The sequence below is a fragment of the Heptranchias perlo genome, chromosome 5 (genome assembly GCF_035084215.1).
Source record: "Heptranchias perlo isolate sHepPer1 chromosome 5, sHepPer1.hap1, whole genome shotgun sequence".
NCBI classification, from domain to species: Eukaryota; Metazoa; Chordata; class Chondrichthyes; order Hexanchiformes; family Hexanchidae; genus Heptranchias; species Heptranchias perlo.
The window spans coordinates 14,878,154-15,454,869 of record NC_090329.1 but is presented as its reverse complement, the minus strand read 5'-3'; the positions used below and the strand labels follow the sequence as shown (position 1 = coordinate 15,454,869).

The 576,716-nt window shown below is 44.5% G+C and overlaps 2 protein-coding genes and 1 long non-coding RNA gene across 6 annotated transcripts; 2 read left to right on the top strand and 1 right to left on the bottom strand.

Moving 5' to 3' along the window:
- Positions 1–115,925: 115,925 nt before the first annotated feature.
- Positions 115,926–221,360, top strand: LOC137321561 (adhesion G protein-coupled receptor B3-like). The gene is made up of 13 exons (XM_067983958.1): positions 115,926–115,957; positions 121,518–121,682; positions 134,407–134,571; positions 140,547–140,711; positions 145,873–145,974; positions 146,298–146,404; positions 151,997–152,191; positions 154,210–154,278; positions 158,149–158,257; positions 193,126–193,272; positions 193,745–193,820; positions 218,225–218,570; positions 221,313–221,360. The coding sequence occupies exons 5-13, from the start codon at positions 145,905–145,907 to the stop codon at positions 221,358–221,360; spliced, it is 1,167 nt and encodes a 388-aa protein (XP_067840059.1). The 5' UTR covers positions 115,926–115,957; positions 121,518–121,682; positions 134,407–134,571; positions 140,547–140,711; positions 145,873–145,904.
- Positions 193,748–455,254, top strand: LOC137321595 (adhesion G protein-coupled receptor B3-like). 4 transcript variants are annotated; one of them, XM_067984039.1, is made up of 19 exons: positions 193,748–193,820; positions 218,225–218,327; positions 221,313–221,356; positions 302,027–302,153; positions 315,420–315,523; positions 316,843–316,945; positions 354,375–354,525; positions 354,764–354,833; positions 365,814–365,880; positions 369,096–369,181; positions 369,964–370,135; positions 375,074–375,169; positions 387,679–387,718; positions 405,600–405,689; positions 427,084–427,733; positions 451,569–451,604; positions 452,253–452,357; positions 452,477–452,530; positions 454,480–455,254. In XM_067984039.1, the coding sequence occupies exons 5-19, from the start codon at positions 315,423–315,425 to the stop codon at positions 454,666–454,668; spliced, it is 2,010 nt and encodes a 669-aa protein (XP_067840140.1). In that variant the 5' UTR covers positions 193,748–193,820; positions 218,225–218,327; positions 221,313–221,356; positions 302,027–302,153; positions 315,420–315,422; the 3' UTR covers positions 454,669–455,254. The 4 variants fall into 4 exon arrangements, with proteins under 4 accessions (XP_067840140.1, XP_067840139.1, XP_067840141.1 ...); XM_067984038.1 differs by lacking the exon at positions 405,600–405,689 and adding an exon at positions 369,496–369,594; XM_067984040.1 differs by lacking the exon at positions 405,600–405,689.
- On the bottom strand, positions 427,141–486,752 carry LOC137321596 (uncharacterized). The gene is made up of 5 exons (XR_010962865.1): positions 486,520–486,752; positions 486,316–486,429; positions 452,544–452,739; positions 442,966–443,096; positions 427,141–427,449 (listed from the first exon to the last, which is right to left on the bottom strand). It is a non-coding gene; the product is annotated as an uncharacterized lncRNA (long non-coding RNA).
- Positions 486,753–576,716: the final 89,964 nt, after the last annotated feature.

The window sequence follows — 576,716 nt, the reverse complement described above, 5'->3', positions numbered from 1 at the left end:
TCAATTAGATCATAGCTGATCTGCATATTAACTCCATTTATCCACCTTGGTTCTGTAACCCTTAATACCCTCGCCTAACAAAAATCTATCAATCTCAGTTTTGACATTTTCAATTGACCCCCAGCCTCAACAGCTTTTTGAGGGAGAGAATTCCAGACTTCCACTCCCCTTTGTGTGAAGAAGTGCTTCCTGACATTACCCCTGAACGGCCTAGCTCTAATTTTAAGGTTATGCCCCCTTGTTCTGAACTCACCCACCAGAGGAAATCGTTTCTCTCTATCTACCCTCTCAACTCCTTTAATCATCTAAAGCACCTCAATTAGATCACCCCTTAATATTCTATATTCAAGGGAATACAAGCCTAGACTATGTAACCTGTCCTCATAATTTAACCCTTTTAGCTCCGGTATCATTCTGGTGAATCTGCGCTGCACACCCTCCAAGGTCAATGTATCCTTCCTGAGGTGGGGTGCCCAGAACTGAATGCAATACTCCAGATTGCATTCAGTTCTGGGCACTGTATTGGGGTCTAACCAGACCTCTGTACAGTTGTAACATAACTTCCACCCCTTTGTATTTCAGCCCTCTCGAGATAAAGACCAACATTCAATAGCCTTTTAAATTATTTTTTGTACCTGTTCACTAGCTTTAAGTGATTTCTGTACTTGGACCCCTACATCTTCCTGCTCATCTACAGTTCCTTGCTTCTCACCATTTAGAAAATACTCTGATCTATCTTTGTTAGGTCCACAGTGGATGACCTCACACTTTCCCTCCACATTGAACTCCATCTGCCACAGTTTTGCAGAATTTAAATAAGACCTTACCTTCTGATCTTCAGCCAGACCCCACAGGCTTGAAACATGTTGAAAAACCATGTTTCAACAAGCATTGTTCCAGGAAAATGAGACGGGGGGACTGGGAACACCCCTTCCTGCCTCATCAGCATGTCTTTGCAGCACCAGTTCCAATCCCACCCCCCACCCCAAAAAACTGGGCAACGTAAAAGGGGTGGAGACCTGGCGAAACTAGTCTTTTTGCTGACCTTTACATCTGGGAAAGGGCACTCCCTGGGGGCAAAGGTCAGGAAAATTGGCCCTGCAAGGCTTTAAATTTGATGGGTGGCCAAACACTACTAAGATCAATGTAAACTTTGGCCCGTGATACAGACCAGCCTGTGTTGCTGATGTTCCTGTACAACTATGAGTCTTTATTTCTCCTTCCTCAGAGAATCTTGTTTTGTGTCGCTGGGTTTGCTTACACTTTCTTCAAGGTCTTGAGAGAAGCAGTCGATGATTTTTCAGTAGTAAGTTTTGATGGAGCATCCATTGTAATTTCAGTTCTGCTGCTGCTTCAGAGACAGCTCGAAATGTTGTCATTGAGAGGTTATTAGATGATGTATTGTTACATGGGGTCCCATTTGTATGGCCATCAAGCAGCAATATAACACGTCCAGTGGTGCCAAATGTAATCACTCTGTACCGTGCGGCAGATTCGGCAGCACCCCACTTTTGTCCACACGTAGTGACTACAAAGTCGCAATTGTGAATTCCACAGTCTGGCATTGCATCTTCCCCATGCAGGGCAGTGACGCCAAAGGAGCAGTTTGGGCCGGAGTCAAAATGGCAGATCTGGTGCAAGTGCTACTGGTGGTTCATCCTCTTGCCAATGGCATTTTGCACTTGGACCTGACAAATAAGGCCCATCACCACCCCCACCCCCGCCCCCCAACCGATGGCAAATACATTCATGTCATTGGATTGCCTCCAGTGAAGCTGAATTCCAGAGGTGAGGTGAGAGTGACTGCTCTTGACATCAAGGCAGCATTTGACCGAGTGTGGCACCAAGGAGCCCTAGTAAAATTGAAGTCAATGGGAATCAGGGGGAAAACTCTCCAGTGGCTGGAGTCATACCTAGCACAAAGGAAGATGGTAGTGGTTGTTGGAGGCCAATCATCTCAGCCCCAGGATATTGCTTGAGGAATTCCTCAGGGCAGTGTCCTAGGCCCAACCATCTTCAGCTGCTTCAGCAACAAGGTCAGAAATGGGGATGTTCGCTGTTGATTGCACAGTGTTCAGTTCCATTCACAACCCCTCAGATAATGAAGCAGTCCGTGCCTGCATGCAGCAAGACCTGGACAACATCCAGGCTTGGGCTGATAAGTGGCAAGTAACATTCGTGGCAGACAAATGCCAGGCAATGACCATCTCCAACAAGAGACAGTCTAACCACCTCCCCTTGACATTCAATGGCATTACCATCGCTGAATCCCCCACCATCAACATCCTGGAGGTCACCATTGACCAGAAACTTAACTGGACCAGCCATATAAATAGTGTGGCTACAAGAGCAGGTCAGAGGCTGGGTATTCTGTGGTGAGTGACTCACCTCCTGACTCCCCAAAGCCTTTCCACCATCTACAAGGCACAAGTTAGGAGTGTGATGGAATACTCTCCACTTGCCTGGATGAGTGCAGCTCCAACAACACTCCGGAAGCTCGACACCATCAGGACAAAGCAGCCCGCTTGATTGGCACCCCATCCACCACCCTAAACATTCACTCCCTTCACCACTGGCGCACCGTGGCTGCAGCGTGTACCATCCACAGGATGCATTGCAGCAAATAGCCAAGGCTTCTTCGACAGCTCCTCCCAAACCCGCGACCTCTACCACCTAGAAGGACAAGAGCAGCAGGCACATGGGAACAACACCAACAGCACCTTCCCCTCCAAGGCATACACCATCCCGACTTGGAAATATATCGCCATTCCTTCATCGTCGCTGGGTCAAAATCCTGGAACTCCCTCCCTCACAGCACTGTGGGAGAACCTTCACCACATGGACTGCAGCGGTTCAAGAAGGCAGCTCACCACCACCTTCTCAAGGGCAATTAGGGATGGGCAATAAATGCCGGCCTTGCCAGCGACGCCCATATCCCATGAACGAATAAAAAAAAAACCTTTTAAGATAGACAGCGTATTCTAAGTAAGTCCTAGACCTACTGTTGCATCTTTGTTACTATAAAAGAACTGAGGTAACCCATCGCTAATTATTCCCAATTTACGACTTCTTTCTTTGAAATTTGGAGAAAAGCTTTGTTTGTTTGTCGAATTAAATCGCCTCCCTTTGTTGGTTAATAAAATCTTTGGTGGTTGGTCATCAAGCAAAATTAAGTATTCAGTTGCAAGCTCTATGAAAAGAACAACACATTCCTAATGGCATTTTTTCAAGGATTATTTTATGATTAGACACTGGTCTTTGATTCCCTTCAGCACTACACAGAAAGAATTACATATTTTGAAACCCATAGTTGTCATTTAGATAAGAACCCTTTGAAGTTAGGATATTTTCTTGAATGGCTCTAGTCTTAACTCTTGTGCTACTGGCATGTGTTCAAAGACTGTAATCCAGTTGTTACACTTCAGCCTCTCTCAACTCTTTTTATTCATGTTCACGACAGAAGACTATTTACATGAGAAGACCCTCGCCTCCTGTGATCTGAACCGTGTACCTTTATGCAGCTGTAAATGGGAGTAGAGTGTTGCAGGATTAACAATTGCCCTTTTAATGTGCCTTTTCACACTAGAGCTTGTAAAGCTGCCCACAATGCACTCATTTCCACCTCCAAAAGTTGAGATGCACCATTTCTTTCAGGCTAAAACCAGCAATCAAATTTATTTACAAGAATTATAATTAAATAGAGGGAAAATAAAACAGTATGAAAACTATTAGTACAGTTAGCCATATAAAAACATCACAGAGATCAAATCAGCCCACAGGAGTTTAAGCCCTGGATTTTCCTCCATTTATGTGGCAGTTTATGACTGGCAGCCAATGGAAGAAAATCAGGCAATAAGATCCAATGCCAGATTTCCACCACAGAAATATCCTGGCAACATCTTCCTCTAGCCCCATTGGAGACAGACAGCTTCAGCCATCGTATCATTGGCCTGGGGCACATGTAACCTAAGATGAGTAGACAGGGTTCTGTGCAGGGCCACATTTCTCTCACTTACTGCCCAGTAGCTGCCAGTAGTGAAGAACACCTGAGGGACTGAATGATGTTGTGGGCTTGTTTACGGTAGGCTCTATCATTGGAGGGCAGAAGGGACCCAGTAGCCTGTGGAGAAATTCCTATATTTTTTATAAAACCATTTTTAAGAGTTTTTTTTTCAATTTTTCTTAATTTTTAAAAACTTTCTTTAAGTTAGTTTCAAACATTCTCTATGTGTGATAACCGCATATTTAAGAATTTTTACAGTTTGACATTGTTTTAAAGTTTAGTCTTCTGGACTGGGCCTCAGGAACCAAAGGGGTCTCCATTAAACACCCTACCCCTATTGCTCTGCTTTGAGGAGAAAGAGGAAGAGGAAGAGGAGGAGCAGGAGAAGGAGAAGGAAGACTAAGGTGGTCCACCACACAGATGTCAGGCCGAAAAGGCACAGTAGCCTGCCTGGATCTGCAGACAAGGAGGCGTAGCTGTGGGCAGAGATTGAACAGGCCGGGGCTCTTTTCTCTCGAATAGAGAAGACTGAAGGGTGACCTGATAGAGATCTTTAAGATTACAAAAGGGTTTGATAGGGTAGAAATAGAGATGTTTACACTTGTGGAGGAGACCAAAACTAGGGGCGATAAATATAAGATAGTTGCTAATAAATCCAATAGGGATTTCAGGAGAAACTTCTTTACCCGCAGAGTGATAAGAATGTGGGACTCAGTACCACAAGGAGTAGTTGAGGCGAATAACATGGACGCATTTAAGGGGAAGCTAGATAAACACATGAGGGAGAAAGGAATAGCAGGTTATGCTGATAGGGTGAGATGAAGTCGGGTGGGTGGAGGCTCGTGTGAAGCATAAACACTGGCATGGACCTGTTGGGCCGAATGGCCTGTTTCTGTACTGTGCATTCTATATAAGTAGGTGGACTCCTACTCCTCTGTCTCATAGCTTCCACCTTCTCCCTTTTTGAAAAGGACACCAACGCCAACATGAACTGCCCTTATGAAATTGGTTCGATTATGTACAGTTTAACTATTATTCTGGGCCTAAAATTTACACCTTATTCCTGATTTTCTCTTAGATTTACTCAGCGTCCATTGATACAATGTTGAGAAATGCCGCACTTGTACTCTAAAATCAACAATGCATTATCCAGTGAGCCACGAGTAAGCAAATGAAGCTACATTTCTAAGTAACACTAATAAAATATAGTCATATAGAGAAAGTGACAGCATAAATTACAGGGACATTTCAAACTAATAGCAAACCCTTTCTGATGGATATGCCCTTCAAGGTTAGATCGCGCACTGTACATTAATAGTTAATCATATCAGGGGTGCAGAGTGGATAGGTGATGTATTTTTCTCATTAGAGATATTAATTCGTTCACAGATTAATTTTTTCCCCCTGCTGCTGGAAGAGAATGAACTGGGACACCAGGGGATAAACACAAGTGTTGAAAAGAAAATTGATGGCAGAGGCCAATCGGAATGCAAAAAAAAACCGCGAATGTGGCAGGATTTCAGAGAATGTGGGTGCTGATGACTAACTGTTGTAACGTGCGACTTATGCCTACCAAATACTGTATAAGCATTAAGATTTGCCATTCAGACGCAAGATTTAAACATGTCTTGCAGGGTTTTGGGTTCTAAAAGTTACCTTGTATTGAAGAGTCCAGACAGACGATCACTTTTGGCAGAGGAAACACGATTTAGAAAATTGAGGAGAGAAAAGTTCTGAAATCTTTAAAGAATGCAATAATTGATTCTAATTTGGACGTCTGGCACAGGGAAATGTGCTATGCACAGCACTCCACGCACCTGAATGGAGCGAGAGAATAGTTTCGATTCTGGCAAAACACAATAGTCAGGATGATTCCTTTTAAACAGGTCACCATGCCGGCCGCTCTCATTTTCTGATTTGTTAGAAGGTCCAATTTGCTGCAATTCAAATAAAATTAAGTTCGGTTATAAGCATGTTGTTGAACTACTTCTGCGGTTCGAGATTGTAAACGTGGTTCTGAAGCCTTACATTGTGATGGATTTGGTAGCATGTATTATTTAGCACTTTCAATCAAAGTATGAAGGAAGTCAATTATAACACTAATCAGTTACTGGTCCTATTTCAGGAATATATAGTATAGGTCATCCAAAGAGTAATAGAGGCTTTTAATATTAATAGGAAGATTTTCTCAGACATTTAAACCACTGATTAAAATTATAACACAAGTCAGGGATTCAATCTGGGCTGCATGATGATGCACTGTTGTACTGTATTTTATTATGCAAATTCGACAGTTTCTACAGTCACTGGCTGTTCACTGATTATTTAATATTGTTCGAGGTTTTGCTTCGCATTTGCATCCCTTTGTGTTTGTAATATTAGGGGCCTTGTCTGGGTGTTAGCCTTAGCTCAGTGGTGGCACTTTTGCCTCAGAGCCAGGTCATGGGTTCGAGCCCCACTCCAGAGACTTGAGCCCATAATCCAGGCTGACATTCCAGTGCAGTACTGATGGAGTGCTGCACTGTCGGAGGTGCCATCTTTCGGATGAGACATTAAACCGAGGCCCCTTCTTGCCAGTCAGGTGGTTGTAAAAGATCCCATTTGAAGAAGAGATGGGGTGTTCTCCTGGTGTCCTGGCCGATATTGATCCCTTAAACAACATCACTAAGAAGTAGGTCATAGGAGTGAAATTGGTCTATGCCAGTAGTGCGAGTGGGTTCATAGTGAATCGGGCGCCCGTTTTGCACGGCGCCCGTTTTGCACAGCGCCCAATTGATCTTAACAGAAAAGAAAACCAGAAATGTTGTAAATCAGGTTGCCAATTCCCTATGAGCATATTTTCACACTACCAGGGTAGACCAATTTAACCCCCTATCGGTCATTATCTTATTGCTGTTTCTGGAACCTTGCTATGCACAAATTGACTTCTGCGTTTCACTATACTACGACAGTGACTAGGAATATAAGAGCAGGAGTAGGCCATTCAGCCCAACGAGCCTGTTCCATCATTCAATTAGATCATGGCTGATCTGTATCTTAACTCCATCTATCTATCTGCCTCGATTCCGTAACCCTTAATACCCTTGCCTAACAAAAGTCTATCAATCTCCGTTTAGAGATTTTCAATTGACCCCCACCCTCAACAGCTTTTTGGGGGAGAGAGTTCCAGATTTCCACTACCCTTTGCGTGAAGAAATGCTTCCTGACATCACCCCTGAATGACCGAGCTCTAATTTTAAGGTTATGCCCCATTGTTCTGGACTCCCCACCAGAGGAAATAGTTTCTCTCTATCTACCCTATCAAACCCTTTAATTAGATCACCCCTTAATCTTTCATATTCAAGGGAATACAAGCCTAGTCTATGCAACCTGACTACCCTTCAAAATTACGTCATTGGCTGTAAAGCGCTTTGAGATGTCTAAAGTTGTGAACGGTACTCTTTAAATGCAATTTATTTCTTCCCTTTATGATTTTATAAGCACAATTTATGTCTCAAACAGAAGAATGACATAAAACAGTGCATTAAAAAATGAAGCTGGTTATAAAGAGAATTAATATCCAAATAAAAAGTATCAAAGAAGTAGGGATGTTTGCTTGTCAGACTAAGTAATATTTGGCCTCCGTCTCAGGCTGGAAAAGGGGCAAGCAGTCTTGGCTGCCTGTCTGCAGTCTTAATATGACAAAACCATTCATCCTCTCCTCCCATAACCAGCACAGCGCGCCTTATAGAAAGAGGATATGCTGACAGGAACGGGAAGGCATCCTCTGCGTGCACTATAAGAGAGAATCTGTATCGCCACGCAAGGTGATGTGTAAACCCCCGTGTGACCTGGCCAACCAACTCCTTGCCCATCACTTGAAAAACACTCTTTTCATGAAATTTGTGCCATATTACTGTGTGGCACTCTATACAACAGACTCATTGGGATAGAAATTGGAATGCGTTGCGCCTGTTTCTTTCGGGCACAAAACGGGCGCACGCTTTCTAATTTAGCAGTGGGATGGCCTACGCCTAATCTGCGTAAGCTTTGGTCCCACTGCTAAATTCATGGGAGCCTTTTTTTAACGCCTTAAACAGGTGTTAGGCCCTGCAAAATTATAAATTAGGAGCCAAACGCCTGTTGAAGGACACCATCAAGAAATTAGTCTGTGATGAGCGGGGCAGACATTGAACAATCAGGCTTCACTGGCCCCCACGGCTATCAATGACAGGTAAGTTGAAAATTGTTTTCACATCCTGTAGAGTCAGAAAGAACCAGAGAACTTCCCCTTGTAGGCACAGGGATAGGCCCTGCAGCTTCTCGAGCCTGTTGGGCCATTCAATTAGAATCATGACAGATCTGTGTCTTAACTCCATTTAACACACTTTGTTTCTGTAACCTGTAATACCCTAGTCTAACAAGAATTTGTCAATCTCAGTTTTGAAAGTTTCAATTGAACCCCAGCCTCAACAGCTTTTTGAGGGAGAGAGTTCCAGATTTCCACTACCCTTTGTGTGAAGAAGTGCTTCCTGACATCACCCTGAATGGCCGAGGTTATGCCCCCTTGTTCTGGACTCCCCACCAGAGGAAATAGTTTATCTCTATCTACCCTATCAACCCCTTCAATCACCTTAAACACTTCAATGAAATCACCCCTTAATGATCTATACTCAAGGGAATACAAGACTAGTCTATCCAAACTTGACCTCATAATTTAATCCTGGTCTGGTATCATTCTGGTGAATCTGCGCTGCACCCCTTCCAAGGCCAATATATCTTTCCTGAGGTGCGGTGCCCAGTAGACCACTCCAATTACCTCCCCCCATCCCCCCCCAGTTACCTGAGGGCAGCTGCCTGACATTGATATATCATCGCACGAGTGAGCTGCCAATGGAGGCCAAGTATGTTGAGTAGGCCCGAGGACCTATTTCCATCTATCCTCAGGTGTCTCGGTCCGGGCATACGCTCATCACACAAATGGGCCCAAACTGTTTTCGAGGCCATTGTATCAGTCTATTCTGCACGTACTGTGTAGCCAAATTGTACAACCACTGTCCCAGTACAAAAGCCAATATAGAAATCTGAAAAAAACATGAAGAAAATAAGATTTGTTGTCAAACAGGCAAGTGAAGATCATCAGATTGCCTTAAATCAGTCTAATTGTATGTAAAATCTTTCATGGGATTAATAAACTTAACACAAAACTATTCACACCTAAGATGAATTTGGTGAAATCTGTGCTTTTCCATATTCATCAACTACATAATCTGACATTAAAAACATAAAAACATAGAAAATAGGAGCAGGAGTAGGCCATTCGGCCCTTCGGGCCTGCTCCGCCATTCAATATGATCATGACTGATCCTCTATCTCAATACGATATTCCCGCTCTCTCCCCATACCCCTTGATGCCTTTTGTGTCTAGAAATCTATCTAGCTAAAAAAATAACTGTACTCCTCTGAATAGACACATAATCCTAAATGTTATAAATGTGATACCTGTTCCATTCTGTGCAAATCAATTGAAATGTTTCGCAGCAAGATCCAGCGATTTGCTCCCATTTGTGACTATAAACCTGTCAAATTCTGTCCTTTTAAATAAACCAAACCCAACTTTCTTTAATGGATTTCGCTCAATGTGAAAGAACAAAATGTAGAGCTCTACTTGGATTTTGGATCCAAGTAAATTGTAACTAAAGAAAGACTTACATTTATATAGCACCTTTCACAACATCCCAACACACTTTATAGCCAATGAAGTATTTTTGAAGTGTAGTCACTGTTGTAATGTGGGAAACATGGCAGTCAATTTGCACACAGTAATGTCCCACAAACAGCAATGTGATAATGACCAGTTAATCTATTTTTGTGGTGTTGGTTGAGGGATAAATATTGGGTAGAACATCAGTGAGAAATCCCCAGCTTTTATTTGAAATACTGCTATGGGATCTCTTACATCTACCTGAGAAGGTTGATGAGGCCTCAGTTTAACATCTCATCTGAAAGACACCATCTCTGACAGTGTAGCACTCCACTGGAGTATCAGCCTAGATTTTAGGCTCAAGTCTCTGGAGTGGGACTTGATCCCACAACCTTCTAACTTAGAGGCAACAGTGCTACCAACTGAGCCATGGATGACACATAGAAACATAGAAAATAGGAGCAGAAGTAGGCCATTCGGCCCTTCGTGCCTGCTCCGCCATTCAATATGATCATGGCTGATCCTCTATCTCAATACTATATTCCCGCTCACTCCCCATACCACCTATGAGCTGCTGCTAATTTGCTCATTCTGGTTTTGAGGTCCTCTCGATTCTTAGCCTTCTTTTGTAGTCCCGTTAAAAGAATAATCCAAAGGAGCTCACACAATTCAATTTGTGTGTCTTTCCCTGATACTTGCCGGCTTCTTAAGTAAGAAATGAAGCATAAGTATGACGAGAGTTGATATTTTACTTCCTAACCCACAAACACCTGTCCTATTTTATTTCTTGATCCACAAATGCCTGTCCGGCCAGTCTGGATCATTGTGCCATTACTTGTTTTCAGACTGTTGGTGTGTCAAAGGATGGAGGATTGTTGGGGATCCAATTCCCCACCTCTATCAACTCCAGTATTGAGTGGAGTGCACGAGTGGGCAGCCCTTTTTGTTCATGAGAGCATCATATTGTTATAATAACATTTTATAAATAGCAGTCAGTGCCAATATCAGAGAAATATGCACCCAACATCCCCCCTGAGTCATTCCATGTTGCTTTCGCTTGCTCTAAAAATGAGTGTGGGTCCTGGCTAATGGGCACAGTAATCCCACAAAAAGGATGCTGTTTGTCAATTGATGTTATGAGTACCATCGTCAAGTTTACTCAGTTGGCCGTTATCGGATTGCCCCTGCTGGCTTTCGATTGGCTGAAGAAACAGCACTGATTTTTCAGCCAATGAAAATTCTTTTTTATTCCTTAGTTAAAAAAAAATGATCCAAAGGGTTGGAGGCAGGAGAAAAAAACGAAAGCAGGAGGTGAAAGATTTATAATATCTTCCTTCACAGAAAAAAGGTTGTAAGAGGTGGGTGAGGGGTGACCTGATAGAGGTCTTTAAGATTATGAAAGGGTTTGATAGGGTAGACGTAGAGAAGATGTTTCCACTTGTGGGAGAGACCAGAACTAAAGGTCATAAATATTAGATAGTCACTAATAAATCAGGAGAAACGTTTTTACCCAGAGAGTGATTAGAATGTGGAACTCGCTACCACAAGGAGTTGTTGAGGTGAATAGTATAGATGCACTTAAGGGGAAGCGAGATAAATACACGAGGGAGAAAGGTATAGGAGGTTATGCTGATAGGGTTAGATGAAGTAGGGAGGAAGGAGGCTCATGTGGAGCATAAACACCAACATAGATCAGTTGGGCCGAATGGCCTGTTTCTGTGCTGTAAATTTAATGTAATTCTATGTAAAGGATACAATGAGTCAAATTAGAAAAAAAATGAAATTAAAGTTATAGTGAAATTGTAGGTTTTTTGTATTTATTTTAATATTTTAGGGTTAATATTACAGTTACAATGTTCCCGATATTGGAGTAGTTTCATGACTTAATTACTATAATATTACCATTTATTTTCATTGTCAGATAAGCTGGTAACTACAGAATTGGTTGGTCCAAAGAGACCAAAGTTATCCTGGATGTACCAGCAAATCTAGGGGTTAAAAAGAAGACCACTTGCATTCATGCTTACTTAGCTTATTAGTTGCCCCGTTTCCTACATTACAACAGTGACTACACTTCAAAAGTACTTCATTGGCTGTAAATTGCTTTGGGACGACCTGAGGTCATGAAAAGCACTGAATAAATGCAAGTTCTTTCTTTTCCTTCTGATCATATCTCTCCGAAATATCTGGAAGCACTTCATATACAGTGAATTACTTTTGAAGTGCAGTGACTGTTGGCATATAGGCAAATACTATGCATACACAGCAAGATCCCAAAAAAACAGCAATGAGATGAATGACCAATTAACCTAACAATACAGCATCAACAAAGTGTCAGCCTCGTTTCCGTGCTCATGTTCTGGATTGTAACTTGAACCCATAACCCTTTGACTCAGTGATGAGAGTGCTATCAATTAAGTCAAAAAATAAAATACTAACTACAGTTAAAATTCACTTAATTTCTTATTGATGGAGTGAGCAGATTAAAACATAAAGCTATTAATTTTTTTTTTGTTCGTTCATGGGATGTGGGCGTCGCTGGCGAGGCCGGCATTTATTGGCCATCCCTAATTGCCCTCGAGAAGGCGGTGGTGAGCCGCCTTCTTGAACCGCTGCAGTCCGTGTGGTGAAGGTTCTCCCACTGTGCTGTTTAGGAAGGGAGTTCCAGGATTTTGACCCAGCGACGATGAAGGAACGGCGATATATTTCCAAGTCGTGACTTGGAGGGGAACGTGCAGGTGATGTTGTTCCTCTGTGCCTGCTCATCTTGTCCTTCTAGGTGGTAAAGGTCGTGGGTTTGGGAGGTGCTGTTGAAGAAGCCTTGGCGAGTTGCTGCAGTGCATCCTGTGGATGGTACACACTGCAGCCACTGTGCACCGGTGGTGGAGGGAGTGAATGTTTAGGGTGGTGGATGGGGTGGCAAACAAGCGGGCTGCTTTGTCCTGGATGGTGTTGAGCTTCTTGAGTGTTGTTGGAGCTGCACTCATCCAGGCAAGTGGAGAGTATTCCATCACACTCCTGACTTGTGCCTTGTAGATGGTGGAAAGGCTTTGGGGAGTCAGGAGGTGAGTCACTCGCCGCAGAATACCCAGCCTCTGACCTGCTCTTGTAGCCACAGTATTATGTGGCTGGTCCAGTTAAGTTTCTGGTCAATGGATGTTGATGGTGGGGGATTCGGAGATGGCAGTGCCTTTGAATGTCAAAGGGAGGTGGTTAGACTCTTGTTGGAAATGGTCATTGCCTGGCACTTGTCTGGCGCGAATGTTACTTACCACTTATCGACCCAAGCCTGGATGTTGTCCAGGTCTTGCTGCATGCGGGCACGGACTGCTTCATTATCTGAGGGGTTGCGAATAGAACTGAACACTGTGCAATCATCAGCGAACATCCCCATTTCTGACCTTATGATGAAGGGAAGGTCATTGATGAAGCAGCTGAAGATGGTTGGGCCTCGGACACGGCCTTGAGGAACTCCTGCAGCAATGTCATGGGGCTGAGATGATTGGCCTCCAACAACCACTACCATCTTCCTTTGTGCTAGGTATGACTCCAGCCACTGGAGAGTTTACCCCCTGATTCCCATTGACTTCAATTTTACTAGGGCTCCTTGGTGCCACACTCGGTCAAATGCTGCCTTGATGTCAAGAGCAGTCACTCTCACCTCACCCTTGGAATTCAGCTCTTTTGTCCATGTTTGGACCAAGGCTGTAATGAGGTCTGGAGCCGAGTGGTCGTGGCAGAACCCAAACTGAGCATCGGTGAGCAGGTTATTAGTGAGTAAGTGCTGCTTGATAGCACTGTCGATGACACCTTCCATCACTTTGCTGATGATTGAGAGTAGACTGATGGGGCGGTAATTGGCCGGATTGGATTTGTCCTGCTTTTTGCGGACAGGACATACCTGGGCAATTTTCCACATTGTTGGGTAGATGCCAGTGTTGTAGCTATACTGGAACAGTTTGGCTAGAGGCACGGCTAGTTCTAGAGCACAAGTCTTCAGCACTACAGCCGGGATGTTGTCGGGACCCGTAGCCTTTGCTATATCCAGTGCATTGAGCCGTTTCTTGATGTCACGTGGAGTGAATTGAATTGGCTGAAGACTGGCTTCTGTGATGGTGGGGATATCGGGAGGAGGCCGAGATGGATTATCCACTTAGCACTTCTGGCTGAAGATGGATGCAAACGCTTCAGCATTGTCTTTTGCACTCACGTGCTGGACTCTGCCATCAATGAGATTGGAGATGTTTACAGAGCCTCCTCCTCCTGTTAGTTGTTTAATTGTCCACCACCATTCACGACTGGATGTGGCAGGACTGCAGAGCTTTGATCTGATCTGTTGGTTGTGGAATCGCTTAGCTCTGTCTATAACTTGTTACTTCCGCTGTTTAGCATGCATGTAGTCCTGTGTTGTAGCTTCACCAGGTTGTCACCTCATTTTTAGGTACGCTTGGTGCTGCTCCTGGCATGCTCTTCTACACTCCTCATTGAATATGACTTGTTGAACGTTATTGTCCTGTAATTTCACTGGTCCCCCGGTGTAACTTTGGCTGGACACTGTCGGAAACCCCAGAGAAAGTTGTAAAGTGCCATTTACTCCATTTCTCTGGCGTTTCCGCCGGTCTGCTGCCACAGTCACGGCAGGAGACCAATCGTCGCCCCATGTAATTTCAGGGCCTACCTCTTTGTTTGTAAAAATAAATTGAGAAGTCGAGGTGAAGAGCTAAGGCCCATTGTGAAGGGTAACTTTTTGTGCTGTGGATTCATAGCCACATACTTCAAATGGGACATGTAAGAGCTGACAGAGGAGGCTTTTACCTAATCAGTCTCGGGTAGATTTAACGTAAAAGGCAGTGAACAACTATCATAATATGCTACCACCCATAAAAATATGCTACAACATGGAGCAGGGTTTAAAGAGTCAGAGAAATGATGAGCTTGATGAAATAATAGAGGTTATGCAATTACAACCTTAGGCTTTAAATGCCTGTAGGTTTTTGGAGGACAGTAGACCTGAGGAACAGGAGGAGTTTCATGGTTTTGAGGTCCGAAAGAAAGAGTTGAGTTAGAGTAGGATTCACAGCCTTGACGAAAGGTCATCGACCTGAAACGCTAATTGTTTCTCTCTCCACAGATGCTGCCTGACCTGCTGAGTGTTTTCCAGCATTTTCTGTTTTTATTACAGAGCATTAAGTCTTGATTTCAACACAGTGAGAACGTTGGGAGAAGAAGTGTGTAGGAAGGCAAATTTGGAGCGTAGGAGGGAGGAGAGAGGAACGTTTAGAAGAGTAATCACCATAGCAATATTTATAAAAGAGAAAACCGCAGTGGAGATTGTGGTGGATGGTGACACATGTCAAAGTGTATTCACTAAATTACATAATGAAGCAGTAGTTTTGGCTTTCATGCTCCGTGTTGTAGCATATTTTTCTGGGTGGTAGCATATTATGATAGTTGTTCACTGCCTTCTACGTTAAATCTACCCTAGACTGATTAGGTAAAAGCCTCCTCTGTCAGCTCTTACATGTCCCATTTGAAGTATGTGGCTATGAATCCACAGCACAAAAAGTTACCCACAATCAGGTTCTAATTGGGATCAATTTGCAGTTTAATTCAGGCAGACCATAAGGACAACTAATGTGAGAAGTACAGTGGGGAGGGGAGTGGGGTGCTTTTCTAAATTTGAAAAGAAACAAAGAACTTACATTTATGTAACGCCTCTCATGACGTCGGGACGTTCCAAAGCGCTTTACAGCCAATGAAGTACTTTTTGAAGTGTAGTCGCTGTTGTAATGTAGGAAATGCAGCAGCCAATTTGCGCACAGCAAGATCCCACAAACAGCAACGGGATACTGACCAGATAATCTGTTTAAACTGAGGTTAAGATGCATTGGTGACAGATTAAGTGTTATTTTACTTTGCATCTGTCCAGTGCTAAAACTGACAGTGGACTGATCAATGTCAAGTGTTCTCTAGCACTGATGTCCTTTAACTTGATGAGCCCAAATTGTCAACTAAAATTGAAAGTATATTTCTCAATATCCAGCATCACAAGTAACAGAGAGACTGCACCCTGAATAACCCCCAAAGTCAGACCCCTGCCATATGCTACCGTTGTAACTGAACTTCTTAAGTTCCTGAATAGGCTACCATGTGGAAGGTGGGGGGGGACACACCATACTGGCCAAATGGAAAAATGAGCATAATTTATAGCGATACTAGGGCAACTCCTTATGTCAGCCAGAGATGGAGTGGTTTGGGGTTCAGACCTTCTCACCTGCCTAAATCTAAGCCATTCAAAATCATGGATTTTATAGAGTAAATAATCACATAGAATTACATAGTATGTACAGCACAGAAACAGGCCATACGGCCGCCTCCCACCCATCTCCATCTAACCCTATCAGCATAACCTTCTATTCCTTTCTCCCTCGTGTGTTTATCTAGCTTCCCCTTAAATGCATCTATGCTATTCGCCTCAACTATTCCTTGTGGTAGCGAGTTTCCCAATTCTAATCACTCTCTGGGTAAAGAAGTTTCTCCTGAGTTCCCTATTGGATTTATTAGTGACTATCTTATATTTATACCCCCTAGTTTTGGTCTCCCCCACAAGCGGAAACGTCTTCTCTACATTTCCCCGGTCAAACCTCGTCTTAATTTTAAAGACCTCTATCAGGTCACCTCAGCCTTCTCTTTTCTAGAGAAAAGAACCCCAGCCTGTTCAGCCTTTCTTGATAGGTATATTCTCTCAGTTCTGCTATCATCCTTTTGAATCTTTTTTGCACCTTCTTCAGTGCCACTATATCATTTTTGTAATACGGAGATCAGAACTGTGCACATTTGGCCCAACTGGTCTGTGCCATTGATCATGCTCCACATGAGCCTCATCCTACCCCTCTTCATCTAATCCTAGGAGAATAAGGAGAAACTGTTTCCACTGGCAGAAGGGTCAGTAACCAGAGGTCACAGATTTAAGATAATTGGCAAAAGAGCCAGAGGTGAGAGGAGGAGAATTTTTTTTATGCAGCGAGTTGTTATGATCTGGAATGCACCGTCTAAAAGGGTGGTAGAAACAGGTTCAGTAGTAACCTGGGACTTGGATAAATATTTGAAGGGTAGAAAATTTGCAGGACTATGAAAAAGGGTGATGGCATGGGGCTAATTGAATAGCTCATTCAAAGAGTCGGCACGGGCATGAAGGGCCGAATGGCCTTATTCTGCAAGATTCTATGATTCTATGAAATGATTACAAGAGGAAGGAGTAAGGAATTGAGAAGGGATGGGAAATAGTGTCCAAATGAAACATTATTCAATGTCCACACAAGGAAATTAATTCTTCAGTACTAACAAAGTTGATCTACACATGGATATGGATGGTGTAGCAGTGTTGTTTCATCTATTACAAAATGCTGCTTATTCAGTTTGTTTGTGGCCTCTGAAACTTCTCTTCCAGAGAGTGCACACTGGACTAATACATCAACGTCCAGTTGCATCCAGCAAAAGTCTGATGGACGCATACCTCTGTCCAAATTGTGAGGGGACACTTGTGTTTTCAGCATCCCACAATAGTCAACATTCCTCTGCTGTGATGGCTTCCTTCGAGAATGAGAGCAATAATTGAAAGGTGGATCAAGCAGATGGAATTCATATTGAGATTTATAGCTTAGATGCATTTAAGGGGGAGCTAGATCAACACATGAGGGAGAAAGGAATAGAAGGATATGTTGATAGGGTTTGATGAAGAGGGGTGGGAGGAGGCTCATGTGGAGCATAAACACCGGCATGGACCAGTCGGGCCGAATGGCCTGTTTCTGTGCTGTACATTCTAGGTAATTCTATGCAAGGTTAAAATATACAATAAAAGAAACAACAGATGATGCTGCATTGAATACTCCTCATGAGGAAAACCTACCATGAAATGCTGTCAAAAGACAGCAGAAAAGATTTAAAATATGTAAAAGCACTTTGTAAAAAAGAAAACAAACACCCATTAGAATGAGACAAAAATATATACTGACTTGAGCTGGCAATTCAATACAGTGTACATGATAATATGGATTAAGGGGCAGCCTGGCTAGAATCTACATCAGTAACAGTTATACTGCACTGGAGGAGGGCATTTGGTGGTATTAAACCATCACTCGGACGGTAATCCCGCTGCCAATACTATTTTCGGAATTAGGATTGCACTGGTACAATCTTCCTCTGCACCTTAGGTACCAGTGAAGCACCAAAGTTTTGTGTAGATGTGTAGAAATATCTGCCTTTAGTTTTATGCAGTTATGAAGTAGCTCGGCTTTAAAAAAGAGGCTTTTGTCTTCACGAGGGACAAAATAGAAGACATAAATCAGGCAGCCTGCGAGAAGGGGAAAATCCCTTTTCATCAGCAATCCATTAAGGTAAAGCTGCTTAGATGGTTGAGGCAGAATGCTCAAAAATGTTAATGGCTGCAGCTTTGATGAACGGATGTGTTATTCCTGGTTGTGGCCTAGTGTGAAAGCAGTGGAGGGGGGCAGGGGGAGGAAAATGCAAAGGAGTTGGCATTACTTGCCATCATCCTATTGTCCATCAAAGTTTGGAGGCTGTTAGTATTTTGTTTGCTTGACATTTAGAAACAAAAATGGATTTATATCATAAGGCTCCTCTGGATAAATATCCCAGTTCTTGCCTACTAGTTTTTAGTCCTGGTGAGGAAGCGTCAGGCTCTATGAATACTGTGAGTTCATGTCATCTGAATTTAATATCTAATCCTGAAAGATAGATTTTGAGACTGTGTGCCAAAGAAAGAAAATACTCAGCTCATTTGTCAAGAGGAATCGTTACATATCAGAAACTATAAAAAGGCAGCTTTCTGAAAGGGTATCTTAACCCTTGGTGGAATGATTCCAGTTCTCATATAAATATTGTGATGTTTTATTTTTTTACGTGTGTCATTTGTTGCTTCTGTGTACAATCTTATTTATAAATAAATAGGTATGGTAATTTAGCCTGTACAAAGAGGTCCATTGGTATAATATCTTCCATCATCCACATTGGCAGAAAATGTCACATTCTGCAGTAAGCAATTTATTACAATAGAGGTTAGTTAGCGAGACCTGGGTTACACCAAGCTAAATAAATTATACTAACCTGGCCAGCCTCCCACCTTGCACCCTCCATAAAATTAAGCTCATCCAAAACTCTGCTATCCGTTCCTGACTCGCATCAAGTCCTGTTCATCCATCACCCCTGTGCTCACTGACCTACATCGGCTCCTGGTCCGGCAATGCCTCGATTTTAAAATTCTCATCCCTGTTTTCAAATTCCTCCATGGCCTCGTCCCTCCCTATCTCTGCAACCTTCTCCAGCCCCACAACCCTCCAAGATCTCTGCGCTGCTCCAATTCTGGCCTCTTGCGCATCCCCAATTTTAATCGCTCCACCTTTGGCGGCCGTGCCTTCAGCTGCCTAGGCCCTAAGCTCTGAAATTCCCTCCCTAAACCTCTCCACCTCTCTCTCCTCCTTTAAGACGCTCCTTAAAATCTACCTCTTTGACCAAGCTTTTGTTCATCTGTCCTAATATCTCCTTATGTGGCTTGGTGTCAAATTTTGTTTGATAATGGCTCCTGTGAAGCACCTTGGGACGTTTTACTATGTTAAAGACGCCATGTAAATGCCAGTTGCTGTTATTGTAGGGCACAGAATAAAGATGGCGCTTTCAGTTCATAGAAACTGTTGTCAAACTATTTACGTAAGAAAGAGGGGTTGGGAAAAAGAATTCACAGTAATAACAGTGCCATACATGCAGAGGAAATCAATAAAATATTTCACAACAGGAGTATGCTGAATTAGCTGTCAGAGGCCATGTCTTGCTTAAGTGCTTATATTCGCAGAAATTTGCACAAACAGACGCAAGAGTCAGGTCTTAGGGTAATTACGGAGTTGAAGAATCCCATCATTACTAGAGTCACAATGGTTTAATGCTTGGTACTTGCAAATTTACAGAGCAACAAGTAAGTTAATCGAAGGTCAATTATCTCTAATGGAAGAGTAGACTTGCCCTGTACTTTTAAATGATCTGAATTGCAATTAAATATTTTATTTCAGAATTGGAAAAAGAGGAAGCATCTAGTTAGTGTGCATCTCGAGAACATATTAGAACAGACATAAAAATGAGAACAATCTTCTATTCAAATGAACAAGTGTTGCAGATGTGATCCAGTCTTCAGTTGCATAAACTCCTCACAAATGCACAAACTGAGTAAGGAATGGTTATATTTGTCACAGATTTATATAGTTGAAGGTTTTCTATTATAGATGTCACTTTGATTCATTAGTGCACTTAGAGTTACCATGCTGGGCAACGGTTTCCCTCATGTGTTGCAACTGAAGGTAAATGGCACCCACATTACACAATAAGTGAGTGGCAATAATTCACTCACATCTAGTACATACATCTCTTGCGTGTTGCATAGTTAACACTTATCCAATTAAGCTGCAAAGTATGTGAGTTATATGCCCATCGTGACATAGGAGCCAATATTTAACAGCAAGACAGGTTTGGGTCAGACGCCTGTTTTACACCCCACCCATTGAAGTAAATGTAGCGTAAAATTGGGGTGGGTGGGTGTACAACAGGGGTCCAACCCAAACCCACCCTGTACCATCTGGGTGAGTTAGATTAAATTACCCCCCATATATTAACATTGAAGAGTTTGGTGTTTACTTGTCTAGCAGCATCTATATTAATGTATAGTTTGTTACAGAAGTCATAGAATCATAGAATCGTACAGCACAGAAGGAGGCCATTTGGCCCATCGTGCCTGTGCCGGCTCTTTGAAAGAGCTGTCCGATTAGTCCCACTCCCCCGCTCTTTCTCCATAGCCCTGCAATTTTTTTCTTTTTCAAGTATTTATCCAATTCCCTTTTGAAAGTCTCTATTGAATCTGCTTCCATCACCCTTTCAAATGTAAGGAGTTGCACAACACCAGGTTATAGTCCAACAGCTTTATTTGAAATCACAAGCTTTCGGAGCTTTGCTCCTTCGTCAGGTGAGTGAAGGGTTCCATAAAGGCACAGCATTATATAGTCAGAGAACAATGCCTGGTGATTACAAATAATCTTTCCAACTGCCCCCTATCACACCTCGGCAGAGAGATAATCACAGCAATCAAAGGAGTCGATGGTGTTCAGACAGGGAAACATTACATCCCAGAATACTGAATACACAAGGGGTCAGATCACAAAGACAGAGAGAGAGAGAGAGAGAGAGAGAGAGATCCAAAAGGCAGAGAGAGAGAGAGAGAGAGAGAGAGAATGGCCAGTTGTATTAAAAACAGATAACTTTTTTTCGCTGGTGGGGTTACATGTAGCGTGACATGAACCCAAGATCCCGGTTGAGGCCGTCCTCATGGGTGCGGAACTTGGCTATCAATTTCTGCTCGACGATTTTGCTCGACGACATCGCGAAATCATCAAGCAGAAATTGATAGCCAAGTTCCGCACCCATGAGGACGGCCTCAACCGGGATCTTGGTTTCATGTCACGCTACATGTAACCCCACCAGAGAAAAAAAGTTATCTGTTTTTAATACAACTGGCCATTCTCTCTCTCTCTCTCTCTCTGCCTTTTGGATCTCTCTCTCTCTCTGTCTTTGTGATCTGACCCCTTGTGTATTCAGTATTCTTGGATGTAATGTTTCCCTGGCTAACCTGTCTGAACACCATCCACTCCTTTGATTGCTGTGATTGTCTCTCTGCCGAGGTGTGATAGGGGGCAGTTGGAAAGATTATTTGTAATCACCAGGCATTGTTCTCTGACTATATATGCAGTGCCTTTATGGAACCCTTCACTCACCTGATGAAGGAGCAAAGCTCCAAAAGCTTGTGATTTCAAATAAAGCTGTTGGACTATAACCTGGTGTTGTGCGACTCCTTACATTTGTCCACCCCAGTCCATCACCGGCATCTCCACATCATGACCACCTTTTCAGGCAGTGCATTCCAGACCATAACAACTCGCTGCGTAAAAAACATTTCTCCTGGTCTCTCCTCTGGTGGTTCTTTTGCCAATTACTTTAAATCTGTGTCCTCTGGTTACCGAACCTCCTGCCAGTGGAAACAATTTCTCCTTATTTACTCTATCATTACTCCACAAACGTTGCATTGTGAACAGCATGGGTGATGCATGCAGGATCTATGAGCGTGCTTAAGCAACCCAGTATTTTCGAGGAGTAGGTGGCATAGTAGGTTTTGCACACTGTCCTTTCACCTCTGGAGTCTGGGACCAAATTCAACCCCCAATGATGGGATGAAAGGTGTTCCTTGCTGCCAGCTCTATGTGGAATGAGATTGGGGTAGTCTGAACTCAGATCATGTCATACACAGTCCATACTCAAACTTCCCTACAATTAAAATCCAAAGTCCACAAGGATGGTTTGTGTGAGAAATGGTGATGTCGTACTAATGGAGTAAAGAGTACTTTTAACTCTTTTATTGTTCAGCACTGACATCCCTCATCTTAATGAGCACAAAAAATTTCACAGACATATGAGATGTTTCATTGAAGATATTGATTGATATGAAAATAGGGAATTAAATCTGAAGAACAAATGAATAAGTTAAACAGGAGATTTCATGGGCTCAATTTAGAAATGGTGGCGGGTTGGCAGGGGGGAGGGAGGGAGGGAGGGATCGATTGATCGATCATCCGGTGATGGAACGGAAGATTGGGGGGGGAGGGAGAGGGAAAGATCGGGGGCAAGAGGGGAAGATCGAATGGACATGGGGGGAGGGGAAGAGAGGGAGATCGGAGGGGGAGACATTGGACATCGGAGCAGGGTGGAAAGATAGGTTGATTTTGTGTTTTAACTTCCTGCAATGGTTTTTATTTCATTTTTTTTTGCCTGATTTGGCCCTTCACACCTGATTTTACCAGGCGAGAATCAGAAGCCGTGGGAAAGCCACCCAGGTAGGTTAAAAATAATTTGGTTCTTTAACTCTCATCCCGCCGGCTTTAATTGCCGGTGGGACTTCCGGATTCCGGACGCCCGCGCGCATACAGGTGCGTCTGTGGGAAACTCAGAAGTCGACGGGTTGGAGCCGGCTTCCGAACCTGCTCTGCATTTCTGCAATTTTTGCAGCCCCCCCTCCCCAACGCACCCGCAATTTCAGTTTAAAATTGAGCCCCATATGTGAAAAGGACAGAACTAGCTTGCTTCAAGGATTCTTGGGAGGAAAAATACAGCATCTGTATTTCAATGGGCCAGAATTTGCTGTCAAAATAACGGTGAGACTAATGGCGTTCGCTGTTATTTATGCATAAATGGTACAGTAACTTCAGGCAAGGAGCAGATACATGGTTAAATGCTAATATCCAAAAGTGTGAAGTCTCATTCCTTCAGGTTTTAATTGTTGTTGGATATTTTAAAAATGTCAAATTTAAAATTTTTTTTTTTTTACTTTTCCGTCCTGTCCCTTTTTTCTCTCTTTCTTTTAATCCAATCTTTCTTTCCCTCTCTTTATTTCTCTTTCTATACCTGATTTGACATTGAATTCACCCACACATCCTTCTCAGTCCTTCCTGTATTTATTTCCCAATCCTTAAATTGCATTGGTTAAGGAGATACCCAGTTGATTGCCCTGTTCACTCGCGTCCCAGTTGCCCTGTTTCTCTCGCTGCGACGTTATTAGCTTGTACTTTAAGCAACTTAGTGGGCAAAAATGTTTTGAGCTGAAGGGTTCAGAGGCACGTCTAACTAATGGCACATGCCGTTAGATGCCCTGCTACAGCAAATTCTGGCCCAATACCTCTAGACCTTACTCGTTGCATAGCTAGCAGAATAATTGTAGAATGCACTGCATATGACTGTCTCACAAACTGAACATCCACATATACTCTTTATGATGCGTGCCTTAGTACATATATAACATTGCAACACAGAAACAAGCTATTCTCCACCAGGTGACTCCCCAAACCAATTAATATTCCTCCTCTTCGAGCAAGAACCCTTTTGAAAGAATTGATGCCGTCTGCTTCAACAGCAGCAATCCAGGATTAGAGTTCAGCGTTGTTTTTCTCTTCACGGATTGACTGTTTGGCAACCAACATAACAAAAGAGGCATCTCGGCAAGTAATATAGAATCATAGAATCGTAGAAGGTTACGGCACAGAAGGAAGCCATTCGGCCCATCGTGCCCGTGCTGGCCGAAGAAGAGCTATCCAGCTTAATCCCACTTTCCAGCACTTGGTCCGTAGCCCTGTAGGTTACAGCACTTCAACCACTTTTTAAATGAGTTGATGGTTTCTGTCTCTACCACCCTTTCAGGCAATGAGTTCCAGACCCCCACCAAGATGAAAACATTTCTCCTTAGCTCCCGTCTAATCCTTCTGCCAATTAATTAAATCTATGCCCCCTGGTCACTGACCCCTCTGCTAAGGGAAATAGGTCCTCCCTCTCCACTCTATCTAGTCCCGTCATAATTTTATATACCTCAATTAAATCTCCCCTCAGCCTCCTTTGTTCCAAAGAAAACAACCCCACCCTATCCAATCATTTCTCATAGCTAAAATTCTCCAGCCCTGGCAACATCCTCGTAAATCTCCTCTATATCCTCTCTAGTGCAGTCACATCTTTCCTGTAATGTGGTGACCAGAACTGTACGCAGTACTCAAGCTGTGGCCTAACCAATACCTTATACAGTTCTAACATAACCTCTCTGCTCTTATGTTCTATGCCTCGGCTAATAAAGGAAAGTATCCCGTATGCCTTTTTAACCACCTTATCTACCTGTCCTGCTACCTTCAGGGATCTATGGACATGCACTCCAAGGTCCTTTTGTTCCTCTACACCTCTCAGTATCCTCCCATTTATTGTGTACTCCCTTGCCTTGTTTGCCCTCCCCAAATGCATTACCTCCCACTTCGCTGGATTGAATTCCATTTGCCACTTTTCTGCCCACCTGACCAGTCCATTGATACCTTCCTGCAGACTACAGCTTTCCTCCTCACTATCAACCACACGGCCAATTTTTTTATCATCTGGAAACTTCTTGATCAAGCCCCCCATATTCATTCAAATCATTAATATATATCACAAAAAGCAAGGGACCTAGTACTGAGCCTTGTGGGACCCCACTGGAAACAGCCTTCCAGTCGCAAAAACATCCGTCAACCATTACCCTTTACTTCCTGCCACTGAGCCAATTTTGGATCCAATTTGCCACTTTCCCTTGGATCCCATGGGCTTTTACTTTACCAGTCTGCCATGTGGGACTTTGTCAAAAGCCTTGCTAAAATCCATGTGCACTATATCAAACGCGTTACCCTCATGGACCTTCCTTGTTACCTGCTCAAAAAATTCAATCAAGTTAGTCAGACATGACCTTCCCTTAACAAATCCATGCTGACTGTCCTTGATTAACCCGTCCTTTCTAAATGACGATTTATGCTGTCCCTCAAAATTGATTCCAATAATTTGCCCACCACCGAGGTTAGACTGACTGGCCTGCAATTACTCAGTATATCTCTTTCTTCCATTTTAAACAGCAGTACAACGTTAGCAGTCCTCCAATCCTCCGGCACCACGCCTGTTGCCAGGGCGGATTGGAAAATGATGGTCAGAGCCTCCGTTATTTCCTCCCCTGCTTCTCTTAGCAGCCTGGGATGCATTTCATCCGAGCTGGCGATTTATCTACTTTCATAGGTGCTAAACCCCTTAACACTTCCTCTCTCACTATGTTTATCCCATCCAATATTTCACACTCCTCCTCCTTAACTATAATGTCTGCATTGTCCCCCTCTTTTGTGAAGATATCTGTAAGCCTGTGTCACATGGTCACCTAACAGCCAATTTAGTCCCACAATTCATAACAGCTTTACTTCCAACACTATTAGCAATCTCCATATTTAACAGGCAACGGTTCCTGTCAGAGAAATTGATATCAATCTTGCAGTACTATTTCCTATATTAATCAATTAATCATGACAGATTCAGTTATTTCTTTGTTATTTCCAAAACAAGAAGCCACAAGCTTTATTTTCAACCAACATCACTAAAACAGGTGATCTGGTCATTGCTGTTTGTGGGAGCTTGCTGTGTGTCGATTGGCTGCTGCGTTTCCTCCATCACAACAGTGACTGCACTTCAAATGTACTTCATTGGCTGTAAAGCGCTTTGGGATGTCCTGAGGTCGTGAAAGGCGCTATATAAATGCAAGTTCTTTCTTTTATAATGTAATTTCAATATCCCTCATTCCTCAATGATATTGGGGTAGATTTTCACTTTGTGCGAAAGTGTAAAATGGATGACTCCAATGGAGATAAAAATCGGGCGAGATGTAAAACGGGCTGTCAATTCACTATCACCCGTTTCACACTATCGCACAAAGTCGACATCTACCCCTCTGAAATAGATATACTTGAGAATGGCCAATTAAACCTATGAGTGGGCTGAGGGAAGTATGGTTGCACAATGCTGGCTACGTACTGTCTGACCCCATTTCCTGAGCAGAGTATGATACAGGGATAGACTAAAAAGGTTCATTATTGTATCTGTCACTCTCCCTGACCTAGAAAGAGAATTAAAGCAAGCTAAGTTAGATGTGCACAAGCACAGCCATTTTTTGTAAAGATGTTTCTTCTATAAGAAAGAATTACCTAGAATGTACAGCACAGAAACAGGCCACTCGGCCCAAATGGTCGGTGCTGGTGTTTAAGCTCCACACGAGCCTCCTCCCACCTGATTTCATCTACCACTATCTGCATAACCTTCTATTCCTTTCTCCCTCATGTGTTTATCTCGCTTCCCTTTAAAGGCATCTATCTTATTCAACTCAATTATTCCTTGTGGTAGCGAATTCCACATTCTAACCACTCTCTGGGTAAAGAAGCAGTTTGCACTTTCATGATTAATTAAGTAATGAAGGAACGAATATTGCAAGATTGTTTATCAACTTTATTGAAGTAACTAAAGCCCTGTCTGTAAAATTAATCTTATAAAACTGAGAGAAATTAAAAGTGGAATTTTTGACATTTTAGAAACATATTCAAGAAAATGGAAGATGATAATAAACATTGAGCGCCATTTTGATGCTAATCTAACTGAGCTCAAACGTCCAGAGATGTTTTCTTTCACTCATCAGTACGACAGAAGTCAACTATTCAATGTTGTTGTACATGGAAGATTTTATATCAATTAGCTATGCCTTTTTAACCAATATGAATTTGCAACTGTAGTGTGAACAGGTTTAAGGTTTATGCCAATGACAACTGAACCATCTAACCTCTTGCTCATGAGTTACTGACGATGAATGATTGATAACATGAGTGCCTCAAAACGCATTGCCTGTTTTATTTTCAAGATACTTTTTATACACTAACGTTTGGGAAGAATAATTGTGAATGAATTAACATAACCGCGCAGACTGAGCTATCAGACCATGAACATATATGGAGATAATTACAAGGATGGCAGGATTCCAAAGAGAAAAGGAACAATAATTTCACTCCCACGTAGAAAAAGTTCTCTAGACTGTAAAAATGTGATTACTTTCAGTGCAATTGTACCATCTACCCTGCATACTATATTTGGTATATAGATCTGCACTGAACTTTTAATAACACTGATAAGAAATTCTGAAAACAATATCCATTCATCTGTGTTTCGTAGATGCTCCAGACTTAATATCGTGCTTCCCTTTAGCAGAATAAAATGAACTAGTGATCCAGCCTAAAAATTTAACTTCAAAGATAAGAATTGTTCAGTCAGTTTGTGATTAATGCATTCACTTAACAAATGCAATAGTGCATTGAAAGATATGATAGTTTCAATTTTTATATATATCCATCCCAAGCAAGATTTTTAATAATATATATTATTAGGACGCTCACTTCCTGTCCAAAAAACTCACTTCCTGTCGTTATGATTTTTGGTTCTGCTTTTCTGTCAACACTTACCATTGTAAATTGCTATGTCAACATTTCCCATTGAATTTTGTGATGTCAAATGTCACTGTAATTACAGGCTCTGGCCATTATGTGACGTTATGGAGCAAGCTTCTGATGTGTCTCTCCCAACTCCGAATCAACCTTTATATATTAAAAAAAAATTGAATATTTATCGTTAAGTTTTTGCAGCAAGAACACAGGCATCACACCTAAAATCTCCTACTTGCACATGCAGTGTATATGTCACTTTTGCACTTTCACACTCCAGGTTCACACTTCAGGTTCACACGTGTATCTATGCCAACTTTTTTGCCACACTATCACCTGATTGGCACAAGTTACATATTCCTAAAACAGCAACAAGCCAGAGCTCTGAAACTATGAGCCGTAAGCAAAATCTATCAATTAAAATATAGCAGAAACGAAGTCAATCAAAGCACTCAAACATTCAAAATCTTTTCAGGCACAGGAGAGGAAAATCTACCAAGTTCAAAAGGAAGAAACGGAAATAATAAAATGGCTCAAAAATAAATTTCTAAATTCTTTCAGCTGCCATTTTATTTTCCATAACTGGAATATCACAATGTTGAAAATAAAATTTGTTACATAATAAAGATATAAAAATGCAATATTTCACAATAACATGACTAAACTTACCTATAAAATTGGGAAATAAGGTTTGTAACATAATTGAGACATTAAAGTTACATACTTCATAATATGATTAAATATTTCCATAAAATTTTAACTTTCAGTAACTTCATTAATACTTTTACTTAGGCCTCATTGTCTCAGAAAAGCCTCATGTTTGGTGTTGATAGTCTTCCCAGATCTGTCACTCTTGTCAGCTGAAGAGAATTAAGAATTACACCTGTGCGTACAATTCTGAGCATGTACATGATCAAGAAATTCTATCATGCCCCTGGATGATTCTTCCAATGCAACAGTCTTTTTTTTATTCGTTCATGGGATGTGGGTGTCGCTGGCAAGGCCAGCATTCATTACCCATTCCTAATTGCCCTTGAGAAGGTGGTGGTGAGCTGCCTTCTTGAACCGCTGCAGTCCGTGTGGTGAAGGTTCTCCCACAGTGCTGTTAGGAAGGGAGTTCCAAGATTTTGACCCAGCGACGATGAAGGAACGGCGATATATTTCCAAGTCGGGATGGTGTGTGACTTGGAGGGGAACGTGCAGGTGGTGGTGTTCCCATGTGCCTGCTGCTCTTGTCCTTCTAGGTGGTAGAGGTCGTGGGTTTGGGAGGTGCTGTCGAAGAAACCTTGGCAAGTTGCTGCAGTGCATCCTGTAAATGGTACACACTGCAGCCACGGTGCGCCAATGGTGAAGGGAGTGAATGTTTCGGGTGGTGGATGGGGTGCCAATCAAGCGGGCTGCTTTGTCCTTGATGGTGTCCAGCTTCTTGAGTTGGAGCTGCACACATCCAGATAAGTGGAGAGTATTCCATCACACTCCTGACTTGTGCCTTGTAGATGGTGGAAAGGCTTTGGGGAGTCAGGAGGTGAGTCACTCGCCTCAGAATATCCAGCCTCTGACCTGCTCTTGTAGCCACAGTATTTATGTGGCTGGTCTAGTTAGGTTTCTGGTCAATGATGACCCCCAGGATGTTGATTGTGGGGGATTCAGCGATGGTAATGCCATTGAATGTCAAGGGGAGGTGGTTAGATTCTCTCTTGTTGGAGATGGACATTGCCTGGCACTTGTCTGGTGCGAATGTTACTTACCACTTATCAGCCCAAGCCTGGATGTTGTCCAGGTGTTGCTGCATGCGGGCTCGGACTGCTTCATTATCTGAGGGGCTGCAAATGGAACTGAACACTGTGCAAGCAATTTTAAAACAAGCTGGATCCCGAACTGTGGAACCTTTCCTGCAGTAAACCGCAACAGGAAAACTATTTTCAGATGCTTAAATTCTATTTGAGAGAGAGAGGGAGAGGCTAGCTCAAAGTGTGCAACACACAGAGGTCTCTTGCATTCTTTGTTTATACTGACAATGCAGAAACAACCATTGTTCGCATTATAATTTATTTATCCAGCTGCAATGAGTAAGGAAACATTTATTATTGAAATTTTTAAAAGAAGCTGAAGCATAACCTTTAAAACCTGTTTTGAGGTAAAGTTTGATAGGAAAATTATTTTCAAACGCTTTTTTTTTACTTCAGTCTGAATTTGGTTCAAACTGACAAAGAAGGAGAGACAGAGAAAGAGGGGGAGAGAGAGAAAAAAAGAGAAGGGAATCATCACAGCGTTTTTTCGTTTATACCGAGAAGTTGAAAGAAAGACTTGTGTTTATATCGGGCCTTTCACGACTTCAGGATGTCCCAAAGCGCTTTATAGCCAATGAAGTACTTTTAAAGTGTAGTCACTATTGCAACGTGGTAGCCAAATTGAGCACAGCAAGCTCCCACAAATAGCAATGAGATAAAGACCAGATTATCTTTTTTTAGTGATGTTGGCTGAGGGATAAATATTGGCCAAGACACCTATCCTTCTTCGAAATAGTGTTGTGCTATCTTTTACGTCCACCTAAGAGGCCAGATAGGGCCTGGGTTTAACGTCTCATCCGAAAGACTGAGCAGATTTATTTGTGTAGCATGGCTACCTACCTGTGGTGGGTAAGGAAAGCACAAATTATTTGTTTTCCATGAACAAATCAAATAACATTCATTTCACTGTCTCTGGGGACATCTCTTGAACTTTTTTTCTGAATTATTTTACATCCACACCCCAACAATCCCCTTGCAACAGTATATCCTGAGACTTAGCATGAAAACCACCACTGGAGATCTGCTAATGTAAATGTAAAAGTGCTGGGGTAGATTTTGACTTTGAGCGATAGTGTAAAACAGGTGATAGCGAGTCGGCAGCGTGTTTTACATCACTCTCTGACTTTTATTTCCATTGAGTGCGATCGGGAGAGGAGTAAAACGGGCTGCTGATTCCTTATCGCCCGTTTTGCACTATCGCGCAAAAGTCAAGATCTACCCCACTGCGTCTCGCTTGTGTTTTTCACAAATGCAAAGACTTTTGTCACGCAATATATCCTGATTGACTAATATTTCTCAGGAACCAATCAAAAAAAAAATGCTTTGGTGTTTCTGAGCTCATTTCTCACAAATATAATTCAAATCCACTCAGCAATCAATGTATCCTCCACTCCCTCCCATTCCCTTAGCATCGACTTAACCGCCAACAAACCATGAGCATTGCCAGAGGAGAGCGGCTAGTTTTACATCCATGTAGATACTAGACTAATGGGCTCCTTTAAAGAGAGAGTTTATACTTTTTTTTTATATAAACAAAATCGGCTGCATAGATCTTTAACACCCTCTGTTCCTATTTTTCTTGAGATTTAAACTATTTTTTCTTTAAATATGCTGATGACTTTATCTGGGAAGTAAGTCAGATGAATTACTGGATCCTGACGGTGTGAGGGAGTTGGATTAACAAACAGTTGAACTTGCACTGTTCCTGAGCCCTCCAATTAATCACTTTGACTCGGCTCATGTTAATTTAACTGTATCGCACTGCTGAGCTTAGGCACTCCTCCAAATTAGCTTTTCAAACATTTCATCAGTGCTCGCTCACACTTTAAAGCAAATTATATATTTTATTTTAAATAAACAGAGGGAGCTATTATCCAAACAGCTTTTAATCTCAGTCGTAATTCTTAATAACTGTTCACTTTTGAAAAAAGGGATAGCGTTGTTAAAATTCTGCCCCCCCCGCAACCCCCAAACACAAAATTGGAATTCACAGGTTTATACAGAGAATGAAAAGATTTGCTGGGAATTCCTTTGGGAGCTCTCCATAACTTAAGCAGAGATTGGCGGAAACCCCATTTACACGCGTGTCTCGGGTTTCCGCCAATCTTCCACTTAAGTATAGCCCAGAAGCAGGCCATTTGGCCCATTGGGCCTGCACCAGTACTACCTTTTCAACTGAAGTTGTCTTTTCCAATCCCATTTCTCTGCCCTTTTGTCATATCCTTTCAAAGTCTTATCCAATTCCTTTTTAAATGATGTTATAGTGTCTGTCTCAATAACCACTTACAGTAAAACATTACATGTTCTCATGACTCAACATAAAACTTTGATTTTCCCCTGCAGTATATGCCCTCCCTTGCTACCAATTTGACAACTTGGTAATAATCTTTCATTCTTTATTCCCTCAACCCTTTCATAGTCTTGTACTCCTCTAACAAATTTGCCCCTTAACCATCTCTGTTCCATTGAACAAAGCCCGAATTTTTTAGTCTTTCGTCACAGTTAAAGCATCTCATTCCTGGTATTATTCTAATGTATTTTCATGGTACCTGATCAATGGCTCTAATGTCCTTTCTATGCTGGGAATCCCGTAACTGCAAATAGTTCCCAAATATGGCCTCATCAACATCTTGCGCAAATTCAACCTTATTTCCCTCCTTTTACATTCAGTGCTCCTATATGAATCCTAGAATTCTACTTGTCTTTATAACTAACTAAAACTCCCACATTTAAAGATCTATGTACCTGTAGCCATAGATCTCTTCATTTTTCCCACTCTGTTAAAAATCTTTTCAGCTAGTCTACATTTTTCAGTGTGCTTTTTTTCCCAGATTGTACGACCTTACATTTCATAAGAACATAAGAATGATGGGCCATTATTCAATAAGATCATGGCTGATTTTCTACCTCAACGTCACTTTCCCACCCTAGCCCCATATCCCTTGATTCCCTTAATTTCCAAATATCCATTGATCTTTGTCTTGAATATACTCGATGTCTGAGCATCCACAGCCCTCAGGGGTAGAGAATTCCAAAGATTCACAACCCTCTGAGTGAAGAAAGTTTTCCTCATCTCGGTCCTAAATGGCCGACCCCTTATCTTGAGACTATGACCCCTAGTTCTAGACTCTCCAGCCAGGGGAAACAACCTCTCAGCATCTACCCTGTCAAGCCCTCTAAGAATTTTATACGTTTCGATGAGATCACCTCTCATTCTTCTAAACTCCAGAGTATATAGGCCCATTCTACTCAATCTCTCCTCATAGGACAACCCTCTTATCCCAGAAATCAATCTAGTAAACCTTTGTTGCACCCTCTTCAAGGCAAGTATATCCTTCCTTTAGGTAAGGAGACCAAAAATGTACACAGTACTCCAAGTGTGGCCTCACCAGAGCCCTATATAATTGCAGCTCCTTGCTCTTATACTCCAACCCCCTTGCAATAAAGGTTAACATAACATTTGCCTTTCAAATTACTTGCTGTACCTGCATGTTAACTTTCTGTGATTCATGTACAAGGACACCCAAATCCCTCTGACTACCAACATTTCTTAGTCTCTCACCTTTTAAAAAATATTCTGCTTCTCTATTCTTCCCACCAAAGTGGATAATTTCACATTAATGTCACATTATACTCCATCTGCCACCTTCTCACCCACTCACTTAACCTGTCGATAGCCCTTTGCAGCTTCTTTGTGTCCTCCTCACAGCTTACTTTCCCACCTAGCTTTGTATCATCAGCAAGCTTGGATACGTTACACTCGGTCCCCTCATCTAAGTCATTGATATAGATTGTAAACAGCTGAGGCCCAAGCACTAATCCTTGCGGCACCCCACTAGTTACAACCTGCCAACCCGAAAATGACCCGTTTATTCCTATTCTCTGTTTTCTGTCCATTAACCAATCCTCAATCCACGCTAACATATTACCCCCAATCCCATGAGCCCTAATCTTGTGTAACAACCTCTTGTGTGGCACCTTATTGAATGCCTTTTGAAAATCCAAAAATACTACATTCACTGGTTCCCCCTTAACTACCCTGCTATTTACACCCTCAAAAAATTCCATTAAATTTGTCAAACAAGATTTCCCTTTCATAAAACCGTGTTGACTCTGCCTAATCATATTATGATTTTCTAAGTGCCCAGTTACTACATTCTTAATAACAGATTCTAGCGAGGGATGGGCAATAAATGCTGGCCTTGCCAGCGAGGCCCACATCCCATGAACGAATTTTTAAAAAAATGGAAAATAGGAGAGGTCTCAGTACAGGTACTTGAGGAATATCACTACCCACATCAACCAAAAAAAAATCCACATACCCCTACTCTTTGCTTTCTGTCCCGTGGCTATCTCTCTATCCGTACAACTGTATTCCTTTCAATCCTGTGTGGCTTCAGTTTCGCAATAAGTCTCTTATGTGGCACCTCTGAGATCTCTACGACGTTGATTTGTCTGGAATCCCTCATCCGAGGTATGAATTTAGTCACTCTTGGTGTGGAGGCAACCCAAACCTGGTCAAAGCTTGATGGGCCTTCATTCAATTGGCTGGAATGCTGGCACATTGGTTGGATGACCTTGTGCAAACTGGCCAATGTCAGGATAATGGCAAGGCACTGAGGTGGATTGAGTTCTGTTGTTCACATTGCAAGCACTGAAAATCTTAAACTTAGTAACTAATGCTTTCACATCAGAAGGCACAAAAGTAAGAAGGAAAAATGGATTTATGTTCTAAGAATCATAACTTCAGTTGACATTTTCCAGTTTAGAAATTTCCAGACATTCTTTCAAAGAATGGCTCGTCTAAAACGGGATGTTTGGTAACCCAGTCTGTGCATAGTATCGACCCTAGATACAAATGGCATCTACAAGATTGTTTTTTTCTAGGATTCTTTCTCAGTGTAAACGTGTTGGTTATAACACAAATCAAAGCACAGATCCAGGAAATGCAAAATAAAAATAGAAAATTCTAGAAATACTCCGCAGGTCTGTCAGCCTTTGAGAAAAGAAAAGGCAGGTTAGCATTTCAAGTTGAGACCCTTTGGAGCTGAACTGAAATTTTAAATTGTCTTCCCTCTTTTCAAATGCCGACAGACCTGCTGTGCCTTTCCAATATTTTCTGTTTTCATTTTGGACGGCAGTATTAGAGAGTGCAGCAAATGTATCCCTGGAGAATCCATCCGACATTCGACTCACAGCATCCAAGACTCTTTCTGATAGAAACACCATTAATATCTGGGCTCCTTTAACATTAAGATAGCTACCCCATCTCCACCCCATGGAACCTGGCTTAAACTCTGGTTAGATTCTGATTTCTGTCCTTGTTTCAGGAGGGATTGCAGGACTGACTCTCCAGTCAGCAGTGCAAGTGCAGGGACGGTTTTAATGATTTGCCTAACAAGGTCCCTCAGGGTTGGCTGATGGCAGTGAAAGCTTGCAATAAGCATGAATATGGGGCAGTGTGATCATTGTAGCAAAATCGCTGATGGTTTTGATGCTGCAGTAAATGAAATATGTGGCTATTGCCCTTTCTTGGGGAAGTGTTGAACCTTAAGACTGTATGACTAATTCTTGATGTCAAGCACATCCATCACTCCTACACTTACCCTGCACATACTTAACACCTGGATCTCTCTCCAAATTCTTTGGCCTTTGAAATGAACAGGGAGCCACCTGTCAAGGGACATGAATTAATTGTACTTTGATAAATCAAATCTTTACCTCCATTTGTTCTGTTTCCTAATATGCGACCGGCCTTTTTTTGTTGCATTCCATTCAATGTGTAGATATGTGGACAGTGTGTGGAACTAATTTAACCTGGAAAGTTATAAAAGGCTAATCCCCAAATATTGGTGAAGTTTACCAGGTGCACATTGTAGTTGAAGCAACCATCCCTGAAAGTCGTTTAATAGATTCTCCTGCAAATGCTTCTTCTGAGGTTCCCCTTTTAATGTTATAACTTCAACCAGCCATTGAGGCGTTCAAGATTAGATCTCAGCCAGCTCATACAACCTATATAATGGTGGAGATTAGCCGCACACGGCAAAGTGCAAAGGAAGTAGGTCATTTTCTTCCTCTCTCACATGTCAGTTAGCAATCGGACACATTTCTCTTTACATGTGCTTCACGTTCACTGTTAAATTAAAAATGAAATGGCCCCTTAACTTCATCTTGATTGCTGTTCGGTCTGACTTTCAACCAACAGGGCAAATTCAAATGATATAATTAATTGAAGTATGTCAAAAGTTTTTTTTCAAAATTCCTGAACAATACCTCCATTCTTAATACAGGTCTTGTGCAGAACTAGTGATTCCATATACACTGATATTCCAATCTCCAAACAGAGACTGACGGACAAGCTGCTATTACTCCAGGCTGTGACCCAGGACTTGTTCCTTTTTGCTTCTCAACTAAATCTCCTCACATAGCGGACTGCATGTCTATTCCCTTGAAGCAATATTGATGGTTCTTTCTGAAGAGCAATCATTAATATTCATGAGAATGCTATAGGTTGAAAAATAGTTTTCTTCAATTGGAATTTAATTTTTCCAAGAGCCGATGAAAGACTGGAATAATGCCCTCATACTTGAAGTAATATGTTAATATCCACAATCTAAATTGTGTCAGTGTCAGCTGAAGCTCAGTGGGGAGCACCTCTTGCCTCTAACTCAGAAGGTTAGGGGTTCACAGTCGCCCTCCAGAAACTTAAACACAAAATCTAGGTTGACACTCTGGTACAGTACTGAGAGAGTGCTGCACTGTCAGAGGTGCCATCTTTTGGTGGGAGACATTAAACCAAGGCTCCGTCTGCCTCTCAGGTGGATGTAAACGATCCCATGGCGCTATTTTGAAGAAGAGCAGGGGAGTTCTCCATCGTGTCCTGGCCAATATTTACCCCTCAACCAACATCACTAAAACAGATTATCTGGTCATTATCATATTGCTGTTTGTGGGACTTTGCTGTGTCCATATTAGCTGCTGTATTTCCAACACTTCTAAAAGTACTTCATTGGCTGTAAAGTACTGAGGTCATGAAAGGCGCTATATAAATGCAAGTGTTTTCTGTCGCACAAAGTGTTAGAAATATTTTTAGAACATTTGAGACTTTTAACAATGGCCACAAGCCAGAGACACAGGCTTCCACACCTGCATGAAGTAATTCGTGCTTGACTACAGTCTTCTGATCTGCAACATCTGTTAATAGCAGTTTACAATCGCTGCTTGTCCTTCATCTTTTGGTGTAGAAACTGGAACGCGCCTGATTTTCGGATATAAAGCAGGCGGGAAGCATACCAATTTAGCAGTGCGCCCAATCTGCACAGGCTGTCGGTCCTACTGCCAAATTCACGGGGCCCACTTTATAGGCATCCTGAGCGGACGGCGAAAAAAGGCGATCGGCACTTTGAGTATGTAAATTAGGGGCCTCACGCCTGTTAAAAGACCCCTTTCAGAAATTTCAGGTGTCGGGCCAGCCCCACTCAGGATCCTTCAGCGGCCCCCCAATTAACAGTAAGTTAAAATATTTTTTTCTCTTTTTTTAAAAAAGAACACCCCATCCTGTATAACCAGGCAGAGCGGGAGTGTTCCTCTGACGGAACAGGAGTCGCAATCGCCCCCTTTCCCCCCCCCCTCCTCCACCCCGTAGTCCAGCCCACCATTGATGTCTTCGCTCAAGTGAGCCCGCGCCTGGTATTGCTGATGAGGCCCGAGGAACAATTTCCGTCGACCTTCGGGCCTCTCGGTTCAGGCAGCACCGAGTCTGGGCCCAAAAACAGGCCCAGACCAAAATCTACCCCAATATCTCTTGAACCGGGGGAACTTGTGTTTTCATTTTTTAATCAGGAGGTACTTTAATCTATTTAGTCAGCTGTCGTATCCTGATGAACGAAGGAGTGAGAAGAGGAACGCTTGTGGGTTGATTGAAATGATTCTTGTTGAAAAAGCGGAAGCAAGCTGGTGTTTCTGCTATCATTTAGCCAATAATTTTTGCAAATCTTTAGAGCTTACGAGGTAGAAATCCATCTTGGACAGTGGGGTAAAACGAGCAGTATCGCATGGGGCGCCCGTTATATGAAGTTAAACGAGCGGCCTCTCTGATACTTCCCGCTGGGCGATACCTCCCACTGCGCGCGACCGCCCAAGGTGAGTTTTTAACCCTATATTTCTTTAACCTAACCTGAAAATTCTGACATAGTTTATGTGATGCAATGCATCAGAAGCAGCAGTCGATAACACCTATCTTGGCAAATGCCATCTGCTGTTGATACAAATGGTCTTGGTGGCACAAAGACAATTCTTTTTAGTTCTGGTACCTAAGCTTGAATCCAGTTCAGATAGTTGCAATAAAAAAGAAAGACTTGTATTTATACAGCAACTTTTCACGATCTCCGGACATCCCAAAACGCTTCATAGCCAATTAAGTACTTTTTGAAATGTAGTCACGTGTCGGAACATGGCAGCCAATTTGTGCCCAGCATGGTCCCACAAACAGCAATGAGATAATGACCAGATAATCTGTTTTTAGTGATGATGGTTGAGGGATAAATATTGGCCAGGACACTGGGGGAGAACTCCCCTGCTCTTCTTCGTAATACTGCCATGGGATCTTTTACATCCACCTGAGAAGGCAGATGGGGCCTCCGTTTAATGTCGCATCCGAAAGACAGCATCTCCAACAATGCAGCACTCCTAAAGTGTCAGCCTAGATTTTGTGCTCAAGTCTCTGGATGTGATAGGCCTCTTCCCAGTGTCACTAAGAGTTCCCGATGATATGTCCAAATCAAATCTTCAGTGGGCATACGTCCACAGCACTAAAATGCAGTCGTATCTAGACAGATCATAAGACTAATTTGGAAAACAGAAATGCCAAATTGATCTAATAGAGAATAATCTTCTGTGGTTGGGCTTCAGATATATTGTTGGAATAGAAGGAGCTTTATACTGCATCTTACCCAGTCAATACCTGTACATTCCCTGGTACTGATATCAACCATCTTGATGAGCACAACATTCATCAGGGGGAAAAAACAATATCAAAGGTAAAATGAATTTTTAAAACTCAAGTCGATGACCTAAAAATAAGAACACCACTATTAAGATTTCCTCACATCTGTGAGAGTCGGGAGACACTGCCTCAATGTGGTAGAAAAGAAGCCGATGTTGGAGCCAAACATAGGGAATGGATAATCAATAAAGAAGAACAGCTGTTAAAAGCCAAACAGCAGCTGGGAAGAATTACCTCAGTAAATTATCACAACATTATCTCAGCATGCACAGCAAAAAACAATGAAGCAAAGAGCGAAACAACAAATGTTTGAAGATACAGTTTTTCTGGCCTGTAGCTAGAAATCTGCAACCAAAAAAAACAACCTCTTCCCCTCAGGCACCAGAGGTGAGTGAGCCAATTAGGACCACAGAGGTTTACAGTATTGAAGGAGGCCATTCAGCACATTAACAATCTGGACTTAAGTGTAGGGGGCGTGATTAAGAAATTTGCGGATGACACAAAAATAGGCCGTGTTGTTGATAGTGAGGGGAAAAGCTGTAGACTGCAGGAAGATATCAATGGACTGGTCAGATGGGCAGAAAAGTGACAAATGGAATTCAATCCAAAGAAGTGTGAGGTAATGCATTTGGGAGGGCAAACAAGGCAAGGGAATACACAATAAATGGGAGGATACTGAGAGGTGTAGAGGAAGTGAAGGACCTTGGAGAGCATGTCCACAGATCCCTGAAGGTAGCAGGACAGGTAGATAAGGTGGTTAAAAAGGCAAATGGAATACTTTCCTTTATTAGCCAAGGCATAGAATATAAAAGCAGGGATGTTATGCTGGAACTGTATAAAACACTAGTTAGGTCACAGCTTGAGTACTGCGCACAGTTCTGGTCACCACATTACAGGAAGGATGTAATTGCACTAGAGGGGGTACAAAGGAGATTTACGAGGATGTTGCCAGGACTGGAGAATTTTAGCTATGATGATAGATTGGATAGGCTGGGGTTGTTTTCCTTGGAACAGAGGCCGGGGGGTGATTTGATTGAGGTGTACAAAATTATGAGGGGCCTAGATAGAGTGGATAGGAAGGACCTATTTCCCTTAGCGGAGGGGTCAGTAACTGGGGCCATAGATTTAAACTGATTGGTAGAAGAATTAGAGCGGAAATGTGGAAAAGTTTTTTCACCCAGAAGGTGGTGGGGGTCTGGAACTCACTGCCTGAGAGGGTGGTAGGGGCAGAAACCCTCAACTCATTAAAAAAATACCTGGATGTGCACCTGAAGAGCTGTGACCTACAAGGCTACAGACCAAATGTGGGAAAGTGGGATTAGGCTGGGTGGCTTGCTTCATACTCGGCGGGGACACGATGGGCCGAATGGCCTCCTTCTGTGCCGTAAATTTTCTATGATTCTATTCTATTGTTTCTATGCTAGCCCTTTGCTACTACAATCTGCAAAACCAGTCCCATGTCCCGCGTCTCTCTTCATTTCCCTGTATCTTCCTCCACTTCCAATATTTGTAGAACCATTGGGCTGCCATTGAGTCAGTTTAGTCATGAAGATCTCAGATTTGATCCCTGAGCTGTGCCACGTTATCCAATCGCAACCAAGGTGGCAAAGGGTTGTGTCCAACTGGCCTCAGTGTCCCAGGATAAAGAGCATGGAAAAAAATGGTCATGAGACTGTATTGGGCCAGGGAGAGGAACAGAGTGCAGGAGAGGACATCCTGGAAGCATGCACCTCAAGATTATTAGAAGTTCATGGTAATGCTTGCCCATAGCTGATTAGGCAACCATTTCTCACTGTCCAGACTGACACATGAAGAACATCGACCAAGGTAAGGAGAGTCTGCTCCCTGTAGAATCACACCCCAGATTTCATCGTTACCTTCAAGGGAGAGGAGATAAGGGGAGAAATGTTGAGTGTAAAAATAAAGTCCCTGAAACTAGAAAGGAAGTTATTATAAAAAAGGGCAAATGATTGTGGGAAATAGTGAGGTATCTTTTCGATGGAAAGACTGTTTCAAACGTTTATTTTAGAACACAAAATGATAGACTCATCAAAATGATACCTTTTTTTTAAGCTGAATTAAAATGGGTAAAATCTGATGCACATAGTATCTCCAGTTCACACTTAAACTATGGATGTTAAGTTTTGAGGAGTGACGTGACCAGAAGTGGTAAGATTTTTGTCAGCAGACCACATTGATCAATTTACCTTGATTGCACCAATTGCAGCTCAGGTGGATCAGCATTTTTTACCCTGATCCATGGATTATAGATCTGATCGCTTCACAATTCACACCATCGGGAGGGTACAGATTTCAAGAACCACACCAATCTAAAGATGCTGGCAGGTTGTGTGTAGCATGATTCAATTTTCAGGTATCTCCCAGGCACAATGTTGCTTTCGTCCTGTCTGCTCTCTCTCTTCTTCAACAGGCTCCAGCTAAAGAGTGGTGAAGACTGTGGCTTTGCTTCGAGGGATATAACCTCCCAGGGAGCAGAAGATGTGATTCTGGGTCAGCAGGGGAGCAGGAAACTGGGGTGCATCAGGGAGCCAAGTCTGAATGGGCTTCGGTTATCATTGTAGTAAATCCCAGAGCTTCAGCTGCATCTGGTGCTGGTTCACTTGGAAATGAGAAAGAGTGGAGCCAGGGGCCTGAGCTGAAAGAGAGTGGGAGTGGAGGGTCTTGGAGGCTGGGATAGATTGGCTGACGCAAGCTAGGAAAGAGAAAAGTATGGGAGGAACATGGACAACGCTGTTTAAGGAAACGGGGCTGGAAGAAGGTAAAGGACTAAGACTGGGGCTGAGAGGAAGTGAAATTCAAAGTCTAACATGCCAGGAAAAGACTGATACACCAATTAGTAAATAGAATTTTCCTTATTCATTGGCTTTAAATCAGTGGCACTAATGATATCCCCTACATTTTTTTTATTCGTTCATGGGATGTGGGCGTCGCTGGCGAGGCTGGCATTTATTGCCCATCCCTAATTGCCCTTGAGAAGGTGGTGGTGAGCCGCCGCCTTGATCCGTTGCAGTCCGTGTGGTGAAGATTCTCCCACAGTGCTGTTGGGAAGGGAGTTCCAGCATTTTGACCCAGTGACGATGAAGGAACGGCGATATATTTCCAAGTCGGGATGGTGTGTGACTTGGAGGGGAACATGCAGGTGGTGTTGTTCCCATGTGCCTGCTGCTCTTGTCCTTTTAGGTGTTAGAGGTCGCAGGTTTGGGAGGTGCTGTCGAAGAAGCCTTGGCGAGTTGCTGCTGTGCATCCAGTGGATGGTACTCACTGCAGCCACAGTGCGCTGGTGGTGAAGGGGGTGGATGGGGTGCCTATCAAGCGGTCTGCTTTGTCCTGGATGGTGTCGAGCTTCTTGAGTGTTGTTGGAGCTGCACTCATCCAGGCAAGTGGAGAGTATTCCATTACACTCCGGACTTGTGCCTTGTAGATGGTGGAAAGGCTTTGGGGAGTCAGGAGGTGAGTCACTCGCCGCAGAATACCCAGCCTCTGACCTGCTCTTGTAGCCACAGTATTTATATGGCTGGTCCAGTTAAGTTTCTGGTCAATGGTGACCCCCAGGATGTTGATGGTGGGAGATTCGGTGATTGTAATGCCGTTGAATGTCAAGGGGAGGTGGTTAGACTCTGTCTTGTTGGAGATGGTCATTGCCTGGCACTTGTCTGGAGCGAATGTTACTTGCCATTTATGAGCCCAAGCCTGGATGTTGTCCAGGTCTTGCTGCATGCAGGCACAAATATCCCTGTGGTTATCTATTAGTTTTATTTAGAATTTTAGATGAAAATATCTTTGCAGTTTGCTTGTTTCTGCACCAGAAACAAACAAAAACTTGAATTTGTACAGCGCCGACAATGAAAGGTACTTCACGCATAGATGTAATGAACTGGACGTTGAGTCAGGCGGAGAGATCGAGATTAGGAGGGGTGATTAAAAGCTGGGCTGAAGAGATGGATTTTTCAGTAGATTTGTAAAGATGGAAAGAAGAAAGAAAGACTTGCATTTATATAGTGCCTTTCATGACCTCAGGGTGTCCCAAAGTGCTTTACAACCCGATGAAGTATTTTATGAAGTGTAATCATTGTTGTAATGTAGGAAACGTGGCAGCCAATTTGTGCACAGCAAACTCCCACAAACAGCAATGTGATAATGGCCAGATAATCTGTTTTTGGTGATGTTGGTTGAGGAAGAAATATTGGCCGGAACACCAGGGAGAACTTCCCTGCTCTTCTTCGAAATAGTGCCATGGGATCTTTTACATCCACCTGAGAGGGGCAGACGGGGCCTCAGTTTAATGTCTCATCTGAAAGACAGCACCTCTGACAGTGCAGCACTCCCTCGGTACTGCACTGGGAGTGCCAGCCTAGATTTTGTGCTCAAGTGGCCGGAGTGGGACTTGAACCCGAATTCTTCTGAGGTGGAGGGAGAGGCGGAGGGGCAGAAGGATTTAGGGAGAGGGTTGGACTGAGGCGGGTGCAGGCTCTGCCACCGGTGGTTAGGTACATCCCTGGATATCCTCATTCACTTGTAAGCAGAAATAATTTAAGAGGGGCCATTAGGGGAAGCATTAAAAAAAAAACATGAAAAATTGCTGCATAGCATCAGTGAGCAACTCATGCAAAACACCTGTTGAATTATTAATAATGTTACAGACAGTCAGATGAATATAAATATGCTGACCAAAGACTGAGGAAGTTAAATACTGACGACAGCAATAGCACAGTCAGCAGACAGTAAAGGACGGGAAGAATGCTGCCACATTGAGGATAAAGATGAATTAGTTTGTAAGTTTGTTCTGCAAGGCAATTTCATGTCATAACCATATCAGTCTTTATCAATCAAATAAACACTAACCGGGGCCAGTAATGATACTGGAGCTTGTTAGCAGCAATTCAATTTGGAGCTTGCATTGCTCCTGTTGTTAGCGAAGCAATGAATTTATTAGACATTGCTACTTTTGGATATAAATGGCTTTAAACAAATATACAGTTCAACCAGCACAGCAAGACTTTAGCAAAATATACATTAAAAACTTCCCACATTACTGCACAGGAGCTCTGATCTGTGATCTCGGATTTTGCCCAGCACTGTCATCTTTTGTTGTCAGGTACATTGAAGTGTGACAGACCTTATCATTGTATAATGGTTCTAACATTAACAGATGGCTCCATCTGCCTTTCATTTAATCAGAACCATCTATTATTAGGGAGAGCTGTATGAACTCACCAGTACAATGTGTCCGTTGATCAGCAGATATCAGCATGCACTCCTACAACTAGCAATGTCAGTTTTTAGACTGCTGCCCAAAAAAAAAATTACTGCATTGATATTTGCACCAGTGTGTACCAAACCAAAATGCTAAGGAAGAAATTGTATCATTGAATTGCATTGTAATTAGTACTGAAAATAAGAAAGAACTTGCAATTATGTAGCACCTGTCACATCCTCAGGATTACCCAAAGTGCTTTTGAAGTGTGGACACTGTGGTTTTGTAGGCAAACGTGGCAGCCTGTGCACAAATTTGTGCACAGCAAGGTCCCACAAACAGCAAGGAGATAGATGGCCAGATCATCTGTTTTATTGGTATTGTTTGAGGATGAAATGTTGACCAGCATATCGGGAGAACTCCCACGTTCTTCTTTGAATCACGTCATCGGATTTTTTTTTATCTCCACCTGGGCAGGCACAGGAACACAGGAACAGGAGTAGGCTATTCAGCCCCTCAGTGAGATCATGGCTGATCTGTATCCTAACTCCATTTACCCGCCTTGGCTCCATATCCCTTAATATCCCTGGCTAGCAAAAATCTATCGATCTCAGACTTAAAATTATTAATTGCGCTAGCATCTACTGCTTTTTGTGGGAGAGAGTTCCACCCTTCTACCACCCTTTGCGTAAAGAAGTATTTCCCAATTTCCCTCCTGAATGGCCTGACTCTGATTTTAAGGTGATGTCCCCTTGTCCTAGCCTCCCCCACCAGCAGAAAAAGTTTCTGTCCAGCTACCCTATCAATTCCTTTCGAAATCCTAAAAACCTCAATCAAATCACCCCTTAATCTTCTAAATTCCGGGCAGGCAGAGCCTCAGTTTAACGTCTGATCCAAAAGACATTAAAGTAAAAGGATAGATCTTGTGAGGCTCTAGCCTTGTTTGATGGAGGATAGATCGGACAATTAGATGCAGAAGTCAACGTGCCCAACTCACGGCATTCTTGATTTTCTGGTGATTTGTTTTAACGGTGGGAAAATTGGGAGCATGCGCAGACCCTGCCACCCATTTCCTTGGTCTGTGCTGCCAACAAGTGAAAACAATTTTACAACACCAAGTTATCGTCCAGCAATTTTATTTTAAATTCACAAGCTTTCGGAGACTTCCTCCTTCCTCAGGTACATTTACCTGAGGAAGGAGGAAGTCTCCGAAAGCTTGTGAATTTAAAATAAAATTGCTGGACTATAACTTGGTGTTGTAAAATTGTTTACAATTGTCAACCCCAGTCCATCACCGGCATCTCCACATCATGGCCAACAAGTGAGGTTGCGTGCTGAGAGCCTCAAAATGTGCCCTCAATTTTTAATTTGATCATTGAATTCTCCTGGACTGGTTTTGATCACCTGAGGTAGGGGGGAGTCAGAGAGGAATTCCCCAGAGTTTTTTTTCCCTTATTGGCCCTGGGATTTTTCTCTTATTTTGCCTCTCCCAGGTGAAGGCTGGGGTGGGGTGGGGTGGGGGGGGCGGGTGGGGCAGTGGTAAGGAGGAGGATAGGGGTGGTGGGGCTGGAGTGATGGGCCAGCTGCCTGTCCATTTCGTATGTTTGTAATTGTGTTGCACTTAGGAATGAAAATAACATTTTGTAAGTTCTAAGTTTTAATTTTATTAATTAAGCAATTATCAGAGCTCCACTGTACACACAGTTCGTGTGGTTATATTTCATTTGTAGACTGGAGAGCAAAATGTGATCAGTTCATTTAGGCTTATGAAAGTTGAGACGTTGTCACAGGACCCTGCCTGGGAGCAGCGTGGAGGATGGCTGTGGCAGGACTCCGAGACATATCTATGCAATTGAGCACTATTCATTTTGTTTGAACATGTTCACAATCACAGCGCAGTGCGGCATCGAGGCTTGCCATGTACTGATCCATTAACAAGCTAACTGGAGCACGCGCCCTGCTACAAACACCTCAACAGCCATCAGCAGCAGAGGCAGCAACAACTTTTTCCAAGTTGCTGGCTTCCCCAGGATTTGTCATTGTCTGCATGCCAGCAGTCATTTGTGGCCTCAACTCCAAAGTTATGGCACTCCTAAATGGAATGGGTCATTATTCCAGCAACATGCCAATGGCAAGTGACCACCATCAGAAAATAACGCATCTCAATACACAATTCCAAGAGGGTACCTATTAAGCTTTTATTCTGAGACAGTCAAACATGACACAGAAGGAAGGATCGATGATTAGCTCTTCTGATATATGGGCTAGTAATACATCTGTGGCTGATGAAACATCATACCCCAGAACCTCATACCCCAGAACCTCATACCCCAGAACCTAGAACATTTTTTATCTAGAATGTCATACTGCAGAACCTCATACTCCAGAACCTTAGACTCTAGAACCTCACATTCCAGACGAGGACAGGCACAGCCATGCACATGGAAAGCCCTAGTTCACCCTTGAGCAGACACTTGGGTTGCTAAAGCAACACTTTACATGCTTAGACCCAGTCAAGGGGGCCTTAACATACATCCTAGAGAAGGTCAGCAAAATGACAGGGGCATGCTGCAATATTGCCACAGCTTCACCATGGTCCTGAATGCGAAGTCAACTGTAATGTACAGAAGACCAGGGAGGTAATGATTTGCAGTAACTGGAGGAAACAGTCTAGCAGGCAGTTAGATACTGCCAAGTTCTAACCAGGCAGCACTGCAATTGGGCACCATTAATTTTGTTTGGACATATTTACAATCACAGAACTGTTGTTTGTCATCCTTCTTCAATTTTCTTATACACTGCATGTGTTTTATTTGGTTTCTGAACAACTGATGCTTCATTTTAGGCACAATGCAAGAATGACAGACTGCAAGATCTAGTAACAGTGAGATGAGCTTTAAAAGCTTTGATGAGATAAGTTGCACAGTGCTAATGGTCTACGTGTTTAAGGTGGTTGCCTTTACCCCTGACCGGGGAGGGGGGTGAATTTTAACCCCCAAGAACGGGTGGGTTGGGGGGGCGATGGGAGGTTGTAATAATTGATTTTTGGAACGTGACCGCAGCCCAGCTCCAACGCGCCCACTTCCGGGTTTAACGGAGGTGCGTTTGGATGCGTGCGAGTAACCTACTCACCGCAGTCAGGACCTTAATTAGTTCAGGTGGGCGGGTATTTATAGCATCAATTAATGTCCTTGTGAGATGTTAAATAGGTCTTTTAAAATTGACTTTGAATTAACTTTTAGTTTAACGTCTCCTGCACATGACTCTCGCCAGTTAAAAGGAAGTGAGAAGGGCTGGGTTCATGAGGTAAGTGCTTTGATTGCACTGCTGATCGACCATGAGAAGCAGGAGTGTTTCCTCCAGGCCCACCGAGCCTAACTGCCGCGATCGGACCCCCACGAGCGACCGCCCCCACCCCCCGATGTCCGAGACGACACCCCTCTCCGATGTCCGAGACGACACCCCTCTCCGATGTCCGAGACGACACCCCTCTCCGATGTCCGAGACGACACCCCTCTCCGATGTCCAAGACCCCCCACCCCCTGTTGGCAACTTCTCACCTCCCTAACGATGGAAGACTGCTCACCACCAACCCCCCCCTCCCCCCCGCAGCCACTCACCGTGATCGGCCCCATCAAACCCCCAAAGATCCCCATCTCTCCCCGGCCCCTCCGTCATCCAACCCCCAAAGATCCCCATCTCTTCCCGACCTCCCCCCATACAAACCCCAAGGACTCTGATCTCTCCCTGGCTGCTTTCATACCCAACACCCATCCAGCCTTTCGATCTGGCTAGCTGCTGTGCACGAAACCCGGAAGTAAAATTTTCATCCTTCAATTGAGTTGCGATCGCAGATTCTGACCTGCCAACTTCACTTCTGGGTTTCATGTCCGATAAACATTCCCCCTCCCCCCCTACCCCGGCTCTCTTCCCTGTTCCAAGTCAAAATCCAGGCCCGTATGCCTGAACTGGTTGTGGTCGCACCCCACTATTAAGTGCTCCCCTTGCTGCGGGAATTACACTGGTGGACGCCTCATGGCCGTTGCAGAGCTGAGGGGGGGGGGCTGCAGAATGCCCAAGAAAACACGCACTGATGGACCTGCACCACTACTAACGGCTTCTAGTGCTGCAGCTGCTGTGGGCTCGCTGTCGGAGATGCTGCCCAATGTAATTTGCGCAGCATTGCACAATGGTATGGAACTGCGGCTGGCAGTGCCAAGCAGCTGCTACCTCACACATTTCACTGGCAGAGAGCATCGACTCACAATACCCAGTGATTTGTGTGAGCATGAATGACGCTTTGGCATCCCTTCATTATGATTACACGCAAACATTCTCCAAGTGAGTTGAAGCTGGATCTGCTGCATCTTGAATGTTTGACTGCATTGTTATATCATTATAGAATGTCTGACTGATACGGTATATACCACCTGTCCTTTGACGATTCCCATCTCCACATACCTAATGCCATCCAAACTCTCCATCCCGAATCATTCTATCTTTTTCTTTCATTGTCTGGAGATCTGCCATTTGTTACACGCTGTGTTTGTTTATCAAAATTTCTTACTTTTAAAAAAAAACATAAGCATTGTGAGGATTGCAACAGGATGATTTGCCCAGTGGAGACTCCTTCATGTGGCACATTCACAGAAATTACAGCACAGAAACAGGCCATTCGGCACAACTGGCCTACACACTGGTGTTTATGTTCCACACGAGCCTCTTCCCACCCTGCACTCTCCCATTCTGACACGCACAATGTATTTTGCATTGCCCTGCTATTTTCACATATAATACCTTCTTTACTGTATCCTGTCTACCATTTCATTAATTAAGCAATTATCAGAGCTCCACTGTACACACAGTTCGTGTGGTTATATTTCATTTGTAGACCGGAGAGCAAAATACAATTGGTTTGTTTTGGCTTATGAACGTTGAGGCATTTTCACAGGACCTGTCGGCCGAGATTTTCTGCTTTTGTGGAATCCCGATGTGTCTTGGTTGTGGCGGGAGTTCTGCCACTACGGTGAGATGCTCCGACCCAGCCGATTTACCAGGAACAGGTCATTTGCACATTTGAGGCCAACTCCCTGGTCTCCATCCAGGACCCTGCCTGGGAGCAGCGTGGAGGATGGCTGTGGCAGGACTCCGAGACCTATCTATGCAGTTGGGCGCTCTTCATTTTGTTTGCACATGTCCACAATCACAGCGCAGTGCGGCATCGAGGTTTTGCCACGTACTGATCCATTAACAAGCTAACTGGTGCACGCGCCCTGCTACAAACACCTCAACAGCCATCAGCAGCAGAGGCAGCAGCAACTTTTTCCAAGTTGCTGGCTTCCCCAGGATTCGTCATTGTCTGCATGCCAGCAGTCATTTGTGGCCTCAACTCCAAAGTTATGGCACTCCTAAATGGAATGGGTCATTATTCCAGTAACATGCCAATGGCAAGTGACCACCATCAGAAAATAATGCACCTCAAATACTCAATTCCAAGAGGGTACCTATTATGCTTTTATTCTGAGACAGTCAAACATGACAGAGAAGGAAGGATGGATGATTAGCTCTTCTGAGATATGGGCGAGTAATACATCTATCACTGATGAAACATCATAACCCAGAACCTCATATTTCAGAACCTCATAATCTAGAACCTCACACTCCAGAACCTCACACTCTAGACCGTCGTGATGCAGAACCTCACACTCCAGAGCCTCATAATCTAGAATCTAGAGCGATGTGATCTAGAGCCTTGTACACTAGAACCTCATACTCAAGCACCTCACATTCCAGAAGAGGACAAGTACAGCCATGCACATGGGTGAACTAGGGCTTTCCTTGAGCAGACACTTAGGTTGCTAAAACAACACTTCAAATACTGCTCTCCCATTATGACATGCGTAATGTATTTGGCATAACCCAGCTATTTTCACATATAATACCTTCTTTGCTGCATCCTGTCTACCATTCCTCTTTATCAGTACAGCAAATGGTCCATGGGTAGATTTGTATCTTCACCACCTGGGCACAGCGATCACCCGCCCATTACAGAAGCCGCCTGATTGTCATTCCAGCAATGGAATAACAATCTAAAGATTCTATGAAGGGTGTGCAATACACTGCACCAAATTACCGCCTAGGCCTAGGGTTGCCAACCTTCTAGGTCTGCCCTGGAATCTCCAGGAATTGAACATGAATCTCCTGGACACTGCTACAAGCAAACCAGGTAGCAAATTCGTAGGGGCATGACATTTCTTCGAACACTTTCATTTATTAGTTATAAAAATATTGGAGATGGAAAAAGAGGCTGTTTTACTGGGCGGGGGAGTAGGAAGCGGGTGGTCATGTGATGAAACCACCAAGATTACGTCCAGAGTTGGTAACCCGACCCAGGCAGTGTAAACGAAAATCTAACCCCACATCTTTTACAGCCACACTTGAAAGCCCCAGCAAAAAAAACAATGTTTTTACAGTTCTCCATAGCACCTCTGAAGCCTGGCTTGTGAAACAGGCTTCACGTAGCTATCGTTCAGCCATTCGCAACCACGATTGCGCACTCCATAGCTGGGACCCTGGAGTTTTTTCTCACTTTATAGGGGTGAAGTGCCTCATTTACTGCTTTTGAAGCATGTACGCCGTGATTAGCTATGACTTTTCCAGTGCCATTAGTGCAATTGCATTTCCCCCCAGGAATGTTGCATGCTCCTGGGTTTCTGCTCGCATTTCTTAAAAATGGCCGGAAAGCAAGCTATTCTCCAACTGTTGGCTCCCAGGTGATTAAAGCAGCTGTCGGCTATATACAGTGTATAAAATTGACAGACTGTAGCACCAGATGGTTAAATGTGTTTGATGTCTAAACTTACTGCAACACTGAAGTACAAAGAAAAACATGGCAGATCTTTAGTTATCGGCTGAGTACTGAGACAGCTCGAGGGAAGGTATGTATGAAAAGAGCAGCAGTTTCTTAATGGCATCATTGACAAAATGTATGAATATATTATATATAATTTAACAATCACTGGCTGGAACACATTTATTTGGCTCCCGACAGTACAATATTATGTTTCAAAGATTACTGTAGTTCTCAACACAATTGGGCAAACTATGTTAACTTCATCAAACAGGTAATGGCATACATGTACGTGTCTTCACTTAACATGTAAATCAACATCCCATTTGGGCCTTTATCAGTGTTTGATCAATATATGTCTCATAATACTGGGAATTGTATCTTGGTTAAAAGAAAAACGTTTTGCATGGGATCCAATTTGTGTTGCTCTTTTGAACTGTTGGCAATAGACCGTGCAGTGAAATTTGTGGCTCATCATCATCATTTATCATCCCTTCAGCGTAGTGTGAAACAATCCATTCGTTTTGAGTTTGCAATCAAGTCCACAATGGAACACGATTAGTTAATGTAGGATGTGTGGGTGTAGTATAATGGTATATAATGTTCCACCTCTCACCAAAATTTGTGAACTCTCCTCACCAAAGTTTCTCAGTTGTCATTGTGAAGCAAATCACGAAGGCTAATGAACGGCAATTTGTTGGATTCTGACAGGAGAGTTATGCAAGCTTGACAGAAATCAACTGAAGATAACTAAAGTGAGTGTTTGAAGAGGATAAAGGCAAAATAAATCCAACCCTGTTTTTCTTGCCTATCAGTACCTCTCACATTATGATCAATCCAGTTTCAGTTTACTGTTGCATCACCCGAAACTTATTCTAGCTTAATGTTATATCATCTGAAACTTGCTACCCCCCTATTTGCTCCAAGCTGCTTTCTAAGATATAATTCCACCTTGCTTCCTTACAGTCTCCACTTTGAGAGTGAGAAACCCCTAAAGGTTTCACTCTTTCATCTATCCTTCAATAAGGCTGTCAGGTCTAAGTGGCCCTATCTGTCTGCCCATCCCTGGTAGCACGTTTCAGTACACATAATGCTTTTGCAGCCAAAATTTACAACTGCGCGTAAGGCTTCTGTCTGGAGGGTAATGTTTACTTGAATTTTTGTAACGTTGTGGGCTCCAACAGACACCAATATCTTATCCCAAACTTCGTCATTCTGCCTATGTAAAAAATAGCAAGAAAGTTAACTACCTTGAAGGAATAAGTTGCAAGGAAATATTTTGGTGGATCAGGAAATGTGTTAAGTGAATTCTCCACTGAAGACAGCCTCCAACAACAAACTTTGCAATTCCAAGTGAAATGTTCTATGGTCGGACAATGAATTACTTTTTGAAGTGTAGTCATTGTTTTAAAGGCTAACATAGCAGCCGATTTTGTGCACAGTAAGGTCGAGGCAAACAACAAAAGAAATGAATAGTTAATCTGTATTTTTGGTGGCCTTGGTTGGAGGATGATTGTTGGCCAGGTCACCATGAAAGTTCACCTGTTCTTCTTCGAGAAGTGCCATGAACAGGTGAACCTCTGTTTTAACATCTCATCTAAAGGGCAATTTAGAACTCCTCAACATTACACTAAAATGTCCAGCTGGATTATCTGCTTAAGTCCTAGAGTGGGGCTTCAGTATTTATCCAGGCTGACTTATCAGTGCAGTCCTGAGAGAGTGCAACATAGACAGAGGCAGGAACGCTACCAACTGAGCCAGGCTGAAACTAAAATGTAACCTTTTTGTCATCATGAGGTATTTAGTTTTAGCTCCAAAGGTATATTTACAGCAATTCTATGACCAGAAAATCAACTCTCTTTTATACAAAAGTGCTTTACAGCCAATGAAGTATTTTTGAAGTGTAATCACTCTTGTAAATGCACTAGCCAATCTGAGCATAGCAAGGTCCCACAAACAACAATAATGACCAGATAAGCTTTGTTAGTGATGTTGGTTGAGGGATAAATATTGGCCAGGACACCGGGAGAACCCCCCTTGCTCTTCTTCGAAATAGTGCCATGGGATATTTTACGTCCATCTGAGAGGGCAGACGGGACCTCTGTTTAACATCTCATCCGAAAGACGGCACCTCCGACAGTGCAGCACTCCTTCATGACTGCACTGGAGTGTCACCCTGGATTACGTGCTCAAGTCTCTGGAGTGGGACTTGAAACCACAACCTTCTGTCAATACTGTTCATGAACACAATGGAAAATTAACAATTTTAAGCATTCCTCCAAAATATCTTTGATCAGAGAGGATGTTGCATTCAGATCAATAACTGCACATAGTAAAAACGGAAATTGGGCCCTTCGTCTCTTTCTGACCTTGGCTGTGTGTTTTTCTAATTCATATATTTAAGTTTTTGAGGCAGAATCTTCCTTCCATTTATTAGAGATTACAAAAATCAATTTTAAAATGGCATTGTTTTGAGGCCATTTCAGTTCTACATAAATTACAGTTATTTTGTCTAATGTATTTCTGTTTAGTGTGATAAAGTTATAGTGAAGAAATAAACAATGTTCACAGTTGAGTCACAGTATGTTCTGTGCAAAATAGAAATAAATGTTAAACGTGCTCAATAAAATCTTATTAGAACACTATACTGCAAGTCATGTAGTGCTATATATTTCTTAAATAGATAAATCTTTGCAAAATATAATCCATGCATAAAGCAGGACTTCATTTAGCTTTGAAGGAGATCACATTTATTTTTGTGATGCCCTTTTTGATGAGTTTATTACACTGCTGCAGCTGGCTTTACAATTTTATTTTGACATCCTAATTGTCTTGCTGCTGGTGCAATTATGCCGGAATTAATCGTGTGCGTGCAATTAAAACCACACGGAGTCCGATTAAAGACAGCGTTCTGCACTTCAAACTAAGCCAGTCCATGAAAGAATGAAACTTTGAAATGAGCAGGCTCGAGGGGTCGTGTGACCTACTCCTGTTCCTATTTCTTATGTTCTTATGAAATGAGTGATACACAGTGAAGCTTTAGGTTGCATCCTTGTTTTCAAATCCCTCCATGGCCTCGCACTTCCCTATCTCTGTAAACTCCTACAACCCTCCGAGATCGCTTCACTCCCCCAATTCTGGCCCCTTGCACATCCCCGATTTTCATCGTTCCACCATTGGCGGCCGTGCCTTCAGCTGCCTAGGCCCTGAACTCTGGAATTCCCTCCTTAAACCTCTCTGCCTCTCTATCCCTCTCTCCTCCTTTAAAATGCTCCTTAAAACCTACCTCCTTGACCAAGCATTTGGTCACCTATCCCAATAGCTCCTCATGTGGCTCAGTGTTTGATAATCTTTCCCGTGAAGCGGAAGGCGGAATCTATCACCTATCCTTAGTTGCCGGAGGACATTTAGAGTCAACCACATAGAATGGAACTGGAGTCGTGTGTAGGCCAGACTAGGTAAGGATAGCGGGTTCCTTTCCCTGTAGTGAACCAGTTGGGGAAATTCTCGTCTCCAAGGCTGCCTGGTTTTGTTTCTTTTCAGCGCCACGTTGTGATACTGGATGTTTTTCACATGCTGACTACTACTCCAACTGGGGTTGCCAACCCTCCAGGATTGTCCTGGAGTCTCCAGGAATGAAAGATTAATCTCCAGGAAACATGCTGCAAGTAACCCAGGAGAAAAATCATAGGGGTATTGTGTGTGTTTTTAATTTATTGCGTGTGTCTTTCATTTATTAGTTATAAAAATATTGGAGATGGGAAAAAGGCTGTTTGACAGACAGTCAAGAGTCATCCAATCTGGTAATGAAGAATCTATTTGCTTTCCAGTTGACGTGGGAAAGTGGTGCACCGCGAGGATAGACTGTCGGGCGACTAATGGTGGGACTTTTAAAAAATTCGTTCATGGGATGTGGGCGTCGCTGGCGAGGCCGGCATTTATTGCCCATCCCTAATTGCCCTTGTAGGGGCGGGGCTGTTGGAGGCAGCAGGTCATGTGATGAAACTTCCAGAAATAAGTCCAACCAGAGTTGGCAACCCTAACTCGAACCTCAGGAATAGTGTTTTTGTAATGTAGCATTAGCCGTGCTGTGTTGAGAGATATTTTGAAGTTTGGGCTATTTTTCCCCTTCCTGTGAGGATCCACTTCTGTGCGTCTGATATCCCACAGGTCCTCAGTCAATATATCGGCCCTGAATTTCCACAGGAGTTCTCCGGATCTCCTGCTATAACTTCGGTGGGAGAGCAGCGGACACCCCGGAAAAGCGGCACCAACAGCCGCTTGAGCTGCTTTTCCAGATATTTAGGGCAATTGTGTTTATGTTGTGGGGAAATTATGGAAAGAATTTAATTCTCGTCATTTGATTACATGTGTTTGGTGCAGAAGATTCAATTGTGGAGATTGGTCTGTGACAAGTACAAATGGAAATGATTGCATTCCTTTAGTTGGCCTTTTACATTTTAAATCCTTTCTCACCTGCTGGACATTTTGTTTAATCTTGTAAAGGTGAATTTTCAACATTTTAAAAAAAAAGTTCCAGTAATAAGAATCTGATGATATAATCTCCAGGAAATGGCTTTTGGATCCAACAAGCCCCTCCTTTAGTGATCAGCCCCATTTAAATGGCTCGTCACTATATCAGATCCCTTTTCTCCCCCCAAAGGCATTTTATTTGTCTTTTGAATCCAGTTATATTGGGGATAATTTTGACTTTGGGTGGTGCTACTACTGAGATGGATCATCCACTCAGCACTTCTGGCTGAAGATGGTTGCAAATGCTTCAGCCTTGTCTTTTGCACTCACGTGCTGGGCTCCCCCACCCAGAGTGCATTCTGTGCCCTTGCTACCCTCACTGCTTCCTCCACACTGTGCCACCACCTCTGGTGGGTCTGTCCTGCCGGTGGGACAGGGCATACCCAGGGATGGTGATGGAAGAGTCTGGGACATTGACTAATAGTATGATTCTGTGAGTATGGCTCTGTCAGGCTGTTGCTTGACGAGTCTGTGAGACAGCTCTCCCAATTTTTGCTCAAGTCCCCAGATGTGGGGAGGACTTTGCAGGGTCGACTGGGCTTGGTTTGCCTTGTCTGGTGCCCTGTCCTTTTTTATTATGACTTTTTGTAGCGGGATTGTACAACTAAGTGGCTTCTTTGGATGGCAGGTTTCCTTCCCTAAAGGGGATTAGTGAACCAGATGGGTTTTTACAACAATCCGGTAGTTTCATGGCCACCATTACTTTTTATTCCAGATTTTATTTAATTAACTGAATTTAAATTCCCCAGCTGCCATGGTGAGATTTGAACTTATACCTCCAGATTATTAGTCCAGGCCTATTAAGTTACTAGTCCAGTAACATAACCACTATGCTACCGTATCCATAGTTAAGAACCTGTCCTAATCTCTCTCTACGTGGCTCTGTGTCAAATTTTGTTTGCTTATCGCTGCTGTGAAGCACCTTGGAACGTTTTACTCCATTAAAGGCGCTATATAAATGCGAGTTGTTGTTGTGTAAAACGAATGATATCGATCCATTGACGTCAGTGGAAATGAAAATTGGAAGAGAGGTATCACGAGCGGCTGATCACCTGTTTTACACTGATGCTCAAAGGCAACATTAACCTCCCTTGTGTGTTTCAATGGGCTTGAATGGCAGCTTATTCCACAACTCTATCATTCTTCAGGTAAAAAAGCTCCACCTGACTTCCCTCCTTATTCTGCCAATATTATTTCCCAGGATATCCCTTCTCATTGTCCACTGTCCTGAAGCTGAGCACATTGATTTGATTATTCTTTGCTTGTTGCACTGAGAAAGTGATACTAGGCAAGATTAATACCCACTTTGTGGGTTTTTACGTTCATCCAACTTCCCCACCGTTGACCCCAGCACATTTTCTAGGGTCAGCCACAACTGCAGAGTTTTGGAGGATTCCCCAGCGAGATTCCTATCCGTGCCTGGATGACCACCTTGAAGTGGGGGAGGAAAATGTCTGGTATAGGCCTCGGGCACCTGTTTTTATGGAGGGGGGCCAGCTGCCTCCAGGGGAGCAGAAGAAGAGGGCCTAGCCTTAAAAAAAAACATTGTAAATTGCAGGGTCCCTAAAATTCATTGTACTCCTTTAGCTGGCCTTGTAACTTCTAAGTCCTTTGTTCGTCTACTAGACACCAGGAGCAGGCCCGAATGCCTTGAGTCCAGCATTACTCTGACCGTAATGATGTCACATATGGCAAAAAACCCAGCAAGTGATGGAAATCAGTGGTGACACAGCAGAACTGCCTAATTTCTCGCCCCTAAATGCTCCGTTGAGAAACCAGGCAGTAAGGAAGCAAAAGGTCCTTCCTACTGGGACTTAATCTGTGTGTGAGAGAGAGAGAATCGGTGGGACTTGCAGAGATAGGCCACGCAGTAGGCTTTTACCAATTGCAATTCCAAGGCCTAGAATGATAGTTGAAGAGGCTGAAGCAATTCGCAAATAGGCATTCTGCTACTTTGCAATGTTGTTACTTTGCAATATTTCCTTGAGACTGCGGTGTGCTACACTATTATATTCAGACTTTATAGTGGGGTCACAGTCTCAGGATACGGGGTAGGACAATTAGGACTGAGAGGAGGAGAAATTTCTTCACTCAGAGGGTGGTGAACCTGTGGAATTCTCTACCACAGAAGGCTGTAGAGGCCAAGTCACTGAATATATTTAAGAAGGAGCTAGATAGATTTCTAGACACAAAAGGCATCAAGGGGCATGGGGAGAGAGCTGGAATATGGTATTGAGATAGAGGATCAGCTATGATCATATTGAATGGCAGAGCAGGCTCGAAGGGCCGAATGGCCTACTCCTGCTCCTATTTTCTATGTTTCTGTGATACTATTGGTAGTGAGAATGTAGAACTCGCTACCACAAGGAATAGTTGAGGCGATAAGCATAGATACCTTTAAGAGGAACCTGGATAAACACATGAGGGAGAAAGGAATAGAAGGTTATGCTGATAGGGTGAGATGAAGGGGGATGGGAGGAGGCTCATGTGGAACATAAACCGGCATGGACCGGTTGGGCCAAATGGCCTGTTTCTGTGCTGTAAATTCTATGTAATTTAAACTTCTCATCCTTGTTTACAAATCTCTCATGGCCTTGCTCCTCCCTATCCCTGTAACCTCCTCCAGCCCTACAACCCTCGGAGATCTCTGCGCTCCTCCAATTCTGGCCTCTTGCACATTCCAGATTTTCATCTCTCCACCATTGGTGCCTTCAACTGCCTAGGCCCTAAGCTCCTTCTTATTGATGGGTAATATTAATGGACATCATTACAGAGGACATTTTAGATCCTTCATGCTCTGCATGCTGCCTCCAGTGTCTTTCTAGACCTGATTAGCTGCCATTTTATTTCTCCCTTAAGCAGGGATTGAGTTTTAAATTCAGTAAGCTACCTCAGTTCCCAGTGCTGTTCTTTCAAAATTGACTCATGGAGCTATTAAAAATATATAGCTCTGCGACTCCACATTGTCTTTTTGTTTGACTTGGATTAAAAATTAAGGGGAAATGTTTTCATAGAATCATAAAATGATTACAGTGCAGAAGCAGGCCATCCGGCCCATTCTCCAGCTCTTTCCCCATAGCCCTGCAAATTTTTTCTCTTCAAGTATTTATCCCATTCCTTTTTTAAAGCCTCGATTGAATCTGCTTCCACCACCCTTCAGGCAGCACATTCCAGGTCATAACCACTCGCTGCGTTAAAAAAAAGTTTCTTCCTTCACTTTTGGTTCTTTTGCCAATCACCTTAAATCTGTGCCCTCTGGTTCTCGACCCTTCCGCCAAAGGGAACAGTTTCTCTTCAGTTACTTTATCTAAACCATTCATGATTTTGAATACTTCAATCAAATCTCCTCTTAACCATCTCTGCCCTAAGGAGAATAACCCCAGCTTCTCCAGTCTATCCATATAACTGAAGTCCCTCATTCCTGGGACCATTCTAGAAAATCTTTTCTGCACCTTCTCTAAGGCCTTCACATCCTTCCTAAAGTTCGGTGCCCAGAATTGGATACAATACTCCAGTTGTGGCCGAACCAGTGTTTTATAAAGGTTCAACATAACTTGCTTGCTTTTGTACTCTCTGCCTCTATTTATAAAGCCCAGGATCCCGTATTTTTTTTAACTGCTTTCTCAACCTGCCCTGCCACCTTCAAAGATTTGTGCACATATACTCCCAGGTCTCTCTGTTCCTGCACCTCCTTTAGAATTGTACTATTTAGTTTATATTGCCTCTGCTCATTCTTCCTACCAAAACGTATCACTTCGCACTTCTCTGCCTTAAATTTCATCTGCCACGTGTCCGCCCATGCCACCAGCCTGTCTATATCTTCTTGAAGTCTATCACTATCCTCCTCACTGTTTACTACCCTTCCAAGTTTTGTATCATCTGCAAATTTTGAAATTGTGCCCTGTACACCCAAGTCCAAGTCGTTAATACATATCAAAAAATGCATGGTCCTAGTACCAACCCCTGGGGAACACCACTGTATACCGTCCTCCAGTCCGAAAAACAACCGGTCACCACTACTCTCCGTTTCCAGTCACTTAGCCAATTTCATATCCGTGCTGCCACTGCCCCTTTTATTCCATGGGCTTCAATCTTGCAAAAGTTTGTGCAGCAGCAGTTGCAACATTTGCTGAAACGTGACCTTATTCTGGCAGCCTACTTGGAAGTCGCAGCTGAGCTTTCAGGAACAAGCTGTGTTCGACTGTTCCAGGAACTTATTTTACATGAACATTTCCCAATATGGGGACAGATGCCCGTTAGAACATTAAGTAATAGATGGATATTCGGCACAAATATGTTTCTTCCAGAGGAGTCAACTTTCATTTAGTTGCATACGGAACATGCGGAGTGTGAGGGTTGGCTCAGTGTGTAGCACTCTTACCTCTCTATCAGGAAGATTGTGGGTTCAAACCCTGCTCCAGAGAGTTCAATACATAAGCTAGGCTGGCATTTAAGTGCAATGCTGAGGGAGTGTTGGAGTTGCTATCTTTTAGATGAGATGTTCGACTGAAGTGGGCGCAAAAGATCCCATGGCACTCATTAAAGAACAGCAGGGGAGTTCTCCCCGGTGTCCTGAACCAACACCACCAAACACGGATTATCTGACCATTTATCTCATTGCTGTTTATGGGAGCTTGCTGCGTGCAAATTGGTTTCCACATTCTCCCACTTTACAATAGTGATTACAGTTCAAAAGTAATTAATTGATTGTGTAGCATTATTTTAATGCGTTCTTTCTTGCTACAAGTGTCGATTTTACTGAAAATTAGCATTCACTGCAAGATTGCAAGCTGCATGTATTTGTGGATCAATCACATATTTAACGTTGGGTTATTGAAGATTCGTGCTTTGAGCGAGGGATTGGGTTTCTGCCAGCCGACTTTAGACTACTCAAGTTCTGTGCCAGCAGATGAACTAAAGCGAGGGATTTGGAGAAACCCCACCACGCTGAGCAGAGAGAGGTAGCGATTGTGATAATAAAGGGCCGACTGAACTTCTCATGGGGTGAGATTCAACTTTAGCTGGGGTGCAAAACGGGCGATAGCGGACCTGGGGCCCGATAAACACCCTGCCCGTTGAATGGAGAATCGGGCGGGGTGTATAATGGGTGGCTGGTCCGCTAGCGCCCGCTTTGCATCACTGTCAAAGTTGAATTTCACACACCCCCCTCCCCCCCACACCCAACAAGTTTCACTGATCTCCTTTGTACAAGCTGAAAGTAGTGGGCAAACAACCCACTTCAAACCCTCTTCAAGTCCCATATTGTAAGCAGCCTTTAGAAGGTGTGCAGGAATGGCCCCTCTCTTTGACTTTCACTTCAATCATGCCCCGGACAGCACAGCAAAGAAACTGTCTTTGTGGGGAAATGAAGCATACGCATTCATGTTGCAGCACCATACTGCACTGCCCAGAGGTACGGTGATGTGTATTGTTACTAAGAATGGCTTAACTTAAAAAATTTGCTGCGGGCAGGGCCTATTTGACAAATGGGCCAAAACTCATGGGCAAGCTCCACGATTTCCCTGTCTGTGTAGCTGGTGGGCAAGGCTCCTTGCCGATAGCACTCATTTATAAAATCGTTGAGTTCCACAAATAGCCTGTGCTTAGCAACTGCAGCACGGGAATTATTGCCTTCAGAGTATCTGATTATCCCTGCCAATTATTATGACTTAGTCACCTGTGAAGTTTTGATAAGCAATAAAAATGGGCATTCCGTTGTTCCTATGTGTTATCACACAATAAATGGGAGGATACTGAGAGGTGTAGAGGAAGTGAGGGACCTTGGAGAGCATGTCCACAGATCCCTGAAGGTAGCAGGACAGGTAGATAAGGTGGTTAAGAAGGCATATGGGATACTTTCCTTTATTAGCCGTGGCATAGAATATAAGAGCAGGGATGTTATGCTAGAACTGTATAAAACACTAGTTAGGCCACAGCTTGAGTGCTGCGTACAGTTCTGGTCACCACATTACAGGAAAGAGGTAATTGTACTAAAGAGGGTGCAGAGGAGATTTACGAGGATGTTGCCAGAACTGGAGAATTTTAGCTATGAGGAAAGATTGGATAGGCTGGAGTTGTTTTCTTTGGAACAGAGGAGGAGTGGATAGGAAGGACCTATTTCCCTTAGCAGAGAGGTCAATAACCAGGGGGCATAGATTTAAAGTGATTGGTAGAAGGATTAGAGGGGAGTTGAGGAGAAATGTTTTCACCCAGAGGGTGTGGGGGTCTGGAACTCACTGCCTGAAAGGGTGGTAGAGGCAGAAACCCTCAACTCATTTAAAAAGTACTTGGATGTGCACTTGAAGTGCCGTAACCCACAGGGCAACGGACCAAGTGCTGGAAAGTGGGATCAAGCTGAATAGCTCTTTTTCAGCCAGCATGGACAGCATGGGCTGAATGGCTTCTTTCTGTCCCATAAATGTTCTATGATTCTATGATCACTGCGACAAATGTGGTTCATACAAACCTTTGAATAATAATTTATTATTCCACAATGATTGAATGGTATCCATTAAATAATAGTTTCATTAAGATGTCAGCAACATCCACAATATGTTATAGCAGAGAAATCTTGTCTGTGTGCAGCCTGGCCCTGTTTTGCTCGTGTGATAAAGGAACACCTGTAAACTCACTGCTAGATCTGTTACTATTGGCAACCAACCTGGAATTAACAGAGTGGAGTGTGCACAATCTATATAAAAAAAAAACAAGTTTCCAGACTAAATAAAATTGAAATGGTTTACAGATTGCAGGGCATGAGGAAAAAATTTAAGTTTTAGGTTTAAACAAGTATAGGGTGACTGGCATAATACAGTGGGTCAATGTACTGCCCTGTTACCTCTGAGACTTGGGCTTCCATTCGGCGAATGAGCTGTAAATATTTTCTCTCTATCAGCTGAGTGTCTTGAATGGAATATGTTGGGTCAGCCTCTGGTAGGTAGGAGCCCACAGCACAAAGCTTGCCCACAAATTGGTGCTAAACTCAGCGGTCTCATTCAGATGTACCACAGTGGGGCAGATTCACACTGGCGTGATTAGGAGGTGTCTCCGGGATTGGAGTTAAGTCAAATCAAATTGTTCAAGCAGAATAGAGAAAGCTTTACCCCCACCCCAACCCCCAATCTGGCATTAAGTATTCAGCCGCCCGCCCACCTGGCCATGCATTATTAGGCCTGGCAGTGCATGGAGCTGATACCAGATGCCTGAAGTACAAACTTATTCCAATCTCCAGTGTGAACACTCCTCACCTTAACAATACCCATTGGCAAAAGAACCAGAGGCAAAATGAGAATTTTATTTTTACTCAGCGAGTTGTTACGATCTGGAATGCACTGCCTGAAAGGGTGGTGGAAGCAGATTCAATCGTAATTTTAGAAGGGAATTGGATACATACATGAAAGGAAAAATTTTGCAGGGCTATGGGGAAAGAGCAGGGGAGTGGGACTTATTGGATAGCACTTTCAAAGAGCCAGCACAGGCAGGAGGAGCTGAATGGCCTCCTTCTGTGCTGTATGATTCTATGCTATAAAAACGGCATATTTTGTTTATAGCTGCCTTAAATGTAAATGTTTAAACAATTTTTTCCTCCAATGAATTCACTGTGAGTTTGTGTGTTTACATTTTTATGTGCTATAAACTACAGGGAGTAGCAGTGAGGTTAATCTTACTCATGAGACCTTCTTGACTTATGGAATAGATAACATTCCATTGTTCTCTCATTACGTATTCTCTGTATAAGCAGACATCACTTAACTTTTTACACAGTTGAGCTCTGACGCTTGATCCATATCTGGAAATGCAGTGAATGTAATCATTGCTGGCCGTTTGCTATTGGAAGTGGTAATGCATAGAATATATGTCATTATATTCCAGCATCTTTATCCACTGACATTTCTCTTTGTGTGTGCTACAATCCAACTCGATTCATTATGGATGGGAATAGCATTCTGACACATTACTGTTTCACCAGATAAAGCTTTTATAAGAAAACTATTGAGAACTCTACAGTTCCTGCCACTTAACTGCATATTGGCCCAGAATTTGCTGTCAAAGTAATAGTGAGGCTAATGCGCTCACCGTTACTTATGCGCAAATCACACAGTGCCTTCAGGCGAGGGGGCAGATGCACGGTTAAACGCGAAAATCCGGAAGTTGCTGTCTGAGATGCGCCACTCCGCCGTTAGCTTTGAGAAAATGGCATCTCGCTGTCTGATTCACCATTAAAATACATTGAACGGCGTGAAGTTGCTGTATTTGTGCGGTAGATACGAACTAAACTCGCCACAGAAAGTTAGGGCATGTCCATTTCAGTCTAAGTACCATTTTAACAATGTGCTAAGTGTTAATTACTGCCAATCAACCTCACTGGCACTGAAAATTAACTATTACAAGTGTGGAGTCTCATTCCTTCAGGTTTTAATTGTTGTTGGAGATTTTTTTTTAAATTAAATTCAATTTTGTTTTTATTTTTTCCTTTGTCTTTTTTTTTCTCTCTTAATCCAATCTTTCTTTTCCTCTCTTTATTTCTATTTCTGTACCTGATTTGATATTGAATTCACTATTCTAACTTACATTTTACATTTCCTGGTTCAGACTTTGCGGGGTTCATTTCACAATCCTTCAATCTGATTGGTTAAGGAGATACCTAGTTGCTTGCCCTGTTCACTCAGATCCCAGATGCCCTGTAGGGGGCGCTGCCCTATTTCCATCTCCCACTTCCAGCAACTTGCAGTGCAAGTTCGCATGGAGATTAAATGGGCAAGGGCAAGTCTAACTAATGCCGAGTGCCATTCATTGAACAGTTACAGCAAATTCTGGGCCATTAACACTTACTCAAATAATGTGCCTAACAAGATAACTGTCCAAGGTGCTGAATCATCTTCCAACATTTCCATAGGGACATAGGAACAGGAGTTGGCCATTCTGCCCCTCAAGTCTGTTCCGCCATTCAATTAGATCATAGCTGATCTGTATATTAACTCCATCTACCCACCTTAGTTCCATAATCCTTAATACCCTTGCCTAACAAAAATCCATCAATCTCAGTTTTGACATTTTCATTTGATCCCCCAGCCTCAATAGTTTTTCTGGGGAGAAAGTTCCAAATTTCTACTGCTCTTTGTGTGAAGAAGTGCTTCCTGACATCACCCCTGAACGGCCTAGCTCTAATTTTGAGGTTAGGCCCCCTTGTTTTGGATGCCCCTACCAGAGGAAATAGCTTCTCTCTATCTACCTATCAAATCCTTTAATCACCTTAAACACCTCAATTAGATCATCCCTTAACCCTTAATCTTCTACACTCAAGGGAATACAAGCCGAGCCTGTGCAACCTGTCCTCATATTTTTAACCCTATTAGCCACGACATCATTTATATAAACAAAACCTGTTCAATTGAGCAACTATGGAGGCATAAACTGCCCATCTGCATACCTTGACTTTTATTAAATTAATTTGTATCCATTTGTATGCAAGTTTCAATCTCCCCAATAGCTGGCACCCACCAAAATCTGTGGTCTGCTGCACATGACAAGATGCCCCATTTCAGATGAAAGACAAATGGCCAAGGTATCTTCTTGTTTCACTAAGTTGCACTGTTTTGATGTAATATAAAAATGTACAAGTTTGTATCAAAAATTTGGGACTCACCCCAGTCCCACCCCACATATTCGATAAATATTCAATTCCTTAAAAACTCAGGAACCCATATAGGGAAAGGCACTTATAGATTAGCTTGTTGATAAAAAATATAGAAATGTCTGTCTGCAATGTTATATTTTATCAAATAGTTAATCATTTTGTTACCAATAAATCAAAATGATTATCATTGAAAATCTGTATCTATTTTTATCAACTCTCCTTCCCCAGATATGAGAAAACAAAATGGAGATTGATGCAACGTTGCTGATAAACTTATCTTGCAGCAAACCACACTAAACAAAATGTTCAGATAACTGAAAAAAAAACCTCGGCACTGTTGGAAAACATCATTGCCCAGATTTAGCGGGAAGGAAATGCCAAGGGGGCAAAATGCCAAGCTATCGCATTTTGCTGTCGTTTGTGCTCAGTCAGGCCCTCGACTTGAAGTGCCCCACAGTCACCTTCTCTGCTCTGTGACATCTCCGTGCAAACCAGCATTGAAGATTCTCTGCCTGCCCTTTCCCCTCTTCTTTCTCCTCAGCAAATAGGCAAAAAAAACAGCACAGCAAGGCCATTCTAAAAATAAAAAGTAGGAAAAGGACAAATAAATAATAAATTGCTTTCTCCTTACAGTACAAATGAATGGGAGATTTAAATGTAGCACACAGTGTACAAAAGTCTGTGTCATTATATTTTCATAAAGCTAGACCTCCAATTCAATAATTTTCTGTATCGTGACAAGAATTCTTTTTCTAGGGAGAAAACCTAGGGGAACAGCTCAGGACACCAACCAAGGTTGAAAAAGAATAAGAGAGAATGTGAGGTAAATTAGGAAGTGGTTAGATGGCACCAAGATTGGATATTGAAAGCACTGTAAATTGGGGGAGGAAGGGAAGACTGCGGCATTTCACAGGTTTGAGGTACTGAGAAAGAATGAGATGAAGTAGAAGATGATCTGATTTCAACATTGTGAGGGTAGATGAACAATGTGCATGTGTATTTGGAGTTTATGAGGAAGAGGAGTAGAAAGTTCAGAGGAATGAAGTCCTTCCCTGACACCTTGGTGCACGTTGGCATGACAATTGACCAGTTGGTACATCTTCTGAAAACATTTTGGGGGAGCCGATTCAGAGAGTGCTGTCGGTCGAGAAATGTTTCCTAGGCCAATGCATTTCTCCATTTCACTTTCACATTTTGCTCAACATTCATTGCTGTCCCATAAACAGCTATATGTTCAGACTTGGGCTCATTATTATTCATTATCTAAAGGCATCTCCTGCAGATAGCCCTGTACTAAGCAAAACACCATCTTCAGACTATGCTTTCAGTGTTATATTTTATATAAACTCAGTTTATTTAAGAATATAGTTTACCGATGAGGCAGATGCTTACAAGTAATAAGAAAGGACTTAAGAACATAAGAAATAGGAGCAGGAGTAGGCCCCTCGAGCCAGTCATTCAATAAGATCATGGCTGATCTTTGACCTCAACTCCACTTTCCCGCCTGATCCCCATATCCCTTGATTCCCTTAGAGTCCAAAAAGGACTTGCATTTATATTGCGCCTTTCATAACCTCAGGGTGTTCTGAAGCGCTTTACAGCCAATAAAGTACTTTAGAAGTGTAGTCACTGTTGTAATGTAAGAAATGTGGCAGCCAATTTGAGCACAGCAAGGTCCCACAAATAGCACTGTGATAATGACCAGATAATGTTTTTAATGGTGTTGGTTGCGGGATTAATATTGGCCAGGATATTGGGAGAACACCCCTACTCTTCCTCGAATAGTGTCATGGGATCTTTTATGTCCACCTGGGAGGTCAGATGAGTCCTCGATTTAACATCTCATCCAAAAGACAGCACCTCCGACAGTGTGGCACTCCCTCAGTACTGCGCTGGAATGTCAGCCTGGATTTTGTGGTCAAGTGTCTAGAGTGGGACTTGTACCCACAACTGACTCAGAGCCCGGAGTGCCACCGACTGAGCCAAGGCTTGCAATGATTACACTGAGAGATTATTTTAAAGTAGTTTCTGGCCTGGTAGAGGGGTACCCGCAGTATATATTTCTGAAGCGTTACCCAGCTGGTAATTTCTAGGGTGAATGACTCCCACGCCAGTTATAAAGAGCTGGCCCATATTAAAGGGAATGGAGTTGCTCCAGAATGGATGTGATTTATCCTCAGACCATACAACACAACTGGTGAGGTTGGAGGAAGGGGATATGAAGACCCAAAACCTTGTGGAGAGGGGGAAGGAGCAATCGTGTGTAAAAAAAAAATTCCCTTTCTGAACCCGATCCCTGGATATAAATGCAAGTTCTTCTTTTCTTTACCATTGAAGTAAACTTTCAAGCCATCTCATAAACTGCTGTTAAAAGACAGTTAGAATTTATCCCCATTCACCCAGCAATTTAAATATTTCAGCCTGACAGTTCCTGCCAACAGCGTAAAATGCAGGTATATGCATTTACTACAACAACAACTTGGATTTATATAGCGCCTTTAATATAGTGAAACGTCCCAAGGCGCTTTGTAGGAGTATGATCAGACAGAATTTGACACCGAGCCACATAATGAGATATGTGGTGACCAAAAGCTTGGTCAAAGAAGTGGTTTTAAGGAGCGACTTAAAGGGGGAGAGGGAGGTAGAGAGGCGGAGAGGTTTAGGGAGGGAATTCCATAGCTCAGGGCCTAGGCGGCTGAAGGCACGGCCGCCAGTGGTGGCAAGAGGCCTGAATTGGAGGAGCGCAGAGATCTCGATGGGCTGTAGGGCTGGAGGAGGTTACAGAGATAGGGAGGGTTGAGGTCATGGAGGGATTTGAAAACAAGGATGAGAACTTTAAAATTGAGATGTTGCCGGACCGGGAGCCAATGTAGGTCAGCGAGCACAGGGGTGATGGGTGAACGGGACTTGTTGTGAGTTAGGATACGGGCAGCAGAGTTTTGGATGAGCTCAAGTTTACGGAGGGTGGAAGATGGGAGGCCGGCCAGGAGAGCATTGGAATAACCTATTCCTTCAACTTTACAGCTATGTCTACAGTGCACGCAAATAATTCAATGCACTAAAGATGCTCACAATGGCACCTTCATTGTTGCTAGTGATTGCTTTAATAAACTACATATCAGCTCAAAGCAAGATCCTCAGCTCAAAACATGGCCTTTATAAGCAGTTGTGTTTTATTTTCTTAAAATGATGTTTTTAAAGATGTATTTTAAGCTGACCAGGAGAGTCCATGGCTTCAATCCCTGGTGCACACTGAGCTGATCTTAGCTTAGTTGGTGATGGGGGGTGATTACAGATGGCTTCAGTACCTCCGGGATAAAATACTTGTATTATGGTTTGGTATCCTAACTCAATCCGAACTCAAAGCAGCCAATGGTCCCGCTGCTAAAGACTAGACAGTGGAATAATGAGGATGTTTGGTGAGGACAGTATCATACTTGACTCCTCACGGATCAAATGGCCTGTTGGCATACGTGAGGAGCATGTCAGCAAGGATATTAAGGGATACCAAACCAAGGTGGATAGATGGAATTAAGATACAGATCAGCCAAGATCTAATTGAATAGCAGAGTAGGCTTGATGGGCTGAATAGCCTACTCCTGTTCCAATATTCCTAACAGGCACCTGAATGAGGTGCTGGATGACTGCTGCTGCTTGTAGGTCCATTCCCTGGTATAAGACCCCCCCCCACCACCTTCAGGGAAGGAGGGGAGGAAAAGAAATCCTTCCCATTTTATTCTCTCCTGATCTCCCTGTGCACATTATCCCAGCTGAAAGAGTGAGCAGGGAGGCTGGCAACTTACTCCCAGGCCTCGGCCCATACTCACTGATACGGAAGGGGAACTTCACTGAGATGAAAGTTGAAGTGCTTGCATTAAATTCTGTAAAGGGGCATTTAGTACTCAGAGTTCATCCATTTGCATGATCTTATCTCCAGGCAGCTCTATGTCTGGAAGCAGCAACAGCCAATAATGTTGTCAACTTAACATAGCAGTTTGGACAGTGTAAATGAGATGCATAACAAGCTTCTGTTTGAAGAATTGTATACAGTGAACCTGCATTAACCCTGAAAGTACAAACCACCACACTTTGTGGGAACCATATGGAGCACCTGTTTCATTCAGCAGAGTCAGGATTAAATGATTACCTCTGGGAATGACTCAATCTGCTTGCTTATGGTAAAGTGATAGCCAAGTGACAAATATTAGCATTTGGTGCACTAATACATAACCACAATTTACAGTTGCGATCGTGGCTGTGTTTATGAGCAGTTTATCCGAATGCAGCTGTCATTCACTCACATCCCTGACTCTGGTTCTTTATAACATGTGACTGCGTCCGTGGGCAGCAGACACCTGCTGAATCCACATGCAAATTCTTTTTAATTAACTTTTGAAATGTGCTGATTCTGAGAAAAATAGGCATCATAACACAGGCAGCTGTTTAATCAAAGAGCCCAGAAAGGCTCATTCCACTGTATGTAATCGGAAACAAAGTGAAGACGGATGTTATGCAAGTATTGAAATAGGAAACAGAACCATTATACAAGTATAGAGTTAGGATACAGAACCATTATACAAGTATAGAGTTAGAATACAGAACCATCATACAAGTATTGAGATAGGATAAAGAACCATTATACAAATATAGGGTTAGAATACAGAACCATTATACAAATATTGAGTTAGGATAATTTTGGCCTGAAACATTAACTCAAATTCTCTCTCCACAGATGCTGTCTGACCTGCTGAGTGTTTCCAGCATTTTCAGTTTTTATTTCAGATTTCCAGCATCCGCAGTATTTTGCTTTTGATAAACACAGTGATGGTTGTCAAATGCAAGACATGATTACAGGTTCTTGCTATTGCATGCACCATTGTGCCTGTTGCTAGATCATTGTTATTATTGCTGAATGAGGAAGCTGGGGTTGTGTCTCAGCTTGAAGGAGTTGTACTTATGTCAGGCAAAAAGCAAAATCCTGCAGATGCCGAAAATCTAAAACTAAAACAGATAAAGCTGGAAACGCTCAGCAGGTCAGACAATATCTGTAGTGACTGGAAAAAAAATTACATTTTAGGAATAACACTTAGTCAGAAGTGGCATAATACGTAGGGCATTTTCTATAAGTGAAATCTGGAATTCTCTGCTCCAAAAGGTTGTGGATGCTGGGACAATTAGAGCTATTAAGACTGAGATCAATAAGGTTTTGTTAGGTAGAAGTATCAAGGGGTATGGAGCTAAGGTGAGTAAAATGGAGTTGAGGTACATATCAGCCGTGATCTAATTGAATGGCAGAGCAGGTTCGAGGGGCTGAGTGGCCTCCTCCTGTTCCTACTTTCCTTTGTTCCTGGTGGAAGACTCGCTCACTTATGATTGAGGCAGTACTTTTCTTAATTTTTTTGTTATTGGCTTTTGAGGTACTGTATTACTTCTGTACTTCAGTAAAAGTCTCTTCCCAGACATGACGTTCATTACCACCGGCAACTGTGACCTTTTCTGCTGTTGGGCCTGCTTGCAGGCCGAGTTGTATTGAAACTGGAAGCTACCGTGTCCAGCACATGGCTCTGCAACCTACACTGTGATCATGGAACACCTCAAGACTTCCGTTTGTCACTGATTTTGTTCTAGGAGGTACACTAAAGGCTTTGCATATTTTTTAAGTTTTGCATATTTTGTACTTAACAATTTCAATTTAGGATGTACTACCTTGTAAGTTTAGGAACAGTTACAAATACTGCTTAAATTTTATGAACAACTCTGTCCAGAAATGAAACATGTACACTCCAGTTGATTTTGGCTCCCTTATGTTCCTCTTTACTGTTGTTACAAATTCGGGTCTGCTGTAGATCCTTCTTGGGTTCAATAATGCCTGCCACTCATTTCCATCAACACAACTTGTCTTCACAAAATAATATAAAAATAATAAACACGCAATGCTACCCTACTTCAGCAAGTCATCTTGCTCGACTTAATGCTAATTTCCTAACGTTCCTCTCGTATACCATTCTCTTTGCTGCCTGACTCCTCCTCCTCAGCTTTCACAGCCCTCTCAGTAAACTGACAACACCTCCCTCCCAGAGCAGAACCCATTTGCCTAACCAGGCAGTCTCCTTGCTGAATTCAATTGAATAGTTGTCACTGCACCAATGAGTGTGAATAATCACTGGAATGCCAAGCTAGCTTTCTTTGTCTGAAGGACACTGGTCCAGATGCCCATCTGAAATCTAATTTATACCTGTAACCCTGCTGTCATGTGAATTACATCAAGGTCCCCTGTGGAGACATAATCTCAAAATGTGAAAAACATTAATTGTGGAAATAAAGCATATTTTTTAGACTTCTGTGATGCCCACCAATAGAAATATCATACAAGAAGGACAAGAAAAGACCATCAAATATCAGACATCGAACCCATACCATCCAGTCATGAGGCAGTCCATATGTATCATTAATACCCCCCCCTGCCCACCAAAATCAAGCAAATGGAGAAAATATTCTGAGGCTTATTAAGAAATAAAAACTCTGGGAAATTCCTCTCCTCTCCCTGTGAAGCCCCAGGAGACCACAGGAATTCACATCAATGATTCCAGCAACCTTCCATCTACATTTTATAACTCGACATATCCTCTGCTCTCGAGAGTTTTCTTCCGTTGGTTTCATGCTCCAGTTTCTTGAACCATGTCCCACAGAACAGGAGAGTGTTTATAATGATGCTCGTTATGACACGTAAAGCAGCTAATGAGCTGACTGACTATGGAAAGGCACAAACAGGTTTCAGATACAGCTGCCTTCTGAGGGAATTTCATACGGAATGCAAAGGCTGAGAGGGGCATGCACAAAGTTCCGATTCCCTGACAATGGCCTAGATGCGCTTTCTTTTAGCTGGACTTGCAGAAAAGCAGGGTGAGCTGGTCAGTGTCAGCAGCCAGCCCTCTCATAAAATCAGGAGACAGGCTGCCTGAAGCAAAATTTGAGAGACGATCAACTCAAAGGACCAAGACTTGAGATGGGTCACCAAAAGTAATGAATAGTCTTTCTGGAAGGGCTGAGGCCATGAATATAGCCCTTAAGTATGCAAGTGTGCACAAGGAACTCATGTTCTCCTCTTTGGGGTGGCTTTCCAGTGAAGCTCACACCTCCAGATCTGCCCCAAGGTCAAGGTTCATCCTGTATGCATGTTTGACTCCTGGCAGAATTCCTGCCCCCAAGAGGGAGCCACCAATGTGAGGACAGAAAATCCTGGAATAGCTGCAAGGTACACACAGATAGTGCAGCACCAGAAGAAGGGGCAATGGACCTTAACAAGGCAGAAGCACCCTGAAAATTGGATCAAGGCTCCCACCGAAAGCTTGGCCAAGACCAAACCTTTCATCTGGTAAGTGTTTGGGGCTAATTGGAGGGAGAGGAGAACACTACAAGGCCCTCTCCCTACACGGCAGAGGGGAAGGTGGTGGTGGGGAGGAGGGGTCAAGGTCTTTATTGCTGATTTCCAGGGCCTGGCAGCACCTTCCGCATGGCGGTCCTGGAAACAGTGATAAGTGGGATGGACAGGAGGAAAATCCTCCAAGGACCCAGACGCCGCCCACCCACCCATACATCCTCCCGCTGTCATCGGCATGTGGTGGGCGGGGAAGAATGGGTCAGTGGCAGTCCCGGTGGGGGTCGGGCAAGGGGAAGGAAATCCCAGTCGGAGCAGTAGACCTCACCAACCAAATTTTCCCTCATTCGGCGCCGCAGTCCCACCCGATTCCAGGCGGGATCAGGGAGGGGAATTCCCTCCCTAAAAGTCAGTCACGTGTCCTGAAGAGAGAGTGCGGTAAATTGTACAATCCAGTGCGCCAGGCACAGAGCCGGGAACGTACATGCGGAATTTGGATGCCTAATGCGCGGCCTGACGCCCTTGTGGATTGCCAACCTGGCACACTGACCTCTGCACTGGACTTTCACATAGCTTTGGGCCAGGAGCACTAAATCATAAGCTTTGTTTGAATAGACTGTATGTACACATACAACTAATGTAAGAATTTTACAAGGAAGGCAAGAAATAGAGCCGATTGAATTGCACATGGTATAGCGAAGCTAATGTATCAGGGAATTAACAAAAGATCGACTGACCGTGTGATAATGTGATCTGATGCTCTCTTTATAGACAAATAATGGAAGTGTGAGGAGTGCTGCCGGTAGCGGTGGAGGCACACTGAAGACACTTACTCCATTTGTGTCCTTTATAGGAATGGAATCTGTGGAAAGTGCACCAGATGAGGAGTTGGGAGTGAGTCACAGACCCATCACGTGTGTACCACATTCATGCTGTCATTTATGATGTGATGAAAATGTCCCATGAACATTTTTCCGATTTTACTGTTATTGTCCAGCAATGTAAAGGTTCGTGCCAATGGAATGAGTTATAGAAATGGCTCACTGTGTGTTTCTGTTCTCTCTTCACAGATTGCAGTGGCACGCAGCCTCCAACTGAAACACCTCATTAACCAGAGCACCCTGCGTTCCTCTTTCACAATGACACCAAGAGCAACAGCTCAGGTACAGGCGCCTCAGAACATAGAGATAGTACAGAAGGATGGAAGAGCAATGGGTGTAGTAGTGGACACCAGTGAGGACCAGGCCAGGGGACCTGGTGATACATGATGGCCAAGCCTCTGCTCACTTCTGAGATGTCTTCGCTCATTGTCTGGGAAGTTAGCAGTTCTACAGACAAATTGAGAATGGCGGTCGCCTTGACTTCCATTGATAGGGGCAGTATGAATTGTCCACTGTCGCTGGCAGAGCCTGGTGACACATCTCAATCAAGGAGTCTTCCCTCAGCCTCAGGAGGCACTGCTCCGGTGAGGTCCAAGAGAGCTACATTTGGCCCATTAGCACCTCCCCTGGAGTATTTCACTTGGACTGCTCTGTGCCTCATGTCATGTCTGCACTCTTTGTCTGCCCTCTCCTCCATTGGCTGGAGGAGCTGCACCCATGATACTTGCCTTCAACAAGCCCTGTAATAATGCAATTATTCCACTGCAACTTACAAATGCAGTCCTTCAGTCAGCAACTAATACCTGCCCTCAATGGACATTCATAACAGCTTTATCTTACAATACCACCCTATGGAAATCCACACATTTCTCTTGCGATTTCAATTCACTGAGGCCATTAACAAGCTAGAACAAGCCGTTAAAGGCTTAAAAGTGTATTATATTTTAATTCAGGGCTCGAATTTTTCTTGAACATTGTCCTTAAAATCTTTTGCGAAGTTAACGGAATTGCGTTAAAACTGACATGTCTGCCAATTTACTGTAAGGATTTTTTTCCCCCCTCAATTACTTCACACATGACAAAAATGCCTTTACCATTTAAATCAAGAAAAAAGTACGGACCGACATGCAGACTGCAATTACAATTGCCTGTGGGATAATGGATGGCACAGGCCATATCCCCAAGCGTACAGTGACATTGGGGGCGATTTTAACCTAATTCGCCAGTCAGGAAACTGGCGGGATCAGGTACAATGCTGGTTTTACACCCTGGCCGATTTTACTCTCCGTTGAAGTTAATACTGGGCGGGGTGTAAAACTGGCGTTCCACCCGATCACATGGGTTTCTTGCCCGACGAGTTAGGTTACAATTACCTCCATTGTGTGAGTGTTTGCAGGTAAGATGTTTACCCTTGGCTCCTCTGGGGCATGTGGCAAATCAGAGTTGCTCAGGCTGCTTTGCTTGTGGTTCACCCGCCTTCTAGTTTGTCCATGCATCAACAAGGTGATTAAGCAGCGTATCACGATTATGATCCAAAACACAATACGGGAGGTAATGGGGTTCCAAGATTATGCGACCACTTATATAAAATGCTCAGATACCAATTAATTTCTTGTGCACACTGTAGCATTTGCTTAATGGGAGCAACAGGAAGCATTTTGTTCATTATAACCCATCATAAGTAATGTGCTTTCTCAGACAGTAATCCATTTTCAATGGCCAACCTCAAATGTTAACAGGCTTCATCGGAAATAATTCTGCAAGTCGTTTAAAGATTTTTTTATCATTACATGAGATTGCTTACTATTCATGCTCCACATGATACATAAAATGGTTCTGGCTGCACACAAAGGCATCTGCCCCCATGCAGATAATGACTTCACCCAGCGTCCTCCTACACACCAGAACTAATTGCGCTTTTGGCGTACAAGAAGAAATTTTGCAAAGGCACCCTCATTACAACATTGCAGCTCCCAATGAGAGGCCTCCCTACATAAGCTTAAAACAGGCTGATTTCTGCACTTACTTTTCAAATTTAATTTTGAAGGCTCAGTATCTGCATTTGAAAAGCATGCATGCCATCTGTTAAGAAGGGAAGCACTGTCAGATCTCAATGCGGGTAAAATACAGCTGCAGTAGGTAAGGGAACGTAAACAGAAATTGTCTAATTGAAAACAAAAATTTCCATCGAGAGAAAGGAGGTTGAGACGAGATCTGATAGAGGAACTCAAAGTTAAGAGAGATTTTCATGAAGCAGATATTTCTACTGCTCGGTGAGTGAGTATATTGAGGGCTTAAGTTTAGAATCATCACCAAATGAACAAAGGGAGAGGTTAGGAGTAATTTTTCTATTCAGACGGTTGTTAGGACATGTAGTGCCTGATCAGAAGCAGTTGTGGATGCAAAATCCATAATAGCTTTTAGAAAGGAAGTGAATGTTTGAAAAAAATAAAAGGAGAATGGAACTAAGTGGGTAGCTCTTTCAGAGAGATGGCATGGGTGTGGTGGGCTGAATGGCCTCCTTCTGTACTGTGAAATCCTGATTCTATGCTGGAAATGAGCAAGAATGGTCAGATTTTGCTCTAAAAATAACAGTGAGGTTAACAGCACTCACCGTTATTTATGTGGAAATCGGACCGTAATTTCCGGCGACTGCACGTGTGCAGTTAAACGCAGAAATCCGGAAGTTGCTGTCAGAGATACCCGTCTCCTCCAAAAGCTGTTCAAAAAAGGCATCTCACCATCTGACTCATCATTCACATGTATTAAACGGCGTGAAGTTCCTGTACTTACCTCATAGATATGGACTAAACTCACCAAAAAAAGTTAGGACTTGTCCATTCCGGTGTAAATACCCTTTTAATGGTGTGGTAAGTCTTAATTACTGCCAAACAACCACTCTAGCACTGAAAATTAACTTTTACAGGTGTGGCGTCTCATTCCTTCAGCTTTTAATTATTGTTGGACATTTAAAAAAATGTAAATCATTTTATTTTTACTTTTGCTTTCTGTCTCTTATCTCGGTCTCTTAATCCAATCTTTCCTTCCCTCTCTTTATTTCGCTTTCTGTACCTGATTTGACATTGAATTCATTATTCTAACAAACGGCTGGTACCGTTCGTTCGCCGCTCACAGCAAAATCTGGCTCATTAAGTTTGACGTAAAGAGGGAGTTTGAATGGGAATTCATTGCTTAGTCTGCAATTTATGTGTTCATATGTTTTTGAGAATCAGCGAGGGACCAGCAGATTTAAACCTGTAAGTACTGAAACTGGTACTCAGTGTTAATTGTTAAATGCATAGTTTCAGCTCACTAAGCTGGGAGAAGAGCACAGCATTTTGCAAAGTCTTTTGCAATATATAAAAAAGCAAACTCAGGCTGTGAACGCACCTCGGTGAGGAGCAAGAGACCAACTTAAAGAGGGAATTTGGTTTTGAACAGGAGATAAGTGGTGAGTTGAGAGTTCTACTGACCTATCAAACTACGGGCAAGTGAAAGGTAACTAACTAGTGAAGAATTAACGTGGCAGGACAAGTCATACAAGTACTGTGCAGAATGTTCATGATTTGAAAGCTCTGGAAACTAAAAGTGTTCAGGAATGCCACAACTAAAAGAGATGTCTCCAGGTGGTCTTGATCGAGTTGGAGTCACTCTGCATAAGACAGGAGGATGGATTTGTGCAACATGCATTGCCAGAGATGGTCACCTCACAGCTAGAAAGGATTACTGAGGCAACGGAAGGGAAGCGAGGTGGAAGTGAAGGAGGACTTGGGTGGAGGATAAAGCTGTCTGATAGTGCTTGATATGTATGATGTAAACAAGGTCGGAAACACAGTGAGAGTAAATGCAAGCAGCACCACGGTTTTGCGTACAAAATGGTTACTTAGGAAGAAGTGCTGCTGTTGAGAAAAGGCAAATGGTAGTTCTGGGGGACGATATCGTTAGAGAGATAGATCATTTTGTTTTTTGCTGAGCTGTGATCAGGTGTCCTGAATGGTCAGTTGCCCCTCAGGTGTCAGGCTGAGGGACAAAAATGGAGCAAGTGGAAAAGATTTGGGAAAGACAGGATGAGCAGCCTGAAGTCATGGTTCACATTGGAACCAATGACAAAGAAAACCAGAATGGAGATCTCGCCTGGACAATTTGAGAAATTGGCTGTTCAACAACACCATATATTTATATAGTGCCTTTAACGCAGTAAAACATCTCAAGTGCTTCACAGGAGCGATTATCAAACAAAATTTGACACCGAGCCACATAAAGAGATATTAGGACAAGATGTAGGTTTTAAGGAGCGTCTTAAAGGAGGAGAGAGAAAGTCGAGAGGCGGAAGGGTTTAGGGAGGGAATTCCAGAGCTTAGGGCCTAGGCAGCTGAAGGCACAGCCGCCAATGGTGGGGCGAAGAAAATCATGGATACGCAAATGGCCAGAATTGGTGGAGCGCAGAGATCTCGGAGGATTGTAGGGCTGGAGGAGGTTACAGAGATAGGGAGGGGTGAGGCCATGGAGGGATTTGAAAACATGGATGAGAATTTTAAAATCGAGGCGTTGCCGGACCGGGAGCCAATGTAGGTCAGCGAGCACAGAGTGATGGGTGAACGGGACTTGGTGCGAGTTAAGATAGAGGCAGCAGAGTTTTGAATGAGGTCAAGTTTACGGAGGATGGAAGGTAGGAGGCCGGCCAGGAGAACATTGGAATAGTAGGACCAATTAAAAAGTAGGACATTGAAACTTCACAGATCATATATTTCTGGGGCATTTGTTTGCGTTCTCGTGGCAAAACAAAACTCCACTGACAGGGCGAGCTTCACTTAAACCGAACTGGTATTAATGTCCTCGCAGAAAGAGAAAATAGAGCAGTGGGGACGAAATGAACTATCAAGGCAGCGGAGAGGGGCAAATCCTAGAATATATGGAGGGAGGGTTAAGCATAAGAACAGTGAAGGGGCAAAGCATTGTAAAATAATAAAATCAACATGGGGGAGGTAATGGAGAGATTTAAAATTAAAGCAAATGGGAGCGAGGATAAGGAGAAAGATATTGAAGGAAAAAAATCTGGACAACTAGTTGGAAAAATGAATACAAAAAGATCTGAGTTGCAGAGTTGGCATGAAAATGTCTAATGCATTAAAAATAAAGCTGGGGGAACTAGAGGTGCTAATTAGAATGGAGGAACGTGATAGAGCCTTAAAGATAATGTGGCTGCAGCCAGGGCAAGACTGGGAACTAAGTATTCCTGGCTATAAATTTTCAGGAGAGATATAGAAGGGAAAAAGGAGACAATATGAGCTTATTAATAAGCTCACAATTATAGCAATAACAAAGGATTTTTTTTTATTGATAGTGCTGCTCAGACAGAACCTGTCTGGGTTGAGTTAAAAAAATGATAAGGGATCTATTAGCATGTCGGGACACCAAATTCTAGACCACCAAATACTGGGAAGGAAACTAAGGATGATATTTGTGGGCAATTCAGAGAGGTTTGCCGTAATAATGTCATTGTAATGATGGGGTTTTTATCTCAGATTTTCATCCTTCATGGGTTTTCTATTCCCCCTCTATAACTGGAAAAGAGCTCATTTATCAGATTTCACCCACAATTTGTCCAGTAATTTTGAAGTTGTAAGCTTATTGTCTGTATTCCTCTAGAACAAACTGTACACGGCAGACTACTGTATGAGCTGCTGTATTTAAGGAGAAGCATGTGCAAATTTATGCAGACAGCTGCCCGCACTGAAGTACAGAATGTACTCTTCAGATATGCAGATACCAACGTCAAGAATGTAGAACTATTGGATGAGCCAAGAATGAAATGTACAACATTAATATTGATTACCGCAGAAAGCATCTGCTGTGATTCCTTCTTGCTTTGGGAGCAATTTTTGATCAGACTCCCATCGAAATTAATTTATTCCATTTAGTTTCTGCTTCATTTCGACTGTGAGGATCTTGAATTGAAACACATTGAAGTTGAGGTGATCTTTGAATCCCCCACGCACGCCCTGGGAAGTGTGCAAATATTTTTTGTGATCCATGCGGCCCAGTTGCCATCATTATTTATATTATTTTTCTCTTAGTCCCTCTGTTCCTACAACAACAGGTCTTCTACTAACCTGTCAAAATGTTAATACAAGGAATTGCATTCCAACCGAACCCTACCTGAATTCAGTAATTGAATCGGAGGCGGCTTTCTGAACTTTTGCTCCACAGCTAAACATAAAATCAAGAATTTATGTTACACATTGAAATGCACTGTCCGGTGCTACACTAAAATAAAACCCATGGCTGCTCCTTCAATTTGCTACAATTGGCAGTAAGTCCAGACCGGCTTCTATAAAGCACCAAATATGGCAGATTCATGGCAGCAGCTCCATTTTTACAGCCTGATCTATGATATTGAGGCAGCAGTGAGGAGTTTTATTTCCATACTGCAGCTAACGTTAAACTGCAACATATATTTTAATTGCCTTTATCCATATTGAGCCACAAAGCTAAAAACTAATTACCAGCTCTGACTCACTGTTGAATCAAGTTGAGGGAGCCCTTTGAAGTGAAGATTTAATCTCCATTTAGGGGATTTCTCAAGATGGCGACCAGCTCAATTTTGGAGAACGGACCATGCATATGATAAAATGGGGATTGGGTGAAGCTAAGGACAAGTTGATAAGGCTGTTTTAAAAAAAAGCATACGGGATCCTTGGCTTTATAAATAGAGGCATAGAGTACAAAAGCAAGGAAGTTATGGTAAACCTTTATAAATCACTGGTTAGGCCTCAGCTGGAGTATTGTGTCCAATACTGGGCTCCGCATTTTAGGAAGGATGTCAAGGCATCGGGGAAGTTGCAAAGGAGATTTACCAGAATGGTACCAGGGATGAGGGACTTCAGTTATGTGAAGCTGGGATTGTTCTCCTTAGAGCAGAGAAGGTTAAGGGGTGATTTAATGGAGGTGTTTGAAATTATGAGGGGTTTTGATAGAGTAGTTAGGGAGAAAACTGTTTTCACTGGCAGAAAGGACAGTAACTAAAGGACACAGATTTAAGATCATTGACAAAAGAACCAGATGAAGTGAAATATTTTACGCAGTGAGTTGTGATCTGGAATGCACTACATGAAAGGGTGGTGGAAACAGATTCAGTAGTAACTTTCAAAAGTGAATTGGATAAATACCTGAAGGGGAAAAATTTGAAGGGCTATGGGGAAAGAGCAGGAGAGTGGGACTATGTGGATAGCTCTTTCTGGCACAATGGGCTCAATGACCTCCTTCTGTGCTGTACGATTCTGTGATTTTATAAGAGGCAGAACGCAAGTTAACATGATGCGTAATGCAGACAAGAGTTGATTAGTAGCCTAATTATGGTTTGACATTTGAGATTTGTGGTCAGTTTGAGGTTATATTTGATACAGTTGACTTCTTGTTGTTGTATGTTTAGATTTAAAACTGCATTAAAAGGCAAAAGTAGCAACCCAATTGTGAACAATTTTGGGCTGCGAGAAAGAGTTCAATGCAGGGTCGATCTGGGAGTCGAACTTGTAAATAGAACAACAGAAAGTGGATTTTATTCAAGACTAAGGATGTAGAAAGTAAGTATGTTGCTTTGAGGGAAAGAAGCAAAATATCAAAACCAAGAGGCTAAATAATGAATTACATAAACAAAGATTTTACAGCACAGAAACAGGCCATTTGGCCCAACTGGTTTATGCCGGTGTTTATGTTCCACACGAGCCTCCTCTCATCCTACTTCACCCTATCTATTCCTTTCTCCCTCATGTACATAACTACCTTCCCCTTAAATGCATCTATGCGATTTGCCTCAAAAACTCCATGTGGTAGCAAGTTCCATGTTCTAACCACTCTCTGGGTAAAGAAGTTTCTCCTGAATTCCTTATTGGATTTATTGGTGACTATCTTATATGCATGACCTCTAGATTTGGAGAAATTTGGTGAAAAACAGCCTAAAAGGTCAGGAATTATGATAAATAATACAAGGAAATAAAAAGCAATGAGGACTGGGAACCTAGCAAAATTCAACTTTGTAATGTGAGCCCCTTAAAAACTGATAATGGTGATATTGTAAATGAAAATAAGGAAATGGCAGACATGTTGAATAACTACTTTGCGTCAGTATTTACAGTAGAGGAAGAGGATAGCATGCCGGATACCCCAAGGAAACTAATCTTGAAACAGGGACAGGGACTCATCATAATTGACATAAGCAAATTAACAGTAATGAAGAAAATAATGGCACTAAAGAATGACAAATCCCCAGAACCTAATGATTTCCATCCCAGGGTTTTGAAGGAAGTAGGTGAGCACATTGCAGATGCCCTAACTATAATCTTACAAAATTCTCTCGATTCAGGAACCATTCCTTTGGATTGGAAAATTGTACCTGTCACTCTGCTATTTAAGAAAGGTGAGAGAGGGAAACCAGGGAATTATAAACCAGTTAGCCTAACATGTGTTGTCGGGAAATTACTAGAGTCTATAATTAAGGATAGAGTGACTGAGCACCTTGAAAATTTTCAGCTGATCAGAGAGAGCCAGCATGGATTTGTAAAGGGTAGTAAATGACTAATGAACCTGGTTGAATTTTTTGAAGAGGTGACAAAAGTAGTGGACAGGGGAATGTCTATGGATGTTGTTTATATGGACTTCCAGAAGGCATTCGATGAAGTCCCTCATAAGAGACTGTTAGCTAAAGTTGAAGTTCATGGGCAATTGAGGGCAAATCATTGACCTGGTCAGGAAGGATATATTGGCCTCGGAGGGAGTGCAGCATATATTTACTAGAATGATACCTGGACTCCAAGGGTTAAATTACGAGGAGAGGATTACACAAACTAGAGTTGTATTCCTTGGAATTTAGAAGATTAAGGGGTGATTTGATCTAAGTTTTCAAGATATTAAGGGAAACTGATAGGGTAGAAAGAGAGAAACTATTTCCGCTGGTTGGGGAGTCTAGGACAAGGGGACATAGCCTAAAAATTAGAGCCAGGTCTTTCGGGAGTGAAGTTAGGAAACACTTCTACACGCAAAGGGTGGTAGAAGTTTGGAACTCTCTTCCACAAACAGCAGCTGATACTAGCTCAATTGTTAATTTTAAATCTGAGATTGATAGATTTTTGTTAACCAAAGGTATTAAGGGATATGGGACTAATCTGGGTATATGGAGTTAGGTCACAGATCAGCCGTGATCTCATTGAATGGCGGAGCAGGCTCGAGGGGCTAAATGGCCTATTCCTGTTCCTATCTTCCTGTGTTCCTAACTGAGGGTGCGTTAGTACCAAACGGTAGATCTTCATCTGCACCCACCTGGCTGGTGACCTGATGATGCGGATCGCCCGCCCATTATAGAACCCGTTGATTTTCATTCCATTGATTTCAACATTTTTCCCTCAAACCAACAACACTAAAAAACATATAGTTTGTTGTTTTAACCTAACCCACCAGGCAGGAAACGGAGCCAGAGGTGAGAGTGCTACCAACTGAGCCAAGTCAATTTATGATAGCAATACTAGAAGATTCTTTCTTATGTGTTCGAGTGTTTACTGCAAGAAAGATTGACAGCATGGGCAAATTAAGCAAATGGTCTGAGGAATGACAGATAAATATTATTTGGATAAATGGTTTATAATCCATAACAGAACAGTACAAATGAATTCGTGTACACAATGACCTGAAGTCTATTGGTGAAGGAGGAAAAGGATTTGAGTGTCATTGCAGAAGTATGCAGTCAATGTCAAATTGTTATTAACAGCGCAATTACTTGAAGGGAAAAAAATTTCAGGGTAATGGGGAAAGAGCAGGAGAGTGGGACTAATTGGATAGCTCTTTCAAAGAGCCGGCACAGGAACGATGAACCGAATGGCCTCCTCCTGTGCTGTATCATTCTATGATTCTAATTGTCTCAATCTTAGTAACAAAAAAGTCCATGAGCTCCGCGCACCTGTTGGTGGTGAGGGTGAAGGGAGCAGGGGAGAGGGGTTTAAGGAGACATTTGCGAATGCAGAAAAGAAGCCCAGAGTTATCTTTGGCCTCCAGGATGGTGCTGGAGTAATGAACGGTCTTGGCAGAGGAGAGCAGGACTCGATAACGCTTGATGTAGTCAGGTCTGCTGATGGATAACCAAACCAGTTGTGCAACAGATACGTTCAGGGTCAATTTTAACTCCTGGGCTGGGGCACAGCCTAACGAGTGGCCAGCCCTTCCAGGAATGGCAGCGGGGAGGCCCAACTGATTTTAACGGCCAGACCTCATTTATATACCGTGGATGGAGGGCAGTGAAATCGGAATAGAGAGAGCAAGGAGCATTGAAACTACCTAGGAATCAAAATGTGATCTGATGCACAAAGTAAGATGTGAGGTTGTGTGCCCTGGGTGAACAATGAATCCTTTTAATGTTGGCGTGTATACTGGGAGAAAGTAAATCTGGAGCTCTTCAACTGATGAACAAATGATACACCATATATCGCAGACTACAAACTATAAATTAAGTTTATTAAGAAATAAAACTAGCAGAAACAGTTAGATAAATCATTGTGTTCCTCATTTAATTTTCCGAATCTATTACAAAATATATCAAAGTTCCCATAGACTTCAAACTAACGTGCTTAGTTTGGACCAACAATTTTGATGTGACGTTTGGAATTCCCTCCCTAAATGTCTCGGCATCTCTACCTCTCTTCCCTCCTTTAAGACACTCCTTAAAACCTACCTCTTTGACCAGGCTTTTTGGTCACCTGTCCTAATATCACCTGATGTGGTTCGGTGTCAAATTTTGTTCAATAATGCTCCTGTGAAGCGCCTTGGGACGTTTTGTTACGTTAAAGGCGCTATATAAATGCAAGTTGTTGTTGATATTCACAGGGCGTTACACTAATCCCCACACACATTTTATCTGTTCCAGTTTCAGTGTTGCACTTTGTGCTTTATGTCTATGTATATATGCAAATTTCTGCATCTCATTTCCACTGGATTGGCTTAAATTGCATACTCATAAAATATCAATAAATCACAGTTGAAGATTTAGGAAAGCTATGAGTCAAACACAAAGAAAGCGAAGAGGAAAACTACCATAGGAACAGGAGTGGGCCATTCAGCCCCTCGAGCCTGTTCTGCCATTCATTTAGATCATGGCTGATCTGTATCTTAACTCCATCTACCCTCCTTGGTTCCATATCCCTTAATACCCTTGCCTAACAAAAATCGAGCAATCTCAGTTTTGAAATTTTCAATTGACCCCCAGCCTCAACAGATTTTTGGAGGAGAGAGTTCCAGATTTCCACTGCCCTTTGTGCGAAGTGGTGATTCCTGACATCACCCCTGAATGGCCTAGCTCTAATTTTAAGCTTATCAATGAGGAACTACTAAGGACATATGAAAAGAACAAATCAAAAATGAGCAGTCAGCAAAATTTTTCCAATAAAAAAAAGGGAGAAGGGAACATCAGGACCTTGATAGATCGGGGAGCTCGACTGATGAGTGGCAAGTGTCATTTAATGTGGATCGATGCAGTCATAAGATTGGGAAAGGATAATAAACAATGGCAATATAAGTTAAAAGATATTATTCTGCAGGACAGAATACAGGAGTCGGATTACGGGGGTAGGTGAGTAGATTGATGAAGCCATCAGATTGCAGAAGTAGCAAGAAGAACAAATAATATCTTTGACTGTGGAATAGAGCACAAATCTCAAAAAATGATTCTGAGTTAGTACCGACCGCTGGCCAGTGTATTATGAGAAAGACATCCAGGCATGGGAGAGAGTGCAGCAATGTGCAATCAAACTTCTATCTGAGATTAAGCACCTGAGCTATGCAGAGAAGCTGCAGAAGCTGGGAATGTTTACACTGTAGATGAGAAGGCTCAGGGCCGATCTTATTAAAGTATTGAACATTCCAAGGGATATAAAGAAGATAAATGTTAATATGTTTAACATAGTAACAGACTCTACAAGACAGCATAGCCTCAAAGTTAGAAGAGGAGGGTTGACCTGACAGTTTAGATTTAGACACAGGTTTGGAATGAACTGCCAAGGGAGGTAATGGGGGCTGATTATATCAGTAAATTCAGAGATAAGTACTGGCAGAAACATTTGACAGAGGTGTATAAAAGATATCGTGGGATATAATATTTCCTACACACTGGAACGGCCAACTTTTCTGGTCCTGAACATTCTTGTACAACCAATCGAACCACTCCAAATATTCTTATGAAAATCCATCTTGGTTTCTTGCAAAAGTGAGGAATCTCTACTTGAAATAAGATTTCTAACTTAATAAGGGCATTAAAAAAATTACAACATTTTTAAGAAAAGAAGAACTTGCATTTATATAGCACCTTTCATAACTTCAGGACATCCCTAAGTGTTTTACAGCCAATGACATAGGAAATGTAGCAGCCAATATGAGCACAGCAAGGTCCCACAAGCTGCAAAGAAATAATTGACCAGTTCATCTGTTTTTAGGTGTTGGTTGAGGGATTACATAGAATTACAAACAATGTACAGCACAGAAACAGGCCATTCGGCCCAACAGGTCCTTGCCGGTGTTTATGCTCCACACGAGCCTCCCCACTCCCTGCTTCATCTAATCCTATCAGCATATCCTTCTATTCCTTTCTCCCTCATGTGCTTATCTAGCTTCCCCTTAAATGTATCTATAATATTCACCTCAACTACTCTTTATGGTAGCGAGTTTCATATTCTAACTGCTCTCTGGGTAAAGAAGTTTCTCTTGAATTCCCTATTGGATTTATTAGTTGTAAACAATTTTACAACACCAAGTTATAGTCCAGCAATTTTATTTTAAATTCACAAGCTTTCGGAGGCTTCCTCCTTCCTCAGGTAAATGTTCAGGAGCTCCTCGAAGCCTACGCATTTATACATATAGAACAATACATGGTGTTTACAGAATGCCCCTGCAACTGCCCGTTGCCAAGGCAATCACCGTGTTCAGACAGAGAGGTGTCACCTGCAGAACCCCCGAATACACATTCAACAAAAAAACAAACAGGAAAAAAAACAGAGAGAGGCAGAAACATCCGGAAGGCAGAGAAAGCCAGCAAATGACCCATTATATTAAAAACAGATAACATTTGTTCGCTGGTGGGGTAACGTGTAGCGTGACATGAACCCAAGATCCCGGTTGAGGCCGTCCTCATGGGTGCGGAACTTGGCTATCAATTTCTGCTCGACGATTTTGCGTTGTCGTGTGTCTCGAAGGCCGCCTTGGAGTACGCTTACCCGAAGGTCGGTGGATGAATGTCCATGACTGCTGAAGTGTTCCCCGACTGGGAGGGAACCCTCCTGTTTGGCGATTGTTGCGCGGTGTCCGTTCATCCGTTGTCGCAGCGTCTGCATTTATTAGTGACTATCGTATATTTATGGCCCTTAGTTCAGGTCCCCCCTACAAGTGGAAACATCTTCTCTACGTCTACCCTATCAAACCCTTTCAAAATTTTAAAGATCTCTATCAGGTCACCCCTCAGTCTTCTCTTTTCTAGTGAAAAGAGCCCCAGCCTGCTCAATCTTTCCTGATAGGTATAACCTCTCAGTTCTGGTATCATCCTACAAATCTTTTTTGTACCTTCTCCAGTGCGTCTATATCCTTTTTATAATATGGAGATCAGAACTGTTCACAGTACTCCAAGTGTGGTCTAACCAAGGTTCTATACAAGTTTAAAATAGCTTCTCTGCTTTTCGGGGATAAATAGAACTCCCCCACTCTTCTTTGAAAAATGCCATGGGATGTTTTACATCCACCTGATCTCGACGTCTCATCCAAAAGGCGACACCTCCAACAGTGCAGCACTCCCTCAGTACTGGAATGAAGTGCCAGCCTAGATTATGTGCTCGAGTCTCTGGAGTGTGGCTTGAAACCACAACCGTCTGACCCAGAGAGGAGAGTGCTGCCCACTGAGCCAAGGCTGACTGTTCCAATAAGAAATTATTACACTTACCTGTACAATAGCAGTGTCAGTTTGTAACGCCTCTAACAGCATTTCAGCCCTGATTTTAACCTCAAGCGCCCAATACGAAGGGGGACTTCGGGTCAGAGGCTGATTTACACCCACCCCCGATTTTACACTCCATATATTCAATGGAGCCGAAAATTGACCGTTCGACTTAATATGAGCCTGACCAGCAATCGTAAAACATCCTGCTCTATACATGCGTTAAATATATGTATCCTAAAACTAAGTACTGATTACACAGAAAAAAACTGATCACCAGCAAAGCTAAACTTTCATCTTCAGATTACAACACTAAACTAATAACTTTCTGTCACAGCGTTAAGGCAAGAAAGCCACACAAGATAAAACCAGTGCCAGGTTGGATAATGGAGCAGGAGGAGCTGGGCTGGGGTTCCACCTGTTCCAGAGCAGGATCTCGGGACTGTACAGCGGGAGTAAACGCACACAAACAGTTTTATCCCACCCCCCCCCTCTCCCCCCAGAGCAAGGCAAAAGCTTCTGGGGACTTTTGGCTCGGTTTAGTCGTGAGGGTCCTACATATTGGACCATTCCCCACATTAGAAGAAGTGGTGCTCGGTGAGCGGGCTAGGGTCATCCGTAGCCATAGCTACTGCTATACGGCTACAGCAGCAACTCCATGTCAGTGCTATGCAGGGTACTGGGGACTAACTCCTCAGCACGCACCTCTAGCAGCTGGTCTGGCAGTGGGAGCTTTGGGTAGGTGAGGAGCTAACCCACGGGAAGGCTCCCTGCATCTCCTGATTTTTCTCTGATTCCATGTGCAGCTCCAGAGAACACATAGGAATTCTGCACAAGTGCCTTAATCAAGCCACAAAAGTAGTGCTGAGAGTCATTTCTACCCCTCAGTAAGGTGAAACCATCAATCCACTGCTCTGCACGTCCCTGTTGTAATGATAGATCCATTATTGAGGAAAAGGTAAACAGTGAAGGATCTGAATTTAAATAGGACGAACGAGGAAGGTAATTGCCCGAGTAATTAATGTAGAAATTAGCTAATTATCAGAGTTATGTTTTTAAAGTTAAAATGTTTTTAAAGGTGACCAGAGGACACAGATTTAATTATAATTGGCAAAAAAAACCAGAGGGAAGATCAGGAGAATTTTTTTTACACAGCGAATTGGAAGTAGATTTAATAATAACTTTCAAAAGGGAATTGGATAAATACTTGAAGAAAATTGCAGAACTATGGGGAAAGGGCAAGGGAGTGGGACTAATTGGATAGCTCTTTCAAAGAGCCAGCACAGGCTCGATGGGACGAATGGCCTCCTTCTGTGCTGTATGATTCTATAAGACACTTATGATCTAATTTAATTTTGAAGTACAATCTATCATATATTAAAATCTTTAAGTGTGTTGCATTATTCCATTTCAAAATGCATTGAAAATTCTAATGTCATACTTTCACAGTGAGAAAACCCATGTAAAGGTATCAGCATTTAACTGCGGTACCTTTTATGCCTGTCGGTGGTGCGGTGATAGGGTTTTTCAATGTTAAATGTCATGTAACCTTAGCTGCGAAGTAACAGCAGCCGCAGTTCAGAGTTGATACTTAAAAAACAGGCGGGAGAGCAAACAGCTGAGTGCATGCAGTTGCAGGCTCTGACCACTGAGTGTTGCTATGGAGCAGCCTAAATTTGTCTTAGTCAACAACCATATTGGTACAGGTGAGAACAGAGGTAAGTTATAACATTTATGAGTGAAATTAAAACTTTTGATATTTTTGTGGCCCTTGATAACACCCCATGCCTCTCTTCCACCTCAATGTGGGAGAACCTTCACCACACGGACTGCAGCGGTTCAAGAAAGCAGCTCACCACCACCTTCTCGAGGGCAATTAGGGATGGGCAATAAATGCCGGCCTCGCCAGCGACGCCCACATCCCATGGACAAATTAAGAAAAAACCTCCCATGTGATGTCCCCCTCCGGCCCCTCCTGATGGTTTCTTCACTCTACAAGCCTCTGCAAGCCTTCAGCAGATGAAACATCTGATGCAACCCCCAGCAAACTACTGTACCACCCCTCCCTTAACCTGCTTGCCATACTCCGCATCAGGTACATTCTGCCTACGTGACCTTCCTGACTGGCATCAACACAATAGCCTTTCTGTCTGTGTGCCCACATGCCCTCTTCAACACCTGCCCACTCACCCACCTGGAGGCCAGCCCATCCCACCACCGCCCACCCCCCTCCAACTCAGCTGCTCGCCCTCCTGCTCCTGCACTGCCCCTCCTCATCCCTCCTCCTTCCATCCTCTCTTTTCCTCCCAGTCCTTTTCTCTCCTCCCCACACTGCCATCTCACTCTATTACTCCCCTCTTCCCCTTCCCTTTTCCCCTCCTCTCTCCGATCTCCCTCCCTCTACTCTCTCCCCACCTTCTCCTTCTCCCCGTCATCCTTCTAATCCCCTCCCCATCTTCCCTCTCCATATCCTCCCTCCCGATCACCCATCCATCCTCCATCTCCCCTCTCCCCCATTACCCTCCCTTTTTTTTATTCGTTCACGGGATGTGGGCGTCGCTGGAGAGGCCGGCATTTATTGCCCATCCCTAATTGCCCTTGAGAAGGTGGTGGTGAGCCGCTTTCTTGAACCGCTGCAGTCCATGTGGTGACGGTTCTCCCACAGTGCTGTTCGGAAGGAAGTTCCAGGATTTTGACCCAGCGACGATGAAGGAACGGCGATATATTTCCAAGTCGGGATGGTGTGTGACTTGGAGGGGAACGTGCAGGTGGTGTTGTTCCCATGTGCCTGCTGCTTTTGTCCTTCTAGGTGGTAGAGGTCGCGGGTTTGGGAGGTGCTGTCGAAGAAGCCTTGGCGAGTTACTGCAGTGCATCCTGTGGATGGTACACACTGCAGCCACTGTGCGCCGGTGGTGAAGGGAGTGAATGTTTAGGGTGGTGGATGGGGTGCCAATCAAGCGGGCTGCTTTGTCCTGGATGTTCTCGAGCTTCTTGAGTGTTGTTGGAGCTGCATTCATCCAGGCAAGTGGGGAGTATTCCATCACACTCCTGACTTGTGCCTTGTAGATGGTGGAAAGGCTTTGGGGAGTCAGGAGGTGAGTCACTTGCCGCAGAATACCCAGCCTCTGACCTGCTCTTATAGCCACAGTATTTATATGGCTGGTCCAGTTAAGTTTCTGGTCAATGGTGACCCCCAGGATGTTGACGGTGGGGAATTTGGTGATGGTAATGATGTTGAATGTCAAGGGGAGGTGGTTGGACTCTCTTCTTTCCCCTACACTTCTCCCTCCCTTCCCCTTCTTTCCCCCCTTTCCTTTCTCCCCCTCTTTCCCTTACCTCCTCTCTCCATTTCCCTCTCTCCCCTCCTCTCACCCCCTCTCCATCCCCCTTCCTCTCCACTTGCCCGTCCCCATCTCTGTCCCAGCCCTTTCCCTCCCCTTCTCCCTACCATTTGTCTCTTCTCTTTCTCCTCTTACATCTTCTTCCTTTCCCCTTCGCTCCTGCTTCCCCCTGGGTTGGGACCAGTTGACCCCCCAACCCTTTGATTGACCTGAAAACTGCATTTGGTCCTGGGTCTCCATGTGCAACCTCACGGGAGGTCAACTAAGAAATATATTAAAATGAGTGCAATTTCATTTTGTAACAAAAATTATCCCGATCTTCTAACTACTAATTATTTTGAAATAAATCATGCATTGCAGCCCTCCAGAACATTTTTAGATGACAAAATAAAATAGCAATCGATTTGTTTGCCCACATTTCGCAAGCCTTTTATTTTGGTTTCAATGCTCATGATCCAAAGTTTACAGAAATGCTGGCCGTGGCATTTTCTTTGATTGGGAAACCTTGATAAAAAGGCGAAGGCTCAGTGTGGGAGGGCCACCCACTTGGAAAGGTAGAAAAGAGTGGAAGGCAAGATGAACCAGCAAGTAATGAGCAAAACATTATATCTGCAGCTTAATAGGAGAAAGAGAGGAAAGTTCATCGAAGTAATTGGCACAAAATCCAGAGGGGAAATGAAGAAATTTTTTTTATGCAGCGAGTTGTTATGATCTGGAATGCACGGCCTGTAAGAGTGGTGGAAGCAGATTCAATAATAACTTTTAAAAGGGAATTGGATAAATACTTGAAAAAGAGGAATTTGCAGAGCTTTGGGCAAAGAGCAAGGGAGTGAGGCTAATTGTATAGCTCTTTCAAAGAGCTGACACGGGCACAAAGTGCTGAATGGCCTCTTCTGTGCTGTATCGTTCTATGGGGGTTACATTGGATAACCCCCCCCCGAAACTGGGCGCGGGGGTCACGGTGCATGATTAACCCATTCCCGATTGTTGAGATGCAGGCAGCACGTAACATTCATGCTGCCTGGTGATTTACCTGATATCGGTGAGCTACCTGTGCTGTTGAGCAGCTGCTCGCCAGCAGGAGGCCCCGATATCACGAGTGGCTCGCACCACTTAAAGGCAGCCTGCACCTTTTATTTGCAAAACATAAGATACTCCGCACGGAGTCTGAATGGAGATCAGACATCGCACACGTAAAGCACAGATGCAGGTCCCATCCCTATGTTTACAAACTGTTGAGTTATGTTAAAACATTGAATAAAGGTTGCGCACTATTAAATCCCTCATCCTCCAATCTGCCGATTTGAGTTTGTACCAGGCCTGCGAGAGAGTGTGCACCAAGGTTCTCTGCTGATGCACTAGAGGCCTTGGTGCAAGAGGTGGACAGAGGGAGGGGAATCCTATATCCGCAGAGGGGGCAAGAGGCCCTCCAGACAAATGCTCAAGAGACAATGGAAGGCAGTAGGGGACAAAGTCAATGCCAGGCGCATAGCACCACGAACATGGATGCAGTGCAGGAAGAAGCTCAATACTTTGACACGAGTGATCAAGGTGAGTGAGGTCAACTGTCAAGTGGCGTCTCCTACCAATTGTACCACTAGCCACATCCACTGCTCCACTCACTACACCCCCATCACCCACCTATCAACAAACTCTTTCCATCAGTACTCAACTCTTCCAATCAGATGCTTCCTCTCACCCTCACACATTACCACTGTTGCAAGCCGCACACCCACAACTCACAGGTCACACACTGGCAACTATTCAACCATGACAGGCTCATCACCCAAACATCCTGCAGGTCACTCACCGACACACTTTCTTGCTGGAGAAGGTGGCACATAACAGGAGGCAGCAAGTGGCAGTGGCTCCATGGAACATGAACCTGCTGTCCTCTCTCAGGATGACACCATTCCTATCCTACCTCTGCCACTCTGCTAGTGTCCTTGCTGTTGCCTGTCAGCTAGCTAGCCCACTCCCTGCAGAGTATTGAAACTTTATTGTAGGAACATAGGAAGATAGGAACAGGATTGGCCATTTAGCCCCTCGAGCCTGTTCCACCATTCAATGAGATGGTGGCTGATCTGTGACCTAACTCCATATACCTGCCATAGCCCCATATCCCTTAATACCTTGGGTTAACAAAAATCTATCAATCACAGATTTAAAATTAATAATTGAGCTAGCATCAACTGACGTTTGCAGAAGGGCGTTCCAAACTTCTACCACCCTTTGCGTGTAGAAGTGTTTCCTAACTTCACTCCTGCAAGTCCTGGCTCTAATTTTTAGGCTATATCCCTTAGTCCTAGTATTCAAGTATAGGAAACCTCCAAAAACAGGTACAAATGCATCAGCAGCCAGAAGCAATAATCCAGCAACTAACCTATAAATCCTGCATGGTCCCTTTAAATAGCACTGGTGGGGGGTCCTCCATGCTGTTTATGACCTGTTCAGCTGTGTGAGGTTAAGACAGTGCGTTAGCTGGAGTGTGAAGTTCCAAAATCGTATCTGTCCCTTTAAATCAGCATTGCACACTGATCTAACGCATAATCTCCCTACTCTAATGCTGCTGGCATTCGTAATCTGCACATGCGCAAAAGCTTTTGCCAAGATGGCGTCTGGCGCACGTCACGTTAGAAGTGTGCGCACGCATTCCGGACTCCATTTTGGGTCCTTAAGAGGCCTTTAGGCACTATGTGACCCAATTTATTCTTTGATTCTATAAGTACTGGCTGTTCTTAGTGGTAATAATAAGATAGCGATAAGAAAGATTAGTGGGGTCGCCTATCGCCTTTCCAATGACTCCCTCACTCTCCTGGACTTATTTTTTCATATATCCTGTCCAGGAGAGTGAGAGAGTCATTGGAAAGAAAGAACTTGCATTTATTTGGCTACTTTCACAACCTAAGTATGTCTCAAAGAATTTCACAGCCAATGAAGTGCTGTTGAGCTGTCATCATTGTTGTAATGTGGAGAAACAGGTCAGCCAATTTGGGCACTGCAAGATCCCACAAACAGCAATGGGATAATTGATCAGTTCATTTGTTATTGGTGGAGTTGGTGGAGAGATGAGTGTTAGACAGGCCAACTACCCTGTTCTCCTTCAGATAGTGCCGTGGGATCTTTTATGTCCACTTGGGAGGGTTTGATTTTTTTTTTTCTGATTATGACTCTGGATGTTTTTCTACGTTAAAGGCACTATTAAAGTTGTTGTTGTTGATGTCTCATCCTAAAGACAGCATCTCCGACAGAGCAGCATTACCTCTGTACATTTTTGCCTGATTCGGCCGAGTGTGTTTTTTTTTGCCTCTCCAAGGTGTGTGGGAGGGTAATGTAGGCCATGATGTTCAGTTGCACCATAATAATACAAGACAGGTTCAATGAACCAGCTGGCCTTTTCCTGTACATAATGTTCTCATTTTAATACCGCACTGACATTTCAGCCTAGATTATGTATGCAAGTCTCTGGAGGGGGAATTAAACCCACAACTGTCTGATTCAGAGGTGTGAATGCTACCACTGAGCCACGGCTGACACTTAGTAGAGTCTCAGGAGCAATGTTCTCGTTGAGAGTTGTTAAAGGGAAAAGAAGTGTTTGGCATAGATAAAAAAAAAAGAAACCGAGCTTCTTGGAGGAGTGGAGGAATTGAGGAAAGTCAGAGGAGATGGTGCTGCCAATAATGTCAACAACAACAACTTGCATTAATATAGCGCTTTTAAAATAGTAAAACAGCCCAAGGCCTTTCACAGGTGTGATTATCAAACAAAACTTGACACCGAGCCACATAGAGATATTGGGACAGGTGACGAAAAGCTTGGTCAAAGATGTAGGTTTCAAGGAGCATCTTGAAAGTGGAGAGAGAGGTGGAGAGGTCTAGGGAGGGGATTCCGGAGCTTAGGGCCTAGGCAGCTGAAGGCACGGCCGCCAATGGAGGAGTGAAGAAAATCGGAGATGCACCAGAAGAAGGACTAAGGGTGGAGACACCAATAACAGGAGCTGGTAACTGTTTGTTCCACTTGCAAAGACTTTGAAAAATTGAAATAAGATTATTTTCATTGCCACATTGAAGGGCATGGAGGAGTTCCAGATGTAGTAATTCAGCCATTCACTCGTGATTGAAATGGAAGTTGCCTGCACTGAGGCATGAGCAGTCTGAAGGAAGTTGATGAATGTAAGCCTGGAAATGGCTGTAGCTGCACTATTTGGGAGCATTAACTTGAAGGTTTGAGGGAGAATTCTCTCTTGGCTGTTAACCCCGAATTTTGTTTATTTTTCCTCCCGTGCATGTCTCAGCCCTGCGCAGCAGACTGATTGCTGGAGTGCTGGCATCCATTTAAAAGCAGCAGAACTTCACTTTAACAGCTTAAGTAACCATTGAAACCTCATAAGTTGTGCAGGGGAGAGCAGACCAGGGATGAGCGCTTGGAAATTGCTCGAGCAAGAATCTTTCTTTGATAATGGGGAAGGAGGGACATCCTGTATAGGACAAAAAGGACACATTCCTCAAAAGCAGCTTGTGCTGAAAACATGGCAGTAGACCGTAGGCAGAGTTCATGTTGTCCCCACAACCAAGACGACATGGATCCTGGTGAGGAAACAGGTGGCTGGCCCGAAGGAAGCTGCTACGGTAAGACAATGGAGTAGCCAAGTCCCTGCCTCCAATATTCATCAAGCAAAGTCGTAAACTTTAACTCATTTAGTGCTGCCTCACCCTGAGCATTCGTACAAACTTTTTTTGTACAAGCAGGAGAAAAACATTCCGTTTAATTCTGACCAGGTTGTTGGATGGAAATCTTAGAAATAACAGAGCTGCTTGATGCATGTTCATTTTACTATCAGGTAGAATGGGCTGTCAATAGGCATGTCACCATATGCACTTCCTAAACTCCCAACTCACAAAACTGCTCTTCTCACATTCCGAACATGCAAAGTTGACGGGCAGGAAAAGACCAGCTGGTCCATCAAGCCTGCCCCACACCATGGTGGCCAGAGCATCATGTATAGATACGACCCCCACTCCCCCTACCCACCCCCCCACTCCCCCTACCCACCCCCTCCCCTACCCCTCCCTACCCCAACCCGCCCTCCCCCTCCACCCCCACCCCCCACAGCCATGTGATCTCCTGGGACAGGCAATAAAAAGAAAAACCCCAGGGCCAATAAGGAAAAAATAATCTGGAAAATTCCTCTCTGACCCCCACCCCCCGCCTCAGGTGATCGAAACCAGTCCAGGTGAGCTCATGGACCAAGTGTTATCTATAAATACACTTACCTTCTATAAGATGCAATCTCTGCCCCAGCCAGGAACTGGTCCAGCTCCCCTTCAAAGGCATAGAATCAGCACCCACCACACCAATATATTCTAGAGGCTCACTACTCTGGGATAAGACGATTTACCTAACATCCAGTCTATTCCTACTCTTGCATAGTTTAAACTGATGTGCCCTGGTCCTCCCCAATCCCCCATTCATAGTTAATGTGTTATAAAATTGGATAGTCTGGTGGTGAAAGATAGAACACTGGAGCCTGGTCTTCAGTTGCTTCCAAGCCTTTCTTCACAGAGACCCCTTTACACACGCCACGCCCTAGATAAGCTCTCTTCTATATGGATACAAGAGTCCCCAATCAATACGCATCACCTGAATACAATTAACACTAATTGATATAAATTACATGGATGCAGTTAACAAATGGGTGGAACATCTAGCTCATAATAAAGCAGGGAGCAGACCAAGAATGGAAGGAGTTTCCAGGCACAACAAGCCCTGGAATCCATTTGACGAGGCCACCCTGGACCTGACTGGGCTAAATGAGGGAGTAGAGGAAGGGGGCTAGTACCATCCTGCTCCGATCCTCCTACTCACTCACTGACACTCAAGTGTACACTGAACCACAGAAATATTGCACACTGTCTATTGCAATGCAAGCGCTGTTTGAAAGTGCTTCTTGGAGGCAGCATTTTTTACATGCTCTTCTTCTGTAGGCCTGGGAGAACTGAACGCCAGAACAATTGCTGCCTCTGAGAAAGCCAGCACTTCACAGCACCAGCTATACCGAACACCGAGACACGTACCTGCACCCCAGGAGGTTGTGCGTAGTGAGGAGGTAGCACTGGGTGAGTCACAAGAGTTATGGATGCAGAAGAGAAAGTGGTGGTGGCAGAGGAGGACTGGAGACCCAGTACAGTCCCTTCCTCAACTGCTGTGCCTACCATTCGGATCTCTCGGGGCATGCTTTATAAAATAAGATAGCTGTCTGAACAGGATCATCTGCAGGAGTCACTTGAGTCCTTGCAAAAAATACTCCTGGCTAGTCGTGTGGAGGCTTCCACCAGCTTGTGGATAAATGGACTGCAATCTATCGTGGAGCGTGTGGCAACTGCAAGGGTATCATTAATTCAACCCTCAGTGGCACAGGTACCAAACCCAGTCTCTCAATGCTCAAGCCACTGCTCCAGAGGCCTGAGGCGCCTATCCAAATCTCCTAGTTCATCCAGCTTGACATGCTGGGGGATCACATTGCGAGGCCTTGAAGCAAAGGATTCATTGCTGCCCACGGGTCTGCTCCCATCCATGCAGGTCATTGGACATGCTGAGGGAATGTCCAGCAGTAGGACTGGGCCTGGCATAAATGAAGATGTTTTCTCTCAGGGCAATGCCACGTCCAGCTTGTCCAGCACCCTTACATAGAATTACATGGAAATTACAGCACAGAAAACAGGCCATTCGGCTCAACTGGTCTATGCCAGTGTTTATGTTCCACACGAGCCTCCTCCCACCCTACTTCATCTCACCCTATCAGCATATCCTTCTATTCCTTTCTCCCTCATGTGTTTATCTAGCTTCCCCTTAAATGTATCTATACTATTCGCCTCAACCACTCCCTGTGGTCGCGCATTCCCCATTCTAACTACTCTCTGGGTAAAGAAGTTTCTCCTGAATTCCCTATTGGATTTATTAGTGACTATCTTATATTTATGGCCCCGAGTTTTGGTCTCCCCCACAAGTGGAAACATCTTCTCTATGTCTACCCTATCAAACCCTTTCATTATTTTAAAGACCTCTACCAGATTCTAGAGAAAAGAGCCTGGCACAAGTGACAACAGATATGTCAGAAGGTGGACAGGACCTGACAGCCAGCCATAGGTGCGGCAAATATGGCAGAATCAGCTGGAGAACCATCCATGGATCCAGTGCAAGGAGGTGAATCCCAACTGGGCTCCCACTGAAAGCCTGCAGTCAGCCAGCCAGCACACTCAACTCCTTCCACACAGTACACCAGCACTAAGGGGTAGCACGGTGGTCAAATCCACTGGCATCACTCGCACTTGGCCCAAGTTGAGATAAGGAATTGGTTGCATTATATTTGAACTTTGTCCCGAGAGTTTGTTTCTGATTGTATAGAAACCTGTAGCAGTGCAGCAAATGATGTCCACTGATGGTAGTTTAAGAAGAGAAGAGGATTGGGCTACAGGAAGTACTTTCAGCCAGTTGCTTGGTTACATGTGGAAAGAAAGGATTTTTAAAGGGGCAGCTTAGATAAAAGTAGCTTGCACTCATTTCCCTGTCTGCAACCGGCTCTGGCCTTGATTCTGGATTGGCTCCTCCTGCATGGTTAGGCCTTTCTGTATTACATAAAATAGAACACACAAAAAGGAGTCTGAGTTAATTAAACATTGGTTACAAACTTCTCTGAGCAGAATTTCTATTTGTTTATTTACATCAAGCACCATTATCTTGCAATGGTAGCTATTTATTTAATTGCAAAATTGCTGGTCGTTGGGATTTAGAGCCGGTGAGGTTCAGGGTTCCTGTTGTCATTTCAGAGGAGGTGACAACAATTTTAGATCTTGTTTCTGGATCTGCTGTTTTTGCACCTTTTTTTTTCCATGATACATTTGCCTCATCTCCAACCTCCCTTTCCTCTCCAAGTCCTTGAACGTGTCATCACCTCCCAAATCCACGCCTTTCTTTTCCACAACTCCGTGTTTGGGCCTCTTCAATCGGGTTTCCGTCCCTGCCTCAGCATTAAAACGGTCCTAATCAAAGTCGCAAAGGACATCCTCTGTGACTGTGACCATGATGTACAATCCCTCCTCATCCTTCTCGATCTCTTGGCAGTTTTTGACACGGCCGACCACACCATTATCCTCCAACATCTCTCCTTCGATGTCCAGCACAGTGGGACTGCCCTCGCCTAGTTCCGCTCTGGGACGTTTTAAAGGCGCTATATAAATGCAAGTTGTTGTTATTGTTGTTGTTGGTATCTTTGTTTTATTTACTGCACGCAAGATTAATTTGGGGTTTGTCTATACAGTTAATAATAAAGAACAACACCACCTGCACATTCCCCTCCAAGTCACACACCATCCCGACTTGGAAATATATCGCCGTTCCTTCATCGTCGCTGGGTCAAAATCCTGGAACTCCCTTCCTAACAGTATTGTGGGAGAACCGTCACCACATGGACTGCAGCGGTTCAAGAAGGCGGCTCACCACCACCACCTTCTCAAGGGCAATTAGGGATGGGCGATAAATGCCGGCCTTGCCAGCGACGCCCACATCCCATGAACAAATAAAAAAAATATATTTTCTGGTGAAACTAATTCTGCCTGGAAGTCCCCCCTTTATAAAAACACTAATAACAGAAAAGTTCACAGCCAGTACACTGCAACTCTGCTAACTCTTAGCTAACCTTGGACCATTGAGAATATAGCACACCACTAAGCAAGGCCAATTTATTCAACATATTATCGCAGTCCAGTTACATATAGACGGCACCATATACTAAGTAAAAACAGAAAATGCTGGAAACACTCAGCAGATCAGGCAGCATCTTTGGAAAGAGAAACATAGCTAATGTTTCAAGTCGATGTCCTTACATCAGAACTGGAAGAAGTTAGAGATTTAACAGTTTGTAAACAAATACAGAGCCAGGGAAAAGGGCAGGGGAGGAGGAAAGAACAAAGGGGGGAGGTCTTTGATAGGGTGGAGGGCAGGAGTGAGTAAATGACAAAAGGGACGATGGTGCAAGGCAAATAGGATGGTAATGGGACAAATAAAGAATCAAAAGATGGGTCTAGAGGAGACGTAAATGGCAACAGCAGAACCATAACCAGCACCTGCTGTCTGAAAAAAATGGGAATAATGGTTATAATCTGAAGTTGTTGAACTCAATGTTGAGTCCGGCAGGTTGTAAAGTGCGTTACCGATAGATGAGGTGCTGTTCCTCGAGCTTCCGTTGAGCTTCATTGGAACAGTGTAAGAGGCCGAGGACAGAGAGGTCAGAGTGGGAGTGGGATGGGGAATTGGATCCATACACTAAGTATTGTCACAGTACAGTTACAGAGGGACCGTGCAGTTATACACTTGACATCATCTATCATATATTCTGGTCATTTGCTTGATAATGCCGGCCGGTGCCCACACCACTTTGGCACATCTCCAGTGCCCTGCCACCCCATGCAGCCAGAAAATACAGCATCTGCCAGCTATTGGGGGCATTGCCCAGAGCCCCAGGCCCCATTGAGTGTCCCCTGTGTGAGGTTTTTTTTTTAATTTGCTGCTTCCCTGACTCGGACCTTCCCCTTTTTTTTTTATTCGTTCACGGGATGTGGGCGTCGCTGGCGAGGCCAGCATTTATTGCCCATCCCTAATTGGCCTCGAGAAGGTGGTGGTGAGCCGCCTTCTTGAACCGCTGCAGTCCGTGTGGTGACGGTTCTCCCACAGTGCTGTTAGGAAGGGAGTTCCAGGATTTTGACCCAGCGACAATGAAGGAACGGCGATATATTTCCAAGTCGGGATGGTGTGTGACTTGGAGGGGAACGTGCAGGTGGTGTTGTTTCCATGTGCCTGCTGCTCTTGTCCTTCTAGGTGGTAGAGGTCGCGGGTTTGGGAGGTGCTGTCGAAGAAGCCTTGGCGAGTTGCTGCAGTGCATCCTGTGGAGGATACACACTGCAGCCACAGTGCGGCGGTGGTGAAGGGAGTGAATGTTTAGGGTGATGGATGGGGTGCCAATCAAGCGGGCTGCTTTATCTTGGATGGTGTCGAGCTTCTTGAGTGTTGTTGGAGCTGCACTCATCCAGGCAAGTGGAGAGTATTCCATCACACTCCTGACTTGTGCCTTGTAGATGGTGGAAAGACTTTGGGGAGTCAGGAGGTGAGTCACTCGCCGCAGAATACCCAGCCTCTGACCTGCTCTCATAGCCACAGTATTTATATGGCTGGTCCAGTTCAGTTTCTGGTCAATGGTGACCCCCAGGATGTTGATGGTGGGGGATTCGGCGATGGTAATGCCGTTGAATGTCAAGGGGAGGTGGTTAGACTTTCTCTTGTTGGAGATGGTCATTGCCTGGCACTTATCTGGCGCGAATGTTACTTGCCACTTATGAGCCCAAGCCTGGATGTTGTCCAGGTCTTGCTGCATGCGGGCTCGGACTGCTTCATTATCTGAGGGGTTGCGAATGGAACTGAACACTGTGCAGTCATCAGCGAACATCCCCATTTCTGACCTTATGATGGAGGGAAGGTCATTGATGAAGCAGCTGAAGATGGTTGGGCCTAGGACACTGCCCTGAGGAACTCCTGCAGCAATGCCCTGGGGCTGACATGCTTGGCCTCCAACAACCACTACCATCTTCCTTTGTGCTAGGTATGACTCCAGCCACTGGAGAGTTTTCCCCCTGATTCCCATTGACTTCAATTTTACTAGGGCTCCTTGGTGCCACACTCGGTCAAATGCTGCCTTGATGTCAAGGGCAGTCACTCTCACCTCACCTCTGGAATTCAGCTCTTTTGTCCATGTTTGGACCAAGGCTGTAATGAGGTCTGGAGCCGAGTGGTCCTGGCGGAACCCAAACTGAGCATCGGTGAGCAGGTTATTGGTGAGTAAGTGCCGCTTGATAGCACTGTCGACGACACCTTCCATCACTTTGCTGATGATTGAGAGTAGACTGATGGGGCAGTAATTGGCCGGATTGGATTTGTCCTGCTTTTTGTGGACAGGACATACCTGGGCAATTTTCCACATTGTCGGGTAGATGCCAGTGTTGAATGCTGTACTGGAACAGCTTGGCTAGAGGCGCAGCTAGTTCTGGAGCACAAGTCTTCAGCACTACAGCTGGGATGTTGTCGGGGCCCATAGCCTTTGCTGTATCCAGTGCACTCAGCCGTTTCTTGATATCACGTGGAGTGAATCGAATTGGCCGAAGACTGGCTTCCGTGATGGTGGGGATATCGGGAGGAGGCTGAGATGGATCATCCACTCGGCACTTCTGGCTGAAGATGGTTGCAAACGCTTCAGCCTTGTCTTTTGCACTCACGTGCTGGACTCCGCCATCATTGAGAATGGGGATGTTTGCAGAGCCTCCTCCTCCCGTTAGTTGTTTAATTGTCCACCACCATTCACGACTGGATGTGGCAGGACTGCAGAGCTTTGATCTGATCCGTTGGTTGTGGAATCGCTTAGCTCTGTCTATAGCATGTTGCTTCCGCTGTTTCGCATGCATGTAGTCCTGAGTTGTCGCTTCACCAGGTTGGCACCTCATTTTTAGGTACACCTGGTGCTGCTCCTGGCATGCTTTTCTACACTCCTCATTGAACCAGGGTTGATCCCCTGGCTTGTTGGTAATGGTAGAGTGAGGAATATGCCGGGCCGTGATGCCCAATGGATGCCCAATTTTGAGCTGCTCGATCCGTTCTGAATCTATCCCATTTAGCACGGTGGTAGTGCCACACAACACGTTGGATGGTGTCCTCAGTGCGAAGACGGGACTTCATCTCCACGAGGACTGTGCGGTGGTCACTCCTACCAATACTGTCATGGACAGATGCATTTGCGACAGGGAGATTGGTGAGGACAAGGTCAAGTAAGTTTTTCCCTCGTGTTGGTTCGCTCACCACCTGCCGCAGGCCCAGTCTGGCAGCTATGTCCTTCAGGACTCGGCCAGCTCGGTCAGTCGTGGTGCTACTGAGCCACTCTTGGTGATGGACATTGAAGTCCCCCACCCAGAGTACATTCTGTGCCCTTGCTACCCTCAGTGCTTCCTCCAAGTGGTGCTCAACATGGAGGAGGACTGATTCATCAGCTGAGGGAGGACGGTAGGTGGTAATCAGCAGGAGGTTTCCTTGCCCATGTTTGACCTGATGCCATGAGATTTCATGGGGTCCAGAGTCAATGTTGAGGACTCCCAGGGCCACTCCCTCCTGACTGTATATCACTGTACCGCCACCTCTGGTGGGTCTGTCCTGCCGGTGGGACAGGACATCCCCAGGGATGGTGATGGAAGAGTCTGGGACGTTGGCTGAAAGATATGATTCTGTAAGTATGGCTCTGTCAGGCTGTTGCTTGACTAGTCTGTGGGACAGCTCTCCCAATTTTGGCACAAGTCCCCAGATGTTAGTAAGGAGGACCTTGCAGGGTCGACTGGGCTTGGTGTTTTGCCGTTGTCGTGTCCGGTGCCTCGTGGTCCGATGCCGGGTGGTCCGTCCGGTTTTATTCTTATTATGACTTTTCGTAGCGAGATTTTACAACTGAGTGGCTTGCTGGGCCATTTCAGAGGGCAATTAAGAATCAACCACATTGCTGTGGGTCTGGAGTCACATATCGGCCAGACCAGGTCAGGACGGCAGGTTTCCTTCCCTAAAGGACATTAGTGAACCAGATGGGTTTTTACGACAATCCGGTAGTTTCATGGCCATCATCACTGATACTAGTATTTTAATTCCAGATTTTTATTTAATTAATTGAATTTAATTAATTAATTGAATTTAAATTCGCCAGCTGCCATGGCGGGATTTGAACTCATGACTCTGGATTTTAGTCCAGGCCTCTGGATTACTAGCCCAGTAACATAACCACTATGCTACCGTACCCTAATCTGATGGGGTCCCCCCCTTGCACCCATTTGGAGACCAGTGCACCTCTATCTCTCTTGGTGCACTGGAAAGGGTTCAAAAGAGCAGGGCCACAGCAGCTGAACAATTGGCCTCTGATTGTGAAGCAGAAGAAATGGGGGACAAGAGGCAATTTGGAATTGGAAGAGGAGAGGGCGTGAGCTGAGGAAAATGGTTGAAGGTCACTCGGGTAAAATGGAGTGAGACCACACAGAGATTCAAAAATGAGGGCAAGCATCTTGAAATTGACATTGAGCCAGTGGAGCTAGGCAAGGTCAAGACCACAGAGTTCAGGATTAATTGGAGTCTGTCTCGAACGAAGGGTGGAGGAGGGGAAGTCGATGAGGAGAGTAGTGGAGAAGTCAATCCTTGAGATGATGAAGGCGACAATTAGGTTTTGGCGAAAGGGAGAGGGAGCGAGGTAGGGCCACATGTCAGCAGTGCTACAGAGTGGAAAAATGCAGTCTCTGTGAGTGAACAGATGTGGTACAAGAGGGAGGCCCAAGGTCCAGCAGGGTGGCAAGACTGCACAATCCCTGCTTCAGCCTCAGCAGAGAGCCAGTGAGATTAACGGTGGTGGAGCCAGGTGGCCACGTGAGCTAAAGAGGATGGCATTCGTTTTGTCAATGTTGAGCTGGAGGACATTTTAGCTTGTCCAGGACTTGATGTCAGACAGGCAGTCAGATAGTTCAGCCGTATGATTTCGATTGGGGGTGAAATTGGTCTTCGATGGGAGCGTAAAATGGGCGATAGCGAGTCGGCATCCATTTTACACCCTGCCCGATTAAAGTCAATGGAAAAGAAAATCGGACGGAGTGTAAAATGGCTGCCGATTCACTATCGGCCATTTTGTGCGACCATTGACGGCCAATTTCACCTCCCCATCCCCCCCCCCCCCCCCCCATAACTCAGTAGGTTACTGGACATCTCTGAGGAGGTAACTAAGTTAGTAGCCAGTGTAAACTTAGTGGATATTTTCCATTTAAATATTTTAAAAAGAATACATTTGAAAAGAGGGATGGGCACCAGGATGTAGCATTGGAAAGGAGCAGCAAGGTGCACAAAGGATTGGGAGAGAAAGATAACACTAGAGCAAGAAATATTATGGTAGTAGATGGGACCAGACTAAGAGAGAGTACAAGACAGTCTAAGATAGATTTACAGTGCATGAGTGTAAATGCGTGTTAAACAAGGTTGGAGAGCTGCAGGCACAATTAGCCGCGTGGGAATATGATGTTGTGACGATAACGGACACCAGGCTCAAAAAAGGGCAGGATTGGATGCTAAGTAGGTGCCATTACATTACTGGGTGTATTCTATAAGCCACCAACTTGTGGAAAGGAGAAAGAGGAACAAATTTGCAGGGAAATTACAGAGAGGTGCAAAAGCTATAGAGTTGTGATAATAGGGGACTTCAACTACCCTAATATAGACTGGGATAATAATAATACAAGGGGCAAAGAGGGGGAGGAATATTCAAAGTGTGTTCAGGAGAACTTTCTTGACCAGTACGTTTCCGGCCCAACGAGGAAGGAGGCATTGCTGGACTTGGTTCTGGGGAATGAGGTGAGTCAAGTAGAGCAAGCGTCAGTGGGGGAGCATTTTGGGAGCAGTGATCATAGTATTATCAGGTTTAGAATAGCTATGAAAAAGGACACGGACCACTCCAAAGTAAAAATACTCAATTGGAGGAGGGCCAATTTCAGTGGGATGAGAACAGATCTGGCCCGGGTAAATTGGAATCAAAGATTGGCAGGCGAAACTGTAATTGATGGACGGCCTTTAAGGAGGAGATGGTTCAGGTATAGTTTAGGTACATTCCCACGTGGGAGAAAGGTAAGGCAACTAATGCCAGAGCTCCCTGGATGACAAAAGAGATAGAGAGTAAGATGAAGCAGCAAAAAGGGGCGTCTGACAGATGACGGATTGATAACACAAGTGAGAACCAGGCTGAATATAGAAAGCTCAGAGGGGAAGTGAAAAAGGAAATAAAAGGCGCAAAGAGAGAGTATGAGAATAGACTGGCAACTAACATAAAAGGGATTCCAAAAGTCTTCTATAGGCATAGAAATAGTAAATGGGTAGTAAGAGGAGGGGTGGGACCGATCAGGAACCAAAACCAAAACCTCATGGTGGCAGAGGGCATGGCCGAGTTACCATGGAAGAAGATGCTGCCAGAGTCTCAGTAAAAGAGATAGTTGAGATACTGGATGGGCGAAAAATTGACAAAGACAATGAACTAGAAAGGCTGGCTGTACTTAAAGTAAATAAATCACCCGGTCCGGATGGGATTCATCCTAGGATACTGAGGGAAGTAAGGGTGGAAATTGCGGAGGTACTGGCCATAATCTTCCAGACATCCTTAGATACGGGGGTGGTGCCAGAGGACTGGAGAATTGCAAATCTTAAACCCTTGTTCAAAAAAAGGTGCAAGGATAAACCCAGCAACTACAGGCCAGTCAGTTTAACCTCAGTGGTGGGGAAACTTTTAGAAACAATAATCCAGGACAGAATTCCCAGTCACTTGGATGAGTGAAGATTGATTAGGGAAAGCCAGCACAGATTTGTTAAAGGCAAATCGTGTTTAATTAACTTGATAGAGTTTTTTGATGAGGTAACAGTGAGGGTCGATGAGGGCAATGCAGTTCATGTGGTGTATATGGACTTTCAAAAGGCGTTTGATAAAGTGCCGCATAATAGGCTTGTCATCAAGATTGAAGCCCATGGAATAAAGGGGGCAGTAGCAGCATGGATACAGAATTGGCTAAGTAACAGGAAGCAGAAAGTAGTGGTGAACGGTTGTTTTTCGGACTGGAGGGAGGTGTACAGTGGTGTTCCCCAGGGGTCGGTGCTGGGACCACTGCTTTTCTTGATATATATTAATGACTTGGATTTGGGTGTACAGGGCACAATTTCAAAATTTGAAGATAACACAAAACTTGGAAGGGTAGTAAACAGTGAGGAGGATAGTGATAGACTTCAAGAGGACATAGACAGGCTGGTGGCATGGGCGGACACGTGGCAGATGACATTTAACGCAGAAAAACGCGAAGTGATACATTTTGGTAGGAAGAATGAGGAGAGGCAATATAAACTAGAGGGCACAACTCTAAAAGGGGTACAGGAACCACAGAAATCTGGGGGTATATGTGCACAAATCGTTGAAGGCGGCAGGGCAGGTTGAGAAAGCGGTTAAAAAAGTATACAGGATACTGGGCTTTACAAATAAAGGCATAGAGTACAAAAGCAAGGAAGTCACGATGAACCTTTATAAAACACTGGTTCGACCACAACTGGAGTATTGTGTCCAGTTCTGGGCACCGCACTTCAGGAAAGATGTGAAGACCTTAGAGAGGGTGCAGAAAAGATTTACTAGAATGGTTCCAGGGATGAGGGACTTTAGTTACGTGGATAGACTGGAGAAGCTGGGGTTGTTCTCCTTGGAACAGAGAAGGTTGAGAGGAGATTTGATAGAGGTTTTCAAAATCATGAAGGGTCTAGACAGAGTAGATAGAGAGAAACTGTTCCCATTGGTGGATATGTGAAGAACCAGAGGACACAGATTTCAGGTGATTGGCAAAAGAAGCAAAGGTGACATGAGGAAAAACTTTCTTACACAGCGAGTGGTTAGGATCTGGAATGCACTGCCCGAGGGGGTGGTGGAGGCAGATTCAATCATGGCCTTCAAAAGGGAACTGGATAAGAACTTGAAAGTAAAATATTTGCAGGGCTATGGGGATAGGACGGGGGAGTGGGGCCAGCTGGATTGCTCTTGCATAGAGCTGGCACAGACTTGATGGGCCGAGTGGCTTCCTTCCGTGCTGTAACCATTCTATGATTCTATGATTCTGAGGGGGAAAAATTCGATAGAGGCCGTTTTTGGACACAGGTAGCGTGATGTGCTATTACCCCGCGCCCAATGGCCCCTGTGCAGGCAGGAGGCAAGTTTCCCCGACCCACCCGAGGGATCACCTGCAATCAGCCTTCCGTTCCAGGCCTTGCACATGGAATCAATCCAATTCACACTTTCCACCACCAGAGGGAGCTCAATCTCTTAAAGGGAGGATGTTTCTGAGAAATCTCTTGAAGGTCGCTGGTACCTGTTACTTGCTGAAAATAACAGTCTACTGTCTGCACGGGGTCTGAACGGAGATCAGGCATCACACACATAAAACAAGATGCAGGTCCCATCCCTATGTTTACACACTGTTGAGTTTTGTTAAAACATTGAATAAAGGTTGCGCACTACTAAATCCCACATCCTCCAATCTGCACACCAGACCTCACCATCTGCCGATCTGAGTTGGTACCAGGCCTGTGAGAGTGCACCAAGGTTCTCTGCTGATGCAGTAGAGACTTTGGGTGCAAGAGGTGGACAGAAGGAGGGACATCCTTTTTCCGCGGGGGGAGGGAGAGTGGGGGGGGGGCAAGAGGTCCTCCAGACATATACTCAAAAGGCAGTGGGAGGCAGCGGGGGACGAAGTCAATGCCAGGAGCACAGCATCATGAACATGGATGCAGTGCAGGAAGAAGTTCAATGCTTTGACACAAGTGGTCAAGGTGAGTGAGGTCAACTATCAAGTGGCGTCTCCTACCAACTGCTCCATGCACTACACCCCCCATCCCCCACATACCAACAAACTCTTTCCATCAGTACTCAACTCTTTCAATCAGTTGCTTCCTCTCTCCCTTACACATCACCACTATTTCAAGCCACCCATCCATAACTCACAGGCCACACACACTGGCAGCTATTCAATCATGACAGGCACTACACCCAGACACACGTCCCGCTTTCTTGCCGGAGAAGTTGGCGCATATCAAGAGGCAGCAAGTGGCAGTGGCATTTAGCCCGTCGAGCCTGTTCTGCCACTCAATGAGATCATGGTGGGCCTGTGACCTAACTCCATATACCCGTCTCAGCCCCATACCCCTTAATACCCTTGGTTCACAGAAATCTATCAATCTCAGATTTATAGGCCATAAGACCAGAAGAGATAGGAACAGGAGTAGGCCATTCGGCCCCTCAAGCCTATTTAACATTCACAAGTGAGCTAGCATCAACTGCCATCTGTAGAAGAGCGTTCCGCGTGTCGAAGCATTTCCTAACTTCACTCCTGCACGTCCTGGCTCTAAATGTTAGGCTATGTCCCCGCACCCTTGTATTCAAGTCTAGGAGACCTCCAAATACAGTTACAAATGTCTCGGCAGCCAGAAGCAATAATCCAGCCACTAACCTGTAAATCCTGCATGGTCCCTTTAAATAGTGCCGATGGGGGGTCCTCCAGGCACTCTAAGACACGTTCAGATGGTCGGGGTTAAGACTGTGCGTTGAGTTGAGCGTTAAGTCCCAAAATGCTGTCTATCACTTTAAGTCAGCGTTGCACACTGATTGAAGCCATTTTCTCCCGACTTTACATGATTCCAGCGTTCGTTATCTGCGTCTGCGCTAACTCCTATACCAAGATGGCGTCCGGCGCACATCACACTGGAAACGTGCGTGCGCATCCAAGACGCCATCTTGGATGTCAGACAGGCCGTGCAGCGCCGAAACAACGGGTGCTACACGGCCCAATTTAGCGCCCTGTGAGTCTAAGGTGCAACACTAAGTGATTGTCCATAGACTAAAAGGGAAAGTGGATTGGAAATTAAATGAACAGAAGAAAGAAGAGGATAGTGGCTCTGAGTAAGGATGCGTGTTTGTCTTCCACCATTCAGCATCCTTAATAACCCACAGGAAGAGATTTAAGTATTTACCAAAGACCCTATACTATATGGGAAAGGAATGTGCATAGCAACAGGTGGCAACATTCAACACGATTTGGCGAAGCTTAGTAGCTGAGATAACAAGAAGGCCCATCAACATGTTCCCACGGGCAACTAGAGATGGGCAATAAAATGCCAGCCTAGCCAACAGCGCCCACATCCTGAAGAATGATAAAAAGAGATTGTGGGGAAATGTAAAGGAATCTATTTAATGTGTGAAAACCATGAATCATGATTGACCATGAATATGCAAGACAGTGATCAAGAAGGGTTAAGGGAATATTTGGCTGCATCAAACAGAGGTGCTCAGTGACAAGTTGAAGCATCTCATGTTAATTCCACCTCTAATTAAGTCCGCATTTAAAAGTGTGCACCTGGTCTGGTCACTTTACATCTAAAAGGATGTTGATGCACTTGAGAGGATGCGAAAGAGAAAATCATGAATAATTCCCGAACTCAAGACAGTTTGCTACTAAGATAGGCTGAAGCAGGTTGAATTATTCAGTTTGATTAAAATAAGGTTTAGATTTTAGCAGATTATTTTAGTTGAATCTTAGAAAAGGTATGAGTTTGAAATGTAATAAAGAAAGACTACAAGATAAACTGGAGATAAGGAGGTCGATATTAACTGGTATCGCCTGGTAACGGCCTCAAAATGGGATCGGTAGCCTTACTGCCTCGTTAACCCCTACGCCATTTTGAAAGACGCCTACTGCTGGGCACCCGAAGCACTGCATGTTTCAGGCGGTAGGCCCGTTTCAGTATGCAAGTCAGGGTCCGAAGACCATGATGGCCATTTCAGGTTGGAAATGGTCGAAGCGTGCGCTGGGCAGACACTAGTTCCATGGGTGATGGAGGAAAAGAGGCCCAGTAAAGGTAAGTTTGATATTATTTTTGAGGGGCAAGGAGGAACGCTTCTTTGGGCCTCATGAAAATAATGTCAAACGAACATAAGCATCTAATATTTGGACAGAATTAGAATCAAGTCGAGCTGCACCATTAAGACAGTGCACGATAAATCATGATGTGGAGATGCCGGTGATGGACTGGGGTGGACAAATATAAGGAGTCGCACAACACCAGGTTATAGTCCAACAGCTTTATTTGAAATCACAAGCTTTCGGAGCTTTGCTCCTTCGTCAGGCGAGTGAAGGAGCAAAGCTCCGAAAGCTTGTGATTTCAAATAAAGCTTTTTGGACTATAACCTGGTGTTGTGCAACTCCTTACACAATAAATCAGGGCAGTTGTGAAGTAAAATTAGTTTTAAATTAACTACCTTTAATTGATGCATTTGAGGGGAAGCTAGATAAACACATGAGGGAGAAAGGAGTAAGTTATGCTGATAGGGTTAGATGAAGAGGGGTGGGAGGAGGCTCGTGTGGAGCATAAACACCGGCATGGACCAGTTGGGCCGAATGGCCTGTTTCTCTACTGTACATTCTATGTAATTCTATGTAGGTGTAGTTTTTTTGTGTATATCGGTGTGATGCACTGTTGAGTTTGCATCCTTTAAACAAATCACAGAGTCAAATTTGACAGCTTCACATTCTACCTGAACAATTTCTTCCCCTCCTCTCCCCCCGACAACCTCAGAAGTATTAGAATAACTTTCTTGGTTATTTTTTACTACTTTGAGTCTACGAGGGACGAGGCTCGAGGGGCCGAATGGCCTAGTCCCGTTCCTCTGTTCCTCAGGCGGGCTACGTGTAGAGAAATTTGCAAACCCCTTCACAAAGGAATGGCTTACAATCTCGTTCCGCACAGCGCACAAAGGAAATCTCCACCCCCTGCCACCAGCAGCCCCTCTCCGCCCCACCCAAACCAGCGATAAAAACGGAAAGTACATTTGTAATTTAGTTTAATACACTGATTTTAAAAAAATACAAAATTCTGTACCTGTTTTGTTCATACTTTGTCATTAAGATCAGTAAGAATGCATAAGATACAAATGTAAATGTGTGAATTATGCAATGGTCGACCTTACATAAACCTCTATTCTGTCCTTAGAATTTGGATTGATGGGAGAGCATACAATAAAAAGTCAGCGACCTCGATCAGTTCATGAGAGAAAGGTCCCTCAGGAACAAGCTGATGCTGGTAAAATTATGCCACGTACTGGTAATTAATTCAATAGTTATATTCCTGTCTTCATTTTATCAACTTAACAAACCCACTGCATGTTTTCATAAATCTTTTATTTTTTTCTTTCTCTCGTGCAGCTGACCTGTCTTGTACATTAACTGTTTTCTTTAAGATCAGTCACCCAAAGTGTCCAGAAATACCTTCACGTCAGTAGCCGTTTGGAAGCAAAGAATTAGCATTAAAGAAAAACCCTTACACCATTTCTATATCAGCATTAAATTATTACTTATTTACAGGGGTTTCCACTAGTTTAGCAAAACAATAAACAAGACAGATACTTGGAAAGAGTATGTCGAGACTAGATGCTAATGTTTGTGTTGGAGATTACGGAGATTCAGGGGCCCTTGTTATTAGAGGATCTTCTCGGCCCTAGACATCTAAGAAAACCCTTGTCTTTAACACATTTGCCATAGATCCTCAAAGGATTCACAGTGCGGGCCAATTTTAAGCTAACCTGCCCGTCGGGGAAACTGAGGTGATTGGGGTGAAAGGGGGGGGGCAACGCTAGTTTTACACCCCGCGTTGAAGTCAATATTGGGCGGGGTGTAAAACTGGTGTTCCACCCGATCCCATGGCATTCCCGCCTGGCGAGTTAGGTTAAAATTACCCTGCAGCCATTCATGTCGTCACTCTGTGCTCACTGATGGAGTGCTAGAAAGTGCATGCTACCTGAGCTTCCATGGGACTCATCGGTCTGTGATGTAGGAGAACGTCAGCATTAACATTTCAAGGCAAGATTAAAGTCTGCTTCAATTTAGGTGATTGTGATTAACATAGATATTCTTTCATCAATTAAAAACCTTTACAAGCTGTCATATTTCCCGCCTCCGATGAATACTTAAGTTTGTCTAACCATTCAGAAGCTGACTATTTGTTCAAAGTGCTAATGTTTTCTATGCATGCCCTCATTAAGTGTGGTTTGAGGGCGAATCTGCCAATGTGACAGAATGAGCAGCTTCCCAAACTCATGTGTCCGGGAGAAAAAAAAGCTTTTAGTTTTGAGAATCTTAGATCACATGCAAAGTCTTTCTTCAACTTACTTCTTCATGGTTTTATTAATGCAGAATTTTATTTTCATTATTATTTTCAAAAAGAATATTCAAAATTTCATGTGCATTGAAATGATCAAGTCTGAATCATTAAGATGTTAAGTGTTTTCAAGATTAATATTTAATGGTATTAATGGTAGGCACTGCAAGCAGATCACCTACATCCCTGTCTACTGGCTTCCGGTCAGCCTGGCGCTCAGGTTCCCTTTATAGTTCAAAAGGAGTGTTTCTAATTAGATAGCTGGGTTGCTGGAGAAAGCACCAAGCTAAGAGGAACAAGGGGGCTGGGAGAGCAAGGGAGGAGAGGGAGCTGATAAAGTCAGCTCACCTCAGCTGGAGCACCCTTTCGGACAGTCAGTCAAGGAGTGACACACACAGCTGTGCTGAAGAAGTCTTCAGTTCAGACTGCCTTTGTCGCCTGAACTGACAGTGGTTGGATTGAGGTAGGTAGCTTCCATGAGGCGATAATGGGGGAAATATCAGGATTTTCAAATGTAAATGCGTATTTTTATTTATCTTTAATTTTGCATGCTTTCCTCCATTTAATGTTTCATTTCATCATGCCCGTGCTTCTATATTTGTTGACAAGTAGGTGCATGAGCAGTGGACTGTTTCTAATTCACTGCAAGGTGCCATTGCAATGGTTCAGTATTGATGTATAATGCAGTTGGTGGTCATTGTACGTTTTTGTCCACTTAATTAGTTAACGCTCAAGATCTATAAAACATAGATGTGTATATATATAAAAAAACACTTTGCTGCACTCTCTCTAACCTGTCTCAGCATCACCCCCCCCCCCTCAATTAAATAACCCCTTTGTTGGCTTTGACTAAATTGATGCAAAGTAATTTTTGCAGACTTATCACAAGAAGTCTTCAGAGTTGCAGTTAAGACATGAGAAAAAGTGTCACATAGAATGGGAAGTTATACTGTGACATTTCTGTAGGTCAACGCTGTCTGAAATCAGATGTGTGTTATCTTTTTGTTCTCTATTATTATAATGAAAGTGAAAATCATTTAGAAACCGTTATTGAATATTTATGTCTAAATAGAAACTGTACTGAAGAGAAACGCAGACTGCGGTTCATGTAAAAACTTCTTTGGGAGTGTTGGTATTTTAATAAAATCCAAGCCCTCAGCCAAACCAGTGACAGAGGTGCAGTCATCGGAATTGCCAATCTTCAGTAGACCATATAACAAGAGCAAGTTACTGCATCGTTACTTCTGACGACATCATTGCTTCACTATGTTTCCTTCCCTAAATAACTTAAGCACAAGCACCAAGTTAATGGACTTTGGTGTCTTAAATACCACACGAACTTTGGAAATATTAAGAGCTTCAAATCCTCATTCCTGATAATTCCCCCGGCTATTTCAGGGCGCATTTGTCATTTTGTTTCAACCTCTGTGAGCACAGGAGCAAGGGCTTTAACCCAACTGCGTTAATCCAATAACAGTCAAAGGGTTTTATGAAGCAAAATTAAAGAGCCAAGGAGTCGTTCGAGACACTTATTTATAAACAGAAGAAAGCACAGTGACAATGTTGCTTTGGCCACTCTTACTGGTTTCGAGCCTAGAAATGACTGTTGATGATATTGGAGGGTGAACACTTAAATGGCTAAGGTCTCCGCTAAACCAGACAAAGAGATGTCACACAAATGTATTAATATCGCCAACAGTACTCTCTGGGTATTAGTCTTAGTTTTATTTTTAAAAAGTCTCCAATTTGTTAAATACTGCGGCAGTTTTGTAACACAACAGCAGAGTTTTCAGGCTAGGCTGCTCCCCCATCCCTCCCCCCCCCACCATTACAGAGTTACAGAAATATGTATTAGAAACAATGTTCAAAGTTTGCTTCAGCTTGTTATAACGGCTTTGATAAAGAAAGGAATAGCTTTGTTTATTATTTTAAAAGAATTTTTTTTAAAGACACATTTGCTGTTTATGGTTAATTGCTGTTTTTTTTTTAAAAATCCTTTTCTGTTCTGCTTATTAAATATCCTTAACTAGGAGTTTCCTGTGGCATGCTAATAAAGAGAAAAAAAAAACCCCTGCAAATCTGGAATAAAAATGCAAAATGCTGGATGCACACAGATGGTCTGCAGGTATCTGTAAAAGGAAAATGCAGGTTAATGTTTTTGGGCACGGACCTTTGATCAGAACAGATTTTTAGTTTCGCTAAAAGGTCCGCACCCGAAATGTAATAACCTGTCTTCTCTCTTTACAGATACTGACTGACCTGCCGTGCATTCCCAGCATTTTCTGTTCTTCTTTCTAGATGTAAGGAGCCATGTTCAAGCCCCAGCCTTATCCAATGTTTGGAGCTGGGCAGTGACGCCATATGGAGCGCACTGCTTACTGGCGACTGGCAGGTGATCTATGCTACACTGCCCAATGATGCAGTATTGCACTTAACAGCGTGGAGGATGGAAAGCATTCGAAATAAGAAGCAGAGATATTGAAACTATATACTGTTATCTTCTTCAACACCCCTCAGTTTCTTTATATAGAGATTCTAGACATAAAATTATATAATTGATTACGGGAGGGAAAAGTCTTTACTTATTATTTTGTCTTTGGGACGTTCAAAGATAACAAATCAACAGAACACAGGACAGTTGATACCTTGTAATTAATGTGTCAGTGCACTTGAAAACAATTTTGTTTTTTATAATTCATAATGCATAATTAGTAGGTGTACAATGACTAGCCTAACAATGCAGGAACAACTTTCATTAAAGTGTTAGTGGGACCCAGCTATTGCCACCAAGAACCCCTTGGAGATGTCATTATATCCCGTTAATGCTTGTCATGACATTACTTCTCGAATGTAAATGGAGTTTCCATTCTAAATGGCATGGGATTCCTGAGCAGATATACATAGTGGTTATAGTGTGCAATTATACTCTTGCATTGGTGCAAAGCAAAAATGAGAGTTTAACTCTGGAGCCAGGTCCCCTGACACTGAAACGCAGCGATGGGAGACCCCTCAACTGCTCCCACCCTCCACCGCTCCCGTTCTCCCGCCAGGGAGGCCAGCTCCCCACCATTTAGGCTTGACATCGCATGCAGTGTAACTTCAGTGCACTGGGAAACTGGGTTTAATAAAGTGATTAGACAGTCCAGTGAAGCTCTGGGGACACTAGAAAAGGTTTTTTTTTAACATTTTGAGAACGCAAACGGTTCCCACCAGTGGTCTCAAGACGTTTCAAATTTACCCACAGGAGCCAAGAAAATGTGTTTCAAGCCAGACACCATCAATCAGTTGCCACTGACTGCAAGTCTCAGACCTGCAGCACAGTATAACCAGAACCTTCGATTCCATTATCATTCCAAACCCGTTTTCACGATCGATCGAAAATCTTAACAGCTGGACCTTCCAATTTCCTCACGATTATAGTTCCTATTTCATAGAATCATAGAATCATACAACCCAAAAGGAGGCTATTCGGCCCATCGTGCCTGTGCTGGCTCTTTGAAAGAGCTATCCAATTAGTCCCACTTCCCTGTTCTTTCCCTTCAGCCCTGCAGATTTTTCCCTTTCAAGTATTTATCCAATTCCCTTTTGAAAGTTACTATTGAACCTGCTTCCACCAGCCTTTCAGGCAGTGCGTTCCAGATCGTAACAACTGGCTGCGTTAAAAAAAAATTCTCCTCACTCACCTCTGTATACAGTGTCTGTCCTGTTTATTCTTGGTACTATTGTATTATTGTAATGGTGCTGATGCTGTTTAATAATTGCTGTGTCACTCTTTATACACAGGAGACCCTGTTACAGAAGAATGGGCCCAGTGGAGTGCGTGTTCAGTAACATGTGGTCAAGGGTCGCAGGTGCGAACCAGAGCTTGTGTGTCATCTTACGGGATACTGTGCAGCGTGCCTTTAAGAGAATCAAGGGTTTGCAATAACACTGTCCTCTGTCCAGGTAGCGTTAGCAATGGATGAGTAAAAGTATGAATGTTTAATTATATGACAAGATATAGACAAGAAGGCCGAAAAAATCGTTCTCAAATTCTTGCATTTTGCTTCTGTTTCTGCCTTTTGTTTTTTTCTCAGTATGATTGAATATTTAGACATTTTACCTTTTATAAGCTTAAAGCAGTGTGGAAGTCAAAAATCTTTTAAATTGGTGTCAGAATGATTATGTTTGTGACTGACAAGATGCAGTACAACCCACATTCTTGTGTGTAGCTAGATAATCTCAACACTACAATTTGACCTGTCAACAAATCGCATTGTTTAGGCTAAAACATCAGGTAAATTGGAAACTTTTCTTGTCATTATGCCGCCATATGTTGTACGGAAGCCTGTTCGGCTTTATTTATTTATTTCAACACCTTTCTGTAGATCCTGAACTGTTTACATTCCGATTTCTCTGTTAACTTGCTGCCTTATGGCTGGTGCAATGTTGTTCAATAGTGATTGCTTGAATATGCTAAAATGACTTGTTGTTTCGTTCAAGATCGAGACCATAATTGCTCGAGCCAACTTCATCACAGAGGGACTAGCAGTGTCGGGGGAAAAAAAAAGCAACAAAAGGAAATGTACATTTAATGGCAAAGAACCCAGTGAACTGTCAGAGCATGTTGGCATTCGATTCGGAGCCTTAGCACCAGAATAGAACAGAACGGTTATGGAATCAAACCTAATTTGCATTCTTTCCAAATGCAGAAAAGGTCTGTTATATAACTGCAGACAAATTTAATTTAAAGCCTATTTTTTTTTTGCCTCTCACTACACCACTGTAATTACTGGTGATATAAGCTGACAAGCCAGTGTTCACTTCAGGGTTGGATTATAAAACATTCGATACTGGACAGGCACAGGCCAAGAGCTTGCACAGGATAACGTGAAATGAGCTCCTGCTGTTTTTTTGGTGGATTTGAGTAGGTGGGTGTAAATGCAGGAGCACAGGATAATAAATTTGGTCCGGAGTCCTGACACGCACGCTGGCATCGTGGGAATCTTGCCCGACTGAGCGCTCTTTCTCTTTGAATTCATTCTCGGGCTGCGGGCGTCGCTGACGAGGCTGGCGTTCTTATTGCCCATCCCTGGTCGCCCCCAAGGAAGGAGGCAGTGGGCCTTCTTTGCTGCGGTTTGTTGCAACTGAGAGGATCACTAGGCCCCTTTGGAGGACAGCTAAGAGTCGACCACGTCGAGAATCATGCTGCTTCCAGTGTGTGCAATCCCATGGGATAAATGGATTTGCCAATTGGCAGCGGCATTGCTGAGTTTCTCTAGCCATTGATAGAGACTGCACAGGAGGCCTTTGGCTAAAGACTTGGTATAGTCACTGGAAGACACATTGAAAGGCAATTAATGCTCAATCATTTTGTTTGACTAGTTCTCCAGCCTTTACCTCTGTTCTATCTTGAGATTAATGTTTATTTAAACAATAAAGGGATCAATGGTACCAGGGAATCGAGCGTGGTTAGTTGGACTGAAGGATGAGTCTGTCAGGTTAAGTCCTTCAAATTGAACTGCCTCGACTCGGTTTCCTGCTACAGTATGCAGGGAAGTTCTTTATTGCTGTTCAATTACTATTTCAGCCACTCTTACTTGATAAAAAAGAGTTGAAAATTGACACTAAGCACAAAGAATGACCAAATAAAAGTCCCAGTTACAGATGCACTGTGCTGCTAACTGCAGTTGGGTTTAATTATTTTTGCCAAGAGTCACAGAGTAGCAGTAAAGTGTAACGCTAGCAGTAATCCCCCAGTGGCTCTGTTGATGAAGGCAGTGTTCAACTGGGTCGTAGGGACAAGAAAGATCCAGGCTTGATTCCCGGCCTATGCTGGAGTAGCTTTCTCAGCTAGGATGGCAATAGGGGCACTGTAATTGAATCTCTCTGGGTTGAGAGGATAACGGGTGGCGGTTGCGGGGGAACAGGTCAGGGTTCGAGCTCCTAAATACTCTTCAGTGACCCCTGCTGGAAAACATACACATGTGTATTTGTGGAGAGCAGGATCAGGCTCAGGAGTGAGGCTGTCATCGTTGAACAGTGTGTCCAGGCTCACATCATGTTTTCCACCCAACCTGAGTGAGGTGCCAGTGAGTAATGGGCAGCTGTGGACTTGTATTTTAATAAGAGGCAAAGCTTCAAGAGAGCTGGGGAGAAAAGGCCAACAGCAACGGGGCTGTACACTGGAACCCTTATTTAGACACCCCTTATATCTTATTATTCTTGCTATGTGCTGATTAAATACATATTTTCCCTTAATTCCCCAGTGATTTTACTCTACTGCACTTTTTCCTATAGGCAATAATGATGTCTGTTCATGTGCGGCTGGCTGAGAGCAGTGATTGGTTAACACTGAGTCACATGTTAGACATCTTGCGCGGGTCTGCGCTGTTGACATTTTAGCCAATCACCATGCTGCACTTTCAAACAAACCTGATTAAATTCTTTTCATTCGAGAGAGAGAGAGAGAAAGAGAGAGAGACACTAAATGCACTATGCTTGTGCCATTCGCCTATCACATATTAAGCAATTAATATAATTTCTAGTGGATCTGTGATAAAAAGCATAGAAGAGGGGGCGGAGCAGCTACAGTGCAGCACAACACTTTTGTCTTTCACTTCTGGCCTGTCAGTTTAATGGAAGCACACCGAGAGATAAGATGGAGTCACCTCCCTTTAGGCCGTGAAGTTATTGAGCAGACTTAACACGTGAATTACTTCAATCCATCTTTCACAGAGTTCCAGGGCACAAAAGTCTCCTTGAATAGATCACTCATAGGTACAAATTTGAAAGCCCACTCAAAGATTCTTAGTTCTTGATGGTAGAGAGAGGTGTGTGGGTTTTGAGTCACATCCAAGCCCTGATCTGTCCCACCTGACAGTCCTCGATGCTGTCACTGGGATTGCCACTCACTCCCCTTTATGCAAACGCACAGCCCAGAATATGAATAAAATGTGAATATTATAATTTATTAATAGTCTCGAGGGAGAAGTGGAAAATGCAAAATCCGTCTGCATTCATAATTTATAATTGTTTAACATCAAGGGAAAAATTCCTTACTTTAACCACTGTTTGAATGGAGTTGCTGTCCTGCATAGTAAATTGAAATGATGGGTTCATTTTAATTTAATTTTAATGGATGGAAAGTCCCCCCAGGGCCCGCTGACCTCTCCGCCAGATCCCCCCAAACACTCTTTCAGTGTCCTAAGCTCCGTGCTGGGATTATGAGCGTGTAAATTCTACACTAATAGTTCAGAAATTACTGTTTGCGGTATCAGCATTTCAGCGTAAGGGTGTATATAAACATTTCTCAGTCCCGTATTTTAAATGGGCCAATTATCAATTTATTTTAAGTGGGTTAAAATGGCTTCCCTTCTCTGCACTATCGCATCCAGGATCCCAGAATCCCTCAGTTTCCTTATCTACATGCTGTGCTCCCTTGGCGACACCACCTTTAGCCTCAGGGCGTCTGCTTTCACATGAGTCCAGCTGAACCTCTCCACCTCTTAACCTCTTGATCGCCTCCATTTTGTGAGGCTGCCTATCCAAAATCAAGTCTTAGATGAACCTCAACTTCCCGCCCAGCAAAACATCGGGATGACTGAAGCCATTGTCCTCGGTCCCTGCCGGTAATCTCCACTCCCTTACCACTGATTCCAACACTCCCTCCCCGGCCACTCACTCAGGATCAACCACACCATCTGTAATCTTGGCATCGTGTTTGACCCTGATCTGACCTATGAAACCCACACATCCCATCCATCACAAAGATCGCTTGCTTCCACCTACACCTCACTCCACCTCTGTCCCTACCCCAGCCTCTTGCCACTGCGATCATTACATAAGCATTTATCACCTCCGGACCAGACCAATCTAACACTCTCCTTAATGGCGTTCCATTCTTCCCCTCCAAAAACTCCAACTTTTTCAAACTCTGCCACATGTATTTTGTCCCACATTAAAGCCCACTCATCCAACCCCCTCCCCCCACCCTCCCTGACCTACAATAGCTCCCTGTCCCTGAAAGCATTCATTCACAATCCTCGTGCTTGTCTATAAATCCCTCCATGGCCATGCCCTAACCCATGCCCAGTGTCCTCCAGTCCTAAAGCCCTCCTGAATGCCGCGTTCCTCTAATTCTCGGCATTGCCCCCACTTTGCCTTACCGGCCACCTTGCACCTGGTGTATGGAATTACCTCTGCTTCTCCACCTCTCTCTTCGCCATTGAAAACCTCTTCAAACCCATCTCTTTTGACCAAGCAGGTCAATCGCCTCTCCTTTTCTCCCCGGTGTCTGTTTTCCTTACCCCTGTTTTTGTGAAACCCCCTTTGGGACATTTTTCATATGAAAGACACTATGCAACTGCAGTGTTAATTGGCGTAAAACAGCAGAGGGATGTATCACAGAACATTAATGACTAGGTCAATGAGTCTGCTTTTTTAATGTCATGCATTTAACTCCCTTTTTTTTCACCCTTCTATGTCTCCCCAGCCCATGCACCTCTCCTGGCTGGAAAAACAGGCTGAAAGCTTGCCCCTAGGGCCCTACAAACCCTGCTCTCCAACCAGGCCCTGGGAGGTGGATGAGTGGGGTTCCTGTATGGCTCTCCGTCTGATCTTCCCCCTTTCCCCTGTTGGGAATTGCTTGGTCTCTTTTCCCTGGCTCCTCGCGGCTGCACAATAAGATTGAAAAGCTCCCCCTACAGGGGAAATCATTGGTAAAGCCCATGTGTTGGGGTGGTTTGACTCAGTATTATTAACCTCCAAATGACGTTAACAGGTGAGCACCGTGAGGGTCACCACTAAAGACATTTGCTTATAATGCCACTTCTTTAAAGAAAAATAACATTCCTGTCACTTATATGGCATAATCGTTCAATAAAATTCTGTCTAATGCTAACTATTGTGTAAATAAATGACTGTATATTATTTTATATTTTTCTCTATTTAATGTTTTTCGCATTGACAGTAAACGTCGGACACCTTTGTACTAAAACTGCCATTGCTAAGAGCCTCAGGCGACATTAAAAACATTTGTTATTTCTGAGGGTGTCTTTTTTGGGTTTTCCTCTTGGGAAACCATCATTCCCTAACTGAGAGCAGGTAGGAGACCTGTTCCCACATCTCTGGGAATCACACTCTGGAACTGGACACACCGAGTGTGAGAGAGAAGCCTGTGGTGAGTGCACCCTGATTTTCTTCCCCATCCTTACGGGTGCGACTACCTAAATTCGCCCCCCCACCCCCCCCCGCCCCCACTCCGCACTTCCCCCCCCCCCCCCCACCCGACCCCGACAACCGTGGCACCTTCTGAGAATCTGCCCAATGGGAAATGGCGAGCACAGAGCTGTACTCAGCAGTGTGTGGCATAGCTCGGCAGCACCCTCCCACCCCACCCGCCCGTACGTTGTGCCCCACACCCCTCCCCCCCTCCACGTCTGGGCAGCCTGAGAAGTTCACCTAAGCTTTTTATTATTAATATGTCTAACCTCTGCTTTTACAGACTACTTTTATTCTGTTGTAGTGCACGGCGTCTGGGAAGACTGGTCACCCTGGAGTTTATGTTCATTTACCTGCGGTAGAGGCCAAAGGACAAGGTCTAGGTCGTGCAATTCTCCTCAGTATGGCGGCCGATCATGCGATGGACCGGAATCACAAACAAAAATCTGCAATATTGCCCTGTGCCCAGGTGAGTGCAACACTCAGTCATAAAGTGGCTTCTCAGTGTGCTGCTATGTCATTGGAACAGGAGGAGGCCATTCAGCCCTCGAGCCTGCTCCGCCATTCAGTTAGATCGTGACTTATCTGTATCTTAACTCCATCTTACCCGCCTCGTTTCCGTAACCCTTAATACCCTTGCCTAGCAAAAATCTTAGCAATCTCAGTTTTGACATTTTCAATTGACCCCCCCAGCCTCCACAGCTTTTTGGGGGAGAGAGTTCCAGATTTCCACTACCCTTTGTGTGAAGAAGTGCTTCCTGACATCACCCCTGAAAGGCCTAGCTCTAATTTTAAGGTCATGCCCTCATACCCCCTTGCCTGTTGTGATATTTTTTTGCCTACGTTTCTTGTGGGAACATAAAGAATTGAAGACCTTGCTAAAACTCCGCTTAATAAAGCCACAGTTAAAGAACCATAATTCCTTGCCCTATAAAGTTAGTTAAGAAAAGCTTTCATCTCAATCCTCTGGACCAAAGTGGAAGTTCGTGGCAGATAATGGAAACTCATGGTTGATTGATAATCGCTGCTAAATTAAGCTGCAATGGAACAAAGTGGTATAACGATATCTGACAAGACAGTGCAGCCTGTACTGAAGGTCACCTGCACAGAATAGGGCAACTTGCCCCATTGCGTTCATTCACAGTCCGTTTTTTTATTAATTCATCCTCGGGATGCGGGCATTGCTGGCAAGACCTGCATTTCTTACCTATCCCTAGTCGCCCTGAGAAGGTGGTCTAGGGCCTTCTTGAACCGCTGGTAGAGGCTTGATACAACTGAATAGCTCGCTCGGCCGCTTCGGAGGGCAGTTAAGCGTCAGCCACGTTGGTGCGGGACTGGAGTCACATATGAGGCCAGACCAGGTAAGGACGGCAGGTTTACTTTCCTAAAGGGCATTAGTGAACCATTTGGGGTTTTTACAACAATCCGACAGCTGTTCAGTTCTAGATTTTTAAAACTGAATTCAAACTGCCCGAATGGCCGTAATATGCAGCTGTGCAGAATCCAGATAAAACTAAGATCTGATCATTCTTTACACGGAATGACCCGGAGCCATTTTGTTACACCTTTTGGATCTCTGAAGTGCTATCCAGATCTAAACAAAAGATCATTTGAGTTCCGCAGGACAGTGCGATTGATTTAAATATCGCTCACCAGCAGGGAGTCACCAACACAACATCGTTTAAGTTGTGATGCAACACAAAATATCAACATACCTCCACGAGGCATGGCTCTTACAGGCACTTTCTCCCCCCAAAAAGGCGAAAATACCCTTCAAAACTTCTGACTGGCAGGGATGTTAAGTCTTGGAATGTGCTACCAGAAGCGGTGATGGAAACAGAATCCATAATAGCATTTTAATAAAGAAGTATATGAATATTTGAGGAATAAAATAGCTTGAAAGGGTATGGGGAAAGGGCAAGGGAATGGGACTGTGAATAGCTCTTCTTGAGAGCTGACATAGGGCGATGGGCCAAATGACCTTCTGTGCTGGAATTTTGTTTGTTTTATTTGTTCCTGGGATGAGGGCAAGCACATTAAAAAGAAATAACTTGCATTTATATAGTGCCTTTCATGACTTAAAGACCAATGAAGTACTTTTTGAAGTGTAGTCATTGTTGTAATCTTGGAAATGAGGCAGCCAATTTGCACACAGCAAGGTCCCACAGATAGCAATGTGATAATGACCAGGTAATCTGTTTTTTTAGTGATGTTGGTTGAGGGATTAATGTTGGCCAAGACACCAGGGAGAACTTCCCATCTCTATTTCAAAATAGTGCCATGGGATCTTTTACATCCACCTAAGAGGACAGACGGGTTAACACCTTATTTGAAAGACGGCATCTCCGACAGTGCAGCATTCCCTCAGTTCTACAGTGGAGTGTCAGCCTAGATTTTTACCATTAATGAGCCAGTTGAGTTTTTACAACAACCCAGCAACTTTTTTTTAATGGACATTTTATTTTTCCTTTGGTGCTACCCACATGTTACTCGAAATATTGAATTCAATTTCACATTTGCTGTGGTGGGATTTAAAGTCAGTGGGGTCGAGTTTCCACAGTGGGGGGTGGTGGGGGGGGGCTGTTGGCTGGTGGTCCCACCGACCGTCCAGTGTAACTTCAGCGGAGACCTTGGAGAAACTGTGCCGTTACTCCAGAGTTTCCATGCAACTTCCACCAAAGTTACGATGGAGGATTGGGAAAATCCCTGGATAAATTTAACCCTTCAACCTCTGTGTTGCTATTCCAACACCATAACCACTATGCTGCCATACCCTATTCTATGATTCTTTGGGGGTAAAATAGACGTCAACGGTAAAGAAAAATCGGGTGGAATCTATCCGCTACCACCAGGTTTAGGCCCTCACCGAAGCTGAATTTTGCTCTCCCAATGATTGCATTAATCACAAAGGTTTGAATTTTTGTTTCCTTCTGCTGCTCTTCTTTAATTAGCCACAATTGTACTGGAACATTTCAGGATACTTCCGATTCTGCTTCCAAAGTAGATCATGCTAACACTCGATATGGAACACACCGGAAATGCCCAGAAGGTCAATCAGCATCTGAAGCAGGTTAACACCTTCAGTGGGCACCTTGGTCTGATTTCTGCTGGTGTGTCCCATGCCGACTGGCCTGGTGTACATTTCCTGCCATTATCCCAATATTCCCAGGTTTTCTTCTTGTCTCAGACTGGCGCTAATTAATCAAGCTGATTGGCAACAGTGCATAAACAACATGCATTTATACAGCGCCTTTAATGTAGTAAAACATCCCAAGGCGCTTCACAGGAGCGTAATCAGACAAAAATTTGACACCGAGACACATAAGGAGATATTAGGACAGGTGACCAAAAACTTGGGTCAAAGAGGTAGGTTTTAAGGCGCGTCTTAAAGGAGGAGAGGGAGGTAGAGAGACGGAGAGGTTTAAGCAGGGAATTTCAGAGCTTGGGGCCTAAGCAACTGAAGGCACGGCCGCCAATGGTGGAGCGATTAAAATCGGGCATGCTCAAGAGGCCCGAATTGGAGGAAACCAGAGATCTCAAAGGGTTGTAGGGCTGGAGGAGGTTACAGAGATAGGGAGGGGCGAGGCCATGGAGGGATTTGAAAACAGGGATGAGAATTTTAAAATCGAGGCGTTGCCGGACCAGGAGCCAATGTAGGTTAGTGAGCACAGGGGTGATGGGTGAACGGGACTTGGTGCAGGTTAGGATACGGGGCAGCAGAGTTTTGGATGAGCTCAAGTTTACGGAGGGACAAATTATACATTGCAAACATCCCTATAAATTGTGCAATTTGGCAATGCTTCCATCTAATCTTGCACTTTCACACCGCTTTCAAAAATCAAGACTTAAATGCCTTTAATAGTCTTTTTGCAATATTTATTTTTAAGTCAGTGCGGTAACCATTAACTATTTAAAAGTGCACTTAGCACACTCTGTTGTCTTTCTGCTATTTACTAAGTGAACTGGCAGCATCAAGTGGTAGAAGTGGGTTCTGCACCAAGTTTGTTGTCATCAGTACAATAGAATCATAGAATCTTACAGCACAGAAGGAGGCCATTCGACCCATCGTGCCTGTGACGACTCTCTGAAAGAGCTATCCAATTAGCCCCACTCCCCTGCTCTTTCCCCATAGCCCTGCAAATTTTTCCTTTTCAAGTATTTATCCAATTCTCTTTTGAAAGTTACTACTGAATTTGCTTCCACCACCCTTTCAGGCAGTGCGTTCCAGATCGTAACAACTCGCTGCGTAAAAAAAATTCCCCTCATCTCTCCGCTGTTATTTTTGCCAATTATCTTAAATTTGTGTCCTCTGGTTACCAACCCTCCTGCCAGTGGAAACAGTTTCTCCCCATCTACTCTATCAAAACCCCTTGTAATTTTGAGCGCCCCTATTAAATTTGCCCTTAACCTTCTCTGCTCTAAGGAGAACAATCCCAGCTTCTCTCGTCCCTCCAGATAACCAAAGTCCCTCATCCCTCGTACAATTGTAGACAGAAATAAAGGTTTCCAATAGAAATAAAGATTTGTTAAGATCAAATCTGGCTTGATGTTCTCAGCAACAGCCCCCCTCCCTCCCGTCCCAACCTATTTAACACGAAGAATTAAAGTTTCTTTGTTCTTTAAATATGTAAAATGTGATATATAAAAAAATGTTGTTTAAACAGTGAGTGGATGAGTGAACTCGCTGACAGATTTTAATGAGCCTGTTTGCAAAGGAGCAGATTTAATGTTAGCAGCGATGATTATTAAACCAGGAAGCATCAGCTATTGGGTCATAGAATCATAGAATCATAGAAGTTTACAACATGGAAACAGGCCCTTCGGCCCAACATGTCCATGTCGCCCAGTTTATACCACTAAGCTAGTCCCAATTGCCTGCACTTGGCCCATATCCCTCTATACCCATCTTACCCATGTAACTGTCCAAATGCTTTTTAAAAGACAAAATTGTACCCGCCTCTACTACTGCCTCTGGCAGCTCGTTCCAGACACTCACCACCCTTTGAGTGAAAAAATTGCCCCTCAGGACCCTTTTGTATCTCTCCCCTCTCACCTTAAATCTATGCCCCCTCGTTATAGACTCCCCTACCTTTGGGAAAAGATTTTGACTATCTACCTTATCTATGCCCCTCATTATTTTATAGACTTCTATAAGATCACCCCTTAACCTCCTACTCTCCAGGGAAAAAAGTCCCAGTCTGTCCAACCTCTCCCTATAAGTCAAACCATCAAGTCCCGGTAGCATCCTAGTAAATCTTTTCTGCACTCTTTCTAGTTTAATAATATCCTTTCTATAATAGGGTGACCAGAACTGTACACATTTGAACTGCGTGCATTAATCCAGCCCTCTCACACTTTCAGGGTCACCAATTCAGCTAAGGCAACATCTTAATGACGTTATTGAAACCCAATACTTAAAACAAATTTACTTTGAGAGACATCAGTAGAGCTGGGCAAGGAACAACAACTTGCATTTATATAGCGCCTTTAACGTAGAAAAAGGTCCAATGGCACTTCACACCTTTGACACGAACCACATAAGGAGATAGTAGGACAGGTGACCAAAAGCTTGGTCAAAGAGGTCGGTTTTATGGAGCATCTTAAAGGAGGAGAGAGAGGTAGAGAGGTGGAGAGGTTTAGGGATGAATTCCAGATCTTAGGACCTGGGCAGCTGAAGGCACGGCCGCCAGTGGTGGAGTGATTAAAATCAAGGATGCGCAAGAGGCCAGAATTGGAGGAATGCAGAGTTCTCGAAGAGGAGTTTTAGGGCTAGAGAGATAGGGAGGGGGCGAGGCCATGGAGGGATTTGAAAACAAGGATGAGAATTTTAAAATTGAGGCATTGCCGGACCGGGGAGCCAATTAAGGTTAGTGAGCACAGGGGTGATGGGTGAATGGGACTTGGTGCGGGTTAGGATATGGGCAGCAGAGTTTTGGATGAGCTCAAGTTTACAGAGAGTGGAAGGTGGGAGGCCAACCAGGAGATTGTTGGAATAGTCAAGTCTGGAGTTAACAAAAGCATAGATGAGGTTTTCTGCAGCAGGTGGGCTGAGGTAGGGGCAGAGACCGGGGACGTTATGGAGGTGGAAGTAGGTGGTCTTGCTGATGGAGCAGAAGCCCAGCTCAAGGCCTTAAAACAATACTTAAAACAAATTTACTTTGAATAAATAAAATCACTAGAGCTGAGCAAAGCAAAAGGAAATCAATCGTAGCACTTTGTAACCTGATGATGAAAAAGGAAATGAGACTTTAAAAGGATCCCTTAGTTGGCAATTCTTCCAAAAATAGACCGATTTATCTTAAAACTTTCTTGCATTTCCTTGGTGCAAGTGGCACTTTCATCTGAGTGGGAGAGTCAGGGGAGGGCTGGGGGTGGGTGCAGAGGTCACCGCTCCCAATTTCTGATGCTCCCAATTTTCCAGTCATTGAAGTTAATTGCCCTTTGATGTGAGGTAACCCCAGATGATTGGGGAGAGCATGAGGCAGTCTCCTCGGAGACTGGGAATCATAGATTAATCCTTTCAGGACCATAGCACCAAGAACAATACTAAAATAGGACAGGCCTCTTTTTTGGTAGATGCAGAAGTTCTCTGTACATTTTTCCATTTAACCCTTAGACTGAAGGAGACGCAAGGTAATTCCAAGGTCCCTGGGCCAAACAGTTTTCAAACTTCTCAGTCCACATAGTAGTAGTTTCATAGTACGGTACAGCACAGGAGGAGGCCATTCAGCCCATCGTGCCTGTGGCCGGCTCTTTGAAAGAGCGATCCAATTAGTCCCACTTCCCTGTTCTTGCTTGTGGGTCGCATAACGTGGCCCTAATTTTATTGTACTAATGCTAGGTAGTAAAAATAGCTTTCTAATTCTAATAGTACTCTAGAATGTTATGTTCAACCTTGCAATGCAAATATAAACAGTTTCATAAAACTTTACTTCTTTCAAAAAATGTTTTATGTATGTTTCCAACTTAGCTTTCTCTGCCCGCAGCACATTCCTGTTCTAGATCATAATATAATTCAGTTTAAAGTAGTTATGGAAATGGACAAAGAAAAATCAAAGTTGAAAGTACCCAACTGGAAGAGAGCAGTGATTTGAGAAGGGATCTAGCACCAGTGGACTGGAAACAAAGATTGGCCAAGAAAACAGTAAATGAGCAATGGCAGGCCTTCCAGGCGCAGATAGTTTGGGTACAAACCAAACATATTCTCATAAGGGAGAAAGATGGGGCATCCAAAACTAGAGCTCCCTGGATGACAAAGGAAATAGAGGTTAAAATAAAACAGAAAAAGGAGGTTTATGACAAATGTTAGGTACAGAATACAGTAGAAAACCAGGCAGATTACAGAGAGTGCAGGGGGATATTGGAAAAGGATATAAGAAGGGCAAAGTGAGAGTATGAGGAAAGATTAACGGGTAATATAAAAGGGAACCCAATTTTTTTTTATAAGTATGTGAAAAATAAAAGGACAGTTAGAGGAATGGTGGCTCTGATTAGGAACAAAAAAGGAAATCCATTTGTGGAGGCAGAGGGTGTGACCGAGGTACTGAACGAATACTTTGCATTTCTCTTCACAAAAGAAGAGGATGAAGTTAATGTCGCAGTAGAGGAGGAGGAGGAGGGAGTGGAGATATTGGATAGGATAAAATCGATAGAAAGGAGATGCTAAATAGATTGGCATCACTCAAAGTTAACAAGTCACCTGGTCCAGACGGGATGCATCCTAGGATGCTGAGGGAAGCTAGGATGGAATCTTTGTACACAATCTTTCAATCCTCTTTGTTGGATTTGGGAGTGTTGCAAGAGGACTAGAGGATTGCAAATGTTACACCCCAAAAAAGGGGAGAAGGATAAACCTGGTAACTACAGGCCAGTCAGTCTAACATCAGTGGTGGGAAAACTACTAGAGAACATTGTCAAGGACAAAATTAATTCTCACTTGGAGAAGCATGGGTTAATAATGGACAACCAGCACAGATTTATTAAAGGCAAATCGTGTCTGACTAACCTGATTGAGTTCTTTGATGAAGTATCAGAGAGGGTTGATGAGAGCAGTGTAGGAGATATTATGTATATGAACTTTCAAAAGGCATTTGGTAAAGTACCACATGACAGACTTACTCAGAAAATAGAAGCGTGTGGGACTAACGGGACGGTGGTAATTTGGGTACATAATTGTCTAAGGGATAGGAGACAGAGAGTAGTGGTGAACGGATGTTTTTCTGACAGGAGAGAAGTATGCAGTGGGGTCCCCCAGGGGTCAGTATCAGGACCATTGCTTTTCTTGTTACACATAAATGATCTGGGTTCAGGGAGCACAGTTTCAAAGTTTGCGGATGATACAAAACTTGGCAACATAGTAAATAGTGAGCAGGATAGTAGGAGACTTCAGGAGGACATAGACAGACTGGGGAAATGGGCAGACACATGACAGATGTAATTTAATTCGGATAAGTGTGAAGTGATGCACTTTGGGAGGAACAACATGGAGAAGCGGTATAATCTAAATGGTACTAGTTTGAGGGGGGTGCAAGAGCAGAGGGACCTTGGGGTGCATAGTCACAAATCTTTGAAGGTGGCAGGACAAGTTGATAAGGCGGTTAAGAAGGTGTACGGGATACTTGGCTTTGTAAATAGGAGCATTGAATACAAAAACAAAGAAGTTATGCTAAACCTTTACAAATCATTGGTTAGGCCTCAGCTGGAATATTGTGTACAATTCTAGGCACCGCACTTTAGGCAGGATGTCAAGGCCTTGGAGATGGTATAGAGGAGGTTTACCAGGTTGATACCAGGGATGATGGACTTCAGTTGTGTGGAGAGATTGGAGATTGTTCTCCTTAGAGCAGAGAAGGTTAAGGGGAGCCCTAAAAGAGGTATTCAAAATTGTCAGGGGTTTTGATAGAGCAAGTAGGGATAAACTGTTTCCTCTAGCAAGTGTGTCGGTAACGAGAGATCATGGATTTAAAATAATTGGCATAAGAACTAGAGGGAAAATAAGGAGAAATTGGATATGTACTTGAAGAGGACTAATTTGCAGGGTTATGGGGAGAAAGCTGGGATGTGGGACTAAATTGGACAGCTCTCTCAAAGAGCCAGCACGGGCTCGACGGACCGAATGGCCCCCTTCTGTGCTGAAGATTCTATGATTCAATGATTCTATTCCAGATCTGGCTCTGATGTACGTAGCCCCAAATCAGTCCCCAATTGGCGTAACAAGGAGCCCAAATGATGGTCTTTTAGATCAATCATGAGACTGAGCACTGCAAATTGACCTTCTTATGCCTAGCAACTAGGTCAATCCGCTACACTAAGATCAGGCCGACATTTGGATTGGAAAGTGGCCCGTGTTCCCAAGAAGATAACTCATCAATAGAGCAGGCAGCCACTCATAAGAGCATGATTGCAACAACCCATTCAGACATACTGGGGGTGGGGGGTCAAGGGGGTAGATTTATGCCTTCACCCTCCCCCCCCCTCCGGGCAATAATTTGACGGAGCGGATCGCATACCCTTTATAGAACCCGTTCGATTTTGATTCCATTGAAGTTAACGGAATGAGAATCATAGACTCATACAGCACAGAAGGAGGCCATTCGGCCCATCGTGCCTGTGCCAGCTCTTTGAAAGAGCTATCCAATTAGTCCCACTCCCCTGCTCTTTCCCCATAGCCCTGCAAATGATTCCTTTTTAAGTATTTATCCAATTCCCTTTTGAAGGTTACTATTGAATCAGGCCGTGGATTCCAGATTAGAAGAACTCACTGCATTAAAAAAAAATCTCCTCATCTCTCCCCGGGCTTTTTTTGCCAATTATTTTAAATCTGTGCCCTTTGGTTACCGGCCCTCCTGCCAGTGGAAACAGTTTCTCCCCATCTACTCCATCAAAACCCTTCATAATTTTGAACACCTCTTTTAAATCTCCCCATAAGCTTCTCTGCTCCAAGGGGAACAATCCCAGCTTCTCCAGTCTCTCCACATAACTGAAGTCCCTCATCCCTGGAACAATTCTAGTAAATCTCTTCTGCCCACTCTCCAAGGCCTTGATATCCTTCCTAAATTGTGCTGCCCAGAATTGGACACAATACTCCAGCTGGGGCCTAACCAGTGAATCAGGAGGGTGTATATAAAGGATGTGCGATCCACCCCACTGGATAACCCACCCAGGCAGTGAAAACAAAAATCTACCTCAAGGTTTTGGCTTCGAAACCATGAGTCTCATCCACCTGGTTACAGTCCAACAAGTGACGCTGTGGCATCTTAGGTTGACAGAGGCCTGGCACCTGGCCTCTTCCCCTGCTTCTTGAGATCAGGTGGTGTAAGCTTTATTAATGGGCACCTGAGGGACGACACAGTGCGAAAGAAATGGGAAATGCTCAAAACAAACAATCTGATTCAAATCTGCTTTAAAAGGTACAATGCTTGGATTTGACTAGAATACTGGGCAGCATTAACTTTTACACGTTCATGCCGTCAGCACAGAGCCTGTAGGGAGTGGGGTGGGGAGGGAGGGGGTGAACGTACACCAGAACCCGATAAGCACTCTCGGAGGATGGAGCAAATTCGTAGCATTTACCCTGATATATACTGAAGAGTCATTTCAAATATTGACGGTCATTTTAAACTCACGGGGAGGAATTTCAGCCCCTCTGCCCGACGGCAACCGGGCAGGCAGTTAAAATGCCCGATGCGATCGGTAGGGATTGGTGGCGACCGGGGGGAGGGATCTGGTTCAGTTCGAAGTGGGGTGGGTGGGGGGGGGGGCGGTGGTCATCGGGGAGGGGGGAGGGAACTGGTGTCTGGCAGCGGCCAGCGGCCTTTGAATATGGGGGCTGGGGGAGGAAGCTCCTCCTTGCTCCATATTAAGGTAAGAATATTTAACGAACCTACCTGGTTGGTTGCAGCCTGTAGTGGTCCCTTTAAGGACCGCCTGTTAGGCCACGTGTCGGCCTGGTTTTCTGGCTGGCTGCCTCAGGGCAATCCAATCTTGCAGTGGGGGCCTCACACAGGTGTTGGGCCTCTTATTTGCTTATGCAACGGGCCGAACGCCTGTTTCAGGGGTGGCCATTGCACGCCCATTTTCTTTTGGCCTTTACCAATATGGTGGGCAGCGCATTTCCGGCTCATAATGAGTGAAGACTTCCTGCCCGCCATTTTGGAAGATTAAGAGGCCTTTTCGCTCCCAAAAAGTGGGAGCTGCGCAGCCGAATGTTGAGGCCAAAATCTCCCAGAGTGCCTTCACCCACCCATGCACCAGTCCCGCTCTCAGATAAAATCAACCTCCAGGTGTCAGTCATGACTCAGGGGTAGCATTCTTGACTCTGATTCAGAAGGTTATAGGTTCAAGCCCTACTTCACTGCAGTATTGAGGGAGTGCTGCACTGTTGGAGGTGCTGTCTTTCGGATGAAATATTAAATTGCAGCCTCATCTACCCTCTCAGAGGGAAGTTAAAGACCCCATTGCACTAGTTGAAGAAGAGCAGGGGAGTTCTGCTTGATGTCCTGGCCAATATTTATCCCTCAGCCACTATCGCTAAATTGGGTTACCTAGTCGTTTATCTCATTGCTGTTTGTGGGACCTTGCTGTGCACAAAGTGGCAGTCATATTTCCCAACATTATAGTGGTGATGACACTTCCAAAAAGACTTCACTGGCTGTGAATCACTTTGGTTGCAAAAGGTGCAATATAAATGTGAATGTTTTCTTTAAATGCTGCCTGGTTGCGGTATTTGCTTTGGTACAGTAATTTTGTAAATGATAACAGTAATTGCTTTTGGTTTATTCTTGTCAACATGGTTGTCATAATTAGCTTGTACATTTTATTATGCATTGTTACTGATATTATGAAGTTTTAATCCGGACGGAGTTAGTTACCATGGCAACTATAATTCGGCCTAGCCACTGTTACCCTCCCTTTTAGAAAACATTTCCAATTTCAGTCAAAATGGGTCCCATGTGAGCTGCACGCTCAAATCCTCTGGAATTCTTCGATGTCTAAACTTCTGGTTAGTCAGTGTCTGCCAAAATATTGCTGGGCGGTAGAGGAAGAGAGCTGTGTTTTGCTGGAATGGATAAAGGAGGTATAATTAAAACTGTTAATGAGCTTGTTTGGGTCATATTATGGTACGAACTAACAGAGCACGGCAATAACCTTTTATTTGCAGGTGAATTCCCAATTCACACAGAAATGTGACAATGTTTTGCTGCGTGTATTTTCCCATGACCCATATTTTCTGGGAGGGCGGGATATATATCGGAAGCATGACTTTGAACATCCATTCCAGTGCCCCTAAGGACTCCACTGGAAGGAACAGCGATGGTGTACCAAACATTGGCTGAGACCTTTGGCGTGGTGCATGCCTGAAGTTCTAATGCATGCCTCCAGTGGGCGAAGTTCTCCATTTGCAGTTGGACAATCACCGTTCGTTACCGTGGTTACTTGCTCCTGATTGCTGTTCAGGAAACAACAACAACTTGCATTTATATAGCGCCTTGAACATTGTAAAACGTCCCAAGGCGCTTCACAAGAGCGTAATCAAACAAAATTTGACACCGAGCCACATGAGGAGATATTAGGTCAGGAGCTTGGTCAAGGAGGTTGGTTTTAAGGAGCGTCTTAAAGGAGGAGAGAGAGGTAGAGAGGCAGAGGAGGTTTAGGGAGGTGATTTCCAGGGCTTAGGGCCTAGGCAGCTGAAGGCACGGCCGCCAATGGTGGAGCGATTAAAATCAGGGATGCGCAAGAGGCCAGAATTGGAGGAGCGCAGAGAGCTCAGAGGGTAGTAGGGCTGGAGGAGGATAGAGATAGGGAGGGCCAAGGACAGGGAGGGATCTGAAAACAAGGATGAGAATTTGAAAACCCTGCTTTAAAGTCCACATGCGGATATCACAGGTGACAAGACTGAACGTGACGAATAGATTGCTGACTCTCACTACTGAGGTTCAGGTGGAAGGACTGGGCACGATGGCAAGGTACTGGAGTCACGATGGTCCTTGTGGAATACTAGCCCAGCATGACTCGTCACTCCCGAGAGAGAAGGCACAAGATGGGGAGGGGGGGAGGGGGGGGGCAATTAGAGGGAGAATGACAAAGCATGGCAACAAAAGGAATAACTAATAAAGCTAAAATCAACATGCTGTTGGGACTAATTGGCAGCAAATTGGTTAACATTGGCTCTTTTTATCCCTGTATCTTTGCAGTTGACGGACAATGGAAGGAATGGAGTCCTTGGACAGAATGCTCGGTGACGTGCTCCAATGGGACACAGCAGCGAACCAGACTGTGCACTGCAGCAGCTCATGGGGGCTCAGAGTGCAGAGGGCACTGGGCTGAAAGCAGAGAATGCTTCAATTCCGACTGTACAGGTACGTGCGTTAGTCTATTCAGTCCTCTGTAGAAACAAGTCACATCAGCCCCAAGCGTTTTTGGGGGCGTGTTTCGAAAGAGCAAGAGAAACGGAGCAAAGTAAAACTTTGTTGTGATATTGCGGTACATAATCAGTATGTTAGATATGCTACCTGCACTAAGCTGAGACAGACTGTGGTGCTGAACTATATTGTGTAATTACATATGCGTCCAGCAGAGGGAGACCAGTTCTGGAGGAATGTGGTGATCTGCTAAGAATGAAGATCATTGACATATATAGACTTCCAGGAGATGGAAAGACTTGCTCTGTGCTCGAGGTGAAGCGAAATCATAAAACCCAGAACTTATTACCATTTTTATAATTTCCTTACACCCAGCACAAAGGAAGTCTTCCCAAATTGATCTTGTAAAAGGAATGGTTTGTCTGCAATTTCATTTCAACTCATTTCCATACACACGCCATCAATTCAAAAAAAATGTTAATTCAGCAGAATCCAAATAGTTTATTAAACTCAACATTTTAGCAGGGAGGTGAGATCATCAGATTTCACTTTTTAAAGCCCCAGTAGTAATCCGGTAGGGAAGCTTATGAGGATATCACACAGAGTCGTGGTGTGATAATGTTTGTATCAAGATTACCATACCGGGTAATGATGTGATACACTCCTGGGAGACAGGGCCATATCTCTCTACTCTACTGGAAGACATGGTGATGCCTCCCTTCACTGCTGGGAGACATGGACACATCTCTACATTGCTGGGAGACATGGACACATCTCTACATTGCTGGGAGACATGGACACATCTCTACATTGCTGGGAGACATGGACACATCTCTACACTGCTGGGAGACATGGACACATCTCTACACTGCTGGGAGACATGGACACATCTCTACACTGCTGGGAGACATGGATACATCTCTACACTGCTGGGAGACATGGACACATCTCTACACTGCTGGGAGACATGGACACATCTCTCTACACTTCTGGGAGACATGGTCATGCCTCCCTTCATTGCTGGGAGACATGGATACATCTCTACACTGCTGGGAGACATGGACACATCTCTACATTGCTGGGAGACATGGACACATCTCTACACTGCTGGGAGACATGGACACATCTCTACACTGCTGGGAGACATAGGCACATCTCTACACTGCTGGGAGACATGGACACATCTCCCTACACTGCTGGGAGACATGGACACATCTCTACACTGCTTGGAGACATGGACACATCTCTACATTGCTGGGAGACATGGACACATCTTTACCCTGCTGGGAGACATGGAATCTCTACACTGCTGGGAGACATGGACACATCTCTACATTGCTGGGAGACATAGACACATCTCGACACTGCTGGGAGACGTAGACACATCTCCACGCTGCTGGGAGACATAGACACATCTCGACACTGCTGGGAGACATAGACACATCTCTACACGGCTTGCAGACATGGACACATCTCTACACTGCTGGGAGACGTAGACACATCTCTACACGGCTTGCAGACATGGACACATCTCTACACTGCTGGGAGACATGGACACATCTCTACACTGCTGGGAGACATGGACACATCTCTACACTGCTGGGAGACATGGACACATATCTACACTGCTGGGAGACATGGACACATCTCTACACTGCTTGGAGACATGGACACATCTCTACACTGCTGGGAGACATGGACACATCTCTACATTGCTGGGAGACATGGACACATCTCCACACTGCTTGGAGACATGGACACTTCTCTACATTGCTGGGAGACATGGACACTTCTCTACATTGCTGGGAGACATGGAATCATCTCTACACTGCTGGGAGACATGGACACTTCTCTACATTGCTGGGAGACATAGACACATCTCTACACTGCTGGGAGACATGGACACATCTCTACATTGCTGGGAGACATGGACACATCTCTTCACTGCTTGGAGACATAGACACATCTCTACACTGCTGGGAGACATTGATACATCTCTACACTGCTGGGAGACATGGACACATCTCTACACTGCTGGGAGATATGGACACTTCTCTCTACACTGCTGGGAGACATAGACACATCTCTACACTGCTGGGAGACATAGACACATCTCTACACTGCTGGGAGACATGGACACATCTCTACACTGCTGGGAGACATGGACACATCTCTACACTGCTGGGAGACATAGACACATCTCTACACTGCTGGGAGATATGGACACATCTCTACACTGCTGGGAGACATGGACACATCTCTACACTGCTGGGAGACATAGACACATCTCTACACTGCTGGGAGACATGGACACTTCTCTACATTGCTGGGAGACATGGACACTTCTCTACATTGCTGGGAGACATGGACAAATCTCTACACTGCTGGGAGACATGGACACATCTCTACATTGCTGGGAGACATGGACACATCTCTACACTGCTTGGAGACATAGACACATCTCTACACTGCTGGGAGACATTGATACATCTCTTCACTGCTTGGAGACATAGACACATCTCTACACTGCTGGGAGACATTGATACATCTCTACACTGCTGGGAGACATTGATACATCTCTACACTGCTGGGAGACATGGACACATCTCTACACTGCTAGGAGACATGGACACATCTCCACATTGCTGGGAGACATGGACACATCTCCACATTGCTTGGAGATATGGACCCTTCTCTCTGCACTGCTGGGAGACATTGATACATCTCTACACTGCTGGGAGACATGGACACATCTCTACACGGCTTGGAGACATGGACACATCTCTACACTGCTGGGAGACATGGACACATCTCCCTACACTGCTTGGAGACATGGACACATCTCTACATTGCTGGGAGACATGGACACATCTTTACCCTGCTGGGAGACATGGAATCTCTACACTGCTGGGAGACATGGACACATCTCTACATTGCTGGGAGACATAGACACATCTCGACACTGCTGGGAGACGTAGACACATCTCCACGCTGCTGGGAGACATAGACACATCTCGACACTGCTGGGAGACATAGACACATCTCTACACGGCTTGCAGACATGGACACATCTCTACACTGCTGGGAGACGTAGACACATCTCTACACGGCTTGCAGACATGGACACATCTCTACACTGCTGGGAGACATGGACACATCTCTACACGGCTTGGAGACATGGACACATCTCTACACTGCTGGGAGACATGGACACATCTCTACACTGCTGGGAGACATGGACACATATCTACACTGCTGGGAGACATGGACACATCTCTACACTGCTTGGAGACATGGACACATCTCTACACTGCTGGGAGACATGGACACATCTCTACATTGCTGGGAGACATGGACACATCTCCACACTGCTTGGAGACATGGACACTTCTCTACATTGCTGGGAGACATGGACACTTCTCTACATTGCTGGGAGACATGGAATCATCTCTACACTGCTGGGAGACATGGACACTTCTCTACATTGCTGGGAGACATAGACACATCTCTACACTGCTGGGAGACATGGACACATCTCTACATTGCTGGGAGACATGGACACATCTCTTCACTGCTTGGAGACATAGACACATCTCTACACTGCTGGGAGACATTGATACATCTCTACACTGCTGGGAGACATGGACACATCTCTACACTGCTGGGAGATATGGACACTTCTCTCTACACTGCTGGGAGACATAGACACATCTCTACACTGCTGGGAGACATAGACACATCTCTACACTGCTGGGAGACATGGACACATCTCTACACTGCTGGGAGACATGGACACATCTCTACACTGCTGGGAGACATGGACACTTCTCTACATTGCTGGGAGACATGGACACTTCTCTACATTGCTGGGAGACATGGACACATCTCCACATTGCTTGGAGATATGGACACTTCTCTCTGCACTGCTGGGAGACATGGATACATCTCTACATTGCTGGGAGATATGGACACATCTCTACGCTGCTGGGAGACATAGACACATCTCTACACTGCTGGGAGATATGGACACATCTCTACACTGCTGGGAGACATGGACACATCTCTACACTGCTGGGAGACATAGACACATCTCTACACTGCTGGGAGACATGGACACTTCTCTACATTGCTGGGAGACATGGACACTTCTCTACATTGCTGGGAGACATGGACAAATCTCTACACTGCTGGGAGACATGGACACATCTCTACATTGCTGGGAGACATGGACACATCTCTACACTGCTTGGAGACATAGACACATCTCTACACTGCTGGGAGACATTGATACATCTCTTCACTGCTTGGAGACATAGACACATCTCTACACTGCTGGGAGACATTGATACATCTCTACACTGCTGGGAGACATTGATACATCTCTACACTGCTGGGAGACATGGACACATCTCTACACTGCTAGGAGACATGGACACATCTCCACATTGCTGGGAGACATGGACACATCTCCACATTGCTTGGAGATATGGACCCTTCTCTCTGCACTGCTGGGAGACATTGATACATCTCTACACTGCTGGGAGACATGGACACATCTCTACACTGCTGGGAGACATGGATACATCTCTACACTGCTGGGAGACATGGACACATCTCTACACTGCTGGGAGAGATGGACACATCTCTACACTGCTGGGAGACATAGTCACATCTCTACAGTGCTGGGAGACATGGACACATCTCTACACTGCTGGGAGACATGGACACATCTCTACATTGCTGGGAGACATGGACACATCTCTACACTGCTGGGAGACATGGACACATCTCTACACTGCTGGGAGACATGGATACATCTCTACACTGCTGGGAGACATAGACACATCTCTACACTGCTGGGAGATATGGACACATCTCTACGCTGCTGGGAGACATAGACACTAAACACCTGACATTCGGGAGCCAGAGACTCATCTCCTTAGATTGTCTGGAAGCATTACAAAGAGAAGGATAGTTTAACAGACACATTAACAATCTTCTGCTCTCTGATGGTCACCTCCCTGCTGTGCATTTACAGATTTTCTGGGGACAACTTCCTGTCCAACTCTTTGTGCTAAAGTTGAAATGTATCCTTTGTAAATAATTTACAATAGTTTACAGACCAAATCTGTTTTATTTGACATTTCCATTGTTCATTGGCTTTCTCATTAACTCCTGCATTATTTCTGCTTCACCCTTACGTTATCTAAACTTTCCCCACTTCTCCTTCTGAGTACCACACCTCCCTTCAGAAGGAGAGAATGGTTTGATCACCAAGCCTCTGATTACCTACTATCAATATCAATCTGTGTGGACTTTACTCGAAGTGACTTCTCTGCAGCATATGACTGATCCTGATAATTTCACCCCACTGCAAAGCAGTAGCTTCTCACTGTGTACAAACCCGCGACTGAGCTGAAGGATAGCAAAACTTGTCAACTGTAGTGTTTTCATTTCTAAGGGCAACGAAGACAGGAGTTCCAACCCTAGGATCTCTGATTAGGAACCGAGTTACTGTACTGCTTAAACCAACCAGATGAGAAGTGGCCTTTGAATGGTGTCCATATCTGTGCTGGCAAAAGTTTGTTTCAACAGCCGAATTGTTTTTTTCATTTACAAAGGATAAGGAAAATATGAACAGTGAGTCAGATTGTGAATGAACCCTAAACATCCTACTCAGGTTTCAGGCTCAAAATTATATAGTACAAAAATGATAGAACATTCATTGTTCAATAGTTTAACTGCACACAGACCATTAGCCCCACTGCTTTGCAGCTATCCTCCCCTCACCTACAACAGTTTTGCAGTCACCCATTGGTGCTCGCTAAGCGCAAACATAGATTGGCACTATTGGAGCATGCACTGTGTAAATTCCACCGTTGCGGGAACTTGACGGAAATCATCTACCTTTAGGGTTTTACCTTGCTCATTTTAATACAAATCTGTTTCTTTCCTCTTCCCTCATGTTAAAGAAAATGGGAAATGGAATCCCTGGGGCCACTGGAGTGGATGTTCGAAGTCATGTGATGGCGGTTGGCAGAGAAGAGTCCGAGTGTGTCAGGGACTAGCTTTCACTGGGAAACGATGTGAAGGCCTGGGGGAAGAGATCCAAAAGTGCAGTGAGCAGAGGTGTCCGGGTAAGACTCCTGGTCATTTGATTATTCTTTGTGAAGTAACCTAACACAACGACGTTTGATTTCAACGCTACTGTAGCTCAGTTGGTAACACTCTCACCTCTGAGGCAGAAGATTATGGGTTCAAGTCCCACTCCAGAGACTGGCAGGAGTTCTGTGCTGTCAGTGGTGCAGTTTTTCAGATGAAATATTAAACTGAGGCCTCACCTGCTTCTCAGGTGGACATAAAAGATCCCATGGCACTAGTTTGAAGAAGAGCAGGGGTATCAAGCCAATATTTATCCCTCAACCAACATCATTAAAACAGATTATCTGGTTATTGTCACATTGCTGTTTGCGGGCCCTTGCTGTGCACAATCTGGCTGCCACATTACAACAATGACTACACTTCAAAAAGTACTTCATTGGCTGTAAAGCACTTTGGGACGCCCTGAGGTCGCGAAAGGTGCTATATAAATGCAAGTCTTTCTTATTTCATCTTAATTCTGTCCCTCGTAAAATTCTTAAAATAATAGCTGTAAGAAAGTGTGGACGATGCTTGCATATTGGTGAGAGTTTTATTGTGGTCGAAATTGTGGAACTGAGCATAGAATGGGTTTGGGCAGATCACACCTCAATCATATTAGTTAAGGACAGACCAGTTCTTATGGATGTGCTATACTGAGGATGTGTTGTTCAAACTTGTTTGTAGGTTCAGCCAGTGAAAGGCTTGATGGATTGGATGTAGGATTTCAGATTTATCACAGAGCACTCCGAACATGGTGGTCCTGTTAGTGGGCTAGTAATCCAGAGGCCTCGACTAATAATCCAGAGAGCGTGAGTTCAAATCCCACCATGGCTGTTTGAGAATTTGAATACAGTTTCAAAAAAGACCTGGAAATACAAAGCTGGTAGCAGTAGAAGGGGCCATGAAACTGTCGGATTGCCGTTAATGTCCTTTAGGGAAGGAAACCTGCCGTCCTTACCCAATCTGGCCTACATGTGACTCCAGCCCCACGACAATGCGATTGACTCTTAGCTGCCCTATGAAATGTCCTGGCGAGCCTCTCAGTTAATAGGGACGAGCAATAAATACCGGCCTTGCCAGCGATGCCCACATCCCAAGAATGAATTAAATAAAAAAAACAGCTGTAAGACACAGTCAATCTCTATTAGGATTTAAAAAGAAAGAACTTGCACCTTTCATGACCTCAGGACGTCCCAACGCACTTTATAACCACTGAAGTACTCTTGAAGTGTAGTCACTTTGTAATGTAGGAAATGTGAATTTGCGCACAGCAAGATCCCACAAATGGCAATGTGGCAATGACCAGACAATCTGTTTTTAGTGATGTTGGTTGAGGGATAAATTTACAGCCCATACTGCCAGGTGTTATAAGTTGTGTTCAAAATCCGTTAAGTTGATATATGGGATGTATTATGGGCCTATTTTCTCTTTCCCGTGCAAGACAGGTTTAGAAACAGGCACCATTTTGCTTACAATCTGCAAGCACTGCGATGCACACCACTGAAGAAATGTTCTGGGCAGTCAGTTCGGTTAAATTTAGCTGTTTTAAAGCTGCACTATGTGTGTGCCCCATTTTGAGAGGTCACGTGTCAAATGGCAAGAGACTATCTGTGCACGATCACTGCCTCGTCCCCCACTTCTTTCCTTTATTGATTAGCTGCGTTCTTGCGCTCGGCAAGATCTTTTCAGCTGGTTATTATGGGATGTCTGTTCACTGCTTTAACCTATCGGCTGCCAGCAATGAGGCTTTTTGTCACAGGGCTCCGATTGAGAGATTCTGTTTCCTGTTTTTGCGCTGCACTAAATAGGAGCTTGGGACCAAATAGCACCTCAGTAATCAACCTGTGGCAAAACTTAGCGAAGAGATTACCTGACTCAGGTTACATTTTACGCTATTTTTAACGCAACGAGTTGTTACGATTTGGAATCCACTGCCTGAAAGAGTGGTGGAAGCAGATTCAATAATAACTTTCAGAAGGGAATTAGATAACTACCTGAAAAGGGCAAATATGCAGGGCTATGGGGAAAGGCAGGTGAGTGGGAATAACTGGATAGCTCTTTCAAAGAGGCAGCACAGGCATGATGGGCCGAATGGCCTCCTTCTGTGCTGTATGATTCTATGTGTTGTATTTTGTAAGATCTTATGTAAATGGCTTATTTAAAAATGATTGCAATGACTGAAATTGGTGTATTAAAAGCACTTTATTAAAATGAAATTCTTTAATGTATAGACTTAATGATGGAAATTAAATGTAATTATTGCGGCTGTAAAAAAAAAACGATTACATTTGAACCGTCTTTTTCCTTTTTTCTTTGACGACCTGTTTATTTAAATTATTGGCCTGGAATTTCTGCCTCTCCCACCCTCGCCAACCCATTTTTCGGCAGGTCTGGGCCTGAAAGCTCTCCTGTGTCTCCGTTTCCTTGACATTTTCCTGATCCCATGGGGAAACTTTACCCGCCGATGTGGGCAATTGCAGAGTTAATACGCCCCAATGAGGTAAACATGGCCTCCACTGCGTTTCTCAGCAGTTACGCTCTTGGGGCCCTGGATGCAGTCCCTGCTAGGCCCCAGTCTCCACAGATAAGCAGAGGAGCTCTTTGGAAAGAATAATTTAAAGGCAGTTTGCTGGCCACCTTATTCTCCCACCCCGAGGACCATGCTGGCATGGCTTCGATATCCTGGGCGGCAGTTTTAGGTCTGGGGTCGATGGAGGGGTTATCTCAGGGGTGAACTGTTGTACCCTCATGCACTCCAGTCAAGGGGGAGCCTGGGCCATTTTCCCTCCTGTTTTCTTGGCTCTCGCTGCTCCATTCACCACCTACGGCCAAGATTTCAAATGGACAAGCGGGGAGCCATCTCCGAGGCTGCTCTGAAATTGTCCACCAGGGGGAGCGTTAGAGCAGCCCTGATTTGAGTCCCCTCTTCCACTCTGGCTCTCTCTGCACTACAGTTGGCGAAGGCCTGGCTTTCGTTCCGCGTCACCACACAGCGGCAGAGCTGAGATCGGCAGCTCAGTGAGTAAATGCAAATGTGGCTCTGAGCCATGGAGACACGGACGGGGCCAGGTTTGACAGGCCTGGCATGTGCTGTGTCGGCTGGGGCAGCAATCGGGTCTCTGCGGTTGGTTTCAGCTTCCCTGGGCTAGTGAGAGAGATAAGAAATCCATTCAGGCTTGCAGCTCTTCAGTGTTATCCAGGAAGCTCATACCAGAGCGCACGGAAGTAGGCTAGTACCGCAAGGATACGGGCGAGGACAAATTGGTGTTGGTTTTGATGCCGACCACAGTTGAATAGCTGCACGCTGTCAGTGTTTCATTTCAAGGTGATACTGGAGGGCAGACAGGGCCCGTCCTGTAAGAGGCATGTTCAGAAATTTAGATTTTGGAACATTCTAATAGGAGAACCATTGCTTTCTGATGTACACAACTTAATAGATGTGTCTAGGACTCCTGTGTATAGGACTGCTGTGTATAGGTGTCCTGTGTATAGGTCTCCTGTGTATAGGTTCCCTGTATATAGCTTCCCTGTGAATAGGTCTCCTGTGTATAGGCCCCCTGTGTATTGTCTCAGTGTGTATAGGCCCCTGTGTATAGGTTCTCTGTGTATAGGATCCCTGTGTATAGGTTCCCCGTGTATAAGTCTCCGGTGTATAGTTTTCCTGAGTTTAAGTTCCCTGTGTATCGGTCTCCTTAGAGCAGAGAATGTATAGGTTCCCTGTGTATAGGCCTCCTGTATATAGGTTCCCTGTGTATAGGTCTTCTGTTTATAGGTCTCCTGTTTATAGGTTCCCCGTGTATAGGCCTCCCGTGTATGTCTCCAGTGGATAGGTCCCTGTGTTTGGGTTCCCTGTATATAGGTTCCCCGTGTATAGGCCCCCTGTGTATAGGTGTCCTGTATATAGGTCTCCTGTATATAGGTCTCCTGTGTTTAGGCCCCCTGTGTATAGGTCTCCTGTGTATAGGCCCCCTGTGTATAGGTCTCCTGTGTTTAGGCCCCCTGTGTATAGGCCTCCTGTGTATAGGACCCCTGTGTATAGGTCTCCTGTGTATAGGCCCCCTGTGTATAGGTCTCCTGTGTATAGGCCCCCTGTGTATAGGTCTCCTGTGTATAGGCCCCCTGTGTATAGGTCTCCTGTGTATAGGCCTCCTGTGTTTAGGCCCCCTGTGTATAGGTCTCCTGTGTTTAGGCCCCCTGTGTATAGGCCTCCTGTGTTTAGGCCCCCTGTGTATAGGCCTCCTGTGTTTAGGCCCCCTGTGTATAGGCCTCCTGTGTTTAGGCCCCCTGTGTATAGGTCTCCTGTGTTTAGGCCCCCTGTGTATAGGCCTCCTGTGTTTAGGCCCCCTGTGTATAGGCCTCCTGTGTTTAGGCCCCCTGTGTATAGGCCTCCTGTGTTTAGGCCCCCTGTGTATAGGTCTCCTGTGTATAGGCCCCCTGTGTATAAGTTCCTTGTGTATAAGTTCCTTGTGTGTAGGCCCCCTGTGTATAAGTTCCTTGTGTATAGGCCCCCTGTGTATAAGTTCCTTGTGTATAGGCCCCCTGTGTATAAGTTCCTTGTGTATAGGCCCCCTGTGTATAAGTTCCTTGTGTATAGGCCCCCTGTGTATAAGTTCCTTGTGTATAGGCCCCCTGTGTATAAGTTCCTTGTGTATAGGCCCCCTGTGTATAAGTTCCTTGTGTATAGGTCTCCTGTGGATAGGTTCCCTGTGCAAAGAAGTTTAAGGGGAGATTTGATAGAGGTTTTCAAAATTATGAGGGGTTTTGATCGAGTAAATAAGGAGAAACTGTTTCCACTGGCAGGAGGGTCAGTAACCAGAGGATACAGAATTAAGGTAATTATTAAAATAACCAGAGTCAACATGAGGAATAAAAGAATTACGCAGCGAGTTGTTATGATCTATAATGCGCTGCCTGGGCGGTGGAAGCAGATTCAATAATAACTTTCAAAAGGGAATTGGATAAATACATGAAGGGGAAAAATTTGCAAGGCTATGGGGAAAGAGCAGGGGGAGTGGGACTAATTGGATAGCTCTTTCAAAGAGCCGGCACAGGCACGATGGGCTGAATGGCCTCCTTCTGCTCTGTACGTTCCTCTGATTGTATGAATTGTGCCGGGTTGTTGATGACTTGCGGGTGACGATTTGACCTTTGTTCCAGCGCCCTACGAGATATGTCCCGAGGACTATCTGATGACCATGGTGTGGAGGAGAACAGCTGCCGGGGACTTTGCGTTCAACAGATGTCCACCGAATGCGACAGGTAGCGTGAAAGCACACAGCATCCCGTGTAGTTAGAAAGGCCTGTGGGAATCTCCTCTCCAAAATCCAAAACTGATCCATCGAAAATAGAAAATCATTTCGTTCAAGCGCTTTTAACAAATAAGATGAAGAATTCATGCATTTGTGCAATGCCAGTCAAATGTTTTGACAACATGTTATAGATCAAATGACTTCTATTAAATGAACGAGGATCAATTGATTTAACTTGGCTCCTGCATTTCACAGGCTATTGACTTTCTTTTCCCCCTCTGCAGCACTCTGTCAATGCTGCTATTTAATTCCTGTCTTCTCTGTGACTTGCAGGCACCACTAGCAGACGCTGCTCCCTCGATCGGAATGGGATTGCCTACTGGGAGCCACCCAGCTTTGCAAGATGCATATCAAACGAGTACAGATACTTACAGCATTCAGTAGGTGCAAAGTCAGCTGCAGTACTTCTCATTCACTGAGAGTAGGCAGAAATCGGAGCAAATCCTTCTCTCTGTTTAACTGATGACAAAATGTGTGTGAAAAATATTCAGGAAGTGCGCTGGCTTATTTATCAATGAACGACGGCCGAACAGGTTATACTCGCCAAATAGCTCGGCAGGTTTCATGGGGGAAAGTACAATGAAAGATTTAATGCTGGCAGTTTTCAGCTCTGCGTCTTCCCGCTGTGCTTTGTCAAATCGCTCAGTAAATTGGTTGAAACGATGGAAATCATCCGAATGAATGAGATATCAAATAAGTACATTTGATATCACCAGAATGATACCGGGGCTAAAAGGGTTAAATTATGAGGACCGATTCCATAGACTAGGCTTGTATTCCCTGGAGTATAGAAGATTAAGAGGTGATCTAATTGAGGTGTTTAAGATGATTAAAGGATTTGATAGGGTAGATAGAGAGAAACTATTTCCTCTGGTGGGGGAGTCCAGAACAAGGGGGCATAACCTTAAAATTAGAGCTAGGCCGTTCAGGGGTGACGTCAGGAAGCACTTCTTCACACAAAGGGGAGTGGAAATCTGGAACTCTCTTTCCGAAAAAGCTGTTGAGGCTGGGGGTCAATTGAAAATTTCAGAACTGAGATTTTTGTTAGGCAAAGGTATTAAGGGATATGGAACCAAGGTGGGTAGATGGAGTTAAGATTAGAACAGCCATGATCTAATTGAATGTCGGAACAAGCTCGAGGGGCTGAATGGCCTACTCCTGTCCCTATGTTCCTAAGAGGTGAACTTACCACTCAGTTCCCACCCCGCGGCGATTGTTTTCTTAGGCAGTTGAGATGTCTGCCTGACTCAGGCGGGAGTCTCATGAATAAATGTAAATCAGGGTCCAAACATGTCTTGAGGACCCCGATGCGATTTTAACTGCCGATTGAACGGCGTGACAGCCACAGACACTCCGCTCAGCCTGGTGGTCACCCAGCAAAGGCCCTGTCCTAGTAAGCTTACAACTTCTCTTAGAGGAGCCAGGAGGGACAGGAGTGCTCCTCCGGGCCCCACAAAGAAAGTTTGGGCTGCTGCCTTCCCAGAGCTCCCCCCCCCATCTACCGACCAGTGAACCACTCTCCCCCCCCACCCCCACCCCGCCCCAATGACTGACCTGACTGCCGACCTTGCAGCCTCTGGGCCGCCCCGATCTCCGCAGGCCCAAAAGCCCGTCTGAGGTCAACAGTTGGCCGTCTGAATGTTAATGAGACCGCCCGTTAAATTGGACGGGGCCTCCCACTGTAGCTCATGGGTTGTGACCAGGCGAGGGCAATGGCCTGGGCTCCTAAAATGGGAAAATGGGTCACCTGGGGTCACTGGGGGATGGAGTGGGTGTCCTGGGCAACGCCACACCCTCAATGGTGGTTAGGCAGCAGATGTTTTGGCTGCACTGGACAGGCAGGCATCAGAGATGCTCTGGTTCCTGTCAGCGGTGCCAAGTTTTATTCTACTTTGATGTGCGTCCTTGTTGCAGTACTTCTATTCGTTCTCATTGCTGGAAGTTTCTTTTTGCACTGGCGTCTCAAATATGTTTTAAAAAGTGAAACCTGCCCACTGATACTGAAGTCGAGGGGGATCGGGAACAGTCAGGGGTGGGAATGGAGGCTCACACGACAGTGTCAGGCTGAGGCTAGAGGGTATCGCACACATGCACACAGCACTGAGAGGCTCGAGCATGCTCAGATCATACACTCCTAGTAAGTACTGCAAATACACAAAGGGCCAATTCTATCAAAAAAAATCATGCATCTTGCTTTAACAACAACAACTTGCATTACTATAGCGCCTTTAACGTAGTAAAACGTCCCAAGGCACTTCACAGGAACGATTATCAAACAAACTTTGACACCGAGCCCTAACAGCACTGTGGGAGAACCGTCACCACACGGACTGCAGCGGTTCAAGAAGGCGGCTCACCACCACCTTCTCGAGGGCAATTAGGGATGGGCAATAAATGCCGGCCTTGCCAGCGACGCCCACATCCCGTGAACGAATAAAAAAAAAACATAAGGAGATATTAGGACAGGTGACCAAAAGCTTGGGCAGTGGAGCAGCGGAGAGGTTTAGGGAGTGAATTCCAGAGCTTCGGGCCTAAGCAGCCGAAGGCACGACCGCCAATGGTGGAGCGTTAAAAATCGGGGATGTGCAAGAGGCCAGATTTGGAGGAGCTCAGAGATTTCAGATGGTTGTAGGGATGGAGGAGGTTACAGAGATAAGGAGGGGCGAGGCCATGGAGGGATTTGAACGAAGGATGAGAATTTTATAATCGAGGGATTGCCAGACCGGGGGTCAATGTAGGTCAACAAGCACAGGGGTGAGGGGTGAACAGGACTTGGTGTGTGTTAGGATACAGGCAGCAGAGTTTTGGATGAGCTCAAGTTAATGGAGGGTGGAAGGTGGGAGGCCGGCCAAGAGGGCATTGGAATAGTCCAGTCTAGAGGTGACAAAGGCCATGGATGAGGGTTTCAGCAGTAAATGAGCTGAGGCAGGGGCGGAGACGGGCAATGTTATGTAGGTGGAAGTAGGCGGTCTTGGGATGCGGTGGATATGGAAGAGGAATTCAGTGAAGTATGGGAACATAGGAACTGGAGTAGGCCATTAAGCCCCTTCAGCCTGTTCCGTTATTCAATTAGATTATGACTGATCTGTATCTTAACTCCGTCTTAAGTCTGATTGATTGAGGCCCAGATTGCTGTATTGGAAAGTTCCAGCCGACCAGGTATAATACTTTGTTTGAACTGAGAACTGCCACTCTGAGCTGCAGTATGATCACAAAATGAGGATTTTAGGCGCACTTACATGCAATCACTGCAAGGCAATTTCCTTTGATATATTTGCATTAATTTTACTTGTCCTTCTAGGTGGTAGAGGTCGCGGGTTTGGGAGGTGCTGTCGAAGAAGCCTTGGCGAGTTGCTGCAGTGCATCCTGTGGATGGTGCACACTGCAGCCACAGTGCGCCGGTGGTGAAGGGAGTGAATGTTTAGGGTGGTGGATGGGGTGCCAATCAAACGGGCTGCTTTGTCCTGGATGGTGTCGAGCTTCTTGAGTGTTGTTGGAGCTGCACTCATCCAGGCAAGTGGAGAGTATTCCATACACTCCTGACTTGTGCCTTGTAGATGGTGGAAAGGCTTTGGGGAGTCAGGAGGAGAGTCACTCGCCGCAGAATACCCAGCCTCTGACCTGCTCTTGTAGCCACAGTGTTTATATGGCTGGTCCAGTTAAGTTTCTGATCAATGGTGACCCCCAGAATGTTGATGGTGGGGGATTCGGCGATGGTAATGCCGTTGAATGTCAAGGGGAGATGGTTAGACTCTCTCTTGTTGGAGATGGTCATTGCCCGGCACTTGTCTGACGCGAATGTTACTTGTCACTTATCAGCCCAAGCCTGGATGTTGTCCAGGTCTTGCTGCATGCGGGCACGGACTGCTTCATTATCTGAAGGGTTGTGAATGGAACTGAACACTGTGCAATCATCAGCAAACATCCCCACTTCTGACCATATGATGGAGGGAAGGTAATTGATGAAGCAGCTGAAGATAGTTGGGCCTAGGACACTGCCCTGAGGAACTCCTGCAGCAATGTGCTGGGGCTGAGATGATTGGCCTCCAACAACCACTACCATCTTCCTTTGTGCTAGGTATGACTCCAGCCACTGGAGAGTTCTCCCCCTGATTCCCATTGACTTCAATTTTACTAGGGCTCCTTGGTGCTACACTCGGTCAAATGCTGCCTTGATGTTAAGGGCAGTCACTCTGACCTCACCTCTGGAATTCAGCTCTTTTGTCCATGTTTGGAACAAGGTCTGGAGCTGAGTGGTCCTGGCGGAACCCAAACTGAGCATCGGTGAGCAGGTTATTGGTGAGTAAGTGCCACTTGATAGCACTGTGGATGACACCTTCCCTCACTTTGCTGATGATTGAGAGTAGATTAATTGGCTGGATTGGATTTGTCCTGCTTTTTGTGGACAGGACATAGCTGGGCAATTTTCCACATTGTCGGGTAGATGCCAGTGTTGTAGCTGTACTGGAACAGTTTGGCTAGAAGCGCGGCTAATTCTGGAGCACAAGTCTTCAGCACTACAGCCGGGATGTTGTCGGGGCCCATAGCCTTTGCTGTATCCAGTGCACTCAGCCGTTTCTTGATATCACGTGGAGTGAATCAAATTGGCTGAAGACTGGCTTCTGTGTTGGTGGGGATATCGGGAGGAGGCTGAGATGGATTATCCACTCGGCACTTCTGGCTGAAGATGGTTGCAAACACTTCAGCCTTGTCTATTGCACTCACGTGCTGGACTCCGCCATCATTGAGGATGGGGATGTTTACAGAGCCTCCTCCTCCCGTTAGTTGTTTAATTGTCCACCACCATTCACAACTGGATGTGGCAGGACTGCAGAGCTTTGATCTGATCCGTTGGTTGTGGAATCGCTTAGTTCTGTCTATAGCATATTGCTTCCGCTGTTTAGCATTCATATAGTCCTGAGTTGTAGCTTCACCAGGTTGGCACCTCATTTTTAGGTACACCTGGTGCTGCTCCTGGCATGCTTTTCTACACTCCTCATTGAACCAGGGTTGATCCCCTGGCTTGTTGGTAATGGTAGAGTGAGGAATATGCCGGGCCATGAGGTTACAGATTGTGCTGGAATACAATTCTGCTGCTGCTGATGGCCCATGGTTGCCCAGTTTTGAGCTGCTCGATCTGTTCTGAATCTATCCCATTGAGCACGGTGATAGTGCCACACAACACGTTGGATGGTGTCCTCAATGTGAAGATGGGACTTCATCTCCACAAGGACTGTGCGGTGGTCACTCCTACCAATACTGTCATGGACAGATGCATTTGATAGAGTAGATAAAGAGAAGCTATTTTCTCTGGTGGGGGAATCAAGAACAAGGAGACATAATCTTAAAATTAGAGCCAGGCCTTTCAGGAGCAAAATCAGGAAGCATTTTTTCACACAAAAGGTAGTGGAAATCTGAAATTTTCTCCCCGTAAAGGCTGTGGATGCTGCGGGTTGTTTGGAGCTTTCAAGACTGAAATAGATTTTAGTTTAGGTAAGGATATCAAGGCATATGAGCAAAAGCAGGTAAGTGGAGTTGAGGTGCAGATCAACCGTGATCTAATTGAATGGCGGAGCAGGCTCAAGGGGCTGAATGGCCTACTCCTGCTCCTAATTTTCCTATGTTCCAACGTGGCAGCAGGGATTCTACAATTGACCTCAGTCAGACCTGAGTTGGGGAGGACAAAATTGGCCAGGATTCATGCTCCTGACAATTATCTGGCCGCACCATGCTAGTGTGTACGGGCATCAGGCGAGGATGGGATCGAGTTAGGCAGTGATGTCCACCATGGTTGAATAGCCTGATGGCTCACAGGTGAATAATGGTCACTCGGGAAACGAGGGGGGAGAGTGACCGCGCTTCTGAAACTGTACCCCAGCAAGGAGTCATTTACTTCAGGGGAGGAGGGAAGGGGAAAGAATTGCCACGGATTATTTTTGCTAATGCGTTTTATATATGTGTTTTTTTTTTAGGTTAAGGAGCATCTTGCAAAGGGACAAAGGACACTGGCAGGTGAAGGGATGTCTCAAGTAACCAAAACCCTCTTGGATTTAACCCAGAGAAGGAACTTCTATGGGGGCGATCTATTGGCCTGTGTTGAAATTCTTCGAAATGTCACTGATACATTTAAAAGAGCAAGTTATATCCCTTCATCCGATGATGTACAGGTATTATCTCTGTCCACATTACATCGAAAGATTTTTGGAAATTTTACTGTTGCAAATGCAGGAGGTGATTTTTGTCTTCACCGACTGAGAGGTGAGCTGATTGGAGCGAATCGCCCGAACGTAGGGTTGCCAACCCTCCAGGATTGGCCTGGAGTCTCCAGGAATTAAAGATTCATGTCCAGAACACTGCTGTGAGCAACCCAGGGGGAAAAATAATAGGGGCATTAAAAACATTTTTTTTTTCATTTTCTTTGAACGCTTTCGCTTATTAGTTGGAAAAATATTGGAGGGAGGGGTGAAAAGGCAGTTTGACTGAGAGTCAACAATCATCCAATCGGGTAACAAAGAGTCTGTTCGTTTACCGGTTGGCGTGGGAAGGCGGGGCACCGTTAGGATTGACGTGTTGGGCGACCAATGGCGGGAGTGTGGGGGCGGGGCGATTGGAGGCAGGAGGTCATGTGATGAAGCCTCCAGGAATATGTCCAACCAGAGTTGGCAACACCAGCCATCCGTTGTAGAGCCGATCCCATTGATGAAGGCGGTGAAGATGAAAATGACCCCCATAATGTCGCTAATGTGTAAAACTCGCCAGACAATGTAAACAAATGCGCAGCAACAAGAAAAGCACTGATGCTGGAAATGGGAAAAGAAGCTGAAAGAGTATGGCAGATCAAACAGCTTCTGAAAGGGAAAGGTTAACATATCAGGTGTTTGTACTGAAATCTTTATGGGCCGGCCTTTCTCCCAACGCTTGTAACCCGTGCTCGTGCCAAAAGTAAACAGTCCGCATCAGCCAGCCGAGTCTGTGATGAACCAAAACCTGCCTCCGAATACACCCGGTGGGGAGAATTCTCAGGGCTCCACATGTAGCGGTAATGGAACGGTAGCTCCCTGGAATAAATGGGAAGTGACCTGCTGCCCCCTTGTCGCTGTTGCCGCGGCAATGTTCCCCCGGGCTCCATTGATAAACAAACCTGTCTTCATCTTGAAGACAGTCCCCATGTTAAATCTAGTAAGGAAAGAGAGCCTCCATCTTCACTAGAGCTATTTCTAAAACACATTGACCCTGTCTATCTATCTACAGCCATCTAAAAATAAAATAGAAAAGTCTCCCAAAACGTCACAGAAACACTAGCCCTTCTAACCCTTTCAGCTGTTGATTGACCTGCTGTTAATTTCCAGCAGTTTCTGTTTTAAAAGCAACTCACTTGAGTAACCCTGAATTCATAGATTCTTAGGGTCCGAACGTCCGATGGCCAGGGAGGGGGGAACTGGAATATGGGGCAGAGCCTGGAACCACCAGTTTCCCACCCACATAATTGCGCACTCAGTGGGGAAGCATTTCTGAAGCCCCCGGTCCCCTTATATCCTTCACAAATGTTGGAGGCATGTTGAGGGGGGGGGATATGCTTCTAGACTGCGGAGAGAAGGTACGGGTTCCGTTTTGGGCCTTCTGAAGGCAGTAGGGTACTTCTGTAATTTTTAGGCACCTCATAGGGGTGAGCACCTCTGTTGTGCCTCTACAGGGATGGGCCGTCATCCCAAGAACATCCGTGGCCCCATTCCCACGATTTGGGATGAGGAGGCCAATGGCTGCATAAAGTGATGGCCCACCTCACTGGACTTCCACTCCCTTATAACAGTCCACCAAATTTTCAGGCCCTTACACTTTTGGTGCACTTGGCTAGTCCCTTGTCAGAGTTGAAAATAACTTATTTCCACACACTTCAATAATAATGCCTCTCACTGCAGGACAATTGTGTAATGCACTTTGTAAATGTGGAATTACTGAGAGATTTGCCTTTAAACTCATAACTCTGAAATAGATCATTTATAAACTGGAAGACAGGTCTGGTGAAGTGTTAGAAAGATGAACAATGATCTTTTTTAATCAGTTACAATTTGCCTTTTGATGAAGATCGTGTTTAATACCTGAAGTAACCACAATTTTTTGGCTTTGAACTTATGTGCTAATTTATTTTGAAAGTTACTATATGAGTCATACCATTTCTCCACAGAATTTCTTTCAAATCATCAGTAATCTACTTGAAGAGGAAAACAGGGAGAAGTGGGAAGATGCACAACAGGTATAACTTACAATTTGTCTTTTAATGTAGAATATATCCCAGGGCGCTCAACTGAGGCGCTACAAATAAAGACGCTAGATATGGAGCAGGATCTGGAAGATTGCCGGCAAGGGTCTAGGGAGAAAGCTCCAGTGTGTAGGCCGAGACAGCTGAGAACTCTGCCACTGAAGGTGCAGTGGAGGGAGGGGGATCGCACAATTATATCTGCGCAAAGGTTTGACTTCCTGCAAGGTGCGTTTTAATTGGTAACCATCCGAAGACACTGTTAGACCACATCACAGAGCACTAAGAACAAAGGGGCATCTGGATAGTGTTCAAAACTGCAGTCTAAGAAGCTGTGCACAAATTACGCACATTGGGGGGTGGTCTCACCGATCAGATGCTCGAAGGAGGTATGGTGAATCAGAGCTATGGTGTTATAGCCCTGTATCTGACCCATGCTCCTTTGGGCGTGGTTCCCTGTTGAAAGTGTGGAATTGGTGAATTTACTCTTGTATGCATAAAAGACTTACCGAGATGCAAATTGCACATTGATTTGTTAGGAATTGACTTGGATATAGCGAACTGAAGTAAGAGGGATCATTGACACCCAGTGTTAGGTTTGCACTAACCTGTGGAACTATCTTGCAAAGGAAGTAGTCACTTGGATGCAGGAGTTCAAATGCTGAGTCAGCTTCAAAGCCACGGGTGTTGGAGCATGCTGTCATTTGTGGGAAATTCTCTGGCTTGTCTGTTGGCACACCACTCCCCAGCTGCTTTTTGGCACCCTCATCAATTGCCGATCACGGCACATCATTGGTAGCGGAGTGAGCTGGGAACAGAGTGAGGACTTTAAAAACGGGAATTTGGTGAGAGTGGGAGTTGGGTGCAGAGGAGGGGAAAGGTGCTAAGTAATTTAACTGAGGATCAAAAGCTAAAGGGGCAATTTTAATCTAACCCGTCGGGAAGCTGCTGAGACCGGGTACAATGCTGGTTTTACATCCCGACAGATTTTACTCCGCATGAAGTCAGTGGAGAGTAATATTGGGGTGGGGTATAAAATCGGCGTTCCACCCGATCCCATGAGTTTCCTGCCCTGTGAGTTAGGTTAAAATTACCCCCTTCAATGATTTACTCTTCCTTTAACACTTAACTATATGGTAGATTACGCAGCTACTAAACTTAAAAAATCGAAATGAATCAACAAGAGGCAGGAACAATACCTAACTAGCAGCTCTAAGTAAGTGACAAAAATTAAATATAAAAACTGATGTCAATAAGAGAAAGAAATAAGCTAATTAAACTAAACTGAGCAATAAAAATACCTAAAAGTAATAAATCTAAATTTGTCTGAAAAGCAAAATTTTGTACCAAAGGTGAATCAGTTAGTTCTGGAAATAGATAAATAAATAACTGCAGTACAATAAATAAAAGAGAAAGCAAGAAGGAAAGAACAGATAATGGCAGCACAGGCAGTATGTCGGGACTGCAGAATGTGGGAACTTGTGGACAGTGAGACTGACCCATGGGAAATGTTTATCCCTTGAGTCACTTTGGCTCAGAATCATTGATCTGGAGCGCAGGTTAGAGACACTCCGCGGGGAAGGAATGTCTGAATAGTTTACTCCATAATACAGTCACACCACATAGAGCAATACAGGAACAAGAAGAGGAGTGTGTGACTGACAGTCAGCGGGATAAGGGGAATCTAGTGGAGGCAGAGAAGGAGGAACCACAGAATTTGGTCCTGATGTACTTGCAACAGGTGGGGAATGATGTACTTGCTAAGATAAAGAAGGGGGCTGTGGGGAGGATGGCTAGAATGCTAACCAAGGCACCATGGAGCAGGAGGCAGTCCGGAGCGGTGAGGGCGGGGGGGAAACGACAGAAGAATAGAAAGGTATACTAATCACAAAAAGCTAGTGTACAATACCAAAAAGTAATCAAAAAGGCAAATGGAGTGTTGGCCTTTATCTCATTGGGTTTGGAATAGAAAGGGTTGGAAGTGGTGCTTCAGTTGTACAGAGGCCGTCTGGAGTATTTCGTTCAGATCTGGGTACCGCCCCTCAGGAAGGATATATTAGCCTTGGACGGGGTACAGAGCAGATTCACCAGAATTATACCAGGGCTTAAAGGGTTAAGTTATGAGGACTGGTTGAATAAACTTGGCTTGTATTTCCTTGAGTTCAGAAGGTTGAGGACTGACTTAATTGAGATGTTTAAAATGATAAAAAGATTCGATTGGACAGCTACAGAGAAGCTATTTCCTCTGGTGGGGGAATCCAGAACAAGGGGACATAAGTTTACAATTAGAGCTAGGCCGTTCAGGAGTGAAATGAGCAAGCAATCTGTGTAAACCTGGAATTCTCTCCCCAAGAGGCTGTGGATGCTTGGTCAATTGAAAGTTTCAAGACTGAGATTGACAGATTTTTATTAGGTAAGGATATCAAGGAACATGGAGCAAAGGTAGTACAGATCAGCCGTTATCTAATTGAATGGCGGAACCGGCTTGAGGGGCTGAAAGGCCCACTCCTGTTTCTATGTTTCCATCTGTCTCTGTCTCCGCATTACTGTTATGCCACCAGGCATATAAAGTATAAAACAAAAAAGCCCCTCAAGAGTCCTAAAACTACACTACATCTGTAAACAATTTTACAACACCAAGTCAACCCCAGTCCATCACCGGCATCTCCACATCTACACTACATCTAGCAACACGTTGGGAATATATGGAATTGATTTCAGAAGGAGAAATCTTTTGTTTCAATTCTTTGAAATGTTACTGACACATTTATTTTAAAAGTAAGCTAAATTCCTACGTCCAACAAGGTGACATTTCTGTCCACTTTAATTAGCACACAGGTTAGAATTCCAGCTCATTATACCCCTTAACAAACTGGTGTAGCCCTAGGTTAGTTTAAACAAGTTGATGATGCTGAATTGCTCAAGCTAAACTAGCTATAGGTTATGTGGTGCTGTGCCTCAACTAATGGTTGTGAGTGTCTGTGGAGTGGTGAGGACAAGCTCCAGGTTGGGTGGGGTACCAATTCAACTGAAAAACTCCACCCAGCAAATTGGGAAAGAGTTTGTTTGCCTTGAGTGTTCTATGAAGTGGAGTCAACAGAGATGAAGACTTCAGTTACGTGGAGAGACTACAGAAACTGTAGAGCAAAGAAGGTTAAGGGGAGATTTGATAGAGGTGTTCAAAATCATGAAGGGTTTTGATAGAGCAAATAAGGAGAAACTGTTTCCTCTGGCAGAAGGGTCGGTCACCAGAGGACACAGATTTAAGGTCATTGGCAAAAGAACCAGAGGCGACATGAGGAAACATTTTTAAATGCAGCGAGTTGTTATGATCTATAATGCACTGCCTGACAGGGTGGTGGAAGCAGATTCAATAATAAGTTTCAAAAGGGAATTGGATAAATATTTGAAGGGGAAAAATTTGCATGGCTATGGGGAAAGAACAGGGGAGTGAAACTAATTGGATAGCTCTCCCAAAGAGCCGGCACAGGCACGATGGGCCGAATGGACTCCTGTGCTGCATCATCCTACGATCCTATGAAAATAAATCATTAAATCAATCTTTACCAAGTGAGCTGGCGGAGGCTAGCACTCAACAAGTTGATGTGTAATGATCAAACGGGATTTACTCAGGCCATACAGTTGGCATTGACTGCATTAAGCAAAATAAAGGTTTCGTCCCAGGTGAGTTCACATCCCTCCTCGCTGTGACTTGCTCTGCTCGAAAAACCAAAAGTCTACAATTTTTGCAAAATGAGGTCTGCTCCTGTTGAATGCAGTCAAGGCATGAATTGTGAACTGAATACATCAATCTGCATATTAGTTTGGAATGAATGAAAGTGGTGTTTTGTTTTTCTTTTTGCACAGGTTTATCCTGGTTCGGTGGAGTTAATGCAAGTTATTGAAGATTTCGTACATGTTGTAGGCATGGGGATGATGGACTTTCACAACTCCTACTTAATGACGGGAAACCTAGGTGGGTGAGATATAGAAACCCTTTGGTCTGGTGTTTGCTGATGGTTAGCCCCTCTGCTATGGCGAGTGTTTACAGGGATAGAGTTCAGTGTTTCCAGCAACAATGTATTATTTACCAAAAAGTCACCTCATTGAAATGTTTATTGAGTCTTGGGCAAATTCTGTTCACTCTTGAGGCTCCCTTTGAAGATTTCAAACTTGAGTAAAGCCAGTGTGCAGTGAGGTCTATCTTTGCTGGTTTGGTCTCTCTCTCTTTCTCGAATGTTTCTCTTTGATGTGTCACTTTTCAGCCTTGCTTTGTTCCAGCTATTCCTTTATATTTATGAAGTACAGCTATATAAGTGTTGGGAAATGAAACACTTTCCTATTTTTGGATCAAGAAGAGCCTCTGTCATGTGGAAATACTAGAGAAGCGAAGGCTAAGGAAAGATTTAATAAATAGTTAAGAAAAAGTAAATAAGCAGAAACTGTTACCACCGGCAGGAGGGCTGGTAACCAAATGACACAGATTTAAGATAGTTGGCAAAAGAACCAGAGGGGAGATGAGGATTTTTTTTTACACAACACGTAGTTATGATCTGGAATGCACTACCTGAAAGGGTGGTGGAAGCAGATTCAGTAGTAACTTTCAGAAGGGAATTGGCTAAATACTTGAAAAGGAAAATTTTGTAGGGCTATGGGGAAAGAGCAGAGGAGTGGGACTAATTGGGCAGCTCTTTCAAAGAGCCGGCACAGGCACAATGGGCCTAATGGCCTCCTTCTGTGCTGTATGATTCTATGATTTTAAGAACTACTAAGTCAGGTATATGGTAGAGTGCAGGGTAGAACTCTCTTTGCACAACTATGTGCTTTAATACCGACCTCATGAGCGCTCCCCACTGTAGTTAAGGTACTGGAGGGATAAGCTTTGATGGGCCAAATGGACCCTTCTCATCGCTGCGATTTTTTTCCAATGGGAATTTTTCTATTTCCCGCACTGACTAACATTATGGCCTCACTAAGTGAGATGGCCGGTTTGAGCTGGGCTGCGGGCATTTCCGCTCATTTCCCATGGGAGGAGCGTTTTCTTTCTCCCATCGGTTTGAGTTGATTCTAAGCTGATTCCCAGAGGTGACAAGACACGACATACAACTTTCCCGAATTTATGCTCCTGGTGCAGAACATAGTGCCAGGGATGGATATCGGGCACGGGAATCAGCAGCTCCCCCTGGATTTCCCATCCATTAAAACGGACGGACGGAAAATTCTTCTGGGCCCACTGACCTTAACGTTCAAATTCCTGATCTGTGCACTGAGGGCGTGGGTTCATAGACTTGTAAGATTCCACAGTGGGGTTCTCCTGGCCTCCTGCTGTAATTCCGGTAGGAGATTGGCAGAACGACCGAAAATAAATGACTGGAGACTGAGTGAATCCCCCAAATATTGAGGGGCATAACATTGATCCAAATGTGTTAATCAGTTCCTTCACCAGGGGCTCTCTGCTGCCCGTGTTACTAAATCTATCGTTACAATCCTGGCTTTGATCTTGTCATTCCAGCCTCTTCATTGGTATCTCCCAGTGTTGTTCTTTTCCACCTCCCCAGCTCTCTCCTGGACATTTTCCCACACTGTCATGGTGACATGATCGTATATCCTGACTCGCACCAAGTCTCGTTCACCCATCACCCCATGCCCGCTGACCTACATTGGTTCCCGATCCGGCAATGCCTGTTTTCAAATCCCTCCATGGCCTCGCCCCTCTCTATCTCTGTAACCTTCTCCAGCCCTAAAACCCTTCGACATCTCTGCGTTCCTCCAATTCTGGCCTGTTGCGCATCCTCAATTTTCATCGCTCCACTGTTGACAGCCGAGCCTTCATTTGCCTAGGCCCTAAGCTCTGGAATTCCCTCCCTAAACCTCTATGACTCTCTACCTCTCTCTCCTCCTTAAAACCTACCTCTTTGACCAAGCTTTTGGTCACCTGTCCTAATATCTCCTTACGTGGCTCGGTGTCAAATTTTGTTTGATAATCGCTCCTGTGAAGCGCCTTGGGATGTTTTACTACATTAAAGTTGCTATATAAATGCAAGTTGTTGTTGTGGGAGGCAGCAGACCAGGTATCAAGAGTAGAGATGTAAAGATAGGTAAGTATTCTGGAGTTTTGCCTATTAATCTTTGGGGTTCAAGGAGTGTTTATACAGAGCTTTTCCTCAGCTGATTAAACAGGTGGGGTGGATTCCTTGATAATGTGGATCGCAAGTGACCTGTGAAAGAAGCAAGCTCAATGGAACAAGTGGCATTTTCCCATTCCATGCCTCTTTATGTTAGATATCTTTTCTGTTTCATGAGCATCTTCTGCCCTTTATCATTACCAGTATAATACTATGCATAGATCAGCTCTTCATTGAAGCTATAAATTCAAATAATGTAACTAATTGCTTCCAAGATGACTTAACTTACTGATGGCAGCATGACTCAGTGCCTTCAAAAGTGAAGTGTAGGTGGCTTGGCTGTAAATGTACACTGTTAACATCACAAACCTCTCTAAAATTCCTTTATGCTCTACAGTCCAAAAGTAAGGCCGATGTTCTTGATCAGAGCCCGTTTACATTCATTCAGAGTGGAGTACTGCTGCCATACAGCTAATCCCTAAACAAACAAACACTATTTGATAAGATTCAGACTAGATTATCTGCCTAAGATGTTCCTATGAGTTTTCATAGAGAAAAGTGCATCACATTTCATAACAACAGCAACAGCTTGCATTTATATAGCGCCTTTAATGTAGTAAAACGTCCCAAGCTGCTTCACAGGAGCGTTATCAGACAAAATTTGACACTGAGCCACATAAGGAGATATTAGGACAGGTGACCGAAAGCTTGGTCAAAGAGGTAGGTTTTAAGGAGCGTCTTAAAGGAGGAGAGAGAGGTGGAGAGGCGGAGAGGTTTAGGGAGGGAATTCCAGAGCTTAGGGCCTAGGCAGCTGAAGGCACGGAGCCAATGGTGGAGCGATGAAGATTGGGGATGCGCAAGAGGCCAGAATTGGAGGAGCGCAGAGATCTCGGAGGGTTGTAGCACTGGAGGAGGTTACAGAGTTAGGGAGAGGTGAGGCCGTGGATAGATAACACCTTTTAGCTCAATGTACAGCTTCAGTCTGTCCCAAGTCAATCTCTTTTGCCTCACCTAACCTAAATCAACATTGAAATCTGTCGAATGAGGGACAAATTAACACAGTTGAGGCATTTACAGATATACCTGTCACAACAAAGCTGCTGGGTGCCCCTTGTAAATAGCCAATGACCATAGGCACCACTTAGGTGCGTGAAGCCCACCATTAAGGGGTCTCGAGCTGATTCCCTAACCTCTCCAAAGCCAGGACTGAGGATCTCCTGGATCCATTGTCACAGCATTCACGAGGAAAACTGTATCTTCACTTTGGACCTCTGCCCACGGGGTTCTGGGATAGTGGTAGAGTTGCCACTCACTCCATGGTGGGCTCTAGGCTTCCCATACATTCTCACTCAACAGCACACATGTTAGAGTTTCACTTCTGATAGTTGCTGACATATCCGTACCTCAGCGTTCATGCCACGCTCCCACCCTCCGCAGATAAGGACCCGCCGCCATTTTAACAGAGTGCCAGAACCGCCAATGAAACGCTGGCAGAAAGCAAGAGCGGGACAAAAGAAGTCCAGAAAAATTAGTAAAATTAATTTCCTTGTGGGCCGAGAGGAGCAGGAATGCTCTTCCGGGCTCCACAAGGAAACCTTGGGCCTCCCCAGCTCCGGGCGTTCCCCCTCCCTCCCCTCCTCTGACGGTGATCGCCTCTAATTCACCACTTACCTTACACCAAAGACCATTTCCCTCAGGTCTCCGGCCGGGTAAAATCCCGCTCCCATCTGCCAGCCAGGCAGCGATTCCTGCCCAGTCCGGGCTGAGGTCCTGCTTGGAATATTGAAATGGGACCCGGGAATTAAAATGGTCTCGGAAGCTTCCCACCTGGCCCAGCCCCCCGCACACTGCTCTCACGCCCCAAGTTAAAATCGTGGCTACTGTGAGCTAAAAAAAAATCTTGATTAAAGAAAGAAAGACTTGCAATTATATAGCGCCTTTCATGACCTGAGGACATCCTTTACAGCCAATGAAGTACTTTCTTGAAGTGTAGTCACTGTTGTAATGTAGGTAACGCGGCAGCCAATTTGAGCACAGCAAGATCCCACAAACAGCAATGTGATAATGACCAAATAATCAGTTTGGTGATGTTGGTTGAGGGATAAATATTGGCCAGGACACCGGGGAGAACTCCCCTGCACTTCTTCATAATAGTGCCGTGGGATATTTTGGCCCAATATTTGCAGGGGCCGTGTCAGCGGCCGGGACACCCAGAAATACCAGGAAGGCAGAGGTCGTGCCGAATTTAACAGCAGGATCTCATTAGCATTGTTTTACTCTGTTTCCTGCCCGGCAGCCGGACAGATCGAGAAGTTGGCGGTAGAAGGATGCAGCCGGAGAGCGCTGGGGACGGTCCCCAGCAATCGGAGAAGATTGGGGGTTGGTGAAGGGGCTCAGAGCACGGCAGCGAGGATGGAGGGATCGGCCGATCGCCGGGGGAGAGAGATCGCGGGTAGGGGGAGGGGGGGGAACGGAGGCGGTCGGACGATCGTGGCAGAAGATTTGCTTGAGGGGGCGGGGGGGAAGCACTCCTGCTCCTCCTGGCCCACAAGCAATGCTGGAAAAGCACTTACCTGCTGGATCCGGCAGTTCTTGCCTCCCTTTGGCCGTTAAATCCAAATGGCTCTCAAAATCTGAGGAACGCAGCCTCATTTAAATAATATAATGATGGATCCACCTCTCCAGAACGGGTTACTCACCTGACCCCAAACCCGCCGCAGTTAAACTGGAAGTAGGCGTGCTCGTAGCGGGTTAGGGTCAAGTTTCACATATTTACCAATTTAACCCCACCTCCCTGACCCTCACCCGCCCGTCGTGGTGGGGATTAAAACTCCCCCCTTTACATCCACCTGAGAGGGCAGACGGGGGGGGGGATGCCTCGATTTAACATCTCATTTGAAAGACTTTCTGGTTCTTTCCATTAGGAGTTCAGAAAGAAAATACAATTAATTTCACTCTGTCCATGCTGGAAGCAGGAGCCCCTGGCAATGTTGATGATTAATATTTATCTTTCGGAAGAGCGGAGCCAAGCTCGAATCAATCGCTCAATGCCAAGATGTTTCAGCCCACAGGAGTCAGCCTAAATTGGAAGAACACCATATGCTGATGAGCTGGAGCAGCTCAAAGTAGGCAGTGCCTCAGACTTGTCCAGCCACCAAATCTTGACTAGAGCCAGGGTATTATTTAAAACTGGGAGCACCGACGACAGGAACCATAGACACAGTCTCTGTATTAGCTGCATGATAGTTTATACTATTGATGTCAGTGTTCAAACTGTTCACGGCATTGGCTCATTGTCACGGGCCTAATGACCCTACTCCGACCTACTCACTCTTGTCTTCCCAAACTTACTTTATTTTGTCCGCTGTGCTGAATTGTCTGTTTTAGCCTGGTGAACACTGTGATTTTTGGAGCTCCTTTGATTAGAAGCCATTTAGAAAGAAAACAGCTTGTACTGCTGGAGGGTTTCACATTAAATACAGATACACACCAGGAGCCAATAGGATACTGAACAAGGAGCAAGAAAAGGGCCGTCTGTGGCACCACTTTGGAAACAATAACATTATGAGCTAGAAAGGGAAGTGTAACATTCAAAGTCTTCATACATTTTAAAATATTGTACAAGTACATTTCAGAAAGACAGGCTTGGCCCCGATTTTAACTCCAGGCAGGTTTTGGGCGGATGATTAGCGAGGTGAGATGGAAACTTACCCGCTGCTCCAGAAATGAGGCCAAGGCTATTTTAACTCCCGAGTCTCATTATTAAATCCCGCTGACGAACTTCCCACCTGCTCTGGCAGGAAGCGGCAGAAAATTCCACTGCCCGCTGGCAACAGATAGGTGGCAGGATTGGCTTTCGGCTCTTCCGGGCCCCACAAGGGAATTTATTTTTAAACGTACCTGTTTTGGGCCCGGCTCCTCTTCCTCTCTGCCTCCACCAGGTGGGAAAGCCACAGCGGCTTCTCCACTCAGGCCGTCCGGTTAAAATTGCAGTCGGGTCCCGATGACATCATCAGGACTCGCCATGCCGATGTAAAGGAGGACACCCGCCGGCTTTGGGCGGCTGTCCTTGCGACCTGTTTAGTAGAGTAGGTTCATTCCGGAGCAGTCCACTCCCGGGCAGTTAAGTAACCTGAGCAATTTTAACTGCCCACCGGCCTGGTTTGGGTGGGGTTAAAATCGTCCCCTGGCAGGTAAGCTTTTGTCTTTCACGTTCCCGACGCAGAGCTTTGCACGTCGGAAGTCCATATCGGGAATTTGGGCAGACATCCCGATTCCAGATACACATTCCCGGCACGTAAAACTCTGCGCCACGGGAGCTAACGGTGAAAAAAATCACCTCACTGGGGTGTTCAAATATCACCAGAATCTATTCATGCTTGCCTAGATTCTCTTGAAAATGAAATACTGACGGCTGAATCTCTCTTGGTATTGCTCACAGATAGAAATCTCAGCATTTCTCCCAGTATTGTATGGCAGTTCCTTATTATTAGTTTCACATAAATGGACTCTGACAGCCTATCCTCTGCAGAAATGTCTGTCTGACCCTTCCTCCGTCGCTGACCCTTCCTCCGTCGCTGACCCTTCCTCCGTCGCTGACCCTTCCTCCGTCGCTGACCCTACTGTTTCATTTTGCTTCTTCCATTCGAGTTTCTAAGTCCATTTTTCTGAAACTCGAGTTAACTTTCAGCTTCTCACTTGCCCTCTGATGTCCCCTTTTTCTTTCTATATATAACTTTCATGCTACAGTATTTTATTGTTCAGATTGGTTTAGTTATACTCCAATTGCTTTTCCTAGCAGTTTCACTCTCCATTTTTCCCCTTGTATTAATTTGTTATGATTCCCCTCTTTTTTTGACCAACTCTGATTAATTTTTAAGACATTAATATTGTTGATTTACATCACATCCTAAGTTATGGTTACTCTGCACTATTCCCAACATCACAAAACAGGTGCAGATGATAAAGGCCATTCAGCCCATCTTAGTTCATCCATCTAGAAAGACCCTAAAGTCCTCTCATCGTGATATCAAACTGCTTCCTAAATGATTCCAAGGATTTCACCTCACTACCAATCTTTGTATGAAGAATTTTGTGATATTAGTCCTAATTTGCCTTTTTCTAGTTTGAATCAGTGTCCCCTTATCCTATTAGTTTTTCTCTCCCAATTTACCTCTATAAGGCCACCTTTCAGTTGCTTCCTTCCAAGGCTAAAAAGTCCAAACTTCTCCAGGCTTTCCTCATAACTCAGTTCTCTGACACTACCTGTAATGCAATGATTAAGAGAAGAAAGAACTTGCATTTATACAGCACTTTTCACAACCTCAGGACGCCTCAAAGTACTTTTGAAGTTAGAGTCACTGTAGTAGTGTAGGGAAACGCAGCAGCTAACCTGTGCACAGCAAGGTCCCGCAAACAACAATGAGATAAATGACCAGTGGTTTTAGTGGCATTAGTCGAGGGGCACATGTTGGCAAGGACATTGGCTCCTCTTCAAATACCGGATGGGATCGTTTGTGTCCACCTGAGAGGGCAGACAGCGTCTCAGTTTAACCTCCCATTCAAAAGACCTCTGACAGTGCAGAACTCCCTCAGTACTGCACTGAAGTGTCAGTGTAGATTATGTGCTCAAGTCTGTGGAGTGGGACTTGAACATAACCTTCTAACTCAGAAGCAAGAGGACTATCACTGAGCCAACACTGACTAGTTGGACAGAAGCAAGGCTCCTGTTATACTGTGAGGCACACTTGGCTGTAAATCACACTCTCATTGCCATGAGAGCGCTCTGTGTATCGAAGCTCAGATTTCTACTACTGCTAAGTAACTTTTGAGAATGTTTTCAGGTGTGTGCGTGCTTTCTCAAAACATTAAAACAGAACTCTGCTTAAATCTATAATGGGGTGAAGGTGGGCCAGCAGCCTCTGAACACTTTTGAAACCCAGCTTTGCACACCCTAGAGTACTCCATTGGGTGTCCAGTCCGAGAAGTGTGTAACAGCCTTTCTGAGGGGATCTGACATTCTACAGTCAGACTGTGAAACTACTTCACAGCGATGCAAAACAACCGCACCCCAATATAACTGCACCCCAACTTATTTACATCCTTCACTTCTACAAACTGCAGCTTCCTGCGTTTTTTATTTTTTATTTTGGAAATCTCAATACGTCCTCGTCTGCTGAAGACAGTGACTGAAATAGCAGTACAGATCCAGATGTACCAGCAGCCTTTAAGTACCCCTCTTAAACATTACAATTCCCTAAGTGACCCACGACAGCTGCTTTCCCCTCCCTGGGCCAGAAACACTGAGGCCAGCTCGAGATCCCCTGGCTGAGGTCATCACGGACCAGGAAGTGAACCTGGGGCCTCCCAAGAGACATAGAAAACCTCAAGGTCGTAAAAGACCATGGGGCCGATTTTGGGGTGGCCGAGCGGGTGCGTTGGGGGTGGGAGGCGCTCCAAAAGTGGCGGAATCCCGGAGTGGGTTCGGAGTCCAGCTCCAACCTGCTAAGTTCCAGGTTCCCCAGTGACGTGTTCGGGTGCGCACAGCTCCTGCATGCGGGACTCCCACCGGCAATTAAAGCCGGCGGGATGATAATTTAGATACTTATTTAGGTAGTTGAGGTACTTGACAGACCTCATTGACAGGAGATTTTGGCAGGGGTGCAATTTTAAAGGATCCTCAGCATGTTTCCGGTGCTGTGGGAAACACTCCCTGTTGGAGCAGATGTGTTTCAGCCAGCAGCCAGTGGGAGATGCCAAGGGCTATTTGACAGTTGGGGGAAAACCTCATTTATTGCAGCAGGGCACTCTGTCACTTTAGATAAAGTTTTGGCTGCAATACCTTTATCTTTCCACTCAAAATTATTAATTTATACCCTAAACTCTGCTGTGCAAACACATTTACCTACTTTGCGGACCCCCTCAAACTCACACCGTCAGGATGGGGGGCACCATGGCTGCATTCATCACTTCATCAGAGGACGAGCAACATCACCATCCTCACCAGGCACGCCGTCCACCTCCGCCATGTGGAGATTCACAACACAGTGCTGTGCCACAGGCACCTGCACAAGAGCACAGAGGGCAACAACAGAGAGAGCAGCGTCGCAGGAGGCACTACCCTCGCCACAGGGTCTACAGACCGAGGCTCAGCTTCCTGGACCTCTCTGAGGAGCAGTGCGTATGGAGGCTCAGAGTCAGTCGTCAGGTAGTCGCAGACATCTGCAGCCTCCTTCATGCCGAGCTGCTCCCGGCTGGCCTGAGCAGCACCTTCTTACCTGTCACTGTCAAAGTCACCACTGCCCTCAACTTCTTCGCCTCCGCAGACATTTCCGCACTTACCCATGACATTATCTCAGAGATGCCCTCACGTCCGTGTGACAGTATCTCAGAAATCCCCTCCTGTACCTGTGCCACCATTCCACTTATGCAGGAGTTGGACTCCTCCATCCTCTGTGCGATTGTGGAGAGTGCACGTGGCACCTGTTCCAGCACCTCGCAAATGTGCTGCTACCCCTCGATCATTCTCCTTTTAAAGGATGGCCCCCAGGGTTCAGCATCTCTGTCCAGCTGAGCAGAGCCTGGAGAGGAGTTCTCCCACGGAGGCGGACTCTCCACAGTTGCCCCTGCCACCAGTGTCTGCTCGTGCTCACGTGTGTGGTGACTCACCATGTGCGACCCCAACTAAGTGAGGATGGGGACCCACCGAGGTGTGTGTATCTGCGCTGGTGGATGGCTCGCTCAGATGTGACAGTGTCCCCTCAGAGGCCGGCAGGTCCTCTGAGGAATCACCCTCTGCCGTCACAGCAGTCGCTGAAGGCCCTGTAAGAGAACAGAAGGCAATATTAAGCATGATGACAGATGTTGAGGTGCTGAAGATGGCAAGTGCTGAATGTTAAAGTTCTGTCACCAGCTGTTTGTCGGGTGGCAGTCATGGCATCCCCGACGGACAGGCACTCGAGGGTACGGCTCACTTCAAGAGCCTCCTGCTCCATGTCCGTGAGGACGACCTGATGTTGCGGCCCCCCCTCCAATCTTCGCCCTCTCCCGTGCATTCTGGGCTCTCTTCTCCTATAAGGGGAGAAAGTAGAGAGGGGTGACTGAGGATGGTGACGTGGCCAACCACTGAATGCATTGGTTTAGGTGAGGCTGACTGTGAAAGAGATGTATCAGAGCGTGAGTATGAGACAGAGCCATGACACTGTATGAGGATTGGATTGAGTGGTAGTGGTAGGATGAATACTGGAGAGGTGAGGAAGTGCAGGTAAGTTGAGGATGAGCTTTGAGTGGGTGTGAGGAGTGATGTGATAGTGTAGTGATGGCAGTGCAGAATGAGTTGTGGGGTGGGGGCGGTGATGTGGCAGACGGAGTGTAGGAGAATGAGTAAGTGTACTCACTTTGGCTGACCTAGTTAGGTCATTGAAGAGCCTCCTGCACTGTATCCAGGTACGGGAGCCATTGCTGCTGCTGCTGACCTCCTCTGCCACCTCGAGCCAGGCCTTCTTGGTGGCAGAGGCAGGCCACTTCCTCCCGTCCGCCGGGTAGAAGATCTCCCTCCTCCTCCTCACCCCATCCAGTAACACCTGGAGTGAGGCATCATTAAACCTGGGGGCAGCCTTTCCCCTGGGCTGCTTCATGGTGCTGTGTGGTTCTTTGCTGCAGGATCAGTCATTGGAGAACTGCCCCTTTAAATAGGGCTCCTCCAGCTGACAGCCTGTGATGCGGGTGCGCAGTCCGCCCGCTGCGCAGCTTTCCCGGAAGCCACGTTAAGTGGCTTCAATTTACCCGCGATCGCGTGGGGAACGGACGGATTTTACTGGGCGGGTTACCCACGCGCCCAGTCGACCCCCCCGCTGCCAACCCACCTCCCTGGTCATATCGGGGCCCATAGGTCTATCTAATCCACTTTGCAGTTGTCCCGGCAACTGTAACTGATGATGTGTTTCTCTTCAACACTCAACACCTTGCCCAATTTGACTTACACAGATCTAAGCTACTTGCCCCTACAATCTGCCATGGTAAGCTCATTCTTAACAAGCTATTCCAAATTCCTAGTCAGTGCGGTTCAGTATCACACCACACATTGAGCCATTGAGGCAGCCCTTCCATACCTCCCTTGTCATGACTGTGTTCCCTTTTGTCCTCTCAATACACTATGGGGTAATTTTCCTAATACGTACCAGTAGCACATACTTACCCCTAGTTACAACTCTTCAGTCCCCCTTCTGAATCCAGTCTGTATATTTTTAATAACAGTTAAGTTGTTCTTCCTTCCCACATTATTTTAGATGGAGTCTGTTCCTTCTGAATAACTCTAGTCTTCCCCAGGCTCATACTGACTATTTCTTTAATCCATCCAGTGCCCCCAAAACCAATTAGCCTGCTCACCATTTCTTTATCTCTTGTCATCACTCAAGAGGCTCACATTGACTTTCTCTCCTCCACCTCCTAACTATCTCTTCCCATTTAATCTTCAATATCTCCGATTGCTGGTTATTTTCTGTCTTCTATAACAGCTGATGAGATGATTCTACTTTATAATTTGCCTCCTTTTAACATTTCTAATGCCCTCCTCCATTTTTAACATTTTCTGCCCTCTTCTGATCTCTCCCACATGCACCATTCCTTGGCCATGTGGGCAGGCAGGTTGCCCTCTCCCAGGCCCCTTATTAATGCCAATCTTGAACCAACCATGATGAGGTGACTAAGAGCTGAGACTGTAGCTCAGCTGGTAGCACTCTTGCCTCTGAGTCGAAAGGTTGTGAGTTCAAGTCCCAATCGGATACTCCATTGTAGTACCGATGGACTTCTGCACTGTCAGAGATGCTGTCTTTCGGATGAGATGTCAAACCAAGGCCCCCTCTGTCCTCTCAGGTGGACGTAAAAGATCCCATGGCATTATTTGAAGAAGAGCAGGGAAGTTCTGGCCAATATTTATCCCTCAACAAACATCACTAAAACAGATAATCTGGTCAGTATCTCATTGCTGCTTGTGGGACCTTGCTGTGCACAAATTGGCTGCCATGTTTCTGACATTACAACAGTGACTACACTTCAAAAGTAAAGTGATTTGGGATGTCGTGAAAGGTCCTGTATAAATGCAAGTTCTTTCTTGCTTTCTTAAGGTTGGCCCAAAGTGAGTTGTGGTATGACCTTCATTCACCCTGGAGAGAAAAAACCCTAGTCACCTCCCCATCAGCACAGCTGAGATTGAGACCTCTCCCTCTGGAGAAGTGCTGCCAGAAATCCATACTGTAGTACTGCCCTGCCGAAACTCCACCCCCGAGGCAGGGAATCCAGGCCCAAATGTCTTTTTTATTAAATTAGTTTGTAGCTTAAGTCACTTAATTTGAGAGACAGCTCACCATGTTATCTGCAAGTAACTACCAGCACACTTTAGAAACCTACAATCCAGCAGAGTAAATTAAGCAACGACTGATTGAACGCAGGAATAATTGTGTAATGTATCTTTGTAAATATGACTGCAATCCCTGTACAAAGTCCCAAGCTTCATATGTTACTCCCCATCACTTTCTTACCCCTTCACACCCTTGGGCAAGTTAATTGATATATTGACATACTTTTTCCGAATAAGAACACAATAACTAGGGAGATACAGATAAATTAAGCATCTTGTGACTTAATGCAACAGGATTTTGTCGGGCAGGCTTGATGGACCAGGTGATCTTTTCCTGCCCGTCAATTTCATATCTTCATATGATAGATTATACAACAGTGTGATAAAATGGCCAACTGTAGCACAATGTACTGACCAACACCGACAAAAGCAGAAACGTCAGATCGAAACAGTTGGCTGCAATTTGAATCCATGATCATTTAATAATTAAAGAACCCGCATCTGTATTTGTTGTGTTAGCTACATGGATTTCCTGTTGGCATGACAGTATACAGATAACGTCATATTCCCTCCATGTACTCCATACAGTAATAATTTGTTCAGCTTACTGTATGACTTATGTTTTATGTCTGTTTTATAATTTTTTTTTATTGGCTCACTATACCTACCTTCCCATTACAAGAGTTGAATAATATTGCCTCAGTCACGTTGGCAGTTTACAATTGAGCACTGTGGCTTTCTTTAAAGTGCAGTAGGTCACTGCGCACGATCACCAGCCTTTTCTCAGTAGTAGCACTCTCATCGCCGAGTTAGAACGTTGAGTTCTAAGCCCCTCTCCAGAGACTTGGGAAACATGGAAGGGATATGATCTTACCTGTAGTCTGTCCCGCAAACAAATGCAGAGCCGCGTTCTTTCAGTAATGGGCAGTAGCGCAGAACGAACGATAGCGAATCAGCAGACCGTTTTACGTCCTGCCTTTTCCATTGACGTCAATGAATAGAAAATCGGACGGGTGTAAAACGGGATACTGATTCGCTATTGCCCTTTTTGCGCTACCATCGAAGACCAATTCCACCCCCTAGAGCTCATAATCCAGGCTGGTACATCAGTGCTATACTGAGGGAGTGCTGCACTGTTGGCGCTGCCAGCTTTCGGATGAAACGTTATACCAAGGCTTCATATGCCCCATCAGGTGGATGTAAAAGATCCCATGGCACTATTTGAAAAGGATCAGGGGAGTTGTCCTGGCCTACATTTATCCCTCAACCACCATCACTAATACAGATTATCTGGCCCTTTATCTCGTTGCTGTTTGTGGGACCTTGCTGTGTGCAAATTGGCTGCTGCATTTCCTACAATTCAACAGTGACTACACTTCAAAAAGTACTTCATCGGCTGTGGGGTGCTTTGGGAATTGAAAGACACTATATAGCATCGTGTCTAAACACTTCCCCCTCACCCTCCCTTACCCCCACTCCAGCGCCCCCGCCCCCACCCCTGCTCCCCCCTGCAGCCATGTAATCACCTGGGAGAGGGGAAAAAAAACAGACAAAAATCCCAGGGCTAATAAGGGAAAAAATACTCTGGAAAATTCCTCTCCAACCCCCTCAAAACCAGATCCTGGAGATCACATGGACCAAGCGTTATCTATAAAGTTACTTGCCTTCTTATTGATGCAATTTCTGCCCTAGTCAAGAACCCGTCCATCCCCCTTTCCAAATCAATGAAGAGGGAAATGGGGCAGGATGTATAACGAGCAGTCCATCCACTACTGCCCTTTTTGTGCCCCTGATTAAGTCGAATTTCACCCCAATAGAAACAAAGGGGGTTCTCCCACTCATCCATCGTGAATTCTGGGGTTTCAGCAGATCTTCCACCAAGATTATGGTGGGTGAAGGTTGATCCCCCACAGAAATGCACCCCCATTATTAAATGCATAAGCACATTATTCTTTGCCCAGTAAAGGGGAGAGAAAATCGCCCAAGTTATCAGATTTCCAAGAACATCAGAGGAGAAGCAAGACTGTATTAAAAATTACAATGGCTACAGTAATAAAAAGTTTAGAATCTCTTAAAATAGACAAAGAACCTGGTCTGGACACCTTGAACCCATGAGTTTTAAAGAGTATGGGGACTGAAGGGACTGACTTTATTGGAATTTTGATAAATTTGGGAGATATTCTGGAGGTTTGAAAATTGGCTGACAGAACCCCACACTTAAAAATGCTCTAGGGACATTTTTGCAAACTTATTGGTCAATAATTTTAAAGTCTTTGAAATTATCTAAAGGGTTATAGGGGGGATAGTATAAAATGGGCAATATTGATTCAGCCACTTGATATACGATTCCACTGATGTCAATAGAAATGAAAATCGGGAGCGATGTATAACGGCCGGCTGAATCAATATTGGCCACTTTACACTATCACCCAAAGTCAAAATTACCCCCAAGTGAGTGAACACTAGGAAAAACATAACTTGTTACAGGACAGTCAACAAAGATATGGGAAAGCAAGCTCTGATCTGAAAATCTGCGGCCCCAATATCCCGGCGTCGTTATCCAGACTTCTGATGTTAGCCCCGCCCAAGTTAGTGAGGTTACATGGAGGCCACCCTATTTACAGTTTCCCCTTCCCTAAAGAACACCCAAGAGCCCCATCAGCGCCTTCTGTAAGGGGGGCTGAAACGTCTCCAAAAAGTGTTACCAATCTTGGGGTGTCCAGGCCTGGACCCCAGGTGGGCCCCACTTGCACCATTGGACAGGTCAGTGCGCCTGCTCCCATCCAGCATACCAGCCCATCAATGCTCTACCAGGCCGAGGACTTGGGCATTCACAGTCTGTAAGTCCCAAGCCAAACCCCTCCCTTATACCGGTGACATTGTTTGAGGTGAACAAGGCCTACCAGAAATTGCTGGGGAAGACCAGGTTCTGGCCAAATTTACGGTCCTTCTGTAGGACTCCAAGTGGAATTATGAGGAGAGTATGTCAGAAGGGCTGTGGATTTTGGATCTCCTCATGTATAACTAGCCTGGTCCAAAGACATTAATGACATAACGGACAACAAAAACAACATTAATATTATATACTTGGATTTTCTAAATATTTTTGATAAAGTTCCACATTGTCTTTAAATAACAAGGAGCCATGGAATAGGAGATAAAGGAGGCATGGGATTAAAAAAAATTGACCTAAGATAGGAAACAGAGTAGTCTTCAATGGAAACCTTTCAAACTGGAAAGGGGTTATGAGTGAGATTTAATATACTATCAAATTTCTCATAAAATTTCTCTTTGTGGGTCAGAGGTCACACTATTCGGAAGGAGGTAAAAGTGGGGAGAGGGATCTCTCTCCAATAGAAGATACCAAAAGGAGTAGTTGAGGCGAATAGTGTAGATACATTTAAAGGGAAGCTGGATAAACACATGAGGGAGAAAGGAATAGAAGGAGATAGGGTTAGATGAAGAGGGGTAGAAGGAGACTCGTGTGGAGCATAAATGCCGGCATAATTGGGCTGAATGACCTGTTTCTGTGCTGTACATTCTATGTAATTTTATGTAATAAAAGAAATTAGAAGGAAGTTTTAAGGCATCTGCCCAGAGACAGTGAACCACATGTTTTTGATTGGTTCCTGGTAAACTAATAGTGTTTCTACTGAAGGTAGATAGGTAGTATCATATCATAGTATGTTACATGACAGGAGGCCATTCGGTCCATCGTGCCTGTGCCGGCTCTTTGAAAGAGCTATCCAATTAGCTCCCCTGCTCTTTCCCCATTGCCCTGTTAATTTTTTCCCTTCAAGTACACATCCAATTCCCTTTTGAAAGTTAATATTGAATCTGTTTCCACCGCCCTTTCAGGCATTGCATTCCAGATCATAACAACTCGCTGCGTAAAAAAATGTTTCCTCATGCAGCCCCTGGTTCTTTTGCCAATCTCCTTAAATCTGTGTCCTCTGGTTACCGACCCTTCTGCCACTGGAAACAGTTTTACTTTATTTACTCTATCAAAACCGTTCATGATTTTGAACACCTCTATCAAATCTCCCCTTAACCTTCTCTGTTCTAAGGAGAACAATCCCAGCTTCTCTAGTTTCTCCACATAACTGAAGTTCCTCATCCCTGGTACCATTCTAGTAAATCTCTTCTGCAACCTACCTGAGGCCTTGACGTCCATTCTTGAGTGTGGTGCCCAGAATTGAACACAATACTCCAGCTGAGGCCTAACCAATGTTTTATAAAGGTTTTACTTTTGTACTCTAGGCCTCTATTATGAAAGCCAAGGATCCCATAATGCTTTTTAATGGCCTTCTCAATTTGTCCTGCCACCTTCAAAGATTTGTGTACATATGCCCCAAGGTCTCTTTGTTCTTGCCTCCCTTTAAAATTGTACCATTTAGTTTATATTGCCTCTCCTCATTCTTCCTACCAAAATGTATCAATTCACACTTCTCTGTGTTAAATTTCATCTGCCATGTGTCTGCCCATTTCACCAGTCTGTCCATGTCCTCCTGAAGTCTGTTACTATCCTCCACATTGTTAACTACATTTCCGAGTTGAGTGTCATCTGCAAACTTTGAAATTTTACCCTGTATATCCAAGTCCAGGTCATTAATATATATCAAAAAGAGCAGTGGTCCTAATACCAACCCCTGGGGAACAACTGTTCACCACTACTCTCTGCTTTCTGTCCCTTAGCTAATTTTGTATCCATTGCTGCCATTGTCCCTTTAATCCCATGGGCTTTAATTTTGCTAACAAGTTTATTATGCGGTACCTTATCAAATAACTTTTGAACAACAACAGCAACTTGCATTTATATAGTGCCTTTAACATAGTAAAATGTCCCAAGGGGCTTCACAGGAGCGTAATCAAACAAAATTTGACACCGAGCCACGTAAGGGAGTTATTAGGACAGATGACCAAAAACTTGGTCAAAGAGGTAGGTTTTAAGGAGGAGAGAGAATTAGAGCAGCGTAGAGGTTTAGGGAGGGAATTCCAGAGCTTAGGGCCTAGGCAAATGAAGGCACGGCTGTCAATGGTGGAGCGATGAAAATCTGAGATGCGCAAAAGGCAAGAATTGGAGGAGTGCAGAGATCTCAGAGGGTTGTAGGGCTGGAGGACGTTACAGAGATAGGGAGGGGCAAGACCATGGAGGGATTTGAAAACAAGGATGAGAATTTTAAATTCGAGGTGTTCCTGGACCAGGAGCCAGCGAGCACAGAGGTGATGGGAGAACGAGACTTGGTGCGATTTAGGATACAAGCAGCAAAGTTTTGGATGAGCTCAAGTTTATAGAGAATGGAAGATGGGAGGCCGGCCAGGAGTGCATTGGAATAGTCCAGTCTAGAGGTAACAAAGGCATGGATGAGAGTTTCAGCAGCAGATGAGCTGAGGCAGGGTTGGAGACGGGCGATGTTACAGGGGTGGAAGTAGGCGGTCTTGGTGATGGAGCGGATATGTGGTCGGAAGCTCATCTCAGGACGCCGAGGTTGCAAACGGTCTGGCTCAGTCTCAGATAGTGGCCAGGGAGAGGGTTGGAATCGATGGCTAGGGAACGGAGTTTGCAGTGGGGACCAAAGGCAATGACTTCAGTCTTCCCAGTATTTAGATGGAGGAAATTTTTGCTCATCCAATGTCGGACAAGCAGTGTGACAAATGAGAGACAGTGGAGGGGTTGAGAGAGGTGGTGGTGAGGTAGGGCTGGGTGTCATCGGCATACATGTGGAATCTGGCGTTGTGTTTTCGGATGATGTCGCTGAGGGGCAGCGTGCAGGTGAGAAATAGGAGGGGGCCAAGGATAGATCCTTGGGGGACTCCAGAGGTAATGGTGCGGGAGTGGGAAGAGAAGCCATTGCTGGTGATTCTCTGGCTACGACTGGATAGATAAGAATGGAAACAAGCGAGGGGAGTCCCACTCAGCTGGATGACGGAGGAGAGGAGTTGGAGGAGGATGGTATGATCAACTGTGTAAAAGGCTGCAGACAGATCGAGAAGGATAAAGAGGGATAGTTTACCATCGTCACAGTCACATGGGATGTCATTTGTGACTTTGATAAGGACCGTTTCAATACTGTGGCGGGGCAGAAACCTGATTGGAAGGATTCAAACATGGAGTTGCGGGAAAGATGGGCACGGATTTGAGAGGTGACAACACATTCAAGGGCTTTGGAGAGAAAAGAGAGGTTGAAGATGGGGCAGTAGTTTGCAAGGTCAGAGGGGTCAAGGATGGGTTTTTTGAGGCGGGAGGGGTGATGATAGCAGATTTGAAGGGGAGGGGGACAGTACCCGAGGAGAAGGATCCGTTAACAATATCGGCTAAGATAGGGGCCAGGAAGGGAAGTTGGGTGGTCAGCAGTTTGGTGGGAATAGGGTTGAGGGAGCAGGAGGTGGGTCTCATGGACGTGATGAGCTCGGAGAGGGCATGAGGGGAGATAGGAGAGAAACTAGAGAAAGATGCGAGTTCAAGGCTAGGGCAGGTGGAACCATAGGGGAAGTTTGGCTTGGTGGGCTAGGGGAAGGGAGGGAATCTTATTGACAAAGAAGTCCATGAGCTCCTCATGCTTTTCGTTGGAGGGGTCGTGGAGAGGGATTTAAGAAGACAGTTTGTAGCAGAGAAGGGAAGCCAGGGATTATCTCTGCATTCCAGGATGAAAGTCCATATACAGAACATCAATCATACTACCCTCATCAATCCTCGCCATTACTAGAATCATGGAATCATAGAATCATAGAAAGGTACAGCAGGGAAGGAGGCCATTCGGCCCATCGAGCCCGCGCCAGCTCTATGCAAGAGCAATCCAACCAGTCCTACTTCCCCGCCCTTTCCCCATAGCCCTGCAAATTTTTTACTATCAAGCACTTATCCAGTTCCCTTTTGAAGGCCATGATTTAATCTGCCTCCAGCACCCCCTCGGGCAGTGCATTCCAGATCCTAACCACTCGCTGCGTAAAAAAGTTTTTCCTCATGTCACCTTTGGTTCTTTTGCCAATCACCTTAAATCTATGTCCTCTGGTTCTTGACCCTTCTGCCAATGGGAACACTTTCTCTCTATCTACGCTATCTGGACCCTTCATGATTTTCAATACCTCTATCCAATCTCCTCGCAACTGTTTCTGTTCCAAGGAGAACAACCCCAGCTTCTCCAGTCTATCCATGTATCTAAAATCCCTCATCCCTGGAATCATTCTAGTAAATCTCTCGGGCACTCTCTCTAAGGCCTTCACATCTTTCCTAAAGTGCGGTGCCCAGAACCGGACACAATGCTCCAGTTGTGGCCGAACCAGTGTTTTATAAAGGTTCATCATGACTTCCATACTTATGTCCTCCATGTCTCTATTTATAAAGCCCAGGATCCCTTATGCTTTTTTAACCACTTTCTCAACCTGCCCTGCCACCTTCAATGATTTGTGCACATATACCCCCAGACCTCTCTGTTCCTGTACCCTTTTTAGAATTGTGCCCTCTAGTTTATATTACTTCTCCTTGTTCTTCCTACCGAAATGTATCACTTTGCATTTTTCTGCGTTAAATTTGATCTGCCACGTGTCCACCCATGCCACCAGCCTGTCTATTTCCTCTTGAAGTCTATCACTATTCTCCTCACTGTTTACTACCCTTCCAAGTTTTGTGTCATCTACAAATTTTGAAATTTTGCCCTGTACCCCCAAGTCCAAATCATTAATATATATCAAGAAAAGCAGTGGTCCCAACACCAAACCCTGGGGAACACCACTGTACACCTCCCTCCAGTCCAAAAAACAACCGTTCACCACTACTCTGTAAGAACTCAAACAAGTTCGTCAAACACGATTTTGCTTTAATAAATCCGTGCCAACTTTCATTTATTAGCCCATACTTTTCCAAGTGCCAATTAATTTTGACCCGGATTATTGTCCCTAAAAATTACAGGCTAACTGGCCTGTAATTGCTGGGTTTGTCCCTCGTCTTTTTTGTACAGGGGTGTAACATTTGCAATCCTCCGGCATTGTCCCCATATCTAAGGAGGATTGGAAAATTGTGGCCGAAGCCTTCGCTGTTTCCACCCTTAATTCCCTCAGTAACCAGGATGCATCCCATCTGGACCGGGTGACTTTTCTACTTTGAGTACTGCCAATCTTTTAAATACCTCCTCTTTATCTATTTTTAACCTAGCCAATATCACTACTACCTCCTCATTTACTGCTACATTGGCAGTATCCTCTTCTCTAGTGAAGGCTAATGCAAAGTATTCATTTAATACCTCAGCCATGGCCTCTGCTTCCACAAAAAGATCTCCTTTTTTGTACCTAATTGGCCCCACCCTTCCTTTGCCTACCCTTTTACTATTATATATTTATAAAAGACTTTTGAGTTCCCTTTTATGCTAGCTGCTAATCTAGTCTCATACTTTCTCTTTGCCCATCTTATTTCCTTTTTAGATCTCCTCTGTACTTTCTGTATTCAGCTTGGTTCTCTACTGTATTATAAACTTTACTTTTGTCATAAGCCTCTTTTTTCCTCCCCCTCTTTGCCCTTTATACTGTTACTATCCCAGTTTCATTTTAATCTCTATATCTTTAGTCATCCAGGGAGCATTAGTTTTTGATGCCCTTCCTTTCCCCCTCGAGGGAATGTGTCCACTCCGTAACCGAACCATTTCCTCCTTGAAAGCCTCCAATTTTTCAATTACTGTTTTGCTTACCAATTTATGATTCCAATCCACCAGGGCAAGATCCCTTTTTAACTCACTGAAATTAGCCCTCCTCCAGTTAAGTATTTCTATGCTTGATTGGCTCTTGTCCTTTTCCATAAACTATTCTAAAACTAATGATATTATGATCACTGTTCCCCAAATACTCCCCCCACTGAAACATGCTCCACTTGCCCCGTTTCATTCCCCAGTACTAAATCCAGCACTGTTTAGTTCCTCATTGGTCTGAAAACACACTGATCAAGAAAGTTCTCTTGTACGCCATTTCAGGAATTCCTCCCTCTCTTTGCCCTTTATACCGTTACTGTCCCAGTCTATATTGGGATAATTGAAGTCCCCCATTATCACTACTCTATAGTTCTTGCATCTTTCTGTAAGTTGCCTGAACATTTGTTCCTCTATCGCCTTCCCATTATAGTATTCACCCAGTAGCGTATTAGCTCCTCTATCCCTTAATTCTAATCAAATAGATTCTGTCTTTGACCCCTCAACTGCAACATCCTTTTCCACTGTTATAACAGTCTCTTTGATCAATACTGCCAACCCCCTCCTTTCTTTCCTTCCGTCTTTCCTGAATACCTTGTAGCCAGGAATATTAAGTATCCAATCTTCCCCTTCTTTGAGCCAGATAAATATATAAGTATCAATAAAGTTACATAAATAAATCTATTTATGTGAACATTTGTCATTTTCAAGTTCCAAGCAGAAACAAAATAAAGGCAGCTGCTTTATTTCAGATATATTACAAAATATGAAAATTCCATTTTGAAAGTTGGCATTATTTAAAGTGTAATTTGTCACACATATAACATGCTGTCAGCAACACCTTGAATAAAGTATTCTATAATGTTTTTTTGAGGAAAATTATCTCAGAAAAAGGATGAACTTCAAAATTACATTACAAGTTACGAGTTTAAAATTTGAGCTAATAGTATTACATTACATAGAACTTACAGCACAGAAACAGGCCATTCGGCCCAACTGGTCTGTGCTGGTGTTTATGCTCCACATGAGCCTCCTCCCACCTTACTTGATTTAACCCTATCAGCATAACCTTCTATTCCTTTCTCCTATCCGTTACAAGAAATTTGTATATAAGAAGGTGTAATGGCAAAAGTACATCAAGGAGGTGCGTCATCAGGGGTGCGTTACAGGAGGTTGAATGATATGGTCCACGGAGCCCAAAGTGCTGTAGCACAGGGCAACACAGCAAAAAGGATCCAGGGTACTAGAAGCCTGTGCACCAATTATGCACAAGGCACATCAAAGCCCCAAGTCCCATGCTTCACATAACGTGCTGGGACGCCTGAGCCCCTCTCCAGTTTCTGAGTGCCCGTTTCTAATAGGCATTGAAGGGTGGGACCACTTCAAAAGTTTAAAGGTGGGTTTAAAACTGTGTGGATCTTATAGGAACTACCCTTCCATCTCCTGTGGCAGCACCTTAAGGGCAGCCAGGAGCCCGTCAATGGCTCCTGTACATGTGGTGCAACCAGTACATCATGTGTGTCATATTGTGCAAGGCCAGCTCATTTAGAACAGATCACAGATATTGCCTAAGGTAGCTTTGTGCCGGTACGACATTATCGGTTCTGGTAGATATCATGGAAAATATATGCTCTGTGTATATAAGGATCTTCCAAACCATTTCCTATGGTATGTTGGCGGATACACTATTATATAATGATAGAACGATTACACTATTTAATTCCTAATGTCTTATTCTGCTGCTAAGGTACAATTGGATGAAACCTGATTTATTGCTTTAAGGCCAGAAGGTTCAATTTCTATGCCTTCCTGAGGTTAATTTGTTCTTAGACAAATCTTGAGGTCAATTAGAGGTGAGAATAAATGACTGGTTTTCTTTTTCTATTTTCATACTTTTATTAATAAGTGTGACACAAAAATTTTCATGTCTGATACATGAGGTGCCAGAACATATACAGGTCAATAACTAGAAAGAAGGTATAATAAAATCTCCAAGTTTGCACCAAAATGGGATTAGTGATAAGAACATAAGAAATAGGAGCAGGAGTAGGCCATGTGGCCCCTCGAGCCTGCTCCACCATTCAATAAGATCATGGCTGATCTTCGACCTCAACTCCACTTTTCCTCCCCCCCCCCCCCCGATCCCCATATCACTTGATTCCCTTGGAGTCCAAAAATCTATCGATCTCAGCCTTGAATATACTCAATGACTGAGCATCCACAGCTCTCTGAGATAGAGAATTCCAAAGATTCACAACCCTCTGAGTGAAGAAATTCCTCCTTATCTCAGTCTTAAATGTCCAACTCCTTAGCCTGAGACTATGTCCCCTGGTTCTAGACTCTCCAGCCAGGGGAAACAGCCTTTTGGCATCTACCCTGTCAAGCCCTCTTAGAATCTTATATGTTTCAACGAGATCACCTCTCATTCTTCTAAACTCCAGACAGTGTAGGCCCATTCTTCTCAATCTTTCCTCATAGGACAACCCTCTCATCCCAGGAATCAATCTAGTGAACATTCATTGCACCGCCTCGAAGACAAGTACATCCTTCCTTAAGTAAAGAGACCAAAACTGTACACAGCACTCCAAGTGTGGTCTCACCAAAGGTCTCACAAGACTTCCTTACTCTTGTACTCCAACCCCCTTGCAATAAAGGCCAACATACCGTTTGCCTTCCTAATTGCTGACGAGAAAGAATGTAACCAGACTGAAAAGTATTTAGATCTTTTGGGCATCTTGGCCAAGAGTTGACAGCTATAGTTTAATGCGAGTAAGTGTAAAATAGCTGGTGTGGGAGCAAGGTATCAGAAGAGGGAGTATGTGTTAAATGGAACCGTAGTACAATGTGCTGATCAGGAAAGTGATCGGGATGGGGGCGTTATAATGGGTAAATCTGTGAAACCATTGGCATAGCGCTTAGGAAAAAAGCTAAATATGATACTGGGTTTCATTTTCAGCGGGAATAGAGCAGAACTTAGGAACATAGGAACAGGAGTAGGCCATTCAGCCCCTCGTGCCTGCGCCGCCATTTGATAAGATCATGGCTGATCTGTGATCTAACTCCATATACCTGCCTTTGGCCCATATCCCTTAATACCTTTGGTTGCCAAAAAGCTATCTATCTCACATTTAAATTTAGCAATTGAGCTAGTATCAATTGCCGTTTGCGGAAGAGAGTTCCAAACTTCTACAACCCTTCATGTGTAGAAATGTTTTCTAACCTCGCTCCTGAAAGGTCTGGCTCTAATTTTTAGACTGTGCCCCCTACTCCTAGAATCCCCAACCAGCGGAAATAGTTTCTCTCTATCCACCCTATTTGTTTCCCTTAATATCTTATAAACTTCGCTCAGATCACCCCTTAACCTTTGAAACTCCAGAGAATACAACCCCAATTTGTGTAATCTCTCCTCGTAACTTAACCCTTGAAGTCCGGGTATCATTCTAGTAAACCTACGCTGCACTCCCTCCAAGGCCAATATGTCCTTCCGAAGGTGCGGTGCCCAGAACTGCTCACAGTACTCCAGGTGCGGTCTAACCAGGGTTTTGTATAGCTGCAGCATAACTTCTGCCCCCTTGTACTCTAGTCCTCTAGATATAAAGGCCTTCTTGATTATTTTCTGCACCTGTTCATGACACTTCAATGATCTATGTACCTAAACCCCTAAGTCCCTTTGGACATCCACTGTTTTTAACTTTTTACCATTTAGAAAGTACCCTGTTCTATCCTTTTTTGATCCAAAGTGGATGACCTCACATTTGTCTGCATTGAATTCCATTTGCCACAGTTTTGCCCATTCACCTAATCTATCAATATCGCTTTGTCATAGAGTCATAGAGTCATAGAGTTATACAGCACGGATAGAGGCCCTTCGGCCCATCGTGTCCGCGCCGGCCATCAGCCCTGTCTACTCTAATCCCATATTCCAGCATTTGGTCCGTAGCCTTGTATGCTATGGCATTTCAAGTGCTCATCCAAATGCTTCTTGAATGTTGTGAGGGTTCCTGCCTCCACAACCCTTTCAGGCAGTGAGTTCCAGACTCCAACCACCCTCTGGGTGAAAAAGTTCTTTCTCAAATCCCCTCTAAACCTCCCGCCTTTTATGTCCCCTTGTTATAGAACCCTCAACGAAGGGAAAAAGCTCCTTAGTATCCATCCTATCTGTGCCCCTCATAATTTTGTACACCTCAATCATGTCCCCCCTCAGCCTCCTCTGCTCCAAGGAAAACAAACCCAATCTTCCCAGTCTCTCTTCATAGCTGAAGCGCTCCAGCCCTGGTAACATCCTGGTGAATCTCCTCTGCACCCTCTCCAAAGCGATCACATCCTTCCTGCAGTGTGACGACCAGAACTGCACACAGTACTCCAGCTGTGGCCTAACCAGTGTTTTATACAGCTCCATCATAACCTCCTTGCTCTTATATTCTATGCCTCGGCTAATAAAGGCAAGTATCCCATATGCCTTCTTTACCACCTTACCTACCTGTTCCGCCGCCTTCAGGGATCTGTGAACTTGCACACCAAGATCCCTCTGACCCTCTGTCTTGCCTAGGGTCCTCCCATTCATTGTGTATTCCCTTGCCTTGTTAGTCCCTCCAAAGTCCATCACCTTGCACTTTTCCGGGTTAAATTCCATTTGCCACTGTTCCGCCCATCTGACCAACCCATCTATATCGTCCTGCAGACTGAGGCTATCCTCCTCGCTATTTACCACCCTACCAATTTTTGTATCATCAGCGAACTTACTGATCATACCTTTTACATTCATATCCAAGTCATTAATGTAGACCACAAACAGCAAGGGACCCAGCACCGATCCCTGTGGTACCCCACTGGCCACAGGCTTCCAGTCACAAAAACAACCTTCGACCATCACCCTCTGCCTTCTGCCACTAAGCCAGTTTTGTAACCAAAGTGCCAAGGCACCCTGGATTCCATGGGCTCGTACCTTCTTGACCAGTCTCCTGTGGGGGACTTTATCGAAGGCCTTACTGAAATCCATGTATACCACATCCACTGCGTTACCCTCATCCACACGCCTAGTCACCCCCTCAAAAAATTCAATCAAATTAGTCAGACATGATCTTCCCTTGACAAAGCTATGTTGACTAACCCTAATTAATCCTTGCTTCTCCAAGTGGAGACTAATTTTGTCCTTCAGAATTTTTTCCAATAATTTTCCTACCACTGATGTTAGGCTCACTGGCCTGTAGTTCCCTGGTTTTTCCCTACTCCCCTTCTTGAATAATGGTATTACATTAGCGGTTCTCCAGTCCTCTGGCACATCCCCTGTGGCCAGAGAGGTTCTGAATATATGTGTCAGAGCCCCCGAAATCTCCTCCTTTGCCTCACACAGTAGCCTGGGATACATTTCGTCCGGGCCTGGGGATTTATCCATTTTTAGGCCTGCTAAAACCGCCAATACCTCCTCCCGCTCGATGTTAATATGTTCGAGTATATCACGGTCCCCCTGCCGTATTTCTATGTCTACATCGTCCTTCTCCATAGTGAAAACAGATGCAAAAAATTCATTTAGAACCCCTCCTACATCTGCCGGCTCCACACACAGATTGCCATTTTTGTCCCTAATGGGCCCTATTTTTTCCCTAGTCATCCTCTTACCCTTAATATACTTATAAAACATCTTAGGATTTTCCTTTATTTTGCTCGCCAGTGTTATTTCATGGCCCCTCCTTGATCTCCTAATTTCTTTTTTAAGTATCCCCCTGCACTTTTTGTACTCCTCTAGGGCTTCCTCCGTCTTTAGCCTTTTGTATCTGCCAAAAGCCCTCCTTTTTTTCCTAATCCATTCTCGTATATCCCCTGACATCCAAGGTTCCCTGGAGTTCTTGGAACCACCCTTGACCTTTACGGGAACATGTTGCCATTGTATGGTCTCAATCTCCCTTCTGAAAGACTCCCATTGCTCCGATGCGGATTTTCCTACAAGCAGCTGATCCCAGTCCATTTTGGCCAGATCCTGCCTTATCCTATTAAAATCGGCCTTCCCCCAATTTAGAACCTTTATTTCCGGCCCCTCCCTGTCCTTTTCCATGACCACCTTAAATCTCACCGAATTATGGTCACTGTCACCAAAGTGCTCACCTACTAGCACTTCTTCCACTTGGCCGGCCACATTCCCTAGAATTAGGTCCAGTACCGCCCCCTCTCTTGTAGGACTTTCTACATGCTGGCTCAAAAAGCTCTCCTGGATGCACGTTAAGAATTTTGTACCCTCTAAGCCTTTTACACTCTGAGTATCCCAGTTAATATTGGGGAAGTTGAAATCCCCCACTATTATTACCCTATTATTTGCACAATTTTCTGAGATTTGCCTACATATCTGTTCCTCTATCTCCCCCTGACTGTTTGGGGGCCTATAGTACACTCCCATCAAAGTGCTTGCCCCCTTTTTGTTTTTAAGCTCCACCCATATGGCCTCATTAGAGGAACCTGCTAATATATCATCCCTCCTTATGGCAGTAATTGATTCTTTAATTAATATTGCGACCCCCCCTCCTCTTATACCTCCCCCTCTGTCTCGCCTGAAGATTCTGTACCCCGGAATATTGAGCTGCCAGTCTTGCCCCTCCCTCAACCATGTCTCTGTGACAGCAACAATATCATACTCCCATGTGTTTATCAACACCTTCAGTTCATCCACCTTATTCGCAAGACTCCTTGCATTAAAATAGATGCCATCCAGCCTTGCCCTCACATATTTGCCCTGTCTTCCAAGCTGACTTGTTTTTTTCTCTATATTTGGCTGCACATCACCCCCTATTGTAGCTCCACTCTGTATCCCATCCCCCTGCCAAGTTAGTTTAAACCTCCCCCTACAGTGCTAGCAAACCTCCCCGCAAGGATATTTGTCCCGCTCTGGTTCAGGTGCAACCCGTCCGACTTGTACAAGTCCCACCTTCCCCAGAAGCAGGCCCAGTGATCCAGGAAACTGAAACCCTCCCTCCTGCACCAACTCTTTAGCCACGCATTCATCTGTTCTATCCTCCTATTTCTATTTCGTCTACACTGCTTACAATGCCACCAATCTTTGTGTCATCGGCAAACTTAGATATGAGACTTTCTATGCCTTCATCTAAGTCGTTAATAAATATTGTGAATAATTGAGGCCCCAAGACAGATCCCTGCGGGACTCTACTAGTCACATCCTGCCAATGTGAGTACCTTCCCATTATCCCTACTCTCTGTCGCCTTTCGCTCAGCCAACTTCCTAACCAAGTCCGTACTTTTCCCTCAATTCTATGGGCTTCTATCTTAGCTAACAGTCTCTTATGTGGGACCTTATCAAATGCCTTCTGGAAGTCCATACAAATAACATCCATTGACATTCCCCTGTCCACTACTTTAGTCACCTCTTCAAAAAATTCAATCAGGTTTGGCAGGCACGACCTACCTTTCACAAATCCATGCTGGCTCTCTCTGATTAACTGAAAATTCTCGAGGTATCCTTAATTATAGACTCCAGCATTTTCCCCACAACAGATGTTAGGCTAACTGGTCTATAATTCCCCGGTTTCCCTCTCTCCTTTCTTAAAAAGTGGAGTGACATGTGCAATTTTCCAATCTCGAGGGACAGTTCCTGAATCTAGAGAACTTTGACAGATTATGGTTAGGGCATCCGCAATGTGCTCACCTACTTCCTTTAAAACCCTGGGATGGAAACCATCTGGTCCTGGGGATTTGTCACTCTTTAGTGCTATTATTTTCTTCATTACTGTTGCTTTACTTATGTTAACTTGAAAGAGGTTGTAAGGTTGCTGTATCAGGTGTTGGTCAGACCCCCACCTGAGTACTGTGTGTGGTTCTGGTCACCCAGTCATACAAAGGATGTATTGCCCTTGAGACCTTACAGAATGGAGCAACCAAGATAATTCCAAGTATCAGGAATTTAAGTTACAGGGAAAGGTTAAGAAAATTGGGCTTATTTTCCTTGGAGAAGAGGAAACTTGAAGGTGATCTAATTGAAGTTTTCAAGATTATGAAGAAAATTAATTGCTGCAAGAAAATTGTTTGCTCTGGTGAAGGGTTTAAATACCAGAAGACATAAGAGGAGCTTTCTCAGTAAGATAATTGAGTAAGTCATTCACTTTTCATTCTGACACAACAGGCTCATCAATCGTGTACAGTGGCAACATTGCAACTCAGCACTAAACTGGGAGGTTTTCCATGCATAGATACAAGATTTGGGCACATTAAGAGGCCTGACTTAACAACAATCATAGACTTCCATGTGCCCTCCAGCAAGTAATTGAGAATGGATTGATCAAGCAAAAGGCCTGACCTTCCAGCCTTACCCTTCAATCGGACTGCCAAATCTCTCCTTCCTGTAAAAGTGCACAGAGGCATCTACTTTCTCAGCAGAAATTGGTCAAATAATCAAGTGACATTATCCGATAAATAAGCTGGAGCAGGGCCCGTCCAACTGAAGGCCAAGTTCCTGGAAGAGTTATTTACATTCTCTCTTTCCTTCCCCATCTTCTTCTCTCTTTTTCCATCTCCTCAAGATTCATCAACAAATTCAGATAGATTCACATTACTGCCACTACTGAAGCTAAAGTCCCAAATCATGGGACTTCTAGGCCCTAAATCTTTTTCAATCTGATTGCATTCTTTCTCGTTCCCTTGCCCTGTCCAGTATTTTGGTACAAACTTGGAGATTTTCTTCTAAGACGATGGATTAGATTGAAGTGCGGTCATTTCAGAGTTCACTAAAAATAATTGGGGTTCTGCTCAAAGGAGCTCACACTTAGCGATAAGAAAATAATGGCCACGATACAAGCCACAAATAAATTAAATCCACCCAATCAGTACAACGTAACAACCTCTCCCCACCTCCGTCTCCGAACTGATCTACGTTGCCTCCCATCTTAGAATGTACCCTTGGCCTTATAAAATCTGAGCTAGATATTAAGTACATCAATAAAGGAACATGTGTGAGAGTTAGACAGAGATGTTGAAATCATACAAAAGAAAGAAGGGACAGAGGAGAGGAGGCACTTAGAATCATGGAGTCATAGAAAGGTTACAGCACGGAAGGAGGCCATTCGGCCCAGCGATTCTATGCCGGCTCTATGCAAGAGCAATCCAGCTAGTCCCACTCCCTCGTCCTATCCTGGTAGCCCTGCAAATTTTTTCCTTTCAAGTACTTATCCAGTTCCCTTTTGAAAGCCATGATTGAATCTGCCTCCACCACCCCCACCCCCCCCCGCCGGCAATGCATTCCAGATCATAACCACTCGCTGCATAAAAAAGTTTTTCCTCATGTCACCTTTGGTTCTTTTGCCAATCACCTTAAATCTATGTCCTCTGGTTCTTGACCCTTCCGTCAATGGGAACAGTTTCTCTCTATCTACTATGTCTAGACCCTTCATGATTTTGGATACATCTATCAAATCTTCTCTCAACCTTCTCTGTTCCAAGGAGAACAACCCCAGCTTCTCCAGTCTATCCATGTAACTAAAGTCCCTCATCCCTGGAATCATTCTAGTAAATCTTTTCTGCACCCTCTCTAAGGCTTTCACATCTTTCCTAAAGTGTAGTGCCCAGAACTGGACACAATACTCCAGTTGTGGTCGAACCAGTGTTTTATAAAGGTTCATCATGACCTCCTTGCTTTTGTACCCTATGCCTCTATTTGTAGAAAGAGTGAGAAGGAAATAACGAGAAAGGGAATCAGATGCAGGCACAACACTGAAAAAAATATGTGGCAGTCATAGAGAGAGAGAGAGAAAGAGAGAGGGCGACAAAGAGAATGATACAGATTGAAATGGAGAGTGGGAAGGAGGGAGAGACACAGGTACAGATATAGAAGTGGAGCTATACAAGTGAGTATGGTCATTTAGTGGTTATGGTACTGGACTAGTAATCCAGAGATTGTGATCATCATGGCAAGTTGTGTAATTGAATTCAATAAATCTGGTAAATTGGGGACTGAAAAAATAACCATGAAAACTTCAGGGTAGTCATTAAAAACCCAACTGGTTCACTAATGTCATTCAGGGAAGGGAACCTGCCACCTCTAGCTGGTCTGGCCTACATGTGACTCTTCATGCCCAACTAGGGATGGGCAATAAATGCTGCCTTGCCATGTTACCAGCAACCCAACAACAAATTAAAAGAAAGAAATATCTTGCATTTATATAGCGCCTTTCACAACCTCAGGATGTCCCAAAGTGCTTCATAGTCAATGAAGTACTTTTGAAGTGCAGTCATTGTTGTAATGTAGGAACAAATTAAAAACAATCACTACGAGCAATGCCATGTGAGTATTTACAAATAAATGTAAAAAGTATATTCTTCTCAGTATTGGTGATTTTACCTTCATCTCGGTTTCTCAATAAAAGATAACCAAAAACCGTATCTGAAAATGTAACTAACTGATGTCATTTGGATTCATGCACTTAAAGGAATATGTTCTTTAAAATTGTGCAGTATGTGTAGGCAAAACTCAAGTCATTGTCACTTGTCTTCTCATCTCTCAATTATCGACATTCGATATTGTTAAGCTGGACACAACTCTGGGCCCAGTCAGAATAAGAACCACAAACTCATAACAGCTACAAAATTAATGCAAGCTTTATTTGAAAGATCTGTTCCGACAGACTTTATTGGACCAGCCTTCTTTACCCTGAACTACAGTCAGCTCTGCACCAGGCACCATTGTCTATTTTCTTTACTGTTGGAGCTTTAGGCTTGGATTCACAGGGTCACAAGATGCTTACGGATTAGGAAGGCCATTCAGCCCATCTTAATTCAAACATCCAGAACAATCTTACACTCCCCCCTTTGCTCCATCTGGTTATTTCTTAAATGCATCCAGTCTTTTCACCTTCGCCAGTGTGCCCAGGAGTCCATTCCAAGTGTTGATCACTCTCTGCGTGATAAAGAACTTTCTGATATCAGTTCTAAAATTTCCTTTACTAGTTTGAACATGTGTCCCTTTGTCGTACTCCTAGTTTAGTTTAAAGTAGTGTTCCTGAGTTTCCATATTCAGGATGAAAAGTCCAAGTCTCTCCATTACTCATAACTCAGACCCCTGCCCCTTGGGATCAGCCTGTTTACCCTTCTCAGTACTGCCTCCAGCGTTGAATTAATCTGCTGCTCCAGGGTCAAAGGGTGAGAAACTGGTTAAATCAGGCGTAAAACTGGCGCCAAAGCATCCAATATGGTGTGCGGCGTGCGCACGAACTATCCATGCAGGAAGTGCAGCCCCTGCCATATTGGTAAGGGCAGGAAAAGAGGTGCCCAGAGCCCATGCCTGAAACATGGGAAACATGGTCAACTTGCGGCCTAACCAGCGGTCCTTAAACGGACCACTGAAGGCCGCCACCAAAAAGGTAAGTCTGTCAAAAAAATACTTATCTGAATGTAGAGCCGGGAGGAGCAGGATGCTCCTGGCTCCACTGCAGTGCCGAAGGACGTTGTCAGCTCCTGCTCGACCCTCCTCCCATTACCTCCTCTGCTCTCGATTGCCTCTCTCCATCCCGATCGATTTTCCCCAACCCCCCCAGCCTTCTCCCTCTCCCAGGACCTACCCGAGGGCGCCTGAAATCCAATGCCAATGCGAGCTGCCTGGGCACGCCTCGCACGCATCTACAGCTCGCCGGTTTAATTTAAATAAGGTCCGTGGCCCAATATCGGGTGGGCCTCGGGCCTACCCGTTCAGTAGGGAACGATCCCTGCGACCAGTTCAGGCCGGCAAGCTGGCGCGAGCCAATTTCTAGGCCACTATCTCTTCACATGTTTTTAAGATGGGCCTGCTATAGGTTTCACTCATTTGTTAGTGCGGCAATTCTCACCTGACCAGGTTGTGGACTTTTCAGATACTGTGCAGAAATATATTCTCCAGGGTCGTTCTCTTGCTCCTGACCCAGTTACAAAGATCGTTCCGAATTAATAATTCTTTGCCAAAAAACAAAGCTGCTTTCTTTGTTTTCTCAGTTTAGCCGATGCTAGAAGTTCAATTCTCCGACAGAGGCTTTGCATTGCATGTGGCAATTCCGTGCGTTGTGCAAATTCATCAATCACCGTTCATAATGGACTTAATGCCAATAAATCAACATTGACAATGTGTAGACTCTCAGGACCCCAAGATGTCCTGTCTAATGAAAACTTCGAGAATGCCTATTTTTACTCTGTAATGAAAGACCTGTTAATGAAATTGTGAGAATGCGTGGATTCGAACCGTGCCCACTTCTGAGAATAGGATTTTCTTAGTGGGTCATGAATTACAGGAAATTTCCGTGATTTCATTTCAAAGGGGTTCTCACCCTCTTAACATAGAGTTTCAGCGGATTAAATTATCTTGGAGACCAGATAGAATACAGAAAGAAAACAAATTAAATCGAAGACTCGGGCTGGGGTCGGGGGCGGGGGGAGGAAGGAGGTGCAGGCTACAAATTAGTATGTGTTCTGCCCGTTTCTCAGGCGTAAAACGGGTGCAACGTTTACCAATTTCTGGACACAAAGGCCTGCCCCAGTAGGGTTGCCAACCCTCCAGGATTGTCTTGGAGTCGCCAGGAATTGAAGATTAATCTCCAGGGCACTGCCGCGAGCAACACCCAGGAGAAAAATCATCGGCACGTTAAAAAAATTGTGGGTTTTATTCGCTTAGTAGTTATAAAAATATTGGAGATGTGATAAAAGGCTGTTTGAGAGTCAGGAATCATCCGATCGGGTGGCGAAGAGACAGTTCGCTTCCCAATTAGCGTGGGAAGGCGGGACACCACGAGGATGGACGTGTTGGTGGACCAATGTTAGGGGCAGGGTGGTTGGAGGGGGGAGATCATGTGATAGAACCTCCAGGAATACGCCCAACCAGAGTTGGTGACCCCTATGCATCAGATCTGCGCCAGCAGCATGGCCACCGCCATATTGGCCCTCCCTGTTTTTAGGCGTCCCTGGCAACCGCCTGAAATCAGCTCTGGATCAGTTTGAAAATTCAAAGAAGGGTCCTGCGCCTGTTATATGATCCTTCTACAAAATTCGTGAGAAAGGGATGACTGCAGGCCACCGAAGAAATGGTAGGGAAAGTTTTTTATTCTTTACTTCCCTTCCTATGGAACCCGAAGGGAGAACTAGCGCCCCTCCTGGATCCACAGCACTACTGCGGGCTGCTGCTGGCCCGCGTTTGGCCCCCTCCCCCCACCCCCTGCCCCTTCCCCTCGCGTTTCCCTCCACCCCCTCCAGGACTTATCTGAGAGCTGTCGGCCACGAGCTTCAGGCCTAGATTTGATCCACGACAGGCAACTAGCATCTAGAATTAAAATATGGCCCAATGTCCAATTTTGGGTGAGTCTTGGGCTTCCATTATATATGGACCTAAATATGGGCTGAAACGGATTTTCTTCCCAGTATGTTTTGCCGGGATAATGTGCTTTTAGGTGGCTTATCATACACCCCTTCTCCCTTTGCACTCTCTCCACCACCCTGACATAAGTGTACAAACACACACACACACACACACACACACACATTTACATCACCTTGCCTAGTTGAGTAATGGCAGTGTAAAGTAATTATTTGATAATGAGCAATTCAATGTTCAAAGAACATGAAAAAATATGTGGAGATTGAACAACCAAATGTCGATTTTTTTGGCTTAATATTGTGTGCGAAAGCTTGGTGTATAATTTGCTGCAAATCAAATATATTTGTGGTTTCTTATCAGTGGCCAGCATTCACAAACTGCCTGCAGCCTCCGTTCTGACCGACATCAACTTCCCGATGAAAGGAAGAAAGGGAATGGTCGACTGGGCAAGAAACTCGGAAGACAAAATTATTATTCCAAAAAACATATTCAAACCCGCTTCACCAGGTGAAGTAATCATTTCTGGAATTCTTTGTGTGTGTTTTTTTTTTAAATTTGCATGTTGTTAGCAGAGCACCTAATAAGGAAAGGTGATCTTTGCGAAGTGAAATACTTTGGGTGGAATGGCGGGGGTGAATTTCCATCGGCGTTCTCTCAATCCACCGCAATGTGCCCGCCATTTTTCCAGGAGTATCTATGGTCCTTTTGGCAAAGTTACCACCGAAAGGGCAGCACAGCCCCCTCAACAGAGATTCACCCCCTCTCTGACGTGAAATAATAATTAATGATCCTGGTGAATTTTGAAAATATATTCAAAAGGGAATTGGAGAAATACTTGAAAGGGAAAACATTTACAGGGCTCTAGCAGGGGGAATGGGACTAATTGGATAGCTCTTTCAAAGAGCCAGCAACGGCACAATGGATTGAATGGCCTCGTGCTGTGCTGTATGACTCTAAGATTCCATGATTTTTTTTTCAGAATTGGACGAATCTGCTGTTTTTGTACTCGGCACGATATTCTACAAAAACCTGGGACTCATTTTGCCCTCCCCAAGGTAAGACCGAAACTTTACTTGTTTAACCGGTGTCTGAGCTGTACTCATTTTTCCAACCTTCCATTTTGTTGGCTTTCTCTTCCTGACGACTTGGTGAAAACGTCACCTGCTATTTCTCTAATTGCAACCAAAAAAAAAGCACGCACCTTAAAACAAATTTTTTTATGAATTCTGCCGCGTTTCCTACATTACAACAGTGACTCCACTTCAAAAGTACTCCTTTGGCTGTAAAGTGCTTTGGGACGTCCTGAGGTCGTGAAAGGCGCAAGTCTTTCTTTCCTTCTTTCACCGCGATGCTTCGGATGAAACCTTAAGCCCCAGGCCTGCTTCTGGCTGTGCGGCTGGAGGTTAAACCATGGCATTACTCGAAGGAGAACTGAGAGTTTTCCCAGCGTCAATTCTCAACCGGCACCACCAAGGAAGTAAAAAAAATGGATTTGCTGCTTATTCATTTTGGTGCTGTTTGTGGGATCTAGCTGTGCGCCGATTGGCCAAGTGTTTGCCTAAATCACAAACGTGACGATAATTCAAAAAGTCGATTTGTACAAAGTGCTTTCAAACATTTTTCAAAGATACTGTGAAGCTCTGTATAAATGCAAGTCGTTTCTTTTTTGCTGTGGCCTATTTAATTTAAAGCGTGTTTCTTTTGCTGTACTTTCCTTTCATTGTTTATCTCTGCTTGACTAGTCATCCATTCATAACAGAACCCTCACTGTAAAACACACTTTGTGCTGGTCAATAACATGCAGAAAATACTACAGTGACGAGCTGCGAAACGCAGCCTGAAGCCAACGTAAGAGGATTATTTTGCCTTCAAATTACAAATACAGAATTGCTGCAGCATATATCCATGTTTGGCTCAATGCAAGTTACTCCTTCGAATTCTGGGACGCTAATCCCTAAATGATATTCACAGAACCACTCTAATCAGTAAATTTTAAATAGATTTGCTAATTATTCCAGCTGGTATAAGTAGCTATACTAATTGTTCCATATTGTTGAGGTAGGTACTCTAATTACTCCATAATAGGCAGAGTTTAAGGAGTTAGGGAAGAGATTAACAAGCAGGAACTCAAGGGTAGTAATCTCCGGATTACTCCCAGTGCCATACGCTAGTGAGTATAGAAATAGGAGGAAAGAGCAGATGAATGTGTGGCTGGAGAGATGGTGCAGGAGGGAGGGCTTTAGATTCCTGGGGCATTGGGACCAGTTCTGGGGGAGGTGGGACCTGTACAAGCCGAATGGGTTGCACCTCAACAGGGCTGGGACCAATATCTTTGTGGGGAGTTTTGCTAATGCTGTTGGGGAGGGTTTAAACTAACTTGGCAGGGAGATGGGAACCTGAGAGGAAATTCTGAAGGGAGAGTAACAAAGCTGGAAGTGGAAGGCAGAAAGATAATAAGTGAAATTGGAAGGCAGCGGAAACAAAGGCCAGCGGCAAATAAGGTCAAAATAGGAAAAAAATGTTAAAAAGGCAAAATTAAAGACACTTTATCTGAATGCACGCAGCATTCGCACAAAATGGAAGTAAATGAGTATGATCTAATTGCCATTACAGAGACGTGGCTGCAGGGTGACCAAGGCCGGGAACTGAATATTCATGGATATTCGACATTTAGGAAGGACAGGCAAAAAGGAAAAGGAGATGGGGTAGTGCTGTTAATAAAGGATGAGATCAGTACAATAGTGAGACAGGATCTTGGCTCAGAAGATCAAGATGTAGAATCAGTTTGGGTGGAGCTAATAAACATTGGTGGGAGTTGTTTATAGGCCACCAAACAGAAGTGATAATGTAGGGCACGGTATAAAGCAGGAAATTAGTGCATGTAACAAGAGTAATACAGTAATCATGGGAGACTTCAATCTACTTATAGATTGGGCAAACCAAATTAGCACTAATACTGTGGAGGACGAATTCCTGGAATGTATACGAGATTGTTTTCTAGATCAGTATGTTGAGGAACCAACTAGGGAACAGGTTATTTTAGATCTAGTATTGTGCAATGAGAAAGGGTTAATTAATAATCTTGTTGTAAAGGAGCCCTTAGGGAAGAGTGACCATAATATGATAGAATTCTTCATTCAGTTTGAAAGTGATGTAATTCAATCCGAAACTAGGGTCTTAAATCTAAACAAAGGAAACTACGAAGGTATGAGGCGCAAGTTGGCTGTGGTTGATTGAGGAACTACATTAAAAGGTATGATGGTAGACAGGCAATGGCTAGCATTTAAAGAATTAATACATAATTTGCAACAAATATATATTCCTTTAAGGCACAAAAACCCAACAGGAAAAGTGGTCCAACTGTGGCTAACAAGAGAAATTAAAGATAGTTTTAAATCAAAGGAAGAGGCATATAAAGTTGCCAGAAAAAGCAGTAAGCCTGAGGATTGGAAGCATTTTAGAATTCAGCAAAGGAGGACCAAGAAATTGATAAAGAAAGGGAAAATAGAATATGAGAGTAAACTAGTGAGAAATATAAAAACGGACTGTAAAAGCGTCTATGGGTATGTAAAAAGGAAAAGACTGGTGAAGGCAAATGTGGGCCCCTTACAGACAGAGATGGGAGAATTTATAATGGAGAATAAGGAAATGGCAGAGAAATTAAACAAATACTTTGGTGTTGATTTTCGGATGGCCGAGCGGGTGCATTGGGGGCGGGGAGCTCGTAAAATGGGGGAATCCCGGCACGGGTCCGGAGCCTTGCTCCAACCCGCCCACTTCCGGGTTCCCCAATGACGTGTTCAGATATGCGCGCAGCTCCCGCATGTGGGACTCCCACCAGCAATTAAAGTCGGGGGGATGACAATTTAAATACTTACTTACCTAGTTGAGGTACTTGACAGACCTTATTGACAGGAGATTTTGGCAGGGGTGCAATTTTGAAGGATCCCTTAGCATGTTTCCCGTGTTGTGGGAAACACTCTCTGTTGGAGCAGACGTGTTTCAGCCAGCAGCCAGTGGGAGATGCAAAGGATTATTTGACAGGTGGGGGGAAAACCTCATTTATTGCTGCAGGGCACGCTGTCACTTCAGACAAAGTTTTGGCTGCAACACATTTGTCTTTCCAGTCAAAATTATTAATTTATACCCTAAACTCTGCTGTGCAAACACATTTACCTACTTTGCAGACCCCCTCAAATTCATACCGTCAGGTTGGGGGGACGCCATAGCTGCATTCATCACTACATCCGAGGACGAGCAACATCACAGAATTGGCAGGCACACCGTCCACCTCCACCACGTGGAGCTACACAACACAGTGCTGCGCCACAGGCACCTGCACAAAATAGTCGGGCAACTACAGATACACCCACTGTAGGGTGTCCCAATGGGTGGCATCAAGTGTGTTCATGGAGAACCTCATGAAAGGGATTTATTGCACAAGCCAGTCAAGAATGGCCAAGACGTGGCAGTAGTGGTGACAATAATAATATTTAATGTGAGTTGAACAAAAATCAAATATAAATAAAAAACATGACAAACCGTCAAACACCCTTGTGCATCCCCTTTGTGCTCAGAAAATCTTTGCCTTACGCTTCCTACTATTCATACGTGATGCATCCCCTGTGGCTGCAGCACAGGTAGTGGCAGGTTGAGTGAGGGTGACCGTGAAAGAGATGCATTAGAGGGTGAGTATGAGACAGAGCCATGAGATTGTATGAGGATTGGGTTGAGTGGTAGTGATAGGATGAGTACTGGGGAGGTGAGGAAGTGCAGGTAAATTGAGGATGAGGTTTGAGTGGGTGTGAGGAGTGATGTGATAGAGTAGTGCTGGCAGTGCAGAATGAGTTGTGGGGTGGGGGCGGTGATGTGGAAGACGGAGTGTAGGAGAATGAGTAAGTGTACTCACTTTGGCTGACCTAGTTAGGTCATTGAAGTGCTTCCTGCACTGGATCCAGGTGCGGGATATGTTGCTGGTGCTGGCCACCTCGAGCCAGGCCTTCTTGGTGGCAGAGGCAGGCCACTTCCTCCTGTCCACCGGGCAGAAGATCTCCCTCCTCCTCCTCACCCCATCCAGTAAGACCTGGAGTGAGGCATCATTAATCCTGGGAGTAGCCTTTCCCCTGGGCTGCTCCATGCTGTAATTTTGGCTGTTTGCTGCAGGAGCGGCATTGGAGGACTGCCCCTTTAAATATAGCTCCTCCAGCTGACAGCCTGTGATGCGGGTGCGCAGTCCGCGCATTGTGCAGGTTGCCAACGGGAAACCCGGAAGCCGAGGTAATTGGCTTCAATTTACTCGCAATCGTGTGGGGAACCCACCAATTTTACTGGGCGGGTTACCCACGCACCCAGTCTACCCCCGACTGCCAACCCGCCTCCCTGGTAATATCGGGGCCTTTGTTTCTGTCTTCACGGAAGAAGACACAAAAAACCTTCCAGAAATACTAGAGAACCAAGGGTCTGGTGAGAATGAGGAACTGAAAGAAATTAGTATTAGTAATAAAATTGTACTGGAGAAATTAATGGGACTGAAAGTCAATAAATCCCAAGGACCTGATGATCTACATCCCAGGGTTTTGAAAGAGGTGGCTATAGAGATAGTAGATGCATTGGTTGTCATCTTCCAAAATTCTATAGATTCAGGAACAGTTCCTGCAGATTGGAGGGTAGCAAATGTAACCCCACTATTTAAAAAAGGAGGGAGAGAGAAAACAGGGAACTACAGACCTGTTACCCTGACATCTGTAGTAGGGAAAATGCTAGAACCTATTATAGAGGATGTGATAACAGGACACTTAGAAAATTAAAATAGGATTTGGCAGAGTCAACATGGATTTATGAAAGGGAAATCATGTTTGACAAACCTATTGGCGTTCTTTGAGGATGTAACTAGTAGAATAGATAAGGGGGAACCAATGGATGTGGTGTATTTGGATTTCCAGAAGGCTTTCAATAAGGTCTCACACAGGAGGTTGTTGAACAAAGTTAGAGCATGTGGAATTGGGGGTAATATACTGGCATGGATTGAGAATTGGTTAACAGACAGAAAACAGAGTAGGAATAAATGGGTCTTTTTCAGGTTGGCAGACTGTGACTAGTGGGGTACCGCAGGGATCGGTGCTTGGGCCCCAGCTATTCACAATCTATATCAATGATGTGGATGAGGGGACCAAATGTAGTATTTCCAAGTTTGCTGATGACACAAAACTAGGTGGGAATGTGAGTTGTGAGGAGGATGCAAAGAGGCTTCAAGGGGATATAGACAGGCTAATTGAATGGGCAAGAACATGGCAGATGGAATATAATGTGGAAAAATGTGAAGTTATCCACTTTGGTAGGAAAAACAGAAATGCAGAGTATTTTTCAAATGGTGAGAGATTGGGAAATGTTGATGTTCAAAGGGACCTGGTGTCCTTGTACATGAGTCACTGAAAGCTAACTTGCAGCTGCAGCAAGCAATCAGGAAGGCAAATGGTATGTTGGTCTTTATTACAAGAGGATTTGAGTACAGGAGTAAAGATGCCTTACTGCAATTATATAGGGCCTTGGTGAGACTGCACCTGGAGTATTGTGTACAATTTTGATCTCCTTACCTAAGAAAGGGTATACTTGCCATAGAGGGAGTGCAACGAAGGTTCACCAGACTGATCCCTGGGATGGCGGGATTGTCGTATGAGGAGAGATTGAGGAGACTAGGCCTATATTCTCTGGAGTTCAGAAGAACGAGAAGTGACCTCATTGAAACATACAAAATTCTTACAGGGCTCGACAGGGTAGATGCAGGGAGGATGTTTCCCCTGGCTGGGGAGTCTAGAACCAGTCTCAGGATAAATGGTAGGCCATTTAGTACTGAGATGAAGAGAAATTTCTTCACTCAGAGGGTGGTGAATCTTTGGAATTCTCTACCACAGAGGGCTGTGGAGGCTCAGTCATTGAGTACATTCAAAACAGAGATCGATAGATTTCTAGTTATTAAAGGCATCAAGGGATATGGGGATAGGGCAGGAAAATGGGGTTGAGGTAGAAGATCAGCCATGATCTTGTTGAATGGTGGAGCAGGCTCGAGGGGCCGGATGGCCTACTCCTGCTCCTATTTCTTATGTTCTTATGTTCATATTGTTTAGATACATGCTCTGATTATTCCATATTGTTTAGGTAGTTACTGTAATTATTACATATTGTTTGGGTAAGTACATGAATTACTTGATATTGTTTGGGCAGGTACTCTGATTATTCCATATTGTTTAGGTAGATACTCTACTCCATATTGTTTAGGTAGATACTCTACTCCATATTGTTTAGGTAGATACTCTACTCCATATTGTTTAGGTGGATACTCTACTCCATATTGTTTAGGTAGATACTCTACTCCATATTGTTTAGGTAGGCACTCTACTCCATATTGTTTCGGTAGATACTCTACTCCATATTGTTTAGGTAGATACTCTACTCCATATTGTTTCGGTAGATACTCTACTCCATATTGTTTCGGTAGATACTCTACTCCATATTGTTTCGGTAGATACTCTACTCCATATTGTTTAGGTAGATACTCTACTCCATATTGTTTAGGTAGATACTCTACTCCATATTGTTTAGGTAGATACTCTACTCCATATTGTTTAGGTAGGCACTCTACTCCATATTGTTTAAGTAGATACTCTACTCCATATTGTTTAGGTAGGCACTCTACTCCATATTGTTTAGGTAGATACTCTACTCCATATTGTTTAGGTAGATACATGCATTACTCGATATTGTTTAGGTAAGTACTCGAATTTCTCCAAGTTTTTTAGGTTGATACTCTAATTACTCCATATTGTTTAAGTAGGTACTCTATTTACTCCATATTGTTAAACTTGGTACTCTAATTACTCCATTTTTAAAAAAATAGGTGCTTTAATTATTCCATATTGTATAGGTAGATGTCCCAGTCATGAAGGTGTTGTAATGCCAAGATATTTAATAAAGCATCATAATCGCTTCAGGTACCACTTTCACTAATCATTATTTTTAAACATATACATTAATTGCTTAGTATTCTTTAGAGAAGGCCTTAATTTACTAAATATTGGTTCTGATAGGCACTCTGATCATTAAATATTCTTTCAGGAGGCTTTGTGTAAGCTTATTGGCAGTCCACGTACATGTGTGGCTTTTTTAAATGTGCCTTGCTGGATAATCGGAGGAACCTGCAGCAGTTTGGTGCTGCTTTGATTAGCATACGGCGATAAACAATCAGCGTTTACATGATAAATTTAACTTCTTTAATTGAATTTTAAGTGGAGCTAGCCCATTAAGCACACTTTCCTACCGACCTAATTAACCAAAGTTTAACCATTTTTAATGATACAATGCCACTTGCTCCAGTTATTGATTACTCTCCAGTGGACTAATACTGTGCTCAGAGACATCAGCAACAGATATATTAACATAGTCACATGAACCTCCTTTTATATTACATAGATTAATGCCTTTGTTAAATCTGTGGGCAGAGGACTCTCACATTATTAAACACATGCTTTCTTTATTTCCAGTACAGTGTAATTCCAACTCAATGCTCTCCCATATCACGATCAAACATTTCAGAAGGCATATATTTTTCCTTCCCTTTAATGGTTTCTCTGTATTGTTGCCTATATTTTATTAATTAATTTAAACTGCTGCATTAACCCTGAAGGGGTTAACATGACCGCAGTTAGCCCCATCCTTTGAAAATTGAAAGTGCTGGAAATTAACAGCAGGTTCTGTTTTGATTCTGGGTTGATAAATTGACTTTGGGCAGGATCCTAATTCTACCAGGACAACTGCAAGTCCCTCCCCTGAGCCCCTCCCCCATCCCCTCCCCCAAGGAGAGTACCACTATTATATAAGAGGCAACCAAGCCAAACATAAAATGTGTGTGTAGTGTTAAATGATGATATGATTCTTATCTTCAATAAGTCAGGTAATGTCCAGCAGTGCCCACCGGTCACAGAAGGCTTCGAGCAAACTAGTGGGCACCGTGTGATAGGGTTCCAAGTCACGCAGATGCGCATTAGGGCTTCGAACAGTGGCAAACAGTCAGACAAACCCTCCCTGGCGATCCTGTGTATCCTAGGCCCAGAAGCTGACCCAGTGGGATAAGGTTCCCAACCCTCCAGGATTGACCTGGAGTCTACAGGAATTGAAAATTGATCTCCAGATCACTGCTGTGAGCAACCCTGGAGAAAAAGCATAGGGGCATTAAAAGAAAATTGTTTAAGATGCACACATGTTACCCATTCTTACACCAACAGGGTCCCAGTTTTGAACATAAGAACATAGCAACATAAGAAATAGGAGCAGGAATAGGCCACATGGCCCCTCGAGCCTGCTCCACCATTCAGTCAGATCATGGCTGATCTTCGACCTCAACTCCATTTTCCTACCCGATCCCCATATGCCTTGATTCCCCCAGAGTCCAGAAATCTGTCTATCTCAGCCTTGAATATATTCAATGACTCAGCATCCACAGCCCTCTGTGGTAGAGAATTCCAAAGACTCTCAACCCTCTGAGTGAAGAAATTCCTCCTCTTCTCAGTCTTAAATGGCTGACCCCTTATCTTGCGACTATGCCCCCTTAGTTCTAGACTCTCCTGCCCTCGGAAAAAACCTGTCAGCATCTACCCTGTCAAGCCCCTTTTGAAAGCGTCAGAACTTATTACAAGGACACCATTTCTCGTTGTTGCTCCCTCTCTCCCCATAACAGCAGGGTTCAGCCAAAGGTAACTGTAGACAGAGTTACGATGCATTTGATTCCTAATGGTTCCTCTGGACACAATGGGCATTGCTTGATCAACCAACCTAGCTCAGCAATTCACCTCTGCATTTCAGCTTCTGCACATTAGGCACCGCTCCAGGCAACAATCCTGCCCAGAAGATAATTCAGAGGTCATTTGTGAAGCTTTGCCTCTGACTTTTTGGATTGATGCAGTGCTGAGGTGTGGCTGCAGTACTCTTGTATTCCTGCAATAAGCTGTCATAAAAATAAGAATGACTTGCATTTATTCACAACCTCAGGCACCTCAAAGAGCTTTACAGCCAATGAAGTACCTTTGGAGTGTAGTCACTGTTGTAATGTAGGAAACGTGGCAGCCAATTAGCACCCAGCAAGGTTCCACAAACAGCAATGTGAAAATGACCAGAAGATCTGTTTTAGTGATGTTGCTTGACGGATAAATATTGGCATGCTCTTCTTCGAAATAGTGTCATGGGATCTTTTATATCCACCTGAGAGGGCAGACAAGTCCTTAGTTTAACATCTCATCCAAAAGACGGCACCTCCGATAATGCAGCACTCCCTCAGTACTGCACTGGAGTATCAGCCTAGATTTAGTGCTCAAGACTAGAGTGGGACTTGAAGCCACAGCCTTCTGACTCAGAGGTGAGAGTGCTACCACTGAGCCATGCTTCAATCGTTACCTTGTTCAGGATTGACAACACACTCATATTTCTCCACGGTTATAGAGGGCGAACTTTGGTGTGGGTTGGGACAGCCTCACCAAGTACTGATCTGAGCAGCTTTGGACTTTACTGAGTCTCGGAGTGAGAGATGGGTTTGCTCTGCATCTTGCCAAACAGGGCCACAGTACTTTTGTCACTAGATGGATTGGAATTTGTAGAAGATTGACAGTTGGAAGAATGATGAGGTCCCAAGGCCCATAACGCAGAGCAATATCCAGTTAAAAAAGAGATGGGTACATCAAGAAGTAGCGATTAAAACATTTAGATGTAGGAGGAAGGGAGACCGGGCTTCATGGAGGCAGCTATGGTGATTGAGGTGTGGAGGTTCCATTTAAGATGTGAGGGGATAATGAGGCCAAGAATACTGATAGATGAAGAAAGGCTAAGGGTGAAGCCTTCAAAGATAAGAGATCTTAGTCATTGGAGAAACTGTGCTTTTGAAAAATTGAAAGGAATAGCCTTTTCATTGCCTGATCAAAGGGCATGGTGGAGATTGAGCTGTAGTGATTCAATCATTGCACTGAGAAAAATGTAAGTTATATTACATTACACAGTGATACATTACATCGAATTTGCAGGACAGAAACAGGCCGTTCAGCCCAACTGGTCTATGCCGGTGTTTATGCTCCACAGGAGCCTCCTCCAATCTCTCTTCATCTAACCTTATCAGCATATCCTTCTATTCATTTCTCCTTCATGTACTTATCTAGCTTCCTTTTAAATGCATCTACTCTATTCGCCTCAAGTATTCCTTGTGGTAGCGAGTTTCACATTCTTACCACACTCTGGGTAAAGAAATTGCTCCTGAGCTCCCGATTGGATTTATTAATGGCTATCCTATATTGATGGCCCCTAGTTTTGGTCTCCCCCATAAGTGGAAACATCTTCTCTATGCCTGCCCTAGAGAGTGTGACCACTGAGAATGTGTGAAGTGAAGGGAGTAGAACATAAGGTAGAATCATCAGCAAAAGATTGAATAGTGTTGGAGGCCTAGTTTAGGAGGTCATTGATATGGAGAAGGAACAAAGTGGGAATGAATGGAGCGCTGGGAACCCCTTGAGATAAAGAAAATGGAGTTGGGGGATGGGATATCAACCACAGCACAGAGCTTAGTACAAAGGTTATCATGAGAATTTTTTTTTGGTTAACTTTATTCTGCAATTTTTCTCTGGCAAGTTTCCTGCCCTCCCTTCCTCTCCGTAAAGCTTGGCTCTGTGCTGCTCTATAGTTCAGTTGGTGCCAGCTAATGTCCTCAGACTAGCTGACCCACAAGGGCATCAGAGCCAAGCATAATCACGTCTTGGTGTCAACACATGCATTTCCTGCATGGGTTGTTGGATGCTGGTCAGGAGGAGCAATCCTGCCAAATTTCCCGTCCCTCCACGTCCCTGGCCTTGACGGGTTCTTCGCCCGATACCAGGCTCCCCTGCACCCTCCTACCTCCCCGTTAATATGGGGGCCCGCGTGCTTGGTTCCTTTAAAGGGGGCCAATAAGTGGTCCAGCAATCCAAGGAATCTAAAATGACCATGCTCCTTTACTTGGATACTCTTTAGTCTTTAGTAACTTTTGAACTGCCTCCAAGAGGGTCTTTGTCAAGGTTATGCCTCGTAGTAATCTTAAAAAGCTTTATATGGAACTTTCTTCACTGCCTAGTTCTGCTCCTTTTAATGATCTGAGGCTTTTCCACTCAAATGAAGTCCGCACACCATCTGTGGCAATCCGCTCAAGAACAGGTTATGGGCAGGCTTACATTGCTCGGCCAGACGTATTCCTTGGCCAGCTCCTTTACAAGACATTCTAGGTTGGGCCCAGTGATGGGTATATCAGATGGTTTACAGGCAGCAACAAATGGACATAGAATGTACAGCACAGAAACAGGCCAATCGGCCCAACTGGTCCATGCCGGTGTATATGCTCCACAAGAGCCTCCCCCCTCCCTACTTCATCTAACCTGATCAGCATAAACTTCTATTCCTTTCTCCCTCGCGTGTTTATCGAGCTTCCCCTTAAATGCATCTATGCTGTGGACGCCCTTGTCTATGTCTTTCCTCCAACTGCCTGTCAGCTTACTGGGTAATGTTTTCTGTCTCAGTACGGTGAGGAATGTCTGTAGCTCAGGAAAGAGAAAGGGGGGTTATTCAACACGTGAAGTAGATTCTGGTTGCTCTTCTTGGTATTTTTCAGACCAGTTTCTGCCTTTTGTTGAATATTCCCCACGTTCTGATAACCAGTAAGGACCTATGTGATTCCCTTCATTCAGCAGTGATATCCTTGTTCTTATTCACTAGTTAATGTTGCTCTGTTTGCATCATTCGCCCCTTCTGCTAGTTTGCCATTGTCATTGTGGAATTTAAAATGCTGTGGGCTCCAACACAGCAGTGGCATTGTTTCTTTAAACCACAGAATGATTTTCATAATCTTATATAATTGAATGATTGAACAGAAAATAATACAGCTGCAAATGGCTGGTTGCTATAAATATTTCCATTACCGTAGGACCTAAGTGCAGAGATAATGTGCAATGCAGTTTGTCAGAAGAAAGCAGACTATTTTGAATGCTTGCACTTAAAAGCAAAGCCTCTAGGTAACTGTGCACCTTTTAACGTCTGACAGCTGATGGTTCTTTTACTAAACCCTGCTGTGGAAACACGGAAGAATCTGTCCCACCTGTTATTCAAGGCCATTTACCATTTATACCACTTCTCCACCATCCCCCCCACCCCCCTTCATATCATCTACTCTCCGTGTTATATACAGCCTGGGACCCCATAGATATAAGACATTACTGGGAGTGTTACACACAATGAGGGACCCCTTAGATATAAGACATTACTGGGAGAGTTACACACAATGAGGGACCCCTTAGATATAAGACATTACTGGGAGTGTTACTCACGATCTGGGACCCCATATATAGAAGAGATTACTCCTCTTTAAGCTTCCTCCTATGATCAGCAAAACTTTTCCTTCATGAGTTAGGCGAATGTTATTCGGAGGCAGCCATGAGCCAGTTCCTGGTATCTACACGACTAAATACGGATTCTCGTTCGTGTAAAACTGCTTTGAAACTGCTGCTTGTTTCAGTCAGATTCCGAGAGATATGCACCCACGAAACAGCTCCCCCTTCTCAGTTTACACAACTAAATCCAGCTCTCTTATCCCAGCCTACACCCGTTTCCCATTGGCGTGCCGCAGGGGTAAGGGAGCCAGGTTTAGTTGTGCAAATACCAGTCTTCCATTTTTGTGACTAAGTGGCAGTAAAAAAAAGTGGCTTGTGTTAAACCAGTTCATCACCTGTCTGGCAACAGTCACCTCACTTGTACAAAGGAGCTATTAACCAAATATATGTAAGCTGTCTCATAAAGTTAGATGACATTAGAAAGAAGAAAGAGTGAACTTGCATTTATATATCGCCTTTCAAGCCCTCAGGACATCCCAAAGCACTTTACAAACAATGAAGTATTTTTAAAGTGTGTGCATTGTTATAATGTAGGAAACACTGCAGCCAATTTGCACACAGCAAGCTCACACAAACAGCAATGAGGTAAATGACCAGAACATTTGTTTTAGGTGTTGGTTGAGAAATAAATATTGGCCAGGACACTGGCCAATATTTTACATCCTGGGATCTTTTACATCCACCCTGAGAGGGCCTCAGTTTAACATCTCATCTGGAAGATGGTACCTCCAACAGTGCAGCACTCCCTCAGTACTGCACTGGGAGTGTCAGCTGAGATTATGTGCTCAAGTCTCTGGAGTGGGGCATGAACCTATAACCTTCTGACTCAAGGGCAAGCGTGCTACCCACTGAGCCACAGCTGACACCTTGCAGGTGATTTTCTGTGTGTGCAGTGAGGAAGCAGAGCTGCTTTGGGCGTGCGAGCTGTGATTTTCCAATATTCACCCCCATAAAATTACCCCTCTTAAATTAACCCTCCATAAATCCCAAGCAGGGAATTTTTTTACCATTGTAGAGAAAATATAGTTGCGGGTATAAAGGAGGAAAAACAATTTTGTAGTCAGGTCTACTTTTCAGCATCTGGTGGAAAATATTCCCCGATATCAGCCCGACCCTGAGGTATGTTACAATTTAAACGCCACTTTAGAATTCACCGTTATTTATAATATATAGAAACACAACCTTAGTCGATGTTTAATTTACTACTTCCATTTTTTTCTCACGGCACGATACCATGGCTATGGATGTCTGCTGTTTGTTAGCTGCGTGATGTGACCAAAGAGGACACTGGGATTTATTTTAATAAATGGCAGAAAGGAAACGTGACAGCTTCTGAATATCACACAGAATTAAAGAGCGCACGCAAAGGGCTCGATTTTACATGTAAATTGTGGGTGCGTTGTGGGCGGGGGGCTTCGAAAATTGCAGAAACGCAGAGCGGGTTCGGAAGCCGTCTCCAACTCGCTGACCTCCGGGTTCCCCACGGACGCAACTGTATGCACGCGGGCGTCCTAAATCCAGAAGTCCCGCTGGCTTTAATTGCCGATGGGATGATAGTTAAAGAGCCAAATATACCTCATTGAGATACTTAAGGCACTTTACTGGTGACGTTAGGTAGATAGAACAATTTTTAATTTACCTCCTCTTCACCCCCCCGATGACCTCCCGATCTCCCCCTCTTCACCTCCCAATGTCCTCCTCTTCACCCCTCCAATGTCCTCCCGATCTCCCCCTCTTCAACCCCTCGATGTCTCCCTTATCTCCCCCTCTCCACCCCCACGATGTCCCCCGAATCTCCCCCTCTTCACCCCCCCCGATGTCCCCCTGATCTCCCCCTCTTCACCCCCCCAATGTCCCCCTGATCTCCCCCTCTTCACCCCCACGATGTCCCCTGAATCTCCCCCTTTTCACCCCCCCCCCCGATGTCCCCCTGATCTCCCCCTCTTCACCCCCCCCAATGTCCCCCTGATCTCCCCCTCTTCACCCCCACGATGTCCCACTGATCTCCCCCTCTTCACCCCCCCCAATGTCCCCCTGATCTCCCCCTCTTCACCCCCACGATGTCCCACTGATCTCCCCCTCTTCACCCCCCGATATCCCCCTGATCTCCCCCTCTTCACCCCCCCCGATGTCCTCCCGATCTCCCCCTCTTCACCCCCCCATGTCCTCCTCTTCACCCCTCCAATGTCCTCCCGATCTCCCCCTCTTCACCCCCACGATGTCCCCCGAAACACCCCCTCTTCACCCCCCCCGATGTCCCCCTGATCTCCCCCTCTTCACCCCCCCAATGTCCCCCTGATCTCCCCCTCTTCACCCCCACGATGTCCCCCGAATCTCCCCCTTTTCACTCCCACCGATGTCCCCCTGATCTCCCCCTCTTCACCCCCCCCAAATGTCCCCCTGATCTCCCCCTCTTCACCCCCACGATGTCCCCCGAATCTCCCCCTTTTCACCCCCCCCCGATGTCCCCCTGATCTCCCCCTCTTCACCCCCCCCGATGTCCTCCCGATCTCCCCCTCTTCACCCCCCCAATGCCCTCCTCTTCACCCCCCGATGTCCCCCTGATCTCCCACTCTTCACCCCTCTGATGTTCCCCTGATCTCCCCCTCTTCACCCCTCTGATGTTCCCCTGATCTCCCCCTCTTCACCCCCATGATGTCCCCTGATCTCCCCCTCTTCACCCCCATGATGTCCCCCTAATCTCCCCCTCTTCATCCCCCCGATCTCCCCCTGATCTCCCTCTCTTCACCCCCCCCCCGATGTCCCCCTGATCTCCCCCTCTTCACCCCCCGATGTCCCCCTGATCTCCCCCACTTCACCCCCCCCCGATGTCCCCCTAATCTCCCCCTCTTCATCTCCCCCTGATCTCCCTCTCTTCACCCCCCCCCGAAGTCCCCCTGATCTCCCCCTCTTCACCCCCCGATGTCCCCCTGATCTCCCCCACTTCACCCCCCCCCGATGTCCCCCTAATCTCCCCCTCTTCATCCCCCTGATCTCCCCCTGATCTCCCTCTCTTCACCCCCCCCCCGATGTCCCCCTGATCTCCCCCTCTTCACCCCCCCGATGTCCCCCTGATCTCCCCCTCTTTCACACCCCCCCGATGTCCCCTTGATCTCCCCCTCTTCACCCCCCCGATCTCCCCCTCTTCACCCCCCCCCTGATATCCCCCCGATTTTCCCCTCTCCTGTGCTGGTTGACGTCTCGCTCTCTTTCTTTCTCTCCCCCCTCCCCCGGCCCCGGTGTTGCAGATCCTGTCGGTAGCCAGCCTGTCAATCAGGCTAGCTGCTGGGCACGAAACCCGGAGAGAACTTTAATAACCATCCAATTACGATGCAATCACGTCGGTAATGGTAAGTTTTGTTTACTCGGGTTTGCGATGCACCCCTTCACCACCGCCCCTTCACCACCGCCCCTTCACCACCGCCCCTTCACCACCGCCCCTTCACCACCGCCCCTTCACCAGCCCCCACCCCCGCCCCCCCCTGCCCCACTGCCAACCCGCCACCATTTCAAAACTGAGCCCAAAACGTCTGCGACATAGCAACTAATTACATCGGTTAAAGATGGTAAAGATTTAATTTCTAGGGAAGCAAGGATATTTATAACTATCCCAAATATGTTAATTTGTGCAAGGGTCAGCCATTATCACAAACATTTTTTGCATTCTCATGTGGTTTTTACACAGTTTGATGAAGCTCCAAATTGCTCCACAAATGTAAGCACAGTAGAGTAATTAGCTATTATGTATAGCAGGCGCCTAATGGATTTTTGATTAAACCCTATTTCTGTTTGGAGCATCAAGATGCCAATGTTTTGTTAATGTTTTTCATTATCAGTAATATTAAAACTTGTTATTAAACACAGAGGGCTCCTGCTCAACACATTCATGTGACATTTCTCTGACCACGATTTCGTTAGCCCGCTTATTTTAATTGGTTAACGCCCCTGCTAGAATAGTGGAGAAAGAGGGCAAAGATATTGCCAGCAGTAATTTATTGCCTCTGCTATTTCCAGCTCTTACTTAAAATGCATTGTGTCCTCATTTTTCTACAAACAACACAGTCCAAAAATTGTAACTGTTCATGAAAATGTATTACTCATCTACTCTCTGTGATCGAAGACATTACTGGGAGTGTTACACAGGGTCTGGGACCCCATAGATACAAGACATTACTGGGAATGTTACACAGGGTCTGGGACCCCATAGATACAAGACATTACAGGGAGTGTTACACAGGGTCTGGGACCCCATAGATACAAGACATTACAGGGAGTGTTACACAGGGTCTGGGACCCCATAGATACAAGATATTACAGGAAGTGTTACACAGGGTCTGGGACCCCATAGATACAAGATATTACAGAAAGTGTTACACAGGGTCTGGGACCCCATAGATACAAGACATTACAGGGAGTGTTACACAGGGTCTGGGACCCCATAGATACAAGATATTACAGGGAGTGTTACACAGGGTCTGGGACCCCATAGATACAAGACATTACTGGGAGTGTTACACAGGGTCTGGGACCCCATAGATACAAGATATTACAGGGAGTGTTACACAGGGTCTGGGACCCCATAGATACAAGACATTACAGGGAGTGTTACACAGGGTCTGGGACCCCATAGATACAAGATATTACAGGAAGTGTTACACATGGTCAGTAGTCCCATAAATCTAATGCATTACTGGGAGTATTACACACATTCAGGGACCCCATAGGTATAAGATATTACTGAGAATGTTACACAGGGTCTTGGGGCTCCATAGATATGACATTACTGGGAGTGTTACACATGGTCTGGAGCCCCATAGATATAAGACATTACTGGGAGTGTTACATATGTTCTGGAGTCCCATTGATAAATGAGATTACTGGGCAGTTTTACACATGGTCATGGACCCTATAGACGTAAGGCATTAGTGACCCCTCATTGGAAAATGTACCCTAATCTGTTAGATGAGAATTGGATTATCCTTGTCTGTGATGCCCCATGGCAAAATAGTCTGCTGACACTGATTGTCCAGGCTCATATAAGACGAATGACCATTTGACTGAGAGACTGATTCCCCAGGCAGTGGGCCAAGGAACATTTACCCTCATATGTTTTAAGTTTCAGCTTGTCTCAGTTAATAACATTCTCACTCTGTCAGAAGGTTGTGAGTTCGAGTCACACAATCTAGACTGACACTCAGTTCAGCGCTGAAGGAATGTTTCATTATCAGAGATGTCGCCTTTCAGATGAGATGTTAAGCCAAGCCCTGTCTGCTTGCTCGAGTGGATGTAAAAGATCCCACAGAACTATTTGAGGAAGAGCGTGGAGCTCTCCTGGTGCCCTGTGTGATATTTCCCTCTTATTCAAAACCACCAAAAACAGATTATCAGCTCATTCAATCAACTGCTCTTTTTGGGATCTTGCTTTGTGCAATTGTCTGTATAACAACAATGACTGCACTTCAAAAGTAATTAATTGGTTGTAAAGAACTTGGAATGTCCTGAAGACGTGATAAGGTGGTATTTATAAGTGCAAGTTCATTCGCCTTTCAGTGTTTTATGTACCTGTTTTCCTCTGTCTCCTGGGTCCTACTGCTTTTTGGAGGAGGGAACCAAATCCCAAATCCCATCATTGGCTCAGTTGGTAACACTCTCACCTCTGAGTCAGAAAGTTGTAGAGTCAAACCTCACTTCTGGACTTAAGCACATAATCCAGGCTGACGCTTCAGTGCACTACTGAGGGAGTGTTGCATTGTCAGAGTTGCTGGGGGAAAGAATTGGAGAGGGCCTGTTTTTGGGTGGGGGTAGCATGATCCGCTATTATCCCGCCTGCGGCAGGCAGGACGAGATTTTCATCAGGCCCGAGGACTGACCTGCAATCTGTGTTGGAAATCAGCATTGAGTGAGGATTCCATGCAATTTGCACTTTCCACCAGCAGGGGGAGCTCCAATCTCTTAAAGGCAGGCTGTCAGTTGGAAATCTCTAAAAGGTCGCAGGTACCTGTTATTTGCTAAAAATAACAGTCTGCTGTCTACACAGAGTCTGAATGGAGATCAGACATCGCATAGGTAAAGCACAGATGCAGGTCCCGTCTCTATGTTTACACACTGTTGAGGTATGTTAAAACATTGAATAAAGGCTGCACACCACTAAATCCCACATCCTCCAATCTGCATGCCAGACCTCACCAATCTGCCGGTCTGAGTTTGTACCAGGTCTGCGAGAGTGCGTGCACCAAGGTTCTCTGCTGATGCACCAGAGGCCTTGGAGCAAGAGGTGGACAGAAAGAGGGACATCCTATATCCACAGGGAAAGGGGGGGTGGGGGGCGGGCGGGCGAGAGGTCCTCCAAATGTATACCCGAAAGGCAGTGGGAGGCGTTTGGGGACAAAGTCAATGCCAGGCGCACAGCATCATGAACATGGATGCAGCCCCTCGAGCCTGTTCTGCCATTCAGTGAGATCATGGTGGACCTGTGACCTAACTCCATATCCCCGTCATGGCCCCATATCCCTTAATACCGTTGGTTCACAGAAATCTATCAAACTCAGATTTAACATTCACAAGTGAGCTAGCATTAACTGCTGTCTGCAGAAGAGCGTTCCAAACATCTCCTACCCTTTGCGTGTAGAAACATGGTCCCTTTAAATAGTGCCGGTGGGGGGGTCCTCCAGGCACTCTAAGACACGTTCAGATGGTCGGGGTTAAGACTGTGCGTTGAGTTGAGCGTTAAGTCACAAAATGGTGTCTATCACTTTAAATCAGCGTTACGCACTGATTGAAGCCATTTTCTCCCTACTTTACATGATTCCAGCATTTGTTATCTGCGCCTGCATCTTGGATGACTGAGAGGCCATGGAGCGCCGAAACCACGGGTGCTACACGGCCCAATTTAGATGAGCTGTCCTTTAGATGAGATGTTAAACCAAGATTTCTAACCGTGCAGGTGGATCCCATGGCATTATTTGGAAGTGAGCAGGGGTTCTCCCTGTGTCCTGGCCAACAGTTATCTCTCAACCAGCACCACTAAAACAGATTAGCTGGTTATTTATCTCATTACTGTTTGTGAGACCTTGCTGTGTGAAATTGGCTGCCGCGTTTTCTACATTACAACAGTGACCATACTTTGAAAGTACTTCATTGGTTATGAAGCACTTTAGGACATCCTGAGGACATGAAAAACACTATCAAACTGCAAATTCTTTCTTTCTTTCTTTTCAAAAAAATTTGTACCTTGATTGGCCGAAAACCAAATTCAAGGGCCAGTTTCTCAGCTAATCAAGGCTCGAACCTGAAGATTGACCAGGTTAGATCATAGATGTGAGGTCAACCTTTGAGACGAGAGGGCCGATGTTCCACGTACGTGCTGGCAACAGGGATTCTGATTTGGTAGCTGCACTGCCCGTAGTCTTCCATCCATTGATTTCAGTGGGTTTTCCCTCATCAAATAAAGCAGCTCTAATGCTTAAAGAACTATCTCATCGGTGAGCAAGGTAGAACACATAGGCATCGCAGCAAGGGTTAAGTTGCCCCTTCTCCATTGTAACAACTCCCAAGATAGACATCACTTCATTACTAAGATCTGCAGTTCTATCTGCGCTGCAGGGAAGCACGGGGTTTATTTTTGAAAGTCCTGCCCATCCCCATGAATCAAATCATTGAGGGAAAAAATCTGAAGAAGTTAATTTGGCGTAGAGCTCACTAAGCATTTCACACCCTCTCTGACAACTGATAATTTATTTCAGACCAGATTGACTTACATTGCGGTTGCTGCCAATCCATAGCCAATTGTTTCCTCTGAACCACATAATGATTTTCATCAGCATGAATAATGGGAATGATTGAACAGAAAATAACAGAGCAACACGTGGCCGACGGCTATAAATACTTTCTTTACCACAGTTATCATTGTAGGAGTAACATGCACAACAACATTTGACTGAAGAAAAGCAGCCACTTTTAAAAAGCCTTTTGCTTAATAGCAAAGCCTTTGGCTAGCAACGCAGTTTTGAAATTCGGTTGCTAATGCATCCTTTATTAAAACTCACTGCCGCAAATCCACACTTCAGATTTTCCCTCTGCTTGTACGAAATTGTCCACTGAAGGCTGTGAGTCACATGGCCATAGTTCAACCCATAATATCAGTTGTGGGAGAAGTATCTCTGAATTGGAGGGTGGAGGTGAAAATGTGAAGATATCTAAGGACTGATTCTTTGACCGGACGTTCCTGGTGAGGGGTGACACTCGCAGAGAGCGCTGGTCGGGATATCAATGGCTGCAGGCCCACCATCTCCTCACCAGGCGTGCCCAATTGGACAATCAGCACTTTAATCACCTTCGCAAGCCTCCTGAATTCCTAATTTTTTTTAATAATATAAAGAATTCCTTACATTTTCCAACATTTCAACAAGAAAAATTTGTGTTGGTATTTTAGGTTGCAGATTTATTTTCACCACATCCTAAAAGATCCTTCATCTGTAGTTACATTGTAACTTACTGAAGAGGATAATAGTGTACCATGATAACTTTTTTTCAATTCATTCTCAGGATGTGGGCTTCTCTAGCAAGGCCAGCATTTATTGCCCATCCTTAGTTGCCATAAGAACATAAGAAATAGGAGCAGGAGTAGGCGTACGGTCCCTCAAGTCTGTTCCATCATTCAATAAGATCATGGCTGATCTTCGACCTCAACTCTACTTTCCCGCCCAATCTCCATGTCCCTTGGGCTCCATAGACTCCAAAAATCTATTGATCTCAGCCTTGAATATACTCAATGACTCAGCATCCACAGCCGTCTGGGCTAGAGAATTCCAAAGATTCACAACTCTCTGAGTGAAGAAATTTCTCCTCATCTCAGTCCTAAATGGCCGATCCCTTATCCTGAGACTATTCCCCCTAGTTCTAGACACTTCAGACAGGGGAAACAGCCTCTCAACAGTCAAGCCCTCTCAGAATCTTACATGTTTCAATGAGATCACCTCTCATTCTTCTAAACTCCAGAAAGTATAGGCCCATTCTACACAATCTCTTCTTATAGAACAACCCTCTTATCCCGGGAATCAATCTAGTGAACCTTAATTTCTCCGCCTCTAAGGCAAGTATATCCTTCCTTTGGTAAGGAGATCAAAACTGGACACAGACTCCAGATGTGGTCTCACCAAAGCCCTGTACAATTGCAGTAAGACCTCCCTACTCTTATACTCCAACCCCCTTGCAATAAAGGCCAACATACCATTTGCCTTCCTAATTGCTTGCTGTACCTGCATGTTAACTTTCTGTGTTTCGTGTACAAGGACACCCAAATCCCTCTGAACAACAACATTTAATAGTTTCTCACCATTTAAAAATATTCTGTTTTTCTATTCTTCCTACCAAAGTGAATAACCTAATAATGCCCTTGAGAAGGTGGAGGTGAGCCGTCTTCTTGAACTGCTGACAGCGGTTTGATATAACTGTTGCACACTTCAGAGGACATTAAGAGTCAACCATCTTGGTGTGGGGACTGGAGTCACATATGGCTCAGTCCGGGTAAGAATGACAGATTTCCTTCCCTAAAGGACATTAATGAATCAGTTGGGTTTTTACGACAATCTAACAGCTCTGTGGCCACCTTGAGCATTGGCACCTGTTAATGGATAGTTCAGTTGGATCCTTGGGGTCATTGACATTCAACATACCCCTATAGGAAGTGTTGATTTCCTTTGCGTGATCCACGACATCATTGAGGCCCCACGGTGCAAACTGAGCTCAATTCATAGAAATAGAATCATAGAAAGGTTACAGCATGGAAGGAGGCCATTCGGCCCATCGAGTCCGCGCTGGCTCTATGCAAGAGCAATCCAGCTAGTCCCACTCCCCCGCCCTATCCCCGTAGCCCTGCAAATTTTTCCTTCCAAGTACTTATCCAGTTCCATTTTGAAAGCCAGGATTGAATCTGCCTCCACCACCCCCTCGGGCAGTGCCGTCCAGATCATAACCATTCGCTGTGTAAAAAAGGTCTTCCTCGTGTCACCTTTGGTTCTTTTGCCAATCATCTTAAATCTGTGTCCTGTAGTTCTTGACCCTTCCGCCAATGGGAATAATTTCTCTCTATCTACTCTGCCTGGATCCTTCATGATTTTAAATACCTCTATCAAATCTCCTCGCAACCTTTTCTGCTCTAAGGAGAACAACCCCAGCTTCTCCAGTCTATCCACGTAACTAAAGTCCCTCATCCCTGGAATCATTCTAGTAAATCTCTTATGCACTTTCTCTAAGGCCCTCACATCTTCAGATGGGTTCTGTTAATTTCAGATACTCTACAACCAAGCTGGCCAGAAATGGAACCTCTATTGACTTGGACTTAACTTGGCCTTTGTTTCTCTTCTCACAAAGTGCTGTACCTGTTGGGATTCTGATAAAGCACAGAATTTATAGGAGTCACAAAACATGGAGAAACTCTCCCTTCCATGGTGCAACTGTTTTGCACAGTTTGACATTTTGTACAACAAAGGACATTTTCCTCCTTTTTCTTTAATACTATACTGTTAGCAAATTTACAAATATGGTTGAAATGTAATTGTTTCATTCACCGTTTAAAACCCAGCAATATTTTAAAAAATAGGCAGAAATATTTAATTAAAAATATACTTTCGCTATAAAAAGATGCTCTTTCGATTTGATAAGGTCTGGGTGTATAGACTCTTTTTCACATTGTGAAAGCTCCTGGTGATAGATGGAGTGTTCGCCTTACATAAGTGACGTGGCAGTAATAAAACGCTTTTCAATAATTGGAGGTAGACTTTAACATTTCAACAATCTTTAATCAGTTTCTCATGCTCTCCCAAGGATGGTTTCATCCAACTTAACAATCCTGAGATTAGCAGTTAAATTAAAGACTAATCTCGTAGTTTTCAGAAAAAAAAAGCTCAGCCATCTCAAAAGTCATTAAGGGATATGGGGATCAGGCGGGAAAGTGGAGTTGAGGTCAAAGATCAACCATGATCTTTTTATTGAATGGCGAAGCAGGCTCGCGGGGCCATTTGGCCATCTCCTGCTCCTATTTCTGTGTTCCTGTGTTCTTAAAGAAGGGTAGAATTTGGGGCACTTCCGGCCAATACAATCCACTTATAGATTGGAGACCCTTTAGTGACTAATTGATTGTAGTGACCAAGGTGTCAGATTTGCTGATAAGCCTCTTATGAGTTGTAACTGGTCTACGTTTCACGGTTCGCATAATTCATTGGGAGCTCCGCCCATTGATACACAAAAATGGGATCGGGGGTCCTACAACCCCAATTTAAACTTTTTAATAAGGTTCCCGCCTCTTTGGACAGGAATCCAAGCCGCCCGTTTCGAGGCTCTCCTGAAAATGGCCTCAGGCGAGCTTCGGGGCGATTTGTTTTCTCCAATTTTTAACTGTCAGCTGCCCGGTTTTCCAGCAGAAGCAACGTCAATTGACAGTCACAACAAGAGCAATAACTTACATTTATATAGCGCCTTTAACATAGTAAAACATCCCAAGGTACTTCACAGGAGCGATTATCAAACAAAATTTGACACCGAGCCACATAAAGAGATATTAGGACAGGTAACTGAGAGCTTGGTCAAAGAGGTAGGTTTTAAGGAGCATCTTAAAGAAGGAGAGAGAGCTGGAGAGGCAGAGAGGTTTAGGGAGGGAATTCCAGAATTTAGGGCCTAGGCAGCTGAAAGCACGGCCACCAATAGTGGAGCGATTAAAATCGGGGATGCGCAAGAGACCAGAACAGAAGGAGCGCAGAGATCTGAGGGTTGTAGGGCTGGAGAAGGTTACAGAGATCGGAGGGCTGAGGCAATGGAAGGATTTGAAAACAAGAATGACACCCAAATGACACACAATATTACCCCAATTCTTTAAATTTTTTTGCTTCTGTCTGATGGCCATGAATTAAAGGAGTCTGTTCTTTGTATTGTGTTTATATACCTTTGCAGTTTCTTTTGCAGAATTATTCCTTGAATCTTCAAATGCATTTTCTCTATTTTTTTTCCCCATCCCCCAGAAATTACACCATTGTGAATTCAAAAATAATTGCCGTGACAGTAAGACCAGAACCGAAAATCGCCGAATCTGTACTGGAAATCGAGCTGGCTCACTTGGTAAACGTGAGTATTTCTTTGTTTGCTGAAGAATATTCCAGGAATATTAACCTTGAACTAGCAGGCAGGTCCAAGGAAACCTGCATCTCCCCGGACCAAACAGTCACTTTTGCTAGGGAAGGGCTCGAGACGCATGGCCTCATGCAGCGAGAGTACAGATCGGAGGATCTGCTGTGCTGGGCGGTGCTCCTGGATCTTGGCATTCAATTTTCCCAGCGACAGCCTCCCCGCCTCTCAAAACTTATCCTTGTATGTATTCAGGTCATGCACTGTAATGCTGAAAAAAGCACTATTACAATAACAAAGGCCTTCAAACATTAAGAACTGTGTAATTACTGTAACATTAACACTAAACTACAAAACTCTTTTTTTTCCCCTCTTTATTCTGTGCCCTGCATCTGCCATCCAATTCAGAACTTTTTTTCCACTGGTTGTAGGGACTGGTTTAGCAACTCCTCCGCCAGGTCCACCTCCGCATCACTGCCCTTTCCTGGTTATGTTCCTACCTATCCTAGCACAGTCAGCTCATATTCTTCAAGGGGCATCTCCGCCCATCTCCAACACGCCCTGAAGTTCCATCCTTGACCCCGCCCCCTATTTTGCAAACATGGGTTTAACTTCCATAGCAATAGGAACATAGGAAATGGAGTAGGCCATTCAGCCCCTCAAGCCTGTTCCGCCATTCAATTAGACCTTGGCTGATCTGTATCTTAACTCCATCTACCTGCCTTGCTTTCGTAACCCTTAATACCCTTGCCTAACAATAATCTATTTCAGTTTTTACATTTTCAATTGACCCCCAGCCTCAACAATATTTTGGGGGAGAGAGTTCCAGATTTCCACTACCCTTTGTGTGAAGAAGTGCTTCCTGATATCACCCCTGAACGGCCTAGCTCCAATCTTAAGGTTAAGCTTGTTCTGAATTCCACACAGAGGAAATAGTTTCTCTCTATTTACCCTATTAAATCCTTTGATCATCTTAAATACCTCAATCAGAGATGACATCCAGCTCTGCCTCTCCACCACTCTTCATTCCATGATTGTTGCCATGGTGTCCAGCCGCCTATATCACGGCAAGTCCCAGATGTGCCAGAGCTTTCTCCAGATCAGCATCAGCAAGACTAAAGTTGTCCTGTTCATCACCCCACTCCCCCCAACCACATCAGGGCACAGGCACAGACTTTATCCTCATCCTGATTGAACCTGATGGTGCTTAAACTTGGTGCCTCACTCAATGTACATCCAGTTCCAAGATCATTTACTTCCATCTTCGGAATGTTGCCTGCCTGCCTGACTACCTCACCCCCTAAACTCCCTCATCGATGTTCAAAAAAGCTCAATTTCTCCCTCGCTTCCCTCTCTAATCTCACCAGCTCCACCCCATACAAAATCCAGAGCCATCTTAAATTTCTTGGCCCACAGCCTATCCTGCATAAGGTCACGATGGGCCAAATGGCCTCCTTCTGTGCTGTAACATACTATGATAATATGATGATACAAGCTCCCATCGCCCCCGTCCTCACTCGCCTCCACTGGCTCCACTCTAGCTCTGCAATCTTCTCCGTGCACCATCTGTTCTTCCCACTCTGCTCTAAAGCCATCCTGCCTCACTCCCATTTCCCAATGGTAGAATAACCTTCAGCCATTGCTTTCCTGCGCTGTGAAGCTCTCTCCCGAAACCTCTCTCCCCTCCTGCGAAAGCCTCCTCTGAACTTACTGCTTCAACCATGCTTTCGGCCAACTCCCCTAACTTCTCTCCAACTCCCCAGTAGATGTCCGCCGCCCCTCCTGCAAAACCTCTTGGGGAGCTTGTCCTATGTGACGGGTGCCATATAAATGAGGGATGTTGTTGTATGCCAGGATCAAAAATAGAATGCCATTACAATTTGTAAACGCGTTCGAATTCTGAGATGTTCTATAGCTCGGTACAGCTCTCTAATTATAGGTTGTAACATTAATCACAAGAAAATTACAGGAAATCAGTTCCGTTATTACAATAATAAAGGGCTGAATATTTAAAAGGGTAAAAAAGGTTGCTAGGTTCTCAAAGGGTTAACTCATCAAGAGCCGTCCATACAAGTTGAAATCTATTTTTCTATTTTTCTTTAGTTTTAGCGAGGCAACCTGCTTTTAGCTCACCACGGCATGTAGTGAAACTGAACTCAATCAAAATCTGTTTACTTGTCGGTTGCCGCTGGAAAAATTGAAAGGCAGTAAAACCCACCTGGTTCACCGATAGACTTCAAAGAAGAGTAACTTCTACCCCTAGCAGGTCTGGCTTATGCTTGACTCCAGTCCCACACTATATGGTTGACTCTTAAGAGGAGGTGCTCCTGAGCCTATGCCCATTTAAATTAGTGGAAGAAAAATCAGCCGCATTCCTTTACAGGTCTGCGTTCTGAGTCGCCCGATAATCCAGTGTCTGCTGTGCCCGGGCAATACTGTGCGCCTGGGTGCAGACCCAGGAAAATCTCCCCTTCAGCATCCTCTGAAATGGCCTATTAAGCCACCCAGTTGTAAGTGCGGTAGCGCAAAGCAGGCGTTAGCCTATCAGCCGCCCATTATATGGCCCGCCGGTTATGAGGTTTCATTGCCTTCAATGGAACCAAACGCCAAGCAGGGCATATAACGGGTGGCCGATGTTTAGCGCCATCAAGACGGATTTCTACTCCAATCACTTGAAGCAAGAAGGCCAACCACTACCTTCTCAGGGCAAATGGGGTTGGACAACACATGCAGCCTTGCCAACGGTCATGTTGCCCACATCCCGAGAACAAACAATTAAAACAAGGGGAAGATCTCCCTAGCAATGGTAGCAATATGACTTCATGATGGTTTGTGGGAGATATCAGGACGGGGTGCGTCTGCTCATTTTACCGCAGCAGACAATTTACAATTAAAACAGACCCTTTTTTAATGCAGATCTTATGAACCAAGAAGTGAACATAGGGAGAATGTTTATTTACGAGTGTTTTCTTTATTTTTTTTTAGGGCACTCACAACCCGTACTGTGCTCTCTGGGATTACGGCAGAACGTAAGTCCCAATATCTCCCTTTATTCCTCAGTACATAGGACATTCATGATCTGCTGGACTAGTTTCAATTGCCTAAAGGGGTTGGAGAGGAATTTTCCAGATTTTTTAACCTAATTGGCCTGGATTTTTTAATCTGGTTTTTCACCTCTCCCAGGAGATCACTTGGTTCTGGGTGGGACGGGGACTGTATTATATTGTGATGCACAAGGCTATGTGGAACAGACGGACTTTTCCTGTTCGTCATTGCTCATATGCTCTTACCTGTAAACAAAGCTTTTACCTGATCTTTGCTTCCACAATTGCCACTGAAATATGCAGTGAAGCCATGTTATAATGAATATTCCTGTAATGTATACTGCGGGGTCGATTTTATAAACTTGCGCTCTTGGACTGGAGCTTCACACGGCGGGAGCAAATATCAAGAATTTGGCTGTGGATGAAAAATCCGACAGGGCTCTCCTGATTTCCGGGTCCAAATTCCCAGAGTGTGCCTGGAAGTTTGTAAAATCTGCCCTTAATTGTGAACTGTTTATGTACTCTGCTGCAAATGAATATAACTTCAATGGCAGCTTTAATCTGTTAAATAGCAAAGATATTTCGGACAAAGGCATCATTAAGGGTTGTGTTGTTCCAGAATGGTGACCTCGTTCTGGCACTTACTCTACGTTCATGCTTAGAGCTTGAACGTTGTTGAGGGGGTGATTTTAACTGTGGGCGACGGTGTAAAACAGATGCTATCGAATTGGCCGCCTGTTATACACCTCGCCCGATTTTGTCTTCCGTTGAATTTAATGGAAAGGGAAATCAGGCGGAACGTATAATGGGCGGTCAATTCGATATCGCCCGTTTTACACTATTGCCCACAGTTAAAATTACCCACTATATCTGCAGAACTGGACATGAAAATTAGGCAATTTACCCAGTAAGTGTTTCTTTAACAGATGAATCTCAGGGTCATTTTGAGGAATTTGGTAGCCACGCACGTTTGGCACAATAATTATTACATAAGTCGTCAAAAGCAGCAAAAGCAGAATTACCATTTATTAGAATAGACAGAATTAATGTTACTATTATGAGATTATTCAAATCAAAGTTAAAAAGGATGGAAAGAAAATTCTGCAAGAAAGTTGAATATTTTGAGTCAGCCAAATTCACAAGTTATGAAGGGTTTTGTGATGTTTATCACGATTTTCACATTTTAAACAAATGGTTTCTGCTGTATTTCTCCATCTGTCATGTCAATAGAACACACTTTTGAGCATGAGGAAGCTGAGGAGGAGACGATGGGCAATGTAATACATTGATTGACTACCAGATTATGGGTAAACGGATTTTAAGGGGGGAAGCTGAGGAATGCAAGGGAAGAATGTTGGGAGAATGAAGATAGAGGCAAAACAATCCTTAAGTATGTGATGTGATATTTCCATTTTCAAAGCTCTCGGTAATGGCAGAGTTGAACATCATTCTGTTCGCTCAAATTAGAAAGGTACTTGATTTTACTCCGTATGGATGGCATCTTTCATCATAGTCTCTGAATTGGAGAATAAATGCGAGGGCTTCACAGATTGTGGGGGTCAAACCTAGTTACCATATTCAAATATGCTGCTGTCTTCTCTGGCATGGACACACTACCTACCACAACAACAGCATGAGAGCCATCAGTTTATATGAGGATGGAATCAATCTGAATTTGAAAAGTCAGCTCCGCAGATTTCCCTTCAGGTTTTCTCAATGTTGTGGTTTGTGGAGATAGGTGAAGCAGAACATCTAACCAGCTCCCAGCAGATGACAGCAGGGCACAAACAACCCTGCCTCTTTTAGAGACATAGAAACATAGAAAATCTTTTGATATTATTATTCCTTCCTTCCCATGTTCCTTCCTAGTTGGGATCTTAATTGCACAGGGTTAAGTTTATTATCTGGAGTGGAAAATATGCTTTGATGTGTGAATTCCGTAAACTTCTATTCCATGGTGCAATGGCAATTTGCGGTGATTCACCCAGTGTGGTTGGTGCGTGTTCTAGTCTGATGGTTTTTGACACTTGCATAAAGTGCCATTAATAAGCTGTCAAACTTATCAATATTCAACTTGCATATTTTCCTTCATTCAAAAAAAATGATGAACAATGTAACATGCCACAGGGTGATAATTTTTGTGTTGCTCATTTTGCATTTTGTTCCTGTCCTTGCCAATGTTGTTCAATCTGCATTGTTTCACACGATAAAAGCTTCCATCTGAACTTATTCAAATAGTTCTTCGCCAATGTGCTGGGGAAGGAGTGAGAGGTCGGTTCATGAATACTAATATATCCTATCTGCAACACAGCAACACTTCTTATTCGCTATTAACCAAACTTCAAAAGTGACTTTATCAACTTCAGAACATTTCTAACTGGAAAAATAATTGAGGCTTTATTGGAGATACTTGACTGAAAAAGAGGACACAGGCAGAAAGATGAGGCATTCCTTGTGTTCACAGGCAAGGAAAGGCTCTTGATGCGAAATTGTTTTCTGCCGAGCTTTTCTCACAGTGAAATGCCTGGTGTTGTCTTATTTCCTGGTGTCCTTTCACCTTCGACCTTTCCAAAATGGCTTCCTTATTAATGATGTTTCTAATGATTCAAAAAAATTCTTAACAATATAGAATTGCATAGAATTTCCAGCACAGAAACAGGCCATTCGGCCCAACTGGTCTGTGCCAGCATTTATCCTCCACATGAGCCTCCTCCTACCCTATTTCATCTAACCCTATCAATATTCCCTTCTATTCCTTTCTCCCTCATGTACTTATCTAGCTTCCCCTTAAATGCATTGATGCTATTCGCCTCAACTACTCCACGTGGTAGCAAGTTCCACATTCTAACCACTCTCTGGGTGAAAAAGTTTCTCCTGAATTCCTTTTTGGATTTATTAGTGACTATCTTATATTTATGACCCCTAGTTCTGGTCTCCCCCACAAGTGGAGACATCTTCTTTACACCTGTCCTACCAAATCCTTTCATAATCTTAAAGAGCTCTATCAGGTCACCCCTCAGCCTTCTCTTTTCGAGTGAAAACAGCCCCAGCCTGTTCAGGCTTTCCTGATAGGTATAACCTCTCAATTCTGATATCATCCTAGTAAATCTTTTTTTACACCTTCTCCAGTGCCTCTATATTCTTCTTGTACTATGGAGACCAGAACTGTGCACATTACTCCAAATGTGGTCTAACCAAGGTTCTGTATAAGCTTAACATAACTACTCTGCTTTTTAACTCTATTCCTATAAGTAGTAGCAGATGAAGGACAGAACTAATTCAGGCATCATAGCAATCACAGTCTGATAAATACCGTGCGTCTTCTTGTTCTCAGTGGGTAACCGTACAGATCGGGAAGGTCCCAGGTTCAATCCTTGGACTGCACTGACTAAGTTATTTGGCAGTGAGTGTTAAAATTGGCTAGCCATGTGGTAAAGGACAGAATACTAGAGCCTGGTCTTTAGTTGTTTCCAATCCTTTATTCATAGAGATTCCCCTTACACACACCACACCCTAGATAAGCTCTCCTATAAAAAGGATACAAGAGTCCCTAATGGATACCCACCACCTGAATACAATTAACACTCATTGCTATAAATCATACAATTAACAGTGAGAGGGGTAAGGATGTGTTACATTGTGCTTGACGAGGCAAAAGGAAAATTAGCCAGGATTCCTCCGCCTGATTGCTATCTGTTGACATAGAACAAGAAAATGCTCCTGGGTCTATCAAACCCCTTCCTTCCACACTCTGGAGGTCATTTTGATCTTCATCATCTGGGTGGTCTCCTGGCGGAGCAGATCGCACGCCGAATGTAGAATCCGGTTGGTTTTCAATCAATGGGATAAAAATCGGTCGGGTCCTACAATGGGTGGGTGATCCGCTCCACCAGGGGACCACCCAGGCCGTAGAAGTTGAAAATGACCTCCATTATGTACAGTCTGCTCTGTCTTGCATTCTCCCCAACTGAGAAAAGGTTTTCAAAAGCAAAATACTGCGGATGCCGGAAATCTGAAATAAAAACAGGACATGCTGGAAATATTCAGCAAATCAGGCAGCATCTGTGGAGAAAGAAACAGAGTTAATGTTTCAGGTCGTTCTGATGAAAGGTTTTCGACCTGTAGCGTTAACTCTGTTTACTTCTCCACAGATGCTGCCTGGCTTGCTGAGTTTCTCCAGCATTTTCTGTTTTCATTATTGAGGAAAGGCTTTGCTGCTTTCACCCTCTCCCCAAAGGTGAGCTGACAAGACTTTGGAATATTACAATCCTATATTAGGCACCCAAAACTACTTGGCTCAGTGTCAAATTCTGCCCGAGAATACTCCTGTGTTGCAGCTCAGGGCCCATTATGTTCAATCAACAGCCTCTCTCAAGATGCTACTTCCCTCTCCCTGCCCGCCCCCCCCACCCCACCCCGCTCCAAATAGCCACTGGCCTCCTGGATGACATTCAGACAGTGACAGCCAAGCACGACCCACACCATTCAAGGATGAGCACACAGACAAACAGAAGCATCACAGATGGCCAGCCAGCCGAGTCTCATCAGGTGTCCTCCCAATCTGTCACTTTGCTGATTGGGAGATTTGTTAGCAACAGTGAGAGGTTATACAATAAACCTTGCAGCTGAGTTTGTTTTTTAACTTGGGGGTTATATTTCTTATGTATGAGATGTGCGATTGCTTCAGATTTCAAATAGATTGTATTCTATTGTCCAAGCTGATGTTTTTATTATTTGCACTGGAGGCAATTTTCTTTTTCTGTTGGAATTTTGCCTCCTGTTCCTCGATGATTCATTTCACTTGGTCTTTCTGAGCTCACCATGAGAACTCACAAGTAATTATTGAATTGTTGTGAAGTTAATGAATTGGATGAATAATTGGGCAATATTTAGAGCCAGCAGCTAATTTGTTTATGGCTTATTTACAGTTAGAAGAATGTGCATAGCATGATGCTATAGTTTCAATTCCACTCTACAGCCAGATATGTAAGTGTGCTGTTAATACAGTAACAACTGTCTATAGCAGCACACCAGCTAAGCTTTACAGACATAGAGAGCTCATTCATCATTTTATGGTTGGGAGTAATGTCAACCAATTCTTGGAGGCAAGCGGCTTTTTTTTTCAATTGCTTCTGGGGATATGGTCATCACTGGCAAGGCCAGCTTTTATTGCCCATCCCTAGTTGCCCTTGAGAAGGTGGTGGTGAGCCGCCGCCTTGAACCGCTGCAGTCCGTGTGGTGAAGGTGCTCCAACATCGCTGTTCCAGGATTTTGACTCAGCGACGATGAAGTAACGGCTGATATACGTCCAAGGCAGGATGGTGATGGGGAACTTGGGAGGTGGTGGTGTTCCCATTGCACCTGCTGCCCTTGTCCTTCTAGGTGGTGGGTTTGGGAGGTGCTGCCGAAGAAGCCTTGGCAAGTTCCTGCAGCGCATCCTGTAGATGGTACACACTGCAGCCACGGTGCGGCGGTGGTGGAGGGAGTGAATGTTTAAGGTGGTGGATGGGCTGCCGATCACACTTTGCCCTGGATGGTGTCGAGCTTCGTGTGTGTTGTTGCAGCTGTACCCATCTAATCCAGCCCCTCTATACCCGTAAAAAGGAAAACCCACGAAAGATGAAAATCTCAAATAAAAACACAGAAAAAAGTGGAAATGTGAGGCAGCTCAGTCAGCAGGTGAAACGAGAAAGACCGTTAACGTGCTGTGGGGATCTTTCTGTTAGATAAAGGATCCGACCTCAAATGTTAAGCCATCTTTCTATTTCTGATGCTGACTGAAACCTCCTGTACATTTCCAACATGTTCCATCTCTTTGAGTTTGGATTTACTGTGCCCAGTTACTTGCTTAGTAATGGAAAGGCTTGTGAGTCCTTTAAACATTACTGGATTAAAATCACACTGTGCAATATTCGTAACAAATACCTATTTGAATGTGTTAATGAATGTGTTAACAAATCTGTTAAAAGATGTTAATAAATGTCAGTGACCTTGTTGACAATGAACTCGTTAACTAATCTATTAATGAATGTGTTAACGAAGGTGTAAACTAATATTTAACGTATTCATGTGAAATTCCTCTCCACTATGTTAATGAAGGTGGTAACCAATGATTGATTGCTTCTTAAAATAGCGGATAAAGGAATTGCCCCTACAAATATTTGTTACATATATCACACAAGATAATTCCTACTCATTAATGTGCCATACAGCTCATAAAATATGCGCATCAATATTTTAAACCAAATGACCTTGAAATCTGGCCGAGCAGCGCCCGTTTCTTGGGTGTTAAACAGGCTCCTAAGTCACCAATATGGCGGGAACGAACTGCTGAGTCATTCTAAGCTGGAAATGTGCCCCCCGCCATATTGGTGTACGCAAAAAAAATAGCTGTCCAGAGCCCACACCTGAAACAAGCCTTATCCCCTTTGCATATTCAAGTAAGTGGCCCAACACCTGTATGAGGCCCCCACTGCAAGATTGGGTTGCCCTCAACCCAGCCAGTGCCACCACCCCTCGAATGTCACCGCAACCCTCCTGACCCACCCTTCCCTGTCCCTTTTAAGGACTTACCTGAGGGCCACTGCTGGCATTACAGCCGCCCGATCTTCGAGTCCTCTCCTCTGGGGAAGCCCATGAGGTGTCTGCAGCTCGCCAGCTCCATGTTAATGAGGCCCAAGTCCCAATAATGTGTGCACCTCGGGCCCATCCATTCGGGGCAGGATTGTATCCTTTTTGGACACGCTCGAATTTCTAGTCCATTATATAAAAGATTTCTAGTAACTTGTTATATTTGAACTCTCTTAAGGTGATTCTTTAATTTCCCTAATGGACGAGTGCATCGTCCAGTGTGATACTGATCTCAAGTGGGATTCCCCAGCTGTTGCTGAGTTAGCCGATTTCAGGTGGTCCAAGAGCAGAGGCCTTAGTGCTCCTTCGCTAGGGAGGGGAAAAATTAGCCAGCATTCCCACTACTGATTGCTATTCCATATATGAATGACAGATGAGGACAGGATCAGACAGGGAAGAAGTGCCTAGTCATGATGCTCCGGCTATCAAGTGTGTGGGGCAGGCTTGATGGACCAGCTGGTCTTTTCCTGCCCGTCAATTTGGTATGTTCTGTATGTAAACGTTGCTGAAAGGTTTGCCTTTTGGTAAACAAGTCTTTCTGGTGTCTGTCTGCATCTCAATGAAGTGACTGCACTGCAGCATCCCTAAGAGATATGCAACATGCTTTTCAGAGCTGGTAAAAAAATAGCCAAGGAGGGGTCAGTAGCTCAGAGAATGGTAGCCCTGATCTTCTGATTATAGAGTTAACCCAGACATAGCATTAATTGGTTTACAGCAGTGACGTACGATTATCCCAAAGACTGGAGGTGGAAAAACACTGCTGATAAGATTTAAAGGATTATTCAGTCATTATGACTTCTCTGAGTGACCTTGCATGATGCAGCAAAGACAGTTCCCAGCTTGGTCAGGGAGGTATGAAGGGAATAAAAAGCAGATTCCCCATCCCTTCCCCCATTACAAGGAAAATGATGCTGAGGAGAGCAGATCTAATTGCTATCACACTCGAGCTGTAGCTGGGGTGGAAAGAACATGTTCACTTCATTCCTCTGGGTGGGAAACAGATAGGCCTCTGTTAGAAATGACACTGGAAATCCCCGGAGCCTGATCCCAACGGTTGATCCAGAAGGTTCCCCCATCCACTACCCTCTCTCCCCCCCCCCCCCCCCCACCTCCAGTGCCCTCCAGCGCTGGCCCTGCCAGATCTTCCAGGGTTCGTGGGAAGGCACCTCATTGGCATGAGGCAGGCAGGCGCATTCTCCACTACAGGGGCAACCCCGACGCCCGCCTGCCCCATGCAGCAGGAAGAATTCGGCACCTGCCCACCAGTTGGGGTGGGGGTTGCCCAGGACTCCCAACACCAGACTGAAGCCAATGTCCCCGTTGACCCCTTGCTGCAGCGGGGCCCACCTACGCACATCTGGACGCTGGCTTGCCTCATCTTTCTGGCTTCCACCGGATCCCCAATAAGCCAGGCAAGCGGAGACTTTCTGCTGAGGGAGTCCCCATCTCTGGCTCCACATCCCCCCCACCCCACCCCACCCCCATGATATTTGGCAAGGATGGGGCAGGTGCAGCTTCCGCCTCTTATTAAGCATGGTAAAAAAATCAGAGGGATAGCAGAGACCTGGCACAGCCCATGCCAAGATCCCATGCCACTGTGGGGGAGAGCGGGTGGGGGCTCTCGCACAAAGCAGGCAACCTGGTGTGCAATCACAAGACCAGGAGACGCTGCAGGGACATTTGCCCTGTATCTCCTACATTAAAGAGCACACAACAAAGCAAGCAGCTCGCATCCTCCACCCCAAGCTACTCTGAAGTTAGCAAGGAGGTGTCGGCCATGGCTTAGCTGGTAGCACTCTCGCCTCTGAGTCAGAAGGTCGTGGTTCATTGTCCCACCTCAGGGACTTGAGCACAAAACCTAGGCTGACACTCCCAGTACAGTACTGTAAGGCACTTTGGGACATCCTGAGGATCTGAAACGCGCTATATAAATACAAGTCTTTCTTTTTTTATCTCAAAAGTTACACAGCTAAGTACCCAAGCTGGCTGCTCAGGCGTTTTGCTCAAGGTAACGATCACATTTTAATTGTGCAGATTTTTATTATTTTCGATATATATTCCAAGCGAAAAACAAGATGCCTAATTTAATCTTGGCCTTTTTTTGGTCATTCCTCTATATTTAAAGAATCATACAGCGACATTATGAGGGGTTTTGATAAAGTAGATAGGGAGAAACTGTTTCCACTGGCAGGAGGGTCAGTAACTAGAGGACACAGATTTAAGATAACTGGCAAAAGAACCAGGGGGGAAATGAGGAGAATATTTTTTATGCAGCGAGTTATTATGATCTTGAACGCACTGCCTGAAAGGGTGATGGAAGCAGATTCAATGAGGGGAATTGGATAAATACTTGAAAAGGAAACAATTGCAGGGCTATGATTCTGTCTGAATGATTCTTTGGTTAATGAACAATATAACCAGATCCCAGAAATGTACTACTTTCTTTTCTCTTGTAATGAATGTTAAACTGAAAATGAGCACAAAAGTCTCCTACATTATGACAGTGACTACACTTCAAAAGTATTTCATTGGCTGTAAAGCACTTTGCGATGTCCTGAGGTCATGAAAGACACTATATAAATGCAAGTCTTTCTTTCTTTTCACAATCTGCTTCTAGTGTGATCCAACAGTCCAAGTTTAAGTTTAAAAAGGATTCCTTAAGTTGCCTCTGTGGGCTTCAATTCTCCGAAGGATGATATTATTAACCAATGAGAGATTTGGGGCACGATTTTAAATGAAATCTGTGGGCACGTTGGGGGGACAGGGGGGAGCAAGGAAATCGTGTTTTTGAGGAGCGAGCAGATATCCCTGCTCCAAGACGCCACAAATGCACACGACCCAGAGCCATCTGGATGCGCGCGCCATTCCCGAACCTGGAGGTCCCGTCGGCGATTAAAGCCAGCGGGACGATATTTAAAACATCAATTCAACTAGTTAACCTTGTTTAAAAATCCAAAAATACAATTAGGTATGGAGGCAAGTGATTTCAGCTTGTTTCCCGTGGCCTCTGAAACACGCCATGGTGAAGGACTCGTGTTTCAGACGGCAGCCATTTGGACATTTAAATCCCTGTTTGACAGATGGGGATAAAAGGTGAGTTATTGCAGCAGGGCACTCAGTTCTCAGACAAACTTTTGGCTGGGAGATCTTTGTGTTTAGACCGAAAATTCTTGGTTTCCACTCAGAATTGTTCTGTTTACACGTATTTACCAACTTTTTGGACCCCCTCAAATTGACACCATCAGGATGGGGGGTGCAATGTCTGAATTCACCAGTACATCCGAGGATGAGGAACATCACCATCCTCACCAGCCACTTGGAGCTTCACAACACGGTGCTGCACCACAGGCACCTGCACAAGAGCACAGAGGGGAACAACAGAGGGGGCGACATCGCAGGAGGCACTACCCTCGTCAGACGGTCTACAGACAGAGGCTCAGCTTCCTGGACCTCTCTGAGGAGCAGTGCATACGGAGGCTGAGAGTGAGTCACCAGGTGGTCGCAGACATCTGCAGCCTCCTTTGTGCCGAGCTGCTTCTGGCTGGGGCTGGCGGCATCTCCTTACCCATCACTGTTAAAGTGACCACTGCCCTCAACTTCTTTGCCTCCGGATCATTCCAGGATGCCCGGGGTCTCTCAGTCTTCTGCACACAAGCGCATAAGACAGGTCACCGACGGCTTGTTTCGCAGGCCCTCACAATACATCAACTTCCCTACGGACGACCTCAGCCAGACGGAGAAGGCAGTGGGATTCCACTCTGTGGCTGGCTTCCCACATGTACAGGGTGTAATTGATTGCACGCATGTAGCAATCTGAGCACCTCCACACGAGCCAGGACTGTTCATCAGCAGACAAGGTTATCACTCCATCAACACTCAGCTCGCTTGTGACCACCGCAAAAGATTTCATCATGCGTGCGCCAGATTCTCTGGCAACTGCGACAATTCATTCATTCTGAGGGAATCCAACATTCCGCCCCTCTTCCACGCACCGAACACCCTTAAAGGATGGCTCCTTGGGGACAAGGGACACCCCCTGCACACGTGGCTCATGATACCTCTGAGGAAGCCCATCAGCGAGCAACAGCGTCGATATAACGACATCCACATCGCCACCAGGTCTATAATTGAACATGCGATAGGGCTGCTCAAGATGCGATTTCGGTGCCTTGATCATTCTGGGGGAGCGCTTCAATACGCACCAGTGAGAGTGGGTCGCATTATAGTAGTGTGTTGTGTCCGGCACAGCATGGCGCAACAGAGTGGGGTACCGGTGGAGGAGGCCCCATCCCCTCATCCACCATCCACATCTGCCATCCACGTTGAGGAGCAGGAGGAGGAGGAGAAGGAGGAGGACGACGAATCCATGGGCAGATCGTGAGGCCAGAGAAACACTCTTATGTGAACGACCCTCATAAGATCAGAAAGTGCGAAGAATCCAGTCCTCAGACCACTTGGAAAGAGCAGCGCCAACACCAGCACCACCCCCACTCCCCTGCACAAAACAGTCCTGCACCTACACATATACCCACTGTAAAGTGATCCACTGGGTGGCATCAAGTGTCACCGTTCATGGTGAAGCTCATGAAAGGGCCCTATCACAAAAGCCAGTCAAGAATGGGCAAGACATGGCAGTAGTGGTGAAAATGATAATAATTAGTGTGACTTTAACAGAAACCAAATATAAATGAAAAACATGACCGTCTGTCAGACACCCTTGTGCATACCCTTCGTGATCACAAATCCTTCGCCTTTCTCTTCATACCGTTTCTACGTGGTGCTTCCCCTGTGGCTGCAGCAGAGGAGGTGGCAGGTTGCTCATGTCCATGGCCGGACTGCTTAGATGCTTTGAGCCTACGCCCTCTGGGTTTTGGAGCCTGTGAGGGCCCCGCCAAAGACTGTTCCACCTGTGCAGGGGCAGTCTCGGCCACCTGGAGAGGAGGCATCATTGTTGATACTGGTTGAGAGGGTGGCAACAGGTGAGATGTGGGGGCGCTTTGAGTGGCGTCCCCACTTCCATGTTCCCTTTCGCCATCATCCCTCTCCTAGGCCAGGCCCACATCACTCCTTCCACCCTGGCGGAGAACAGTTTGGGGGACATGTATGATGCCTTGGAAGCCTAGTTGTAAAGTTTCTGTCTGCCTGTTTAAGGCGGAAGAATGTTGCTCACCATGAGTGCAAACGGCCATTGTCAGGGCCTGAATGGACTCATTTGTGAGCCGTGCTTGAAGCTCAACGGAGGCTAGCCTTCTCTCCATCGCAGACATTCCCGCATTTACCTGCAACACTATCTCAGACAGTTGCTCACGTCCCTGTGACACTATTTCAGAGATTCCCTCCTGTACCTGCGACAATATCTCAGAGATTCCCTCCAGTACCTGTGCCACCGTTCCACTAATGCAGGAGTTGGACTCCTCCATCCTCTGGGCTATTGTGGTGAGTGTGCCTGGCACCTGTTCCAAACGTGCTGCTGCCCCTCGATCATTCTCCTTTTAAAGGATGGCCCCCGGGATTCAGCATCTGTGTCCAGCTGAGCAGAGCCTGGAGAGGAGTGCTCCCACTGACGCAGACTCTCCACAGCTGCCTCTGCTCGTGTTCACTTGTGTGTGGTGACTCACCAGGTGCCAACTCAACTAACTGATTATTAGGACCCACCGAGGTGTGAGTATCTGCGCTGGTGGATGGCTCGCTAAGATATGACGGTATGCCATCAGAGGCCGGGAGCTCCTCTGAGGAATCGCCCTCTGCCGTCACTGTGGTCGATGAAGGGCCTGGAAGAGAACAGAAGGCAATATTAAGCATCATCACAGATGTGTCATATTACGATGAGCATACTGAGGTGTTCAACATGCCAGGCATTGTTAACATCAGTTCATGTTGTGTGTGATGAATGTTAAAGTTGTGTCACCAGACGTTTGTGGGGTGCCAGTCTCGGCGTCCCTGATGGACAGGCACTCGAGGGTGTGGCTGGTCTCCAGGGTCTCCTCCTCCGCCTCTGTGAGGGCCACTATTTGTTGTGGCCCCCCTCCAGTACTCGCCCTCTCGTGTGCATTTTGCGCTCTCTTCTACTAGAAGGGGAGAAAGTACTGACGTGTGAGTGAGTGAAGGTGAAGTTGCCAGCTGGTGATGTATTGGTTTGGGTGAGGCTGACCGTGAAAGAGATGCATCAGAGGGTGAGTATGAGACAGAGACATCATATTGGATCAGAATTAGGGTGAGTGATAGTGGTGGGGTCACAAATGGGAAGGTGAGGAAGTGCAGGTAAGTTGAGGATGAGCCTTAAATGGGTGTGAGGAGTGGTGTGATGGAGTAGTGTTGTCAGTGCAGAATGATGTGGGGGAGCGGGGGTGATTTGCACCATGGAATGCAGGAGAATCAGTAAGTGTACTCACTTTTGCTGACCTAGTTAGGTCATTGAAACGCTTCCTGCACTGGACCCAAGTGCAGGATACGTTGCTGCTACTGGTGATCTCCTCTGCCACCTCGAGCCAGGACTTCTTGGTGGCAGAGGCAGGGCGCTTCCTCCTGTTGGCTGGGTAAGATAGTTCCCTCCTCCTCCTCACCATGGCCAGCAGCACCTCAAGTGAGGCATCGCTGAATCTTGGAGCAGCCTTTCCCTTGTGCTGCTCCATTGGGTCTTCTTGCTCTTTGCTCCAGCAAAATCCACTGAAACAATGGCCCTTTAAATCCAGACGCTCCAGCTGACAGCCTGTCATGCAGGTGCGCAGTCCGCCCACTGCACTGTGGGAGAACCGTCACCACACGGACTGCAGCAGTTCAAGAAGGCGGCTCACCACCTCCTTCTCAAGGGCAATTAGGGATGGGCAATAAATGCCGGCCTTGTCAGCGACGCCCACATCCCATGAATGAATTTTAAAAAAGCTTTTGGACGGCAAACTCAGAAACAAGATTAATGGCCACCAATTAAGTTGCGATCGCGTGGGGAACGGTAAGTTTTTATTCGTCGGGTTTGCCGCGCGCCCATTGAGCCCCTCCCCCCCCCCTCACCCAGCTGCCATCCCACCGCCCTTTTAAAATCGAGCCCTTGGGCTCTCTGAGTAAATGAAAATAAGTGAGTTAGTGCTTCTGTTAAAATGATGGACATGGGGATTTAATATGAGCACATGAAACATTCAGACAATAAATGTTGCACACCATAATTTCTCGGCATTAATATTTAAATAAAACATAAATAATAAATAAATAAACAAAAGCAAGGTATTGATAATTATATTACTCTTTTCAGGAATTAGCAGGAAAGTCAAGCTCCGTTTTGAGCTTCTCTCCACTGAAGCACTAAACATATTCGTAAAGCTTAGAAAGTCACAGCAACACAATGTGTCTCTGGTTGACGAACGTCAGGTCCACGGAATCATTCAAAGCACTTTGTGAATGCACTACAACCCCAGAGAACATCTGCAAATTACTGTAGCCAATGATATTTGGGGTCAACGTACATTTGACAGTCCACCGACAGTTTGTGACGAGAGATTGAAGTCTTGAGCCAACTGAACCGATAGTCTATCCACAGACTACTTTTTTCTTTGCTATGTTGTAATTTGCTCAAGGATTTTTTTTAAAAACTGTGAAAGGCTCGATAATCCATGTTATCGTGGTATTGGACTGAGGGCAGGAAACATGGGGAGTCATTTTCACTTTCACCACTTGACCGCCAAACTGTTCAGAGCGACTCGCTCGCCCCTTATAGAAACCGCACGATTTTCTTCCCATTCAGATCATAACGAACGCTTTCAAATCTTTTTTAACCTCTCAATGTTACAGGATGGCAGCTTTATGGAACAAAAGGAAATTGGATATGTACTTGAAAAGGAGAAATTTGCAGGACTGTGGGCAAAGAGCAGGGGAGCGGGACTAATTGGATAGCATGTATATGTTGTGTTCTAGGGATAGATGACAGCTTGGATTAAGTGTCAGCTATGGGCACAGGAAGAATATTGAACAAAGACTTGCACAGTTTCTCGCTTGACGTGTCAGTGTGTGTCCCTGCAGCTTTTTTCCTTTGGTTTTTGTTCCGCTCAAAGTGGAGGGTGTCTATGTTGGAGTGAGCGAAATAGGTTTTCGAATTTGGGTGCCATTGTCAGCATCAATCATGCCCAGATCAGGTAACAGTAATACCCAGTCCCAGAGTAAAGCGCTCTCTTCCAGCCTCCAACAATCAGCTGAAATTCTGCCTTTCGGAAATGCGGACCTGTAATGGGTAGGTGACCAACCAGCGGCCCTAGGACCGCTCGATAAACCCCCTAGCCCTGGCAATCCATCCCTCCAAGCCCAGGCAACTCCGATTAACCCTTATACTTCTTCTTGGTTGGTTTATCCCGTTTGAATTAGTGAGGTTTGGAAAGGGCTGTTCTTGGCTCTGTTGCCTCATTGGATCAATCCTGAATCAGAACACAAAATCTGTTAGTTTTCTATAACTTGAGATTTTTGCATATTGATGGCAACAGCTTCCCAGGTGGCCTCCAAGGTCCCATGGTAAACTGGTTGCCAACCCTCCAGGATTGCCCTGGAGTCTCCAGGAATTGAAGATTAATCTCCAGGACAAGCCAGGGGAGAAATCACAGGGGCATTAAAAAAAACATAATTTTCTTTCCATACTTTTGTTTATTAGTCATAAAAATGCTGGGGTTGGGAAAGAAAAGGCTATTTGACCGACAATCAAGAATCAATACCGACTTGCATTTATATAGCGCCTTTAACATAGTAAAGTGTCCCAAGGCGCTTCATGGGAGCGTTATCATCCAATCATCCAATTGGGTAATGAAGTGTCTGTTCGCTTTCCAATTGGCGCAGGAAGGGGGTGCGTTGTGAGGATGGACATGTCGGGCGACCAATGGGGGGAGCATGGGGGCGGGGCAATTGGAGGGAGGAGGTCATGTGATGAAACCTCCAGCTATACATCTAGTCAGAGTTGGCAATTCTATAGTAAACCCCGATACAGCCCACAAGGACGAGAGCTGACATTGCCCTCTTTAAATAATGGAGTATTCCGTTGCATCAATATACATATTTCTGAATCTGTTGGAAGCTTGGATTTGCTTAACTCAAGGGGCAATATGAATTATATTAATCTGTAATGAGTAAGATGTGAAAACATCTTTACTGCTCTTGGGGTCAATTATTCTTTTTTGGAAAATAGCAGCATTTTCAGAGCGTCAATAATTTTGACCCCATTTATCTGTCTGTGTTCACCTCCCTTTGCATCATGTGTGTTAGAAATAAGAAACTCTGTCTCACGGGTGTAAGTGATTAGCCTTGGCGGTTTCTAACTTAACGTAAGTGAGATAGCCGTTCAGCCAGTGTTTTCTTTGAAACTGAACTAACATTAAATGAAGAAGAGCAATCTCTCTCTCCCCTCTCTTTCCCATGGTCTCCCTTCTCTCTTTCTCTCGGTCTTTTATATTCTCTCTCTCTCTCTCACACCTTCATTTCAATACACGTTCTGAAGTTTATACAACATAACAGGCGTGTAATCAGAACACTCCCGTTATTTTCACTCACACACATACACAAACGTGGGCAGACACACACAGACACGCTGGGGTCGATATTAAACCCCCCCCCCCATGACGCGGGGGAGGGTCGGGGAGGTGGGGTCAAACATAAAAAATTGCAAAGCGCAATCGCAACCCGCATTTTAACTTTTAAATCAAACTCCCACAGTGCAGTTGGGAGCCTGATTTAAATATAACGCTGGCCGGTCAGGGCTCGGCAAACCCGGCAGCAAAATGGAGACGGGAGCTGCCAAATCCAGCAGGTATGTGCTTTTTAGAGCACTACTTGTGAGCCAGGAAGGGCAGGAGTTCTACCCCCCCCCCCAATCCCCTCAAGCAAACCTTCTGCCCATTGCATCCTCTCAACACTGCCATGATCGGCCAACTCCCCCACTTCGACCCCCGATCTTTCCCTCCCTCCCTCCCTCTCGATTTCCAGCCTCCAACCCCTCTCACCACCAACCCCCGATCTTTCCCTCCCTCCCTCTCGATTTCCAGCCTCCTACAACCTCTCACCACCAACCCCCGATCTTTCCCTCCCTCCCTCTCGATTTCCAGCCTCCTACCCCTCTCACCACCAACCCCCGATCTTTCCCTCCCTCCCTCTCGATTTCCAGCCTCCTACCCCTCTCACCACCAACCCCCGATCTTTCCCTCCCTCCCTCTCGATTTCTAGCCTCCTACCCCTCTCACCACCAACCCCCGATCTTTCCCTCCCTCCCTCTCGATTTCCAGCCTCCTACCCCTCTCACCACCAACCCCCGATCTTTCCCTCCCTCCCTCTCGATTTCTAGCCTCCTACCCCTCTCACCACCAACCACCGAACTTTCCCTCCCTTCTTCCCTCCTGATTTCCAGCCTCCAACCACCGCCCCCCCACCACCAACCCCCGATCTTTGCTGATTGCCGGGGATTGCCCCCAATGATCCCTGGCTGCGGCCTCCTGCAGCAGGCTTTCTTGCCCAGCAGCCGGCCAGCTTCTCAATCCGGCCGGCCACCGGGCCGGAAACAGAGTTTAAAAAATCATAATAATGTCCTCTGCTGTTAAATTCGGTGGGACCTCCGCGTCCCCGAGATTTCCATTTTCCCACCACCACCACCATCCCCATCCCACCCGCAAACACGCTCCCTCCCCACTTCCCCATAAATATCGGGGCCTCTTTTTTTAAACAGAAACTAAATACACACTTTACCTCAGTAAAGTTTTTCAAATGTTCTCCTCTTGTTCTTCAAAATTATTTGAAGAAAAGATACTGAGCAGAAAATGACTGAATGGTACTGACGCATCCTGTGAAATGAAATGCTCTGCTAAGACAATCCAAATTCAGCTCACAGAGTCAAAACTCTGGGCAAAAATATTGCAGGTAAAATTGGTCTTCGTTATTAGCATGAAATGGGCTCATGGCGAATCGACGGCCCATTTTTACACTCCACCCAACTCTCGTTTCCATTAATCCCCGCAAAAATACAAATAAAAAGGGGAAGAAAAAGAAACTGTAAATGCTGGGAATCCGAAACATCAGGAGCAAAAACTGGGAAAGACCACAGCAGGTCATTCATTATTTGTAAAGAAAAACAGTGCGGTTAATGTTGGTCTAATCCTTATTTTAACAGAAAAGTGAGAGGTTAGCAAGCTTTTCATTGGTGTCGGAGTAAAGGAGAGAGGCAGAAGCCACAGACACCCCCGTCACTGAGAGGGAGGTAATGCGTTGAATGACCTGCAAACTGCTCAATGGAAAACTGTTAGATGATACACAGAAGAGAGAGTACTGCGTTCAGTTCTGGGCACCGCGCCTCAGGAAGGATATACTGGCCTTGGGGTGGGGGGCTGGGTGCAGCACACATTCACCAGAATGATACCGGGGCCAAAAGGGTTAAATTATGAGGACAGGTTGCATAGACCAGGCTTGTATTCTCTCGAGCATGGAAGATTAAGAGCTGTTCTAATTGAGGTGTTTAAGATGATTAAAGGATTTGATGGGTTTGATAGAGAAAAACTATTTCTTCCGGTGGGGAAGTCCAGAACAAGGGGGCATAACCTTAAAATTAGAGCTAGGCCATTCAGGGGTGATGTCAGGACTTCTTCACACAAAGAGCAGTGGAAATCTGGAACTCTCTCCCCCAAAAAGCTATTGAGGCTGGGGGTCAATTGAAAATTTCAAAACTGAGATTGACAGATATTTGTTAGGCGAGGGTATTAAGGGTTACAGAACCAAGGCGGGTAGATGGAGTTAAAATACAGATCAGCCATGATCTAATTGAATGGTGGAACAGGCTCGAGGGGCTGAATGGCCTACTCCTGTTCCTATGTTCCCATCTCAATGAGGCAATGGAAAGGCATTAAAGGAACACTTTGCCTCATGTTCGTGCTTTTTACTTCGTCTGGACTTTACTGTAGGGGCCATTTTAACCCTGCCCACTTGATGGAAACCGGGCGGGCGGGCAGTTAAAATTGCTGTGGGACTTACCCGCCAAGGTCCCACTCTCTTCCGACTGGTTCCGATTTTAACCTGCTCTTCTGAACAGGCGGGAAAGACACCGGCTGAAAAACGGTGGGATCCTTCTTTAAATTTGCAAATCGGGTTCCGATTATGTCATTGGGGCTTGACTACTATTTTAACCAGAGGCCTGCACGGGGAAGCCAGTGTGGCTCTCCCACCAGACCAACCTAGCAGGAAGAGGAGCTTTAGACTCAAGATGTTAACCTGTCTTTTGTTTTTACAGATGCTAACTGACCTACTGTGTGTTTGCAGCGTTTTGTGTTTTTTGTTTGTTACCCATGAATGGTTATGATACAATAACATCAGTCAGATGTGTGGAATTTACTGTCATAATCAGCTGTAGATTGGCACATTTTAAGTCATGTGTTTTATATATATGTGTGAGTGCTCATGTGTGTGTGTGTATGTGTGTTTTCATGTGTATGTATGTTCATGTGTGTGTGTATGCCCGTGTTTTCATGTGTGTGTATGTACATGTGTGCTTATGTGTATGCATGTGAATGTGTATATGTGTGTGTCCATGTATATGTGTGTGCATGTTAGTGCATGTGTTCATATGTGCATGTGCGTGTGTCTTCATGTGTGTGTAATTGCATGTGTGTTTCCGTGTTTGTGTTCGTGTGTGTGTGTGCGTGTGTGTGTAGGTTTTCTATGATTCCATAACTATTACAGAGTATATGGGGGAATAACAGGGAAATGGGATTTAAGTAGATAGCTCCATTGTGGAGCTAACAGGCACAGTGGGCTGAAGACGTCCATCTGTGCGATCTTTGTTATGATTGTATACATTCTATACATGGCAGGATGAACGGGAATAATCGATTTTCTGATGAAAATCTCCAGATATATAAAGGACAGCAAATTGGTCAGGCTGCAAAAGGGGTTCACTAACCTCCACGCACTATATTCTGAACAGCGCTCCCGGCATGCAAAGCTCTGTGCTGAAGTTGGTGCTAAATTACAAAATCTGCTCCAAAATCACCTGTAAACGAGATACTGACAATGAGACCCGGTCTGAAAATGAGGACACAAACTGATTCTTTTTTTTAAAATGTGAAGTTATAATTTATTTCAACAACAACATAATCCTCGATCCAACCATTATCACTACACCCTACTTGAATATACTTTGACCATCTGTTCATGCCTGCTAACTAGGTAGTGGACTGGCTCCAAATACAACTAGTCCCAGACGCGATGCACTATACAGAATGCTGGAGTGCAGAATAGTGTGTGTTCTCCTAATTAATAGAGCAGCGTATTGCCACCAGTTACAAATACAGTAGTGTACCACATCAACCTTTTTTTGCATGAAGAAATCTGCCCAACATTGAGTTGAAGAAGAAATGCAGGGGGCCCAAATCTCTGCAGGGAATCCCATCGTAAGTGTGCTGGGAGTGTGATGGAAAGGCCGCAAATTAGGCCAGGGCCCAGTTAGGCCAGGACTCGGCCTTCCCCGGCAGTATTTGGGTGTGCCTCGTTGGGGACCGAGTCACCACCCGCCCAAAGAAAGGACTCTAGCGTAAGAGGGGGCAAGGACTCTCGGGCCGGTAGTTTCCACATCCCCAGCCCAGGGGATAGGGTTGCCAATGCTCCAGGACTGTCCTGGAGTCTCCAGGAATAAAAGATTAATCTCCTGAACACTGCTGCAAGCAACACCCAGGAGAAAAATGCTAGAGGGCATTAAAAAAAAGTGTGTGTTTCTTCATTTTCTTTAGTTTATTAGTTATAAAAATATTGGAGATGGGGACAAAAAAAATGCTGTTTGATCGACAGCCAAGATTCTTCAATCGGGCAACAAAGAGTGTGTCCACTTTCCGATTGGTGTAGGAGGTGAGGATGGACGTGTTGGGTAACCAATGGCAGGAGTGAGGGGGCGGTTGGAGGTGGGAGGTTGTGTGATGAAACCTCCAGGAATATCTCCAGCCAGAGTTGGCAACTCTACCAGTTGGGGCCATCAGGCGAGAGCAGGCTCGCCGGCCCCAACGATAGGTGGATGCGGTCCCAACTAGAGGTCCAGGCCAGGGCCCCCAAAGATTGATCCCAACTTTTCTCAGCGTTTCACGGCCTGCTTATAAAAGGGGCTTGTAGGCACAAGTTAGTCATCTATCAGTGGGGGGGAAGGGAAAGGGGGGCTGGGCATTCCTCCCGGATCCTATTTCCTAGGTTGCAGTTTCCGGTCTCTTCTGGCAGGTGGGTGCCTGCGATGCGCCATTACGTAAATTCGGTGACCTCCCTTCCCCCCCGCATCCCGCCATTTTTGATGGGGTCAGTGCAAGAGGTCACCAGCACTCATGCCAAGGATCAACGACTGATGGATTTTCAGGGCCAGAGTCTTTACTGAAGAACAAGGGATGCAGTTAAATTATTAAAATCAATAATAAATGAATTAGCATATATAAAATGGGAAACGAATCATTAATATGGTTACTTAAGTGTGCATTGATTGTAAAGTTAAATACCCCACCTTTATTATAAGCCTCATAACAATATCTGACGTAGTGCTGGAATCTGCGTTCACAATCCCCTCCAGTTGAGGCATTCCCGACAGCCTGCGCCTTATTATAAGAAAATAACTGATTGACAAGAATTGTACTACAGTAAGGGTTGAACGTATTTAATTGAACAGGCTTCATAGAAATGAATTGTTGGACATTTAAAAATCAATGCACTTAAACTGAGTATACACTTAGCAGGCGCAGGCACAAGGAAATAGTCTTTTGAGACTTAAGCATAACTGGACTTAGACAAAGGAATCATTTAATGAATTGCTAGCGCATTTTAGACATGGAGAAGAAACCAGAAGAAGTCCGTCCTCACGGAGGCTGTGAAAGCGGTTTGTGCCCTGAATTTATCACCTGGAAGTGTCAGCTTTGGCTCAGTGAGTAGCACTCTCACCTCTGAGTCACAATGTTGTGGGTTCAAGCCCCACTCCAGGGTCTTGAGCACATAATCAGTGCTGACACTCCCAGTGCAGTACTGAGGGTGCGCTGCACAGTCGGAGATTCCGTCTTTCAGAGAAAAGGTTAAACCCGAGGCCCTGTCTGCCCTTTCAGGTGGATGTAAAAGATCCCACAACACTATTTAAAAAATGGACATTGCTGTGTACAAATTGGCTGCCACATTTCCCTGCATTACAACATTGATTACACTTCAAAAGTATTTCATTGACTGTGAGGCACGTTGGGGCGTCCTGATGACATGAAAGCTACTATATAAATGCAAGTTCTTTTTTAATGAATTAGCACTCCCACCGCAGAGCTTCAAGCACTGGGAGTGTATATTGGGATTTCAGGTACAATCTCAACACACACGTTCACAGCCCACATCAACTAAATTAATTAGGGCCACAAATCAACACACCAACCACCGTGACTGAATTCCCAACATATCCGAACCGGGAGTGCAAAAAAACGTACCCTATCAAGTGTCCCAGTGTAACGTGCTCAGTATCTCTCAGACCATCTGCGTCTCCTGTGGGGTTTGTGATGGAGATTTGTCTTTACTATGGATCAGTTTTCAAGGGTCCGTAGGTCATGAACTGAGCTCAAGGTGGAAGGCACATTTTGGTATAAGATCCCAAGATAAATATGAATCAGCAACGCCATTTGACCATCCAACCCAAACCATCTGGAAAAAGCAGTTCAATCCCCGTCAAAGCACCCAACTTTCTCTTCAGTATAAAGCAGAATTCATTGTGAGTTAAAGAAAGCAGGAGGGTCGGTAACCAGAGGGCACAGATTTAATGTAATTGGCAAAAGAACCAGAGGCGAGATGAGGATAATTTTTTTACGCAGTGAGTTGTTACGATCTGGGACACACTGCCTGAAAGGGCAGTGGAAGCAGGTTCAATAGTAACTTTCAAGAGGGAATTGGATAAATACTTGAAGGGGAAAAAAATTGCAGGGCTATGGGGAAAGAGCAGGGGAATGGGACTAATTGGATAGCTTTTTCAAAGAGCCGGCACAGGCATGATGGGCTGAATGGCCTCCTTCTGTGCTGCATCAATCCAAGATTCTATGCAGCAGTCTGATTAGACTATGATGAGCTGTCTTTTGCCAGATTTGTTGGAAAATGTTGCAGAGTGCAAAAATACATCTCGTTAAGGATAATTAAGATGCCATTTTGAAGCCAAAGCTGTGACAATGGTTGAATGCTGAATGCAGTGAGTTGCATTGTTAACAAAACCCACCATGAATCTCCCAACCTGTGTAAAGAATGCCTTTTGTTTTAATGATGGATTTGAACCTGCTCCCTTTCATGGGTCAGCAAGTTAAATCGAATGAGCAAGCTGTGCCATATAGATTAGGGAGGTACCAGGCTTGACTCCATTCTGTGTTGAGTTAGTAGGAAAAGGTGATATCAAGACAGCGCACAAGTCTTATCATTATTTCCTGCTGGTATGCAACTCATTGGGTCTACCATCATAGGCATGGCTGCAAGGGTTGGCTGGGGAGCTTTGTGTTTTAGGACACTGAGGCCCAATCAAGGAGGCGGTGACAGAGCTGTTCCATCTCCTTAATAATCATAGAATCATAGAAGTTTACAACATGGAAACAGGCCCTTCGGCCCAACATGTCCATGTCGCCCAGTTTATACCACTAAGCTAGTCCCAATTGCCTGCACTTGGCCCATATCCCTCTATACCCATCTTACCCATGTAACTGTCCAAATGCTTTTTAAAAGACAAAATTGTACCCGCCTCTACTACTGCCTCTGGCAGCTCGTTCCAGACACTCACCACCCTTTGAGTGAAAAAATTGCCCCTCTGGACCCTTTTGTATCTCTCCCCTCTCACCTTAAATCTATGCCCCCTTGTTATAGACTCCTCTACCTTTGGGAAAAGATTTTGACTATCTACATTATCTATGCCCCTCATTATTTTATAGACTTCTATAAGATCACCCCTAAACCTCCTACTCTCCAGGGAAAAAAGTCTCAGTCTATCCAACCTCTCCCTATAAGTCAAACCATCAAGTCCCGGTAGCATCCTAGTAAATCTTTTCTGCACTCTTTCTAGTTTAATAATATCCTTTCTATAATAGGGTGACCAGAACTGTACACAGTATTCCAAGTGTGGCCTTACTAATGCCTTGTACAACTTCAACAAGATATCCCAACTCCTGTATTCAATGTTCTGACCAATGAAACCAAGCATGCCGAATGCCTTCTTCACCACCCTATCCACCTGTGACTCCACTTTCAAGGAGCTATGAACCTGTACTCCTAGATCTCTTTGTTCAATAACTCTCCCCAACGCCCTACCATTGACGGAGTAGGTCCTGGCCCGATTCGATCTCCCAAAATGCATCACCTCACATTTATCTAAATTAAACTCCATCTGCCATTCATCGGCCCACTGGCCCAATTTATCAAGATCCCGTTGCAATCCTAGATAACCTTCTTCACTGTCCACAATGCCACCGATCTTGGTGTCATCTGCAAACTTACTAACCATGCCTCCTAAATTCTCATCCAAATCATTAATATAAATAACAAATAACAGCGGACCCAGCACCGAGCCCTGAGGCACACCGCTGGACACAGGCCTCCAGTTTGAAAAACAACCCTCTACAACCACCCTCTGTCTTCTGTCGTCAAGCCAATTTTGTATCCAATTGGCTACCTCACCTTGGATCCCGTGAGATTTAACCTTATGTAACAACCTACCATGCGGTACCTTGTCAAAGGCTTTGCTAAAGTCCATGTAGACCACATCTACTGCACAGCCCTCATCTATCTTCTTGGTTACCCCTTCAAAAAACTCAATCAAATTCGTGAGACATGATTTTCCACTCACAAAACCATGCTGACTGTTCCTAATCAGTCCCTGCCTCTCCAAATGCCTGTAGATCCTGTCTCTCAGAATACCCTCTAACAACTTACCCACTACAGATGTCAGGCTCACCGGTCTGTAGTTCCCAGGCTTTTCCCTGCCGCCCTTCTTAAACAAAGGCACAACATTTGCTACCCTCCAATCTTCAGGCACCTCACCTGTAGCTGTCGATGATTCAAATATCTCTGCTAGGGGACCCGCAATTTCCTCCCTAACCTCCCATAACGTCCTGGGATACATTTCATCAGGTCCCGGAGATTTATCTACCTTGATGCGCGTTAAGACTTCCAGCACCTCCCTCTCTGTAATATGTACACTCCTCAAGACATCACTATTTATTTCCCCAAGTTCCCTAACATCCATGCCTTTCTCAACCGTAAATACCGATGTGAAATATTCATTTAGGATCTCACCCATCTCTTGTGGTTCCGCACATAGACGACCTTGTTGATCCTTAAGAGGCCCTACTCTCTCCCTAGTTACTCTTTTGCCCTTTATGTATTTGTAGAAGCTCTTTGGATTTTCCTTTGCCTTATCTTCCAAAGCAATCTCATGTCCCCTTTTTGCCCTCCTGATTTCTCTCTTAACTCTACTCCGGCAATCTCTATACTCTTCAAGGGATCCACTTGATCCCAGCTGCCTATGCATGTCATATGCCTCCTTCTTCTTTTTGACTAGGGCCTCAATCTCCCAAGTCATCCAAGGTTCCCTACTTCTACCAGCCTTGCCCTTCACTTTATAAGGAATGTGCTTACCCTGAACCCTGGTTAACACACTTTTGAAAGCCTCCCACTTACCAGACGTCCCTTTGCCTGCCAACAGACTCTAATGGTGATCGAACATCTGTACGGCACTGCCAGTGGCTATCAATAGTTATCTTGGTCCTCAATTTTAATGCATCATGCACTAGTGTCATCTGTCAGCTGTATCAACAACAACAACAACTTGCATTTATATAGCACCTTTAACGTGGCAAAACGTCCTATGCGCTTCACAGGAGCAATTATGAAACAAAATTTGACACCGAGCCACATAAGGAGATATTAGGACAGGTGACCAAAAGCATTGCAATAGTCGAGTCTGGAGGTAACAAAAACATGGATGTGGCTCTCAGCAGCAGATGAGCTGAGGCAGGGACTGAGACGGGCTATCAAAAAGGTCACAGATGCATTATTCAGCAGGGCCAACAACTTCCATCACTTTTGTCACAGAGCAGCAACAGCAGCATGATAGAGCAGTGCAATTCTACTGCATTCATATAGCACCTTTTACATCCTGAGGACATCCCAAAGTGCCTCAAAGCCAATTAAGTACTTTTTTTGAAGTGCTGTAGTGGGATATATTTCAGCTAATTCATGCACAACAAAGTCCCACAAACAATGAGATAAATGAATTGATAATCTGTTTTAGTGATGTTGGTTAAGGGATAAATGTTGACCAGCAAACCAGGAGAACTTCCCTGCTCTTCTTCGAATAGTGCAATGGAATCTTTTATATCCACCTGAATGGGCAGATGGGGCCTCAGTTTAATATCTCATCCAAAAGGTAGCATCCTCTCACGTTCTTACCACTCTTTTGGTAAAGAAGTTTCTCCTGAATTCCCGATTGGATTTATTAGTGATTATCTTTTATTTATGACCTCTAATTTTTGACTCCCCCACAAGTGGAAACATTTTCTCAACATCTACCCCATCAAACCCTTTCATTATCTTAAAGGCCTCTATCAGGTCACCCCTTAGCCTTCTCCTTTCTAGAGAAGAGAGTCACAGCCTGTTCAATCTTTCCTGATAAGTATAACCTCTCAATTCTGGTATCAACCTTGTGAATCTTTTTTGCACCTTCTCCAGTGCCTCTATATCCTTTTTGTAGTATGGAGACCAGGACTGTTCACATTACTCCAGGTGTGGTCTAACCAAGGTTCAACACAAGTTTAACATAATTTCTCTGCTTTTCAATTCTATCCCTCTAGAAATAAACCACAGTGTTTTGTTTGCTTTTTTTATGGCTTTATTAACCTGCATCACTACTTTTAGTGATTTGTGTATCTGTACCCCCAGATCCCTTTGCTGCTGTACCCCATTTATTTTCCAAGCAGTATGTGGCCTCCTTATTCTTCCTACCAAAATACACCACCTCACACTTATCTATATTGAAATTCATTTGCCAATTAAATGCCCATTCTGCAAGTTTATTAAAGGCCTGTAAATTGCTCCGAGCGGTGAATGAACAGCGCTTGCCGCTCCATAGATTTATACTCGCCCATTAACTTACCATGGTCTTTACTGCGGAACTTCCTCTAATTGGAAGCTGAGACGAGCCCAGTGTTAACTTCAGTGAAGATAGAACCCGTGGGAGAAGCAAGGGGATCGATCTGTCCCCTCGACCAACCAGATTGCAGCATCCTTGAAAAGACGCGAAGAGTCAAAACTATTAACGTAAGCTGCAACCAGGGAGTGAAAGCTACAATAAAATTATTCATAAAAACAATTATAGACGAGGAAGAAAAGAGAGGATAAGAAATTATTGAATTAAATAAAGGACTCAGAAGGAAAAAGTAAAAAAACATTTTTTTTAATGACCAAAAACTATTAAAATAAGGAGTAGTATGAGACTCCACATTTTTAAAAGTTAATTTTTAGTTGTTTGGCAGTCATTCAGACTTACGGGGCTGTTAAAACTTAGTTTAGACCTGGTATTTTTAAGGGATATTGTATATATGGTATAGTAGCGTACCTGTTTTGTGGCAATATTAGTTTGTTTCCAGCTGGGCAGAAGAGCAAGTTGGCACTGGTCCGTTGATTCTGTTGACTGCAGCTGGCGATGTCCCTTTAACACAAACCTGTCAGATCACCAGCGAACGAGGAAGAGCAAGTCCCGGATTTCCACGTTTGTCTGTGCATGTGCGAACGCTGGAACTTGCTCTTTCATTCGGCCACTAACAACAGCGAGCGCTGTTGAGCTCACCGTTCTTAAAACGATTTCTGGCACAATGTCTTCCTATATTTTGTCGAATTCTGTGCACATTGCTGTACAGGCAATTTAATTTGTTTTTATTAATTGTTCCACTCATTTTATTTTTACCAGTCATTTTATACTTCTGTTCTATAACTGTATCTGTTCCCTGACCGTTTATGTTACCCTTATTCTTTACCTTGGTATGACCTTTACTCTCATCTCCTATTGCTTTTATCTTCAGGCTTATGTTATTTTCATCAGATCACTCCCCCCGTCTTAGTAGTTTAAAGTCCTAGCCACAGCCCTATTTATCCTTTCCGCCAGGACACTGGTCCCATTGTGATTCAGGTGGAGCCTGTCCCAGCGGTACAGCTCCTTCCTGTCCCAGTACTGGTGCTGGTTGACTGATGTCAACCTGGATTATGTGCCCAAGTCTTTGGAGTGGGGCTTGAACCCACAACGTTCTGACTCAAGGGCAAGTGCTCCCATTGAGTCAAGGTTCCTGTGATGAAACCCAAGATATTCTGAGAATTGTTGGTATTCTGTGCTGTTAAATGATGGACCAGTCTCAATCTTGCGAATTTCCAGATTCCGTGAACAGGAAAGTTATTGTCCAGCTTTGAAATTGTTGTTCAACCAAGTGTTAGTTTGAGAATTCCTACTGCTGGAAACCTTGACTAATTGTCAATTATCACAAGAAGGTAGTGGCCAGATGGAGAAGGGAGACAGAAATCAGAATTTCATTTCTCCCATGGGTGCTCGAGAAGTTAAGACATCAGGTGGTTCTTTCTTGTTTTCATTTGTGTTACCTGGCAAGCCAAACAGAACTTCACATCTTCACAAAATGACTTTACCTTCATGATACCTTCGTAACCACTATATGTGGTCTAGCATCATTTCAAGTATGATAGTTCTGCCCCTATTGTCCCTGATATTACTTCTCTTGTGTTCCACTGTGTTTTGTGTGTCTGCTTTCATTTACCTCTTTGGCGACAATGCAATGCAACTGATAGCAGGTTATCTTTCTTTGTTTCTTGTTTGCCTTCATCACATATAAGTACCTTTATAGTTGTGCACTGAAGCTGCTGAACTCCTCAACCAATTTTAAAGAGTGGCTACCAACAGGGTTTTAGTTTGGGTATCATCATAAGGATGATATCAGAACTGAGAGGTTACCTCTATCAGGAAAGACTGGACAGGCTGGGGCTCTTTTATCTAGAAAAGAGAAGGCTGAGCGTGACCTGATAGAGATCTTTAAAGTTATGATGTGGTTCGATAGGGTAGATGTATAGAAGATGTTTCCACTTGTGGGGGAGACCAAAACTAGGAGCCATAATTATAAGATAGCCACTAATAAATCCAATAGGGAATTCAGGAGAAACTTCTTCACCCAGAGTGTGGTTAGAATGTGGAACTCGCTACCACAAGGAGTAGTTGAGTTGAGCATAGATGCATTTAAGGGAAATCTGGATAAACACATGAGGGAGAAAGGAATAGAAGGTTATGCTGATGGGGTTAGATGAAGAGGGGTGGGAGGAGGCTCATGTGGAGCATAAACACCAGCTTCGACCAGTTGAGCCAAATGGCCTGTTTCTGTGCTGTAGATTCAATGTAATTTTATGTAAATAAGTAATCTACTGGATTTTCTTTTGTTTCGTCACAACCTACAGGCATGTTATATTACTGTAGGTTGTGGGAATCCAAAAGTTTTCTACAAGCAAATAAACATTAAAAGGGGAGGGGTGGGGCCGATTAGGGACCATGAAGGAAATCTATTCATGGAGGCAGAGGGGATGGCAGAGGTACTAAATAAGTACTTTGCATCTGTCTTTACCAAGGAAGAAGATGCTGCCAGAGTCTCAGTAAAGGAAGATATAGTTGAGATACTGGATGGGCTAAAAATTGATAAAGAAGAGGTACTTGAAAGGCTAGCTGTACTTAGATAAGTCACCCGGTCTGGATGGGATGCATCCTAGGTTGCTGAGGGAAGTAAGGGTGAAAATTGCAGAGGTAATGGCCATAACCTTCAAATGTTACACCCTTGTTCAAAAAGGGGTGTAAGGATAAACCCAGCAACTATAGGCCAGTCAGTTTAACCTCAGTGGTGGGGAAACTTTTAGAAATGATAATCCGGGACAGAATTAACAGTCACTTGGACAAGGGTGGATTGATTAGGGAAAGCCGGCACGGAAGTGTTAAAGGCAAATCGTGTTTAACTAACCTGATAGAGTTTTTTGATGAGGTAACAGAGAGTGTGGACGAGGACAATGCAGCTGATGTGATGTATATGGACTTTCAAAAAGCGTTTGATAAAGTGCCACACGGTAAGCTTATCATCAAGATTGTGGCCCATGGAATAAAGGGGGCAGTAGCAACATGGATACAGAATTGGCTAAGTTACAGGAAACAGAGAGTAGTGGTGAACGGTTGTTTTTCAGACTGGAGGGAAGTGTATAGTGGTATTCCCCAGGGGTCAGTACTAGGACCACTGCTTTTCTTGATATATATTAATGACTTGGACTTGGGGAACAGGGCACAATTGCAAAATTTGCAGATGACACAAAACTTGGAAAGGTAATAAACAGTGAGGGGGATAGTGATAGAGTTCAAGAGGATATAGACAGGCTGGTGACTTGGGCTGACACGTGGCAGATGAAATTTAACGCAGAAAAATGCGAAGTGATACATTTTGTTAGGAAGAACGAGGAGAGGTAATATAAACTAGAGGGCACAACTCTAAAAGGAGTACAGGAACAGTGAGATCTGGGGGTATATGTGCACAAATCATTGAAGGTGGCAGGGCAGGTTGAGAAAGTGGTTAAAAAAGCATACAGGATCCTTGGATTTATAAATAGAGGCATAGAGTACAAAAGTATGGAAGTCATGATGAACCTTTATAAAACACTGGTTCGGCTACAACTGGAGTATTGTGTCCAGTTCGGAGCATCGCACTTCAGGAAAGATGTGAAGGCCTTAGAGTGCAGAAGAGATTTACTAGAATGATTAGTTACATGGATCGAGTGGAGAAGCTGGGGTTGTTCTCTTTGGAAGAGAGACGGTTGCAAGGAGATTTGACAGAAGTATTCAAAGGGTCTAGACAGAGTAGATAGAGAGAAACTGTTCACATTGGCAGATTGGTCAAGAACTAGAGGACGTAGATTTAAGGTGATTGGTAAAAGAACCAAAGGTGACATGAGGAAAACCTTTTTTACACAGTGTGTGGTTATGATCTGGAATGCACTGCCTGAGGGGGTGGTGGAGGCAGATTCAATCATGGCCTTCAAAAGGGAACTGGATAAGTACTTGAAAGGAAAAAAATTGCAGAGCTATGGGAAAAGGGCATTGGAGAGGGAGTAGCTGGATTGCTCTTACGTAGAGCCAACATGAACTCAATGGGCCAAATGGCCTCCTTCCATGCTGTAACCTTTCTATGATTCTATGACTGTAATTTTAAAAGATTCCCCTGGATCCAAAGGCAAAGATTCAATGTTGGTTGAATGAATGGCCATACTCATAAAAGTAGACTGTTGTACTACTAGTGCTGTTTCATGTGCCTTTCCTTCAATTTTGCTATATCGCTGATGTGGCAAAAATGAAGCATTTTTGTCTAAGATTTAGCATTGTATTGCTTCTTTAATTCTGTTACGGCATACAAAGGGTTAAAAACTGGCTTCTCCCACAGAAATCATATCCCAGCATAACACGATGCAATTATAACATATTTTAGTTGGTTTCTCTGCCCCGATGCCTGAGGGAGAGGCCAGCCATTCAATTCAAATACAAACATCTTGTAGGATTTGATCAGATTAATTGGAAGATTTTTCTGATTTAACAGACAGTTATTTAAATCTGCCTTGTTTTTAAATCCCTTCATGTAAGCTCCTCTAACACTACAACCTCACTCCCACTAAACTCTTTGATCCTCTGTTTCTGTCCTCCTGTGCTTCCTACCCCCCTCCCCCTTTACCCACCATTGGCGGCTATGCCTTTAACACTCCCTCCATAAACTCCTCTGCCTTTCCATCTCTTTCTCTTCCTTCAACGCACTCCTTAAAACCCATCTCTTTGATCGAGCTTGTGATTACCCCTCCTAATTTCCCGATCCTTTGGCTCAGCATCCATTTTTGTTTTATTTATCAACTCTGTGAGGTGCCTTGGGCCGTTTTTCTACATTAAAGGCAGGATATAAATGCTAGTTGTTATTATTGCAGTATTTATCAACCTGTCTTGTTTAAATCAGTGAGGCTGCCTGTAGTCTTTGAAGAGAGAAATGCAGGCAGATAGCTTTTGTAGCTAGTGAGAAAAGAAGATGGATCACTATGTAAGAATAATATGTATATCATAGTTTAGCACAGCAGTTGTGAACTAATTATTATTTTCTACTACATGGCTAAACTTAACAATTAATGTAAGAATATATATAGTATCATAGCTACTGTTTTCTTGTTCTTTTACTGTTTAATAATATATTTCTGGAGTGTGCCTTTACCTGCCCAATATCAACAACAATAACAAGGTGCATTTATATAGCGCCTTTAACGTAGTAAAACATCCCAAGGCGTTTCACAGGAGTGAAATCAAACAAAATTTGATACTGAGTCACATAAGGAGATATTAGGACAGGTGACCAAGAGCTTGGTCAAAGAGGTAGGTTTTAAGGAGCGTCTTAAAAGAGGAGAGAGAGGTAGAGAGGACAGAGAGGTTTAGGGAGGGAATTCCAGAGCTTAGGCCCTAGGCAGCTGAAGGCACGGCCGTCAATGGTGGAGCGATTAAAATCGGGGATGCGCAAGAGGCCAGAACTGGAGGAGAGCAGAGGAAGTGAAGGAGCTTGGAGTGCATGGGTAGCAGGACAGGTAGATAAGGTGGTTAAGAAGGCATATGGAATGCTTTCCTTTATTAGCCGAGGCATGGAATATAAAAGCAGGGATGTTATGCTGGAACTGTATAAAACACTAGTTAGGCCACAGCTTGAGTACTGCGCACAGTTCTGGTCACCACATTACAGGAAGGATGTAATTGCACTAGAGAGGGTGCAGAGAGATTTACGAGGATGTTGCCAGGACTGGAGAATTTTAGCTATGATGACAGATGGGATAGACTGGGGTTGTTTTCCTTGGAACAGAGGAGGCTGAGGGGTGATTTAATTGAGGTGTACAAAATTATGAGGGGCCTAGATAGGGTGGATATGAAGGACCTATTTCCCTTAGCAGAGGGGTTAATAACCAGGGGGCATGGATTTAAAGTGATTGGTAGAAGGATTAGAGCAGAAATGAGGAAAAGTATTTTCACCCAGAGGGTGGTGGGGGTCCGGAACTCACTACCTGAGAGGGTGGTAGGGGCAGAAACCCTCAACTCATTTAAAAAATACCTGGATGTGCACCTGAAGAGCCGTGACATGCAGGGCTATGGACCAAATGCGGGAAAGTAGGATTAGGCTGGGTGGCTCGTTTCTCAGCCGACGCGGACATGATGGGCCGAATGGCCACCTTCTGTGCCGTAACTTTTCTGTGATTCTATGATTCTATGATCTCGGAGGGTTGTAGGGCTGGAGGAGGCGACAGAGATAGAGGGATTTGAAAAGAAGGATGATAATTTTAAAATAGAGGCATTGCTAGACCTGGAGCCAATGTAGGTCAGCAAGCACAGGCGTGATGGGTAAACTGGACTTGGTGCAAGTTAGGATATCCAGCTAAATGAGAGCATGACCCGGAGATCAAACTTAGCACCACATGGCTGCTTGTGGGAATGTAGCATTGCCATCATGATTCTCCTTGTCTTCAGTAAGCAGTCAATATACACTCTATCAGAGTGAGGTGTGAGCTATTTGCCAACAGACAATGTAATTAAATAAAGCAGGTATATGAACAGTATTCAGTGCAAAATGATATATTTACTAATTCTTCACAATACATACATCAAAAATAATAAAGGCACTTCCCCTCAGTTATCTTTCAACATAAGTATATCCCTGAAAAGAGTTGTTCAGTTCTTAAGTGGCACAACACAGCCACGGATTCAATGGGCCAGATCTTGTGCTGGTTCTATCACTGTAACCTCCTGCAACCCTACAACCCTCCGAGATCTCTGCTGTCCTCCAATTCTGGCCTCTTGCGCATCCCCGATCTTCATCGCTCCACCATTGGCAGCCGTGCCTTCAGCTGCCTAGGCCCAAAGCTCTGGAATTCCTTCCCTAAACCTCTCCGCCTGTCTACCTCTCTCTCCTCCTTTAAGACGCTCCATAAAACAAAAGTTTTTGGTCACCTATCCTATTATCTCCTTATGTGGCTTGTTGTCAAATTTTGTTTGAAAACACTTTGGGATGTTTTACTATGTTAAAGGCGCTATATAAATGCAGGTTGTTCTTGTGGTTGAAGACTCACTGTAGATTCAGCTGTAGATTGTCATCACAGGCATCTCAGGCAAGCATCCCCCATAGAAATATCTTTCAATTCCTTTGAAGATTGTCAGAGACAAAGTCAATTCACAAAGAATTCTATTTTCCCATAGTAATCTTTGACAATAACTGAAGACGTTTGTTAATGAACGTGATAGCTCAGGCGACGTAAACAATTAACGTATTAAATTTCCTGTTCGTCATAGAATCATAGAAAGGTTACAGCACAGAAGGAGGCCATTCGGCCCATCGAGTCCATGCCAGCTCTATGCAAGAGCAATCCACTTAGTCCCACTCCCCCGCCCTATCCCCGTAGCCCTCCAAATTTTTTCCTTTCAAGTACTTATCGAGTTCCCTTTTGAAGGCCATGATTGAATCTGTCTCCACCACCTCCTCCGGCAGTGCATTCCAGATCCTAACCACTCGCTGTGTAAAAAAGGTTTTCCTCATGTCACTTTTGGTTCTTTTGCCAATCACCTTAAACCTGTGACCCTTCTGCCAATCTATGACCCTTCTGTCTAGACCCTTCATGATTTTGAATACCTCTGTCAAATCTCTTTGCAACAGTCTCTGTTCCAAGGAGAACAACCCCAGCTTCTCCAGTTTTTCCATGTAACTAAAATCCCTCTTCACTGGAATCATTCTAGTAAATCTCTTCTGCACCCTCTCTAAGGCCTTCACATCTTTCCTAAAGTGCCGTACCCAGAATTGGACACAATACTCCAGTTGTGGCCAATCCAATGTTTTATAAAGGTTCATCATGACTTCCATACTATTGTACTCTATGCCTCTATTTATAAAGCCCAGGATCCTGTATGCTTTTTTAACCACTTTCTCAACCTGCCCTGCCACCTTCAACGATTTGTGCATCTATACCCCCAGATCTCACTGTTCCTGTACCCCTTTTAGAGTTGTGCCCTCTAGTTTATATTGCCTCTCCTCGTTCTTCCTACCGAAATGTATCACTTTGCATTTTTCAGCGTTAAATTTCATCTGCCACGTGTCCACCCATGCCACCAGTCTGTCTATATCCTCTTGAAGTCTATCACTATCCTCCTCACTGTTTACTACCCTTCCAAGTTTTGTGTCATCTGCAAATTTTGCAATTGTGCCCTGTACACCCAAATCCAAGTCATTAATATATATCAAGAAAAGCAGTGATCCCAGCACCGACTCCTGGGGAACACCACTGTACACCTCCCCCCAGTCCGAAAAACAACCGTTCACCACTACTCTGTTTCCTGTCCCTTAGCCAATTCTGTATCCATGTTGCTACTGTCCCCTTTATTCCATGGGCCGCAATCTTGATGATAAGCCTACCATGCGGCACTCTAACAAACGTGTTTTCAAAGCCCGTATACACCACATCAACTGCATTGCCCTCATCTACCCTCTCTGTTACCCCATCAAAAAACTCTATCAGGTTAGTTAAACACGATTTGCCTTTTAACAAATCTGTGCTGGCTTTCCCTAATCAATCCACCCTTGTCCAAGTGACTGTTAATTCTGTCCCGGATTATCGTTTCTAAAAGTTTCCCCAACACTGAGGAACTCGCCGTAAAATTACTAATGTGCACTTGTGTAGACCATACAGACAACCTATCTGGCTGTTGTTTACTGAAAAGCCCCAGTAATTTCTGTGTGGACCTAGTTTTTAATCCCTTATGTGCTGACACTAGCAATAAGGGTTTGAAATCAATAAACTAATACAGACAAAAGATGTATTTTTGTCACTGTATTCTTTAACAGGTCTGGTATATAACCTAGGATCAAATGGGCACATTGCCAACTGAAGAAGCTTCACTGTTGGCAGGGGCATCAAGAGGGTCCTGAAACCAATGGAGATTCAATTTATATTTAAGGGCATGCTGGTGGGAATTCAGTGAGCTCTAAAGTGAAACAAAACTGGATGTCAGGTATTGGAGGGATTAGAGGTGTCACAGTGCTGAGCTGCATTTTAGGCAGAGCTGGGAGGAAACTGTACATTTAATAAGGTAGACAGAGAGGCAACCAGATATGCTGACTGTGAGTCCTTATTCAAAATGAAGCCAAAACTACAAATGAACACAGCTTTTTGCAAGTCAACGGAGAGTGTCAGTTGACATTAAATGGAGTCAGCTCCACAATGGGATAATATTGAGTGCATTCAGCTAACATCATAAAAGGAAATCATGACAATGGTATTAGGGAGAGTTAGGAAGGATGTGAAGAATAAAGTGCTCGGAAATAAATCACATTGAGTCTGGAGGTCACATTATTAGTTAATTATCAAACCCATACTGTGCAATTTGAGATACATGAGGTAATGTGGAAAAGGAACTGCTGTGCTTTTGGATAAAAGGAAATCATGAGGAGATTTTAGCAGTTGTTAACTGTTTCGATATTGTGCTCTCCACGCCCAAATCCAAATCATTTATATATACCAAGAACAAAAGTGGATTTAGCACTGACTCCTGGGGTACACCACTTCCAACCCTTATTCAATCCAAAAAAACGCCTATTTACCCTAAATCTTTGTTTCCTATCCATGCTGTTACATTTTCTCTTATACTATATGTCTGAATTTTTGTGACAAGTCTCCTTTCAGCCAATTGATCTGAAGCATTCTGAAAATCCATATAGACCACATCTAAAACAACAACAACTTGCATCTATGTCGCGCTTTTAACATAGAAAAACGTCCTAAGGCGCTTCACAGGAGCGTTATCAGACAAAAATTGACTCTGAGCCACATAAGAAGATATTTGGACAGGTGACCAAAAAACTCAGTCAGAGAGGTAGGTTTTAAGGAGCTTCTTAAAGGAGGAGAGAGAGGTAGAGAGGCGGAGAGGTTTAGGGAGGGAATTCCAGAGCTTAGGGCCGAGGCAGCTGAAGGCACGGGGAAGGAAATCGGGGATGTGCAAGAGGCCAGAATTGGAGGAACGCAGAGATCTCAAAGGATTGTAGGGCTGAATGAATTTACAGAGATATAAACACAGTAAATGACCATTTTAAATTCGAGGTGTGGCTGGACCTAGAGCCAATATAGATCAGCGAGCAGAGGGGTGAACAGGACTTAGTTCTGAAGTACTACAGTCCCTTTATCTGTGTCTCTTCAAAAGATTCTATTAAATTGTCAAACACAATATTCCTTTAACAAATCCATGTTGGATGCCTTTGGTTAACCTGTGCAATTATAAGTTATTAAAGAACTATTGGGGGGAATTTTAACTCATCTCCCCACCCCCGCACCACGATGGATGGGAGAAGGTTGTGGGGGGGGTTAAATTGGTAAATATGGGAAACTCGACCCCAACTAGCCACGAAAGTGCCTACTTCCGGTTTAACCGCGGTGAGTTTGGGGGCGTCCGAGTAACCTGCTCTGGAGAGGCGGGTCCGTCATTCTAATATTTAAATGAGGCTGTGATCCTCAGATTTTGGGAGCCATTTCAAATTAACGGCTGTGGGCCAGGTTTCCCAGGGCTCAGGAAAGCCGGCAGCTAAAGGGAGTTGGGAGCTGCCAAATCCAGCAGGTAAGTGCTTTTCCAGCACTGCTTGTGGGCCAGGAGGAGCAGGAGTGCTTCCCCCCCGCCCCCTCAAGCAAATCTTCTGATGTGATCCCTCCCTCTTCACGATCTCTCCCTCCCCGGGATCGGCCGACTCCCCCCAGCAATCTCTCCCTCCCCCCCTCCCCATTGCCGCACTCCGAGCCCCCCACTCCCCTCCCCCCCCGCCCCCCCACACCAACCCCTGATCTGCTCCGATTGCCGGAGACCGTCCCCAGCAATCCCCGGCTATGGCCTTCTACCGTTGGCTTTCCCACCCAGCAGTCCGGCCAGTCTCTCAATCTGGCCACTGCCAAGCGGGAAACGGAGTAGAAAAAACGATGAAGTTCTGCCGTTAAATTCGGCAGAACCTCCGCCTTCCCGGCATTTCCGGGTTTTCCGGCCGCAGGTACAAGCCCCCGCTCCTTCCCTGCCTCCCCGTAAATATCGGGGCCAGAAGCTCCCCAACCAAAGGAAAAAGTCTTTCACTTTTTACTCTATCAAACCCCTTCATAATTTGAAAAACCTCTATTTAATCTCCTTCTTGCCAACTCTATCCTGGTGGAAATAGTCCCGGTATCGCAAAATTCTCCTTGTAAGCATAGTTTCCCATTCCTGGCATCTTTTTGGTGAATTTACCTTTTCATGTCCTTTCTATAATGGGATGGCCAGAACTGCACACAGTACACTAACTGTGATCTAACCAATGATTTATACAAATTTATCATTACCTTCTTTACTCTTGTATTCTATACTGCTGTTCATGAAGCCCATCATTCTATTGGCCTTTCTCATGGCCTTACCTACCTATATTCGCACTCTCAAGGAATGATGGGGTGAATTCTCAACTGTTGCCAGCCCCGTTGATGCTGGGAAATGGGGCAGCCGTCAATTGATAATTAAAACAAAAGTCGCCCATCCCTTGTCCGTCCATAGCCCGCCCGATGAAATTTTCAGGCGAGCCGAAGCAGGTGGGGGCCGACTTAAATATGGGAATGGGGGTCGTGCGCCAATTAAGTACCAATGAGGGGAGCGCGTGCCGCGCATCCTGCGCTCATCGGTACTAGGCTTTGAATGGCCTACCCAACGGTCCTTAAAGGGACTGGTGGAGGCCCCTCATAAAACAGGCAATAAAAATTGTTCTTTGTATTTTTGTGGGGCCAGGAGGAGCAGGAATGCTCCTGACCTCACAGAAATACCGTGATCCACTGCCAGCCACATAGTTGCCCTCCCTCCCCCGTCACACCTCCCTCCCTCTTTGAACGGTTCACTTGTGGCTGAGCTACACTATGGAGCCACTGGATTTCCCAGCCTCAACCTGCTTGTCAGCGCTCGTTGTTGGTTGAGGGATAAATGTTGGCCAGGATATCAGGAGAACTCACCCTGCTCTTCTCCAGATAGTGCCATAGGGATCATTTATGTCCACCCAAGAAGGCAGACAGGGCCTCAGATTAACATCTCATCTGAAAGGCAGCACCTCCAACTGTACAGCACTCCCTCAGTTCTTCCCAGTGTCCTGGCCAATATTTATCCCTCAACCAGCATCACAAAAAACAGATTATCTGGTCATTGCTGTTTATGGGAGCTTGCTGTGCGCAAATTGGCTGCCATGTTTCCTACATTACAGCAGTAACTACACTTCAAAAAAGTGCTTCATTTGCTATAAAGCGCTTTGGGACATTCTGATGCCGTGAAAGGCACTGTAAAAATGCAAGTCTTACTTTCTTTCTTTTGTCTTCTGCTAATAACACTTCTGCCATTGAACCATCTCCTGTTCTCCACCCAAGCGTTTCATGAGTCATTCTATTTCTGTTCCCATGTGCGTGTTTTTCCCCTTCCCACTTTCCCTTTGTTCTGTACCGTTCTTCTGTGACATCTCCCAGTCCTGAGGAAGGAACTAAGACCCGAAATGTTGACTTGTGTTTCTCCACAGGTGCTGCCTGACCGGCTGAGTATTTTTCAGCTTTTTCTGTTTCATGTACTGTCACACTCAGTGTTCTGCTTGTCTGCAGTTGGGGCTGAGGCACATTGTTAGGGCAGAGTAGAGGAAGCTTTATTCGAAGCTCGGAGTTGGCGAGAGGCACTTAATGCTGACACTGGGTGCCCCTGAAATGGGGATGTGTTGCATTGGCCAAACACTAATACCCTTCGCCTTGATGAGCACAATATGTAGTGTAGTAAAAAAATGCTCCAGTGGCAGATAGACTGTTGCTGTAATTTATCCCACCTTATGACAATCCTTTGCTTGGCAGTCATTAGTTAAAAATATCATACAATTTTCATATGCAGAAGAACATTTGCGTGACATCTTGCTACTTAGTACTGATTCACTGATCATTCACAGCGGTGGCATTATAATGCAACCACATTTACCAGCCTGTTGACTTAAGAGTTTATTTTTACAGCAGTTTGTCCATGAGTCACATTTGATTTATTTAAATACCAATTCTGAAGACAGTAATTAAAAATAAATAGCTTGTGTACTTAAGAGAAAGAGGACAAAATGGCAATTATATCATCACCGCACCAAATAGATGTGACACTTGTATAGCGACTATGCTGCTGGCTGCAATCTTAGCTTTAATGGTGTATTAACATTCTGTCTGTTATCCAAAATCAAGTTTATAATCAAAACGTGCTGACACAGTTCAGTACTGCAGTACGCCCTATATGTTTTTCCTTATGTTCTTTTCAATTAGACAAATATCACACGGGAATAATGCTTGATTTTCTTGTTTGCATCTATATTTTCTAAGCAGCTCCATTATATGTATTTTTCTCGGCTGTATAATGTACTTCTACAATTTGTGTGTGCACACACACAGGTTACTCTCCAAAGGTTTGTTTTTGCTGCCGTTTTAATCACTGTGGCCTATAAGAGAATCCGAATAGTTATTTCCCTCCTTTAGTAGCACATGCATCGATCCACGATATTTCCTCTTTGTCTGCATCCGATTCAGATTTTTCTGTCTGTTATCATCATCCTCCTTCACATCAAGTCCCTTACACCCTCCCTTTCTAAAAAGAAAGATCTTGCATTTATATAGCGCCTTTCACAGCCTCAGGATGTCCCAAGGTGCTTTACAGCCAATGAAGTACTTTCGAAATGTGGTCACTGTTGCAATGTAGGAAACCCGGCAACCAATTTGAGCACTCTTTTTTTTAATTACTGTGAGGCAATTTATATGCCTGTAAATTCACCCTTCAATCTACATTATTTAGCAAGCCAATGTTGCAACCAGGACCTGGGGCAGGCATTAGGCCCCTGATTTGCATATGCAAATAGACTAGCAGTTGCTTTTGGCGTGGGTGAAAGGATACTTCTTGTTTGTCCTCACACATTATTGCGGGTGGCGCACTTCCGGTGGGAAGTGTGTGCATGCTTCCCGCCCGCCATTTTGGGTCCGTAGGAGGCTGTGTAGCGCCAGTAAAATGGGCGCTTCACGACCCAATTTAACCCCCTTGGCCTTTGTGTAAAGAGTTCTACGGTGTTATCCCCATTCCCTAGTCTAACTAGTTCAATGTTGGCGGTGTTACCAGGGGGCATAGGTTCCACCAGAGAGCAGAGCAGATACCATACCAACTGCCATCGAGGCTGTTAAATAACATACTGGGCTGACCTCACTGGCACTTCAGCCTGGTAAGCAGCATTCCATTCTGGCAACTTCTAACAGCTGAGTATGGTTGCACCATGGTGGGGTGGTGAGCTGGTGAGCTATTTCAAACCTCTGATATGCAGCTCAGCTTTGTACTTAAATTTCCCTAATGGGAAATAAAAAAACTTAAGGTTTTGATGTCTAAATAATCCGCTTCAAAGGAAGAAAGAGGAACTTGCATTTACAAAGCACCTTTCGCAAACTCAGAATGTCCCAAAGTACTTCACAGCTAATAAAAACTTTTGCAGTATGGTTGCTATGCAGCAGCCAATTTGCACACAGTAGGGGCCCACAAACAGCAATAAGTTAAATGACCAGATAATCTGTTTTAGTGATGTTAGTTGAGGGATAAATATTAGCCAGGAGAACACCCCTGCTCTCCTTCAAATATTGCCATGGGATCTTTTACATCCACCTGAGAGGGCAGACAGGGCCTCGGTTTAACGTCTCGTCCAAAAGACGCCTTCTCTGACAGTGCAGCACTCCCTCAGTACTGCACTGGAGTGTCAGCCTAGATTATGTGCTCAAGTCTCTGAGTGGGACTTGAACCCATGACCTTTTGAATTGGAGGCGAGAGTGCCACCCACTGAGCCATGGCTGACACCAAAGACTAGAATTAACCAAGAAATGCAATTAATTGTCACCTTTTTTTAAAATTATGATTTTCAATACGACCGACACAAATAGAAGGCGCAGACAATTGAAAAAAAAACTTGAGTTGCAGTTTAACCTTGGGGGCCGATTTTTCGAGTTAGTGCTGACAGTGGGGAGCCTCCACCACCCGGTACCGGCTCACTTCAGGACATTGCTGTGCAGCACGCCCGAGATTTGCCGAGATGAATGGCCAGCAAGAGGCAGCTCCCACCGACTCCTTACCCTCTGATTTCAAAACTCGGAAACTGAATAAAAAGAAAGACTGGCATTCATACAGCGTCTTTCGCAACCTCAGGATGTCCCAAAGCACTTTACAGCCAATGAAGTACTGTTTGAAGTGTCGTCACTTGTAATGTCAATCCATTTGCGCACAGCAAGCTCCCACAAACAGCAATGTGATAATGACCAGGTAATCTGTTGTTCAGTGATGTTGGTCGAGGGATAAATATTGACCAGGACACCGGGGAGAAATCCCTTGCTCTTCTTCGAAATAGTGTTGTGGAATCTTTTATGTCCACCTGAGAGGGCAGACGAGACCTCGGTTTAATGTCTTATCCGAAAGATGAACACACACGTAAGAGTAAATACCTTGATGTCACTGCCACGGATCTATAACATCAGTCTTTCGAGATCCAGGAAGGGCCCTGTCAGCGACTAATCTGCTTAATTTCCTCCGCTTTCCTGCTGATGGTTGCCATGGAATTTGCTAAGACTGAGAAAAACCTCTCTCCTGCATAATCTGTGGCCTCATCCTTTAAATCAGTGAGTGAAGCTCATAATTAAAATTAATTAATACATTTAAACAAAATCTATTATAGTTGATGTATTAAAAATAATAATTTCCCCCCCCCCCCCCCGCCCTTCCCCTTTTATTCGGGGGATTGAACTGAACGGCCCTGAATTTCTGTTAGTTCTCTCAGCCGCTCACGCCATTTCGTCGAGCTTATGGCAGCAGATTGGGAGAAGCTTTGTGGAAATTCAGGGCCAGCGGGGGTGAATTTCCACCTGGGTCTCCAGCTTTCCCTGGGTTTTCCGGTCGAAGTTACAGCAGACAATCGGGAGAACCGCCCAGAGAAATTCACCCCCAATGTGTCTCTGGAGCACTGGGCTTCAAATTGGAACTAGTCCTGAACACACCACATGAGGGGACGATGCTGAACAGCATCGGGCTCAGAGATGTTCTGACGTCTGGGCATAGGCCAGGAGATAGGCTGTGTGTGGGGTGGGGGGAGGGGCAGGGGTTGACAAAAATGACTCCTGCGGCCTTTACAAGGGCTTGAACAGAACTCATGCCAGCTCTCATCATGTCAGTGTGGCTCAGTTGGTAGCGCTCTCACCTCTGAGTTAGAAGGTTGTGGGTTCTAAATCCCACTCCAGGGACTTGAGCGTAAAATTGTGGCTGACACTCCAGTGCAGTACTGAGGGAGCACTGCACTGTTGGAGGTGCTGTCTTTCAGATGAGATGTTAAACCAAGCCCTGTCTGCCCTCTCAGGTGGATGTAAAAGATCCCATGGTACTATTTTGAAGAAGAGTTGGGGGGTTATCCCCAGTATCCTGGCCAATATTTATCCTTCAACCAACACCTACAATCTGATGATCTGGTCATTATCACATTGCTGTTTATGGGACCTTGCTGTGCACAAATTGGCTGCTGCGTTTCCTACATTACAACAGTGACAACACTTCAAAAAAGTACTTAATTTGCTGTACAGTGCTTTGGGACACCTTGAGGTCGTGAAAGATGCTATATAAATGGCAATCTTTATTTCTTTCTCTTAGCTGCTGAGTGTACTGTTGAGGCCTTATCAGAGCGAACTGGGCAGTGTTCCGGGGATAGCCCAGGAACTGCACCAGACACACCCCCGTGACGTAGCAGGGACAGGCAGAAGACATACCCTCCTTTGCCACACTGGAGGTTCCTCTACAGTGTATACAGGGCAGAACCCTGGTAGAATCTGGGCTTTGGCCCAATTTCTGGCCCCTGTCGTATGATCCGCCCACTCTCCGCCCTGGCACCCAATCGGGGTTTCAGGCCCAGGGTTTATAATGTTCTAACTTATTTATTACTTCAGCAACTGAAAAATAAATCCCTAGAAAAGTAGACTGTCATGCTGACAGTCAGTAGCTTTAGAGCCCGGTCAGTATGTCAGTGTTTGCTGACACACGTATGTGCAATTCGAGCCCCTCTCGCCTCAGTCCCCATCCTCCCCAATTCCAACTACTAATGGACCAGTTTGGGGCCCTCTCCTCTTAATATCTAATGGAAGTATTTCTGGCCGCTGGATACTGTAGGTGAGAATTCTCATGACAACAGAAATTCCCGTCAAAGTAGACAACAGTCAGAATAATTTCTATCATCGAGAGCAATGTTGAGGGGAGAGGGGCCTGGTCTGGTACATTAGCAGCTGGACTCTGGTGAGAAGGGCAAGGGGAGTAATGGAGTGGAGAAAATAGTTGGCAAATAGGAGAGTGGCAAGGGGGCAAATAGATGGCAATGGAGGGGCGAGGGAAGGGGAGAATGGATGACAATGGAGGGGGAAACGTGAAATCCAATACAATGGAGGAAAGGGGAGAGGGCAAAATGGCTGTCAATAGAGGGTAAAGGGAAGTGGATGTCAGTGGATTAAAGAGGAATTGAGAAATGGATGGCTATGAAGGGAAGAGGGGGAATGGGGCAGAAGGTTGGAGCAGTGTTTTGGGGCAAAGGGTAAGAAGCTAGAAGTGACATTTTGGGATGGGCATGGAAGGAAATGGCAGCATTGGTTGACAAGGAGTAGGCTGATAGAGTGCCAGCCTGAACTGGAGATGGGGGGTGAAGAATGCTAACATAGACTGGAGATGGGTGGGCACATGGTGAAGAGTGCCAACATGGATGGGGAGGGGAAGAAGACTGTCAGAATGATTAGAGAGGAGTGTGTGGAAGAAGAGTATCAGTCTGAATTGGGTTAGAGAGCGATGAAGAATACCAGGTTGAATTGAAGAGGGAGAGCAAGAGGAGACACTCCTTAAAACCTACCTCTTTGACCAAGCTTTTGGTCACCTGTCCTAATATCTCTTTATGTGACTCGGTGTCAAATTTTGTTTGATAACACTCCTGGGTGAAGTGCCTTGGGATGATTTTACCATGTTAAAAGTGCTTTATAAATGCAAGTTGTTGATGTTTGTTTGAAATACCTACAAGCTATATAGCCACCCTTGTGGCTACTTGACAAAGGAGCTCATCATGGGGGCAATTCCAGTTTCTCAGAAGCTGATGGTCAGCTTTTGTTAACCTTTATTGCAGGGGGTTGGAGTATAAGAGTAAGGAGCTCTTGCTGCAATTATATAGGGTTCTGGTGTGACCAGACCTGGAGTACTGTGTACAGTTTTGATCTACTTACCTAAGGAAGGATATACTTGCCTTAGAGGCCATACAACAAAGGTTCACTAGATTGATTCCTGGGATGAGAGGATTGTCTCATATGGAGAGATTGAGTAGAATGGGCCTATATTCTGTGGAGTTTAGAAGAATGAGAGGTGATCTCATTGAGACATATAGAATACTTAGAGTGCTTGACAGGGTAGATGCGGAGAGGCTATTTCCCCTGGCTGGAGAGCCTAGAACTGGAGGTCATAGTCTCAAGATAAGGGGTCGGCCATTTAGGACCGAGATGAAGAACGATTTCTTCACTCAGAGAGTTGTGAATCTTTGGAATTCTTTACCTCAGAGGGCTGTGGATGCTGAGTCGTTGAATATATTCAAGGCTGAGATCGATAGATTTTTGGACACCAAGGGAATCAAGGGATATGGGAACAGGGCAAGAAAGTGGAGTTGAGGTCGAAGATCAGCCGTGATCTTATTGAATGGCGGAGCAGGCTCGAGGGGCTGTATTACCTACTCCTGTTCCTAGTTCTGATGTGGTTAGCACTGGGCAAAAACCAGCCCTACCTCAATGTCCTGTTGCCGGAGTCTCCTTAAACTAGTATCGCTCTGTGGTCACTGTTTCTTCAGCGGATAGGCACACAAGTGTCCCATTCCTCCTGTCGGTACAGTTCACTGGTGTAAGTATACACGTGACAGATGCTTCAGTCAATTATCTGGCTCGAGGTTAGTTCAACATTAGTAGCAAAAAAAAACAAAAAGGACGGAAGGAGCAGGAAGCAAGATTGCTGGTTGTGCTAGCCGAATGGTGACGGTGATACTGCAAGCTTGTACTGAATAAAAAGATAGCCGGGTTTTTATTCAGCTTGAAACATTTCCTGAAGTTAATTTTAATCTAGACTCTGAGCTCTAACATCAGGTCTGATGGGCCAGTTGGGCAGACTGGTGGACCATGCAGACAGGAGCTTTCAAGACGTCACTCATCTCCTGCTGTCTGCTCTCCCTCAGATCAGTGAGATGAGCTGCAGTGATGGTGGCGCTCTGCTCCCTCGCCAACCCCCTCAACCAACACCCAACACGGTGTCAGAATGCCGGCTGGGCCAGACTGCCCCGGCAGCAACCGAGGAGCGACAGTCTGCAGTCGTGCCCTCACAGCCTGGTGCTCCCAGAGGTCACTGGCCAAGAGCATCTCAATGGCCCCATCATAATCCACAGCAGCCTACCACCAGCTCTGCTGAAGCCACTGGGGGCATGGGGGGAGGACACACTTGCTAGAGGTGATCGAGTGAGTAAATCTTCTATTTCAAAAAGTCACTATGGGCTGACACGTGGGTGATTAATTATCTGAAGCAACTGATTTGTCTTTGGACGCACATTAAAATCTTCATTACTTTTGGCGCCTTAGTTTTTTAAAATTCATTCATGGGATGTGGGCGTCGCTGACAAGGCCAGCATTTATTGCCCATCCCTAATTGCCCTTGAGAAGGTGGTGGTGAGCCACCTTCTTGAACCGCTGCAGTCCGTGTGGTGAAGGTTCTCCCACAGTGCTGTTAGGAAGGGAGTTCCAGGATTTTGACCCAGCGACGATGAAGGAATGGCGATATATTTCCAAGTCGGGATGGTGTGTGACTTGGAGAGGAACGTGCAGGTGGTGTTGTTCCCATGTGCCTGCTGCCCTTGTCCTTCTAGGTGGTAGAGGTCGCGGGTTTGGGAGGTGCTGTCGAAGAAGCTTTGGCGAGTTGCTGCAGTGCATCCTGTGGATGGTACACACTGCAGCTACAGTGCGCCGGTTGTGAAGGGAGTGAATGTTTAGGGTGGTGGATGAGGTGCCAAACAAGCGGACTGCCTTGTCCTGGATGTTGTCGAGCTTCTTGAGTGCTGTTGGAGCTGCACTCATCCAGGCAAGTGGAGAGTATTCCATCACACTCCTGACTTGTGCCTTGTAGATGGTGGAAAGGCTTTGGGGAGTCAGGAGGTGAGTCACTCTGCAGTGCATTTGTAGAGCAGCTTATCAATCTGTCTTGTCAGGAAGTCATGGATGTGAAAGTCGGCAGAATGATATCAATGTTAGTCAATGCCAGGTTAAGGGATGTGGTAACTGAGGTTTCCAGGACTGTTGGTGCAGAGAGGCTTGGTCAGGGTGTTCATGCCAGGGGACTGAGCAATTCAGCCAAACCCTTGTGAAACTAATTTATCCCTTGCACCTCTCACTGTGAGGCCTGGTGCTGCCCCCTCCTCCCATTTCTTCGGCCTTGCCCTTAGCCCACTGTCCCTCGTCAGATGAGGACTCCTCCTGTGCATCTATCTCCTCCAGCTGCAATCCTCTCTGGACAGTTATATTGTGTAGGAGGCAGCAGGCCACAATTAGGCAGGAGACCCTCTCCGGTGCACATTGCAGGGAGCCTCTGGATCGATCAAGGCACCTAAACCTTTGCTTTAGGAGCCACACAGTCCCTCGATGATCCTCCTCCTGGTGGCTCTGGTTATATCTGAAGTGCCCAGGCCTCCTTGGGGTTTCGATGGGATGTCATGTGCCAAGTTAGCCTTTGAGCCCAAGCATCCATCTTCTGACATTCCTGCCATGCTCAAATAACGGGGGATGTTGGATTGCTGCAGGGTGAATGAATGCACAGACCTGCATGATTCTCTTGGTATGATCACATACTAGCTGGGCACTGGTAGAGTCGAACCCCTTGCTGTTAACAAAAGCTCCTGGCTGGTCCTGAGGTGCACTGATGGTAACATGAGTGCAGTCAGTAGCAGCCAGCACTCTACAGAAGCCAGCCATTGCTGCCAACCCAGTGGGCTCTCTCATTTTGGCCACTTTCATCAATTGGGAATCAGGTGTCGCGGTTCGCTCTGGCAAGTAGTACGTAAGCCACCTGCCTGATGCACGTATGGACTGCTGACTGTGAAATGCAAGTCTACCATAGCAGCCTGAAAGGATCCTAACCCAAAACAAATCGAGGGCGGTGGTCACCTTCACAGCCACCCGCATGGCATGGCCGCCTGGCGTGGCAGGCTGCAGGCCTCGTTGCATAAGGCCGCAAAGATCAGCAAATCCCTGCCTTGATAAGCGCAGCCTCCTCATACTCTGCTCCTCAGACATGTCGAGAAAGGTGACTCTTGGCCTATACACTTCATTGGGAGGGTAAGGCCCACTGCGAGCGCCTCCCCGCCGCTCCTGTTGGATGCTGAGGCCTCTCTGCTCTTCTTCCTCCTCCTCTTCCTACGCCAAGTACAAGGCAGAGCAGCGGCCATTATAAAGTCCTACAGTTTCTTCAGGTCAGTAAACCAAAGAGAACATCAGAGATAAGTAAAATTGCAACTCACAACTCACTCTGAATATAAAAACCTCACCAGCACCCAGATACCAATGATTGAGTCCGAGAGGTACGAACTTGTTTAAATCTTGCAGCCTGATGAATCTGCCACCAATTCCGTTAGGTGTTACCTAGTGGGCTCACCAGTGAGTGAGACTTCCATATTTCAGCCAAGGCTCGGTGGTTAGCACTCTCGCCTCTGAGTCAGAAGGTTCAAGTCCCACTCCAGTCCAATACTGAGGGAGTGCTATACTGTTGGAGGGGCTGTCTTTTTGGATGAGCTATTAAACCGAGGCCCCCTCTGCCCTCTCAAGTGGACGTAAAAGATCCCATGGAACTATTTCAAAGAAGAACAGTGGAGTTCTCCCTGGTGACCTGGCCAATATTTATCCCTCAACCAACATCAGAAACAGATGATCTGGTCATTACCTCACTGCTGTTTGTGGGACCTTGCTGCACACAAATTGGCTGCATTTTCTACATTACAACAGTGACTACACCAAATAGTACTTCATTGGTCGAAAAGCGCTTTGGGACGTCCTGAGGTTGTGAAAGGCGCTGGATAAATACGTCTTTTCTTTGTTCAACGGCAAAATGTGTTAGCATAAGACTCTGATTTGCATCATGTTCATGAGGCTCCCACCTGCCTGTAGCGGGAACCTTGGCCGACTGTGAAATATAACCCATTAAAATGGCAGCAGGTGCAAAGAAAGTGGAAATGGGACAATAAGTTGGCTCTCCTGATTTTTACCACTGCCACGACCCATTCCCGCCCACCGAGGTGAGAGTGGTAGTGGTTTAAAATTCCCCTCAGTGCGTCAGTGTTTTCTTAAATCAAGAATTAACATCCTCATTGTAACTTCAGTCTAGTCATTTCGACTCTACAGCAGGACGGTAATTGCATTGCAATGTGGAAATAAGTGTAATAAAACCGAGTACATTATGAAAGGTTGGGTTGCTGCTCCTATATCTGGAAAGGCTCTTCTAACACCCAGCTTGCGCTCCTGAATAGATACAAGAAAAATGATAGGTGAGGAATGTCCAATCTGCGACCCTAGGGTCACATGCAGACCCCGAGCCCTAGCAATCCAGCCCCCGAAGCTCAGGGATCTCAATCCTATTTGTGCTTGTGTTTCCTACAATGGGTGCGGTGCTCAGGTGCTGCAGTGGTATTTTATCTGAGCCTTGTGCGTATTTTATGCGCAGGCTGCAGTGCGCTACATGCTCGAGAGCTGCATTGGAGCACACAAGGTGCAGAGTAGGCTTCAGTCATCTGCACTTGATAATACAAGGAGCTGGTTCCAATGCACATCGATGCAGTGGGCACTGGCCATTGCAATGTCGGTCCCACAGTGTCCCACACTAAATTATTCTTTCTCGGGACCTCTGAACTGTAGATCTCCGTACCTCCCTCAGCCTTTCCTTCCTTCCTCCTACAAGCTGCAGTCTTTTAAACCACAAACTTGGTGTCACCTGATCACAAGTTCTTCATTTACCTGATGGTGCCCTGGCCCTTCACCTAGGTTTCACAATTAGAACTAAACGGAAGGGAATTGATACAAGAAATAGTCCCATTTGGGATTCTGCCGGAAACGTTGTTCGAGACTTTAAAATTCTCATCCTTGTTTTCAAATCCCTCCGTGGCCTGCAACCCTCCGAGATCTCTGCGCTCCTCCAATTCTGGCCTCTTGCGCAGCCCCGATTTCCATTGCTCCACCTTTGGCGGCCGTGCCTTCAGCTGCCGAGGCCCAAAGCTCTGGAATTCCCTCCCTAAACTCCTCCGCCTCTCTACCTCTCTCTCCTCCTTTAAGACGCTCCTTCAAACCTACTTCTTTGACTAAGAATCTCCTTATATGGCTCATGCCAAATTTTGTTCGATGTTGCTCCTGTGAAGCGCCTTGGGATGTTTTACTATATTAAAGGTGCTATATAAATGCAAGTTGTTGTTGTAGGCACCTGGTAACGCCATAGTTGTGGGCGGTGGGGTCTGATGAATTGAGGGGGGGGGGGGTCTCTTAACCTACTACTAAGTGCTGCAGTCTAATACTCCACAGCCCAGCAGAGAAATGCATCAGTTCATTTGTGAAGAGGACTTAATCACTTTTCTTGACCACCAAATATTAATTTATGCATTTTGTGGAACAAATTTTCCTCTCTAGGCCTCCACTGGGTGTTGGAGTGGGGTTTGCACTCCATTTTCCTGGCCTGGGTCTTTTGTGTGGCCAGAGCAGATTCCCAGCACAGGCTCGCCCCTCCCTCCCATCACACCCCACCAAGGCTGAGGCCTTGGGGCCTTGCACTGGGAACTGGGGCCAGGGGAATGAATATAGCTGCAGGATCTGAGATGATTGCAGATGCACTCCTGCCCACAGTATCAGGGCCTTCTGGCTTCTGCCTGAGAGGCCATAGATCGTTCCTGGGGTGGGGAGGAAATGACCTATCTTCTGTGACCATTCACCTTCAGGCTGCCCTAAGATGCCCAGAGATCTTCTGAATGACCAGTTCGGTGAGCCGACCAGTAAAAAAAGGAGAAAGTGAGCCAAACAAATCGCTCAAAATGTTTTATGAAAACATTTTTGTCCACCACTTTATCTCAGTAACTGAAACTTCTGTGTCCAAAATTAGGAGTTAAAAAAAATAAAAATATCAAATAATTACATATTTCACAATAACATGATTCAATCTACTTATTGATTCATCTTCTGCTTCTTTCAATAAAGTTTTTCCTTTCAAGCCCGTCCTGTCTCAAAAAGTTAAGCTTCAACAGGATTAGTTTTCCCCAGAACGGTGGACGGGAGTTACGAACAACTCTTGTGGATTCTGAGCATGTGCAGTGTGCAGAATTTCACAGCATGCCTCAGTGAATCTCTCTGAGATGAAATAGAATTGCCTGCCCCCATCCTGTGAGTTCCTTTGCTTTTTGCAAAAGCCTTTGAAGCAAACTAAAGATTTAACAATGCTCATGAGTTTTATTTCAGGCAAGTTTCGCGTTTAAAATATTGACAACTGTTCATTGTTTGGAACTGCAGAATATCTACCTGACAGGCAACTGTGATTAATGGCACCAATGGTTTCTTTTGTTGACATTTAGAAAACCAGAAAAAAAAAGGAAAGACTTGCATTTATATAGCACCATTTACGACCTCAGGACATCCCATAACACTTCACAGCCAATTAAGTAATTTTGAAGTGTGGTCACTGTTGTGATGTTGGAATTGCGGCAGCCAATTTGGGCACAGCAAGGTCCCACAAAGAGTAACCAGACAATCTGGGGTTTTTTAGCGATGTTGGTTCAGGGATAAATATTGGCTCGGACACCGGGGAGAACTCCCCTGCTCTTCTTCAAAATACTACCATGAGATGTTTTACGTCCACCTGAGAAGGTAGACACGGCCTTGGTTTAACTTCTCATCCAAAAGACGGCACCTCCGACAGTGCAGCACTCCCTCCTTACCGTGCTGGAGTGTCAGCCTAGATTTTGTGCTCAAGTTACAGGAGTGAAAATTGAACTCAGCACGTGAGTGCAAAAGACAAGGCTGAAGCGCTTGCAACCATCTTCAGCCAGAAGTGCCGAGTGGATGATCCATCTCGGCCTCCTCCCGAGCTCCCCACCATCACAGAAGCCAGTCTTCAGCCAATTCGATTCACTCCACTTGATATCAAGAAACGGCTGAGTGCACTGGATACAGCAAAGGCTATGGGCCCCGACAACATCCCAGCTGTAGCGCTGAAGACTTGTGCTGCAGAACTAGCCTCGCCTCTAGCCAAGCTGTTCCAGTACAGCTACAACACTGGCATCGACCCGACAATGTGGAAAATTGCCCAGGTATGTCTTGCCACAAAAAGCAGGACAAATCCAATCCGGCCAATTACCGCCCCATTAGTCTACTTTCAAGCATAAGCAAAGTGATGGAAGGTGTCGTCGACAGTGCTATCAAGCGGCACTTACTCACCAATAACCTGCTCACCGATGCTCAGTTTGGGTTCCGCCAGGACCACTCGGCTCCAGAAATCATTGCAGCCGTGGTCCCAACATGGACAAAAGAGCTGAATTCCAGAGGTGAGGTGAGAGTGACTGCCCTTGACATCAAGGCAGCATTTGACTGAGTGTGGCATCAAGGAGCCCTAGTAAAATTGAAGTCAATGAGAATCAGGGGGAAAACTCTCCAGTGGCCGGAGTCATACCTAGCACAAAGGATGATGGTAGTGGTTGTTGGAAGCCAATCATCTCAGCCCCAGGACATTGCTGCAGGAGTTCCTCAGGGTAGTGTCCTAGGCCCAACTATCTTCAGCTGCTTCATCAATGACCTTCCCTCCATCATAAGGTCAGAAGTGGGGATGTTCGCTGATGATTACACAGTGTTCAGTTCCATTGCAACCCGTCAGATAATGAAGCAGTCCGTGCCCGCATGCAGCAAGACGTGGACAACATCCAGGCATGGGCTGATAAGTGGCAAGTAACATTCACGCCAGACAAGTGCCAGGCAATGATCATCTCCAACAAGAGAGAGTCTAACTACATCTCCTTGACATTCAATGACATTACCATCACTGAATCCCCCATCATCAACATCCTGGGGGTCACCATTGACCAGAAACTTAACTGGACCAGCCACATATATACAGTGGCTACAAGAGCAGGTCTGAGGCTGGGTATTCTGCGGCGAGTGACTCACCTCCTGACTCTCCAAAGCCTTTCCACCATCTACAAGGCACAAGTCAGGAGTGTGATGGAATACTCTCCACTTGCCTGGATGAGTGCAGCTCCAACAATACTCAAGAAGCTCGACACCATCCAGGACAAAGCAGCCCGCTTGATTGGCACCCCGTCCACCACCATAAACATTCACCCCCTCCACCATTGGCGCACCATGGCTGCAGTGTGTACCATCTGCAAAATGCACTTCAGCAACTCACCAAGGCTTCTTCGACAGCACCTCCCAAACCCGCGACCTCTACCACCTAGAAGGACAAGGGCAGCAGGCGCATGGAAACAACACCACCTGCACGTTCCCCTCCAAGTCACACACCATCCCGACTTGGAAATATATCGCCGTTCGTTCATCGTCGTTGGGTCAAAATCCTGGAACTCCCTACCTAACAGCACTGTGGGAGAACCTTCACCACACGGACTGTAACAGTTCAAGAAGGCGGCTCACCACCACCTTCTCAAGGGCAATTAGGGATGGGCAATAAATGCCGGCCTTGCCAGCAACGCCCACATCCCATGAATGAATTTAAAAAAACCTATAACCTTCCGACACATAGGCAAGAGTGCTACCCACTGAGCCACAGCCAACAAGATTCTTCAAGTTTTTTTTCTCAATGGAAAAGTCAAATAATATTTCAGTTTGTTTTACTAAATAATTTAAACCTAACCAGAAAATGAATTTAAAATATTTGGTTCCTTCTGATTGCTTGCTGTCTATGTCAAGCTGTTCTCTTTAATTTTAGCTGCAAGTTCAGTTAAAAATTATTCTCTTCTGGGAAAGGCAGTGAGTCATTTTTGGTGCTTCAATGTAATTTTTTTCCATAAAAACTTGGTAGCTGCATAAACAATATTTTTTGAGCATTTTACAACAAAACTTGCATTTATATAGTACCTTTAACATAGTAAAACATTTTAACATCCCAAGGCACTTCACAGGAGCGTTACCAAACAAAATTTAATACCTAGCTACGTAAGGAGATATTAGGACAGGTGACCAAAAGCTTGGTCAAAGAGGTAAATGTTAAGGAGCATCTTAATGGAGGAGAGAGAGGTGGAGAGGCAGAGAGGTTTAGGGAGGGAATTCCAGAGCTTAGGGACGAGGCAGCTGAAGGTTGACCGCCAATGGTGGAGCGATGAAAATCGGGGATGTACAAGAGGCCAGAATTGGAAGAGTGCAGAGATCTCAGAGGGTTGTAGGGCTGGAGGAGGTTGCAGAGATAGGGAGGGGCGAGGCCATGGAGAGATTTGAAAACAAGGATGAGAATTTTAAAATCGAGGTGATGCCGGACTGGGGGCCAATATAGGTCAGTGAGCACAGGGGTGATGGGTGAACGGGACATGGTGCGAGTTAGGATACGGGCCGCAGAGTTTTTGATGAGCTCAAGTTACGGAGGTTTATGAAATTTATGAAACATTTTATAATGTGGCCACCACAATAAGTTCCTGATGGTCTAAAAAGAAGCATAGATAGGTCAGGAGAGCAGGTTGATATGTGTGAGTGCAGTGGAGGGACCATCTGAAAATATAAAAGGGACTACTGGCAATTATCTGCATCCCAATCCCCTCAAATCTGCCAGATCATAAGAACATAAGAAATAAGAGCAGGAGTAGGCCATACGGCCCCTCGAGTCTGTTCCGCCATTCAATAATATCATGGCTGATCTTCTACGTCAAATCCATTTTCCCACCCTATCCCCATATCCCTTGATTCCCTTCGTGTCCAAAAATCTATCGATCTCAGTCTTGAACATCCTCTGAGGTAGAGAATTCCAAAGATTCACAACCCTCTGAGTGAAGGCATTTTTCCTCATTTTGGTCCTAAATAGCTGACTCCTTATCCTGAGACTATGCCCCCTACTTCTAGACTCTCCACCCAGGGAAAACAGCCTCTCATTATCTACCCTGTCAAGCCCTCTAAGAATTTTATACGTTTCAATGAGATCACCTCTCATTCTTCTAAAGTCTATAGGCCCATTCTACACAATCTCTCCTCATAGGACAACCCTCTCATCCCAGGAATCAATCTAGTGAACCTTTGTTGCACCCCCTCTAAGGCAAGTATATCCTTCCTTAGATAAGGAGAACAAAACTGTACACATTACTTCAGGTGTGGTCTCACCAGAGCCCTATATAATTGCAGCAAGACCTCCTTACTCTTATATTCCAACCCCCTTGCAATAAAGGCTAACATACCATTTGCCTTCCTAATTGCTTGCTGTACCTACATGTTAACTTTCTGTGATTCGTGTACAAGGACACCCAAATCCCTCTGACTACCAAAATGTCTTAGTCTCTCACCTTTTAAAAAAATATTCTGCTTTTCTATTCTTCCCACCAAAGTGGATAATTTCACATTTCTCCACATTATATTTCATCTGCCACCTTCGCACCCATTCACTTAACCTGTTTATATCCCTTTGTAGCCTCTTTGCGTCCTCCTCACAGCTTACTTTCCCACCTAGCTTTGTATCATCAGCAAACTTAGATACATTACACTTGGTCCCCTCATCTAAGTCATTGCTATATATTGTAAACAGCTGAGGCCCAAACACTAATCCTTGCGGCACCGCACTAGTTACAGCCTGCCAACCAGAAAATGACCATGTCTCCACAGTAAAGTCGGATGCCAGGAACCCCACCAATACTGCCAGCACCTGGACACCCAATACTCCTGGACACTTCTTCCCAATTTTCCTGGACCGAAGGACCAACTTTCCAAGGAATTCCCCCCATCTTCCACATCCTGCAACCACCCTCCCAGTGCTCACAAAACACTTAGAACATCATCCCAAATCCCCCCAGAGTAGATTAATTAAGGAAAGCCAGCACAGATTTGTTAAAGGCAAATCATGTTTAACTAATTTGATTGAGTTTTTTGATGAGGTAACAGAGAAGGTTGATAAGGGCAACGCGGTTGATGTGGTGTATATGGACTTTCAAAAGGCTTTTGATAAAGTGCCACATAATAGGCTTGTCAGCAAAGTTGAAGTCCATGGAATAAAAGGGACAGTGGCAACATGGATACGAAATTGGCTAAGTTACAGGAAACAGAGGGTAGTGGTGAACAGTTGTTTTTCGGACTGGAGGAAGATATACAGTGGTGTTCCACAGGGGTCGGTGCTGGGACCGCTGCTTTTCTTGATATATATTAATGACTTGGACTTGGGTGTACAGGGCACAATTTCAAAATTTGCAGATGACACAAAACTTGGAAGTGTAGTAAACAGTGAGGAGGATAGTGATAGACTTCAAGAGGTCATAGACAGGTTGATGGAATGGGCGGACACGTGGCAGATGAAATTTAACGCAGAGAAGTGTGAAATGATACATTTTGGTAGGAAGAACGAGGAGAGGCAATATAAACTAAAGGATACAATTCTAAAGGACAGAGACAGAGACACCTGGGGATATATGTGCACAGGTCGTTGAAGGTGGCGGGGCAGGTTGAGAAAGCTGTTAAAAACAGCGTACGGGATCCTGGGCTTTGTAAATAGAGGCATAGAGTACAAAAGTAAGGAGGTTATGATGAACAATGAAGTATTGTGCCCAATTCTGGGCACCACACTTTAGGAAGGATGTGAAGGCCTTAGAGAGGGTGCAGAAAAGATTTACTAGAATGGTTCCAGGGATGAGAGACTTCAGTTATGTGGATAGACTGGAGAAGTTGGGGATGTTCTCCTTAGAGCAGAGAAGGTTAAGAGGAGATTTGATGGAGGTGTACAAGATCATGAAGGGTCTAGACAGAGTAGATACAGAGAAGCTGTTCCCATTGGCAGAAGGGTCGAGAACCAGAGGACACAGACTTAAGGTGATTAGCAAAAAAACCGAAGGCGACATGAGGAAAAATGTTTTACGCAGCGAGTGGTTATGATCTGGAATGCACGGGAATGAAACGGTGGTGGAGGCAGATTCAATCATAGTTTTCAAAAGGGAATTGGATAAGTACTGGAAGGGAAAAAATGTGCGGGGCTACAGGGAAAGGGTGGGAGAATGGAACTGACTGGATTGCTCTTGCAGAGAGCTGGCACAGGCTCAATGGGCCAAATTACCTCCTTCTGTGCCATAACCATTCTATGATGCTGTGATTCTAATTCCAGCACCACCCCTAATGTTCCCAACCCTGGGATCTCCCTTCCAGAGCTCTCTGATCCCAGACCATCTCCAATGCTCCCAGGCCCCAGCACTTCTCTCCACAAATCTCTCAGATACCAAGATTCCTCTCCGAGTGATCCATTATCCAGGGACATGCCACGTTGCTCTCACGACTCAATTTCACAGTGCTCTTCGAATCTAGGGTGCCCATCCCAGATCCCAGGACCGTTGCCTAAAGTATTGTTAGATCTTGAGACTCCATCCCATCACATTTAGACCCTGGGGCCCTTTCCTGGCCACCCCCATACTACTTGGACATAACATCCCTGTTCTTATAAAAACCCTCCAGTTTACCATGAGCAATGCCACAGAGCGTCTGCTGGTACACGTCTAAAAATTTTGCTACTTGCATTCATTCAAAAAATTCTAAAGCATTGCACTTGGTTGCACTTGTAAAGTATGTGTCAGACGCACACCTAATTGACTCAGATGTCATTCATAAGGCAACAACGAATTGTAATTGAACAGGTAGGGATCAGACTTTGAGTAAGCAGCATGCCGCTATGAAAACCAGCAATCAAGAAGTAAAAGTCAGCCAACAACTATCAATAGAACAAGTAGCAGGAAGGAGAAAAATCCTTTCAGCTGCCAACTAGTTTTACCAGTGATCTGAAGATATAATATTAGTAAACACATAAAAAAAATACATAGTTCACAACAAAATCATTAAACTTACCTATGGAATTGCCTTTTGGGTATTTAAAATCCCTCCCAACAACATTTCTCTCCATCTTTCCGATGCCTGAAACTTAAATTCCTAGGTTTCTCGGAATGTATAGGCTCCACCAGATCGAGGTTAAAACACCAAGAATGGACCAGCATCATTTTGTTCCAGCGCTCCATTGATTGTACCTCCCAGAATGAAATTAATTGCGCCCTGCATTTGTGCACAATAAACACCACCAAATGTTGGTGTGTGAGGATGAAGTCCCATGATACGCCAGGGTTTTTATTTACTGGTGAACAGCAAGTTTGGCCATTCAGAGAGCATGTCAGAGAACTTGCTGTTTCAAGCCTCTTGTGTCCCTGTCTGTGACAACGTTAAATGATTGGGTGAATACTTTGCTGTGTTTGGTGGTATAAAAATAACAGCAGAATAAAGCATGAACTTTACCTGAGAGGTAAGGCACTGTAACTGATAAATATATAATAATACATAAGCATAAGTATATAATACAATAGTGCAAACAAGCTACATGTTGTACAGCACCAACCCTGCCATTCTGATGAACCTCTGCCTGTCTTAGGAACATCACTTTTCCAAACTGAACCCTAAGATGCCCCCAGTTCCACTCTCAGCCCCAGGAAAGCCTCTACTCCCATCCTTAGCTCCTTGAATGTTTCCGTTCCCAGATGCTAGATAAGGTGATTGGCAAAAAATCCAAAGGTGACATGAAGAAAAGTTTTTTTTACACAGTGAGGGGTTAGGATCGGGCCTGAGGAGGTGGTGGAGGCAGATTCAATCATGGCCTTCAAAAGGGAACTGGATAAGTACATGAAAGGAAAAAAATTTGCAGGGCTACGGGGATAGAGCGGGGGAATGGGACTAGCTGGATTGCTGTTGATTAGAGCCAGCGCACACTCGATGGGCCAAATGGCCTCCTTCCGTGCTGTAACCTTTCTATGACTCTATGAGTTTATGATAAAAGAAAACTGACTCCGCTCCATCCCTGCTTCAGCCTGGCCTCGTGTCCCACTCCAGCGCTGCTCCCGCTCCCACTTTATCCAATTGTATTACCTGCCTTGCTGTTGCACTCCCTCCCTGTGATCCATTCCCCTTCCAATTGCTCTAATCCCTTGCCCAGCTCTCTTATTATCCATGAGCGATACTATGGGAGATCTACTGGTAGTCATAATGAATTCTCCTATTTTCTCACTTTGCTCAATACTTTTCTAAGGTGTTCCATCATTCAAAATAAATACTTTAGTCTTCTGCAACACCCAGAAAACTTGCCCCTTTCTTCACTTTCATTCCAATATTAAATTTAGACCTTTATTCTCTTATTTTGTTTCTGTGCAATATCTACTCGTAAAGCGAACTGTATTGAAATATGTTTTGATTTGCCATCGCTGTTACTATTTAAATATTCTTGTGCTGTTGAAGCTTTTTTTATTATTATGAATTATGTGTAGCATTTCTGAAATAAGGCTCTGGCTGTGCAAGTTACATTTGTAACACAGTGAATAGGTAAAACAACTTGTATTTAGATAGCGCATTTAACACAGTAAAATGTCCCAAGGTGCGTTACCGAACAAAATTTGACACTGAGCCAAATAAGGAGATATTAGGGCAGGTGATCAAAAATGTGATCAAAGTGGTAGGTTTTAAAGAGCGTCTTAAAGGAGGAGAGAGAGGTAGAGAGGCGGAGAGGTTTAGGGAGGGAATTCTCGAGCTTAGGTCCAGGTAGCTGAAGGCACGGCCGCCATTGGTGGAGCGATGAAAAGTGAGACTAATTGGATAGCTCTTCCAAAGAACCGGCACAGGCACGATGGGCCAAATGGCCTCCTTCTGTGCTGTAAGATTATATGGCCCCGATATTTACGGGGAGGCGGGGAGGGAGCGGGGGCCGTGTCAGCAGCTGGGAAAACCCAGAAACACCGGGAAGGCAGAGGTCCTGCCAAAATTAATTCATTAGCCTTTCTTTACTCCATTTCCCACCCAGCAGCCAGACATATCAAGAGGCTGGTCATGCTGCCAGGCGGGAAAGCCAGCGGGAGAAGGCAGCAGCCAGGGATTGTTGGGGATGGTCCCTGGCAATCAAGAAGATCAGGAGTTGGTGTGGGGGGTGGGGGGGTGCTGCTAGTAGGGCAGCAACGAGGAGGGAGAGATTGCGGTGGCGGGGAGGAGATGGAGATCATGGGGGGAGAGATGGAGATCGCGGGGGGTTTGAGATAGAGATTGCGGAGGGGTAAGAGATCACGGGGGGTACAATGGGATCACGGGGGGAGAGATGGAGATCATGGGGGGAGAGATGGAGATCATGGGGGGAGAGATGGAGATCGTAGGGGGACAGATGGAGATCGTGGGGGGCCAGATGGAGATCATGGGGAGAAGGATGGAGATCGTGGGGGGAGAGATGGAGATTATGGGGGGAGAGATGGAGATTACGGGGGATTTGAGATAGAGATTGCGGGGGGGTAACAGATCGCGGGGGTAGATGGGGATCATGGGGGGAGAGATGGAGATCATGGGGAGAGAGATGGAGATCATGGGGGGAGAGATGGAGGTCGCAGGAGGTTTGAGATAGAGATTGCGGGGGGGGTAAGATATCGCGGGGGGTAGATGGGGATCAAGGGGGGAGAGATGGAGATCATGGGGAGAGAGATGGAGATCGTGGGGGGAGAGATGGAGATCATGGGGGGAGAGATGGAGATCGCAGGAGGTTTGAGATAGAGATCGCGGGGGTAAGAGAGCGTGGGGGGAAGAGATCGCAGGGGGGAGAGATAGAGATCGCAGGAGGGTTAAAGAAAGAAATCGCGTAAGGGAGAGATGGAGATCGCTAGGGGAGAGATGGAGATCGCTAGGGGAGGGGTCTGAAATTTGGGGGGGGCGAGGGGAGGGGTCGACCGATCGTGGCGAAGGAGAGATTGTGGCAGATGCACTTGAGGGGGCGGGGGGGAAGCACTCCTGCTCCTCCTGGCCCACAAGCAGTGCTGGAAAAGCACCTACCTGCTGGATCTGGCAGCTCCCGCCACCCTTCAGCTGTTGGGTATCCCGAACCTTGGGAAACCCGGCCCAAAGTCGTTAAATTCAAATGGAATTCTACCTGAAGTAGGCATATTTGCGGTGGGTTGCGATTGGGCTTCACATTTTTGACAATTTAACCCCCCCCCCCCCCCCGGCGACCCTCTCCCACCTGTCATGGCGGGGGGGGAGGTTAAAACTCTCCCCATGATTCTAAATATTTCTCTCTGAGGGTCCGCTTGCCCGGCCTGGACCCCACTGGTAGGTCCTATGTGCGCCCTCGTTTGAGGCCGGAAAGGCTTCCACTCACTCATTCTCCACTGATACACCAGGATCTCAGCCTGGTTGGGGAGTGAGAACCCTTTAGTGATTCCCTGTCCTTGAATTTTCCCCTGGCCATTGTTTGCTTTGTAAGGTAAACAGGAAACTGGGTCTCTGCCATTTTCCTGCGGTTTCCATTAGTCTCCCGCCAGTTATTTATTAATGATATGAACAAAGGAATCATTATATTCTCTCAAATACCAGTGGATCTCCTAGGGCACGCCTCATTGTGAGCCGGAGGATGTGATGTTTTACAACGTGGACCCAATACACACCAACAGCAGAAATATTCCTTGCAACAGAAATATCTCTCCCTCTCTCTCTCTCTCTGCCCATGCTCCCAGGTAAACAGGGTGCCCGTTTGCCTCTCTCTCTCTTTCTTAACCTCAATAGGATTTCTCTTGGACCCCCTCAACAGAGTCTGCACCCCACCCCCCCACCCACACCACCACAAAGTTTTTCTTCTCTCCAGTCCCAACAACAGAGTATCTTTCCAATATGTGGGGTATCGCTTTCTCCCCTCAATCTCAATAAGGTGCTGCTCTTTCTCCCCCCCTCCCCCATCGTAACCAGGTCCCAAAAAGGATCTCTCTCTCTCTCTACCTCTCTCTCACTCTCTCCCCCTCTCTCGCTTTCTCTTTCTCTCTCCTTTACTCCTATCCTTGCAGCAACAATTACTGAAACAAATAAATAAGATCAGAAGTTTCTGGAAACAAATTCATGCACGTGCACACATTGCTTTCCTTTGCCCTCTCTTGCTTCATTTCTCTTTTTCCTCTCTCTCTTCCTTTGCCTCTGAGTTATTTATTTTCATTTCCTCTTTCTTTTACTTTTGTTTTATCTCCTCCCTCTATCTCAGTGGTAGCACTCTCACTACTACGTCAGAAGGTCGTGCGTTCAAGTCCCACTCCAGAGACTTGAGCACAAAATCAAGGCTGACGGTATAGTACTGAGGGAGTGCTGCACTGTTGGAAGTGCCGTCTTTCGGATGAGACGTTAAACCGACACTCCGTCTGCCCTCTCAGGTGGATGTAAAAGATCCCATGACACTATTCGAAGAAGAGCAGGGCAGTTCTCTCCGGTATCCTGGTCAATATTTATCCCTCAAGCAACATCATTAAAAGAGATTACCTGGTTATTATCACATTGCTGGTCATGGGATCTTGCTGTGCATGAACTAGCAACCGTGTTTCCTACTTTACAACAGTGACTATGCTTCAAAAGTACTTAATTGATTGTAAAGTGCTTTGGGGCGTCCTGAGGTCATGAAAGGCTCCATATAAGAATCATAGAATTATTGAAAATATACGGCTCAGAAGGAGGTCATTCGGCCCATTGTGTTCGTGCTGGCCGAAAATGAGCCACCAAGCCTAATCCTGCTTTCAGCACTTAGTCCGTGGCCTTGTAGGTTACGGCACTTCAGGTGCACATCCAGGTACTTTTTAAATGAGTTGAGGGTTTCTGCCTCTACCACCCTTTCAGGTAGTGAGTTCCAGACCCCTACCACCCTCTGGTTGAAAAGATCTTTCCTCAGCTCCCCTCTAATCCTTCTACCAGTTACTTTAAATCTGTGCCCCCTGGTTATTGACCTCTCTGCTAAGGGAAATAGGTCCTTCCTATTCACTCTATCTTGGCCCCTCATAATTTTGTACACCTCAATTAAATCTCCCCTCAGCCTCCTCTGTTCCAAAGAGAACAATCCCAGCCTATCCAATCTTTCCTTATAGCTAAAATTCTCCAGTCCTGGCAACATCCTCGTAAATCTCCTCTGTACCCTCTCATGTGCAATCACATCTTTCCTGTAATGTGGTGACCAGAACTGTACACAGTATTCAAGCTATGGCCTAACCAGTGTTTTATACAGTTCTAGCATAACCCCCCTAATCTTATATTCTATGCCTCGGCTAATAAAGGAAAGTATTCCATTTGCCTTCTTAACCACCTTATCTATCTGTCCTGCTACCTTCAGGGATCTGTGGACATGCACTCCTTGGTCCTTCACTTCCTCTACCACCTCTCAGTAACCTCCCATTTATTGTGTATTCCCTTGCCTTGTTTGCTCTCCCCAAATGCATTACCTCACACTTCTCTGGATTGAATTCCATTTTGCCACTTTTCTGCCCCCTGACCAGTCCATTGATACCTTCCTGCAGTCTACAGCTTTCCTCCTCACTATCAACCACATGGCCAATTTTTGTATCATCTGCAAACTTCTTAATCATGCCCCCTACATTTAGGTCTAAATCATTGATATATATCACAAAAAGCAAGGGACCTAGTACTGAGCCCTGCAGAATTCCACTGGAAACAGCCTTCCAGTCACAAAAACACCCACCAACCATCACCCTTTGCTTCCTGCCACTGTGCCAATTTTGGATCCAACTAGCCACTTTCCCTTGGACCCCATGGGCTTGTACTTTTTTGACCAGTCTGCCATGTGGGACCTTGTCAAAAGCCTTGCTAAAATCCAGGTAGACTACATCAAATGCACTATCCTCATCGACTCTCCTTGTTACCTCCTCAAAAAATGTAATCAAGTTAGTCAGACACGACCTTCCCTTGATTACTCCGTGCCTTTCTAAGTGACGGTTTATCCTGTCCCTCAGAATTGATTCCAATAATTTGCCCACCACTGAGGTTAGACTGACTGGCCTATAATTACTCGGTCTATCTCTTCCTCCCTTTTTAAACAATGGTACAACGTTAGCAGTTCTCCAATCCTTCGGCACCATGCCTATATCTGGTGAGGATTGGTAAATGATGCATGATAAATGCAAGCCTTTCTTTTCTTTCTATGTTTCTGTAACAATTTTCTTCCCCATTTCCTGCAGTGATCATGTTCCCATCCTATACTTTCTTGTATTTTTATAGCTATCCACTTTTCACTTAATGGTTCAGCATAACTGGAATGTGACAGCGATTCACAATGTGTAAAAGATGAAAGCAGCAAAGAATCATCATCTTTTATTCGCACAGTTACTGCACCACATTAATGTCGTTCAAAACATTATTACTCCATTTAGACAGCTAATACATTCAAAACCTGTTAATTAGGGAGTCTTGTTTCGAATTAAATTATCCTGTTTATCAGATCATTCCTATTAAGAAAAGCCTGTTCCTGCTCATTCGGGGCTCAATTGGTGCCTGGGACCACTCCCCCCTTAAAAGGATAACCCCATGAATAACAACCCTATAACTGCCATCAATTGTATCTACCGCTGTTATTCACTGAACTATTACACTGCTAGTGTACAAAGTTTAGAGTTTATGGGGGTTATTTTAACCTGCAATGGAGAGTAAAATCAGCCAGGCTGTAAAACCAGCATTGCCCCCGATCTCGTCAGTTTCCTGATGGGCAGGTTAGGTTAAAATTGCCCCCAGTATAACTATTTCTCTTGGCTGACAGCAGTATAACAAACATTAAACCATAAATCAAGAATTGTTTTATGGGACCAAGGCTGGGAATTTCCTCGGAGCTGCTTTTCTTCCGCTTGGCTACCGTAGCTTCAGCGGAAGTGTGAACACGTATAGAGTGCTGCTCATGGACTGCCAATTGTTGGCTCTATGCTATAGTTAAAAGTTTAAAGAGGGTACATCAGGCTGCCTCCGTTCTTTTTCAGCTTTACGTTTCGAGTTTAAAAAGTCAGCTGCATTACCTCTTTCCAGCTGTTTTACTACCGCTGACACAATTACCGTGAAAGAAATAAGGCAAAGTAACTGGTTATGCTAAGGAACGGCATATAGATTTCAATTTGGATAAACATAAGGCAATGCCCATTGGTACACGAGACATGAAACATGCATACACAGTGGATGGATCCTATTTTAAGTGGGCCAGTAAACTTTGAAGGAGGACAGTGCTGGTCTCTGCAGGAAAAAGGAAAGAAAAAGAAAGAACTTGCATTTATATAGTGTCTTTCACAACCTCAGGATGTTCCAAAGTGCTTTACAGCCAATGAAGTACTTTTGAAGTGTAGTCACTGTTGTAATGTAAAAAACATGGCAGCCAATTTGCACACAACAAGGTCCCACAAACAGCAATGTGATAATGACCAGATAATCTTTTTTTAGTGATGTTGATTAAGGGATAAATATCAGCTGCTTCGAAATAGTGCCATAGGATATTTTATGTCCACCTGAGAGGAGAGATAGGGCCTCAGTTTAATGTCTTATCCAATAAATTGCCCCTCCAACAGTGCAGCACTCCCTCAGTACGGCACTGAAGTATCAGCCTAGCATTATGTGCTCAAGTCTCTGGAGTGGGGTTATGAACACACAAACTTCTGACTTAGAGGCAAGCGTGCTACCAACTGAGCCACAGCTGACACACTTAAGGAGTGGTGGCCCATGCAAACTGATATTCCTAAAGAATTGTAACAATAACAAAAAAGAAATAGATTTTAACAGAAAAGTCAGGTCAAGTAATACAGTATGCATCCTGCCAGTAGACAGTGCATACTGGTTCTCAAGAGTCATTGGTGCTTTTGCTTGAAAGATAGCCAAGCAGTTGGTGGAACTCTGCCTTGCTTAAAGTGGATAGACGTCCTTTGGCAAAGGCCGAGAAGGAAAAAGATTTTGGTGTGATCATCAACCGCTCGCTGAAAGTTAATGTGAAGCTGTTTTCTACAGGACTAATCAAGTAATGGAATGCGTCGCAAGGGTATTTAATTATAAGTTGTTAAGGACGCTTTCCGAATACCGTGCACAGTTTCAGGCACTCCAACTTCAAAATGACGTTGATGCATTTTGGTCAGTTCAGTTCAAAGTGACAAAGATAAATGCAAGACCTTGAGCTTGAAGTTCTGAACGATAAATTCGTAGAACTGAACTTGTTTTCCGTTTGTGAAAAGTAGATCGAGAGGAGCAGTTACATATTCAGGCCTGCCGTAGATAACTTTTTGGATTCAGTGTTGTCGTTCAGTCCTGCAAGCAATCTGAGCATCTTACTTTCACACTGCCCTGTATCTACTTGTACGATAGCATAACCCAGGGGCATAGCAATCGTGTCCCCATGTGACCTGGATATCTGTGTCTTTCTCAAGTGTGCTTCTTCAATCTGTCTGAAGTCAGACTGAGCAGATATTTGGTGAGGTGAGGCTCACTACCAATTGAACAACAACAACAACAACAACAACAACAACAACAACAACCTGCATTTATATAGCGCCTTCAACATAGTAAAACACTGTTTTATTTCACAGTATGGTGAACATACAGAGCAGTGGTTATGATTGGACTCATTTTAATTCAAGCAGTACGACTTATGTTAGTGTGGTAATCCAAAATAAAGAATGTGCCATGCTTCCCATTTCAGTGGGTCATCTTACTTCCTTAAACATCGACAATTTCTGACTATTCTCTCCTGCGATTTCTCATAGCCTTTGCCGTTTCAATGCCTCACAGCGTTCTATTTCAAAAAACCTCCCTGGCTGTCTGTATGTTTTATCTCTTGTTGTTCACATCCTGAAAGGGGATCAAAGATTTTCCAACACAAAGGGTGTGATCTATCTTCAATTGCCTAGTCTAATAAATTGATTATTTACAGTCTATGGGGAAACAACATTAACACTAGCTCATTAGCATCTTAACTACCTATTGTCTCAGGGGTTCATTTTTAACTTACATTAACCCAACACTAAAAATAATTTTTTTCCCAAATTCTTTTTGTGGACAAATGGCCAAAAAATCCCAAAACATAGCCATGGTCATGATCCAAGTCTAAAAGACAAAGATAATGCAGATGTAAGCAGGTATCTAACTAAAACTACAATTGCTGAATTGGAGGGCACAATTGCAAAATTAATTAGCCTCAAGCAAGACTAGAGGGTAGAGGAAACTTTATTTTTGCCATAAAGTGATAGATACTTGTAATGGACTCCCACCAAAATCAGTGAATACTGAGGAACAACATTTTAAGAAAAGCATTACAAATTATAAAGTATGAAAACTGATGATTCAATACTGAATAAAACATGATTGTTCCAGTAATTTCAGATGTTTGCCTACATTAAAACAGTGACAACACTTCAGAAGTACTTCATTGGCTGTGAAGTGCTTTGGGATAATCTGCGGTCATGGAAGGCGCTTTATAAATGCAAGATCTTTCTAAAGGATGGTGAAAGTGCTGTCAGTGGAATGCAACTGGATAGGGTGGAGAAAAGATTGAAATGTTGGGTTAACATCTAAAAGCTTTTGTTCTATCACCGTTGATGGTTGGGGAAAAATTTCTTATTGAGAGCTATGTGGCTACTCAGCTCGCACTATAGATTAAATCATTTGGGTACAGTTCATGATGGTGCATATTTATTGGAGGAGTGACCTTAACAGGAGGAATGGCCTTTTCTCATTCCATACTTTATGCTTGGAAGTAATTTCCTTCACCAAATAAATATGTTGGATTCTTACCTTTGCCATCAGAATAATGAAAAAATACATATTGACGTTATTTGTAAATTTGCTAAAATAATATCTACTCTAGGAACATAGGAACAGAGGTTGGCCATCCAGCCCCTCGAGCCTGTTCTGGCATTCTATTAGATCAGGGCTGATTTGTATCTTAACTCTATCTACCCGCCTTGGTTCTGTAACCCTTAATACCCTGACCTAACAAAAATCTATCAATCTCAGTTTTGAAATTTTCAATTGACCCCCAGCCTCAACAGTTTTTTGGGAGAGTTCCAGATTTCCACTCCCCTTTGTGTGAAGAAGTGCTTCCTGACATCACCCCTGAACGGACTAGCTCTAATTTTAAGGTTATGTCCTCTTGTTTTGGACTCCCCCACCACAGGAAATAGTTTCTCTCTATCTACCCTCTCAACTCCTTTAATCATCTTAAACACCTCAATTAGATCACCCCTTAATCTTTTGTACTCAAAGGAATACAAGCCTAGTCTATGTAACCTGGTCTCATAATTTAACCCTTTTAGCCCCGGTATCATTCTGGTGAATCTGCGCTGCACCCCCTCCAACACCAATATATCCTTCCTGAAGTGCAGTGCCTAGAACTGGAACGCAGGACTTTAAATGGGATCTAACCGGAGCTTTATATAATTATTTAACTTAGATGCAAGGTAAACAATTTTTGGGGTTTGACGAAAATTTGTCAAATTGATTCTTCTTTTGTCAATATACTGGAGTGCACCGCAGTAGTAAATGACAGTGTTAAAAACAGAAATTCGGTCAGTTATTTGTTATAACATCTTCCTGCCACTTTTTAGGCCTCACCTCACTACACGCCATTCCAACTCCTACTTAGCTGCCAATGGCATTTTGTAACTGATGCTCAAAGATTGAGTTCGTGGTCCAGGTTGAACCATACTCAGATTATATTCTGCCATTGATTCCCCTTTTGGGAAGCATAATCCCCACACTATCTCCCGGCATCTACCTCTAAGGTCTGACTGAGATTACTAACTATGGGGAGAAAGGGACACAAATGCATCTTCTGTGATTCTGTCACAGCAGTGGCACATTATTTATTTTTTAATGGTGTTGAAGCTATTTATAGCTTCAGTAATTTGACCATCTGCTCTTCATTATGTAAAGGGTAATGTATGTTTTGTTTAACAGCAAAATCCCAGCTGCTTCAGAATGAGAACCGTATTGCATTGTTCAAGCCCTACATATTACTTTTCAAATAGTCCTGTTTATATACTTACACTGCACTTGAGAATAGTATCATCATTATTTTATTTAAGTAAGCAGTTTTCACATGATTCATATTTGAAAAAATTAAGAATCTACATATATTTTTATTAACTGCTGATACTGAACAAATGTAACATTAATGTATCTATATAGCAATTATAGACAGAATGGATTCTCATTTTACAATGAAAGTATGCCTGTGATAGGTTATTAAGAAAAACAGATTCCTGTTTGCACCTTTTACTTAAAGTTGATTTCAATGGAGATGAACATCGGACGAATTCCATAACAGGCCGGTTCTATAACGGGATGGTTCTATGGTGGGCGAGTTCTATAATGGGCGGGTTCTATAACAGGCGAGTTCTATAATGGGCGGGTTCTATAGCGGGCGGTTCTATAGCGGGCGGTTCTATGGTGCGCGAGTTCTATAATGGGCGGGTTCTATAACGGGTGGGTTCTATAACGGGCGGTTCTATAACGGGCGAGTTCAATAGCGGGCGGTTCTAAAATGGGCGAGTTCTATAGCGGGCGGTTCTATAACGGGTGAGTTCGATAGCAGGTGGTTCTATAACGGGCGAGTTCTATAGCGGGCGGTTCTATAACGGGCGAGTTCTATAACGGGTGAGTTCTATAGCGGGCGGTTCTATAACGGGCGAGTTCAATCACGGGCAAGTTCTATAACGGACGCTTCTATAGCGGGCGGTTCTATAACGGGCGAGTTCTATAACGGACGGGTTCTATAGCGGGCGGGTTCTATAGCGGGCGGGTTCTATAACGAGCGGTTCTATAACGGGCGGGTTCAATAGCGGGCGGGTTCTATAGCGGGCGCGTTTTATAATGGGCGAGTTCTATAACGGGTGGGTTCTATAACGGGCGGTTCTATAACGGGTGGGTTCTATAACGGGCGGTTCTATAACGGGCGGTTCTATAACGGGTGGGTTCTATAGCGGGGGGTTCTATAACTGGCGAGTTCTATAACGGGTGGGTTCTATAACGGGCGGGTTCTATAGCGGGCGGGTTCTATAATGAGCGGTTCTATAACGGGCGGGTTCAATAGCGGGCGCGTTTTATAATGGGCGAGTTCTATAACGGGTGGGTTCTATAACGGGCGGTTCTATAACGGGTGGGTTCTATAACGGGCGGTTCTATAACGGGCGGTTCTATAACGGGTGGGTTCTATAGCGGGGGGTTCTATAACTGGCGAGTTCTATAACGGGTGGGTTCTATAACGGGCGAGTTCTATAGCGGGCGGTTCTATAACGGGCGAGTTCTATAGTGGGCGGTTCTATAACGGGCGGTTCTACAACGGGTGGGTTCTATAACGGGCGGTTCTATAACTGGCGAGTTCTATAACGGGCGGTTCTATAACGGGCGGTTCTATAACGGGCGAGTTCTATAGCGGGCGGGTTCTATAACGGGCGGTTCGATAACGGGCGAGTTCTATAGCGGGCGGTTCTATAACGGGCGGTTCTATAACGGGTGGGTTCTATAGCGGGCGGTTCTATAGCGGGCGGTTCTATAACGGGTGGGTTCTATAGCGGGCGGTTCTATAGCGGGCGGTTCTATAACGGGCGAGTTCTATAGTGGGCGGGTTCTATAACGGGCGGTTCGATAACGGGCGGTTCTATAACGGGCGGTTCTATAACGGGTGGGTTCTATAACGGGCGGTTCTATAACGGGCGGTTCTATAGCGGGCTGGTTCTATAGCGGGCTGGTTCTATAGCGGGCTGGTTCTTTAGCGGGCGGGTTCTATAGCGGGCGGTTCTATAACGGGCAGGTTCTATAGCGGGCGGGTTCTATAAAGGGCGGTTCTATAATGGGCGAGTTCTATAACGGGCGGGTTCTCTCACGGGCAGGTTCTATAATGGGCAGGTGATCTGCTCCGCCAGTTTATTGCCCAAGTGATCAAGGTGGAAATTACCCCATTTTATTCTATTATGCTGCAGACTGCCTACACATAGCACCTTCCCAAACAAGGGAACAGATCTGCTTCCAGCTTTCCAAAGAGGCTATGCTGTAAAAGAAAGAGAGAAAGAAAGAACTGCATTTATAAAGCACTGTATAATATCGATCAGGACGTCTCAAGGTGCTTCGCATAAAATGAATTACTTGTTGAAGTGTAGTCACCTTCGTTATGTAGATGAACACGGAAAGCCATTTTGCGCACAGTCCTCATCTCTATCTTTGCCCCCATCACCGACCCATACCTCCCAGCGTCCCTCTTACTCCCAGTCCCCTCTCCCTAACTCGCAGTCCATTGTCACTCTGTCCCCCCACCCCGAGCCCTAATCCGCAACCTCCCCCCAGTCCCTGGTCATGCACTCTTCCCCTCCACGGGCCCCAATCCTCTGCCCTCCTAGTCCGTGTTTACCCTCTTCCAACTCAGCCCTCCACCATCGCTTTCTCCCCCCCAGATTCCCGTCTGTTTCTCCACCAGCCGGTCCCATTCCCAGTCACCCCTACACAGGGCAAGCTCTCTGCAACTACGGGTGGGGTGGGGTGGGTGGGGGGGGGCGCGGGTGACGTCACCAAGCCAGAGGCTTCTCTACGGTGGTGTCACAGCCAGTGATGTCACAGAGCAGGGAGGGCGCCATTGCTACGGTGAGACATTTAAAGGGCTGAGTTCTCCCGGGCTGCTAGCAGCAGTACCCTGGGAGATTCATGCCCCATTCCTGGAGACCCCCCCGGACAATCCAGGAGCTCTGGCAGCCCTAATGTTTGCGGATGACACTGAGCTCTACCTCACAACCACCTTACTCCACCCCTCCACTGCCTCTGTGCTGTCAGACTGCTTGTCCAACATCAAGTCTTGGATGGGCTTGTAAGCTCCTCCAGCTAAACATTGGGAAGATCAAAGCCAGTGTTCTCAGTCCCTGCCACAAACTCCATACTCCTGTCACCGACACCATCCCCTTTGTTGGCCACTGTCTCAGTCTGAACCAGGCTGTTTGCAACCGCAGTGTTCTATTCAATCCCAAACTGAGCTTCTGACCACATATCCTCTCCATCACAATTAAGTGCAAGTTGTTAAGCAGAATGGAGAACTCCTGTTCTTCAAATAGTGCCATGGGATCCTCCACATCCAACTGAACAGGCAGACAGGGTCTCCTTTTCACATCTCATTTGTATAAAGGCGCCTCCCTCAGTACTGCACTGATGAGCCAGTAAGATTCTTTGAGATGGATTTAGAGATGTCCCAGAGTGGCAGTTTCTCTGATTTGCTCCCTCCATGCCACAGGAAAGCGTCAGGGTTCGGCTGGATAAATCCTGTGGTGCCATGGATAAGGCTAGGAGCTCACCTTTTGGTGAACTCCATGTCCCACCATTTTGAGACGCAGCACACTGAAGCTTCAATATCCCGCACTAGTGTGCCACTCCTCACACTATCACTTTATCTCTGAGTTCCTCCAATTCTGGCCTCTTGCGCATCCCTGATTTTAATCGCTCCACCGTTGGCAGCCGTGCCTTCAGCTGCCTAGACCCTGAGCTCTGGAATTCCGTGTCTAAACCTCTCCGCCTCTCTACCTCCCTCTCCTCTTTTAAGATGCTCCTTAAAACCTACCTCACCTCTCCTAATATCTCCGTATGTGACTTGGTGTCAAATTTTTGTTTGAAAATGCTCCGGTGAAGCACCTTGGGATGTTTTACTATGTTAAAGGCGCTATATAAATGCAAGTTGTTGTTGTTAAAGAAAGTCTTGCATTTTCATAGTGCTTTTCACATTCTCAGGACGTCCCAAAACACTTCTCAGTCAATTAAGCACTTTTGAAGTGTAGTCACTGTTGTAGTGTAGGCAGTTTGTACACAGCAAGGTCCCACAAAGAACATTGAGATGAACAATTAGTTAATCTGGTTTTGATGGTGTTGGTCGAGGGATGAATGTTGGCCAAAACAATGGAAGAACTCCTCTGCTCTTTTTCAAAAGAGATTTTTTTACATCCACCTGAACAAGAGACAGGGCCTCAATTTAATGTCTCATCCAAGCGACGGCACCTCAGACAACACCGTACTCGTGCCCGCCTACATTATGTGCTTAAGAGTGGGGCTTAGAACCTTTGGCTTCTGACTCAGGAGACAACAGCGCTATCCGCACCAACCAAACTGACACTTTGAAATGTTGCCACCCAAAAGAATAACATGAGCAGTAAATGACAGTGGACTCTCTTTATTACAGGATTATTTTCAGGAAGCCAACATTCAAAAGGGACATTTGTTAAAAGATTTGTACAATAAATCACTGTTTGCAGTGACTGCAATGACTGCAATTTGTAATGATTTTTTGGTATTGTCTGCATAAAGGGAGCTGTGAGGACCTGTGACTGATTGGTGTGACTTCAAAAAACATGGCATTGTGTTGAAGTCATGAAAAACGTGTTGGAAACATTTTCAATAAGGGTAGACTGGTAACAAAAATCTAGTCTCAGGTGAACATACAGCGATCCATTGAAAAGAAACAGAATTTTAAAATAAAGTGCGCTCAATAGACAACAATGAATGATAACATTTCCATATGATATTTATGGATTTAATAAAATAAGTAATGTTTCATTTGCAATACTCTTTAAAAACAAAATACCTTGGTACGGGACAGTTAGAAGATACGATTTACATCAAAAATAACATAGCTTTGTATCCTGCATATAGCTGAACCTGTGCTATTAAACACAATGCAGATTATCTGATGAAACCATAATGTTAATTTTAAAATTCTCATCCTTGTTTTCAAATCCCTCCAAGGCCTCGCCCCTCCCTATCTCTGTAACCTCCTCCAGCCCTATAACCCTTTGAGATCTCTGCACTCCTCCAATTCTAGCCTCTTGCGCATCCCCGATTTTCATCGCTCCACCATTGGCGGCCGTGCCTTCAGCTGCCTAGGCCCTAAGCTCTGGAATTCACTCCCTAAACCTCTCCGCCTCGCCACCTCTCTCTCCTCCTTTAAGATGCTCCTTAAAACCTACCTTTTTGATCAAGCTTATGGTCAACTGTCCTAATATCTACTAATGTGGCTCGGTGTCAAATTTTGTTTGATAATCGCTCCTGTGAAGGACTTTGGGATGTTTTACTACGTTAAAGGAGCTATATTAATGCAAGTTGTTGCAGTTGGATAGCTTTACAGCCTAAGCCCTGGTCTGATAGAGTGTTTGGAGACAATTCTCATGCTGGATGGGAATGGGGCAACAGCACTATTAAAATGGCAATGCAGCACTTACCGTCCCATTCTGCCGATGTCCGGGTCTCCACCATTTTGGTTGGGGCCCTCCAATTAGTGGCATATATGCCCATCAGAAACAGGCGGGAGCCTCATTAGCCCATGCAAATTAGGGTACTAGGATGTCAATAAGATCGCGATACAGTTTAGAAGTACCAATGGGCATTGCCTGTGCTGCTCATGCTTCGCCCATTGGTACTTGGCATTGAGCAGCTTAACTAACAGTCCTTAAAGGGACCAAAGGAGAAGTATTAGTGTTCCTCCTTAACCCACAAAAATCATTTAGAAGCGCTACAAAATTGATCCCCACATTGCCCAACCCTCCCTCGAGATCACCTCCCTCCCTTTAATTCACTTAGATCAGCTAGGATCTGTGGTGGAGCAGCTGGGTTTTCGACCCCTCCAATTGGCGAGCAGCTCACCGATGGAATGGTAACGAGGCCTTCCTCTTGCCCAGTGGAAGAGATCACTTCCACCTCTTTATTTTTCCACCTTCCAAAGTAAAGGAAATCACTTGATGGCATGTGGTATATCTTGTCAGCCAGAAGGTAATGATGAGCATTCTCTGTCTGACCCCTGAGCTTGCTACCTTTACCTAGATACAAGGCGGGTAAAGCCATACTCCGCATTATAGGCAGCGAGAGCTCATTCATGGGAATGTCCAATGGCACTCAATTTGAGAAAGATATCTAGCGTAAAAAAGTTCAAAATGTAATAGAAGTGAAGACTGAGGGAGATAAGGAGTGCGTTAAAAGATTTTAAGTGTGTTATACCCTTGAATGCACCCCAGCGTATGTAACATTTTTAGCATACTTTCCTTTAAACTTAGTGAGGTTTTCTGTTCAAATGTTATTCAGTGCCTCCAATTACCATCACCAATTTTCTATTCCCAAAACTAATTTCTGCCATTATGCTCATTGAGTCTTGTTGTGCAACTTTGGACCATTTTGATCACTAGCCTGTGCGAAGTTAGTTTATCTCGACCAGAGCAGCAGTTGGAATACTACAGTTGTCCACAGCAAGCTTATTCCTGCAACAATGTTCTCCATTGTCATTCACTGACTCCTGTTGGAAAGTGTGCATTGCATGGACATTGTACAAGGACAGGCAGGGTTGGGCTTGACAAGGGTGACCCAAGGGTGTGTTCTGTCTGTGTTTATACATGAAGAATGGTACAACTGTGGGTCTGTCGACACCAGTGGAATTGTATCCAGTGATGGCCATTGCTTTCAGTAGAGGAAGATAGAGACATGGAGAAAGTTTTTTTAACAAACTAAAGAATCCACTGTCTTTCATTTGATTACAAGATTACAGTGTATATTATACAACACTGGTGAAAGAACATGTGCGTTACCTACTTTGTCATATTTGTCTCAAAATACCTGGGTATTTACTATTAACCAACTTGGACATTCTTCTTCAAAATACATAAAGCTAAGCATGGTACCTAAAAGCAGAGTGACTAATTTCTTTTACAACTTCTCTGCCTGACAACCCAATACGGCAGAAGGTTGGTGAAAATCCAATCATATAATTTTCCACATGAATAATGAGAACCAATAATCCAGTTGTCTAATGTAAGAATTTTTAGGTACCAAAGAAGCCATTACACCCAATCCCACTGATGCCTTGATAGTATATCAATCCAAAATACTTCTCACCATATTGCTCAATTCTTTGTTTCTGCAGAAGCTCAACTAATTACCTCTTGAACCCACTATATTTCCCACATGGCCTTCACTCGTAACTAATTGCACTACTCTATTACCCTTTGAGTGAAAAACTTCCACCATTTGTATTTGCATTCTAAAGTGAACAGACTCCGTGGTTGGGTTAAGTTGTTCTAGAAATTCAGTGGATTGGTCAAGTTTGGTAGTTTTAGTATAGGTCTCATAATCTATCAGAATTTATTTAAAACAACTAAAAATGTTGTAAGTATCCACAACAACCAGATATCAGTCTCAGTTCTCTTGGTTATGATTCAGGTAGTCTACAGAAATTTCTTCATTTCAGATGTGCTTGTGCACTCCATTGGCTCAAAGATTTGGGATAAGTCCTGTGTACGTACACTTTGTGTCTAACCAGCGCCCATAGAATTTTGAAGCCACCAGAGCCGTGATCTTTCAATCAAGTACAGTGAAACCTGTAAATTAAGGACATCTATGGGACTTGCATCAGGTGCCCTTTATTTGCAGGTATCCCTATTTTCAAAATGGTCATTGTATGTACAGTAACTTATTTGGGACTGTCAATGAGTGTCCCTTTTTGGCAGGTGTCCCTTTGTACAGGTTTCACTGTAAGTGTAACATATTAGCATAGAAATTCTGGTGGCTCCATTGGCTGTACAAGAAGTGTAAATGGCAAGATTTCCAGCCCATCCCAGGATCCTGCCAGACACGCCAACAAAAGTGGCATCGGGATGGAGGAGGAGGACTGGATGGATGCTTCCCAGTTGGAACTTCATGGTGAAGCGATTAAGAGCCAGAAATTGGTTCCACCACAATTTCCTTCCTCTCCATCCCATTCAAGATTTCTAGGCCATTATTTCCAACGGGATGACAGTTGCAAGATGAAAGCGTTTGAGATGCTTTCCCATGATATGGATGTCCATTTTAACGTCTAGTGAAGTGCCAAAAAAAGAGATTGCCAACTCCAATGAATGACATTTCCATCACTATTGCTCAATCCCATCCATTCCATTACAATCCTAGATTCTAACAGCCGGGGAAATGCAATCATCTCCATCATGAGGAATTAGTGTGTTGCCTGATCAGTTATCTCTTTGAGAATTGAATTTGACAGCTTTGAAAACAACCTTCACATTTTCAAACAATGATTAGCACAAATAGAATTTCAGTGGAAAAAAGCCACATTTTTAGTAAGAAATAATATAAAGACAATAATGAAGTGGAAAATGTGTTTTAGCCAGCAAATGTTCCGATATAGTCTCAGTACTTTGTTTAAGGCATTTTAGATAATCTTTGTAGATTGCAATGTCATCTGAGCATCTAATATTCATTGTTAATTTGAAGCAAGTAAGCTTTCAGAGTTCGTTGGTCCATGTCCTCTGTTCTGTGTAGAAGTAATTGTACTGAAATATTAAATGATTGGTCCTGACATTCTTAATGGCGAGTTATATCTAAAACGTAGTAATTAATTAAACACTAAGTTGGTAGTGAATGCTTTCTTGGTTTCACCATCTTGACCAGAAGAAAAAGAGCAAAATGTTTTCCGCATACCGTCTTCCATTGTTATTGTCAATCAAAATACACAATACCTGCTGATATTGTGTATCTCCCCACCTATTCATTGCCCGAGAGTCCTTGTTTCCCTATAGAAATCTGCATCTTTGCATTTCCAGTGCTTAGCATTAACCTAGCTTCTCATTTTTTTAACATTCATTTGAGTGCTTCTTCCAAAATAATTTACTGGATTGGTTCCTACGTTTGATGTGATTAAATTCAACTTGCACATTTTATGGACGAAAGTTCAATTTGTTTAATTGTACCCTTGGACCAAAACCGATGGCTGGCTGAAGAATCACCATGTGTAAAAATAGTTTTCTCTATCACCCACTAATTGGTTTTGGTGGTAATAGTCTTCGGTGGGTGACATCAACTGGCAATAGAACAGAGTCCATGTCACAAAACACTAGCAGATAATAGACATTAATAGAAAAATCAAACTTGGTGCATAAGTGTAGAGTTTTGCTATTATTTTAAAACAAAATGGGAGTCAAAGTATAGAAAATAAGTAGCATATGATTTTGTGGGCTACTAGAAATCTTATAGGCTAGATAAACTACGTTCAGTGCAGTAAAGAGGAAGTGCTGTGATGCTGGACATGCCGTCTTTCGGATGAGCTATTAAACTGATCAGATGGATGTAAACAATCCCATGGCACTGTTCAAAGAAGAGCAGGGGAGATCTCTCTGTGTTCTAGCCAGCATTTATCCCTCAACTAGCAACACCAAAACAGTCATCTGGTTTATCTTATTGCTGTTTGTGGGACCATGCTGTGTGGAATTTGGCTGCCATGTTTGCCTATATGACAACAGCACTTTGAAAGTACTTCAGCGACTTTGGGATGTCCTTAAGATGTGAAAGGCCCCGTATAAATTCTCTCTTTAGTTTGGGTCAATGCAAGGTAAATTTGGCTCCACCATGATGCAAACTATACAGATTAATTTGGATAAAAAATTACGCAAGCCACTTAGCCAAGAGGTGCGAAATCATCTCCAGGAGGTAATCTCATGTCTCTTTTTTGTGTTGCTCTCATTATAATATAACTACAGTCTAATGCGAAGCCAAGTCTAAAAAAAAAACTCATGGGAGCTTTTCTACCATTTTTAAAAATAGTCTTAACTCTGGCAGAGAACAGATGAGAGGCTCAACTCTCGCAACATCAAACTTAACCGGCACTCAGGTGCGGGAACAAGTTTGCATGAGCGAAGCTTCGTTGTTCCTTGGCAGAGCGTTATTGTGCAAGCCAGTGGTACAACTTGAATCTGTTGACTTCACGCCGTGGTATATAATACTGATCCGAGACCAGCACTTGCACACTTGGATTCCAGAAGTTGTTTTGAGTGCGCAGTGATATCCTCGCCAAGCCTTTGGTCATTGTAGCACAGTTGCTTCTTCAAATACTTGGCCCAAAAATGACCAGTGCATCCCCCAACTGCAGTCGATATTTGTCTATTTCCCCTGATAACAGCCAGGCGTACATTCCAAACACAAGCCGTCTTTTGGATGAGATATTAAACTGATCAGATGGATGTAAACGATCCCACGGCACTGTTCAAAGAAGAGCAGGGGAGATATGTGAATGCATCCCTTTATACATGTGAATGCATCCCTTTAGATACAGCCGTCTTATATAGAATTACAGAGAATTTGCAGCACAGAAACAGGCCATTCAGCCCAAATGGTGTTTATGTTCCATACCAGCCTCCCCCATTGTACTTCATCTCACCCTTTCTGCACATCCTTCTATTCCTTTCTCCCTCATGTACTTATCTAGATTCCCCTTAAAGGCAGCTATGCTATTCGCCCCAACTACTCCATGTGGTAGCAAGTTCCACATTTCTAACCACTCTCTGGGTAAAGTTCTAGGGTGCGTTACCAACAGATCCAAGTTATTTAGATACATGAGAAAACTTTTTTTAAAAAAACACTCAGATGTCCTCAGAAATGTGCTGGCGTTTGCCACTTGGGACAGCCAAGTGGCGATTTGTAACAGTGACTTACCGTGGGAAACAGTTAAGCTTTCAAGCACGAATTGACACTGTGATCACTGGCTAGTGGGAGATGCAGCGCAGTTATTTACATTCTATATCTTTGACAGGCTTAAAATCTATAAATAGTTTTACCAGGGTGGCGTATTTAGTAAAAAGAAAAGGCCAAAAAAACCTTGTATGCCTGTGAGTATTTCAGGTTGAGTGTCTGCGCATTGGTAATTTACAAGGGGCATCCACATTACTGTAGTTAGTTAATTTGCAAGAGACATCTACATTACAGTAATGCACCTTTGGTTACTGTAATCCGACTGCAGATAGATGTGTAAAAAAAACTCCTCGCTCTCTCTCTCTCTCTTTGTCTCATCCTTTGCTCTGGCCAGCTTCTACTTGGGAATTGGTACTGACTGACCCCCCTCCCACCTAGAAAAGGAGGGCAACACTGCTTACTTGTGTATCGTATAACTTTACAATCCAATTTAATAACCCAGCGTTATATGAGAAAGATAATAATCTAGTTTGTCTTTTTTTTCCGAGTGCCTTCAGTCGCTCTCTATGGAATGCATTTGGAATATAAAATATATGATAAATAAATAGATTGTTTTTCTCTCTCTCTCTCTCTCTCTTATTAAATATTGTTTCTTTCCACTACGCTCGCTGCTTTGTTTTTTTTTTCCCTTCGGTTTGTACCATCTGCGAGCGGTTGCCGGGGAGGGTTGTGTTGGAGCGGTTGCACTGACCGTGTGAAGCGGGCTGGGGTTTCGGGGATCGCGGCGGGCGCATAAACAAGACAACCCTGAGAGCACCTGAATGCTCCAAAAGAGTGGGACACGGGCCCCCCATCTCCCCCTCCTCCTCTCCCCTCACTCCCTTTAACGGCGATGCACCTTGTTGGTTTGTATATTTAGTAAAATGATCCCTCCCTTTCCTTCCATCCATCCATCTACCCTCCTCCTCCTAAAGTACTCATGCAGCAAAGATCTCCCCTCCCTCCCCTCCCCACCTTGTACCAATCTGATGCTGCCCGTTTCCACGGTGAAAATTCCCTCAGGCTCCTAATGAGAAGACAGGATCTACCAGCAAAAATAATCCATTCAAATTACTACACGGCGGCTTTTCAAACAATCAGCACGAAAGCACTGGTATTGCCTCTTTTAAAAATAATGTATCTTTTTTTTATATATATATATATATAGTGTGCATATTACAGTGATTCCCCTCACAGAGTAACACTGTAGGTTAAACGTTACTGTGTGGTTGTTTCATCCCCCCCACACTTCCATTTGTTAAAACTGCCCCTGTGTTTTCTGTCTTTAACTGTCCGTCAAATCTGATGTATTCCTTTTTGCAGGAACGAGTCTTCCGGCGCCTGGTCCACTCTGGGATGTAAAACTGTGCTTACCGATGCATCCCATACGAAATGCTTGTGTGATCGTCTGTCTACATTCGCCATTTTGGCTAAGCAACCCAGAGAAATAGTAAGTAAAAAAAAAAATAATGATTATAATAAATCCCATTTTTTTTTCTTGGCAAACTGTGGCAGATATTAAAGATTTTTTCTCTCTCTCTCTCTCTCTGAAGCGGCTGTAGAACGAGTCTAATGCATATAAACCTCTTGTCATGTGGGGTTAAATAAATAATTGATTACTGTGTTACATGGGGCATTTTTTTTTAAATCTGGGGGAAGAAAATAAAAAGAGAGAAACTAGTGAACACATTATGGAAATAAAATATAAATGGGATCATCTGCTTACCTGATGACAATGTTTTCTTTAATGACTATAGATTAATGATATATATATATATATATATAAGAACATGTTGTATTGAAGAGAATATGAGCATTTATTGCTGTTGGGGAAATATTTGAATGTATTCGGTCTTACATCAAGCTGCGATATTTAAAATGCCTTTGAAAAGTACACGAGAAATTCCGACACGTTATAACGAAGAAATTGTATTTCACCAGGGTCAGGGTCTGTGTGTGTGTTGGGGTACCGTTACTTGTAAGGGTTATTATTCCATTGAACACCCCCTTCCCATCCCACGTTTTAGTGTATGCTTAATCCACGCCCTGTTACAAAGAGAGAGAAGCTAGATCGTTTTCGTAAAAGGGGAATTAAGGGAAACGGCGTCCAGCAAGACCTTGCACCTGATTGATCGCCCGTCGAGAAATTCTTGAAAAGGCAAAGAAGCTCCCAAAATAAGCAGAGGTGTGTGGTGTGGAGGGATGCTGAGAAAGTACACCTTCTCCTTGTACCTGCCCCCTATACCTGTCCTGTTCCTTTTGCTTTCCTGGGGAAGGTGTACAAAGAATAATGGGGTGCAGGGCCCAACGCTTTTTTCTTTTTTCGTAACCCAAATAGATAAACGGTTTTTATTTATTTTTCAATGCAAGGAGTCTTATTTTGTTATTTGTGTAAAAGGTACTGATGAATGTTGCAATATTCACTTTCAGACTAGCAGAGCATGAACCATCTCAAAGGTGGGACTTGTGCCCTTGTCGCACTGTGCACTTGGCATTTTTGATGGCATGGTATTTGCCACAGTGCCATAAACGTGCCGTAGAATGGTTTTGCAGTGGTGTGAATTCTGGCACTGTTAGCAAGATCACCTGTGGTGCTGGGTAACTGCAACTGGTGCAAATTCTGGGCCGGGGGGGGGGGGGGGGGGAAGGGGTGGGGAGGGGGCAGGAGGAAAGTTAACTTTTAGAAATGACCTCTGGCTATCGGTCATACTGCCATTCACTTTCCAAAGACTGAAAAGAGCCAACTGTCTCGTTTTCTCTTAGTAAAATCTCACTGCTAGTTATGGGGCCTGGTTTGAATATCCAGGAGCGGGACCCTTCCGTCTCATGCTCCACCTCAACAAGGGATGGTAATGTGAATGTGACCTCGCACTTGTATCACTGTTTGCCATACTGTCAGTGCTGCACAGGTTGGTAAAATACAACATGAGAGTTGGTGCATGGTAGGGTTTGGTTTGGTTGACGCTGGAATTTTGGAATATATGGATAAATATTACGAATTATATTCTGGTTATAAAACCCGGTTGATTCGTGAGCAAGTGAGATGATGCACATAATTGATTGATGATTGGGGTGAGACCTGTTGGGTTTTGCGATCAATCGCCTGCATAAATACTGCAAGTTGAAAATGGCCTTGTTCTTCACAGAACGGAATGGCAATGTCATATCACTTTGGAATTTAAATGCGTTTTCAATCTGGTGACGCAGCCCAGGTTTGTAGTCCATTGTTGGAATGCAGTGGCCCTTTCTGAGTAAAGTAAAGTGAAGGGGATATAAAGAATTAACTTCTCGACCCAGTTGCAGGGGTCTCGTCTTAATATCTACCCAGCCTTAATAAATTCCTATCTATTTTGACTGTTAGAAATGTCCCATTTTGTACCCATTGTAACTCACTGGGAATACTGCTTCCAGCCAACTAATTGAATGCCTGTTTACAACATTGTAGGGGAGCGACATTACTATGTAGCATTTGCTGCTCCTCCCTGTTTAGCGACTCCTGAGCCATTGCCTTTGCTTCCTCGTTGCTTCCTCCAGCATCTCCCCTTTTGAGTTGCCATATAGGCCACTTATTGGTCTTCCCCTTTTTGACAACAGCTCTTCACATTCCTTAAAGAGCTGGAAAATGTCAAGTTTATCAGTTGATTTTCTTTTCCAGAGTTATCACCCCTTTCGTTCCTAACTTAAAGATATGAAGGTACATGCATGCATACCACTGTATCGTAACACCCCTGTCAGTTTACATTACTTCAGTCACTGGCTAGTTTTCTCGTGATGTATTAATAGAATAAAATGCCAGACACTCCTGCCATTCTTTCCTGTTCACACTCTTATTAGACCTTTTTAAAATAGAAGAGTGCTGCATGATCAGTAGATCACATTCAGATCAGCGTAGATACCTATGACAACAGAGTTATAAAACTGTAAATAATGGAGGAAGAAGGAGTTCCAATTTTTTTTCCTTATCCCTGCATGACATTCCAAAGTACATATTACATAGAATTACATGGATAATTACATAGATAAATACAGGAGAGACAGTCACGGGAAATGCAGTATGGTAGCATATGGCAGCTTGGCTCACTTGGTAGCACTTTTGTCTCTGAGTCAGAAGGCTGTAGATTCAAGCACATAACTTAGGCTTCAGGGCTTCAGCACATAATTTAGGCTAGGGGTGTCTTGCCTGTGGTCCTATGACCACATGAAGTCTCTGAGCCTTGGCAAACCAATCCTCAAAATCCAAGCATCTCAGTTTTATTTGCCCAGATATGTCGTATTTGCTAGTTTGTTGTTTGAATTTTGCGGGCCTGGAAGTTTGTAAAGGGTTGTTTTATGCACTGTTACCTCATTATTAGATAAATCCTAAATTGGAACACCACGATCTGTTGGCATGAGCAACTTGAGATATATGCTAATTAATGGGAACGTTCATTTATGTATGGCCCCAAAGGTTATGGTGTGAAATTATCTGGCCCATGAAGAAAAAGCTTGGATATCCTGATGTAGGCTGACACTTCAATGTAGTACTGAAGGAGTGCTGCACTGCTGAAGGTGCTGTCCTTCAGATTCAACATCAACAACAGCAACAACAACAAATTGCATTTATACAGCGCCTTTAATGTAGTAAAACATCCCTAGGCGCTTCATTTGACACCGACCCACATAAGGGGATATTAGGACAGATGGCCAAAAGCTTGGTCAAACAGATAGGTTTTAAGGAGTGACTTAAAGGAGGAGAGAGAGGTTTATGAGGGATTTCCAGAGTATAGGGCCTAAGCAGCTGAAGGCGCGGCCGCCAGTGGTGGAGCGATGAAAATCGAGCATGCACCAGAGGCCAGAATTGAAGGAGCGCAGAGATCTCGGAGGGTTGTAGGGCTGGGGGAGGTTACAGAGATAGGGAAAGGTGAGGCCATAGGGGGATTTAAACGCAAGGATGAGAATTAAACCAAGGTCCCATCTGTCTCTTTTGGTTAGATGTTAAAAATCGCTGGACATTGTTTTGTAAAGGGACAGTGTCCTCCTTCAAAAACACTACTGCCAAATGCATATTAACTGGTCATTCATCGCATTGCTGTATGTGGGATTTGGTTCTGTTGAAAATGGCTACTAATGTTTGCCTACATAACAGTAGTAACTGCATTTTCAAAGTAATTCATGGTGCATGTAGCGATTTGAGACATTTCTGGGAGCCATGATAAGGTGTTATATAAATGCAAGTCTTCCTTTTCTTTCTATACAGTCAATGCCACATTGAATGAACACCCACTATAACAAATTTTTATTGTGAAAAGCTGCTCTCATTATATGCTGACTTGACAGTATGCAAGTGCCCCATACATGATCTATTCTAAAATTGGAATCATGATGCCAGTTTAAAATTGGACTGACTTTAGAAACTGAAAAGGTGACAGCATTTTTGCCACATACTCTAAAGAACCTGGCTGTTTTAATTTGGATTATCAATACAATTGATTGATATGCTTGGCAAGTCTCATACACCAATCGATGGTGTGCTTCTTTCCATTCATCAACAAGATCCTAATGTTTTTGGGCTTTACCCATTCATATACATAAATGGCCAAAATTGATGAGGAACTTCCACTTCCCTATCCCTTATTCATCCCCTTACCCGCTATTATTTTGAATGAAATAATATATTCTTTTTGGGGCAGAGTGACCAGTGTCAGCTTGGCTGGTGGAACTCTTATCTCCGAGTCAGAAGATTGTGAGTTCAAGCCCTACTTACAGACTTGAACAAGTAATCTGGGCTGACGCTGCAGTGCAGAACTGAGGGAGTGTTTCATTGTTGGAGGTGCCATCTTTTGGGTGAGATGTTAAACTGAGATCCTGTCGGCACCAGGTGGATGTAACTGATCCCATGACATTATTCAAAGAAGAGGAGGGTGCTCTTTCAGTGTCATAGCCACCAAAGTTGGTCATTCTTCATGTACTATTTGTGGGGTCTCCCTATGTGCAAATTGTCTGAATGTTTGCCGACATAACAATAGTGACTGCACTTCAAAGTAATTCCATTGGTTGTAAAATGCTTTAGGATGCCATGAGGCTGTAGTAAGGTGCTACCTTAATGCAGGTTCTTCTTAGGTACAATGGCTGCAGATCTGTCAGTAATGAAAAACATTACCATGTCCCTGCTATCACAGGGACACAGAAACAATAGTACATGATAACAGAAGAAAATAATTTGCCTGTTCTGATGTTTAAATATCCAATTAATGAGGCTATAATGTCCATAAAGTAAAGGAGATAACCTACAGCTTACACAATATATCACAAGAACCTTTCTTTGTGTGAGGATGGGTGGGTGTATGGATGGATGCGTAGATTGATGGATAGATTTATATAATATATACTGGATGTAAATTTCAAACATTTTCTTGTCTTCTTCATATTGCTCAAGCATTATTACCTCAGGATATTTTTATCTGCTCACAAAATTAAAATGTCAAGTTCTGAAAGTGGTGTTTGACTAATCCTTATGCAATGACATTTGAAGTTACACACATTTGAGGGAGGACGGAGTGGTCTAAAATATCCTGCAGTCTATTAGGGATCATTTAATTAGGTGGGCACCCGTTCCATCGTCAATTCCAGGGTATATTGGAGTCACTGAGATGAATGGCCTCCAAAAACTTCTTTATAATTTTTAAGTGTTCCTGGCTCCACTCACCAATACATTGTTCTCAGATCTTTGAGAGGGTCAGTACAGACTTCATTTGGAACAATAACCAGGAGCTAACTCCCCTGAGGAGAGCATTTTCATTGCAGTGTGCTGATCAACTAATGTGAAATTCAACTCTTTGGTGTTCAGTATGACTGATATTTGAAATAATTATTTCTAAATCGCTTTTTCTGAAGCCTTGCTCCCCCAACCTCTTTACAACCCACCCTCCCAGTTATGGGCTTTAGGAAATGGCCAAACCTGGGGCTTGGTATCAGTAGGCTCCTGCTCATTTGATTAGATACAAGTTTGCACAAAACTGATTTCTGTCATTATTGCCAACTTCAGCACCTTATAATCTCAGAATAGCCGGGTCTAGTCATGTGACTAAGAGAGTCAGAAGCTGAGTTGATTTTGAGGAATGTAACTTGCTTTTCAAGTCTGTTACCTACTCTTTGCAGTTCCTTTCAAACTTTGGAGTCTTTGAGATGGACAGAGAGATGTGGAAATATACGAAGAACTATATGTGTGAGTGGAGTGAAACCTAAGGACAATTTTAAACTAAAAACAGAAAATGCTGGAAATACTCAGCAGGTCAGGCAGCATCTGTGGAGAGAGCAACAGAGTTAACATTTCAGCTCAATGACCTTTCTTCAGAACTGGAAGAGGTTAGAGATTTAACATTTTACAAGCAAGTACACACCGTCTTTTGGATGATACATTAAACCGAGGCCCCATCTGCCCTCTCAGGTGGATGTAAAAGATCCCACAGCACTGTTTCGAAGAACAGCAGGAGAGTTCTCCCTGGTGTCCTGGCCAGTATTTATCCCTCAACCAATATCACTAAAACAGATTATTTGGTCATTATCTCATTACGTGTCTAGCCGTTGCTCGGTGGGTAGCTGTCTTGCCTATACATCTCCACATCTTGCCTATACATCAGAAGGTTGTGGATTCAAGCCACACTCCATAGTCTCCAGTACAAAATCTACATTGACACTCTCAGTGCAGTACTAAGGGAGTGCTGCACTGTCGGAGGTGCCGTCTTTCAGATGAGACATAAAGTGAGGCCCTGCCTGCTCTCTTAGGTGGGCGTAAAAGATCCGATCGCAGTATTTTAAAGAAGAGCAGAGAAGTTCTCCCTGGTGTCCTGGACCAATATTTATTAAAACCCTGTACAGAAAGTTAAAACCCTGCACTGAAAGTTGAATTGTAATAGTAATCGTCACTAACTGTAAATAAACTGTTTAATACATTTTTTAAAAAATAAGCAAGGGAAAGAAAGGGTTGGAGGGAGAGGAGGGGAGGAAAGAACAAAAGGGAAGGTCTGTGATAGGGTGGAGGGTAGGACTCATTAAATGACAAAAGGGAAGATGGTGCAAGGCAAAAGGGATTGGTAATGGGACAAGTAAAGAAACAAAAGATGGGTCTAGAGGAGCTGTAAGTAGCAAGAGCGGAACCATTACCAGCATCTGCTGTCTGAAAAAATAGGAGCAGTGGTTATGATCTGAAAAAAATAGAAGTTACAATCTGGAAATAGGCCATTTGGCCCAACCAATCCATGTCAGCGTTTACCCTCCACGTGATGAAACTGTCCTAATCGCATTTGTTTGCCTTGTTCCCATATCCCTTCAACCCCTTTTCCTTGATCCACCTATCCAATCTAACCTTGAATGTTGACAGTTTCTCCCTCAACCACTAACCCTGGAAGCAAATTCCCCAGCCTCACAACTCTCTGTAAAGAGGTTTCTCCTGCCCTCAGTTCTAAATTTATTATGTTTAATCTTGTATCGTTGGCCCCTCATTCTAGACCCCGTAACTATTCAAAACAGTCTGCTTCTATCTAATATGTCCCATCCTGTCATGATTTTAAACACTTCTATCTGATCGCCCCATAATCTGCATTGTTCTAATGAAAAATGCTCCAACTTTTCAAGTCTTTCTTCATATTTGTATTTCCTCATACCAAGCAGCATTTCAGTTGTTGAAATCAATGTTGAGTCCGGAAAGTTGTGAAGTCTATTTAATTTTAAAATTTTGAACTATTCTTTCGTACTTCTGTTCAAAGTGGCTAAGGAATAATGTTAAGCAAACATCCTCCCTCATCTCTTTGTCAATCTCAAAGAGAGCCTCTGAAGACTCCAAAGTTTGCAAAAAGTTGGTAACAGTCTTGAGAAGCAAGTTACGTTCCTAGAAATCAACTCAGGTTCAGTGAACAACGAGTAGGATAGTAAATGTTCCAAAACTTTTTGAAAATATCCTTCTAATCTTATCCTCAACTATGCCCTGAACAAGGACATGGGGTCAACCCTAAATGGTGTGACTTCAATGGAAAAGCAAATCGGGCGCAGTGTAAAATAGGATGCCAATTCGCTATCGTCCATTTCGCACTTTCAACAAAGGCCAAACTCGCCACCAATCAGTTTGATGCTGGTGTCGGAGAATTGGTTTTGGAATATCCTTCTCAGGTGGAAATATCCTGTTTCTCTACTTTTCCAAACAGGGACAGCTTAAATCTTTGATTGGATACCTTTAGAAAACTATACCTAGACCCTTGACAGATCCCAAAAACCCTGGGGTAAATTTTCATCTATTCATCGCCTTGGTGGTAAACTGGTGGAGCGGATCGCCAACCCATTGTGGAACCTGCCCCATTTTTGGCCAGATTATCACACAGGCAGTGAAGAGGAAAATTTACCCCCTTGTTTCTTATTTCCATTCAGTTCAAGAATTGACTGCTTTGAAAAGTGAGATAAAGGATTAACAATGATGGCCGATATCAATAACAGTGTTTACTGTATTAGCCTATTTTTTATTGGAATATCAACACTGTTACAATTTGTAGGTTATAGTTGTACCATCCATTGAAAAAAAATCATAAACAAAGAATTTAATAAATGATCATTAAGCAATACTCAAAAAGGTAAGAAAACCATTGTGACAGGTAGTTGGAAAGACAGTCAGATAGACAGGCAAATAGATAGGTAGGTAGATTGGACAGATGGACAGAAATAGATAAAAAGACAGATAGAATGACAATAGCTGAGATTTCGTCCGCCTTATCTTTAGCGGTTGATTGCGGAAACCCCGTTTACACGTGTAATGGGGTTTCCACCAATCTTCCACCAAAGTTATGGTGGACAATCAAGAGAACCCCCAAGGAAATTCCCAGCAAGTTGTCCGTCAGTTTTATATTCCTGTACACCAAGACATTTGATATAACACACAATGTCCATGGTTTCCTCTGTGGCTCTCACTAATGGCAAACCCATGTGATGATATACTTCTTTGATTGTTCCCAAAAAAGCATCCTAAAAAAGGGGAGGACTATTCTTTAAAGTATGTAGAGAGGCATTAAAAATATATCTCGTTGTACAAAAATGCACTGTAAAACCTTTCTGTTAGTCACATAATCGGTAACCTGCAACTGATTGCATCACAATCACTATTGAGGGGCAAGAGTAGAACTTTAGTAAGAGGTAACGGGATAGATCTTGACTTTGTGCGATAGTGTAAAATAGGTGATAGCGAGTCAACAACCCATTTTACATTCACTTCAACGGAAATAAAAATCGGGAGAGATATAAAACAGGCTGCCGACTCGTTATCACCCGTTTTACACAATCGCGCAAAGTCAAGATCTGCCCCAGTGAATATTGTAACGGCAGTTTACACACATCTTAGGGGTTCTGGTAATAATGTAGATTGCTTGAGCTGTTTTTAACATTACATCACCTGAATCTCCTGACCGTGTAATTGCTTTACAACAAATACAAGGGAAGGGACCTTATCTCCTTGTACTTTCTGAAAATTCTATACAGAGTAATGGGCAACAGGGAGTGGATTTCAGTGCTGTAACCTAATTAAGAGGTTCAAGTGGTATCATAAACCATCAGCATGAAGCCCAAGTCTTTTACGAACCCCTCAATTAGATTATAGCATTGATATCATTCCCCATTGTCCATTATTTTACGCTGTATACCAGACATTTTTTGTGGGTAATTGAATTAGTAAATCTTACAGTATTTAGCTGAGGTATGGCACTTTTACTCTATTCCAAGTTCATGAAGTGAACTAAGAGTTGGTAGTGATACGCATTGACCAGAGTAATAAGCATGTTTATCCCATCATTACTGAAGATTTATTGATAAATAATTTGCAGTTGACTACTGGGAAATTCTATGCCTAGTATATATATTATATCCTTTAAACTACATCTTCTCATGTTTAAATCATGGCAATTATTTTCAGAGAATTCTGCATGTCTGGTATCAGACACCCATGGTGCTATTGTACCAATGAGCTCAGATGGACTTTAATCTTTATGATCAGGGGTAGCCTTACCATTCACCATTTTCCACAGTTTACATAGAATGGGGAAAGTATCTTGTATGTGTGTTCATTAAGGATCACCGGTCTGAATTACAGGTGTGCAAAGAGTCTCTGATTGAGTGTGTACATCATCTTCTGTTTTTGTAAATCCTGCACAATATTTATCAACATATAATTAAAAGGCTTGCAAAAAGCAAATGACGCTTTTAAATATGTAGACCTGGAGTTTCTTCCATGGGCGTAACCCGGAAGTTAGACCCCAAAATGCGCCCAGTGTTGCCTCATTTTGCCTATGTCAAGTTACATTCAAGTATCCTCCCAATCTCATTAGAATAGGCCAGAGCTTAAAATGGGCGTAAATGGGCATAAATCAGCAGAAACAATCGGGGCCCAAAGATACGCCGAACCCACCCCAGTATATTTCTTTTTGAGTCTTAAAATTTAAGTTTCAGCTCATTTAACCATCATTCATGCCCATCAGGCACAGCAGGTTTCAGTGGGGGAAGCTTTTCGATTTTTGATGTGCCATAAAAATCCATTCAAAGAAACAGAAAATAACAGAGCAGGTCTCAGTGGGGATACATTTTTTAAAAACGCTCAAAAAATTGCAATTAAATGAACAGAAAAATGACTTTGTTTCCTGTTGCGCCTGAAAATCTGGTGGCAATGTTGAGAGACCCTCAAACAACCACAACTGGAGGATACTCGTCTTGGAGAGTCGGGGCGTGGCCAGTTTTGTGGGCGGAGATTCGTTTGGGCGGAGGGTTTAATGGACGGACATAAAATGGAAACTTGAGCACGTTGTAGTTATACTTGTAACTCACGCTCAAAACAGCCACCATCTTTTAAACCACGAAATTGGTTTGCGCCCAGATTACGGGAGTCTCTGGTACGAATGCGGACGAAACTCGAGACCGTAAGATAGGACATCAAATCTGTAGGGTGGGACATCTGAGGTGTGGCAACTAAATCTGTCTGGAGCAGAATAAAAATCAAGTGCCATGCTTTCTGATTGGTTCAAACAAGCAACATAAGTAAGCTTCCGATTCGCTGAAATATAAATCAGTGAAGATCCCATAGAAACTTGCAGTAAAGCAATCACTTGATAGATTGCAATTTCTACACTGAATTTATTTTTGAAAATGATTCCAGATGCTATTTTTATTTCTGACTTTGCTATATATAGCCAAATAAATAGTGCTTATAACAAAACAAACACAAGAAAGTAACGAATGCTCCTAATATCATTAAACTTGCCTGCATTGTTGCCCATATATAACACATTTCTACACTTACTGTTTCTTTCTAGAGGCCTAACTGTCTCAGGGGCCCAGATTTGTTCCTTGCCTCCAACTTTGGGCCTTGTTACCCTTTTCATTGCTTTGGACAGCAGACCAGAGTCCTATTCATCCTCATATGTGTGATGATTGACAGAGTCTTGCATTTTTTTTATTGCCCTGTATTATTTTTCATCCCTGCTCCATTGTGCTTCTTCTATCTGACCTCTTCATATTTCTACTGGGCTCAATCGTACATGCATGTTGGAGGAGCTTCATCTGTTGCACATGTGAGCATTCCTTATTGAAAAACAATCACCAAAGATGCAGATGGCAACACGCAGCACACACGCACACAAAGGGTAAAATTTATACTTTTAGGAGGAACATGCCATTTAAAAGCAAGTTATAACATGCAACTGAAGAGGCAAATTAACAGACACATATGAGAAAAGAAGTACGACATATCAAAGAGAAACGTAATGTAACAATGTCCATTTTCCACAACTTACATAGAAAGGGGAAAGTATCCTGCATCCATGGCCTCGCCCCCCCATCTCTGTAACCTCCTCCAGCCCTACAACCCTCCGAGATCTCTGCGCTCCTCCAATTCTGGCCTCTTGCGCATCCCCGATTTTAATCACTCCACCATTGGCGGCTGTGCCTTCAGCTGCCTAGGCCCTAAGCTCTGGAATTCCCTCCCTAAACCTCTCTACCTCCCTCTCCTCCTTTAAGATGCTCCTTAAAACCTACCTCTTCGACCAAACTTTTGGTCACCTGTCCTAAATCTCCTTATGTGTCAAATTTGGTTTGATAATGCTCCTGTGAAGCGCCTTGGGACATTTTACTGTGTTAACGGCGCTATATAAATTCAAGCTGTTGTTGTATATATGTTCAATAGGAATCATTATTTTTCTTTGTGAGCAGCACTATGGAGGTTTAACTGGCTGGCTCCACATCCAACCATGTGCATTGTACAAGTCATGATATCACTTCCATTCCAGTGAGGAACATCCAGCTGATACATGAGAAGGCGCCTGCACAGATCATGTGACAAAATAATGCTACATTCCTCATTGTTTCTGCTGAATACATTTTAGAGTCAAGTCATTGTTATTAAAAGATAAATGCAGTCAGACTCAGGAAGGACTGTTGCCTCCAGTGGGTATTAGCAACTCATAACTGCAGAGGAAAATGCCATTAGACTTAAAAGTGTTGCTAATGTTACTATCCGGCTTTGGGATATTACTCTTGTGACAGAGGGCAAAAGAGTAATGTCCCATTTCAGAGCACATCACTGTTGCTTTGCTAACCTCTCTCTACCTCTCTCTCCTCCTTTGAGACTCTCCTTAAAACCTACCTCTCTGACCAAGTTTTTGGTCACCTGTCCTAATACCTCTTTATGTGGCTCGTTGTCAAATTTTGTCTGATAACGCCCCTGTGAAGCGTCTTGGGACAGATTATTACGTTAAAGAAGCTATATTAATGCAAGTTGTCGTAGTGCAGGCTTCAGTAAAAACCGCAGTTCCCATGGCTATACTTTCCAGTTGATGGGATGTTGTTAAAAGTATACTACTTATCAACTCTTAGATTTCAAATCCTGATTGTGGGACTGGCAGAACTGAGTAACACCAATTAGCGGTCAACTCTGTTTGTACAAAAACAAGAAGTATGGAGTTGACTTTCTTACCTACAGAAAGTCTTGTGAATAGATCACGCTAACAATCCAATTTAACCACATATCACCAATTCTGCCATTCAGCAACCTACTTACATTGACATGTCATCATGCAAATGATTCTAGTCTGTCCTCATTGCAAGCAATGGCCATGCAGATGCAGACTGAAGCTAAATATTCCAGTCGCCTGTGATGGTCTGTATTACCACAACACAAAAATGCCATCGTTCCTATCTCCACACAAAAAAAAAATCAATAAAAAGAAAAATGAGTTTCCGGTTCAAAACAAAATGCAGGAATTGAATTTTACACATAGTAAAGAAATTTGATGTGTTGTATAAATAAGATACATGATGACTAAGGGATATAAATCACCTTGTGAGCCACATCTTTAGCTTGCTCGGTGTCTTTGGCGGTAATGAGCTGTTGTGCCCAATGTCATTTTTGTTTACTTTCCCTGTAAATAACGGCTCCTTGCTGTGTAACAGATATATGCCCCTGTTATGTTATAGATGTTATAAAATGCAAAGAAAGTGAAGAATATACAGAACATTTCTTGTGTAAGGTTTTCTGAAGAAACTGAAGACTTTTTAACACTCCCCAGTTTTAATGCTAGCTTCATCACTTCATGTAATTACGCGAGTCTGGTCTTTGGCCCAAATATATTTAAGAAATCTTTATGAATAAAAAAAGTTAATTGTGAGGAGGAAAAGTTTTGTTGTGATGTGAATTGTTTCTGGTTGTCTTCTGCAGAGTATGGAGAATGCTGACATGCCTTCGGTCACACTAATAATAGGTTGTGGTCTGTCCTGTTTGGCCCTCATCACTCTAGCAGTGGTCTACGCTGTGCTGTGGAGGTGCGTACCATCGATTTCAACTTGATCCCAGTGTTGTCCTGATAGGCTTTATAACGTGCAGCAACCCTAATTACAGCTGCACAACCTTTACTGATTGCATTGTGAAGTTATTTTCTGACTAAGGTAAGTGTTGAATGTTTCGAGGAGGTCTTGGGACATTGGTCATGAGTTGTACAGAAGTATTTTTAGGAGACAGTACAGGTTACTCTCAGTACCAGAGGTCTGACAGAATCAGGCTTTCATCTTATCGAGGTTCAGGCTCTCTCACTGACTATAAAATAGAGCTTCTATAGCGACCAGGCAAAGATTTACTTCCCCTCTCCAATTTTCTTCCCCCCCACCTGTCCTGAATTTTCCGATTGATGTTATTTTGAGCTGTTTAAAATAAACAAGAACACCAAGTGGATGCCCTAGGCTAAGAAATGGTTTCAGGGCTCCAAGAAACACTACAGTATTTCGCCCAAGTGACCGTTCTTTGTACTGTAAGAGTAGATAGTGAGTGTCAGCTGCCCGTTTCAACACGAGGGGTATCAGAGTCCAGACCGGATGCATTAGATAGCAGGAGAATTATCAGGATAATGGGTAATTTTTGAATGGGTGATAGTTAATTTTCCCCCTCTCTGTCCCATGACTGCTGAGGTGGACTGTAGCAACCCTGCTTCCATCACAGCGGAGGTCAGCTCCATGCAGACCTGGGATCGAACCTAGGTCCCTTCTGGTCTGTAGCCACAGCATGCAGTGGGTTTACCAACTGATCCCTCCGGGGAGCTGAGGCAAAAAGGGTTGTCCTCACAAAAATGGTTTGCCACAGCAACAGTTAGTGACAGTGAGACTGCAGTGAAATTCCTTAAACAAAAAGCTCTTATCTATAATATCAGTTGATTGATGTTGTATGGCAAATGATGTAATAATGGAGTCCTTTGTTTAGGACAATTAAGCAAAAACATTTAGAAGTCAATTTAGATAAATAAAAGCTGACTTGCCAGTTGGAGTGAAAATGCATCACTTAGTATTAAATGGTTTATTGTTGCATACGTATTACTGTGCAGCACAGTTACCTTTGTGTAAGAAAAAGTACAAATAATCACTTTAATCGCTTATGCCTGGTTCTTGTGAAACTGCTGTGTGCTTGTACCTCTTTGTGGTGTATTCTCAGTCATGGAACATTATATTATCTGAGTTAAATACAAAATTGCTAGTTACAAAATTAGGACTTTGTACCAGTTCTATTTTCGTGATGATTAATCTCGGAGATACGTACTAATCACCTTTCCTGGGCCATCCCAACTAAAAAGCAGGTCTCTGTTGTGTTCGTGCAGGTACATCCGATCGGAAAGGTCGATCATTCTGATCAACTTCTGCTTCTCCATCATCTCATCGAACATCCTCATCGTGGTTGGACAAACGCAGACTCGGAATAAGGTGCCAAAGTTAACCGTTTGCAGTCAGCGGTTTTTTTTTACACTTGAAAATGTCAGGCGTAGAACAGAAAATGGTTGCGTGGCCTCTGTGCTGTCAGCGTGGCCCCCCACAAGCCAAGTGATAGCACCAGTTAGATCTAAGGTCTCACAATGTCACTTGGTACTTTGCAGTGTGCTGTATCAATGGGGTGTACATCACTGTATCACTGGGCTGTAAAGCACGGGCTCCGCAGAAGCGAATACCTCTCAGGAGCTTGATTAACTTATGACTCAAAGAAATGTGGTCAGGGATTCGGGTTATATCAAAAAAGAATAGTATTACAATGGGGCATGTTATGTTTGAATGGAAGCAGTGCTGGTTTTTCATCAAGAGTTAACCAAAGATATTGGCTGTCCTTGTGACACCTCAGGTACGGCTAAAATGTGTCAAAGACTTCACTCATCATTGGTTAATGAGTGAACACGAGCTTCATTGTTGCCTTCCTTAGAACGATGTGTGCTACGTAGAAAACAAACTTGAGCTGCCAGACCATTGGGTTGATAAGTATGTTAAAAGCACTGGAGACAGTGCAGAGAAGAACCATGAGGTTGATTCCCAATGTTTGGGGTCTGAGTTACGAGGAAAGACTGGAGAGACTTGGGCCTTACAGCATAGAAAGGAGGGGGTTGAAATCGGACATGGGCAGGAATGCAAAACAGGCAGAAACGCATCTGCCGACTGTTATAGGACACGCCCGATATTCAGTTATAGTGAAGTCAGTGGAAGTGAAAATCAGACAGGGGGTCGAACGGGTGACCGTTGCGATACTGCCTGCTTTGTGTCCCCCTCCCAGCGGTGATACTGCCTGCATTGTGTCCCCCTCCCAGCGGTGACACTGCCTGCTTTGTGTCCCCCTCCCAGCGGAGATACTGCCTGCTTTGTGTCCCCCTCCCAGCGGTGATACTGCCTGCATTGTGTCCCCCTCCCAGCGGAGATACTGCCTGCATTGTGTCCCCCTCCCAGCGGTGATACTGCCTGCATTGTGTCCCCCTCCCGGTGGTGATACTGCCTGCATTGTGTCCCCCTCCCAGCGGTGATACTGCCTGCATTGTGTCCCCCTCCCAGCGGTGATACTGCCTGCTTTGTGTCCCCCTCCCAGCGGTGATACTGCCTGCATTGTGTCCCCCTCCCAGCGGAGATACTGCCTGCATTGTGTCCCCCTCCCGGTGGTGATACTGCCTGCATTGTGTCCCCCTCCCAGCGGTGATACTGCCTGCTTTGTGTCCCCCTCCCAGCGGTGATACTGCCTGCATTGTGTCCCCCTCCCAGTGGTGATACTGCCTGCATTGTGTCCCCCTCCCAGCGGAGATACTGCCTGCATTGTGTCCCCCTCCCAGCGGTGATACTGCCTGCTTTGTGTCCCCCTCCCAGCGGTGATACTGCCTGCATTGTGTCCCCCTCCCGGTGGTGATACTGCCTGCATTGTGTCCCCCTCCCAGCGGTGATACTGCCTGCATTGTGTCCCCCTCCCGGTGGTGATACTGCCTGCATTGTGTCCCCCTCCCAGTGGTGATACTGCCTGCATTGTGTCCCCCTCCCAGCGGAGATACTGCCTGCATTGTGTCCCCCTCCCGGTGGTGATACTGCCTGCATTGTGTCCCCCTCCCAGTGGTGATACTGCCTGCATTGTGTCCCCCTCCCAGCGGAGATACTGCCTGCTTTGTGTCCCCCTCCCGGTGGTGATACTGCCTGCATTGTGTCCCCCTCCCAGTGGTGATACTGCCTGCATTGTGTCCCCCTCCCAGCGGAGATACTGCCTGCATTGTGTCTCCCTCCCAGTGGTGATACTGCCTGCATTGTGTCCCCCTCCCAGTGGTGATACTGCCTGCATTGTGTCCCCCTCCCGGTGGTGATACTGCCTGCATTGTGTCCCCCTCCCAGCGGAGATACTGCCTGCATTGTGTCCCCCTCCCAGCGGAGATACTGCCTGCATTGTGTCCCCCTCCCAGTGGTGATACTGCCTGCTTTGTGTCCCCCTCCCAGTGGTGATACTGCCTGCATTGTGTCCCCCTCCCAGTGGTGATACTGCCTGCATTGTGTCCCCCTCCCGGTGGTGATACTGCCTGCATTGTGTCCCCCTCCCAGCGGTGATACTGCCTGCTTTGTGTCCCCCGCCCAGCGGTGACACTCCCTGCTTTGTGTCCCCCTCCCAGTGGTGATACTGCCTGCTTTGTGTCCCCCTCCCGGTGGTGATACTGCCTGCTTTGTGTCCCCCTCCCAGCGGTGATACTGCCTGCATTGTGTCCCCCGCCCAGCGGTGATACTGCCTGCTTTGTGTCCCCCTCCCGGTGGTGATACTGCCTGCTTTGTGTCCCCCTCCCAGCGGAGATACTGCCTGCATTGTGTCCCCCTCCCGGTGGTGATACTGCCTGCATTGTGTCCCCTCCCAGCGGAGATACTGCCTGCATTGTGTCCCCCTCCCGGTGGTGATACTGCCTGCATTGTGTCCCCCTCCCAGTGGTGATACTGCCTGCATTGTGTCCCCCTCCCAGTGGTGATACTGCCTGCATTGTGTCCCCCTCCCAGCGGTGATACTGCCTGCTTTGTGTCCCCCTCCCAGCGGTGATACTGCCTGCTTTGTGTCCCCCTCCCAGCGGTGATACTGCCTGCTTTGTGTCCCCCTCCCGGTGGTGATACTGCCTGCTTTGTGTCCCCCTCCCAGCGGAGATACTGCCTGCATTGTGTCCCCCTCCCAGCGGAGATACTGCCTGCTTTGTGTCCCCCTCCCAGCGGAGATACTGCCTGCTTTGTGTCCCCCTCCCAGCGGTGATACTGCCTGCTTTGTGTCCCCCTCCCAGCGGTGATACTGCCTGCTTTGTGTCCCCCTCCCAGCGGTGATACTGCCTGCTTTGCGTCCCCTGCCCAGTGGCGATACTGCCTGCTTTGCGTCCCCCGCCCAAGCGCAATTTCACGGCCACCCACCCCCACCCCCAAGTTGTCTAAGAGGTGATCTTTAGGTTTGATATCAGGAGATTAATTCTTCACACAGAGAGTGATCAATGTGTGGACTGGACTTCCACATAGAGTAGTGGAAGCAAAAACCCTGGAATCATTTAAGAAACCGTTGGATGTTTGGAGTATGAGTATCTCTCTGGGTGGATGAACCAAGATAGGCCGAATGAACTTCCTCATCTGTAATTATCTTGTGATCTTGTTGAAGATTTGGACTCAGTCATGTTTGGGTCTCCAGAGCTGCTGGATACGATACTTCTTATTGTGCAGAACAATTGGACTGAGTTACTGGAACATCACAGAAGCTCTTCCACCGCATGCAGGTTTAATCTCCATCATCAAAACAATAATGTCTCTATTTCCCATGGTTATTCAGGAAGGTCCATTGGATTAACATCACATCCAACTGGTCGTGTCATGTATCCTCCCGTTATTGCTTCCATATTGGTGACCCCCATGGAGATACTCAGAGCTGGAAGTCGAGGTTTATTAATCCAGTACTGGATGAGCAGAAGTTTCTTCCAAATAAATACTGGGAAGACCGAAGCCATTGTCTTTGGCCCCCACCACAAACTCCGTTCCCTAGCCACCGATTCCATCTAAGGCTGAACCGGACTGTTCACAACCTTGGTGTCCTCTTTGACCCTGAGCTGAACTTCCGACCACATATCCTCGCCATCTCCAAGACCGCCTACTTCCACCTCCATACTTTTGCCTGTCTCTGCCCCTGTCTCAGCCCATCTGCTAGTGAAACCCTCATCCATGCTTTTGTTACTTGAGTACTCTGAACTCAATTATTCCAATGCTCCCCTGGCCGGCCTCCCATTTTCCACCCTCCGTAAACTTCAGTTCATCCAAAGCACTGCAGTCCGTAACCTGACTCGCACCACGTCCTGTTCACCCATCACCCATATGCTCACTGACTGACATTGGCTCCCGATCCAGCAACGCTGGAATACTAATCCCTCCATGTTCAAATCCTTCCATGACCTCGCCCTTCCCTATCTCTGTAACCTTTCTCCAGCCCTGCAACCCTCTGAGACCTCTGCATTCCTCCAATTCAGGACTCTTGTGCATCCCCGATTTCCTTCGTCCCTCCATTGGTGGCCACGCCTTTAGCCGTCTAGGCCCTAAGATCTGGAATTCTCTCCCTAAACCTCCCTGCCTCGCTCCCTCTCCTCATTTGAGACGCTTCTTAAAGCCTACCTCTTTGACCGAGCTTTTGGTCACATATCCTAATATCTCATGTGGCTCGGTGTCAAATATTGTCTGATAATGCTCCTGTGAAGAGCCTTGGCAGTAAATAAGGAGAAACTGTTTCCAGTGGCAGAAAGATCAGTAACCAGAGGACACAGATTGAAAATACTTGGCAGAAGAACCAGAGACGAGTTGAGGAGAAATTGTTTTACACAGCGAGTTGTTATGATCTGGAATGCACTGCCTGAAAGAGTGGTGGAAGCAGATTCAATAATAACGTTCAAAGGGGAATTGGATAAATACTTGAATGGGAGAAAATTCCATGGGTTATGGGGAAAGAGCAGGCACAGGCAGGATGGGCCGAATGGCGGCCTCCTGTGCTGTAAGATTCTATGATTCTATTTCAAACAAAGAGTGAAGGAGGCAGTGGCAGAATATTCCACTGATGTCACAGTTGTGGCACTGCTTCAAGTAATGCTCGTGTCATCAATGAATTGACTGCACATATGCTTAACTTCCGACAGCTAGCAGAAATGCCAAAGGGACGGAAGTGAAGGCAAATTTACAAGTAACCGAGAGTCAAAACAGGCAGATGGATTTTTCTTTTGGTTTGGGGCCGGGGGTAGCTGTGATTCATCAAATGAAGCCTGTCAGTTATTGGAGAACATTACCTCATTGAACTTTCACTTTTTTTTAAAACCACATGTGATTGTCAACATGGACTACTTCCAGGCCAGGTCCAGCACGGTGTTGGAGTGTGTCCCCCTACTGTCTTCCAGTAATCAGCTTCGCGCCCCTTTTAAAAGTAAAGATTTTCACACCATATTTATGCTTAAGTTAAATTTGAATCCAGTGTCCAAATTCCAACACGGGGCGTCAAAGCCCAGTGCAGCTCTGACTGCACCGAGACCCAGTGTTCTGGTAGTGTTGGGCCAGGCTGGGTGGAGCACCTTGAACTGGCGAGATGCTGTATGAAAATGTCAACTACAAGATTATGCACATTGGGAGCTGCCTTTTGCCCACATACCTACCAGAGCAGGCACCACAATCGCCCGGGAAAACTCTGTGGGCAAGTAGTCGGCATAGCCGATAGATAAGTACAACAAACACTACCCGGATTATGCTGGCCGGGTGTACCGGACACTATGGAGGAAGAATTTTAACTCCTGGGCAGAAAACCAGCAGAACGCGCGGTAGTTGCTGTGAGAGGCCCCCCCCTGTCCATTATAACGCCCAGTCCTCATCTTAATGCAGTCACTGACATTTATTTAAAATTACAACAAACTATGCTGGAAAACATTCAGCAGGTCAGGCAGCATCTGTGGAGAGAGAGAAACAAGAGTTAACGTTTCAGGTCAAAGACCGTTCACCTGTTCCGATGAAAGGTCATCGACCTGAAACATTGGGGTCGATATTAACCCCTCCCCCCACACGATGGGGGTTAAGAATGAAAAATCACGCAACAAGGTCCCCAACCCGCTGCATACAAGCCCGTTGCCGTGGCGGGACATCTCATTATAATATTTAAATCAGGTTCCCATAGTGCAGTTGGGAGCCTGATATAAATTTAATGCTGGCCGGCCGTGTTTCCTGGGACTCCGGAAATCCAGCAGCAAAATGGAGATGGGAGCAGCCGGATCGAGCCGTCAAGTGCTTTTTCCCGGCAAGTTCCCCCCCCCCGCCAGCCCCTCAAGCAAACCTTCTGCCGATCGCATCTTCTTGTTGCCGCAATCGGCCGACACCCCCCTCCCCCTCCAAACCCGCGATCCCAAGCTTTCTGTCCCACGATCTGCCGACTCCCCCCTTCTACCCCTCAATCCGCTGACTCCCCCTTCTGCCCTGTGATCTTTGCAGACCCCCAACCTCACCTTCAACCCGTGATCTTTCGCTCCCTCCCGATTGAATATCCGACCCCACCCATTATGCCCCGCAATCTGTGCTGATTGCCGGGGGCCGTCACCACACTCCCCGGCTGCGGCCTTCTACCGCAGGCTTTCCCGCCCAGCAGACAGCCAGCCTTCAATCTGGCCGGCAGCCGGACGGGAAACGGAATTAAAAAACGATAAGGAGGTCCTGCCGTTAAATTCGACAGGAGCTCCGCACGCCCGGGATTTCCGGGTTGCCTGCCCCCCCCGCCCCAGCAAACATGTTCCCCTACTCGCTCCGTAATTATGGGAGCCGTTAACTCTGTTTCTCTCTCAGATGCTGCCTGACCTACTGAGTGTTTTCCAGCATATTCTGTTTTTTTTCAGATTTTCAGCATCCGCAGTATTTTGCTTTTGTTTTACTGACATTCATTTGTTTATTCAATATAATATAGTCTGTGCTGCCAGAACAGAACCTCGCTTGATGGGGAGTGCGGACTGGAGAATAGGGCACCCAGGCTGCTCTTCATTTTCCCGATCAGTACTCCTCTACGGTCAGTTCCTTGTCATCTGATCAACTTCAAGATATGAGGCCCAGCCTTTTGTTACCTCCAGACTCGACTATTCCAATGTTCTCCTGGCCGGCCTCCCATCTTCCACCCTCCATAAACTTGAGCTCATCTAAAACTCTGCTGCCCGTATCCTAACTCGCACCAAGTCCTATTTACCCTTCACCCCTGTGCTCGCTGACCTACATTGGCTCCCGGTCCGGGAATGCCTCGATTTTAAAATTCTCATCCTCGTGTTCAAATCCCTCCATGGCCTCGCCCCTCCTTATCTCTGTAACCCCCTCCAGCCCTACAACCCTCTGAGATCTCTGCGCTCCTCCAACTCTGGCCTCTTGAGTATCCCCCACTTCCATCCCTTCACCATTGGCTCCGTGCCTTCAGCTGCCTAGGCCCTAAGCTCTGGAATTCCCTCCATAAACCTCTCCGCCTCTCTACCTCTCTCTCCTCCTTTAAGACCCTCCTTAAAACCTACCTCATTGATCAAGATTTTGGGCATCTGTCCTAATGTCTCCTTATGTGGCTCGGTGTCAGTTTTTGTTTGATAATTGCTCCTGTGAAGCGCCTTGGGACGTTTTATTCCGTTAAAGGCGCTATATAAATGCGAGTTGTTGTTGTTGTGGCACACTCTTTTCCGCTGGCACAGTGGGTATACACACCACATGGTGCACTACTGAATCACACAGATCAGAAAGGTGTCATGTTCAGTTCCCAGTTTGCGCCGAGTGAACTGATCTCAACTGTCCTAACAGTAGGGGCTGACACAGAAGCTTGGCTACGGGTTTCCAAATGATAGTATTTGGGAACAAGAACCATGACTGACAGGCCTGTCACTTGCTTGAAATAACTGTGCTAATGAACCAGCTATCAAATTAAGGCAGCTGAACCTTCAGTCAGATCTCCCTATTAACAAATCATAACTTAAGCTTTAAATAGCGTTTGGACGTTGCCCTCGTTCCCATCCAGCTTCGCATTAGGCATCTACTGCTACGGCCTGCCATTACATCTCCTGCTTTAGATAGCAGCACGGATAGGCGTGGTCCCCAAAGGCGTCCATTTCTTCGGTCAGTTTTGCCCCTGTTGGGAAGTGTGCATGAGTGGACATTGGGTGAGGACAGAGTCAGACGTGGCTGTGATTCCCATCATGATCGAATAGCCTAAACTCATCGCCCAGGCTCACACATGGCAAACGGCCAGTTGGGTGCGATACAGACCAGCTGTGGGGACTGTACCCTCGTGTGAGCCAGCACCTCAGGAGAGAAAGGGGAAGACAATTGTAAAATAATACGTCATTATAAAAAAATTGCAGTTTACCAGATCTTACACAGACTTGGCAAGCACCAGATGCAGGCTATTTTTGAAAATTCAGTATTCAAAGGGCGAGATGCAATCCAAAAACATCTCTTTGAGTTAGTTATTGCCAGTTGGTTTCTGATATTTACAAATGAAAGTTACAGGGGATATGTCAGGCCAGCAGGGAGATAGGATAAATATCTCCAGCAGTGAGGTTGACTAGATAATTTACAAGTGGAGATATTTTTTCATATCAGTGCTGGCTTTGACATGTTCTATTCCTAATACTTGTGTGTTCTCAGCTGAACAAAATGAATTTGAATGAGTAATCTAATAGCTTTTTGCCCCTCAAAAGTCAAGGAAAACTGTTTTACAAAATTACGTTATCATTGTGTTGTCATACCTGTGGAAATAAAAATTGTCGCCACATGAAAATGAAAAAATAATTTCCTTTATACGTTTGGCAATGATTCACCCACTTTGTGAGCTATTTTCCCTCCTCCGTCCCTTTCTTGAATCTCCCCATGCAGTGGACCATCCGAGACTGAGAAGGAGAACAGATAACCTACTCCGCGGCCTCTGTCTGTTCTGCTGTATAATTGGCCACAGGGAGCTATGTGAGAAACAAGAAAAAAGAAAGAACTTGCATTTATATAGCGCCTTTCACGACCTCAGGATGTCCCAAAGTGCTTTACAGCCAGTGAAGTACTTTTGAAGTGTAGTCACTGTTATAATGTAGGAAACGTGGCAGCCAATTTGCACGCAGCAAGATCCCATAAACAGCAATGTGATTATGACCAGATAGTCTGTTTTTCGTGATGTCGGTTGAGGGTTGAATATTGGCCAGGACAACAAGGAGAACTCCCCTGCTCTTCTTCAAAATAGTGCCATGGGATCTTTTACGTCCAGCTGAGAGGGTGGACGGGACCTCGGTTTAACGTCTCATCTGAAAGACGGCACCTCCGACAGTGCAGCATTCCCTCAGTACTGCACTGGGAGTGCCGGCCTAGATTTTTGTGCTCGAGTCTCTGAAGTGGGACTTGAACCCACAACCTCTGATTCAGAGGCGAAAAGTGCTACCGACGGAGTGAGCAGCTCTCCCTCCAGTTTACCCTGTTTCGATGCGGGCAAGAGCCTAACTCGGCTTGGCTTCCTCACATAGCAACGCAGCTGACAGCAGTCATCTGCTACACCATGGTGCCACACTTGGCATCTACAATGCGCAATGCCACCAATTCATCCCTGGTACACCTCTATTCTCCCTCAGTAATTTGCATTATATCATAGAATCATAGAAAGTTACGGCACAGAAATGGGCCTTTCGGCCCATCGTGTCCATGCCGGCTGAGAAAGCTGTTCAATTTAATGCCACTTTCCAGCGCTTGGTCCGTAGCCCTGTAGGTTACGGCACTTCAAGTGCACATCCAAATACTTTATAAATGAGTTGAGGGTTTCTGCCTCTCCCACCCTCTCAGGCAGTGAGTTCCAGACCCCCACACCCTCTGGGTGAAAACATTTTTCCTCAGCTCCCCTCTAATCCTTCTACCAAATACTTTGAACCTATGCCCCCTGGTAACTGACCCCTCTGCTAAGGGAAATAGGTCCTTCCTATCCACTCTATCTAGTCCTATCATAATTTTATATACCTCAATTAAATCTCCCCTCAGCCTCCTTTGTTTCAAAGAAAACAACCCCAGCCTATCCAATCTTATCTCCTAGCTAAAATTCTCCAGCCTTGGCAACATCCTCATAAACCTCCTCTGTACCCTCTCTAGTGCAATCACATCTTTCCTGTAATGTGGTGACCAGAACTGTACGCAGTACTCAAGCTGTGGCCTAACTAATGTTTTATACAGTTCCAGCATAACCTCCCTGCTCTTATATTCTATACCTCAGCTAATAAAGGAAAGTGTCCCGAATGCCTTTTTAACCACCATATCTACCTGTCCTGCTACCTTCAGGGATCTGTGGGCATACACTCCAAGGTCCGTTTGTTCCTCTACACCTCTCATTATCCTCCTATTTATTGTGTACTCCCTTACTTTGTTTGCCCTCCCCAAATACATTACCTCACACTTCTCTGGATTGAATTCCATTTGCCATTTTTCCACCCACCTGACCAATCCATTGATATCTCTCTGCAGTCAACAGCTTTCCTCCTCACTATCAACCACATGGCCAATTTTTGATCAAGCCCCCCACATTCAAGTCCAAATCATTAATATATACCACAAAAAGCAAGGGACCTAGTACTGAGCCTTAGCGGAACCCCACTGGAAACAGCCTTCCAGTTGCAAAAACACCCGCCAACCATCACCCTTTGTTTCCTGTCACTGAGCCAATTTTGGGTCCAACTAACCACTTTCCCTTGGATCCCATGGACTTGTACTTTTTTGACCAGTCTGCCATGTGAGACCTTCTCAAAAGCCTTGCTAAAATCCATGTACACTACATCAAATGAGTTACCCTCTTCGACCTTCCTTGTTACTGCCTCAAAAATTTTAATCAAGTAGGCAGACACGACCTTCCCACAACAAATCCATGTTGACTGTCCTTGATTAATCCGTGTCTTCCTAAATGACGGTTTATATTGTCTCTCAGAATTGATTCCAATAATTTGCCCAGCACCGAGGTTAGACTGACTGGCCTGTAATTACTAGGTCTATCCTCATTTTCCTCATTACCAAGCGGGTGTGGGCGTGGAGTGGGAGAGATCCTTCTCAGTATTCAGACAAAAAAAAACAAAGGAGATCTTCGCTTTTATGGTGATTGATGTTAGGTCCACAACCTGGACTTTCACGCTTCTTCTGAAATTCAGAACACGGCTAAACATGATGGAACACTGGCACAGGGGTCCAGTAAACTAAAAATGAACCTAAGTAGAATGAAAGACTTGCATTCATATAAAGCCTTTCACGGCCTTAGGACATCTCAAAGTGTAATTCAGCCAATGAAGTACTTTTTGAAGTGCAGTCACTGTTGTAATGTAGGAAACGCGGTAGCCAATTTGCGCACAGCAAGGGCCCACAAACAGCAACAAGATAATGGCCAAATAATCTTTTTTAGTGATGTTGGTTGAGGGATAAATATTGACCAGAAACTGAGGAGAGCCCCCCTGCTCTTCTTCAAAATAGTGCCATGGGATCTTTTATGTCCACCTGAGAGGGTAGACGGGGCCTCGGTTTAAACTGATCCAGAAGACGGCACCTCCGACAGTGCAGCACTCCCTCAGCACTGCACTAAAGTGTCAGTCTAGATTATGTGCTCAAGTCTCTTGAGTGGGACCTGAACCCAGAACCTTCTGACTCAGAAGCAGGAGTACTGAAGGTGAAAAGACCGTTCGACCCATCAAGCTTGTTCCTTGCACTGAAATGTATAATCTGCGGTCCCATGGTCCCAAGAGCAACTAGAGATCACAATTAATTACTACAATATTTTTTAAAGAAAGGACCAACCCATTTATTCCCCCGAGGGAACGTTTTGCAATGTTGCTTCCTGCACCTTGCAAAGATCAATTGAGCAAGTTGGGAGAATATTTGTCTCACCTTACATTCCACGTTCTTCCTCGGCATGTAGACAACAACAACAACTTGCATTTATATAGCGCCTTTAACATTGTAAAATGTCCCAAGGCGCTTCATAGGAGCGTAAGCCACATGAGATATTAGGACAGGTGACCAAAAGCTTGGTCAAAGAGGTAGGTGTTAAGGAGCATCTTAAAGGTGACGAGAGAGGTAGCGAGGCGGAGCAGTTTAGGGAGGGAATCCCGGAGCTTAGGGCCCAGGCAGCTGAAGGCACGGCCACCAGTGGTGGAGCGATGAAAATCGGGAATGCACGAGAGGCCAGAAATGGGGGAGCGCAGAGATCTCTGAGGGTTGTCAGGCTGGAGGAGCTTACAGAGATAGGGAGGGGCGAGGCCATGGAGGGATTTGAAAACAAGGATGAGAATTTTAAAACCATGGAGATGGCTTAAAGGTGCCCAGTTGCATCAGTAACACTCGTATATCGGATGATCCAGTGACGTTACAGATTGTAATCAGCCTTAGACCCTACATTATCCACAGCTAACACAGACATAAATCTGTTTCCAGAAAGAACATTCAATCAGGCTTCAGTAGTCATAAAATATAAATATTACTGTCTGTAGAGTATTTATAACTGGGCTTGATATCCACTGAAATTCATTCACTTGTGAGAATGTGCCATTATCAGTGTAAAGTCTATAATCCTAAAATAATCTCCAACTGGAAACTCATTTGTACCTTGCCTTAATTTTTCTGGGGGGAAACATTTTGTGCTCATCAAGTGAGTCATGGAAAATGTGTTCAGCACCAAGGTCAAGTGGGTCAGTTGCTAAGAAATAGCCTGGCAATACACAGCTATAACCCCAATCTCAGAACACATCTCTTACTGCAACAGTGTGTTCCTTGCATTTCTCACACGAGCCATCCTTACCATCACGTATGTGACAAGGCCAGTTTTGTGACAGTTAGTTCTGAATGATGAGAATTCTTCATGCTGCACTCCTTTGCTGGCCTAAGACTAGCCACACTTGTTGCAATTACACTCCTTGCACGTGGCTGGGAGAGGAGACCTTTGTCCATCAGTCTGCACTACATTTAAATGTAGTTCTCATCAAAGTGAACAGACAGCCTCATTTACATGTATTAAGGTACAGGGAGCAGCAGAGATAAGACCACTCGAAAGTTGTTCTTATCTCTATGACCCCTCCCTCCCCCAAGCACCTTTTGACCGTTTTCTTGGCTGAAATCCTGTTCTGTGTGGCACTTAACTTTCGCAATGTGTCTCAAAAGCAAACCAAAGATTGTAATTAACTATTACAATTTTTTTAAAGAAAGGACCAACATATTGAACATCCTGTTTTGCTTATTGTAACCCGGCAGGAGCTGAGGTGAACAGTTACTTGGTTTGGTAGACTCCGCGATCGGCCTGACTGAAGGAGTGGACTGCAGCCATGATCATTTTGAATGGCGGAGCAGGCCCAACGGGCCGAATGGCCTACTCTTGCTCCTATTTTCTATGTTTCTACGCTTTCTTGTGTTCCTTTCACAACAGCTTCCGACTGACAGTGTACTTTCGGTGAATGTTCAGTAATCTGACTCAAATCCTTTCATGTTTTCCCCCTTTCCTCATGGACATTCCTTCACCGCGTACACACGTTTCTGCTTCCGGTTCCGATATACTTAACCCTACAGTTGCCTCCGTCTAAGTCCATTCGCCATTCCTTTGCTCATTTACTTAATTAGCCCACCTCCCCTTGATTAGGTATTTTCTTATTCAGTTTGCTGGAGAAATCGAGTGCAGGGGTACATCTGAGTACCTTTCAATCTCAGAAGCCCGAATCTCAGAGCAGGATATCTGAATTGACAATATTGTAGCATAATAATAAAAAAAAATTAATAGTAATTGTGAGCTTGAAGGTAGGTGTATATTTGAGGATGTTATGCTGCTAATTGCTGTATCAATCTCAAACAATCCGTGTGCCTTGTCAAATCCCCCATGTTCCTATGTTTCAGTGCTCATTGTGACCTAATTATGAGAATCCTCCCACAGCTAAAATTGTCATACGTCAGCCATTCTTTCTCACAAAGTCTACAAATGTCACCGATATTCCTTCTTGTATACTTATATTTTGTCATGTAACCATTCTTGCACATGCACAGGGGAATTTGATAACTTTAGCAAATATTCTAATTTGTAACTATTCAGTTCACTTGCATTTACAAAACCCTGCTGAGGTAAACCAGTTTCAGCTAAAGTGTGTTACTGCAAACTTGTAGTGACATACATCCTGAATAATTTTTAGCAACCCATCAAACTTTTACGTGAATATTCCCAATGCTGCTGTGTTAACATTCTTTGTACCAAGAAAGGTTTTTAATGTTTGCACCGTGAGCAATGTGTGGTTCTTTCATGTTACAGCCAACTACGAGTGCGACGCTGTCCTTCACTTCAAAAATATAGCTGTGCCTAAAGCAGCAGCCTTGCTGGAACGTAATTGGTAATTAAGGTCTGTCTGCAAATGATGTAACATCACAGCTGAGCGGTGTTTTACTTTTGGGGACTTTTTTTCCTTTAACAATACAAGAATACCTGCTCCTGTACCTATGTTCCCGTCGATAGATTTTTGTTTCATGAGGATGTCAAGTAATATGGAGTGAGGGCAGATAAATCGAGTTGAGATACAGATCAGTCATGATCTAATAGAATGGTGGAACAGGCTCGAGAGGCTGCTCCTATTTACAATCTGCAGTTTGCCATAGAAAATCTAAACTGCATTGCAGAAAAGGTCAGCAATTCCCAAATACAAAAGTGTTATCCTTCCAACACAAATAGAAGGGACAATCCAATCATGTGTTTGCAATGAAGGCACTAGTATATCCTTACTCCTGTCATCATGTAGAAAGCAGAACATGTCTTTCTTTTTCTACAAAAGCAGTTTAAAGGATTTTTTTCCCCTTCTGAGTAGAAAAGACAGAACATTTAATCCATAGATAATGGGGTCGAGATTGGTCTTGGACGATCGCCTAAAACAGGTGGTAGGCCCCTCACATGTGCTAATCAGGGGCCTAATGGCTGTTTTTCTGGCCCTTCTGAGAAATTGGGTTGCCCTGAGCGGAGCAGGTGTTTTAATTCTGTTTTTAAATTCACGTGGAGCCAGAAGGAGCAAGAATGCCTCTTCTGGCCCCGCAGCACTCCTGCCAGCTGCCATCCCGCCCCTCCTGCTTTCCTTCCCCCCCTCCCTCCCCCCAACCCCGGCACTTAACTGAGGGCCGCTACCGACGAGACAGGCAGCCCAAAATTCATCTGCTGAAATGGGCGAGCTACCCATGAAGGTGTTCCAGGCACTCCCAGGCACCTGAACGGTTGAAATGAGGCCCGGGGCCCTCACGGTTAGGGGGCACATCGCCTGGGCAGCGCCCATTCTGGGAAATCGGGCCCAAGCGAAGTTCTACTCCAATAAACTCTCACAGCACTCAGAATAGCACAATGATAAATTGGGAGAAATTGCACAAAAGGTCATTCTCCAACCTATGTGCTGCAGAACATTTTGGGGAGATGTTTAAGGTTGTGGCATTTATGAAAGGAATTGATCGGTAGATGCGGAGCGTTCACCTGAGTTGAAGCAGAAGAGGGGAAGACGATTGTCAACGCAAGAAACCACAAACTGAATAAGAAACTTTTCGAAGACTGAAGTTTCCTTCCCAATCCCATTCACAATCAAAGCAGGAAATTTTACTCCAAACTTAATTATTTGCATCTGGTGCAGTGTATCTTTACTTTTGTTGGTATACTTAAAACAGAATTGGTCAGATTACTAAATCAATAGGGAGCAGAAGGATAGAAGATTCATGTAAAGACTGGAAGAAAGTAAAAAAATATACTGTGTGGATTCTGAATGAGGGCTTAAATGACGGGATAAATGTTCTTATCGTATTTCTACATTTTCTGCAGTTTCACCTGATTTCCTCAGGGAAAAATTCCACTTGTTTACTTTGCCCAGAAGTTTTAACCTGTGGTTATTCACCTCCCTTTACAGGTTACATAAGTTGGGTAGAGCCTGCGATATGGGAAGTTCGTTTCACGGCCTGTTGAAAGAACAGCTCAGTGGATCAAATAGGCTCTTTTTTTGTTCAATGCTTAATTTCTAAGATACTTTCTTGCATTCTTAGTTATTCAGAAATTTGCTAACATTGCTTTTTGGTAATTAAGGTTTCAGTTAAGAATGTTCTGTTCTCGTTATGTTTATTTTATAGCTGTATTTATTATTATTTGTGTTTTACTCTATTTGCATTTTAGCATTTAAAATTGTTCTCTCAGTTTAGTTCTTTCTGCACCAATCTCTATTGAGAGGCCAAATAGGCAGAGTATAGACACCACTGTGTCAGCCAATGAGTTGGAGTTGGAGGCGGGGCGGGGCTTCCGGCAGGACTCACATCAAACAGTCTATTTTACTGAAAATAAAGTCTATTTATTCAGCAAACCGAGTGTATTTAAACACGCACTACAGCAAACAGTCTACAGAGTCTATTTAAAAAGAATCTCTACAAACTACAGCAAACAGAACTCATAAGAACAGAAGAAATAGGAGTAGGAGTGGGCCATATGGCCCCTCGAGCCTGCTTTGCCATTCAATAAGATCATGGCTGATCTTCGACCTCAACTCCACTTTCCCGCCGGATCCCCATATCCCTTGATTCCCCTGGAGTCCAAAAATCTATCTATCTCAGCCTTGAATATAAACGACTGAGCATCTGGGTAGAGAATTCCAAAGATTCACAACCCTCTGAGTGAAGAAATACCTCTTCATCTCAGTCTTAAATGGCCGACCCCTTATCCTGTGACTATGCCCCCTAGCTCTAGACTCTTCAGCCAGGGGAAACAACCCCTCAGCATTACCATGTCAAGCCCCCTCAGAATCTTGAGGGGGCTTGACAAGCCCCCTCATCTTCAATGAGATCACCTTTCATTATTCTAAATTCCAGCGAGTATCGGCCCATTCTACTCAACCTCTCCTCATAGGACAACCCTCTCATCCCAGGAATTAATCTAGTGAACCTTTGTTGCACCACCTCTTAGGCAAGTATATCCTTCCTTAGACAAGGAGACCAAAACTATACACTGTACTCCAGGTGTGGTCTCATCAAAGCCCTGTACAATTGTAATAAGTCTTCCTTACTCTTGTACTCCAACTCCTTGCAATAAAGGCCAACATGCCATTTGCTTTCCTAATTGCCTGCTGTACTTGCATGCTAACTTTTTGTATTTCTTGTATGAGGACACCCAAATCTCTCTGAATACCAACATTTAGTAGTTTCTCATTTAAAAATATTCTGTTTTTCTATTCTTGACTGAAATTACAGCAACTTCTTCCGATAAAAGCAGGGCGATTTCTCCAGCAAATTGCAGTGAGTGGAGGATAGTTACATATAAACTATGTGCGTAAAATCAATTCCAGTCACTTAAAGTAGTGCTGTCTCCAGGCATGATTGACGGGGAAATTACCCAATCTCCATTCTGGCCGGGAATAGTGGTGTCACTATGTGCAGCCGAACTTACAGATAACACAGACACCCCACGGAATTATGTTGGCTAATGTCACAAGAAGTTTATTTTTGGGAAGCCATTGATTTGTTTTTCATGTATTTGTACAGTACATATTTTCTTATTCTGAGATGCCAATGTTTCATAAGAGCATAAGAGGCAACATTCAATAAGAGATTAAAGCATTGTTTCATGTTTGAGGTTAAAGCAGCAGTGTGCTACAGTACTTGGTGATGGTGGGAAGACCCAACATTCCTGCAGTGAAGTCTGTACAGTCAACGATAGTGGCAGGAACAAGTCACAGATTCTAGGGCTGGTTCTGGATTTGGATGTTCCCAGCAGGCAACAGGCCTGCAACTCCTGATTTCATGTCTATTAAAATGAATGCACAGAAAATCAGGGGCGGTAGGCCAGCGATCGCCTGTCCTGTGCTCCCTATGAGTGCTACTCCTTGCACCCGCCCAATGAATCAGACCTGTGTATTCAGAACTTGGATTTTGCTTGACTTATTCAATGAAATACCATTTGCTGCACAACTAAACCAGCTAGCTAATGCAGTAACTTAAGGCATTAAGTTACCTTCAGACACTTGGGTCCTACTCCCTGGGATTCGGTTCCTAAACCTCTCCACTTCTCTTCCGCCTTTAAAAACTTCCTCAAACCCCATCTCTTCAACGAAGCTTTTGGTGACCCCGCCTAACCTCGTCCTTCAACAACAACAGCAACGTACATTTATACAGCGCCTTTAACCTAGTAAAACATCCCAAGGGGCTTCACAGGAGCGTTATCAAACAAAATTTGACACCCAGCCACATGAGGCGATTTTAGGACAGGAAGCTTGGTCAAAGAGGTAGGTTTTAAGGCGGCTCTTAAAGGAGGGAAGAGAGGCGGAGAGGTTTGGGGAGCTAATTCCAGAGCTTAGGGCCTGGGCAGCTGAAGGCACGGCCGCCAATGGTGGAGCGATCAAAATCGGGGATGTGCAAGAGGCCAGAATTGGAGGAGCGCAGAGATCTCGGAGGGTTGTAGGAGGTTACAGAGATAGGCAGGGGCGAGGCCATGGAGAGATTTGAAGACAGTGATGAGAATTTCCTTAACTTGTTCATTTAAATGTGTTAATGGCTGCAGTAAAATAGCCCAGAAAGGAATTTTATGCAAGTGTGTTAAGCAGAGGGAGTTAAACCCTATAATGGTGAAGATCCGACTGTGCTGTCATTGTTTTTCTAAATTGTTATTTTCACTTTCCACAAGAACTTTTAAATCATAATAACTGATCTCACATGCTAAAAAGTGATGCCTGAAGTGTGACAGCTAAAGTGTGACAGGAAGGGAGTGTGATGCTTACAGGAAGTGCATCCAATATGCAAGACCTTTAATTTATTATAGATATATATGGTAAAAGACTAACCAATATCCTGATGTGACAAATAAACAATTTGTCTTTTTTTTTGATTCTCCCTGTATTCCTGTATTTTACCACTTATTTATTCCTTGAGAGTAAGGAGTTAAGTGAAGTCTCTTCATCTGAAGCAATCCTGATCAATTCCATGGGGATATGCAAATGTTCTTGCAATCGTCTTCACAAAATGTGCTGTACGCGTGTTACCATAGCAACTGAGTCGATCCTGGCTCTTTTTGCTTTAAGACACGAGGGGAGCAGTTAGAAGCAGTTGTTTTATTTGTGAGTCAAGTTTGAACATTTGATTTTGCCAAATGGTTAGATTCTGTAAACCTGATCCTGAGGGAGCAGTCTCAAGGCGGGCCTATGAAGCTGTGATCGCATTGCAGTTTTGAGCCTGGTTTACAGGGATGGGATGAAAAAATCCAACTGTCTGAAGACATGTCGATGGAATTTTAGTTTCTTTTGTGCATGTTGCTGGTCAAGGCTGCAAGCCCACTAATTCCAAATGTAATAACATGAAAACAAGAAACGGCGGGATTAGAAGGGATTTTCAGAATTACTGTCCAACAGCTTTGGGGAAGGTTATTATATCTCGTTGAACTGATGGCGATTAAACATTAGGACACCTTACCTTTATCTCTCTGCTTTTTAATCGAGAAGCCAAAGATGAAAAGCCAAGACCCATAGATCAGGACATCACTGAGGTTGAAACGAGGAAGAGATAATCTATATCGGGAAGTAATGGCTGGATAATGAGACGCTTGGGTTTTAAACTCCTCGCGATTGTAGGTGGAAAGGAAGAGAAGGAATTTCACAGTTTTGAAGCCTGCGGGAGTATGGTGTCCGAGTCGCAGCTGGTGAGGTCAACAAAGTGAGGTTACAGGGAACAGGAAGACTATGTAGGACTGCATATTTGGAGCTTAGAAGCGGCGAACAAATAAGTTGAGTTTGGAGTGGGCACCTTTTATAGTTGGAGCACAGAGCAGCTTCACGGGTGCTGCAGCCACTGACCTGGTTCTTCAGATTGAACTTGGTGGTAGTAGTGGGATAAACTCGTTGGACTAGAAATTGGATTGCGGCGCACTCGTTTTACAGGCGTAAAACAAACACCTAAGGGTCCACTGTGGTGGGCGGCGTGCACGTGCTCATTCTGCGCTGGAAGTCCACCGCCCGCCATATTGGTAAAGGCTCCTGCATGGGCATCAAGGGCGCGCACCTGTAACAGGCAATAGGCCCTTTGCACATGCAAATAGGAGGCAGGTGCTTAGCAGCCAAACCAGCGGTCCTTAAAGGTAAATTTTAGTTTTTATACTTACCTTTTTGTGGAGCCGGGAAGAGCAAAAAATTTGCAGGCCACTGCTGGCCTCCTCCCCTCCTCCCCCCCGCCTCCCCCCCCCGCCAGACTTTTGCTGCGAGCTTGGCTGTCACCTGGGCCTCCCAGGACCAGCGAGCTGCCTCCGGAGCCGCGTTTGGTGATTGCAGATTGCCGGCTATAAACAAATGAGGCCGGCGGAGCAATTTCCTGTGGCCCTGCCACTGGCCTCTTTAGACCCATGCAGCTCGCGTAGCACCAGGATTGCACGATCCAGTGCCTAGGCCGTTGTAGCTGTGCTGTAGCTTTTGACAAGGTGGCACACGTTGAGATCTTGTGAAGGCAACAGAAACTCAATGACAAATTTACAACTGTCACTCTCGTGGAATGAGCAATGTTGAGCGATGTGAAGGAAGAAACATAACTTGGTGGGGGAGGGGGTTGCAATTTCCAGCGTGAATGGGGTGATAGGCACATTAAAATGTAGAAAGAAAATCTTTCTTCCATTGGCCACCCAAGGCCCACCCGAGTCAAATTTCGAAATGGGTGGCCAGCGCTCCTGCTTGAAACAGGTGACCAGGGGGGTCCTGCGCTGGTTGTAGGACCACCAGAGCCACTTATGTGTACCGATGGGCAGAGCATTCACCGTACACACTCCACCCAGTGGCGCTGAGCAGCTAACCAGCGGTGTTTAAAGGGCCGCTGCAGGCAGGTCAAAAATATGTATGTTCCAGGTTTAAAAGCGAGTTTTGTGGGGTTGGGAAGAGTGTTAATGTTACTCCTAATCCCCCAAATATTGACCCCCGTGATGCCTAACATCGGTGCCACACCGCCACCCCCTCCCCCCCGCCCCAAGACCGCTCCCCTCCCTTTCACCGACCCACAGTGGCAGGGCTGCATGCTGGACCACTGCATTTTCTTCCCTCTCCAATCAGCGAGCAGCTCACTGACAGTAGCGAAAAGAGGCCCCATCATGAAAAGTGGTCAGGCCTCGGACTGATTCCATTGGCTGCCTCCCAAGTGACGGAATTGGTGACCTGAAAATCTCCCCAATGTGCCGGTAATTTATTGCATTTAATTTCGACCCCATATCTTCTCCATCACCAAGAGCGCCTACTTCCACCTCCATAACATTGCTCGTCTTCGCCCCTGTCTCAGCCCGCCATCTGCTGGAACCCTAATGCGTGCTTTTGTTGCCTCCAGACTCAACTGCTCCGATACTCTCCTGGCCGGCCTCCCACCTTCCACCCTCCATCATCTTAAACTCATCCAAAACTCTGCTGCCCATATCCTAACTTGAACCGAATCCCGTTCACCCATCAGCTTTGTGCTCGCTGACCTACATTGGCTCCTGGTCCAGCAACACCTCGATGTAAAAAATGTAATCCTCCTATTCAAATCCCTCCATGGCCTTGCCCCTTGCTATCTCTGTAACCACTTCCAGCCTTAGAATCCTCCAAGAATGGAGAGGATATGGGGTCGGAGGCTCAGCTCAGGGTCAAGTAGGACAGCAGGGTTGCCAGCGGTCTAGTTCTGCCTCAAACAGTGGACAGGGAGGGGGATGGAGTCGGTGGCTAGGGAACGGAGTTTGTGGCTAGGTGTTAATTGTATCCAAATGATTTATAACAATTAGTGTTAATTGTATTCAGGTGGTGCGTATCAATTGGGGACTCTCTTGTATCCATTTATATGAGAGCTTATCTAGGGTGTGGGGTGGGTGATGTTGATCTCTGTGAATAAAGGCTTGGAAGCAACTGAAGACCAGGCTCTAGTATTCTATCCTTTACCACCTGGCTATCCAGTTTATTAAATTAGGGACCGAAGACAATGGCTTCAGTGTGGAAGCACAAGTGAGGAGTTTGCTATGTCCCATCAGTGTAACGATCACCCAGAACTTTACACAATAACTACGGTGTACATTGCACCAGTGAAAACTATGAGGGGGGCTAGAATTATAGAGCACATGAGTTCCAGCAGCTCCTCCCGTATAAACTGATTAGTACAGGATAGTTTAGGTATAGTCAGTGATGGGAGAGATTAATGGGCTTTAAACTGAACACTTTGAAATACTCATTAAGGAAAAAATGTTCCAATAAGGGCTATAAACAAACAACATAGTTTAATATAAAGCATCCGCCATGTATAGCGATCAAATCGCGTTAGCACCAGCACACCCGTTATAAGCGATGGGGACTGCATCGTAAAAGTTCTCCCCGGTGTCCTGGCCAACATTTATCCTTCAACCAACATCATTAAAACAGATTATCTGGTCATTATCACGTTGCTGTTTATGGGAGCTTGCTGTGTGCAAATTAACTGCCACATTTCTCTACATTACAATAGTGACTATACCTCAAGAGTACTTCACTGGCTGTAAAGCGCTTTGGGGTGACCTATATAAATACAAATTCTTTCTTTCCCTCCTACCTTCCTTCCTTTCTTTCTTTCTTCCTTTCCCCTTCCTTCCTTTCCCCTTCCTTCCTTTCCCCTTCCTTCTTCCCCTCACTCCCCCCCTTTCCCCTTCCTTCTCCCCCTCCCTCTCTTCCCTTCCCCTTTCTTTCCCCTTCCTTCCTTTTTCTTTCTTTCTTTCTTGCTTGCTTGCTTCCATCCTTCCTCCCTGTCTATATTCGTACATGTATTCTTTTTCAACCTCTCTAGATTGTTAGTACAGAACATCAGACCCTCACAACTCTCAGCAGAGCAGGTCGATTTTGTTGTTTTGTAATTTGGTTGAGTGTACATCACGGCGTCAATACTGTCGCGGTCCCATTGCAGCTCTTTCATTATTACTGTCGTGTTTTTGGTGCCGCTGAGGGGCTTTCTTCCCTTGGTCACCATGGAGAGGATGAGCTGAATGAAATTAAAAAGGATTGCAGTGCAGCAGGCAGTAGCTGGAGTTATTTCAAAAGAAAGAAAAGATTGCAAGGCTTCAGGCTGATGCTGGCTCCCGTCTCCTTGGACACACAACGTGACCCCACAATGTATTTTACTTTCCTATTAAATGAGGTAGAACGGTCTTTGTCTTTGGGTGGATAGAAGTTCTGAAATACACTTGAGCCATTTCTGAAAGGGGTTGGAAGATCTGGTTGAAGTTGCCCTGCTGTGGGTTTGTTATTCCATTCCACCTTTAGCAGGGAAACAGGGGTAGACTAATGGAACATTGGCGATAAAATTATTTTATTGGAGCTGAGTGGCATAGTGGAAGTCACTGAATGTAAGTACTTTAACATCTGGAATCCGCATATATAATCCTCAGATGAAGAGAGTTGTCCTCACTATTTTAGAAAGCAGGTTTGATCTCGCCCTAACATTATCAGGGCTTGGATCAGCCCTCTGCACAATTAGGCTTTCCTCTCGTGAATCTATTACAGCACCATAGTGATCGGTCATGAAAGATTTAAATAATGACTCAGAATGTTGCGAGAAAAAAATCAAACCTGCTGCCAGAGAATGCTAGGGTTATCAACCTGCCCATGTCTAAAAAAAAACATTTGCTGAGCCAAAATTTGAAGCATGAAGCTCCTTCAAATAATTATGTGGAGGTGCTAATGAATGTAAAATACCAAGCTACCAGCCTGGTCCAGAAATTCACAATTAGCTGAATAATACAGTATATAAAATTAAGTGCAATAGCCTTTTTTTAACCCCCTCTACTAGCAGTAACAAATACTTTTCTGCTGCGACAGTTGTATGCATTTATACGTTAACATGGCTGCTCCTGTTCAGTTTTGCCGAATTCAAGGACATCGAAATACCAATGGGGCGATTGGGTGATCTGGCCTCCCAGTCAGTTCGTCGAATCACCCCGTTAGTGTGGACGGACAATCACAGGCCGCAGGCCCCAATTTCCCGAAAAGCGCTTCCCAGGAGCGTGGATCTTGGGATCACCTCTTAAAAAAATTCCCACTCAGTAACAGCAGTTAGTGTTTTACTGTTTCTGGCAGAGAGATGCTGTGGTCCTGACGTTACCTGATGGGATACTCATGAATGAACGCTTAACGTGTTTGCCATTATTTTAACAGGGTCAATAACTCAGGACTGGCATCTCCGTTCATTCAACTTTCAGATGATTGTTCTTTACAAACTTAGCATATTGCTGTTATGTTGTGCCATTGTAGCACAAATGTGCTGTTCACTTTGGAAGGTGCAAATTATACATCATGAATTAGGGGTTACTGACATGAATGCCTTAACTGCAGTGCCCGATTATTGCAGCTAAAGCCAGTAACATTATTCATTTTAATAGTTTTGTGTATTGATGTGCTGTGAAGGGTAAGGAATGCCCAATATGAGGCACCAAGTACTCCCGGGTCAGGAACAACGTGGGAGAGATGCGGTGTAAAGCTCTCTCAGCCCTGTCTTGAAATGTGTGACTTAACTCTAACCTCTAAAGAGCATCATTGTGGCATTAGTAGTTTCAGCATCCTGTGACTCCGCTGAGTGAGATTACAGATTTGAATTCTGTACAGCTTTAGGCTGTGGACTCACAGTTGCTGTAAACTAGATGAAACCGCCCAAGCTCATTTTAATTAAGGCCCCTCACGCCCAGAAAGAAGAGCACACATTTATCCCATTGGTCTAGGCTCAGATCCCAGAATGAGAGAGGGAGAAACCCAAAATAAGGCACTTTCCACGATCTTACTGGTTGTTTATTTCTATTTCAGCATTTGGCTGAGGCTCCAAGGATTTATTTCCACCAAGTATTTAAAATAATTGGCAAAAAAAGCCAGAGGTGAGATGAGGAGAATTTTTTTTAACACAGCAAGTTGTTGTGATCTGCCTGAAAGGGTGGTGGAAGCAGATTCAACACTAACTTCCAAAAGGGAATTGTATCTCTACTTAAAAAGAAAGCATTTGCAGGGCTCTGGGAACGAGCAGGGGAGTGGGACTAATTGGTGGCTCTTTCAGAGAGCCGGTACAGGCATGATGGGCCGAATGGCCTCCTTCTGTGTGGTATGATTTAGTAAGTAGGTTGGATAGGATAGAAGAGAGTCAAACGTATGAAAGAGTTGAACTTGCATTGTCTTATTAATTTCTCAGTAAATCTAACCAAGCTGTATTGCAGGCTGACTTTATTAAATGATGTATGGAACTAAGTAGAGATTTCCTGAAGGATTATTATCTTGCAAAAGAAAATTTGCCGTCTGTGGGAAAGCTGCACGATCCTAACAAGGCAGATATCTGTATTTACTCTTGTTCCTCAGTCACTCCTTGTTACCATCTTTTATGCTTTAAAGCTGCTGCTTAAGACAGCTGTGGGAACAGACATTTTGTGTCAAGCGTCCTGTACAGTCAGATTGCGAAGTTCTGCTCCAGTGATCTGAATGGGTTGCGCTGTCCCCAGTTCTCCGTTCCCATCTATAATGCCACTGGAGTAGAACTCATGGGAAGGCATCAGGGAGCGTTTTACAGGAAAACATTCGTTCTCGGTCTGCCTGTAACAACGGTTTAAATGGTAAAATACAGCAGCCAGGAGGGTGACTGAGAGACACTGATAATTGGAGAGCTTTCTCCCTTTGTAAAGAATGGGGGACAGTCCCCCACCGCTTTTAGCGGACGCGTTGTGTTAACACAATTTGCCCGTTATAAGCAGTGAACAGTAAAAGCGCAAAATATCAAATAAAAACATTGTCAGGAGCCGGCTTGGCTTCTTGTACCTAAATCTGGTCTAGGTTCCTTGCTTTGCCGGCCCAAAAGTCTAAAGGACACAGCTCGTAAGCTGCTGGCTGTTATGCTGCAACAGGCCGACCACAGAGTGCTCCAGTATAGTTCCTGTAAGGGACCTCTGTTCACTGCGCTGAACAACAGAGAGACCTCCTGCCGATCGTAGGCGCTATGCCCCTCTCACAAGTCTCAGTGGTGTAGGAGGGACACAGTACTTTGACACAGGTGATTTAATTGCACTTTAACGAGGTGTGAAAAGCTTATTGAAATGCCCGAAATAGCCGGCCTGTTCAATGTGTTATAAGCGGGGCTGTGGTAATTGACTTCGGTGGAAATGATAAATTGTTAGCGCCATTTGCCCGATTTAGGCGTGGACAGTGTAAGTGGTGGGGACCGTATTTCAGGCAGCCATATAGTGTTGTTGTTCACTCCTCCCTCACCGTACACATACTTGATTTGAATCCAGTACTTCTACTGCCCAATCCCTATCCCGCTTGATGTAAAAACATAACCTCTGCCATCTATTTTTCACACTCCTTTTGTTTTTTGCTGCCCATCTGACCTGATCTTTGAATAGTATCCAGCACTGTTACATCTCGTCATAACTTTAACAAAAACTGTTCACACAGGAGTTAGGGTACCTGGCCCTGATTTTCACCTGTTCTCCCCTCCCCCCCCCCCAACCCCAACTGTTGCTTGGTTCAATAATAACAATAACAACAACTTGCATTTATATAGCGCCTTTAACATAGTAAAAACGTCCCCAAGGCTTCACAGGAGTGTAATCAAACAAAATTTGACACCGAACCACATAAGGAGATATTAGGACAGATGGCCAAAAGCTTGGTCAAAGAGGTAGGTTTTAAGAAGCATCCTAAAGGGGGAGAGAGAGATAGAGAGGCGGAGGGGTTCAGCGAGGGAATTCCAGAGCTTAAGGCCTAGGCAGCTGAAGGCACGGCCGCCAGTGGTGGAGCGATTAAAATCGGGGATGCGCAAGAGGCCAGAATTGGACAATCGCAGAGATCTCGGAGGGTTTTAGGGCTGGAGGATGTTACAGAGATAGGGAAAGGCGAGGCCATGGAGGGATTTGAAAACTAGGGTGAGAATTTTAATATCAGTCCTAGAAAGGATTTGCTAATCTGCCAGTTTCCAGAACTGATGAAGGGCCTACACCCAAAACATTCATTTGTGTTTTCTATTTCCAGATGTTGACTGACTTGCTGTATATTTCCAGCATTGTTTGTTTTTACTTCAGGTCCAGCAATTGCCTGGCTTCCTTTTTACATCAACTCTGTTGACTTTGTAGAGCACTCCGGCCGATTCCATACTTCCACATTCCCAGTAGCAAACAGTGTTCGCGGGTTGTGCATGACGAGAAATCAAGGGCCTACAACCCAGGATTTTCCATCCATCAACTTTGGACTTTCGTATGACTGCTCACCGTGCACTCCCTGTGAGCACAAAATCAGTACGGCCATGTTCTTCTGTTTTTTTTTTATTCGTTCATGGGATGTGGGGGTCGCTGGCGAGGCCGGCATTTATTGCCCATCCCTAATTGCCCTTGAGAAGGTGGTGGTGAGCCGCCTTCTTGAACTGCTGCAGTCCGTGTGGTGAAGGTTCTCCCACACGGACTGGAGTTAGGAAGGGAGTTCCAGGATTTTGACCCAGCGACAATGAAGGAACGGCCGATATATTTCCAAGTCGGGATGGTGTGTGACTTGGAGGGGAAGTCTTCTGTTTCATACATTACAACAGTGACGACACTTCAAAAGTACTTCATTGGCTGTAAAGCGCTTTGGGATATCTTGAGGTCGTGAAAGGCACTATATCAATACAAGTTCTTCTTTCTTTATCAAGTAATAGATATAAACTAAATGCACTGCCTGAAAGGGTGGTAAAAGCAGATTCAATAATAGCTTATAAAAGGGAATATGATAAATACTTGAAGGGAAAAGATTGTAGGGCCTTGGGGAAAGAGCAGGGGGAGTGGAACTAATTGAATAGCTCTTTCAAAGGGCCAGCATAGGCCCGATGGGCCGAATGACCTCCTTCTCTGCTGTATCATTCTATGATTCTATAACAAATGAATAGAAATCCTGAGCAAAATCTCAATCCATTAAGTTTGTGGACATATGGTGTACTTAATGTTTCTTCATCTTTAGTTGCTGTTATGATAGATGAAGTGAAGAGGCCGGATATTTTGTGCAAAAAATTCATGATGTGAGGAGGAAAAAAAAAATGCAAGTGTTGGAAATCTGAAATAAGGACAGAAAGTAAGAAAAACTCACAACAGGTTAGTCAGCACCTGAAAGAGAAAGAAAGGGAAACATTTCATCTGGAACCTCTGGTCAAGTTAACGCTTTTCAAACCATTACTGCTAAGCTTTGAACATATAACCTAGTGCAGTACCGAGGGAATTCTGCATTGTCGGAGGTGCTGTCTTTCAGATGAGATGTTAAACTGAGACCACCTAAGCCTGTTCAAACGGCCATAAAGATCCTGTGGCATTATTTGAAACGGGGCAGGGAGTTTTCCCTACATCTTGGCCAAAATGCTCCTTTCAACCAACACTAACAAACAGAACTTAACTGGTCATTCATCTCAATTTCTGTTTATGGGATCTTACTGGGTACAAATTGGCTGGTGTGTTTACCTACAGAACAACTGTAACTACACTTCAAAAGCAATTCATGGAGTGAGAAAACCTTTAGGCTGTTTTGAGGACACCATAAGGTTCTATATAAATGCAAGTTATTTTTTTCTATCTTTCTGGAGAGGTGGGCTAAGATTTCAGGTGGGACACTTCATCACTTCTGACACAGGGGCACACCTAACACATTCGCCCATCTATCTCTCTCAGATGCCGATTGTCCTGCTGTGCATTGGTGTTCTTATTTTGATAATTTAATGTGCATTTTCACTGTTTGATTATGTGCTGTTTATGGTTTTTGCGGTTAGGATTTGATCTTTGGACAAGGCCTACTATAAGTTAGATGCCGTAATTGCAAGTTGCTCAGACTTGAAGCACTGGGCGTAATATGCATTGCGTGAGGGAAATGTGTGTTTGACTAGCTGCACAACTAAAAATGTCAACGAGGATAACATATTATTGAAAACAGCAGTGCTGCTAATCTTCATATAGATCTAGATCATTTTCCCACTTGGTCTAAAAGGAACCTAATGAAAGTTAACCCAATAAAAATCAAGGAGCTATTAATCGCTTTCAAAAGCCACATTGTACAGTTCACATTAACTACTGAGTTGAAAGAATAATATTGTTTACAAAGTTGTTCCACCTCACAGTAGACAACCCCTTGAAACAACGAGTTACATTGAGTCTACAGCACAGTAACAGGCCTTTTGGCCCAACAGGTCTATGCCAGCATTTATGTACCACAGGAGCCTCCTCCCTCCTACTTCATCTAACCCTATCTGCTTACCCTTCTATTCCTTTCTCCTTCATGTGTTTATCTAGCTTCCCCTTGAATGCATCTATGCTATTTACCTCAACTACTACTTGTGGTAGCAAGTTCCACATTCTAACCACTCTCTGGGTAAAGAAGTTTCTCCTGAATTTCCTATTGGATTTATTAGTGATTATCTTATATTTATGACCCCTAGTTTTGAACTCCCCCACTAGTGGAAACATTTTCTCTAAGTCTACCCTATCAAACCCTTTCATTATCTTAAAGACCTCTATCAGGTCACCCCTCAGCCTTCTCAGCGAAATTCCTGTCTGTCGCAGTGGCAGCGGATCTTCAGTGGGGCAGGACCTCCACCCCACCTGATCCTGGCCCATTTCTTGGGGCCAGAGGCATTTAGATATCTTGAGCAGGCTATTTATGGTGCTGCTGGGGCACTCGCCTCAGGTGAGAGGGAAGGGAGATTGCTGCGGTGCCTTGCCGCAGCATAAATGGAGCCCGTGGTCCTGGCAGTTGGAATATAATGTGGGGAAATGTGGGGTTATTGGTAGGAAGAATAGAAAAACAGAATATTTTTTAAATGGTGAGAAACTATTAAATGTAGATGTTGAGAGAGATTTGGGTGTCCTTGTACACGAAACATAGAAAGTTAACATGCAGGTACAGCAAGCAATTAGGAAGGCAAATGGTATGTTGGCCTTTATTGCAAGGGGGTTGGAGTATAAGAGTGAGGAAGTTTTGCTGCAATTGTAGAGGCTTATGGTGAGACCACACCTGGAGTACTGTGCACAGTTTTGGTCTCCTTATCTAAGGAAGGATATGCTTGCCTTACAGGCAGTGCAACAAAGGTTCACTAGATTGATTGCTGGGATGAGAGGGTTGTCCTATGAAGAGAGATTGAGTAGAATGGGCCTATACTCTCTGGAGTTTAGAAGAATGAGAGGTCTCATTGAAACATAAGATTCTGAGCGGGCTTGACAGGGTAGATGCTGAGAGGCTATTTCCCCTGACTGGAGAGTCTAGAACTAGGGGGCATAGTCTCAAGATAAGGGGTCGGCCATTTAGGACTGAGATGAAGAGAAATTTCTTCACTCAGAGGGTTGTGAATCTTTGGAATTCCCTATCCCAGAGGGCTGTGGATGCTCAGTTGTTGAGTATATTCAAGGCTGAGATCGCTAGATTTTTGGACTTTGAGGGAATCAAGGGATATGGGGATCGGGTGGGAAAGTGGATTTGAGGTAGACAATCAGCCATGATTTTATTGAATGGCAGAGGAGCAGGCTCGAGGGACCGTCTAGCCTACTCCTGCTGTTGTTTCTGATGTTCTTATGACCCACCTTGCTCTGAGATTCTGGCACTGAGATATGCGGTTGGTTATCGTGGGATGCCTACAGAAAGAGAGGCGTATATTGGAATGTTGCCTGAACGATACGTCCTCAGGTTTGACATGTTGCAGTATACTGTGCGACATGATGCTGAGATTGAGTGTAAGTCTGGGGTTTAGTAAGTGAGTGAAGAAGAAAAAACATGAGGAGAATGGTTCCTGCTCTGAGGTTGAAGGAGGCCTCTGAATTTGCTCTTTCCCACTCTCTCTATTCACTCTGTGGTAACGATTTCCAGTGTGACCTCTTCAAAAGTATTCAAGAGCTTGACATTATCAAGGCCTCCTCCTGTGCCTATCTGCTTCCCGCTGTTAGGTGACATCTTTTCCTGCCAGCAGCAAAGCACTGCTTAGATGTTGGAAGTGTCAGGGGCACTTTCAAGTGTCCATCCTGCAGCCCGCTGTAGGTGTGAGCACAAATACCGGCATTGTGCAGCTAGATTTTGTCAGAATTATTTTTTTGGGTAAAGCTCTTTTAAGTTGGAATTGCTGTCCTGAGAGCAGAGAAGGTGAAGGGGAGATTTATTGGAGGTGTTCATAATTATGCACGGTTTTGATAGAGTAAATAAGGAGAAAATGTTTCCACTGGCAGGCAGGTCAGTAACCAGAGGACACACATTTAAGGTAATTATTATGTTATATTATACAGGTACGGTAGCATAGTGGTTATGTTACTGGATTGGTAATCCAGTAGGCCTGGACTAATAATCTGGAGTCATGAGTTCAAATCCCGCCCTGGCACCTGGAGAATTTAAATTCAATTAATTAAATAAAATCTGGAATTAAAAGACTAGTATCAGTAATGGTGTCCATGAAACTACCAGATTGTCGTAAAAACCCATCTGGTTCACTAATGCCCTTTAGGGAAGGAAACCTGCCATCCTTACCCAGTCTGGCCGATATGTGACTCCAGACCCACAGCAAAGTGGTTGATTCTTAATTGTCGTCTGAAATGGCCTAGCAAGCCACTCAGTTGTCAAATCTCGCTAAAAAAGTCATAATAAGAATAAAACCGGATGGACCACTAGGCACGGACATGACAAAGGCAAACCAAGCCCAGTCGACCCTGCAAAGTCCTCCTCACGAACATCTGGGGACTTGTACCAAAATTGGGAGAGCTGTCCCACAGATTAGTCAAGCAACAGCCTGACATAGCCATACTCACAGAATCATACCTTTCAGCCAACATCCCAGACTCTTCCATCACCATCCCTGGGTATGTCCTGACCCACCAGAGGTGGCGGTACAGTGATATACAGTCAGGAGGGAGTGGCCCTGGGAGTCCTCAACATTGACTCTGGACCCCATGAAATCTCATATTATCAGGTCAAACATGGGCAAGGAAACCTCCTGCTGATTACCACCTACCGCCCGCCCTCAGCTGATGAATCAGTCCTCCTCCATGTTGAACACCACTTGGAGGAAGCACTGACGGTAGCACGGGCGCAGAATGTACTCTGGGTGGGGGACTTCAATATCCATCACCAAGAGTGGCTCGGTAGTACCAGTACTGACCGAGCTGGCCGAGTCCTGAAGGACATAGCTGCCAGACTGGGCCTGCGGCAGGTGGTGAGCGAAACAACACAAGGGAAGAAACTTACTTGACCTTGTCCTCACCAATCAACCTGTCGCAAATGCATCTGTCCATGACAGTATTGGTAGGAGTGACCACCGCACAGTCCTCGTGGAGACGAAGTCCCGTCTTTGCACTGAGGACACCATCCAACGTGTTGTGTGGCACTACCACCGTGCTAAATGGGATAGATTCAGAACAGCTCTAGCAGCTCAAAGCTGGGCATCCATGAGGCACTGTGGGCCATCAGCAGCAGCAGAATTGTATTACAGCACTATCTGTAACCTCATGGCCTGGCATATTCCTCACTCTACCATTACCAACAAGCCAGGGGATCAACCCTGGTTCAAAGAGGAGTGTAGAAGAGCATGCCAGGAGCAGCAGCGGGCATACATAAAAATGATGTGCCAACCTGGTGAAGCTACAATTCAGGACTACATGCATGTTAAACAGCGGAAGCAACATGCTATAGACAGAGCTAAGCGATTCCACAACCAACAGATCAGATCAAAGGTCCTGCCACATCCAGTCGCGAATGGTGGTGGACAGTTAAACAACTAACAGGAGGAGGAGGCTCTGTAAACATCCCCACCCTCAATTGATGGCAGAGTTCAGCACGTGAGTGCATAAGACAAGGCTGAAGCGTTTGCAACCATCTTCAGCCAGAAGTGCAGAGTGGATGATCCATCTCGGCCTCCTCCCGATATCCCCACCATCACAGAAGCCAGTCTTCAGCCAATTCAATTCACTCCACGTGATATCAAGAAACGGCTGAGTGCACTGGATACAGCAAAGGCTATGGACCCCGACAACATCCCGGCTGTAGTACTGAAGACTTGTGCTCCAGAACTAGCCGCGACTTTAGCCAAGCTGTTCCAGTACAGCTACAACACTGGCATCTACCCGACAATCGCTGATGATTGCAGAGTGTTCAGTTCCATTCGCAACCCCTCAAATAATGAAGCAGTCTGAGCCCGCATGCAGCAAGACCTGGACAACATCCAGGCTTGGGCTGATAAGTGGCAAGTAACATTCGCGCCAGACAAGTGCCAGACAATGACTATCTCCAACAAGAGAGAGTCTAACCACTTCCCCTTGACATTCAACGGCATTACCATTGCCGAATCCCCCACCATCAACGTCCTGGGTGTCACCATTGACCAGAAACTTAACTGGACCAGCCATATAAATACTGTGGCTACAAGAGCAGGTCAGAGGCTGGGTATTCTGCGGCGAGTGACTCACCTCCTGACTCGCCAAAGCCTTTCCACCATCTACAAGGCACAAGTCAGGAGTGTGATGGAATACTCTCCACTTGCCTGGATGAGTGCAGCTCCAACAATACTCAAGAAGCTCGACACCATCCAGGACAAAGCAGCCCGCTTGATTGGCACCCCATCCACCATCCTGAACATTCACTCCCTTCACCACCGGTGCACAGTGGCTGCAGTGTGTACCATCCAAAGGATGCACTGCTGCAACTCGCCAAGGCTTCTTCGACAGCACCTCCCAAACCCTCGACCTCTACCACCTAGAAGGACAAGAGCAGCAGGCACATGGGAACAACACCACCTGCACGTTCCCCTCCAAGTCACACACCGTCCTGACTTGGAAATATATCGCCATTCCTTCATCGTCATTGGGTCAAAATCCTGGAACTCCCTTCCTAACAGCACTGTGGGAGAACCTTCACCACACGTACTGCAGCGGTTCAAGAAGGCAGCTCACCACCACCTTCTCAAGGGCAATTAGGGATGGCAATAAATGCCGGCCTCGCCAACGACGCCCACATCCCATGAACGAATAAAAAGAAAATTGGCAAAAGAACCAGAGCAGAGATGAGGAGAATTTTTTTGAAGCGCACGTGCAAACCCCTTTACCAAGATGGCTTCCTACGCACATCACGGAAGTGTGCGCTCACGTGTCGTACGTTACTTTCGGGACTTGGGTGTCCGCGTAGCGCCCACAGAATGGACACTACACGGCCCAATTTCGCCCCCCACATTTGGAAGACAGGAATGTGAACAATACTGGATTCTGCTAGAACACTCCACATTGTTTGTTTACAAGCATTTAGAATCATAGAATCTTTTTTTTTCATTCGTGGGATGTGGGCATCGCTGGCAAGGCCAGCATTTAATGCCCATCCCTAATTGCCCTTGAGCCCTTAATTTTACAGCACAGAAGGAGGCCATTCGGCCAAGCTTGCACTGTCTCTTTGAAAGAGCTATCCAATTAATCCCTCTCCCCTGATCTTTCTCCATTGCCCTGCAAATTTCTCCCCTTCAAGTATTTATCCAATTCCCTTTTGAAAGTTACTATTGAATCTGCTTCCACCGCCCTTTCAGGCAGTGCATTCCAGATCATAACAACTCTCTGCATAAAAAAAATTCTCCTCCTCTCCCCTCTGTCTCTTTTGCCAATTACCTTAAATCTGTGCCCTCTGGTTACTGACCCGCCCGCCAGTGGAAACAGTTTCTATTTACTCTATTAAAACCCCTCATAATTTTGAACACTTCTGTTAAATCTCCCCTTAACCTTCTCTGCTCTAAGGAGAACAATCTCAGCTTCTCCAGTCTCTCCACGTAACTGAAGTCCCTCATCCCTGATCCCATTCTAGTACCACACTGGTTTAAAGAAATAAAATCATTTCTGTTATATGACTGGATCTTAGTCATAAAGCCTACCAATCGGGAGCGTCCACCCCCCGTCACCCCCACCCCCACCAAACAACGATAACTATATAAGGAAAATGCATATGTAGCATTGTGTCAGTTTGGCTCAGTTGGTAGTACTTTTGTTCCAGAGTTAGTCATAAGGTTGTGGATTCCATGTCCCATTCCAGGACTTGAGAATATAATCTAGACTGACGTTTCAGTGCAATACTGAGAGAGTGCTCCATTGTTGAAAGTACTTCTTTCAGATGAGACATTAAACCAAGGTCCCACTTGCCTGTTCATTGAATATAAAGGTTCCAATGCCCTATTTGAAGGAGAAAATTGCTCCCTCAAGCAACACGACTAAAATCAGATCATCCACCTATTCATTTACTTGCTGTTCGTGGGATCATGCTGTGTGCAAATTAGCTGCCATGTTTGCCTGCAGTACTCTGTTGGCTTTGGAATGCCATGCTGCATAAATGTAACTTGTTTTTTGTATAAAAAGCTTTCAAACAAGTTCTTTTTTCCTTCTTATTTAGCAATTTCCATTGATTTGTCTTATTAAGATATTAAAATAACAATTCTTCACATTTTTCCGGCTTCTGTATGTGTCCATGTGTGATGTTTCTTTGTTTGGCGGGCCTTCCTTGTGCCGCTTTTCTGAAGTCTTTAGTTTTCTTCTTATAGTTATTGCGTTTTTTTTGTAACATTTACAGCGTAATACGTGTAAATTATATCTCATTTTTTTAATCCGTGAAACTGGCATCTGTACATCGGGAAGATGGCATTTCTGGTTAGGAAGTTTCCTGGGTGTCATTAATATATCGCCAGCTTATGAGGTAATATTTTCTAATTGTCCATCAATGAAATTCTTTCCAGGATTATTCTTATTGGCATCGAGCATTATGTTTACTTTTATGAAAACGTTCATACTTTTTACAGATTAATACAGCAATTACTTACACTTATATTAGTATTAGTGTGGCTCCAATGGTAGTTCTGTTGACTGTGCATTAGGAGGTCATGGGTTCAAGCCAGAACTTGAGCAAGTAATCTCGGCTGACGATTCAGTACAGTGAAGTACTGCACTGCCAAAGGTGCCTCCATTCAGATGAGATGTTAGTCCAAGGCTCTGTCTGCACGTTCAGGTGGATGAAGAAGATCCCATTGCATTATTTGAAGAAGAGGAGGGAGTTCTCCTGACCAACATTCGTCTCTTAACCAACACCATCAAAAAACAGATTAACTAGTAATTTGTTTCTTTTACTGTTTGTGGGATCTTACTGTGCACAATATGGCAGTCTATATAAAAAGAGTGACGACACTTCAAAAGTAATTCATTGGATTTGAAGCACTTTGGGGCATTCTGAGGGCATGATAAGCTGCTATAATAAATGCAAAGTCTTTATGTTATGTAACACCTCCAACATAGCAAAACATCCCAAGGCATTTCAGGATGGAGGAGATTTAGCTACTGAGCAGGAATTAGGACAATAGTTAGGAAGTATAACCAAAGGAGAGGATACGATGGGCTTTGAGGAGGCCTTTGAAAGTGGGAATAGATTTGGCAAGGCAAAGGGTTTAAAAAGAGCGTTCCAGAAAGCAGGGTTATAATATCTGAAATGAGAGGGTGCACACATTAGTTTAGGCTCAGAAGAGTCTCAGTATCTAGCTAAAAATGAAAAGTGTGTTAGTTTATACATCCTTGCATTTAGAATTATTACCCTGAGGCAGCTATAAAACCACGCAGCCACAGATGGATAAGTGTACAGCAATCAAATGATTAAGTTAAGGAAGAAATAGTACAGTGAAAACAACAATCTAGTTTGCTTTCATCCATGAATTGTATTTTATTGTGTATTTCTTGGCAGCTTAACTCATTATTTCGGTGGCTCAACTGAAAAACTACAATCACATTGCATACCATCAATTTTAAAGACCAGTTCTGTAGATGAAATATATTCAGTTTACGAAGTTGCATATATTTTTCATTGTTGTCCCAGAAACCACTAAACTATTAATTAATAACTCTGAAAGTAACCGATCTCAGCAAAACTCTCAATTGAATTCAGAATTCAAGCACTCAACGGTTTTAGAATACAGACATTTTCTAAGGTTATAAAATTACTCCATTGTGTGTAAATATTTAAGAGCATGCATGCCAAGTCACAGCTTTCAATGACTTGGCAAAATGTAGCCTTCCAGCCACTTACATTGGCCTATTTTGTCAAATTGATCCATGAAGCACAGACAAAGTAAGAACCTTTTAAATTTATACATTAATCTACTTAATCAGTATGAAGAAGGAGCAAAGGTTCGCTGCCCTAATTTACCATACAGCAGCAATATATTACGCTGGCAATGTACTGATCATCCCTAAAATAACATCAGTGATCTGATGTGCAGTGGAAAGTTTCCCCTTTATTTATTGCCTAGACGTGCAGTGGCTCTCCATTCTATTAATTTTCCATTTCCTTCATTCAATTAGTATTGTCATATTTTCTGGAAGGAACTGCTGGGAAATAAACTGCAACTGTCACCTGCCCAAGAAGGATAGACTCGGGCAATGCAGTAGAAATGTAAAAGAGTCATTGTTTGCATATTCTTGTAGCAATGAAGGGAAAGATCGTGGCAACCATGTTAGGTGATGCTCTTCTGGAATAGGTGATGCGCTGGGTTAGAATACTTCCTCGCTGGGGACCTGATACCAGAGTATCCTACAAACCTTAAACTATGCATTGGCAAGCTTACAATAAAATATCATTTTCCACTCCTCCATTCTCCTCTCATTTCCTCAAGGTGGTGACTTGTCTTGGCTAAAGTTCCATGGGGGCCAGTAGCCCCTTTGGTACCTTGTTCAAGTCCCATTTTTACACGTGTGACCCTAGACAGTAAGTATTGGCAAGCTGTTTAAACCATAGTGGGGGGGGGGGGGGAAGAGAAGGAATCTTTGTTTTGTTAAGGGTTTTTTCTTCACAGTATTGCCAGGAAGGTGTAAGTCATCCAAGCTAAACCATTTCTGTTTGTTTTGTGTGCACAGGGTGTTTGTACAATGACTACTGCCTTTCTACATTTCTTCTTTCTGGCTTCTTTCTGCTGGGTTTTGACCGAAGCTTGGCAATCTTATATGGCCGTTACAGGGAAGATTAGAACGAGGCTCATCCGGAAACGCTTCCTATGTCTTGGATGGGGTAAGCGTATCAGTGTATACATTTTTTCATTACAGTAAATTAACTTTATCTACTCCATAAGAAACATATTTTCAATAAACATTGCTTTCTCTTTCCTTATTAAATATATTTCAAATAAAAGTTAATATCACAGAAGTATTATGACACATAATTGATGCATTTTTGTCCTTACAGCAAAAAAAAGATATATTTGTATTCCTTCAATTGTGCAACAATGCAATACAATTTATTTCCTCAGGATTACCAGCATTGGTTGTGGCAATATCTATGGGATTTACAAAGGCTAAAGGATATGGTACATCAAATTAGTAAGTTGCTTCAAAGAGCTTTGATTTATTCTACAACTATAATGGACAACATCTACTTTTGTTAATTGTGTAACAAATTATAGGGCCAGAAATTCCACCTGAGGCAGGGCTTTTGGGGAACGGATCTGGAGTGGGTGGGGGGTGGGTGCAACTTCTGCCCCTCCCATCGATGAAAAAGGAAACAACTTAGCTAAAGTTAACAGTAAGTGAAACATAAAAGACTTCATTCCAGTGAATCAATAACCAGATATCCCTGATTCAGCTACAATCTTGTTTGCTTTTGTTACCTTTTTAAAAAAAATTACATTTGACCTTGATTAACCATCTGTAGCTCAACAGGAAGCAGAGAGTAGTGATGAACGGTTGCATGGCCATGATTCCCTGAGACCTGCTCCCTACCGGGAACGCCAGATCATGGAATTTCCCCAAATTAGCCTCAACAAACTCATTTTTTTATGGATCTCAAGCCCGCCTTTTCACTGTGCCCTTTCTCTAGTTGCCTCATGAGCCCATTTCTGCTTCAACGGCCTTCCATAGTAATTTTAAGATAATTGGCAAAAAAGCCAGGGGGGAGATGAGGAGTTTTTTTTTATGCGAGTTATTACGATCTGGAATGCACTGCCTGGAAGCATATTCAGTAGTAACTTTCAAAAGGGAATTGGATAAATGAAGGAGAAGAATTTGTAGGGCTATGGGGAAAGAGCAGGGGAGTGGGACTAATTGGATAGCTCTTTCAGAGAACCGGCACAGGCACGATGGGACGAATGGCCTCCTGCTGTACTGTATTATTCTATAATTCTAACTCTGTTAGCCTTTATGTAGAAAAGTTCCGACTTTCCTTCATACTGCCTTTGTTTAGCTACATAACAACAGTCGCTGTATTTCAAAGTAATTCAATGCTTTCTAAGGAACACTCGGAATAAAATTTGTGAAGCGCTGACAATTAACATTAGGGAGTCACTGAGAGGTCTCACTAGATTGGAAGCAAGTTAATGCAGTTCTCATAGTCAGAAAGGGAGTAATCTTATTTGGAAACTATAGATCCATCACTCTTAGGACAATAACTGGTAAAATAATGGGATTCATTTTCAGCAGTAAACAAGGATTATCTGTATGATAATAACAACAACTTGCATTTATATAGTGCCTTTAACGTAGTAAAATGTCCCACGGGAACGTAATCAGACAAAATTTGACACCAAGCCACATAAGGAGATATTAGGACAGGTGACCGAAAGCTTGGTCAAAGAGGTAGGTTTTAAGGAGCCTTTTAAAGGAGGAGAGAGAGCTGGAGAGACAGAGAGGTTTAGGGAGGGAATTCCAGAGCTGAGGGCCTGGACAGCTGAAGGCACGGCTGGCAACGGTGGAGCGATGAAAATCGGGGATATGCAAGAGGCCAGAATTGGAGGAGCGCAGAGGTCTCGGAGGGTTGTAGGGCTGGAGGAGACTACAGAGATAGGGAGGAATAACCTAGTAAATTAAAACATCAGAAGGGGAAGACCAACCAGTATGACTTTTCTGAGCAGGTGGCTTCCCAAGTCGACAGTGGAAACCCACGTGACAAGATATACCGAGATTTCCGAAAGCATTTGATGAAGTTATACATGAAAGACTGCTCTATAAACTGAAATCAATGGGAGTTCAAGATTAAATCATGTACTAGGTAAGGAATGGGCTGAAGGAAAGAAAGCGGAGGGTATTGTTAAGGGAGTGATGTGAGATTGGGCAGTGCTACTGAGTTGATTACCAGAGGGTTCTGGGATGGGCAACTAATACTAATCTGCATTAATACTTGGATATATAAACCCAGTGCAAACTGGTCAAATTTACAGATAATAATAATAATTAGGGGGCACAGCTAAGAAAGAAGAACCAGACAGGTACCAACCGAAATCAGACAGGTACCAACCGAAATCAGACAGGACCAGACAGGTACCAACCGGAATCAGACAGGTACCAACAGGAATCAGACAGGTACCAACAGGAATCAGACAGGACCAGACAGGTACCAACAGGAATCAGACAGGTACCAACAGGAATCAGACAGGTACCAACCGAAATCAGACAGGTACCAACCGAAATCAGACAGGTACCAACAGGAATCAGACAGGACCAGACAGGTACCAACAGGAATCAGACAGGTACCAACAGGAATCAGACAGGTACCAACCGAAATCAGACAGGTACCAACCGAAATCAGACAGGTACCAACAGGAATCAGACAGGACCAGACAGGTACCATCAGGAATCAGACAGGTACCAACCGAAATCAGACAGGTACCAACAGGAATCAGACAGGTACCAACAGGAATCAGACAGGTACCAACAGGAATCAGACAGGTACCAACAGGAATCAGACAGGACCAGACAGGTACCATCAGGAATCAGACAGGTACCAACCGAAATCAGACAGGTACCAACAGGAATCAGACAGGTACCAACCGAAATCAGACAGGTACCAACCGAAATCAGACAGGTACCAACCGAAATCAGACAGGTACCATCAGGAATCAGACAGGTACCAACCGAAATCAGACAGGTACCAACCGAAATCAGACAGGTACCAACAGGAATCAGACAGGTACCAACCGAAATCAGACAGGTACCAACCGAAATCAGACAGGTACCAACCGAAATCAGACAGGTACCAACCGAAATCAGACAGGTACCAACAGGAATCAGACAGGTACCAACCGAAATCAGACAGGTACCAACAGGAATCAGACAGGTACCAACAGGAATCAGACAGGTACCAACAGGAATCAGACAGGTACCAACAGGAATCAGACAGGTACCAACCGAAATCAGACAGGTACCAACCGAAATCAGACAGGTACCAACAGGAATCAGACAGGTACCAACAGGAATCAGACAGGTACCAACCGAAATCAGACAGGTACCAACCGAAATCAGACAGGTACCAACCGAAATCAGACAGGACCAACAGGAATCAGACAGGTACCAACCGAAATCAGACAGGTACCAACCGAAATCAGACAGGTACCAACCGAAATCAGACAGGTACCAACAGGAATCAGACAGGTACCAACAGGAATCAGACAGGTACCAACCGAAATCAGACAGGACCAACAGGAATCAGACAGGTACCAACCGAAATCAGACAGGTACCAACCGAAATCAGACAGGTACCAACCGAAATCAGACAGGTACCAACAGGAATCAGACAGGTACCAACAGGAATCAGACAGGTACCAACCGAAATCAGACAGGTACCAACAGGAATCAGACAGGTACCAACAGGAATCAGACAGGTACCAACAGGAATCAGACAGGTACCAACAGGAATCAGACAGGTACCAACAGGAATCAGACAGGTACCAACAGGAATAAGACAGGTACCAACAAAAGTAAGACAGGTTCCAACAGAAAGCAGCTGGATACCAACAAAATGAGTTAGGTAAATCAATAACTGAAGGCAGATGAAATTTAATATAGAAAAATGTATGGTATTGCACATTGGAAGGAAAAATGGGATCTGGTGGTAATAGTCGACGAACTAATTTATCGCTCTTTCAGAGAGACGGCATAGGCACGACGGGCCAAATGGCCTCCTCCTGTGCAGTACCATTCTATGATAACTTGATGTCCACTTCTGCACTTGCCATCCTACGATTTTCCGCCCTTTAAAGTAAATGGGCTGATAATCAGGGCCTGCCGATCGCAGATGTGGAAAACCCCGGCTAACATGTATACATCAAAGGATGTCGGTACCAAGTCCTGGTCACGCCGTATCTTGAGTATTGCACTCAGTTCATGTCACCAAGGGAAAATTCAGGCTACAGAGGCAGTGTAGAGCCAAAAGGCTGATCCCTAGTGTCAGAGGATTGAGTTACGAGGAAAGACTGGAGAAAGCGGGGCTCTTTAGCCTTGAAAGGAACTGAGAGAGGACCTTATAAAAACATACACGATATTGAAAGGTATGATAAGGTGAATCATCAGCAATACTTGAAAACAAGCCAACACGTTAAACCACGAAGGCACAGATTAAAGCTTGTAGGGTTGCAGGGGTGAAAACCTTAGATTCAAGATGCAATTAGATGACATAATAGGGAGATTTAAGTTTCTTTTTTGCCCCAATGGTCTCCCTCATCTGTATTTATCTCGTGACCATGCGTATGTGAAGTGCTGTGAGCTGTTTCTGAGACACGATAAGGTGTTGCATAAATAGTTTGACATAATGAGCTCAATTTTAAAAGTGAAAAATGGGTGGGTTGGGGGCAGGGGGGGGGGCGTTGAAAATTGCCACCATTTCAAACCCGCCTCCAACCCGCCTATTTCCGTTTTTTACCGGGGCGGAAAGAGGGTTGGGCGACCAAACTGCTCCCAGGAGGCGGGTCGGGCCTTAAAACCTTTTAAGGAGGCTTCAGGCCTCCATTTTTCTGGACTTCCCTATTTCAACCCCGGGGGGGCCGGGATTCCTCGCCTTCTTATGAAAGGAGACGAGACGGCCGAGACTAACAGATAGGTGCCTACAAAGACACAGCTTGTGGGCCCGGAGGAACAGGAGTGCTTCCCCCAGGCCCAACAAGCCTACCTGCACCGACCCCCGATTGCGCCCCCCCCCCCCATCCGACTCCCGATCCCCAACCCCGATCCTCCCCCCCGACCCCGGTCCTCCGCCCCACTCCAATCCTCCGACCCCAATCCTCCCCCCCCCCACTCCGATCCTCCGACCTCCAACCCCGATTCTCCCACCCCCGCTCCCCGATCCTCCCCCTCAACGATCGCGGACCCCCACGATGACCCCCGACCCCGACACACCCCCCCCCCCACGTGACTGACCCCCAATCCCTTCCCCCATGACTCACGACCTCTGTGCTAACCTATGCCCACCCATGTCCCATGCCCCCCCCCCCCCGTCCCCTCCCCCAATCCATACAAACACAGACTTACCTGCAGACTTACCTGAACACGTTCTCTCCCTGGCTGCTCTCCTGTCCGACTGAGACCAGCCTGTCAATCAGGCCTGTCAGTCGGACGAGAAACCAAAAAAAAAATAAAAGACGCCCTTACATAAGGACATCCAGGAAACCCGTACTGATGGGTTTCCTGTTCTCAATTTGACTACCCCCCACCCTCTTCCTGACCCGGTTTTAAAATCGAGCCCTATGATACTACAAACAATGTGATGCAATGATGCATTCCAATCCAATCCAATTTATATCACCTTGTTGTGATTTTGTAAACAAAGTAAGCCAAACACTTATTCATGAAGATCTTAATCAACTGACATAAAAGAGCAAAACAAAGTAATGTGCCAAGAATAAATTCCACATTCCTAAGAACCAAACTAATGTTGCAGAATAAATTCAGATTTCTAAATATTCAACAGAAGATAAATGTAAACATGTTTCTACCTGAACCTTGCAGTAATGGCTATTGTCACTGATCCATTGGGTTTTGTTTTGGAAGAGAGGTCTTTCAATTAATGAATCAGTCGTTGAACCTTTCTTTGCGCTTTAGTTATCTCTTCCGTCCCCCTCCCGTCCCCCTCGGTGCAAGACTAAAACCTTCCTGATCATTCACCATAGCTTTACCCACAAATGAAGACAGTTTGGAAGTATATCTGTTAGTTGGTGTCACCACTGAATTGGTGTCGGGTGCAGTAGTGGAGAGAGCCATTTCCTGCCAAGGTTTCTGTTGTAAGTCAAGCTGATTCTTGCTGCAGTAACCTTGATTATGTTGTGTGGGTGATAAGTTAGTCGTTAATTGGTGCTTGTCCAGTTGCATTTGTTCTTGTCTGGGACAGTTAATCTGCATCCCTGATAACAGAAGTGAGGTACCTGGAAAGTACATATTATGATGTCTGAATATAGTAGAAAGTTTTAAAAAAACATCAAAGGATAAACCTTCTGAAGTGATGAGATTAAAGCCATCAAAAACAGATTTATTAAAGGGTTTGAGATTTTGATTTTTGCTGGTTTGGATAGTGAGATGAATCTCATCTCAGGAACATTTTGTAAAAGCTGAATCACTTTGATTGAAATTCTTTTTAAGAGCAGCGGTTTACAAATTCCTGTCCTCCTAATATTGATACCCCCTGATCTCACAAGCTGGCATAAAGAGTGGAAAGGTTTCAAATGCAATCGGTCCAGCACCTCATTTCCAGTGCTAATCTGTGTTAACACTCAGCCCAGTGTTCCATGAACAGGCGTAAGAACATACCCAACAAATGACCCATGCCCTGAAGTCACTGGAGAGACATTTATCTCTGTACTTTAACAAGAAACAGTTGTTCCTTTGCATCTGTGACAAACATCACACTTGCACTTGTCACTTGGCAATGATTTTCTCAGGAGTAAAAGGACAATGGTGTAATGAATGTACTGTGTGATATTGTGTTTATTTTATGACCAGCCTTGGGCTGGGTGGAGGGCGGGAGATGAAAATAAATCTGAAATACATGAAATAACAAGAGGAAGAGAAATCTTTCCCATCAATGCACTGTAGCAAAACTGAGAAACAATAACAGTACCCCCCGACTACATTTTTGTTTCAAAGGATAACTGAATGTAAAACAAATAGGTAAATTAATTTAATAGAGTAGATAGGGAGAAAATGTTTCCACTGGCAGGAGGGTTGGTAATCAGAGGACACAGATTTAAGATAATTGGCAAAAACTCCAGGGGGGATATGAGAAGAATCTTTTTTACACAGCGAGTTGTTATGATCTGCAATGCATTGCCTCAAAGGGTGGTTCAAGTAGTTTCAATAATAACTTTCAAAAGAGAATTGGATAAATACTTGAAAAGGAAAAATTTGCAGGGCTATGGGGAAAGAGCAGGAGTGTGGGACTAATTGGATAGCTCTTTCAAAGAGCCACCACAGGCACGATGGGCCGAATGTCCTCCTTCTGTAGCTGAGTGATTCTATGAAACCCTCTGCCAGTTTGTTCTGTACTATGTCATGGAGAAATTCAGAATGTAACATGGCAACTGGTTTGCACCTAGGTGGTGGCTTTTAGTCTGTTTGTTTCTGACTGATTGGTGTGCGTACATACTCTCAGTAGAACCATGTCATCAGCAGTACTTGCTTACAAAATGCTGACTCTAAATCAGAAGAAACTATTTTGTAATCAGGTATCGGGAATAATGCGTTCATTCAATACAGGACCTGACCCCAATCAAGTAACCGGACAAGTGCTAAGAACGGCAAAATGTTGGGTTTCCATGTGAAGGGTTAGAAACGGGAGAATTCATAATGGGGAACAAGGAAATGGCAGAGCAATTAAACAAATACTTTGGTTCTGTCTTCACGGAAAAGGACACATATAACTTCCCAGAAATGCTAGGGAACCAAGAGTTTAGTGAGAAGGAGGAGTTAAAGGAAATGAGTATTAGTAAAAAAATAGTGCTGGAGAAATTAATGGGACTGAAAGCCGATAAATCCCCAGTGCCTGATAATCTGCATCCCAGAGTACTAAAAGAGGTAGCCATGGAAATAGTGGATACATTGGTTGTAATCTTCCAAAATTCGATAGATTATGGAACAGTACCTGCAGATTGGAGGGTGGCAAATGTAACCCCACTATTTAAAAAAGGAGGGAGAGAGAAAACAGGGAACTACAGACTGGTTAGCCTAACATCAGTAGTAGGGAAAATGCTAGAGTCTATTATAAAGGATGTGATAACAGGACACTTAGAAAATATCAACGGGATTAGACAAAGTCAACATGGATTTATGAAAGGGAAATCGTGTTTGACAAACCTACTGGAGTTTTTTGAGGATGTAACTGGCAGAATAGATAAGGGAGAACCAGTGGATGTGATATATTTGGATTTTCGGAAGGCCTTTGATAAAGTTCCACATAAGAGGTTAGTATGCAAAATTAAAGCACATGGGATTGGTGGTAATATACTGGCATGGATTGAAAATTGGTTAACAGACAGGAAAAAGAGAGTAGGAATAAATGGGTCTTTTTCGGGGTGGCAGGCAGTGACTAGTGGGGTACCGCAGGGATCAGTGCTTGGGCCCCAGCTATTCACAATATATATCAATGATTTGCATGAGGGAACCAAATGTAATATTTCCAAGTTTGCTGATGACACAAAACTAGGTGGTATTCTGAGTTGTGAGGAGGATGCAAAGATGCTTCAAGGCGATTTAGACAAGTTGAGTGAATGGGCAAATACATGGCAGATGCAGTATAACGTGGATAAATGTGAAGTTATCCACTTCGGAAGGGAAAACAGAAAGGCAGAGTATTATTTAAATGGTGATAGATTGAGAAATGTTGATGTACAAAGGGACTTGGGTGTCCTTGTTCACCAGTCACTGAAAGCAAACATGCAGATGCAGCAAGCAGTTAGGAAGGCAAATGGTATGTTGGCCTTCATTGCAAGAGGATTTGAGTACAGGAGCAAGGATGTCTTACAGGGCCTTGGTGAGACCACACCTGGAGTATTGTGTGCATTTTTGGTCTCCTTACCTAAGGAAGGATGTACTTGCCATAGAGGGAGTGCAGCGAAGGTTCACCAGACTGATTCCTGGGATGGCAGGACTGTCATATGAGGAGAGATTGGGTCGACTCGGCCTGTATTCACTAGAGTTTAGAAGAATGAGAGGGGATCTCATTGAAACGTATAAAATTCTGACAGGGCTAGACAGACTAGATGCAGGGAGGATGTTTCCCTAGGCTGGGGGGTCCAGAATGAGGGGTCACAGTCTCAGGATACAGGGTAGGACATTTAGGACTGAGATGAGGAGAAATTTCTTCATTCAGAGGGTGGTAAACTTGTGGAATTCTCTACCACAGAAGGCTGTGGAGGCCAAGTCACTGAATATATTTAAGAAGGAGCAAGATAGATTTCTAGACACAAAAGGCATCAAAGGGGTATGGGGAGAGAGCAGGAATATGGTATTGAGATAGAAGATCAGATATGATAATATTGAATGGCGGAGCAGGCTCGAAGGGCCGAATGGCCTACTCCTGCTCCTATTTTCTATGTTTCTATGTTTACCGATAGATAGCAGCACATCACTCGGAGCTTAATAACGTAGTAGAGACCTCCTTCAGGGGATGGATTTTTATGAAATAGCGCCCCTCCAGGTGCAGAGTTTCTTCATGTATTGGGAATTCGAGCACAGAGGTCACAGTGCCCTGTTAAAGCATGCATTAGGAGTTTGGGCACAGAGGTCGTTGTGGGTTGCGAATTGAGCATATCGACCCACCCATAACCAAATTGCTGATATGCTCTCCCATTACACAAAGCTTTGCACTGGGAGCACTAATTCATAAAATCCACCTTTCTGTTTGCAACACGCATAATACATAGTATGTTGCAGAAACTATTCCCAGTTGACTAAGCCTGTGAGACGTAAAGCCTAGGGCTATGTAAAAGTTTAAAATCATTGCTCTGTTAGTTTCTAAATCACCAAAAGATACTTAAAGATTTGCCATAACTAAATACCATTCCAGTGTCACTGATTCAATGTCCAGACTTGATAGGAACAGCATGCTTGGGCAAATTTTTACTTCTAGTGGTTGTTTAAAATAAAAGTCAGTTGTTTGTGACCTTATTTCTCCCAGACATTGTCAGTAATGCCATCTTAGAGTCAGGATTCGATGTAGTTGGGGTATGCTCTTCCACAGTCCATAACACACTGCCGTAACCTATATTTCTATGTAAATCAAAGCATGGAATATAACAGCTGCTGACATAATGGATTCTCCTGTTGGAAATTGTATAGGTTACACCCGATCCTTCTGTTAAAACAAGGCTGCACTTTTCATACGTAGCTCCTTTCAAGCAGCCGAACAGCTTCCGTGATTTCCTATGAAAGAAAGACTTGCTTTAATATAGCGCCTTTCATGACCTCAGGATGTCCCAAATCACTTTACACCCAATGAACTACTTTTTGAAGTGCAGCCACTGTTGCAATGTAGGGAAACATGGCAGCCAATTTGCGCACAGCAAGGTCCCACAAAAAGCAAAGGGATAAATGGCCACATAATCTGTTTTTAGGAATGTTGTGGTATTGGTTGAAGGATAAATATTGGCCAGGACACCGGGGAGAACTCTCCTGCTCTTGTTCGAATAGTGCCATCCGAAAGATGGCACCTCTGACAGTACAGCACTCCCTCAGTACTGCACTGGAGTGTCAGCCTGGATTTCATGCTCAAGTCGCTGGAGTGGGACTTGAACCCATCAACCTTTGTGACTCAGAGGCACGAGCACTACCATCTGAGCCATGGCTGAAAGGAAGGTTATTGGCTTCTGGCATGGGATTACTCCAGACTGGGGCCAGTTAGTGACTTTCGCATTATAGAAAGCATATTATTAAACTAGAAAGAGTGCAGAAAAGATTTACTAGGATGCTACCAGGACTTGATGGTTTGACTTATAGGGAGAGGTTGGATAGACTGAGACTTTTTTCCCTGGAGAGTAGGAGGTTTAGGGGTGATCTTATAGAAGTCTATAAAATAATGAGGGGCATAGATAAGGTCGATAGTCAAAATCTTTTCCCAAAGGTAGGGGAGTCTATAACGAGGGGGCATAGATTTAAGGTGAGAGGGGAGAGATACAAAAGGGTCCAGAGGGGCAATTTTTTCACTCAAAGGGTGGTGAGTGTCTGGAACGAGCTGCCAGAGGCAGTAGTAGAGGCGGGTACAATTTTGTCTTTTAAAAAGCATTTGGACAGTTACATGGGTAAGATGGGTATAGAGGGATATGGGCCAAGTGCAGGCAATTGGGACTAGCTTAGTGGTATAAACTGGGCGACATGGACATGTTGGGCCGAAGGGCCTGTTTCCATGTTGTAAACTTCTATGATTCTATGATTCTATCACCTTTTCCTACTAATGAAACCCATTGATTTTAAATGTTGGAACTCCCTTGACACTGAAGTCTTATGCACTGTTTGAGATTCTGTATGCTCTTGAATATGTCCACGGATCGTTAATGTAATGTACACTTTCTAACTTTTTTATGTGTTGGTTATTTATTTTTATGTTCACAGCTGCTGGCTGTCTCTAGAGGGAGGTCTTTTATACGCATTTGTCGGACCCGCAGCTGCTGTTGTTCTGGTAAAACAAATCTGCATGCGCTCCCGTCATCAAATACTGCACATCCCACTTAAAACCCCATTGAAACGATACGGTTATGTGTTGGTATATCATAAAGTGACTGATTTCTCCAGTACGATGTGTGTTATTTTTTATGTGTGCAAGTTTCTGTGTGTAATACCTTTTTTTTTTAGCTTTTCCAAACCAAGGGAACCCATCCTGAAAAAAGTCGGCATTTGTAGCAAAAGCACATTAAGGGGACTGACCCACTTAATAGACCTCCCCCCCCCCCCGCAGTATGGTAAGGACGTGGGCTCGGTACTCACACAGTGATCTCAGACAGCCCCAAGCAGCAGCGGGTCGAGCAGAGTCGGGATGCTTCCCATCAGGGAGAGCACCTCGGAGGGGAAATCAACTTGTGGCACACTCGCCCACCTTCTGGGCATCTGTTCAGTGCCAACCGCTTTGGCAGAGCCCTGCCAACAAGAATCAGAGAGAAACACACTTGTGATTAGAAGTTCTTTTTTTATATAGAGAAAAACAAAGCAGAGCTGCTTGAAGTACAACAAGGGGTTTTGATAGAGTAAATAAAGAGAACTGTTTCCATTGGCAGGAAGGTCGGTAACCAGGGGACACAGATTTAAAATAATTGGCAAAAACGCCAGGAGGGGAGATGAGGAGAATTTTTTTTACGCAGTATGTTGTTATGATCTGGAATGCACTGCCTGAAAGGGTGGTGGAAGCAGATTCAATAGTAACTTTCAAAAGGGAATTGGATAAATACTTGAAGGGGAGAAATTTGCAGGGCAATGGAGAAAGATCAGGGGAGTGTGACTTATTGGTAGCTCTTTCAGAGAGCTGACACAGGCACAATGGGCCGAATGGCCTCCTTCTGTGCTCTATGATTCAAGGTACTTTCCTTTTACAATTGGCCTTGATGATCTCGGATTAGGGAAGGGAAATTGCTAGGTTCCTCACCTGATCAGAATGAAACAAGCGTAAAGTATGTATACATAGGTGTCTGGGTGGGTGTAGCATCTGCCTTCTCTGAATAGTTTGCTGACACTCAGGCCCTGATTTTCTGTTTGAGCTCTCATCGGAAGTACATATTGAGGAATTTTGCACTCCGAGCCCATGATTTTCCGACCATTAAAATTTATGGTAATAAAATCATGGGCAACGGGTGCGAAATTTCCTGATGTGCGCTCCCGGTGTGCACCAGGAATAGTGAAGCAAGAAATCCGAGCCACACTGTCCAACTCACGCGTGAGGAGCACCAGCTTGGTTAGGTACCTAAGTGCTCCGAGTGCCCATGGAAAGCAGAGAAGTGGTTTCAGAGAGCCGGCACAGGCACAATGGGCCAAATGGCCTCCTTCTCTGTGGTGGCGGGTTGGAGGAGGGATTGGTGGCGGGGGGGGGGGGGGGTTGGTGGCGGGGGGGGGGGGGGGGTTGGTGGCGGGGGGGGGGGGGGGGTTGTCTGTGATTCTGCATACAGGAGTCTTTCAGTGTCACTCAGGTCCTGCTCCTCCTCCTGTGGAGAGAGTATTAGTGGGAGAGACATCCAGGTCCCATTTGACCTTTATGGCCTTGTTTTACTGAGGGTACTGGTACGAATGAAGCACATTAAGCAATGAAGGCTCACAGAGGGGAGATTCAAAGCAGAAAAGGGAATAAATAAGATGGTGGAGGAAAAAAAGGATGGACAATTTCATGATTTAAAAAAAGTAACTCTGGTATCCACTAACAAAATAGGTCATGGTTTGCATCTTCAGATATTATAGTATCAGAATTATCTTTGGATGAAAAGAATCTGTTATGCAGTTATTATATTGCTGGCTGTGATGTGTTAAATGCATTGATTGCAGTTAACTTAACCTTGCCTCATCAGTGGAAAAATGCAATCATATTGGAATATATATGTCACCTCAATACAGTGTTACTTTTTATTATATATGTGACATGTTACCTTTTATTATACATGTAAAAGGACAGACTCTATACCGCAAATGCACTGGTGCCATCTCATGATTTATTTTTTATTTTTAATGTCCAAATAGCCTGCTGGCACTCGGTGTCTAAGCTCTCCCATGAAGAAAGGTTATTTGGGTGAGGCACCGATAGAACTGTACGACACCAAAAGTCAGTGGCGTTAGGTGGGGAATTCCAGGAATTTGACCCAGAAATGATGAAGGACCAGCATCATATGTTCAAGTCAGTATGGCGTGTGACTTGGAGGGGTACTTGGAACTGATGGTGTTCCCATGACGTGGCTGCACTTGTCCTTCTCAGTGGTCGAGGTCACGGGGCTGGGAAGATGCGACGAAGTAAGCTTGACGAGTTGTCGCAGGTTGTACATGCTGCAGCCACAGTACCTTTGATGGTGGAGGGGGTGGATATTGAGACCAGTGACGGGGCACCGATCAAACAGACTGGGAGCACAATCATCACAAGGGCTGCACTGGTTCACAGGAACAGGAGTAGGCCATTCAGCCCATCGAGCCCATTCCGCCATTCAGTGAGATCATGTATCCTAACTCCATTTACCCGCCTTGGCTCCATATCCCTTAATACCCTTGACTAGCAAAAATCTGTCGATCTCAGATTTAAAATTATTAATTGAGCTAGCATCTACTGCTTTTTGTGGGAGAGTGTTCCACACTTCTATCACCCTTTGCGTGAAGAAGTGTTTCCTAACTTCTCTCCTGAATGACCTGGCTCTGATTTTAAGGTCATGCTCCCTTGTCTTAGACTCCCCCACCCAGCGGAAAAAGTTAAAGAAGGTGGTCCAAAATTACCTTCTCAGGGCAACTAGGGATGGGCATTAAATGCTCGCCAGCATTGCCCACATCCCGAGAAACAATCAAAAAAAAAATTGTTTGAGCTTATGGAAGAAGAGGAAAGAAAATGTGGATGAAAAGATTTCAAAATGAAACTTTGAAAATAGAATTGCATGCATTACACCCATGGACTCTTTCACAGCTGAAACAGACGATGGATGTGAACTATTAGTCAGATATTTACCATTCCAATGCACCTATACACATCGGGCGGCCTTGTTTGTATTAATTGCCCAAACTAATTTGTCAAAGTGCCAATGCAGAGTAAGGCAGGTGATAAAGTACAACTGCACTGAGCTAAAAGCTGAAAAGAGAAAGTCCTGGATCTGTGAAGAAAGAATGATCAGTGTTGTTGTCCATTCAACATTAAGGTGACAAAAAGCATTTCTTCTTTCGTAGGTCAACATGGTGATCGGCATTTTAGTTTTTAATAAGCTCGTGTCGAGAGATGGAATCCTAGATAAAAAGCTAAAACATAGAGGAGGGTAGGTGGTGAATGCTAAAACATTCATTGTATTTTAAAAGATCATGCCAAGTGCTTTTTGTCTCACAGTAAAGAATATGTACCCTGCATTAACTATGCCATAGTATTGCATGCTATAAGTTAAATGTGTTGACATTGATCCAGATTCTGCATGGCTTTCTTACTAGTGTGGTGTAATGTAATTATCATATTTACCATGGAGAATTCTTACTCTTATATTATTTTTCTTTTAACTTCCTGAGGGTGCTGGATACTTTTATTTTAAAGCTGCAATCTTTCTCTTCCTTTTTTTGTTGAATTTTTATTTGGTTCCAGTCAGATGAGTGAGCCCCATAGCGGTCTGACGCTCAAATGTTCCAAGTGCGGAGTTGTTTCCACGACAGCCTTGTCAGCCACCACTGCCAGTAATGCCATGTTAGTCTCAAGCATTTTGAATATGTATCTATATATATATATGTATATAAATACGTTAATACTTTATAAATATAAACTAACGGCACTGCCCGGAAAACATAACTCAATTACTTTGGTAATCATAGATTCTTTTTACAGAAATACATGAAAATTCTAATTTCAAATGACTGTTGAAAGGTGATAGATATATAATGAGGTGTCTGTAGAGAAAGATAAATATAAATACCAGTAAACTATGGACTGACGTCTTAGGAAAACACTTGATTTAATTTTTACATATAAGTATGTAATTTACGTCGCTCTTAAGTTTTTTAACGTCTGCCGAAAGCATGTCCTACCAGTTTTGACCGGTTTTCTGCTTGTGTGCAGGGCGTCTCTGTGGAGTTCCTGTGTAGTGCTACCCCTCCTCGCCCTGACCTGGATGTCGGCAGTTCTGGCGATGACCGACAAGCGATCCATCTTGTTTCAGATCCTGTTTGCCGTGTTCGACTCTCTGCAGGGATTTGTCATTGTCATGGTGCACTGCGTTCTGAGGAGAGAGGTGAGAGATCAGTGAGAGCCGCCCGCACTGACACCTTGTAATCCATCTGTAATATTGCCTGCATTGCATAGGCTAGGTGACGGGAAGCCGAAAGTGTTCACATTGCTGGACTTGCCCTGGAATTACGATGTATCGGTGATATCTGCACAAATCACTCCTGTTTTCCAATTGTCGTATTGATACGGGACAGTGTAAAGTGGGGCTGCACGTTGATCTGCACCACAGATGGCACAGGCACAGATTGCGTCCCCATACCCACATCTGTGCCACATCAGGTAGGGAGGTGCCAAGCAGTGGCTGCAGCTTCTCCCTATGGGGGGGGGGGGGTGGAGTAAACTGATAAAGCTGTCATCAAACTATGGGTCCTTAAGCTCATGTCCAGCCAAAGAGGGTATTGGTTGGAGGTCTGGAAGGAAGCCTTTTCCAACAAAGGTGCAATGATGTGGTTAAACAGGACTTAAGAGGCAGGAACAACTGGCACACTATCAAAAAAAAACTCCTTTCAACATCGTCAGGATGTCCCAAAGTGCTCCACAGCCAATGAATTACTTTGGACATGTAGTTGCTGTTGCTATTTAGGCAAACACAGCAGCAAATTTGCACACAGCAAGATCCCACACACCACGATGAGATAAATGACCAGATAATCTCTTTTTGGTCCTGTCGGTCAGGTCAACTCCCCTACACTTCTCAAATAGCGCTATGGGATCTTTTATATCCACTTGAACCGGCAGACAGTTTAGCATTTCATCCAAAAGACGGCCTAGAGATTGGATCGCATGACATGTATTTTTCAGGCATGAAGCAGGCGCCTAAGGGCTGGAAGTGCACCATCCGCCATATTGGATTATAGGTGTCCGGGGTGTGTGCCGGAAGTATTCATAACCCTCATTATTATATAAAAATAAAAGTTCTACACCGGTTGTAGGATCTTTTTTTGAAATTGGTCTGCCCCAGTGCCTGACTCGCTACATGACAAACTTGCCCAGCAAATCAAGATGCTAACAGGCGGCAAGCAACCTTCAGCAGTGCTATTTAAAGGGCTCATCCCCTCCAGGCAGATGAGTTGCTGGTTTCAGTAAGGCTGCTGGTCAACTTCTGGGCCTTTTTTGTTGGCCTATTTTCCCTGTTCCATTACTGAATTGTGAGTTCTGGGACCAAGTTTTTGCTGGTGTTGGACATTGGCCATGCAAATATTTCCTTTTACTCACAGGTGGTTTGTTTAGGTCTGTATTTGGGGTTGGAAGAGGAGGGGTGAGCAGCAAAGAAAACAGGAGCAGCTGGGAGAAGAGGAAGGAGGAGGGCATAGCACAGGAGGCCGTACCCACTGCGAGTCTTCAAGGAACACTTTTCCTATCTCAACCCGATGAAGGAGCAGTGTGTGAGGCACCTGCGCTTCACCAAGGAGGCTGTAACGTAGCTCCGTCATCTGCTGCAGCGAGAGCTCCAAACCTGAGCATGGACAGCACTGCCTGTGGCTGTCAAGGTCACCATCGCCTTTGATTTTTACACAACGTTCCAGGCTGCAGCAGATGACATCAGCAATATCTTCCAGCTCGCTGTACACTGTCACCAGCGAGGAGCCGCACTCACAGGGAGCACAGAACAGGAATCACACGACACACTCCCAGCGAGGAGCGTCACTCACAGGGAGCACAGAACAGGAATCACACGACACACTCCCAGCGAGGAGCGTCACTCACAGGGAGCACAGATCAGGAATCACACGACACACTCCCAGCGAGGAGCGTCACTCACAGGGAGCACAGATCAGGAATCACACGACACACTCCCAACGAGGAGCGTCACTCACAGGGAGCACAGAACAGGAATCACACGACACACTCCCAACGAGGAGCGTCACTCACAGGGAGCACAGATCAGGAATCACACGACACACTCCCAGCGAGGAGCGTCACTCACAGGGAGCATAGGTCAGGAATCACACGACACACTCCCAGTGAGGAGCGTCACTCACAGGGAGCACAGAACAGGAATCACACGACACACTCCCAGTGAGGAGCGTCACTCACAGGGAGCACAGAACAGGAATCACACGAAACACTCCCAGTGAGGAGCGTCACTCACAGGGAGCACAGATCAGGAATCACACGACACACTCCCAACGAGGAGCATCACTCACAGGGAGCACAGAACAGGAATCACACGACACACTCCCAGTGAGGAGCGTCACTCACAGGGAGCACAGAACAGGAATCACACGACACACTCCCAACGAGGAGCGTCACTCACAGGGAGCACAGATCAGGAATCACACGACACACTCCCAGCGAGGAGCGTCACTCACAGGGAGCACAGATCAGGAATCACACGACACACTCCCAACGAGGACCATCACTCACAGGGAGCACAGATCAGGAATCACACGACACACTCCCAACGAGGACCATCACTCACAGGGAGCACAGATCAGGAATCACACGACACACTCCCAACGAGGAGCGTCACTCACAGGGAGCACAGAACAGGAATCACACGACACATTCCCAGCGAGGAGCGTCACTCACAGGGAGCACAGATCAGGAATCACACGACACACTCCCAACGAGGAGCATCACTCACAGGGAGCATAGGTCAGGAATCACACGACACACTCCCAACGAGGAGAGTCTCTCACAGGGAGCATAGGTCAGGAATCACACGACACACTCCCAGTGAGGAGCGTCACTCACAGGGAGCACAGATCAGGAATCACACGACACACTCCCAGTGAGGAGCGTCACTCACAGGGAACACAGATCAGGAATCACACGACACACTCCCAGCGAGGAGCGTCACTCACAGGGAGCACAGATCAGGAATCACACGACACACTCCCAGTGAGGAGCGTCACTCACAGGGAGCACAGATCATGAATCACACGACACACTCCCAGTGAGGAGCGTCACTCACAGGGAACACAGATCAGGAATCACACGACACACTCCCAGCGAGGAGCGTCACTCACAGGGAGCACAGATCAGGAATCACACGACACACTCCCAGTGAGGAGCGTCACTCACAGGGAGCACAGATCATGAATCACACGACACACTCCCAGTGAGGAGCGTGACTCACAGGGAGCACAGATCAGGAATCACACGACACACTCCCAACGAGGAGAGTCACTCACAGGGAGCACAGATCAGGAATCACACGACACACTCCCAGTGAGGAGCGTCACTCACAGGGAGCACAGATCAGGAATCACACGACACACTCCCAGTGAGGAGCGTCACTCACAGGGAGCACAGATCAGGAATCACACGACACACTCCCAGCGAGGAGCGTCACTCACAGGGAGCATAGATCAGGAATCACACGACACACTCCTAACGAGGAGCGACACTTAAAGGAATCAAGGACCCGCAGGCCCATCATTTCGCAATCTTCAAGCGCTGCCCCTCTCCGGGAGTGCCTGATCACAGAATCAGCCCTTTAATCTCCTCTGATATAGGTTTAATGGAAACTGCATGCCGGGTTGTAAAGTACGATTCAGCGGCACATGTAAGGGGTGATGTTTGCGATGCTCCACTCCCAGAACTCTCAACTTTCTGTTGGTTAGTTTTAACAGCCACAAAATTAGCACGCTGGGAATTTGCTGCACTAACCTGCACCAGCCGCTCCCCCCCCCCAAACCCCCTGATTCTACATTTCATCCACCCATTGAGCAAAACCCTACACCAGGAGTGGAGCCTCACAGAATTCACCCTGCACTAACTGTTAGAGCAGCAGTGGCCTTTCTGTCGTGGACGGGGTACGTATTCATCTTCTCCCAGGGTGCAGCGGGCGCACTTATCCTGAAGATACGCCCCGCCAGCCCGTTATTGTTCCATCCAGAAGCAGAATCCTCACCCCAATATTTTCCCTGCCTTCTGTTCTGGGAACTGGGCCACGTTGAACACCCCTCAGCACAAGGACATTGCTTTTTTTGGGCCAGCATTGTGGCTCTGTGCAGTACAGAGTTGTGTAAAGTGGGCTAATCACCACAAACCCATCCCCTTCCTCGCACCCCCCCCCCCTCACTTGAGCTACTGACGCGTGCAGAATCCGTCAGGGGAAGCATTAAGCAAAGGCCAGGTGATCTTTATAGGGCAGGGAAAGTCAGTGGGAAAGGCACCACTAATCTTTTGTTATCCAATACTAAGTTACATTAGCAGAGACCTGTAAGCAGATTGTCCAACTACTCTCTTTGGTGCAGTTAGTGCGTACCCTGGGAGATCAGGGTAAATCAGTGAAAAATGGAATAGAAAAGAAGAGAGAAGGTTTGTACCCCCTGACAGAAAAAAGAGTTTGTGTTTGTGCAAATGCCCAAGAAGGAACTGAACTCAAGATCCTTTAAGATGATTAAAGGGTTTGAGAGGGTAGATAGAGAGAAACTATTTCCTCTGGTGGGGGGATTCCAGAACAAGGGGGCATAAACTTAAAATTGGAGCTAGGCCGTTCAGGGGTGATGTCAGGAAGCACTTCTTCACACAAAGGGTAGTGGAATTCTGGAACTCTCTCCCCCAAAAAGCTATTGAGACTGGGGGGTCAATTGAAAATTTCAAAACTGAGATTGATAGATTTTTGTTAGGCATTAAGGGTTACAGAACCAAGGCGGGTAGATGGTGTTAAGGTACAGATCAACCATGATCTAATTGAATGGTGGAACATGCTCGAGGGGCTGAATGGCCTCCTCCTGTTGCTGTGTTCCTAAGATTTTGCTTTAAACTTATAAAACTTAAATGAGGAAATATAATTTTGATACAAGCCCTGTTCTGGCAAGGTCCATAGCGAGATGTGATGGTGGAAATTGTAACCCATATTTTGTGCTATTACATTGGGTGTGACGCAATTAGAGTACTTTCTATTCTAAAATTATAGCAAGTTATATACATGTTCATGGTTAGTTATTCAGTATATAAATTTACTTACTGATACCTTTCTGTTGAACAGGTACAAGATGCTGTTCGATGCCGGCTGAGGAACTGCCAGGATCCGATAGCTGGGGATGCGGCTGGTACTTTTCCAAATGGTCATGCCCGGATCATGGTTAGCGTCACTTTATTTTTCTATATTCTTGACAATGGGGAAATGGCGGACATATTGAACAATTACTTTGCATCAGGATTTACAGTAGAAAAAGAGGATAGCATGCCGGAAATCCCAAGAAAATTAATATTGAATCGGGGACAGGGACTCGATAAAATTAGCATAAGTAAAGCAACAGTAATGAAGAAAATAATAGCACTAAAGAGTGACAAATCCCCAGGACCAGATGGTTTCCATCCCAGGGTTTTAAAGGAAGTAGGTGAGCACATTGCAGATGCCCTAACTATAATCTTTCAAAGTTCTCTAGATTCAGGAACTGTCCCTCGTGATTGGAAAATTGCACATGTCACTCCGCTTTTTAAGAAAGAAGAGAGAGGGAAACCAGGGGAATTATAGACCAGTTAGCCTAACATCTGTTGTGGGGAAAATGCTGGAGTCTATAATTAAAGATAGGGTGACTGAACACCTCGAGAATTTTCAGTTAATCAGAGAGAGCCAGCATGGATTTGTGAAAGGTCGGTCATGCCTGACAAACCTGATTGAAATTTTTGAAGAGGTGACTAAAGTAGTGGACAGGGGAATGTCAATGGATGTTATTTGTATGGACTTCCAGAAGGCATTTGATAAGGTCCCACATAAGAGACTGTTAGCTAAGATAGAAGCCCATGGAATCGAGGGAAAAGTACGGACTTGGTTAGGAAATTGGCTGAGCGAAAGGCGACAGAGAGTAGGGATAATGGGTAAGTATTCACATTGGCAGGATGTGACTAGTGGAGTCCCGCAGGGATCTGTCTTGGGGCCTCAATTATTCACAATATTCATTAATGACTTAGATGAAGTTTGCCGATGACACAAAGATTGGTGGCATTGTAAGCAGTGTAGATGAAAACATAAAATTACAAAGGGATATTGATAGATTAGGTGAATGGGCAAAACTGTGGCAAATGGAATTCAATATGGACAAATGTGAGGTCATCCACTTTGGATCAAAAAAGGATAGAACGGGGTACTTACTAAATGGTAAAAAGTTAAAAACAGTGGATGTGCAAAGGGACTTAGGGGTTCAGGTACATAGATCATTGAAGTGTCATGAACAAGTGCAGAAAATAATCAATAAGGCTAATGGAATGCTGGCCTTTATATCTGGAGGACTGGAGTACAAGGGGGCAGAAGTTATGCTGCAGCTATACAAAACCCTGGTTAGACCACACCTGGAGTACTGTGAGCGATTCTGGGCACCGCACCTTCGGAAGGACATATTGGCCTTGGAGGGAGTGCAGCGTAGGTTTACTAGAATGATACCCGGACTTCAAGGGTTAAGTTACGAGGAGAGATTACACAAATTGGGGTTGTATTCTCTGGAGTTTAGAAGGTTAAGGGGTGATCTGAGCGAAGTTTATAAGATATTAAGGGGAACAGATAGGGTGGATAGAGAGAAACTATTTCTGCTGGTTGGGGATTCTAGGAGTAGGGGGCACAGTCTAAAAATTAGATCCAGTCCTTTCAGGAGTGAGATTAGAAAACATTTCTGCACACAAAGGGTGGTAGAAGTTTGGAACTCTCTTCCGCAAACGGCAATTGATACTAGCTCAATTGCTAAATTTAAATCTAAGATAGATAGCTTTTTGGCAACCAAAGGTATTAAGGGATATGGGCCAAAGGCAGGTATATGGAGCTGGATCACAGATCAGCCATGATCTTATCAAATGGCGGAGCAGGCACGAGGGGCTGAATGGCCTACTCCTGTTCCTATGTTCTGCTACATTTGTCTGAATTTTAACCTAACCCGTCCCGGCGGGAATGGGGCCCATGTTACACACCGCCCGATTATATACTCCATTGGCTTCAATGGAGCCGACGATCTTGCGTCCAAACCCAAACCCCCTCTGTTCTCGCCGGGCAAGTTAGGTTAAAATCTTCTTTACGCAGAAAGTGGTTAGAATGTGGAACTCACTACCACATGGAGTAGTTGAGGTGAATAATGTCGATGCATTTAAGAGGAAGCTGGATGAACACATGAGGGAGAAAGGAATGGAAGGATATGTTGATGGGGTTAGATGAAGAGGGGTGGGAGGAGACTCATGTGGAGCATTAACACCGGCATAGACTAGTTGGGCTGAATGGCCTGTTTCTGTGCTGTACATTCTATGTAATTCTATGTATTAAAAATCGGGGCTGTTTTTTTATTATTATTATTATGCAGCAGAATGCAGACGAGGTAGTTGGGTTGCACAGTCTTTAACAACCAGTCCCTCCTCACCGTCTTATTGACAATCAAGCAGAGCGCAAGGGTGCAGTGGAGCTAAAAGTTGCCCTGAGCAAGCTGAGTTCCCTAAGTGTCTTTGCGTTTCCATTGCTTTCAGTGACGGAAGAATTAGTGATCTAAGCCCGAAAGGACACCTCATCTCACAGACAAAAAAAACCTCCAGTTTATTATTTGACTTCCAGCAATTGTAAAAAAATATATATATTATATGCATATGAATGACATGGTAGATTTTACAAATTTTCAGTCCAGCAAGGAGCTTGGTGCTTCCGTAGTGTAAATTGGAAATTCAGGTGAGGAGGTCAGAGGGACCCCACCCCTCTCCCTACGATTTTCACTAACCTAATAGCAGGGAATTGCAGTGGTAGATCCTGCAAGGGCTTCTGACCCCACCACCACCCCCCTCCCCCGCCACCACCACCCAAATTTCCAACATGTGCCCCCAACAGCAAAGCTCCGAGACAGGAGCGTGAATTCATAAAGTCTCAGTGAGACCGTTCTATTTCTCCACATGAGGCTTCTTATCAGCTAATCCGGCAATACCCTTGGCCCATTGCAACTTTGCAATGGTTCACACCATATGCAACCATGCTGGCTGTAGTAACGAAAGACACACATTCTGGTGATAAAGGTCCAACAGGGAGGCTCAGAACACTCTATCACTCTATGGTATTATGAAAATAATTAACGTTAGGGGGTGTGCGCGCGTTCACATAGCAAATCTCCCACATTGTTTGTCCCAATCTTGACAATATCGACGAGAAAAAGTCATTAGGTGGTAACAATGTACCCCGTCGTGGGAAAAGAGGGGAAAGTCGAGTGATTATCACCCTGGGAGGGCCTGCCACCCCTAGTGAAAAAAATGGAGGGCCAATCACCCCATGCAGGAAAAATGAGAGTCCCAAACGCTCCAATATTCCCTCCTCGGTGGAAGTCAATAAAAGAAAGAAAGACTTGCATTTATATAGCGCCTTTCGTGACCTCAGAACGTCCCAAAGCGTTTTACAGCCAATTACGTACCTTTGAAGTGTAGTCACTGTTGTAATGTACAAAATGCGGCAGCCAATTTGGGCACAGCAAGGTCCCACAAACAGCAAAGCGACAATGGCCAGATAATCTGTGTTCAGGTGTTGGTTGAGGGATAAATATTGGCCAGAACAATCTCAGAACACTATACAGTGCAGTGCAGTCATTCGTTATTGTTAACTCACAGCAGCTAATGATAGCAACCATTAAAGTCTTTCCATAAATGTGAGGTACAGTTCTCTTAAAGTGAGTTAAAATTGGAATTCTTGCAGTAAAATGGGTAACCAGAAGGAATTCTCCAAGTGCATAACACACCAGATAAGAACTGACACGTAGAATTCATTCAGCGGATATAACTTTATATTGTTCTCAATGCTGTGCGTAATAGTTAATCACGGTTCTAAGATGTATCATTCAGGATGCTGTGCACCAAGTACAGGAGAGACATGCGGTTTGTCCAGTTTCGGAAACTGTGTGAGATGCTGAACCAGTGAAACTCTGCTTGTGGCTCATCCCTGCCCAGCACAACCTGTCCTGCTCCCTGATATCAGCTCCACTGTTACAGTGGGGAGGCAATATACCCTTTCACAGAGTAACAATCAGACAGTCCCAGTACAACCCCAAATGTGAACGGAAAATGCATTGCAGATTAATCAACGTCTGAAAGAGAGAGACAGGTGTGACCCTTCCTCAGAATTTGACCAGTTTTAATGAAGGGTTAGACCTGTAATGTTACCTTCTCTCTTTCAAATGCTGACTGACCTCCAAGATTTTCCATTTTTAGTTCAGATTTCCAACATTCGCAGTTTTCTTTTTATCTCAAGTAAGAGTGAATTGTCATATTTTTACTCATTCTGTATTTATGTACATCACTTCCTGTTCACTCATGTATTTATTTGTTTATTTATTTTTTAAAAATTTTTCCCCTTTTCACCTCTGTGGTCTTCCTGGTCCATTCACCACCCCCAGCCAAGAGGGCAGGTAAGCAATGAGTTCCCACAGCTTTTACCAACGCTGCATTGTAACCATTCGTTAGGCGATGCGCAACATCAGCCAAGATATTCTCATCCTTGTTTTCAAATCCCTCCATGGCCTCGTCCCTCCCTATCTCTGTAACCTCCTCCAGCCCTACAACCCACCGAGATCTCTGCGCTCCTCCAATTCTTGCCTCTTGCGCAGCCCCAATTTTCATCGCTTCACCATTGGTGGCCGTGCCTTCAGCTGGCTAGGCCTTAAGCTCTGGAATTCTCTCCCTAAACCTTTTCGCATCTCTACCTCTCTCTCCTTTAAGACGCTCCTTAAAACCTACCTCTGTGACCAAGCTTTTGGTCACCTGTCCTAATGTCTCCTTTGGCTCGGTGTCAGTTTTTGTCTGATTACACTCCTGTGAAGTGCCATGGGACGTTTTACTATGATAGAGGCCCTATATAAATGCAACTTGTTGTTGATCAGAGCAGGTAGCACTGAAAGCTGAACCAAGACATTAGTAGATATCTACAAACTCCAAATGGTCCCTCTGGAGGAGACATAATATGTTCTATTGTGTAATGCTTTGGGTGCCTTTATAAATCACCACATCACTGACATTTCCAGGCGTCCTGATGCCTAAGGAGATATCTGAAATGTGGACACTGAACTGGAACATTTTCCATTACCTGGAAAAACTCAGCACTGTCAGACTATTGCATTTTTCATAGTTTGGTGTTGAAAGAAGGTGAATCAGCAGAAGCATTTTTAGTTTATATTCTTTTTAACATCAACTTCCAGCACTTTTTTTTAAAGTATTACAATGTAATATTTAGTCATAGAACCATAGAAAGGTTACAGCACGGAAGGAGGCCATTTGGCCCATCGAGTCCGCGCCGGCTCTGTGCAAGAGCAATCCAGCTAGTCCACTCCCCCGCCCTTTCCCCGTAGCCATGCAAATTTTTTTACTTTCAAGTACTTATCCAGTTCCCTTTTGAAGGCCATGATTGAATCTGCCTCCACCACCCCCTCGGGCAGTGCATTCCAGATCATAACCACTCGCTGCGTAAAAAAGTTTTTCCTCATGTCACCTTCGGTTCTTTTGCCAATCACCTTAAATCTACGTCCTCTGGTTCTTGACCCTTCCGCCAATGGGAACAGTTTCTCTCTATCTACTCTGTCTAGACCCTTCATGATTTTAAATACCACTATCAAATCTCCTCTCAACCTTCTCTGTTCCAAGGAGAACAACCCCAGCTTCTCCAGTCAATCCACGTAACTGAAGTCCTTCATCCCTGGAATCATTCTAGTAAATCTTTTCTGCACCCTTTCTAAGGTCTTCACATCTTTCTTAAAGTGCGGTGCCCAAAACTGGACACAGTACTGCAGTTGTGGTCGAACCAGTGTTTTATAAAAGTTCACCATGACTTCCTTGCTTTTGTACTGTATGGCTCTATTTGTAAAGCCCAGGATTCCGTTTGCTTTTTTAACTGCTTTCTCAACCTGCCCTGCCACTTTCAACAATTTATGCCCATATACCCCCAGATTTCTCTGTACCTGTACCCCTTTTAGAATTGTACCCTTTAGTTTATATTGCCTCTCCTCGTTCTTCCTACCGAAATGTAACACTTTGCATTTTTCTGCGTTAAATTTCATCTGCCACGTGTCCGCCTGTGCCACCAGCCTGTCGATATCCTCTTGAAATCTATCATTATCCTCCTCAGTGTTCACTACACTTCCAAGTTTTGTGTCATCTGCCGAATTCAGTCCGTCAGCTCGGACTCTTTTGTACATTAATAACAAGGGATGCACTAGCCACTTTAATAGCAAAGGACTCAAAATTTGCTGTAGCAGGGCATCTAACGGCGTCTGTCATTAATTAGACTTGCCCATTGCCTGTTTAGGTTTTTAAATTTTTTGCGTGGCAAGTTGCTGAAATTGCGAGCTGATAACATCACAGCGAGGGAAACAATTTAATTTAAAATATTAAAGTTTTTAAAATCTCCAACAACTAAAACTTGAAGGAATGAGACTCCGCACTTGTAATCGTTAATTTTCAGTGCCAGAGAGGTTGACTGGCAGTAATTAACACTTAGCACATCGTCTAAAGAATCTCTGACCGCTAAAAAGCCCTCTTTGTCTGAATCCAGGCTTAATTAAATATGCTCGGGCCTTAAATGGCTCCAGGATAGGCTGCTTGCGTCACTTCAGACCCGCCTTAACTTTCTGTGGCGAGTTTAGTTCGTATCTACCGCGCAAATACAGCAACTTCACGCCGTTCAATGTATTTCAGTGGTGAAGCAGAGAGCGCGATGCTGTCTTCACAAAGCTAACGGCGGAGTGGCGCATCTCAGACAGCAACTTTTGGATACTTGAGTTTAACTGCGCATCTGCCCTCGCCTGAAGTCGCTGTATCATTTGAGCAGAAATAACAGCAAGCGCCATTAGCCTCACCGTTATTTTGACAGCAAAACCTGGCCCAGTCTGACCACGATAGAATTCGTAGTGCATATTTTGAAAATGTATGTTTCAAGGCTGCAATCTCTTTTCATGACTTAGATTAAATCAAGAAAGTACTTATATTTCTATAGTGCCTTTCACATCCTCAGAACGTCCCAAGGTGCTTTGAATGCCATTCAACCACTTTTGAAGTGTAGGCACTTGTTTTTTAGGCAAATGTGTCAATTAGTTTGCACATGGCAAGATCCCACAAATAATGAGATATGAATGACTAATTAATCTGTTTTTTAATTATGTTGGTTGAGGGATGAATATTAGCCAGGAGAACTCCACTATTCATCTTCGAATAATGTCACGGGGTCTTTTGAGTCTACCTGAAGCTGTTGGGGATTCGGTATAACCTTTCATCTGAAAGGTGGTACCCCTGACAATGCAGCACTCCCTCTGTACTGCAGTGAAGTGGTATTGTATGAATCCCTCAATGAAATCATTGTCTTGATGTCACCCCAAATTATTTTGTACTGACTGTATAACATCATTCTTTCCCAGGATCTCATGGCTGTGAAGTTCCTTTCCTTTCTTCCTACATTCACAGGCGTTTAAACTCCAAGCTTGACAATAACAATCAATACACCTTCATTTAGTTCATCTTCTACTCTTTTCAATCTCGGTGCCATCCTGAACTTTGCTCCTCTATCACGTAACTCAATAGTAATAAAAATCCAAAAATATCATTAGGTGTTTGATTTCTCTATCTATGGATGCTGGTACCAGGGCAAGTTAGGACAGAACTGTCCACAAATGAGTGACTTATCAGCACTACATGATTTTCTGTCTCCTTGACAGCATTAGTGCCAGCTCAACATAAAGCCAGCTGGTCTAAACTCAGCCACCTCTATTACATTCTGTTCTCTTGGTTAATGCTATGGTTTCAGCCTGGCAGCCTCCCATTAACAGCACATAATTCTGACTGGGCCTGGCGTAAGTTTTCTGGTGAGTTTCTGATCTCAACTGAGAGGGCAGTAATTGGAGACCAGCTGCTTCCCCATAGGGAGGGAGGAAAAACACACACACTTCCTGGTGACCAGCTAAAAAGCAGCATTTGATGATGCCTGGGGAAGGATTTCTTGCCCTCAGAGGGAGATGGTGTATGATGTGATGAGAGAACTCAGGAAACAATAAGGGGAGAAATAATTGACCAAAAATAACATCACAAAATAGCTTTTGAAAAGGCTAATTACCAACAACAACAACTTGCATTTATCTAGCTCCTTTAATGTAGTAAAACGTTCCAAGGCACTTCATAGGAGCGTGATCAGACAAAGTTTCACATGGAGCCACATGAGGAGATATTAAGATGATTGACCAAAAGCTTGGTCGAAAAGGTAGGTTTAAAGGAACGTCTTAAAGGAGGAGAGAAAGGTAGAGAGGTTTAGGGAGGGAATTCCAGAGCTTAGGGCTGAAGGCACGGCTGCCAATGATGGAGTGATGAAAATCATTGGAGATAATAGTATATGAGCATTTATTGGTTTAGATCAATGCCGCACGTTAGAATAACATTCAGAGGAACATAGGAACAGGAGTTGACCATTCAGCCCCTCGAGCCCACTCCACCATTTGATAAGGTCATGGCTGATCTGTGCTCTATCTCGATATACCTGCCTTTGGCCCATATCCCTTAATATCTTTGGTTGCCAAAAAGCTATCTATCTCAGATTTAAAATTAGCAATTGAGCTAGCATACCTTTTGTGTGTAGAAGTGTTTTGTAATCTCTCTCCTGAAAGGTCTGGCTGTAATTTTTAGACTGTGCCCCCTAGTCCTAGAATCCCGAACCAGCGGAAATAGTTTCTCTCTCTCCACCCCATCTGTTCCCCTTAATATCTTATAAACTTTGATCAGATCACCCCTTAACCTTCTAAACTCTAGAGAATACAACTCCAGTTTGTGTAATCTCTCCTCGTAACTTAGCCCTTGAAGTCCAGGTATCATTCTAGTAAACCTACGCTGCACTCCTCCAAGGCCAATATGTCCTTTCGAAGGTGCGGTGCCCAGAACTGTTCACAGTATTCCAGGTGCGGTCTAACCAGGGTTTTGTATAGCTGCAGCATAACTTCTGCCCCCTTGTACTCTAGTCCTCTAGATATAAAGGCCAGCATTCCATTAGCCTTATTGATTATTTTCCACACCTGTTCATGACACTTCAATGATCAATGTACCTGAACCCCTAAGTCCCTTTAGACAGCCACTGTTTTTAACTTTTTACCATTTAGCAAGTATCCTGTTCTATCCTTTTTTGGTCCAAAGTGGATGACCTCACATTTGTCTACATTGAATTCCATTTGCCACAGTTTTGCCCATTCACCTAATCTATCAATATCGCTTTGTAATTTTATGTTTTCATCTACACTGCTTACAATGCTACCAATCTTTGTAGAGAATCTTACAACACCAGGTTATAGTCCAATAATTTAAATTGAAAATCACAAGCTTTCGGAGGCTTTCTCCTTCGTCACCTGACGAAGGAGAAAGCCTCCGAAAGCTTGTGATTTTCAAATAAAATTGTTGGACTATAACCTGGTGTTGTAAGATTCTCTACATTTGTCAACCCCAGTCCATCACCGGCATCTCCACATCATGGCTACCAATCTTTGTGTCATCGGCAAACTTAGATATGAGACTTTCTATGCCTTCATCTAAGTCGTTAATAAATATTGTGAATAATTGAAGCCTCGAGACAGATCCCTGCGGGACTCCACTAGTCACATCCTGCCAATGTGAGTACCTACCCATTATCCCTACTCTGTGTCACCTTTCGCTCAGCCAATTTCCTAACCAAGTCCATACTTTTCCCTCGATTCCATGGGCTTCTATCTTAGCTAACAGTCTCTTACGTGGGACTTTATCAAATGCCTTCTGGAAGTCCATATAAATAACATCCATTGACATTCCCCTGTCCACTACTTTAGTCATCTCTTCAAAAAAATGTCACATAAGAGCATTAGGCATTCGTCCACTAATTCCATCAACAGTAAATTCTAGGCTTAGTTCCCAGTCAGTGTTTCCACTCTTCTCCCAGTGGCGGCTGAAGAAAATGGTCACTATAAGACCATAACAATTTTAAGGAGTAGGAAAAGGCTTTTAGACCCATTGAATCTGCTTTCTCATGATATCCCTCTTCCCTGCATCTCTTGAACTTATTAATGCTGTCTACTTTATGACATTCCCTGAAATTTATTCTGGAACTCTATCACTCTTTGATTTATGAGATTCTGCTTGACCACCCTACTTACTCCTAAATGTATTCTGTGTCCCTTGACATTTGAACCCTTTCCTAGAAAATGTATACTGAAAAAAATAAGTTGTGAATTTAATGTGGCAATAATAAATTTGCCATTGTAAAAGAAAGACATGCGTTTATATAGTGCCTTTCATAACCTCAGGACGTCCTAAAGAGCTTTACAGACAATATACCTCCCCGTCTCCCTCCCCCACCCCAATCCAGGGGAAATAGCAACCCCAATTTCTCTTGATTCCTTTGTATCCCAAGAGGACTACGCACCTGATGCCTCTGGGTATCATGTATAGAAGCAAGTCTCACGGAAAATGTACAAAAGTGTAGATAAGAAGCTCGGAACAATGCCCTGCAAAATAACCCGCACATTTGTACTAACATCTTTATTACAAAGTGAATGGAAATCAGTTCATTGCAAAGCCTAGGTTGATTGAAAAAGATATGTTTTATTTGCATTTATTTTGTTTGTTAAATTTAAAAAAAGGAATTAAAATAAGAACATTCCTAGGAACTAACGTCAACAAAAAGAGGCAATGCGGGGTGGGGGGGCGGGGTTATTAGACTAGACACAGCACGGAACCTGGTTAAATGTGAGCATAGGTCAGGGTTAGAGCTTTGACACCCCGTTCCTTGACTCACACTTGCCACGAGAAAGGCTTGCAAAATGACTCCTAAAATGTCAAATGAAAATCCAATAAGAAAAGCACAAAATTAATCATTTAAACCAGGTGTTGAGAAATTCAAAGACTTTATGTGTTATTTGAATATTTAATTTCACTAATATACAGCGATACCTGGTCCTACAGATACTCACAAACAACAGACAACCGTAAAGTACCGACACTCCATGACAGTCCCACATATCTTACATTATACAAGAGGCACTCTAAAACGACAGACTACAGACAGCATTCACTGTACCAAACCCTGTTCACTTGTTGTATTTTACACCTTAAAACATGGGACATAGGCCCCTGAAAAGTGTTTCACAAAGCAATGTCGCCAATGCCTAATTACAAGGGGCTGATTGCAGTTAAGTTTCCCCGTGTCGAATGACCATGAAATGTAAGGCATATGTTTCAAGTCAATTTCCGGAAAGTTTTGAGAAAATGGCTGCTGAACCCAAGCGTATTGAGTTATCACTGGACCAAAAACATCAAACTCATTAACTGCAGCTTCCCCGTCAGTGTAGAAGACACTTTCATACTTCACCTCTCTCCTTTGCTGTCCTCCCTCGCCCTGCTCATCCCCACGTCAGCAGAGGAGTTTGTCTCCTTTGACAACAAACTTCCTATTAAGGAATCCCTGAACGATTCCAGGGAGTAAGATTTCATCGACTCCAACACTCGCTCCACGTGCCACAGCCTGTGGCGACGTCAGTGCGTCAGTGATGACCCAGAAGACAAGCAAACACCTCGACCCCACACCGGTGGAAGTTCCCAGCTTCCAAGAAGCTCTTTTCCGTGATGTCAAAGATCCAGTTATTTACTTCCCACATGGGCTGCAACCCTTGTTTTCCCACACTTCCCTGCCATCAATCACTGACTATCTCCTTCAGTGATTCTAGACAAATGATGAATGAATGCCTTTTATTTGCATGAATGGGTAATTGATTGTGTTTATTAATTGCTGATTTTATGAAAATAAAAATACCATTTAATAAGGAATTTGTTTGCAGGAATATATGAGTATTTACCGGGTAAAATTCATCAACTGATGACTATGTACAAACTGGTTAAAACTACATACAGTGCAATGACCATTTGGAAAATACAGACATCTGCAAAAAACGGAACGGCTGATGCCAGTCTCCTAGGTGTCCGTAATTCACCCATTTCACTGTATTTGTACAGGGACCCATTTATCCACTAGGCTGGTGGTTGAATTCTACAATTGGTGTTCTCATTTAATAATGCTTGGCCTCATTCATCCTACAGACTGCTTTATGCTGGGTCCCAGGACGTGACCTTACCTCACATCAGGCCCACCGTGTAACCTAATTGAATGCTTTTTTTTTATGTATTTGATTGAAAAATGACTTATTTCTTCCTCTGACTGACTCATAGTTACATTATACGCTGCTTCAGAATGTTTGTTGTATTGCATTTACCCGCAATTTTTGTCTGTACCACGTGACGAACGATTGCAGTCTAATATGAAGAGAAACTGTTCTGTGCCTAGCAGAACAGTGCGCTGTGATTTGATTGAAGTGATCCATCATTCTCCATATTCTATTTTCCTTTAGGCTCTCCTTGTTTGCCCAAAAGTGATAATGTCCTACTTCAAATTAAATCTGCAAAGCATTAGACAAGGATGTAAACATTCTGATACTACAAGAATTCATTTTGTTCCTTGTCAGTTGAGTAAAGCTCAATCAAACCTGATTTGGTTCAGCTTTCTTCTTTTTAAAAAAAAAACTCGTATAAATTGGTACATGATTTTTTTTTTAATGTTGGCATTATTTGTTATAACTGATTTAGCTGTTTTATTCTTAACAGACAGACTTTGAAAAAGATGTGGACGTTGCATGCCGATCAGGTAAGAATTGATGCGTTAATTATCACTGCTGTTTAATAAACACGATGGGGGTAACTTTCAACTTTGGCGGGAGTTTTAAACTGGCATTATCGGATCGGCCGCCCATTATACGCCCCGTCCGATTTGTCTTACCATTGACTTCCAATAGAAAAGGAAATCGGGTGGGCTGTATAACGAGCAGCTGATCCAATACCGGCAGTTATACACCCCCTACCATCGTTGGAAGTTGCCCCCGATGTATAGGAAACATTCTTTCACAGCCTTCAGGCATTTACGACAGTAGTTCTGTCAGAGGACCCTGAATTGGCTGCAAGTCTCCCTTGTTTTTCTTATGTCTTTACCAGGAGTTAGGGTGGGGGAAGGTGTTAAGAGACAGTTGGTACCACAGGGATGAAATCAGCTAAAGAGATGCGGGTGGGGGTTGAGCTCCTATGGACCCCAGTGGGTTTGTACTGTTTTGGATACTCAAAACTTATCAGGAGTGCAGTACAACTGGAATATGACCACTTGTGTGGAAGCTTCATGCTGATATTCTGTGGGGGATATTTTCTGTGGTGGGACTGCCGGCTGGGAGCCTCATTTTGCTGCCTGTGCCTATTAGAAAATCATGGGGCACAGGCAGAAAATCGACGGCAGCATGCCTGTGATTTCCCGATACGCACAGCCGGCCAGACGACCACCCTCACCCGCAGCGTGACCTCAGATAACCGGGCCTTCTAAATATCCGCAAAATTCTGTGAGGCATTCGCAAAGTAATGAGAACGGAATGGCTAGGTTTTCCGTTACCTCACGGTACACTTCATTCCGCCTCGGACCAACATGTCGTAATGTAATTCAAAGCTAAAATCTTCAGTAACTTATTCTAAATTCAAACCTAGACGTCATTTTCTGACTGAAACCTTGTTCTCTGCAGAAGGGGGAAGTAATTTTGAAAAATGCACCCCCTAAATGTTTAAATGATGAAGACGACATATTTGTTTAAAGGTGAAGGAAAATGTAGGAAACTTGCTTGTCCGTATAGATGTCACCTTATTGTTAGTCTTGGTGGCTTCAATAATAAAAAGTATAAATGTTTATCTCATAAGATTATTTTCATGTCCGTGGCCGGTTCCCTGTGCCGTCATTTAATTTAGCGACGTCATGGCGCTGGCGTTTGTTACAATGAAGTGTTCCTGCCTGGCCCACTGAAGTGGTGCAGACCAACAGCTGTATCTGTGGCTTATATATTGGCCTTGGAGGGGGTGCAGCGTAGATTCACCAGAATGATGCCAGGGCTAAAAGGGTTAAATTATGAGGACAGGTTACAAAGACTAGGCTTGTATTCCCTTGAGTGTCAAAGATTAAGGGGTGATCTAATTGAGGTGCTGAAGGTGATTAAAGCATTTGATAGGGTAGATGGAGAGAAACTATTTTGTGTGGTGGGTGAGTCCAGAACAAGGGGACATAACCTTAAAATTAGAGCTAGGCCGTTCAGGGGTGATGTCAGGAAGCACTTCTTCACACAGAGGGCAGTGGAAATCTGGAACTCTCTGCTTCAAGAAACTGTTAAGGCTGGGGGGGTCAATTGAAAATTTCAAAACTGAGATTGACAGATTTTTAGGCAAGGGTATTAAGGGTTATGGAGTTCAGATACAGATCAGCCATGATCGAATTGGATGGTGGAACAGGCTCGAGGGGTTGAATGGCCTCCTCCTGTATGTTCAACAGCTGATTGTCAGTGAGAGCTCTCAGAAGTTGTTTCCCATCATCTCCTGACAGTAATCCCCTCACCATGACAATGCAAATTAAATGGCAGTATTAAGGAACTGCTCCTGACAGTGTAAATAATTTTATAAATATTTATACTACAAAAAATCACATATTAAGCTAGAAATAAGGTCAATACTTGGGGTTCAGTATGGAGGGGGGTGCTATTTTATATGCAAGTTATTGTGGTAAATTGTACCATTGCTAAATCTGAGAGTACGCTCATCTAATCCTGGCCTGGTCCCATCTTCCTTCTGCCTTTCTGGGTTCTCCAGTGCTATTGCCTTTTCTCGGGCTCCCTGTCTCCTGCTCTCCTTATGCTCCCCATCCCTCATTCTCCTCTCTCAAGGTCCTGGACTACGGCTCCCATGTCTCCCTTTGGTATCCCTCAGGCCCCTGGTCTCCTGTTCCCTTCTATCCAGCCCCACAGTCTCCCATTCCCTACCTGTGCCCAATGGTGTCACCACGTAAAACAGTCAGTGCACAGCAAACTTATAGCTCTCTGGGGAGCTATGGTGAGTGATGGTGCAACTTATATGTGTGTCATAATTATTTGTTGCTAATTTTTTTTTTGTCTGGAAAGTAGGAGGGCCATCTTGTGTATGGGACAGTTTATACACAAATAAAAGTTATAATTGTTTTTAGGAAGGGCGCCAAGGGAAAGCAACATCAGACAACTGTGTGGGAAAGAGCTTGCTTCCTACGCTTTCTTTCCCATTTGAGCACTGGAGGACCTGGCTTGGATGCACTGCTGAGATTATAGGTGTAAGAGAGATGAATTAATGTTCACCGTTGAATTGACATGATTGCCGGGGTGCGCTGAATTAATGACGAAAGCAGCTCACGTTACTTTAACTCAAGCAGACTGTCGAGCTCAGTCATCCTCCAGGTCAGTTCCTGACATGACATCATCAACAGCCGCTATTATCAAAAATCAATGGAAATAGAAATAAATAAAAAGGTTTTGTGAGTTAGTCATAATAACTCATGAAATCAGGGTACAGAGTTCCTTGTGGTCTAGTCGAGGTGCACGTGGCCATATTTTTAATGGTCTAATAAAGGTGTGTGTCCATGTTCCCAGTGATTTGTTGGACATGTATGTGACCACTTTCCTAATAGTCTAGTGGAGGTGTATTTGGCTGTGTTCTTAATGGTCTAGTAATGGTGTCTGTGGCCATGTTCCTGATGGTCTAGTGGAGGTGTCTGTGGCCATGTTCCTGATGCTCTGTGGAGGTGTGTGTGACCATGTTCCTGATGGTCTAGTGGAGGTGTGTGTGACCATGTTCCTGATGGTCTAGTGGAGGTGTGTGTGACCATGTTCCTGATGCTCTGTGGAGGTGTGTGTGACCATGTTCCTGATGGTCTAGTGGAGGTGTGTGTGACCATGTTCCTGATGCTCTGTGGAGGTGTGTGTGACCATGTTCCTGATGCTCTGTGGAGGTGTGTGTGACCATGTTCCTGATGGTCTAGTGGAGGTGTGTGTGACCATGTTCCTGATGCTCTGTGGAGGTGTGTGTGACCATGTTCCTGATGGTCTAGTGGAGGTGTGTGTGACCATGTTCCTGATGGTCTAGTGGAGGTGTGTGTGACCATGTTCCTGATGCTCTGTGGAGGTGTGTGTGACCATGTTCCTGATGCTCTGTGGAGGTGTGTGTGACCATGTTCCTGATGGTCTAGTGGAGGTGTGTGTGACCATGTTCCTGATGCTCTGTGGAGGTGTGTGTGACCATGTTCCTGATGGTCTAGTGGAGGTGTGTGTGACCATGTTCCTGATAGTCTAGTGGAGGTGTGTGTGACCATGTTCCTGATGGTCTAGTGGAGGTATGTGTGACCATGTTCCTGATGGTCTAGTGGAGGTGTGTGTGACCATGTTCCTGATGCTCTGTGGAGGTGTGTGTGACCATGTTCCTGATGCTCTGTGGAGGTGTGTGTGACCATGTTCCTGATGGTCTAGTGGAGGTATGTGTGACCATGTTCCTGATGCTCTGTGGAGGTGTGTGTGACCATGTTCCTGATGGTCTAGTGGAGGTGTGTGTGACCATGTTCCTGATGGTCTAGTGGAGGTGTGTGTGACCATGTTCCTGATGCTCTGTGGAGGTGTGTGCGACCATGTTCCTGATGCTCTGTGGAGGTGTGTGTGACCATGTTCCTGATGCTCTGTGGAGGTGTGTGTGACCATGTTCCTGATGGTCTAGTGGAGGTGTGTGTGACCATGTTCCTGATGGTCTAGTGGAGGTGTGTGTGACCATGTTCCTGATGGTCTAGTGGAGGTGTGTGTGACCATGTTCCTGATGCTCTGTGGAGGTGTGTGTGACCATGTTCCTGATGCTCTGTGGAGGTGTGTGTGACCATGTTCCTGATGCTCTGTGGAGGTGTGTGTGACCATGTTCCTGAGGCTCTGTGGAGGTGTCTGTGGCCATGTTCCTGATGCTCTGTGGAGGTGTGTGTGACCATGTTCCTGATGGTCTAGTGGAGGTGTGTGTGACCATGTTCCTGATGCTCTGTGGAGGTGTGTGTGAGACCATGTTCCTGATGCTCTGTGGAGGTGTGTGTGACCATGTTCCTGATGGTCTAGTGGAGGTGTGTGTGACCATGTTCCTGATGATCTGTGGAGGTGTGTGTGACCATGTTCCTGATGGTCTAGTGGAGGTGTGTGTGACCATGTTCCGGATGGTCTAGTGAAGGTGATGTGTGACCATGTTCCTGATGGTCTAGTGAAGGTGTGTGTGACCATGTTCCTGATGGTCTAGTGGAGGTGTGTGTGACCATGTTCCTGATGCTCTGTGGAGGTGTGTGTGACCATGTTCCTGATGGTCTAGTGGAGGTGTGTGTGACCATGTTCCTGATGCTCTGTGGAGGTGTGTGTGACCATGTTCCTGATGGTCTAGTGGAGGTGTGTGTGACCATGTTCCTGATGGTCTAGTGAAGGTGTGTGTGACCATGTTCCTGATGGTCTAGTGGAGGTGTGTGTGACCATGTTCCTGATGGTCTAGTGGAGGTGTGTGTGACCATGTTCCTGATGCTCTGTGGAGGTGTGTGTGACCATGTTCCTGATGGTCTAGTGGAGGTGTGTGTGACCATGTTCCTGATGCTCTGTGGAGGTGTGTGTGACCATGTTCCTGATGGTCTAGTGAAGGTGTGTGTGACCATGTTCCTGATGGTCTAGTGAAGGTGTGTGTGACCATGTTCCTGATGGTCAAGTGGAGGTGTGTGTGACCATGTTCCTGATGCTCTGTGAAGGTGTGTGTGACCATGTTCCTGATGCTCTGTGGAGGTGTGTGTGACCATGTTCCTGATGGTCTAGTGAAGGTGTGTGTGACCATGTTCCTGATGGTCTAGTGGAGGTGTGTGTGACCATGTTCCTGATGCTCTGTGGAGGTGTGTGTGACCATGTTCCTGATGGTCTAGTGGAGGTGTGTGTAACCATGTTCCTGATGCTCTGTGGAGGTGTGTGTGACCATGTTCCTGATGGTCTAGTGGAGGTGTGTGTGACCATGTTCCTGATGGTCTAGTGGAGGTGTGTGTGACCATGTTCCTGATGCTCTGTGGAGGTGTGTGTGACCATGTTCCTGATGCTCTGTGGAGGTGTGTGTGACCATGTTCCTGATGGTCTAGTGGAGGTGTGTGTGACCATGTTCCTGATGGTCTAGTGGAGGTGTGTGTGACCATGTTCCTGATGGTCTAGTGGAGGTGTGTGTGACCATGTTCCTGATGGTCTAGTGGAGGTGTGTGTGACCATGTTCCTGATGGTCTAGTGGAGGTGTGTGTGACCATGTTCCTGATGGTCTAGTGGAGGTGTGTGTGACCATGTTCCTGATGCTCTGTGGAGGTGTGTGTGACCATGTTCCTGATGCTTTGTGGAGGTGTGTGTGACCATGTTCCTGATGCTCTGTGGAGGTGTGTGTGACCATGTTCCTGAGGCTCTGTGGAGGTGTCTGTGGCCATGTTCCTGATGCTCTGTGGAGGTGTGTGTGACCATGTTCCTGATGGTCTAGTGGAGGTGTGTGTGACCATGTTCCTGATGCTCTGTGGAGGTGTGTGTGTGACCATGTTCCTGATGCTCTGTGGAGGTGTGTGTGACCATGTTCCTGATGGTCTAGTGGAGGTGTGTGTGACCATGTTCCTGATGATCTGTGGAGGTGTGTGTGACCATGTTCCTGATGGTCTAGTGGAGGTGTGTGTGACCATGTTCCTGATGGTCTAGTGGAGGTGTGTGTGACCATGTTCCTGATGGTCTAGTGAGGGTGTGTGTGACCATGTTCCTGATGGTCTAGTGGAGGTGTGTGTGACCATGTTCCTGATGCTCTGTGGAGGTGTGTGTGACCATGTTCCTGATGGTCGAGTGGAGGTGTGTGTGACCATGTTCCTGATGGTCTAGTGGAGGTGTGTGTGACCATGTTCCTGATGCTCTGTGGAGGTGTGTGTGACCATGTTCCTGATGGTCTAGTGGAGGTGTGTGTGACCATGTTCCTGATGGTCTAGTGAAGGTGTGTGTGACCATGTTCCTGATGGTCTAGTGGAGGTGTGTGTGACCATGTTCCTGATGGTCAAGTGGAGGTGTGTGTGACCATGTTCCTGATGCTCTGTGGAGGTGTGTGTGACCATGTTCCTGATGGTCTAGTGGAGGTGTGTGTGACCATGTTCCTGATGCTCTGTGGAGGTGTGTGTGACCATGTTCCTGATGGTCTAGTGAAGGTGTGTGTGACCATGTTCCTGATGGTCTAGTGAAGGTGTGTGTGACCATGTTCCTGATGGTCAAGTGGAGGTGTGTGTGACCATGTTCCTGATGCTCTGTGAAGGTGTGTGTGACCATGTTCCTAATGCTCTGTGGAGGTGTGTGTGACCATGTTCCTGATGGTCTAGTGGAGGTGTGTGTGACCATGTTCCTGATGGTCTAGTGAAGGTGTGTGTGACCATGTTCCTGATGGTCTAGTGGAGGTGTATGTGACCATGTTCCTGATGCTCTGTGGAGGTGTGTGTGACCATGTTCCTGATGGTCTAGTGGAGGTGTGTGTGACCATGTTCCTGATGCTCTGTGGAGGTGTGTGTGACCATGTTCCTGATGGTCTAGTGGAGGTGTGTGTGACCATGTTCCTGATGGTCTAGTGGAGGTGTGTGTGACCATGTTCCTGATGCTCTGTGGAGGTGTGTGTGACCATGTTCCTGAGGCTCTGTGGAGGTGTGTGTGACCATGTTCCTGATGCTCTGTGGAGGTGTGTGTGACCATGTTCCTGATGCTCTGTGGAGGTGTGTGTGACCATGTTCCTGATGGTCGAGTGGAGGTGTGTGTGACCATGTTCCTGATGGTCTAGTGGAGGTGTGTGTGACCATGTTCCTGATGGTCTAGTGGAGGTGTGTGTGACCATGTTCCTGATGGTCTAGTGGAGGTGTGTGTGACCATGTTCCTGATGGTCTAGTGGAGGTGTGTGTGACCATGTTCCTGATGGTCTAGTGGAGGTGTGTGTGACCATGTTCCTGATGGTCTAGTGGAGGTGTGTATGACCATGTTCCTGATGGTCTAGTGGAGGTGTGTGTGACCATGTTCCTGATGGTCTAGTGGAGGTGTGTGTGACCATGTTCCTGATGGTCTAGTGGAGGTGTGTGTGACCATGTTCCTGATGCTCTGTGGAGGTGTGTGTGACCATGTTCCTGATGGTCTAGTGGAGGTGTGTGTGACCATGTTCCTGATGCTCTGTGGAGGTGTGTGTGTGACCATGTTCCTGATGCTCTGTGGAGGTGTGTGTGACCATGTTCCTGATGGTCTAGTGGAGGTGTGTGTGACCATGTTCCTGATGATCTGTGGAGGTGTGTGTGACCATGTTCCTGATGGTCTAGTGGAGGTGTGTGTGACCATGTTCCTGATGGTCTAGTGGAGGTGTGTGTGACCATGTTCCTGATGGTCTAGTGAGGGTGTGTGTGACCATGTTCCTGATGGTCTAGTGGAGGTGTGTGTGACCATGTTCCTGATGCTCTGTGGAGGTGTGTGTGAACATGTTCCTGATGGTCGAGTGGAGGTGTGTGTGACCATGTTCCTGATGGTCTAGTGGAGGTGTGTGTGACCATGTTCCTGATGCTCTGTGGAGGTGTGTGTGACCATGTTCCTGATGGTCTAGTGGAGGTGTGTGTGACCATGTTCCTGATGGTCTAGTGAAGGTGTGTGTGACCATGTTCCTGATGGTCTAGTGGAGGTGTGTGTGACCATGTTCCTGATGGTCAAGTGGAGGTGTGTGTGACCATGTTCCTGATGCTCTGTGGAGGTGTGTGTGACCATGTTCCTGATGGTCCAGTGGAGGTGTGTGTGACCATGTTCCTGATGCTCTGTGGAGGTGTGTGTGACCATGTTCCTGATGGTCTAGTGAAGGTGTGTGTGACCATGTTCCTGATGGTCTAGTGAAGGTGTGTGTGACCATGTTCCTGATGGTCAAGTGGAGGTGTGTGTGACCATGTTCCTGATGCTCTGTGAAGGTGTGTGTGACCATGTTCCTAATGCTCTGTGGAGGTGTGTGTGACCATGTTCCTGATGGTCTCGTGGAGGTGTGTGTGACCATGTTCCTGATGGTCTAGTGAAGGTGTGTGTGACCATGTTCCTGATGGTCTAGTGGAGGTGTGTGTGACCATGTTCCTGATGCTCTGTGGAGGTGTGTGTGATCATGTTCCTGATGGTCTAGTGGAGGTGTGTGTGACCATGTTCCTGATGCTCTGTGGAGGTGTGTGTGACCATGTTCCTGATGGTCTAGTGGAGGTGTGTGTGACCATGTTCCTGATGGTCTAGTGGAGGTGTGTGTGACCATGTTCCTGATGCTCTGTGGAGGTGTGTGTGACCATGTTCCTGAGGCTCTGTGGAGGTGTGTGTGACCATGTTCCTGATGCTCTGTGGAGGTGTGTGTGACCATGTTCCTGATGCTCTGTGCAGGTGTGTGTGACCATGTTCCTGATGGTCTAGTGGAGGTGTGTGTGACCATGTTCCTGATGGTCTAGTGGAGGTGTGTGTGACCATGTTCCTGATGGTCTAGTGGAGGTGTGTGTGACCATGTTCCTGATGGTCTAGTGGAGGTGTGTGTGACCATGTTCCTGATGCTCTGTGGAGGTGTGTGTGACCATGTTCCTGATGGTCTAGTGGAGGTGTGTGTGACCATGTTCCTGATGGTCTAGTGGAGGTGTGTATGACCATGTTCCTGATGGTCTAGTGGAGGTGTGTGTGACCATGTTCCTGATGGTCTAGTGGAGGTGTGTGTGACCATGTTCCTGATGGTCTAGTGGAGGTGTGTGTGACCATGTTCCTGATGCTCTGTGGAGGTGTGTGTGACCATGTTCCTGATGCTCTGTGGAGGTGTGTGTGACCATGTTCCTGATGCTCTGTGGAGGTGTGTGTGACCATGTTCCTGATGGTCTAGTGGAGGTGTGTGTGACCATGTTCCTGATGCTCTGTGGAGGTGTGTGTGGCCATGTTCCTGATGCTCTGTGGAGGTGTGTGTGACCATGTTCCTGATGCTCTGTGGAGGTGTGTGTGACCATGTTCCTGATGCTCTGTGGAGGTGTGTGTGACCATGTTCCTGATGGTCTAGTGGAGGTGTGTGTGACCATGTTCCTGATGATCTGTGGAGGTGTGTGTGACCATGTTCCTGATGCTCTGTGGAGGTGTGTGTGACCATGTTCCTGATGGTCTAGTGAAGGTGTGTGTGACCATGTTCCTGAGGCTCTGTGGAGGTGTGTGTGACCATGTTCCTGATGGTCTAGTGGAGGTGTGTGTGACCATGTTCCTGATGGTCTAGTGGAGGTGTGTGTGACCATGTTCCTGATGGTCTAGTGGAGGTGTGTGTGACCATGTTCCTGATGGTCTAGTGGAGGTGTGTGTGACCATGTTCCTGATGGTCTAGTGGAGGTGTGTGTGACCATGTTCCTGATGGTCTGTGGAGGTGTGTGTGACCATGTTCCTGATGGTCTAGTGGAGGTGTGTGTGACCATGTTCCTGATGGTCTAGTGGAGGTGTGTGTGACCATGTTCCTGATGGTCTAGTGCAGGTGTGTGTGACCATGTTCCTGAGGCTCTGTGGAGGTGTCTGTGGCCATGTTCCTGATGCTCTGTGAAGGTGTGTGTGACCATGTTCCTGATGGTCTGGTGGAGGTGTGTGTGACCATGTTCCTGATGCTCTGTGGAGGTGTGTGTGGCCATGTTCCTGATGGTCTAGTGGAGGTGTGTGTGACCATGTTCCTGATGCTCTGTGGAGGTGTGTGTGGCCATGTTCCTGATGGTCTAGTGGAGGTGTGTGTGACCATGTTCCTGATGCTCTGTGGAGGTGTGTGTGACCATGTTCCTGATGCTCTGTGGAGGTGTGTGTGACCATGTTCCTGATGGTCTAGTGGAGGTGTGTGTGACCATGTTCCTGATGGTCTAGTGGAGGTGTGTGTGACCATGTTCCTGATGGTCTAGTGGAGGTGTGTGTGACCATGTTCCTGATGATCTGTGGAGGTGTGTGTGACCATGTTCCTGATGGTCTAGTGGAGGTGTGTGTGACCATGTTCCTGATGGTCTAGTGGAGGTGTGTGTGACCATGTTCCTGATGGTCTAGTGGAGGTGTGTGTGACCATGTTCCTGATAGTCTAGTGGAGGTGTGTGTGACCATGTTCCTGATGGTCTGTGGAGGTGTGTGTGACCATGTTCCTGATGGTCTAGTGGAGATGTGTGTGACCATGTTCCTGATGGTCTAGTGGAGATGTGTGTGACCATGTTCCTGATGGTCTAGTGGAGGTGTCTGTGGCCATGTTCCTGAGGCTCTGTGGAGGTGTGTGTGACCATGTTCCTGATGGTCTAGTGAAGGTGTGTGTGACCATGTTCCTGATGGTCTAGTGGAGGTGTGTGTGACCATGTTCCTGATGGTCTAGTGAAGGTGTGTGTGACCATGTTCCTGATGGTCTAGTGGAGGTGTCTGTGGCCATGTTCCTGAGGCTCTGTGGAGGTGTGTGTGACCATGTTCCTGATGGTCTCGTGGAGGTGTGTGTGACCATGTTCTTGATGGTCTAGTGGAGGTGTGTGTGACCATGTTCCTGATGGTCTAGTGGAGGAGTGTGTGACCATGTTCCTGATGATCTGTGGAGGTATCTGTGGCCGTGTTCCTGATGGTCTAGTGGAGGTGTGTGTGACCATGTTCCTGATGGTCTCGTGGAGGTGTGTGTGACCATGTTCCTGATGGTCTAGTGGAGGTGTCTGTGACCATGTTCCTGATGGTCTAGTGGAGGTGTGTGTGACCATGTTCCTGATGGTCTAGTGAAGGTGTGTGTGACCATGTTCCTGATGGTCTAGTGGAGGTGTGTGTGACCATGTTCCTGATGGTCTAGTGAAGGTGTGTGTGACCATGTTCCTGATGATCTAGTGGAGGTGTGTGTGACCATGTTCCTGATGCTCTGTGGAGGTGTGTGTGACCATGTTCCTGATGGTCTAGTGGAGGTGTGTGTGACCATGTTCCTGATGGTCTAGTGAAGGTGTGTGTGACCATGTTCCTGATGGTCTAGTGGAGGTGTGTGTGACCATGTTCCTGATGGTCTAGTGGAGGTGTGTGTGACCATGTTCCTGATGCTCTGTGAAGGTGTGTGTGACCATGTTCCTGATGGTCTAGTGGAGGTGTGTGTGACCATGTTCCTGATGGTCTAGTGGAGGTGTGTGTGACCATGTTCCTGATGCTCTGTGGAGGTGTGTGTGACCATGTTCCTGATGGTCTAGTGGAGGTGTGTGTGACCATGTTCCTGATGGTCTAGTGGAGGTGTGTGTGACCATGTTCCTGATGGTCTAGTGGAGGTGTGTGTGACCATGTTCCTGATGGTCTAGTGGAGGTGTGTGTGACCATGTTCCTGAGGCTCTGTGGAGGTGTGTGTGACCATGTTCCTGATGGTCTAGTGGAGGTGTGTGTGACCATGTTCCTGATGGTCTAGTGGAGGTGTGTGTGACCATGTTCCTGATGGTCTAGTGGAGGTGTGTGTGACCATGTTCCTGATGGTCTAGTGGAGGTGTGTGTGACCATGTTCCTGATGGTCTAGTGGAGATGTGTGTGACCATGTTCCTGATGGTCTAGTGGAGGTGTGTGTGACCATGTTCCTGATGGTCTAGTGGAGGTGTGTGTGACCATGTTCCTGATGGTCTAGTGGAGGTGTGTGTGACCATGTTCCTGATGGTCTAGTGGAGATGTGTGTGACCATGTTCCTGATGGTCTAGTGGAGGTGTGTGTGACCATGTTCCTGATGCTCTGTGGAGGTATCTGTGACCATGTTCCTGATGGTCTAGTGGAGGTGTGTGTGACCATGTTCCTGATGGTCTAGTGGAGGTGTGTGTGACCATGTTCCTGATGGTCTAGTGGAGGTGTGTGTGACCATGTTCCTGATGGTCTAGTGGAGGTGTGTGTGACCATGTTCCTGATGGTCTAGTGGAGGTGTGTGTGACCATGTTCCTGATGGTCTAGTGGAGGTGTGTGTGACCATGTTCCTGATGGTCTAGTGGAGGTGTGTGTGACCATGTTCCTGATGGTCTAGTGGAGGTGTGTGTGACCATGTTCCTGATGGTCTAGTGGAGGTGTGTGTGACCATGTTCCTGATGCTCTGTGGAGGTGTGTGTGACCATGTTCCTGATGCTCTGTGGAGGTGTGTGTGACCATGTTCCTGATGGTCTAGTGGAGGTGTGTGTGACCATGTTCCTGATGGTCTAGTGGAGGTGTGTGTGACCATGTTCCTGATGCTCTGTGAAGGTGTGTGTGACCATGTTCCTGATGGTCTAGTGGAGGTGTGTGTGACCATGTTCCTGATGGTCTAGTGGAGGTGTGTGTGACCATGTTCCTGATGCTCTGTGGAGGTGTGTGTGACCATGTTCCTGATGGTCTAGTGGAGGTGTGTGTGACCATGTTCCTGATGGTCTAGTGGAGGTGTGTGTGACCATGTTCCTGATGGTCTAGTGGAGGTGTGTGTGACCATGTTCCTGATGGTCTAGTGGAGGTGTGTGTGACCATGTTCCTGAGGCTCTGTGGAGGTGTGTGTGACCATGTTCCTGATGGTCTAGTGGAGGTGTGTGTGACCATGTTCCTGATGGTCTAGTGGAGGTGTGTGTGACCATGTTCCTGATGGTCTAGTGGAGGTGTGTGTGACCATGTTCCTGATGGTCTAGTGGAGGTGTGTGTGACCATGTTCCTGATGGTCTAGTGGAGGTGTGTGTGACCATGTTCCTGATGGTCTAGTGGAGGTGTGTGTGACCATGTTCCTGATGGTCTAGTGGAGGTGTGTGTGACCATGTTCCTGATGGTCTAGTGGAGATGTGTGTGACCATGTTCCTGATGGTCTAGTGGAGGTGTGTGTGACCATGTTCCTGATGCTCTGTGGAGGTATCTGTGACCATGTTCCTGATGGTCTAGTGGAGGTGTGTGTGGCCGTGTTCCTGATGGTCTAGTGGAGGTGTGTGTGACCATGTTCCTGATGGTCTAGTGGAGGTGTGTGTGACCATGTTCCTGATGGTCTAGTGGAGGTGTGTGTGACCATGTTCCTGATGGTCTAGTGGAGGTGTGTGTGACCATGTTCCTGATGGTCTAGTGGAGGTGTGTGTGACCATGTTCCTGATGCTCTGTGGAGGTGTGTGTGACCATGTTCCTGATGGTCTAGTGGAGGTGTGTGTGGCCGTGTTCCTGATGGTCTAGTGGAGGTGTGTGTGACCATGTTCCTGATGGTCTAGTGGAGGTGTGTGTGACCATGTTCCTGATGGTCTCGTGGAGGTGTGTGTGACCATGTTCCTGATGGTCTAGTGAAGGTGTGTGTGGCCGTGTTCCTGATGGTCTAGTGGAGGTGTGTGTGACCATGTTCCTGATGGTCTAGTGGAGATGTGTGTGACCATGTTCCTGATGGTCTAGTGGAGGTGTGTGTGACCATGTTCCTGATGGTCTAGTGGAGGTGTGTGTGACCATGTTCCTGATGCTCTGTGGAGGTATCTGTGACCATGTTCCTGATGGTCTAGTGGAGGTGTGTGTGGCCGTGTTCCTGATGGTCTAGTGGAGGTGTGTGTGACCATGTTGTTTTTGGTCTCGTGGAGATGTCTATGCCCATGCCCTTGTTGGTTTTTGGAGGTATATTTATCCGAGTACAAAACGGTCTAATGGAGATATATATGCCCTTGTTCCTGCTGGTCTAGTGGAAATGTATGTGCTCAGGTGGCTGCTGGTCTAGTAGAGATCTCTACATCCAAGTTTCTAATGGTCTAATGGCATTGTGTGTGCCCAAGTTCCTGGTGGTCTATTGGGGACGTATGTGCTCAGGTGCCTGATTGTCTAGTGGAAATGTGTGTGGCCAAGTTCATGATGGTCTGTGTAGATGTTTGTGGTCAAGTTCCTAATGGTCTAGTGGAGATGTATTTGCTTAGGTCCCTGGCGGTCTAGTGGAGATGTCTGTGTCCAGGTTCCTGATGATCTGCTGGAGGTGTATGTGCCCAGGTTCCTGAAGGTTTAGTGGAAGCGTACGTGGCCCAACTTTCTGATCATGTCGTGAAGATATATGTGGAGAGTTTAGTGAAGAGTGGAGAGGTTGCAATGGACAGAGAAAGGCTCGTTGTGAGAAATGGATGCGCTATCAGATAATAAGCATTTTCTTGTATCCTGTCCAAGGTTCGGAGAGAGTTATTAGAAGAGGCTCCCCCGATATTGGAACAGTAATTAAATCTTGGGCAGATTTGGACTTTCTGGAGAGTTGAGTCATTAAAGGGAAAATAAGTATTTGGCACGAAATAAGAAACTGAGAAGTGTGCTTCAACAGTGGTGGAATGCCATTTTTTGCCTCGTTCAAACACTACTTTCTATTTTTAGTCCATTCTCTTACATGCTGTCTATCCATGCAAAGTCTAAATCAGCAGCAGCTGCAACCTTTGGCTCTGCAGGCAGGAGACATCACAAGATGTGTATCATCAGTCACCTAGCCAATGGCATACTTTGAGCAGGGACCCATTATGTGAGTTCCCTGGGACAGGGAGCGTGAGGAAGTCATCTGACAAGAAAGGCAAGAAGTAGCTAAATTACCATTAAAATGGCAGGAGAAAATTGAAATTTGATGGCCATTCTAATGGTAGTTTTACTCCTTACCCTTCCTGTCTCTGTAGTACCTCTGCTTTCCTGGTTTGTTTCCCAGTTACCACAGGGTGCTTGAACCTTGCTGCCCATCTTAATCTGTGTAAAAGGTAAAGTCTATATTTAATCCCTGGTCTGTGCCGAGTGAGCTGATCTCCACTGAGGAATCAGGGTAGGGTTACCACAGTTAGCTTCAACACCCCTGGAACAAGGAGAAGGAAAACAGCCAGGTAGCCCACTCCCTGATTGCCTTCCAGCAATGTGCATACATCCATCTAGACCATGGATGTTAAGTTGAGATCAAGACCAGCCTCACCCTCCCCCCCCCCCTCCAACCCCACCACCCCACCATGGGTAAATAGCTGGCTGACACTTTGGGGTAGAATTTCCGTGCAGGATCCCTGATCCCCTGCCATAATTTAGCAGTAAAGCCAGAGAAATGGCACAAGTGGCGATTGGGAGTGCCCCCATGGAAATTCTACCCTCTTGGTGTCTAGGCTAACAACTGAAGAATGGCCATTTGGGGGAGGGATCAGAGGATACCTGTTGTCTGTGAGGCCTATACCATAACATGAATCAGAATCTTCAGAAAATATGGTGGGGTGAGGGGAGGGGGGGAATTGACAAAATGGAAGCCAGGCATATGAGGTTATCGGACAGTCCATTATTGCTGTCTGAAGTGACAAATTGCCTCCACAAATTGAATTTCTGTCTTAAAACTACACAAAAGAGGAGGGAGGCCATACTTATCGACAACTGTCTTTTAATGAGAATATGTCAGGAGAAGGTTGCATTAGCCGTGTTAAATCAAAATTCATGATATTAATTCTATTATTAGGGCAATGTAGGTTTACAAATGAAGGGCAACCTCAGCGGTGCACTTCAAAGTAATGTGTAAGTGTCATGGCAAGAATCCAAATTGCAAAACTGTGGCCTTTTGCAAAAACTTAACGACATCAGGAGTGAGCTCAAAGCATAGCAAAGGTCATGAGGTACTTAAGTATGCAATTTCCATAACCAGAGCTGACTGTTATATGGATGATAGAGAATACTAATGTGGATGATTATCCAACTCAATGCTTATCCATTTTTAGTACTTACATCATTGAGACCTCTCACATTTTCAGGCAATTTTTGAGCTGTTGAGCGAGCAAGCATCTTTCCATTTTGCTGTTACCCAACAAAATAACAACTGTTCAGCTAATAATAGGAGTGTTTTACATTTTATTGTTTGGCCATGGTTGCGTAGTTACGTAGAATTTACAGCACAAAAACAGGCCATTCGGCCCAACTGGTCTGTGCTGGTGTTTATGCTCCACACAAGCCTCCTCCCACCATACTTCATTTAACACACATCATTCTATTCCTTTCTGCCTCATGTGTTTATCCAGCTTCCCCTTAAATGTATCTTTGCTAGTCACCTCAGCTACTCCATGTGGTAGCAAGTTCCACATTCTAACCAGTCTCTGGGTAAAGAAGTTTCTCCTGAATTCTTTATTGGATTTATTAGTGACTATCTTATATTTATAGCCCCTAGTTTTGGACTCCCCCACAAGTGTAAACATCTCTATGTCTACCCTATGAAACCCTTTCATAACCTTAAAGACCTCTATTAGATCACCCCTGAGCCTTCTCTTTTCTAGGGAAACAATTCCCAGCCTGTTCAGTCTTACCAGATACTTATAACCTCTCAGTTCTGGTAACTTCCTTGTAAATCTTTTTTGTACCTTCTCCATTGCCTCTATGTCCTTTTTATAACATGGAGACCAGAACTTTGCACAGTATTCCAAGTACTGTGGTCTAACCAAGGCTCTATATAAATTTAACATAACTTCTCTGCTTTTCAATTCTATTCCTCTAGAAATGAACACCAGTACTTTGTTTGGATTTTTTATGGCCTTGTTAACCTGCGTTGCTACTTTTAGTGATTTTATCTGTACCCCCAGATCCCTTTGCTCCTCTACCCCATTTAGACTCTTATTTTCCAAGGAGTATGTGGCCGCCTTATTCCTTCTACCAAAATGTATCACCTCACACTTATCTATATTGAAATTCTTTACCATTTACACGCGCATTCTGCAAGTTTATTAACGTCTTCTTGTATTTTGTCGCAGTCTTGTAATGTGCAAACTATATATTTCAGACTTATGAACTACTGAAACATTTGTTCTTTCTGGGGAAGTGGGATGAATCGTAAAAGGTAAAGGGTGTCAGTGCTAGGGTGTTGAACACTTCTTATCACTTTTATCATTGAGCATCAAGCGCTCCCAAGCCTAGTGTGACACTGTTAGGTACAGAGTAAAGCTCCCTCTACTCTGTCCCAACAATGTGCCTCAGCTCCACTATCAGAAGAACACCCCCTAGAGTGTGACACATTTTCACTCCCCACAACAGGTCTGGCCTTACCAAGTGAGATTGCCAATTTTGTGCCAGCTTTGGTGCTGAATTGTGGGCAGTTTTATGGCAGGAACAAGTCACCTTGCAGACCTCAGAGAATGGTGAATGACTAAAAAAAGTTACCATGGAGGAAAGGTATAAATAATAAAAGAGAAATTGTATTTTGGGTCATTGCCTTTACAGAGCTAAATTCAAAACATTGAAATAAATTTGTCTTTGAAGTTAAGTAAAAATATGGGGTCTTCCACCTCTGCGCTTGCTACCAGGGGTTTTTCCGTCCAGTCACTTGAACGAGCAGAAGCAGAAAACTCCACACGTACAATTTCATATTCAACGTGTGCTGTTAGTCCTTTTTAACCTCGTACAAAACTGTGTCTGCCACTCTTACACTCTCTTCAAGTCGCATCAGTGACGCTAACCAGCAGCTTTAGAGAGGAGCAGGAGGTTCAGTTTAACATATCCCTCGACAAAGTACTTAACGTCAATTTAAAAAGGCTTCCACCCATTAGTCTCATCTCTCTCCCCCTTTATTTTTCTTTCATAGTATTTTATTTCACTGTTGAATGGTTGGTTCTCTTATTGGAGGGTTGGTTGGATGCAATCGTTTGGTATTGATGACAGTATTATTTCTTTTATTTTGGATTTGCCCTACCAAAGATCATCTTGAACAGCATCATCGATCATCCCAGAGCAAGAGCTTATATAGAACTGGCCATACTAAAATGATGCCTATGTATCCAAACACAGGTGATCTTGAGTTCTGTACGGTTTGTGGATTTATTGTTCTTTTTGGTCCTTGTATCCTTTCTGTAAAGCTTTGGTACAATTTTTGGTATAACCATGAATTTAGTCAAATAAATCATGCTGCTTTGAGATGGGGGGTGTCTATTTATCTGTTAAAATAATCAAGAAACAAAACTAAAAATGCAAGTTTAAAAAAAACACAATAAACATCATCAGTAAAAACAGAACTATATTCAGATAACAGTACATAAATATGATGTGGCAGGAAATATTATGGAAAAGATAGCTGCTAAATTCCTTTGAAGGGGCAAGTCATACTGGAAACTTCTAGCGCTTATGGTTAGATTGTGTGATCTTTCAGTCACCCAATAGGAGACTACATCAACTGGTGTCACTGTGAAGGCCTAGGAAATGTTATAGTTGAGATAGATTTCAACTGTGTGCAGGCATTATTATTGTAATGCAGAAAGCAAAAAGAGAACATTTTTTATCAATCAAATCCATACTTTTTTGGGAACAAATGGAAGCAGTTTGGATTCCTTAAAGCTACTTTGCTTTTTAGTGGAGTTAGCATTTCTACCAGCAAGTCGGATCATGGAAAGCTGCAGCTCAAAACTGATATTTGACTCGTTTCTTCGTGCCAAATCATAGTATCGTAGTAGGTACAGTACAGGAGGAGGCCAATCGGCCCATCGCGCCTGTGCCGGCTCTTTGAAAGAGCTATCCAATTAGTCCCATTCCCCTCCTCTTTCCCCATTGCCCTGTAAATTTTTTTCCCTTCAAGTATTTACTCAATTCCATTTTGAAAGTTACTATTGAATCTGCTTCCACCACCCTTTCAGGCAGTGCATTTCTGATCATTACAACTTGCTGCGTAAAAAAATGTTTCTTCATGTCGCCTCTGACTCTTTTGCCGATCACCTTAAATCTGTGTTCCCTGATTAGCAACCCTTCTGCCGCTGGAAACAGTTTCTCCTTATTTGCTCGATCAAAACCCTTTGTGATTTTGAACACCTCTATCAAATCTCCCCTTAACCGTCTCTGTTCTAAGGAGAACAACCCCAGCTTCTCCAATCTCTCCACATAACTGAATCCTTCATCCCTGGTACCATTCTAGTAAATCTCTTCGACACCCTCTCTAAGGCCTTCATATTCTTCCTATATTGTGGTGCCCAGAATTGAACACAATACTCCAGCTGAGGCCTAACCAGTGTTTTTTTTATAAAGGTTTAGCATAACTTCCTTGCTTTTGTATTCCATGCCTCTATTAATAAAGCCCAGGATCCCATATGCTTTTTTAACAGCCTTCTCAACTTCCCGCGAGTGGCAAGCACCACTTAAAGGCAGCCTGCCGCCTTCAAGGATTTGTATATGTGCACCCCCAGGTCCCTCTGTTCCTGCACCCCCTTTAAAATTGTACCATTTAGTTTATATTGCCTCTCATTATTCTTCCTACCAAAATGTATCACTTCGCACTTCTCTGCGTTAAATTTCATCTGCCATGTGTCTGCCCATTTCACCAGTCTGTCTAAGTCCTCCTGAAGTCTGTTACTATCCTCCACATTGTTTACTACATTTCCGAGCTTAGTGTCTTAATTAAAGTAATATAAGCATTAGGAGAGCGCGCAAGGCTTTCGGTCCCCATGTTATTCCTAGAAGGAAATGTGCTTTTTACTTGTATTTAAATGTTGCGCTGCTTACTGTAACTGTCTGGTCCATTCAGTTGGATTTGCACAGCCTGGCAAAATAATCTGGTAAAATGAAAACATGCAGTTAATTTAAGTCTTTCCTACACAGTGATGGTCAAGGAGGGACGTTAGACTGCATTTTTGAAAGTTTTCAGAAACAATTTTGTTGCAAAAAATACAGTAGACTCCATAACCACTATTACATTGGAAACAATCAATCAACCCTTTTTGTCTTGTAAAGTTTTTTTTTGCAGCACTGTAATATCCCCATTTAAGGTGGTGAAAAATCTACAGAAAATACATATATCTTGCTCATTGTTCAGCCTCTGCATATAAGTCAGTAGACAATCAAGGCAACCCGAGGTGAAGGGCATAATGCAGGACAGCAAGGCTGGAAAGGTTAAAAGAGAAGGCAAGGTAAATCAGAATGTAATGATTGGGCTTGGGTTTTAAAAGCCTGAAGATTGTAGGAAAAATTGAGAGAAGTAAGGAATTCCACGTTTCTGAACTGCTTGGGAAATTGAGCTAGAATACGAGACAATGCAGTGAATTTTGGCCTGAACACAGTCAGGATATAGGAAGGAGGAAGAGTGTATTGATGACATATTTGCAGCTTAGAAGGGAGAAAAGTTCAGAGGAACATTTAACACAATAATGTCTATCAAATAAAGATTGACATTAAAAGTTAGGACATGGTTTCGGGTGGGGTAGGGAGTATATATATTGTGGTGCACAAGGTATCACACATTGTGTGGGACAGGCTGGATGGACCAGAGGGTCTTTTCCTGTCCGTCATTGTCCGAATGACACAGGAAGAGGAGAGGAATCGCCTATTTTTTCTTGTTCAGCGTTGGAAGAAAGATGTTGAACAGCCTCACAGGTTGAGCAAAAGAGTGGGTAGGATTGGAAGATGAGTAGTGGAAGTTATTGATGTGAAGAAGGGAACAGAGTGAGAGAAAAGCAAATCTCTGGGAAACACCTGAAATAATGAAGAGTCAGAAGATCAGCCTCCACCTGCAACATTCAAAACTTGAATACTGCTCTTATACCTGTGAGTTATAAATGGATTTAGGCTTCATGCAAATTTAGGAGCTGATGATGGAAAAATAAGTTTTTGGCATGAAAGAGAAACCCCTTGGAGGCAGCTTTAGCAACGGAGATGAGGGAGTTCCATTTGAGGGTCAGAGGGGAGAGACCAAGAATGCTTGGATTCGAAGAAGGACGACAGGTTGAGCCATCATCGGTGCTAGCTGTTGGTCAGACTTGCATGAGACGTGAAAAAATGGCTTTGAAGAATTAAAAGAAACAAGATTTTCATTGCTCTGTTGGAGGGCATTGAGATGGTTAAGAGTAGTGATTCAACCATTTGTGTGCATTGAGGAAATGCTATCTGAAGGAAGTTAATGATTGTACAGTGAATTCATGAGCAAATGAGTGGATAGGATTGGAAGATGAGTAGTGGAAGTTATTGATGTGAAGAAGGGAACAGAGTGAGAGAAAAGCAAATCTCTGGGGAACACCTGAAATAATGAAGAGTCAGATGATGAGCCTTCACCTGCAACACAACTAAACTAATTTAAGAAGAAACTAGGTAGGCCTGATGGTCTTAAGTATGTTATTTCTGAAGCAAAAGTCATACATAGCTCAGGGGGTTCTCCTGAGAGAATGGTTGCACAATCCAACAGGTTCTGAGCTTACTAATATATTATAAGGACCCAAAAAGGCACATATACTCCTGATAATTCAAAGTCGTTTTAGTGCTAAAAATTTGAACTATCCAATCATTTAAATTAAGCAACATAAATAACACGGGAAAGTGGGAATTTGGTGCTAAAAAAGTAGAATTATTAGATAATTTGAACTGAGCAACTTTCAGTTAAGAGTAGACTGCTTATGTGCATGTCATACAGATGGGCTCACACTAACATTCCAGGTCGCCTTGACGACTTCATCTGTAAACCTATCATGTACTTTTTGTTGTGATCCATACAAATCAGAAAGGCCCCATGTGACCTTAGCTGGGTTGATCATTGGTGCCACAGTTGAGCTCTGTAGGGTAGAAAAGGGAAAAATCATTCTATCAACTCAGCCTGATGTCGCCTCCAATCAAAAGAATTGAGGTATATTGCAGAACAAGAAATATATACATATATAGGTGTCACTTGGTGGCCTGTTCATTTGTATGTAGAGGCTGAATGGAAGACTATTGTAATATTTTGGACACAAGTAAAACTCAACATCATAAATACTCGAATTAGCGAATGTGTTGGTAAACTTACGTGAAAACAAGCTGATGCAACATGTTAAAGAACAGACCTCCCAGGTATTAAAAAAGGTTATACTGCACTTAGTCATTTTGACAATGTATTACAACTACCCCCAAGGTTTCTAATCTAACACTCCGACAACTCGGACATGTTCTCCTCAAGCTGGGTCATCAGTCCCAGAGGTCCAACTGAGAAATGACTGCACATGTGCAGATTTAAGATGATTAGCAGAAGAACCAAAGGCGACATGAGGAAAAACTTTTTTACGCAGCGAGTTGTTATGATCTGGAATGCGCCGCCTGAAAGGGTGGTGGAAGCAGATTCAGTCATGGCTTTCAAAAAGGAATTGGATAAATCCTTGAAGGGAAATAATTTGCAGGGCTACGGGGAAAGAGCAGGGGAATGGGACTAACTGGATTGCTCTTACAAAGAGCTGGCATGGGTTCGATGGGCCGAATGGCTTCCTGTGTTGTAACCATTCTATGATTCAATGTCAGATACATGGAAAAAGCAAGGCTGTCCAGTTGGCTGTGTGGACACAGAGATACGAAGCAAACATCTTAACTGCCCCTGTAACAGGCCATTATCACACAACGTGTATTGAAATAAAATGATTCTCCTTTTGAATCAGAATTAGATTATAGTATCTGTGACAATAAAATAAGTACAGCATAAAAATTGAGATGAAAGTCATTTAATACCAATTTAAAAGTGATGAGGAGGTTTATTTAAATGAACTGCTCTAGTTGCTTTTCCAATAATACTTAACTTCATATTCCTAAGCAGAGTCGTAGCACTGAATGATCTTGTCAGAGAAAATTGAAAAGGGTAGTGATTCAGTTTGCAACTCCTTACATCCAGCGCAGCTCAAGGTATTCAGAATGTGTAAATACCTACGAGCCTTCCCAGGTTTTGCTGAAAGTGCCGTATCTTTTGCTTTTTTGAATTTATATTGTGTTTGCATGGAATTTCTTATGTTTTCATTCTTAACTTTTAGATTATACTTCTTCAAATGCTAGGACCTAATTTCATTTGAGGACTATTTTATTCCCCAACAGCTGCTCTTAAATAAGAATTTATGAAACCTTTATTTTGCTGAGTTCATTTCACCCTTCAATAGTAAATTCCAAAGCCTTTGCTTTATCCAGTTTATAAACAATGAGATATTGGGGGTTATATTGGATAACTTCCGAAACTGTGCGCGGGGGTCACGGTGCGCGATTAACCCGTTCCCGATTGTTGAGATGCAGGCAGCACGTGACATTCGTGCTGCCTGGTCATTTCCCTGTTAGCTGCAAGCAGCCAGGTCTACCTGCGCTGTTGGGTGGCTACTCACCAGCAGGGGGCCTCAATATCGCGAGTAGCAAGCACCACTTAAAGGCAGTGTAAACGTAAAACACAGATGCAGGTCCCGTCCCTATGTTTACCAACTACTGAGTTATGTTAAAACATTGAATAAAGGTTGCGCACTACTAAATCCCACATCCTCCAATCTGCACGCCAGACCTCACCAATCTGCCGATCTGAGTTTGTACCAGGCCTGCGAGAGAGCGTGCACTAAGGTTCTTTGATGATGCACTAGAGGTCTTGTTGCAAGAGGTGGACAGAAGGAGGGGCATCCTATATCAGCAAGGGGGCAAGTGGCCCTCCAGACATATGCTCAAGAGGCAGTGGGAGGCAGTAGGGGACGAAGTCAATGCCAGGCGCATAGCACCACGAACATTGATGCAGTGCAGGAAGAAGTTCAGTGCACTGACACGAGTGGTGAAGGTGAGTGAGATCAACTGTCAAGTGGCATCTCCCCACCTACTGCACCACTAGCCGCATCCAGTGCTCCATGCACTACACCATCACCCACCTACCAACAAACTTTTTCAAACGGTACTCAACTCTTCCAATCAGTTGCTTCCTCTCACACTCACACGTTACCACTGCTGCAAGCCGCAAACCCACAACTCACAGGTCACACACACTGGCAGTTATTCAACCATGACAGGCACATCACCCAAACATCTTGCAGGACACTCACCGACCCTCTTTCTTGCAGGAGAAGGTGGCACATAACAGGAGGCAGCAAGTGGCAGTGGCTCCACGGAACATGAACCTTCTGCCCTCACTCAGGATAACAGCATTCCTGTCCACCCCTGCCACTCTGCCCGTGACCTTTCTGTTGCCTGTCAGCTAGCCAGCCCACTTCATGTAGAGTATTGAAACTTTATTATAGGAACATCATAGAAAGGTTACAGCACGGAAGGAGGCCATTCGGCCTATATCGAGTCTGCGTCGGAACATAGGAAGATAGGAACAGGAGTAGGCCATTCAGCCCCTCGAGCCCGTTCCGCCATTCAATGAGATCATGACTGATCTGTGACCTAACTTGATATACCCGCTTTAGCCCCATATCCCTGAATACCTTTGGTTAACAAAATCTATCAATTGCAGATTTAAAATTAACAATTGAGCTAGCATCAATTGTCGTTTGCAGAAGGGCGTTCCAAACTTCTACCACCCTTTGCGTGTAGAAGCATTTCCTAACTTCACCCCTGCAAGTTCTCACTCTAATTTTTAGGACATGTCCCCTAATCCTGGTATTCAAGTATAGGAGAAAACGGGTACAAATACATCAGCAGCCAGAAGCAATAATCCAGCAACTAACCTGTAACTTCTGCATGGTCCCTTTAAATAGCACTGGGTCCTCCATGCTGTTTACGACCTGTTCAGCTGTGCAAGGTTAAGACAGTGCGTTGGCTGGAGCACGGAGTTCCAAAATCGCATCTGTCCCTTTAAATCAGCATTGCACACTGATCTACTGCATATTCTCCCTATTTTACATGCTGCCGGCGGTCGTTATCTGCATGTGCGCAAACGCTTTTACCAAGATGGCGTCCAGCGCACATCACGCTAGAAGTGTTGCACTTGCATTCCAAAGGCCTTTTTGGGTCCTTAGGAGGCCGCATAGCAGCTACAAAATGGGCGCTGCACGGCCCAATTTATAGCCCATTATGTTATACCTAGATTTTCATATCCGGACTATTATAAGAACATAAGAACATAAGAAATTGGAGCAGGAGTAGGCCAATCGGCCCCTCGAGCCTGCTCCGCCATTCAATAAGATCATGGCTGATCTGATCCCAACCACAAATCTAAAGAACACAAGAAGTCGGAGCAGGACCCGGCCACATAGCCCCTGGGCCCTCTCCGCCACCCACAGGGCATTGACCGATCCGAACTCAGCTTCATGTCCAATTTCCTGCCCGCTCCCCATAACCCCTAATTCCCTTTACTTCTAGGAAACTGTCTATTTCTGTTTTAAATTTATCTAATGATGTAGCTTCCACAGCTTCCTGGGGCAGCAAATTCCACAGACCTACCACCCTCTGAGTGAAGAAGTTTCTCCTCATCTCAGTTTTGAAAGAGCAGCCCCTTATTCTAAGATTATGCCCCCTAGTTCTAGTTTCACCCATCTTTGGGAACATCCTTACTGCATCCACCCGATCAAGACCCTTCACAATCTTATATGTTTCAATAAGATCGCCTCTCATTCTTCTGAACTCCAATGAGTAGAGTCCCAATCTACTCAACCTCTCCTCATATGTCCGCCCCCTCATCCCCGGGATTAACCGAGTGAACCTTCTTTGTACTGCCTCGAGAGCAAGTATGTCTTTTCTTAAGTATGGAGACCAAAACTGTATGCAGTATTCCAGGTGCGGTCTCACCAATACCTTATATAACTGCAGCAATACCTCCTTGTTTTTATATTCTATCCCCCTAGCAATAAAAGCCAACATTCCGTTGGCTTTCTTGATCACCTGCTGCACCTGCATACCAACTTTTTGATTTTCTTGCACTAGGACCCCCAGATCCCTTTGTACTGCAGTACTTTCCAGTCTCTCGCCATTAAGAAAATAACTTGCTCTCTGATTTTTCCTGCCAAAGTGCATAACCTCACATTTTCCAATATTATATTGCATCTGCCAAATCTCCGCCCACTCACCCAGCCTGTCTATATCCCCTTGCAGGTTTTTTATGTCCTCCTCACTCTCTACTTTCCCTCCCATCTTTGTATCATCTGCAAATTTTGATATGTTGCACTCGGTCCCCTCCTCCAAATCGTTAATATAGATTGTAAAGAGTTGGGGACCCAGCACCGACCCCTGTGGAACACCACTGGTTACTGGTTGCCAGTCCGAAAATGAACCATTTATCCCAACTCTCTGCTTCCTGTTTGATAACCAATCCTCCACCCATGCCAGAATATTACCCCCAATCCCGTGATTTTTTATCTTAAGTAATAATCTTTTATGTGGCACCTTGTCGAATGCCTTCTGGAAGTCTAAATACACTACGTCCACTGGTTCCCCTTTATCCACCCTATACGTTATATCCTCGAAGAACTCAAGCAAATTTGTCAGACATGACTTCCCCTTCATAAAGCCATGCTGACTTTGTCCTATTAAATTATGCTTATCTAAATGTTCCGTTAACACGTTGAATCACAAAGGCTCTTTTCACTTTATTTGGAGGCTATCAAATTCCTCTATTTTTTTCCCTTCCCCTTCTCCTTGTGCTGGTCTGACTGGGCCAAGAGCCAGGTTGAGTCACCTGTACCCAGAATTGCAAATTTCCCCCTGGTTTCCTTCACAACCACCCATGAGGAGGCAACACACACAGCAAACTGCCTGAGATCAGGCGCTCCAGGGTGTTGGATGTTGATGCTCTAACTTGCTTTATGGCCATCGCTCAACTCTGAAGAGTTAAAGCTTATGTTTGCGATCATTTCAATTTTGCACAAAATTGTACTGCGTTTTTGCAACAAGAAAGTTTCAGTTCTTCATTCTGCACCTTCCACACAACATAGGAGCATTACCCTCCACATGTTCTAGGGAAAGCACGTGAAGATGTCATTGTGATGTTGCAGATAAGAGGCGCTGCATGTGGTCTCCTACTTCCACATCAGGATCTGCGCTCTTGGTTTCTTTCCTAGCTTACACCACTTTGCTCCTCTCATCACCAAAGTCTCCAGCTTTCACAGTCTTCTTCGGGAGTAGGTTAGATCAGGCAGATGGACATTAGACTTTCAAAGATTCTGTTGATTACTCTGGCCAGTTTGGGCCCTTGCGTTTCTTTTTCAAGTTCCCCAGGCGTCTAAAATATCAACTTCAGTCAGTGCCAAGTGTTGAAGTTCCAGAAAATATACTTGGCATCCACAAAAAAAAAGAAAATCCAAGCTCTTTAGATGGTATGGTGATACTACGGCTCATTCTGTGGTCCCTAGAGAACCATATCGGGGGGAAGTGAACTGGGAAAAATCAAACACCAACATTAACGGACAAGAGATCCAAGTTACAAATTAAAATTTTATACTCAACACACAGCTACATCAAAAACGAACTAAGTACCTCCCCATAGTTGATCATCGTGGAATACATATTGGCACTGATCATTGCCAAGGAAGCACTGATACCACACTGTGTTGAGGACTTAACTTCAATGAACACTGGGGACTTACTGGCAATGAAGACCCTTTATAACCCTTGGTGCCAAGAGTTCATTGGCACCAATCAGCACCAAGAGCACGCCAGCTTTAGAAGTATTTTGGCTTTCAGCTGAAACCAAATTCTGTGTACATCAAGGGCAGGTGACAATTGATCCCTCAAACCCAATATTATGGAACTCCCTTCAGACAGGGACCTATCATCCTGATACTACGTGGGACTGTAGCACTCACACAATCACAGGGCTGCTTGGCACTGGGTACCCTTTGCACTATCTTGCCTCAGGGATGGTCAAATTAAAGCGTAAATATCCCCTTGGAGAGGCATTAGGAAGCCTCGCGAACCGTAACATAAGAAAGTGCCCAGATACTAGCCTAACTTTGTACCAGCAGCCCCTCCACCCCAAGTGCGGAGATGGGTAATCTACCTCCACTTGCATGGTATTAGTCTCAGTCCATATCATGTTTATTGGGGCTTCTCGCTCTGAAATATCTACTGACTCCCTCTAAGGAGGAGGATTTAAGTAAACAGAAAATAGCCTTGCATCCTGGCCCAGACAATCAGAGCCATACAGCACAGGAGGAGGCCATTACTCCCATGGTGCTTGCATCAGCTCTTCTAAAGAACTATCCAATTAGTCCCATTCACCTGCTCTTTCCCCATAGCCCTGCAAATTTTTCCTCTTCAAGTATTTATCCAATTCCCTTTTGAAAGTTACTATTGAATCTGCTTCCACCACCTTTTCAGGCAGTGCATTCCAGATCATAATAACTCGCTGCGTAAAAAAAAATTCTCCTCGTCTACCCTCTAGTTCCAATTATCTGAAATCTGTGTCCTCTGGTTACCTGCCCTTCTGCCAGTGGAAACACTTCCTCTGTATTTACTCTCTATCAAAACAATATGCCAAGGAATCTGGAGCACACTGCATGACTGACTTGACTCCCTGAATAATACCATCGTTGATTTAGTAGAGTCAATAAAAGCCACAACCCTGGCTATACGGTGCAGACTAGAACCTCATGATCAGTGAGGACCTATGGGTCTGGTTTAGAATGTGCCCATCTCTCTACAGGTGTTAGGAGCACAAATTCCCCCCCCCCCCCCCCCCCGAGGAGGAAGGGACAAAGGAGGGAGATAGTGACAGATTGCCTGAGGGTTCATTGTTAGACCTAAGCTCCAAATACACAGCATTATTTAATTTGAGTATTACTCAAAGCTACACAAGCCCCCGATCCCAACGTCGACCTCTTCCTCCAGATCTCACAGAGACAACGACTGGCTCTAAAATAGACCAAACATACATGGCCCACAGGTACTCAGCAGAACCCTTATATGGTATGCTAGTCATTGACTCCAGAGTTTCAGGTTCTCTCTCCCAGTGTGAGAAACCCACCATGCAGTAAATGAACTCTGAGCCTACTTACCTGGTGCGTAAGTGGATGGATGCGCTCCTTGGCGCATCTAAGAGAAACCAGCAGAACGTGCAGCTATCAGAGGGCTGGCTGTGACAAATAGGATCCCTCTCAACCAAGCAGAGCTGACAATTTATGACAAATCCCAACTCGGCTACAGATTTTTTTCAAGGCATTGTTCCCAGTTCCCAGCTGTTATATCCCATACCCACTTTCAAACTATGTCCAGAGGTTTTCATAGAATCATACAGCACAGAAGGAGACCGTTCGGCTTATTGTGCCTGTGCCTGCTCTCTGAAAGAGCTATTCAATCAGTCCCACTCCCCCTGCTCTTTCCCCATAGCCCTGCAATTTTTTTCCTTTTTAAGTATGTATCCAATTCCCTTTCGAAAGTTATTATTAAATCTGCTTCCACCGCCCTTTCAGACATCAGTGACTCACTTCCAATTATTCCCCTCCAATTATCTTAAGTATCTTTCACCAAAGATCCTTCTGTTTGATCCAGATCACATCGAGCATGACATCAGTGACTCACTGGATATTACCCTCCCATCGAAAGCCTGGTTGGAGGCAACCTAAAGGTACCCCAAGCTATGTTGGGAAGCATCACTTGAGACACATGGGTCCCAGGGTCTATCAGAGAGGGTTATCCACATCAATTCAAGTGCACACTTTTCAGATTCTGTAGAGTTTTTTTTTATTCATACATGGAATGTGGGCATCGCTGACAAGGCCACCATTTATTGCCCATCCCTAACTGCCCTTGTGAAGGTGGTGGTGAGCCGCCTTCTTGAACCGCTGCAGTCCGTGTGGTGAAGGATCTCCCACAGTGCTGTTAGATAGGGAGTTCCAGGATTTTGACCCAGCGACAATGAAGGAACGGCGATAGATTTCCAAGTCAAATTGGAGGGGAATGTGCAGGTGGTGGTGTTCCCATGCGCCTGCTGCTCTTGTCCTTCGAGGTGGTAGAGATTGCAGGTTTGGGACGTGCTGTCGAAGAAGCCTTGGTGAGTTGCTGCTTTGCATCCTGTTGTTGGTACACACTGCAGCCGGTGGTGGAGGGAGTGAATGTTTAGGGTGGTGGATCAGGTGCCAATCAAGCGGGCTGCTTTGTCCTGGATGATTTCGAGCTTCTTGAGTGTTGTTGGAGCTGCACTCATCCAGGCAAGTGGAGAGTATTCCATCACACTCCTGACAAGTGCCTTGTAGATGGTGGAAAAGCTTTGGGGAGTCAGGAAGTGAGTCACTTGCCGCAGAATACCCAGCCTCTGACCTGCTCTTGTAGCCACAGTATATATGTGGCTGGTCCAGTTTAGTTTCTATCAATGGTGACCCCCAGGATGTTGATGGTGGGGGATTCAGCGATAGTAATTCCGTTGAATGTCAAGGGGAGATGGTTAGACTCTTTCTTTTTGGAGATGGTCATTGCCTGGCACTTGTCTGGCGCGAATGTTACTTGCCAATTGTCAGCCCAGGCCTGGATGTTGTCCAGGTCTTTCATGCGGGCACGGACTGCTTCATTATCTGAGGGGTTGTGAATGGGACTGAACACTGTGCAATCGTCAGAAAACATCCCCACTTCTGACCTTATGATGGAGGGAAGGTCATTGATGAAGCAGCTGAAGATGGTTAGGCCTAGGACACTGCCCTGAGGAACTCCTGCAGTGATGTCTTGGGGCTGAGATGATTGGCCTCCAACAACTACTACCATCTTCCTTTATGCTAGGTATGACTCCAGCCACTGGAGAGTTTTCCCCCCTGATTCCCATTGACTTCAATTTTACTGGGGCTCCTTGGTGCCACACTCGGTCAAATGCTGCCTTGATGTCAAGGGCAGTCACTCTCACCTCACCTCTGGAATTCAGCTCTTTTGTCCATGTTTGGACCAAGGCTGTAATGAGGTCTGGAGCTGAGTGGTCCTGGTGGAACCCAAACTGAGCATCGGTGAGCAGGTTATTGGTGAGTAAGTGCCACTTGATAGCACTGTCGACGACACCTTCCATCACTTTGCTGATGATTGAGAGTAGACTGATGGGGCGGTAATTGGCCGGATTGGATTTGTCCTGCTTTTTGTGAACAGGACATTCCTGGGCAATTTTCCACATTGTCGGGTGGATGCCAGTGTTGTAGCTGTACTGGAACAGTTTGGCTAGAGGCGCGGCTAGTTCTTGAGCACAAGTCTTCAGTACTACAGCCAGGATGTTGTCGGGGCCCATAGTCTTTGCTGTATCCGGAGCACAGAGCCATTTCTTGATATCACGTGGAGTGAATCGAATTGGCTGAAGACTGGCTTCTGTGATGGTGGGGATCTCGGGAGGAGGCCGAGATGGATCATCCACTCGGCACTTCTGGCTGAAGGTGGTTGCAAACGTTTCAGCCTTCTCTTTTGCACTCACGTGCTGGGCTCTGCCAGCTTTGAGGATGGGGATGTTCACGAAGCCTCCTCCTCCCGTTAGTTGTTCGATTGTCCACCACCATTCATGACTGGATGTGGCAGGACTGCAGAGCTTTATCTGATCCGTTGGTTGTGGAATCGCTTAGCTCTGTCCAAAGCATGTTGCATCCGCTGTTTAGCATGCATGTAGTTCTGTGTTGTGTCTTCACCAGGTTGGCACCTCATTTTTAAGTATGCCCGGTGCTGCTCCAGTCATGCTCTTCTACACTCCTCATTGAACCAGGGTTGATCCCCTGGCTTGTTGGTAATGATAGAGTGAGGAATATGCCGGGCTATGAAGTTACAGATTGTGGCGGAATACAATTCTGCTGCTGCTGATGGCCCATAACACCTCATGGATGCCCAGTTTTGAGCTGCTAGATCTGTTCTGATTCTATCCCATTTAGTGCCACACAACATGATGGATGGTGTTCTCAGTGTGAAGACGGGACTTCATCGCCACAAGGACTGTGTGGTAGTCACTCCGACCAAAAATGTCATGGACAGATGCATCTGCGACAGATAGATTGGTGAGGATGAGGTCAAGTAGGTTTTTCCCTCATGTTGGTTCGCTCACCACCTGCAGGACAGTGTTGTGATGGCAGCATTGTCAGTTGATGTTTGTTACCTTTGTTACCTCCAGACTTGACTATTCCAATGCTCTCCTGCCCGGCGTCCCACCTTGCACCACTGTAAACTTGAGCTGATCCAAAACTCTGCTGTCCGAACTCGCATCAAGTCCCGTTCACCCATCACCTCTGTGCTCACTGACCTACATTGGCTCCCGATCCGGCAAAACCTCGATTTTAAAATTCTCATCCTTGTTCTCAAATCCTTTCGTGGCCTCGCCCCTCCCTATTTCTGTAACCTCCTCCAGCCCTACAACCTTCTGAGATTTCTGTGCTCCTCCAATTCTGACCTCTTGCGCATCCCCCCATTTTGTTCACTCCACCATTGGTGGCCGTGCCTTCAGCTGCCTAGGCCCTAAGCTGTGGAATTCCCTCCTAAACCTCTCTATCTCTCTCTCCTCCTTTAAGATGCTCCTTAAAACCTACCTCTTTGACCAAGCTTTTGGTCACCTGTCCTAATATCGCCTTATGTGGCTCGGTATCAATTTTTGACTGCTAACGCTTCTGTGAAGTGCCTCAGGATGTTTTAATACAGGCGCGATATAAATGCAAGTTGTTGTCATCATAGACAAACCACTGGCATAAGGAGTGATAAAAAGAGTTCAGCCTGATTAGGAGAGAACAGGATTCTACTGCAGGTCTTTTGTAGTTCCTAAAGGGACAGAGAAACTAGGCCTTCGAGTCCTAAGCCTAATTCCTAAAACATGGGAGATTTAAGATGGTCCCACTTCCAAGACTATCCTGGCAGTACGCCCAGGAAAATGGTTAGCTGCAATAGACCTAAAAGTTGCTTGTTTTCATATCAACATATGGGAACACTACCAAACGGTTCTCAGGGTCAGTTTCCGCAGGCAAAACTAAGAGTACAACGTACTGACCTGCAACCTCCCCTCACCACGCAGGGTGTTTACATGTCCACCTCAGTTGAAGCTACTTGACCGGTGGTTCACCTGCAGACTGTTTTGTTTCCTAACCAGTAAGGATTCTGGATCACCTATGATAAAGGATAATGTCCTGTAATAACCTTCCCCACTGTCGATAGTGCATCTTTGAGAGGAAGGAGTGCCGACATGCAAGGAAACTGGGCTGGTACATCAGTCGATTGGAACTAAAGGCAGTAAGGCTGGCTCTGGAATACTTCCAGAACAAACACTTTGGACGAACCACCATGTGTGCTCAGATAACACTGTGTTGCTCAGTTTGATTAATCAACAAATATGGGGCAGAAACAGCCTCATCACCTCACCCTTTATCAAAAGGTGATACTACAAATGTCTGGGTCACAACATAACTCCCTCAGCTCAGCATCTAACCAAGGTGGACAAAACAGTGAACAAAGCTCTCAGATGTCTCACAGTTCACTTTCGCGAGTGAAAGTTCCAGTCGGAGGTGGTTAAGGACATTTTCAGGATCTGAAGTTAGACATGTTTGTCTCTCCAGACAACCATTAGCTTCTGTGTTTCTACTCAAGGACAGAGGCTGGGTCAGCCTGGGGGCTGGACGGCCTCCCATTTTTCTGGGCACAAGGGGAACAATTTTTGATGTGACCCCTTTCATCACATTCGGAGCAGCTCACTGATCAATGGGGGTGAGGACAGGAAATCTGGCGGCTCTTCCATTGAGCTGAGCCATTTGAGTTATGTCGGGGGGTGGGGGGAGGCGATCCCAGGGGAGGGTTTGCCATTGGGCGTGTCGATTTTGCTGCAGCCTGCTGGCCCCACAAAAATCACTTAAAAAACCTACCTGCCCCATTTCTGTCCCTTTAAGGATGGCTAGTGAGGCCACTCCACTGGACAGAGCACGAGCGTATCGCATTTCGCATATTGGTACTTGAAAATTGTATCAGGGTTCCTTTAATATCAAATGTTATAATGAGGCTATCATTCATTCATGGGGGTTACTGACTCGAGCACAAAATCTCGGCTGACACTCCAGTGCAGTACTGAGGGAGTGCTGCACTGTCGGAGGTGCCGCCTTTCAGATGAGGCATTAAACTGAGGCGCCATCTGCCCTCTCGGGTGGACGTAAAAGACCCCTTGCCACTATTTCGAAGAAGAGCATGGTTGTTCTCCCTGGTATCCTGGGCAGTATTTATCCCTCAACCAACATCATTAAAACAGATAATCTTTTTTCTTCTGTTCTATGCAAGCTGTTTGGAAATTTTACTCTCACTGGCTCCCAAATGAATTATTACTTTAGCTGTTCCCATGTTAATATACCCACTGTTGGAACTTCTATGAATGTATGAGTGAAGTCTCTTACACAGCAAACACTACCTTTGTTAACTTTTGTTCCGGCTCAGAGTTAGTGAACTGCAAAGCCTTACTCGAGATGATCTGTGCTTAATTTTGCATTCTGACAGAGCGCTCCTCAGGAATCCCAGTGTCAATTCGGTCAAGAAATGGTTGCCCGTTGTTTTATCTGGCCCCACACAGAATTGGATTGTCTTTTCTATGATGTCGATGCTAGTGAGTCGCAAGATGCTATGCTTCCACGTCGAGCAATTTAGGCAGCCTCCACTGTCATTTATTTCCCATGGCGCAAGGACCCAAGGCAAATGAGTGACCAAACAATCTTCATATGATTGCTGATGATGCCTTTGGCAGTTTGGTCCTGACAGCTCGTGTTATGGGTCATGTGCAGATGCCTCCCCTTCCTAACTTCGTACTACCTATGTACGCTCCTCGAATGTGTGAAGGGTGTGGAATGAAGAAGAAAGATAGATTACCTACCAGGTAGATTCTTCATTCTTCACATAAAATGCATCTTTCACATACTGCGATCCCATTCATCCCCACAGGCTCTTCAGAGACGTGGGGCTCAATTTTGAAATGGTGGCGGGTTGGCAGCGGGGGAGAGAGGGGAAGATGGAAAATCAGGGGGGGAGAGGGGAAGATCGGGGGGGGGGGGAGAGGGGAAGATCGGGGGGGGGGGGAGAGGGGAAGATCGGGGGGGGGGGGGGAGAGGGGAAGATCGGGGGGATCAGGGGGACATGGGGGGGGAAGATAATGGGGAAGAGGGGACATCGGAGGGAAGAGGGGGACATCAGGGGGGTGAAGAGGGGAAGATCGGCGAGGGAGACACCGGACATTGGAGCAAGGTGGAAACGTAGGTTGATTTTGTGTTTTAACTTTGTGCAATGGTTTCACCAGGCATGAATCAGAAGCTGCGGGAAAGCCGCCCAGGTAGGTTAAAAATTGTTCTAACTACCTACTATGTCACAAGTAAAGTGCCTTAAGTACCTCAATGAGGAACATTTGGTTCTTTAACTATCATCTCACCTGCTTTAATTGCCGGCGGGACCTCCGGATTCGGGACCCCTGTGCGCGCACAGGTGCGTCTGGGAAACTCGGAAGTTGGCGGGTTGGAGCCGGCTTCCGAACCTGCTCTGCATTTCTGCAATTTTCGCAGCCCCCCCCCCCGACCCCCAACAAACCCGCAATTTCAGTTTAAAGTTGAGCCCATGCTATTGAGGGTTAGTGATAATAGTTAGCTGGTTTAAGTTTAGCTGTTCATGAAAACAAGCTGGCAGAATAGCCAGGTCTTTATATGATGTGATAGTAGGAGAACATGTGCAGCGCTGCCTAGTTGCAAGTCACGATAATATTTGTATGTGCATGCTTAGCATGTGATTTCTCCAGAACCTAGCAAGCTAGACTATACTATACTGCAAGAAGGATGCGCATTGTTTAAAGAATGAAGACTGTACCTGGTAGGTAATCAATCTTAAAGTAGCATTAAAAAAAATAAGTCTTTACTAAATAAAATAAATTGTAATAAACCTACAGGTTAAATATTCAACAGATGCTCAGAGCTTAAGGGGTGAAATTCTGGTCAATAATTTCAGTAAAAACTCCTATTTGTGTTGCTGCTAACTTTTTGTCTAAAATTATCAGCAGGAGGAGTTTCACCCCTTAGAATCTAATACAATGTTCCATTCTGCAATACAGGTCTGAAATTTGCTGTTGCTTTAATTTTTCAAAGTGAGTATTGACACCACTGTGTCAGCCAACGAGTTGCACTGTGTCAGCCAGTGAGTTGGAGGCAGGTTGGGATTTATGGCAAACAGTCTATTTTACAGCAAACAAAGTCTATTTACATAGCCAACAGTGTCTATTTAAAAAGATGTAAGGAATCTTACAACATCAGTTTATAGTCCAACTGTTTTATTTGAAAGGAGAAAGGAGAAAGCCTCCGAAAGCTTGTGATTTTCAAATAAAACAGTTGGACTGTAACCTGGTGTTGTAAGATTCCTTACATTTGTCAACCCCAGTCCATCACCGGCATCTCCACATCATATTTAAAAAGAGTCTCAATGAACTACAGCAAACAGAACTCATGACCGAAAATACAGCAAAGTCTCCCGATAAAAGCAGGATTATTTCTCCAGCAAGATGCAGTGAGCGGAGGATAGTTGCATAATACAAATTCTGTGCATAACATCAATCCCAGTCACTTACAGCTGTGCGGTGATTGACAGAGGAATTAACCAATCATCTCCATTCTGGCCAGGACTTGCGGTGTCACTATATGCAGCCTTAATTTTTTTGCAAAGACCAGTTTCAAGGTATGACATATGAATTGCTTACCTCATCTTGTCACACTCTCATGACATTTCCATAACAGTAATTGGCTGCCACTACCAGGAGTAGATAGGCTGAGGTTGCTGATTGATGCCATACATGTTGCAGCTCTTATAATGCAAATTATCTTTTACTTATCCCTTCGTACATCAAAGCTTCTGCTCCCTCAAGCTTCTCCGTATTCTTCAGGCGCTCATGTTTAACAAATTAATTGCAGAGTTCAACGTACATTTCAGCACAATTTAAAGGTACAGGCCACCCTGTGAAAAGTACTGCCAAGAGACAGGTAGCTGTGATATATAAAATGTTATGATCATTTGCAAGGTGTTTTTAATAAAGTTAAAATCAAAATGAGCTTAAATTGCACACGTATTCATCCCAAAGTATTAAAGCTAATACCTGTGTACTTCAACACTTGTCGCTGGCCTATCAGAGCCATCGGCCTATTTTAGGAAGAAACATATGGTTAGAGAGGGATTGCAATTGAATACATTAATTAGAGTAAATTCACAATGACAATAGGATAATTAGCTTAAAATTTAATAATTAATCAGTTACTGTTTGAAAACCTTCTAATTATACAAGTGATCAAGCCACAAATTGCATTTATTAACTTTGGCAACAGATTCAATGTGCAGATAATGCTAATTTTTTACACTGCACACATATGTGCTGAGGAGCATTTAGTATTAGTTTTACTAATATTTACTTTTTTATGCGTTATTTCTCCATTGGAATTATATTTAATCATACCTACATAGACCTCCTACTACTGAAGTGCAGGTCTGCACTGATTCTCAGACCACATTGTCTTTCCACATGTCATGTGGTGCACCTTATGTCACTCTCCATTGCCTTGTTTCTCTCTGTTATGACTTGGTCTTTTCCAACACCAAAACCTGCAACTGTGTACATGCCGTGAGTGTGATAGCGTGCCAGGGGACTTATAGTTGCCCCTTAGTTAATCTATTACACATCATGTGGATTATGAGCCACAATCCTTTGTTTACTCCAGAAGGTATTAAGTACCACACTGTCAGAGTGTTACATTCAGGCTAAAACTAATTTCCAAATTTATTAACAAATGAGACAATTGCACAGAAGCAGAAAGACAGAGTAAAAGATTGGTGGTTCAATCCTGGACTTACACAATATGTAAAGCGTTTCAAAACATGAAAAGAGTCTGAGATCGTTGTCATTCTTTTTCAGTTGCTTTTGAGTGAGTCTCTGATGGAATGTAATGTGGACAGAGCACCTCTTGATCACGTCACATGGTATAGGAAATGAGAAAAAGAAAACTCCTCCTCATTTATATGTCTTTGATACTAAAGCGGGCTCATTGGATGATCAAACAATTGTTTTTAATGGTCTCCCAATTGAGATGTTAGCCATTTTAACTAGACAAGATATGAGCAGTATAATCCTGGTCATCTGAGTCTCTATTTGCTTTTCATGCCTGACAGCAATTGAAATCAGTTCTCACTTATCTGTCAATGTTTTTAAACAAATTTCCCTTGATGATTTAGCCATTTAGGATGTAATGCATTTGTCTGTAAACTCATACACTGTGAGACAGACGACCCTGAAAGTTTAGGAATAAAATGGCCATTGTCCTTCAAAGGACCAGTTAGCACCCAGAAACAATCCTTTACATCCTGGCTAATCTACAGATCAATGGGCCTGCCCTGCAGACAGCTAGGCTTTCATCTCCATTTTGAAGTTTAACAAGGAAAGACAGCTTTCATCTTAAGTCTAGCTATTTCTGAAACACATTTATCCTGTATAATCAAATATGTGCATATATATTCTATATGGTGATATAAAAATATAACACAGAGATCGCCCAAATGTTCATACCATTTTCATTTCACCTCTCTTGTCCAACCAGAATTGCCAACTCTGGTTGGACGTATTGCTGGAAATTTCATCACATGACCTCCCGCCTCCAACTGCCCTGCCCAGTCAAACAACCTCTTTGCCCCCCTCCATTTCCAATATTTCTATAACTAATAAATGAAAGTGTTCAAAGAAAATGTAAAATGTGCATTTTTTTTTTAATGCCCCTATGATTTTTCTCCTGGAACTCGCAGCAGTGTCCAGGAGATCAGTCTTCAATTACTGGAGACTCCAGGGCAATCTTGGAGGGTTGCCAGCCCTATTTCCAACATTCTGGTGTCCTGGGTCTGGAATATCAGCTTTAATGTTTCTCCACTACTTTTCCTTTGCCCTTCATTAAACCAGAACCTGAACTGCATTGGAACACACCACCCCTCATCAGGCCTCTATGAATCCATACTATCTGCACTGTTGAATTTCAACCAAAATTGAATATAAAATAATATAAAAAGTGATTTATTGAGAAATAAACCTCGTCTTTTAGGTTCATGGGCTATATGGGTACCCCGGAATAGTTTCTTATTTGTCAACCGTTTTGTTATTTGTTTTCTGTAATAACTTTATGTTAAACTATGAATATATTGAGAGGTTTAACTTAAATAAATACTCTACATTCTTAATTCATCTCAAACATTAACATTTAAAGCATTATTTCAAGAACTCCATTATAATTGTATCATGCAACCACCAGGAATGGTAGAAGGTGAACTAGATGGACCTGGATCTTTTATCATCTAACAATTGCTATGTTGCTATGTCATAACTGCATAATTACCAGATTAAAATTAAGTGTTAATGATATTAATGTCTTTTGGGAGAAGGCATCATCTTCATTGTTGGAGTGACTATTAAAATATCAAATGATTTGGTGAAGTAGAATGAACTGCAACTTGACAGAATGTTTAATTTTTTTTTAAAAGGACAAGATACAATAAACAAGAATTTAGCAGTTGGTGAATTTTTAATTCTAATTGATGATTCTTTGATCCACAGTCCTTCACAAGGATATGGGGAGCTGTCGAGCTGCTACCATAACCGGGACGTTGTCAAGAATCTCTTTGAATGATGACGAGGAGGAGAAAGGAATCAACCCCGAAAGCATGAATTTTTCAACCCTCCCTGGAAACGTCATTTCCAAAGTTTTGATACAACAGCCACCGACTATGCATGTGCCAATCGGAATGAATGAGTTGACTGAGCAATGTATAAAGAAAGACAACAACAGTGAGTTGCGACGGACAGTTTATTTATGCACTGATGACAATCTAAGAGCAGGGGACGCTGAGCTGGTCCAAGCCCAAGAGAGGATGATGGAGAGTGACTACATTGTAATGCCAAGAGGCTCCGCAAATGTCCAACCTATCATTAAAGATGAAAGCAAATTAAATATCAGCATGGAAGGCATGCCACACGATAGGTTAATGCATTTTAAGGTTAATCCAGAATTTAATACAAATGCACCTGTGATGGATCGCATCAGTTTCAATTTAGATCAACATCTCACCACACAAGAACACAAACAGAACATACCATTTGAGCCTCGATCGGCTGTAAAGAACTTCATTGTTTCAGAACTTGATGAAAATAATACTGCACTATCAAGGAGTGAAACAGGCTCAACAGTATCCATGAGTTCTTTAGAGGTTAGTAGGTTTGCATCAAAACAATGCAGAAAAATGCACTTTAGCTACATACATGAGATGTACTTCTGTTGAAGCGGATTGTTCCACTTATTTATCTGGAGAACGAGGGATTTTTTTTTGTTGTTGTTATTTATCATGTCTATCATTAATTTTCAACGCAATACTAGTTGCATCTTCTCTACAGCCCTCAGGAGAAAAGAACATTCTCCACCAAGTACATAGGAACAGGAGTAGGCCCTTTAGCCCATCAAGCCTGTTCTGCCATTCACTGAGCTGATCTGTAACCTAACTCCATATACCTGCCTCAGCCCCATAGCAAACCTATAAATAACTTTTGCCAGTATTAGCACTCAAACCTTCAGATTCATTTATTTTTACGGCTTTCCTTTATCCACTAGTGTAATGCAGGCATTTACCTCTTATTTTCGATGCGTTAACATTGTCCCTAAAATAGCAGGCAAAGAATGTCATACGAATCCATATCACCCACTAATGTCGCCAACAGAAATTGCTAGGCTATAATAAAATGGGCAAGGATTAAAGGGTTTGTTTGATAAAGTGGCTGCTTAGTGGATAGTTACGTTATGCAGTCATTCAAGTAGACTATCAGAGGTGTTACATTTCTGTACATGGTTGAATTTATAAAAATAATAAATTGAGGATGTAGAATATCCGTGGGCCTTCCAGCAGCTGCCCCACCATAACTCCAGCGCAGTGGAAGGGTCAAACATTAGAGTCCCAACTCTAATGCCTTACATTGGAGTTTTCTGAGGGCCTAATAAGGGCTGGTGCCTCTGCTTAGCCCAAACAAGGCCAGCAGCATAGGAAGGGGTGGGTTCAGGGATGGGGACTCCAAGCCCAGGGGAGTTCCCAGTTTCCTGGCCTACCAAGCAATGGGCAATCTTTGCGCCCATTACACATTCCAGATCATGCATACTGCCCGCCCCTGAATGGCAGAAGTAGGGACCACCAAGAGGTCCAGGTCTGGACGGTGGCCTGGAACCTCTTGCTCCCTCCCATATCCATATGTTTTATGTCAGCCTCCTTACAAAGGGGGGGGAGCTGAGGAGCACTGACAACACCTTTCCAAGAGGGATCCTACAGCCTGGCACATTTCCACTGCAATCCTGGAAAGGTGTGAACTCCAAGATACACCCTACTGGCACAGACACCTCCCCCCGCCCCCCCCCCACCAACCTACCAACTTCGGTGGGGTCAGCCCCAGAGGTCCCCGGCGGGTGCTTGCTGGCACTTAATTTGCACCAGACCTTTGGCCCGTACGTGTCTACACAATATTCAAACAGACTCATTACCAATCAGTGGATAAAAAGGATAAAGTTGAGAAGGCGAACAGAATATGTTACAATTTGTACAGGACATTTTAATGTTTAATTTGTACAAAGCATTTTAACATTCTGTGCTACAGTTTGTGCAAGATATTTTAATACTGTTTTACTGTTTGTGCAAGGTAATTTAATGCTCCCATTTTTAAAAGATTGTGAAAGGTATTTTAATACATTCATGCTTACAGCTTGTGCAAGGTATTTTAATACTCCGTTACAGCTTGTGCAATGTGATTTAGTACTCCATTACAGCTTGTGCAAGGTATTTTAATACTCCGTTACAGCTTGTGCAAGGTAATTTAGTACTCCATTACAGCTTGTGCAAGGTAATTTAATACTCCATTACAGCTTGTGCAAGGTATTTTAATACTCCATTACAGCTTGTGCAAGGTATTTTAATACTCTGTTACAGCTTGTGCAAGGTATTTTAATACTCTGTTACAGCTTGTGCAAGGTATTTTAATACTCCGTTACCGCTTGTGCAAGGTATTTTAATACTCCATTACAGCTTGTGCAAGGTATTTTAATACTCCATTACAGCTTGTACAAGGTATTTTAAAATTCCGTTACAGCTTGTGCAAGGTAATTTAATACTCCATTACAGCTTGTACAAGGTATTTTAATACTCCGTTACAGCTTGTGCAAGGTATTTTAATACTCCGTTACAGCTTGTGCAAGGTATTTTGATACTCCATTACAGCTTGTGCAAGGTATTTTAAAATTGATACTCTATGTTACAGATTGTGCGCGGTACTTTAATACTCCACGTTTACAGATTGTGGAAGTTATTGTAATATTCTGTTATAGTTTGTGGACGGTAATTTAATACTCTGTTACAATTTGTGCAGGCTATTTCAACATTATAGGGAGAAATTTTAGTGCACAGGTAGTGCGTTAAATGGGAGTTCAACTTTATGCCGCTTTTTACAACCTACAGGAACACACTACTTTACTCAGTGCGCCTCCTGGAAGCTCAGCTGGATTAGTTGGGTTTAAAGCTAGTGGGGAAAGTACCTGCGAGGTTGCTGTTGAACCAGCTAAAGAGTCACCTAACTGGTATAAAGAGTGGTCTATGGGCCAGCGTAGCTGGGGAGTGCGCAATTTCTGTGAGGAGCGGTTGGAGAACAAAGCATAAAGAAATATTTGTGGATCAAGATCTGCAGATCATAGTAGACGCTAACAAGGGCATTGCAGAGTGCTGCCTAAGGAGTGGAGGGGCAAGCCACCAGTGCCCAGAGGGACACCATCACGTGGGAGGTCACATACCAGGAGGTGCTGGAGGAACACCTGAAAGAAAGTGTCGGACTCGGAAGAACAGCGTCAAACTTAGAGACAAGAACGAACGTGAACAAATGTTGCCTGTGGTGGCTGCCATATAATGGAAGTAGACACTGACGCCAATCAAAGTAAATACAGATCTCAGAAGAGTTTGCTTGACTGCGTTGGAATACTTACCCCGAAATGGTCCAGTAACCTGCTGAAAGTAGAACACAAGTAAACATAAAAATAAACGTACTTGTTAACTAGCACAACAGGACCACAAAAAAGGAGAAACAGGAATGATGCAGCTGAGAAAGATTGAACACTATCATTACTCACGCTCGAAGTTAACAATTAGAGTACACTCAGTCAGCTCGCATACTTTCTGTAGATAAGGTGCCTCCTGTTCAGGTAAGCCATCTATCCCTAAAGCCATAAAACTCTGCGGCTGCCTAAAATACACAGCACAAAATATTCACTCGTTGAATGTATCTTCATCTTTGTTTATCTTTCCTTTATAGAAAAAGGCCACTTTAGCAAAGGCACAGCAGGTCCAAGGCGTCATCCCTGTGCAAGATGCCAGCATGAAGGTCACTGGCTGGGAGGCTGTACCTGGTGTGGATGATAGGCAGGCTGGGGAAAAGGAATACGCTGCAGGTTTGTATAACTCTGATCACATACCTTCCCTGCACAAAATGGTTTATTTTTCAACAGATATAAAGCAGTAACTGCGCTGACATATCTAACTATTGACTTTTCATGTGCTCTTTCTGTTTCTTGTTGCAGATATGAGAGGAGCATATTAAGCGGTGACCTTAATATGCCAGGACTATGGGCCTTCTCAGCATCAAGCCTCGCCGCAGCACTTAGTCTCATCACCACTTGAAGCAGGCAACAACCCAGAGACAGGCACTCTGTCGGGTTTCACAGATTATGGGGAGGAATCACAGGGTGAGTCAACTCGCAAGAGGGGTAAGTTTTTGTCCTCACCCCCGCATGGCGGTAACCTGGCGGAGTGGATCGCCCACCCATTGTAGAACTCACACCATTTCCATACCATTGATTACAATGGAGTGATAATTGGACGGGTTCTATAATGGGAGGGTGATCCACTCCACCAGAATTGTTCCATGCCGTGAAGATGAAAATTTACCCCATCGTTTGCAGGACGGAGAGGGAGAGGCCGAGCAGAAGGATAACATCATCCTGGGCGCTCTTGTGTTGCGTCTTGATTCTAAATCTCAGAAAGTTCCCAGACCACCAATGAACAGCACCAGAAGGGGAGATCTAAGACATACAGGCAGCAAGCACGGTTGGAGCATCTCTCCAGACTGGTCCCACTAATGAGCACTCAGTTCCACGCTCTGCACTCTGATAACAGCTAGCTTCAGTGCGCTTGGAGACAGACTCCAGGGAACTATGAATGAGGGATTCAGAGGCCTTGTTGGAGTGCAATGTCTGGGGCAGACTGGCTCCCCCAAAATGGCGTAGGAATCTTCGGGATTCTCACGGAAAAAGCGGGGGTCCAATAATACAACGCTATGGAACCATTCGCAGGGGTGCTCGGGATTCTCCAGATTCCCACATGGGCAGTCCACCCTTGTATGGTTGAACAGAGTAATGCCTCACATAAGGACTCGCCTTCCAGTAGGGGCATGGTGCCAAAAGCACAGGAACAGGTAGGCAATTCTCAAATCTCCACCAGCCCCTTGCCTACAGCTGCCTCTAGACAAGTAGCAAGAGAAGCAAACATACCCTGCAGCCGGTTCAGGGCAGGCTATTCCTGATATATAGGCAGGACCATCTGGGTCTCTTACATGTTGAAATGACCAGTTGGATCACAAACAGGACCACAGCACAACTCTCAGGAAGTGTCCACACCTATTCCTTCCAGCAGCACGTCACTTAGGAACATGTGGCTCATTTGGTAGCACGCTCATCTCTGAGTCAGAAGGTTGTGGATTCAAGCCCCACTCTGGGATATGAGTCCATAATCCAGGCTGACGCATCAATGCAGTACTGAGGGGGTGCTGCATTGTTGGACGTGCTGGCTCTCAGCTGAGACATTAAGCTACAGTCCCATCTGCCTGTTCAGGTGGATGTAAAAGATCCCATGACACTACTCAAAGAACTGCAGGGAGGTGTCCTGGCCCAACATTTATTTCTCAAGCAACACCACCAAAACAGATGAACTGGTCGTCTGTTCATTTTCTGTTTGTGGGACCTTGCTGTGTGCAAATTCTCGCGAGCAATTAGGGATGGGCAATAAATGCTGGCCTCGCCAGCGACGCCCACATCCCGTGAACGAATAAAAAAAAATTTTAAAAATTGGCCGCCGCATTACCTCATTACAACAGTGAATACTCTTCAAAAGTAACCAATGAAACACTTTGGGACATCTGGAGGATATAATAAGGTAATATATAAATGGAAGTTCTTTCTTTAGTAAAGTAGATATAGCACCACACAGCACTACATCACAATAAACACCCCATACCTTCACTGTTACTTTCAATAAAGACATGACACATCACCTTCGACTTTACTGTTATCATTTACCTTCAAATTTAATAAACTATCCTGCTGAGGTTATTTATATTTTTAAAATTCATCCACTCAAACATAAAGGCAGGCCTCATGGAAAAAAACTGTTCGGTCAGAAACTGCCGACCTGTTCTGCTCGTTGCAGTGGCTGCTGAGCTTCTCCTGCCTCCTCGTCCTCGTGTGCCATGACTTGTGTCTTCTCGACCTCCACAACTTGATGTATGTCTCTTTCCTCGTGCAACACGCAGCGCGCCATGACCGCTTCTCTCCAGGGCGTATTGTAAGACACCCTGGTGCCATCCACATATTGAAACTGTTGTTGGACGAGTCTGCCTGATGATACTTCTTGGATGTGTTTTTTTTGTCGGATGTTCCCCGCTGGAAGGTAGGGAGAGTATCGTGAGTCCGTCGAAAAGTCACGAGCCACTTTGTAAACAGATGAATATCTGTGTTCTTCGCCTAGAGTGAGTGGGGAACACGTGATTCCTCAAGATACGGGTGTCGAGGTCTCTCTGGAAACCGTACATTCACGTGCATAACGATTTGGTGCTGGCCACAGACGGTTTGAACATTCATCAGGTGGTATCCTTCTCTGCTGCTGATACCAAACCATGTTGAATGGCCACTTGGGTATGGTTCAGGACGTCCTGTCCTGCCCTGCCTTTCAAAAAGCCCTCTCAGCCTCTCTCATTGCTGCTGCATGCTGGTGCAGATTTTAACGTGGAAATAGGGTACTGCAGTGATGCACCACATCCTGACTAATCCTTACCATATCCCTTGCCTTTTGCCCAGAAAGAAACCGTCACCAAAAAAAAGTTGAGTGCTTTCATCACTGCCAATGGTGTTGATGTTTTTTGGCTGGAGACCTGGTTCCAGGAGATGTCACATTGTACCTGCCTCAGTGAGGTGTTGGCTCCTCACACATTCCTCCTCGGTGAACTCGAGGTATTTCTGTTGCTAACGCTGCTGCATAGTTAGCAACAGAATCTTGGTGGTCCTACTCCAATGGGCGTACTCCTCTCCGTCTCCCCTCTGCTGATCCTTCTCTTCCTCCTCCTCTGAAACATCGAGTGAAATAATTCTTGCTGAACCACTCAGGCCTCTGTGTGGGCTGAAATGGCTGACCTGCTCTTTACAACAGGATAGACTTTATCAATTAGTGCTCTGGGCACAGAGCTTCACATTATAGCAGCAACTATCAGGATTCAGCCACAACGTTCAACATACCTCGCATGAAATCAATGGAACGATAATCATGCGGGACATGCTAACTTCCACAGTCGAATTGCTGACAGATGCAAAGTATTCTTAATGAATACTTTGCATCTGTCTTCACAAAGGAAAGGGATGATGCAGGGATTGAAGTTGAGGAGGAGTGTGAAATATTGGATGGAATAAACATAGTGAGAGAGGACGTATTGAGGGGATTAGCATCTTTGAAAGTGGAGAAATCACCAGGGCCGGATGAAATGTATCCCAGGCTGTTAAAAGAAGCCAGGGAGGAAATAGCGGAGGCTTTAACAATCATTTTCCAAACTTCACTGGATACAGGCGTAGTGCCGGAGGATTGGAGGGCTGCTAACATTGTACCGTTGTTTAAAAAGGGAGTGAAGGATAGACAGAGTAATTACAGGCCAGTCAGTCTAACCTCGGTGGTGGGCAAATTATTGGAATCAATTCTGAGGGTCAGGATAAACTGTCACTTTGAAAGGCACAGACTAATCAAGGACAGTCAGCACGGATTTGTTAAGGGGAGGTCGTGTCTGACTAACTTGATTGAATTTTTCGAGGAGGTGACAAGGAGGATCGATGAGGGTAGTGCAATTGATGTAGTCCACATGGATTTTAGCAAGGCTTTTGACAAGGTCCCACATGGCAGAGTAGTCAAAAAAGTACAAGCCCATGTGATCCAAGGGAATGTGGCAAATTGGATCCAAAATTGGCTCAGTGGCAGGAAGCAAAGGGTAATGGTCGACTGTGTTTTTGTCACTGAAAGACTGTTTCCAGGGGGTGCCGCAGGGCTCGGTACTCGGTCCTTTGCTTTTTGTGATATGCATTAATGATTTGGACGTAAACGTATGGGGCATGATTAAGAAATTTACGGATGACACAAAGATAGGCCGTGTGGTTGATAGTGAGGAGAAAAGCTGTAGACTGCAGGAAGATATCAATGGACTGGTCAGATGGGCAGAAAAGTAACAAATGGAGTTCAATCCGGAAAAGTGTGAGGTAATGCATTTGGGGAGAGCAAACAAGGCAAGGGAATACACAATAAATCGGAGGATACTGAGAGGTGTAGAGGAAGTGAGGGACCTTGGAGTGCATGTCCACAGATCCCTGAAGGTAGCAGGTCAGGTAGATAAGATGGTTAAGAAGGCATATGGAATGCTTTCCTTTATTAGCCGAGGCATAGAATATAAAAGCAGGGATGTTATGCTGGAACTGTATAAAACACTAGTTAGGCCACAGCTTGAGTACTGCGCACAGTTCTGGTCACCACATTACAGGAAGGATGTAATTGTACTAAAGAGGGTGCAGAGGAGATTTACGAGGATGTTGCCAGGACTGGAAAATTTTAGCTATGAGGAAAGATTGGATAGGCTGGGGTTGTTTTCCTTGGAACAGAGGAGGCTGAGGGGTGATTTAATTGAGGTGTACAAAATTATGAGGGGCCTAGATAGAGTGAATAGGAAGGACCTATTTCCCTTAGCGGAGAGGTCAATAACCAGGGGGCATAGATTTAAAGTAATTGGTAGAAGGATTAGAGCGGAAATGAGGAACATTTTTTTCAGCCAGAGAGTGGAACTCACTGCCCGAGAGGGTGGTAGAGGCAGAAACCCTCAACTCATTTAAAAAAATACCTGGATGTACACCTGAAGAGCCATGACCTGTAGGCCCATGGATCAAATACGGGAAAGTAGGATTAGGGTTGGGTGGCTCGTTTCTCAGCCGGCGCGGACACGATGGGCCGAATGGCCTCCTTCTGAGCCATAAATTTTCTATGATTCTATATGGACCCCTGTCGCACAAAGCGCTGTACTGGGAGTGCCTCTTACTCTGTTGCAGACCTTTGCAGGTTCCCTTGGCTGCTTTAACACTATCGATGTAGTGATGTTATTAGCACAGTGTTGGCTGGCTGGAAAACACACATATTTGCATCTTTGCTTTAAATTGGTGCTTAACAAACTCCAATCCTGGGAGGAATTTTGGAAGCATGGGTTGCCGTTTTCATATCTTCACACTCTTCACTTGGAGAATAGTGCAAAGATTTGCAGGTTGCAATATGAACACTCCTTCCATGGCCATAACCATCTTTATACCAGACGATAGGGTGGTTCATTCCACAAGGCAGGAGGGTATTGTGAGCTCCCACAACCCACATGATGAGGGGAAGCTACCCATACCCACTGTCGTGGTTATCCTACTGGGCATCAACTCAGACCTCAGATCAGAGCTCAGGTCTCCACTCACCAGGACTGTCTGGAGTGGGGTTTGAACGCTGTCACCTTCTGGTTTAAAGGCAGGAATGCTATCATTAAGCCAAAGGCTCACTCCAGTAGCCTGAGTAAAATGCAGTAATGTTCCATTAATGCTAACGCACCAAACTAGTATACTTTTAACACATAAGGTGTGCATTAACCACAATGCACAAAGTAATTTCACCCCATTGTTTTGAATTCCATTATTTAGAATTTACAGCACAGAAACAGGCCATTCGGCCCAACTGGTCTATGCCAGTGCTTATGTTCCACACGAACCTCCTCCCTCCCCTCTTCATCTAACCCTATCAGCATAATCTTCTATTCCTTTCTCCCTCATGTTTATCTAGCATTTCCTTATTCACATTAACTACTCCTGGTGGTAGCAAGTTCCACATTCTAACCACTCTCTGGGTAATGAAGTTCTTTCTGAATTCCCTATTGGATTTATTAGTGACTATCTTATATTTATGGCCTCTAGTTTTGGACAAGTGGAATCATCTTCTCTGTGTCTACCGTATCAAACCCCTTCATAATCTTAAAGACCTCTATCAAGTCACCCTCTAGAGAAAAGAGCCCAGCCTGTCCAGTCTTTTATTGTTAAAATGTAACTCACAAAATTCAATTAAGCCCAAAGCCCTTTTAAAGACTTTTATTTATGGAATACATGATGGTCTTCTTTTCCTGCATTGTGGAAGAGATTACTAGATGTTCATTTTCAATTCTTTTTCAATCAACCATAGTCATCCATTGCCCCCTGCTGTTCCTTTTCCATCACATATGATGCCTTTTTCCAAGCAAGATGAATGACTGATGTGACAGCTATTGGCTCTTTTCACCAACTTGAGACTGGGTTCCTTTGAGGTTCGCCATCTGATCATCTGCTTTAAGAGGCTTATTATATCAAATCCCCTTTCAGACCTTTAATCCTGATTTTCATAAACTCACACAGGCTCTCTCTGAGCCTATGACAGTTATAGACTTCATACTTCCCTTATGACAGACAGCTGTGTTATTTGCCATGGCTTTTGCTGAAAGACAACATGAGTTGTGTAAATTTAGTGACTGAATTCCTATACTGCAAATGGCATAATCCTCAGCTCAAAGGGGAAATTTTCCAGTCTCCATCGCTGCTGATAGCAGAGAGCAGAATAAGCACCGGGGAGAATCGGAAAGTCTGATCAATCTTGCCAAATCTCCGTCCATTCTGCCCTGAGCATGAATGTTCAATCGGGCCTGTGCTCTTCCTGAAAACTGGTGAGAGTTTTATTTTCATAATAATATTAGCATTATTATCATGACATTAATTTCATACTATTATTACCATAATAATGTATTGAAATAAGATGCTTATGAGGATGTGAGCAATTTTCCAAGATTCCTGTCAGGAATGCACAGTTCTTTTCAGTCAGCTGGAATAAAACAGGCTATGGGGACTTTCTGGACTGAAAGCTTTTAAAGAAAAGTCTGGTGTTTTATGTTGAACAATATCTGAACATGCAATTCATCTTTAGGTTTCTGCTAAACATTATTTTCAGAACTACTTTTTAACTAGCTTTTTTTTTGCCCAAAAGTTTTGGCTGCCCCATTTTGAAGTACTACCATTATAATTTTGAAGATGGGCATTCCATTGGGGATTTCTCTCTTTTTGTCTTTTTTGGAGGATGAGGAAAAGGATGAAATAAAGGGTGCGAAGCAGGTTAGATTGTATCACTCATGAAGCTGTATCTTCTGGGAGAGTCACAGCGGGAGGATATTCACCAGGGAGGCAGTTGTCAGAGTTTTGCCACCTCCTGGAATTTGACTTCTAGCCAGCCCCCACCACAGGGCCAGTCTTGAAATGGATTCACCTCATTCCAATCTGCCGTCAGCAACATCAGTCAGTCTTAGGGTGAGTCAAATCACACGGGTACGGTTTTGTCCTCACCGCACGGCAGTAAACTGGCGGAGCGGATCGCCCGGCTGTTGTGGAACCCACACCATTTCCATACCATTGATAATTTACCCCGTCACGTGCAGGGCAGAGAGGGAGAGGCTGAAGACGTGATCTTTGCTGCTGAGCAGAAGGATATCATCTTAGGCACTCTTGAGTTACGTCTTGATTCTAGATCTCAGAAAGTTCCCAGATCACCATTGAGCAGGATCAGAAGGGGAGATCTTAAGACCATACAGGCAGCAAGCACATTTGGAGCATCTCTCCAGAATGGTCCCACAAATGAGCATTCAGTTCCACGACATTCAGGAGCACTCCTGCTCCTGCTGGCCCCAACAAAAAAAATTAAACGTTTCCTGGGCCATTTTCAATCAGGCAACATTTTACAATACATCCTATCCAGGGTCTCCAAAGTCCTCGTGGTCTTTTAAGGACCACTGGTTAGGCCACTAAACTCTTGGTGCAGATGGTTGGAGCATACCTCAAAATTGCAGTTGGGCTCCTATTTATATCATTGAGCTCTGATTTGCACGGGACACGCTTCCACCTGAAGCAAGTAGGCACTCCGACCACTGATCTCAGGATCCTTCCCAAGATAGGGGACAACCGGAGTGCCAGTGTAAATGGGGTAGTAAGCCATCCAGCGCCATTTTCAGGCTGCTACGGCCTCATTTACGCAGGAGGAGGGAATTAAAATCGGCCCTGTGTCTTCATTTTAAGGCAATCCACTGTCCCAGGATTATTTGAAGGAAAACGTAAATTACAAGGATGGCCATTAGGGGACCCAGGGGTACCCTCTTCACCCCTGGCTTATGACACATTTGAGACAACCTCAAGCAGCAGCTGAGCACAGGGAGGCTCATGAAACCACCAGGATTATTATCAAACACATCATAGGTATCTTGAAGCAGCATTTCAGATGTCCGGACAAATCAGGCGACATTTTACTTTACATCCTATCCAGGGTCTCCAAGATCCTCATGGTCTTTTGTATGATGTACAATTGTACTATCCAAAGAGTTATAAGCATGGAGTAGATAGAGGAGGAAGTCATCAACCCACAGCCAAAAACAGAGCAGAGATGCCTGCTGAGACATCATTGTGGGCTACACGAACCGCACGGCAAGCTCTCATTGATCGAAGCATCACCTCAGTGCCCATCCCCCAAATACATGAACAGTACCCAGGGTTTCTTGCATTTTGGGTGTTTGAGAACCTAATCTGCTTCTGCTTCTAGGTGCTCCCTATTGCTACAATAGGTAAGGTAGCTGGGTGTCGATGGGACCCTGTTGGGGCCTCCGTCTCCTTGTGCTGGATCGTGAGAGGCTCCTGCATATGGCGTGCTTTCTACTACGTGTGCTGTCATTTGAGCCAGGTCACTGGAGAGGCCTGATGGGACATTGCCCTGAGAATCACCAGCCTCATCCTTGCCAGGTTCAGCCATGCTCTTGTTAAGGGCCATTAATTCACTGATCTGTGTAGGAGAAGACCTCTGGGCAACAATGAAGGCAGTCAAGCTCTGTATAATGGCTGTATAATGGTTCTCTCCATTCAAATCCCCAAGCATATTGAAACCAGACAAAACAGCTTCTTGGAGACTGGAACTCAAGGCCTATATAGCAGTAGTTTAAGCTTTCATAAGGGGGACCCTGATTGGACTTAGGAGGTCTGTCATTAGGGGCTACAGCACAGATGCCCCTGGATTTGCCATTTCCTCCACGCTAGACTGCAGTTTCAACAAGCATTCATTGACAGGTGGACAGATGTGGCTGCTGGACTCCTCCAAACTTGTCCTCAGACCTTGTAGCGTGCTTGTGGCATTCGGTAAAGACTATAGCAAATATTGGTGCTGAGATAGCATCCTGCTTTCAATGTAGGCTCTATGAGTCGACGAATGAGTCTCAGTTGTTTTGGGTGCTCTAATGGGAGAAGAGCCAAACCCTGGAGACACATATATAGCGGCACATATCTTACTGGAAGCCAGATGAGGCAGATAGATGAGTTCTCTTGCCTGCTGGGTGTTTGGCAGCCAGACCTCGCAAACCACAGCTTCAAATTCATTCAAACATACCTGGCAGACATGAGGCTCTCTAGAACTGTGAGAGCGGAATCTATATTCGATACCGGACGGACAGTGACATCTTATACCTGATTGACTGCAAGCTAAAACAAAAGTAATGTAGATAGCCATTCGCGACATGCTCTTTGCTGATGACTACATGTTTGTTACCCGCCCACACTCTCACGTTTGCATTCGCAACCATCTTCAGCCAGAAGTACCGAGTAAAGGTTCCTTCTCGGCCTCCTCCCGAGGTCCCCAGCATCTCAGATCATTGTCTTCAGCCAATTCGATTCACTCCACTTGTTATCAGGAAATGGCTGAGTGCACTGGATACAGCAAAGGCTACCCATACTACACATCCCGGGTGTAGTGCTGAAGACTTGTGCTCCAGAACTAGCGGTGCCTCTAGCCAAGATGTTCCAGTACAGCTACAACACTGGCATCTACCCGACAAAGTGGAAAATTGCCCAGGTATGTCCTATCCAAAAAGAGCAGGACAAATCCAATCCGGCCAATTGCCGCTCATCAGTCTACTCTCAATCATCAGCAAAGTGATGGAAGGTGTCATCGACAGTGCTATCAAGCGGCACTTAGCAATAACCTGCTCTCCGATGCTCAGTTTGGGTTCTGCCAGGACCACTCGGCTCCAGACCTCATTACAGCCTTGGTCCAAACATGGAAAAAAGAAATGAATTCCAGAGGTGAGGTGAGAGTGACTGCCCTTGACATCAAGGCAGCATTTGACCGAGTGTGGCACCAAGGAGCCCTAGTAAAATTGAAGTCAATGGGAATCAGGGGGAAAATTCTCCAATGGCTGGAGTCATATCTAGCATAAAGGAAGATGGTAGTGGTAGTTGCAGGCCAGTCATCTCAGCCCCAGGACATTGCTGCAGGAGTTCCTCAGCGCAGTGTCCTAGGCCCAACTATCTTCAACTGCTTCATCAATGACCTTCCCTCCATCATAAGGTCAGAAATGGGGATGTTCGCTGATGATTGCAGAATGTTCAGTTCCATTTGCAACCCCTCAGATAATGAAGCAGTCCGAGCCTGCATGCAGCAAGACCTGGACAACATCCAGGTTTGGGCTGATAAGTGGCAAGTAACATTTGTGCCATCCAAGTGCCAGGTAATGACCACCTCCAACAAGAGAGAGTCTAACCACCTCCACTTGATATTCAATAGCATTACCATTGCCGAGACCCCCACCAACATTCTGGGGGTCACCATTGACCAGAAACTCAACTGGACCAGCCACATAAATGCCGTGGCTACAAGAGCAGGTCAAAGACTGGGTAAAATGCGACGTGTGGCTCACCTCCTGACTTCCTAAAGCCTTTCCACCATCTACAAGGCACAAGTCAGGAGTGTGATGGAATACTCTCCACTTGCCTGGATGAATGCAGCTCCAACAACACTCAAGAAGCTCGACACCATCCAGGACAAAGCAGCCCGCTTGATTGTCACCCCATCCACCACCCTAAACATTCACTCCCTTCACCAACGGCAGTGTGTACCATCCACAGGATGCATTGCAGCAACTCACTATGGCTTCTTTGACAGCACCTCCCAAACCCATGACCTCTACCACCCAGAAGTACAAGAGCAGCAGGCACATGGGAACAACACCACCTGCACGTTCCCCTCCACATCACACACCATCCCGACTCGGACATATATCGCCAATCCTTCATCATCGCTGGGTCAAAATCCCGTAACTCCCTATCTAACAGCACTGTGGGAGCACCTTCAGTACATGGACTGCAGCGGTTTAAGAAGGCAGCTCACCACCACCTTCTCAAGGACAACTAGGGATGGGCAATAAATGCTAGCCTTGCCAGCAATGCCCATATCTCAAGATTGAATTTTTTTTTAAACTCTGGAGGAAATCAAGCTGCTTTCCGATTGCTTTAGTGTTTTGGCCTTACAGTCAACTTAAAAAGACTGAAGTGATGGTTTAGCCAGTACCTGGTCATCCAGTCGCACCCCATGTGGTTGCATTCAATAATGTATCACTTAAGGTCACGGACAAATTCTGCTACCTCGGTAACGTTCTTTCGCATAACACCATGCTCACCGACCAGATTGGCAGGGCCAGCTCCCCCTTTGGCATACACCAGCGGAGACTCTGGCGGGCACAAGGGATTCGTCTGCCAACTAAAGTCGCTATATACCAAGCTGTTGTCCTCACCACACCTACTACATGGATCAGAGTCGTGGGTCTGCTACCGGCATCACATCAATAACTTGACCATTTCCACTTGCGCTGTCTACAGTGTATCGCTGGCATCAAGTGGCAAGACCAGGTGCCTAACACTGATGTCCGCAAGTGCTGCAATATAACAGGAATTGAGACCACAATCAAAAAAGGTCCAGTTGCATTGGTCTGGGCACGTCCGAAAGCTTAATTATAGAATTCCCAAAGCCGTCTACAGTGAGCTGCAGTCGGGATATCACAACAGAGATGGGCAGATGGAATGTCATAAAGAAAAGACTAAAAGCTACCTTAAAATCTTGCAGTATTACCTCGACACCTGGGAAGACACAGCCACTGACAGAGCATGATGGTGCAATGTTTACATATTTGGTGTAGCACAGTGCTGGTTAGCCTTACCTTGTGGACTTCTTCATCTGCGTCCACGTCCACTGACAGCCAGTATCTGACCAGCAGCTTGCAAGTTTCTTCTGAGGAGGTGCCCTCGGATATCAAAGAAGTTACTTCCAAAAGGATCTTCAAACATGCACCTGAAAATATGGCCAAGATAATCTTTTAATCATCACACCTTCCAAAGCTAACTACATTGGGAGAGATTCCCACTTAATATCATCTATAGTGAGTGAAGAATGATTGCTCACTTTTCTGTGTAGCTGTCAACAATCTTTGAAATCCCACCCTCTCTCCCTCTGTGTGTGTGTGTGTGACTCTCTCTCTCTCGGTTTCCATTTTTGAGTGAAATAATCTAGGCTTGGTTCATCTCATCCGATACGTGACTTTCTACAATTTCTTTTCAAACAGTATTGATCTGTTATATCTAATTAAACACTGATCTTTGGGCAAATGGGAATTTTCTTTGTTAATTCGATGCTAGGCACCTCATGCAGTCGAAAGGATTGAAGTCGGCCACCTGGGGATTTCTTTATTTTGTGGAGGAAGGGAAGGTCGTGTAACTAAAAGCATCTTTCAGCGACGGTCATTTCAGAGTTTTTGCCCAGCTGATTTGGCTAATATACAAGGGCCTGTAGGATAAATTTTCTGAGACCCAGCACCACCAGTAGGGCCTCCCTAGCAGTCAGCGTGTGTGAAGCCCCTGATTTTCCATCCATTGATTTCAACGGACGGAGGATTGGGGGCAGTTTTGCAATTGTGCTAGCTGCGTGTCTACCCACTGGCAGCTCGGGGAGTCTCATAAAATTTACCCCATGGAGTACATCAAAGAACAAGTACACATCGTTAGCAGATTAATCTACAGCTCGTGTTCGAGCTCGTGGACTCGAGAAGTGGAAGTACAATTTCAAAATTTGCGGACAATACCAAATTGGGGGGGTATAGTCAATACTGAGGAAGAATGCGACAAAATATAAGATATTAATAAACTTGCAGAATGGACGTGTAATTATAAAATGAATTTCAATATGGATAAGTGTGAGGTGGTGCATTTTGGGAGGAAGAATAAGGAGGCCACATACTGCTTGAATAATAAGAATCTAAACAGGGTCGAGGAACAAAGAGATCTAGGGGTACACGTTCACAAATCACTAAAAGTAGCGACGGAGGTAAATAAGGCCATAAAAATGCAAACAAAGCACTGGGGTTCATTTCTAGAGGGATAGAATTGAAAAGCAGAGAAGTTATGTTAAACTTATATAGAACCTTGGTTAGACCACACTTGGAGTACTGTATACAATTCTCGTCTCCATATTATAAAAAGGATTAGAGGCACTGGAGAAAGTGCAAAATAGATTCACAAGAATGATACCAGAACTGAGAGGTTATACTGATCAGGAAAGATTGAACAGGCTGAGCGCTCGTTTCTCTAGAAAAGAGAAGGCTGAGGACCGACTTGATGGAGGTCATGAAAGGGTTTGATAGGGTAGACGTGGAGAAGATGTTTCCACTTGTGTGGAGTCCAAAACTAGGGGTCATAAATATAAAATAGTCGCTAATAAATCCAATAAGGAATTCAAGAGAAACTTCATTATCCAAAGAGTGGTAAGAATGTGGAACTCACTATCACAAGGAGTAGTTGATGCAAATAGCATAGATATATTTAAGAGGAAGCTAGATAAGCACACGAGGGAGAAAGGAATAGAAGGGTATGCTGATAGGGTTAGATGAAGAGGGGTGGGAGGAGGCTTGTGTGGAGTATAAATGCTGGCATAGACCAGTTGGGCCGAATGGCCTGTGTCTGTACTGTCGACTCTATGTAATTCTATGTAATACATCACAGTACTGAGTGCTCCAAGATCATGTATGATAAGAAGAACAACTTACATTTATATAGCACCTCTCACGACTTCAGGATGTCCCAAAGCGCTTTACAGCCAATGAAGTACTTTTGAAGTGTAGCCACTGTTGTAATGTAGGAAACGTGGCAGCCAATTTGCGCACAGCAAGCTCCCACGAATAGCAATGTGATACTGACCAGATAATCTATGGTGTTGGTTGAGGGATGAATATTGGCCAGGACACCAGGGAGAAACTTCCTTGCTCTTCTTCGAAATAGTGCCGTGGGATCTTTTACGTCAACCTGAGAGGCAGACGGGGCCTCAGTTTAACATCTCATCCAAAAGACAGCACCTCCAACAATGCAGCACTCCCTCAGTATTGCGCTGGGAGCGTCAGCCTAGATGTTCTGCTCAAGTCTCTGGAGTGTGACTTGAACCCACAACTTCAAAGGCAAGAGTGCTACCCACAGAGCCACAGCCACAGACAAACATGAGTGCATGTTGGGGAAGGCTACGTTAGTAGCCTTAGTGCACTTTTAATGGATACGATCGTGCAGTGCTTATGTTACTGGACCTGGCCTAATGATCCAGAGAATGGGAGTTCAAATCCCACCATGGCAGTTTGAGAATTTGAATTCAGTTTTAAATAAAAAACTGGTATCAGTAAAAACTGATCATGGAGCTATTGGATTGTCGTAAAAACCCAACTGGTTTACCAAACTCCTACTAGGAAGGAAATATGCCGTCCTTACCCAGTCTGGCCCATATGTGACTTCAGTCCCACACCAACGCGTTTGACTCTTAACTCCCCACTGAAGTGGCCTAGCAAGCTATTCAACCGCTAAGTAGGCCCTCAACCTCAGGGCATCTAGGGATGGGCAAGAAAGGCCGGCCTTGCCAACGACACCCGCATCCACAATATCAATTTTTTTAAAGTTACACACCGAAGATCGGCTGAAACCTTGAGAAAATAACAGTAGAAGCAGCCACATTTTTCGGTCTTCATGCCGAAGCCACAGCAGAAGATTGGGAGAGCCTCCACTGAAATCCTACCCCCCACCTGCTGCAGTTAAACAGAGACTGGTGTCGCAAGTCATGTCACTTGCCTCTCTTGGCACCCAACAGAAAATAAAGACGCCATCCTCTGCTTTCTTTTTAAGTCAGTGTAACTGTGCACTCCGAGCCCTTCATTTTCCGTCCATAGCTGCTCTCCCGCCAGGCCCTCCCTGCGAGCGCTGCTCCTTGCTGGGGGCGCTGGACCAGAGAATCAATCCCACAGGGTCCATCCTGCAGTATAACTGGGGTCAGGTAACACAGCTCCAGGGATCGAGGAGGCAGGGCCACTGGTTTTCAGTGACTGAATAAGTCAAGTTCTGTTTTTGTTACTAGGAATTCTCGGAATATTTCCCTGTATTTTGAGGGATGATATTCCACGATTCTAACTGTTCAGAATTCGGGACACTGGTTTATGGTAACCGAAGAATTCAAGTTCCATTTTTATTATGTGGGATTGTGGTATATCTACTATTGTTTTGTGGATTGCTACCTGCGATTGCCTCCATTTTTCGTTGAAACCGTCAACCAGTGGCTTCAGCAGTAGGGCCATGGGATTACCGTATTAGGGCCATGGGATTACCGTATTAGGGCCATGGGATTTACATATTAGGGCCATGGGATTACCATATTAGGGCCATGGGATTACCGTATTAGGGCCATGGGATTACCGTATTAGGGCCATGGGATTACCGTATTAGGGCCATGGGATTTACATATTAGGGCCATGGGATTACCATATTAGGGCCATGGGATTACCATATTAGGGTCATTCCTGTCTGGCGCAAAAATAAAACAGGAAAGGTTGCTCAACCGTGGTTTACAAAAGAAATTAGGGATAGTATTAGATCCAAAAAGGAGGCATATAAAATTGCCAGAAAAAGCAGCAAGCCTGAGGATTGGGAGCTGTTTAGAATTCAGCAAAGGAGGACAAAGTGATTGATTAAGAGGGGAAAAATAGAGTATGAGAGTAAACTAGCAGGAAACATAAAAACTGACTGTAAAAACTTCTATAAATATGTCAAGAGAAAAGATTAGTGAATGTAGATCCCTTACAGTCAGAAATGGGGCAATTTATAATGAGGAACAAAGAAATGGCAGAACAATTAAACACATACTTTGGTTCTGTCTTCACAAAGGAGGACACAGATAACCTCCCAGAAATGTCAGGGAACCAAGGGTCTAGTGAGAGGGAGGAACTGAAGGAAACCAGTATTAGTAAAAAAAAATAGTGCTAGGGAAATTAATGGGGCTAAAGGCTGACAAATCCCCAGGGCCTGATAATCTACATCCCAGAGTACCAAAAGAAGTGGCCCTGGAAATAGTGGATGCATTAGTGATCATCTTCCAAAATTCTATTGACTCTGGAACAGTTCCTACAGATTGGAGGGTGGCAAATGTAACCCCACTATTTAAAAAAGGAGGGAGAGAAAAAACAGGGAATTACAGACCAGTTAGTCTAACATCAGTAGCGGGGAAAATGCTAGAGTATATTATAAAAGATGTGTTAACAGAACACTTGGAGGGCATTAACAGGATTGGACAAAGTCAGCATGGGTTTATGAAAGGGAAATCATGCTTAACAAATCTACTGGAGTTTTTTGAGGATGTAACTAATAGATTAGATAGGGGAGAACCAGTGGATGTGGTGTATTTGGATTTATAGAAGGCTTTTGATAAGGTCCCACACAAGAGGTTAGTGTGCAAAATTAAAGCACATTGGATTGGGGGGAATACACTGGCATGGATTGAGAATTGGTTGACAGACAGGAAACAGAGAGTAGGAATAAACGGATCTTTTTCCGGGTGGCAGGCAGTGACTAGTGGGGTACCGCAGGGATCAGTGCTTGGGCCCCAGCTATTCACAATATATATCAATGATTTGGATGAGGGAACTAAATGTAACATTTCCAAGTTTGCAGACGACACAAAGCTGGGGTGGAATGTGAGCTGTGAGGAGGATGCAAAGAGGCTCCAATGTGATTTAGATATGTTGGGTGAGTGGGCAAGAACATGGCAGATGCAGTATAACGTGGATAAATGTGAGGTTATCCACTTTGGTTGTAAAAACAGAAAGGCAGATTATTATCTGAATGGTGATAGATTGGGAAAAGGGGAGGTGCAACGAGACATGGGTGTCCTTGTACACCAGTCGCTGAAAGCGAGCATTCAGGTGCAGCAAGCAGTTAGGAAGGCGAATGGTATGTTGGCCTTCATTGCAAGAGGATTTGACTACAGGAGCAGGGATGTCTTACTGCAGTTATACAGGGCCTTGGTGAGACCACATCTGGAGCATTGTGTGCAGTTTTGGTCTCCTTATCTGAGGAAGGATGTCCTTGCCATGGAGGGAGTGCAACAAAGGTTTACCAGACTGATTCCTGGGATGACAGGACTGACGTATGAGGAGAGATTGGGTCGACTAGGCCTATATTCACTAGAGTTTAGAAGAATGAGAGGTGATCTCAATGAAACATAAAAAATTCTAACAGGACTAGACAGACTAGATGCAGGCAGGATGTTCCCGATGGCTGGGAGTCCAGAACCAGGGATCACAGTCTCAGGATACGGGGTATGCCATTTAGAACCGAGATGAGGAGAAATTTCTTCACTCAGAGGGTGGTGAACCTGTGGAATTCTCTACCACAGAAGGCAGTGGAGGCCAAATCATTAGATGTATTCAAGAAGGAGATAGATATATTTCTTAATGCTAAAGGGATCAAGGGATATGGGGAAAAAGCAGGAACAGGGTACTGAGTTAGACGATTAGCCATGATCATTTTGAATGGCGGAGCAGGCCCGAAGGCCCGAATGGCCTACTCTTGCTCCTATTTTCTATGTTTCTATGAGATTACTGTATTAGGGCCATGAGATTAACATATTAGCCTCCTATTGGCCGATTATTGCAACACGGGCCCTGAAATTCTGCGAGGGTTCTACGGGTCTCCCATCGTATTGGCCGCTTTCATCCGTTTACCCCAACTTTCCCAGAGTTACGGTGAGATTTCAGGACTACACTATCTTTTTTGTTTACTGCTTGTTGTTCGTTTTATGCAACTGTTGCAATAGCACAGTGTAGCTCCTGGCCAGCCAGGCACAACATGGAAAACCTACCCGGATGGTGGCATAGATGGGTTGCTGCAGCAAAGATTGAATGAAACGTTATTTGCGTGTGGGTACGGTAACAAACTGGCCGCAGACAAGCACCACATTGAAACATTGGCTCTGAAATTGCTGGGGTCCCACTTTACTGACGCAAGTGCAGCAGAACGGGACTCCCTGTCCACCGAGATTAAGTCGGAGGCCCCATCCCAAATCCCGGGATGGGCTCAATTACATAACTGGGTTGGCCGCATTATGCCGGCAAAGGTGCTTCATTGGCGCTTGGACCGATCCATTTGCCAGAAGGTGGGGCACCCCAAAACCACTCGCCAAGGAGCATCCGAAGGCTCACCCCGCGGAAGGCCAAAGGAAAAATAGGTTAAAACATTTTCAGCTCCGAGGGGAGCCAAGCGCCATTTAGCAGGGGATTGATTACTTTCTCTCAGGAGCTCCTGCACTTCAGTCCCCATGCGAGCTTCCAGCTGGCCATGAGGTTCGCTGAGGCCTATGGAAGGCACAGAGGGTGAAATTTCTTGGGCAAGCCCGGGAATTCCTCCGGTCATGCCCCATGAAGTGGAGAGTAGAGCTGGATGGATGATCCCACTGAAGGCCAGAATTTAAAGCGCCAGTCTAAACTGGGGCTGGAATCCTGGCTGAACTGGGCCCCACCCCAAATCGCTGGCCCTCACAGCGGAAATCAGGCTTTCCACCCTCTCCGAGCCCAGGAATTTCAGGGCTGTCGTTCTTTTTGCACTTCAGTTGCGTTAAACATAAGAAACATAAGAAATAGGAGTAGGAGTAGGACATAAGGCCCCTCAAGCCTGCTCCGCATTCAATAAGATCATGACTGACCTTCGACCTCAACTCCACTTTCCCGCCCGACTCCCGTTTCCCTTGATTCCCCAAGAGTCCATATATTCAACAACTCAGCATCTATAACCCTCTGGAGTAAAGAATTCCAAAGATTCACAACCCTCTGTGTGAAGAAATTCCTCCTCATCTCAGTTTTAAATGGCAGACCCCTTATCCTGAGATTGTTATTTCTGCGATGCAGAAGTTCTGTTTGGAAACTTTTCAGGAATCCCTTTTTTAACCCCTTTTTTCTTTCTACCCCCTGAGTATTTCACCTCTCGGGAGGACCCTGGTTTCAGTTGCACTTTGACACCCTCCCCAGGTTCGCTTGGTCATTCTTCGTTTGTGAACCCGTACAGTGAGGTTTAGCAAAGTGTTGGACCATAGGGGACTCAGACCTGAGCCCAGAGCTGACCTCGTTCAGTATGCACACAGACCAACTGAATAGCAATCAGAATTACTCGCTGATTTTTCCTTTCCCTAGCCCAGTTGTAGTGCCCTATACATCGCTTATAACAGGCGTGTTCATGTGAATGTGATTTGCCCACTATACGTGATGGCCAGTATAACGTAGTAGCGTTAATAAAATTAAAAGTCCTTTCAATTACAGTTTTAAAGTCTGCCAGAGAGAGGACATTTAAAATTCACGCTTCAGCTTGTGCTAAAGACAGCTGAAACATCAATACAGAAAAAAGTGCTGAAAAAACACAGCAGGCCAAGACAGATGGGCTCATGTTTCAAATGACTATACATCTGCACATTAATGACTTTATTACAAACAGCAATGATTCAACAAGTGTTCTTGCATTCAGTGCACCTTGATGAGGTGCAAACTAGGGAGTAATCACAGCTGTTAAACGGAGCACTTAAGACGCTATAAGCGGCAACTTTAAAATTGACGTTAGTGCAAATGGGTAATTGTTATCCCTTCTTGGCCGATATAAGCGACTGCCCATTTTAAACGTGGACGTTTTAAGTGGTGGCGACTGTACTGCAATAAATTGGATAGCCCAGTGGTGAAGGATAGAATACTAGAGCCTGGTCTTCAGTTGCTTCCAAGCCTCTATTCACAGAGATCAACATCACCCACTCCACACCCTAGATAAGCTCTCTTATAAATAGTGATGTGGAGATGCCGGTGATGGACTGGGGTTGACAATTGTAAACAATTTTACAATACCAAGTTATAGTCCAACAAATTTATTTTAAATTTCACAAGCTTTCGGAGACTTCCTCCTTCCTCAGGTGAATACTCTTATAAATGGATACAAGAGAGTCCCCAGTCGATACGCACCACCTGAATACAATTAACACTCATTGATATAAATCACATGGATACAATTAACATGTACCACCATCCCAGCTGAGAGCAATTGACTCAGCACAGATAAGGATCAAATCTGGGGCCTTTTATGTCTCAGCAGCTCAGTAGTCTGTGCGTTTGCAAGACTTTGCTCCGGGGTTCAGAGTTTCACTCAATAGGAGCTCAGATCAAAAAATGGAGGTCACCGCTGACAATTTTCTAACCATAAGCCAAAAAATCGGGAGCACCGTGAATCATCCAATGCTCTGATTTGCAATTCCCATTGTGGTGTCATGCAATTTGAGAGCTACTGCTCCAGAAAACTGGCGCAATTGTTTTGACAGAATATTAGAGAGTAGCTCAAACGAATGTTATTCCAAACAGGAAGAAAACATATTTGGCCCAATCGTTTTTGTTAAATCTCGTAAGAAAAGATGTCTAATGAATCCTTTAATGTTTTGCAGAGAAGAAAGTCCCGCTATTCGGACCTGGATTTTGAAGTAAGTTTAAAGATGTTGAAATAGAGATGACCTTCAGTGTTTTGACATTTTATGTATTTTTCCAGCATGCAATTACCAGAGAACTCCGAGCTCTCACCAAGATTTATCTCGGTTGACGAGTTTGAGAACACTGCAGTGTTTCCCAATGGATAAAACAGCCTTGCTAAGCCTGTCTCCCAGTGCCTCTATCGAGAACACCCGTCAACAGCACATAAATTCTCAGCAGCCTCTTCTCAATGATTTTTCCACTGGAATTTGAATGACCGGAAGATTTTTCGCTGAGAGATAGCTTATTCTTCAATTGCTGTGATGTAGTGTCATTCCAAAAGGAATACAAGTGTGGTTCGGAGAAACTAAGAGATAGCGCAAAGTAAAGGTTATATCATTTGATCTACATAATTCATGCATTTGCAATTTGCTTACTAAAAGGCAATGTGCGACCATTGATTTTCTTAATTAACTTATTCCTAATCGTTATTTAAATCTCCTTCTCTACATGTCCTCCCAGTATCGTTGCTGTAAAATTAGCTAATTTCTTGGTTTTAGCTCATTTCTTTCATCTAATGTAATTGTGTGATTTGGATAAGATCTCACAATACAATTTAATGGCAGTGCAGTGGTTTACCGTGTAATATATTTGCTTTACAGAAAGTCATGCACACAAGAAAGCGACACATGGAACTATTTCAAGAGCTAAATCAAAAATTCCAGACTTTGGATAGGTTCCGTGAGCCACCAAATACAGGCAGTGTAGTAAGTAGAGATTCAGCACCTACTGGAGATATAAAAAAAGCTTTTACAATATTAGCATGACTGAGATTGTATTGCAGCCCATAATGTACTTACCCAGGTTTTTCTGTTTGATTATAAAGAATGAAAAAGCATGGACCGTGTCATCGGCAGGGTTTCAGAGGGGTAGTGGAAGTGTAAGTACAGTACCTGGATTAAGTGTGCTTGTCATATCCACATCTGCATGTGCCTCATCTCACTGTACCGTATCGTAGCTCTGTTTCATAACTCTGCTCCAGAGGTTGCAGTACTTGATGCAGAAACCCAGGTGAGGGGCTACGGCAGGACACCATCACGATTTGTGTCACCTCTTCTACTTTTTTTCACCCCACCAAGGTGAGCATATCTGAGGAAAAGGAGAGAATAAAACAAAAGAGTCTGTCAACAACAACAACTTGCATTTATATAGTGCCTTTAACGTAGTAAAACGTCTCAAGGCGCTTCACAGAAGCAATTATGAAACAAAATTTGACACCAAGCCACATAAAGAGATATTAGGTCAGGTGACCAAAAGCTTGGTCAAAGAGGTAGGTTTTAAGGAGCGTCTTAAAGGAGGAGAGAGATGTTTAGGGAGGGAATTCCAGAGCTTAAGACCTAGGCAGCTGAAGGCACGTCCGTCATTGGTGGGGTGATGAAAGTCAGGGGATGCACAAAAGGCCAGAATTGGAGGAGCGCAGAGATCTCGGAGGGTTGTAGGGCTGGAGGAGGTTACAGAGATGGAGAGGGCCGAAGCCATGGAGGGATTTGAAAACAAGGATGAGAATTTTAAAAAGTCAACACTTCAGGACACTGGAACATTCTTGTAAGACTTTAGTAGTGCACTTAATATATTAGGTTTAGCAGTACATTAGTATATTAGGTTAGCCAATTATTTAATTTCATTGTAAGGGAGAGTTTATTATCACCTCAGCCATCACTGTGAATTCTTGGTACTTGTTCCTTGAGATGAAATAGTTGAAAGGCTCCATATGCTTTATCAGTGAGTCATAGTCAGGCACCCTGTGAAGCACTTAACTCTTTTACTGGACACACAGCTTGCACAAGATGTAAGTCACCCTTGGCATACATCACAAAACTGTACCTCAATTCCTTTCATAATCTTGAACACTTCAAATACATCACCTCAAAGTCTCTTTTCCAAAGGGAACAAATCTTTAACCTTTCTGCATAAAATGAATTCCTGATGCTCAGAACCAACTGAGCTGATTTTCTACCAGTGTTGTTTTTCTTCCAGTCTGGGGAGTGCAATCTCAGTCTCTCCCATTTAGATTCCTCATCAGGAGCCAGGCTCCTCACCCGATTGCAGCAGTGTGCAGATGATCAGCTCCCCGCAGTTCGCTTGCAAAAAACAAGTGCCACTTGATCCAATGGCAGGTTCATAGACTCGTGTTCCGTGGGTCTACAATGCTCTCAGTTCTCTGCAGGTTGGGTCATTTGTACTTCGCAGTGTAGTTGATGAAGTGGGAACTGCATGCCTGCAGTCAGCTGCACTCCTCTAACCTGAAAATGCCTCGTTACCCTCTCGAGGGCAATGATCTTCCTATGATTAGACAACCACACTCCTCCAGATGTTGTCTAACCGAAGTCTTTATACAACAATGACTTGCATTTATATAGCACCTTTAACGTAGTAAGACGTCTCAAGGCACTTCACAGGAGTGTAATCAAACAAAATTTGAAAACCGAGCCAGATAAGGAGACATTAGGACAGGTGACCAAAAGCTTGGTCAAAGAGTTTTAAGGAGCATCTTAAAGGAGGAGAGAGAGGTAGGGAGCCAAAGAGGTTTAGGGAGGGAATTCCAGAGCTTAGGCAGCTGAAGGCACGGCCGCCAGTGGTGGAGCGATGAAAATCAGTCATGCGCAATAGGCCAGAATTGGAAGAGCGCAGAGATCTCGGTGGGTTGTAGGAGGTTACAGAGATAGGGAGGGGCGAGGCCATGGAGAGATTTGAAAATAAGGACGACAGAAACAATGAGACTTTTATCATTTGTACAGGCAGCCTATTTGAAATGGTGCCCCTTTTGTGTTTGAGTGTAGTTAGTAAAGCTCCAACTACCCCTAACTCTGTATTGATGTGTTTCCGCAGGACAACCCAACACCCAGCAAGCATGAATGGGATACTTACAAGAACCCTAGTGACTACCAACACTATTCGCCAATGAATGTATTGGATGCAGATGCAAAAGAAGCATTAGAATTAAGACAAGCAGAATGGGAAAAGTGTCTCTCCATACCCTTAGACGTGCAGGAAGGGGATTTTCAAACTGAAGTTTAAATTCAAAGTCAATCACAAGTAAAATCTCTTGCACTTGCACTTCAAAAATTTTTACGACGGCCTGGTCTGTATGTCTGGACTCTCTTAGAGTAATTTAGGGACTTTATGCACCAGGAATAAGATGTCCATGTCTTTAACATTTCTCACTACCTTATTTAGTGAGAATACAAGATGTACAATTATTACCATCATGTGTTGTACGTTAATGTGGAATGAATTTGTAAGGTAATCTTTATAGATAAACCTCAAGCAAAGATACATGTTGTAAAAGCTTCATTTGGTTTAGTTTTAAAAAGAAAACTTCACCGTGAAGCACAATGTATATATTTATGCAGTTTTTAAGATTTATAACAGTCTGTTTGGCCATTACTACACTTTTTACTTTATAATATAAAAGCAAACAATTTTCTGTCATTTAAATGAATGGTTGTTGAGCTACATTCTTCATTGCTTTCAATGCAATAAAGTAATACTCTCACTTTTATATGAATAATATATTTCACATCTTTATTATTGCAGATTTCACATGAAAGCGCAGAAATAGCTTTCTTGGCTGCAAACGTGTATAAAATATTTAAAATGTTGTATGGTGTAAATAAATTTTTGTCTACATATTAGTTTCATCTACTTCCTACATTTTGTAGATTTTCAGAGTCTGCATTTGACAATTATAGTTCACGGTGATTTCACAATTGTGAGTGTACCATTGGAACTGGATATTGCACGTCAAGTTAAAAAAAAAACAGGCACACCAAGTGAAAGATGGGCTGAAAACTTCTAACATGCAAATTTCTATTAGTACATGAGCTTTCCCAACGCCTTAGCGCGCAAATTGGCTGCTGCGTTTTCTACATTACAACACTGACTACACTCCAAAAAGCACTTCATTGACTGTAAAGTGCTTTGGGACGTCCTGAGGTCAGGAAAGGTGCTATATAAATGCAAGTTCTTTCTTAGTGAGTAAAGGAGCTGATCTCTACAAATCAGCACAGACAAGATTTGATTTCCCCTCTTGTGCTTGGGCAGCTGATCTCACCTGGGTCAACCGTAGGGGCTGCTGGGATAAGTGTCAATGTCCCTGGGGAAGGGTGGGAAGAAATTAGCCACTGTTCCCACTCCTGATTGTTATCCAGTGCCTCCCGCTGGAAAGTGGGAATTGGGTGAGAACAACAATTTGCATTTAACGTAGTGAAACATCCAAACAAAATTTGACACCGAGTCACATAAGGAGATGATAAGCTTGGCTAAAGAAGTAGGTTTTAAGGAGAATCTTAAAGCATGAGAGAGAGAGAGAGAGAGATACAGAGGCGGAGAGATTTATGGAGGGAATTCCAGAGCTTAGGGCCTAGGCAGCTGAAGGCACGGCCGCCAATGGTGGAGCGATTAAAATCGGGGATGCGCAAGAGGCCAGAATTGGAGGAGCGCAGAGATCTCAGAGGATTGTAGGGCTGGAGGAGGTTACAGAGATAGGGAGGGGCGAGGCCATGGAGGGATTTGAAAACAAGAATGAGAATTTTAAATTCGAGACAGAATCAGTCTCAGCTGTGACATCCACCCATGGTTGAATAGCGGCCCAAAACTCACTTGTCTAGGCTCACACATAAAATGAAATGCTGGAGCGTGACCACACTGATGCAGCGAGGCTCAGCGCCTTCAGGAGAGGAGGAAAGGAAATTTCACTGTTTGCAGCCTGTTGCTTTTCAGGCGGACTCTCTCTGCACTCTACTGCCACACTTGGCTTAACCATCTTAATCCAGATGAGGTGCCTGTCTCTCCACAGTTGAATCTACTACTCCTGAGTCATTCTTGAGGGTAAGGGCAATCTCAGACACCTCTCACCAACAAAAAAAAAGCCTCATTTTTGCCCCGTCCTCTACCCTCTCCACCTTCACCTCCAAAGCATTTATGGATTTTTCATCTCACAAGCCTGATATTATCCATGCAACTGCCAAAGCCATTTATTTTTCCTCCCCTCTTCCTCATCATACCAACCCCTGACTCCTTATCACTCTGTAGTTTCTCTCTCATCTCCCCACCATCACTAGACTCATTTCTTCCTTGAGACCTACTACCTGCTCTTTCAATCCCATGCCCACCCAATTCCTGACCACTCTACTACCTTTCCTTGCACCAATACTCGCAAACATCATTAATGGCTCCCTTTGCTCAGACACGTTCCCTTCAAAACTGCCATCATCTTCAAAATGCCCACCCTTGACCCTTATTTTCTCTCTAACTACTGCCCCATTTCCAATCTCCTTTTCCTATCCACTGTCCTTGGATTCTTCACCACCAACCCCCCACCCCGCCCTCCTCCTCCTCCATGCTTATCTGCCCCTCCGTTCTCTGAATCCCTTCAGTCTGACATCTGCCCTGGTCAAAGTCACCAAAGACACCCTGCAACGGTGGCCTGCTTTCCTCTAAATTCAACATTGTCAATCACTCTATCCTCCTCCACTGCTTCCCCTCAATGGTTCACCTTCATAGAACTGCCCTCACATGGTTCCATTCTTAACCTGTCCCAACACAAAGACCACATCTCCAGCAGTAAACTCTCCTCTAGTTCCCAAAATTCTGTCCTGGATCTGCTCCTTTTTACCATTTACGTGCTGCCCTTCCTCGATGTCATCCATAGTCTGGGGACAGTTTCCTCTTGTATGGTGATGACACCCAGCTCTACCTTTCCACCACCACCCTCGACTCCACAATCATCTCTGTGTTGTCAAAGCTGGATTAGTCAGAATTACCTCCAATTGAACATCTTATTTAGTTCCCAACAAAACTACCCTCGCTATTGACTGCACCATCCTCTCAGCTGACCACAGGAGCTGCACCAAAGCGTCGTGTTCAACCTCTAGCTGAGATTCAGACCCCCATATCCTAGCACTAAGATTGCTTACTTTCTCCTCTGCAACATTGCCCAACTCTGCCTTCCCCTCACTTCTACTGCTGCTGATTTTTTTTTATTCATTCATGGGATGTGGGCGTCGTCGGCAAGGCCAGCATTTATTGCCCATCCCTAATTGCCCTTGAGAAGATGGTGGTGAGCCGCCTTCTTGAACCGCTACAGTCCATGTGGTGAAGGTTCTCCCACAGTGCTGTTAGGTAGGGAGTTCCAGGATTTTGACCCAGCGATGATGAAGGAACGGCGATATATTTCCAACTCGAGATTGTGTGCGACTTGGAAGGGGAAAGTGCAGATTCTGTTTTAGGGTGGTGGATGGGGCGCCAATCAAGCGGGCTGCTTTGTCCTGGATGGTGTCGAGCTTCTTGTGTTGTTGGAGCTGCACTCATCCAGGCAAGTGGAGAGTATTCCATCACACGCCTGACTTGTGCCTTGTAGATGGTGGAAAGGCTTTGGGGAGTCAGGAGGTGAGTCACTCGCCGCAGAATACTCAGCCTCTGACCTGCTCTCATAGCCACAGTATTTATATCGCTGGTCCAGTTAAGTTTCTGGTCAATAGTGACCCCCAGGATGTTGATGGTGGGGGATTGGGCAATGGTAATGCCGTTGAATGTCAAGGGGAGGTGGTTAGACTCTCTTGTTGGAGATGGTCATTGCCTGGCACTTGTCTGGCGTGAACGTTACTTGCCACTTATCAGTACCCTCATCCATGCTTCTGTTACCTCAAGGCTTCATTTCTCCAATGCCCTCCTCATCAGCTTCCAAGCTGTCCCCCTGCACTCTATAATTCTGATACACAAACTCCAACGGACCACTATCTCTGGTGGACCAGACTGAGGATCACTAGCCAAGGCGAGGGGAGGCGTGCGTCAGGCTCGAGTATGGTTAAGTGCACCAATAAATAGATTAAATAATTGTTTATTTATCATCAGATTTCTTCACATACACAAATCTCACTTCAGGTGACATTAGTTCAGCAAAAGGCTGAATATAACAGAACAATTTACATCCACAACAGCAACATAGCCAAAAATATATCAGCTCACCCACAATCAATCCATTGTCCGCCAAGCAGGCAGCTGCAGATCATCAGCCTGGGGTCATCAGCAGCTGAGGTAAATCGGCAGCTAAGGTTTGTCTGCGTCAGTCTGCCTCAGGCATTCTGTTCATATCTAAACATTAACTGGGGTCTCTCAGACCCTCTCTCAGGGAGATATCTGTATACTGGGTAGTGGAAATTCCGCCAAAAAAGCTATTGAGGCTGGGGGTCAATTGAAAATTTTAAAACTCAAATTGATAGATTTTTATTAGGCAAGGGTGTAAAGGGTTACTGAACCAAAGCGGGTAAATGGAGTTACAGATCAGCCATGATCTAATTGAATGGCGGAACAGGCTCAAAGGGCTGAATGGCCTACTCCTGTTCCTATGTTCCTTGCTCCATGCTCACATTTTTCTCCACTTATTTCTAGGCTGTACACATTCTGGTAAATACATTTAGTTTTTTTTCTTTTTAGGGTTGCAAGTCTATAATTTGTGTTCCAAATAGTCTCCATCTCAACCCAGATTCAAGTTTCTCCCCTATCACTCCCTCCTAAGTCAAGACGCTACCTTGGATGATTCAACAGATTGTGCCTTCCCTGTGCTTGATCGAAGTTGACGCTCTAAGTTCTCAACTGTATGAAGAGATCATGCGTTAAATCATGTTTCCTTTACTGTTTCTTAAACTTGTAATCATGTCCCTGGGGTCTTTGTTTCTAGTTCAGCAGAAGGAACTTCCATTTCAGTTACTTTTTCTACTCTGCTGGTTTACCATCTCCAAAGTCTCTGAGAATGCAGTAAGTGTATCAGTCAGGCACCAAGTAGCATTTGCCTCAGCTGGATGGAACTGATAACCAGGGGACGTTTCTGAGGACATCCTGGTAAAGGAGTCGAGGAACTCATCGTAAAAATCAAGAGCAGTCACAGAATTTTAAGGTTGTTGCCTCTTGACTCCATCTCCTTCCCATGTTAAATCATTCTAAATATCCACCACCCTTTGAGTAAAGAGATTGTTTCTAACATTTGTTTAAAATTGATTTCTCAGTGGCTGAGATTTAAGACCCTTTGTCCTGTACTGGCCTGTCTTAACAAAAAACATTTTGGGTTCACCATATCCATGTTACTTCATAGTAAGGTGTCAGCCTTGGCTTAGTGAAAGCACTGTCACTTCCTCGTCAGAAGGTTGTGGATTCAACTCCAGAGACTTCAACAAATAAACTAGGCTGACACTTCTGGGCAGTATTCAGGGAGTGCTGCACTGTTGAGGTGCTGTCTTTCAGGTGAGACATTAAACCGAGGCCCTATTTGCTTTTGCAGGTAGACATAAAAGATTCCATGGCGCCCTTTGAAGAAGAGCAGGGGAGTTCTCCCATTGTCCTGGACAATAGTTATTCCCCCACCGACATCACTAAAACAGATTAACTGATCATTACCACTTTGCTGTTTGTGCGGTCTTGCTGTGCACAAAATGGCTGCTGGCACTAAACTCAACACTGCAAGAGTGACTACACTTCAAAAGTATTTAATTAGCTGTGACGTGCTTGAGAACATCCTGTGGCTGTGAAAAGTGCTATGAAATGCAAATTCTGTCTTCTTTCTTTATATACCACCATGGGAGTCTCTGTTAGCCATGTCTCTAGAAAAGGAAAGAAAGAACTTGCATTTATGTAACGCCTTTCAGAACCTCAGGACGTCCCAAAGCATTTTACAGCCAATGAATTACTTTTGAAGTGTAGTCACTGTTGCCATGTAGGAAATGCCTCTAGACCGTAAGGCCTGGTCTTTCCTCATAGCTCATCGCCTTTGCACTTTGGATTATTCTCCTTGCTTTACTCTTCACATTCGCCAATGCATTTATGTCCCATTTAAAGTGTGGAGAACCGAACTGTGCACTACTCCCATGTGAGGTCTGATAAATGCATAATAGAACCTATAAGAACCTATAGAGCTTATCAGCGATGAGCTCTGCAGACGAGTACTCTACTGTTCCGACAATGTATGCCAACATTCTGCTGGTTTTAATTTCTTCTCCACCTTGTTTCAACATTGAAAGTGACAAATCTGCTGCCCCTTGCAAAGTCTTCCTGTGCCAATTGCATTCCTTTCACTGAATACTAATACTTTTTCACCCAACATGCAATGATTTGCATTTGTCAGTATTAAATTTATCTTTCCTGCCTTCTGCAAATGAATCATGTCATCCTCCAGCTCTTATTGCACTCCCTGTTTTTATATTATGGGAGACCTACACTAACACTGACGCTTGAGTCTTGTCCAACCGGCTGCAACCAGAAGATTAAAAAATGGCTCTTCCCCATCGCCACCCCGTCAGGTGCAGCTTCTGGTTGCAACCAGCTGTATAAGACCCGGGCATCAGGAACCAGTGACTCCTAGCACAAGAGTGTCATAGTATAAAAGCAGTTTTAAAGTCACCCGCAAATACAACAAACTTGCAATTGGTTTCTACATCCAAGTCATTTATGTCACCAAAAACGCATTAGGGTTGCCAACTTTCAAGGATTGCCCTGGAGACTCCAGGAATTGAAGATTAATCTCCAGGACAATGCTGGGAGCAAACCCTGGAGAAAAGTTATAGGGGCGTTAAAAATATTATGTTCTTTCAACCCTTTTGTTTATTAGTTATAAAAATATAGGAGTCAGGAAAGAAAAGCCTGTTTGACTGACAGTTAAGAATAATCCAAAAGGGCATAATCTTAGAATAAGGGGCTCTTTCAAAACTGAGATGAGGAGAAACTTCTTCACTCAGAGGGTAGTAGGTCTGTGAAATTTGCTGCCCCAGGAAGCTGTGGAAGCTACATCATTGAATAAATTTAAAACAGAAATAGACAGTTTCCTAGAAGTAAAGGGAATTAGGGGTTACGGGGAGCGGGCAGGAAATTGGACATGAATTTAAATTTGAGGTTAGGATCAGATCAGCCATGATCTTATTGAATGGCGGAGCAGGCTCGAGGGGCCGATTGGCCTACTCCTGCTCCTATTTCTTATGTTCTTATGTAATGAAGAGTCTGTTCAATTGGCCTAGGGAGGCGGTGCGCCATGGGAATGGACATATTGGGCAACCAATGGGGGCGGGGCAGTTGGAGGGAGGCAGTCATGTGATGAAACTTCCAGCCAGAGTTGGGAACCCTAATTTACCTCCGTGGTATGATCCCTGAGTCTGGCACTACACCGCTCACACATACTCTTAATCCATTTTCTTATCCAGTTCAATATTCTACCTTGGGTGAGAAAATTACCGTTGTGACTTTCTGTGAGCTAATGAAGATCTGCCTGTGACAAAGGTACAGCCTGATCCATAACTCATCTCTTCTTCTGTTGCCTGAATCCCAGGCCTAGAAAGGGAACAATCCCTGCGCCTGAGTGGGGAGGCCCGAAGCACACCCAATATTGGGCCTCGGGCTTCATTTAAATGGGACCGGCGAACGCACTTGGAATTTTGGGCCACTGCATCGCCGGCAGTAAGAAAACAAGGGAAGGAAGAGGATTGGGAAGGAGGAGGTGGGTTACCGGTGGCAGGCAATGATCTGCAGGACGGCAATGCAGCCGGGAGAAGCACTCCTGCTCAGGTAAGTATTTTTTAAAAACTTACCTTTTTGGTAGACCTGGTTTTCCTGGTGCTCGCTGTGCTCAGGAAAACAACAGGGGGCCTCAAACAGGGTGTTAGACCCCTTATTTGCATATGTAAAGGGCCTAACCCCTGTTTCATGCACGGGTCCTGGACGCCTATTTTATTACCTATACCAATAAGGCGGGCGGCCAACTTCCAGCTCGTAATGAGCACGCGCTTCCTGCCCGCCATGTTGGAGGCGAAGGCTTCGGCACCCATTTAGTCCCGGAAAAACGGGCGTGGCGCCATCAGATTTCTAGGCCACAATTTGTGAATGAAAAGATTGGAGGGGGGGAGGGGGGAATGACCTTTACAAGTGAGGTCTAAAAATATACATGGGCGGGAAAATATTACCGTTACATTATTACTTCCTAGTCCGGAAGCGATTAGTGTGAGGGCCATTGTTTACTGTGTCCAAATGGAACTTGGATCTGAGTACAGATTATATGTCAGGTTTCCAGCCCTCCAGGATTGTCCAGGAGTCTCCAGGAATTGAAAGTTAATCTCTTAAAGTGGTGGGGCGGGAGGGAGGAGGGGGGTTTGCGGGGAGAGAAATTATCAAGAGTAAGAAAGGAAATGATCAAACTTTAAAAAAAAATGCTTTAAAGCTTAAGAAAGTGTATCCTAACTCTATGAAATTTAAAATAAGCACAGACAGATCGACTTTGTGTCAATGTGCGTTGCCTGGAGTTGCTGCAAGAACATTAACATTTTACCTCTGTTGCATCAGCTATTTAAATATATGCTGTTTTCTTCAAATAAAGATTTACACTGTAGCAACTAAGGAAAATGACATTGAACACTTCACCAAGGCCAGTGTTTCATCTTGCTCAAGTGTGGTCAATTGCCCTATAAAAGTACAGGGTGATGGATTTATTGCTGCTGAAGTCAACTGCTAATTTAGCACAGTCCCTGAGCAGAGCAACGCAGTACACAAGTTTGTCAAAGCTGTCTCCTGCAACTCGGCGTCAAACAAACACCCCGACTCGTGAATGTTAAAGAACTTTAGACAACATCCCGGCTGTAGTGCTGAAGACTTGTGCTCCAGAACTAGCCGCGCCTCTAGCCAAGCTGTTCCAGTACAGCTACAACATTGGCACCTAACCGACAATGTGGAAAATTGCCCAGGTATGTCCTGTCCACAAAAAGCAGGACAAATCCAATCCGGCCAATTACCGCCCCATCAGCCTACTCTCAATCATCAGCAAAGTGATGGAAGGTGTCGTCGACAGTGCTATCAATCGACACTTACTCACCAATAACCTGCTCATCGATGCTCAGTTTGGGTTCCGCCAGGACCAGCCGGCTCCAGACCTCATGACAGCCTTGGTCCAAACATGGACCAAAGAGCTAAATTCCAGAGGTGAGGAGAGAGTAACTGCCCTTGACATCAAGGCAGCATTTGACCGAGTGTGGCACCAAGGAGCCCTAGTAAAATTGAAGTCAATGGGAATCAGGGGGAAAACTCTCCAGTGGCTGGAGTAGCTAAGATAGAAGCCCATGGAATTGAGGGAAAAGTACGAACTTGGTTAGGAAATTGGCTGAGTGAAAGGCGACAGAGAGTAGGGATAATGGGTAAGAACTCACATTGGCAGGATGTGACTAGTGGAGTCCCGCAGGGATCTGTCTTGGGGCCTCAATTATTCACAATATTTATTAACGACTTAGATGAAGGCATAGAAAGTCTCATATCTAAGTTTGCCGATGACACAAAGATTGGTGGCATTGTAAGCAGTGTAGATGAAAACATAAAATTTCAAAGCGATATTGATAGATTAGGTGAATGGGCAAAACTGTGGCAAATGGAATTCAATGTAGACAACTGTGAGGTCATCCACTTTGGATCAAAAAAGGATAGAACAGGGTACTTTCTAAATAGTAAAAAGTTTAAAAACAGTGGATGTCCAAAGGGACTTAGGGGTTCAGGTACATAGATCATTGAAGTGTCATGAACAGGTGCAGAAAATAATCAAGAAGGCTAATGGAATGCTGGCCTTTATATCTGGAGGACTGGAGTACAAGGGGGTAGAAGTTATGCTGCAGCTATACAAAACCCTGGTTAGACCGCACCTGGAGTACTGTGAGCATTTCTGGGCACCGCACCTTCGGAAGGACATATTGGCCGTGGTGGGAGTGCAGCGTAGGTTTACTAGAATGATACCTGGACTTCAAGGGTTAAGTTACGAGGAGAGATTACACAAATTGGGGTTGTATTCTCTAGAGTTTCGAAGGTTAAGGGGTGATCTGATCGAAGTTTATAAGATATTAAGGGGAACGGAGAGGGTGGATAGAAAGAAACTATTTCCGCTGGTTGGGGATTCTAGGAGTAGGGGGCACAGTCTAAAAATTAGAGCCAGACCTTTCAGGAGTGAGATTAGAAAACATTTTTACACACAAAGGGTTGTAGAAGTTTGGAACTCTCTTCCGCAAACGGCAATTGATACTAGCTCAATTGTTAAATTTAAATCTGAGATAGATAGCTTTTTGGCAACCAAAGGCATTAAGGGATATGGGCCAAAGGCAGGTATATGGAGTTAGATCACAGATCAGCCATGATCTTATCAAATGGCGGAACAGGCACGAGGGGCTGAATGGCCTACTCCTGTTCCTATGTTCCTAGCACAAAGGAAGATGATAGTGGTTGTTGGAGGCCAATCATCTCAGCCCCAAGACATTGCTGCAGGAGTTCCTCAGGGCAGTGTCCTAGACCCAACAATCTTCAGCTGCTTCATCAATGACCTTCCCTCCATCATAAGGTCAGAAATGGAGATATTCGCTGATGATTGCACACTGTTCAGTTCCATTCTCAACCCCTCAGATAATGAAGCAGTCCGAGCCCGCATACAGCAAGACCTGGACAACATCCAGGCTTGGGCTGATAAGTGGCAGGTAACATTCGCGCCAGATAAGTGCCAGGCAATGACCATCTCCAATAAGAGAGAGTCTAACCACCTCCCCTTGACATTCAACGGCATTACCATCGCCGAATCCCCCACCATCAACATCTTCGGGGTCACCATTGACCAGAAACTTAACTGGACCAGCCATATAAATACTGTGGCTGCAAGAGCAGGTCAGAGGCTGGGTATTCTGCGGCGAGTGACTCACCTCCTGACTCCCCAAAGCCTTTCCACCATCTACAAGGCACAAGTCAGGAGTGTGATGGAATAATCTCCACTTGCCTGGATGAGTGCAGCTCCAACAACACTCAAGAAGCTCGACACCATCCAGGACAAAGCAGCCCGCTTGATTGGCACCCCATCCACCACCCTAAACATTCACTCCCTTCACCACCGGCGCACTGTGGCTGCAGTGTGTACCATCCACAGGATGCACTGCAGCAACTTGCCAAGGTTTCTTCGACAACACCTCCCAAACCCGCGACCTCTACCACCTAGAAAGACAAGGGCAGCAGGCACATGAGAACAACACCACCTGCACGTTCCCCTCCAAGTCACACACCATCCCGACTTGGAAATATATCACCATTCCTTCATCGTCGCTGGGTCAAAATCCTGGAACTCCCTTCCTAACAGCACTCTGGGAGAACCGTCACCACACGGACTGCAGCGGTTCAAGAAGGCGGCTCACCACCACCTTCTCAAGGGCAATTAGGGATGGGCAATAAATGCCGGCCTCGCCAACGACGCCCACATCCCATGAACGAATTTTTTAGTTATTGAGCAAAGAGCACCTTTACTTGCCGTCGAAATGGGAATGACCCAAAGTCCGATAAACAGTCTTTTAATTTACTGATGGCGATAAGCTAAAACGCTCAATTTGGAGTTAGTCAGAATTAACTAAATCTGTCACCTAATGATTGAGAATGTGACATCAGACACATTTAGTGTTGCCAACTCTGATTGGATGTATTCCTGGAGGTTTCATCACATGACCAACTGCCGCCAACTGCCCCGACCCCCCCACTCCCACCATTGGTCACCCAACACGTCCATCCTCATGGCACCTTCCCACAGCCAATCGGAAAGCGAAAAAACACTTTGTTACCCAATTGGATGGATGATTCTTGACTGTCAGTCAAACAGCCTTTTTTCCCATCTGCAATATTTTTATAACTAATAAGCGGAATTATTCGAAGAAAATGCAAAAACCTTTTTTTTTTAATAACCCTATGATTTTTCTCCTGGATTACTCACAGCAGTGTCCTGGAGGTTAATCTTCAATTCCTGGAGACTCCAGGCCAATCCTGGATGCAGACTGTTTAATTTGACAAATTGCATAGGTTTGCCATAAATAGATTATTGACCTCGAGTGGATGCCAAAGAGAAAAGTGGGATTTAATTTCCACAGCACTAAAATGAAGCCACCAGCTGTCTGGAAGACACTAGCTTCACTTCAACACATAAATGTTAGTACCTTTTCCATGAGGGAGACCGTATACTTTCATTGTGGTAAGTGTGAAATAATGGACTCTCACCTTCTCACCTTTGCGTCAGAAATTCATGTGTTTGACATTGTGATTTAGATTTGCAACATTGCGGACGTGAATTGGATCCACTCCATTCCCTCCCCTCATAATAACTACCTCAGTTAATCATTTTGTTTACTCAGCAATTTAGTGAGTACCTGATTTAGGATAACATGGTTAAGGCAGGAGTAGCTGAGTCACACAGACTGAGAAAGTTCCAGGTTGAGTCGGTACTGAATCAGTTGACTCCAGTTGGAGGAGGGTTGAGGATTGAGAAGGTAAGAATATCAGCCAGGGTCCTCACTCCTGATCGTTTTCCAGTGACCCCTGCTGGAACTCTGCATTTGGCAAAGGAGAGTATCTGGCCCGCACAGAAATGCCTCCCGACGCTCACTGCCGAGGATCATTCATGAATAATGGCAATTCGGGCAAGGTCCTAGCGAATGGCCGGTCACCTGTGAAGGAGCAGGAAGGCCCGGAAGGAGTCAATGGGTGATTTTCCCTTTAGATGCAGGCGGAGAAACTGGCCAATCAGGCGCAATGAAGCCAATGGAAAGGAAAATCAGGATAGGATGTATAACAGACGGCCCACCCATAACCGCCAAGCTTTCCGCCCGCATCCAAAGGGGAAAAAAACCCTCAATCCCTTCAGGAGAGGAGGGGAAAATAGTGCCAGGAGTACGCAAACCATCCTTACCACCTAAACACCACCATGGGTCAACGGATTCAAAATGAAATCTCATACAATTACCAAAAATAATAGTCACCTTAAATCAATCATCTCAATACAATATAAAAGAATTAAAACGAAGCCCCTTCTTTCCCACAAGGTTATGTGTGTTAGTGTTTCTGTATCAACGTATCAGTTCCATTTACACACGTTTAACAGCAGTGCCTGCAGAATTTTAATTGAAATAGAAAGCAATCTTATATTAGCAGTGTTTTACAGCCTATCAGGAAATTAATTTTACTGAAAACACTGCATAATGGTTGGGACATTTATAGAGTTCAGCTGCCACAGCTTAAAAGGAAGTATTTATGCTTTTTTATTCATAGTAAATGTTTAGCACCGGACTGCACAATTTGTAAGCAACACAGTCTTTTTTAGGGTAGTGGAAATCTGGAACAATTGAAAATTTCAAAACTGAGATTGATAGGTTTTTGCTGTCCAAGGGTATTGAGGATTGGGGAACCAAGGAGGGTGGATGGAGTTAAGGTACAGATCAGTCATGATCTAATTCAATGGCAGAACAGGCTCGAGGGGCTGAATGGTCTACTCCTGTTCCTATTTCTGCAAAAGAAAGAACTGGTCAATCAAACAACTGCATTTTCAAGCCAGCTCCTCTGGTTCCATCTTTCACATCTTCAATTGCCTGCTAGAGCACAAAATGGTGGTGCATTTATGGATATAATCGTTATTAAGGTGCTGCACTCTGCAGGGAAGCTTCAAATCATTCAAGTGCGCTTCCACGGGCCTGTTGGCCAATGTGATACTCCGACATAGGGTCCCTTTCATGGCAGGATACAGAGAGGGTTGCCACCTTCTGTACAGTTCCAAAAATGGCACAGGAAGCAGGGCTGAGGATGATTGACAGCAACAGCATGCAAAAAAATAAACAGCGTTGGGGTAGCCCAATGAGCATTGTATATATCTGTTGGTCTCTTCACAAGTAGGATACACTTATTCCTTTCTCCTAAGACACATTCACTGCAGTATTTATATTAATTGCACAGCTTTAAAAACATGAGCAGTTTCAATTCTAACAGAACTGCAAACCTCAAACCAAGGTGTCAGCCTTGGCTCAGTGGATAACACTCTCGCCTCTGACTCAGAAGGTTTTTGGGTTCAAGTCCCACTCCAGAGACTTGAGCACAAAATCCAGGCTCACACTTCATTGCAGTACTGAAGGGGTGCTGTCTTTCGGATGAGATGTTAAACGGTGACCCTGTCTGCCCTCTCAGGTGGACGTAACAGATTCCATGGCACTATTTCGGAGATGAGCAGGGGAGTTCTCCCTGATGTCCTGGCCATTATTGATCCTTCAACCAACATCAGTAAAACAGATTATCTGGTTATCATTATTTGTGGGACCTTGCTGTGCACAAATTGGCTGCCGTGTTTCCTGCATTACTACAGTGACTGGGGTACACTCCCACAGCTTCTAACTGGGACTGGGGTACAGTTGCACAGGTTCTAAGTGTGACTGGAGTACACTCCCACAGGTTCTAACTGGGATTGGGGTACACTCCCACAGGTTCTAACTGGGACTGGGGTACACTCCCACAGGTTCTAACTGGGACTGGGGTACACTCCCACAGGTTCTAACTGGGACTGGGGTACACTCCCACAGGTTCTAACTGGGACTGGGGTACAGTTGCACAGGTTCTAACTGGGACTGGGGTACACTCCCACAGGTTCTAACTGGGACTGGGGTACACTCCCACAGGTTCTAACTGGGACTGGGGTACACTCCCACAGGTTCTAACTGGGACTGGGGTACACTCCCACAGGTTCTAACTGGCACTGGGGTACACTCCCACAGGTTCTAACTGGGACTGGGGTACACTCCCACAGGTTCTAACTGGGACTGGGGTACACTCCCACAGGTTCTAACTGGGAATGGGGTACAGTACCACAGGTTCTAACTGGGACTGAGGTACACTCCCACAGGTTCTAACTGGGACTGGGGTACTAGAGAGAGACTGTACACCAGCACCAGTTAGAACCTGTGGGACTGAGAGAGAAACCAAGAAATTATAGACCTGTTAGTCTAACATCTGTTGTGGGGAGATTATTGGAATCTATAATTAAGGACAAAGTGACTGAGCACTTCAAGAAATTTGAGCTGATTAGAGAGAGCCAACATGGATTTGTAAAGGGTAGGTCATGTCTAACGAACCTAATTGAATTTTTTGATGAAGTAACTAAAGTAGTAGACAGGGGAATGTCCATGGATGTAGCTAATATGGACTTCCAGATGGCATTTGATAAGGTTCCACATAAGAGACTGTTAGCTAACATTAAAGCTCATGGAATCACAGGCAAATTATTGGCCTGGTTAGTAGATTGGTTAGAAAGTAGCAGACAGAGAGTAGGGATAATGGGTATGTAGTCGAATTGGAAGGAGGTAACTAGTGGTGTCCCACAAGAATCTGTGCTCGGGCCTCAAATATTCAGTATCTTTATTAATGATTTAGATAACACAATAGAGAGCCATATATCCGAGTTTGCCGATGACACAAAGATTAGTGGCACAGTAAGTAGTGTAGGCGGGAGCATAAAATTACAAAGAGACATTGATAGATTAAGTGAGTGGGCAAAACTGTGGCAGATGGATTTCAACGCAGGTAAGTGTGAGGTCATCCATTTTGGATCAAAAAAGGATCGATTGAGTATTTTTTAAATGGTGGAAAGCTAGGAACAGTGGAGGTCCAAAGAGATTTAGGTGTCCATGTACACAGATCACTAAAATGTAATAGACAGGTACAAAAAATAATCAAAGGCTAATGGATTGTTAGCCTTTATAACTAGAGGCCTAGAATATAAAGGGGAGGAAGTTTTGCTACAGTTATACAAAGTCCTGGTTAGACCACATCTGGGGTACTGTGTACAGTTCTGGGCACTGCACCTTAGAAAAGAGTGCAGCACAGATTCAGCAGAATGTTACCAGGGTTACAAGGGTTAGATTATGAGGAGAGATTATATAACCTGGTATTCCCTGGAATTTAGAAGGGTTAAGGGATGATATGATTGAGGTTTTCAGGATTTTGAAAGGAATTGATAGGATAGATAGAGAGAAACGTCTTCCGCTGGTGGGAGAGTCGAGGACAAGGAGACATGACCTTAAAATCAGAGCCAGGCCATTCAGGAGAGAAGTCGGGAAACACTTCTTCACGTAAAGAGTGGTAGAAGTGTGGAACTCTCTCCCTCAAAAAGCAGTAGATGCGAGCTCAATTAATAATTCTAAATCTGAGAGCGACAGATTTTTCCTTATTAAGGGATATGAAGCCAAGGCGGATAGATGGAGTTAGGATACAGATCAGCCATGATCTCATTGAATGGCAGAACAAGCTTGAGGGGCTGAATGGCCAACTGCTGTTGCTATGTTCCTATGTTCATACTCTCCCTTTCTTTGACCTCTGCTCCATGAACTCGCCCTGTCGGTAACCCCATTCTCAGCTGCCACCAAAAATTCGCAAGCATGCTGACTATGGGCCACTCGCTCTGGCAAACCTCCTTATTAATATTCCAGTTGGGGCGCATTTTGCCACAGCTCCCAATTTAATTAAACTATTTCTTACTCGGCCTGTCGGAGTTCCACAGTCCTCCAAAAGAAATCTCTTGCTCCCTGTCAGTCGTCCTTGGACTCCTTTCTTGATTTGACCACCAGATCAGCTGTCCTGAGACTTGTTGCTGCTACTCTTGGCACTCCCACTCCCACTCCCATTCCCATTCCCACTCCCATTCCCACTCCCACTCCCATTCCCACTCCCACTCTCCCTCTCTCTTTTACGGCACAAGGAAAGATCGGAGAAGAACATACAGCCAGCAGGGAGCTGTCATCCCTCTCTCACCTTGCTGCACCATACTCCTGCTTCCCTTTTGTCTATTAAGTTTGCCAACTCTGGTTGGACATATTCCTGGAGGTTTTATCAGATGATCTCCTGCCTCCAACTGCCCCACCCACTCAAACAGCTTTTTTTCCCCCATCTCCAATATTTTTATAACTAATAATGTTCAAAGAAAATGAAAAAAAGCACGCTCAATTTTTTTTCCATGCCCCTGTGATTTTCCTCCTGATTGCTCGCAGCAGTGTCCAGGATTTTAAACTTTAATTCCTGGAGACTCAGGACAATCCTGGAGGGTTGGCAACACTACCATGAGATTTTGAAGTGAGACGCTGGAGGTAGGTGGCCTTTACTTTGTAGTGGGAAGCTTTAAATATGCAGAAGCTACCCAGATTTTGCTTTTTAGTATTTAATATTCCTGGCCAAGATGTTGGAAAGGAGAGATTGTGGTGGGTCCAGTGACGCCTGCTTCCCCCCTCTTCAAAGCCCATGGAGCTCCGTGTTTGAGAGGTGTTCTTTTATCTGAAAAGATATCTCTGGCAGCTCTAACAGTCGCTGCCTGATCGGGAATCGGCCTAGTCCCCAGGCCGTAATGTCCAGGGATCTCCGTCTGGAGCTGAGAGCAGCTCTGTACTGATGCAGCTACTCCATCCCTCCCAAGGTCCTGAAAGTGGAGGGATGGGAAGAACGGTTACCGCCTTGGCTACAACACCTGCCCCTTATGTTCACATCACCCGCAAAGTAACAAATAGAAAATATCCTAAACTAGTAGAAGTTGGTGATGTGTTAGGTAGAGCTTCTGCTTCTGAGGGTATTGACTTGACAGCAGGAACTTGCTCGAAAAGTGAACAGCCGCCAAGCACCTCCCTCCCCTGCGACCTCTACTACCGAGAAGGACAAGAGCAGCAATGTCATGGGAACACCATCGCCTCTAAGTAGCCTTCCGAATCACTTTCCATGCTGTCTTGGACATTCTTAGCTGTTCCTTTATTGTCTCCGGTTAATATCCTGGAATTCCCTACCTAACACTATCCAGGGAGTATCATCAGAGCAAGGATTGCAGCAGTCCAAGGAAAAGACCCACCACCACCTTTTGAGGGCAACTAGGCATGGGCGATAAATGCCAACATCACCCTCATTCCCAGAACAAATTCATGCAGTTATAGACTAGATCTGTTGATGAAACTATGATCATACTTATAGCTAGAGTGTGGACATTGACAGTGGGATTAAATTTATTGTACAAATAGAATTGTGAAACTTTGCGATGTGCAGAATTAAATTGAATTGGGAGGGGGAGGAGGAGGAAGGAACTGCCTGATTTGTACCAATACTTATCCCCATTTCTCGAGTACATTTTCTTTCACTGAATCATTAGCTAAACATTTCAATCCATAGGAAATGGAGTTTGCAAGTGTTTAATTATGTTTTAATAGCTGACAGATTTATACTGCTAAAATTTAAACTCCAGAAATATTTGTTCTTAACGGTTTTTTTATACATGATTTTACATAAATTAAAAGATAAATTGAGAAGAGAAAATAAATGTTGTCCCACTTACGAGTTTTGATTTTATTTACATAAATGTCACCGAGTGGTTCTTGCGTCAAGCAGTTGTCACCTATCACCTGCTGAGACAAGTCAAAGGACAGCAACAGAGCTCACGGATGGAAAGGTTGGGCAACTTGATTGAGGAGCTAGAGGTAGATGAAGGGCACGGCAAACCAATTCAACAGCTTCAGAGGTTCAGTCCTTCATTCAGTAGTGGAAATTTGGAATTCCGGCCCCCGGAAAGCTGTTGAGGCTGGGGGTCAATTGAAAATTTCAAAACTCAGATTGTTAGGCTAGGGTATTAAGGGTTATGGAACCAAGGCAGGAAAATGGAGTTAAGATACAGATCAGCCATGATCTAATTGAATGACAGTACAGGCTTGAGGGGCTGAATGGCCTTCTGCTGTTCCTTTAGAATTATAGAACCATAGAATGATATAGCACAGAAGGAGACAATTATAGTGCCATCGTGCCTGTGTCAGCTCTTTGAACTATGCAATTAGTCCCACTCCCCTGCCCTTTCCCCATAGACCTGCAATCTTTTCCCCTTCAAGTATTTATCCAATTCCTTTTTGAAAATTACTATTGAATCTGCTTCCACCACCCTTTCAGGCAGTGCACTCCAGATCATAAGAACATAAGAAATAGGAGCAGGAGTAGGCCAATCGGCCCCTCGAGCCTGCTCCACCATTCAATAAGATCATGGTTGATCTGATCCTAACCTCAAATCTAAATTCATGTCCAATTTCCTGCCCGCTCCCCGTAACCCCTAATTCTCTTTACTTCTCGGAAACTGTCTATTTCTGTTTTAAATTTATTTAATGATGTAGCTTCCACAGCTTCCTGGGGCAGCAAATTCCACAGACCTACTACCCTCTGAGTGAAGAAGTTTCTCCTCATCTCAGTTTTGAAAGAGCAGCCCCTTATTCTAAGATTATGCCCCCTAGTTCTAGTTTCACCCATCCTTGGGAACATCCTCACCGCATCCACCCGATCAAGCCCCTTCACAATCTTATATGTTTCACTAAGATCGCCTCTCATTCTTCTGAACTCCAATGAGTAGAGTCCAAATCTACTCAACCTCTCCTCATATGTCCACCCCCTCATCCCCGGGATTAACCGAGTGAACCTTCTTTGTACTGCCTCGAGAGCAAGTATGTCTTTTCTTAAGTATGATAGCAATTCACTGCGTAAAAAAAATTCTCCTCATCTCACCTCTGGTTCTTTTGCCAATTACCTTAAATTTGTGTCCTTTGGTTACTGACCCTTCTGCCAGTGGAAACTCTATCAAGAGCATTCATGATTTTGAACACCTCTATTAAATTCCCGCTTAACTTTCTCTGCCTTAAAGAGAACAACCCCAGCTTCTCCAGTCTCTCCACATAACTGAAGTCCCTAATCCCTGGTACCATTTTAGTAAATCGCCTCTGTACCCTCCCTAAGACCTTGACATCCTTCCTAAAGTGTGGTGCTCAGGATTGGACACAATATTCCAGCTGAGGCCTAACCAGTCATGTATAAAGGCTTAGCATAACTTTCTTGCTTTTGTACTCTATGCCTCTATTTATAAAGCCAAGGATCCCATATGTTTTTTTAACAACCTTCTCAACTTGTCCTGCCACCTTCAAAGATTTGTGTACATACACCACCATGTCTCGCTGTTCCTGCACCCACTTTAAAATTGTATTCTTTAGTTTATATTGCCTCTCCTCATTCTTCTTCAAAAAGAATCACTACACACTTCTCTGCGTTAAATTTCATCTGCCATAAGTCTGCCCATTTCACTAGTCTGTCTATGTCCTCCTGAAGTCTGTTACTATCCTCCACATTGTTTGCTACATTTCCAAGTTTCATGCCATCTGCAAACTTGTATACCCAAGTCCAGTTCATAAATATATATCAAAAAGAGCAGTGGTCCCAACACTGACCCTTGGGGGATACCAATGTATACTTCCCTCCAGTCTGAAAAAAAACCATTCACCACGACTCTCTACTTTCAATCCCTTAGCCAATTTTGTATTCATGCTGCCACTGACCCTTTAATCCCATGTGAACAAGTCTATGAAATGGTACTTTATCAAACGCTTTCTGAAAGTCCATATAGACATCAACTGCACTACCGTCATCGACCCTCTACGTTACTTCATCAAAGATCTCAATCGAGTTAGTCAGACACAATTTATCTTTAACAAATCCAAGCTGACTGTCATTTATTAATTCATGTTTTTCCAAGTGCCGATTATTTTTGCCTCAGATTATTGTCTCTAAAAGTTCTCCCACCATCAACGTTAGGTTGATTGGCCTGTAGTTGCCGGGTTTATCCCTCTCCCCTTTTTTGAACAGGGATGTAATATTTGCAACTCTCCAGTCCTCCGGCCCCGTCCCATATCCAATGCGGCAAAAAAGCCCCAGGAAAATATGAAGTGGCATAATTAACAGCATAAGTCATTTACTCCATAATTTTCTCTGTCTTTTGCACCGTTCAAGAGTCGCTACACCATAGATGGCGCAAGTAAACCCCAGACATTTTTCCTCATTGACACAAGTATTGTTCAGAACGGCTAATGTTATTCCAATGCTCTAAAAAATATAAGGAGTTGCACAACACCAGGTTATAGTCCAACAGCTTTATTTGAAATCACAAGTTTTCGTAGCTTTGCTCCTTCGTCAGGTGAAGGAGCAAAGTTCCGAAAGCTTGTGATTTCAAATAAAGCTGTTGGACTATAACCTGGTGTTGTGCAACTCCTTACATTTGTCCACCCCAGTCCATCACCGGCATCTCCACATCATGGCTAAAAAATATGGCATTATGCTCTGATGGGCCAACTTTCAGCTGCACGTGGGCAGAAGCTAGAGATTATCTTTGCTGGGTAAACACAGTCTGTGCCACACGTGCCTTAGTTCTTGGACTGGATCTTAATGATAAGTGGGTTGTGCCCTTGATCTAGGACCTTCACACTGGTAGATTGATACAAGTCCACATCCTACACCACAGCAGCTTTCCCACCCTCGCCTCTCGTCTTTATATATTTTTTCTCTATGTTACACTCCAACTCTCCAGATCTTACTTAAATTGTCCTTTCTCCAGTGGTTGTGTTTTTGTAAGTCCTGCTCCAGGTGTTTGTGTTTACTTCAGTCTCATTTCCAGGATTCGTGTACTTTTGCTCCCAGTGCTTCTATTTTTGAGTACAGTTCTGTTGTTTTTTAAACTCCTGCTTTCACTTTTTTTTAGAAAGCTAGAATTTTGCTATTTGTTTTTAGCTAAACACTCTATGGGTTTTTTTGACTGTCAATCTAACTATTTATTTCCGACTTCTCCCAGTGTTTTAGTTTTGAACCTCATCAGTGCTGTTCCTTTCAAGTCCTATTCCCAGTATTTCTGTTTCCTTTAGTCTCACTCCCAGTCGTTATTCTTGGTTTTACTCCAACTAATGTATCGTATTTTTCAGTCCCATTCCCACTTCATAGAATCACAGAATGATACAGCACAGAAGGAGGCCATTCAGCCCATTGTGCCTCTGCTGGCTCTTGGAAAGAGCTATTCAATTAGTCCCATTCCTCTACTCTTTCCTCATAGACCTGCAATTATTTCCCCTTCAAGTATATATCCAATTTGAAAGTAATTATTGAATCTGTTTCCACTGCCCTTTCAGGCAGCGCATTCCAGACCATAACAACTAGCTTGATTTTTTAAAAGTTGCTATTCTTTTAGTCCAACTCCCAACTCTCTTTTTCTAAACTCCACTTGCCATAAAACCTCCAAAGATTTCCCAGTGCCAATTTTTATGTTATGTATGATTTTTACCTTTCCTCACCAATCACCATATTTTTTCAACAGATTTCCTCCCTGCTACTAACCCCCACTCACCAGCACCAATTACTCAAACTTTTTCAACACTTATCCATCACTGGACTTGTACCGCTCACTCACCATCAGAAACGTTCTTCCACTCACTCCCACCAAGCTCTCCAGACCCCAACTCTTTCCTCTCCCTAACGTTTCGTGCTTCTCCATCACTTAACTGCTACTCGTCAATCTACTCCTGCAATATCCCCAAACTACCCCTACGACCTCCCCAATCTACCCGGGATCTCCCCAATCTACCCTTATGACCTCCCCAATCTACCCAGGATCTCCCCAATCTACCCCTACGACGTCCATAATCTACCCGGGATCTCCCCAATCTACCCCTCCGACCTTCCCAATCTACCCCCGACATCCCCAATCTACCCCTGCAACATTCCCAATCTACCCCTCCGACCTCCCCAGTCTACCCTCCGACCTCCCCAATCTACCTCTGCAACATCCCCAATCTACCCCTCCGACCTCCCCAGTCTACCCTCCGACCTCCCCAGTCTACCCTCCGACCTCCCCAATCTACCTCTGCAACATCCCCAATCTACCCCTCCGACCTCCACACAATCTACCCTGGATCTCCCCAATCTACCCCTCCAACCTCCTCAATCTATGCCTGTGACCTCCCAATCTACCCCTGTGACCTCCACAATCTACCCCTCCGACCTCCCCAATCTACCCCTCCGACCTCCCCAATCTACCCCGGATCTCCCCAATCTACCCCTCCGACCTCCTCAATCTATGCCTCTGACCTCCCAATCTAGCCCTCCGACCTCCCCAATCTACCCCTCCGACCTCCCCAATCTACCCCCTTGACCTCCCCAATCTACCCCTCCGACCTCCCCAATCTAGCCCTCCGACCTCCCCAATCTACCCGTTACCTCCCCAGTCTACCCCTCCGACCTCCCCAATCCACCCCTCCGACCTCCCCAATCTACCCCTAGACCTCACCAATCAACCCCCGTAACCTCCCCAATCGACCCCTTGACCTCCCCAATCTACCCCTGTGACCTCCCCAATCTACCCCTCCGACCTCCCCAATCTACCCGTGACCTCCTCAGTCTACCCCTCCGACCTCCCCAATCTACCCGTGACCTCCCCTGTCTACCCCTCCGACCTCCCCAATCTACCCCTTGACCTCACCAATCAACCCCCGTAACCTCCCCAATCTACCCCCTTGACCGCCCCAATCTACCCGTGACCTCCCCAATCTACCCTTCTGACCTCCCCAATCTACCCCTCCGACATCCCCAATCTACCCCTCCGACCTCCCCAATCTACCCCCTTGACCTCCCCAATCTACCCCTGTGACCTCCCCAATGTACCTTCCGACCTCCCCAATCTACCCCTCCAACCTCCCCAATCTACCCCCGTGACCTCCCCAATCTACCCCTTGACCTCCCCAATCTACCCCCGTGACCTCCCCAATCTACCCCTTGACCTCCCCAATCTACCCCTCCGACCTCCCCAATCTACCCCCGTGACCTCCCCAATCTACCCCTGTGACCTCCCCAATGTACCCCTCCGACCTCCCCAATCTACCCCTCCGACCTCCCCAATCCACCCCCGTGACCTCCCAATCCACCCCTCTGACCTCCCCAATCTACCCCCTTGACCTTCCCAATCTACCCGTGACCTCCCCAATCTACCCTTCCGACCTCCCCAATCTACCCCTCCGACCTCCCCAATCTACCCCTGTGACCTCCCCAATCTACCCGTGACCTCCCCAATCTACCCTTCCGACCTCCCCAATCTACCCCTCCGACCTCCCCAATCTACCCCCGTGACCTCCCAAACCACCCCTCTGACCTCCCCAATCTACCCCCTGTGACCTCCCCAATCTACCCTTCCGACCTCCCCAATACACCCCTCCGACCTCCCCAATCTACCCCTTGACCTCCCCAATCCACCCCTCCGACCTCCCCAATCTACCCCTTGACCTCACCAATCAACCCCCGTAACCTCCCCAATCTACCCCCCAACCTCTGAAACCTACCCCTCCGACCTCCCCATATTTACCCCTCCGACCTTCCCAATCTACCCCCGACCTCCCCAATCTACCCCTGCAACATCCCCAATCTACCCCTCCGACCTCCACACAATCAACCCGGGATCTCCCCAGTCTACCCCTCCGACCTCCCCAATCTACCCTGGATCTCCCCAATCTACCCCTCCAACCTCCTCAATCTATGCCTGTGACCTCCCAATCTACCCCTGTGACCTCCACAATCTACCCCTCCGACCTCCCCAATCTACCCCTCCAACCTCCCCAATCTACCCTGGATCTCCCCAATCTACCCCTCCAACCTCCTCAATCTATGCCTGTGACCTCCCAATCTACCCCTGTGACCTCCACACAATCTACCCGGGATCTCCCCAGTCTACCCCTCCGACCTCCCCAGTCTACCCCGGATCTCCCCAATCTACCCCTCCAACCTCCTCAATCTATGCCTGTGACCTCCACAATCTACCCCTCCGACCTCCCCAATCTACCCCTCCGACCTCCCCAGTCTACCCCTCCGACCTCCCCAATCCACCCCTCCGACCTCCCCAATCTACCCCTTGACCTCACCAATCAACCCCCGTAACCTCCCCAATCTACCCCTTGACCTCCCCAATCTACCCCTGTGACCTCCCCAATCTACCCCTCCGACCTCCCCAATCTACCCGTGACCTCCTCATTCTACCCCTCCGACCTCCCCAATCTACCCTTCTGACCTCCCCAATCTACCCCTCCGACATCCCCAATCTACCCCTCCGACCTCCCCAATCTACCCCCTTGACCTCCCCAATCTACCCCTGTGACCTCCCCAATGTACCATCCGACCTCCCCAATCTACCCCTCCAACCTCCCCAATCTACCCCCGTGACCTCCCCAATCTACCCCCTTGACCTTCCCAATCTACCCCCGTGACCTCCCCAATCTACCCCTCCGACCTCCCCAATCTACCCCCGTGACCTCCCCAATCTACCCCCGTGACCTCCCAATCCACCCCTCTGACCTCCCCAATCTACCCCCTTGACCTCCCCAATCTACCCCTGTGACCTCCCCAATCTACCCTTCCGACCTCCCCAATCTACCCCTCTGACCTCCCCAATCTACCCCTGTGACCTCCCCAATCTACCCGTGACCTCCCCAATCTACCCTTCCGACCTCCCCAATCTACCCCTCCGACCTCCCCAATCTACCCCCGTGACCTCCCAATCCACCCCTCTGACCTCCCCAATCTACCCCCTGTGACCTCCCCAATCTACCCTTCCGACTTCCCCAATACACCCCTCCGACCTCCCCAATCTACCCCTTGACCTCACCAATCAACCCCCGTAACCTCCCCAATCTACCCCCCAACCTCTGCAACCTACCCCTCCGACCTCCCCATATTTACCCCTCCGACCTCCCCAATCTACCCCTCCGACCTCCCCAGTCTCCCCGTGACCTCCCCAGTCTACCCCTCCGACCTCCCCAATCTACCCCTCCGACCTCCCCAATCTACCCCTCCGACCTCCCCAATCTACCCCTCCGACCTCCCCAGTCTACCCCTCCAACCTCCCCAGTCTACCCCTCCGACCTCCCCAATCCCGGACAGCAATGTGGTAAATGACCAGATAATCTGTTTTAGTGATATTGGTTGAGGGATAACTATATATTTTCTTGTAGTCATGAGGCTCCCCGAGTCACGCGGGCACTTCAACCGCCAAAGATAATAACAGTGTTAAAATGGCCGCGAGGTGGGAAATGAGTGGTATGTGCCCTACTTAGATTTTAACTCCCGTTCCAGTTAAAATTCCTCCTACTGCCTGACTTCACAGGTGTAACATGACAGGTGATCAACTTATAATATATTAAAAACCTTACAGGAGTGCACATTTGATTGTTAATGTTTCCATCATAAATTCCTGTGCACTCATTCATAATGGAAACTTCCTCTGTAAACTTATCATACTGTAATTACACCCTCCCTCCCACACCACCTCCCTTAGTCCCCACGCCCAGCCCTCAACTGTGTAGGTGCTGCAGTGTCCCCACTGGGGGGAGAGTGTAATTACAGTGTGACAAGATTACACAGGCAGATTCCACTATGAACATGGACATAAGAACTTAAAATGGAAGTATATAAGTAAAGACAGAACATACAACTTTAAAATGGGAACTGAGCTTTGTCTGCACACCCTGGGTCCAATTAACCCCTGGCCGCTAACCCCGCCTCACCTGATGACTACATTTGCTCTTGGTCATGTAACACCATGATTTTTATATATCTATATATAGATATATAAATAAATGCACCTGACAATAAAACATTCTAATTGTATTTTGTTACTCTAATAATGCAATTGTGTTTTAAACTAAGTTTAAAAAGATGGGCTCAATCTGTTTTAAGTCCTTACATTGCATCATTCCATCTACTAATGCACAGCACTGAAAGGCTACCTTGCTGTACCGATATCATGAGGGAGTCAAGCTGGGAGTTGAGTGATGCATTGTCACAGATATTGTCAAAACATTCAAAGTTGTCAATACGCTAAGGAAGAAATACAAGCTGGTGACATGAAGTGGCCCTTCCTCAACGTCTTGTGCATTGTGTTTAAAACTACCACCTTCTAAGTAGTCATGGTGACATGTAAATCTTCAATGTGGTACACACACACACACTCTAGTTAAATGAGTACATTTTTGCTTGCATGCGCTACAGAAAGCTACAAACTTTAGGATCCTGTCGGAGACTGATTCATTCTGGAACATTCCTCACTCAAATATCAGGTGTTCCCTTGGGACACTTATCCTTGTGCAATAAAACTCAATTCCAGTCTTGTTGATTGACAGGATAGTGTACAACTGGACTGCAGATAGATAGTTAAACTTTAGATGAGACCTCTTTTCCCGGCAAGACATACAGAACAATCTTCAGGGTGGCTGTTCAGGAAGCCTGCCTAGTTCTGCCTCCTATAGAAAGAACTTGCATTTATATAACGCCTTTCATGGCCTCAGGACATCCCAAAGCGCTTTGCAGCCAATGAAGTACTTTTGAAGTGTAGTCACTGTTGTAATGTAGGAAATGGGGCAGCCAATTTGCGCACAGCAAGCTCCCACAAACAGCAATGTGATAATGACCAGATAATCTGTTTTAAGATATTGGTTGAGGGATAAATATTGGCCAGGACATCAGGGAGAACTCCCTTGCTTTTCTTCGAAATAGTGCCGTGGGATCTTTTACCTGAGAAGGCAAACGGGGCCTCGTTTAATGTCTCATCTGAAAGATGGCACCACAGACAGTGCAGCACGCCCTCAGTATTGCACCGGGAACAAGGATGAGAAACTAAAGTTATGAGGAGAGACTTGAGATAAGGGGAGTATTTGCACTGTAGCAGAGAAGGCTAAGAGGATATTTGAAGAAGTTTTTGAAATTATGAAAGGTTTTGATAGGGTGTATAGGGAAAGATTATTTCCTTTGGTTGGGGATGCAGCGACGACAGATCATCAATTTAAAATTGGCACTAAGAAAGTCAGGAGAGAGGTTAGGAGAAAATTCTGTACACAGAGAGTTCTTAGAACATTGAAAAGTTTGCCACAGGGAATAGTTGAGGCAGAGACCACTGTATCTTTGAAGAAAAGCGTCGACAAACATTTGAAGCAGAATGATACAGGGCTACAGGGGGAGAGCAAAGTGGTGGAACTAAGCTTTGAATTGCTCGAATAAAGAACCAACACAGACATGAGGGGCCAAATGACCTCAATCTGTGCTGTAAACCTCTCAGGTAGCACAAAGTGAACAGAGGCATGATCCAGGGGGTGACAGAAACCCCTGATCTAACCTTGTTTCATTAGACCAACTGAGCTTAATACAGTTAACCATTTTTAGTGGTGGTCTTCCTTTTAAAAAATTTCAGGTTGATATATCCTCTGTCAATTAATATTCAGAAAGATTACAGTAACTTCATTATTTTAACAAAAGCTGTAATCGTCTCAATGGGTTAAGTGGGCATCTGCATTTCTATCTATTCAATTTTTTTCCTATATTAACCCATTAATGTTTATTCTAGGAAGAGGGTTGATTTATCTCATTGTTGTTTGTGGGATCTTGCTGTGCACAAATTGGCTACATTACAACAGTGACTACACTTCAAAAGTACTTCATTGGCTGCGAAGCACTTTGGGACACCCTGAGGTCGTGAAAGGCGCTGTATAAATGCAAGTCCTTTCTTTCTCCTTATTCTTTGCATAAAATGATCTAATTGTCTTATGTAAATAGTATATGTCATCCTTGGCTCACTCTGATCTCTGAGTCCTGAAAGGAGCTATATAAATACAAGTTTAAAAAGCACAATAACGTGGCAGACTTTCATAACATTCCTGTATAATTTGTTTGGTGCTGAAACTCTACATGAAAACATTGAAGGCAGCAACCAATTCCTACCTTCCCAGTTTCATAGGAACGTAGGAACTGATGGAAAAAAAAAGATCAAGGGGCATCTAGTTCACCTTTACCATCCTGGTAGTCACATGATACAATGATAATGGAGTTGTTGACTAATCATAGCAATCAATAAAAGTTACTATTGAATCTGCTTCCACCACCCTTTCAGGCAGTGCAGTTCAGATCATAACAACTCACCGTGTAAAAAAATATTCTCCTCATCTCTCCTCTGGTTCTTTTGTCAATTATCTTAAATCTGTGTCCTTTGGTTACTGACAGTCCTGTCGATGAAAACAGTTTCTCCTTACTTACTCTATCAAAGCCCTTCATAATTTTGAACACCTCTATTAAATCGCCCCTTAATCTTTGTTCTGAGGAGAATAATCCCATCTTCTCTAATCTCTCCATGTAAATGAAGTCCCTCATCCCTGGTATCACAGTTGCCTTTTAGTTTTAAGACTCCGTTAACATTCCTAGATCTGTATTTCTGATTTTTTTTCATGTGACTGGGGCTAAAAGGGTTTAAGTTATGAGGACAGGTTTGTATTCCCTTGAGTATTGAAGATTAAGGGGTGATCTAATGAGGTGTTTAAGATGATTAAAGGATTTGGTAGGGTAGATAGGGAGAAACTGTTCCCTCTGGTGGGAGAGTCCAGAACAAGGGAGCATACCCTTAAAATTAGAGCTAGGCCATTCAGGGATGATGCCAGAAACCACTTCTTCACACAAAGGGTAGTGGAAATCTGGAACTCTCTCCTCAAGAAACTGTTGAGATTGGGGATCAGTTGAAAATTTCAAAACTCAGATTGATAGATTTTTGTTGGGCAAGGGTATTAAGGGTTACAGAATCAAGTTGGGTAGATGGAGTTAAGGTACAGATCAGCTGTGATCTAATTGAATGGCAGAACAGGCTTGAGGGGCTGAATGGCCTTCTTCCGTTCCTATGTGACGTATTGCCGACAATCTGTTATCCCATATATAATGGGGTGGAAATGCTTGAGTGAAAGCGTTAAACTAAAAAAAAATCTAAATTTGCATTCATCTTCAGCTGCCTTTTCAAAAAAATGGTACACAAGCAATTGAAGTAAGACACGCTCTCAGATTTCCAATTACCAATTGTATCTACCACAGCTTAATAAGAACCTTACATCATGCTTCACTAAATGCTTGATCATTTACATGGCACTCCAGATGGTTCAGTGGGTGGTTGCAACGTATGGCGTGGTATTGAATCGTATCGACCAAAAGGGTGCCTGGGATCTGTTCTCTGGTCTGTGTTTAGCTGAGTTCACCCAGGGCATCAGTTGGAGCACTAAAGTTGGCCTTAGCTGCACTGAACTGGGGAGGGACAATTAGCCAAGGATCCTGCTTGGCAGAAATTCAATGGGTCAGAATTTGCTGTCAAAATAACGGTGAGGCTAATGGCACTCGCCATTATTTATGCATAAGAACATAAGAAATTGGAGCGGGAGTAGGCCATCCGGCCCCCTCGAACCTGCTCCGCCATTCAATCAGATCATGGCTGATCTTCTACCTCAACCCCATTTTCCTGCACTATCCCCATTTCCCTTGATGCCTTTAATATCTAGAAATCTATCGATCTCTGTTTTGAATGTACTCAACGTCTGAGCCTCCACAGCCCTCTGGGGTAGAGAATTCCAAAGATTCACTACCCTCTGAATGAAGAAATTTCTCTTCCTCTCAGTCCTAAAGTGCCTACCCCTTATTCTGAGACTGTGACCCCTGGTTCTAGACTCCCCAGCCAGGGGAAACATCCTCTCTGCATCTACCCTGTCGAGCCCTGTGAGAATTTTGTATGTTTCAATGAGATCACCTCTCATTCTTCTGAACTCGAGAGAATACAGGCCTAGTCTACTCAATCTCTCCTCATATGACAATCCCGCCATCCCAGGAATCAGTCTGGTGAACCTTCGTTGCACTCCCTCTATGGCAAGTATATCCTTTCTTAAGTAAGGACACCAAAATTGTACACAATACTCCAGGTGTGGTCTCACCAAAGCCCTATATAATTGCAAATGTAAGGAATCTTACAACACCAGGTTATAGTCCAACAGTTTTATTTGAAAATCACAAGCTTGTGATTTTCAAATAAAACTGTTGGACTATAACCTGGTGTTGTAAGATTCCTTACATTTGTCCACCCCAGTCCATCACCGGCATCTCCACATCATGGCTATATAATTGCAGTAAGGCATCTTTATTCCTGTACTCAAATCCACTTGTAATAAAGGCCAACATACCATTTGCCTTCCTAATTGCTTGCTGCACCTGCATGTTTGCTTTCAGTGACTCATGTACAAGGACACCCAGGTCCCTTTGTACATCAACATTTCCCAATCTCTCACCATTTAAATAATACTCTGTAAATGGTACAGCAACTTCAGGCGAGGGGCAGATGCGCGGTTAAATGTGAAAATCCAAAAGTTGCTGTTCGAGTTGGGCTGCTCCGCCATTAGCTTCATGAAAATGGCATCTTGCTGTCTGCCTCATCATTAAAATGCATTGAACTGCATGAAGTTGCTGTATTTGCGCAGTAGATATGAACTAAACTCGCTGCAGATATTTAGGGCTAGTAATTACAAACGTAAGCACCATTTTAACGATGTGATAATTGTTAATTACTGCCAATCAACCTCTCTGGCCCAGAAGGTGAATAATTAAAAGTGTAATGTTGTAATGGTGGAAGTGTGGCAGCCAGTTTGCGCACAGCAAGGTTCCACAAACAGCAATGTGATAGTGACCAGATAATCTGTTTTTTTTTAGTGATGTTGGTTGAGGGATAAATATTGGCCAGGACACCGGGGAGAACTCTCCTACTCTTCTTTGAAATAGTGCCATGGGATCTTATGTGTCCATCTGAGATGGTTTAATGTCTCATCCGAAGAACGACACCTTCAACAGTGCAGCATTCCCTCTGTGGTGCATTGGGAGTATTAGCTTAGATTATGTGCTCAAGTCTCTGGAGTGGAACTTGAATCCACAATCTTTTGAGGTGAGAATGCTACCCAATGAGCCATAGCTGACAGAAAGTGTTCTCCTGATATAGGTCCCTCATGAAAGGTACATCGTTATACTTTAAACAGGAAAACAAGTCAACAGGGCACATTTAAAAAATTTGGATCCAGAGGTCAGACGGCATCATTGAAAAAATACCTCGTAATACTAATTAGTAAGCCATAATAATTGATGATTTGATGCCCTTCTTTGAAAGAAAACAGGTTAAAAGTCTCCTACCTCAGTAAAACCCTGATTTCTGCCCTTCCTGGCTTATTGTAGCACTCAAGTGTTGCCCTGGATGAAATCAGCCAACTCAGCGCTGGCCGGGAATCAAACTCAAAGGTTTATCGCCTGTAATTTGGAGAAAGATCACACTTTTAAATACTGCATAATAAAAACTCATAGTCATATCTTAATGTAACAGCCTTGGTTATTACAAACCTCCCACTCCATGTACACTGCTGAAGCTCAATTAAAATCTCTGTCATTCAACTCAGGTTTAGCTTCCCCGTAACAAACACCTGCTTATAACAAACAGATTAAACAGTCCCAAAGCGCCACTTGTAATATCTTTCATCCCCATTAAAACGAATTGTGCAGCTGTAATTGTTTTGTATTCCGAGTATGTGCACAGACTAATGGTGGCAACGACATTTCCCGGAAAGTGCTTCAAACATAATTCAAAGGCAACTTGTCCTCAGCGTCCTCTGGCGTGGGAGTAACACTGAGAGAGACCTTCAATCTTTGGCAAGATGCGTCCTTAAAGAGACCAGCTTTGTCAGGCCTACATAGGGTAAGGAAGTTCAATGACAGTAAAACAAATAAGGAATGAATGAGCTTCACTATTCAAAAGCAGAACGAGAGACGCTGGGCTCGATTTTAACTCGGGTAAGGTTGGTTTGTGTGGAGTGGGGTGGAGCTCGAAGTGGACAGTGCACCCACAAGTCAGAAAGGAAGTGAGGCCGGCCAATTTTAACCACTGGGCCTGATTTTAAGATTTCATGTCCATCTCCTGCCTGAAGAAAGTGGGAATGGCATCAAGGCTGGTGGGTGGGAGAGGGAATTGGGGCAGGAGAGGGAATTGGGGCAGGAGAGGGAATTGGGGCGGGAAAGGACGTTTCTGAAGACCCAAGGAAATGGTCCTCGGCATGAGGTAAGTGCTGGGAGGGGGAGGGGATGGAGTTCACCAAACAGATGTCAGTGTGGGGAGGGAGAGGGAAGGCAGGAGCAAGGGAGTCCCAAGGATTCAGTCTAGGGCCTGGAGGTCTCCAAGAAATCCTCCTGAAGAGTAAAAAATGAAACTTACCTTGTCCTCTTCTGCCACTCTGCTGCCTCCCGCCAGGTTCCTCTGACTGATTTGCCACCAGACAGGCCTCCGCCCAAGTTCTAGTTAAAAGAGCATTGTGCTGCCGATGATGTCATTGCACCATGACTTTCACATTTCCATTATGCCCCCGACTGCCTGTAGCAGGAACCTCTGCCAAGTTGAAAGTCGGTGAAGGAACAATGGCATTGGGCAAGAACCGAGCGATCTCGGGCCAGTAAGTTGACTGGCCTGATTTTAACCCCTCCCACAAACCGTTCCCGCCCAGTGGGGGAGGGGGTTAAAATCAACCCAATTGAAGCTGAATCCTTTCCAAAGGTATAAGTAAAAAATAAATTATATTTTTAGACTTAGATACCTTGTCAAGCAAATGAATCCTGTGAATAATTGAGTTACGTCGAGTTACATTGAAACTACAGCACAGAAACAGGCCTCAACTACTCCTTGTGGTAGCGCATTCCACATTCTTACCACTCTTTGGGTAAAGGAGTTTCTCCTGAATTCCCTATTGGATTTATTAGCAACTATTTTATATTTATGACCCCTAGTTTTGGACTCCCCCACAAGTGGAAACATTTTTTCTACGTCTACCCTATCAAACCCTTCAATTATTTTAAAGACCTCTATCAGGTCCAAGAGGAAAGAAAGACAGTACATTGCATTTTTTTTAAAATAGTTTTTCTACCCTTATCGAGTTAAGAACATAAGAAATAGGAGCAGGAGTAGGCCAATCGGCCCTTCAAGCCTGCTCCGCCATTTAATAAGATCATGGCTGATCTGATCCTAACCTCAAATCTGAATTATAAGAACATAAGAAATAGGAGCAGGAGTAGGCCAATCGGCCCCTCGAGCCTGCTCCACCATTCAATAAGATCAAGTTATCTCTCCCAAGCTTCCATTCTTCCCAGTAGGGATATGGGCCAAAGGCAGGTATATGGAGTTAGATCACAGATCAGCCATGACCTTATCAAATGGCGCAGCAGGCACGAGGGGCTGAATGGCCTACTCCTGTTCCTATATTCCTATATTCCTATGTTCCTTGGTGAGAAAGAGACTCTGACTCAACCTCCTCTCATACAGGCTTATTAAAGGAGGCAAGCGAAGTTCTGTATTGTCATTATCATGCTGCTCATTACCCTGGCAATATTTCCATTGCTACACTCTCTACCAAATATATATTGCTAAAGATGTTATGTGATTTGTATTACATGCTCCGATTTTGTGTTTCAAAGGAATGTTGGAGTCATATTTATTTTTAATTTGTTCTTGGGATGTGGGTGACACTGGCAAGGGAGCAATATTGCCCACCCCTCGTCTCCCTGAGGGCAGTAAGAGTCAACCATGTAGTGTGGGACCGGAGTTATGTGTAGACCATGTGTAGGGGTGGTGGCAGGTTCCCTTCACTGACTCTTACAGCACAGAAGGAGGCCATTCGGCCCATTGTGCCTGTGCCAGCTCTTTGAAAGAGCTATCCAATCAGTCCCACTCCCCTACCCTTTCTCCATAGCCCTGCATTTTTCTCCTTTTCAAGTATTTATTCAATTCCCTTTTGAAAGTTATTATTGAATCTGCTTCCATCACCCTTTCAGTCAGTGCATTCCAGATCATAACAACTCACTGCATTAAAAAAATTCTCCTCATTTCCCCTCTGGTTCTTTTGCCAATTACCTTAAATCTGTGTCCTCTGGTTACCGACCCTCCTACCTATGTACTTTATCAAAACCCCTCATAATTTTGAACACCTCTATTAAATCTTTCCTTAACCTTCTCTGTTCTAAGGAGAACAATCCCAGCTTCTCTAGTTTCTCCACATAACTGAAGTCCCTCATCCCTGGTACCATTCTAGTAAATCTCTCCTGCACCCTCTCTAAGGCCTTGACATCCTTCATAAAGTATGGTGCCCAGAATTGAGCACAATACTCCAGCTGAGGCCCAGCCAGTGATTGACATTAATGAATCAGTTGGGTTTTTAAGACAATCCGGCAGCTTTCATGGCAGAAATAGGAAGTTCTCAGAACCCACAGTAAAATGAAGAAGCCATAGGAGGGGATTCAGTGAAAAAGTGTTTTTTTTCCAAGGATGAATCTTTTGTTCGAATGGAAGGGGGAAAGAAAGAGAGAGAGAGAGAGAGAAAATCCCAGGTGAGCAATACTTTCTGAAGAGCACATAATCTGAGTGCAATAACTGCATTATAATATTTATAATCCCATTCATGTCACGGGTTGGATTAAACCAATAATCCAGTTCAAACAGTGTAAATGCAAAAAGAATGCAGAATCTATCCCAAACCCATCTCTATTTCATGCCAGGAGGCAGAGCAGTCCTCATACTGGCCAGACCCATGGACACAGATTCCCTCCTTGAAAAACCCTTCTCCTCTCTTGTCCAGCTTTCCACCTTCCTCATTCCATTTCTCCTCCAGCCCCTTCACTCTGTCTCTCTACTCTGTCACATTATTTACAACTTCCCTCATTTCGTCTGTCATTCAAAGTCACATTCCCTGCTCCTCATTCGATTTCCTTGTCATCTCCTGTGTGTACAGCATGTTCCTCAAATGATACTACTCAAGTGCTGTGGAGACACCAGCCTCATACAGGTGAACAGTGCCACACCATGGGCTCACACTGGGCTCTGAGACTTGGTACGAACACAGTTTGGACCCTATGCTTCTTCAGATCCAGGGGTTTCTGGGCATCTGTGTTCACAGTGGCAATAACAACAACAACTTGCATTTATATAGCGCCTTTAACATAGTAAAACGTCCCAAGGTGCTTCACAGAAACGTTATCAGACAAAATTTGACACTGAGCCACATAAGGAGATATTAGGACAGGTGACCAAGCTAAGGAGTGTTTTAAAGGAGGAGAGAGAGGTAGAGGGGCGGAGAGATTTAGGGAGGGAATTCCAGAGTTTACGGCCCAGGCAGCTGAAGGCAAGTTCACCAATAGTGGAGCGATGAAAATCGGGGATGCTCAAGAGGCCAGAACGATGTGAACGATGTTGAATATTTCACATGCCACAAAACACTAAACTCACATTCGCTGCACTCGTTTGCTAATATAGGTTGAGAAAACTGCCTCGTGTACCAAAATGACTAATCTGCCATTTTCCACATACAGATTTACGCAATAGAGTTTCTTGCACTGGCCAATCTTACGAGCGTGCATGTCTGACACTGAGTCTCCCACAATGTCAACACATCTTGGGAAATAGTAGCTGCAATTCCCACGGTTTTTCTGTCCATTCATTTTATCGCTGGAAGTGTGTACACAGAAAAATCAGCTCCACCATGAAAGTCAGCATTTTAAATGTTGCTTTTACTGTGTAAAAGTGATTGTTTTTACTACAGGTCGATGTGACGGTGCAGTATGTTGGAGCAGCAAAGGAGACCTGTATTTAGGCCACTGGAAAATGACTGCTAGGACCTACTTTAAACCACCATTGGAGCAGGTTGCCCGCCTGACCTGCAGAAGGTATGCAACTTGGCATGACCCGTACGGGGAGAAAATAGTGAGGGAGAGAAACAAAGGGACTTCATTAAAAAATAACTACTTCTGCCACAGAGGAGGGGGATGCATGTTCTTCCAGCAGGAAGTCCTGCTAATCTGCTTGTTGTGGGGTAGATAGGTGGGGGAGTCCAGAACAAAGGGGGTATAACCTTAAAATTAGAGCTCGGCCGTTCAGGGGTGATGTCAGGAAGCACTTCTTCACACAAAGGGTAGTGGAAATCTGGAACTCTCTCCCCCAAAAAGCTGTTGAGGCTGGGGGTCAATTGAAAATTTCAAAATTGAGATTGATAGATTTTTGTTAGGCAAGGGTATTAAGGGATATGGAACTAAGGTGGGTAAATGGAGTTACGATACAGATCAGCCATATTTAATTAAATGGTAGAATAGGCTCGAGGGGCTGAATGGCCTACTCCTGTCCCTATGTTCCTATGTTGTGGAGAGGCGCGGGGGGATTTCCCTTCAGTGCCAAGGCCAAAGAGTGGGGTCTTCTGTGATCATGAGACTGGTCATGCTCCTAGTGGTTTCCCGGACTGCTGTCCAGAAAGACTAGATCTAGTTAAATGGCCAGAATATTTGAACAAAGATGCTCTTTTGGCCAAAGTCCCTTTAAGTAGTTGTCCAGTTATGGAGGAGTACAATCGATATCCTCCATAACTGCCTCACCTCCACCTTTACTGCTCCAGCCCCATTAGATCTAGGGTGGTGTCTCACCCTCGATGTTGCCCCAGTACAACAGCTGCTTTTGTGGCTTTAAATCCACAGGCCATAAGCTCGAACATATGTGGCAAGTGACCTGCCTGGAAGATTGCTGCCAGAGCTATCTTGAACACCTCAAAATTATTTTGGAAAGTAGAATGTCAAAGTACTAGTCTCACTACCCAAAGTGACCTCAATCCTCCATCCACATTGTAAATGTGAGAAACTTATATACTTCTTTTTCCTCAAAGAAACTTAACTTGAACCCTGCCAATTACTGCTCGACCTCAAATCTTTCCTTTCTCTCCAAAGTCCCGGTATTGCCTTACAGCTACACATTTGTCTTTCCCACCGCTCCCTGTAGACATGATGCTTGATCCTGAGATATGATCCCGGCAATCTGTTTGCCATGCCAACCACAGCACAGAAACAGCTCTGGTCAAAATCACAAATGATCTTCTCAGGCAGTGGCTCACAGTCCCTCCTCGTCCTTCTCAACCTCTCCACTGTCTTTGACACCATTGATCATTCCATCCTCCCCCAATGTCTGTCCTCAGCGGGTTACCTTTGTGGCACTACCTTTTCTTGGTTCCATTCATCTTGTCCCAGTGACAACATTACCTATTTCTCCTTCCATGGCCACCATGGGTGTACCCCTGGGCTCCATTGTTGGTCCACTCCTCTCCATCATCTATATGCTTCCCCTTGGCGACATCACCTGAAGTGTGGGATCAGGTTGCGTATGTGTGCAGATGACAGCCAAGGTTACCTTTCCATCTCGTTGTTTGCTCAACTCTCCAGCTGCCTGTCCAACATTAAGTTTTGGATGAATCAAAATGTTCTTTAGTTTAATGTGGGCAAAGTTGATGCCATCCTTTTAGGCTTCTGTCTGCATCTATATATCTCTGCCCTAATCACCATTAACCTCTCTAACTGCCACCCTAACTTGATGCCAGTGGCATGAAACCATGACGTATTGTTTGATCCCAAGTTGAGATTCATTCCCCACGCCCTTTCTGTCACCGCGATCATTTTCTTCCATCTTTGCGGCTGTTTCCCACCTCTGCCTCTACCTCCTCTTCACTGCTGCTGAGATTCTAATCCATGCCACTATCAGCTTGAGGTTTGTTTTGTCTAATTCTTTCCTAATTTGGTTTCCCCACTTCCACCGTCCAAAAACTGCAACTCATTCCAAATACTACTGCCCTCATCCTTACCCACACAAAGACCATCAGTTCCTCGCCAGGTCCCCTGCTTCCCTGTGCCCCCCAGAATCAATGTCAAGATCCTTGTCTTTACCTTCAAATGCTTACATGGCTTCGCCCCACCCTCTCACTGAGTTTTTCGGCCCCATGCCCTTACGTGCATCTATTGTTCCTCTGGCGCTTCTCTAATCCTCATTCTCCATCCTCTTCCTTCCACCATTGGAAGCCGTTCCTTCAGCCACCAGTCCCCCATAATGTCGAAACCCCTCCCGCCAAGAATCCCTCCACCTTCCCTGCTTTCAAAAGCCCACTAAACCTTTATAAATCACATGTTAGGCCTCAGCTGGAGTATTGTGTCCAATTCTGGGCACCACACTTTAGGAAGGATGTGAAGACCTTGGAGAGGGTGCAGAGGAGATTTACTAGAATGGTATCAGGGATGAGGGACTTCAGTTACGTGGAGAGACTGGAGAAGCTGGGGTTGTTCTCCTTAGAGCAGAGAAGGTGAAGGACAGAGGTGTTCAAAATTTTGAGGGGTTTTGATAGAGTACATGGGGAGAAACTGTTTCCACTGGCAGGAGGGTCTGTAACCAAAGGACACAGATTTAAGGTAATTGGCAAAAGAACCAGAGGCGAGATGAGGAGAATTTTTTTTATGCAGTGAGTTGTTATGATCTGGAATGCACTGCCTGAAAGGATGGTGGAAACAGATTTGACAGCAACTTTTTAGATGGAATTGGATAAATATTTGAAAAGGAAACATTTGCAGGGCTATAAGGAAGAGCAGGGGTGTGGGACTAATTGGATAGCTCTTTCAAAGAGCCGGCACAGGCATGATGGGCCGAACTGCCTCCTTTTGCACCTTATGATCCTATGATAAATACTTTTATCTTCATCTGCACTTTCGGCCCTGCCCCCCCGAATTCCATTCTACCTCTGATTTCCCTTCTGCTCGGGGCCCAGTTTCATCTCTTTGTAAAACACTCCAAGATGTCTTTGCAACATTAGGAATGCTATATAAATGCAAGGTGTTGTTAAAGAGTTGCAAAGTAAACCATTGACTTTTGTCACTTCAGCGCCTGGCTCATTTTTGCTCAGTGTAGATAGCTACACGTAGAAAATGTCTTGCCTTGTGCGAATTGAATTGTGACAATTTGCTGCATGTGGCACAGTGTGAAATATCAAATTACGCTAATATTGTTGGTGTATGTTTAACTCAAGTGTTGTACTTGACGTATGCTGTGTACAGCTTCTAATACCTTCCAAAATGAGCAAGCAAGACTACACCTAAACAACAAGCTCTTTGCTACAGTCGGTCGGCTCTCCACTGGCGATTGTTCATCCTGATTGGAAAATCCTCTGTTGTCCCCTTAACAGCAAAGATATTTCACATGGACTTTCAGCTGAAACATCAAGCCAGCCAAACGATCATAGAAATTACAACACAGAAACAGGCCTTAGGCCCAGCCAGTCCATGTTGGTGGTTGTCCTCCAAATAAGCAGTAATCCTAATCCCATGTACTCGCTCTGGTCCCATATCCTGCTTTCAGTCAACCGCCTATCTAACCTATTCTTAAATGCTGACATGGTCTTTGCTTCAATCACTAACTCTAATAGTGCATTCCACAGCCTCACAACCCCCACTGTGTAAAAATGTATCCCCTGCCCTCTGTCCTAAATCTCTTACATTTAATCTCGTATCTATGTCCCCTCATTCTAGATCCCTCAACCACTGGAAACAGTCTGATTCTATCTATTCTGTCCCGTCCCTTCATATTTTTAAATATCCCTATCAAATCGTTCCTTCATTTCCTCTGTTCTAACAAAAACATCCCTAGTTTCCACCTTATGGTGGACAACCATCTAGACTGAGCAATTAACCATCTGGGCAATTAACCATAACCATTTCCATCACCATTCAAACCAATTATAAAGGCACCACTTACAACGTATTAAGCAGGCCGCTATTTCAGGCAGTTCAATAAGTTCCTTGCACCTCATTAAAGTGTGATTACCTTAATTAGTTAATCTTCTGTACCCACCGTTTAAAGTTACTGGTTGAAAGGAATAAATTAACTGGTTTCCTTGTCTTTTGATATTTACTCATTTCGGACCAATCACAATACAAGAGTTCAAATCCGCCAGTGACTCGAGGCGAAGGGTCGAATCCTCCAGTGACTCGGGGTGAAGGGTCGAATCCTCCAGTGACTCGGGGTGAAGGGTCAAATCCGCCAGTGACTCGAGGCGAAGGGTCAAAGCCGCCAGTGACTCGGAGTGAAGGGTTGAATCCGCCAGTGATACAAGGTGAAGGGTCGAATCCACCAGTGACTCGAGGCGAAGGGTCAAAGCCGCCAGTGACTCGGAGTGAAGGGTCAAAGTCGCCAGTGACTCGGGGTGAAGGGTCGAATCCGCCAGTGAATCGAGGCGAAGGGTCAAAGCCGCCAGTGACTCGGAGTGAAGGGTTGAATCCGCCAGTGATACAAGGTGAAGGGTCGAATCCGCCACTGACTCGGGGCGAAGGGTCAAAGTCGCCAGTGACTCGGGGTGAAGGGTCAAAGCCGCCAGTGACTTGGGGCGAAGGGTCAAAGCCGCCAGTGACTCGGGGTGAAGGGTCGAATCCGCCAGTGACTCGAGGCGAAGGGACAAAGCCGCCAGTGACTCGGGGTGAAGGGTCAAAGCCGCCAGTGATACAGAGTGAAGGGGTGAATCCTCCAGTGACTCGGGGCGAAGGGTCAAAGCCGCCAGTGACTCGGGGTGAAGGGTCGAATCCGCCAGTGACTCGAGGCGAAGGGTCAAAGCCGCCAGTGACTCGGAGTGAAGGGTTGAATCCGCCAGTGATACAAGGTGAAGGGTCGAATCCGCCACTGACTCGGGGCGAAGGGTCAAAGTCGCCAGTGACTCGGGGTGAAGGGTCAAAGCCGCCAGTGACTTGGGGCGAAGGGTCAAAGCCGCCAGTGACTCGGGGTGAAAGGTCGAATCCGCCAGTGACTCGAGGCGAAGGGACAAAGCCGCCAGTGACTCGGGGTGAAGGGTCAAAGCCGCCAGTGATACAGAGTGAAGGGGTGAATCCTCCAGTGACTCGGGGCGAAGGGTCAAAGCCGCCAGTGACTCGGAGTGAAGGGTCAAAGTCGCCAGTGACTCGGGGTGAAGGGTCGAATCCGCCAGTGACTCGAGGTGAAGGGTCAAAGCCGCCAGTGACTCGGGGTGAAGGGTCGAATCCGCCAGTGACTCGTGGCGAAGGGTCAAAGCCGCCAGTGACTCAGGGTGAAGGGTCGAATCCGCCAGTGACTCGAGGCGAAGGGTCAAAGCCGCCAGTGACTCGGAGTGAAGGGTTGAATCCGCCAGTGATACAAGGTGAAGGGTCGAATCCGCCACTGACTCGGGGCGAAGGGTCAAAGTCGCCAGTGACTCGGGGTGAAGGGTCAAAGCCGCCAGTGACTCGGGGTGAAGGGTCGAATCCGCCAGTGACTCGAGGCGAAGGGACAAAGCCGCCAGTGACTCGGAGTGAAGGGTTGAATCCGCCAGTGATACAGAGTGAAGGGGCGAATCCTCCAGTGACTCGGGGCGAAGGGTCGAATCCGCCAGTGACTCGGGGTGAAGGGTCGAATCCGCCAGTGATACAGAGTGAAGGGGCGAATCCTCCAGTGACTCGGGGCGAAGGGTCGAATCCGCCAGTGACTCGGGGTGAAGGGTCGAATCCGCCAGTGATACAGAGTGAAGGGGCGAATCCTCCAGTGACTCGGGGCGAAGGGTCGAATCCGCCAGTGACTTGGGGCGAAGGGTCGTAGCCACCTGTGACACAGAACAAACCACAGGGGCGGTTTCTGCGTACAAACCATGCGCCAACGTTCCTGAACTGCTGCCTTTGAAAGACAAAAGTTTCAACAACCATCTAATAAGGCAGTGAGGCAAATACATTAAAATCAACTGACTTGTCAGCACTGTTTTATGCAGTTTATTTGATTCAGCTGCCAGCACCGAGCAGATGCAGCTACCTTTAATGCACTTGGATTTACTTGATAATTCTAACGATACACTCTGAATCCTCTGGAGGGCGTCTGGGGCTATGTTGGTTTTACCAACCAACGCATAGTAGGTGAATCGCGTTAATACCAACAGGCCCGCTGTAAAAGGTGCGGACTATACTACCTTTACATCCCTGAAGGTGATTCTTCCACTTTGCAAGTCCGTGGGGACCAACACATTTCAGAGATATCTGTGGCCTCAACTCTGTCCACCTCCCCACCCATCACCTCAGCTAAGGTCAGAGGTTCAGAGCTTGGGGACCTGCTCAACCTGGACTCAGCTTCCCTTCTCACATCCAATCTGTCATAATAGAATCATGCAGCACGGGTGGAGGCCATTCTGCCCATCGTGCCCGTGCCAGCTCTTTGAACTATCCAATTAGTCCCATAACCCTGCAATTTTTTCCAAGAATATATTCTTTCACTTCCAAAAATATCATCAACCTTTGTCCCTGCCTCGTACCCATGCTGCTGAACACCTTTATCATCATGATACGCTTTCACCCTCCTTAAACTACAAGACATCCAGAATGCGATGGCCCACGTTCGCACTTAAACTGAGGCCTGCATCCCCACCCACCCCATCCATATGTAGCTCCACCGCCTCCCCGTGTCCTAAGGAACTGACCTTTCGATTCTTGCCCTGACCTTTAAATCCCTTCACGGTCTTGGCCTTCCCTACTTCTACGATCTTCTCCATCTCTCCAGCTGTATGTCCCCGCACACACCTTCTGACTTGGGCTTATGTTTTGCTGCTTGCTCCCTCATTCAGCCACTACTAAGCCCTGCCCACTGGAAATCCTCCATCTCTGTCTTACCACCTTCTTCCCTGCCTTTAAAATCTTGTTAAAGACTTTTCTCTTTGACTGTTCCTTTTGCCTCCTCCATCTCCCTCCTGCTCAATCTTCACTACTCTGTAGAGCACACTGAGACATCTTTCTGCAGGTGAGGTGCGCTACAGAAATGTAAGTTATTGTTAAGGAGTAGGCATCATATAAATAAGACAAAGCAGCTATTCCTGAGAAAAGTAACCAGGCACAAGAAGAGGCCCCTGCCCCATGTAGGGGATGGACATTTCAGTCTTCGTGGTGGCACAACAGTGCCTATGATAAGTAAGTATTCTCCACAGCAAGATAGAGTGATGTGTCATCTAGAACAGATAGGTGCTGGGCCTTGACCTATCCCACCACAAAGTGGAAGAAGTATACAGGGGACTAGATCAAACTGTGCAGTGTACGTTTACTGACATCCATGGGGGTTTCAAGGCATTGCAAAGTGTATTCTATGGTTGATATAATTGATGTCTCCATTTTAAAATTCACATCCTTGTTATCAAATCCCTCCATGGCCTCTCCCCTCCCCATCTCTGTGACCTCCTCCAGCCCTACAACCCTCCAAGATCTCTGCGCTCCTCCAATTCTGGCCTCTTGCGCATCCCCGATTTTCTTTGCTCCAACACTGGCGGCCGTGCCTTCAGCTGCCTAGGCCCTAAGCTCTGGAATTCTCTCCCTAAACATCTCTACCTCTCTCTCCTCCTTTAAGATGTTCCTTAAAACCTACCTCTTTGAACAAGCTTTTGGTCACCTGTCCTAATTTCTCCTTATGCGGCTCGGTGTCAAATTTTGTTTGAAAGCGGTCCTGTGAAGCACCTTGGGACATTTTACTATGTTAAAGGCGCTATATAAATGCAAATTGTTGTTGTTGTTGTTGTTGTCAGAGCAGCAATGCTGCTCATTAATTATACAAGGACATCACTATTCAAGCCCCACTCCAGAGACTTGAGCACAAAACCTTGACTGACACTCCCAGTGCAGTACTGAGGGAGTGCTGCACTGTCAGAGGTGCTGTCTTTTGGATGAGATGTTAAACTGCGGCCCTGTCTGCCCTCTCAGGTGGATGTGAAAGATCCCATGGCACTATTTCGAAGAAGAGCAGGGGAGTTCTCCCCGGTGTCCTGGCCAATATTTATCCTTCAACCAAGATCACTAAAACAGATTATGTGGCCATTTATCTCATTGCTGTTTGTGGGACCTTGCTGTGCGCAAAGTGGCTGCCACGTTTCCTACATTACAACAGTGACTGCGCTTCAAAAAGTATTTTATTGGCTGTAAAGCACTTTGGGAAGACCTGAGGTCATGAAAGGCGCTATATAAATGCAAGTTCTTTCTATTCGGATCTCCATAGGGATGGCTGAATTCAAGAGAACATCGGGGTATCGTCCAATGGCAGTGTTCGATGTGCCAGTTTATTCTTACTGTGACCTTATTGTGAGTACCTTCATTAAGAATTCCTTCCAAAATGAATCGGACCAGTTTCATTGCCATACTGTAGATTCAAAGATAGAAAATGATTTCAGGCATTTATCTTGTAAGATAGCTTTAATTATTTTTCACCAATAAATCAGTGTTTAATGTTCACAGTATTGATGCTGCTGTATTTTGCGTACTTGCCACTTTTCCCCCTCATAAAATATTATTCCAGACAGGTTTCATGTTTGATGCTTCACATGGGATTTAAATATACAACTTAGGGTGGAATTTCTGCTTTGGGTGCCATCCAGAAATTGCGCCCAAAAGATGCTTGAAATTGCGCTGATTAGGTTATAGTTCAAGTTTCCGCTAAAATTAATTTGCACAATCATAAACTTAAAACCTTCCATAAATCAGCACAACCGGGCAGTATAATAGATCGTAATCGTTTATTTTATTTTATTTCCATTGAAAAGTATTCTTTAATGTATTTAAGAGTGGTAATCTGGTGCAGTTTTATTAAAACAGTTGAAAATGGGTTTATCAGCAAAAATAGGTATTTTTAATAGGGGTGTCCAATCCTCCACCTGTGAGTAACCTGATTTAAAATCACTGAAAATGGCTTTAAAAAATGATACTGAACCATTTAATAGTTTCATTGGTGTACACTGGTTAGTTTTGTTCATATATTAAATGTTTTTTGATTTGAGAAGCCTTTTAAAACGTGCCTACTGGTGCCTGTGCGCCTAAGAAAATGGGCCCAATTTGAAGAGCCTTCCCAATCCAGCACAATCAGTGGAATCTCGCAATTTTGACCTGGGGGCGTGGCCAGTTTTGTGGGTGGGGCCTGATCCGAGAGACTTGAATCTTGAACCAGCGTGAGTGGTTTTGGGCTTTACTCATTTACGTTTAAAATTCCTCGATCTTTTGCGTTGGTTCGGCCAATTCTGCCCAGATTATGCTGATATAACGAGCGGAAACAAATGGAAACTTCACCCCTTTGTATCGTAAAGTCAAAGCTGTTTCTATTTTCTAATTGGGTTTATAATATCATTGATGCAGTAATACACCATAGAGTACCAAATTTGCCAGTGTTGGAATAGATCAGCCAGGCCAGAAATATCCCATCATATCTAAAGTTAATTGGTGATATTCCTCAGTAAGTGGTTAAGGTGATGGCTTTAGATGTGTAAGAAAGGTTTCCCACAGAAAAATAAACAATTCAAGACCGGTAGAAAATAGCTAAATTTAAAATAAAAATGTCATCCTGAACTCCAATTTTCCACACAGCAGAAGTCAGTCAGAAAATTTACTGACACTTGGAAACTAGCCCATGGACCACATGAGATACGGCTTAAAATCTGAGGAGACAGCTGAGCAATTCCATAAATACAGGAGCTATAACCAGGACTGGAGTATAATGATTATCTAGATATTCAAAACACAAATAGATATGAATTGGGGACACAGGATTCTAAAACTGAGAATTCTGAGGATATGCAAGAGCATTGGGCAGGGTGCTATCAACACCTCTAACTAGCAGGGAATAGTTGGTATGGATTAGAATTCCTCAGTGAAGGTATTGGAAACATTTTGAGGAGGCAGTTTAATTAATGGATGATGGCTATCTGGTGTATATCATTTACTCGAATTTTCAGACGGCATTTGATAAATTTCTACACCTGAGGCTTTTCAAGTCGGTTAATGCACATGAAATTAACAACAAATTTGCCAGCTCCATTGGACTAGTGTATGTGTGTGTAAGTATGTGTGTGTAAGTGTAAGTGTAAGTATGTGTGTGTAAGTATATGTGTGTAAGTGTAAGTATGTGTGTGTAAGTGTGCGCGCATGTGTAAGTGTGTGTGTAAGTGTAAGTATGTGCATGTATGTGTGCATGTATGTGTATAAGTATGTGTGTGTATGTGTAAGTATGTGTGGGTATGGGTATGTGTGTGTCTATGTGTGCATGTATGTGTAACTTTGTGTGTGCATGTGTGTGTGTATGTGTAAGTGTATGTGTGTATATATGTAAGTGTGTGTGTATGTATACGTATGTGCATGTATGTGTATAAGTGTGTGTGCATGTGTAAATGTGTGTGTATATATATGTAAGTGTGTGTGTGTACGTGTAAGTATGTGTGGGTATGTGTGTGTATCTATGTGTGCATGTATGTGTAACTTTGTGTGTGCATGTGTGTGTGTATGTGTAAGTATGTGTGTATGCGTAAGTTTGTGTGTGTATGTGTGCATGTATGTGTGAGTAAGTGTGTGTCCATGCATGTAAGTGTGAGTGCGTGTGTGTGTGAGAGAGCGAGTGTGCGCGTACATTACGTGAGTACATTAATCTCCACACAGAACAATGGGCAGTGTAAAAGGCACAGAACATGGTGAAACATAAAGGCTCAGTGCTGCCAAAATAACAGAGAGTTTAATGGCGCTCGCTATTATTAATGTGTAAATCGTCCAGCAACTTGTGGTGAGGAAGAGATACCCCGTGAATTGTGAATCGCCACAAAGTTGCTGGACGATTTTCGCCTCTCCGCCATCAGCCTCGCGAAAACGACAGCTCGCCCTCAACCTCCCGTGAGTTTCATGAAGCTGCTCGTTAAACTCGCCGCAGAAAGTTAGGGCTGGTACTTAACAGCGTAAGTATCTTTTTAATGAGGAGATTTTTGTTCCTGCAATGCCACCCAAAGTCTCCGGCCCGGAAAGTGAACAATTGAAACTGTGGAGTCTCATTCCGACAGGTCGTAAATTGTAGTAAGTGATTTAAAAAATTAAATTTAAAAAAAAATCTTCCTTTCCCTTTCTGTCTCTTTTTTCTCTCTCTCTTAATCCAATCTTTCGTTCCCTCTCTTTATTTTTCTTTCTTTACCTGATTTGACGATAATTCACCCCATTTCCTTCTCTGTTGTTTCTCTATTTCTTTCTGAAACCTTAAATCTCATTGGTTAAGGAGGGGTGCACTTCCAGCAACTTACACGGCAAAAACATTTTGAGCTGAAGAGTGAGGGAAAAATCTAACAAACGGGACATGCCGTGAAATGGCCCACTCCAGGAAATTCTGGGCCATTATTCAACTGATTCTGAACTTAAGAAACCCCCAAAAAATCATTATAAACTGGATCATTCATTGTTTTCCCAACAGATCCATTGATTAGGTTTAATAAATTGTGTCCTTATTAGATTTGACAGTAGAATGATCGATTAGACTTTGTTTGCAACTGCTATATTGGTACATTCCAATTTCAATATATAATGAAAGGACAAGATAAAACATATATAGCAAAGTCTTGCCCCTGAAACTGCCTGTCATACTTTTAGAATCATAGCATCATAGAAAGGTTGCAGCACGGAAGGAGGCCATTCGGCCCATCGAGTCCATACCGGCTCTACGCAAGAGCAATCCAGCTAGTCCCCTGCCTTTCACCGTAGCCCTGCAAATCTTTTCCTTTCAAGTACGAAAGGCGACAGAGAGTAGGGATAATGGGTAAGTATTCACAGTGGCAGGATGTGACTAGTGGAGTCCCACAGGGATCTGTCTTGGGGCCTCGATTATTCACAATATTTATTAATGACTTAGATGAAGGCATAGAAAGTCTCATATCTAAGTTTGCCGATGTCACAAAGATTGGTGGCATTGTAAGCAGTGTAGATGAAAACATAAAATTACAAAGGGATATTGATAGATTAGGTGAATGGGCAAAACTGTGGCAAATGGAATTCAATGTAGGCAAATGTGAGGTCATCCACTTTGGACCAAAAAAGGATAGAACAGGGTACTTTCTAAATGGTAAAAAGTTAAAAACAGTGGATTCCAAAGGGATTTAGGGATTCAGGTACGTAGATCATTGAAGTGTCATGAACAGGTGCAGAAAATAAACAATAAGGCTAATGGAATGCGGGCCTTTATATCTGGAGGACTAGAGTACAAGGGGGCAGAAGTTATGCTGCAGCTATACAAAACCCTGGTTAGACCATACCTGGAGTACTGTGAGCAGTTCTGGGCACCGCACCTTCGGAAGGACATATTGGCCTTGGAGGGAGTGCAGCGTAGGTTTACTAGAATGATACCCGGACTTCAAGGGTTAAGTTATGAGGAGAGATTACACAAATTGGGGTTGTATTCTCTAGAGTTTCGAAGGTTAAGGGGTGATCGGATCGAAGTTTATAAGATATTAAGGGGAACAGATAGGGTGGATAGAGAGAAACTTTTTACCGCTGGTTGGGGATTCTAGGAGTAGGGGGCACAGTCTAAAAATTAGAGCCAGACCTTTCAGGAGTGAGATTAGAAAACATTTCTACACACAAAGGGTGGTAGAAGTTTGGAACTCTCTTCCGCAAACGGCAATTGATACTAGCTCAATTGCTAAATTTAAATCTGAGATAGGTAGCTTTTTGGCAACCAAAGGTATTAAGGGATATGGGCCAAAGGTGGGTATATGGAGTTAGAGCACAGATCAGCCATGATCTTATCAAATGGCGGAGCAGGCTCGAGGGGCTGAATGGCCTACTCCTGTTCCTATGTTCCTATGTTATCCAGCTCCTTTTTGAAGGCCATGATTGAATCTGCCTCCACCACCCCTGTGCAAAATAGTGTAAAATAAGAGTTTAAGTGTAAAATAATAAAAAGAAAGTTGTCACTTCTTGCTGGTTGGGTTTCTCTGACCCTGTTAACCCTGGGCTGGGAATTTCGTTGGAGCTGCATCGCCGGAAATCGCGTTTACGCGTTTAGCGGGGCTTCCACAGCATTCTGCCAAAGTTAAGGTGGTGGAGCGGGAACGGTCCGGTGAAAGTCTCTGGCTCCATGATTCTGTGATTCTAGTCTCTCCCCAATAGCAGGAGCCAGGGATTTACAAATGCCTGTCAATCTGCAGAAACGTTCTTCCAATTGGCCTCCAATTGGCTGCAGGAAATGGCCATTTAGGTCATTTTCCCACCTGTGGTGTTGCCAACTCTGGTTGGACATATTCATGGAGGTTTCATCACATGACCTCCTGCCTCCAACTACCCCACCCCCACACTCGCGCCATTGGTCGCCTGACATGTCCATCCCCACCTTCCAACGCCAATCAGAAAGTGAATAGGTTCATTACCCGATTGGACGATTCTTCACAGTCAGTTAACAGCCTTTATTCCCACCTCCGATATTTTTCTAACTAATAAACAAAAGTGTTCAAAGAAAATATTTTAAAAACACAATTTTTTATTGCTCCTATGATTTTTCTCCTGGGTGTTGCGCGCAGCAGTGTCCTGGAGATTTATCTCTAATTCCTGGAGACTCCAGGGCAATCCTGGAACATTGGCAACCCTAAGTACCGGAGCAGTTGCCTCAAAGGGACAGGTTGAGTTAAACATAGCTTCACCCTCGAAGCTAACTCGTGCTCCAGACCCCAGACTACTGATGAGCAATGTCAGGACAGATCAGGTCGTGTAACATATGTGAGGTGATGTTCTATCTCGTCTGAAAACTTACCCGCAGCTGCAGTCTTAAGTCATTTGGCTCATTGGTTAAGACGACAAGATTTCAAATTTGTTGGACTGTGCTTTAAAAGAATGAGATGCAAACTGTTTTGAACAGTGTTTTAAAGAAATAATTTAAAACAATGGAGGGGAGCATCATTATATCTACCTGGGATTTGATTTGAAGTGAGACCACAAGGCAGATAGGAGTGTGGTCCAATGGTTGAGCTTCTGACCTTCGTTATGGTTCAGTTATTGTGTCAGTATATGGGCCTCGTTTTTATACATAAAATGTTGAATCCATCTCACTTCAAATATCAGATTTCAGACATCACACAATAAAACACCAACACATCAGAACTGAAGGTTCTTATAAAAACAACAACTTGCATTTATTTAGCACCTTTAACATAGTAAAACGTCCCAAGGAAGTTCACAATAAGAAAAGAAAGCCTGTCATCAGTCTCTAATTAACCTCAGGATGTGCCTAACAGCGATTGACCTCAGAATGTGTACAGCAATTAATTCTGTTAGGCCTAGAGGGACAGGCCGATTAAACGCAGCAGCGCCATGGGAACAGAATAATACACGTGCGTTGCATGTTATAATGCTCAGGCCCTTATTTAAATAACATGTTCTGCAACTTATCATAAACCAACGGCGAGCTGCTAGGACGTTTTTAAAAATTGGCGATGTTAGAAAGAGGTTTTCAAACCAAGGCCAGGGGAGTACCAGTCAAACCAGGGTGTCCGCTTACTTTAGCTGTCAGTTCCTGAACGGTGGCTCTAAACTCCAGGCCTTCAGGCATGTTTGTCTGTCAAAGTTCTGTAGTCTGTCTCTCCTGGTTGTAAAGATCCTAAGGGGAAAAGAGCCTGGAATGTCTCAGAGCTGTTCCTAGTGGATCGGACGATGACACAACTCTGCCTGTGATTTGGCACTAAGTTACTCACCTCATCGAGAGGAGCCACAAAGTTGACTAGTGGAGGAGTGCTCTGAAATTACCCCACACTGAGTACCTGAGCAGTTGGCTTAAAGCTAAGGCCAACAGCTAACTCATGTTCTTTAGACCCCAGTCTACCCACGTACAATGTCAGGGTGGATCAGCTGGTGTAATGTACAACGTTACAAAATGAATGGTTTTGGCGTTGGAGCCTTGCATTGTAGAACGCTTTATCTTGCTCCCTCCACCACCTGCCCGGCTCATATCTGACCTGGGAATACTTTGTGCTGGTGCTACGTGCGTAGAGCAACCAAAAGTAATCAAAAAGGCTAATGGAATGTTAGTCTTTATCTCAACAGGGCTGGAATACAATGGGGAGGAAGTGATGCTTCAGTTGTATAAAGACTTGATCAGACCCCATCTGGAATACTGCGTTCAGTTCTGAGCGCTGCACCTCAGGAAGGATATATTGGCCTTGGAGGGGGTACAGCGTAGATTCAACAGAAGGTTAAATTATGAGGACAGGTTGCATAAACTTGGCTTGTATTCTTTTGAGTATAGGTGATTGAGGGGTGGTCTGATCGAATGTTAAAAGGATTTGATAGGGTGGATACGGAGAAACTATTGCCTCTGGTGGGAGAATCACGAATGAGGGGACATAGTTTTAAAGTCAGAGCTAGGCCGTTCAGGAGCGAAATCAGGTAGTGCTTTATCACCCATAGGGTAGTCAAAATTTGGCACTTTCTCCCCAAAAGGCAGTGGATGCTGGGACAATTAGAGCTTTCAATGCTGAGATTGATAGATTTTTTTGTTAAGTAAGGGTATCAAGGGATGTGGAGCAAAGGAGGGAAAATGGAGTTGAGGTGCAGATCAGCCATGATGTAATTGAATGGCAGAGCAGGTCTGAAAGGCTGAATGGCCTACTCCTGTTCCTGATGTTCCTAACTAAGAAATCCATTGTCCAGTGCTGACAATTTGATGATCACTGAAAAAGACTAGTAAATTGCACTGGGTGTGCTGTAGGCTGTTAGTATTCAGAGGTATTCACAACTCGGCCAGAGAGATACAAAGTCTTTCTTTAGAGAGCTGATGTAAGGTTATTCAAATGGGAACTCGCACCATTAGTTCTAATTAAAAATTTGAGCTAACAGAACTTATCCCTGGAGGTAATGCATTTATTCTGCAGTAGCTAGAGCACCTGGCCTACAAACAAAAAGCACTACAGGGTAAAGCAGATTTAAAATTGGAATTCCAAGTCATTGAAATGATCTTGATGGTGTGATTCAGCGATTAAATAAGGCACATAAAATGTCAGGGCATTACTGAAAAACATTTGAATTGACGTCCAAAGAGATGACATTAATCATTGTTAGACTTTATTTTAAATATTATTTCCTCCAGGGTTGCCAACTCTGGACGCAAGTATTCCTGGAGGTATCGTCACATGACCCTCCTGCCTCCAACCACCCCGCCCCCACACTCCCGTCATTGGTTGTCCGACACAACCATCCTCATGGCGCCTCGCCTTCCCACAGCCAATTGGAAAGCAAACAGGCTCTTCATTACCCTATTGGCTGATTCTTGGCTGTCAGTCAAACAAATGTTTTTTCCCACCATCGCCAATAATTTTATAACTAATAAACGAAAGTGTTCTTAGAAAATTTTAAAAAACACTTTTATTAGCGCCCTTATAATTTTTCTCCGGGGATGCTGGAAGCATTGTTAATGCCTTGAAATATTGGCCCGGAAATTGCTCAAGAAGTAACGGTGAGGCCAACGGGGCTCACCGTTATTTCAGGGCAAATGGAAGAGCCAGTTCCGGAGAGCGCACATGCGCAGTCAAACTCGGAAATCCAGAAACCACTCTACTATTTGCCCTGCTCGTTTGAAAGCTTTGCGTTAAAGAGATGGACCAGTGCGAACTTGCTGCACTGCCCAGTTGTAACAAACTAATCTTTCCATAAAAAAGGTACGCTGGGTTTTTTTAGGTCTAAACTAACTTTTAACGGTGTGGTAAGTCTTAATGACCGCCAATCAACCTCTCTGGCACTGAAAATTAAATTTAAAAAACGTGGAGTCTCATTCCTCCCGATATTAGTTGTTCTTAGACATTTAAAAAAAATTTACAATTTAAAATTGTTATTTCTTTCTTATTCTTTCTGTCTCTTTTACCTCTGTGTTTTAATCTTACCCTCTCTTTACTTTGCATTCTCTAACTGATTTTATAGAGAATTTACTAATCTACAAGACACTTCCTAATTTTAACTCCGCAGTTTGTCAATGATGCTTCAAGCTTACATAGAATTATATAGAATGTACAGCACAGAAACAGGCCATTCGGCCTGTAAGAACATAAGAAATAGGAGCAAGAGTAGGCCATACAGCCCCTCGAGCCTGCTCTGCCATTCAATAAGATCAAGGCTGATCTTCGACCTCAACTCCACTTTCCCGCCTGATCCCAAATCCCTTGATTCCCTTAGATTCGAAAAATCTATCTATTTCAGTCTTGAATATACTCAACAACTCAGCATCCACAGCCCTTAAATATTCACTACCCTCTGAGTGAAGCAATTCCTATTCATCTCAGTCCTAAATGTCCGACACCTTATCCTGAGATTATGACCCCGAGTTCTTTTCTAGACTCTCCAGCCCGGAGAAACATCTTCTCAGCATCTACCCTGTCAAGTGCTCTCAGAATCTTATATGTTTCAATGAGATCACCTCTCATTCTTCTAAACTCCAGAGAGTATAGGCCCATTCTACTCAATCTTTCCTCATAGAACAACCCTGTCATCTCAGGAATCAATCTAATGAACCTTTGATGCACTGCCTTTAAGGCAAGGATATCCTTCCCTAGGTAAGGAGACCAAAACTGCAAACAGTACTCCAAGTGTGGTCTCATCAAAGCCCTTTACAGCTACAACAAGATTTCTTACTCTTATACTCCAACCCCCTTGCAATAAAGGCCAACATACCATTTGCCTCCCTAATTGCTTGCTGTAAACTTTCTGTGTTTCAAGGACATCCAAATCTCTCTCAACACCAACATTTAATAGTTTCTCACCATTTAAAAAATATTCTGTTTTTCTATTCTTCCTACCAAAGTGAATAACCTCACATTTCCCCATATTATACTCCATCTTCCACCTTCTTGCCCACTCACTTAACCTGTCGACATCCCTTTGGAGACCCTTTGCATCCTCCTCACAGCTTACTTTCCCACCTAGCTTTGTATCATCAGCAAACTTGAATACATTATACTCGGTCCCCTCATCTAAGTCATTGATATAGATTGAAAATAGCTGAGGCCCAAGCACTGATCCTTGCGGCATCTCACTAGTTACAACCTGCCAACCCGAAAGTGACCCATTTATCCCCACTCTCTGTTTTATGTCCGTTAACTAATCCTCAATCCATGCTAATATATTACCCCCAATCCCATGAGCCTTAATCTTGTGTAACAACCTTTTATGTGGCACCTTATCGAATGCCTTTTGAAAATCCAAATATACGACATCCAGTGGTTCCCCTTTATCTACCCTGCTAGTTGCGCCCTCAAAAACTCTAATAGATTTGTCAAACACGATTTCCCTTTCATAAAACCGTGTTGACTCTGCCTAATCATATTATGATTTTCTAAATGCCTTGTTACCACGTCTTTACTAATAGATCCCAGCATTTTCCTGAAGTCAGGGCCCATGCCGGTGTTTATGCATCACACAAGCCTGCTGCCCCCATACTTCATCTGTTTGGTTGAGGGGACAGAGAGCTCCTTTCCCCGCTCTCACAGCTCGGAGAAGCCCGGGAACGAATGGCTGCATTTCTTGCAGCCCTCAGTTAAAGCAAGTGGTCGCCCACAAGCCCAGGAAAGGTTCGTGGGTGAGTTAGTTCACTTACGAGAGGCAGGCGACATCCTCTCGCCGCTCAGCTCAACTTCCGAGCCAGTCTTATTTACCAACTTAAAAAGCATCTATCACCAAACATGCTCCTTTCTTTTGCTTGCTTATATTTTGTGGTTTTTATCCCCCCCCCCCCCTCTTCCCCTACCACAACCCCCCCCCCCCCCCCCGCCAATCCCCCATCCCCACCATCTTGGTCTCCAAACACTGTGCCCAGTGGAAAGAAAATAGGGCAATTTACTTCCAGGCCTGTGCCAATTCTGCTCTGAAGGTGACCGCCCTGAATGATATGAGGGTGATCGGGGGACCCTGGGATTGTAGCTCAGTGGTAGAGCGCGTTCTTTGCATGTATGAGGCCTTGGGTTCAATCCCTGGTATCTCCAACACCAAGTTAGGTGGCATGGTAAGTAGTGTAGATGAGAGCAGAACGTTGCAAAGAGACATTGATAGATTAAGTGAGTGGGCAAAACTGTGGCAGATGGAGTTCAATGTGGGGAAGTGTGAGGTCATCCACTTTGGACCTAATAAATCTATAGATCAGGGTATTTCCTAAATGGTGAGAAGCTAGGAATTGTGGAGGAGCAGAGGGATTTAGAGGACCATGTACAGAAATCACTAAAAGCTAGTGGACAGGTTCAAAAAATAAACAAAAAGGCTAATGGAATGTTAGCCTTTATCGCGAGGGGGCTAGAATACAAAAGGGTGGAAGTTATGTTACAGTTGTATAAAGCTCTGGATAGATTGCATCTGGAGTACTGTGTACAGTTATGGGCACTGCACCTCACGAAGGATAAATTGACCTTGGAGGGGGTGCAGTGCAGATTCACCAGAATGATGCTGCAGCTAAAAGGGTTAAATTATGAGGACAGGTTGCATTGACTAGGCTTGGATTCCCTTGAGTATAAAAGATTAAGAGCTGATCTAATTGAGATGTTTAAGATGATTAAAGGAGTTGATAGGGTAGATGGAGAGAAACTATTTCCTCTGGTGGGGGAGTCCAGAACAAGGGGCATAACCTTAAAATTAGAGCTAGGCCGTTCAGGGGTGATGTCAGGAAGCATTTCTTCACACAAAGGGGAGTGGAAATCTGGAACTCTCTCCCCCAAAAAGCTGTTGAGGCTGGGGGTCAATTGAAAATTTCAAAACTGAGATTGATAGATTTTTGTTAGACAAGGGTATTGGAGATATGGAACCAAGGCGGGTAAATGGAGTTCAGATACAGATCAGTCTTGATCTAATTGAATGGCTGGACAGGCTACTCCTGTTCCTATAATCCGCCGCCCCCCCCTTTCTATTTAGCATCTCCCCATCAATGGAATAGAAGATACTGGGTAGTCCGCACTGTGAAGAGAGGTGAGTCTGAACTAGGGTTACTGACTCTGGTTGGACGTATCATCGTCCGGGAGGTTTCATCGTAAAGTGAGACAACACTGACTTCATTGCAGCATCGTAAGTCACAGTGCCAGTAAACCAATAGGATAGTTGTAAAAGGGCAAGCACATTCCCTTGACATTTCAAACACCAGCCGGACAGAAGACTCTCCAGGAATGTATGAAACTCACGAGAAACTGATGATAAGATAAATCTGACACACCATTCAATATTCATTTTGAGAATTCCCTCTGATTTCTCTCCCGGGTTGTTCACAGAGATTAATCTTTAATTCCTGGAGGCTCCAGGACAATCCGGGAGGGTTGGTGACCCCACCCTGAACTCAGGCCCGACCGTTCCCTTGGGTGCTGGAATGGGCTGTGCCACCTTGCTGGTTTACTGATCCTTCCTTCTTTGCTCTCCTCCTTTCTGGAAGGTCTCTACTCACGATGCGGTGCAGTTGTGGGGGGCACCAACCACCGTCCATCAGCTCACCCGAGTGGCTATTCTTGACGTGCGAGCCTAGACAATGAATAACGGCCGGCTATTGAACCATGGAAGGGGTCGGGGGTGGGGAGGGGTACCACAGCCGAGCCTCATCCTGTCCTTATTCAACATGTGCTCACCAGTGGGTGTCACTGCATCACACTCAGGATTAGGAACGCTGGCTTCCCTCCTTGTGGGGGAGACCAAAACTAGGGGCCATAAATATAAGATAGTCACTAATAAATCCAGTAGGGAATTCAGGAGAAACATCTTTACCCAGAGAGTGGTTAGAATGTGGAACTCGTTACCACAAGGAGGCGAATAGCAGATACAGTTAAGGGGAAGCTAGATAAACATATGAGGGAGAAAGGAATAGAAAGTTATGCTGATAGGGTGAGATGAAGAGGGGAGGGAGGAGGCTGTTGTGGAGCATAAACACTGGCATAGACCAGTTGGGCCGAATGGCCTGTTTCTGTGTTGTACATTTTATGTAATTCTATGTAATTCCCTAGCGCAAGGGCTGATTAATAGATTTGATGAAAGTCTTACTTTTAATTTTGGTCCCACTATTTACACGAGGGATTTGATACTTTAGAAAGAGTGCAGGGAGCATCAGCTAGGAGAATTACCCAGCTCAGCTCTATGTGGGGCTGGGGTACACTGTGAATGTAAAGTATTCCTCTTAAAACAAGAAGTGTGTGTGTTCTTGTCATACGGTTAATTCTTGTGTTTAAGATAATGTGAACTGAAGTTATTTACACTAAGTGTAGTAATATATACAACAACTTTTTTTTTATTCGTTCATGGGGTGTAGGCGTCACTGGCGAGGCCGGCATTTATTGCCCATCCCTAATTGCCCTTGAGAAGGTGGTGGTGAGCCGCCTTCTTGAACCGCTGCAGTCCGTGTGGTGAAGGTTCTCCCACAGTGCTGTTAGGAAGGGAGTTCCAGGATTTTGACCCAACGACGATGAAGGAACGGCGATATATTTCCAAGTCAGGATGGTGTGTGACTTGGAGGGGAACGTGCAGGTGGTGTTGTTCCCATGTGCCTGCTGCTCTTGTCCTTCTAGGTGGTAGAGTTTGCAGGTTTGGGAGGTGCTGTTGAAGAAGCCTTGGCGAGTTGCTGCAGTGCATCCTGTGGATGGTGCACACTGCAGCCACAGTGCGCCGGTGGTGAAGGGAGTGAATGTTTAGGGTGGTGGATGGGGTGCCAATCAAGCGGGCTGCTTTATCTTGAATGGCGTCGAGCTTCTTGACTTACATTTATATAGCACCTTTAACAGGGAAAAAAGGCCCCAAGGTTCTTCATAGAGCTGTAAGGAAAAAATAGACACCGAGCCAAATAAGGAAATTCTAGGAGGAGTGACCAAAAGCTTAGTTAAAAAGATAAGTTGTAAGGAGGGTCTTAAAGGAGGAAAGGGAGATGACGAGTTAGAAGGGTTTAGGGAGGGAATTCCAAAAGTGACACAGCCGCCAATGGCGGGTTGAGGGGACGGGTGGTGCAGAAGAGGCCAGACAGAGGGCGAGGAACAGAGAGTTCGGGGAGGAGATGTAGGGCTGGGGGAGGTTACAGACGTAAAGGGAAGCGAGGATGAGATTTTTAAATTTGAGGTATTGGGAAACCACGAGCCAATGTAAGTCAACAAGGACGGTGGCAATGGGCGAGTGAGACTTGGTGCAGGATGGGATAGGGGCAACAGAGTTTTGGATGAGCTGAAGTTTAGAGTATGATCTTATTACAGGAAGACCTGGGGTTAGCAAGGAATTCTGAATCAAATATGGTTTTGGCAGAAATGGGTTGAAATATGAAATAATCTTTCTCCAATGCATTCAATGGAAAGATGAAAGACAACTTGGAGGCTAATTGAAAAACAACTGGATACATTTGTGAAGCTGGAGAGGCTGAAGGGATACATCGACTGGGTAAGAGAGGGAATAACAAATATGTGACTAAGTTTGAAACTGCCTAAAGATTGCAATTGTTCAGATAGCTGAATTTCAAATGGTCAGCAACAAATTTAATGCATTATACAGAAGTCCAGATGACATCATTTGCCCTTTATGAATCTCTTCTCCATTATACCCACCCTCATATTCCACAATCCATCAGTCGATCCCAGAAAACAAAATGGATGTTTACTCCAGTGATCCACCCCATCTTCATAAAATCTTACAGCACAGAAGGAGGCCATTCGGCCCATCATGCCAGTGCTGAGTCTTTGAAAGAGCTCTCCAATTAGTTCCACTCCCCTGCTCTTTTCCCTGCAAATTTTCCCGCTTCAAGTATTTATCCAATGCCTTTTTGAAAGTTACGATTGAATCTGCTTCCACCACCCTTTCATTCCAGATCATAACAACTCGCTGCATAAAAAAATTTCTCCTCATCTTGCCTCTGGTTCTTTTGCCAATTATCTTAAATTTGTGTTCTTTGGTTACCGACCCTCCTGCCAGTGGAAACAGTTTCTCCCTATCTGCTCTATCAAAATCCCTCATAAGTTTGAACACCTCTATTAAATCTCCCCTTAACTTTCTCTGCTCTAAGGAGAACAATTCCAGCTTCTCTAGACCCTCCACGTAATTGATGCCCCTCATCCCTGGCACCATTCTAGTAAATCTCCTCTGCAACCCCTCCAAGGCTTTGACATCCTTTCTAAAGTGTGGTGTCTAGAATTGGACACAATACTCCAGCTGGTTTATAAAGATTCTTCCAGCACAATCTCCATCGTGCATAGTATGACAATTTATAATTGGACATTATTTGCCACTACTTCCAATTGTAACATAAACAGCAGCAGAAATAAGGCCTGAGTGGGGGACCTTGTCCCACAGACACACTTCCATATATTACCCCCTCGATGAGAACATTAGCAGAGGTCTGTGGAGTCACCTATAAGGAAAGAAAAACTTGCATTTATATAGCGCCTTTCATGACCTCAGGACGTCCCAAAACACTTTACAGCCAATTAAGTAATTTTGAAGCGTGGCCACTGTTGTAATGTAGGAAAGGCAGCAGCCAATTTGTGAACTGCAAGATCCCACAAACAACAATGTGATAATGACCAGATAATCTGTTTAGTGATGTTAGTTAAGAGATAAATATTAGCTAGGACACCAGGGAGAACTCCCCTGCTGTTTTTCAAAATAGTGCCAGGGGAACTTTTACATTCACCTGAGAGAACAGATGGAGCCTCAGTTTAACATCTCATCTGACAGACAGCACTCCCTCATTGAGTATCAGCCTAGATTTATGTACTCAAGACTCTGAAGTGGGATTATGAACCCACAACCTTCAATGACACAGAGACAAGAGTGCTACCAACCAAGCCACAGCTGACACTGATATATTTGCTTGCCGATGAATAGCATGAAGGAGCAAAGAGAGGAGAAAGATGAAAGTGAAATTCAGCCTGCCAGCCGATAGATTTTAACAGAGTTTGGTGATAGAATGCATGAGATATTCTAATGTGATCTGACCATTTTTTGGCTAACACAAACAACATCAGCCAAAGGGAGGTATAATGGGGTAAAATTCATCGAGGGCGGTCGTGCAAAACAGGCTGCTTATTACCCCAATGGGAGGGTTCGGAATTGTTCTGCTTTTATAATCTAAATGAGATTGTGTCCATTTTAATACATAAAGCTTATGTTGAAATGATAGCACTGGAATTTATACAGAAAGGTAAACATTAGTCGTCCACCTCGAAGACAGAGTAATGCTAATTAAAGTGATGTGGTTTATTGCAGGGTAAGGCAAATAACACAGCATAAAATTAAGCAAGATCCACTTTCCAAAAGACTATGCTGCAAACATTTTAATTTTAATAATTAACCTTTTGCTGCTTGTAAGATTTTAATTCCATCAACAATAAACTGATTAAATAAAGAATTTTTAAAAACAGAAATGCACAGCAGGCTGGTATAAGAGAAAGATTAATAAACATTTCAAGTGAGCATCTCATGGCCAGTTTTATTGAAGGATGACGCTCAAGGTGGGTGAGATTGGCCTTTGCCAGAAATGTGCAAGGGACAGAGTGAAACGGCAGTCTGTTTTACACGACTCAATGCAAGTGAAAACGGGGCACAGGTGATTCGCGAAGAGCCTGCTCCCCAATACGAGCAAACAATAATTTCACCCCCAAAATATGAACCTTTTGATCTCTGTCAGATGCTGACTGACATTCTGTGGGTTTACAGCATTTCCTGTATTTATTTCACATTTTCAGAAATTGTAATTTTCCTGAACAATAATTTAAGGTGGTGCAGCATTCCCACTGATGCTTCCATTTTGCAGCTGGCACAGTGAATACAATAAAACGAACCGCCTGCCCGTCTCAGACAGTATGTGGTCCAGTGTCTCCAATACAACTGACCCCCCCACCCTCTCAGATAGTATGTGGTACAGTGAATACAATACAACTGACCCCCCCACCCTCTCAGACAGTATGTGGTACACTGAATACAATACAACAGACCTCCCCCCCCGCACCCGGATGGTATGTGGGACAATGAATACAACACAACTGACCCCGCCCCCCAGATATTATGTGGTACAGTGAATACAAAACAACTGAGGCCCCCCCTCAGATAGTATGTGGCACAGTGAATACAATATAACTGACCCCCCCCCTCAGATAGTATGTGATACAGTGAATACAATACAACTGACCCCCCCCTCAGATAGCATGTGATACAGTGAATACAATACAACTGACCCCCCCCTCAGATACTATGTGGTACAGTAAATACAATACAACTGACCACCCCCCCCTCAGATAGTATGTGGTACAGTGAATACAATACAACTGACCACCCCCCCCTCAGATAGTATGTGGTACAGTGAATACAATACAACTGACCCCCCCCCTCAGATACTATGTGGTGCAGTGAATACAATACAACTGACCCCCCCCTCAGATACTATGTGGTGCAGTGAATACAATACAACTGACCCCCCCCCTCAGATACTATGTTGTACAGTGAATACAATACAACTGACCCCCCCCCTCAGATAGTATGTGATACAGTGAATACAATACAACTGACCCCCCCCTCAGATACTATGTGGTACAGTAAATACAATACAACTGACCCCCCCCTCAGATAGTATGTGGCACAGTGAATACAATACAACTGACCCCCCCCTCAGATACTATGTGGTACAGTGAATACAATACAACTGACCCCCCCCCTCAGATAGTATGTGGTACAGTGAATAAAATACAACTGACCCCCCCTCAGATAGTATGTGGTACAGTGAATACAATACAACTGACCCCCCCCCCTCAGATATTATGTGGTGCAGTGAATACAATACAATTGACCCCCCCTCTCAAATAGTATGTGGTACAGTGAATAAAATACAACTGACCCCCCCTCAGATAGTATGTGGTACAGTGAATACAATACAACTGACCCCCCCTCTCAAATAGTATGTGGTACAGTGAATAAAATACAACTGACCCCCCCCTCAGACAGTATCTGGTGCAGTGAATAAAATACAACTGACCCCCCCCTCAGACAGTATCTGGTGCAGTGAATACAATACAACTGACCCCCCCCTCAGATACTATGTGGTACAGTCAATACAATACAACTGACACCCCCCCTCAGAAAGTATGTGGTACAGTGAATACAATACAACTGACCCCCCCCCCCCTCAGATAGTAAGTGGTACAGTAAATACAATACAACTGACCCCCCCTCAGATAGTATGTGGTACAGTGAATACAATACAACTGCCCCCCCTCAGATATTATGTGGTACAGTGAATACAATACAACTGACCCCCCCACCCAGATAGTTTGTGGTACAGTGAATACAATACAACTGACCGCCCCCCTCAGACAGCATGTGGTACAGTGAATACAATACAACTGACCCCCCCCACCCAGATAGTTTGTGGTACAGTGAATACAATACAACTGACCCCCCCCTCAGATAGTATGTGGTACAGTGAATACAATTCAATTGACCGCCCCCCCTCTGATAGTATGTGGTACAGTGAATACAATTCAATTGACCGCCCCCCCTCTGATAGTATGTGGTACAGTGAATACAATACAACTGACCCCCCCTCAGATAGTATGTGGTACAGTGAATACAATACAACTGACCCCCCCCTCAGATGGTTTGCGGTACAGTAAATACAATACAACTGACCCTCCCCCAGATAGTATGTGGTACAGTGAATACAATACAACTGACCCCCCTCCCACAGATAGTATGTGGTACAGTGAATACAATACAACTGACCCCCCCCCTCAGATGGTTTGCGGTACAGTAAATACAAAACAACTGACCCCCCCCCAAGATAGTTTGTGGTACAGTGAATACAATACAACTGACCCCCCCCTCAGATTATATGTGGTACAGTGAATACAATACAACTGATCCCCGCCCTCAGACAGTATGTGGTACAGTAAATACAATACAACTGACCCCCCCTCAGATTATATGTGGTACAGTGAATACAATACAACTGAGCCCCCCCTCAGATAGTATGTGGTACAGTAAATACAATACAACTGACCCCCCCCTCAGATAGTATGTGGTACAGTAAATACAATACAACTGACCCCCCCGCTCTCAGGTAGTATGTGGTACAGTGAATACAATACAACTGACCCCCCCCTCAGATAGTATGTGGTACAGTGAATACAACACAATTGACCGCCCCCCCAGATATTATGTGGTACAGTGAATACAATACAACTGACCCCCCCCTCAGATAGTATGTGGTACAGTGAATACAATACAACTGACCCCCCCTCTCAGGTAGTATGTGGTACAGTGAATACAATACAACTGACCCCCCCCAGATATTATGTGGTACAGTGAATACAATACAACTGACCCCCCCCTCAGATACTATGTGGAACAGTGAATACAATACAACTGACCCCACCCCTCAGATACTATGTGGTACAGTGAATACAATACAACTGACCCCCCCCTCAGATACTATGTGGTACAGTGAATACAATACAACTGACCCACCCCTCAGATAGTATGTGGTACAGTGAATACAATACAACTGACCCCCCCTCTCAAATAGTATGTGGTACAGTGAATACAATACAACTGACCCCCCCCCTCTCAGGTAGTATGTGGTACAGTGAATACATTACAACTGACCCCCCCCCTCAGATATTATGTGGTACAGTGAATACAATACAACTGACCCCCCCCCCTCAGATAGTATGTGGTACAGTGAATACAATACAACTGACCCCCCCCCCTCAGATAGTATGTGGTACAGTGAATACAATACAACTGACCCCCCCCCCTCAGATAGTATGTGGTACAGTGAATACAATACAACTGACCCCCCCCCCTCAGATATTATGTGGTACAGTGAATACAATACAACTGACCCCCCCCCCTCAGATATTATGTGGTACAGTGAATACAATACAACTGACCCCCCCCTCAGATAGTATGTGGTACAGTGAATACAATACAACTGACCCCCCCCCCTCAGATAGTATGTGGTACAGTGAATACAATACAACTGACCCCCCCCTCAGATACTATGTGGTACAGTGAATACAATACAACTGACCCCCCCCCCCTCAGATAGTATGTGGTACAGTGAATACAATACAACTGACCCCCCCCCCCTCAGATAGTATGTGGTACAGTGAATACAATACAACTGACCCCCCCCCCCTCAGATAGTATGTGGTACAGTGAATACAATACAACTGACCCCCCCCCCCCTCAGATATTATGTGGTACAGTGAATACAATACAACTGACCCCCCCCTCAGATATTATGTGGTACAGTGAATACAAAACAACTGACCCCCCCTCAAGATAGTATGTGGTACAGTGAATACAATACAACTGACCCCCCCTCAGATTATATGTGGTACAGTGAATACAATACAACTGACCCCCCCCTCAGATAGTATGTGGTACAGTGAATACAATACAACTGACCCCCCCCCTCAGATAGTATGTGGTACAGTGAATACAATTCAACTGACCCCCCCCTCAGATAGTATGTGGTACAGTGAATACAATACAACTGACCCCCCCCCTCAGATAGTATGTGGTACAGTGAATACAATACAACTGACCCCCCCCCCCCAGAGAGTATGTGGTACAGTGAATACAATACAACTGACCCCCCCCTCAGATAGTATGTGATACAGTAAATACAATACAACTGACCCCCCCCCCCTCAGATAGTATGTGGTACAGTGAATACAATACAACTGACCCCCCCCCCCTCAGATACTATGTGGTACAGTGAATACAATACAACTGACCCCCCCCTCAGAGAGTATGTGGTACAGTGTATACAATACAACTGACCCCCCCCCTCAGATAGTATGTGGTACAGTGAATACAATACAACTGACCCCCCCCTCAGATATTATGTGGTACAGTGAATACAATACAACTGACCCCCCCCTCAGATGGTATGTGGTACAGTGAATACAATACAACTGACCCCCCCCTCAGATAGTATGTGGTACAGTGAATACAATACAACTGACCCCCCCCCTCAGATTATATGTGGTACAGTGAATACAATACAACTGACCCCCCCCTCAGATACTATGTGGTACAGTGAATACAATACAACTGACCCCCCCTCAGATAGTATGTGGTACAGTGAATACAATACAACTGACCCCCCCCTCAGATACTATGTGGTACAGTGAATACAATACAACTGACCCCCCCTCAGATAGTATGTGGTACAGTGAATACAATACAACTGACCCCCCCCCTCAGATAATATGTGGGACAGTGAATACAATACAACTGACCCCCCCCCTCAGATATTATGTGGTACAGTGAATACAATACAACTGACCCCCCCAGATAGTATGTGGTACAGTGAATACAATACAACTGACCCCCCCCCCCAGATAATATGTGGGACAGTGAATACAATACAACTGACCCCCCCCCTCAGATATTATGTGGTACAGTGAATACAATACAACTGACCCCCTCAGATATTATGTGGTACAGTGAATACAATACAACTGACCCCCCCCCCCTCAGATATTATGTGGTACAGTGAATACAATACAACTGACCCCCCCCCCCTCAGATATTATGTGGTACAGTGAATACAATACAACTGACCCCCCCCCTCAGATAATATGTGGGACAGTGAACACAATACAACTGACCCCCCCAGATAGTATGTGGTACAGTGAATACAATACAACTGACCCCCTCCCCCTCAGATATTATGTGGTACAGTGAATACAAAACAACTGACCCCCCCTCAAGATAGTATGTGGTACAGTAAATACAATACAACTGACCCCCCCTCAGATTATATGTGGTACAGTGAATACAATACAACTGACCCCCCCCTCAGATAGTATGTGGTACAGTGAATACAATACAACTGACCCCCCCTCTCAAATAGTATGTGGTACAGTGAATACAACACAACTGACCCCCCCCCCCTCAGATAGTATGTGGTACAGTGAATACAATACAACTGACCCCCCCCCCTCAGATAGTATGTGGTACAGTGAATACAATACAACTGACCCCCCCCTCAGAGAGTATGTGGTACAGTGAATACAATACAACTGACCCCCCCCCCTCAGATAGTATGTGGTACAGTGAATACAATACAACTGACCCCCCCCTCAGATAGTATGTGGTATAGTGAATACAATACAACTGACCCCCCCCTCAGATAGTATGTGATACAGTAAATACAATACAACTGACCCCCCCCTCAGATAGTATGTGGTACAGTGAATACAATACAACTGACCCCCCCCTCAGATATTATGTGATACAGTAAATACAATACAACTGACCCCCCCCCCCTCAGATACTATGTGGTACAGTGAATACAATACAACTGACCCCCCCCTCAGATAGTATGTGGTACAGTGAATACAATACAACTGACCCACCCCTCAGATAGTATGTGGTACAGTGAATACAATACAACTGACCCCCCCCCCTCAGATATTATGTGGTACAGTGAATACAATACAACTGACCCCCCCCCCCTCAGATAGTATGTGGTACAGTGAATACAATACAACTGACCCCCCCCTCAGATATTATGTGGTACAGTGAATACAATACAACTGACCCCCCCCCTCAGATAGTATGTGGTACAGTGAATACAATACAACTGACCCCCCCCCCTCAGATAGTATGTGGTACAGTGAATACAATACAACTGACCCCCCCCCTCAGATATTATGTGGTACAGTGAATACAATACAACTGACCCCCCCTCAGATAGTTTGTGGTACAGTGAATACAATACAACTGACCCCCCCCCTCAGATTATATGTGGTACAGTGAATACAATACAACTGACCCCCCCCTCAGATAGCATGTGGTACAGTGAATACAATACAACTGACCCACCCCTCAGATAGTATGTGGTACAGTGAATACAATACAACTGACCCCCCCCCTCAGATTATATGTGGTACAGTGAATACAATACAACTGACCCCCCCCTCAGATAGCATGTGGTACAGTGAATACAATACAACTGACCCCCCCTCAGATAGTATGTGGTACAGTGAATACAATACAACTGACCCCCCCTCAGATAGTTTGTGGTACAGTGAATACAATACAACTGACCCCCCCCCCTCAGATTATATGTGGTACAGTGAATACAATACAACTGACCCCCCCCTCAGATTATATGTGGTACAGTGAACACAATACAACTGACCCCCCCCTCAGATATTATGTGGTACAGTGAATACAATACAACTGACCCCCCCTCAGATAGTTTGTGGTACAGTGAATACAATACAACTGACCCCCCCCCCTCAGATTATATGTGGTACAGTGAATACAATACAACTGACCCCCCCCCTCAGATTATATGTGGTACAGTGAACACAATACAACTGACCCCCCCCTCAGATACTATGTGGTACAGTGAACACAATACAACTGACCCACCCCTCAGATAGTATGTGGTACAGTGAATACAATACAACTGACCCCCCCCCCCTCAGATAGTATGTGGTACAGTGAATACAATACAACTGACCCCCCCCCCCAGATAGTATGTGGTACAGTGAATACAATACAACTGACCCCCCCCCCCTCAGATAGTATGTGGTACAGTGAATACAATACAACTGACCCCCCCCCCCTCAGATAGTATGTGGTACAGTGAATACAATACAACTGACCCCCCCCCCAGATATTATGTGGTACAGTGAATACAATACAACTGACCTCCCCCTGAGATAGTATGTGGTACAGTGAATACAATACAGCTGACCCCCCCCCAGATAGTATGTGGTACAGTGAATACAATACAACTGACCCCCCCCCTCAGATACTATGTGGTACCGTGAATACAATACAACTGACCCACCCCTCAGATACTATGTGGTACAGTGAATACAATACAACTGACCCCCCCCCAGATAGTATGTGGTACAGTGAATACAATACAACTGACCCCCCCTCAGATAGTATGTGGTACAGTGAATACAATACAACTGACCCCCCCCCAGATAGTATGTGGTACAGTGAATACAATACAACTGACCCCCCCCCTCAGATACTATGTGGTACAGTGAATACAATACAACTGACCCCCCCCCCAGATATTATGTGGTACCGTGAATACAATACAACTGACCCCCCCCCAGATAGTATGTGGTACAGTGAATACAATACAACTGACCCCCCCCCTCAGATAGTATGTGGTACAGTGAATACAATACAACTGACCCCCCCCCCCTCAGATAGTATGTGGTACAGTGAATACAATACAACTGACCCCCCCCCAGATAGTATGTGGTACAGTGAATACAATACAACTGACCCCCCCCCCCTCAGATAGTATGTGGTACAGTGAATACAATACAACTGACCCCCCCCCAGATATTATGTGGTGCAGTGAATACAATACAACTGACCCCCCCCCCCCCAGATAGTATGTGGTACAGTGAATACAATACAACTGACCCCCCCTCAGATAGTATGTGGAACAGTGAATACAATACAACTGACCCCCCCCCTCAGATACTATGTGGTACAGTGAATACAATACAACTGACCCCCCCCCCCAGATATTATGTGGTACCGTGAATACAATACAACTGACCCCCCCTCAGATAGTATGTGGTACAGTGAATACAATACAACTGACCCCCCCCCTCAGATATTATGTGGTACAGTGAATACAATACAACTGACCCCCCCCTCAGATATTATGTGGTACAGTGAATACAATACAACTGACCCCCCCCCTCAGATATTATGTGGTACAGTGAATACAATACAACTGACCCCCCCCCTCAGATATTATGTGGTACAGTGAATACAATACAACTGACCCCCCCCCTCAGATATTATGTGGTACAGTGAATACAATACAACTGACCCCCCCCTCAGATAGTATGTGGTACAGTGAATACAATACAACTGACCCCCCCCCTCAGATATTATGTGGTACAGTGAATACAATACAACTGACCCCCCCCCTCAGATATTATGTGGTACAGTGAATACAATACAACTGACCCCCCCCTCAGATATTATGTGGTACAGTGAATACAATACAACTGACCCCTCCCCCCTCAGATACTATGTGGTACAGTGAATACAATACAACTGACCCCCCCCTCAGATATTATGTGGTACAGTGAATACAATACAACTGACCCCCCTCTCAAATAGTATGTGGTACAGTGAATACAATACAACTGACCCCCCCCCCTCAGATAGTATGTGGTACAGTGAATACAATACAACTGACCCCTCCCCCCTCAGATACTATGTGGTACCGTGAATACAATACAACTGACCCCCCCCCCTCAGATAGTTTGTGGTACAGTGAATACAATACAACTGACCCCCCCCCCCCCCAGATAGTATGTGGTACAGTGAATACAATACAACTGACCCCCCCCCCCTCAGATAGTATGTGGTACAGTGAATACAATACAACTGACCCCCCCCCCCCTCAGATAGTTTGTGGTACAGTGAATACAATACAACTGACCCCCCCCCCCCTCAGATAGTTTGTGGTACAGTGAATACAATACAACTGACCCCCCCAGATAGTATGTGGTACAGTGAATACAATACAACTGACCCCCCCCCCCCTCAGATAGTATGTGGTACAGTGAATACAATACAACTGACCCCCCCAGATAGTATGTGGTACAGTGAATACAATACAACTGACCCCCCCACCTCAGATAATATGTGGGACAGTGAATACAATACAACTGACCCCCCCCCTCAGATACTATGTGGTACAGTGAATACAATGCAACTGACCCCCCCACCTCAGATAATATGTGGGACAGTGAATACAATACAACTGACCCCCCCCTCAGATAGTATGTGGTAAAGTGAATACAATACAACTGACCCCCCCCTCAGATAGTATGTGGTAAAGTGAATACAATACAACTGACCCCCACCCCCACCTCAGATAGTATGTGGTACAGTGAATACAATACAACTGACCCCCCCCTCAGATAGTATGTGGTACAGTGAATACAATACAACTGACCCCCCCCCCTCAGATAGTATGTGGTACAGTGAATACAATACAACTGACCCCCCCCCCTCAGATAGTATGTGGGACAGTGAATACAATACAACTGACCCCCCCCCCTCAGATAGTATGTGGTACAGTGAATACAATACAACTGACCCCCCCTCTCAAACAGTATGTGGGACAGTGAATACAATACAACTGACCCCCACCCCCCCAGATAGTATGTGGTACAGTGAATACAATACAACTGACCCCCCCCCCCCACTCAGATAGTATGTGGTGCAGTGAATACAATACAACTGACCCCCCCTCTCAAACAGTATGTGGTACAGTGAATACAATACAACTGACCCCCCCTCAGATAGTATGTGGTACAGTGAATACAATACAACTGACCCCCCCTCTCAAACAGTATGTGGTACAGTGAATACAATACAACTGACCCCCCCTCAGATAGTATGTGGTACAGTGAATACAATACAACTGACCCCCCCTCAGATATTATGTGGTGCAGTGAATACAATACAACTGACCCCCACCCCCCCAGATAGTATGTGGTACAGTGAATACAATACAACTGACCCCCACCCCCCCAGATAGTATGTGGTACAGTGAATACAATACAACTGACCCCCCCCTCAGACAGTATGTGGTACAGTGAATACAATACAACTGACCCCCCCCTCAGATATTATGTGGTACAGTGAATACAATACAACTGACCCCCCCCTGAGATAGCATGTGGTACAGTGAATACAATACAACTGACCCCCCCCCAGATAGTATGTGGTACAGTGAATACAATACAACTGACCCCCCCCTCAGATATTATGTGGTACAGTGAATACAATACAACTGACCCCCTCCCCCTGAGATAGTATGTGGTGCAGTGAATACAATACAACTGACCCCCCCCCTCAGATATTATGTGGTACAGTGAATACAATACAACTGACCCCCCCCCTCAGATATTATGTGGTACAGTGAATACAATACAACTGACCCCCCCCTCAGATAGTATGTGGTACAGTGAATACAATACAACTGACCCCCCCCCCAGATAGTATGTGGTACAGTGAATACAATACAACTGACCCCCCCCCTCAGATATTATGTGGTACAGTGAATACAATACAACTGACCCCCCCCTCAGATAGTATGTGGTACAGTGAATACAATACAACTGACCCCCCCCCCAGATAGTATGTGGTACAGTGAATACAATACAACTGACCCCCCCCCCCGGATAGTATGTGGTACAGTGAATACAATACAACTGACCCCCTCCTCAGATAGTATGTGGTACAGTGAATACAATACAACTGACCCCCCCCAGATAGTATGTGGTACAGTGAATACAATACAACTGACCCCCCCCTCAGATAGTATGTGGTACAGTGAATACAATACAACTGACCCCCCCCAGATAGTATGTGGTACAGTGAATACAATACAACTGACCCCCCCCCCAGATAGTATGTGGTACAGTGAATACAATACAACTGACCCCCCCCTCAGATAGTATGTGGTACAGTGAATACAATACAACTGACCCCCCCCCCACAAATAGTATGTGGTACAGTGAATACAATACAACTGACCCCCCCCCTCAGATAGTATGTGGTACAGTGAATACAATACAACTGACCCCCCCCCTCAGATACTATGTGGTACAGTGAATACAATACAACTGACCCCCCCCCCACAGATAGTATGTGGTACAGTGAATACAATACAACTGACCCCCCCCCCACAGATAGTATGTGGTACAGTGAATACAATACAACTGACCCCCCCCTCAGATAGTATGTGGTACAGTGAATACAATACAACTGACCCCCCCCTCAGATAGTATGTGGTACAGTGAATACAATACAACTGACCCCCCCCCTCAGATAGTATGTGGTACAGTGAATACAATACAACTGACCCCCCCCCCCCTCAGATGCTATGTGGAACAGTGAATACAATACAACTGACCCCCCCCCTCAGATAGTATGTGGTACAGTGAATACAATACAACTGACCCCCCCCCTCAGATAGTATGTGGTACAGTGAATACAATACAACTGACCCCCCCCCCCAGATAGCATGTGGTACAGTGAATACAATACAACTGACCCCCCCCCTCAGATAGTATGTGGTACAGTGAATACAATACAACTGACCCCCCACCTCAGATAGTATGTGGTACAGTGAATACAATACAACTGACCCCCCACCTCAGATACTATGTGGTACAGTGAATACAATACAACTGACCCCCCCCCTCAGATATTATGTGGTACAGTGAATACAATACAACTGACCCCCTCCCCCTCAGATAGTATGTGGTACAGTGAATACAATACAACTGACCCCCCCTCAGATAGTATGTGGTACAGTGAATACAATACAACTGACCCCCCCCCCCTCAGATGCTATGTGGTACAGTGAATACAATACAACTGACCCCCCCCCCTCAGATATTATGTGGTACAGTGAATACAATACAACTGACCCCCCCCCTCAGATAGTATGTGGTACAGTGAATACAATACAACTGACCCCCCCCCCCACAGATAGTATGTGGTACAGTGAATACAATACAACTGACCCCCCCCCTCAGATAGTATGTGGTACAGTGAATACAATACAACTGACCCCCCCCCCCACAGATAGTATGTGGTACAGTGAATACAATACAACTGACCCCCCCCCCTCAGATAGTATGTGGTACAGTGAATACAATACAACTGACCCCCCCCCTCAGATAGTATGTGGTACAGTGAATACAATACAACTGACCCCCCCCCTCAGATAGTATGTGGTACAGTGAATACAATACAACTGACCCCCCCCCCAGATATTATGTGGAACAGTGAATACAATACAACTGACCCCCCCCCAGATATTATGTGGAACAGTGAATACAATACAACTGACCCCCCCCCCCACAGATAGTATGTGGTACAGTGAATACAATACAACTGACCCCCCCTCAGATAGTATGTGGTACAGTGAATACAATACAACTGACCCCCCCTCAGATATTATGTGGTACAGTGAATACAATACAACTGACCCCCCCCTCAGATAGTATGTGGTACAGTGAATACAATACAACTGACCCCCCCTCTCAAATAGTATGTGGTACAGTGAATACAATACAACTGACCACCTCCCCCTGAGATAGTATGTGGTACAGTGAATACAATACAACTGACCCCACCCTCAGATATTATGTGGTACAGTGAATACAATACAACTGACCCCACCCTCAGATAGTATGTGGTACAGTGAATACAATACAACTGACCACCTCCCCCTGAGATATTATGTGGTACAGTGAATACAATACAACTGACCCCCCCCCCTCAGATAGTATGTGGTACAGTGAATACAATACAACTGACCCCCCCCTCAGATAGTATGTGGTACAGTGAATACAATACAACTGACCCCCCCTCTCAAATAGTATGTGGTAAAGTGAATACAATACAACTGACCCCCCCTCAGATAGTATGTGGTACAGTGAATACAATACAACTGACCCCCCCCTCAGATATTATGTGGTACAGTGAATACAATACAACTGACCCCCCCCTCAGATATTATGTGGTACAGTGAATACAATACAACTGACCCCCCCTCAGATAGTATGTGGTACAGTGAATACAACACAACTGACCCCCCCCCCTCAGATATTATGTGGTACAGTGAATACAACACAACTGACCCCCCCCCCTCAGATAGTATGTGGTACAGTGAATACAACACAACTGACCCCCCCCCCCCTCAGATACTATGTGGTACAGTGAATACAATACAACTGACCCCCCCCCCCCTCAGATATTATGTGGTACAGTGAATACAACACAACTGACCCCCCCCCCCTCAGATATTATGTGGTACAGTGAATACAACACAACTGACCCCCCCCCTCAGATAGTATGTGGTACAGTGAATACAACACAACTGACCCCCCCCCCCTCAGATATTATGTGGTACAGTGAATACAACACAACTGACCCCCCCCCTCAGATAGTATGTGGTACAGTGAATACAACACAACTGACCCCCCCCCCCCCCTCAGATACTATGTGGTACAGTGAATACAATACAACTGACCCCCCCCCTCAGATAGTTTGTGGTACAGTGAATACAATACAACTGACCCACCCCTCAGATAGTATGTGGTACAGTGAATACAATACAACTGACCCCCCCCCTCAGATACTATGTGGTACAGTGAATACAATACAACTGACCCCCCCCCTCAGATAGTATGTGGTACAGTGAATACAATACAACTGACCCCCCCCCCCCTCAGATACTATGTGGTACAGTGAATACAATACAACTGACCCCCCCCTCAGATAGTATGTGGTACAGTGAATACAATACAACTGACCCCCCCCTCAGATAGTTTGTGGTACAGTGAATACAATACAACTGACCCCCCCTCAGATAGTTTGTGGTACAGTGAATACAATACAACTGACCCCCCCTCAGATATTATGTGGTACAGTGAATACAATACAACTGACCCCCCCTCAGATATTATGTGGTACAGTGAATACAATACAACTGACCCCCCCCCTCAGATAGTATGTGGTACAGTGAATACAATACAACTGACCCCCCCTCAGATATTATGTGGTACAGTGAATACAATACAACTGACCCCCCCTCAGATATTATGTGGTACAGTGAATACAATACAACTGACCCCCCCTCAGATTATATGTGGTACAGTGAATACAATACAACTGACCCCCCCTCAGATTATATGTGGTACAGTGAATACAATACAACTGACCCCCCCCTCAGATAGTATGTGGTACAGTGAATACAATACAACTGACCCCCCCCCTCAGATAGTATGTGGTACAGTGAATACAATACAACTGACCCCCCCTCAGATAGTATGTGGTACAGTGAATACAATACAACTGACCCCCCCTCAGATAGTATGTGGTACAGTGAGAAAAATACAACTGACCCCCCCCCCCCAGATAGTATGTGGTACAATGAATGCAATACAACTGACCCCCCCCCTCAGATAGTATGTGGTACAGTGAATACAATACAACTGACCCCCTCCCCCTGAGATAGTATGTGGTACAGTGAATACAATACAACTGACCCCCCCCCAGATATTATGTGGTACAGTGAATACAATACAACTGACCCCCCCCCTCAGATAGTATGTGGTACAGTGAATACAATACAACTGACCCCCCCCCAGATAGTATGTGGTACAGTGAATACAATACAACTGACCCCCCCCCTCAGATAGTATGTGGTACAGTGAATACAATACAACTGACCCCCCCCCAGATATTATGTGGTACAGTGAATACAATACAACTGACCCCCCCCCAGATATTATGTGGTACAGTGAATACAATACAACTGACCCCCCCCTCAGATAGTATGTGGTACAGTGAATACAATACAACTGACCCCCCCCCAGATATTATGTGGTACAGTGAATACAATACAACTGACCCCCCCCTCAGATATTATGTGGTACAGTGAATACAATACAACTGACCCCCCCCTCAGATAGTATGTGGTACAGTGAATACAATACAACTGACCCCCTCCCAGATATTATGTGGTACAGTGAATACAATACAACTGACCCCCCCCCAGATAGTATGTGGTACAGTGAATACAATACAACTGACCCCCCCCCAGATAGTATGTGGTACAGTGAATACAATACAACTGACCCCCTCCCAGATATTATGTGGTACAGTGAATACAATACAACTGACCCCCCCCCAGATATTATGTGGTACAGTGAATACAATACAACTGACCCCCTCCCAGATATTATGTGGTACAGTGAATACAATACAACTGACCCCCCCCCTCAGATATTATGTGGTACAGTGAATACAATACAACTGACCGCCCCCTCAGATAGTATGTGGTACAGTAAATACATTACAACTGACCCCCCCCCTCAGATATTATGTGGTACAGTGAATACAATACAACTGACCCCCCCCTCAGATAGTATGTGGTGCAGTAAATACATTACAACTGACCCCCCCCTGAGATAGTATGTGGTACAGTGAATACAATACAACTGACCCCCCCCCTCAGATATTATGTGGTACAGTGAATACAATACAACTGACCACCCCCCCAGATATTATGTGGTACAGTGAATACAATACAACTGACCCCCCCCCCCTGAGATAGTATGTGGTACAGTGAATACAATACAACTGACCCCCCCCTCAGATAGTATGTGGTACAGTGAATACAATACAACTGACCCCCCCCCCTCAGATAGTATGTGGTACAGTGAATACAATACAACTGACCCCCCCCTCAGATAGTATGTAGTACAGTGAATACAATACAACTGACCCCCCCCCTGAGATAGTATGTGGTACAGTGAATACAATACAACTGACCCCCCCCCTCAGATACTATGTGGTACAGTGAATACAATACAACTGACCCCCCCTCAGATAGTATGTGGTACAGTGAATACAATACAACTGACCCCTCCCCTCAGATATTATGTGGTACAGTGAATACAATACAACTGACCCCCCCTCAGATATTATGTGGTACAGTGAATACAATACAACTGACCCCCCCCTCAGATACTATGTGGTACAGTGAATACAATACAACTGACCCCCCCTCAGATAGTATGTGGTACAGTGAATACAATACAACTGACCCCTCCCCTCAGATATTATGTGGTACAGTGAATACAATACAACTGACCCCCCCCCTGAGATAGTATGTGGTACAGTGAATACAATACAACTGACCCCTCCCCTCAGATATTATGTGGTACAGTGAATACAATACAACTGACCCCCCCCTCAGATAGTATGTGGTACAGTGAATACAATACAACTGACCCCTCCCCTCAGATATTATGTGGTACAGTGAATACAATACAACTGACCCCCCCCCTGAGATAGTATGTGGTACAGTGAATACAATACAACTGACCCCTCCCCTCAGATATTATGTGGTACAGTGAATACAATACAACTGACCCCCCCCTCAGATAGTATCTGGTGCAGTGAATACAATACAACTGACCCCTCCCCTCAGATATTATGTGGTACAGTGAATACAATACAACTGACCCCCCCCTCAGATAGTATCTGGTGCAGTGAATACAATACAACTGACCCCCCCCTCAGATATTATGTGGTACAGTGAATACAATACAACTGACCCCCCCCCTGAGATAGTATGTGGTACAGTGAATACAACACAACTGACCCCCCCCCTCAGATAGTATCTGGTGCAGTGAATACAATACAACTGACCCCCCCCCTCAGATAGTATGTGGTACAGAGAATACAATGCAACTGACCCCCCCTCAGATAGTATGTGGTACAGAGAATACAATACAACTGACCCCCCCTCAGATAGTATGTGGTACAGTGAATACAATACAACTGACCCCCCCCCTCAGATATTATGTGGTACAGTGAATACAATACAACTGACCCCCCCCCTCAGATAGTATGTGGTACAGTGAATACAATACAACTGCCCCCCCCTCAGATAGTATGTGGTACAGTGAATACAATACAACTGACCCCCCCCCTCAGATAGTATGTGGTACAGTGAATACAATTCAACTGACCCCCCCACCCTCAGATAGTATGTGGTACAGTGAATACAATTCAACTGACCCCCCCCCTCAGATAGTATGTGGTACAGTGAATACAATACAACTGACCCCCCCTCAGATAGTATGTGGTACAGTGAATACAATACAACTGACCCCCCCACCCCAGATAGTATGTGGTACAGTGAATACAATACAACTGACCCCCCCACCCTCAGATAGTATGTGGTACAGTGAATACAATTCAACTGACCCCCCCCCCCTCAGATAGTATGTGGTACAGTGAATACAATACAACTGACCCCCCCCTCAGATAGTATGTGGTACAGTGAATCCAATACAACTGACCCCCCCCCCTCAGATGGTATGTGGTACAGTGAATACAATACAACTGACCCCCCCTCTCAGATATTATGTGGTACAATAAATACAATACAACTGCCCCCCCCTCAGATATTATGTGGTACAGTGAATACAATACAACTGACCCCCCCCCTCAGATAGTATGTGGTACAGTGAATACAATACAACTGACCCCCCCCCCTCAGATAGTATGTGGTACAGTGAATACAATACAACTGACCGCCCCCCCTCAGATAGTATGTGGTACAGTGAATACAATACAACTGACCCCACCCTCAGATAGTATGTGGTACAGTGAATACAATACAACTGACCCCCCTCCTCTCAGACGGTATGTGGTACAGTGAATACAATACAACTGACCCCCCCCCCTCAGATAGTATGTGGTACAGTGAATACAATACAACTGACCCCCCCCTCAGATACTATGTGGTACAGTGAATACAATACAACTGACCCCCCCCTCAGATAGTATGTGGTACAGTGAATACAATACAACTGACCCCCCCTTAGATAGTATGTGGTACAGTGAATACAATACAACTGACTCCCCCTTAGATAGTATGTGGTACAGTGAATACAATACAACTGACCCCCCCCCCACAGATAGTATGGGGTTCAGTGAATACATTACAACTGACCCCCCCCCTCAGATAGTATGTGGTACAGTGAATACAATAGAACTGACCCCCCCCTCAGATAGTATGTGGTACAGTGAATACAATACAACTGACCCCCCCCTCAGATAGTATGTGGTACAGTGAATACAATACAACTGACCCCCCCCTCAGATAATATGTGGTATAGTGAATACAATACAACTGACCCCCCCACACCCAGATAGTATGTGGTGCAGTGAATACAATACAACTGACCCCCTCCTCAGATAGTTTGTGTTGCAGTGAATACAATACAACTGACCCCCCCCTCAGATAGTATGTGGTACAGTGAATACAATAGAACTGACCCCCCCCCCCCCCACAGATAGTATGTGGTACAGTGAATACAATTCAACTGACCGCCCCCCCTCAGATAGTATATGGTACAGTGAATACAATACAACTGACCCCCACCTCAGATAGTTTGTGGTGCAGTGAATACAATACAACTGACCCCCCCCTCAGATAGTATATGGTACAGTGAATACAATTCAACTGACCGCCCCCCCTCAGATAGTATGTGGTACAGTGAATACAATACAACTGACCCCCACCTCAGATAGTTTGTGGTGCAGTGAATACAATACAACTGATCCCCCCCTCAGATAGTATGTGGTACAGTGAATGCAATTCAACTGCCCGCCCCCCCTCGGATAGTTTGTGGTACAGTGAATACAATACAACTGACCGCCCCCCCAACCCCCCTCAGATGGTATGTGGTGTAGTGATGCTCTAAATTGACTCACCAACAGATCTGTCACTCTAACTGGCCCAGAGACAGATTGAGAGGAGTTGGGACTCAGTGAAATTCATTTCTTTATCTCTGAAAGACAGTATCCTTGGGCGGCTGAACGTGTACTGGGTGCTTTATAATTCTGGGATCCGATTGGGAGAAAGTTTATTCTCTCTTCGCTGTCGGGACTCTATGTGAGATGAAGTTCAGAGAGTTTCAAACTCAATTCCTCGTGGGTGAGGCCCTGCATCATAAAACAGTCCCTAATCACTCAGAGAGACGAACTTACATTTTTTAATGAAAGATTTGCATTTATATCACTCCTTTCACATCCTCAGGACATCCCAGAACACTTTACAGTCAAGGAATTACTTTTGAAGTGTGGTCACTGTTGTTATGTAGAAAAACATGACAGACAATTGGCATACAGTAATGTCCAACAAACAGCAATGAGATAAACAACCAGTTAATTTGTTTTTGGTGGTGTTGGTCGAGGGATAAATGTTGACCTGATACCGGGAGAACTTCCTTGTTCTTCTTTGAAAAGTGCTTTTATATCCACCTGAAAGGGCAGATGGGGCTTCAATTTAATATCCCATCCAAAAGATGACACGTCTGGATAATGGTGCAATTCCTCAGTACTGTACTGAAATGTCAGCCTCGATAATGTGCTGAAGCTTGAACCCAGAAACTTCTGACACAGAGGCAAGATTGCTATCACTGAGCTAATTCTGGCACTCACATTAGGGTTGTTAGTTTGGGAACTAGAAACGTTACGCTCGTACAAAAGGGGTGCTCTTCTGAAGTTATGGGAGTAGCACATTGTCGGGGCAATGTAGATGGGGGGTTAATGGGCCCCCACCTCTTCCCTGAGCTTGGGAACAGTCAAAACTAAAACCCGGTGCAAAAATTGGAAGAATGTTCCAGTCTTGAATAATGTACACTTTGACAAGCACAAAAAACTAACCGTACATCCATAAAAAATGCAGGTCGATTTAATTTAAACTTATAAAATATTGAAAATAATATATACCAATCCATTAAGTAATAATCGCGAAGCAAGTTAATTGTGGCTTTAAGTTTCTGAGTAATACTGCAGATATTTTATTGGCATGAAATTCCTCATGTAACAGAATGGGTTTCCACATGTCTCAGAGCTTCACTAATCCTCATTTCCTTGTCATATACAACAATCTAACTAATAAAGGAGCCAACTTCATAAATATTCAACGAGTTTAGTGCTGATGCAGCAGATCACCTCTTAAAATCCCTTACTTATCCATGAGATCTCAATCTTGGTTCCTTCCTCACAGAAGGTCAGTTTACATTCCTCCACTCTGCATGTCGGACAGATGATTAATCTCCCCATAGCAAACAGAAACTGGACCCAGTGAATGGAAAACATTCACTTTGAAACCTGTTTTGACACTTTAGATGCAAGATGAACTGATATAGGATATGGGAGAAGCATTCTGCACATTCAATGGAAGTTATTTAGAAGCTGAGGTTTTCTGTTGAAGGCTTTAATGATTCTACAATCAACACCCAAGTCATTCTAACTGCACCTGCTAGGCTGGAATGGGATTCAAGCATCACATCATTTCAAGAGCTTTTAGTCAAAAGAATACTTCCAAACTACTAAATGTGCTGACCTGAATTCTGCATTGGATTTGCAGTCAGGAAGCCCCTTAATCAATTAGTTCAATCACCTCACAGCCCCAAAATAGCAGACAGAAAGATGGAATACAGTCAGACAATTTGGATGCTGGACACTAGGGGTGTCCCCTACAGAACCTCCAACATCTGCTCGATGAGTGGTGACACCCTGAAGTAGAAGCAATCCTCCTGGATCTTAATGCACAGACAATCAGATCCCATACCTGCTACAGAACAGGCCAATAGGTTCCTCTTTACAGTGTATTGTCAACATTGAAAGACCCACCACCTGTAGCTGTAAACCTATAACTGATGCAATTATTTTCAATTCATCCTTAGGATGTGGGCATCGCTGGCATTGCCGGCATTTATTGCCCATCCCTACTTACCCTTGAGAAGATGGTGGCGGGCCTTCTTCTTGAACCGATGCGGTATTCTTTGTAGCGGTTTGATACAACTGATTGCTAGGCCACTTCAGAGGGCAGTTAAGAGTCAAACACGTTGGTGTGGGACTGGAGTCACATATAGGCCAGACCGGATAAGGACAGCAAGTTTCCTTCCTTAAAAGACGTTAGCGAACCAGTTGGGTTTTTAATGACAATCCGACAGCTTCATGGTACAGATTTTTATTACCAGTTTTTAAAATGAAAAACTGAATTCAAATTCTCAAACTGCCATGGAGAACTCACATTCTCTGGATTACTTGTCCAGGACTCTAATCACTAAACTACCATACCCTCGAACTGACTGGGTGTCAAAGTAGCACAACATGCAAGCTGCCACTCCTCCAATATAGGATCTAATGTCAACGTCCCTAAGGGACAGTCACTTGCTTGCCCTGTCTCCACATGAATAAACAGAGTGCACAGCAAGTGCAGCAAGATATGGATCATGTTCTCACGGGAGAAGAGCACTCTTCTATGAAAGTCCTTCCCGAGTCCAGAATGATCCAACATATCCAAATAGAAATAGCAAACAAAAATTGAGAGTGATTTTTAAACTTAATTAAGACGGAGCTCCCACGTGCCCATTCCCTTTCAGGAGAGAGGCTTTTCATCCCACAGGCATCAAAGGTTTCTGACCTATTCAAATTCCTCCCAATAGAAGCGTACACAACAAGTGCTAATACAACTCCTCTCAAGAAAACTTGAGAGGAGTTGCTGGTAAGAATCGGAAATCGAGTAAACCCAAGATTCTGTGTGTTGGAATGAGAAACGAGAAGGAAATCCTGCAGAATGCACCATCTCCAAGGTTTTGCTGTTGAAGTTGCAGACATTTTGGAAATGCAATTTCTGTTGACAATAAAAGGCACAACTGCAGGTATTCTATGTACAGGACAAGGTGACGTCTGTTTTCCAATTCACAAGTCATGAATAGAACCAATCTGTGGTGGCAAGTCATTCAGGATGCCACCCATTTACATTTGTTGGTCCTGATAACAACATCTATGTTGGGCAGATGGAAACTATAGTATTCTGAGGGTAAATGTAATGGTTACAACTCTGATTCACAAACCCATATGTATCTCCTGTAAACTCAGGGACATAAGAACATAAGAAACAGGAGTAGGTCATAAGGTCCCTCGAGCCTGCTCCGCCATTCAATGAGATCATGGCAGATCTTCAATCTCAACTCCACTTTCTCCCCGATCCCCATTTCCCTTGTTTCCCCTAGAATCCAAAAATCTATCGATCTCAGTCTTGAATATACTCAACGACTGAGCATCCACAGCCCTCTGGGGTAGAGAATTCCAAAGTTTCACAACCCTCTGAGTGAAGAAATTCCTCATTTCAGTCCTAAATGGCCGACCCCTTATCCTGAGACTATTCTCCCTAGTTCTAGACTCTCCAGCCAAGGGAAACAATCTCTCAGCATTTACCCTGTCAAGCCCTCTCAGAATTTTATATGTTTCAATGAGATCACCTCTCATTCTTCTAAACTCCAGAGAATGTAGGCCAATTCTATCTCTCCTCACAGGACAACCCTCTCATCCCAGGACCATTTTACACTTACAACTTGCACAGCTAGTTGAAGCAGAAAAAATGTAATTTTCATGGACTCTCAGCCTGAGTAGATGTTCTATATGCGATGCAGCATCACCGAGCAGAGGCAGTAAAGTGGGTAGGTCTATCAAATGGACGAGAAGATTCTGCCGTTGAAGTCAAACTGCTCAGCTAGTACGAAAAAATATTTACCCTGATCTACATTGCCTGTTTTCTCCATAGTTAATGGCCCAATATCCGACAGAAATTGCTTCTCCAAGATGTCTGCAACTTTAACGGCAAACCCTGGAGACGGAGCATTCTGAATAATCTCCATCTTGTTTCTCATTCTAACACACAAGATCCGACAGAATCTCGGGACTACTCGATTTCCGATTCTTACCAGCAACTGTAACGCAAAGGCCTAGAAATTCAATGGTACAGTGCCCGTTTTTTGGGCACTAAATGGGCGCCTAAGCCTCCAATATGGCGGTCAGGAAGTGCGCGTCCCGCCATATTGGTGTCGGCCAAAAAATAGGCATCCAGGGCCCGGGCCTGAAATAGGCTTTGTATCCTTTGCAAATACAAATAAGGGGCCTAATGTCTGTTTGAGGACCCCGTGCAAAATTTGGTTGCCCTGAAGCCTGTCGCTGGCTGCGTTCAGCAAAACCAGGTCTACATGTGGCATAACCAGTGGTCCTTAAAGGACTGCAGGCCACCACCAAAAAGGCAAGTTTGTAACTAATACCCACCTGAATATGGAGCAGTAGGAGCAATAGCTTTAATTTGCTGATATCTCTCATTATGCCTGCTATTATCTCACGTTAATGTCACTTCCGCCATTTATCCATCTCATTTAAGTACTTTACAGATCATTGTACTCCTGGTCTACATTCTGTTCCTTTTTAAATGCCGTTCATCAGTGATTTCTTCCAGTTCTGATGAAAGGGCCGCACCTGAAGCATTACATATGAACGTACCAAAATGACGGACAAGAAAAGACCAGCTGATCCATCAAACCTGCCCCACACTCACGATGCCTGGAGCATCAGGACCAGACACTTCCTCTTCATCTTGCGCACCCCCCCACCCCCCCCGCCGCCATGTAATTTCCTGAGAGAAACAAAAAAACAAAAAAATAAACCCAAGACCAATAAGGGGGGGGGAAAAATCTCTGTGACAGTTCCTCTCCGACTCCGTCAGGAGATCGAAACTCATTTGTTCTCTCCACAGCTGCTGAGTTTTTCCAGCATTTTCAGTTTTTGCTGCTCACAACAGACAAGTGACTCAAGAGCTCTAGAGCCTGCTTCCTGCCCACCTCTCCAGCTATTGAAACAATATGTGGGTGTGCATGCGTGGTTAGATGGGAATCCGACATTCTGCCGTGGTGTGGAAGGGACACTGTGGCACAGTAACAGTAACAGTCTCTGAATCCTCACTGGATCGTTCCGTATGAGAGGTCTTCAGTTAGGAACATAAGAGAGTTAGAGTTGGGAAACAGGCCATTAGTACTCTCCTGTCACGGGTAAAATTATATTTTGAAATTACTCCAATGTCTTGGCCTCTATTTCCTTGCTTGGCAGATATTCCAAACATTTACTAATGCTTGAGCAAAGACGTTTGTCCTAATATCTGTTTTAAATGTATTTTTCATTATTTATGCCCCATTTTCCTGGTTTACTTTGAAGTAATTATTCAGGTTTACCTTATCTATACCACTTAATATTTTATAACTTCAGTGAGATCTCCCCAGCCTTTGGCCATCACCTCCTCTCTACACTGTAAACATTTAAGCTTCTCTAATCTTTCTCATAGCTAATCCCCCATTACACGTGGGATTAGTTTTGTTACTCTCGAAGAGCAGGGGAGGTCTCCCGGAGATCTCCTGCAACATTTATCCCTCAAGCAACACCATTAAAGCAGAAGATCTGGTCATTTATCTTATTACTGTTTGTGGGACCTTGCTGTGCACAAGTTGGCTGTCGAGTTTGCCTACAAAACAACACTTCAAAAGTAATTAATCAGCTGCGAAGTGCCGTTCTGTCTTGGCTCTCTCCCTCACACTCTCTCTCCATTTATGCAGCCCAATTTATCATAGAATCATAGAATAGAAGCATAGAATGATACAGCACAGAAGGAGACCATTCGGCCCATCGTGCCTGTGCCGGCTCTTTGAAAGAGCTACCCAATTAGTCCCATTTCCTTGCTCTTTCCTCATAGCCTTGAAAACTTTTCCCCTTCAGATATTTATCCAATTCCCTTTTGAAAGTTAATACTGAATCTGCTTCCACCGCCCTTTCAGACAGTGCATTCCAGATCATAACAACTCACTGCGTAAAAAATTCTCCTCATCTCCCCTCTGGCTCTTCTGCCAATTATCTCAAATCTGTGTCTTCTGGTCACTGATCCTTCTGATTTTTTTTTGTTAGAAATATGGAAAACGTGGATAGATACATAACTTGCAAGCAGCTAGTTCAGGATGACGTGCAACCACAGACGCCAATCAACGCCCTAAGTGTATCTAGCTTTACACAATTGGAACAATTGGATTAATTTTTGTTCTCTTTTTCCTTCCCATATTTTTCCCCTTCATCCCCTGAAGGTACCAATTTGTGCTGGGGTACTACCCCACAGGAGGCAGCCACCTCCATCACATCTGCCAAGGGCCCATTTGTAAAGCCTGGGCCTAGGCAGTGAATATGGGCAATCAATACGAGCATGGAAGGTATCACAGCCAAAACTAAAATCTGTCCTCACTCAACAGGGGTCACTGGATAGTAGTCAGGAGCAGGAACCCTGCAGATTTCCGCCCCCCGCCCCCCTCCCCCCCCCCCAACCCAGGGGCACTAAAGCAAGTTGCGGCACCTTCTATCGCCATTCTGGCCAGGATTAGCTAACTTACCACAGATCAGGAATGAAACCTAGGACCTTCTGCTCTGTATGACTATGTACTACTACACTAAAGAAGAATGTTTATTATATAGCACCTTATCTTCATCCTCATGGCATCCCAAAGCTTCACAGCCAATGAATTACTTTTGAAGGATAGTTACTGTTGTTATGTAGGCAAACAAGGCAGCCAATTTTCACAACAGTGAAGTCCCACAAACGGCAAATCAGAGGAATAATCTGGTGGTGTTGGTCAAGGGAGGAATATTGCCCTGGACACCAGGGGAACTCCCTGATCTTCTGTGAATAGAGCCATGAGATCTGCAAAATCCATCTGAATAGGCAGACTTGGTTTAACCACCATCTAAAAGGCAGCACCTCAGACAGTGCCGCACTCCCTCAGTACTGCAGTGAGGGCCCAGGCTAGGTTATGTGCTCTTGTCTCTGGAGTGGGGCTTAAGCCCATAACCTTCTGACTCAGAGACGCCTGGCCATCGCTTGGAATATTGTTATACAGAAGGTATTATACTGTGAAATGAGCTCCTAGGAAAGACTTTGGGCATGAAATATTCTCTAAAATTTAGGAAAATTTCACTGTTGCCATTTCCATCTGTTAAGAGCAATAATCAGAGAAAGCAGAAATCTTGGCAATAACTGGGAAGTACTTCTGCCAAGTCACTCACAAACGTGCAATATTCAGTTATTAAAGGGCCACAGTCACGCCACTGAGTAATTTGAAAAACCAAGAACAATTAATTAAAAGCCCACTCTTGCTGTTAGTAAGCTTGTACCACAGTGGAGACCACCATCTGCCACACTGCAGTTTTGAGGTATATTTTTCTCTCTCTCAATATTGTCTGTGCCTCTCCTAAAGGTGCTGACTGATGCTGAGTTTAAGGGGAGGGGGCGCAAGGGGTCAGGGCCAGCTTCAACGGTGCAAAGCAGTAAGTATAGATTTTTTTAAAAAAATAAGTTGAACTAAGTTTATTTCCAACCAGCAGAGGCTGTTTCTTCTCTCCTAGTCCAAGTAGTCAATCTGCAGAAATAAGAGAAGGAAGCCATCACCCTACAGCAGGCCCAGCCAACAGACTGTCTCTTAAAGCTTGCTTCTATGAGGAAGGTAAGCAGATTCCCACCTAAAAACCGATTGGAAAGGTTTTTCTATCCCTCTGCCCCTCCTCGAACAGAGGTCTGTAACATTTTAAGAGAGGGATCAGAAAGTTCCACCCCCATTATCGGTGTGAGCCAATAAAATTACGAACAGAATATGGACACCACTGTGTCAGCCAATGAGTTGGAGGCAGGAGGGACCTATAGCAAACAGAGTCTATTTAAAAAAAGTCTCTATGAACTACAACAAACAGAACTCATTACTGAAACTACAGCAACTTCTCCCGATAAAAGCAGGATTATTTCTCCAGCAAAATGCAGTTAGTGGAGGATAGTCACTTAATACAAATTGATTATTTCCCTAGCAAATTGCAGTGAGTGGAGGATAGTTACATAATACAAGTTATATATATAGAATCAACCCCAGTCACTTACACCAGTGTGGTCTCTAGGTGTGATTGATGGGGAATTACCCAATCATCTCCATTCTGGCCAGGAATAGTGGTGTCACTATATGCAGCCTTAAAATTATTCCAGTGCCGAGGCCTCTTTAAAGCATCACTTCTATTCCTGTGGGAAGGGGAGGAGAACTAATCTGGTAATGCACCCCCCAGATCTGCATTGTATACAAATATTTTTTTCAAACGAACTACAACAGGGAACAAACTGTCCAAGCTTACAGCTCTCTTACTGTAACTTCAATTTCATACTACCAACAAAGTACATCCCTAAACAATAGCACTGCAAACAGGGCTGAGCTATTCGAGCCTTCCATCTCCTTTTTGTGCTGAAGAGTCAATGTCTCCATGACTCCCTATCTGTCCCACTACGTTTTGGTGCTACATGGACATAGCCCGTATATCTGCCCACTGCAGACGTATATAGATGCAACAGCCCATCTTCAAAATGAGGATCATTGTTGATCAAGCCTATTTCTGTTCTGCTGAAACCCTTGAATGTGTCACCCCCATTTCCAATGCTCTCCACTGAGCCCTGTCCATAACAATTGGGTCTGGAACACTTTTGCTGGATGAACTCCATAGTTCTGTCTCTGATTCTGAATTGGCTTCCCTTGTGCAGTCTGCCTCTCTGATGTCCGCCCCATCTGGTCAATCTGGCACATCGCTGAACCTATGCTTCATCATCCGACAACAGCAGCCTCTCTGCTACTCCGCTGAAAGCAGGCATTTTTGACTAGTGAAGCTAAACACTGAGGGGTAGGTCTTGACTTTGCGCGATAGTGTAAAACGGGTGATAGCAAGTCAGCAGCCCGTTATACATCTCTCCACGTTTGTATTTCTATTACCCCTGAGCGTTTGCAGATTATTCCCAATGGTGCGGTGTAATGTGTTTTTTGGGAGAAATGTTTAAAGTTTTGTTTTCTAAACGTTAACAATTGTTGGGCAGTGGTGCAACAATATTTTTTTTAATCACCACTCATGCCATATTGCACATCTTTATTTTTGACTTCACTGTCGTAGCTTCTAAAATTGGATTTTGTGACCCTAGCACTTTTCTAAATTTATCTCCTTTTGAGCTGCCTATCCAAGCGAGAGAGGTTAGAGTTTAGAGAAGACTTGAGGTCACTCTCAGCGATATTGTGTTTGCTAAAAGATGTCACTGTACAAAGTTCACACCCTCAGTACATTCTGCAAATACACCAACAGCTGGTCATTTTTATTTGGAATTGTGGTGCTGATAATTGAAAGTGGACTGGCTTTGCCCTCTACTGATGGAATTCAGAGAGCTCCTTTTTGCATTACAGGATACTACAGTTTGGTCCAACTTAAGTCAGCTGTTCTTTTGTAGTTTATTGAATGCCAATTACTGTAGAATGTCTTGTGTTATGGCCTAATGTCCAATGGGACTTGGGTTGAGTCTGCCCAAACTGACTTCACTGTGGGCCTTTGAACAGCCAACTGTCATCCCACTTGGCTGGATTAGATTTCAGCTCAGATGTAATTTCTTTTTAGCATCTTTAATATCTTTTCATGTTCAACTCTCACATCCAAAGTCATCAAATGAGTTGCATAAAAGATTAGTGCTGCTTAAAATCTACATTCTAAATTGTTTTAAAACTGAGTTTTACAATACAGATTTTTTGTGGCAAGCCTCCCGTTGAAAGGGTTTTTGGACAGAGTTGCTTTCGCCGAGGTAGGCATTGTGGGAAAGTATTCCCGCCATAGGGAGATCCCTATAATAATCTCCCTGGGATGTAAGCATAGCCCAGGAAATACTACTGAGGAAAAAGAGACACAGAGATGGGAAGGAATAGAAGGTATGGTGGGTAAAGGACAGAAGGATGAGTTAAAAAAGAAAGGAAGAAAAAGGAGATATAAAGAAAGACACAAAGGAAACGTGACAAAAAAGGCAAGGCATACTACACCTGAAAAGAGCTATAAAAATATGACAAGATCCCCAGCTGTTAATTGTATCCATGTGATTTATATCAATTAGTGTTAATTGTATTCAGATGGTGTGCATCAATTGGGACTCTCTTGTATCCATTTATAAGAGAGCTTATCTAGGGTATGGTGTGTGGAATGTGGATCTCTGTGAATTAAGGCTTGGAAGCAACTGAAGACCAGGCTCTGGTGTTCTATCCTTCACCCGTAGGCTATCCAGCTTAGAACACCAGCCTGAGTCAGCACCTTAAGGAGAGGAGGGGAAGAAAGGAAGCATGAAATGAGAAAAAAATGACAGCCATCAAGTTTATTCTGTACAACCTGCTATATTGAATAAACACTCAGGACATGTAGTGCAGAACAATCCAAGTGCATTGCTGAGTATAACCTTCACCATTACATCTTGTATTATCAGGTCAATCTCTGACCTCTGATGATCAAACTTTGCTCGTGCCAAATAATAAACAGGGAATGTGACAGGTACAAAATAGGGAATGGATCAATTTATGTCTCAAGTAACAGGTACAAAACAGGGAATGGATCAATTTATGACACAAGTAACAGGGAATGGATCAATAGATGACTCAAGTGACAGGTACAAAACAGGGAATGGATCAATATATTACACCTGCACAGTCTTGAAGGTGATTCAACTTCTTCAGTTTCCTGAGGGAGGGAATAATCACGGAGCTTCCAAGAAATTAAAACTCCTAACCCACTCAAATAACCTAATAAAAATAATGGGGCAATTTTACCATCTATGTTGTCCAACGCAGGCCTAGTGCCTCTCACAGATATAGAATCATAGTATCTTACAGCACAGATGGAGGCCATTTGACTCACCGTGCCTGTGCCAGCTCTTTGAAAGAGCTATCCAATAGTCCCACCCGCCTGCTCTTTCCCCATAGCCATGCAAATTTTTTCCCTTCTAGTATTATTCCAATTCCCTTTTAAAAGTTACAATTGAACCTGTTTCCACCATCCTTTCAGGTAGTGCATTCCAGATCGTAACAACTTGCTGCATAAAAAAAGTTATCCTCACCTCCCCTCTGGTTCTTTTGCAAATTATCTATGTCCCCCAATTATCAACCTTCCTGCCAGTGGAAACAGTTTGTCCCTATCTACTCTATGAAAACCCTTCATAATTTTGAACACCTCCATTAAATCTCCCCTTAACCTTCTCTGCTCTAAGGAGAACAACCCCAGCTTCTCCAGTCTCTCCACATAACTGAAGTCTCTCATCCCTGGTACCATTCTAGTAAATCTCCTCTGCACCCTCTCCTAGGCCTTGACATCCTTCCTAAAGTGTAGTGCTCAGAATTGGACACAATACTCCAGCTGAGGCCTATCCAGTGTTTTATAAAGGTTTAGCATAACTTTCTTGCTTTTGTACTCTTTGCCTCTATTTATAAAGCCCAGGATCCCATATTCTTTTTTAACAGCCTTATCAACTTGTCCTGCCACTTTCAAAGATTTGTATATGTGCACCCCACATCTCTCTGTTCCTGCACCCTTTAAAATTATACCATTTCGTTTATATTGCCTTTCCTAATTCTTCCTTCCAAAATGCATCTCTTCATACTTCTCTGCAATAAATTTCATCTGCCATGTGTCTGCCCATTTCTGTCCTGCAGTCTGCTACTATCCTCCTCACTGTTTGGTACATTTCCAAGTTTTGTGTCATCTGCAAACTTTGAAATGTTGCCTCATATACCCAAGTCCAGATCATTAATATATATCAAAAAGAGCAGTGATCCTAATACCGACCCCTGGGGGATCTCATTAAATTGACAGCCATATTCAGAGATTTTCAATTATTTCGATTGCTGGTTTAGCTTGACTAAGTAATAAAGCTTTTGTTACTGTCAACTTTCCCTTCCTCAATCTGCAACCGTCACTCAGAAGCTAGCACAGCCTGCTGTAGACAGCCTCTGCTTGGAGATAGTTTGTGCTACACTCACATACTCATTCCCTCATATACCATTCTGCCTGATGATACAATGGATTAAACACTGGCCCAGATTTTCCTGCAATGGCAAGATTAGCAATGTACACCTGAAATTTTGGCATCTTGCGCACCGATCTCACTGTTGATAGCTTACTCCTTATTTTCCTGGTTTTCTAATTAGAACATGTGGCAACGAGCAGAGTGGTGGATCAGAAGCGGTGAAACCAATGACCAATGGATAAACCCATTGTACTTATGTGATGCTACTCAGTCTCTCCACCCATCTCTTAGCTGTCACCATAAGTTCATCTTAATATACTGAAAATATATGTTGTTCTCTAGCACAGAGAAAATAAGTAAAATCCCCGCCTTGCAAAAACAATTGGGTTTTTTTGTTGTCACAAGTAATGCTGGAATCGCCAACATTTTAAACTTCATTCCAGTCTAGTCAGCACTGTTTGTTTCCAACACAAAATGTCCAATGGACAAAGATATACAACCGTTAAAAATAATAGCTGGACTAGCAAAGATTCCCCGTGTAATCAATGATTGTGAGTAATTCATCAGAAATTTACAGTTTCATCTGATTTTACTGGCAGTTATCTTGTCACTCAACTCAAAGCATTAGTGTCTGTACCAGCCCGACGTGTTTCTGCAATTATTTTATCGGGGTTTATCGGACAACAGGAATGCAGTTTGGTCCCCATAACTGTTTGTGGATCAGTAACAGCAGGTTGAAGATTCTGGTGATTCAATCCTCTAAAAATATTTAGTGAACAGAACTTGCATACCAATGTGGACATTCCTGCCAGCTTTGTTGCCTCTGCTACACATCCCCATTGAATGTTCTTCACCAGTCAACTCAGTTCAGCCAACTTGTCAGCACACTGAGCATTTGCATGGTACATTGATGATAGTCAAAATTTACTGTTTTTTATAAAGATGTTTGTGGTTTGAGACCTTTGTGTTTGGGACCCTCACGGGACTTCTGTTTTTAATGATGAATGGAGTCTTCTGAAGGGTTGTACATTTAAATTATGTGCAGCATCCTTGGTTGTGACAGATGCTGTACATCTATTATATGATTAGACACTACTGACTAGCTGCCTTCTTGCTCTCTCTCAGCAGCTGTCTGTGACTCGGTCTCCCCCCTCAGGAATCTCAAGTTCCAAGCCTTTCTGGAGAGTGAACTGTGGAGAACACAAGAGGCCACCCCAATTCACAAGACAACATTGGGAGCAAACTGGGGGGGTGGGGGGGGGAGGCCCCAGGCTCTAGAGACCTGAATCTTCCCTTCAGCATACCAGTGGCCAGTTTAAATTTTAATTCAGATGGGAATGCTAACCTCATTGTAACGTTCCTGCACTTCCATTGGTGATCCTTCTCAATGGTGTTAAAAGCCATGGTAGTATTGGATACCCCCATGACTCAATTAAGCCAGTATCTTTCTCTTCATTCTGAAAGTGTGTAAGAACACTGGACTGCTGAATCACGGCAACTCTCTGCATCAATCATGTCAGCTGTGGCTCAGTGGTAACACTCTCAGTGGCAGCTGAATGGCCTCCTCCTGTTCTTAATGTTCCCATTCCTTTAATCTATTTTTGCACCCCTCAGCCAGTTACAGTTTCGTTGAGATGTTTTCTGCATTAAAGGCAAGTTGTTTCAGTGAAAACCCAGCTGTAGCACTGGGAGTAGTGTGGTGTTTGAAAAAAAGGGGACAGCTCCCCCCTCCCAGTGATATTTGATTGGAATACGTTACACTGTATGGGGCAGCAACGAGCTCGAGTCTGAAAATAGTAGAACTCAGAGAAGGTTAAGGGGAGATTTACTTGAATGGGACCAGGGTTGAGGGACTTCAGTTATGTGGAGAGACTGGAGAAGCTCGGTTTGGTCTGCTTACAACCGAGAAGGTTAAGGGGAGATTTAATAGAGGTGTTCAAAATTATGAGGGGTTTTGATAGAGTAAATAAGGAGAAACTGTTTCCACTGGCAGGAGGGTCGGTAACCAGAGGACACAGATTTAAGATAATTGGCAAAAGAACCAGAGGGGAGATGAGGAGAATTTTTTTTAGGCAGCGAGTTGTAATGGTCTGGAATGCACTGCCTGAAAGGGTGGTGGAAGCAGATTCAATAGTAACTTTCAAAAGGGAATATGATAAATACTAACAAGGGGATAATTTGCAGGGCTATGGGGATAGAGCAGGGAGTGGGACTAATTGGATAACTCTTTCAAAGAGCTGGCACAGGCCTCCTTCTGTGCGGTAATGTTCTACGACTCTATGATCTTCTGGATCTGTATTTGTTGCTGGCTGTTTATTTGCAGGAGGGTCAGGGTCTCCTAGCCTCCCAGCTCCACTCCCTCCTCCAACACATATATCATAAACAGGGAAATTCCCATTGAGAAACCCATACTGCAGTTTAGCTATACATTTTAGGGAAATTTCACAGCCAGAACCCTGTCTTGAGGGAGACTTTCAAATGAAGCTGGAAGCCTCCAAAATAAAGAGCAAACAAAAATTTGACAAAAGATCAATTCAAATTATCTAAAAGCAGAATGAAACACAACACTTCACCTTAAAGTTTCTAGCCCCACCCTTCCCCGGTTGCTGTTCTAAGTTATGCTAATTTTATAGTGGCATAGGTTAGATGGTCTGTTTTCAGGGCGGAAATTATGGAATTTAGGACTGATGATGGCAATGCAGTCTAGAACAGTGATTTCCATGATTGCACTCTTACATAAGTGCATAAAACCAGGGAATAGAGGATTAAAGGGTGATCTAATTGAGGTGTTTAAGATGATAAAAAGATTTGACAGGGTAGATAGAGAGAAACTATTTCCTCTGGTGGAGAAGTCCAGAACAAGGGGGCATAACCTTAAAATTAGAGCTAGGCCTTTCAGGGATGATGTCAGGAAGCACTTCTTCACACAAAGGGTGGTGGAAATCTGGAACTCTCTCCCCCAGAAAGATGTTGAGATTGGGTCAATTGAAAAGTTCAAAACTGAGGTTTTTGTTAGGCAAGGCTATTAAGAGATATGGAACTAAGAAGGGTAGATGGAGTTAAGATGCATATCAGCCTTGGTCTAATTGAATGGCAAACAAGTTTGGGGGAGTTAATTTCCTACTCCTGTTCCTATGTTCCTATTCAAATTCTGACTCACCCCCACCAGATAGATCTGCCAGGATTATGTCATACGAATCTAAATTTTGGGGCTGTAAAACCAAAGTTTACCTTACAGAAGGAGGCCATTTAACTCGTGCTGTCTGAGCCGGATCTTTGCTCTAGAGCAATATAAAACTAATCCCACTGTCTTACTCGCTCCCCATGGCCCTGTATCTTCCTTTGCTTCAAATACTTATCCAATTTTCCCCTAAAAGATGCAATGGTCTCTACCTCATCAGTTCATGTTTAAAAGTTATTTTACAAGTGTAGATATTTGGAATTGTTGAATTAATGCACCATGCTGATATGACTTAATAACATGGTGCCTAACCAGATTAAACTGCTTACAGTTTAATGTACTGTTTTTTCTTATGACCAATATAAACTTAACTCACTGAGATGAATACATGTAAACACAATAATTACTTGCTTACATTAACAATTTAGTATTTAATTCATTTCTCATCTATCTATTGACAAATGGTGCCAACACTGTTAAATCTCTTCATCAACATCTCCACTCATCTGCCAAGAGAGAAAGACAAGCCCCTTCGTAAGGTAGAAACACCAATATTGAATTGTTAAAATAAATTGAAATTTAATTCGTTTTAGTCCTTTGTACAATTATCTTTATGAAAGAGAAGACTATTACTGTCTTGAAGTATAAATATTCCGAGTAAGAGGCTATGACATGTGAGACTACCCCAATCATTTTAGTGGCAATCCATACATTGTATCAAAGCCTTTGGTCCATATATATTTGATTCATATGGAAGAGGCTGCATTAGGTGTTTTTAGGTCACTGTGCATATGAAAAGTTTCTTTCCATTTCCGTAAAACAATACACTTTTAGATCTTACATGCAATCCTGTATTTTCGCACCTCCAAGCTCCTTCAATTGGTTGAAACTGCTCAATTAGGCTAGGTTTATATTTAATGGGCAGAATAATCTAATCTTAATATTGTTTTTCCCTATATTAAGGAAAAGAAAGAAAGAAAGAACTTGCATTTATATAGCACCTTTCACGACCTCAGGACATCCCAAATTTACAACCAATAAAGTACTTTTGAAGTGTGGTCACTGTTTAATATAGGGCGAGCACAGCATCCAGAACCAAATGGAAGATTTCCTTATCTGCGCTTTTTGACATGAGTTGAAACATCTTTGTATTATATTGTTCTTCTCAATATAATATGGACTCTGGGCTGTTCCCAAGCAGATTATCCTGAGTACTCAGTTCATTTGTATTTTTAAAAAATCTAATCAGTATGTTAATGAAAACACTCACACACACTCTCGATATGTTTTTTTTAAATTGAAACAAGAAACCTACTGCGGCTTTGTCAGTGACTTGGCAATGAAAAATAAATAATAGAACTGAGGGGTCATTGTAAATAAATTATAGAGGGATTGAAGGATTTTAACATTATGTTTCCCATAAACTAGAAACAATCAATACATCACATTATATCAATCATTAAAATACATAAACCTCTCCGCCTCTCTCTCCTCCTCTAACATGCTCCTTAAAACCTACCTCTTTGACCAAGCTTTTGGTCACCTGTCCTGACTTGAAGGTGTAGATGCTGAGAGGATGTTTCCCCTTGTGGGAGAGGCTAGAACTAGGGGCCACAATTTAAAAATAAGGGGTCTCCCATTTAAGATGGAGATGAGAATTTTTTTCTCTCAGAGGGTCGTGAGTCTGTGGAACTCCCTTCCCCAGAGAGCGGTGGAGGCAGGGTCATTGAATATTTTTAAGGCTGAGTTAGATAGATTGCTGATTAACAAGGGAGTCAAAGGTTATAGTAGGTAGGCAGGAAAGTAGGGTTGAGGTCGCAATTAGATCAGCCATGATCTTATCAAATGGCAGAGCAGGCTCGAGGGGCCGAATGGCCTGTTCCTGCTCTTAATTCATATATTTGTATGCATATCTCCCTATGTGGCTCGGTGTTAAATTTTGTTTGATAACGCTCCTGTGAAGTGCCTTGGGATGTTTTACTACGTTAAAGGTGCTATATAAATGCAAGTTGTTTTTGTTGTTGTTAAAGCTGGGCCAAACCTCAAAAAGCATCACCTGAGCTGATCTTTCCTTTATTGTTCTTGAAATTTCCTGGGAGTAAAATACCATTTAAGAAAGAGAAAGAGCTTGCACTTACTTTCATAGCATTTCTCAGGATGTACTAAAGTGCTTCACAGCCAATAAATTCAAATTAAAAAAAGAATGAACTTGCCTTTATGTAGCACCTTTCACATCCTCAAGATGTCCTAAAGTCCTTTACATCGAATGAAGAGCTTTTGAAGTGTAGTCACTGCTGTAACTTATGCGAATGCAGCAGCCAATTTGCACACAGCAAGGTCCCACAAACAGCAATAAGATGAATGACCAGATAATCTGCTTTTAGTGGTGTTGCTTGAGGGATAAATGTTAACCAGAACACCAAGAGAACTCCTTGCTCTTCTGCAAATAGTGTCATTGTTCTTTTCTGCCCACCTGGATAGGCAGAAAAGGGGTCTTGGTTCAACATCACATCCAAAAGAGATTCCAGAAGCAATGGTCCCAGTATGTGCATATCATCCCATGCAGGAGTGCGTACAATTCTAAATTTGCTGCCTACCTCCTTGGTTAGGTAAGTTGAGAAGAAACTTTTCCATCCAAAGGCTGTGGGATAAATTGTTAATGAAATCCACTGAAGCAGACAGGATGCATGGATTCAAGTGACAATCAGATGTGTTGCTGGAAAGAGAAACAATTGAAGGATGCAGTGACAAGATGTGGTTAATTCATCCAAAAAGCTCGTAGGTCTTACTGGCCATCTACTGCTCGCAAAAGTTCCTCATTTCTTATTTTTCTTAAATGCAACTATTGCCTTCAAACAAATATTACACCATCCTCCCCTGTGAACTACAAGTAATTTTGAAAATTCTTTTAAACTCAAACTGCTCAACTCACTAAATCATTTTGTACAAAGATAATCAACTTGCAGTTCCATGGTTAAGGTTGCTAATTAAACAAACGACTCCTCCATATACAAACGTTATGCATTTATTAACTGCAGTCAGGCCCACTTACATGCAACTTGGCTGTAATCTAATTACAATTGTCTGCAAATTCCTTGTCCGCTCCTCCCATCCCAATTTCTTTCCCTTAACTTAGATGAAAAGTAGAATCAGAAAATGCTGGAAACGCTCAGCAAGTGAGGCAGCATCTGTGGAGAAAGAAACAGAGTTAACGTTTCAGGTCGATGACCCTTCGTCACATCACACTGCCTGACTTGCTGAGTATTTCCAGCATTTTCTGTTTTTATTTCAGATTTCCAGCATTCGCAGTATTTTGTTTTTGATGAAAAGTAGATTATCTGTGTGGAGGTCAGTGACGAGCAACTCCCCAGTGCATATGGACAATTAGTCATCAAACTTGACATGATTGCCTGTGAAGATTGCTGATAAAACCATCTACTTCCAACAATTGAGACAATGGCGATTGCTGTCTTTTCTTCTTGCCAGTGTATCCACTTCTTTTGCTTGTCTTGATTGTTTTGTCAGCTGCCTAGGCCCTTAGCTCTGGAATTCCCTCCCTAAACCTCTCCGCCTCTCTCTCCTCTTGAAAGATGCTCCTTAAAACCAAGCTTTTGGTCACCTGTCCTAATATCTCCCTATATGGCTCACTGTCAAATTTGTTTGATAACTCTCCTGTGAAATACCTTGGGATGTTTTACTATGTTAAAGTCGCTATATAAATGCAAGTTATTGTTGTCTTAACAGTTGCTTACCACCTATTCCTTGGCACTGGAAGCATCTCACCAACTTTTAATGTACCTTGTTAACTGCACAGTGCATTTCTAGTGAGGCACAAGGCCAAAATGAGCATCATGGAGAACTGGACTGCAGAGGAGGTTTTTTTAACGTAAATTCTTGCTCTACAGAATGTTACAAAGCACATTTCATACCACTGCATATTTCCAATGCATCAAAAGGTCAGTAACTATTCTGATTTAATGTACAATCTACATTTCAGTACATTTACCTCCTATAAAGATATGGTCATGCACATGTCATGGTTAGAGGCATGAGGGACAAGCAAGACTTAGGTTGAGTCCTTCTAACTCCAATATATGCTGCGACCATTTTTAATAAGGAATCAAAGTGTCAGTCACTTAATTCAAAAGGAAATGCTATACCGAGCTCAAAAAGTTGCTAAAAATTCAGATTATAACACAACAACTTGCATTTATATAGTGCCTTTAACGTAGTAAAATGTCCCAAGGCATTTCACAGGAACGATCATCAAGCAAAATTTGACACTGATCCACAAAATGAGATATTAGGACAGGGGACCAAAAGCTTGGTCAAAGAGGCAGGTTTTGAGGAGCGACTTAAAGGAGGAGAGAGAAAAACAAAAGCAGATTAACAATAGGAATCAGCACTGCAGAGGACTAACCAAGACACTTACTGAGTGATTTCTTGAGCTCCATCTAAAATCTAAAGATTCTTCCAATTTGAAGATTAAGATTAAAAATTGGAATGCTGCCTTTCTGATCCTTTCCAGCTTTCAACTGAGGCTGCCTAATTCGCAAAGTTGCTGGGCTAGGTGCAAAATGCACTCCATTGACACATGCAGAGTGTAATTGGTTGACAGAGTCTCTTGTTAGAAAGTTCCAGTTGGAATTAAGTTGGGAAGTAGTGTCTGAGCAAGCCGAATGTTAATATTGTTAAATGCTGATCACGTAGAATTCATTATAATGGATATATTTACCTAATTTTCAAATGTATTTGGCTGAACAGAATTATTTACCTTAAAAGTTATTCAGTGTCACCAACAGAATATGCAGTACTTCTGCAATTACATTTCATAGTATCATAGTAGGTACAGCACAGGAGGAGGCCATTCGGCCCATCGTGTCTGTGCCAGCTCTTTGAAAGAGCTATCCAATTAGTCCCATTCCCCTGCTCTTTCCCTCTAGCCCAGTAAATGTTTTCCCTTCAAGTATTTATCCAATTCCCTTTTGAAAGTTACTATTGAATGTGCTTTCACCGCCCTTTCAGGCAGTGCATTCAAGATCATAACAACTCGCTGCATAAAAAAATGTTTCCTCATGTCGCCTCTGGCTCTTTTGCCGATCACCTTAAATCTGTGTCCTCTGGTTACTGACTGTTCTGCTACTGGAAGCAGTTTTTCCTTATTTACTTTATCAAAACTCTTCATGATTTTGAACACCTCTATTAAATCTCCCCTCAACCTTCTCTGTTCCAAGGAGAACAACCCCAGCTTCTCCAGTCCCTCCCTCCACATAACTGAACTCCCTCATCCCTGGTACCATTCTAGTAAATCTCCTCTGCACCCTCTCTAAGGCCTTGACATCCTTCCTAAAGTGTGGTGCCCAGAATTGAACACAATACTCCAGTTGAGGCCTAACCAGTGTTTTATAAAGGTTTAGTATAACTTCCTTACTTTTATACTCTATGGGGTAAATTTTAACCCCACGAACGGGTGGATTGGGGATGAGTGGGAAGGTAAAAATAGTAAAAAAAAACTAAAACCCAACCCCAACTCTCCTCCAACATTTCCGGTTTTAACCGAGGCGGGTCGAGGGGCGGGTGACCAACCCGCTCTCAGGAGGCGGATCAGTCAGTGAAAGCTTTCAAGGAGTCTGCGGGCCTCCATTTTGACAACTTTTTTATTGGGGGCCGGGATTCCTTTGCCTTCTGCATCACGTCACACAAGAGGAGGCGAGAAGGCCCGGATCAGTAGGTAAGTGCCTTTATTGCAATGTTTGTGGGCCAGGAGGAGCAGGAGTGCTTCCCCCAGGCCCAACAAGCTTATCTGCCGTAAATCCTCAAACGCAATTGAACGACCCACCCCCGCCCCCCCTCCCCGATCTCTGGCCCCCCCCTCCCCTTGATCTGGCTCCCCCGATAACTGACCCCTCCCGATGACCCCCGACCCCCCCCATCCCCGATGACCAATCATCCTCTCCACCTACAACTTACCTGCTGGCATTCACTCCCTGGCTGTTCTCCCGTCTGACTGACGGCCAGCCTGTCAATCAGGCTGGCCTGTCGGGCAGGAAACCTTAAAAAAAATGTCCTTACATCAAAATCACAAGGACGTCCAGGAAACCCATACTTCCGGGTTTCTCATCAGGAATTCCCCCCACCGCCCTCTTCCCGGCTCCCGGTTAAAATTGGCGATGCCACCTTCCGCACCAGTGCTTCCAACATGTCTTCTTTTTTCCTCAACCGAGGATTCCCCACCACTGTAATTGACAGGGCCCTCGACCATCCTATTTCCTGCACTTCTGCCCTCACCCCTTCCCTTCCCTCTTAGAACCATGATAGGGTCCTCCTGATCCTCACCTTCCACCCCACCAGCCTCCACATTCAATGTATCATCCTCCGCCATTTCTGCCACCTCCAGCGCGATCCCACCATCAAACACATCTTCCCCTCCCTTCCCCTTTCAGCATTCCGAAGGGACCGCTCCCTCCCCGACACCCTAGTCCACTCTTCCATCACCCCCAACACCCACTCTCCTCCCCACGGCACCTTCCCCTGCGAGCACAGGAGATGCAACATCTGCCCTTTCACCTCCTCCCTTCCCATCGTCCAGGGCCTCAATCACTCCTTCCAGGTGAAACAGCGATTTACTTGTACTTCTTTCAATTTAGTATACTGTACTCACTACTCACAATGCAGTCTCCCCTACACTGGGGAGACCAAATGTAGACTGGGTGATCGCTTTGCTGAACACGTCCACAAACGTAACCCCGACCTGCCATTTTAATTCCCCATCCCACTCTGATCTCTCAGTCCTCGGCCTCTTACACTGTTTCAATGAAGCTCAAGATAAGCTCGAGGAACAGCACCTCATCTTTCTGTTAGGCACTTTACAACCTTCCGGACTCAACAATGATTTTAATAACTTCAGATCATAACCATTGCTCCCATTTTTTTGCACAGCCTGATCACAGATTGATCTTTTGTTTCTTAATTTGTCCCATTATCACCCTCCTTGCCTTGCACCATCATCCCTTCTGTCATATAATCACTCTTGCTCTCCATCCTATCATAGACCTTCCCTTTTGCTCTCCCCTCCCCTCCCTCCCTCCCTCCCCCCTTTCCCTGGCTCTGTACTTGGTTAAAAACTTTAACTCTTTAACATCTTCCAGTTCTGACAAAAGGTCTTCGGCCTGAAACGATAACTTTGTTTCTTTCTCCACAGATGCTGCCTCACTTGCTGAGCTTTTCCAGCATTTTCTGTTTTTTAAAATGTACCCCTATGTCTCTATTAATAAAGCCCAGGATCCTGTATACTTTTTTCTTAAAACAGCCTTGTCAACTTATGCTGCCACCTTCAAAGATTTACATATGTGCACCCCCAGGTCTCTCTGTTCCTGCACCCCCTTTAAAATTGTACCATTTAAAGTTATACATTTATGACACAGAAATGTTGTTGGGAGTCTCTGAATGAACACAGGCATCACTTTTTAAGGATACACGGGTAAAGGATCACACTATCACTGTTATCAAACAGATTTTATTCTCAACTCAGAAATAAATAGTAATAAAATCTAATTGATACGAAGGCAACCATTCTGTTTCGACACCAATGTTGTAAGCTTCTCATTCTGAAAATATGATTTTAAAAAATTTGTTCTTGGGGTGTGTACGACATAGGCAAGGTTGTATTTATTGTTAAATAAACCCTGAAGATGTGTAGGCGCTATATAACTGGAAGTTCTTTCTTTCATAAGACTGGTTTGTAAAGATAATAAGTGCAAAAAGATGTATCAGTTTAGGGAAAATGAAATTCCTTTAACATTACAATGTTGAATATGTAAAATAAGTATACACCCAAGAAAAGTAAATGTGAGTTTAATAAGATGTTCCAAGTTGAATGAACAGGGGAATTAAAATAGAAGAAAGGAAAACAGACATTACAAATATAGGGATCTGCTGAAACAGCTTAACAGCTCAGTCATAAATATAGAAATACATAGAAATTACAACACAGAAACAGGCCTTTCAGCCCAACCAGACCATGTCAGTATTTACCCTCCACTTGAGCCAATAGTTCTAATCACATGTATCCACTCTGTGCCCAAATCCCATTATGCACCTATCTGTTCTAATCTTCAATGTTGACATAGTTTCTGCCTCAACCACTAACCCTGGAAGTGAATTCAACAGCCTCACAACTCTCTGTAAAGTTTTTCCTGCCCTATGTTCTAAATCACTTACATGTAATCTTGTATCAGTGGGCCCTTGCTTTTGACCCCTCATCTACTGGGAACAGTCTACCTCTATCTAACCTGCCCTATCCTTTCATAATGTTAAACACTTTAATCATATTGCCCCGTAATCGTCATTATTCTAAAGAGGAAAGACCCAATTTTTCTTTGTATTTGTATTTCCTCACACTAGGCAGCATCCTAGTAAATCTGTGTTGTACTTTCTCTAAAACCTCAATATCCTTCCTGTAGTGCACACAGTACTCTAACTGAGGTCTTATTAACAACAACTTGCATTGATATTTAGGGAGGGAATTAGAGAGCATGGGCCTAGACAGCTGAAAGCACGGCCGCCAATGGTGGGGTGAAGAAAGTTGGGGATTCACAAGAGGCCAGAATCGAAGGAGAAGAGATCTAGGAACATAGGAACAGGAGTAGGCCATTCAGCCCCTCGTGCCTGCTCCGCCATTTGATAAGATAATGGCTGATCTGTGATCTAACTCCATATACCTGCCTTAGGCCCATATCCCTTAATATCTTTGGTTGCCATAAAGCTATCTATCTCAGAATTAAATTTAGCAATTGAGCCAGTAACAATTGCCGTTTGCGGAAGAGAGTTCCAACATTAGAAATGTTTTCTAATCTCACTCCTGAAAGGTCTGGCTCTAATTTTTAGACTGTGCCTCCTACTCCTAAAATCCCCAACAATCGGAAATAGTTTCTTTCTATCCACCCTCTCCGTTCCCCTTAATATCTTATAAACTTCGATCAGATCACCCCTTAACCTTCGAAACTCCAGAGAATACAACCCCAATTTGTGTAATCGCTCCTCGTAACTTAACCCTTGAAGTCCAGGTATCATTCTAGTAAACCTACGCTGCACTCCCTCCAAGGCCAATATGTCCTTCCGAAGGTGCGGTGCCCAGAACTGCTCACAGTACTCCAGGTGCGGTCTAACCAGGGTTTTGTATAGCTGCAGCATAACTTCTGCCCCCTTGTACTCCAGTCCTCCAGATATAAAGGCCAGCATTCCATTAGCCTTATTGATTATTTTCTGCACCTGTTCATGACACTTCAATGATCTATGTACCTGAACCCCTAGGTCCCTTTGGACATCCACTGTTTTTAACTTTTTACCATTTAGAAAGTACCCTGTTCTATCCTTTTTTGATCCAAAGTGGATGACCTCACATTTGTCTACATTGAATTCCATCTGCCACAGTTTTGCCCATTCACCTAATCTATCAATATCCCTTTGTAATTTTATGTTTTCATCTACACATCTTACAATGCCACCAATCTTTGTGTCATCGGCAAACTTAGATATGAGACTTTCTATGCCTTCATCTAAGTTGTTAATAAATATTGTGAATAATTGAGGCCCCAATCCAGATCCCTGCGGGACTCCACTAGTCACATCCTGCCAATGTGAGTACCTACCCATTATCCCTATTCTCTGTCGCCTTTCGCTCAGCCAATTTCCTAACCAAGTCCGTACTTTTCCTTCGATTCCATGGGCTTCTATCTTAACTAACAGTCTCTTATGTGGGACCTTATCAAATGCCTTCTGGAAGTCCATGTAAATAACATCCATTGACATTCCCCTGTCCACTACTTTAGTCACCGCTTCAAAAAATTCAATCAGGTTTGTCAGGCACGACCTACCTTTCACAAATCCATGCTGGCTCTCTCTGATTAACGGAAAATTCTCGAGGTGTTCAGTCACCCTATCCTTAATTATAGACTCCAGCATTTTCCCCACAACAGATGTTAAGCTAGCTGGTTTATAATTCCCCAGTTTCCCTCTCTCTCCTTTCTTAAAAAGCAGAGTGACATGTACAATTTTCCAATCTAGAGGGACAGTTCCTGAATCTAGAGAACTTTGAAAGATTATAGTTAGGGCATCTGCAATGTGCTCACCTACTTCCTTTAAAACCCTGGGATGGAAACCATCTGGTCCTGGGGATTTGTCACTTTTTAGTGCTATTATTTTCTTCATTACTGTTGCTTTACTTATGTTAATTTTATCGAGTCCCTGTCCCCGAATCAATATTAGTTTTCTTGGGATTTCCGGCATGCTATTCCCTTTTTCTACTGTAAATACTGACGCAAAGTAATTATTCAACATGTCCGCCATTTCCCCATTGTCAATGACAATATCCCCACTTACAGTTTTTAAGGGGCCAACACTGCTCCTGACCACCCTCTTTTTCCTAATATAACTATAAAAGTTCTTCGTATTGGTTTTGATATCCCTTGCAAGTTTCTTTTCATACTCTCTTTTTGTAGCTCTTACTATCTGTTTTGTGACCCTTTGTTGATTTTTGTATCTTTCCCATTCGCCAGGATCTGTGCCATTTTTTGCCTTTTTGTATGCCCTTTCCTTATGTCTTATACTGTCCCTTACCTCTTTAGTTGTCCATGGCTGTTTTTTTTGGCAAGTAGAGTTCTTGCCCCTCAGGGATATAAACCGTTACTGTATCTCGTTAAATGTTTCTTTAAACATTTCCCACTGATCATCAGTCGTTTTACCCATTAACAGATTTGCCCAGTTTACTGTGGACAGTCTCTCTCTCATCGCATTGAAGTCGGCCTTACCCAAGTCTAGAATCTTAGCAGCTGATTCACTTTTTTCCCTTTCAAACACTACATTGAACTCGATCATGTTATGATCGCTATTGGATAGATGTTCACGCACAGTTAAGCTGTTATCTAAATCTGGTTCATTATTCATTACTAAATCTAGCATGGCTTGCCCCCTTGTTGCCTCTAGGACATACTGCTGTAGAAAACTATCCTGGACACACTCAAGAAATTCACTACGTTTCTGACAGTTGCTAGTCTGCTTTTCCCAATCTATGTGAAGGTTAAAGTCCCCCATTAAGACCACTATGCCTTTCTTACATGCTTGTCTAATCTCTGCATTTATACAATCCAGCACTTCAGAGGTGCTGCCAGGGGTCCTATACACAACTCCCACTACAGTCTTAGATCCTTTCCTATTTCTCAATTCAACCCATAAGGTCTCTGTTGGCTGCTTACCTCTCGTTATATCCTCCTTTATCATTGAAGTGATTTCATCTCTAATCACTAAGGCTACTCCTCCCCCTCTTCCATTTTCCCTATCTCTCTTGTAGACCTTATAATCCGGTATATTTAGTTCCCAATCCTGACCATCCTGCAGCCATGTCTCAGTAATAGCTATCATGTCATACCCTCCAAATTGAATTTGAACCTGTAGTTCATTTAATTTATTCCTTATACTCCGTGCATTTGTATATAGAACTCTTAGTTGGGCCGCACACCCTAGCCTGACCTTCAGCTTTGATGCTGGGTTAATTGCCTTACGCCTTCTAGTTTTCACTTTATCTGTCATGCCTAAAGTACACTTTCTTTCTGCTGCTTTACGCTTTTCCCTTTCACTTGTTCTTGAACAACTGTTTGTACTATTTGTATTGTAAATTTCCCTTGGGTCTTTCCCTCTCTTGCTGCTCTCAACTTTACTCCCTTCTGACTCCCCGCTCAGGTTCCCATCCCCCTGCCACTCTAGTTTAAACCTTCCCCAACAGCACTAGCAAACACCCCCGTGAGGACATTGGTCCCGGTCCTGCTCAGGTGTAACCTGTCCCGCTTGTACAGATCCCACCTTCCCCAGAACCGGTCCCAATGTCCCAGGAATCTAAATCCCTCCCTCCTACACCATCCCTGCAGCCACGCATTCATCCTGTCTATTCTCCTGTTGCTATGCTCGGTAGCACGTGGCACTGGTAGTAATCCTGTGATCACTACCTTTGAGGTCCTGCTTTTTAATTTATCTCCTAACTCCTTGAATTCACCTTGCAGGACCTCATCCCTTTTTTTAACCTATGTCGTTGGTACCGATATGGACCACGACTACTGGCTGTTCACCCTCCCCCTCCAGAATGCCCTGCAGCCGTTCCGTGACATCCTTGACCCTAGCACCAGGGAGGCAACATACCATCCTGGAGTCACGTTTACAGCCGCAGAAATGCCTATCTGTTCCCCTTACAATTGAATCCCCTATCACTATAGCCCTGCCACTCTTCTTCCTCCCCTCCTGTGCAGCAGAACTACATGTGGTGCCACAAACTTGTCTCTTGCTGCTCTCTCCGGATAAGCCATCTCCCACAACAGTATCCAAAGCAGAATATCTGTTTGAGAGGGTTGCAGGCCTTGAGGAGGTTTCATAGATAGGGAGGGGCAAGGCCATGGATCGATTTGAAAACAAAGATGAGAATGTTACATTTGAGGCATTGGTGGTAGGAGCCAATGGAGATCAGCAAGCACAGGGTGATGGGTGAACGAGGCTTGGTGCGAGTTAGGATTTGGGCAGCAGAGTTTTGGATGAACTCAAGTTTATGGAGGCTGAATGATGGGAGGCCGGCCAGGAGAGTATTGGAATAGTCAAATGTTTTAAGATTTTATAAAGACTCATCATTACTTCTTGAATATGCAAGCTGCAAAAAGGGGCAAACAATGAGGATAGCAAAAGAAGTTAAGTAGTATTATTGAAACATTCTAACAGTAGGATTCTAAAGGATAAAAGTGGTACTAAAAAGCCAACAAAATAGTTAAAATGATAAATGAATATTTTTAAGAGATATTCCCAAAATAAATTAAGATACATCAAAGAGAGCAACAATAGCAAGGCAGCATATCAGGGAGAGTTTGGAACAGTGAGGTAGCTGTAGGGTATTTTTTTATTCGTTCATGGGATGTGGGCGTCGTTGACAAGGCCAGCATTTATTGCACATCTCTAGTTGCCCTTGAGAAGGTGGTGGTGAGCAGCCTTCTTGAACCGCTGCAGTCTGTGTGGTGAAGGTTCTCCCACAGTGCTGTTAGGTAGGGAGTTCCAGGATTTTGACCCAACGACGATGAAGGAACGGCGATATATTTCCAAGTCGGGATGGTGTGTGATTTGGAGGGGAACTTGTAGGTGGCGGTGTTCCCATGTGCCTGCTGCCCTTGTCCTTCTAGGTGTTAGAGGTCGCAGGTTTGGGAGGTGCTGTCAAAGAAGCCTTGGCGAGTTGCTGCAGTGCATCCTGTGGATGGTACACACTGCAGCCACAGTGCGCTGGTGGTGGAGGGAGTGAATATTTAGGGCGGTGGATGAGGTGTCAATCAAGTGGGCTGCTTTGTCCTGGATGGTGTCGAGCTTCTTGAGTGTTGTTGGAGTTGCACTCATCCAAGCAAGTGGAGAGTATTCCCTCACACTCCTGACTTGTGCCTTGTAGATGGTGGAAAGGCTTGGGGAGTCAGGAGGTGAGTCACTCGCCACAGAATACCCAGCCTCTGACCTGCTCTTGTAACCCCTATATTTATGTGGCTGGTCCAGTTAAGTTTCTGCTCAATGGTGACTCCCAGGATGTTGATGGTGGGGGATTCGGCGATGTTAATGCTGTTGAATGTCAAGGGGAAGTGCTTAGACTCTCTCTTGTTGGAGATGATCATTGCCTGGCACTTGTCTGCCGCGAATGTTACTTGCCACTTATCAGCCCAAGCCTGGATGTTGTCCAGGTCTTGCTGCATGCGGGCACAGACTGCTTCATTATCTGAGGGGTTGCAAATGGAACTGAACACTGTGCAATCATCAGCGGACATCCCCATTTCTGACCTTATGATGGAGGGAAGGTCATTGATGCAGCAGTTGAAGATGGTTGGGCCTAGGACACTGCCTTGAGGAACTCCTGCAGCAATGTCCTGGGGCTGAGATGACTGGCCTCCAACTACCACTACCATCTTCCTTTTTGCTGGGTATGAATCCAGTCATTGGAGAATTTTCCCCCTGATTCCCATTGACTTCAATTTTACTAGGGCTCCTCGGTTCCATACTCGGTCAAATGCTGCCTTGATGTCAAGGGCAGTCACTCTCACCTCACCTCTGGAATTCAATTCTTTTGTCCATGTTTGGACCAAGGCTGTAATGAGGTCTGGAGCCGAGTGGTCCTGGCACAACCCAAACTGAGCATCGGAGAGCAGGTTATTGGTGAGTATGTGCTGCTTGATAGCACTGTCGACGACACCTTCCATCACTTTGCTGATGATTGCGAGTAGACTGATGGGGCAGTAATTGGCCGGATTGGATTTGTCCTGTTTTTTGTGGACAGGACATATCTGGGCAATTTTCCACGTTGTCGGGTAGATGCCAGTGTTGTAGCTGTACTGGAACAGTTTGGCTAGAGGCGCAGCTAGTTCTATGAAGACTAGTGCTGAAGGTATGAAAAGCTTAGCAATGATGTTGAATAGAACGGTGTGAAAATGTAGATCTGTATATTAATTGTATTCAGTAAGTGTATGAGAGAAAGTGAACCACAGATTCGAATAAATCAGATGAAAGAGATCTGCCCAGAACCATAGCAGGTAAATAGATTGGCTGAAATTGAGTTCGTAAGATTCATTTCCAGAGTACTTATAATTCACATCCTCATTAATTGCTTATTGCAGCTAATTTAATGGCTCCATTTAGTTCTGAATAAACTTCAAAGTATCATGCACTCGGACACTTTCATTCAAATGCTATTGCTAAAGAGTTTAATACCAGGAAATAGGAAAAAAAAAACAGTAAAGCTTTGCTGGTATCAGTATAAAATAATCGTACTCATCCCTTCAATTCAATCCAAACAAGTTCGTTATTTTTCTGGTCAGCCGGGTATTTAAGTCATCAAATCAAGCTACTGAGAAATGTCCTCCCTCCGGTAGGGTTTCTGTTTTCCCATTACCCAGTGCACACTGTCTCCCTGAAGGGCAACATCCCACTCAGCCGAGTCCAGAAAGCTTAGGTGCATAGAAGTAAGGGTTGTGAACCCCCCCGGTGTGCAAAGGGGTACTCTTGTGGTTCAACCAGTTAAAGCACACAGCTCACCATCACTGCTTCCCATCATTTCTTCAGCTAGGACCACCCTATTTGTTGCGGCAATGGCTTGTAGGGTCATCTGGAGCTGAGTGGGAAGTATCCCAGCCCCCAGTGACAGGCCTACCTCTTAGGGTTACATTAGTGAGCCAGGTTGGCTGGTCAATTGTTAAAAGGGCTCCGGAGTAGTGGGCTCTGCCTAGCTGCTTGTCTCTCTGTAATCTAATCATGGTAGGCATTGAGGTCTGGATATAAGAGAGCAAAACACTGCAGATGCTGTAAATCTGAAATATAAAAAGGAAATGCTGGAAACACTCAGCAGGTCAGGCAGCATCTGTGGAGAGAGAAACAAGAGTTAACGTTTCAGGTCGATGACCTTTCGATTCGGTACTTTATAGCCTTCCAGCCTCAACACTGAGTTTAATAACTTCAGATCATAACACTGCTCCCATCTTTTTGGACAGCAGCTGCTGGTAATGATTCTGCTGTTGCTATTTACAGCTCCTAGACCCATCTTTTGTTTCTTTACTTGTCCCATTACCACCCCCTTTGTCATTTAATCACTCCTGCCCTGTACCCTATGGTAGATCTTCCCTTTTGTTCTTTCCTCCAGCCATCCCCACTCCCCTTTTCCCTGGCTCTGTACTCGCTTAAAACATGTTAAATCTCTAACTTTTTCCAGTTCTGATGAAAGTTCATTGATCTAAAACACTGACAGTTGTTCCTCTCTCCCCAGATGCTGCCTGATCTGCTGAGTGTTTTCCAGCATTTTCTGAATTTATTCCTCGATAAATGAGGGTGTGTTCTTATATCCAGGCTCCAGGTAACACCTTCCAGAAGGTGTCATCTCAAGTCTGAGATCCCTCAGTGACCATGTGACGAACGTTTGCTTTCAGTATGGTAGATAGACCTACATATGGCAGATTGCATCATGCCAGCCACTTGATCATCGAGACAGCCACGACCGACGCCACTTACCTGGCTTACTTATGACCAACTGCTTAAACCAGATCCTCATGCAAAGAGGCATGACCACTGTGAAGCCGACTCCTCCCCTAGAGTATTCTGTGGCTGGTCAGTCTAGGCCAGAGCCCTGCCTTCCGCTGCCACTTCACCTTACTGCCACAAATCCACCTCACAGTTCGGTCCTGGATCGCACTTAATGGAAGTCCTTCTGTTGCATGCACAGGAGTTCTGAAGGACAAAGGTGAACTCTTTGGATACATCTTTTGATCACAAGCTTAAACTGCACAGTGCAATCCCAGTGCAGTTTAAGCTTGTGATCAAAAGATGTATTTCATTGGCTGTAAAGTGCTTTGGAACGTCATGAGGTCATGAAAGGTGCTATATAAATGCAAGCCTTTCTTTCCTTTTATCTTTCAGTCGCTTTCAGGCCTAGCAGGGTCCTTTTAACGACTTGCATATTATATCAAATGACAACACAACATATTTAAAGGTTGTTGATAAATGTGCACGAATACAATATTAAAATTATGAATTTAGTGAAAATGGGAAACACCCATGAGGTTAGAAAATAATGAGATATGAAAAAGGAATAATTTATTGCCAATATTATTTTGATCCAAAAAAATCAAATTAAATCCGTAAATTACTGACAAATTCTTCCAGTGAGATGATGACTAGAGATAAAATTCATTAAGCAACATAAAATGCTCCTGTCAAGCTTTTTTTCTAATAAAGTTTTATTTTATTAAACTCCCTTGAATTTGGTGCATGTTATTATAATTGTTTGTGTGCACTCTGCAAGGCTCCAGCTAAGTGACCACTAAGACATAAAAAGTTTAGGCTGACTTAAAGGGATTTAAAACTCACGCATCCTTTTCACCGGTGTGCAGAGAGATTTTGCGGGGTCAGTGCCCAAACGCACTAGATTGTCTGGGCACAGGGAATATTGGGCAGGTCAGAGGGCACTCCTGTAAAGGAACCCACCCAATTCTTCTCCATTTAGATGAACAGAAGGAAAATCAGGTGAGGTTCCTTTACAGGTGTGCAATCCAACTCACCCGATTTTGCGATATGCACTGTGTTCAGGCGATCCAGTGCATCTGGGCACAGACCCAGGAAAATCTCCCTTTTTATCTGAAGGAAGAACAAGGAGGAAATTTGTTGAGCACTGGCCATCATCAAAAAGGAATCAAGGGATGAGGGAAAGATCCCACAGAACTGCAAATCAGCAAACGCAGTGCCTACATTTAATAAGGGCGATAAATCCGACCTAGGCAACTGTTAGGCCCATTAGGCTCATATTAACAGCAGGTAAAATAATGGAAAGTATTCGAAAGGGTAGGTTGAACCTGTGTCGTAATAGCTTAACAATCCAGCAAGGATTTAGAAGGGGATAATCTATATAAGTGAACTCCATATGATGTAATTCATTTGGACTTTCAGAAGATTTGTGCTTGGGGAGGAGGGTCCAATTTTTAAAAATTGTTTTCTACAAGTAATTTACGTACTTTCATGGTTTGATACTCAGTATATGCTATATTGCAGACTAACTAATACTTGCAGGTATAGAGCATTACAGTTCAGGCTTTCTGGCCAACATTTTTCTCATGTATTCATGGTCAAAAGATGACTTCCATAAGTAGTCTGAGTCTCTTATGATCAAAACCATGTGCCCTTGTATTTTCTGCATGTAGGACAATTATTTGGGACGCCCATCATGTGTCCCCCAAAAGGCCTAATATACCGTATCATGAGACCAATGCATACACACTATAAATACTTGGCCAGATGTTGCTACAGGTTAAAGAATACATAGGAGCCAAGTGATACAGCATGATATTGAGCTTCTTCTGATTGGGAAATGTCCCACATGTTAATTGTCCAGGTTTGTTCTGGGGGGTGGGGGGCAGTGGGGTTGAGTGGAGGTTTGTTGGATTGAGCCCACAGCTTACTTAAAAACATACAATTGGGAATTTGTCCACTATTAGTTAAACAAGGAATCTGGATCAAACAGTCAGGTTAGTCCCTTTTACGACATTCCAGTTTCAACATTGTATGCAGACAATGCAAAGCTCGGTTCAATCCATGGAATTTGTATCTCCTATCACAACTAAAGATTATAGGAGAAGTCCCCAATACTTAATCAGTCTCAAGACCTCAAGGCAGGTGATGGTTGTTAAAGATTAAGCAAAGCTGATTGATCATGTCAGGTTAGATGACTTTAGTGTTTGATCGTAAGAAAAGTCAAGGGCATAAAAGACAGTAAGACAAGAACGAACTGAAAAGTACACTCAGCCCAACAAGTTTCAGACTTTGAGGCCATGCCTGGGAAGACTTTGCTGGAATTATTTCAAGCCTTCAAAGTGGCTTCTCTACTTGGTCACCAAAGCGTAAGCTCTAGAATTTTGTTTTGAAAGATCTCTGAAGATCCTGAAATCATTAGTTATATGCACCTATCCAGCAAAATGCTTTGAACTATAACAAAATGCCTTAGGCTGCATCAAAGACATTTACAGATCTTTATCAATGTATGCCTATTTTAACAATATTTAGCCAGAAGCTAGGGAAACTTTTTTTCAGCAGATCATCCCCGCTGGCATGATTTGGGTGGACAGGGATGCAGAAATTTGTCATCACACAATCTTTTCCCAGTCCCTGCAGAAATCAAACCACATATGATTTTCTGGTCAGGTTTAACACCTGCAAAGATTTTTCTTGCACATTAAATAATGCCTTAATGCAGCACACATGATTTCCTGTTTATCATGAGATATGATGCATGGGCTGAGTGCACATCAAAGTGGTTGTAAAGAGAAGCTTCAAGTATAAAGGAGTTCTTAAAGGGGCAGAAGCATTTTAAAGAATGTTTTATTTTCAATGGCTTTTACTGGGTTTCTTAATGTTTATTTTTCCGTGTTTTTAAAAGTTATAAAAAAATCTTTGGCATTAGAACACACTTGAAATGTTTAAGTGGAAACAAAAGTAGATGAATATTGTCCGAAAAATCTCCAGAATGCCAAGTGTAATTGAAGCACTTACAAGACGTTAATGAGCCATAAGTCATCTAACTGCAAGCTAATTTGTTCAGTGGTCGATTGGGAGGACAATTGATGATAGGAGTTGCTTTTGCAGCAGCTCAGTTAACAGTATTCCATGGTTAAAGAGCACAGGATGAAAGGCGGCATGCCAGGAAGATCTTCAGGCATTGGAGCCTGACTGGCCACACCTACAAAAAAAAGACTTGCATTTATACCACACCTTTCATGATGTCAGCACATCCCAAAGCTTTACAGCCAATGGAGCACTTTTGAAGTGTAGTCACAGTTGCAATGTAAGGAAACGTGCTAAATTTGCGCACAGCAAGGTCCCACAATTAGCATTGTGATGATGACCAGATAATCTGTTTTAATGATGTTAGTTGAGGGATAAATATTGGCCAGGACACCGGGGCGAACTCCTATGCTCTTCTTCGAAATATTGCCATGGGATCTTTTACGTCCACCTGAGAGGGCAGATGGGGGGCTCGGTTTAGTGTCTCAACTGAAAGACAGCACCTCCAACAGTACAGCACTCCCTCAGTCCTGCACTGAAGTGTCAGTCTAGATTTTGTGCTCAAGTCTCTGGAGTGGGACTTGAACCCACAACCTTCTGACTCGGAGGCAAGAATGCTACGAACTGAGCCACAGCTGACATCTACAGTTGTACCATCTACAGGCTCTGGCACGATTATGACCCAGGACAACTGGCTCCTGGTCAGCATGGAGTCAGCTGCACAAGGTGCGCCACCGGCTGCAAGGACACCTGTCGCCAACCTCCTAACGTAGGGACAGCATTGCCAGTAGCAGGCAAGGGGCTCACCACCTGCAATCTTTCTTATTCTTTTCCAGGCTTGTGTAGAGACCATCCGCAGTATCAGCCCAAATGTGCGTCAAATGAGCAACTGATGCATTGGTCAGCCTGTGCAGCCCCACCATCTGCTTTCCTATTGCATAGCAACAGCGGAATGACATGGCTGTCTAATTTCACCTCACTGCTGCATTTCCCACGCACACGGGTACACGTGACCATCAGGGCAGCTGGTTCCTGCTCCACCTCACCTGTGTACCGTGACTGGTTTGTTGCTACATTCTCAAGCTCACTAACCGCATCTTTCGGGCTATATGTAGCTGTGTTGGTGCTTCTAAACATCGGTGATAGAGACATAGGGTGCCACGAGGTGCTGTCTTGAACCAGCCGCTGACTTTGCTGGCAGGTTCTGTGTTGCAGACCTTGAATGACAGAAAAGGAACTAACGTTAGACTGCTGATTCCAAGACACAACAAACAGAGCTTACAAGATAACAACATGTGACGTTTGTGAGGTTGCATGCATTTCTGTGTGGGAGTGATTGAGAAGAGGAACTAGACAGAAGAACTGAATAGTGTGGGTCAAGAGATTAGAGAAAGAGTGCAGGCTCACCGTCCCTTCCTTATCTGGTCATTATCAGGTTGCTGTTTGTGGGAGCTTGCTGCGCACAAATTGGCTGCCACGTTTCCTACCTTACAACAGTGACCACACTTCAGTACTTCATTGACTATAAAGGGCTTTGGGACGTCCTGAGGCGTGAAAGGTGCTATATACATGAAAGTTCTTTCTTTTAAAAAGGCCACCCTTAACTCTCCTGTTCTCGCTGAGTTTCCCTTTCTCTATCAGGTCCTCAAAATTATTGTTGCCACCCAGCTGCATGTTAAACTTGCCCACTCCTCCCTGTTGAAATGTCACATTCCAGGTCTTTTTGACATTTTTTCCACAGAAAAATTTTGGAAAGAAAGTTACCTTTAAGTATTGTGTTTTAAAGCACAATCTATTCAACAAGTTCATATATATAAAAAAAGGACACTGAGACGATAGGGGTGGTTAAAAAGCTACTGAGTTAAGCTTTGATGAAGTTTCCTTATAGACTGCAATTAATAAGCAATTCATTAGCCTGTATCGGCATTGATAAACACCTCACACTCATTGTGTTGGGAAGTCTCTGATCTCTGTGGACATAGGGAAATTATCAAAGAACAGAAGCAGAGACAAAGGCACATAGTGACATTTTTAAAAAGTGGAATGTGGTGAGAATAAGCAAAAGGCTACAAGGTGGTTAAAATGCAGCAGAGTTGTTAGAAGTTACTTTATGTTAAGCTAGATGACCCACTGTTGTGGGGAAGTATAGCATATTCATTATCTTGTATTATGTGAAGACATGTTGTAATGATTGAACTAAGAGAATCTGATCATAACTGTATGTTATAACACAGTATGTTAAACTAGCTTAATGATTCGTATCTGGTTTAGTCTCATCAACAATGTTCTTCTCAGTCCACCGTCAAAAGAATTTAAAAAGTTCGACTGCTTGTTCAACATCAAACTGTGCGTGACCTAGAGCTTTCCCCAGCTTACTATCAGCAACAGGAAAGCTATCTCTGTTCAGCTCCAGCTAAAAAGTCTGCATCGTACCCGTGATTCAAAATTATGAGGGATTTTCTTAGAGTAAATAAGGAAAAGCCGTTTCCACTGGCAGGAGGGTCGGTAACCAGAGGACACAGGTTTAAGGTAATTGGCAAAAGAAGCAGAGGCGAGATGAGAATTTTTTTTTAACGCAGCAACTTGTCATGATCTGGAATGCACTGCCTTAAAAGGTGGTGGAAGCAGATTCAATAATAACTTTCAAAAGGGAATTGGATGAATACTTGAAAAGGAAAAATCTGCAGGGCGATGGGGAAAGAGCAGGGGAGTTGGGCTAATTGGATAGCTCTTTCAAAGAGACGGTATAGGCACAATGGGCCGAATGGCCTCCTTCTTTGCTGTATGACTATGATTCCATCTCCCAACGTAGATGCTCATTCAGGTTGAAGCTGAGGGTATTGCAGTCTCGCGTGTCATGTTGACCCTGGGCTGAGTTTCAAACCCCATATGCTATCACCAAGGCAAATAAAGAGCAAAATATTACAGCTGTTGACAATCTGAAACAAAAATAGAAAATGCCAAAAATACTCAGCAGGTCAGTCAGCATTTGTGGAAAGAACAGACAAGTTGATATTTCGGGTGCAGACCCTTCTTCAGAACCCACGTTCCAGGTCTGAGGAAGAGTCCGCAACCATAACCAAGGCAGCCTATTTTTAACCCCGTAATCTTGTCTGTCTTCGTCCTTAGCTTGCCTTTGTCGCTACTGAAATTCTCATCTGCACCTTTGTCACCTCTCAACTCAACTTCTCCAACACTAACCTCACTGAAATTTGCAAGGCTGGCTCCTCTGCTTAGTTTTCATGTGCGTAGAAAGCAGGTCAGTGCCACAATTGCCTGGGGAGGGAGGGGGCATAAAATCTGGCAAGGCAAAAGCTCTTTAATAAAGGCCCTCCATCATTACGCAGAAGGGGACTGTTTTCTTTATCTTAAAAAGGATGCGAGACAGGACAGTTATTGATCTGAGGATAGGGTGTATAATTTTTTTTGTATGAAAGTGCGTGTGATGGAATACTCACCAAGCACCTGCATGGATGCAGTCACAACACTGCAGAAGCTCTACGCCATCCTGGACAAAGCAGTCCGCTTGATCGGTGCTCTTGCCACTGAACGCAATATCCATCCCCCTCCATGCGTAGTGAACTGTGGCTGTAGTATGTACTATCTACAGAATTCATCTGCTGCTGAACCCCTCATCCACGTCTTTGTTACCTCTAGACTCGACTATCCTAATGCTCTCCCACCTTGCACTCTCCGTAAACTTAAGCACATCCAAAACTCTGCTGTCCGTACCCTAATTTTCACCAAGTCCTGTTCACCCAGCACCCCTGTGCTCGCTGACCTACATTGGCTCCCAGTTCACCAAGCCTCGATTTTAAAATTCTCATCCGAGTTTTCATATCCGTCCATGGCCTCGCCCCTCCCTATCTCTGTAATCTCCTCCAGCCCTACAATCCTCCGAGATCTCTGCGTTCCTCCAATTCTGGCCTCTTGCGCATGCCTGATTTTAATTGCACCACCATTAGTGGTCGTGCCTTCAAGCTGCCTGGGCCCTAAGCTCTGGAATTCCCTCCCTAAACCTGCCCGCCTCTCTTTCCTCCTTTAAGATACTCCTTAAAACCTACCTCTTTGGCCAATTTTATGGTCACCCGTACCAATATCTCATGCGGCTTGGTGTCAGTTTTTGTTTGATAACGCTCCTGTGAAGCGCCGTGGGATGTTTTGTGACACTAAAGGCGCTGTATAAATGCAAATTGTTGATTCACTGCAGCAACTCACCAAACTTATTTCGAGAGCACTTCCCATCCTGTAACCTCCATCACGGAGAAGAGCAACAACATAATGGGAACACCATCACCTCCAAGTTCCTCTCCAAGTTACATACATCATTCTGACGTGAACATCTATCACCGTTTCATCATTGTTGTTGGGTCAAAATGTTGGAATTCTGGCAAGAACTGCAGCAGTTCAAAGAGAAGGCCCCCCCTACTCCCAATTCACCTGCTTAGGGCATTTAGGGATGGGCAACAAACGTGGCATTGCCAGCATCATCCTATTCCAAAAATATATATATTTTAAAAATGAGGACAGTGGGGAAAACTCTTATTTTACATCGGAGGTCACCCCTGTTAAAGCACAGGTATAAATTGAATGGGTGGAGGTAGTGGCGTGAGCTAAATCAGTCTCCCAAGTTTGTTCAACTTGGAAGCAACATTTCAGTCACATCTGAAGTTCTAAGGTAAGTATACCAATGCTTACATACTTTATTAGTATTGGGGCACAGAAGGTAGGGCAGAAATGTAGATGTTTGAGCTACTGCACACGCGGAAGTAGCATGCAAAGGATGAGAACCTTTCTCTGTATCCTTTTATTGCACAAAACCAGTAGGGCACAATTAGGGTTGCCAACTTGGCAGCATGTAATCCTGGAGGTTTCATTACATGACCTCCTTCCTCGAACTGCCCCACCCCCAAGTTCCCCCATTGGTTGCCCAACATGTCCATTCTGACGGTGCACCGCCTTTCCAGGCCAATTGGAAAGCGAACAGACTCTTTATTACCCGATTGGATGATTCTTAACTGTCAAACAAACTTTTCTTTCCCAACTCCAACATTTTTATAACTAATAAACAAGAGTTGAAAGAAAATTATTTTTCTTTAATGCCCCTCTGATTTTACTCCTGGGTTTGTTTGCAGCTGCGTCCTGCAGATTGATCTTCACTTCCTGGATACTTCAGGACAATCATGGAGGGTTGGTAATCCTAGGTGCAATTCTAGTGGCCATAAAAATCCCTTACAAACAGTTCAAAGTTGTTGTCTGAGGGGTACTGCCACAAACAGCACTGGGAAACAATGGGTTTTTCAATAATGCTGTAAATGCACAGGCAAAACAAAAAGCTGTGCTAAGTGCTCACTGCCAACAAATAGTTTCCCACCAATTCCAGTAACAGCAACCTCTGCGTTAAGGACTGAACAGAAGTAGGCTAGGGCAGTGGAGCAGTCATGTGTCCATTTCATATAAGTGAGGTATACAGTGGGGTGGAACTAGGTAAAAACTCATGAGATTTAGCAAGGGACCTCATTTAAGTAATGATTCAAAACTCAGGTTGATAGGTTTTTGATAGGTAAGGGTATTAAGGGTTACGGAACCAAGACGGGTAGATGGAGTTAAGACACAGATCAGCCATGATCTAACATGATTAACTGAATGGCGGAACAGGCTCGAGGGGCTGAATGGTCTACTCCTGTTATTATATTCCTATGATTCACCTTAAATTAAGTTTGCATTTCTCTCATCACATCCAAGGTCACAAGCCTTAAAATTTGACGATACGAATTGACGCACAAGGTCATGTAGCCTCCCCCCATTGAGACTCAGCAGCGTTGATGGAGCCACTTTAGACCGAGACTATCTCCACCTCTGCCTCCCTCCCATTAGTCTTTGTCATCATCCTCTTCAAAGACTGAATACTCCATCTGAGACTCTTGGATAAAACCAACCAACTTTGGGAAATTTGCCAAGTGACAATGGTCCAACATCAGCTTACAGTGATTTAAAGCTAGGATTTACCAGTGCAACAATTTTAATGAGGTGAGACTCTCCAGTCGGTTTTCATTTTGGCTATACAAGTACAGACTACTTTCAATTGAAGAATAAACAAAGGGCCTAGTTCAGAAAAAGTCTGTTGTGACCAGATTTGGGTGAAGCTATGCAGGCCCTGGAGGATCCTCATGCCTTCTGCCCAGCCTTGAGAGTCAATAATTTATGGGTAAAATCCATATGCGTTGTATTTCATTCTGGACGTAGAAGAACCATTTAACTATACGGATGCCAGCCAAAATGAAGACTACAAATACAACAACAACTTGCATTTATATAGCCGCCTTTAACGCAGTAAAACGTCCCAAGGCGCTTCACAGGAGTGATTTTCAAACAAAATTTGACACCGAGCCACATAAGGAGATATTAGGACAGGTGACCAAAAGCTTGGTCCAAGAGGTAGGTTTTAAGGAGCGTCTTCAAGGAGGAGAGGTAGAAAGGCAGAGAGATTTAGGGAGGAAATTCCAGAGCTTAGGGCCAAGACAGCTGATGATATGGCGGCCAATGGTGGAGCGATTAAAATCGGGGATGTGCAAGAGGCAAAAATTGGAGGAACGCAGAGATCTCAGAGGGTTGTAGGACTGGAGAATGTTAGAGATAGGAAGGGGTGAGGCCATGGGGTGAGTTAAAAACAAGGATGGGAATTTTAAAATCGAGGCGTTCCCAGATCGGGAGTCAATGTAGGTCAGCAGACAGCAGAAACCCACCTGATTAAAATAGCACCACAACAGAGTAAAGATCTTAAAAGGGACAGTTTCCCATTGTTTTTCTTCTGTTGGAATTGAGCAACCTCTATTTGTTGATGGAAGTTGAACAAACCAGGAATATAATTATAAATACACACACATTTCCAAAAAGTTGATTATAATTTTATACTTAGGAAAAGTAGCAACAAATTGAAAATCAGGTATTTGGGCCCACTAACCGTTAGGCAAAAATCTTCCGAAGAATCCAGCAAATTCATAATATGTGCAGAAATAGTCTTGCTCATAATCAAATTCTTTTATTCGGCGGCATCCAATTACAATGAATAATTATCCTGTACAGTCTTAGCAGATTTCAAACGAGATTCTTTATTATTTTGAACCTTAAAGTAACAGCAGGTGGTGTAAAAGGAAGACAGCTTGACAAGGTTTTTCCTTTTATACAAAGCTTGCTTCAAAAATTTAGGATTTGAGAGCTACTTTTCCATCTCCCGCAGGAGGGTCTTAAGCATATTATACATGTCAGCGTAATAACATGTAATTTCAAGCTTTTTCTTCAAAAGTCACAACCTTTAAGTCTACAAGGACATGTACCTACAATGCAAATCAGAGTTCGCATTTTCTAGGTGGAGTCAAACGCCCCTTGATGTAATCTACAATTATAGCTTTCATATTTGGACACAGTACAGCACCAACCTGCATAAGGTATGCTTGAGAAGGTAGTTTAAAATTCAGCATATTCTTAAGCCTCCTTCCTTCAGCTTGTTAGCTTTCTCCAGCTTAATTGTGAAATAAAAACCAATATACTATAAACCAATATTTCTGAAGTATCATTTGAAATCTCATGTACTGTCGTCCAGTTTCTATATAATCTGTAGAAGCAATTATTGCCTAATATAAACCAAAATTTTGCAACACACACACACAGAATACATTTAAATAATGCGATCATTCTTCCGGTAAAAGTGGAAAAAGAACACTAACTGTTCAAAACACAATTCAAAAACAGCAAGATGGTGTCCTTGAAAAGTATGCTATACTGTAAGTCACACTACAATCAAGGAAAGGGTGAAGAGGACTTTAAATATGAACAGTTTTCCTCTCGCTGTAGCATTCCAACAGACTTGTTAAGCTTTTGCAAGATGTCCCTTCCATCTTCAGGTCTGTTCTTAAAGACTAGGACAGGATTTTAAAGATGATATGGATGAACAATTATGACACTACTCAGTATTTTTGATTTGCTTTTGAAATTAAGCAATTTCAGAAACTTTCCATGACAGATGGTTCAAGTTTTAAGTTATAAATATTTGCATTTATCTTATCACATTCAAACATCTCAAAATGCTCCATGCAACAAATTACTTTGAACTTTGGTAACTGTTGTGAATGCCACCATTCTGCAATAGCAATTTCTCACAAACAGCTGAGATGAAAGAGCTGGAAAGCACAGCTAATCACAATTATTCGTGGCATTAGTTGAGGGAAGATTGTTGGCTGGAACACCGGGGGAACTATCTGCTATTTGAACAGCATTATTGGATGTTTAACCTTCCATCGCAGCCGCCAGAACAGGTAAATGGGATCTAAGCTTAATATCTCATCC

Coding starts and splice junctions, on each gene's coding strand:
- LOC137321561 (XM_067983958.1), top strand. CDS start 145,905: ATGACCATGGTGTGGAGGAGAACAGCTGCCGGGGACTTTGCGTTCAAC. Junction 145,975..146,297: donor ATGTCCACCGAATGCGACAG/GTAGCGTGAAAG, acceptor TGTGACTTGCAG/GCACCACTAGCAGACGCTGC. Junction 193,273..193,744: donor ATTCAAACCCGCTTCACCAG/GTGAAGTAATCA, acceptor TTTTTTTTTCAG/AATTGGACGAATCTGCTGTT.
- LOC137321595 (XM_067984037.1), top strand. CDS start 315,423: ATGGAGAATGCTGACATGCCTTCGGTCACACTAATAATAGGTTGTGGT. Junction 316,946..354,374: donor AAACGCAGACTCGGAATAAG/GTGCCAAAGTTA, acceptor TTGTGTGCACAG/GGTGTTTGTACAATGACTAC. Junction 451,605..452,252: donor ATTCGGACCTGGATTTTGAA/GTAAGTTTAAAG, acceptor TTTGCTTTACAG/AAAGTCATGCACACAAGAAA.